This window comes from Cavia porcellus, unplaced genomic scaffold, assembly GCF_034190915.1.
Source record: "Cavia porcellus strain 051 isolate PalLab524CR breed Dunkin Hartley unplaced genomic scaffold, mCavPor4.1 scaffold_6, whole genome shotgun sequence".
Classification (NCBI taxonomy): Eukaryota; Metazoa; Chordata; class Mammalia; order Rodentia; family Caviidae; genus Cavia; species Cavia porcellus.
Window position 1 is genome coordinate 52,016,401 of NW_026947489.1, and position 558,920 is coordinate 52,575,320.

General features: G+C 36.4%; 1 protein-coding gene across 8 annotated transcripts; it reads right to left on the reverse strand.

Annotated features, from left to right (window-relative positions):
• Window positions 1-32,493: 32,493 nt before the first annotated feature.
• On the reverse strand, window positions 32,494-376,814 carry Tpk1 (thiamin pyrophosphokinase 1). Of its 8 annotated transcripts, none has more exons than XM_013158945.3 (9): window positions 376,686-376,814; window positions 376,386-376,444; window positions 316,467-316,538; window positions 264,110-264,179; window positions 229,185-229,257; window positions 203,489-203,584; window positions 170,531-170,677; window positions 129,737-129,848; window positions 32,494-33,956 (listed from the first exon to the last, which is right to left on the reverse strand). In XM_013158945.3, exons 2-9 carry the CDS (start codon window positions 376,426-376,428, stop codon window positions 33,838-33,840), a joined length of 732 nt encoding a protein of 243 aa, XP_013014399.1. In that variant the 5' UTR covers window positions 376,429-376,444; window positions 376,686-376,814; the 3' UTR covers window positions 32,494-33,837. The 8 variants fall into 8 exon arrangements, with proteins under 8 accessions (XP_013014399.1, XP_063106735.1, XP_063106729.1 ...); XM_063250659.1 differs by lacking the exon at window positions 32,494-33,956 and adding an exon at window positions 91,432-108,111; XM_063250663.1 differs by lacking the exon at window positions 32,494-33,956 and adding an exon at window positions 109,347-128,716.
• Between the last annotated feature and the right edge of the window lie 182,106 nt (window positions 376,815-558,920).

The following is a 558,920-nucleotide window of genomic DNA, read 5'->3' on the forward strand; positions in this document are numbered from 1 at the left end:
CAAATTCCTGAAAGAGATCCAGTTTTTGCTATTTCAGAGTCATCAAAAGCATTGTCTCCATGTTCAGAAATTTCTCTTTGTTCTGCTGGTGACCAGTTCATCACACTCAGGTAGTGGACTCTTTTGGCTACATTGTCTACTGAAAACCACTTGTTTCCAAACAGAACTTCACACACACATATTTAAATAGAGAGTTATCCCCCCCCCCAAATGTAACACACTTCAAGGAAAGAAAAACAGTATAATTTTTTTTAAACACGAGGTGTTATTCTTGATTGGGGACCCTAGGACCTGTCATATCATATATCACAGAAAACCCTCCACACTCCTGGTTCTTAGAGAAGAATTTGAAAATGTGTGTGCACTAATCTCAATGACTATGCCATGCTAATAAGTGGTCAGAAGCTAACAGTTACCACTTTGAGCAACTCTTGAAATTGTAGAGGGTAAAGGTGAATGATGATAACTCAATAAATCTAGCAATAAAATGTTTATACAAGTTTTTCTTTTCTTGTACAGTGTATACATGTTTTTGGCAGCCTCTGCATATTTTTTGTTTACTGTCAGTCTCCTCTCCTATATTGACATTTCATGGGTACAAAAACTCACCTGCAGTAGCACATATCAGGCATAGCTGGGTTATAAGTATTCTCTCTGTTGAACAAATTCACAAATGAACCTAGCATTAGGACCTTTTAGCTGGGGGAAAGAATTACCAGATTCATGTTATAGACCACGGTTCATGGTGATTCATAGTGTGATTCATAACGACTTGATAAAGGTATTAAGTTGGAAGACTTCCTGGAAATAGTTGTTGGGCATTTTGAGAAGTAAAAACTCCTGGGATTCAGTATAAAATGTGACACTTTAGCATTCATCATAGAGAACATTGAAAGATCTGGCACTGGTAAAGTCCATGTCATCGAAGGTCATTTCTCTTTACAGATTGAGAAGAAAAGAAAAAGTGAGGACCACAGCCAGGTAGGGCCAGTGCAATCTTCAGGGATGAATACAGAACTTTATGTTTCCAGCAGCTTTCTTCCAAGTCTGATGATTTACCCTGTCTGGCAACCTCTGTCTTTCCTTTACAATGTTTACATATAATGTGCTTATTGATACAGCCTCATTTTTGCCTGATTTTTGAGTAATTGCATACTTTTTATTCAACTTTAATCTCATCTACTGAACTATGAACCATGCCATTATTTTAATAGCATTTATTGATTTTTTTTAAATGATGGCTTTGGGACCTAAGGATATTTGCTTACTTTATCACAATCCCCTTGAAGTGACATTACTCCATGTCCCTAAACAGCAGAAACCTATAATGGTGCACTTCTGTGTCCCCTCTTGTCTTTGTGCAGCTGATGTGAGACATTTCCCTTCTACATATCTTATAAACCCCAAAACACATCATTATTTTGGCCTTCAGTAGTCAATTATCTTATGACAATATTTGAGAAGCAAAAATAGTTTCTTGTTCTTATATTTACCATATCCAATTCTTAAAAATCCTCAGGTGGATCTAGATTTTCATCCAATAGTTTTCCATATTATAGGAAATAAGTCAACATTTTTGATAGCAAACCTCTGGTAATGAGTTTGTTCAGCTTTTATGTGCCTTTCCTATGCCTTCCTGAATAAATGGATTTAAGCATCCCTAGATTTTGATATACATGGGGTCCCAGGACCAGTTTTCCACTGATATCGAGGGACAACAATTATGTGTGTTTACTCTTGAGTTTTGTTCTGTATTCTTTTACTTAGAAGCATTTTAACCTTTTTGTGTCTTTTAAGCTTTTTTTAAATAAGTAGAACCAGACAGGCTTCTTTACCCTACTGCTGATAAAATATCCTTCTGCACATTCTGTTCAGTGTTCATGAATGTCTGTCCATGCACTCTGGCCGCAGAAATCCAAACTATTTCTAGCCCTTTGTGAACTTCATGTTTTGTTTATCTTTCCCTTCTGTTTTTGGTGGTTTGGGCCGGCTCCTCACACACTTGCACTGTCTGGTCATTATCTGGAGACTTGAGAACACCTCCCTAAGACTGGTACAGAGCTGCCTCCTCCTCCTGCTCATTCTCTTCCTCTTCTTCCTCTTCTCCCTCCAATCTCTCTCTCTCTTTCCCTCTTAACTCAACATGACCATCCTCTTTTTTTTTTTAATTTTATTTAAGAGGAAAAGAGAAAAACACAAAACAAAACAAAGTGGTATAAGGGTACACGTGATACAGAACTACAAAAAAAAATAACAGTAAGAAATCACCTGTTAATAGATTACATATTATCATCTTGAAAATAGTTGCTCAAATCACAGTATCAAAGAATACAAAGTGGACATTCAAACAGGGAGACTGCAAACAGCTGTGTTCAATGATCCAAAAACATTGATATAGTCAGCTATTTAACACCCCTAAACACACTTGCTGTTATATCTGTTAGAGCTTTTTTTTTTTCCCCTCTCTTTTTTACAACAAAATTTACACATTTTGGATTTTATTACTCCTTAGTTCTTATTACTTTTTTTGCAGGGGAGAGAATATAGTTAAATATGGCAAAACAAAGCTGTCAGTCAAAACCAAGGATAGACATAGCACATGGTGTAGAACAGAGTACAAGGTTATCAACAATAGTTATCAACGTTGTCTCTTGTTTCCTTAAAAAGAATTGTCTATCTCATTAGATATTATAAAGTTGGACAAAACAGTAGAGAACAAGACCAATAAAACTTAGGCATTGTAAACATTACAGGACTTCCAAAGGAGACAATAGTCAAACCAGAGTGGGCATCTTAGTGAATCTTATTGCCTTCAAAGTAGTTGCCTATACCCTCAAACTTGATACTATCATACAGAACGGAACAGAGTCTAATCAGTCAAAACAAGATCGTGAGAGTATTACAGGACTTCAAAACAAGTTAATAGGAAATCAAAAAGAGTTACTATTATATATCCTAATTTTTAAAATTTTTCCCCTTAATTAAGACAAACATAAGAAATAACTGAATAATTTTTTTTTAAAGAATAAGGGGGAGATTGAGATAAAACAGGACATAACAATATAACAATAGAGGTCAAAGCATGACTGTTTCAGCAACCTAGTACTTCACCACCATATAACCCGACTTAATAGTAGTTACCATAGTGTCTGTCTTTTTCCTTGAAATATTTGGATAAAACTTCATATACTATAGCTTCAAATATTTCCATATCAAGAAGCCCAGAATAAAGCCTTTCTAATTAATGAGTGAAAACTTTATAAGGCTTCAAGGCCACATAATGGGGAATCATGATTACCACATATTTTTATATATTTGAATCATTACTTACATTAGGGAAACTATTTGGTATTCACACATGCGAGATTAATTTATTTCACTTATGAGTATGATGACCATCCTCTTATCCTCTGACCTAAAGCCTGGAAATTTCCTCTGGACAATATGCTGGGAATTGTGGGTTTGACTTCCTTTATAGCCCATATTTTTTCAAGAATTCCTGTTCTATACTGACTAAAATGGCTAAAATCCATTGTTGGATATATTCTGTCCTGTTTTTAGTTGTTTATAATGGTAGGGCAGATCTGGTATCTGTTTCCCAATATTGACTAAAAGTAGAAGTTCCCACAGACTATTTTTTAAGTTCTGGTTACTGTTCCACTCCTTAAATGGTAAAGTTCAAATTCTTGACTGTAATATACTCAGTTATTTAAAATCTGACTTCATGACAACCCTTATCTGTGTCTCCCACATCACCTACTTTTTTCAACAGAACAGCTCAACAAATCTTGGCTTTCTTTTTTTCCTATGCATATGTTTGTGTCTCTATATGGGATGCCTATGTTTCTGAGCCTCCTCCATCTTTCCAAATTTCACTTGTTCCTCAAGCTCCAACTCAGTCACTAGTTCTGCTAAATATATCCAAATATCAGTGTTAGTTGCTACAGGATTTGCCTCTACTGTGGACAATTTTAGTTTGATTTCTGCTCCTAACCGAGATCTCTTAGAGGGCGGTAACCTGTGTCTTTTAGTCACGTTTACCTCTCTATTTACCCAGAGCCTGATGTAGGTTCATTGGAAACTTTGTTTCCTAGTGTATACACTTGCTTTCTGGAGATAGTATTGGGCTGATTATTTGAGGGAAATTAAGGATGTTAAACACATAAGAAAACCTAGAATAGCTTGCCTGGTCTAGCAGATGATCTCCATTGTGTTACTTGGTGAGGGTGGTGGGCAGGTGCTGACTCTAATGGGAATTAGCACATCACTGGAACAATGTGTGGCTCATATGGTGTTGGAATTTTTTTCCCCTCACATATGGCAGAGTTTTGGGATAATGAGCACAGAAAAGTTCTTCCCTGGAAGTTCTTTTTTTTTTTTTTTTTTTCTCTCACTCTCCCCGCCCCTTCATTTTTTTTTTTTTACTTTTTTTTTTTTTTTTGAAATTCTTACAGTTAACTGAATCACTTTTAAAGTGTCAGCTTCAACTCAGAGACAGTTGGAATCATACCTCTGGCCTATTGGAGCCATTAATTTAGAGACTCAGCGAGCCCCCTGAATTGCCTGGGATATGAATGTGTACTCAGGATAATGGTACTAGGGGCTCAAATTCTTTTTTTTTGTTAAGATTCATTTATCTTATAAGTCCTTATAAAATTAATTCTCATAAATACAAGTTACCAGTCAGATTATCGGGCTAAAAAAATCCCACATAAGATTATTATACTAGATCAAGGTCACTTTTAGATACATTGTCCATGCTGGATTATAATAACTTTTTTCTTTATTTTTCCAATTGTCTGTCTTTTATTTTGCACTTCACTTGTATATTGTATTTTTCATATGAGATAAAACATGATGTTTAAGCCTATGTATCTGATTTATTTCACTTAGCATTATGGTCTCAAGACCATACAGAAGACTCAAGTTTATCCTTCTTTCTGGTGGTGTAGTACTGAACTGTGTATAAATATCACATTTTCTTTATCCATTCATCTGTTGATAGGCATATAGGCTGCTTCCAAGATTTAGTTTCCTTTGAACTGCACTGCCATGAACATGGGTATGCTAGGGATTAAAATTCTTAACTACTCTTGAAAGTTAACAGTTAAGGAAAGGCCAAAACTTTTGGAGTCCCATTTTCATATTCTACTAGGGGAAAGGAATCAGGTATGTCCCTGGATAAAATGAGTATCACCAGAGCTTTTAAAAACTCCACAATTCTAAGTTTACTTATGCTTGCGAAGTGGACAAATAGGATACAAGCAATTCACTAACTTCTTAACTGGAAAGTCAGGGGAAGAGTCAAGGGGGAGTCCAAGTGGTTATAGTAAGTAAGTAGTGATAAAACTCCCTTCCTGAAGGGAACAGAATGAACCTCTCAGTCTGTGTATGGGTGGGCGAGTCATTAAGGGGAAGTAGTGTATAGTCTGAGCTGGCAGAATTCTGACATACCAGATGACTCATTTGTTTATCAGCATGGAATGTAGGTTTGCTGAATATCTATGAAGTATCAGGACAACTTCACATGGTGAGAAGCAGTTTGGGTAAAACCTAGCATTGAGTTTTGAACTCTCCTAGGCATTTGGAGCTGAGAGTAAACATTATGCCTTTTAGTAGTGGAAATTATCCCATGTAGAATTTTTCGGGGGAGACTTACCTTACTTAGCTTAAAAAAGGGCGCAACTTGGGCTGTGCCTTGGTAGACAAGCGAGATTAGTGGCATTAAAAGTGTGAGACTCTTAAACAGGTAAAATTGATCAAATGCTGAAGAAAAGAGATTGTGGTTCGGAGTAGGGAACACTTGGTTTTGCCTTGTAATTTACTTATCTATTAGCTAGAAATAATAATCTCATTTGTTTCATGTAAAATAGTGTTAGTAGCATTCTCATCAGTTAACAGGAAGACTACATGAAATGCTGTGTATAAACAAACTTTGAGTCTTCTTTCCACTCCTTATGTGACGAGAAGTGAGGGGCTGCTACTTTTTCTCTGCAAACCCCACTCCCTACACCTCCATTCTGCAACAGTCTGGTTGTCCTATTTATATGTCTTCTATTTCTTCTTCTCCTTACAAACATGCCCCTTTTGGGATTTCCTCCTTTTATTTCCCCTGTCTGCCCCCAGTACTTCAAATACCATTTGCAAATGTAAAAGATGGTCTTTAATGTTGTTCAGTAATAAATTACACCATTACTTCACTACTGTGTGCCTCTGTCTTGTAAATTTCTCAATGCTTAGTGCTGAAGTTAGGCTGCTGGGGAAAATACTTAAATGCAGCTTCCAAAGAGTTTAGGTTTGAGAATATTAAAGAACAAGAATTTAGATTAGAAACTAGACAAGGCTAGTCCTAACACTTTACCTTCTGTAACCACTTTGAATCCGCATTACTAGTGGTAAAGCCCTATCTAATCACTAGGAAGAATATCTCCCTTCAAATGCATCCTCAATACAGGATGCTCATGGGCATGTCCAGCCTCTGGCTCCTGGCTTCCCTGAGTGTGAAGTGGAGTTTTCTTGGACCATACATAAAATGTATACCATTTACTGTGCATAAGTAGCACACTTCTCTTTATTTTTTATATTCATTGTTATAATGTTCAAAACAAAGAGGGAAACCAGCCTGAAGGCTGCCTATAGGTTAACCCCAATTTTACTAAAATACTAATGATGACACTGGGGACATTTGGTGCTTGTTGACCAAGACTGGGTGGTCTGTCACTGTCTCTTGTCATAGAGTTAAACAGTTAACATGTGGGGACAACAAGAGTCAGAGGCATTTGTGATATTATAAATTAACAAATGTCACAGTGGAAAACTGAGTGCCCAGTTATGATATATATATATGGGTATAGGAGACTCTTGGATTTCTGGCACTGAAGCCTGAGGGCTCTGTTGACTTTCTCCGCTGTTCCCTTTAATCTAGTTTAAAGCTTTCTCTGAGGCAGGTGGGAGAATTTTTCTAGAAGCATGACAAAAGTGCATAGTATGAAGTGACTCAGAGTGGCTGTAGCATTGTCTTGGAACTTCCCTGGACGTGTTGGAGATTGTAATTGTGTTTTACCATTTGTTCAGACAGGCCAGGCATAAAAAAACTGTGTGAAGTGTGGGATTCCATAAGGGGGCAGAGGAAGCTTTCTATGTGAACAAGACAGGTTAGGATAAGTTACACTGCAATACTTAAAAATGACCCCCAGCCCCACATGATAAGGCTTATTTTGCAGTCAGAGAAAATGTCTACCACTGCCCGAGGGAACATTCTGTTGGATCATAGTGACCATCTGATCATTGTCCTGCTCTGTCATCTGGAAATCACATCCTTTGACCAACTGCCAACAGACACAAGTGCCTTGTGGCTGCCTCAGCCTAGGCTGAGCCCTGCTCCCACCCTGTCTTTTGCTTGTTTTCCAGTAATATGAACTAGTCACTTGGCCTGATTAATTGCAAGGTCAATGCGTAAGAAAGTAAATCGTTGGGAGGAACATTCTTTTCCCTGCTTCAATCTACTCTTCTGGTCACCAAATAGATATTTGCTTCCCTTTTTATAGCATCCAGAGACAACCTAAAAGTTCTATGATTAATGCATCTGGCATCGATTCCAGGATCACTGAGTGCTGTACAACAGGCTCCTCACGGTCTACAGATCCGAGTGAAGAAGACAGGTTCTCTGTTGGCCACAGAATGAGTGTACTGTGGTAGGTCAAGAACAGGTCAGTTGCAACAAACACCCACAATCTGTAAGGCCAAGAGTGGGAATTCTGAGCATTCACCCTTTGGCTTCGTGGCCTCTTCTCTGACCTTCTACCCATCTGTTTACGTTGTCAACTCTTCTCCCTCCTGTTTCCTTTTCTTCTACTTGCATGCATGTATCATCCATGTGTCACATGCGTGTGCAGAGCGTGAGACTAGATGTTGAGGCTGTGGAGTAACACAGACAAAGAAGATCCTTGATGCTCGGTGGCACTGATGCCTTGTGGAGAAGAGATGTTTCAAGAAAGCTTTTGGAAATTTCAATTTGTATTTTGATTTTAATATTTTCTTCTTATTTAATTCAGGTGTATGATCAAGCCTTCGCATTCCTTACCTTTAGGATAATTTATAGGGCAGAAAACTGGTCAAAGTCAAAGTTGTTGTCTATTTTATTTTATTTTAAAGAGGAAAAACGAAACAGAAAAGTACAAGAAACACAAGAAACAAAAGACAAACAACAATAACAAACCACCCAAAACAATAACAATACAGGCTTTCAAAACAAGGTGCTAAGAACTTAACAAAGGTTATTATTTTGCATAGTTATCTTCAAAAGAGTAACTCAGATTACAAGATATAGACATGCAAAATTGATCTAATTCTGAGTGTTAACTGTTTTGTTCCAGGAACTAATAAAATTAGTAGCACAATCATCTTAGCTATCTCAAGTGTATATATACAAATTTATGTCTTTTTTTCTTTTCCCTTCCTTCTTTTCTCTTTTCCTATCCAAGTTACTTTTCTTCTTTGATCAATTTCTTACTATTTCACAATATTTATTGAAGATTTTGTATCTTACTCATTCTTTCAGTTTCTTACACTAGGGAGACAATGTGGTATTTATACATGTGAGTTTGATTTACTTCACTTATGAGTATGATCTCAAGTCACATCCTTATTTATACCTGAGTAGTACTCCATTGTATAAAAATACCACATATTTTTTATTCATTCCTCAGTTGATGGACATTTGGGTTGTTTCTAAGATTTGGCTATTATGTGCTGCTATAAACATGGGTGTGCATATATCACTCTGGTATGATGTCTTCAGTTCTTCTGGGAATATGCCCAGAAGTGGAACAGCTGATTCAAACGAGACTTCCAATCCTAGCATTTGAGGAACATCCATACTGATTTCAACAGGGGCTGCACCAGTCTACACTCCCACCAACAATGCAGAAGAATTCCTTTTTCCCTACAGCCTCTCCAGCATATGTTGTTGTTGGTTTTCTTGATCCTGGCCATTCTTTCTGAATGAGATGGAATCTCAGTGTGGTTTTAATTTGTAATTCTCTAATGACCAATGATGCTGAACATTTTTTCATGTACTTATTTGCCATTTGTATTTCTTCATCTGAGAACTGTGTATTCATCACAGATGCCCATTTTTGGATTGGGTCTTTGAATTTCAGGGGTCTTGGTTGGTCCAAGTACAGTGGTGTTTACAACTAATTGAATTTTGGGGGTCTGATTTTTTAAAATTCTTTATATGTTCTAGACAGAAGTCCTTTGTCTGAGGGATGGTTGACTAAGATTTTTTTCCCAGTTCATAGGTATTCTTTTCACTCTGTTGGAGATTTCTTTTGACATGTAAAACTTTTAAATAAGACATGATCCCAGCTGTTGATTCTGGGAAATATTTCCCATGCAGTTTGATTTTTGTCCATGAATTCTCTGCTTACCTCTATGTCTTAAAGACTTTTACTGATATTGTCTTCTAGCAGATTTAGTGTTTCTACTTTAATATTTAGATCTTTGATTCATTTTGACTTTAGTTTAGTGTATGGTGATAGACATGGGTCTAGTTTTAGTTTTGGGCATATGGAGAGCCAGTTTTTTAAGCACCATTATTAAAGCAAATGAATATATTTGGCTCCTTTGTCCAAAAAAAGGTGGCTAAGTGTCTTTGTAGCTGTGGTTATATCTTGTAATGTTTCATTGATATTCAGGTCTGTTTTTATTACAGTACCATGCTGATTTTATCACAGTAGCTTTGTAATATAACTTAAGTCAGGGATTGTGATGCCTCCAGCCTTGCCTTTGTTGCCCAGAACTGCCTTTGCTATTCTAGGTCTCTTCTGATTCCAGATGAATTTCAGGAGTGTTTTCTCTAGCTCTATGAGGTATGCTAGTCATATTTTGAGTGAGATTGCATTAAATCTGTATAACAATTTTGGAAGAATGGCCATTTTCACAATGTTTATTCTTCCTATCCATGAAAAAGAATGTATTTCCATTTTACGAAGTCCTCTTTGATTTCTTTTTTCAGAATACTGAATTTTTAACTGTATAGATCTTTTACTCCCTTTGTTAGATTGATTCCTAAGTATTTCATTTTTTTGGATGCTATTGTGAAGGGTGTGGATTCTCTTATTTTTTCTCAAATGAGTCTGTTGTTTGTGAACAGGAATGCTAGTGATTTTCTGAGTGTTCACTTTGTATTCAGCTACATTACTGAATTTGGTTATTAAATCTAGAAGTTTTTCAGTGGGGTTTTGGGGGACTTCTATGTAGAGTATGATGTCATCTGCAAATAGTGATAATTTAACTTCTTATTTTCCTATCTTTATTCCTTTTATTTCTCTCTCTTGTCTAATTGTTCTGGCTAATGTTTCCAGAACTTCATTGAATAGAAGTGGTGATAGTGGACAGCCTTGTCTTCCTCCTGGTCTTAGAGTGAGAGCTTTCAGGTTTTGGTCATTTAATATGGTGCTGTCTGTTGGTTTGTCCTAGATGGTGCTTATCAGATTGAGGTAAAGACCATCTCTTCCAAATTTCTATAGGGTTCTTATCATGAATGAGTGTTGGACTGTATCAAAAATTTTTCTGATTCTATTGAGATGATCATATATGATTCTTATCTTTTGCTGTTTTGATATGGTGGACTACGTTTATTGATTTGCATATTTTGAACCATCCATGCATTCTTGGGATGAATCTCTCTTGGTCATGGTGTATAATTTTCTTAATGACTTGCTACATTCTGTTTGCCAGTGTTTTATTTTTTGCATTTGTATTCATTAGGGAGATTGGCTTTATGTTCTCTTTTTTTGGTTGGGTCTTTCTCTGGTTTTGGTATTAGGGTGATACTTGCTTCCAGGAATGAGTTAGAGTGAAATGCTTCCCTTTCAATTTCATTGAAGAGTTTATGGAGTGTTGGCATTAAGTCTTCCTTGTATTTCTTGTAGAGTTCAGCTGTGAATCCATCAGGATTTGGGCTTTTCTTTGTTGGTAGGATTCTAGTTGCATTTTCAATTTCAGTAACTGCAATTGAGTTATTCAGCAGTTTTATATCTTGATCCAGGTTTGGTAATTCATATGTTTCTAGGAATCTGTCCATTTCTTCTGTGTTATTGAATCTATGAAAGTAAAGATTTTTTGAAGTAGGTATTGATGATCTCCTGTATTTCCACAGGATGTGTAGTGATTTCACACTTTTCATTCCTTATTGTATTAATTTGAGTTTTTTCTTTCCTTTTTAAAATAATGTTGGCTAGCAGATTATCAATTTTATTTATTCTTTCAAAGACCCAACTCTTTGATTCATTGATTCTTTGTATTGTTTTCTTAGTCTCTATTGCATTGATTTCTGCTTTGATCTCTATAATTTGCTCTCTTCTTCTGGCTTTGGGCTTGACTTGCTCTTCTTTTTCTAGATGTTTAGGTATAGCATCATATTTATTTGTTTTCTGTTTTCTTGATGTGAGAATTCACCACAATAAATTTCCTCTGAAGACTGCTTTCTTTGCATCCCACAGGTATCAGTAAGTTGTATTTGCATTTTTGTTTGACTATAAATATTGTTTAATTTCTTATTTCATTTCCTCTATGACATACTGATTATTCAGGAATGGTTATTTAATTTCCATGTTTTTATCGAGTTTTTGCAGTTTCTTTTGTCATTAATTTCCAGTTTCATGGCACTATGATCAGTTAATATGCATGGGATAATTTTGATTCTTTTGCATTTACTTAAGCATGTTCTATGGGCTACTATATGGTCTATTTTAGAGTGTGTCCCATGTGAAACTGAGAAGAATGTATATTTTGATGTTGTTGGGTGAATCCCTCTGTGTAAGTCTACAAAATCCATTTGTTCATAAGTTTGATTCAGTTCTGTTATTAGTTGGCTGATTTTTTGTCTAGTTGATCTGTCTCTGTGTCAGTAGGGTGGTAAGCTCTGGTTATAATTGTGTTATCACTTGTTTGATTTTTCATGTCTATTAATTTTTGTTTTATATAGATTAATTCTCCCATATTTGTTGCATTTACATTTAAGATTGTTTTCTCTTCCTCTTTAATTTTCTCCTAACGAGTACATAGTGACCTTTTTTTTTTTTTACTCTCTTTTGGTCATTTTTGGTTTGAAGTTCACATTGTCTGCAAATAGAAAGCTACCCTTGCTTTTTTTGGTTGGGGGTGTTCCTGTTGCATGAAGTATTCCATCTTTTGACTTTCATTCTGTGAATTTCCTTTTGGGTTAAATGGGTTTCTTGCATACATAATATGTTTGGGTGTTGTTTCTTGATCCATTCTGCCAGTCTGTTCCTCTACTTGGTGAATTGAGGCTATTTATATTAATCATTATAAGTGATATATTTGACTTATTTTTCTCATGTTATCTTTCTGCTGTTGGTTCTTTACCTTTCCCCTCTGTTTAATTATTTGCTCTACTTTGTGGTATTTTTCTGTTGGTGTTCTTGAAGTCATAGTTATTTTTATGTCTATCTAAAATATCTTTCAGTATTCTTTGCAGTGTTGGTTTGGGGGTCATAAAATTCTTCAGCTATTCTTTGCCGCAGAAGTATCTTACTTCTTCATCAATTTTGAAGTATAGTTTTGCAGTGTACATCCGTCTGGGTTGGAAATCATTTTCTTTTAGAATTTAAAATACTTCACTCCATGCTTTTCTTGGCTTGATTATTTGTGTTGAGAAATCTGCTGTGAGTCTGATGGACTTTCTTTTATAGATGATTTGTTTCTTTTCTGTAATAGCTTTTAATATTCTTATGTTGATTTCTAGGATATTGATTATAATATGTCTGAGTGTAGATTTATTTTGGTTGTGACTAATTGGAGTTCTATGTGCTTCACTTATTTGCATGTCAGTTTCTTTTCCCAAGTTTGGGAGATTTTCTCCTGTTACTTTTGTAAATAATCTTTTCATATAATTTGCATTGTCATCTTTTTAATTTACAATCTCAGTCTTATGTTGTTTTTCTTTGCATTATCTTGCAACTGTTGAATTGTTATTTCTTGATTCCTTGTTATTTTTCTGTCTTTTTTTTTTTTGGTAACAGGGATTGAACTCATGACCTCATGCTTTCCAGGCAGCTCTTATGTCACTGAGCTATATACCTCACCCCTACTCCTTGTTATTTTTAAAAGATCTTCCCTTTCCTGTTCACTAGTTACAATCTTGTCTTCAAGGTCTGAAAGCCTATCTTCATATTTATTCAGGTGATTTCACAGGCTTTTGATGGAATTTTTGATTTCCTGTATATCTCTTTGAATCTAACTTCTTTCTAACCTTTTCAAGGTTTCCATCACTTTGCAGTGCTTTGTTATTATTTTTTTTTTTTTTAGTTATCTCTTCTTTAGATGTGTTCAGCATTGCTTTCATTATATCTATCATTTCTTGTTTTACCTGGGAGATTATTTCTGATCTGATTTCCTTAACAGCTTTATGGAATTGTTTCTTTACTTCAGTTGTTATCATTTCAGAGGTTGAAGGTATTTGGCTCACACTTTCTTCTATGTCCATGTCTCTTAGGCTTGCTTGGACTGGAGGTTTGAGATTGCATTTTGCTGTTTCATTTTTTCATTTTCCTGTATTCCTTTGGGAGCATCTGAATGCAAAGTCTCAATTGTTTCCTGTGTTGAGGATGATTGTCTGTATTGAACGGGATCATTAGGCAGGCCTTACCATGTCCCTAGTGGCATTTGAAGGCTCCTTGAATGCCTAGAGTACACCGGGCTGACCTTCAGCATGCCCAACATGGTGCACTGAGGCTCCCTAGCTTATTAAGATTGCTGGGTGGGGCTCCACCTGGACCTGAGTAGCCACCAAGACTGCATGACTAGGTAGAATATGCTGTGCTGGCCTTCGGCTCATGCCCTGCAATACACTGATTGTCCCTGGCTACTTGGAGTCACTGGGTGAGGCCCTACCAGAACCCTAGTGGTGCACTGACACTCTCTGCCTGCTAGGGTTTGCTGGACGGGGCCCTACTAGAACCTGAACTGTGCCCCAAGGTTCCTCAGCTGCTTGAGGATGCTGAGTGGAACTCTACAAGGACCTGAGTGGTGCAGCAAAGCTCCCTGGCTGGTAGGTGTTGCTGAGCAGGGCCCTACCAGGACCCAAATGGCATATCAAAGCTCCTCTGCTGCTTGGAGTCACTGGGTGGGGCCCTATCAGAATGAGCAGTGTACCAAGGCTGCACAGGTAGGTAGAGTATGCTGTATAACTTATTTTTCTTTTCTTTCTTTTTTGTCTTTTTGAGATAGGGTTTCACTGTGCAGTTCAGATTGGTCTTGAATTCACTTTGTAGCTCAGGCTAGCCTTGAATTCACAGTGATCCTCCTGCCTCAGCCTCCACATCTTACTGTCTTTTTTAGAAGTATAAAGGATTAAATGGTTTGATGGGGAGAAAGTGAATGTCTTTTGAGTGGAGCAAGAGGATGCAATCCCCAGTTGCATCAGGGGGATGCAGGCACTGGTTGGGAATTTCTCAGAGAGGGGTAGATTTGCACAGGTATCTCTGGAGGCCTTGTGGAACTGCCATGCCACGTGTTTTATCTTTTCCAAGTATCAGTCTTTGCTTTCTTTCTCTCTGCATCCTGTGTATTTGTTAGAATCCCAGAACTTTGAAATTTTCAGGCAGTGGGAATAAGTGCTGGTTTTTAGCCTGGTGGCACCAATGGCCTCATTGGGAGAATAATTATAAGATAGCGCAAAAACTTCTAAAGTAGAGATACAATCAGTATGGTAACTACTATTAAGTTGGGTTATTTGGTGGTGAAGCACTAGGTTGCTGAAACTGTCATGCTTTGACCTGCATTGTTATGTTGTTATGTCCTCTTTTATCTCAATCTCTCCCTTATTCATTAAAAAATTGTTTAGTTATTTTTTATGATTTTTTAATTAAGGGGAAAAATTAAAAAATTAGTAGGATATATTATAGTAGCTTTTTTGATTTCCTATTAACTTGATTTGAAGTCCTGTAATACTCCCACTATCTTGTTTTGACTGATTAGACTCTGTTCTGTTCTGTTCTGTTCTGTATCATAGTATCAAGTTTGAGGGTATAGGCAACTACTTTGAAGGCAATAAGATTCACTATGATGCCCATTCTGGTTTGACTATTATCTTCTTTTGAAGTCCTGTAATGTTTACAAGGTTTAGGTTTGATTGGACTTGTTCTCTACTGTTTTGTTCAGCTTTACAATACCTAATGAGATAGACAATTCTTTTTAAGGACGCAAGAGACATTATGGTAACCATTGTCGATAACCTTGTACTCTGTTTTTATATCATGTGCTATGTCTATCCTTGGTTTTGACTGACAGCTTTGTTTTTCCATATTTGACTTTATTCTCTTCCAAAAAAAAGTAATAAGAACTATGGAGTAATATATTTAAGTGTATAAGATAGATAACCATATTACTGAGTTTTGTTGGATCATTGAACTAAACTGTTTGAAAGTCCACTTTATATGCTTTAATTTTGTAACTTGAACAACTATTTCTAAGATAACAATATGTAATCTATTACCTAGTGATTTCCTACTGTTTATTTTTTCTGAAATTCTGTATAACTTGTACTCTTTTTCTGTTTTTTTTTTCTTTTTCTCCTTAAATAAAAATTTTTTAAAAACCCAAAATGTGTAAATTTTGTTGTAAAAAAGAGAGGGAAAAAAAGAGCTCTAAAGGATACAACTACAAGTGTGTTTAGGGGTATTAAATAGATGACCATATTAATGTGTTTGGTTGGATCATTGAACACAACTGTGTAGTCTCACTGTTTGAATGTCCACTTTGTATGCTTTGATCCTGTGACTTGAGCAACTTTCTCTAAGATGATAATTTGTAGTCTATTAACTATTGATTTCTTACTGTTTTTTTGTAGTTCTGTACTACTTGTACCCTTACACTGTTTTGTTTTGTTTTTTCTCTTTTTCCTTTTAAATAAAAAAAGAAATACAATCAGTATAAATGAGAAGGACAAAAAAGGAGAAGGCCCACTGTAGAACATTAGCTCCTTGTTTTTCTTCAGTGAGATCCTTCTTTTCATTTCTGTGGCACTGTGCTTTCCTGCATCATTATCTCAAGCCATCCTTTGGCCTTTTGTTCTTAAAATGTGTTTTTTCTTTTTCCTGTCTCATGTCTTTGTGTTTTTTCCTTCTTAGTATCTGGAGGAATTTATCATAGGCCTGTGTTTGTCTTCTGATATTCTCTCTTATAAACTTACACAAAAAATAAATCTATTGAAAAATATGAGTAACTCATAGATTCAGGCAGGAATATAAAACTTGCCTTGAAAGTTGGTTTGAGACAAGTCAAATTCTTGTTGTCAACAGAATCCAGGTAGGCTAGTGCTGTGGCCCCTTTATCTTAGCCTGGTGGTCACCAGAAATTATTTCTTCACTCTTGGAATCTGTCCTTCAACATTCAAAGCCTGATTTGAAACATCAGTCGAACCAGCTTTGAAATATGGTCACACCCTCATCATTAGGGAGAAGGAGCAGGAAGAAACTGGATTCTTGGTTCCCAGAGTGGGGAGTGGGGCCTTGCTTGCCCTAGAATCCCCACAGTAGGAGTTTCTTCAACACAGGAAAATATTTGAATGATGAATACAGATACAAACAACTTCTCCTTTCACCATTTATTACTCCTACATTTTAGCAAGAGTCTCAATTTTCCTCCAACTCTGTAGTTAGAGTTACCTCCTCTGTAGTTAGAGTCCAACCAGCTCTGGATATATCTACATCTAGATCTGATCTGTAGACCTACTATAGACCAAAACTAGAGTTGTAATGTTTTGTCTTTCTGTATCCATCATTCAAGTTTAATGACCTTTTTATTTGACACTACAGGTTTCCCTACCCTTACATCTTGATGAAGACAATGCTCATTTACTTCTTCCGGTTCTCAAACTACTACCTCAAGAATCACTTAAGACAGTAGTTAACAATGCAGATTCACTTTTCTTTCTTGTAATTCTGATGATTGAACTCTTGGAGTAGGGACCAGGAATCTTTAGCTTTAATGGATGACTCAGGAGCTTTCCAGACTAATAATGGCTGTTCAGTGTGAGAAATAAAGTTTTTATCTATGATTAACACCTGCCAAACTCTTCTCTGCTATATCTTCAAGTCTTTTCTTTTCCCTAAAACAATATTCTGCTATCACAAGGACTGTTTTCAAGTCACTTCTCTTGACCCTCTGTTGGCTTCTTCCTTTATCTAGCCCACCGTCACAGGGATAGAATTTCTCATTGGAGTCTCTACTTAGTCAGTGGGGATAACATCAGGGAGATAAGGGAAACCAGTTTGGCTCCACTTCCAGATATTAGGCCCTTAGTGATTGTTCTGGGAGATGGAGTGCGAGATAACAGAAGCACAGGTGTCCACAGATCAGATTGGGTTGACTATGAGCAGCAGGTGCCTAATGCAAAACTGGCCTGAGTCCTGGTCTCAGTGAATGCAATGTTGTTGGCTTTTGTTTCTAGAAGATAACATGTTTTCAACAAGATACCTCTGCTCAGATCAGGCCACAACTCAAAGTGGTAATATCCAGCCTTTCTGATATACTTTAGACATCTTTCTTTCCAAACCTGATGGCTTAAAAGTTACTTTGTACCATAAAATTATTCTGTGGGCTCTTATACTGTTCTCTCCTCTGGCTCCAACAGGACAGCTTTATATCCTTTCCAGCAAGCAAAGGGTTAGGAGGGTCACCATTAAACAATGACACCACCTTTCTCCACACTGAAAGATTTTTAATAAGAGTATTATAACATTTTCTTTGTCTTGCATTTTATATCTTGATATGATTTTATGTCTTTTCTCACCTTGAAATTCTCTTTGTAGGTTTTAATTTAGAATGGTGGAGAGGGAGGCTTCCACTTCCTTGATTGTTTGACCTCTAAGTTAGAAGATGGTTGTAAGTAAATCATCAGAGACTCAAAGGTGAGAAAGTATCACTTGTTCTTGGAAGATTCTACATCATAAATTTGTCCTGAGACTTTGAAGAACATTAAATACCAGAACAGGAACTTATGCGGTCTCAATTTTTTACCTTGAGCAAGGAACAGCTCTGTTCCCTGTGGCCTTTTGTACATGCACATTTCCCCTGCTACCCTGTCTCGGGTCACTAACTCTCTTATCTTCTTGATCAAATCAAGACAGTGTGTGTGCAGCCAAGAAAAGTTCAGTGCAAAATCTGAATAAATATGGGAACTCACCCTGAGAGCTTCCTGTTTATATAACTACTATGGCACATATGTATTAGGTGCATATGCTCCAATAAGCGAGACATACCACTTCATGTGCTGTAAGTCAGGTTAGCTTTGTCTCTCTCGGCTAAATCTCTCTGTGCTGGCAAGAAACAAAACATGTCCTTCTAAGAGCTTTTTAAAGAATCTGGGCCTTATGTAGAAGAGATTGTCTGCTTTTCTGCCATCTTTCCTTAGAGATCATCACCGACACATACACTGACCTTGTCTCCACTTGCCTTTATCTGAGAGCTTTCTGCCAGGGTAAATGGAATCTTTAGCACATCAACTCAGTGGTCATTTCTCTATAGAATTAGCACGCTATCCTCTCTAAAATCTCCTGCCCACTCTTTCTATCCAGTGACAGACATTCCTGAGCCCCAAGCCTCGGACATCTCTTTCTGTCTCAGATAAAACTGTATCCTGCTCTCTGGTCCTGCTATCCACTCCTTCTCCCTCAAACCTTGTTAGACTGTACCACTAACAACCAAAAGATGAGCTTCCTTTTCCTTGAAAAAACAGAAGACAAAGGCCCAGAAAGTGAGGGGAATGTTCATCCCTTGCTTCCAGTGTGGTGATAGCTAGATAGGCTGATGGTGTTAGAAGTGTTCTAACACCAAACCATTTGTTGAGCTGTGGTTACATACAACATTTAACACCCATGCCCTCTTCTCATGAATTGGTGTTGACTATATCTTAGAGGCACTGTTAAGCACTGACATCACTGCACGTATATCGTTCTCTTTGCTTACATCGAAGAAGAAAAGATTTAAGACATGAGTTGGAACAGGCATTAGACATGGAGAAAGGCAAAGATGAATAATGTAGTTTCTGACCTTAACTTTTGTTCAGTGAAGAAACAGTCCTCTATACACACTATATGGAAAACAGTAAAACAAGGTAGAGTTCAGTCACAGTTCAGCCTGGCAGTGGCAGCATCAGTGTCTCTAGAAGTTGGCTTCAAGCATGGTACATGAAAGTAGAACATCCTAGATGGAATGGTACTTTATATTCTCTTTCGTACAGACTTATTGTCTGTTCCTTATAGATACAAGGCCCTACGTTTTTATGGAAGGAGATTTATTACCTGTACTTGGAGCAGAAAATGCTCTCCTCCCCCAAGATAGTATGTTAGTCTAGTTTCTGTTAGTTGCCCAGGTAACCTGCTGGGTACTTGAGTCCCTGCTACTTCTGTTTCTTAGAAAGGGCTGGTCACTGTGATGCTCACTGTAAGAACCAATTAATAACTGCCCAATACTCTGCTTCTTATTCCTGCTTGCTTATCCCATATAATTCCAAATTACCAAGGTTCAGAGCATTACATTTTTTCTTGAGGTTAGTGCCTGTCAACATTGAATAAATCTGCCTCCAAATCCTGGGTGACGTTTCAGTGTTTATGTTTACTGTTGCATATTGACTTGCATCATTTTCATTAATCAGGGAAGTTAATATTGCACGGTCATGTACTGGACAGATGTATAACCATTACTATTCAGTATCACAAGATAGCAATATTTAACAAATCTGAAAGAATAAGGTGTTAATGTAGATTTTAGCATTACTGCTATGTGAAAGAATGGGAACTATTATTGGTTTATGGCTTTCACAAGCCACCAAGCAGAAATTTGAATTTCGGATCAAAGGTAATACTAAAGATATCTGTCTTCCTGTTAGAACAGAATCAAGAGAAAATTGTTCTCTCAGGTTTCTGAGTCATGGTGGCAGCAAGAGAAAGCCCAGGACTCTGGAGAGGATGAGCAGAAAGATTGAAAAGAGGGGAGGAGTGAGTCTCCCCATCCCTCTAAATGCATGTGTGTTTGTGATCTGTGACTGGCAAAGAATTGTGACCTATTGATACATCACTTTCAACTGGTTAGTAGGACTTTTCTGATGACAGCCAGCCACTGTGGGTGGGTATGGAGGGGAACTCGAGATCTGTGCCTTTGAGACTCACCTTGAAGGGTCTCTAGAGGTAGCTGTAGAATAATTCAATGGCAGGTCTTTGAATGAGTGATGAATATCTCATCAGACAACTGTGCTAAAGATTCTCATGCCCTAAACATGATTCAGTTTGACTTGCTCAAGTACATTTCATGTACTTGATAGACGTATGTGGCTAGTGGCTATCATACTGGAAAATTCTGGGAACCTAGACTGTGCAGAGACAATCTCCTTAGCTGTGACTTGAGAAATAGTTTCAAGCTTCATGTGGATTGACCAGAAAAAGGTTCTCAAAGCATCATGTTAGGAAGAATTTAGATATAGAGGCACTGAGAACCAATGTTGTGATAGATGCCGCTGTGAGTGTAGGACTTACCACGTCATACTGTAAACTTTTCCTCATTTTAGAGAAACTGTGTGTAATAACCACCAGTGACACCACTCTGTTCCCATGTGACAGATCGGTGGTTTCAGCATTTTTTCCACTCTTCAATGGAGTGAGAGTCATGAGCACAGCTTGCTGCCTGGAGCTCTCAGATTCCACTCAGTCACACACAGATTCTGCTGCCTCTGAGGGCAACAGGACTGTACTCTGTGCTCTCTTGCAGATTTAGTTGAGGCATCTTAGGAAGTATCTCATAGGGCAGGGAGAGGAGTGAATAAGATTTGCTTAAAAGGAAAAACAGTAAATGGAAAAGGACAAAACCATTTTTTTCTTTCCTGATCCCCTATCAAACTGATATTTCTTCCCCCCAAATGAGAACAATAACACCTTAGACATTATTCTGTGCTATGGACCCTTTTCTTCCATTTTGCCTAAAAATCTGTGGATTTTTTTTTTAAACCGGTTCCAGGGATCCTACTTATGACCACATATTTGTAAGGCAGGCACTTATGCCACTGAGCTAAATCCCCAACCCTTCAGTTTTTTTTTTTTTTTTTTTTACTGTGAGTTTTCAAGATTTCTTAGAGGATTAAATGCTTGACCTTTTGTTATTGGTACTTCTGTCATTTACTTATGGGCTTCATTGGAGAAAGAGAGAGAAGAAAGCTTTTACAATCAAGGATCATATTTTTTTCTAGTATTCTGATTGATACAAGCTTCTGTACAATATATGATTTACTGAACTGGGGTGCTTGGAAACTTTATGTGATTCTCCCAGTATCCCACTATCTGATTTCCCCACGTTCATTGGCTAAATGAAGATTATCAGGAATGTGGACACAATCCTGGCCAGGCTGCCAATAGCAACCCTGGAGTATCTGTTTAACCCTGGCACCCTGACAATGTCATTTGTATCAACTCCCATTTTCTCAATATTATCAGTAGAGTATTACTCATTGAATTTGAAGATGTTGGACCTCCTAGACTGAATTGAAAAATATATATGTCACTTCTGTTTTCCTGGTAAAGGTAAGAGAGGAGTACATACATTGTATTTCAGTGAAATTTCTTTGGCACCCGGTAGAAGAGATTCTACCATAGGCATATTTCAATGTTTAAAAAACAAATGACATTGCTCTCTTTGGTCACCTGTGTATCTGACTGCCCGAGAATATTCTGAAATGGTTCAGCTGCCATTTATAGATTTATAAGTTTATAGATTTAGAGTTGTATCCATGGTAGGGCATGTGTGTAGGTTCCTATCAAACATGGCCATTCATGAATGAATGGAGACTAAAGCACCCTAGTGCTTCAATGTCTGCTGGGGTTGTTTCCAGCCCTGACTTTTGTAAGTCCACATCTCACTTTTTTTTTTTTTTGTCTTTTTCCTTTTTATAGGTACCAGGGATCGAACTCACGACTGCCTGCTTGCAAGGTAGGCGCTTATGCCGCTGAGCTAAATCCCCAGCCCCCCCACATCTCACTCTTGAAAACAATTTTAAGGCCAGAGTTCTTAGCATCCTTTCTTCCAGCTTGAGTGAGAATAGAGTAGTGCCAATTCCAGTCCAAGCGTGAGGTACCTAAAAAATGCTCACTCTGCAGCCAGACCCTTGGGAACCCCATTTAAGGATTCCTCATTTCCCATCATCAGTGAGAGTGGAAAAGAAGGAAAAGTGAATTTTAGCCATGCTAAATTCCAAAAAGATGTTCTTGAAATTGTCTTGTTACCAAAATCTGAAAGAACTTCATAAAGCATAGAAGATGATCTTTGGGTTTGGGAACACACAACATATAAGAAAGGCATCTTGACATTGTAGAATGACTGATTTTTGATTTGACAGCATGTTGAATAAAATTTATACCCTTTATCTGGTTTACTTAGCTCTCTTTTCTAGACTCCATGGGAGGCTAGCTCCATGGAGATTTCCACTACTACTGTGTCCTCACGCAACATGACTGTTTGTCTTCCCCAGAGTAGTGGCTTGTTCTGTGCATATAGTCAGGTCAGGGGTAGCCATTAATACCACTGAAGCTCCCATTTTGGGAGGTCAATCCAGGCCCTTTGGTTCCCACCCTTTCCTGGAAGGAGACTTCAGCAAAATGCCTGGGTTTTGCACTGTTTACCTGGAGGGTCCAGTGACTGCCAAAGTGAACATACATGATGCACAGACTGGGTCATAAGCTAAGGGATTCACTTGTACAAAGACCTTGTGAGACCAAAGAGGTTAGAGTTCAGTGAGATAGCAGTGCCGTGTGACTAGAGTGTAGTGAGCAGAGGGGAGAGACGGGCACAGGATAGAAGACACAGGCCTTTGTAGGATGGCCTTAGGACCGATCCTGAAAGCAGTGGGGAGCCAAAGAGGTGAGTGATACAGGCAGGTATGCATTTTAAGAATATCTGGCTGCAGATGGCAGGGGGCCAGAAATAAGCAAAGGAGCCAAGTAAGAGATGGAGTTTGAAAATGATGGTGACACTGGAGTAGAAGCAGTTGCCTTCCAGTCAGGTGATCAGAAATCCTATTGGGGCTCTGATATTAGCTTTGGGTGAATTATTTAAACTTCCTGATGTTTTGCATTCTCATTTATGAGGTGGAGTTAAAATTCTGATTCCTAGTCTTATTTTGAAGCTTAAATAATATCATAATAACATTCTGGCTAAATAAGGAGGACCTCACAAAGACCATTTGGGTGAGATGGGCATGAGAAAGAAGTGACCACCAGTGGGTTAGCACAGCTGTCACATCAGGTCAGCCCACCAGCCAGGGTCCTTCCTGAAGTGTGCCTCAGCTTGCCTGGGGTCGCATGACACAGGTGATCTACCTGGACATAAGGAGCTTGATCTTTAAATGTCATCTCAATTGGGTTAGGAGGGAGCCAGAGCTATTTCTGGTAATAAGAGTGTCTAAACCAAGTGGCTGGCAGGTCACCGGAAGCAGCGGTGGAGGGATGCTCCATCTGGCACAGGCTACGCACTGTGCTGTGCATGCATGGAAACACAGCTGGATAAACACTGTAATTAACAATCCTGGAGTGATGGTATGTTCATACAGTGAAAACAGGTGATGGATTTGAAATGCAGTTCTAGCTTAATTATTTGGGTGAGGTGATTTCATAGTTGACTAATTTAGCAAACCATTTTTAAGAGTGCTAATTAAAAATCGCCCAAGGTTATCAATTTGCTGCCAGAACAGTAGAAAAATGGGCATGAAAGGATTTCAGTCTGGCTAATTATTGAATAAAACATAAGACTTGATTACCATGTCAGGGAAATATTTTAGATGGGATATTTTCATTTGGGATTTTTAAAAAAAATTAATCAAGGAATTATTGAGAGACTAGAATGACATAGTATCTTATTTGGTTAATTTTGTTCATCATTAATTATATCTGTTGTCATTAGGGAAAATTAATTTTTATAGACTGGATTGAGGGAGTACACATAACGGTTTTATCAAAGATGGAGAGGTGGACTGGAGGTCTGTTTGAGAAACCAAAAGCAAGCCCAGGAAGCCTGAACAGAATATGCAGGCAAGAGTATAGAATAAGTCCGAGAGATTTGGGGCACTTTATTATACAAAGACCTTGGCTTTTCTCTGAAGCCTTTGTAAGTTTTGCACAGGGAAATGGCTTGACTGCACACATTTCTGGGCTGATAACACTCTGGAAGGAGGACAAGGGGAAAGAGACTGTGGTACTGTAGAAGCAGTTCACAGCAGAGACCACAGTGGCTGGAGTCAGGGGGATGAGAGTGGAGATGGTGAGTGGTGGTTACATGCTAAGTATAGTACATTTTGAAAGTAGAGCTACACAGAGAGGTGGGAGGATTCCGGGCATGCTGGCACACACCTACAATCTCAACTACTGGGGAGACTGAGGCAGGAGGATTGCAAATTTGAGACCAGTCTGAGCCAACTTCATGAGACCCTGCATCAAAATAAAAGGTGAAACGAATGAGGGTGTAGCTCAGTGATAGATTGCTTGTCTTGAGTGCATGAAGCCTGGCGTTGAATCCCTAGTAGTACAAAGCAAAGCAAAGCAAAGCAAACCAAACCAAACCAAACCAAAGGTAAAAAAAGAGAAACTGACATGAGCAACTGTAAGGCTGGATTGCCATCAGATGCAGAAGGTTGGGAGAGGGAGTGGGCTTTGGGGAGAAGAGCAGAAGTTTGGTATTGGATTTGTTGATGTGAAAGTCTATGAGATTCCTACAGAAGGCGGCAAGGGGGCAACTTAAGGTCATGAGTACTAGACACAATCATTTGGAGACTGAGCAGAAACAGTGAAAAAGGCTGAGCATTGCCTCAGAGTTGCCCTGCTTAACAAGCCTGGAGGAGAAGAGGGTCCCAGAGAGGATTGAGAGGGCAGCTATCGAGGTGCAACTGACACCAGGCAAACAGACAGAGAGCTACTCATGGAAGACCCATTGATCTAGTCAGGGTTGGGGCTCAGTCACTGGCTTTAGAGAAGTGGAAGCCACCGGTAGCCTTAAAGACAGTTGTTGGGGTGGTACCATGAAGCCAAGGAACCCTGGGGAGTGGGAGAGAGAGAAACAGGAGGACAACTGGGACTGGAATGCATACAGGCAGCTTTTTAAAGCTTAGTTACTGCAAAGGAGGGCTGAGAATTCAGGTGGTCAATGGTGGTGGATGTGGAGGCCCATAGAAAGACGTGTGGAGGATCAGGGTACAGCTCAGTGCTAGCGTGCATGTGATCCTGAGTTCAATTCCCAGTACCACACACACACATGCTCCAGCTATCCTCTGTTTGATATTAAGCGTGTTCAGTCATCTTGGCTTCCACGTTTCTCTCCAGAAATGTTCAGATGCAGGGGAATCAAAGAGTGAGATTTAAATAGGGCTTTGACTTTGGCCAGTAAGCAGAAGAAAAGTCCAGGGCTTCAACAAGGTGGGGTTATAATGTCTGAGGAGGAGGTGCTCAGTGAGGATTTTAGAATGAATAAATGATTTAATAAAAAGCTGAATCTTTGGGAGAGCCAGGCCCAAGCTTCGTTCCGTGAGTCAGGGCCACTTGTGCACTGTGGAGGGAGAGATCTAGGCCCTGTGGGAGGAGATGATTTTCCCCCCAGAAACCATACCATTTTTACAGTTTTGTTGGGTTGGGTTTTTATTTTATTTTGTTTTGTTTATGTTAACTCTGATGGCATGAGCTGCTATTTAAAAGACAGCAAGATATGTTATGGAAGCCATTATGTATCTACTCCTGGCTTGTTTTGATGTCCTTTATTGCATTCATTGTTTTGTTTTTATTGTTTCTATTCTATTGTGCTCTGTCCAATTTTAAATATGTCTGAAGGTGGTATCTGCAGCTATTTTGAAGACAACAAAGGCATTGTGGTAACTATTGTTGATTTAAGGCTTGGAAGTCCTGCATCACTTATTCTGGTTTATGTTGATTTTATTGTTTTATTGTCCTTGGTTTTTTTTTTTTTTTCTCTTTAAAATTAAAAAAAAAGCTGAACCTTCATTTAAAAAGAAATAATATATGGTTTGGAATAAGAAAATAAGTATTCTTTTGAGAAATTGCGGAGAGAGCCATGCAGAAAGGTTTACATGCTGGGGGCTGTGGTCTCTGCCCGCTCCCTGCCCAGGGTCCACTCCTGGCCCCCTGTGCTCCCGGTGCCTTTGCGATCTGTCTGGCTGGACTCTGAGTCTGAGCCAGTCTGAATGCCTTTGTATGTGGCCAAATAGTTTTATTTAAGAGATTTATTTAAGCTGCCTATAGAATTTTCAAATAGCCTACCCAGAATAATTCAATCACACTTAAAGATAACTGACTTATAATTAACTTGTCATTTATTTTTCTTAAGAATTATAGGCAAAAGAATTATAAAGAAGAAATATCACCTATAATGTTATTATTTAAAGTTAAGCATAGTAAGAATTTAAATACATTCTCTTCCAGTATTGGGAAATGTTGGCATGATTGTGATCAAAATGTTTGTAGTGCACTGCATCCTTCATTGTGCTCTTAATATAACAACCTATTATTTTTATAATCAATATATAATCTAATGTTATAGCCTATTGTCCTCTAATACTAGAATCTGTTTTTATAAACATCTCACAAGCCTTCTTTTTCACTGGATGTGTAGAAAGCTGTCTTCTACTTCTAGGGTAACTTTTGGGGTAGGATTGTATGGTAATGCTAACTAGCACTCCCAGTGTGACTTTTCTCTCCATTTTTCTCTTCTCTCTTTTTATCAGAAGCAAATATCCCAGCTTGACACTCTGAGTCTTCCTTATGGACCCATCCCTCACTATTCTTTCTGTTTCCTGTCTCTCTCTCCCTTGCTTCTCATTCACTGAACTCCTTTGATTCTGACATTATTTATTTGATGTTAGTGCTGTGCGCTCTCTGCTTCGTGTTTAGGAACAATGCATCTGTATGGTATGCGCCATTTCCCCAGCTTTCTGCTTCCTTAAAGGTAAATTCATTTCTATAATGAGATGGTACAGGGTTACACAGTGTCCTGCCTGAGCGAATGACTATTTCATCTAACCAGGGAAACTCACTTTTGGCTTCATTCCTTTACCCGTGTTCTTTCCTGCATCAAACACTTGACCAGCATAAACCTTCTCCCTTGGAACATGACAAATGGGCTATCAGTACTTTTTAAATTAGAATGTAAGACTATGTTTGCAAAAACTACAAAGTTCAGGTTGCTTCTGGTGATTGATTTTAGCCAAGCAGTACAAATCTAGAAAATAGCTTAAACATGTGTTCTCTCAAATTTCATTTTGGTGTAAACTCTTATATTTCTCGGGAGTCACTCAGCATAGATTCTTGGAGATTCCTATAGAAGTTGGCTCTCCTCGGTGGTTTGTGCAGTGCTGGCTTGGGGGCACTTTCATAGCCAGGGAGCCTGCTATTAGGGAGGGAGTGGGTCCTTTCTGTGACTGTCAGATGGCAAAAGTGTTAGAAGATTCTTTCCTCCCAAATGAAATATGCCTCCCATAAAGTCAGTGTTAAGACTTTGTGTATATGGGATGTTTTGAGAGATGTGTATTTGAATAATTGGGAACTTCAGGGTTCTCTAACTCCCAATTTGTAGTAGTCAACCTATTTATCCTGTCTCTGTTGATTCTAACATTATTTATTTGATGTTAGTGCTGCGATGCTTCAGCTCTTACAAATTACACATCCACCCAAGAGGAAGGCTAACCCTCAGAGAAACTCGCAGAAAGCTATAATTAATCCCTGAAAATAGGAATGTGCAATTGATGTGGCTTACACCAGTAAAGCATTTTGTGAACATATAATTACTAGGAACACCTAATCTTGCAACAAAATTGTAAAAATTATTTGCATATTCACTTAAAAAACTTTAGGGCAAATTTTCATTTTGTATAAATCCTACTTTTTTTTCCTTAAAAAAAAGTCCTACCTCCAGTCATCCTTGAAAAGAATCTATTGGCTTCTTCATGATTTAATCTGTGAATTTTTCTTCCTGAATCTCATTGTCAAATGCCACTGGCATACAGATATCCAAACTGACCTTGTTACTCAATTCCTTGCAGTGAAATTGAATAAAAACCTGGACTAAAAGGTCATTTTAAAAATATGCATAATAAATTCACTGAGGAAAAGTGATTCCAACAACTTTCTGCACCATTGCTCTTCATCTCATTGTTCCTGCAGGCTCCCAGGAATTTTAAGGAGTGAAGGTAAAATACTAGAATGTGTGTGGGCCGTCGGGACCAAGAAAAATTCTTTTCTTATTAATAGGGGACTAATGCTATTTCCTAAATGGAGTTGATATAGCAGTCGTAATGGGCACTGAAGTATTTCCTAACAGTACTAAAAAGAAAAGGAAAAAATGCAAAACCTCTGCATTTTCTAAAGAATCCTTTATTCTCTGTCCTTTGTCACAGTGCCACAGTACAAAATGCATTGTGTAAGGGATAATTCCATTTCAAATTTCATAGCTGATGAAACTAAAGTGCTAAGATGATCCAACAAGATGTAGTGGGATAAGGCGAGGGGATTTCTGTGACAGAAGCAAGTAGAATGTCCTAATGGCGAGTACAAATCTTGTTTATGCATTCTACGTCTATTTGCTGAATACATTACTGAAGTGATATAAAGGTTTTGAGTAACATAGGTTTTTAAGAATAAACTCATTCTTTTGTGGCATTAGTAATTTTTTTCAAAACTGGCTGACAGCTATTTATTTTTCAACAGAGAACATTATTCAATAGAGAAATGCAAATAATAAGATATGTTTGGGTCGTTCAGTTGGAGACCATAACTTTTCATGATTTTAGACTCCTTAGGCTGATTTTATATGTGTATTAATGTGTACAACAAAAAATATTCAAACACAGCGAGAACAGAATTGAAGGGGGTGTTCTCAAAATATTCAGAAATAGACTGAGTTATTGTCTGTAGTTCAGTTCATGATAGCCACAGCTATTCCTTTAACCTTGAAAAAACCTAGAAATTGCTCCAGCTTTTAAGATTCCCAACTCTAAAAATCTCATGTCACCTCTCATTCTGTCATCTCTGCCATAAAGGCATGCCGTCAAACATGTTCCCCACACTCCGTCATGATTCGTTCAGCCCCACACAGGTTCCAAACCGTGGTCACAGCTTGCCTCTGGGTTTACTCTCCCTACTCTTTCCACTTGATGCAATTTAAAGCTTCTTAATTGTTAGGTTTCCTTTTGTGATGAGATGAAGGCTTCATACTGGATGACTCCTTCATGCCCGACCTCCTTTTTCGGACATGATTGAACAAAGTCACGACCAGGTCTGTGCCATTCAGCATTAGGATGCTTATCTTTCTGATTCTTGAACTTATTCAAGGAGCACTTTTTTGCACCTTCCTTAATGTTTGCACAACTTTGAAATTCACGCAACAGGAAACCAAACAAACTCCTGGGGTGAGGAAAAAGGCACACAGACCAGTTAGAGCGTGGTTACCTGATGCACCACTGGGCTGCACCTGTTTATTACACACTTGGCGCACAGTCTTATTCTAGAGGCAGAGATGGCACAGTTGACAGGAAGAATAATGTGCATGCCTCAGAGGGGCTCATACTTTAGCAGAAGACTCAGGTAAAGATTAGGCAGCAAATTAATGAAGTCATTCAGATGGGACTTTGCTCAATTCTTGCAGAATGTTACACTCACAACTTCTTGTTCATTTTTCAAAAATATAATTGGGTATTAAATATTCAAAAAGTCTATAGTTTTAAAGATTTTTTCTCCTGTTCTCTGCCTGTTTTTAAAGGTATTTGGGGAAGAAAGTCAATATTAAGGTATGATTTGTAATCTTTTGCCCATTTCTTTGAATGAGTAAAACCCTCTCAAGCCTGATACAGAGGCACATGCCTATAACCTCGACAGTCGGGAAGCTAAGGAAGGAGCATAAGTTCAAGGCTATCCTGGCAGAATCCCAGCTCAAAACAAATGAACAAAAACACCCCCCAAAAATAAAAATCTCACAGCCTTTCGACTGAATATTATATAATCTCTAATAACGAGCAATATATATATATATTTTTTGCCTTTTTCCTTTTTTTATCGGTACCAGGGATCGAACTCATGACTGCCTGCTTGCAAGGCAGGTGCTATGCCGCTGAGCTAAATTCCCAGCCCCTAATTGCAATATATTAACTTGTGTTAATTTCCTACTACTTTTTGAAATTCTGTATCATTTCTATCCTTTTTTCTGTTTTGCTTTTCAAAATAAAAAAATATTTCTTGGTTCACAGGGACCAGCTATGGGTCTATTATATTTCTTTTTAATTGAGGGTGATTTCAGGGTCCCATTTGTTTTTCAAGTCATTTTTAGGTATAGAATCAGGCTTTATCTTTCTATATGCAAGGTCTTTGCTTTTAGTACATGGAGAACAAGTCCTTGGATCTGTTTATTCACCCATTAGCTACAAACTAGAGAAATATGGTTGTGACCTCTTCCTTGGGTTGCAAGGCAGAGGGGTTTTGTGTACATTAGTGACATCACACATTAGCTACGAGTCAATGGAGAATAATTGATCATGTCTGCCTGGAGAGATGTTTTGAGATGGATTCTGAGACTCAGTCTGGGGCTCATCAAAAAGAAAATTATGATAAATGAAATTTGCTATGGGCCAGGAAAGGTGAACTTGTACTGAAGAAGCCAGGAATTTTCCAGTTTGTATGCAGTGCCTACCTAGAAATGCCTTGACCTGTGGCTTTAGTCTTAATATCCGCAGGGACATATTTTTAAAAACATTATATTCTAATGTGTAGGCACTATATGCCCAGTTTGGACCTCTGTATACATAACACATGCTTTTTGTTTAAAGTAGTGTTATGCTCTTTACTCTCCGCAATGGCTTGCTTTCTAACCTAGAATATATATTTGAGTGCTTTTGGTACTAGGATAGTTATTAGAACATATTGCATGTTTCATGTGTGTGTGTTTCTACAGTTATGGACAAGGTCGTAAGGGAAAAGGTACTTTTTATGACTCATAGTAAATATAGTTATTTATGTTCTGACCATATCTCTTTGTAGCCAGAAGAATCCCTTTTTCCTCTTTGCTGACTTGGCAGATGTCTTCAGTCTTAATCATATTAAAGCCATGTCTATTTCAATAGTTCAGGTTCTGTTTGGAGAGGCACGAGGCTGACCAGGAATAACATGCAAGGCTCGCTCCCCGCTTGCAAAAGTAAGATGGAGGATGCATTGTCACCCGGAAGCACGACACAAAGGCCCACACGTGAAGACACTGCAAGCACGCAGGCTGTGTCCACTTCCTCTTTGTGTCCTAGTTCCATCGTCAGAGAAAACTGAGCTCTGCCTGCTTCTCAGAAGTTAAGGCATAAAAATGTGTTTTCCTGCCAGACCCGCCCCTGTCCTCACCCCACCTCTATACCGATTTTCTTAGACTGCACACACAACTAATTTGACAGTCACATGTGATTTGAACCAGTGGAATATAGGCATTTTCTGATTTTTTTACTGCCTAAAGAGAAGGCTGTTCACTGGTCCATCAGTCAGGAACTTAGGTGTCATCTTGTGTGACAGTCACCAGATGCATAAAACTATGAACCCATCCCCCAGGAAGAAGAAACTGAAGCCAGAAAGGCCAAGGGCTTTCACAGCAGGACCCAATTTGTGTTGCAGTTTCTCTGTCTCTTTCTCCCTCTCTCTTTTGGTACTGGAAATCGAACTCAGGACCTTGCACTTGCCAGGCAGGTGCTGTGCCACCGAGCCATTTCTCCAGCAGGTGTTTCATAGAGAGGCCAGGCTGAGGCTGAGTAGGACTGAGGTAAGAGGAAATTCCTGGGCAGCTCAGCACTCCTCGGGGCACCTGAGACCTCACCCTCTGTAGGTTTCTATTGATACCTAAAAATGAAATGCAGATACTTGTCTAAATGACACGTTGAGGTAGCACCTAAGGGAGAAAATTACCAGATGGGAATGATGTTGCCTGTAGTCCCAGCACTTGAGAGGCTGAGGCAGGAGGATTGCTGTGAGTTTGAGACCAGCCTGGGCTACACAGTAAGTTAAAAGCCAGCCTGAATTACACTGCAAGACCTTGTCTCAAAATTGCCCAGGTGGTTTCAAGGAATGAGGAGAAGTCAGGAAGACTGGTACCTAGTTCTCCAGTACCCAGCAGGAAGTGGGAATGACTGCCTATGTGCTAAAGGAATCTGCCCCAGCGTCCGTAAGGGTCCCAGCATACACTACGAATTATGTTGTGGGAAAAGCCTTGGGTTCCTACCCTCCCATTGCAGTGTTCACATAGATGATTTTAATTAATGAGCATGCTTAGGAATTATAGAGCTGTTAACCATTCTATGAGCAAGTATTTTTTTTTTTTTACATAGAAACACTGATTATGTAAGAATGGCTAAAATGAAATACAGTTAAAAATTATGTTTTAAAAAATCAGCCACAGACATGCACATTGAGAAGTAAGTATTTTTATCTGCATCTGGATTTCAATCAAACATATATTTGCATGAAATTTAAAATCGTTTCTAATGATTATCTGTTGAGAACTGCACGCTGGTTCAGCTGACCCCTTTTCAGTCTCTGTTTACAGTCTGCACCACACACTGTGACAGCATCAGCAAGAAGCTAGGAGGAGGGTCTTATCCTACAAGAAACAGAAGCACGTTTCTGTGCATTTGGTCTTGCTGGCGGGATAAGCCGGCAACCGTGCATGTTGTCTGTCTCACAACTCCTAAGTGTCGGGACTGAGAATGTGAGTGTCAGAAGGAGCCTCAGACATATTCAGTCCAATTCCTTCCATTCTGGGCTATGGAGAGGGGTTCGGCAGACTTTGGTGCAAGGTACACAGGAAGGAGAACACAGGCTTTGGACCTGGTACCAAAATGAAGTGTTCCTTTATGCCCGTAGACAGACTCATTTTTGGTTCTTAGGATAAAACTTGTAGTCTGTCTGTGAACTAATGTTTTTCAGCTCACGTTCAGTTTTTTATGTTTAAGTTTCCTTTGCACAACTCTTGGTCTAGGATCCGTTCCCACTAAAATGCTGCACAGTAACTTTTGAGCTTAGGGGTTAACTGCAGGTAGGGCATCGTAAATTGTCATTTCTCTTTCACCCACAGCATATGGAATTACCGATTTTCACATATAACAATTCCCTTAATGATTCTTGACTTAAAAGACAAAATCATAGACAGTAGTAAGGCAGAATGAAATGGTGCTCTTCTAACACCCCAGGCTGGAAGGATTTCTTTTTTTTAGGTCAAAGGTGATATAAATGATGCAGAGGAATCTAAAATCAGCAGACCGGCAGGGTACCTTGTTTCAGGCATTTGAGGATGTGCTAGATTCCAAGAGGAGCCGTGATAAGAGTTCCTTTCTGATTTGAAATCATAAACCATTTTCTAGCATATGACTAATTAAATAAAACAATTCAGATTGAACCTTATAAAGGAGTGATCTACATTAGCTTTTTAACTGAATGCCACAGACCTTATTTTCTTCACGGCATGGAACTTTTTCTTCTCTGTGAAATGGAGACATCACTTATAGCGTTCCCTGCACTAATCTAAAAGCAAACATCTTTTCATTTCATTTCATTTTTGGTAATTGTGCGGATGCAATCCAAGCCCTGAGGCCCCTGAGCTACCTCCTTATCTCCCAACATCTGTGAAACTCCTTGGCTTCCCATGAAGGAGTGTAGATTCCTGAAAACCCCAGTGAGTTATTCCTCTGGAGGAATAAAAACTATTGGTGAGCAAGGCAGGGCAGAGGCAGGCTGATGGAGGCCGGGCAGCAGGTTAGACTTTGATGGCCATGGTCCAGAGCAGCGGGCAGTCCGTTTCCACAGTTACAACACCAGAGCCGTCATAGGTATTGGAAGTACTGACCAGGACTCCAAAACCAAGCATGCTGTTTGCTGTAGGGGGAAAAGAATAAAGATTAATGACAAGTGACCTTTCTCTAGTGTACAATGGCTTTGTCAACAGTTATAAAAACCCAAGCACATACTTTGATAGAAGATATATAAAAGTAGAATAGAAAAAAATAAATAGTACAGGATTTTAGAGCTGAAAATTTCTATAGCTGACTACAATTAGTCTTCCTAGTTACTTGTTATAGCATTATATATCATTATATATATCTATATTTTAATGCTGTTTCATTCAAAAATGCCTTTCATTTTTCTTTGCTCACTGTAAAACCCAAATCCATATCTACCATGTACAATTTAGTTCTTTGCCTGCCTGAGTAAAGTTTTATTTTTAATGTTGATTCAAAAATAGCATTTTTATAAGTAATTAAGCCCTGTAAAGATACAATTTTAGCTTCAAGTATAAGGGATGGGGGATACAAAGGTAACTACCTGAAAGACAGCCATAGGATTTTGATCATTTTTTTTCTCATAAAAGCCACAGTGAATATGATTTTTGTTACAAAATTAAAGGGAACTCAGAGATGACATCAGACTTCAGACATGTGTGATATTGAGGAAGTCACATAAACTCAGCTCTACAATGAGGGCAAGAAATGAAAGAGCCTTTTATTCGGATAGTTACTTTGAAAATTGTTGCTGTGTTTGTAAGTTTCATAATGACACACTTGTAAATATGTACCTATTTAACACATCAGACCTCGCTGCCCGTTTCTCTTCTACTTCCCTTTGCTTTCCCCAGTGTGACTCTAGACTCCTAACTGTCCTACGAATATATGAGCACCTGTTGCTACTTGATGTTATTGTCTTTGGTAAAATTTAAAGAGAAAAAAAAAAAGTCAAGGAGTCCAAACTGTCCAAGTCACAGAGTCACCTTCTCCAAACAAAAGCAGCATAAAAAGTTACACAGCTATAGGGAAGATACTGCAATGCTCACTTCCCACTAGAGGGAGCCTCTTACCTTTCTCATGAAATCTTGAGAAGGCAACTTAAAAATCCAGTTGTTTTCAAGCTGTTTTCTAGCTGTCAAGGTCATTATTAATGCAAGCAGCATTACTAATAGAACGCCACAGGAACTGGGAGTGAGCTGCATGTGAATATTTTCCTAACAGGTCATTCAGTATAAGATCTACTTTATACACAACATGGGACTTCTGAGATAATGTTTCTAAGCAGCAGTGACCGACACATCAGTGTTTTCTGACCTAGAAACTACTTCATGTATGGGTTGATAGAATGGAGGCTGTAGGAGGATTCACGACGAGGTCAGTCGGTGTCTCTGTGGGCCTATCTCTGTGGGAGAAGCCTTGACCCTCCTGATTAGTGGCCTTGCCTGGCAGCAGGGCGCCCACCAACTAGCTCAAGACCATCCCAGGCCTAGAGGTGCAGGTTTGCCCCAAAAGCCTACAGGTGAGGAGGTGGGGGCATTTCAGACATTTATACCATTTTATCAGCAAGGCAGTGGAGGGTATCAGAAGGCCTGCCAGCTTTAAAGTTGGAACTTCCTGCTGCAGAGCCTTCTGAGTTTGGCGGAATGCCATTTAATTACATTAAAATTCTAGTTTCTTTTGGGAATGAAAATATACAGTTATAACATTGTTTCTCTTCTTTATCATTGTGTGTAAATCCTTCTCTGATTTTTCTGAAGGAAGACTTTGAATTCTAGGTCATCAGAAGTCGATACCAATGGTATACATCTTGGTTATTATAAGACACTGAACATACTAATTGTCAAATGTGGAAAGAATTGAACTGGTTGTATTTAGTTAGAGCATACAGAGATGAACTACTTTCGTTACAGTAAATACTTTTAAGTTAAGCAATACACTATTAGCCAGACTTAAACATTGTGTTTTTATTTTGAAATAAAGTTCCACCAACCTTGGCTAACTACCATAAATTACAGTGATGTGTTTGATAATCTTTAGTTTTATAGAAAGAACAACCAACAACTGAAACAAGCTGAAGCACAAAATCATAAATTGCAATTTACTACATCATTCTAATTATTTTGGAATATATTTTCATTCCAAAGTACTAGATTTTTGGATAAAACATTAGTTTTCTTAGAAGCCAAAAAAATTTGATGATATTTGGGAGCAATTTGGTTTTCAGATTAGAGACGCTTATCATAATGCTTATGTAAAACCAGCACAGGAATAGCTTTGTACAAATGGGAGAAAAACAAATTACTTCATTTTTTACCCAAGAGGACATGTCCAAAGCGTTGGTTTGCTGAGCTACAGAAAATTTTGACTCAGATATTTCCACTCCTTGTTTTGTGGTAACTATTTCTATTCTAACACAGTCATTCACATCAAGTCCTGTTTTTAAGAAAAGGCCAAAAATAAAAGAATTACAGATATGGGTAAAATTATAAACAACCATACAACATGTGATGAACTTGCTTGCTCTGTGTCCATGTAAAAGTTGTCTCTCCCCTATTTGTCTCAAGCCTTTACCAATTTTGTCGAGGACAAGTTTTCTTGTAGTCATAACAATAAAAATATTGGCCAGTGAGGACTACTTAACATAAGAGGTGGCATATTAAGGGACACAGAGGAGTAGCCTGACTTTTGTGTTTTTATACTTTATAGAAAGAGCAGTACCTAAAAATATAAGAAACATTAACAGAGATGTAACAGTTTTCATCTATTACCTTTCAAACTTTCCCAAAGGTAAGGATGAAAATTAGGCACTATCTTCCACTGTCAGTGACATCCAGCTAGCTTTCTCCAAAGCCTGGCAGACAGAGTTCTACAAGTCAAAGGTATGGGAATCGATGACCGCCTCTGCAGCTGGGGGTATGGACGGCTGTTTGCCCCTGGTTCCCCTTCCAGTGTATGTACACAAGGGCAGTAGCTCTCCTAACTAAGCTGGTGAAGGGGGAGAGGCTGTGCTCAGGATGGTTCCGGTGCCTCAAGCACTGGAAGGTGAGAGTGTGAACAATTCATTTGATTTTGCCCTGCACCCACTTTGCCTGGGGCTTTTACCAGGAAAGCTACACTGCTGATAAGTATGAACCCCATCATGATAAAGTTTGAAGGTAAACACTGGCTTTACCATTCGCCAACTTGATCATTTAAACTCTCACCTCAGTGTTCTCACTCATGACATGTTGAGCCCCAAACCCTGCTTCACAGAGAACCTGGCTAATTTGTATGGTCAAAAATTGTAATGCGTAATAAGCCCTCAAGAAATTTTCATCTAGTTTTCTCTTTTTCAGATGATTAAAATAGATGAGGTTCGTTTGGAAATGAAAAAAAAAAGTCAGTGATTCAAATATGCCTTAATTAAAATGATTGGTTTACAGCCAGAGGAGAGGTAGAATTTGCTAGGCTAGCTTTTGTAAAGTACTTAAAAATCATAGCAGGGGCCACAATGGCCAAAATATGCGTGTGTTCCATGTTCTTTAGATACAGTTGGGTTCCATATCTGTGGGCTCTGTATCTATGGATTCAACCCATCATGGGTTGAAAATGGTTTTATAAAGTAGTCTGTGTTGAACATATACAGATCGCTTTGTCTTATCATTATTCCCTGAACAATACATTGTAACAACTACTCACAGAGTGTTTATAGTACATTATAAGTACTTATAAGTAACCTAGAGGTTAAGTATAGGGGAGGCTATGCATAGTCCATGTACAATTCAATGCTATTTTACAGAAGAGACTCAAGCATCTAGATTTGGTAATTGGGATAATGGGAACAACAGTGTGGACACCAAGGAGGGACTATTAAGGTTTGATTGTGATTTGGGCACTAAGGATACAAAGATGAGTCTCTCTGCCTTCAAGGTTCTCATGTTTAGTACAAGCAAAGCCACATATAAATCAAACTCAGAGAATGAACAGAAATACGAGGCTGATCCAAGAGTACGGCTGTGGATTCCTGCCTGCCAACCAGGACAGGCTGCACCTTCCAGTGAAAAGAAGAATCCTTTGGAGAGGGTGGCCATAGGCAATCCCAGAGACCCAGGCTCTGGGAATCAAGTGTTTGGGAACTGACATTGGTTCTTCTACATAGCTAATTAAAATTCCAAAATAGGCAACGAAAACATTTCTAAAATGGAAAAGAAAAAAAAAAACTCAGTGGAAAAAGAAGGGACTGAACGAGTTTTGCATGGGAGCTGCTGTTCGGAGGTGATGTCTGAGATGGGCATCTTACTCCTGCAAAGCACCATCTGAGTCCTTGTGGTCTACTACATGATCAAGGCAAACCAAGCTTTCTGCTGAAATTTATAGGCGAGGGAATGAAGCTGAGGGAGGTGGAACCCACAGGCCATGACGATGATAGAAGTTGTTTGATGCTAATGTGTTGTAGGCGAGGCTGAGGCCAAACTGAGGAGGTCAAAGAGAGAATGGATGCTGGTGTTTTCTGAGGACAGAGCCTTTGGGAGCTTGCTGGAGCACAGGTAGAGCAGAGGGTAGTGAGAGAGCTGTGTTCACTCTCCAAGAATGATGAGCCTAGGGCTTGTGTGCCACAGTGGGCTGTTTATATCATTGAAAACACTGAAAGGTTAGTCATCACTGCGAGTCTAGACCTACAGAACACTAAACTTCCTCTAGACAAATGTCCATTATGATTAATCCTAGTGTTTCCTATCCTCCTGGAACATTAGGTTCAGTTCTAGAGGTTTAGTTAGATACACAGATATCACATATTGGTACCACTGTACACTCTTATAGTCCTCATTTACTCCCTGAGGATCTTTATCTCTTTTGAAGAAAAGTCTATGCATTAAGAAAATATGATTCAGATTTCATTATCAGAAAAAGAGAACTATGCTCTCTCTACACATGTATGTACTATTATTTATCTTTAAATATAGAGATGAAAAAAATCAAATTTTTAAAGAAAAGATTTTGTATGTATATCCCGAAAGTGAAAGATTCTGTTTTAAAAATGCTAATTTATGGTATAAAATATGAACTCTGATAGTTATTTAAAATTTCTTCCTATATAATAATGCATTTATGTTTCTCATTGCCCTTGAAAATATTTGAAAATTAAATCAACATCTTGCTTTTTTAGTTTTTGAGAGGGGAAGCTGAGAGTAGCCTTAGGGCAGTGATGGTGAACCTTTCAGAGCATTCAATGATACCAAATAGTCAGCTGTAGCATGCCTGCCACAGGGTCACTGCCACAGGCCTGGGGTATACCTGTACAGTATGTGGTCTCTTTTAGAAATAAAGTTCAAGAACCACCTATTAAAGGAAGAAGTATTTTGAATTAACTATATCAGCACTGTCAAATAGAAATATAGAAAGGATTTTCAAATTTTTTTGCTACTGAAAATTCAACTCAGGACTTTAAGCTTGCCAGGCAGGTGCTGTGCTGCTGAGCTGTATCCCTGGCCCTTCAAATAGAAGTATGAGACTAACAATTCTAATACAATTTTCTGGTGGTCACATTGAAAAAGCAAAAAATAATACAAATAATGTTGGCAGCTGTTGAAGCTGGAAATTGAACACAGGTGTAGGGCTGCAGCATGGCTGACCTGAGTACAAAGAGATGCCTCAAAGGGCAAGATAGGCCACTGCTGAGGGCACCTGGTTCCAACTCCAGTTAACAAGATAGAGGTTACAGCAGAAGGCATTTCACTCCTCTAGTGAAAGTCAGCCTGGAGAATTTGTCCTAAGATATTTCTCTGAAATTAACATAATTAACATAGAGTGTTACTTGGAAGAGTCCTTAAACCACTCCCAAGGTCCTGCTCAGTTTCCTATGCTTTCCACTCTAACCCCTTTCTTGTTTGAAAAACTAAATAAATACAGGCTGCCCAGAGACACTCTTTGTCTTAGCTTCCAGAGTCTCGAACTCTGCTAGAGGGTTTTGATCCTCCTGGAGCCCTAAAATCATACCACTTATCTCATTTATTTAAGCCTTCTCTGTTCACTCATGTGGGAGATTGGGGATCTTGGCCAGGTTCTCAATAAAACAATGAATTTTATTTAATGCAACGTACCCACAATATCATTTTAACAGGTCATCAACATAAAACTTACTGTGACATGTACTCGTTTTTCATCCTAAGTCTTGGAAACCCATTGATAACATGTGTCAGTTTTCATATTAGCATGTTTCAAATGGAACAAGTCATATTTTATCAGTTCAAAAGCCACATGTGATTGAACAGTGACGATGTCATTGAAGCAAGAACTGTATTTATAACTCAGTTATCTATTTTTCTAGAAAGAAGTTTTTGATTTGATTATAGAGATACTGATTTTTATTTTATCCGCAGATGTTCAGTCTGAACATTTGTGGATAAAATAAAACATTTTAAAACATTAAATAAAATATATAAAACATTAAATGAAACCTGAATGTATTAAATAATTTCAAATGATTACACTTCTTATTAATGGATCAACAAATACTTGGATACTCAACGTAAGCTCAGCAGTGAGGAAAATGAGTCAACTGTCCTTCAAATTGAGCACTGAGAAATACTTAGCAGAAACTGTAGAAAACACAACCAAAAAATATAACACCTAAGCAAACAGAAATTCAAATTGCCAGGAGAATATAGAGTATGCTCTACAAATTGTTTAAAAATTAGACTCTTGCCTGGACATCTTCCAACTGTACTCCTTTCTCTAAATCATTATTCTCCTCCTTAATCTAGATTCACACAGAAGTGGAATAATTTGATATGAAAGAATAATTGACAGACCCTAATCACCAATAAGATAATACTCAATCAGAACAAAGCAAAACATCTCTTCTGTTTTATCCACACACTGTGGTTTGGATTTAAGGTCTTTATCATTTGGGCTGTTTCCTACTAACTTTGCAGTCCCCCTGTGTGTGTTCATCATCTGTTTGTCATTGTGACAAACATCTGAGAAAGTCAGCTTAAAGGACGAAAGCATTATCTTGGTTTATGGTTCAGACCATGGTTCAGGCCATTCCTATTGCTGTGCACCTGAGGTGGGGTAGATTATCATGGTGGAATGGCACGGTGGAGCAAAGCTGGGAAGCAAGAGGAAAGCAGAAAGAAGCCAGAGGGCGCCCTATATAGTGCAGGTCTTACGCCCCTTCATCTGCTTCCCTTAACAAGGCCAAATTTTCTATTTCTATCACCTCCCAATAACACCATCAAATTATGATCTCACCAGTGCAGTGCTTGATGAAGTTAGAGCCCTCATAATTCAATCTTTTCCCCTGAAATCCATCATGTGGCAAGCCGGTGTTTTGCATGTGAAGTTTGGGGGACAACTAAAGTTCAAACCATGATATCATGCAACATGATATACATCACAGACCTATTCACAGATTAGATCACAGACTTTCCATGACAATTGTTTGTGTTCCCTGCTTTTGAAACAAATCTGGTCTTTCCTTTGCTGCATGTTATATCCTTCTACTCTTTAGGAAAAAAGATGACATTTTTCAGCCTATACCACTCTTTGATTCTTTACTTGCTGCAGTGTGAAGTTATAATTCTCTTTTCTATTCACGAATGATTGAGTCTCTTCCCTAAACATACTTTGCATCAAAAGCTGACTATTTGAGGTTTCTAGCTTATGGAAGGCAAAGCGCAGAGTATGCCTGAAATACCCTGTTCCAAAAAGCAAGAAAGTGCTCAAAAATCAGTTTAGACATGTCAAAAAGACACTGGAGCTGGGACAAATTTGGAGCAATTTGAGATAGAAAAGAATGTTGAGAGAAATGCATTACTATATACTAAATAATAAAAAGAATCCCCAGGGCAAGTGGAGAGAGGGAAATCTCCTCTTTATGGAAGAATTCCAAATCCTAAGGGAAGAAATGACAGGAAGGTAGTGTAATAGCTTGATTGGGAGAAGCTGAAACCTCTGGATAAATTGCAGTTGGTGAGATTCACATAGCATCAAAGCACAGTCATGTGATACTTTTAATTCCCAAAGAAAAAAAGTAACAGATTCCATGACTGTGTCTTAGCAAATTTATCAGTAGCATTATAATAAAAGGACAGATTGATATTATGTATCTCAGGGGAAGAATACAACATCACCCCGTAAGTTTTGGCAAAAATGTCTGCCCTGCATCTAAATCATGGGAAAATTATCAGACAAGTCCAGACTGTAGGGCAGCTGATAAGTTGTCAGATTTTCACTGTTTTAAAAAACTGAAACAATGGAGAAACTTTTTTATAGTGAGAGTAAACAGACATGACAACTAAAGACAGTGCACAATATCTTAGTATATCTAAGATTTCAAAGCATTATGAAAAGCATTATTGGGACAAGTGATGAACTGTGATGGCTATGGAGGTTTATTACCATCTGACCAATGTTATATTTTTTGGTGTAGGTAATGGCACTTTAGTTATGTAGGAGACTGTGTCTGTTTTTAGGGGATTGTAGACTGAAGAATTTCAGAGGTTTGGTAGCATCATATATTCAGATTATTTTCAGAAGATTCAGAAAGCAAAATATACAATAGAAAGAAACACAAATGGAGAAGCTTATGTGCTGCCAAGGTGACCACTGCGAATGGAGAAATAGTGCTAAGAGCTGGTAAAGTCAGTGGAAAGGATACCAGTTTTGCTGTACCAGGCATTTGGATCTTTTGTAGGTTTGAAACTTTGCAATATTAAAATTCAATATTATGTTTTAGGGAGAAAGGCTGGGGAAGGAGGCTAGGAACTTATGAAGGGAAGCATTTCCCTGTTCATCGGTTTCCCAAGGAGCTGAAGGAAGGCCATTAGGAAATGCTAAAAAATGCTCATTGATTTGCATTGCATCATAAATCTGAACTCAAGAAAATGTGTATCAGCGTGAGAAAGAAGTCATTAGCCCGTAATATACCTGCATTACAGCCTCTTAACGAGCTCCTAAGAGACAGCAGGCACCCAGAGTGGAACATGGACAGGAGTCCTTTGCTTTGTCAGTTTATTGACAGGTCTGAGGACAGCCTTTGTTTATACTCAGTGAGGGGAGGGGCAGAGAATGAACCTGCATTATCTACCAGAACTTCTCCTGCCTGGGAAATGCTGAGAGCAAAACTTATTGTTATGCATGTTGCTGATAACAAGCCTCAGCTGCACTTTATGTTGGACTTTATCTCTGGAAACTCTGAGGTGTCAGAGATTCCCCAAGGTGAGCTCTCCCCTCTCCTCCCCTCCCCTCTTCTCTCCTCTCTTTTCCTCTCCTCTCCTGACACAAATGCTTCCTTGTACTCAGGTGTCCAAGGAAGGGTACTTATTATGATTCCATCTCAGAGTGGTTCCATTTATCTTCATGCCTCTCAGAATCCACTTTTTTCCCTTGCCCTGGGGAAGAGCTGGAAGGCATGGAAGGCTGATATGCACTTTTTCCTTCTACACATTTTCTGTGTTATGACTCAGCCTTGCTGTCGAAAAACAATTACACTAGGAAAGTGCTGCTACTTGAAGCAATAGCAACTAATTAGGCCAGCTCAAAAATGCCTTCAAGATCAGCACTTTTAGATCCTTACGCTTTCCTAAAATAAACAAAAATGTTACTGCTTTCCTTTGTTCAAATGAATCCCCTAATGTGTTATGTCATTAGCATGTTCTGCTCAAAACTGGCCCTTTGGTGCGGCTAAGGAGCCAAATAGAGCTGCTTTCAGTACAGAAGAAGATAAAAGGTTGCTTGGTTTATGAGATGAGAAAGAGTTCAAACTCGTAAAATGTAGGGGCCTGTTTGTACTACTTATTACTGGTAAAATGAATGCACTGTGTAGAACTGTGAAAATTTTCAGAGTGAAACTCCAGCGTTAGATTTAATTATATATGCGAAGATGGGAGGCCACCTGTCCAGGGCCCTTGCAGCTGAGACATGTTGGCCCTCACGCCTGGCTCCGCTGGCCACTGGCCTGCTCAGACCCCCTTCACGTATGAAATACCTGCCCTCACAGGGAAGGGCCAGGTTGCATCCAGCGTGCTGTCGCAGGCTGTAGAACGGAGCACATCACTGTGCCTGGCAGGCCTCTGTGAAAACACAGCTGCATTTCCACTGTGAAGTGCAAAGCCTGATGCTCAGACTTCTTCATCCACCTTCATCCACCAGTAATTTCTGTCCCGCGCTCTGTAATATTGGTACTGTGAAGATGGAGTCAAAAGTTGTAAAAGGCTTTCATTTCTCCAGAAAAGCACTGAAAATCTGCGGTATTACTATTTCATTGGCACCAAGGAAGCTTTAAAGTGGCATGTGCCTCTATCCTTTGAATGTCAGTAGACATTATTACAAGTGTATCAAACATGAAGATAGCAGAGTGAGGAGAAAGAGGCAGCATAGTGTGGTGACATGACATTGGTGTCAAAGTTGCAGGTGGCATCTCTCCAAAATAAGCTTTTATACACATCTGTGCTCATTTGGAATTTAATGGTTAAAGCAGGCCACCCAAAAAAGACAGGCAAACAAAATAAAATATGTAAACATTATGCCCAAGGAAAGACATATGTAAGGGAGGAATCAGGAGTGAAAAAATTATGATGTGATACAGCATCACTTCCTCAGATGAGGAAAATGAAAGAAGGGAAGGAAAGTTATTGGTAGCCTGTTTTCCTAACTAGCTATAAGCTATTACGATTCATGCATACAGTGAGCTACATCTGTAACATGTAGGATATACACTCCATTGATGAAGATGCTTAATAACCTTATTACCTCTATAGGTTTCAACAGGCTGTGCCGAGATGGGTAAGGTCTGATTAAGTTGTCCTGCTAGGTATAAAGGGAAGGAATAAAAATGTGGACCCATGAAGATCAATGACACATTGGTGTGTGACATCAGAAGAGATAAGGGATATCTATGGTAGCAAAGCCATAGAAAGGGAGCACTGATCTGGTAACCCTACTTTATAAGCCACAGTTCCTGTTTTTGGATGACATGTGAAGACAGAAGTATTTTCTAACATAGTAAAAAATGGATTTCCTGCAGTGTTTTATTGCTAAGTCAACATTAGGTAATATATATAAGTTTGATGACATATAAGACAATTATTAGATTTGAAGACTAGGCAGCAATATACTGTAGATAAATGCTTATTTAGTTATATAAAGGGAAAAATTTATAATTCAAATTAAATGCTTTGATCACCAATATAACTTTTAAATGAATGAAATTTAAAATATGGAATAAGATTATATACCAAGGGAAAAGGGAACATACCTCCTTGAACCAAGAGCAAAACTACTTTGGACAAAACTTCCCAAATACTGAACATAAGATACTTAAATAGTAGGTTACAATAAGAATGTTTTCACAGATCCTTATATTATGATGTATATCCCTTCTGCCCAAAGACAGCTCAAAAATACACCAATATGGAAGAGATAAAAAATAAAACCTTCCCATTTCCAACAGCTAGGAGGAATCAGAAAAACCACTGCATACTTTGATAATCTCCAGAGTAAAATTTAGGTACTATTAGGAGTTGGTTTTTTATTTGTGGTTGAAAAGAGCTAGTAAACTTAACAGAGGACTCTGAGTCCCTGAGTTACAAAAAGCCCTTGAAATTTTGAATGATTTGCCCTGTAAATTGCTCTGAGATTCTAGCCCCATTTCAGTCATTTCAGGCTAATCCAATGCTACCACTACTCCTTGCTGGGGAAATGCCTGTCTGTTTCTCTCACGAAAGCCTCTTTTCTCCGTCTGGGCATCCCATTTCGATTTTGATGTTCCTGGTTGAGAGGAGGACTGGTCAACCACAGTTCCTCCTGGCACCCTTCTCCCAAACCACAGATGTCAGTGTGACACTGATAGAAGGTGATCTTTTCAAAATTCCGAGAGACTCTTGAAAACAAAATCCATAGTGGCTTTTTGTCCCATTGTAGCAAAATATTTATGAAACAGAAATAGTAGAGGCATATTTATCATCCAGCAGAGCCCATTAAATCATATGGTTGTTTTAAGAATAGCATTTGATTTTATGAGAGGCTGGGCCCTGTCTTTTGAGGGAAAAATGCATGTGATATAAGTTGAAATGTTTTAATATTAACAGATTTGTTAAAGATAATAAAGCAGTGTCTTAGACTTTGCCCCCAAATCTAGAAATATATATGCTTGTTCCTAGTATATTTCATCATGACCTATTTTAATTTTTAATTTCCCCTTACTAATGCACAATGATAATATTTTATATTATGAATAGCTGGCATCTTATATATGCATATTCTAATGAGTCTAAAAAATATTAGTCATCCTTAAAAGCAAGCTACTTTAATTCACAATTAACATATTGCCTTCTTGCTAGAGGTGTAATACTCAATCCATGTCTGAATATTTACACCATGGAGCTTTTCCTCATGACAGCATGAACTTTTCCTAGTCTGATGAACTTTTTATTTGCTTTATCTATTTGTGTACACATTTGCATATAGTGCTGCACTATATAACTAATGGACTTGGAGCAATCTTTATCTCCTCTGCCCCGAGGTATAGGGACATTCCCTACAGTGAGCACCGCAGACCTGTGGAGTGGTACCCGAGGTATCGTTTTTTGCTGTAAGCCTAAGTCAGAGTGACAAGAGTTTTGCTCTTATTCCACTGGGTGTTTTCCTTCCAAAAATATTCAAAGCTATTAGCAAACTACAAGAAGCCATGTTTTCCTGTCAAGGAATGAGGAAATCATTCCAATGGATTGACCCTTCCCTTCTCATCTAAGGGGTGTGTGTAGACATCTACCCGGGACACACGCCAAACATGATTTCAGGCCTCAGGTATGTCATTCTAGGTACATTTCACTTCATTTTATTAAATTTGCTACTTCAACCAATCTAAAGTCTTTGTCTAAATTGTCCTAATACTTAAAAGCTTTGAGTCAAAGAGGCCTAGGCAATTTTAAAATATTGTCCTAAATTCAAATTGCTTATGAAAATAGTAGTTAGCCTTGTGCAGCTCTTTGATATGCAATGAAAAACAGTGGCATGTTTTTGGATTTGTTAATATAGCTTACAAAAAATCATGTTTTGAGCCACAAAAAAATGTAAAATCAAAGAAGAAAGTTATTTTTATTTTTTAAAATATACACACATGTTAATCCTATTAGATCTCTACCAGGCGTGGTTGTGGAAACATGACCCTGAAATGCAGAGTTTAAATGCACCACTCAGTTACTGTCGGTACACGCTGCACGCAAAGCCATGTATGTTTAAGGGGTAGTTCAACCTTCAAAAACAGAGCTTATGAAAACCTGCAAAAGCCGTTTTCTGGTGTGTGGTATCTGGTACTGGTCTTTTAAGTGCTGAAAAAGAATTTACTCTTTGTTTTGATTTAGCAATCAACCCAATTTATAAAAGTACTTGCTAAATTCAAAAACTGTTAATGGACCCTTGGGAACAACAAGAAAACACACGCACATTAACCTGTCACTCCTGTTTCCTCAGTGTGGCTATTTATGAGATACTTGGATTTAAAGAAATGATAATTAAGATGGGAAAGAAAAATTACACCTTAATATTCTATATCTTTTAAGAACACAGAAAATTTCGTTTGGACACATTTAATTGTCATTAAAGGATCTATGTCTTTTTATATTCTCTTTTGATTTTCTAACATTTTGTGAAAATGATGAAAAAGGTCAAGTTTTAATCTTCAGTCATTTCATGTTTTATTATATATGAAACTATTCTTAAGGATAGGTTAGGAATTGTATATGTAACTGGAAAAATTCTTAAATAACAATGTTGTTAATCTCTTAAGTACAAAAATGACTGAATTGAAAGTACTATGTCTGATCTTATTGTAAAAAATTATAGTTTTAGTAAAGAGAGAAATATTGGAAAAAGTAGGGCTTCGTACAGAATTCAGAAAAGGGGCTTCCCCCTTCTTGGACAACTAGTTAATTATGGTAACAGATGTGGCACCCTTTTTATAGATCAAGGCTCTGGAGTTATCATAAATGTTGGCAGGGCTTTGAGCTAGAATTAAGGGCTCATTGTGTGTGTAAATTTGGAGCCTTGGTGATATTAGCAAAGATTTTTATTAAAAAGAAAGAAGGCGATTTTATATTTATCCTGGGACTGTTCTCAATTAGTATACTCTGCCGACTGAAGAAACTCCATTAAAACCAAGGAATCCCTAAAGGTCTCTCCTGAACTATCAATATTAAAATGAGTTTTTATGTAGTTTTCTGTAATTTACCTACTACACAGAATCATGTAAGCTTAGGCAGATACCAGCTATGTTATGTTCCCTCTTCTACATGTGAATTTAGCACAGAATGGATTGAATGAATAAATAAGTACCTGAATAAAACAACCAAAATAAAGACTAAGCATGACTCGTATCTATTTTTTTAAAAAGTCTGCCTTGAATCTGGATGTCTGCTCTACAGATAACTGAGTCTTGATCTCAGATGATTCACTCAGAGTACCAAGACATGGACCCACATTCCTTTGGCATTTAGTGTTCCTAAACCCCCTGGTCAAAGGCCTTTGGGTGACTTCAGGAGACCCATTTCATAAAACTCTGCTTTCTCTAACGTCAGTTAAAGGAAGTTTAACTGAGTAAAGTTTATCAGCCCTAGGTGTTGGGAGCCTGCCATGTTATTCATGAGAGCATATTCATAAGATGGCACCCGCCTGCCGCCTCCGCTACTCCCCCGCCCATCGTGTGCCCAAGATGGCACACACATCCTGCTTCCTGGTTCTTGCTCGGCTTACTGTCCCCGCCATATATGGTAATGATTGATTGCTTCCTTGTTGCCGCCCAATCGCCTGTCCCCACGTGTAATCCCATGATTGGATAACATTAGCTATATAAGCCCAAGTATAGGAAGTGCCCGACCCACAACACGGAAGAAGCCGTCGAGGACGGACATGTATTGAGGTTGCTGCCCAGTCAATAAAGGTGCTTGCAGAGGCTGAGTGTTTGTGTGCTCCATTCCGCGGGACGGAAGCGGCTCCGGACAGCTGGTGGCCCGTACGGGGACTTGAAACCATTCCCGTGCCTTCTGCGACTCCTGTGACTGCGTTGAGAGACGGTACGTACCTGCGGGTGAGTGGAGGCTCAACCCGGCCCTTGGTGGACGCACTTTAAGGGATCTACTGGTCGACCCCTTGTGGGGATCGACATTGCCCGAAAAAGAAGGGCAGGCCTCTATTGGCTATTGCGCCTCGGGGCTCTTTAATTTTGTTAAGATGGGCAATGTTAATTGTGGCCCCCTCGCCCTATCATTGCGGATGTTGCTTGGGGCACGAGGAATTAGGATGGAAAAACAAATGGTTTTATAATTCTTCAAATGCATCAACGATTTGGCCCCGTGGTTCTTGCCTACCGGCTCCCTCACTTTACCCTCCTGGAAGAAGTTAGGATGTGATATTCAGTTTGCTGAGGAACAAGGGATGGGTGTCGACCCCATGGTTCGCCCCATTTGGGAGATGGTTTGGGCATGTCTCAAAACCGAAAGTATGGTAGGCGCAGCCCAGGGACTCAAAGAGGCACGCCATGCTTTCTAGCAGGCGCGCTCGGAGAGCTCCAGGGAGGCCTCAGAGGTTGGCTCACCGAGCCATTCAGATTCAGAGGGGGAAGACCCTAAGGTGGGCCCAGAGGAGGAAACTGACAGTAAGATAGGCCCACATCGCAATACAGGGCAGAAAGTTCATAAACCTGCTGGAGCCTTTGTGTAAAGGGTTGATGGAGAGCTTAGAGGAAGAGCTCGAGAGAGTGGAGAATGATATACAGGAAGTACATACCTCAGGCGGGACGAGACCAACCCCGTCGGCCCCTCCCTGGGAACCACCCCAGGGAACGAATGCCCCCGGTGGTTGGGGGCCGCCTCCTCCCTTCCCTGCCACACTTCCGTTCTCCGGGCGCCGCTCATTTCATGGCCGTTTATGGGACGTCTTGCGTAGGGGCCTTGCCTCGTATGACGCTCCCAGCTTCTACCCGGTCCTCCAGGACCAGGCCGGCGCGCCTTATTATCAGCCCCTGGACATGCAAGTGGTTAAGGGGTTAAAAGAGGCAGTCTCCACTTACGGCCCCAACGCCCCCTTTACGCAGGCTCTTTTGGAAAACATAGGAGCCACCCCTCTGACACCCTCGGATTGGGCACAACTCGCAAGGGCGTGTTTGTCCCCAGGCCAATTTATGGACTGGAAGGCATGGAATGATGAGTATTGCGGAGAGCAGGCTGAGAAAAACGCTAGAGAGCGCAATGTCAGGTGGAACAAAGATATGTTATTAGGCCAGGGAGCCCATGCGCAGGATCAAATTCGACATCCTCAGGCAGTTTATGATCAGATTACTAAGTGTGCCATCGCCGCTTGGAAACAACTTGCCAAGGCAGGCGAACATACTGCCTGTCTTACTAAGATTGTGCAAGGGATGACAGAGCCATTCTCTGACTTTGTGGCCAGGATGCTAGATGCCGCCGGCAAGGTCTTCCCCGACCTCAGTGTGGCGCAGCCCCTGGTAAGGCAGCTAGTCTTTGAGCAGTGTACTAAGGACTGCCGTGCAGTCATTACACCACATAAAAACAAGAGTTTAGAAACCTGGACCAAATTATGTAGAGAAGTGGGGGGACCACTCTCTAATTCAGGTCTTGCAGCCCTGGTGGGAGCTTCAATTAATGCGGCCCTCGGCTCCCGCCCTCCAGCAACACAACAGCAGATGCAAAAGAGTAAAAAATGTTTTGAGTGTGGCCAATACGGGATGTTCCGAGGTGGCTCAAAACATGATGAAACGGATGGGCTATACCCCTGGCAAAGGCTTGGGCATCAAATTGCAAGGAAATACCTCTCCTGTGCCCGCCATCACTAAGAGGGACAGGAAGGGGCTGGGGATTTAGCTCAGCGGCATAAGTGCCTGACTTGCAAGCACGCGGTCGTGAGTTTGATCCCTGGTACTGATAAAAACGAAAGAGACAAAAAAAAAAAAAAAAAAAAAAGAGCAGCCTATGCTGTTCTCTCCCTGATCTTTGGGTTCCCGTCCAAGCCCAGGACACTCTCCTCGTTGCCAACCAGAACAAAAGGAGGGATAAAAGATTGGTTGTGGCAGGCAGCGGGGGTGGTCTCTTCTCTGTTTGTCCCTGCAGTGGGACAGGCTGTTTTGCAGGCATGGACCTCCGAGCAGCTCGCGCTGACCATGGATGCAGTCAATCGGCTGAGCAACGCCACACGAGAGACCATCAAGGCTCAAAGGCAACAGATAGAGCTAAACAGCCAAGCAATACTCCGGCTACAAGAAGAAATCCAACTCATCGGACAAGAGATCGATGCCCTGTGGCAGGTCGCCACTCAACTTTGCGACCAGAGGTGGCTGTCCTTCCGGGTGTGTGTCACTCCCGTTCACACCAACTTGACTGAAACCACAAAACTATGATCACGTGGTTACAGGACACTTATCTGCCAAAATTTCATAATCTGTCTGTGATTGTTAATCACGAGTTAAACGAGATAGAAAAGGTTCAATTAAACCCAGTTAGGTTTGATTTGTCTACCCTGAGGGACGTCCTAAAAGGTTTGTGGGACCATGTCACTTCCTGGTTCTCTTGGACCAATTTGACTACTTGGATTCTGATTGTTGTTGTCATACTGGTGGGGTTGGTGGTCGTCAAATGCTTGCTAGACCGCTTGATGCAAACCCAGCAGCAGGTCAAGTTCACAGCTATGGCGGCAATGCAGCTGGCGGAGGGGGGCCCATCCGGTAGCCAGGCAGCTGCATATCTCCTCCATGTCGCAGAGCATCAGTTATAAGGATGCTGAATGGGCGAGCCGAAGACGGGTAAGATCAAGGTACCCCACCTTGCTCAACCTAAGACAGGCCCCGTTCCATTAAGACAGCGAGAGGTACCAAGGTGCGAGACCAGATGGTACTGCATGACATTCTACTCTTGGGGTTTTTGAAGAGAGATGTCAGGCTATATGTCTGTATGCATCTAGGTTTCATCCGAATTACCCTAGCCCTGCGCAAAAGGATGAGGCTTGGAGGTCCCTTCCGACGCGGGGGTGGCCAACCTGTGCCGGGGGATGACCTCAGAGCCATGCACAGCGGGGTACAGACCACTGTAGTCACTTGGAAGACCTCGCTGTCATTTGCTTGTAAATAAGAAAGGGGGAGATGTTGGGAGCCTGCCATGTTATTCATGAGAGCATATTCATAAGATGGCACCCGCCTGCCGCCTCCGCTGCTCCCCCGCCCATCGTGTGCCCAAGATGGCACACACATCCTGCTTCCTGGTTCTTGCTCGGCTTACTGTCCCCGCCATATATGGTAATGATTGATTGCTTCCTTGTTGCCGCCCAATCGCCTGTCCCCACGTGTAATCCCATGATTGGATAACATTAGCTATATAAGCCCAAGTATAGGAAGTGCCCGACGCACAACACGGAAGAAGCCGTCGAGGACGGACATGTATTGAGGTTGCTGCCCAGTCAATAAAGGTGCTTGCAGAGGCTGAGTGTTTGTGTGCTCCATTCCGCGGGACGGAAGCGGCTCCGGACACCTAGGTTTGCAAGCACTTGTTTCATGCTGCTTTAGGCTTCTGTATTACCTTTCTTATCACTGAGACATCATCGGGGAAACACTCACAATTTAAAGGAAGAGAGGTTGATTTGTTCCTGGTTTCAGTCCATAGTGTGCTGCCTCCAAAGACGGACATCCTGGTAGAGAGTGTGGTGGACCAGAGCTGCTTAGTTCAAGGTGGCTAGGAACCGGAGGAGGAGAAGATACCAGAGTGGACACCCTCAGAAGTGTGTTCCCGTGTGGATGCTAAAGCCAATCAAGCTGGTACTCCATGTTGACCCTAGAGCTCCCCTGCAGGAATGAGTCCAGGGAACAGGTTGTAGGCAGGGAACGCTGGGCTCAGTGGATGGATCCTTGCTTCCCATTCTCTTTCTTTTCACCTCTCTCCTCACCCCTTGAGATCATGTGCAACTTCAGATTACCTTTGTGTGAAGCTTATGGCATCACATATCTACAGACGGAACTGTGGGAAGTGCCACTGTGGTTTGGGGGTACTACTGGTGAGCCCTCACTTTAGCACACTGATGTAGATGCCATGTCTCTTCCCAGCCCACATTAAGGTGCTTCTCTCACTAGATGTAAAGAGCACTTTCTACATGGCTCAGTGGTTTTACTACTGGTGGAAACATCCCATTACATTTTCTCATCAGGCCATAAGTAGAAGAGAAATTCATTATGTGAAGAGAGACAAAGTAAAGGTTTACTATATAATCAATCAGTGGTAATATATCCTGTTTCTCCTACTAGGTAAACTGCCCCTGAAATGTAGCGACAAAAGAATTTCTGGAATCACAAAACTCCCCAAACATGCACACTTTGGGAGATCATTAATCATGTTTATCATGCTTTATGAGTATATGCTTATAAGGTTAAATCTCCATAAAATTCCTGAAGCCTTAACAGCTTGCATGACTAACAGTGGGCTTATTGTAGTTCTAGGCAATTCTGTGGTCTCATTAACTTAGTGTTTAGGTTTATTTCTGGGATTGTTTGAACTTTAAAAATTCCATAGTTGAAAAACAATCTGCAACAAGATTGATATAATGGCTACTTCTTAGATCAGTAAAAGGATAATGAATTAAAGTCTAGTCCCAAGCTGCAATGAGAGCTTACGTAAGTCTGAGTTCTAAATGTGTAAAATATGGTTTGTGCTTTGTGATTTCTAGTCTCTATTCTTTACTCCAAGAGTGTGACTGAGATCTGAAGCTTTACTTTCACAGCTGGGGTCTGTTTCTTCCAAGATTCAAAATAATGTGGTCTATTATGTTTTTTTGTTTGTTTTTTGTGCTTAGAGATCAAACTAGGGCCTTTACAGTCTGTGTGTTTGACCATTGAGCTATGAACCTAACTCCTTTGATGCAAGTTTTAAAAATTTTCCTCCCTGGATACCATCAATTTCCATGTTAATTTAAAAATGTTATTTACACACATTTTCTTATCTCTGTTCTCTAGGTTTACTACTTCCTGAGTGTCTTCTCTGATCGCATAGTCTTTTAATTAAAGCCACAATGGATTCTGAACAGAAGATCATTTTAAGTTTCAGAAACAATGAAGTGGTAAGGACCTGAACATACAAATGAACAATGGTGAAACCATTTTTAAAAAGAGCACCTTGAATCAGAACCTATAGTAATCTGCCCAGGAAACCAACCCTTTATCTACAAGTAGCCAAAGAAATCAGATTAGATTTAAGAGTCACACTGTAATTTCTGTTAATCCAGAAAGATCTCGAGCGATTTCTCTACTAATTGGTCCAAAATGACTCAAGACTTGGTTGATAACAGATAACCTCCCTAATTTTTGTACTACCTTCCAGCTGAGTGACCAACTAAAGAAAGGTTAATAGTCCCATGACCATCACAGAGGGCGTTCTGCCTCTAAGCCTCCTCCTTACAGCTTCCCCTTGCTACAGCTTCCCACCAGGACCCAGCGGAAACTTCCTTCCTGTACTACAAAGCTGTCAGACTTCTCTTCCTCCTTCCAGTCTCTGTCAGAAAGGAGAGTCTTCAGGTGACTCTGGATACCCAGCTTTTGCTTAGTCTCTTTTGGTTTTTATTTATTTATTTTCACAGTGGAAGTAAAAAGAGAGAAAGCTCTGAGCTTCAACTAGGTGCTGATTTGGGGCAAACTTTCTACATTTCCTGGGTCCATTATTAAAGTTCTTGGTAACTATTATTTAAAATTATGTGTTAAAACGTGCTGCACTCCTGCATTTGCGCCTAACAGTCTTCTGCACCTCGGATGTGGGTTTATTCCATTTTCTTGGGGGAAAATAAGACCAAGAAATCCCTCAGCATTTATCTTATGCATATTCACTATAAATGGCTATGGCCTCATCCATTCAGTTCCTCCTTCCTTCTAGTCACAACCAAGAGTAGATGTTTCTTCTATGCAGGGCTCAGAATCCCACTGTCCCCAGATTTCTCAGTGGAAACCCACAGATTATGTGCCACACTTTCTGGTATCTTTGAACTTTGCTCCTCAATGGTTTTTTCTACAGACATTTAGAAACATCCAAGGCTCTACCACCTTAAATTTTTCTCAGTTCTTTCCCTAACCTACTCCCTCTAAGTTATTAAATTTTTTTTGTACTTTAAAGCCTAAATACTGGAATATCTTGTCCATTTCCATTCATGTATAGCCTGCTGCGGGTTCCTCTCTGTTACCTTAGTAAACTGTACTGGCCTAAGATCACCAGTTCCTTTCTTTGCACCAAACACAATGTAAATTTATGCCCAGTACTATGAACAATCATGCAGTAAACCCTTATATTTCTAGATTCCTTAATTTTAGAAATAGCACTTTATGGTTGTGCTATGCACTGGCATGAAGCTTTTCCTCAATATAGTCCTCACAACAACCTGAGGAATTAAGCATTACTAATACTGTTCCTGTTTTGGAAATGAGGATTCACAGAGAAGGTTAAATATCACCTACAAAGGTTAAACATCGTGTTCTTCCTCTGAGGTATCAATGGCATCAGGAAAATGCCCCAAAGAATTCTCAGCATATTTCCTGGCATATGAAAAAGAACTTGGTATATGTTGGGTATTATTTTTTTTTTCCTAACCATCTAACAGTGTCTAAAATGTAGAATACACTTAATAAACATAGCCTGATTAAATGTGTCAAAGAAGTCATATAACGATGTTCAACTGATTTATTTTGGTCGAAGTTGTGCCCTCCTAAGGCTTTAAAGCAAGCATAAAAAGCATTTCTCTCTAACCTGGAGGCACATGGAGGGTTTCACATAGTACGCTGACTTTGGGAGTGCATAATGTTTTTAGTTTTTCCTTCTCCATAGCAATTACCCATCCATTTCTAAAAAGGAAAAATTGCAGAGTGTGTTTTATGGTTATAATCTTTGTTAGAAAGGAATTTACCTTTATCTCATTAAGGCAAATATTAGTTTGCAGGTGTGAACTGAGAGAGAGGGAGCAGCTGTTTTTTTTTTCCTAACACTGATGTGCATAAATTTTGAAATTCATGTGATTTAAATTTAAAAACTTGCAACTCTATGAAAATAAAGTATAATTACAGAGTTGAACAAAACAAAAGGGGGAAAAGGGAGCACAGATTTACTGATTTATTACTCTGCCTGCCCTGCCCCTGGAATCCATTTATGCTACATAGAATAAAGACAGCTGAGGAACAACAGGCCATTCACACAAATTATGAGGAAAGGAACACCCTTTCCAACTTCAGGAACTAAGCCAAGGGAGAAAAGCCAAGCTGTACCCTATAAATACTACACTTTAAGAGAGGTCTTTACATAGCTCCATTAAAATGAAAGCATTTGTATCTATTTATCATTATGTCTCAATATTATTATATTCATAGGCATGTTCCCCCAAACGTAGTTGCCAGTTAGTCAAAATGTTCTAGGAAAACCTGTTTATCAACTGGAAGTATCTTTCCTTCCTACAAGAGCAGAGATGTGGTAGGATACATGGACACTGTGATACTTTAATGATGCCTTAAAGAAAGAAAACTACACAAGAACCTGGTGAGGATAGCAGGGAGCATAGGATGTAAACAGATGACCAGGTGAAGATCTCACTGAGTTTCTGGCTCAAGGTAGGCTATAAGCAAAATTTTTGATAAGCAACATATAAACTGATAAAAAGGAACTTAGAATCAAATTTGGAGGGGGAAGGAAAAGAATCACCTGGACAAACGAGCAAATGCAGGTATCAGAGCTGGATGTGATGTCTTTCTGGATGTCATACATAGGTATGAGGGTATTCTAAATTTCTCATGAAAGTTATCAAGAACACTCCTTATGTAGCAGGTCCTGTAAGTCAATATACAGGAATCATGTTTAAAAATCCAAACAATAAAATACTACATTATATCTTAGCAGACTAAACCTTACTAATTTATAACTCTAAGGATAAGATCACCCTGCAAAATAGAAAATGCAAATGGTCTCTCTATTCAAGTGAATATTTCAAAAGTCTGCAAATCACGAAAGTTAAATGGCTTAAACATGATAAAACCAGAAAGTACTGAGTTCAGTAATAAGGGGCTATGGAAGCTCTGTTTGAAGTAAAAGAAGCAGGAGTTTACTTCCACCTGGAGATGATGTAACTCAAGTACTTGACTCTTACTTGGCTCTATATTTCCCCTCAGGGACAATGGTGTTATACCTAGGAAAGTGCGCAAATCATGGGGTGAAATGGAGTTGTTTGTTGGACTCAGATCTTTGAAAAGAATGTTCCACAATTACCTTCATGAGATGGTTTTCTTCTCAAAGATCATAGTTTTGTATATTAAGGATAAATATACAAAGTATGGGATAAATGATTACAGAGTAGATGAACTGAAGGATGTTGAAATACTCTTCTAAAGAGCACTGATTAGCAGTTCTTTGACAAGGCCTGAAATACTGGAAGATTGTGTATCATTTGACTCTATATTATCTTACTAGAATAAAACCAGTAGAGTTAATATTTATTTGTAGATGGCAAAAGACTGGGAGAATGAAACTAAGCAAAGAGTCAAGACTTAGGATGATCCTGTCACAAGCTAAGAAGAGGATTATGCATTTTAAAAAGAATGAATTTTAAAGTAGGTGAATTGTATCTTAATAAAATTTTGCACAAAAAGCAAAGCAAAGTAACAGAGAATGTTTAACTGGAAAAATGTATCACATTTAAGTTAAAAAAATACAGATATCTTGTAGAAAGAAAGTAGAATTGGCAGCAGTGTCAGCAGCTGAGTAGATGAGCTCAGTGTCAGCAAAGGGCATGGTCCAGAGGAGTCACAATGTCTTTCTCTAGTAGTTTCACAGTTTCAGGTCTTCATTTAATCCATTTTGGGTTGATTTTTAATGTGAAATAAGTACCTATTTTCATTCTTTTGTATGTAGGTAACTTATTGTCCCAACAGTACGGTCATACTGCCCTTTCTCCATTGTGTGTTGTTGGAGCCATGACTGTCAATGCACAGGTTTACCTCTAGGCTCTCCTTTATGTTTCATTGTCTGTATGGCTGTTTTTATGTCAGTACCATGCTCTTGTGACTACTAAGTGTGATATTCCTTGCTTTTTTGTTTTTGTAAAAAGATTACTTATTATTCAATGGTGTTTTGGGCTTCCACAAGAATTTTATAGTCTGTAAAATAAAAAAAATAATGGTGGGGTTGGAAATTTAATAGGTGTTACACTGAATCATCAATCTGAATATTATGGATATTTAATAATGTTTTCTCAATCCATGAACATGGGATAACTTTCCATTCATTTGTGTTGTCAACTCTTTCAATAATGTTTTTAGATTTAGGGCCCAGATCTTTTTCTTCCATGGTTAAATTTACTCTTAAGCATTTAAAAATGCTACAGTGAATGGAAATGATTTCTTTCTTTTTCTTTTGTAGAGTTCATTGTTAGTTTAAAGAAACACTACTCATTAATCGTTACTGATCTTGTATCCTTCAACTTTATTGAATTCACGATTAGTTTCAATAGTTTTTGGTGGAGTACATACTGTTTTCTGTATGCAACAATGGAACATTATCAACTGTACTATTTTACTTCTTCTTGTCTTACTTAGATGCCTTTTCTTTATTTCGGTAAGGATTTGTACTAGTACAGTTGAAGAGTGCTGAGAATAGGTGTCCTTGGCTTGTTCTTGATCTTAGAGCAAAAGCTTTTAAAATTTTCACCATTGAGTCTGATGTTAACAACGAGCTTTTTCGATATTTCCTTTGATTTGTCAAGGAATATCCTTTCTATGCCTAAGTTGTTCACTGTTTTTGTTTTTTGTTTGTTTTTTTTTTTAATTCTGAAAACACGTTGAATTCTGTCAAATACCTTTCCTGTGTCCATACAGCTGATCATATAAAGTTTTGTATTAGATGATGTGCAACATTTATTGTGTTGTGTAAGTCAAACCACCTTTACATCTCAGGAATAAATCCCACTTAATCATGTAAATGATGCCGTTGGAACCAGCTTGTTATTCTGCAGTAGATCTTTACATGTATATTTAGTAGTGATACTGGCCTGAAGTTTTCCGTTTTGAAGGATCTTTGTTTAGTATTACTTTCATGGTAGTGGAATGTCTTTATATAAGTATGGAAAAATTTCACTTCTTCAATTACTTTGAGGATTGATATTAGTTTTTCTTTAAGTACTGGGTAGATTCGTGCTATGACACCATCTGATCCTACAATATTCTTTGATGGGAGATAGATCAACTTCTCTATAACCCACTCTCTTTCTGCCTCCCCAGATCTAGTCTTCTTATGTACTCTCACACTGTGTGGATTCCCTGTTTCGTCTGGATTCATTTTAGTAGGTTGCTATCCAAATTGTTCACGGCAGGCTCTAGTAATTCTTTGTTTTTTGTGATATCAAGCAATGTTTCCCGTTTCACTTCTGATTTTATTTAGTCTTTTTTCTCATCTGGCTAAAAGGCTATTAATTTATCTTTTCAAAAATAAAACTGTGATTCACTGATCTTTCTGTTCTCTCTCTAGTCTCTATTTCATGCATTTTTGCTCACATTATTTCCTTGATTCTGACTTTGAGTTTTGTTCAGTTTCTTTTCTTTTTTTAATTTTTTTTTATTTTTGAAGAGAATAAAACCAAATGAGAGAAAAGAAACAAAATGAGGTCAGTCAAAACAAAAGGATGGACATAGTACATGACTCAAAACCAAAATACAAGGTGATAAACAATGGTTAACATAATGTATCTTGTTATCTTCAATAGAATTGCCCATATCATCAGACATAATAAAACTGAACATAACACTACAGAATAAAGTCAATAAAAACAAAACACTGGAGAATTTATAGGGTTCCAAAGAACATAATAATCAAATCAGAATGGGTTTCCTAGTGAATCTTATTGTCTTCAAAGTAGTTGTCTATACTCTCAGACTTGACACTATCAAACAAAACAGATTCAAATAAAATCAGTCAAAACAAGACAGTGGTCAAACAAAACAAATTCAAACAAAACCAGTCAAAACAAGACAGTGAAAGCAATACAGGCCTTCAGATTAAGTTAATAAGAAATTAAAAACGGTTACCATAGTATACCCTGCTATCTTTGGAATAGCTGTCCATGTCATCAAATCTAGTACAAGTAGACAAACTGGAACAGAATATAGCCAAACTACATTTTTTTTTCTAATTCTTTTAAGTAAATGCTAAGCTGCTTATTTGACATGTATCTTCTTTTGAGGAATATGCATTTATTGGTTTAAACTTCCTTCTTAGAACTGCTTTATGATGCATCTCATAAATTTTTATATGTTGTGTTTAGATTTTTACTTGCTTCCAGATATTTTAAATTTCCCTTTTATCCTTTGATCTACCGCTTGTTCTGGAGCGTGATGACTTCTATTTGTTTGTATAGTTGTTAAAGTTTTTGCTATTATTGGTTTCTAGTTTTATTCCACTATGGGCAAAGAAGATATTCAGTATGATTTCAGTCTTCTTACATTTTTAAAGATTTCTTTTGTAGCTGAGCATATGATGTGTCTTGGAGAATATCTGTGTTATTGTATGGAATGCTCTATGTATGTTAGGTCCGTTTGGTCTTAACGGTTGTTCAAGCTCACTTTATTAATTTTTCTATTTGGATCATCTATTCATTCTTAAAGTAGTGGATTATTCCATCACTGTACTGCAGTTTATTTAATCTTTAGCTGTATTAATATTTGCTTTATGATGAGCTCTTTTTCATGATATAATAAGTTTGTCTTTTTGACTTAAAGTCTATTCTACCTGATGAAAGTATAGAAACCCCTGAAAAACTTATCATAAATAAAAACTGAGTTTTTTTCCATCCTTTCATTTTTAGTCTATCTGTATCCTTTAATGCTAAAATGAGTCTCTGTGGGCAGTATATTGTTAGCTCTTGGGTTTTCCTTTATTGAATCAGCTACTCTGCTCCCTTTGGAGAGTTACAATAATAGATAAATGCTTCCTACTGGTACTTTGTTTATTACTTCCTGACTGCTTTGTGGTTTGTTTGTTGCTTTCTTCTAATCTTGCTCTCTGTCTTTGTGATTTGTTGTTATGAAGTATCAGTATGCTTTGATTCCTTTTTATTTTTCCTTTGTGCTATATTTACTAGAGTGTTTTATGTTTGTATAAACTACTGAGGCTTTTTTTTTTTTTGAGACAAAGTCTTGCTGTATAACCCAAGCTGGCCCTGATTTCACAGTGATCCTCTTGCCTCAGCCTCCTGATTGCTGGTGTTACAGGTATGCACCACCATGCCTGGAAAATCACTGAGTTTTGCAACACAATTCTTCATTGGTGAGAGCCAACAAAATAGAGTAGCAAAACAGGGTTAACATTCCCTTTCCCTTCCTTTTCTTTCTTTCGTTTTTCTTGTTTTGAAATTTAATTCTTTTTTATCTTTTCAGTTTTTCAAAAGAGATTAAAAGAAAACAAAACAATAAATATGAATAGAATTTCAAAGCAAGATGATAGGAAATTAACAATGGTCACTATATTGCATATTGCTATCTATGAAATAGTTGCTCAGATTATAATATACAGGCTTGCAAAACAGATCAAACAATGTAAGTGCTCAGTTTCCTTCCTAATAGATGAACTAATAGACTTAGCTATCTTGTATGTATATATGTATATAAAAATACATGTTTTTCCCTTCCTTCTTTTCTCTTTCAATGGTCTATTTCTGTAACACTTCATTCCATGTTAAGGTCCATATGGACTTTGAGTAAAATAGAAACTTCAAGTAATAATCATCACTATCATTCTTACCAGGTTTAATTTTACCTAATATACAGAATGCCTCCAGAGACTGAAGAGACTTGCTATGCTTTTTAAAAACAGAAGTTCAAACATCAGAATGCACAAATGTGAAATGCAGAGGTAGACGCATATCCCAGGAAGTGCTTTGGACACTCTGACAGCTGCAATTTATCAACATAAATTACTGTGCTTCGTGCAAAGCTTTTGTCACAGGGAGACAGGGCACTTCCTAAATTACCTGCTGCCTTCTTTAATAGTCGTCTTCATTTTTACAATCCGGATATCCCAGAACAAAAAAGATGCATACAGAAACAGAAAAATTCAGATTTTATGTATATCCCTGGGAGCATCAACAGACTACTTTATTCATCTTTAGATTAGAGTCTTTCTCTTCTACTTAGAGGTAGTAATAGATTACTTAGGCAAGAAAATGGGAGCAGGAGAGTCAGGAGAAGAAGTAAACAAGTCAACTTGACTCCTGGCTCTCTTTCCTTTGAATCAAAGACCTAATAGAATTTGCTGCCTTTTGGGTAGCTTCTAACAGCATTAGGTAAGGAGAGAGAATACTTTTATCTCTAGAATCCCACCAGTAAGCTGATTTTATAATATTCATTTTCAACATGTGTTATTAAGGCCATTATTGTTTGGTAAACAGTATGGCTAAATGTCTTTATACTACTTCATGTACTTCTATTAGTTTTTCCTCATTTAAAAACAAGTATCCATGTGCATTTTAGAGATTTTGAGGTATACAGTACCAATCCAAAGTTTTGAACATATTCAGAAAAATCTAATTTGGGGGATTCATTAGAATCCCAGCTGAATTTCTAATAGCGAAGTTGAAACCTGGTCCCAGATCCCTTTAACTCTGCAGCGCAGGCTTTCTCTACTACAAAGCCCATGCCACCCTTAAAGAAAGTTCCTGATCCCACAACCCATTTGAAAGTCAGATTTAAGGTTGATGTTTGCAATGTCAAATTTCTGAGTTGTATTATAGTATTGTAAGAACAGAAGTTCCTGCTTTAGCTATTATAAAAGGAACTCATTAGAAGTCAGTAATCTGTATATTTGCTAAACCCTTGCCATTTTGGTTTGTGCTACTATCCACAGAAGGTTTGCAGAGACAGGACCAAAGTTGCCTGTAGGCTCTCTGTTTCTGAGTGCTTCTAAATTTGTTGTCTGCCAAAAATTGTACTGCAATCCCTCGCCTGAGTCTAAATGTCCCCTGTGCCATACCAAACAGAAGGTGCACAATTCCCAGAACTGTGACGTGGAGAACTAAGGTTGCAAATAGTATTCTGTTTCCTAAACACTGACCATAAAACAGGGAGACTATTCTGGATTTTCGAGGTGGGCCCAACAGAATAAGAATGGTGCTTAGTTAGAAGCAGAGAGAGAGAGCCAGAAAGGAGCAGAGTGATGTGGTATGAGAAATAGGTGGTTGAAAATACAAACCACATGGGAAATACATCAAAGAATCAATAACTGGGATCTCATATTACTAAAAAGTTTTTGCACTTCAAGAGAACTCACCAACATAGTGAAAAGAAAACCCACAGAATGGGAAAGAATTTTAGCCAACAATCCCTCAGAAAAAGGACTTATATTCGGAACATATAAGGAACTGAAAAACATCGAGCCCCCTGAATTCAAAGGCCCCCTTCAAAAATGGGCATCAGAGATGAACAGACAGTTCTCAGATGAAGATATACAAATGGCAAATAAATATATGAAGAAATGTTCACCATCACTGGTCATTCAAGAAATGCAAATTAAAACAACATTGAGATTTCATCTCACCCTGGAAAGAATGACTGCCTTCAAGAAAACAACTGATAACCAATGTTGGCAAGGATGCGGGGAAAAAAGGGAACAGTGCTCCACTGTTGGTGGGAGTGCAGACTGGTGCAACCTCTGTAGAAATCAGTATAGAGATTCCTCAAAAAACTAGGATTAGAAGTTCCATTAAATCTAGCTACTCCCCTACTGGGTATTTTCCCAGAAAAATTGAAAAGGTCATGTCACAGGGATATATGTGCACTCATGTTCATAACAGCACAATTTGTGATAGCTAAATCTTGGAAATAACCAAAATGCCCATCAAATAGAGTGGATAAAAAATGTGGTATTTTTATATAATAGAATACTATTCAGCTATAAAAAGGATGATCTTGAGGCCTTTATAGGTAAATGGAGGCAACTTGAAAATATTCTCATTAGTGAAATAAACAAGACTCACATTAATAAATATCACATTGTCTCTCTAGCGTAAAAAATAAAAACTGACAGAATAATGGGATCCAAATAGTACAATAGATACTGTAAAAGTGAAAAAGAAGGAAGGTGCTTTAAAAGATAAGATAGACGACCATATGACTAAATTCCTGTTAGAGCACTGAACAGAAGAGTTCACACTGTCAGTGTTTGAGTGTCTCGCCACTTATTATGCTTTGATTTTGTAACTTTAAGGACTATTGTTAAGATGACAATATGTAATATATCAACTAGAGATTTTATGATGTTCATATTTTTTCAATTCTGTATTCTTTTTTCTATTTTCTTTCTTTAAATAAAAAAGCTATGGTTTCTAGACTATATTAAGAAATTTAATAATAAAAAGATAGTCCTATTTTAAAATGGTCAAAAAGATATGATGGATGTTTCTCAAAAGAATTTCTAAGCACCTCATCAAAGAGCACATAAAATTTGGTAAGGATCACTAATTACCACAGAAATGTAATTCAGAAATACAATTAGATACGAGTTAGACCCACTGTGAATAGTATTCTTTAAAAACAGAAAATAGTTGAGGAAATGGAATTCTTCATCCATTACTGCAGGGAGTATGGCATTCAGCCCCTGTGGATAGGCTGGCAGATTCCCAAAAACTGAAGCATAGAAACTTCATGCAAGGTGAGAACATAATATTCACTGAAATAAGTCATACACAAGCCTATATTTATTACACGTTTTCTCTTCTAGGAGAAATTGAAAGTACACAGATAGGAGTAAAATGGAAAATAGGTAAAAAGGAAGTGAGGAAAACTTCAGATGGTTCCCCAAATTACCTGTTCCATTGTATCAAAATCTGTTGCACTTATACTACTAGTCTTTCTTAGTTTGCTGAAAAGCTAATATCTATTTCTTCTTTGCAAAAGAAAGTTTGTGTGTATGTCTCATCCTCCAAATAACTACTGTGAAGATAACAGTGTGTTAATGTTTTTTATTCTCTTATTGTTTTGTTATGAAATTTTGTTTTACTTTTGCATAAAATCAAAAGGACAAAGTGAAACATTTAAAAATTCAAGTATGTTTATACGGTAGGAATTACTAAGGATTTATAGTTTTTTCTGAGGAATAAACTATTCTATGTTTAAAAGGCCTAAACAGAAGTAAAAATAAAATAGAAAAATAAATCCCAGCATTTTGGCAGGTCCTCAAAAAGTTAAATACAGAAATTGTATATGACCTACTATTTCTATTTGTAGGAATAAAGAGGGATGAAAACAGGGAAACAGGCACATGCAAATGCACATATACATACATTTACTGAGGCAGTATTCATGGTAGTGAAAACAACTCAAATGTTCATGACCTGGTAATACAGTAAACAAAATATGCTGTATTTTATACTACAGAATGCAAGATAGCCAAAGTAAGGACTGTAGGACTGCTGTATCCACGAGATGAACGAACCTTGACCACGTCATGCTAAGTGACAAAAGCGAACACAGAGACCACGTAGACCTTTAATACAAAGCGTTCAGAATATGCAAATCTACAGAAATGGAAAGGGTTAGTGACTGACAGGAGAAGGCGGGAGTGGGGAATGGGGCCTGGCTTCTCAAAGATTCAAGTGTTAGTTTTGCAGTGAGAAGAGCATTCTGAAAGTTAGATGGTGGCCATGGCTGAATAAATAACACAGTGAATGACTATTGAATTGCGTGCATCGAAGTAGTGAATTTTATGTTGTGCAGCCTATCTTTCAGTAGAAATAAGAGATTCACTTTATACCATACACTGATAGCTAACAAGTAAGTATTAGAAGATTTGCTTCTGAATTATGACTTATTTCAGTATAAAGTTGAAGAGCTTTTTAACTTGATTAAAGATAATTCAAGTTTAAACACTGTCTTGGTCACTTTTTTCTTGTTCTTGGTACAAAATGCCTGTCACTCAAAACCAAGGAAGGAAAGTTTTATTTCTTCACTGTTGTGGAGACTTCCTTAGATGATCCACATTCCTGGCTTTTCCAAACTTCTGGGGTCTCCATTGCAATTTTGGCTTCACACTCACAACTTCACACACTGCCCTCTCAGGGGCACACTGCCCGGCCTCCAAGACCTTCAAAATCATGGTGGAAGCCTTTTTAATCTCAGAAGCCTTGCATTCTGTATGCACCTAAATCCAGCCCCATGTGGATGATGCCGAGGTCTGCTGCCAGCCGGAGCAGTAGCCAGGCTTCCTTCTCTTTTGGCTGTAGGGGTCGGGCAGTGTGTAAAGCTGTGAGTGCGAAGCCAGAAGTGCAGAGGAGACCTCAGAAGTGTGGAAAAGCCAGCAATATGGATCACCTAAGGAAACTCCACAACAGTGAGCTAAATAAACCTTTCCTTTCCTTCCTTCATTGTGGGTGTTGGGTGTTTTGTCCCAGCCATGAGAGAAAAGTAACCAAGACAAACATCAGCACTGAATTGTCTTTAAACTCGATAAAAGGGTTTGCTTTGCCACATTAGAAAATGTTCAAAGATAATTCCACTCGTTATATTTTAATTCCCTAATGTATAATCATAAGCAAGATTATTAAATAATAATCTATCATTTCAATTTTATATTTACTTAAAATAATGTTGAGATTATTTACTTCTCTATCAAAATATGTAAAAGATCAAATAATACATACTGTCATAAACCTATGGCAGTGGATTGCATTGTGCTACTTAGGCCCAAGTTTCTAGGAAGATAAACTCTGATCCGTATTTTATTATTTTATATTTTTTAATCAAAGGGAATTCATGTTTCTATTTCATAGAGGCCTATTTAAGTTCTTTATCAGGTCATTCTCAAGTTGCCTATCTTTAAAGTAAGAGCTACTGTTCTCTTCTTAACTAAAGTCAAACACATGCAGGGGAGAACAGAGGGATGTCGAGCCAGCTGAGTACAAAGCCCCATGCCTTCATTCCTTCCCCTCAGAAAGATGAAGATCAAATGCTATCCTGGAGTACATGTTCAGATTTTTGAAAGGGAATCAAGGATAAGCAGGTGATAAGACCTTATTTCTTTGTTGCTGATATTCATATTAAAACATCAGAAACGTCAATTGGGGCAGTCTTTAAAATTGCAAACATAGAACAAATTTTTATTTTGGTTAATATTTTACATGCTGCTTATGTATGCTCCTAGTTATGTGTTACATGTGAACTGAGTCTTTTAAGCACATTGTACCATCAGTTACCTGATGAAATGATCAAAATTGGGCATAGTCCTAAGGAATCATTTCCAGGTCAGTCAGGATGCATGGCAGCCTCAACCTCTGCATTTATTGGAAAGTATCTCCCTGCTTGGGTCTCACTTGTGTGTTTCACGCTGTCGCATAAACAGGAGTTGAACAAACAACCACCACTAGTTTTCCCAGACAGCTTGTAATTATGTATCTTGAGGGCAGACATAATATACCACATGTTTTTAGAAAATCTTCCAATCTTTGTTTTGTTGGTGAACACACAGAAGCTCAACTTTTCCACTGCGTGGATACTCAAACTTAATGAAGGAAAAGTTTAATTTGACTCATGGTTTCAGAGGGCTCCTGTTCAGCATTTCCAAGGAAGGAACACCATGGTGGAAGGGTGTGGAAGAGCAGAGCTGCTGGCTTCACGGTGGCGCGGAAGCAGAGTCCAGACTGCTAACAAAAGACGCACTCTTTATGGGCATCCATCTCTTCCAAGAGGGCTCCAGCTCCAAACAACAATTTGGCTATGAGTATCAGTCAACTAATCCACCAAGAAGTGTAGTACCTCCATGACCCAGTCCCCTCTCCTAGAGCCACTCAGCCCAGTAAACTTGACAATTAAGATTCACTGGCACTTGGATCACTTTCTACATTCTTCTTATGGGAATAGTGTAATGGGGACACTTCCCAAGCATACACATACATACACACAAATGTGCACAGGGTGTATTGTACAGGGAGATTAATAGAGATACACCTGCTCGTGGGGAGTTTTATATTTACCTGCTGTAGTCAACCGTTTTTGTACATCATCCACAGAAAACTTTCAGAAAAGATGAACCATTAAACAGAATTATATATAGTTCCTTAGGAAGAAAAAAAGTACTCAAGCAATACTGAGCCTATAGAGAAGGCTACACAGCTGAGAAGTCTCTCTCCTCCATTCTCTCCTCTGTACATCAGAATTATATGTCACTGGATTTCAAAAGGTAGCTGTAAACAAGGAATTGGTTTTTTAACACTGGCTACAGAATCTTACAAAAACCATGAAATCTTCAATAACATGTAAAAAATCCTCCACTGGGAATAAAATACACTACCCAGAGCCTTCCATAGTTGAAATAAATTTTCTAAAACAGTATTTCAATTAAGATCTCATTTCTTTGTGACACCCACTGCAGGAGGTGAGGAAATTGTGGCAGAGAAAGTATAAGTGATTTACCACCGATTAGTAGACAGTAAGAGAGCTGTGGCTAGACTTTGGAGCCCCTGACTAAGTCAATCAACCTAATATTTATTAATGAACCTCTTGCTTATAAAGTGGTAAATTAAAACTTTGTTCTTGAAGTGCTTATAGAAGAGAAAGACAAGATACAAAGAGATGGTAAGGTAAATTGCAATACAGGTATGGAATTTCAAAGTAAATGCTAATTTCCCAAATGAAAAAAAAAAAAAAACTCAGGAGATTATTATCTTTTGGCACTAGAGTATCTCCTGTATAATATATTTATTTATCATTCTACATTTTCCTTTTCCCTCAATATTTAATATTGGGCATAGAAGATAAAGGTGTACTGATTATCTGTCTTGCCCAAACATCTGTATGTGAATCATTCAGGTATTGAAAGAAGACATTTGTTGTTACGCAGCTAGAGGCAGGCTCTCTTTCATTATTCTCAGGCTTCTCCTTGCTGGTTTATGCTGGGCCTTATTACTCAAAGTGTGGTCTGTGACCCAGGTGTATCAGCATTGTGTTGTTTAGAAAGGCAGGATCCCAAATCTCATCCAACTACACAACCCAAATTTGCATTTATCAAGATACATTAACTTGTGAAGTACTCCTCTGGGCCATTCTTTGAAAAATTATGCACTTCATTTCTAGCACCCTTGATCTACTTACCTTTCATCTCCTCCCTCCCTCCTTCTCTCCCTCTTTCCCTTCCTTCCTTCTTCTTTTCTTCCTTCCTGTGTTCAATATTAAGAGACAAAATAAGAAAAATATTTCTCTTTGTGCCCCACCTTTAGTGACTGATAACCTTTTTAACTATTAGATTATCTTACTCTTGATTCCTTGATTATAATAGTCTTAGAAAAAATTCTATGCCCTGGTCTCTTTATTTTTATGGTCAGGCTTAGTTAGTTCCTTTTTAAAATTCTGAATTTGACTCCCTTGCCAATGTAGTTTGAAATGGGAGCCCAAATGATGTAAGTGAACTATTGTAACTCCAAACCTGCTAGATGTCTGATACCCTGAGTTCATGGTCTCTAAAATTGAAAAATGAATTCCAAGGAACAATACAGCATAAGAATAAGAAATACTGAGGAAAAGATAGCTTCTGCCTGAGAGAGACAGAACGGGAGCCAGAAAGTTGGGTGTGGTGGACCCCACAGGGGAGGCTTTATAGAGCAAAAATCACAAGGGTACCTATGCACAGTCACAGATACATAGAGTTATCATTTAGTAAGGTTGGATCTACTTTTCTTTTAATTTTTTATTGGTACAAGTTTGCATACATAACAACTGTATTACTTGTGTGGAGTTAGTACCGGACATAGCACATCTTAATTCCTTTTTTCACTCCCTTCTCTTCTACTCCTTGCATCTATTGCTCCCTTTCCCATTTAGAAAAGACCTATCTCTCAATTTGCTATTAGCTTTTATTGTGCTCTTTATTTATATTTTAGTTTTCCCCTATAAGAGAAACCGTGAGATATTTAAGTTTGTGTGTCTGATTTACATTACTTAACATTATGGGTCCACTTTTGGTACTTCCATAGTCCCCACATTGCTTGGGAAAGGAATACTGCTAGCAGTACTTAGTGTCCGACAGTTTTTGTGCCCCTGCTGTTATCATGCATCTGGCTCAATGTCATCCACATATCTATGTTCCTGTTTGGGTGGCTACATTTGTAGACAGAGGGGGCACCGTATGCAGGGATACAATAGGATGACGGCCTCATTGAGCTTTAGTAAAAGTTAATAGACAGATAATAGACCTCTGCGGCCACACTCCAGCAATTAGTAGAGCAAAGGCAGCTAGACTCTGAGGAATTAGAAAAAGAATCACAGACTTGCCATTCACTTAATCCTTAGCCTAAGCTACCTATCCATTTGCCTCCCTTTCTCCCACAGTCTTTTCCCACCACCAAAGAACAAACTTCCCAAGGCAGGAAGAAACCCAAGGTTAGGATGAAAAACAAGCCAGGGAGCCAAAGAGATTCCAGGCACGTAGGTGGGACAAAGATCTCAATAAAAGGAGTTGCAGGCAAACATTGCCCAAGTTACTCACTTTTTAAGACGCCCTACTCCAGAGTAGCTGCCCACCATGCCTGTTTTCCCTTTCTCCCACCTTCTTTTATTTTAAACCATTTCTTTAGTTTTTTTACCCACTGATTTTAGGATTGTTGGGAGCCACATAATACAGGAGAGCAGTGGGTTGGGGTACACTCCTGGCCATCACGGTGTGGCACAGTGTAGCATGGCGTTCAACCCTCTCCTGATGTTACATACTGACCTACACCTGGCCAATGTACTGAGTGCCTCCGGGAACACAGTCCCAACCATGAAAAACAATTTGGTATCTCCGCAGAACTACCCCAAGTACACAGACACAAAGTTCACGGAAATGAAACAGCCCGTGGAAGCCTTTTAGCCTTCAATTAGCTACATCCCAGAGTGCAGCGCCCTTCCAGAGTCCTTTTAGAAATGAAGAAAATGAAGTGGTCAGTTGAAGCTAATCATCAGTGTTACACCGAAGCTTATGACACCGAGGAACCAGAACAGAAAGCCAAAAAAAATCCCCTCTTAATTCCAATGACTTTCTGAAGGAATTTCATACAGTAAGGTTTGAGGGTTGAGATATTTTTGCAATTTACTGGCCCCACAGCCCACTCACCTCTATGCAGTTTGAGCAATCTGCTCACCAGGGATTGGATGTTGTACTATTCTTCAGGTCTGCCTCTTACGAAGAAAAATGAAGAGCATAAAAGAAAAGAACCACAGTGAAATGGGGGTGTGTGGAAAGGTTAATGTGCTCTTCAGTCTACTTCAGATAGATCACTGAGCAGCCACACAATCTGTTTATCTGATGCATGCAGAAAGAACTGTCACACTTCACCTCTGGAAATGGACCATTACTCCTGGTGACAGATTATGAATTGTGGAATGTGGCCGGCACCTGGCCAGACAAGGAAGAGTTCATAAATCAGACTCAAAACAGAAATACACGACTAAAATCCTTGAGTTCTTCAAGGGTTTGGAAAAGGACATCTGAGGTACGACTCAGGTAAACCCACAAGGGTGTATGTGTTGTATGGGTCCTGCTGATTTTCAGAGTATCATTGTTAAATATCTACAAGAAAGGATTTTTCATTTTTTCATTAGCTGAATTGTTTTTCTCCCCTATGGAATGGATTAATCATCATGGAGAGTTAGTATAGGGAATGTTTGGAGTAATGATTTTGCTTTAACGAGAACCTGCTTTGAACCTTCTGAGGGCAGAGAAAAGTGACCAAGTCCCTTGACAAAAAGCATAATTTTCCAGCATCACTGTTGGCTCATTTTACAAATAATCTGAAAACAGGCCTACAACTTTATAGATCTGTAAAGCAACCACAACTGCTAGATAACAGTATGCAAATTGCTAAATGAATGAGAATAGAAGAAAATAAGGGCTTAGGAGTGTGTGAAAGTAGGGAGAGAAATGTCAACTAAAATAAAATTCTGATGCATAAATGCTCTTGAGGAAAAGAAATAGAAACCCCTAAAAAAAAGGTGGGCTCCAATTTTTGTTGCTCTGTCATGATGTAGGAATGAAACTCTATAAAGTTATTTTTAAAATGCTATCTAAAAAGTTTCTCCAGTGCTGTACACCCAACACCAGCAAATGTTTATAATCCTGGAAAAAGGTACTGGCAATGAATAAAATGCAGTGGTTATTTATAATTACTCCTGAGTTGATCACACACTTACTACCAAGGAGTTGGAAGCAACTGTTTAGTTTTCTTTACATCAAGACTTTAGAGGGATAAATCTTTACTCTGACATTCTCACACTAACACCCTACCTGTTCAGTAATGCTTCCTCAGGAACATACCAAAGGATTTATATATTTTTGAGGACAGAAATAAGTCAAGGCAGATATATTGATCATCATTAATAAAGGATATGTTAAATTTTTTACTCTGATAAAATACCATCTTGGATTATTTATTTTGCTTCTCTAATGGGTACCTTTGGGCTTTTTGGAATTCTGGAAAATCCAAATTATTTCAAATATGAAATATGTATTATACTTTTTCTAGTTTATTATGAACATTAATTACATATCAGACTTCTAGTCTGTCAGTGCATTTGCAACTCTGACCAGCATTTTTCCACTAGGGGGAATGGAGTCCCACATGTAGGCCAAGTTGACACTTCACTCCGAGGGCTACCTCTGTCCCTGGAACATGAGCACAGACTGACAGACAGCAAAGGAGGCTCCTTAAGAAGCACTAGGCAGACTAAAAGTTTCAGGGAGACAAGTGATTACATTTTCCCCTCATACTCAGTATAGAGATTCACACGCTGGTAACACAGATCTTTCCTATGTGGCTTGTGATCACCCAGCACACCTGCCACCAGGTCCAGAGAACATCTGCGTCCTGAACCCCCACAAGGAACATCTCTGCTGGTTGGGGATGTGTCCAGCATGCAACTCCCAGAAAATGAAGTTTTCCTGGGTATTTTTCTAGCCAGCCAAACTAGTGTGTTCATTTCTTGACTGTTAATTAAAAGTGCTGTTATGTTTAAAAAAAAATGGTATATCATTTCTGTTTGTGAAGATAGTTTCTCAAGTCTTTGATCACTTTTCTGTTGTTTTTTAGTAGGAACCTAGGTCTTAACATGTTAGCAGCAATAACCATTCCAGTAGAAAAGAAACCAAAACTTTAATTGTGTGGATCAGTGTTATGGTACCTATTACAACTACGAGAAGTGAGTGACATTCATGTTTTCTGCCTCATCACACCTACTGCAAGTTTAAGGCTTTAGAAAATAAATTATTGATATCTTTATATTTAGCCTTTTGTAAAAAGGAATGTTAAACCTGTCTTGCTTTGACTTTTCATCTTGATATTACCTCACTTTTTCTATCTAACATTTGTCCAAAGAAAATAACTGCTGAACAGGTAGAAAATCAATGATCCAGTAATTAATCATCAACAAATTGTTGGGCCATCTTTAAGGTAGCCAAAAGCATTTTTCTATCCTAAAAAAATCAATTTCCATCCTTCAGAAATAATTATATTATAAGCATAATTATGGAATTATATCTTTAAACACATATCATTAGTGACTGAATTAGTTAAATGTAACTCATCATGTTAAGTCCTCTAGGGAAAAAAGTTTGAAAAAATATGAAAATGTGAAAGGTGAGATACACTAATTCATAGGAATTTTAACTACAGCCAATAAATAAGGGTTTAACATAAATGTATAAAAATGTTCAAAGTATATTTGTCAAATGAATTATACAATAATTGCTATAAAATTCATAGTTAGCATTGTGTAGAGAAGCTCACGTAGACAGATGGGTAAAAACTGCATTTCAAATGGATGATGTTTCCCTGGTAAATCTATTTCTAAAGGAGTATTTATTTCTGTAGCTATTCTAAACAAGATGAGTTTCTTGATTTCTTTGTTTGGAAGTTCACTGTTAGTGTGTAAAAGTGACACCAAGTTTCATATTTGATTCTGAATACTATAATTTTACTGAATTTATTCTAACAGCTTTTTGGTGGACTCTATGGCTTTCTATATATTAAATTGTCATCTGCAAACAAAAACAACTACATTTCCTTTTTTCTGATTTAAATGTGATTTCTTTCTTTCTTTTGTCTCACCGTTGTGGCTTTACTTTCAAGTTCCATGTTGAACGGAAGCGTTAGAGTGTGTGTGTGTGTGTGTGTGTGTGTGTGTGTGTGTTTGTGTGTGTGTGTGTGTGTGTGTGTGTGTGTTTGTGTGTGTGTGTGTGATCACAGAGGGAAGGACTTCATCCTTTTGCCAATAAGCATGATGTCACCTGTGGGTTTGTCACACATGGTCTTCATGGTGCTGAGGAACATTTCTTTTATACTAATTATTTCAGAGGTCTTTTTTCAATTATGAAAGGATGCTAAATTTTGTATAAATCCTCTTTTCACATATAAGAAGGTGATTATGTGGTTTTGTCTTTCATCCTCTTAATGTGTTATATTTATTAATTTTTCAGTGTTATACCATCTATTACTTTTTTTAAGGAAAAACCCCATTTCATCATGGTAAGTAAAACTTGCAATGTATTTTTGAATTCATTTTCTAGATCTGCTCAAGATTTTGTATCTATATTTTTCAAAGATATTGACTTATCTTTTTTTGGAGTATCCTTATCAGCCTTTGGTATCAATGCATCCAAAGCTTTGTCTCTTTAAAAAAATTAAAAACAAAAAGAATTGCTAAACACATGGCTACAGGTGTATGTAGTTCAGTAGTGGAATGCCTTCCAAGTGTGTGTAAGTTCTTGGGTCTGATCTCCAGCATGGAGAGAAAAAGAAAAAAGAGAGAAAAAGAAAAAGAGGAAGAGGAAGAAGAAAAGGAAGAGGAGGTGGAGGAGGAGGGAAAAGAGGAGGAAGAGGAAGCAGATGTAAAAAAGAAAAAAAAAACCCAAACCCCCAAAACTAACTGCAAATGATAGAAAAGTAGGAATGTGACTAAATTATTTTATCCTGTCTCTGGGAGTGAGATGCTGCACAGTCATATATTTGAGAGCACATTCTGACTTGTGCTATTACATAGAACATTTCTTTTTTGTCTTTTTTTTTTTGCTTTTTATCGGTACCAGGGATCGAACTCATGACTACCTGCTTGCAAGGCAGGCACTTATGCCGCTGAGCTAAATCCCCAGCCCCAAACATTTCTAAGAGAAAGGAATTAAGAATTGCTTTAAGTACATGAGGTGGTGCATATGTATCTGTGTAATATACATGATGTACATTACATAGATATGATTTTGCCAACTATACTAAAAAAAAAAAAAACAACCAATGTGGATGAGAATAGTATTTGTCCACATTTGGGAATTTGAAAATTTTCTCAAAAGAATTCAAAGTTTTTGTCAGTTCCGTGAGGTAACTTTTAAGCACATGTGTATCATGTCAGAAGAAAAACTGCAATGAAATTTTAAAACATAAAGTTCAATAACCCAAACAGAAAAGAATTTCTTCACAGAAGTGAGAAAGTGAATAATTCAATAGAATAAGAAGCAAATAGATCTAGCATTTCAAAAAGGAAACTATTATATTTAATTTTGATTTATAGGCCATGTGGTTATTACTAATTACAATTAGAGCTGGCATAAGTCATTGCCTGCCCTCATAGGTACAACTAACTATAAAGTTACAAACAAACACTGTACTTTTCCATATGAACACAGTATGTGAAATATTTATATATATGCTAAATAGGTTGTATTTTATCCTAGTTGTCACCAGTTCATCCAATTTTTGACATGAGATATAATTTTTAATGATGTGCAAAGAAATTCTGGAAGTATAATACCTAAACTCATCTAAGCATTAGTAAGTCCAAAAGTAATAATAACACACTAAATACAACCAAAATTCCTATGATAGAATACCCAAGTTTAGCTCACCAAAACACAATATAGGGAGCACTAGAGATATTTTCGTAGCATTCTTTGACAAACAGTACCACTGCCAACTTTAACAAATTCCCAAGACATTTTAAAATGAACAACTGAGTTGCACTACTCAAAAATAAACAGATTTATGCAAAGACAGAGAGTCAAAGGCAAATGGTAGAAAGTTCTCTTCTCTACTTTCTGTGTCAGAGTGACTCAGCCGTCCTAGTCATGCCAAGTGGTCCAGTCCACCAGAGTCCAAGGGTGGAGTCATTGCTAACATTTGACTTCTTCAATGGCCTATATGCTGTCTTGGCCCATGGTTTAGGACAATTCAATAACACAGTGTTGGAATTACTTCATTAGTTAGGGTCTGTTAATGAAGAAGTGTGTTTGATTTCTCATACAACATAGAAATAATTTATACTGTAGATTTCTTATCTGACTGCCTCCCCAGGAGACTAAGAATTGCTGTAATATTTGGTAAAGAATGACAACCAAAGAGTAAGCATTCAAATCAGGGGTGGTTCATTTTAGGTGGCTTATGAAGAAATAGCTTGACACTATTTCACATTTACAGTTTGATACTAACAGGTAGAATATATTTGTTCCATTACTAGCAGCAAGAAAATAGACCTGTTTAAAAATCTAGGATCTTATACAGGAAAGACTTTATTTATTCTGTATATTTATTATTATAAACACACTATTTTGGACAGCTTGATAAATAGGAAAAGCCACCTATTGTCTCATTCCCTTAATTTAATGTATTTTCCTATATCTAAGCCTTATGCATATAAACATTTTTTGACACAATTCAATCACAGGGTATGTACTTTTACGTCTGACTGGTAAATCCATTTCCCAAATAAATTGCTTGTCAAAGAAACTTTCTTCTTCAATATGATACATCCATTTCAAGACGGAAGGGTAGGAACATATTTGTAGTCTAGTCAGCTGCTTATAATATTTAACTTTTACAGAATATTTTGAAATCTCAAAAGAACATGGATCTTTTATATTTCTTTTCTGACTTTGCTTTCATTAAGAGTTTCAGAGTCAAATCCATGGGTTGGAGACTACAACATAATATAATATTCTCCTAAAGGACTTACATAGTAAAATATCATTTAGATTGCAAATTTTATCATTCATTTAATGTGTAGTGTAATTGTGCCCCTTTTCATTTCTCAGTTTAGTTTCCACCTCCTCTCCTCTCCTTTGTCTCCCCATCCCTTTCCTCCCCCTGGTAGCAAAGTTTTATGTACATTAAAGGTAGGTAATAAAAAATTGGTCTTGGGCAACAAGTTGGGACCAAGCAAAAGGAGGAAAAGAAATAAACCCTACTGCATTAGAGCAGACCGCTGTGAAAGAGCACAGTAGCCTCTTTTCAATGTCTTGACGTTCTGTTGATTAATGGATTTTGTCCCTCTTTTAAAGAACTAGTGTGTTGACGGCTTGACAACTTTATAATTTGTAATTTCTGCTTTGATATTTACTTTTTTTCACTTGACTTTTTAATACTGACTATATGTGATGGTTAATATTGATTTTTTTTGGCACCAAAAAAGGAATCTAACTTGACAACCTTGCATTTGCCAGGTAGGTGCTTACGCTGCTAAGCTAAACCCTCAGCCCTTAATCTTGATTTTTAACTTGAGTGGATAAAAGACCCATAGCAAGTATTAAAGCACTCTCCTGGGTATGTCTGTAGAAGTGTTCCCAAAACGACTGGCATATAGCCCACCAAAGTGTGTGTGTGTGTGTGTGTGTGTGTGTGTGTGTGTATCCACACTGATCATGAATTGTACCATACAACAGGCTTGTAGCCTGTATGAAATACACACACAGAGGAGGTTGGCCTATACTTGTAAGCTTAGTTCTGTTTGAGCACCTATGTCTTTTACAACTGCCATCCTTTGCAGACCTCAGATTCCAGTTTCTTCAGCCTCTCTATGTGGTCTCACAACAGGGACACTGCCGGAAGCTTCAGACCATTAGCCTCAGCCTCAGAATGGCACTGTACTCTTGATCTCCCTTGTTCTGAGTCTTCCAGCTTCTTGGACCTATGCTGGCTCTCCAGTCTGTAGACCACTGTGGACTATCCTGTCTCTGACTCTGTAAGCCTGTCTAATAAATCCCTTTTCTTCTAGAGAATATATAGTACACTATATTATTCCACTTTTAGCCACCCCTCCCACTTTCAGCTTTTGAATTAAAAACCAATTCAGAGACACAGAGTAAGAATAGTGGTGGAGTAAGACCTTCCAACAATTGTGTCCCTACATGCAAATAAATTTGCACAACTCTTAATGCACCAAACTACTTTCACAAGAGGTAAGGAAACTGAGAGGAGAAAGCACTTGATTCTAACATAAAGATATGAAAAGACCTATTAAAGACTGCAGGAAGAAAACAATTGCCTGTGTCACTCATCCTGCTGACTCCACGCAGCATGATAGAACGAGTGACCACATGCTTAGGGAGGGCAGGGGGAATTAGGTCCAGGTTTTAGTTTTAGAACCAAGTAACAGGCTCACTACAGTAAAAAACTCAGCAGCAGCCAGTGCCCCAGGACTTCTGGGCTAAAGTAGAAGTCTCCATCCATTACTGAACCTTAGCCCAAACATCATGGGGAAAGACTCTATCTTCTGTGGAGTAAAACAATGAAAATAAGCACAAGACTTTGCTTTGGAACTCAGTGCCATGCAAAGGAAACCCAGCACCTGGGAACCTCAATGGCAGCTCTGTCCTGGCTGGCGACCGATGGCAGAGTTATAGATTCACCATGGCGCCAGGCAGAGACAGAGAACCTGGTCAGAGAGAACGTGTTCCTGTCAACACAAATTACAGCTGGCTGTAATTGGCTCAGGCCATGAGTACCCCAGAGGAGCAGAGAGGTGATTGAGCACGATGGTTCTTAGTCATGCCCCTGTGCTGCAGAGGTGGGCTGTGGGCTCTGGGTGTAATGGAGCCCCGAAGAACTGGTGGCCTTGGTAAGCCTTGGTAATACCACCCCATCTCACCTGCAACTCAAGGCAGCACATCATGGAAAAATTGTTCAACTGAGGAAAGAAAAGGAAGGTAGATGCCAGGTCACTGCATAGGAGCCTGGGATCAGATTTTTCATGATGCGGTCCACTGCCAAGCAGAACTGTTGAGTCACTGACCAGAGGTGACCACAGTGACTGTGACTGACGCACCTGGGTCTGTCCTGGTACCAGGCAGAGGCTTGTGGGGATCAACTATCCTTATTAGACACCCCCCATTCATCCTGAGTAGTATACTATCTGTGGATTTGGGACGAACTGAGGACAGAAGTATCTCCTGGTGCTGAAACAAGGACAATACAGCAGCCAGGAACCCACAGCAAGTTTGGACTTTGGGTGCCGTCTAATGCTGAAGTAGCAGCAATGCCCACAGATTTAGAGGAAATTAGCAACCTGCTTAGAATTTCTGATATGCAGAAACAAAGCCAGCATGTGAGCATGAAACTAAACACGTGTGCAACATTCCAGCGGGCATCAAAAACTTTCAAGCAACCAGCACCTCCAGCAATCGACAAAATAAGGTGTGAGAAGACAAATACATAGCAAGAGTATGTGTGAACTTTTTGATAGATAATTTAAAATAGCTCTCTTAAGGAAACTTTAAGACCAAAAACGAAACAAAACAAAACAAAACAAAACAAAACAAAAACTCCAAGCAGTAATGCAATAGTTTGTTATAGAAAATTAATAGCTTGAAGTAATTAAAAAAAAATCAAACAAATCCTTGAGTTGAAAAGTACACTTAAAAACTATGCTAGAAGAAATCAGTAGCAGAACAGGTGAAACAGAAGAATAAAGCGTGAAATAAAAGACTACTTGGAAGCACACAGATAAATGAGGAAAAAAGTAGAGGAATAAATAATGCTTACTGGATCTTTAACGCAGCATTAAAATAATTAAATATTTGGATGACTAGGTTTTAAATGAGATTTGAAAATGCCAAAGGGATAGGAATTTTAGTCAAAGAGAAAATAACAGAAAGTTCCCCAAAGCCAGAGAAAGATACAAAGATTCAGATGCAGCATGGTCAAGGAGTTAGATTTAGCTCAAGAAGTCAACCCAAGATAAACATCTCAGAGATTAAAGATAATAACAGGCTTTTCAAAGCAGCAAGTGAGAAAACAAACAGGTGCTTGCAAATTTGCCTGGCTACAGATTGTTCAGCAGAACATTACAGGATAGAAGAGAGGAAAATGAGACTTTCACAATGCTATAGATGCCTGTCAAGCAATAATACTGAACCCAGCAAAGGTGCACTTTAAAGTGAGTTAAAAATACTCCCGGAGGAACAAAAGCTGAGAAAATCTGTCATCGCTAGACTAGTTCTATGAGATATGCTAAGCAGATTTCTTCAAACTGGAGACAATAATGAGTAAAAAACTTCAGAGAATAAATTCACGGGGAAAAGGAACTATACTGGAAAATTCAGAATGCCTAGTATCTTAGGGATCTTTAATATGAAAACTAAAGAGTAATACAATTAAAATGATAACTATATTAATATGTTTAGATAAAGGCAACAGATATAAAATGCTACATCAAAAATTTAAAATATACAGAGAAATGGGATGCAAGTATAGAGTTTTTAATAGTAGTTTTTCTCACTTAAAAATTTTTCCTGTATATATAATCAGTATTAAGTTGTCTTTATTTTAATATAGGCTGCTATAATAAAAGATGTTCTTTAAGCATTATAATATCTGCAAAGCAAAAACATAAAATACAATGAAAATAATAAGCAAAGAATTAAAACATGGTACTAGAGAAAAATTTACAAGAGAATACTATAAGCAAAGGAGAAAACGAAACAAAAAATTAGGAAACAAGTAACAAGTGGCAAGAACAAAACAGTACCTATTAATAATTGGAGATTAAGTTCTCCAATTATAAGACACACAATGATTAAATGATTAAAAGACCCTATTATAAACTGCTTGTAGCAAAGACTAAAAACAAAGGGATAGATGAAGATATTCCATGTAATAGGATTAAAAAAACAAGAGTAGCTTTATTCCAGATGAAATACTTTTAAATAAATCAAAAGCAACAGACAAAGAAGGTCATTATATAGTGATATAGAGGTCAATTCAGTAAGAGTAACTATTCAAAATGTATGTGTGTCATCTGTATGCATAACCACATCAAAGCATCAAATATACAAAATATTAACATATCTAAAGGAAGAAACAGACTCTAATGTAACAGATGAAGATATTAAGAGCAGAATTTTTGTTAATAAATAATCCATTCTGAAGATCAATAAGCAGCATAACTCTACCCTAAGTCAACTGGACCTACCAAATGTTAAGTACAGAGATACCAAATTTCCCATCCAACACCCAGCATACAGATTCTTCTCAATGGTGTACTGAAAATTCTCCAAGAGAAATCATGTAATAGGCCACAAAACGAGCACCAATAAAAACAAGAGTTACCAAATTAACAAAAGAATAGGTATCAGAGTAGAACTAAATGTAATAGTCTTTAAAAATAACACAAAACATAATGAAATGAAAAGCTAGTTTTTGGAAGACAAAATAGATAAACCTTTAGCTAGTCTCACAAAATAAACTCAAAAAGAAGATGTTGCAACTGACACTAGAAAAATATAATCATTATAGATTATTATGAATACTAGTAGACAAGATTCTAATATCAGATAAATTCCTTTAAAAAAACACACCAAAACCGAATGACAGTGAAATACACAACCTGAACAAACAAATGGAAGTTAACAAGAGTGAATGAATAAAAAAAAAATCTCTCATCAAAGTAATGCCCAGGATCACATGAATTCACTGTGAATTTTAACATTTACATGACAATTAACACCATTTCTCAAGCTGCTCAACACATTTAGGAAGAAGGAATTATTCCAAACTTGTCCTATAAGGATAGCATTACCTTGATACTGGAACCACCTAATAACACAACAAGGAAATGCCAATATTCTTAATGAAAAAAATACATAAAATCCTTAAAAAGTAATAGGATGCAGAATCCAACAGCTGATTGCAAAGGTTATTTACCATGATCAAGTTGGATTTCTATCATGGATACTAAGTCCAATATAAAAACCAGTACAGAGACAGAATGAAGAATACAAATCGTATGGGTATTTTAATAGATATAGAATAGGTATTTGCTAAGATGCAATATCCCTTCCTGATAAAATGATAGACAAATTAGTTACAAAAGGGATACGCATCAACACAATAAGGGCCATATTATAATAAAATTATGGTTCTATAGTAAACAGTGAAAATCTGAAAGTTTTCTAAGATCTGGAACAAGACAGTCACTGTAACTAATTTGATTCAACATAGCACTGGAAGTTTTAAACACAAAAAACAGACAAAAGAAAAAAATAAAAAGTAGCTAGATTGGAAAGGAAGAAGTCAGATTTTCACTGTTCGCAGATGATATGCCCTTACACAAGAAAATCCAATAGATTCCAATGACAAACTATTAGAACTAGTGAAAAAAAAAAACTCAGCAAAGCTGCAGAATTCAAAAAAGTACAGAAACCAGTAACAATATTTAGGCCAGTAGCACATGATCTAAGAAAAGAATTAAGGGAAGAATCCTTTTTACCATTTATAGTAGCTACAAAAAAAAAAAAAAAAAAAAAAAAAAAAAAAAAAAAAACCAACTTCAACACACACACACACAATACCAGAGATAAAAAATTTGTAAAATATTGAAGAAATAAATGGAAGAGGACACACACTAAAAAGATGAACGATGTAGACTTCCTGGTCTAGAAGAATCAATACTGTAAAAATGTTCATACCACCCAAAGTCATCTACAGGTTCAATGGAATGCTCGTCAAAATACCAATGACATTCTCCACAGAAATAGAAAAAAATCCTAAAATTAATATAGAACCACAAAAAAACCTCAAATAGTCAACACCATCTTAAGTAGAAGGAACAAAGCCATGAGCATCATGTTACCTGACTGTAAACCACAAAGCCACAGAGATCATAACAGTATGGTACTGGCGTAACAACAAGCATATAGATGAACGCAATAGAATAGGGCACATAGAAGTAAACCCATGCATCCAGGGCCAGCTATTTTCAGTAAGAAATTTCAGTGAAGAAAGGACAGTGTTTTCAATTAATGGTGGCAGAACATTGGATGTTTACATGCAAGGAGAATGAAACTACATCCATTTCTCTCACAAGTTACAAAAGTCAACTCAAAAATAATTAACCATACATGTAAAACCAAAACAATGAGGTTCCTAGAAGAAAACACAGAGGAAAATCTATACACCATTGGTTTCAGTAATGACTGTTATACATAAAAACCCACAAATATAGAAGACAGAAGCAAAGGTAGACACGTGAGGTGACCCCAAACTAGTCGGACCTGCAAAGGAAACAAGCAGCAGAGTGAAGAGAAAGCCTACAGAATGAAAGAAAATTGAAAGGGTTTTGGCCCATACAGGACACTGTAGCCAGGAAAGCCTCAACCGGAAGCAGGAAGCCCCTATCTCTCCCGCCCCTAGGAATTTACCTGTGATGCCATCTTCCTGCCCCTGGGAATTTATCTATGGCGCAAAACCTAGGACCAATGGGCTACCTATGCATCTCTAATGCCCACCTTAGGTTCCCCCCCAAACCAAGGCTACTTACATACCCCCACGCCACGTGTCCGCCAGAGAGATCGCCAGACGCCAGCGGTGGGGGGTGCTGGTCATCTCTCTCTGTGTTCTCAAAATAAAGGCCGCTTTTGTTTTATACTTCTCATCTTTTGGAAATATTTTTCATCTTTTGGAAATAATCCTATCAAAAATAATGTTTTCAAACTATGCATCTGACAAGGGGTTAACATGCACCTTGGTTTCAAAATAAGGACTATGCTTAAACAGATATTTCTCAAGAAAAATGTAAAATGGACGTTATATGATAAGATACTTTACTTTTAAATTTTAATTTTTTTATTTAAAGAGAATAAAACAGAATTAAGCCAATCAAAACAAACCGGTGTAAAAGATACAGGACTTCAAAACATTACAAAACTAATAATAGTTAGATGTCTTTAAAATAGCTGCAGATAACTTTATACATAATAAAAACCAAACAGAACAGAATAGAATAGAAAAATAAAAACAAAACAATGAGTGCAATAAAGAGCTTGAAAACAAGCCAATAATAAATCCAAAATTGCTACCATAATATTTCTTGCTATCTTTGAAATAGCTGCTCTTGCTATCAGATTTGACACAATCAAACCAAACAAAAGAGAAAAACCCAACCAAGAAAACAATGGAATCAATTGGGACTTCCAAAACAAGACCATAGGGAATCAATAATGGCCGCAGCCCTCAGAAGGAGATCCCCCCTAGATGCCACACTGTGTACCACTGTCTCCTGAACACATGATCAGACCACTGGCCCTAGACCTGCAGTGGTAGTGAAACACTGAAGCACCACAGGCATCCAACTGCATTTCACCTCCATAGCTATCATCACAGCCTAGGTTTCTCCAGGTAAGCCAGTTGCTTACACAGGGTGGGGGTGGGGCCAAGGGTGGGGGGATGATTGGTACTTCTTGTTTGCCAGTCTGCGTGCCAGAAAGGGGCTAGGGTCTGCTGTTCACAGGCCAGCAGCGGCCTGTGCATGGTGCTGATTCCCAGAGTGGGCTTGCTTGCTGGTGTGGCTTTGTTTTCTCTACCCCCGGTCCGCAAATGGCGGAAACGATGCTTTAACATCCCTGAATATAACACAAAGCAAACCAAAACCACAATGGGATCACCTTATTCCAATATGAATGGACATTGCAAAATGACAAAAGATAAATGTCAGCACAGATGAGGAGAAAAGGGATGGATCTTTCTCACTGTTAATGGGAAGGCAGGTAAATTAGAATAGACCTTGGAAAGGAGTGTGGAAAGCCTCAAAACTTACAAGTAGAATAACCATATGACTATGCAATCCCATGATGGGGTAAATATCCAAAAGAAATAAAATCGGTAGGTCAGACATGAAACCCCCATGTTTACAGCAGTGTTCCTAACAGTCAAGGCATGCAGACAGCTAAAGTGTTCATCAACTGAAAAATAGACAAAGAAAATGTAATACATTTACACAATGGATTCGTCTTTAGCCATGTAAAATCTAGTTATTTTGACAACTTAGATGGAGATGGGCATGGAGGTTCTTATATTATGATAAATAATCCAGGCACAGAAAGACACATAGGATACAATCTTAAACAATTTACAAACTGTTTCTAGGTTACAAGAAGCTGATGAAAATAAGAAGGGAAGGATGGTTGAGAGGATGGTTGATAGCCACACTGTTATCATTAGTTGGGAGTAAGAAATTCTGGTGGTGTATGGGACCTGAGAGAGTACAGATAATGAAAATGTATTGTACATTTCAAAAGTTAGAAGAGAGATTTCTAATATTTTTATCACAAATGATACATATTTGAGGAAAAACTTTTACCTTAAGTTGACAATTAATGTGTGAATTTATATATACAATCTCATACAGTTTTTGTGTTAAATTTTTAAAAGTTCATTTCATCCCTTATTTGATTATAAATATTAAAAGCTATACATTTTCCTAAACAAGTTTTATAATATGTTTTGTGACACACATAATTTTATTCAATTCTTATTAAAGTATGTTCCCTGACTTAAAAGTTGATTTATGATAAATTTTTTCTTTCTATGACATGTTATACATTATTAATGTTTTTTGTAATGGGTCAGAATGTGGGGTATACTTTTTTATTTTATGGAAGAAACTGATATTGTTTCATTTAATAGTCATTTTCTAAGGTTTAATGAGAATTAATGAAAGAGTTCTCCCTGTATTACATCTCTAATAACACCACCAAAATTTCCACCACCCCCTCCACCCCCACACACAGTTTAGGTATTGTCTATTACCATGTAGATTTAATTACATGCATTGATTTTAGTTAAGTTTAAAAAAACCATAAAATAATACATTCTTACACAGAAAAAAATGTGTATCCATCATCTAAATGAAAACTTCCTGGGTAGTTCTTGTATTAAGTTTTGAACACTTTACAGTTCCCAGAGCTGCGCATAAGGAGTGACTAACTTGAACTGAAATGTTGGAATGAGTGTCTAGTGATACAGTTCAGAAAATAACTGATAATTTAATGGTGATAAACTCGGATAGGAGTTTTCTTGTCTCTATGTCTGCATCACTCAACGAGGTGTGTCTGCTGTTTCCCGACGTGGCACAGACTAATTGGACAGGCACTTTCAGTCAATAAGAAATAAAGTATGGACTCTCCTCTTCAGCCAACTTGCCATTACTACCAATCAATCCCCAGCCCGTTCCAGTTTGGAATGAGGTTTTAACTGCCCCATTTGCTTCTCTGAGATCAATGCAAGGGCTGCAAACAACAATAAAGGAATAATTCAAAGACTTTTAATGTTTGAAACTACACAGACAATGCAGAGGCATGAAAAAGTTAAGACTTTCCCTGCTTTCTCTTGTTTCACTAGGGTTCTTGTTATCTGATGTGCCCTTTCCAAAGTCATTCTTCATTTGCTGTACATTATATTCATCTTCTAAATATCCTCTGATAGTCACATTTCTGAATTCTTTAGAGCAACACTGAAAGAATGAGGTCGCAGGCACTGCGTTTTTATCCCTAGACTTAAGTACACTTTTTTTTTCAAGCTAAAACACAACTTCAAGAGCCTGTTGGCCCACCCAGCCTGCTTATAATAAGCTGAGCTGTCCCTTAAGAATCCTAATAGAAACAGCATACGGGGTATGCATTTGGGTAGTTTGTTTTGTTGAAAAAAGGGTCATATTTTTAAAAAAACAGGCATGTTAGTTTAGAAGCTAATTTATGAAGTAATATATTATGTTCCTGGATACAAGTGGAAAAACAATCACTATTAAATAAAAGCCCAATGATAGAACAGAGGAAAGCTGAGTCGAATGAATGTTAATTGGATTGCTATAAAAATGAAAATACATGATTCTTGGTATCTGGAAAAACTAAAGAAACCGGCAGGCAGGAAAGGGGACAGAGAGAGGGAGACAGAGACAGACAGACAAACAATCACCCACACCCAGGAATATTTGTTTTCCTCTCTTCTTTCAGTATTTCAGAGACTAAACTTGAAACCCCATGGATCATGAGTCCCATAAGCACTGGTCATCTCTGTAGTTGATTTTAGGACTATGTGGTAATTTCTTCAAAACAGATCAAAACAAATCAAAATGACATTGTTTTCTGAGACCATTTTATGAGTCAGGCTTTACTACCAATCAAAAGGCATAAAGCTTCAAAAACCAAAACAAAAATTATAGAAATGAAAGGTGCAGCCGTGGGGGAAAACAGAAAGTCTGTAGTGGCTGGAAAAAAAGAGATATGAAGATATATTCACATGATAAATAGCTTTATGAAAAGTAAACGTAGGTAGAATTGTTCTTTATTTCTAGAATCTGATTAGAGTTGGGAATTTTGCTCTAAAAGCTATGAGATAAGTTTTGGAAAGAAATTGAGTAGATGGAGTTCCAGCATGATATACTGTAAATACACATATTTGACATAAACCAAATTTATATCTGGGTAAATGAACATCTTTTTTTTGGGGGGGGGTACTGGGGATCAAACTCATGACCTCATGCTTGCCAGGTGGATGCTAGTGCCACTGAGCTAAAGGCCCAGCTCCTAAATGAACATATTTTCAAAAATGTTTCAAGCGTCAAAATAGTATTTTGTTTCCAATTCATTTGTGTACTTTGGGTTTCTACATTCTATATTCTACATTCCCTGTTATGGATTAAGAACTGGTGGTCAACTTAACGCCAGCTGAATTACATCATCATGGCACTGATCAAAGATCCTCCACCTGAGGAAAGTTGTTAGCATAAAGAGGTGGAGAAGGAGAAGGTTGTTGTTTTGAGGTATTGTGTTTTCTACTAGGAGTTGCTGTTTGAGCCATTGATTCTGGAGAATCTCTAGTCCTCACATCAAGCATTGCTTGCTGGCTCCAGAGGGGAAGATGTGTGCTGCTTAGTTTCCAGGATGAACTCATCACGCTGGCTTCCTGGCATGTACCCCACTGTGCTTGTCGGAGGAGGAGCTCGGGGTGTCCGTGTTGCTGAGGATGGCTGTGGTGCCTTTCAGGACAGCCTTGGTCTTGTGAGTTTGACTTCTTGGCTCCAGCCTAGAACCATCATTCCACCAGTACAGCTCCTTCACCCCGCTGGTATGGACTTTCTAGCTTCCACCACTGACCTTTGGGCCTTTCTGGCACAGATCCATAAAGAGACTGGCGTGAGTCCTTCTTGTGGGCTCTGGATTTCCAGTTGGACTCACGGGACACACTGTCATGAGCTCTGGGTTTTCATCTGGACTCATGTGGGACATTGCTGTGGGATTTAGGCCCTTGACTAAATATTCTATGTCTTTGGTGTTACGGATAGATTTCCTGCATTTTCTTGTGTTAACACCATTATAAAAATATTATAAACTCCATATCCTGATTCTGATTGTTCTTTGTGTACAACCCCTGACTACAACACTCCTAAAGTTGAATTTCCCACCTTCTGAAATAGCTGAACTCAAAACAGCCAAGCCATTCATTGTGGATTACAGGTCAGGTAAGGAGAGTTGTGGTGTAATAATACCTACTAAATCTAAGGGTGAAGACATCAATGATGGCCGTACTGGTTAGCGTTTCAGTATCCTATATATCTCAATCATTTGGTCTATTAGACCTAACCTAAACTGTAAATGATCTTTTGAACCCCCTTATTTTGAATAAGTGACAAACAAGTTTTATACTGTTTGGTCCAGAAGGTGTATAAATATTTTATAATAATTTTTCCTTGCTTTTTGACTCCAGGATGGCTTGTTACATGTTGGTCAACTCTGGCAACAGCACCCATAGAATTATTGTAAGCATTGACCACTACTGGAACTTTTTTAGTTCCATTCTTCCAAGTTCTACCATTTCTGTGTTATGAATAGTTGACCATAAGAAGATACCTGTTTTGTCTTTCCATTTCCTAATCCAGAATTTTTCTCTCTGATCTGCTAACATTTTCCCATTTTTCAATTTTCTCTTTTGCAGACCTTTTGGCATTTACTTACTATTTAGTCTCCAGGTCTCAAATGTGTCCGTGTTGTATTAACATCACTGAGTTCTGGAGAAGTATAAGAATTATGTTCAACATACTTATGATAAGAGCTTTTTAGGTTGTAGCACAAAGTTATAGGTTATTTCCCACAAATAAAATATGGAGTAGTAAAAGAAAATGACCAAAATTTATTAATTTCCCTAGAAACAAATATCAAAGGTGAATACAACATTCCAAATAAAGTATGCAAAAAAGTCGGTATAAAACAAACAGACATATGTATCTCATGCAAAGAAGAATTGACTGGTTTAAATAACACCCACCCTACCCTTGGACAAGTTGTCAGTACATAAACAAGTGCACTGCCTGAGTGATCTTGGGGTAAACTGTGCAGTGATTAATTAAATGATACGAATAAATTTCTAGGATTCATTACTTTTGGCTCAGTAATTTCTCATATAAGCATTTATCCAAAGGTCAAATCAATCTAAAGACCCAATCCAAAAATGGGCATCTGAGATGAATACACAATTCTCAGGTGAAGAAATAAAAATGGCAAATATATGAAAAAATGTTCAAGCCCAGTCTGGGAACCATGCAGGGACCACCGGACCATGAAGAGCCAGACTCTAGCCCCTTCCAGCACGCAGGCTGGCAAACAAGAGGTACCAATTATCACCCTCCCCCAACCCTGTGTGACAGGCTTACCTGGCAAAACACAGGCTGTGATGATAGCTATTGAGATGAAACACAATTGGATGCCTGTGGTGCTTTGGTATCTCACTAACGTTGCAGGTCTAGGGCCAATGGTCTGATCACAGGTTCAGAGGATGGCAGTACACAGTGTGGCATCTAGGGAGGATGCACTTCTGAGGGATATAGCCATTGTTGATTCCCTATGGTCTTGTTTTGAAATCCTATATATTTTCTGGGTTGGGTTTTATTCTCTTGTTTTGTTTGATTATGTCATATCCGATGGCAGGAGCAGCTATTTTAAAGACAGCAAGACATATAATGGTAGCAATTTTGGATTTACTATTGGCTTGTTTTGAAGCCTTTTATTGCATTTATTATTTTGTTTTTATTGTTTCTATTCTATTCTCTTCTGTTTGATTTTTACTATGTCTGAAGTTATCTGCAGCTATTTTAGGGACATCAGAGGCATATGGTAACTATTATTGATTTCCTAGTGTTTTGAAATCCTTTATACTTCACACTGGTTTGTTTTGATTGGTTTTATTTTGCTTTATCCTTTTAAAATAAAATTAAAAAATTGTAAAATGTTTGACACCATGGGTCATTAGACAAATGCAAAGTAAAACAACCCTGAGATACAAGCTCACTACAGACAGAATGGCTAGCATCAAGAAATTAACAAATGATAGCAGGGCTGTGGGGAAAAGGAACCCTTCTCTATTTTCACTGTGAGTGTGGACTGGTACAAACATTGTTGGTATCAGTGTGGAGATTCCTCAGAAAACTAGCATTAGAGGTTCCATTTGACCTAGCTATTCTCCTTCTAGGTATTTTTCCAGAAGAAGTAAAAACATCATACCACAGTGATATATGTACACCCATGTTTATAGAAGCACAATTTGTAATAACCAGATCTTTTAAACCACCTAATTGCCCATCACCTGAGGAAAAGATAAAAAGATGTGGTATTTTTATATAATGGAATATGACTCAGCCATAAAGAATGATAAACTTGAGGCTTTTAAAGGTAAATTGATGCAACTAGAAATAATACTCATAAATGAAATAAATCAGACTTGTATGTGTAAACACCATACAAGTCTCACTAGTGTAAAAAAATCTAGTAAATAATGTCAAAAAGTTACATTAGATATATAAAAAGAGAAAGAAACTGCTCAAAGGGAAAGTATAATATTCAATCAATCTTGCATGCCTATTTCTGGTAGCCTGAGCAATTACCTTGAGGTAATGATATGCAATATAATAACCATTGTTAAGTTCCTATCATCTTGTTTTGAAACTTTTTGTTTTTGTCTTTTTGAGACAGGATCTCACTATGCAGTTCAGGCTGGTCTTGGGCTCACTTTGTAGCCCAGGCTGGTCTCGAACTTTTGCCTCAGTCTCTCAAGTGCTGGCATTACTGAAGTCTGCCACCACATCTGTCTTTTGAAATTTTATATCACCATTTCTTGTTTTTTTTCTATATAAAAAAACTAAAGGGTAAAATCATAAACAGATAAAACATCATGCATATAGATGTTAATACAGTATTTTTAATTTGGTACCTGGAATCAAACTCATGACCTCATGCTTGCCAGGAGGTGCTACTTCACTAAGCTATATCTCCAGTCCCCAGCACAGTATTTTTTATAATAAAAATAATTTAATTATTCAAGAGAAACATAAGTATTTGTACTGCATGAAATATTACAGATGTAATAACACACCTATGAGGACTATATACCAGCATTTAATATACTTTTAAGTATGTTTTAAAACAATATGCAAAAACTACAGACACAACATAAATAAGCACATAGAAAAAATAATAGAAAATACATTAAACTTCAATATATCATGTTTATTTGGGTAGTATTATTGATAATATTAAAATTTAAATCTTAATACACTTTTCTTAATTTTTTGATATTCCAAATTCTCTATTATGAACATGTACCAGTTAATATAAAAACCAAAGAAAAATTTAAAACATTTCTTTGCTCTAGGAAAAGTACCAAGATAAAATGAAACGAATTCAGTAATAAGGCTCTCCAATTAAATTTAAAACATCAGTAACACGAAGTCGAGGTAAAAAGCCTGACTTCCCATACCTCAAATAGAGGGAACACTAGATGCTTAGTTTAATATAAATTGATAAGGGTTGATAGTGTTTATTATGTGACTCATGGAAGGAGGTAAGTGAGCACTAAACTGTACCACAGCTATAAATAGTGTCCCTAAAAGGACAGCAGCTGACTGCTGAGGCATGGCCCTCTCAGTCTAGCTGGAAAGCACTAGGTTCAATTTCTGGCCAGGCAGTTTAAGAGTAACACTGACTAACCATGGCAAGTGCACAGGAAAGTGCGATGAAGGCACGTGGAGAAGACTTCGCATGAAAAACCAGTAAGGAAATGGGTAACGTTTACTCTAGAAAAAATTCACAGGGAAAACTTGTTGACTTCAAATATCAGCACATGGTAGAAAGATTAAACTTGTTTATACTCCATGGTTTCAGGGATGATTTCTGACATGAGGCAAGTTAAATGATGTTTAGTAAACAGAGAGAAGCTAATGCATTTTCTGCATGTGGTCGGATTGTTATTTTTTTTTTTCTGCGAGCTTTTGAGTGTGTGTAGACACTTTCCCTACTGTGTACTAGTGAATATTTGGATTTTCTCTAAAATCAAATGCTATTTGAATAAAAAGTTTCTAAACTATTGGTTTTAAAGAAACAAACCAACCCAAAAATTTGACACCATGATGTTGAATCTGTACTGATCTGAAATGTTACCCAATGACTTTAAAGTACATTCCATATAGTACCTTTCTGAATTTTTTTTAATTTTAAAGAGGGTAAAACAAACCATATAAAACAGAACACAGCAGACCAGAAGAAAACAATGTAAGTGAAACAGATTTCAAAGCAAGACAACAGGAAATCCACAGTAGCTATTGTAATGTCTCTTGTTTTCTTCTAAATAGTTGTCTGTATCTTCACATGCAATGAATTCATACAAAAAATATAAAACTGATCAGAATTATGAAGGCATTACAAACCTTCAAAACCAGACAATAGGAACATCAACAATGGGTACTGTAATGTCTGTTGTGCTCTTCAAAATAGCTGTCCATATCTTCATGTATCTTGAAATTAAATAATACAAAACAGACTAAAACCACTCTGAACAAAGAATAAAAGCATTATTCAATTTCACAGCATGATGATAGGAAATCAGCAATGGATACCATAATGTCTTTTTCTTCAAAGTAGCTGCTCATATCATGTATGATACAGTAGATTCTCATAACTGTTTAGATATTCTAGGCATGTATAAGCCTCTACATGTACATCTATCCTTTCTGTATTAGAGGGAAAAACAAAACAAATTACTAGAAAAATAAGAAACAAAAAAGACAAATAAATAACAATAGCAAGAAGCCTGAAACAATGATGATACAGTCCTTCAAAGCAAGAGGGTAGGAATGTAACTGAGGTTCTTATTTTACACAGCGATCTTCAGAAGAGTTCCTCAGTTCACCTTTTTTGGGGGGAGGATCAAACTAATGGCCTCATGCTTTCCAGGCCAGCGCTTATGCCGCTGAGCTAAATCCCTGGCTCTGAATTTGGAAATAATCCTATGCTGCTAAAAAAATTTTTTTTGGTACTATATACTTTGGGGTACATTCCTCACTGTGTTTGTGACCTTTTCCTCTAGTTCGGAATTTTACTTTACATAACCTATGACGACCTCCACCAAGCAGTGTGGAACAGAGCCAGCAATCCTTACTGGTGGTCACCTCAGTTAACGGATGTGTTAGAGGCTACATCTTACCTGTGAACTAGGGTGATCAGAACTCAGGTCCTCATTTCAGGCCTATTCCGGCTCTGTCACACCATTCCTCCAACTTTCTATTTCCATCGTTCTCCTGACGATGACGATCACCAGGAACAAGGAAAGAACTCAGGGAACACACCTATTCCTCAGTATCCTAAATTCTAAGTAACCTTTTGTTGTGTTCATGTTTAATTTCTTGACAATCTCACTAGCTGGAATCTCCAATATAGGAACAATGCTGAACAAGATGGGCTGAACAACTTAGATTAAGCTCTTTAGATTCAGAGAGAAAAAAGTTGCAAATTCATTTATGAAACTCCAGATGCACTGCTCTCTACAGGGCAGAAGTTTTAATTTCCCATGAACGCCTCTGTGATTTTCTCACTCCAACATATACTGTTGATGTATTTTCATCAGAAAGTCAAATAGTCACCAAATAAGGTGCCTTCCTTAAACACAAACATGCACACACCACACAACTTTAGAGAAGCTGAAAAACGATGTAATCCAAAGAACACTGGACCATATATTTAGCTAGTTGAAAACCTTTAGGAAATATAGTGTCACTAAAGTATCTTTAAAATGTAGGTCAGTGTTTCTTAAACTCACTTGGTCCACCTTACTTTTTAGTATCTATTTTTATTTGAGAAATAGTATGAAATACAACTTGTCTAGATTTTCTAAATCTCCATGCTGGAATCCTAAATTATTTTTCTAGTTAAAAAAAAAAAAAAACTAATTGAGGAAGACAGATGCCAGAGGAAATGCCCTTTACCCAGCTAACCCAAGTAAACAAACCAGTACCATAGTTATATTTTAGACTGTTTCTCATGCTCTGTTTCAAGCTTACATTTGTGGTGGGCCAGATGCATTTTCGAAGGGTGCAGAATGAAACACATAAAGCCACCATCAATCATTCATCAGTGACAATTACCATTTGCATCCATTTATCTAATCACAGCCTGCAGTAACTACTACCCATGACAGCTCAAAAGCAGTGTTAACACTGAGGGTGATTATAATTTCCTAACATTATCTAATATATTTGGTTGTTCCTATTCATGCTTCATTGAAATGAAGTATACACAGTATATTACACACTAATAGAGGAGGGGAACTGGGTAGGAATATCACACTATGAGGAGTATATCTAGGTGGTCATGTGCCAGATTTCTTTAGCCCACTGAAAGCATGTATTCTTTCATTTGTTAATCCCTGAGACTGTGGTTTAAAGCATATTCTCTCTTTTTGTCTATTTAGTTACATAAAGTATGTAATTGGGCAAAATTGTTTTTCTTCTATTCATTTCCTCCCTGTTCCTGTATTTACAACACCCCAAACCAATTTTTTATGTCAGTTTGTTGCTCTTTCTGTTTCAGGCTTTTATCTTAGTGTTATCTCCTGCCTGCCTTTTCACGATTGTGTGTGTGTGTGTGTGTGTGTGTGTGTGTGTGTGTGTATGCATGTGAACTCAGAATCTACCACTGGCCAGGCATACTGAGTCAACTGCTTTTATTTTATGTTCTATTATTAACAAGCTTATCTGCTTCCTACTTTATATTACGCAGGCTAAGGGTCTTAATCTGTCTAAAGTCTATTTTCCATATCTTTGATTTGACAATGAGAGGTATTTCCTCAGTATTTTTGTGAAAAGTACAGTCAAGGATTTTTCACAGTATTTACTGTGCATGTGAGACAGCTTAGCTTTTACCTCTGCCTTGAATGTACATGAAAATGGAGTGTCAGATTTTTATACAACATGCAAGACGACAGCAAAATTATTTTGTTCCTAAAGGATAAAATTCTAGCAAGTTTTAAATTTAGTTCACCACCACAATCAGGTATTTCCAGCCCAGGAAATAAGCAGAGTGTCTCTAGTTACGTGAAGCCTAGGCCACCTATCTTAGCCTACTTATTGGACTGTGTTCACATAGCTATAGAAACTTTGTGGGGAAATTTAGCATCTTCTCACACTGCATCCTTGCAATTTCATAATCTTACCTCATTAAACAGGGGCACAGCACAGGGTGGGAGAGAGGAGGCATAAAATATATTGCTGTCCAGCCATTCCAAATTGTGTAACTTTATTTCTTCTGTTTTTCAAAGAAGAGGATTAGTTGCTATTTGTAGCCTCCTGAAAACGTCTTTAAGGAAGCTGAAAACATCAGCACTGAAATATGCTGTTTTCAGGGCACTGTCTCCTTCCCTTTCCTGTCCTACTCTCAGACTTGGGCCTCTCTATAAAGGCTGTTGAGACCTTTCTCTTGCTCAGAATGGTTACAGAAGAAGCAGTATAAAACTGGTCACCACTGGCATGCCTGACAACTGTGCCTTTAGCCCCAATAATTTAATAATTAGGTTTCAGTCTATTTTGATATGAGAAGGTGGTTTCCTCAGGTGACATGCACGTGGTTATTCTAGCTTCCATATATATATCTATATAGATCTTCTTGTCCACAATGGCAACTTTTTCTCTTTTTAATTTTATTTAAATCTCTTTTTCTTATCCAATTTTTAAGGGCTGGCTTGACTCAAACCTGAACTGTTAACATAATCAAACAGTACACATCATTGTTGCTGTTAACAAGATGACTAGTATGTATTTAAACTGAGGGTTCTTAGAATGTGGATGTTTGAAATTTTCTTACTTGGCAAGGAAAGACAATTCTTGTTCCTCAAATGTTTAGCAATCAGATAGTTTTAGTTAGTTAGGGAAGTGGATTATGAACATGTGCTGGTAAAGTCAATTAAGATAGAGCCAAAATGTCTATTTATGTGATCCAATTTAAGTAGCTTTTATGATTGTACAATTTAAATCTAATTTTTATATTATATTTGCACATTTTAAAATGCTTTGACCAAAAATATATTCTGAAGCTAGAATCCATTTATAGATATTTTACAGCTATAAAAATGGTTAATACTTTCATCAGCTGTTAAGCACAACTATCTAAAGGGATAATAGGGTTCAGGGCCAATCAGTTGTATAAATATATCTAACTGTATATAAGATTTCTTGGAAGTAACACAGAAAATTAAGTATGAAGAAAAAATGAAAAAATATTGTTTTCATATTTTAAGATATGACATTAGACTACTTATTTATAAGAATCTCATAATACATTAGTAAGCACACACAGGATATTTTAGAAAAGTAATGAAAGGTTAATAATGCAAAATTTTTCTCCAGGCTTTTTTCCCTAAGAAACAAATGAGATAAGACTTTCTTTTCAATTGAAGACTTCAGGTTTTTCTATCCCCTCATTTATCCTTCCTCCTATGCATTTTTATAGTTGCTTATTCTGTTATAAATACATCCAAACTCTTCTACTAGACTTCCAGCCTCTAGAGGCAGATCTAGGGTTTAACTTCTTTTTGTAAGACCCAGCAAAAGAATGCCCAGAGCAAAGGATGTGCCCCTGATAAACAGGAATAAGAGTTGGCGAAACAGAAAGAATGGAGATGAACGTCAATGATGACCTAGTTAGCGCTGAGGGTCTGCTAAGACTGTCCCTCTGCTAGCTCTCTGGAACTTGATCAACAAGATCTCACTAATGCACAGAGTTAGTTACCTTTCTCTAAAATCTCCATACAGTGTTTACTGGAGGCTGCTTGGCTCCTTGGCATGTTCTCCAGCAAGTCTTCTGGGAAACTCACACACATACGGGCACTAAATACATACAGTGTTATGAGTCCTGATTGCAGAGACGAGACAGCACTACAGATAAGGAAGACTCTCCTCAGAAATGAGGTGAGCCCAGAAGAGGAGGCACATACTGGCAGATAGGGAGGTACAGAAATATTCATGGGAGAGCCAGTACAGGCAGGGGAATGCAGCCAGATCTGCCCCTATATACCACTGCTGCTGTTGGAAACTTGCTTCCTTTGGGCAGCCAGCATGGGTAGGGAGACACAGCCAGATATGCCCCATGTACCTGCAGGCTGCCATGGAGACTCTTGCTTCCCTAGGACAGCCAGCCAGCAACCACTGGGAGAATCAGACAAACATGCCCTTCTCTGCCTTTTGCCATCAGGGGAATACCAGTGTAGACACATAGGCTGAGAAGAAGCAGCAGCCCTGCCACCGTGCAGCCCTGGCCATCAGGGAAGGCTCAGTGTAGCTGCACGGGTCTGGAAAAGCCATCCCCAAACTCTACTACCTCCCCTATGGAACCTGGCTTTAGAGAAACCCATGTGTCAGTACCATTTCCCTACACCAATGTGGGGCAGCCAATGTGGGAAGTGCCTGGGACCCCACAAGTGGCTTTTTGGGAGGAACCCAGGAGAATGTCAAGATGAAGGAGCAAAAGACAATCTCAGACCTCCAGCTCACACAGAACAAATCTGGGCAATATATTTTCAAAGAGAATGGAAGTGACATATCTGAAATCCCCAAGAGGATTACAACTGAAGTAAAGAAACAACTTCATTAAGATTGTAAAAATAATCAGATCAGAACTAATGTCTCAGGTAAAAGAAGAAATCACAGGCATAGTTGGAGAATTGCTGAGCATATTTAAAGAAGACAGATTAAAAAAAACAGGAGCATAGGAATATGATGGAAACACTGAATAAACAATATAGGAAGGAACTACAATGCATGAAACAGATTCAAGGAGATATCCAGGAAATTAAAAAAAATTATCAAAAGCTGGCAAAACCACTTGAAAGAGACTAAAGATAATCTTCAGACCTTGAAGATAGGATCAGAGTTAGTGATCATGAAAAGAAAGATCTCTTAAAAATAACAAGGAATCAGGAAATAATTCCACAGCTGCAAGACGGTGCAAGGAAAAATAACTAAGAGTGATACATATTAGTGAAAAAGCAGGGGTCAACACAAATGAAATAGAAGACTACTTACACAAGTAATAGCAGAAAACTTCCCAAATGTTGGAAAGGGATGTGGCGTAGATAAGCGAGGCATATAAAACTCTAACTAGCCATAACCAAAATAAATCTACAGGCAGACATACAATAATCATGATTCTAGAAGTTCATCCTAAGAACAGAATACTAAAAGCTGTTAGAGAAAAAGAAACAGATCACCTATAAAGGAAAACCTATTAGACTCATGAAAGACTTATTAACAAAAATCATCAAGTCAAGAAGAGTTTGGAGCGAAGTGTCTCAAATCCTGAAAGAAAACAACTTCCAACCCAGGTTGATGTACCCTGAAAAACTATCTTTTAAAACTGATGGATAAATAAGATACTTCCATGATAAAGAACAACTGAAAGAATTCATGACCACAAAACCAACCCTACAGAGAGTGCTGAAAAGCATTCTAGAGAGAGATAAAGATGACCATGATTCCAGGAACAGCAGCGGAGGAGGATCACTAAACAGGACAGGCAGTTGAACAAAGGGTATAAACTGGCTGGCCAACAGCAGGAGGATAGCATGGCAGAGATGAACCAATGTATGCCCATTGTAACCATTAATGTAGATGGCCTCAATTCACCCATAAAAAGAAATAAGGGGAGAGTGGATCAAGAAACAAGACCTATCAATATGCTGCATACAAGAAATACACTTAACTTGAAAGGAAATTCACAGACTGAAAATCAAAGGAGAGAAAACACTTGTTCCACATAATAGGAGACTAGAAAAAAGCGATGGTAATTTGCCCATCTGCAAAATGGATCAGAAAAATACGGCATTTTCATACAATGGACAGTCACCCAGCTACAAAATAGGATAATCTTGAGGCTCCTGTAGGCAAATGGGTGCACCTGGGGAACATACTTATGGGTGAAATGGTTTGGATTCATATGGGAGAATACCGAGTTATCTCCCTAGCATAAAAAACTGAAGGAGATAGTGGGATCCAAAAAGCACAACAGATACTACGAAAGTGATAGGGGAGGAAATGCCTAAAAAGGGAAAGTGGTAACCACTGTTAATTTCTTATTATCTTGTTTTGAATTCCTGTATCATTTTCATAATTTTATTAGGTTTGGTTTCATTCTGTGTTGTTTTGTTAGATTTTACTGTGTTTGATGGTATGGGCAACTATTTTGAAGATAATGGAATGTATTTAGGTAACCATTGTTGATTTCCTATTATTTTGAAGTCCTATAATGTTTTCATTCTTTTGTTTTGATTAGTTTCATTCTGTTTCACAGTATTTGATTTTGTTATGTGTGATACTATGGATAGCTATTTTGAAGCAAGAGCCATTATGTTAGACATTGTTAATTTCCTGTTATCTTGTTTTGAAAACCTGTAATGCCTTCATTATTTTGTTTTTATTGACTTTGTTCTGTTCTGTTTTGTTGGATTTTATTGTGTGTGCTGGTATGGACCGCTATTTTGAAGAAAATGAGAAACATCATGGTAGCCACTGTTGATGTCCTGCTGTCTTGTTTTGAAGTCCTGTATCACCTGCATTATTTTATTCTGATTTGCTTTATTCTGTTTTGTTTTGTTTTATTCTCTTTAAAATAAAAAAAAAGGGAAAAATGTTCATGGGAAGGTGGGAGCAGGGTGGAAGGTACAAGGATCTGAATGCAGTTCTGTCCTGCAACACCAAAAGGTACCAGGCAGAAAATAGTGAAGAATGGGTACTAAGACAATCCATGATGTGATAAATGAGCTAATGAGCTTAGACTTCATCCAGTGTGCAGAAAATGGGCATTCATCAACTATTGGAACAGAAGACTAATAGGATGTTTTGGATCACCTGGCATATTTTTCAAGGACACAGCTGCAGGGAAACAAACAAGGTTAGACATAAGAGACTCAATTAGGACAAGAGTATTAGAATTGGAGATGAGGGGGAGACACTGGAGGCATAGTTACCAAGACAGATCTGCCTAAGTAATCATTTTCAGATGTAAATCCTATACCATCTCCTGTTAAAGCTCTTAGATGGTTTCCTAATGCTCTTGGAATAAAACACACGCATCCTGCCTTGGGCAACCAGCTTTCCTCTTATCCATCCCCTTATTTCATCTCCAATCCCTAGCCCTCCCTCATGCTTTGTCTTCAGAAATGCCAAGGCCTTTTCCTTGTAGCTTCACATTTCCTTCTTCCCTGTGAAGGTGTCCATCTCTCAGTTCTTCCCGTGGTACAGACTCTCTTCTTTGTCATTCTGTAGAGCTCACCTCCTCAAAGGAGGTTTCCATGGAAGTCTTGTTAATATGAGCTTTCTCAGTTCTACATAGTATTAACTTGCTCATTGCTTCCATCGTGTGTCTCAGACTGTCTACCTTGATTGCTTACTGTACCTGTGTTATACTCAGTGCATTATTACTCACCTCCCCAGAGCACTTGAGTTCCTCAATTTAGTTTGTGATTGACAGTGTAACACACGAGTGCCTGGTATATGGAAATTCCCTAACTATATCTGCACATGAATAAAAACATATGAATCTGAATCTGAATATATTTAGAAGGTGAGTTAGAGTAAGAAGTCCAGTAGAATAGCCAGAATTTGTGATTGAGATTTACTGACTCCAAATTCCAATCAGATTGATTCTAATCTAATCCACTATCCAAACTACTCCCATTTTTAGAGTAAACAGAATCCAGTCATTTCTGCTGTGGAGACAGCACTGTGGACAAATGATGTCACCATCACAGATGTTGTCCTTAGAGATACAAATTGTGGGAGCATATATCTATCTGTAATGTTACCCCACACAAAGCAATGATTTGATTCTTACATGGTGAACATGCAAATCTGTTCACCTTAATATTGTTTTCCCCATTTACTTCTTAGAAAAACTTAACAAAAGAGTGCAGCAGAAAACAATCTAAATGCTCAAAGATTCACTATTTTTATACTATGCTGAAACACCTTACTATAGTATACAGGATTTTAACTCTACAATTAATAAGTAGCATTTAACTGAAATCAGTCTTATAGAAAAGTGGGATTATATACATATAATTACTTAAAATTAACTTACATATATTAAGGCAATTTCAATTATCATATGTCTAGACCCTTTTACATTTTTATAAAAGCTAGAACTTCATGCCTTTATTTAAAAAACCATAGGTCAGTTAAAATTTATGTATGTTATTGCTGTTAAAGAAGATATTCTATCAGAAATAGCTCTTATCAGGTGATAACTGGAGGGAAGGCAACATAAATTGAGTAACTTTTACTGTGGATTCAATTCAGTTTTAATGCCTGAACCTGACAAACTTTAACATCTACAAGATTGTACATTCCCATAACATGTAAGATTTTTAATAAAAATGAAGATCATCAAGCCACAATCTGTATGATCAGAACTCTCATACGTCCATTTAAAAATTATTCCAGAAAATAATGGGGTGATAAATGCGGGATCCTGTACTTTCTACATTACTAGAGCTCTACAAATTAAAAATAATGTTCTTCTAGGAAAGATTTGTAAATTTTCTAGTTCCTTATAGTTTATTAGTACTTTGCTATCATTATCATTTAATTTTTCAAAATAACAGAAAGATAGAAAGGGCAACTGACAGCAAATGAAGATGCTGAGCTCTTCATTTTAAAAACAATAATCTAAGATTGGTTGAGGACAAATGTCTTGAACAACTGGTCTTCAAAGGAGCGAAGTGCAGTCATATTTACTCATTCTCATAGCAAATAGTTGAGAACCTGCTTTTACGGCAGGCATGGTTGTACATTTATTTAATGGTACTGGATATACAGATAAAATAGAATTCCTTTTCTTGATTATGTTCTGGCAGTGGAAGACAAATATTAACAGCAGAGTTAACAGATAAATAAGGAAATAATTAAACTAGCATTCAGTCCAAGACTTTCTACTCATAGTAACCAGAAACTCAAATGACAAAAATTTACAATGAACTTTTGAATGAAACAGGCTTTCCATTTAATCAATTTAACATAGAATAAGGTGAAATACACCAGTAACATTTCATTCTGCTAGCCATGTAAGGTTTAAGTATGACAAAACATTTTGCAAACATACAGTCAGTTTTTTAACTGTAGCACCAAAGCCTTACTCTATACACAGAGCTAACTGTAAACATACACACAAAGGCTTCGTGGTCACATTATTTGAGACACAGAGTCGACATTCCTCAATCTGTTCTGTAGATGGTGCTACAGATCCAACAATGATCCTTACTTCAGTCTGGCTATCACTGTCAACTTCGGCTAAGAATTACCTTGGACTCTATGAAAACCACATTCATTCTGAAGGAAAAATATCAGCTCACAGTGGCAATCTTCTCATTCATTGCAGGACATGAGTCTAAAGTGTAATTTAATTAAAACTTTCTTTACAAAATATTAGGTCCTTCACAGACTCAATTGATGAAATCATTCTGTTTATCCCATGCTATCTATTTTAGTTTCTAAGGGTAGTGTAAAGTCTGTTACTAAAGTGGAAAAATCATTCATTGATAAAGTGATACCCAAAAATCATTCTCAAAGGAGGGGTATCTTGGTCTGACTCAACCAAAGGAATGATTTCTGTGACATTTAAATTTCACTTAACACAGGAAGCTAAGTGATATCCTACAAGGAGGCAGATTTATTGTCTGCTGAAGGAAAAGGATGCAAGGGTAAAAACAGAAGTACCCTATAGCAGCCAGACCACAATGCATGGTGAGAGGGGAGTCTGTCTCCCTGGGCTGAAGCAGGACCCTCTGCAGGTTGGCTAATATATTTAGGGTAAAAGTCAGTGCTCCTGAAATTTATATTTCATGTGAGTTTATATTTCATGTGAATTACTAATTGGTTGATCTTTTTGCAGGGGTCATTAATGGCTTCTGCAATGCAACTGTAGAAGGAGAAACAAGTAACAATCTAAACCACAGAACCAGACTACTGTCCTTTCCCATAAACTTGAAAAATAAATTCTGACAAAAGAAAAAAAGTTACAGTTGATAGACATTCAACAGTATGTTCAATGGAGTGGCCTTTCTGCTGAAACACACACTTAGGATGCAAGACTAGCAGTTAAGTAGGACCGCTGGAATGTCAAGATGAAGTTTCTCAATGAAGAAAATTCTTTCCTGACTTAGTTTGCTCAAAAACATAAAAGAATAACAAGAATAGCAAGAAGAGGGCCCTACAGCCTGCCCTCTTGGCTACCTATGCTCTGTAGCAGTGATGGCAAACCTTTTAGAGCTTTCAATGGTAACAGCTGGCTATAGGTTCACCACCATTCATCTATACTGAAGAAGATGCTTTTCTGAACTCCCGGCAGTTGGTGGTCACCCAGGCGACAGAGGGACGGGAACTCTCTTGCCCTTTGTGTGGGCCAGGTCCTTGAAGAGGCTGACAGGGGAGAGAGGAGACATTATCATTATGTTTCCCTCTTCGGGTTTATTCCTTGAAGCAGACCCTCATTCTGCCTGTTCATATGGCCAACTGCATCACAGTGACAGAAATCAAGAGTGCAGGACAAGGCGGAGACAGATGTTTCAGATCCACAAGAGTGAAGTACTGGAAAGACGAGAAAGCAGTGTGGCACTTTGGACAGGGAGAGAATGGAGGGTGTAATACATCAATCCTGGTTTCCAGTTTTCCATCTGACTGAAGTGATTCCATTTTTCAATTACCTGAGACTTGAGGCGCTGAGTAGAATGCAACAAGGACCCAGAGCTTTGCAAGCCCTGGCAGACAACAGCTTGGGTCTGAAAATTGACAATTCGGCCATGGAATCAATGCTCTTTCTCATTCCCGTGTCTCAGGTTTGAGTGCAGAGCTGACAGGTTTGCCTGAAAGATGTCCCTAGATGGATTCTAAGGTCGATGTATCATTTGATACAATGATTTCTATAATATCACACATGTTGTATTTTAATTGGAAAAATTTCCAAATGATAGTTTTTTAGTGATTTCCTAATTTAACACTAATTGGTTTATGCAATCACAATCAACACGTGTTAAGGGGGGGGTACCTATCTAAGACAGCAGGGAGTCTACTGCTGAGAATTAACTGACCTGAAGCATATCAGTGATGACTGTCCTCAATATGTGGCTTGTTGTCTTATGCTTCTGTGGATTCTGTTATTCCAGGTCGTTAACACAATTCTCAGAAAAAAAGAGTTATCTACATTATCTGCGAGATATATAAAGTTACATACAAAAAATAGAATCTTAGTAAGGAATAAGTCAAAATGTAAATTCCAATTTATAATTTAAAGGGAACAGAACACTCTTGGTAGCAGATTGAATGTACTGGAACTAAACAATCATGATTAAAAAGAAAATCATAAGCTACCAGAATTGAATTGGGGAAGGAAGAATTTATGGATTGTTTTGGAGGGGGGCTGTGTTATGCTACCAAACATTTTTAGAAATGAAAATCACTCGATGACATGTAATCCATTTGAGATTGTTTCCAAGAAAACAAGTGAATACATTTAATTATGCTAGATGGAAACATGCAACCAGAGAAAAGAGCTAATCCACTTGCCTATCCCTGGCAGGTAATTTAGGGTGGACCTGTAAACTATTGTTGTTTACTTGTTTATATTTGCCAAGACCAAATCCCTGTCTGGACACTAAACATGCCACTCTGTCAAAACCTAAGAAAGGTTACATCTGAAATCCTCTTCAGCTGGAGAGCAGCAGTAGGGGTTACCAAAGACAGAGTAAGAGCTCTATATAAGTAGTGGGTTTCTTCTGCCACTGTGGTTCATTAACACGAACAGATGTTCCTTTTCTACAGAAGTTGTTCAGTGTCAGTTTCATGGTCTGTGATCCAAAGCAATCCTTTTCCAAACTTTGAGACTTTATTGCTTTCATGTTATAAACAAGGTTAAGGCTAGGGGTCGCCACAACTGTTCTAGGACCCTGCTGGGAGTTCTTGGGCAACTGTGTGGTTGTGGGGAATGACAGGAATATGTAAAAGATCAAGTTTACTACGCTTAGTAATGACTTGCTTTTGGTGGCCCATCCCACTGCCAGGTACTGCCCCGCCTGCATGCCCTGTGTGCTCAGGTATACGGCCAGAGAGCAGGGCAGCCTAGCTCTCACTGCAGCACTGCTCTTACTGCATAGGACACCCCAGGGGGATTTTCAGAAACCCCAGCATTGAGGCTGCCACTGGGACAGTTACACTGACCCTCTGCAGATGGCACCAGGGAACTAGTCTGTAAGATCCCTGAGAGACTGCAGTAGAGTGTCAGGCCTAAAATCAAGCTCTCAGACCTGCATTTGCTTCAAACCTATGTCCAGAAGTAGTGAAGTACGTTATAAGAGCTGTGGGCTAATTTATTATAAAGTCATCATCATGCAGCTAATTCTTTGGCACAATTTTCTTCAAGTATGTCAGACAAAGAAAAACAAATCTTTCTATGGGTGCCCTATGAATTCTGAGATCATGGTAAAGGTTATTTGGATGTGTATGTTTTGTGTTTATTTTTTACTTTTTAAATAGTAGGTGGTACATACATGGTAAGCAGAGCTTTGGAGGCAGATGGTCTGGGGAAAAATCCAACTTCTATTACTTATAGAGTCTGTTGCCTGGGCAGCAAAGTTAATACTTTTAAACCTCATTTCATGGCCCCCTTTCCACCTATAAAACAGTACTTTACATGAGACAGTTTGTGGAAAGCACCCAAACAGTCTGACACATGCAGCATTCACTAAGTATTTATTAACCATTCTTTTGTAGAAAAAATAAGATAGAGCTATACACAAAATTAGAAGCTTATGTATACTCTTACTTTGGTAATTGTGCTAAATCTCTTAAGTGTTAACATTTGTATTATGCTTTAAGTAAAACAGTGATCTACTTTCAGGTTCTAAGGTTCTACATAGATATTTTTGAGCAAAGGGATTTTGCAAATGTTTAATATCCCTTATATTAATCTAATTCACTTTTACTCCATACATTAAAAAATTCATCGTTAGAAATATCACAGGACAATGCAATCTTCTGTCTGAAGTCTTTCTGGTTGGGTTAATTACAAAGATGCCTATTGTAAATATGGGGAAAGATACATGGATAAGTTTCTGGCTTTTGTGAGATTTACAAAGAATTTGTATTTGGCACTATTCTCTGGAAACTTTGCTGACTGTGATAATGATGCTAATAAGACTTTCTTAGTAACAAAGGTGAACTGAAATAAAATACAAAGAACCACTGATTTCACTTGACTAGCACAGGTGCTAAATATGGCCTTGAATCTTCAGCAAGTTCACAAGGTTTAATATTCAGGGAAAAATTCTGATGTTCAGTTCTGGTGGGAATATCCTCCTTCAGTTGTCCATCATAATCTCAGTGAAGAAGGAAATAGAATTTATAATTGTTATTATATTGGCTGATGATTGGAAACACATTACCAATGCACAAATTAGAGCCTCTAATCCTAAAGTAATTAACAGCCAATTTCAGAGTTGTTAACAAGATTAAAATTGTGAATATATTATGTGAATCACCCTCACAAATCAAATTTTGATTAGATAATACTACATGCTGATATATATATGCTATTCAAATTTCTTAAAAGCCTTTTTAGTATAAAATCTTTGATAAAATTTTTCAATAATGTATGCAGAGTTAGAAAAAGAGAATGCATGATTGATGGTTTTCCCTTATAAACCTTATTAAAAGTCCTGATTTGGTTGGTATCCAACTGCTTTGGCTTAGAATTAGGAATTATTTTTGATGAAGGCTCATGTGCATTGACTAGAACAACATCTCACAGAACTAGCAAGAAACCAAGTTAATCACTAGAAATGTGAATGGAACAATATTTCAGAGCACAAGTTCTTGAAGATTCTGCTGTTTGATTTTATAGGATACATGCCCTTAAAATGCCTCAACAGTAGAAACTACATAAGGACATATTGACCTATCCATTCCATGTAGGTCATATTTGATTCTGCCTGAAAGTATAATCCTTCTGTCTTTAGCAAAAGTGGTGGGAAGGCAGCAGCTTTGGAGGGTCTCCAGTAACTGGGATGAATTTCTAATGTCTCAAGAGCTTCATTTGTACGATCTTTGGACTACATATTGCTTCTTAAGCAAAAGTGGTTAGTCGTCAACAAAAGGACTTTGGATCACCAGTTTGGTCCAAAAATCAGTAAAGAATAAATTATAGAAACAGAAACTTGACACATACCACAGAATAGAGACTCTCAATTTAGTGCTTCTTGAGAAGAATGAAGTAATTTTGCAAATCATAACCCTGAATAGAATATTCTTGTACATAATCACACATGAAGGGGAAACTGGAATTTTAAAGGTGAACAGTACATATTTAAAATGTTATTGACATAGCCCTCATTAAAAAAAAAGTCCTCAATAGAGTTTATTCTATCAGAATGAATGAGAAGTGGTCTGTTTGAACACTTATTCACTGGACTACTGAATTTAAGTTCTAGTCTTCCAGTATGGTCTTCTTCTCTACTACTCTTATCTTTCTCTAATTCAACCCATACAATGATTCCGGAGTCATCTCTGTTAAAACACAGTGGTGACCATTTCCCTCTTCTGTTTAAAGAATATCCCCACTTCCTCTCCTTCTCCCTTAGTTCTGAAGATCCTTTAGGTATTTATTCCACTTGGAGTTCTAGCATCTTCTCTCATCTCTATGCCACCTCCACTGCACACATCAGTTGTATAAATACTTCCTCACCTACTGTGACACACTCTTGTAAAGACTGGCCACAGTTTCTGGAATGTGCTTTTTTAACAGCTGCTCCAAAAGACTCCTCTTCAAAGACTGTTGGTAATTGTGGCACATCATTGCTTCCTGAGGAATAGTATGGAGAAAAAGCTTATAGATAACAAGATTTTGGCATCCAAGAAAATATTTAGTTGCAGAGAAATATACATTTATACATAAGGTACACATTCTTTCAACCCTGAGTGAACAATTATGTGTTTTTCCAAACTAAAAATATAAGAAAACCTACCTGACTTGATCCTACGGCGAAACAGAAATTACTGTAATAAAACAAATTCACTGAAATACATGGCCATCATAACAGGCTTTTAAAAAAAAGCCAAGTTCACGTCTCTGCCCTCCTCATTTGACTGTGTTTGGCAATTCTTTTGATTATTTTTGTCCTCAGGCAAGGCTGCCAAGTCCTTTGCTAAGCTCTGTGCATCCCATAGTTCCTGGTCTCCTCATTCCCAGTTCCAACTCTGCTGCCAAGATCCCCTCACTACCCTGGCATCAAAACAAATGCTCCCATGAAAGAAAGCTACCCTAACAATCAGTGTGCGTGTAAGGCAAGTAGCAATTTGCTCAAAATTCTCTCTTTAAAAAAAGTCAGATGGAATACAGTTTTGAGTCTTATAGTCCTTTTGTTGATAGTGTGCTGCTGGTTGTGCTATCTCTACCTCCTCCCCTTGGCCCTGTTTCTTTTATTTATTCAATTATATGACCATAAAATTTGTCTTTAAGTATGGAAGGACATAAAATACTGAGATTTTAGTGCCAGCTGTTCCCATAATGAAAATTAAAACATCTGATGACTGTGGGAAAGAATTGAGTAGTAATTCTGATAAATATTTTAAATACACCCTATAGTCTACAATCAAATACATGGACTCTTGGAATTCAAACTGCTGTGTCATACAGTTTTAGAGGAGGTAGTTAAATCCTAACCTATATTTTAGAGAAAAAGCGAAGTTTCTAACTTGTAAGAAAAATCGCATCATCCTCTACAAAACTCTTTTCTAACAATGTAATCAGAACCACTTTCCATACCCTCAGGGATCCTAGTATGATTAACCTGTTATCCACTTTCCCAAATCAATGAGACCAATGTGGGTACTTCGAGTAGAATTTCTTGTGATACAATCTAAGTTACTTAAAAAAATTATAAAAGCAAAAGATTCTGGGATTTGTTCTTCTCAGAAGCATAAGGCAAAAGAAGTGAGGCATTAGTAATACTTCAGAACACAGAGAACAAAAGAAATCACTCAGCACCATTCAGCATACTCTCACTCAGGAGGTTCATGCATATTTAAATGAATTAATTTATTTTCTGCAGTTTGCTCTTTAAGAGCTTAAGTGGCCATTTGCTGTTGCTTATTTCAGGATTCTGTGCCCTTGTTCTGAGTCACCAACTTATAGTTTGAGTGCTCCAGGTGTATTTATGCTCCCAAAGTATTTTAAATTACCCATTAGGAAACCCAATTTCCTATTTATAAGACTCAGAAGTGATTTTCCACTGTTAACTTTTTTCTTAATTAAGAATATAGGCCTGAATTCACAGCTAAACTTTTGGTTCTACATTTATTCATTGGCTCAGCATTCTAGAATCTCATCAATACGAGCATCTTATGTAGTCACACAGGATGGGCCACTCTTGGGCTTGTGTGAAATTGACATTTTGGATATCCATAAAAGTGGTCAATCATCATAGCAGTGACTGTGGCTTATTACACTTTGAATCAAGCACATCTGCTATCTCATTTAAACCTTTCTACAGTCTTGTGACATAGTTATTAGTTTCTCTACCATGATTGCAGTGTTAGAGATGAGATAAATGTAGACTTACAGAAGTGAATCACTAGGCAACACATTCAGTAATTAGCAGAACTGGTATTTAAACATCCCTACCTCTTCACACACAATCAGGGAAAAGGGCAAGGGCAATTATACAAAATATTACAATTCGAGTCTACAAGTGACTGAGACATCTAAGAAGTACTTTGAAAATTTAGCAAAATGTAAGTTTACATCTGATTAAAAGGGAAATCTTTAAAATGCAAGTGTTCCTTTGAGCCCATCTAGAAAATGAGGTAGAATTCAGAAAAGTTATGCATTTCAGGCCATCAGGTAAATAATCCTTCCTAGGGCACTGGCTTTGAACTATGGGTGGCTCTGAAAATAATGAATGTAGGACTATGGCAATTTGGTTTTTTTATGGATCAAAATTTGGTGACTACTGCCTGCTCTTGGCTTCCACCAATATGGAAATTTTTCAATATGGAAAATTCCTATATTGAACGAAAAACTCTTTCAGACACTACAGAATTACACTTTAAATATTGAGTTCTGTCAAATGACATCTCAGTCATATTGTTAAGTAGAATGCAAATCTTTGGCAAAACTATGACTTTTTGAGATTCTTTTCATATACTATTTCTGATTCTATCCCATGTGATGCCTCAGGTATGTCTTCTATGTCTTCAGGCTACCTTTCCTCCTAGCAATGCTCTGAACCTGCTTGCATCTCCACATCCTGGTCCAGTGTAGCATCCATTATTCCCATTTTGTCTTGGGAGACAGGAACTAAGAATGTCACTTATAATGATGTAGTTTGAACATGAGGTTTACCAGCCCCAGATTTAAGCTAATCCTTCTTTCCTGATAATCTAATTTTACTACTTGCCATCTAACCATATTCCATTAGAAAGACCTTGGATTTTATCTTAGGGGAAATCCTCTAAGGCATACATAGGAATCTCATTTGGGGATTCCTTTATTTAGCAGTTATATATTCAGTGCTTACTCTGTACAGGAACTATATACCATAGCAGAGGGTGAAATAGGCAAGCTCAAGAATTTAACTTTTAGTAAGAGGAAGACAGACAGTAATTTAATAAAATGATGTCAAATGGCAGTGACTGTAATACAGAAAACAAAAAGGATGCGGTGTTGGAGAATACCTGTTCGGAGGGGAAGGTATGGTGCTAATGTAGAACTGATTATTTGAAGCAGTCCCTCTCAGTCCCTGAACCAATGCCACTGAAGCAGACACTCAATTCATTGTATATGATGCATGAGAAGGTTATGTGGAATGTGGCCATAGTAATCCAGCCAGCAGGAAAGGCATGTACAAAAGCCCAAGGCAGGAACTAAAAGGACAGGGAGACTAGAGTTAAGTTAGAGAAAGGCTGGTACCTAGGCTGGGGAAAAGGGAGTAAGAACTGGAAGGGAATGCAGCTGTTATTCTAAGTAAGAGTCACTGTGCCACATGGAGATTCTTAAAAAAAATACTGAAATAAGAAATTCCATTTAACCTAGTTATTCCTCTTCCAGGTATCTTCCCAAGAGAGGTAAAGGCATCCTATTATGTGACTCATGTGCACCCACATTTACAGCAACACAATGCATAATAACTGATTCTTGGAAGCAGCCTATACGTCAATCAACAGGTGAATGGACAAGAAAATGTGGTGCATATGCACAATGGAGTATTAGTCCACTATAACAAAGGATTTGGTGCATTTGTAGGAAAATGGATAATGTCAAGTGAAGTAAATAAGATACACAGCTTAAATATGGCATGGTTTCTCCTATATGATAAAATCCAAAATATAAATGAAGGGCAAAACAAGAAATAGATAACAGGAAGTCGGGAGATAGCTCTTACTCCAGTGGGAAGGGGAGCAAGGGATGGAGGGAGGGGGAAGACAAGGGAAGGAAGGAGGCGAAGAAAGCAATTGAGGTGTGTCCTGTACAGGTACCAGCTCCTCACAAGGAATGCAAACACACGCACCGCAAACATGGACTAATAAGAAGAAGTGTTCTGGTGCTTTATGTGTAATAATTGAACAAGAGGACTCACTAGGAAGTCACTGCAGGATTTCAAGAGTGATAATAAGATGGCCCAGTAGAAGAGATGAGGAGAAGGGGAGAAGGAGGACTGAGGCTCCAGCCTTTGGACTGAGCAACTGTGACAAGGGGAAAACAGACAGAAGGCCAGGCGGGGGCAGAAATCAGGTTGTTTATTTGATATTCCTGTTAAAGTACACAAGGTTCCTAGAGTACTCAACAATGATGTACTCAATAACAGTTTTAAGTAGTTACTCTTCTTGGTCATAAGAATGAGTCTAAACCAGATGGAGCTTCTACACCATTGGGCGGATTATGTTCCTGGAGCCTCAGAGCAAATGAATAGTCAGGTGGGCTGGAAATACACGTAGGAGAAACAACGGCCTTTAAATGTATTTAAAATTACAGGTCTTGATACAATCAAAGGATGTTACATACATGCATGGAAACCACAGTTCTACAGTTAATATGCACTAAGGAAACACAGTTTATAAGTAAAAGCAAGAAAAGAGGCAGGACAGGCCAAGCAGAGGAGCATTTTGTTTATTTGTTTGCTTTTTTTGTTTACATTATTAGTATTATTTTTGCAGCACCAGACACTGAATCCAGCCACATTTTAAAAAAATTTTTTTTTATTTTGAGCTGGGTGTTAGTAATACCCTGGAAATTGCTGGAAGTTGCTGGAAATTGCAATCACCTGACTCAGTCTCCCAGGATGCTGGGATTATGGGCATGTAACAATCTTTTTAAAAAATATTTTTAATACTAGGTATTTCTTAGACAAAATATTTGGCTTCAATGTGGTATTAAACATACTTATAACATCTTTAGATCATATCCAGACCCCCATTATCTTGTAAAGAATACAATTTTCTTAAAGAGAAGTGAGGCAGGCCCAATATATCTATTGGTTTCTAGGTAAGAGACCTGTGTTAAATTAGAGGATGTTGATGAACAAGTGAGTTCCACTTCCCTCCCCTGAATTTGAGATGGCTTCGGTGAAAGTGCACTTACTGACAACCAATGACTCTCTCCCTTCTTCCATTCCTTCCTCCTTGCCAAAAATAAAACTGAACAGACAACACAGATAATTATGTATTTTGCACTAGAAAACTAAATCATTTACGATGGCTGTAACAACTACCAGCAAATCAGTAACAGCAGCTGGATGTATAATGAGCCATCCATAGGTGAAATGGGAGGGTTCTCATCCTGGCTCTCATCCTCACAGCCCAAAGCTGTACACTGCTGTGAGAGATATTATCTTAACAATGAAATTCCATCTGCCTTCAGGAATTCAAACGAAACATCAATACTACTTACATTCAGTTACAGATTATTATAACAGACTAAGATGCACTATGGCACTTCAGAGCCTCTACTTGGGCTCCCCCTGCCCACACCTGCTAGCCAGGGAGAAATGTGGAACTGTACAATACTTGCTGTTGTTCAAAATACATAGAAAAGTTTTCTTGTTCCTTTTTTTTTTTTTAAACCCACTTTCCTTGATAGGCATTTTAAACTTGCTACACCCTAAATTTAACCCAGAGCCACATCCACTGATGCGGAGACCTGAGCTCTGATAAAGAGTCAGGCCATTTATCACGAGTGCCATCCTCAATAAATGTTTTCACCCTAGTAACTAACTTGACATCGCACATTTCATTCATGACCTCCAGCTGCAAGGTGGAGGTGGGCATACCTGCCTTTAAAGTAACTCTGCCCTCTTAATTTCCTCTTGCAGCCTCTCCTAGGACCCTGACACTCACACACACACACACACACACACACACACACACACACAATTTTACCCAGATTGTCCTCATTCTTTCCATTTCTCTCTAGATATCTAGAGTTTCTTGGCTTCTTTTAATCTTTCAAAATAATTTGACTTCTTTTATCTGGGGCATAGGAGCCTCCTGGATAATGAAACCTCCTATCTAGGTATCTTCCTGGATCACTGACAAAGTTCTCTTCACAAGCTTAATAAATGTGCCGTCACTGTATTGTAAATGTGCACATAACTCCCTTTAACCACGCCGAAGAATGGAAATCTGGCTTCTGTTCTCACTGTGCTACCGCTTTTCTACATTTTCAAAAGTGATCAAAATATCCATTCGTGAAACCCACCCATCTTACCTAGTTCTGCATCTGATCCAACTTACAGATCCCTGTTGCGAGGTGACTTCTTCCTCGGATAACCTGTGCAGTCCTTTCCTCCCCTGCCCTGATCACACTTATGTAACACTGCTAAAGAATGCTCCATAGGAAACAATCAAGCAAGCTGAACTGAACATTGATTTTTCTTTTTGCAAAGTAAATATTATAACCCGATGAACAATGACATACTAATAAGAATCAATTGAGTTAATCTTTGTTTCTACCTGCCCTCAAAGGAGAGGATTTTTGTTACCATTTTCAACATCTAAACGGGGAAACTAAATAAAATGTTTCAGACTTTGACTCATGTTCTGAGCCAGAAACCAGTGAGACCAAAAAAAGCATTGGAGGGAGCAGAGGATTCATCTGAAACTCCAGTCTGCAAAGAGTTAAGGGTTTCTGTCCCTATATGGCCTTCATTACACACACACACACACACACACACACACACACACACACACACACACACACACAAAACTTTTCTTTGGCAATATTCACATTGTATATCACATCACATTAAGTGACGACTTTTGGCAGGCTATGGAAATATTTCTACCAGTAAAAATTAACTTTTCCTTCATTATTCTGATTACTTAAATTTTATGATAAAGAAATCTTACTTTATTACCTTTCTACACTGTGTAACTGACTTTGTCCCATTACAGAATTTATGTGGGCAATATGTATTATTCATTTAATAATGTTTTTAAACACATAAAATATGTATGATATTATGCTAAACAAGTAAGAGGAACCACATATGAGAAATGACAAATTTTATAGACAAATGAATTACAATAAAGGGAAAAAGAAATATGCATAAAGGATAATAACACACACACAATTTTTCTCTCCTTTCCTCTCTCTTTCCTAAGTTGTGTGGCCTACTTGAGGAATTCAAACAAATGAAAAATTGCATTTAGTTGTGAAAGGTTCATGAAGGATGTGATTTAGAATGGTCCTTGAGGAAGGGATGAGGGGAGTATTTTACAGGAGAACACAGTCTATGTTATAGGACTGGAGTCCTTTATGAGGGGGAAATGGCAAGTATGTTTGATCTTAAATGCTTTTAAAAGCGTCCTAGGGAGATGGAACAAATTAGTGCAATTCTACTAGTAGGAATAAAGAATAAAAACTAATTCAGGAGATGGAAAAGATTTCAAATAATTTAGTTCCAAGTGATTCATTTTAAAGAGAGAGAACTGGGTAGTATGGTAGGTAAGAAATGCATGTGTATTTACCTCCATGTTTGCAGGAGCAGCGGATAGGATGAGAAAGCTCCCAGAGTCATCTGTCCTTGGTCACTCTGCTCTGTGAGCTCAGAGTAATGCCCCATGCTGTGCCCAAGCACGGTATCTATCTATAGCGATGATCCTTATTGAATTCCCATAGTTATTTGCAAGTGTAACACAAAGGAGTAGGAAATAAAATTTATATTGTTTTGATTTCCAAAAAACTCAGCGTTTGGTAAATGCAAGTTCAATCAAAATGCCTCAGGTATTTGTATTTTATTTTGCATTTCTATTTTGTATTTCAATTTGTATTTTATTAATACGTCAAATTTAAATTTCCCAAAAGTCATTTTTATTTCATGGAAGACTTGCCACCTGTATACTGCACATAAGTAACTTTCTAAGTGATTAAAAATAAAAAGTAGTCTTCAGTTGTACCTGGGGGGGGGAGCCTTCTTTGATAATATTTTGCTATGAACGTTTTCAAAGGCATCACTATACACAGGAGAAAAATCAGATTTAGGGATAGTTGAGACAAGCTGTTAATGAGCAATTAAAAGTGGCTCGGAAAGTAGATGAGTGGAAAAGGCCGGTGGGACTCCCTAAGAGTGAAACCTTGAGGTTAAACTGAGAACACTACCAAGGATGATGTGGGTGGGCAGTGGGCTGGCTGAGGAACCTGACATTGTGAATGAATCATCGAAGCACCTCACTGACACGGTCAGAGATCCTTGGGCTAGAATCTTGGGTACGTGAGTAACAGTGTAAACTCCCAGTCCCAGCTGTGCTCTGCACTTCTGATAAATGAAAACTTTTAGCAGGTGATGACAGTGATGAACTGGATATAACTGCATTCTTGCTCTACTCCCTGAGTTTGAGGAAGCTGCTCTTTAGGTAATCTCTACTCCTATTTTCTCTTAAAATGTAACAAAATATATTTTATTCTTGTTATGCAAATATTTACTTACAATACTCCACTACAAACTTGGTGAGAGGTACTGAGATACACATGTAAGATCTCTGATATGCCTGCTTCTGTTTTGGTCTGCATACTGGGCAGTTTCCCAGTCTCATTCCCCTTTCTTTTCATTTGGATCTAGTATTCTCCAAGTATTTTCAGCTTTTTAAAAATGTTTCCCCTACTGTGTGAACCACACAGTGGGAAAACCTCCTGGGGAAGGGCAAACAGTGCACGCCATCCCTTCCCAGGTTCCTAAAAGCTGTCCTGGTTTCCGTCTGATTGTTTTCTGATGGGAACATTTGTTGCAACCAGACAGGACATGAAAGAAGACATAAGCCCTCTCCTCCGCACACCCAGCTGCGAGAATATGCAGTGCAGATCCACCCATTTCTTGGTGGCTTTGGCAGCTAGTTTCCAAATGGAAGGAAACCGTGAACATGACTCGCCAATCCTTTTGTCCAGAAGAGAGTCTGTGAGGCCTCCTTGGACCATATGATGAGATGGTGACAGAGAACCTGAGCCACTGTGTCATCTTTCACCATATCACTAGCTGAAGCATGAATTTTTTCCTGCTGCTACATTTCAGGGATAACACAAAATAGGAAATCACACATACAGAAGGAAGTCTTATGTTATACAATAATCTCAAAGATTTATTTTCTCAAGGGGATTAAAGGTTTGTTTTGTTTTTTGTTGGCTGTGTTATTTCAACGTCAGATACCTTTTACCTTTTCTCACTAATTTAATTCTATTCTCATCCCTGGAAGTGAAAAGATTGTGTAGTTCTTTGATGTACTCCATTAGTTTGACAATTTATCCATCTATTATGTAATCTGCATCCATCTATTATGTAATCTGCATGTCCTGAAGTGTATCAAAATATATTTTATTAGTATGCAAATAGCCACTCTATAGCATACTACACTTGGGCACATGTACAAACTCATTAGAAACTTCATTTGGGATAGTCAGATAGTGATAAAAGTCACTGATACTTCTGTATTGGTCTGCATACTGGGTATTTCCCAAAGCTGATCTCCTCTTCATTTAATTACACCTACTGTTCTCCAAATGTTTTCAGCTTTTTTGACCTCTGAACAACAAAGAGGCAATTCACCAACAAGAAATCTGCTCCTAATTTAAACCTCTACAACCAAATAATTGTAGCTGTTAATGTTTTTCTTTTTCATACCTGAATCTCTGAGTACTCCAAAGCCTTGTTTGAATTGTTTATTCTCCATCATCAATGCTAAATATCACTTTTTCCTCCTAAATTCACATTATAAGTCCCTTTAGAACCATGGTGAGTGACCACAGTTAGTTCAAAATCACCTCAGAAATAGGCTATCACTGTGAACCCAAGTACACCGAAAATACATTTGGTAGTGTACGAATACTGGCTTGTGCATTTGTAGTTCAGATACTGTGAAGAAATATCTCAGGTGGTATGTACAGCATGATTTTAATTGCTAAGGTGTTTATTCTGTCTCCTTTCTTTTACCTGTCTATTTGGAGGAGAATTCATTGAGTAAATAGACTGTGAGACAGGTTATCCCAACCTGTTTAGATGTCAGTGACCAATGATGAGTCCATTTTACATATACACTGAGAATTAAGTTTGCAAATAGGAATTTTAGACAGCTCATTTATAGGCTTGGTTTGTTTTCTTATCTATAAAATGGGAACAAAGTACTCGTGCTACATAATAAAAGGCCTGATATTATTTAAATAAAAATGAATTCTGAGAAAAGACAGGGCATGGCAGTGGTAGTGAACCTACGGCTTGTGTGTTATTGTGCTTTTCTTTTAAGACATAAGATATTAATGTAGAATTATTATTTTTTTTGTCTAAACTAAAATCCCAGTACTCAGTTCTAATTGCAGTATTGACCCTGTGCAGTAAATAAGTGGGTTTTTTGTTGTAGTTTGTCACTCAGTTGTTACAAGGTTTGCCATCACTGGGGTATGGGACACATGAAAGAGTTATTCAAACTCCAAAGTATTATTATTTGGGTCCTGCCTTAGTTACTTTTCTCTCCTTGCTGAGACAAAATACCTGATGCCCAACATGAAGGAAGGAGGGTTTATTTAGCTCACAGTTTGTGGAGGTTTCAGTCCGTAATCAGCTGGCTCTCAAGGCAATGTGCTGTGGCAGGGGCAACACTTTGAGGTAGCAGAAGACAGCAAAGACGGCAAGAGCAAAAGAGGGGAAAGTCTTTTTGCCTCCTTTATATTGTAAGCAGGTTACCCTCCCTCCTCACCCCACATAGCGGATGTAGCAATCACAAATCTCCCTGCCCTTCTCTTGCACAGGTCCAGTATATTTCCTCACTCAGTGAAGACTCTGGTTCCCCTGCTGAGGCACTTAAACTTCTATACTTTTCAAGCTGAAAATATGTATTAAACAGAATTTTGAATAGAAAAAGAAGAATTTTCCAGAATAAAATTCTATTCCACGTGCTGCCCCCACAGTAAAAGGTTTATTTACAACACCCCTTGAATCTTTCTGTATAGTTCATATTATCACCCAAGTTATTGCTTTCTTGTCTTGGTGTTTTACGTGGGTGACTGAATGCACAGGGCCAAAACTGAATCAGCAGAAAAATGAAACCTGGAGGAGAGAAAATAGAAAGGGGCTCTTGAGCTTCCACTGAAGTCATTCTCATCAGTCAACCTGCCCACACAAATAGTGGGAAATCAACTCATTTCCACAACGTGGGAGGCAAACCTGAGTTGTACTAGTGCTCCTGAATGTAGGTCAATGAAAAATTGGCGGGCACACAAACTCTCATTTATAATACTCCCTACAAATGCATGTTAATTGTTCTCATATTTAAATGCTGAGAACCAACCATAACAAATGCAAGTTGTCAGACTCCTGGGAGTTTTCTAAAAACAAAATAGGATGACTATGACATAAGGTAAATTATTGTTGGTTCCTTGTGCCCTCAGCAGAATCACAAAAGAGCAAGGACTAAAGAGGAAAAAAAAATCATTCATGTCTGGTTCAAATTCTAAAATACAGAAAACAGAACGGGAGCTGAGATAATGAAATATATATTCAATCCAAGTTTGTAGGCACTTGTATGCCATTAGTCTTAGATGCCTAGCAACATAATGTTTGCTTATGAAAAGAATATTAGACAATTTTTCAGGATGATATAAACTAAAATATAATACTATTCTTCTTTCTATTTTTACCCCAGAGAAATGCTAGCTACTGTTTATCAACCCCAGTTCCCTGAATGTCCACTTCAAGAAAGGTGGGTCATAGGTTGTCAGTGTGTACAATCATTGCTCAATGCTAATATTTAGCACTTAACAAAAATGGAAGCATTGTGGTCTACAGCCACCAAGCAACCAAACTTTTGTTCATAACAAATAAATCTTAATTTATGTCTATCACAGTGTAAGTACATGCATGTGTCAAACATAGTAGACCAACAGTTTGACAGTTTATGTTTATTTAGTAATGTAATTGTTGAGCACTAACTTGATCTTTAAGGTCCTTCTGATTTCTGTGATTCTCATAATATATGTGGCTATAAAATCAGTAAGGAAGAGTCAAATTTTCTACCTTCCATTTTTTCACTATCTTAAGGATACATCTAACTGCTGCCTGGTTTTACTTGGTGTCCCCGTCAGAGTTACTTTTCCCATTCTATCTGATTTCTGTTTTCTGTCCTCCATTCTGAGTTTAGCCAAATGCATGTTCTAACACTTGGGAACCAGGAAGGAAATCAGATCTGTGCAGACCAAATCAACAGCTGCACTCACCTGTTGGTTGTAACCATTCTCTTCCTAGTCATATTTCATCTTTCTAACCTTTCTATATTTCATCTCTTTTTAGCCTTTGAAACTATATTTCCATAAGAGATTTGTAGAGAAGTCAATTTTTATGATATTGGACTAGGCAAAGAAATCTTATGTATGATGCCAAAAGAATAAGTGACGAAAGAGAGAAAAAAAAACATGATTCGGATTTCGTCAAAATTAATTTTTTTACTTCAAAAAATAATGCTTAGAAAGAGCAAAGAGAGCTCAGAGTGGGAATATTTGCAACTCATATCTGATAAGAGATTTGTATTCAGAATTCACAAAGAAGTCTGACATTCAATAATAAAAAGACAAATAATCTAATTTAAAAATGGCCACAGAATCTCGTCCATAAAAGAGATAAAGCACCAATAAGTATTTGAAAAGGAGACCCACATTATTAGTCCTCAGGGAAATATAAATGAAAACTACGCTGAGATACCACTTCACATACATTTGAATGGTTAGAATAAAAAAGAAATCAAATGAATATCAGTGTTTGCAAGGACACAGAGAAGCTGGGACCATCATGATGCTGGTGGGAACATAAAACAGCACAGAGCCTTTAGAAAAGAGTCTAGTAAATAGAGTTAGTCTATGACCCAGAAATTCCACTCCTAGATTTATATCCACAAGAAATGAACACATGTATCTACACATGACCTATACATATGTTCATGGTGGACTGAATAACAGAAAAAAGGTAGAGAAAAATCTAAATGCCCATAATGTATACGTGAACCACACACAGAGAAAAATATTACTTGGCTATAAATATTGATGAATATTTAGGAGTTACTTAGGAATAGTAGGAAAAATTGATAACAACTGATCTGAATTGTTACACCTTATTATCAAGCAGAATGAAAGAAGTCAGTCACAGAAATCCACATATTATATGGTTTAATCTTTTGGAAAGTACAGAGTAGGAAAATGAATAGTGATAGAAATTAGAGAAGCAGTTACTTAGGGTTGAAGGAGAAGGGGAGGCATCATGAAGCGAGAGAGGCCAGCTACAGAAAGGAGTGTACTTGCCTTTCAAATTGATCAATGTGCTCAACACTGTATCTAGAAATGTTTGCACACACCCGTGAATATGGTGAGTATCAATGAATTTTTCATTTTAAATGTTAAATGACTTTATGCTGTATGAATTATATCTCAGTAAAACTGTTAGAAATTGTCATCTCCTTTTAGTTTAGTTTTTCAGTAAGAAAAGAGTATACTGGGTAGATTCATCTAGCTTAACAGCCATGGCCATGCTGGCTGTTTTGTTTTGTTTTAAGATAAGAGTATAACATACAGAGATCTTTGTAACAATTTTCCCAGGGTACAGTATGGAAGAGCTGCTTCTGACCTATCTGATACAGTTGGAAGAAAAGTGGTATTATTTTGTAACACAATATACTACACACGTTTTAAAAAGATCCACAACTTGTTATCCTTTAAATGTCATAGGCAATTACAATTTGGTTTGTCGAAGAATAATTTTAAAGGATAAAGTAATGACTCACATAAATCTAAAAAGAACATGTCAAATATTTTAGTTAAGTCATTAATTAATGACAAAAGTAATAAGTAAAAGAGCTGGTTCAAAGGAGATGGCACAGGACACATAATCTATGAATATCCACAAGGCTGAACTACATTGGTTAATGGACTTAAACTTGGCCACTTCTATCGGATGATATTCCATCTAAATCCATACTGCAAAAGTTGATTTGTTTTACATGAATGAGAATTATTTACTTTATGATCAGCTAGTTATCTTCACAGAGTTGCAAATTAATCAAAGGCAAGAAAGGCTACATTTCCTATAAAATCAGATAACTCTGGAAGGTTTCCTAGATCATAGCTAATAATCCATGGCAAGATACTCAGAAATTTCTTGGTCCATTTTAAAGACTTTTGCAAGTTTTCATGATAGGTGAAAGAGTAATATGTCTGTGCATATAGTTTGATAATTTAAGTTTCTCTAGATTTGATCTGCTAAATTTTATCAGTTTACTACCTTTCTTCTATTATATTTGGTAGTATTTTAAATGTGAATAAAGTAATGATGAACTGTATAATCAATGACATTCAGATGCAATGAAATACAATCATTTCACCAATTTTCCAGTTCAGGATAGTTTTGGGACAGACAACCTCAGCTAACATCTACCTTAAGGAGGACAGAAATTATCACCTTTGATTTCTAAATCATCCACTCATATAAAAAATGTTAACATCATTTTAATTCAATTCAGAATGAATTATTTCTTACTGAAGATTTTTGAAATAAAGGACAATGTCCTTGAATCAGTAGGAAACACTGATATCAGTTTCAAAGTGTGTGTGTGTGTGTGTGTGTGTTTTAAAGAATGGTTCTAGGAAATCTATAATTAAAATAATAGCACAGACCTCTGAAAATACAAAGCACCTCACATAGTACTGGTACTAGCTGATAAGAGGTCACAGCATATGAAGGAATGGCCACATTTGAACTATGGCAGCTGAAAGAGAACCATTTTTTTGAGTTATAATGAGATACTAAGAACATTTCTCACTGAAAAGGCATGATTAGCAAGTGTAATCTCATAGATGCACAAAACGGTCCCTTTCTTAGGTTGGCAGTTAAACATTTTTATAAAGAACTCCTGCAGAAAACCCAGTATCTGTGCTACAGACTACACTTCTGCTCTTCATATACATGGACAATCTTTTCAAACTGGTTTTTATAAGTTTTTCTTTCAAAATTTTTTCACGCAGGTTAGGAGAGTTCATTTAGTTAATGCAAGAGATTATTTCCTTCAGTCATTTTTCTCAAAGTTTCTTTGAATAAACACAAAGCAGGAAAATGAGTACACGGATTTGGTATCACGTTCAGCTTTATAAGTAAGCAGCTTGAGAAAATGGAAAGGAACTGTAACACTTCCCTTAAGGAAAACTATAGAAAAGTGATGTGACCCACAGAATTTTATCTTTTCCTTAATCACTCTTTTTTTTTTTTTTTGCTGTCATCTCCTCTTTTGGGTCTTTTATTTCCTGTGAACAATTATTATCTTCATGTTTTCTCTTGTTTGTTTCAAATTCACTCTAGCAAATTTTTAAAATAACAACTCATTTTATATGAGTATCTTTCACTTACTAATTGGAAGCAAAGGTAAACAGCATTGGACCCTTGAATCCAAGCTTTTAGTGTTTCAATCCCTAATTAGGGAAGTTTGGGCAAATTATCTATTTAGATCTATGAATTATTACTATTTTAATCTGAAAAATGGGGACAACTCAGTCTCACAGACCTACTATAAAGTTTAAAGAATTTTATAAAATATAAAATGGTATATAAATGTCAATATTACGATTGTTCCTTTTTTAAAAGTCAAGAACTGGAAATATCACAGACGTAGAATGCATTACCACTTATGGTGGATTGAGTTTACAAATTAAAGAAATTTATAGGTAATTTTTACATGAAAACTCAGTTGCATAGAAATTACTTGAAGTATCACCCTTTATATCCTAAGTAAATTCATGAAGGAAATCCAATATTGAGTTAGTAATAACCATTGACATAAATTCTTAAATCAAAGAAAATGGCAGAGAAAAGATTGTAAAAGACTGACTAGTTGCAGTAAATTCTTAAACGAATCTATGTCCTAGAAATGTGTGCGGCACAGCATATGGTTGGAGAGGGTGGAGGTAAGGAAGTTGTAAGGAGACAGAAGCCTGTGTGTTGGTTCCTAAAGAAGCAAGAGAGGGTTCCTGGCCTCAGGATGATGATACACCAGGGCTTTCTTTGAAATTTCAAAAATAAATCTCAAATTCAGATTTCTCTAAAACTGAAAATAAGAATCTTGGTATACTTGAAGTAGAATCTTTTTTTACTTATGTTTCTATGAGTCCAAGTTTGATTAGAGATGGTTCAAAATGCAATTGCAGGTTATGGAAAATGTCATCAAAAGCTTGCTATTAACTTTTTCCCACTAAGAGGAATTCCATAGTCTTACTAAACCCAGAAGACTTAAGGAGATGTTGAATATTTCTATATTGCCAATATGGTAACCCATGGTTTCTGAAGTCTTCCTGTTACCAGACTCTAGATATGATAGGTAAAATATCACAAATGTCCTCTAATGAATATGGTAAATTTACAACCAAACAAATGCTCTAGCAGTTACGGGAAAACAAGACATTTGCATGGAGTATGTTAGCTTGTTCCTCTTCAGATAAATGAGAACAAAAATCAAGGCACTAGAGCTCATTAAAGTAAGAGTATCTGTGCTCCATCTTCATAGAAGGGTAGAGTTGTGTATTAGTCTGGGAGGGATGCTATAATGCATCCTATACACTAGGAAGTATATACACGACAGAAATTATCTCACAAAGTTCTGGAGGTGGGGAAATCCAAGATCAATTTCCTGGTAGTTTTGATGTCTGCTGAGGTTCCATTTTTTGATTCACAAGTGGTACCTTCTCATAGTGTCCTCACATGCTGAAACAGGGAAGGAGTCTCTCTCTGTTCTCATTCATAAAACCATAAAACCTCATTCATGATACCACTCATGAAAGCTCTACTCTCAAAATCTAATCAATTCCAAAAGGCGCCACCTCCTAATACTATGAAGTGAGTGGTAATAACACAAACATTCAGAATGCAGCACATAGAGAATAACTGGTTTACTACAAAAGTTTCAGACTAAGAAAATGTACACGCCTTTGCCTGGGCTTTGGTAGATGAAAAAAAAAAAAAGAAAAGAAAAAGAAAAAGACACTTAAACTCTTAGTGGTGTGAATTTATACAAGAAGCATCTTCAAGGAAACCTTCACACCTAGACAGTAAAGTAACCTAAGATTGCTACATCTCAGAGAATTTAGCAGAAACCCACTTAAAATCTTATCTACAAGGATATCTTTATGCAAACACCCTAAATGTTTTCCTGGATAAAATTCAAATTATCAAAAGATGATCAAATGTAAAAAAAGGAAAAAAGTGCTACCATGAATAAAGATAGTATTAAAAAACAGCAGCTCTCAAATGATTCAAAGAAACTTGAATATAATAATTAGATAAGCACCAAGTCATGTTCCACCATATCTATTATCACAGCATGTGCAAATTCTGCCATTTCAAAGAAAGAATCCCACCAATTCAGCCCATGATTATCTCGCTCCACTGAGAAATGGCCTGGTGGAAGGGTCTGACAGAGAAAAGCTCCTCAACTGTGGCAGCCCGGAAACGAGACTGGGGGTTGGGGGTAGCAAGCAACCGGGGTAGCCAATAACACTGCTTTCCCAGGCAGGGGTCACATCCTAACAGGACGTTTAACTATGATAATAGTGCCTTCACGATCCAGTAACTTCCAAAAAGCTCTACCTCTGCACACAGGAGAATTACATTTTACATCTAAAGCATAACACATCTCAACTTCTGATACATAAGATATTCACAGAGAAGGGGAGGTGTGGGCTAGGGCTATAGCTCAGCAGGCACCTGTTTGCATTATGTTCTGAGTTCAATTCCTAGTACATTCCCAACCCCTCCAAAGCATTCGGGGGACTGCTAGAGATACTGAGAAACTGATGGCTTGTATTCCTGTTGCATGCAGTGTTCCAAGTGAACAAGACAAGTTTCATGGCGATACAATAGCTGGATTTGCACAGATGTTTTTTTTTAATCATGAAGGTTATTTTCATGACTCAGTTTCCTAATTAGATACAATACAGAAAAAGAAGGAGATGGAGTCCCGTTACACAGGCTGGTGCACACAGAACTGAATAGTGAAATCTGAATGCATCACAGTGAGTCATTTTTTTTCATGAGTTAGAAACAAGAGTAAGAGCATTCAAGATGTTTTTCAGTATTTATGATCCTTTTATGATCCTGTGTTAAGATCCAATGCATCCACTTCCAGTTTTTAAAAGTTGCAAATGCAACCCTGATTCTTCTTTTAAAAGATTATGATGAGCATTATACTTTTGAAAAGAAATAATGACATCTTGTGAGATGAAGTTAGAGGGTATCATAGAAACCTTACCCTGTAACTCCTTCCTTCTGCACTGTGTTTTGTTTTGTTTTATTTGTTTGTTTTTCTGGAACCCAGAACTGAACTCAGGACCTTGCATTTGCCAGGCAGGTGCTTTTACCACTGAACTAAAACCTGAGCCTGCACTTTGTTACACATAGAAACAAATTGAGAAAGCTTTTTTTTTTGTATTTTCCCTTTTTATCGGTACCAGGGATCGAACTCACGACTGCCTGCTTGCAAGGCAGGCGCTTATGCCGCTGAGCTAAACCACCAGCCCCAAGAAAGCTTTTTTTTTTTTTTTAAAGCTACCATCTCAGTCAATCACTTCTATTTTTACAGTATACAGAAGAAAATTTGATATTAGCAGAAATATGATAATATGCAGAAATCCAAGTGAATCTGTAATTGTATTTGTATAATAATAAAATTGCAATTCCAATAAAAGTTTTGCTGAAATTGTGCATGTGTGTGAATTTATAAAGACTAATAACAAGAAGCCAGGATTAGATATGGAATTTTTTTTCCATACCGGGGATCAAACTCATGACCTCACACTTGCCAGGCAAGCACTTGCACCTCAGCTAAATCCCTGGCCTAGATATGGAAATTTTGAAGGAAAAGGTAGAGTATTCAATTCATCAAATTTCACTATTTATTGTAAAACTTTCATAATTAAGGCAGGAAATATGCAAACTCAGGGAACAGAACAGAGGTTCTAGAAGTGTGCTCATGCATATAAAAACCTCTGGTATACTGCAAATCACTGGAAAAAACGATGAATGATGCTAGAAAATTAAGTAGCAGAAATGAAAAAATGGATATCATAAACAAAATAAATTTTCTAATGAACAAAAATAAATGTTGGATGTACCAAAAATCCTGGAAAAGAAATTTGAAATTAGCATAAAAATACCTTTATGACCAAGGGGAATAGATGGATGACCTAAGACAGAAAAGTTACAGATCTTAAAAGAACAAGACTGACCCACTTATTCCAGTTTAACTCAATAATCTCTGTTCATATAAAAACATTATAGAGAAATTGAAAACTGTTAACAAAGTATTGCCTGGTAAAAGCACGTTAATCACGTTTCAAAGACTTTCTACGAATCAGTAGCCCAAGAAGGCAACAGATGAAAGAAAACAGCAATCCAAAGAAGCTGAGACTGCCATGGCCAAGAACTACAAAATGACAGTGACCACAGAAAAATACCATGTACCTTCAGATGGGCAGACACAATTAAGTCAGGAATGAGTCGGAATATGGAGCAGGGGAACCCTGGCGTTGTCATGGTTGAGGGTACCTAGATACACCTGCGTGCAGGTTAATATGACATATTCAGCAAAGATGTAGGTGTGGTTTATGTATGAGGAGCAATTTGCTCCCGAGTGTTTATATCCTAGTGAACATCTTGAGTAAGACACAAGTCAACAAATGCTCATAGCATATTACAAAGAAATAAAGCACTGAGAATGTAGGTAGCTGCAGTCACATCTGGACTGTTTTACTTCTGGGAGATGAAACATACCACATGTGTCAAAATACCCAGTGAACATTTAAATATTTTTAAGTGATTATCCTAAAAGACAATGTCATTAATTTCCCTTGAAATGCCCCCCTCTTGCTTCAAATACACTCAACCCAGTAGGAAGCAGCTCTGGAAATCCTCTTTTGTGAACTTCTTTCTCAGTTGTGATCTGTATGGTGAATGATGCTCCCCAGCACCATCCAATGGAAAGCCAAGCTCATAACAATAGTGGCGGGTCCTCATCCAGCTGTTTCACTAGTTCTGCCTCAGTGAGACTTTGGGCTCTTCCCAAAGTCAAAATCAGAATGAGAGGTAAACATGCTTAATCCATCATAACATCCTTACAACCACTGTGAAAGAGGACTTGCAAGTCTCTTTCAGAAAGTGGCAAAAGGAATGGGATACGAGTGTTCAAAGCAAGAGGAGGTATTTTAAGGTCGATTAAAGGCATTGTCTTTTACTGTAATAAAATTTTTAAAAAACCATGATATTTTTAATTGCACAAAGTTGATTTTTACTCATTTTCATAAAAATGTAGAGAAAAAAATGATTACTTCAAAAGTCCAAGATTCAGTTATGAACACATAGGTGATAGCACATCGCATTATGCTGGATCAAAACATTACCACGGGTAGGAAATGGTAAGAGTTCTGCTCCCGTCATGCCCAAGGCCCCTTCTCAGGGAAACACTGCTTGACCAGGTTCAGTATGTGCATATTACTATGGCAAACACAGGATGCAAGGACTCTCCTAAGAGCCCAGAGGAACGGTTTTGAATCTTTTATTTCAAGATGAGGATGGTGCAGCTCTTGCCATCCTCCTCTTCCTTCAAGCTCCTACCCTGGTGCAATCCTGGAGGAGTGGTCACCACCGTAGCAGAAGGAAGTCCACCACTTTCTAGAATCTGCCATTGCGAACAATGGGAATTCAGAAAGTAAAACTGTTTGGGTTGAAATGTTTTCAGAAAGCTTCTAATGGGAGCTCACGTCAGTTTCAGCCAACAGCTTCAAAGCCTGTCACATACTTTTGTGCAGTGGAGGAAATCTGTTCTTTCTGTGCTTTCAAGTTCTGATGAGCTCAGTAGACATGCTTCAAAATAGCTCCAGTTTTTCCTAATTGTTTAAGCAGTGGCTCCTGGAAATGATTTAAATAATCTTTTCATCTTTAATATATTTTTCTTTTGAAAATCTAAGTCTTACCTGTTAAAGAAGAATGACAGAGTTTTCATTGGTACAACCTTAGAGGTATTACAATCAGGGTGTGATCCCTCGGCATTCAATCAGAGATCTTTGATTAAGCTACTGTTATTTTTATACTAAAGTTGACTCACCTCATAATGCCTAGTGGAGCTTTTTTTTTTTTTTTGATGAGCATTTAATTCATAAACAGATCTCTCTCACTTTTTGTTCCTTTCAAATCAGACAGGTTTTTAAAAACTAAAATCTAATACAATAAGTAACTATTAGGAAACATTTTAAATTTTAATAACATTAGCTTATCTATGGCATCTCAAGGGTTTCAGTCTGAAAATAAGAACATCAGTTAGAACATGCACTTCTAAAATGTAAAACAGGTTTTGGTATGCAAAGTCATGAAGAAAGTTGGACAGATATGACACCAAAACAATGATCCGTACAGGAAAAACTGGACTTCATTAAGATGAACTTACTTAGTTAATTTAATTTCAGAAAATTAAAATGAAGCCAAGAACACTTAGAAAATATTTGCAAGTCATATATCTGATAAAGGGTATATATCTAGAACATCTGAAGGTCTATTATAACCATGAGAAGCCAATTAGCACATTGAAAAAAGACCAGAATAAAATCTCTAACAAATATATACAAATTCCCACAAGAACAAAATGCTTGACATCTTTAGTTAGCAGGAGGACACAAAACAAAATCACCGGGAGATACCATCTTTATACTCACTGTGGCTGCAAAGAGAACAAAACAAAACTGCAGAGAAACTGGTATACTGGCAGGATTGTAAAATGATGTAGGCACCATGGAAATGGTCTCTCAGTTCCTTCCACAGGTTAAACATGTGCTACCACATGATCCAATGATTTCACTTCTAATATAAGCCAAAGAGGCATAGAAAAAAATAAAAAAAATAACAAAATCTCCTTTCGTGGAGCGGTCTACTCACTGAGGTTCCACTTCAGGCCTGTGGTCGTCACCTGGTTACAAGGCTGTCCAACAGGAACCAGGCCACACCAATCTCCTTCCAGTCCAGTGTTTACATGGAGTTTATGTTTTCCCTGAAGGGAGAAGGAATGACCATTAAGGAAGGGAAAAAGAAAAGGAAGGATATTAAGGTGGCCAGAACACTCAGTGATGTGTACTAGGTGCTGGCCAGGGATCTTCTCGGTTTTTTTTTTTTTTTTTTTTTTTTAATCTTAACAAACCATTTATTTATTAAATGCTGAATAATCCTACAAGTTTGCACTTAACTTGAATCTCACAGCTGTTTCATGGCAGCGTGTTGTTCACTAGTAATTTTACACATGAGAAAAATCAAAGCTTGCAGATATTAAATGTATCCAGGGCCACATGGATGGAGAAGACTCTTTCCTATTCCTGCCAAATCTATGCTAAAGATGTAGCACTAGGTGACACAGCATTCTGGGGTCTTACACACTTGTTTGAATGCATATAAAGCATTGTTTCCCAAGTTAAATCCTCTGATTACCTAGACATCAGATTTCAAGACCTCGGAGTTCAAAATCAACCCTTCCTCCATAGGGAAGGTTCAGGAAAAATGTACCTCTACAGGCAATAGTTTTTATTCTATGAGAAATGGTATGTTTCTTCCAGTCTGATCATAAAAGCATAAAATTTATTATGTTTTCAATCTTTCAGATTATGGGAATGTTAAAATTTAATGGAATGCTCAATCAAGGTGACAATGTTTGTTTTTAAAATAAGATATTTGGATATCCTCCTGCTTCCTCAGAGTAATAAACATCTATCTACTTTTTCTACCATTATTGAGGAATATCGTCTTTATAGAAAGATAACTCAAGTCCTTTGGGAACATGCCAAGGCACACATACGTGCAATAATAGCAGAAAGGTGTTTTTCTTAACTCATAATGCCTTATCTATTCAAAATATGATATATAACCAGAATAAAGTAACTAGGTCTCCTTTGGTAGTCAATTTACCATATCTTTGTACTCAGTGTTGTAGATTTCCAATGTAGGTTTATTGTGCTTTATATAAAATCTCAGGGTAGAAGTGGACTTGTTTTATCTTTTGTTGAAGAACTGCTTTTACTATTAGAAAAACAATTCTCTACATTTTGTATAAATCCCTGAATTTTAACACACATTCATTCAGACTCTTACCAATTACAATGCCTACACATAATTGCAGAATATGTTTTCTATTTTTATTCGAACAATTAATCAGATAGCCATGAGTTCAATTAAAAGGGTCTAAATATAATCCAACACCAGGGATTTTGTTTTTGTTTTTGTTTTGCTTCTTTTTTGGTACTGAGGATTGAACTCATGACTTTCCACCTGCCAGGCAAGTGATTATGCTGCTGACCTAAAGCCCCAGCCCCACCAGGGAATTTTTAAAGGAAATATAAAAGTCATTTTGAATGTGGTGGTCCTCACTGGGAGAGAAGACAGGGAATAGGTATAGACATAGTAAGCAGTGGAATAGATGCACACAGGTGGGTTAAAAGCATGATGGACTCTGAAAGGGGGAATCATAATGTACGTAAGCAGTTGTGGAATGAGACATGAGATAGCCCTTCTCTTTGCCCAACCATAACTTGCTGATTCATGAAACTTCAGGCTAGAGTTAGAGACACAAATAGACTTCATAAAACTGATGGGCACGTGGAAGGCAAAGCAGAAGCTGAAAAGACTGCATATCAGTGACCTCATCATAGCTGGGAACTGGGGTGGCAGGTAAGCAAGGCGTTTTTTGAAGAGCAAAGCTTGTGCTGGGGACTCAAGGATGAGCAAGCTTCAACTCTGCAAAGAAATGAGGCAGGAGTGGTCTGCACACCAAGGGAAAATGTGCCTAAAATCTACCAGGGAGACGAGGAGCATTAGACACCAAATTATGGGCCAAGTATGTAGGGATCTGTGTGTGAAATAAAGAACATTTTTCAGGCAGTGAAACCATTCCATGTGGCACAGAAATGATGAATCTGTGACATCAAGTATTGGTCAAAATCCACTGAATGCACAACACTCAGTAAACCCTACTGTTACTTATGAAAATTAGCTAACAATGTATTGACATTAGTTTATCATCTGCCACAAATGAACTATAGTAAGGCAAGTTAATGGGGCATGCTGCAAGGAGGGGACAGGTATAGAACTGTGTCTAATATGCTCAGTGTTCCATAAACCTAAAAATGCTCCAAAGGAAGTCTATTAATTTTAAATGTGTCTCACAGCGATCATTTTGTTTCTTACTGCTTACGTGGGACCGACTGCAATGAGCTGGTGGGTCCGAAACCTGCACCAGATGAATGGTGCCACATCAGGATGGCATGCAACCGCCTCTCAGCAGCTGTTACCAAGTATCCTGTCATTACTTCTAAAAACAGTTTTTATTTTAAGGCACAAGCTGCCTTTATTCCTTGCTATAAAGATTTCTACTAAATCGATTTAGATGGAATAGCCTGCCACAGAAACCTGAGTTTTGTTTCTTCCTGCATTCTCCAACATAGAAATACTAATCTCTACAGACAGAAATCCTACATACAATACAAACCTCCCAAAGTAGGACACTTCAAATAATTCAGAAATTCTGGAAGCCTCTTCTGTGATGAAACAAGTTGAGGACAGACGCGTTTGCAGAAATTCTGATTTTCTTACAATTAATTTTACTTTCATTAACAAAGCAAGTGGCACTGAGAATGACTTGTTATGGAAGGCACCTCCTGGCCCAGTTTCTGGTTGAAATGCTGTACGTTCAGGGCCCCCACTATTAAGCACTCCATTTTGGGAAGCATTTCTTCCTGTTAACCTGTATCTTCCTGGGAGTGCTGACAGTACAATGCAATGGGACTCAAGGGTTGGTATGCTTGTTGTGCCTGATAACTTTAGTAAAGAATGAAGAAAAAAAAATTTTTTTCAACTGGTGGCTATTAACTCCCGGACAGAAGAGTCTTGAATTTGTATCATATAATACAAAAGAAATAGCACATATACATGTGAACTTTTATTTTGCCAGGGAGAGAACAGGCTGTTATAAAATCACTAAGTTAAAAGACATGGTAGATAAGCTTTCTTATCTAGCTTCACTATATATGCATTGCCTTCTTCATATTTTTAAGAATCAACCAACCTTCAAATTTTCAATCAGGGAATAAATTGGTTTGTGGGCTTAAGAAGTCTTAGCTTACAATCAATTAACATTTTTTCTCTTGTTCCACAAAGATGTTTTGCCATATGTGAATGGCTTCTTTGTTCATAAATAGGCAGATGTATTTTTTGTTGTTGTTGTTGCTAAAAAAGAGCAACATTACACTTTTCTCTTACATTTTCAAGTCTTGTGTCATCTTTGATGGAGGAACTTTCATTCATTCCCTAAATTTCTCAGTTAATAATATATGCTAGTCTCTATGTGGTTTGACACAGTCAGCCACACATTAAAGAACTTCCTTCAGGATTTATGCCATTCCTAAAGACTAGAGGCACATGAACTAATCATGTACTTCCATCTCCTCTCATGAATCATTGCACAAGTTTCAGCTCTGTCCTCCTTTGTATAACTCTTTGAAGTCAGAGGCAGTTCTATACAGTAAAAGAGGAACAAAAATCAATCACATACAGTTTGCTTCAATTGTGGTTACTTGATCATATATAATAATTTTAATAAGGAATGAACTTGTAATTTAGTAAAAGGTGATAAAGATGTTGGGTGACAAATACACTGGATATTGTGCTTAAGATCATGATGATTACAGCATCACGGATTACTTTCCTTATACCATAATTCCCAACTAGAACAAAATTCATAGAGACAGATATCTATAAAAGTAAAAGAATTCTCTGTTGCTTGTTTTGTGTTATTCTTTTTCTTTGAAAATGACTCTAACTTAACTAAACGATGAAAGCACAGCCTGTATTTTGTATTTGAAAATCATCAAACATATAGGAATTTGAATTCTGTTTACATCTTTGAATCCTTAACTGCAATAACAATGCCAGCATTTTTGCTGAGATATCTTAGTGTGGGTATCTCACAAAACATGCAGGAAATTAGTAAGGTCATCACAGGAGGAACACAGGGGAACGTTCGACTTAATGTGAAAGAGTCAAGGACCAGGTGCTGATGGCAGCTTATAGAGTAGATAACCACGTGGCACACTTCTATTTAGGTGTAACTTTCACTTCACAGCCAGTGACAGCTGGAACTGCAATGACATTTGTAGAACCAGTAAAAATGGAGGATGGCGGCAGACTGATAAACACAAGGTTAGCTTCTGGTACCTCATCTTTTGTTAGTTCCTCGGGGTACTTTAGTAATTTATCAACAAAACTGCAAAAGACTGAATAGCCTATAAGAGGAGAAGTGAAGAAGCAGACTGAGGGACCTATCAGGAGACAGGTAGCAGGAGAGGAGACTACTCACACACCAAGAAGGACCTGTGCTGGGTGGGATACCGTCATGCTGTGATGTTCGCATGACAGAGAGCAGTCACAGGACAAAGTGTCTCCATAGAAAACCACAAAGATAGAGATTTGTATATTTTCTTTGATTCTGCTCTATAATGTAGAATTCAAACTTGAAGTGTGAAAAGTTTAATTGAGACAACTTGTACTGAATCAGATATATCTATGTCCACATTACATATATAAGGTATGTACTGTAACAGATGTACTGACTCAATGTTATATACAACATGAGTATGCAATGTACTGTATTGTATTTAATCCATATGGTGAATCTCTCTATATAAAAGTGACATATATGTAAAGATACATATAAAACAGTAGCCCTTAGATATATAACAGTAGATTTTAGATATATAAAAGCAGCTTTCTGAGTTTCAGATCATATTAGATCATTTGTCAAAGAGGTCATTTCTAGAGTAAGGTCCAGTAAAACTGGAAAGATTGCTTTCAGGATCATTCCCTTGATAGTAACAGTGCACACCACCATGTTCCATGCTCTAGGTAGTCTAGAAGCAAAACAAGAGCAAAAAACAAAAAAATAAAACATCATGTTTACCTGAATGAGTGTTTCCCTAATTCACCTGATCACTGAGCAACCCCACACCTCTGTTCCTCAAATGACACCTCGTGATCTCCTATGGATGGTGCATTCCATGAAATCTACTCAGGAAACAACACGTGGACTTGGAATAGCAGTCATTTCCCAAACACTGTTTGCAGCTATGATGTTGTAGTATTTCCACAGTCAGAATACTGCAAAGGCCAGGCACAGTGGGGCACGGCTATAATCCCAGCACTTGGGAGACTGAGGCAGGAATACCCCCATGAGTTTGAGGCCAGCCCGAATTACCACAGTGAGACCTTGTCTCCAGAACCCCCTGGGTAACATTCAAAGACATTTAAAATTCATAATTTATATCTTTTTGTTTTGAAACATAATCAACAACTTTAGTCTGAAATCATGTATATTATAACACGAGTTATTTCTACTTTATTAGCTAATATTAAATGGTTATCCAAAAGTCAACTTTTAAAATGCTAGGTAAGACAATTTATCAAAAGTCAAAAATGAAACAACTACAATAGATAATAAAATACTACAACAACAGAAAATTTTTATTAACCTCCTAACCCTGGATTATCTCTTAATAAAAGTTATATTTATATTTTCATACAATGTATCCTACACTATCTCTATGCTTTCCTTTTATTCTATTCAGAGAAAATAATCTGCTGAGTGCTTTCTTACTAAATTGTCAAAAACTTATTCTTGGCCTCTCCAAAGATACTGAACTTGTGAGCAATGACCTCTACACACAGTATTTATCCCAGAAGTAAGCATTTCTAACAGTGCACAGTTTACTCTGAAAGATAATTTTTGAGTCACTGATTGATCTCAGAATTTTCAAATGGTTTCAACAAACGCTCTTCCACTTAGTATAGGGTAACGTAAGGACGCCCACGTTCCTTTGCCTGTTCCTCTTCTATGTCTCTATCTTTAACTTAAAGACACATCAGGCAAAGGGCAAACCCTATTTTATGATACCTCCCAGCACAGGTGACTTCCTTCTTACTGCTAATCTTTAATCACTTGTGCCCCAAAATGTAGCATTTTCCTATTGAAATGCACCTCTCAGATGGGGTCAATACTGTACCCCTAAAATGATAAAATTTCTTTGCAAGTTAAGCATCTCCATTTTTTTCTTGTTAGATTTATAGCACAGTGGCAGAACCACATTCTGTGTTTAAGAAATATCTAACTGAAAGGGAAAAGTATTAATGAGAAGGGGTTAACATGCTTTGCAAAATCTTTTTTTTTTTTTAAAGTGGAGATGAGAGCGTATCCAGGTGATGTGAAAATACAACTAAGATATAATGACAATTATTTACAGGACTAAATGACAAAGTATATAGGCCTTTATATAATAAATGTTAACTTATCACTTTTCTTTCTGTTAGGTTTCATGCAACTACGAATTTTTTTTCCTACCCTTTTTTTTTCAAAACCTACCAACTCTGACTCAATTATTCTTAAATATGTATAATTATCCCTCAATAAGAGTAATATGAAATATTAGTGCAGAGAAAAAGGAAAATACGTTAGTTATCCTAACATTTTATGCTACATCTGATTGATACAGTAAGATGGCTTAAGAAGTATTGTATCTCTGTGACACAGAGCAGCCACATGCACTCAGAGGACAGAGACCAACACATGACTTCATGAGCCCCCCTGCTGGAAGTGTCTGGCCACGTCCAAAATTCAGTGACACTCAGAGATCAACACTTTGGTCACTGCTTTAAAGCCACAGGTGTCTGTTTCACAGTGATAAACACCATGCTCTCCTGCCCACAGTGCCTCTCCAGGTGTTCCTTACACGGTTTCCTTTGTGTCCCCACCACTGCTTGTGTGCTCAGACTCTGTGTCCTTTCTGCTTTTCTAAGTGTACCTAAAACAGAAAAAATTAAATCTTTAAAAACCACATTGTTTGAGTTCATGGCCAACCCTACAAAAAATACTGAAGGTCATTCTAGAGGGAGAGAGAAAAAGATACCAGGATTCCAGCAACAGTGGTAGAGAGACCTCAATGAACAGGGCAGACAGTGGAATGAAGGAGAAAAGTGGACAAATAATAGCGGAAAAATAAAATAGCAGAGATGAGGCAGAGAAGGTAGGCTATAATCTTTAACATAGATAGCCTTGATACACTAACAAACAGAAACACAGGCAGAGTAGATTAGGAGGCAGAATCCATCGAGATGCTCTGAATAGGAAATATACTCAACCTGAAAGAGGGTTAATAAACTGAAATTCAAAGATGAGAAAATGATTCTCCATGTGACAGGGAAACAGAGAGAAATAGGGACAACTCGTCCAGCAGCTGCAGATAGGTTGGAAAGTCATGACACTTTTGGGAAGTGTAGAACTATACAACTAGAAGGAAGGAAAACCTTGTGGCTTTAGTAAGTAAAGGAGTACAGCTCAAGATCAAGCTCAGGGGTAAAAAGGTTCAGCACCACTCAGATAGATAACGGGTTGACCCCCTAATCTAAAAACTAAAGGAGCTAGAAGGACCCAAAAATACAAAGCAGAAAGGGAAAGGGAAAGGAAAAGGTGAGGAATTGCCTAAAAAAGGAAGGCAGAGGACATTGTTAATAGTGCATCAGGATTTAAAAGCCACAGTAGTCTTATCGCTCTGTTTAGTTTGATTTTTTGTTCCGATCTGTTTACTCATACTAGATTTGAGGGCACAGGCAGCTATCCCCAAAATAGCAGGTTATACCACGGTAACTATCCTTAATTTCCTATTAACTTAAACTGAAGCCCTGTATTACTGACATTGTCTTACCATGACTGATCTTATGTGAAGCTGGTTTGTTAGACCGCTGTTTTGCCTTGACGGATTTTATTCAAATTTGGTATGCTTGATAGTATCAAGTCTAAAAGTAGAGGCAACTACTCTGAAGATAACAAGATGTAATATTATACCAATTCTTGGTTTGAGTATTAACTGCTTTTGAAGTCCTACAATGTCTGCAAAGTTGTGTTTTTATTAAAATAGCTATGTAATGCTATGTTCTATTATAGGATGTCTGATGATGTGGACAATTCTATTGAAAATAGCAAGAGAAAGCATAGTAGTTACTGTAGATCACCTAATACTGTGGTTTTATATGTCTTTTTCATTTCATGTTTTTCTAGGAATTTATTTTGCTGTCTTGTTATGATCTTTTTTTTCCTACAATACAGAAAGGAGAGATATACATGTAGAGATTCACATATGAGAAGAATTTCTAAACTATTTATGGAAACAGATTATATAATACACAATGTAATGAACGGATGCTCTGAAGAAGAAGAGACACTAAGAAAGCCAGTGCTAATTATGTAGCATTATGACATAAAATCTAGCAATACTATTATTCACTGTGCAGGGTGATATTAGTCTAGTATCTTATGTTCAATTTCAGCATACATAAATATAAGGACAGCTACTACGAAGAGAATGAGAGACATTATGGCTGTCGTTATTGACGTCCCCAATGTCAGGTCTTGAAGACTTAAAAAGCCTTCATCATCCTGTCATGGTTAGACTAGTTCTATAATGTTCAGTATGCATTCAATGTTTGTAACAATGGGGCCAACTATTTGGAAGAAAACTAGAGACAGTGAAGAGGTAGACAGTGAAGATCTCCAGTGGAGGTGCTTTGCAATCCATGTTTCTTAAGACTGTTTCCTTATGATCTGTTTTGTTCTGTTTGTAATGTTTAATCTTATCCTCTTTATAATTAAAAAAACTCATTGTTCAAAGAATATGTGATTTCCTTTTAAAAAGTGGAAGACTAACAAGATTTTATTTGTTATTTCTATAGAAAAAAAATCTACCATTTTCCTCTCATCTCTATAGTTTATGTAAGCTGGTTTTTCTCTTCTTTTTAAAATTTTTTTTAAAGCTCTGAACCTTAGATAATGATGAAGTATGAGAAAAATATTCCCTAACAGTTATGAAATGAAGACAGATGATATAATCACTAAAACAGGACATTTTATGCTGAGCGCCCCTGTAAGGTCTCAAACTCACTATACTGTATGAAATTAGTAAAAAAAGAAGTGACAAAGCGACAAAGGCCATATTTCACAATGAATCTGACACAGGGGAAAAAGCATTAACTGTATATACGTTAACTATCTTACTTTCCATCCAAGAATTACTTTACTTAAATACATGGAAAAATAAAAATATTATATTATTTTAAATTTGATTTGAATGTTTTCAAAATTGGATATTCTAATTCCAGACATATTTCACAGCGTACATATGAACCTGATTCCTGGGGTTTTCTACCATGTATTTTCTATTTTTTATATACTAAATTTTCTTTTAGTTTTGCTGTTACTGATTTTGGTATACTAGAAACTCCACTATGATAGAAAAGAACAGGTACTCACAACAAAGCAGAATTACCAACATATTTATGGCCTTATCACTTGACAGGGAAGGTCAGAGCTTCTCAGAGTTTATTCATAACCCTGTACCAGCTTTCAATTCTTTGAAAATTGCTCCTTGATACCCAGCTTCCCTGAAATCACAGAAAGTGGCAGCCACTCTCTTAAGGTATAAATCAGATTCTAAATAACTGATAGTGCTTTTCTTCCTCCAGAGCTGGACAAGAAAAGTGTTGCATTTTCATTGTTAGAAGACGGCACTTAGAAAAAAACAGTGCATTGGAATGTTTTTAGGGTTTAATTTTTACAGTTATCTGTGAAAAAGCAATCAGGACTACAGAAAGAAAAAACGGTCTTGTTTTTACACACTGCTCACACTTTAATTACCTTTCTTTGATCCCTGAAAACCAAACATACTACTATTGCATACTTACTGACCGTTAATTACTAGTATTAGTCCCATCATGACATAGTTGTTTCATTCCTCAAATGAGCAAAATGCACATATTTTAGGCACACTATGACATAAAACAGTGACAGAGTGGCAAATGACATAGACAGATACAAACAACTGTTTACAAAGAATGAGTGCAATTACAGAGAGAAAAAGTTTTAAAAGAAGACTAAATCTTTTGAAGTTTTTCCTAAGGCATGTCAGTAATTCTTTGGCACAGAGGTCATAAAGAAATGGATCAGGGAAGTGTTTACACTAATTGTTAGTAAAATTATTTAAAAGTTTTAGCACTTAGTATCTCAGTCATGGTGGTTGTATATTTCTTCTGAGACATATCGATACATCTGCGGAATGGTTTGATTGCCATACCCTGTGAAAAAACAGTTACAAAACAGAAATATTTAATCTGAACCAATGCTTTTCAACCCATAAAGTTTCCATATATGAGAAGAATTAAATGTTTCCTTTCCATTTTGCTATTTAATACCAGTTACTATGATCATATTAACTATCGTTGGGATTCAATTTCAGTTGCTATATTTAAACTTCCTTGGTACTGAACTTTACCAAGAAAACCAGCAAGTCTTTAGTGAGAATTAGTGTAGACCGTGGCATCTGGCTGCCTGGGAATAAGTGCTATCCTGTTGCTTATTGGTGACATAACTCTGGAAAATTAAATGAATCTCTGTTTCTCAACTCTCCCATTTTTGAAATTGAGGTAATGATGCTGCATAACACTACAGAGTTGTTGAAGTGACTGATTATACAGTTAAAACACTTCACATAATTTTGAATAAATCTTAGCAATTTTATTATCACTATGTTGTCTTGTCTAATAATAACACAGATAGATCTCATATGTGAACCATGCAGTAATGTCAGCTCAGAAGGCTAAAGTTGCCATCTCATGCCATATTCATGAAAGTTCATCATGCAGCAGTAATTAAGTGTTACCCTAAGGCACACAGCATAAGGTATCCTAATGAATCTATATGAATAGTATCGTGCTCAATGGGCCTTCTTAAAAGTCTGTAAAGGATCCCATCACCTGGAGGGTGTACAAATCTGAGAATCCACCCTGGGACTGGATTATAACCATCCATCAGAGCTCCATGAGGCTGGATTCTCAGCTTGCCCCTACTCACATGCACACTGTTTCAAATCTGGGCTCTGTTTGGCAAATGATACCAACCAGAAAAAACAGAAACAGTTGAGTAAAGAAACTCAAAAACTTTACATTGCTAGATTCACTCTAAGCATCCAGCCATTCAGAAGTGGCTCTTTCTTCCCTTTTAAAAAGGCTAAACTCTTCATATCTTTGAAGCTATTGAGAGTCACAGAAGACACATAAGTCACATAAGAAAACACACTGTCTCATTTGCCACTCTTCTCTCCTCCTGGCCAACAGTTCACAGACAAGAACGAAGGTCCATCATGTCCCAGCCTTCAAGGGCTGGCAGCACTCAAGAAATAAAGGGACCACGACCCAGTTGAGCTACAAGACCAATACGACTCAGAAATACGGGGGCCACGGATATATGCAAAATACAGGCCTGCAAAGGTGTTGGATCAAAGCAGATGGAATCTGATGTAAGCTCCTAGATTCTGCAGAACTTTCTCATGACCTAGTATGAACCATCCTGATGAAGACTCCCTAGATAGTAGCGGAAAAAGCTACCTGATGGACTCTTGGAACTTTGCAAAAAAGTGATGGCGTTTAGTCAATGAAGTTTACATTTCTGGAACTTAATGGCAACTGACAAAGCAATGATCCAAAGGATTAGAAAATTGGGCAGGACAGAGTGGTACAGTGTTGCCTAAAGCCAAAGACCATCAGGTTACAACTCAGACTGTGAATAACTGACAGGCTGCAGATGACAATGGTCTATTTATTGAGACCATATACATTATTCTTTATCTTTCCTTTTAGAATGGATTTTTTTCTTGTGCTACTTTAAAAAAAAAACTCAAGTGAGGTCATTTGTTAACACTCAAACTAATAAAGCCTTCCCCTCTGGTTTTTAAAAAAGAAACACAAATAGAAATATGGGGGTAAAACTGCCTGTTTTTTTTTAAACCTCACCTTGAATTAATACAATGTGCTTTTTTAAGGAAATGAAACAATTTTCTCTAAGCCAGTCATTACAGAAAAAATGCTGATTTATCTCTACTACCTGCACTTTGCAATGTAGCTTTTGTTACGCTGATATCCAGTGCCTATAAAAATATCAAGCAGCTAAGTTTTAAATAAGTAGCATTTAAAACAGTTCACTGAGAATTCAAAAAGCCATAAGATTATGTTTCTTTGTAACTTTTTATATAAGCTATGATGCCCTAACTTTGAATCAGAAGGGTCTGAATTTGTACTGCTAGTGGAAGAAAATGTCCAAACAGAGCAACACTATAAATTGTGACATTTACAGAGATGCTAAGAGTTAAATTAAAGCAGTTTGTTTTTCATAATGGGGATGAGAAGGCTGGGTGTTGATCATGAGTCTCCTGCATGCTATGCAAGTCCTCTAGCACCGAGTTACACCCCCAGCCACCAATATTAGTAATTTTTAGAAAAGAGCAACTCAGTGGAATTTGTTTCTTATCCTTTTTTACAGAATAGGTTTTATACTTAGGTATTCGGTGCCTTGCTTCCCAACAGTCTTGAGACCTGGGGACAGTGATGTAACTCCAGGAAACTGGAGTAGGACTGGGATGAAAGCTGTGTATGGGGAACATGAGATCAAGTTACACCAATGTCTTTGGTAGAACAGCACTGTACAGACTCTGCCTCTGCTTCTTGTGTCTTCCAGGGCTCATCTAACAAACTGAGAAAATAATGAAAGGTAAACAACAAAGCCCTTGTCCTTCAACACCTGTTTAAAAACATAAAATGAAAGAACTAATTTCATTTCTTATAATAAGAACTATGCCTACAGTAATAACTAAAATAATATGAGGTCCTATCTTTCCTGTTGCTTTGGTCATTTATAAGAATGCAGCTGTCACAGCAACAAGAAAAGAAGGCATACATATTATCAATGTTATTTTTAACCCCTTCCCCCCAAGAAACCAACCATTTTAGAAGCCAAATGAATTCAGAAGGCTTATGGTTAAACAGGAACTAGAATGACAGGGGAGAGGTGCAACTGATATTCCACAGCATTTTAGGATAAACAGGTGCCCACAGTCTTGTTCCAGGACATTCTGCTCCATGGGAAGCCGTACTTACAGATAGGGGTCTTCTGTCTGCTACCTGCTTTATTTTTCTCTGCTGAAGGCTGACTTTCCTAATGTAATTAAGATACTAGAAGTCAGAGCTCCAAAAAGTCCAGTTTTCTGCCCCAAGTTTCAAGTGACACGTAAGGTGTGAGTGGAAGGGCAGATAAATATCTTTCATACTCAGGTTTCTGACCAGGGTAATTATAGAATTATTCTGCCCATTTCAAGTCATATTGCTCTTTAAGTTTCTAAGATTAAATATCTTAATTTGGCAACATTGTCCTTCACTTTGTTTTGTGTATTTTCTGCATGTGATAAGAACATAATTTATATTAATTAATGGTTATACAAATGATTTCATCATGTCAGAGCAGAACTTCACAAAATGTAAGAAGAATGAAGAGCAATGGATGCTGTATTTTATTTTTCTTTACCACAATGAATTTGTTTCATCACTTCCTACCTATTTCATTCTGGGGTTTTCTTTCAAGCAGGACACTTTGATTAGAACATGAGAACAAAGGTTCAACTAGTCTGAAAATGATGATTTCAGTGAATTTAGGATTCTACAGTTTTATATTCATAGGTGCACAGCTCCATACTTTCCAGCAATATTAACTTTTAAAAAAATCAAACAGAATCTGTTTGAGACTCAGTTTGGCACTGTAAAGTTATCAATTTTAGATGAAAATATGCTTTAAAACGAGGAAATACATTCTTGCCTCTTTCTGACTTCAAGAAAAGTTGCAGTCCGGTTCTAAATGTTAGAAATAGGTCAGTTATAATACAATACATCAATTTATGCTAGCTAAAACTCTTTCTGTAAGAAGCAGTAATAGTATTAGAATTTACAAAATGATTTCTGTAGTAAAATCATGTTCTGGTCTCAAATTTACAAATAAACAGTCTTTGGAAATTGAGTCAAGTCTTTTAATGTTGTAGAAACCCTTTCCTATTTTCAGATGATATATTTAATAAAACTTACTTTTTATAACAAAATGCAAAATTGCTGCAGATTGATTTAAAATGTGCAGCAATATATGTGAGAGCTTGTTTTCCAAGTCTTACTGTGTAGCTTAGAACTCGTTCTCAATGCCCTTGTGAAGACTCATATCCCTACACTAAATAACTCCTGTGTGGAAAATATTATATAAGTTTTTTTAAAAAATAAGTGTATTGTTTTCTAAGAATCTAAAAATTACTGATGCATCAAAGGTGTTAAACACAAAAGATCATGGTTACATGTCACAGTTGTCTTGCAAGTTACAGGTTTAAATGAATGGAATGACAATAGTATGTCAACCCTCAGCAACTGATTAGAACCAAACTTTACCTTTCCCTGTGGAACATGTTGTGATCTCTGTAGCCTCTATATGAATATTTGTGTAAGTCTGTTATTTGCTTTTATTTGAGTTTAAGAGATCATTTTCTGTTCATAAAACAAAGCTCACTAAATCAACCTGTAGAATAGCTTTTGTGCATGCATTATTTCCAGGTGTCCAAACTATTTCAGACTGTTGTTTTCAACATAAAGTTTCCAAGATTTTCCAGGCATCACTGCAATTTCACAGTTCAAACAGACTTGGGTACAGATGAAGGCAGTAGATAGAAGGCCTAGAAGTGGTACTATTTTGTATCATACTTCCTATTGGCTACTATAGGCCATAGCTGGGAAATCCAGGAAACACACATTAGCTTCCTGTAACAGGGAGCTGTTTTTTTTTTTTTAATTTTATTTAAAGAAAGACTAAACAAAACAGAAAATGGGTAGAAATAATACATATGTCCAGAGAAAAAATAAACAGTAAGAAATGACTAGTTAATGTTTACATTCTGTCCTTTTACAATTAGTTGTCCAAGATACAAAAGTGGAACATATAAAGTAGGAATTCAAACAGCAAGACTTCAAACAGTTCTGTTCAACTATCCAACAAAAAATTAGTAATATGGTTGTCAATCCTATACACTTAAACAAACATGCAGTTATTCATATCTTCATTTATGTTGGGGTTAAACAAACTAAAGCAGGCTAAAGTCATTCTGAACAAAGAATAATAGTATTGCTGGATTTCACATCATGACCCTCTGGGATCAGCACTGGGTACTGTAGTGTCTTTTTTGTTCAATTTTAAAGAAAGATCAAACAAAACAGAAAACAGGTAGAAATAACACATACTTTCAAAGAAGAAAGTAAAGGGTAACAAATTACTAGTTGATGATTACAGATTTTCCTCTTACAAATAGTTATTCAAGATACTAAAGTGGAGCATATAAAGTGGGGATTCAAACAGTGAGATTGCAACCAGTTCTGTTCAACTATCTAACAAAAACTTAGAAATATGGTTATCAATCCTATACACTTAAACATACATGCAGTTATCCATATCTTCAACTATGTTGAGATTGAAAAAACCCAAGCAGGCTAATATCACTCTGAACAAAGAATAATACTATTGCTGGGTGTCACATTATGACTCTCCAGGATCAGCACTGGGTACGTTAGGGTCTCTTTTTCTTCAAAGTATCTGTTCATTTCATCATGTGTCATAAAATCATTTCTCATAAATTGTTTACAGTTTCTACACATGCATGAGTCTTAACATGTATTTCTATCCTTTCTATATTATAGGGAGAAACAAAACAAAGCAAGACAAAAAAACCATATTCCTATAAACACATGAAGTATAAGACTGTTGTACAAGGAGTTCTACCATAGTTTCTGTGTTGTCTCTTGTTATCTTCAATAGAATTGGTTATATCATCAGATATAGTATAATTGAATATATCAGTACATAACAGTATTAATACAAACAGAAATTTGTATATAGTATAAAACTTCAAAAGCAGGCAGTTATCAAACCAGAATGTGTACCATAGAGTCTTGTCATCTTCAATGTAGTTGCCTATATTCTCAGACTTGATACTATCAATCATATCAGTTTTGAATAAAATTGTCTCTGCCTCATTTCTGTTATGCTTTTTTTTGCCATCAGTTGTCTGCTTATTTTCTTCATTCTGTTTTCTGCTCCTGGACTTCTCTGCCACTGTTCCTGGAATCCTAGTACTTTTCTCTCTCTCTCTCTAGAATGCCCTGCAGTATTCTCTGTAGAGTTGGATTGGTGGTTGCGAATTTCCCAAGTTCCTTGGAAGCATCTTGTTTCTCCATTAATTTATAGAGACAGTTTAGCAGGGTATATCAATCTGGGTGGGAGGTTATTTTCTTTAGGCCTTGGAATATTTTGCTCCAGGCTCTTCTTGACTTGAGCTGAAAAGTCTGCTGTTATTCTGATGGGCTTTCCTTTTATAGGTGATCTGTTTCTTGTCTTTAATAACTTTTAATATTCTATTCTTATATTGAATTTCTGGGATCTTGATTATTATATGCCTGGGTGTAGCTCTGTTTTGATTGTAGGTGGCTGGAGTTCTGTATATCTCATACATCTGCATATCATTTCCTTTCCCTATGTTTGGGAAGTTGTCCTTAATTATTTCTGTGAACAGCCTTTGTAGTTCCTTTGTTTACACCCCAGCTTCTTCATTCACATTCTTTATTTTCAAGTTATAGATCCTCTTGTCATCTTCTAGCCTTTGTATTGTCACTGCTTGTTTCCTTGTTATTTTTAAAAAGTTTTCCCTTTCATACTCCCATATTGCAAAATTGTCCAGTTTGGATAATCTATCCAGTTTGTATAATCTATCCTTAGTCTCTTTCAAGCACATTTGCCATCTTTCCATAGAATTTTTAATTTCTTGGTAATCTCTTTGAATCTTCTTCATGTATTCTATTTGTTTATGTTCTTCATCAAATAGTTCTCTTTGAGTTCCTCCCTTCTTCCGTCTTGTGTCTGCTTGAGGAGTTCTTAGCATCTCTTTTATTAATCTTCTTATATCTTGCTTCACTTGGCTAAATATTTTACTTTTAAACTCATCTATGAGGTCCCGAAGATATCCCTTTATGTCCACTGGCGCTGTGTCTGATATTGCATGTTTGCTGTTCTCATTCTCCTTTGTATTTACCTGTCCTGGGTCAATGTTCTCAGGGTTGGGACCTGGGGACTTTTTGTTTTGCTTCCTTTTCCCATCTTTTTTTTGTTGTTGTTTTTCCAGGAGGCTCCTGTTTCTTTCTTTGTTGGTTACAATTCTTCTGAAGCAGGCTGGCTAGATGACCCTTCCCACTGTAGTGTGCTAGTGAGTTGCAGGGGCAGTGTATGCTAGCTTCTCCCCTCCAGATCAGTCAAGCTGCTGGGGCCTACACTGTATTACTATGTGCCGCCTCCCCTCTGGATCAGTCAAACTTCTAAGGCTTCACTGCATTAGTGTGGTTAGTGTATTCTGCCACTGTAGGGAGTTGATTTTGAATAACCTATTGGGTCTCAGCCAAGTTGCATGACCCAGGCCTACCTCACTCCACCAATCTCATTTGGGAAACAACTGACTGAAGTTACTGCTGCCCCTTGTATTTGCCAGTCCTGCCCGGTCCTAGAATGTCATCTGCCAGGGCTCCTCTTTCTGTGGAATGGCTCCACTCCCATCACTCACCACAGATCAATGCAGGCTCCCCACCAGCTCAGCTCTCCCTTTGGCTGGCCAAAACCTGACCTCAGTGTGACCACGCCTCCAGTGAGTCAAAGCGGTGGGACTTTGGGTGGCTCAGCAAGTTGCCTGCTGTAGTGGTGGGAGCACTGATCCTTTAGCTGTTTCAATAATAGCACTGGGACTGTATGATTGATTGGTTCTTCTCACCTTAGTTTCTTCTCGGGATGAGAGAATTCATCTCCCTCTGTTCAGGGCTCCCCATGCTATATTATGTTTAATTCTAAGTTGACTATCTTAGGGAGCCTCTGTAGCCAGCTGTTATCTATCTGCCATCTTTGCTCCCAACAGGGAGCTGTTTTAATCTTTCTAGTAGATACCACATCTCTCACATCAGTCATATTTAGTGCTATTTGGTTACATTTGTGGTAGCCTACACTGATTCTTTCAAATCTTTCTGATTTTTGTAGGGATGAGTATTTATGGAGATAAGAGGGAATCCTTAAGAGTAACTTTTATCTCTTTTTTTCTTCCATTGATTTGATACTGGATTTGAATTACCATCTCAGTGAGAAGTAGCAGTTTCAAGTATTTCCAAGAGCCTTCCCACTACAATAGGTTTTACCCTGTAGCCAAGGATCTAATATGGGAATTCTGTCAACTACTGAGTTGGTGTAACCTAATTCTATAATCCACCAACAGATGGTCCATGGATTAATGTAGCTGCCTCAAGCTTGGACTAGGACCAAGATTCCACTTACTGTTTGCTCCCAGCCCACATCTTCCATCTGGCAGTGAACCAAGATGGTGCCTCAGGTACAGTTCTTAATGTCAGCTCAGATCCTTGTTCAGATCCATGCATGTCTGAAGATTTCCTGTGGTTGTTTGGTAAACACCTGTAGGCCTTTTTTGGGGGAAGGAATAGGGAATTATATTCTCGGGGACTCATGAGGTGAGCTATCACTAGCCCCTATCTCCTGGAGACTCTACCTTTCTGGCATTGGTTTCCAGGTTTAAAAATTGGATTTTGGGTAATTTTGGGCAAGAGATTGTGAGTTTTTATTATTTGATTTTTAAAATTATATAAATGAAGCAATACTCTTATTGCAATCTATTGATCTTGTCCCTAGGAACACTGGATCTTAGCAACACTTCCAACCACTTTTATAGTTCAGGTTTCTGTGGATGCAACCATAATCTTGCTACTTTTTGTGCCTAACTGAAACTATTCTTCTATGGACACTTCATTGCTTTGTCTTCTGTTATGGGCTCTGTTAGGTGAAAATCCTTTGTCCAAAATTCTGGAGCCCAACAGATTACATAAAAAATGCAAATAATTTTTGCTGCAGGAGAAGTTAGCACGATGTGACAAAGACTGGTATGAAACAGTAGAAAATCAAGGTAAATATGCTTTATGACCTCACAGGAATCCATTTCTCCAGGTTCATTAGTTGATATATATCAACTTATATTTCCCGTGTTCATGCATATGTATTGTGCTGTGTAAGTTCAGCTGGTATTTCTCACTGGGTAGGAAACTTTTAGACTAATCTGGTTTTAAAATAAAGGGAGTTGTAAAAGTGCACAGCATTACAAAGTGCTGAATGATAGGGGAAATCTGAAAGAATTAGGGCACAACGGCATACAAAGCACCTGTACTTAGGAGCACTCACCCTCCTACTGGTGCCAAGATGAGCTGCTGAAATTGAGATTTGTGTCAAGATTTACCATTTCAGAGCTTGATTCTACAATGTGACGAGTCTTCTAAGCTCTTAAAACTTAAATGAGTATGGAGCAGATAATGAGATTTTTCCCTCTAAAATGCAAGCCCAATGAATGACGCTCACAAGCACCACCAGTCATTTTTATGAGCTCTCAGCAAAGCAATGTAAAGCTTTTCTTTGTTGGTGTTGTTGTGGTTTCTTTTCCTACACCTAAAAGAAAGATTGTCTTTCATTTCAGCTTCTCCAAGATTGTCACTTCTGCTGTAGGAAAAGTCACTTCTACAAATGTAATAGCTATCACATTTCTTTTTATATAATAAAAATCAGTTTAAGATAAAACTGTAGATCTATTGTGTACTAATTAGCATTTCATAAGCATTTATAATAACCAAAAGTAGGTATGCATACCCTTAAAGTATACATATATGTAATAATGAGCTGGTTATGGTTTATAAAACAGCAAATTACAGATTGATATTTGATTGTGTATAATAGGAATAAATTTTTCATTTTCATGAAAGTAGAAAACAAATACACCTTGTAAGAAATAACAGCCTGGGAAAAACAAGAATTACTTATATTTGTGAGCCTCAAATAATGAAAACAGATGACGTATATTAATATTAATGTCTGATTTCATTATTTTCTTGGTGTTTACAAGCCTACTTGGCAAGGGTAAGCTTCTGATACCTTAAATTTGACAAGTACTATATAGAAGTCTTATTCTACTTAAAAAGATCAGTTATTAAAAATTTGCTTTTAGTAATAATAACTTCAAGATAAAATATTCTTCATGTTGAAAAGAATACATATTTATATGCCCGTGGAGATTTTTTTCTTCAGGAAGATGGTTCTGAAACTATAATACTCAATGCTTGAAAAGTAAATTCACTAACAGATTTATATCAAAGCTATCTTTAATTTGGCTTAAATATGTAAGTTACCTTGTGCTTGAGACTCCAACTGTAAAGTGGAGAAATATCATCACATACAATGGGTACAGGAAAATGTTCTATGACATGTATTCAAAAAGCCCTTGAAACAACCTGAGAGAATAAGAGAGGAGGAAGAGTAGGGCATGAAATTCTAATTTCCTTAGATAAACATGATTGTAAATAGATAAAAATTAGGAGGTAAGAAAAATTTAATGATTGCACATGCGACAAAACACTAATATTAAACAATTCAAAGTACCTTCGATTTCAATTTCTTAACTAGAAATTTTGTCAGTAACTTTAAACAACAATGTTACCAGTTTGAAAAAAGTAAAAAACCATTTAAGAAAGAACAAAAATGGCTTGAAAAGTTAAAATGAACAACATCTAATGTGTATTCCAGGTTCATACACCCATGTGCCTATTCAAGAATCAAAGCCAAACTGACAGGCAGATAAAACTGCTGATTCTCATTCTTGCTCCCCCATTCCCCCTTCCTGTCAATGGTACAGCTACCCAATAAACCAGAGACCAAACGCTGAGCCTATTCAATAAAGGGATCACCAACAACACTAACTGACAGATGACAGGATGAGAAGAGATACAGTTTCATCTTCAAAACAGACAGATAATTGACATTCAAAATATACAGGGCATACTCACAAATCAATTTTTTAAAGAACTCACCTACAAACGAAAAATGAGTGAAAACCAAAAAGCACAGGAAGAGAAGCTAAGAATCTTTAGTAATTTTGGAAATACAAACTACATAGATACCATATGATTCCTTGTATGTACAGTGCTGTGCTTACATGCAGAAATTTGTATAACGTGGAACATTAGTCAAATGATAGGGATCATTTTAAAAACATAATTCAAAAGAACTGAAGAAGGGACCGAAAGCCCTTATATGCTGAAAGCATGGTAAAAGCATTTCAAAGAACAATTTAGCACCAGTCTAATAAATTAAACATACACCCTACAACGTAACAGTTCTTTCCTAGCAGTCCTTTCTCTAGCTATGCACCCCAAGGAAGAACCCGCACAAATTCATAAAGATACATAAGTGAGGCTTTTCATTGCAATGCTGTCTGGTGTGGCGGAGCTGACTGCACTGGCAGCACAAGGCTGGGAACAGTATAGAGTGCATCAGAGAGTGGGTGGGAAAATGTATTACATATGCAATACACAGTTGTCTGAAGCAGTTAAACAGAAAGATGCATAGATATATTAATTCATACACATATAGAATAGATGGTACACATATAGATCTTCAAATTGAATGCTGAGTAAAAAGGGAAATAAAAAATGGAGGAAGCCGGAGAGAGCATTCCTAAACAATCTGCAAAAGCCATAAATTGTATGGATTTTATTACACAGTATTTTAAAATACAGGCATAGGAACCACAGAATGGTCTGTAAAATGAGAGTAGGGACCAATCAATAAGTCTAAGGGATTTTTATTGATTTCTTCAAACCATCACGTGGATATACAACATTACAGGTTTATTAGAACCTATGGAATTTTACAAACAAGAATGAATATTTTTGTATAAAACTTAAAAAAAAATCCCCAGAAAGTCAAGGGATTCAAGGGAAGAAACACTGTAGAACTAACTGCACCAAAAATATATGCAACAACTTCAATTACAAGGTCAAAAGGAAAGGTGTTGAGCTAAATCTGGAAATGAAGTCTGTAAAATTAAAGACAAAAGAATTTGCATGTAAGTTGTACATTCTAGCTCATAAAGTGTTTCTTAAAGGGGCCCAGGTTTAAAATTCTAATACTCTTATGCATATATATTAGAATTAAGTAATTAGATGGCACATGGTGGTAGCCAGGTTTCTATCTGTTGGGGTAGGAATTTACAGACAAGAAAGAGGAACAAGCTAAAAATGATCCGTCTAATAATGGAGGTATTTGTAAGACATCAAGTTTAGCAATATAGAGGCAGATGGTTGATATAGAAATATTTATAGCTATGCATATATAAACACACTAGTAAACACATCTTCATTTTTTTCCTGAGTGGGATGACTTGCTCTTAGGAGGTAAGGCCTGCTCAGAGTTGGTTCAATTGGCCATGATTGGGAAGGGTGTATCTAACCCCCTGGCTTCTCCTTTTACTTTCTGCTTCTGGGTCATCATGCCATGAGCAAAGCTGCTCTTCTGAGCCTTTGTACCTTACTTTGTTGACAGGTGACTGGAGACTGAAACTTGCAGAAATGTAAGCAAAAAAGGAACTCTCCTCCTTTAAACTATAGGTGTCAGGTGTTTTATCAACTTACCTTACAGACAAAGGACTTACATCAGTGATACATAAAGAGCTCTGAGCAACATAGAAGAACAAATCTCAACTATTTTATACAATAGAGGAGCAGTTTAGATCAACTGAAGTGCAAATGACTTTTAGCAATACACAAATATGCTTAATGTTGTTTATGAGATACAAATTAAGCTACCCTGGAATATTATTTACTTAATAGACGGGAAAGCTGAGAACAAATAGGTACCTCTGCCATTGTGTCGTAAAATCCTGTGGAATAGCATTTGGAAGTACTAACTTTAAGTAAGTAATCACACCTCTAGAGATGAAGGCAATTCCTACTACAACTATCAAAATTACACCAGTACATTACACGCAAAGATGCAAAAGACAATTCTTTGCAGTTAAGAGTAATCACATAGCTGTGGCTTAAAGTCAGACTAAAACCTCGACAGAGTGTATTAAGAAGACCAGAAATAGACCACACATTTATGGATAAAGAATTTTTGACAAGGCTACAAAAGTAGCATAATACAGTAAGAAGAGATTTTTCAAAACATAGTGATAAAATATTTCCATGTCCACATGCAAATAAATGCGCCATCTGTACCTCATGTGGTACTAAAACTTAACTAAAAATCATAGGTAACAGAACTAAAAGATGGAAACTATATAACACTCCTAAAACAAAACATAGGAGGAAGCCTTTGTAACTTTTCATTAGATACAGATCAATAATAATCTACAGTATAAGAGATAGATAAGGTAAACATTATAAAAAATAATAATAGCCTTTTCTACTAAATTAAGTTAGTATTAACAAGATTTTCCTTACTGCATACATTATGAGCTCTAAATACTATTTCTTACTAAGAGGGCCCTGTGGAGAAATTCCAAGTCTGAGCTAGGAAATGTACAAAATAACCAGTGAACATCTTACAGAAATGGAAAGGAAGAAAATTATCCAAGACCACAGGGTTACTGTTAAAGGTCTCAAGAGCCAAATTAAATATTCTTACTTTGGCGAAAGAGGGAGCAGTCTGAGCAACAATAAATATAACAACAAGAATAAACTGGTTTAAATCTATCAAATATTTGCTTACATATATTAAATTAGAAAAAACAATTGATTGATTTTGATGTGTGCTAAGAAACCAACTCAATATTCTGAAAAGTAAAAAAAAAAAAAAAAAGAATAAAAATTAGGCACATGCCCTACCTTCCTTTAGAAAGTATTCCTTGTGGTATATTCTGGGAGAGAAATGCCTGCTCCTAGACGTATTTCAGTGAGTGAAAGAGAATTGGTATGATTGTGGTATTAACATTGAGCTAGCACTAATAGGTTCATGGGGATGAAAGATGATCACCATGGTTGCAACATCCCAGTGTGAATGTTACATGACTCTCATGAAAGAATACTGCCTGTCTTGCAAGTCCTCCTGCACAAATGAAAGTTTTTAATTTTCCTGATCAAAGCTCTAGAATTAACTGAAAATAATAAAAAATAAAAAGACAATGAATACTAAGTGATGCAGAGATGCCATGCAAGAGACTGAGGAAAATTTCACAGAATGAATCACAAAGTTTCTTGACAAATATGATGAAGAAATAAAGGAGAAAGAACATCACAGAAAAGGAGAGAGAGAGATACAGAGAGAGAGAGAGAGAGAGAGAGAAACAAAAAGAGACAGAGAGAGACACAGAGAGACAGAGAGAGATAGAGGAGATAAAGAAAGCACTTAGAGATCAAAAGAGGCAAAAAATAATTGCCAGCCTATTGTAAGGCATAGACTTTATTTACATCCTTGCTCAAGTAACAAACCACATATAAAGACATCTTAAAACAAGAAAAAAATCTTAAAACAGGAGATTAAACTATATTTCATGATATTAAGTACTCAGTTTTTACTTCATTTATAATAATGGCACTGTGTAGTCTTCAAACATGCCTGTCTTTGAATGTAGGCACAAACATACAGAATCTTTAAAAAAGGCATACACCAGTATAACTTTGCAAAGCACATACACACAAGGATAATGAGATCAACCATTTTCCCGTAAGCCTCACAGAAAGAAAAAAAATAAAAACTAAACAATAAGCAGTAATTGCACATATGGGGTCTCATTTTGTTTGTATGCATAGCAGTCATCTGCACCATCATCAGTTCAATGTTTACAGATGAAGAAATTGAGATAAGTCAATAATTGAACTCTCTTATCAGAGCCAGAAGCCTCCAGGCTGCACCTATATTTGAATTTAATAATTAAAAAAAATTTAAACCAAACAATGTATAGGACAAAAAAATCACATTCCTTCTGAACATACTTACTAAATATCCATGCAATCATTACCTACAATATATTACATCTCCTCATTCCTGTTTCTATAATTCTAAATATTCTCTATCATTTGATTGTAATTCTTTTCCAATGCACCTACTGCAATAAACTTTTTTTTTCACTTTTCAGGCTATTTCTTTTTGTATTATAAAATGAATAAAGTCAAATTGTGTCCTGTATTTTCTTTTCTATCACTTGTGAAGATCATGTCACTTTTTGGAGAAAAATGCAACTTTTTAAGGCAAAAAGCACAGTTGATCCAAGGAAAAGAGGAAATTTGTAGAATTAATATTTTCAATGCTGTGTGTCACCATTTTTATGCCAAGTGCTAAGTTAGAATTTGGCTCATAAAATTGTTTCAAATGATGTGTATACGAAGGATAAGATGACTTTAAATAAGTATGCACTCTTTGCACATAGAAATGAAATTCTTGAGGGTGGCCTACAGGATGATATGCAGTATCTTGTGCTGGTGCTAATAACACTTTAGGTAAATTTAACACTGCTCACAACAGCAAGATGAACAGGGCTGCAAAGAACCAGTGCTTTAAAGAGTAGAAGTCTCTTAATGTAAGAGGCCAGTTCAGTGAACAGAACATAAAATGGTCCCACTGAGCTGCATGCTTAGCCACACAGTTGCGCTTTAACCCTCCAAAGTGGCTTCAACCACTTCCAGGCCAGGGAAGACAACAGAGCAATACATGTGCAGTCAGCTCAACTCTGCACCTTACTGGCTGTAAATAAGACCTGGGACTTCAGTTTTCTTACCTGAGAAGGGAGGGCTAAAAATACCTGCTTCACAGAATTGTGATGAGCTGGTTTTATGGTTTAACAAAATCAAAATGAAAAAAAAGTTAATACATCTATTTGCTCAGCATGGTGCCTGGTACATAGTGGGACTTAGCATTAGTTACCGTCATCATTTTCATTGTTCTTAAAGAACCTGGCTGTCTTCCCTGTTTAGGTTTTATTAAAAACTCAGTATGAAGTCCCTAACTAGGAATATAACTGAACTATTTCCAGTTTAACTTTATAATAAGGTATAAAACATCCATTTGTCAGAAGCCCGTTCCTAAGTGAAAGTCTATGGATAACACTTGGAGGTATAAATTCATCATAAATTTTTTAGTTTATATTAAAAGTGTACATTTTCTTGGAGACAATGTTAATAACTTTCATCAGATTCTCAAATGGGCCCACGACTCCCAGACAGTTAAAAATCTCCTTTAAATTTTAAGATTAAAAAAAAAAAGTGAACTTCCACATGGCTTAAGAGGTGGTATTTCATTGCTTCTCTATTCTCTTTCTTTCACTTCATCAACCATGGTACTTTCTCCTAGAAACATCAAGTTCTCTATAATTCTCCCAGAAAAACCAGGTTGTTGCTTCATTCCGCACTTTTGCTAACACTATCCTCTCTGGAAGTCTTTTTTTCTGAAGTCTTCTCTTTTAGCAGCTCCTAAGCATCTGTCTACTTTTGGTGCCCAACGTCTTATTTTCTCACTACCTGGGACAAAAATCTGACACCCAAAAGATAAAGAAGAAAGGATTATTTTGGCTCAAAGTTTGCAGAGGTTTCAGTCCCCAATCAGCTGACTGCAAGGCAGGGCAGCGTGGTAGAGGAGAAATAGTCCATAGCAGGGTAAGCAGGAAGCAGCAAGTACCCTATTGATTGGTGGCAATCATACCCAGACTGGGGTTTCCCATTAGCTACATAGAAAACCATCCTAAACCAATCAGTGAACTAATCCAATTAACACATCCCTAATCCATATTTACTCACTCTAGATCCAGCACCTTCAGAAAAGCGAGGGGCTCATGAGGTTTTGTGGGGACATCTATATACAAGCCATAATGCTCAGTTTAGGAATGATCCTTCTAAGAGTCCTTCCTGTGCCTTTCTGTGTTATGTTACATGCTGGTTCTCTGGAATCCCCAAATATTATGTAGACATTTGTACGTGCTGAATTTATTTTTATCTTTATGTAACACTGATCTATTTAGTGAAGTGTAATTGTTAGCTCTTTCTGGACAACCTATCTATTTTCAATGTAGCAAAATGTCTGGTAAAAGTTAGTCCTTAATATGTCCACTGAATGAATGCATAAAAAATGTTCGACATCAGTTTTTCATAAGGCTTTCTCTGCTCCTGAAATATTGTATAGTGTGAAATATGTTCAAAAATGTATGAAAGTCTATTCACAGCTTTTCAATTACTATTATCAGAATTTTAACGAGTGCCCACTTGTTAATAGGTAGAATCACTCAGGAGAAAAATCAATCCTTCGCTACATCCCTTGAGCAACATTTTTGTACATTAAACTTGCCTGACAAAATAAGACCAATGTTCTATATTCTGTGTCATTTACCTTGAGGGCTCCTAGAAGGGCTAAAATTGGCTTCCTGTCATAGGACAACTGGAAAAGCCCATGTATATGCAATGAATCAAATTGGGTCCTCTATTACTATATGCCTTTTACCAGAACAGAAAGAATCTGATTCATTATCACTACAGTCAGAGCAAGAATAAACTATTCTCCCTTCTTGATTATAAAATCGATTACATCAATCTATTTCCTTACACTTAAAAGCTTACTTTCATGCTACAAAAGGTGGTAAGAAATCTAGTTTTTTGTTATAGAAGACTTTTTGGTCTCTATAGATTATATTTGCTTAATGTACTACTTTCCTAAGTTGTTTCTTCCACAGTGAATGGCATCATCCTGAGCTCATGAATTATGCCATCGGTGACAGAATGGGGGAACGCCGAGTGTAAAGGCAACCTGACATTCTGAAGTGTGCTCTGTCATTTCCTGACAGAATAATCCTTAGCAAGTCACTTCACTGTTATTATGATGTGGTTTGCTCATTTTAAAAATTGTCTTATCTCCATCTCTTAAGGCTGCTTTGAGAGCAAAATAGTTCTGTAATAGGAATATATAAAGAATCATCTAGAGAAACATTTTCAAACCACATGTATGCAGAACTTAAAGTATCACCCTGGTTCAGCTTCCAGTTTGTTATTTCAAAAAGCTACATGCAGAGAACTGGTATATCGTGTTACCTCTGTCCTATGGACTACCAAGTAGCTGCAGTTAAAAATTAGGATGCTCTTCCTTCTAAACACAGAGTGATGCCCAAAAAGGAAAGTACAGGTAGTTCTAGAAAACTAATAAAACTTTTTAAACATTGTACTTGTTGCAATGCTGGGGATCAAATTAAGGGCCCCAAGCATGCTACATCCCAAGCATGTTTTTTTTTTTCTCTCTAACTCTGAAACAAAGTCTCACAAAGTAGCTCAGACTGGCCTCAATATTGAAATTGTGACTTCTTATTAGGCCTCCTGAGAACTGAGATACAACAGGCGCCACCATGCCTGACAGAATACTAGATTTTATATAAAGCTGGGGGATTATATATGTACATACTATTATTATTTATTTAATTATTGTCATTTTGTTTGTTGCGGTACTGGGGATTGAATGTAGGACCATGAAACTAGATACCCCCACGGCTCTTTTTTTACATTGAGATAGGGTTTTACGTAACAATCCTCCTGCCTCAGCCTTCCAGAGGGCTGAGCCTGCAGGTGTGCCCCACCATATCTACCTTACTTTGTTCATAGTTTTGAAAGAATATGGATGATTCTGAAAAAGGATGGTACTGGTAGGTACAGGAATGAAAACATGTCATTTTAAGATATCTTTCAAATGATCCTTTGCCTTTTGAATTATGTAACTGCTTATTAAGTGAAAAGTAAAACTTCAGAACTTTCACTGTAATAAATGATCCTAGTAGTAAATTAATAGCATAGCCAAAGAAAGAACAAAACAGAGTTTCCTGTTCATCGATAGTCTAGAAACAATACTACAGTAGAAATGAACACACCTATGCTTGGATCTGATATATTATAGTATTTAATATAACGGAATATAGTATCTGCAACCTATGTTAAAAATTTTTTTAAAAAATCGATCTGATCTTTCCTTAGGCTTCCACCATGGTGTTATCTTTTGTAGCTGGGCAGAGGTAGCAGGTTTCAGCTCCTCACTAGACAGGACAGAGGTCATAAGGGCACCTGCTCAGCACTCAACTATACTCTATTGCTAAGGTATGAAGCTCTCCAGCTGTTCTGGAAGAATTACAGTGGGGATCCTGCAAGTCTAATCATCTCAACTATTTGTCAAGGAGCACCTCTATAGGATAGAGGAGCTTTAAAAATTAAAATTCCTCACTTGGGATATATTGTTCACTGTAATATTCCTTTGAATTCTTTGCCTATATAGGTAATTTTTCATAATAAAAAATTTTGGCAATTATACAAGGGATTTCAATGCATACTCCTAATTGAACTACCCTGTGGATGAATGATAATTAAAACTGGGTACCTTTTATTTATTTATTCATTTTTTGGTACCGGGATCAAACTCACAACCTTGTGCTTGCCAGGCAGGCTCTTATGCTGCTGAGCTAAATCCCCAGCCTGATTATATTTTGTTAACTGATAAAGCTTAAAAGAGTAGACATGGCTTCGTATACATAGCTATAAAGCAAAGTGTACAGGACTAGGATACTCAAAAATCACTGTTGATAGATTTACTGTATATTCACACTGTTACTGTCCTCAGTTTCATCACCTAAGGAAAAGGAAAAGTACATTTTTGGACCCTGCTTACTCTAAGCGTTGCAAGGAAAATCAGGTAAGACAATAGTGAAGAAAACCTGTATGCTAAAATGGCTTTATAAGCCCCCAGAAGACATTATTATTTTTGATAATTTTCTAGGTTTTTAGACCCAAAGGCCACTTTTTTTTTTTTTTTTTTTTGATCTTTTTCCTTTTTATTGGTACCGGGGATCGAACTCACGACTGCCTGCTTCCAAGGCAGGCGCTTATGCCGCTGAGCTAAATCCCCAGCCCCGGTTTTTAGACCCAAAGGCCACTTTATAAATTCTGCCTGGTAGTCAAGAACTTTGGCTAAGATATTAAATTCAGCTTGCCTACAACATGTAGACCATCCTGTTTGCTTAATATTGTATCAGCAGTTTGTGACTGTTTCAGAAAACAATATGGCATTAAAGACATCTGTAGTCCTATTCTATAGTACAGTATATTTCTCTCTTCCTTTTTCTCTGTCTCTGCACATGTGCACATCCATCTTGGTGTTTACTCTGAAGCTAGCTTCCCGATCCTAAAGATTTTTAAAAATTTCATAGTTCAACTATTCTGCACATATCTCACTCAAATATCATAATTTGCATAGGAAAAAATTACAAAGAACTATGTGGAACTTTAGAAAGACACACTAGATAATAATTTTCACTATTCTTCCCAACAGACCTGAGATACAGTATACTGACTCCATTTTCAGCACTTAAAGAATTAAGATTTTTGTGTGGGGGTGTACTTGTTTGTAACATGTATTGCATGGTGGAGCACTTGTCACTGTTTCTTGGAAGAATTTGAAAATATCCAAGGTGAACATACAATCTAAATATTAAATACCCTTAACCTCCTACACACTTCACCTTCATTTTATTTGTATAATATTTCCACATTTTCCTTACTTTTAGTTTTGATTATTTACAGAACAAATAACACTAACATACTCCCAAATTCAGGGTGAGGAACTCTTAATTGGCCAAGAAGTGGCATTACCCAGCTGGAGCTGTATGGAGATCTTTATATAGAAACTTCACTTACGCCAATCTTCCTGCCAGAGGCTCATTTCATTTCGCTGCTGGTAACACTCCAATCACTTCACAGTTCATTGATACTGCATTGGCAACCTTTTGTTTTCAATCAAAGGAAGATATTGAAGCAATGCTCAATTGAACTAAATATACACGACACAGTGTACTAGTGTCCTTGCCAAGGAAGACTATGGGAGGGCATGAAGGAAAGCAATGACATCCCACATCCAATATTCCATTACTTCCCCTAGAATTTGATTATGATAAATTATGATGACAGCATCCGGACAAATGCTGATGCTATCTTTTCTATTGTTTTACCTGCACGGTGCATTCTTATAGATTGCATCAAGTCTCCAAAACTGATTCCCTGTCACTCATGGTTTAAAGTGAAAGGCCAATGCACAAATAACTTTTTAAACAGTTTCAATGGAGATTGAATTTTATATCTCTTCCTTTACCACTTTGCAATCATTGAGGGATCATCATAGGTCTGTTGATGATCATCTTTCTTTAAATCACCCTTGGTAAAAGACTTCTTTAAGGTCAAAAAACTCATATGTGTGGGTGAGTGACAGGTACCAGGGTGGTGTTTCACTTCTTTTTCCTTGAGATATTCTCGGGCCCAGGTGGCTTTAAAACACACCACCGTCACCCCGACTATCCGCATCTATTTTCTCAGAAGTAACACTCTCTCAGCCATTGAAAAGAGCAAGTTCTTCCTCAAATGAGCTTCCAACAAACTAAGAAAAAAGCAAATGTCAAATTAAAAGCAATATAAAGGAAGTAATGGGCTAATTCCCAATTTGGGGTGCCCAAATGGTCACCACTTTGCAAGACAAGGCAAAGTGAACATTTTGTTAATAGGAGTGATGCATTTTGATGATCTAAAACTTACTGTTCAGTTCTGGGAAGTTAACAGGTCACCTGTAATAACTTCTAGTTATCTTTGATCAAAATTATGTATTTATATTTACGGGTTAGTATATGAGAAAACTAATGTTAATTTTTTTTATATTTGACTCTGCGACTCACAGGAGAGAAAAATATTTTAAAAAGTGCTTGTTATGAAAGTTATTTTCTTCTTTGAAATTCATACATGAAACTTAACTACCAATGATACGATATTAGGAGGTAAGGACTTCTGGAATTGATGCGATCATGAGGTTTTACCCACACAGGTTTGAACAATACCTCTATCAAAGAGGCTCCAGTAAACTGAGGGATCCCTTCCACCCAGAGCACAGAGAGTGGGAGCCACTCAGATCCAGGAAATGGACCCTCACCAGAACTGAACCTGCTATCACTTTGATCTTACACTCTCCATCCTCATAAACTGGCAGGAATAGATTTCTGTTGCTCATAAGCCATCTGTTTGATTGTGTTTTGAGATACTCTCCCAGATGGACTAGACAAAAAGTAATAAAACTGACCCAGATCGAGGAAGTTTCAAGGAGTTGGTTGGTTTGGAAATGCTGCATAGACAGCCAATGATATAAATAGGATTTTTAAAAAAAAATGTGATCTAGAGAATAGTGAATTCAAATATACAGAGAAAAGAACAGTGGCAGTCATTTTTGAAAACAAGAGGTATAGTTCTGCAAAGGAGTTTCAAAGCTCTAACCCTGAGGTCTATGGCTTCTGCCCAGCCAAACAGGCTGAGGAAGAGAATCAGTGGAGGGCTTTTGAGAACTGTAGAACTTGCCAGGGATTTAGCTCAGTGGAGTAAGCACCTCCTGGCCAGCGTGAGGTCATGAGTTTGATTCTTGGTACCAATAAATAAATAAATAAATAAATAAAATAAAAGAATTCTAGATATTGGGGTGGGCCAGGAGAGTCTTTTATTATTCTTTTGGAACAACTATGAATTAAAAATAGTCTGAAAAGTACTTCTCTATACAATCAGTATCCACAAATATGCAAGCCACTTTACAAAATTATAGCACAGCAGCTCTACACCTGGCCATGCTGAGAAGAAATAAAGGCATTGTGCCAATCACACATCCTGTGATTTTGTTTATTTTGAATCATCTCACCAACCTAATTTCCTAAGCCATCATTTGTTCCCAGGTTAGCTCCTAAAAGAAGACAATGAAATAAGAATACAAGAAAAAAGTATTTCCCCAGCCCTTCCCATTTAATACCCAACTCATAGTGAACTGTGCCTTCTCAGATTTCACCCTAGATGTGAAACTCATTTTATATTTTTTTTTCTTGTCATCCTAACCTCTCTCTTACTTTTTTTTCCTCCCCCCTTCCTTTTTTTGAGACAGAGTCTTACTATGTAATCCAGACTGGCCTTGAACCCACTTATGTAGCCCAGGTTGACCTCAAACTCATGGTGGTCATCTTGCCTCAGACTCCTATTAGCTGGTATTATAGGCATGTACCACAATGCCTGGCCACTCCCTTGGTTATTGAAAACTAAACTAATTTCCTAATTAGCCACCCCCTTGCCTATTAAAAACTCTAAACCACTGATTTCAGTGATGTCACTTCCTTTTAGCTCTATTTCTTTGCCCTTTTCACTCTGTACCTTGGAAACATCAGTGATGAGTCCTTTCTCTGAAGCTAATACTAATGTGCATGTGTATGTATGTGCCCACGTTGGGTACAGAACATGATTCTCAAGGTATGGCCATGTCACATTCTTTTAGACATTTCTCAGTTACAAAGAGCAATCAGGTTCTTTCTGTTCCACTCAGCGAGGCACTTTCCAATTCTTATCTGTTCCTGTATTACTCAGTAACCTAATCTACAACCTAGACCATCCCTATGGCACATGTGCTGTAGTGGGCACACAGAGCTCTCTCTGTGAGGATGTCATGAGTGTCAGAGTTCTGCTTTCTAAACTAAAACTTCAGTATTCACAGTTAATTGTAAAGTTGGCACTCTGCAATAACAAGTGGGTTTGGGGTTGCAGTCTGGGTACTCATCTCTAAAAGGTTCAGCATCACGGCATTATACGAACTCCCCCTATTACTATTACAATGAAGACTTTCCAATACATGGTCCAAAGAACCACATCACTTCTTTATGATTATGTTTACTTCTACATAATTTAGTTATACATGATTTCTTCCTTGGATTTCTAGAAGTCAATTGGCCTCCATCTTTTCACTAATGATTGCATTTTCCACTGCTACCAAAATAAACTATCTAAAATGCTGAGCGAATGCTATCTTCTGATAAAAAGCCTAGAACCCAACCTCTCCCCTCAGTATAAAGACCATCACACTGGGAAAGTGAAGAAGCCTAGGCTCTCCTAGCCCACCTGTGGCTGCATCCCAAGATCAAGCAGTTTGCTGTTCTCCAACTGTGCTAAGTTTTTGAAGATCTCACTGATGTGGCTCATTAGATTCCTTTCCCATACGCTAATTCATTCCTTTCTTAAGCTAATTCCGTGTCAGGCCAGAGGCCATGAAGCATGGCCCCTGAGAACCTGTCTATGAATCACAGCCAAACCTGTGCCAAATCTGAGTTAGACATTTTGCAAGCCTTCACCTGAGTATCTAGTGTTTTCTTACAATATATTTCTCAGTTTTTGAATTTTTTCTTCTGTCTCTTCCAGTGAGCTGTAAGCAGGAGAATAGAAATATGTTTCTTAATTTGGTGCTTTAACTACCTATCATAATGCCAGTGCTTAAAGGATGTCTATTTTTATTATTATTATCATCATTATTATTTTGTTCCTAAATCCCTGGCCCAAAGGATGTCTGTTGTTTAAATATTCTATGCAATAAACCATGAAAGCAAAAAACAAAAACAAAAACAAAAACAAAAACAAAAAAACCCTGAAAAATAAATAATTGTGAGCATGCAGTTTAATTCTTAGGTAAGGGAAATTGCTTTAAACATTGATAAATTTGACAGCAAAAAATCTATCAGAGTGTCATCATATGAAATCCATTTCATTTCAAACATCAATTTACTTCTTTACAAAGTATATATTTTAATTATACAAATTTGTGGTGAACAGTGTAATAATTTGATATATGTATATAGTATGCATGATCAAATCAGAGAAGTTAACATTTTCATTTCAAACTTTTAAAAATTTTGATTAAAATAAAATAATTGTACACAGTTATTTGGTGCACTGTGATTTTTCATTATTTGTGTAAAATGTATACTACTGTAATCAAGGCCATTAACATTTTCACCTCCTTATAATTCCTTTCTGTTTGGACCTCTCAGCTCCTCTTTTCTAGTTATTCTGGAGCATACATAAGAGGAAACTACTATGGGTTATTTTACATAGAAATAAAATATTTATATTATGCATTACATATGCTATATTATGATATATTATACTTTTTCATCTAAATATAGTTATGACTATAATGATATATTATAATAAATATATAATATTAACTATATATTATAGATGTTAACTATAATACATATTATAGATATTAACTATATATGTATATAGTTATATATACAGATATATCTCTCTATATACATATATATGTATATACAGATACAGAGATAGAGATAGAGATACAGATACAGATATGGATATATCTCCCTGCAAAACACTAGGACTTATTATTTCTAAGGGTCTGAATATCTGTTATCTCACCTCCATTCTCCCTGTTACCCCAATCCTTCCCACTCACTATTACACATCCTGATAGATTGTTTTTAGCATCCACATTAGAAAGGAGACATGGCCTAACATGATGTCTCCCAGATTCTTCCATCAGGATGTGATTCTTTTTTATGGAACAGTAATATTCTACTGTGTATAGATAGCACGTTTTCTATCCATTTTTGGTTGATGAGCATCTAGGCTCATTCCACAGCTTACTTATTGTGAATAGTGCAACAAATATATGCAGAGGTGTATCTTTTTAAAGTCAGCATCCATTTTCTTTCAAACAAATTTTGTGAATCAGTTTGGTTCTACACTTCTATGTGATTTATACTAGAGATTATAAAAGACTAAGCAGAAACAAAATGTACATGACAAGACAGAAAAACTGAATAACATAATAGTGATTATTCCATGAAAAGGAAAAAAAAATGTAGGGAATAGATCTCAGAACCTTCTAGAATTGAGAAATCCATGTCCCCCACTCAAAACCATGCTGATACTCATTTTTGGGTGCTTCACTGATGAGGTTGCACTGGATATGTGTACACATGGGTACATGGAGGCAGCTCAGGTCTCAGCAGAAACCATCATGCATGCCAAATTTATATTATGAATATTCAGTTTCTTTCTATCAGACTACTGACACATTTTGTCATATTGATAACCAGCAACTACAAAGGTAGAATTTATAAAATGTCAGAAATTATCTAGTAAATAATTAATCTAGTCAAGGGGAAAAGCAAGCAGCAGTTAAAAATAAGATTACAAAGAAGACACATTTACAACACATTTAGAAGTGTGTTCAAGTGAGACTAAAAATGACAATCTCCTACATCCGATCCTGGGACCCTGAATAGGAATCACCAAACAAGGCTTGCAGTAATGTAAAAGGCATGCCTTATTAACTTCTGGACATCTCATTTCCTGGTCATAAATCCTATTAACTTGTATTACAAATTGCCATAAAACTTGGAGATGAAAGATAATTTATGCTCAGTGTACAGAAGCTAATGTTTCTGTATTCCTGAGAGGCATGGGACCAGAAAATGAGAAAATGCGTATGGAAACCTGGAGCCATTTGCAGTCTGCACAGGCAGCATGCTAACCACAGCCCTGGGTTATAAACAGGAACGTAGCACAGCCAGCCACGGACATCTGTGACGCTCCACGTCCACAAGGTCTCTTTCTGCTCCATAAAGGCTCCTGCTTGCGAAAAGTAATGGTATCTTATCAAGAACACATTTGTGGGTGTAAAAGAAGAATGTTTACTTTCAAGGGAGAAGTCAGTATTCACTTTTTTTAATTTTCCATTTTCAAATGAATGATGGACTGTTTCCTTCCAAAGGGGAGTGCTACCTACTGCGGTTTTACTTCATAATGATATTCTGGCCTATCACAACTGAAATATGCTGAGATATAACACAAAACACTTACATGCTAAAAGCTTAATCATATTCATACAGCTTACATAGAACTACACTATTGCATCTTTGTTTTATACTGAAAATTATAATTTATGAAAATAAAGATATAGATTTATGAAAATAAAGAAAGAATAATGTAAATATTAGACTGGAATAGGCCAAGTGACTTTAAGTGAACTGCATAGCTAATAATACTAATCAATGAAAAATGATTATTTATGCAATTTAGCCACATGAGAGGGGCACATGTAGAATTCCAAAAGAAATACTAAGATAATTTGAAGCTAGGTTTTTCTTTTGTTTTGTTTGATTTTTTAAAAGAGCAAGAGAACAACACTTAAGTTTTATAACCTAGGATTATTGCAACCAGTTCACATTCATCTGATAGGCATTGCTGAAGTTCTCTCACACATTACAGCACTAAAAAATTACCAAACAGGCCCCGTAAGAGTAAGATGATGTATTTCTCCTATCAGTATCCTTTATTTCAGGTAATCTATAATTACCAAAAAACTTTAAAAGACACTGTGCTTAAAGATAAGACTCATGATATTTAACATTTCTACTAAATATATCACTTTTATTGTACCATAGCAAAGCTGAATGGTAATCACATTTAATAAGCTTATATGGAAAAGATTATTGTTATATTTCAATTTTATTATACTTTTTAAAAAAATCATTTATTATTTGGGAATGTATTTAAACGACATTCATGGATCTTATTTGAAAATGATACTGGAGGACATCAGGATATCTATCTATCTATCTATCTATCTGTATCAATCTGTCTATCTAGCCTCTACAGTAATATATACACATACACACATATCCTTCCTCTGGTCTGTCAGTGACACAATACCTGTGAATAATTATGAGGCTGTGGGTCGTGACTTGTTTTAAGAGTTCATCATCTGTACCTTAGTGCATTAATACCACAAATGCAGTGTAATGGAAGAAGTGCCAAATCAAAACCCTTTACATATTATCTGTCCTACTTTTCTCATGGTACTGTTGTCATGGAGCACAAATATGAACCTTCTTATAAAAGAATCATTAGAATTACTTTCCTAAACAGTGAAATGTTAATACTAGTTCTAAATATGAAAAAATTCTTTTTGGTACCAGAACTTGAACTCAGAACTTTGTACTTGCTAGGCAGACATTGTCCCCAGCCCTAAAAATAAATTCTTAAAATTTTTTAAATTTATTTTGTCTTTGTGAGACAGGGTCTTGTTACACAGTTCATGTTAGCCTTAGGCTCGCTTTGTAGTCTCGAACTTGCAACAATCCTCCTGCCTCAGCCTCTCAAGTGCTGGAATTACAGGACTGCACTACCCAGCTAAAAATATAAAGTACTTATCTTTCCATTGCTGGACAAGACAGACTGTCTTTAGCCTGCCTTCCAGAATATTTGGAAATGCTTTTAATTTAAATTTGTAATGCTATACCCAACCTGATTCCTAGTGGCAATCAATAGTAACCTGTGGACCATCATTCTGAACATGACCCCTGAAAATATGCACAATACCTAATGCAATGCACAATCTAGTGTGTACATAACATACAAGATATGTTACATGACTTCACATGAAGGAAACACTTGACAGTCAGTTCAGTTCACTGGCACAAACCCCACTTATCAGATGCAGAATGCATCTGTGAAGTAGTTTTAGTAGCCTTAAATTGTCTTTTTCTTCTAATCACATTTTGCATACATACAATTAAAAGTACTTAAATATATGATAGACCACATAAGAGCAAATCATGCATTAACCCCAAAATACAATGACTCTGGTTTTTGAATTTGTATTTGCAACGTCTTGCATTTTCTTAGGACACTAGTAAAGCAGCAGAGGACTGAGATGTCCTGAGTCCAGGGTGGCAAAGGAGAAAGGCTATACTGCTAATCCACTGATCCATGGGGTGGAGGTCAGTGCCCAGCATGGTCACCCTTGATAGAGACTTTGGGTCACACTCTATAAAATACTCGCCTCTCTAGGATAAGATAAATTTTCCAGTCATTTCAGTCACATCAAATCAAAATTACTACAGTGAGGATGCACAGGCATAGGGTTTGAGATGTGGACTACCAAGGGAAATGTAATCCATTTTGAGAACTGGGGGTTTGGCTTTCGCAACTCACAACACACTTATCATTACATTCCTAGACAGTATGAGGCTCATCATTCTAGAACTTCCTTCCAGATGTCAGTTTCTGGCTGTTAAGACAGGGATAGTGCTTTGAGTTCTCACAGCATCTCCTTTTCCTGGCTAGCAGCTTCCCTTCCCTAGGCTGCACTGCGGTGCACTGGGGCTGTTAACTGTATTTGTGCCTCTAGTGGCTATTTTTGGCAGTGCAGGGGATTGAACCCAGTGCTCTCACATTTAGCTAAACACTAAAACCTTCATTTATTATTTATTGTAAGGTTTAAAAAATTCTGTTTATTTATCTATTTATTTTGGACAGTTGGTGTTGCTAAAATACTAAGTTGTACAAATGGGGCTTGAACTTATGTATCTTCTGCCTCTGCCTCTAAGAATGCAGAGATTACAAGCATGCGTCACCACACTGGCTAATCTAAACTAACTGGGATACATTATTTCAGTAGGGAAACATGGGAATTTAGCATACATAATTCTGTGTAGCATGTCTGTGCAAGTCACTCCAATAGGAACAATCTTTTATGATTTCCCATGATGTCTGAAAGTTTATCTTCCACTGTGTGGAATTCAGGGCTTTTCACAGTCAGGATCCAAAAGATTTTTTGAGGCTTCTGACATTTTCTCTGCTTCAAGCCATACTCTGGCTGTACAGAAGAACCTCCTACAACATACCCTCTACTTCCATGGTCCTTTACTGCAGCTCCTAGCTTGAAGAACTTTCCCATCACCTTCCAGAGCACACATCTACTCATCCTTGCATGTTCCATGAAAGCAAGAATTTTTGTGTGTTTTCTAGATCATTTTATTACTAGAAACCAGTCTGAAATTCAACAAATATATGTTAAACTGACTGACTGAATGAAATGTCACCAGCTCTGTGAAGGTATTTTCCTTATGACACAATGCCAGAGTATTTTATTCTCTGATCATCTTTATGCACTAATCTTCCATATTACGATTACAGTTTTACATAAATCTCCTTTACTGAACATGAACAAAGATCACATAGGACTTCCTCTTTTTATTCCTGGCATCCATGTAGTACAGCAGGTAACTGCATAACTGTTAGCTAAGTAAAATGATAATATAAAGTTTGAAACCTAAGTTGCTCTGCTTATCTTCTACATTTACTCTAAGAAACCATAAGGCTAGGCAATGCAGAGAGCTAGGAAAAAATGCTAAATTTCCTGCAAAGTGATGAGCATACATGAGACCCACAATATTAACCAAAAAAAAAAAAAAAAAGCTTTTTAGTCATGGCCTGGTAAAGATGGCAAATAATTAATGAAATAGAAGCAAACCATAAGCAGTACTGTATAATGAGGCAAAAAAGCAAATAATTGTCTAATATCTTTACAAAAACATTACCAAATGATTATTTTAAACTGCAATCAACAACTCAATCACACAATTTGTTTATTTAATAAGAATTCTACCCTAATGCATTGCATTGGTAGAAATTTTCTTTGATGCCTATTATTTGAAATGAATGACATTATCATTAGAAATTTATTTGAGGGAGTAAAATTTAATAATCAAGCAACTTATGAATAGTAAAAGCTAAAGATTTCCCTTTGGGTTCTTAAAAAGAATCAAATTCAGTTTCCAATTATACTGACAACACTCAAAACACATGAAAATTCCAATGAAATATTTGCCAACCCTGGTGTTTCCCTGTTGACGTTTCTCTCAAGTGTCATTCACATTCAGCTGCTCAAAATGCAAAAGGCTTAATTTAATTCTTAGTCAATTTAATTAGAAGTTAAAGAATTTCCTTTTTCTTCCGGCTGGAAATGCGATGAAAATTTGGAGGCTCCCCTGCATTTGAACCAGTCAGTGGCTCAGGGCAGTAGATGATGAAAGTGTCCGTCAGGCAGGCAAACAGGTCTGCTGTACTCAAAAGATGAGAAAAACCAATGCTCTCTCCTCTCCTCACCTACTATAATGCTAAAGTTCTGTGGAAGCAAAGTGCTGGTTGTATTCACTTTTCACTTACTGGTTGGAGGAGGTAGACGAGAGATTCCTCTTGCATTATTATAGTTGGCACAGGGATGATGTGAACGGCTTGGTACAGGGTATTCACAGATGCCATAATCTGGTCAAAACGCCCAGAAAGGCCTCCCAGGGTCACAATGACATCAACCTAAGCAAGGCAGGTAAAACTGAGAGTCACAGATGTACAGAATTTTAAATTAACTAAATTGTACCAAGCCCCTGAAAAGAGCTTTTGATACTACATTCTATTTGATAAAAAAGTAATAAAACAGATACTACTTCTTTTCATCAGATACAAATATTACTTGACTAGGGGTGTTCAAATTTAAATAACTGGAGCAAAGTGTCAAGACCAGCTCTTTCATAAACAAATTCAGTCTGTCCCATGTCTATTTACACAGAAACTTAGCAAATTCCCCTACATCCACTTATGTACTCCTTTTCTGTGATGTCTTCTCTAGTGTATAATGTTTCTTCAGAATCAGACCTGGTATGTCTTTGCATGTACATGTGCACACACACACACACACACACACACACACACACACTGTTTTAGAGAGTGAACCAGTATCTCACACAGACAAGCCACCAAAGGACTACACCTCCCACCCAAGCTGGTATTTTGATGATGAAATACGAAACTGGAGAGCTTAATTAAAATATTATAAGAACACCTTATACCTATAAAGAGTGACAGTAATAAACCATTCTGTTTGTCTTGCTTACTTTTCTCTCATTGCTGGGACAAAATACCCGACACCCCAAATGAAGGAAGGAAAGGTTTATTTAGCTTGCAATTTGGAGGTTTCAGTCCCATACTCAACAGGCTCCAAGGCAGGGTGGCATGGGTAAGGGACAGCTGTTCACGATGATTGCAAGTAACAGAAAGTGTACAAGGTAGACACTGCCAATCCCAGTGCTAAACAAATGAATCAATCACAATGCTAGATTTAGCCACCTCCATGACTGCATGAAGCTTTGAGGGGACACACAGACACGAATCAGAACACTATTTGATGTAGTTGTTTAACAATAGACAATGTTTTATTTCTAGGATTTAAAAGGCACCTTTGAGAAGCTTAGATAACATGTCTATGAAAATGGCATGATTTTGGAACAACCTATTACATGGGCACCAACAGAAGCTGTTCAATTCCTAGAGCAAAAAATAAGTAGCATTAGTACCAAAATTCAAAGATCTTATTTATTTATTTATTATTTCTTTTGGTTAAATAATTATAGCTCTGCTACTTTGAACAGCACTGAATATTTATAAATGCTCAAGAGTTTTAAGACTGCAAATGTTGCAAGACTCAGCCTAATAGGTTCACAGGTATCCTGTGGGAATTTATACATCAAAATGGGATTTATGCAAACATTAAAAGGAAATTGTACAGAGAAGCAACTAATTAAATGTTTTCCTATTTTTGATCTTATTAGAATATAAAGGAAATGAGAATTTTTACTTTTGATAAGATGCTTCCAAGAATTAGATATGGAGACCATAATCATCTAGTACCCTAGGAAACATATATTACTCTGAATAATAGATGAAGACAGAGACATCTGTTATTCTTTGAAGGAAAGAGATATCTTGTAAGCAGTTAGACTGTCCAAGATGACAGAGTGCTTCCATGTGGGGTACAGAGTTAGGTAAACAGCTTCTGTTTGTGTTTGGGAAGTCTTCAGGAGGCCTACACCCTTACAATTGGGAAAAGTCAAAGGACTATAAATGGCTTAGAAATTTTTCTTTAAATTAAGGAGAAATAAAAGAATTTGTGGTGAAATCAGACAATTTTAGGATTCCAGTGAAAAGAATATTGAACCATTCCTATGGAAATAACCCTAATTCACATGAGAAGCAAGACCCAATAGAAGTTCATTCACTATGCAGATTCTGGAATCTTTTTTCAAATTTTCAATTTTGTAATTACTACATTCTGGCCCTTGAGGGATCCCATAATCGTCAGAGCTAAAATTTAATTCCCATCTTCTACAATGTGAGGCCACAATGAATAAGCAATATCTGGAAATCAGTCACTGATTTTTCTGAAGAAAGAAATGGCAAGATTGCTTCTCATCACTACTCATTTTCCCTACAGGAAGTATTTAGCAAGACTGATTAAAAACATTAGCAGATCAATTCAAGTTGCAGGTGGGGTAAGTGAGAGATGAGCTTCTAAGCATTTCTGCAGCTCTCCAGTTGTTGCTGTGAGAAGGACATGGTATTCACAGAGACAAAAGAAAGAGAATTAGAAGAGGGTCTTTGTGGAATTTACAAAGCTGGAGTTCTGTCTTTGAGACAATAATGCCTTTGGGACAGGGTACTCAAGCTAAAGCAAACCATATGTGCACTGCAAAGTGACTTCTCTCTGTGACCCTAAAGCCCAATGGATTTATGCCTAACATCACCTAGTCATGCTTTGCTATGCCTTTGATATACTTGTGTGCATTTCCTTCCAAAGGAAGAACATGAATCACAGATACCAGCAGTGTCTACAACAGAGTAGGCAAATATCTACTGAGATTTCACTAAGCATACAAAAATTCAGGATAAAATCTGAAGATAATAAAAACCCAAAGGGTAAGCCTTCTGGGAAGATGGCAGACAGTAAGCAGCAAAGTAAACAGCCTCTCTGGGAGACAGTCCAGATGCTGGAATACAGCATCATGGGATACAAGAAGGAAGGAACTGGGCCCAGGAAGAATCTAAAGTGAGAATTGAAGCCCACAGAGAGAGTAAAAAAGAAAAACTTAAACGAAGAAGAAGTTGGTAATTGGTAGTGCCTTTGCCTGGAGCTGGACCCACTGTGTGAGAAGTACTCTTGGAACCTCGGGGTACATGCTCATCGTGATGGTGGTGGCAGGCGAGCCTGGAGGCCTCTGCAAAGAGACTGGTGGTGGAGGGGAGCAGTGGATGCAGAGGAGTGCATTGGCTGATGGTGAGTGCAGAGGGCTCAGTCCTCCCACAAGAGATAGCATTGACCAGGAGCAATTCTGGGGTTCATCAGAATAAGCTCAGAACCAGAACTGCAGCCAGCTTCCTCCAGCAGCTCCTAGCTTGGAGCAGACCAGTGGAAACTACTCAGATTGAGCCCCACCCCTCCATGTATTCCAGCAGCCAGCACCAAGGTTCCCCACAGGAAACCAGCTCAGCCTGGAAGCAGCAGCCAGCCCCACTGCCAGATGCACTCCAATGGCCATGTTGTGGGCCCCCTGCCAGTAACCAGCTGGGTCTGGAGGTGGCAGCCAGCACTGACTGCACTCATGCACTTCAGTAGCTAGCACTGAAGATCCCTGCCAGTAACCAGCTAGGAGGCAGTGATCAGCCCCGCTCCCACATGCACTCCACAAGCCATCCAGGAGCCAACGTTGTGGGAAAAGCAGCAGCCAGCCCTGCACCAGGCAGTGAGCCACACATACCAGGGCTGGTCACCATCAGATACCTGTAGCCAGTACTGGCTAGAACAAACAAACAGTCTCGCTTTAGAGAAATTGTAGCCAATGTGGGAAGTGCCTGGGACCCCACTACCCACTTGTCTTAAAGAATCCAGAAATATGTCCAGATGAAGAAGGAAAAGGCAGACTATGGGCTCCTACCCAAGCAGAGCTGATCCAGGAGGTATAAATGCAGACGAGATCGGGAGACACACACTTGAAATTTCTGAAATGATGGCATCTGAGGTAAAGAACAGTTTCATGAAGCTATAAAAGATGTTAGAACAGAAATATTATTACAGGTAAAAGAAGAAATGAAAACAGTAAAAGAATCACTAAGCACCTCTAAAGAAGACATAGATGGAATAATATAGGAGCATAGAAAAATGAGGAAAACCTTGAATGAACAATACAAAAAAGATTTAGAATACATGAAACAGATTCAAAGAGATTTACAGGAAATTAAAAACTCCTTGAAAGCTGGCAAAAGCCCTTGAAAGAAACTAAAGATAGACTTTCAAAAACCTTGAAGACAGGTTTGCAGCTTGTGATTGTGGAAGGAAAGATCTCTTAAAAATAACAAGAAACGAGGAAGTAAAAATTCAGTGGCTGCAAGACAATCAAAAGAAACATAACTTAAGAATAATAAGTGTGAGTGAAAAAACAGGGGTCAACACAAATGACCTTAACAGTCTATTTACAGAAATAATTGCAGAAAACTTTCCAAGCACAGGAAAAGGAAGTGACCTTCAGATAAGTGAGGCACATAGACTCTAGCTAGCCATAACCAAAATAAATCTACACCCAGACATATAATAAAGAGCCCAGAAATTCAACATAATAACAGAATATTAAAAGCTGTTAGAGAAAAGAAACATCACCTATAAAGGAAAATTTGTCAGAATCACAACAGACTTCATAACACAAAGCATCAAATCAAGAAGAACTTGGAGTGAAGTATTTCAAGTCCTGAAAGAAAACAACTTCAAACCCAGATTGATGTATCCTGTAAAACTTTCTTTTAGAATTAATGGAGAAACAAGACTAGACTAACAAGTAATTCTTACCAAATAGTACTTCCTCACTTGACAAGGGATTCTAAAGTTATGATTTAGAAAAAGCTAAACTCACATTTATTATCTCAAATATGCATCTGAAAAGTCTATAACTTTCATTTCTAACTCAGTGATTATAATCAACAAATCAATAAATATTTGTTGAATCTGGGATATAGCTTAGCAGCACAGTGCCTGCCTGGCAAGCACAAGGTCCTGAGTTCCATGCCTGGTACCTCCTCCTCAAAAAATTTATTAATATCTATCATGGACTAGCAAATATTATAAACATTAAGATATAAAGAACGCAAAAGTCTCATCCTATCCAAGGTTGATACCTTAATCAATACTGATACATAGAAGATAAAACATAAAAAGTAATTACTATATATTAGAATGTGGAGAAAGTACTAAACATAAAGGGAGTGAGAAAGAAAGGAGATAAAAATGATGGTTGGAAGGAGGTTTCACCTTTCAATAAGGCAGTTACAATAGGCTGCATGAGGAGAGTAAGGAAATAACAGTGAAGCTCTAACAGAGGTTCAGGGAGTGAGCCACACACAGTGACACCTGAGTCAGGGATTGGTCAGAGGAGGGTTTCAGAACACAGCTGCAGCAAAGCCCTAGAAGTCACCTGCCCCAGACATTTTCAAAGAGTTTGGAGGCCAGTTGCTAAAAGTGAATTGGAGATCAGGAGGACCAATAGGACAACTCAGTAAGGTAGAAATGCTAGATTCATATAGTTGTGTCTCAAACTCCAAGCTCATGTGTCCAACTGTCTGCTGAGCATCTGTGTTCGGACATACCCTGGTGACCTCAAAGTTAAGCTGATGGTTCTCTTTTTCATGTTTCCCAGGTCAGTTGTGCCACTGCCCTACTGTCATTTTTGACACTTCTTTGCTTTCAAGACATTCTATTTTCTCTACTTTCAATAGGTATCAGTGTTTCCATTCTATTCCACCTACAGCCTCATCACAAGCACGATCAACCCACCACAGTCCCACAGGGAAGGGTGAGAGCCACTCTGTTTCAAATGACTCACCATGACAGCCTCCAAAAAGTCTTTCTCTGTCTGGCCTATTTACTCTCAACCTATTTTTAACAGAGTACCCAAAATAATCCTATTAAAATAGAAATCACGTCATAACATTCTCCCCTTCAGAATCCCCGCCCCCTCCCAGTTTTGCAATGATTTCTCTTAGGCTGTACCAGACTCTGGAGGGTTTGAAATCCAGTTATGTCCTAGCTGCATTCCCTATTTCTCTCCTCTTCTTCCACTCTGCTTCAGTCATACCAATGCATCTCTTCTACTTTATTTTGTGAAAAAATATGTTTTAACAACTAAATAATAAGCGAACAATGACAGTAGTTATATCACACATTGTTACTTCTAAGTAGATAGTACAAGATATAAAACAAAATGATTCTTCTGAAAAAGAAACAAACAGGTAACACAAATTTTCTTTTCAATGAACTATGATGCGACAAAGAAAAGTAAACTTGAGGGATCCACAGGTAAATGGATGTAACTGGACAATATAATGCTAAGTGAAATAAGTAAGTCACACATGCTTAAATATCACATTTTCTCCTATGTGAAAATTATATATATACATATGCATATATATGTATATATGGATGCACACACACAAACAAAGAGCAAAATAGAAGAGAGATAAGTAGAATGGAAGGGCACTAAATAGCAAGTAGGGAGAAATTCAAATACTTCCCCAAGTTACAAATTCTGTTGTTTTAAAAATATTTCAGTACACATACTAATCTGTTTCAGTTATACTATAAACTTATCTCCTACTTCTTAAATACACCAGTCCTCCCTCCTTGGAAGACTGTGCTTGCTGGTACACACTTAACTGGCTTCTTTTCCTCCTTTACTGGTCACCTGTCAAAAACTCCCCTTCTTCCACAGTGACACTTCCTATTTCCTTATCCATCCTGAAATTCTCTCCCTAGCATCTCGCATAATCTAATACCACAGTAATCACTTATTTAGCTTGTCCTAGTATTTGTCGTACTGCACAGGCGGTAAGTAACACAAAGGCAGAGAGTTTTCTCTCTAGTACTTAGGAAGAAGCATGGTACATAAGTCAACCAGAACATTTCTTTAACAAAACAATGATTGAAACAAGTGCGGAAGGACATACACAGATCATGGCCAGTACATCTAAGTATCGGAGAAGAGGAAGAATTGCCAAACTCAGGTGAATAAGAGTGGCGCAGAAAGAGAAAAGAGAAATTATGAGGAGTGTGTAAATCCTGACAAGATGAAGCTGTGTGCATAAATTAAGCAACTTAGCCATAAAAATAAGATAATAGAGATTAGGTTCAAGGAAACTAAACATGGGTGTATTGGAAGGTATGTTGAAATATTCCCACAACTGACCATAAATCAAGATGATATTGTTGAAAGAAAGCGTTGACAACTTAGAAGTGAACTGCTTTAAGACATGCAGAGGAGTAGCAAAGACCAACAGTGAAAACCACAGCACTGATCAAGGAGAGAAAATAATCAGGTGACACGATATTCAGAATTGACAGTTCTTGGGGAAAGAATGCAATAAAAGAGTACTGTCCAAGTGATGTAAAATGAGAGCCAAAAATGGAATATTAATTTTTCTAGTAATTACAGCTAAAGAGGAAATAGGAAAGAGGTAAAATTTTTATATATGTATTTTATAAATAAAATGCAATATATCTAACACCATTTCAAAATGAACTTTTACTTAGAAGTTAAAACATATTACATTCTTTCTTACACATGTGATCTTAGTACCTCAGTACATGTTACATGAAGCACAACTCCTTTTGAACCAGCTACATGTAGACTTCCCAGTGGTGGATGGCTAGCATTTTGAACAGTACAAGCCTAAAAAATTGGGGAAGACTCCTACCCCTGATTCCAGGTCTCATGTTAAAAAAAAATATAGGAGAAATGCGCGTGCACACACACACACACACACCCTAGCACTGCTAAAGCTGCAAAGAGCACATCACTGTCTTTAGGAGAGAGCCCATTTTTGATTGGAGAGAGAATTGGTGACATTAGGAATATAGATTTTGGTGACAGTGGACCATGAATTTCAAAGGTCATTAAATGAAGCCTCACATATTGTAGGGCAAGTTTAGAATATGCCTACCACTCTCTAAAGAATATAAGCTACTCTCATAGACTAACATATTTCCTATTGGTTGGTAATAGATCAAGGATTAACTGTTTCTAATTCTAAAAGGCATGATTAAACTTCTATTAGCCTAACATATATAATGTTCTAGTATACTTGTTTCAACTGACAAGTGAAATCTGTATATATGTATACTGCTCCACATGGTATGTACACATATCCAGGGATAGGGCAGAATGATTAAATCAACCTATTTTGCATATGCTTTACCTCACAAAGTATTTTGTGTTAAGCACACTTAAAATCAATTCTCAGTCATTTTCATGAATATAGTATATTGCTTTTAATATTATTTACCATAATGCACAAAAGATTTCTTAAATTTATTCTTCCTAACTAAAATTTTGGTTTCTTTATCTCCCCATAGTCTCTCTGCTCTCAGCCTCTGGTAAATATTATTCCACATTCTGTTTTTAATGTTCAATTTTTTAAAGAGTCTACATTCAGCAAGATCCTGCATTATTTATATTTCTGTGCCTGCTTTATTTTGCTTAACAGAACATCCTCCAAGTTTGTCTGTGTTGTCCCAAATAACAAGATTTGTACTTTTTCAAACAACTAAATACTATTCTACTGTCATTGTTATTAAAGAGTGGCTTGGCAATAGGGTTAACTTTGTTTTTCATATACCATCACACTTAGCAAAAAAACCAAAACCTTGCGGTTCTGGATAAATACATTGGGCATCTGACTATAGTATTGTTTACTACAAGTTTTTATACAACCACATATATCTTATATGTCCTTGTAGAAGCCTCATAATTAAAGGATGCACTAAAGTCACTAACATATTTTTCAAAATTCCTTTCACATAGAAGTTTTTCTGGTTCCCATCATAAGATAAATAATTCTGTTTAAATAATAAGTAAAAACTTGGCTTTGCATTATTTGACTTAATAGAACAATGCCAAGACTATTTGAGGAGTATGTAACACCAAAAGAAGAAGCAAATTTAGTTTTATATTAAAGCAATGAAAACCTTTCAACAACCAAGTGACAAATTTTCTCTCTCTGACCTCAAAAGGACTTAGATACAGTATTCATGAAGTCTATAGTAGGCACAGTGGCTGTCAGCATATTTTAATTATATTTACTTTCCAAAATTTAATTCTAGGGACAATTTCTTTGTGGCTTTCTCCGATAGATAGGATGATCATGCAATTTATTGTTCAAAGTGAAACATTTTTGGAAGGAAAAGGGGGACATTATAAATAATTATAAAAGAATATAGGCTTGATCCCAGATACATATTTTTTCCTGGTGTTGGGAACAGCATTAACATTAACATAGCAAGTTAACCTAATTAAACAGTAAGGTCTAAACAAATCAGATAGGACACTTACCAAGCTTGCTTTAAATTTTGAAAAAAATGTACTATACTATAATGACACTTCAGTAAAATGAAAATAATTATGGCCCAACTATATTTGCTATTTTAATTTGAAGAAGTAAGACCCAGGGCAGGCTGTGGAAGACAGAGTCAGATCAAGACAGAAAAAACTGATACACTGACAAGAAAACAGCCATATTCAATTATTACATAGTAATTAAGATAAAACATTTTTAAAAATTTAGAAGTAAAAAGCAAAAATCTCCCAATTTGAAAACATATACAAGCCAATAAAATAATGACAGCAACTGATATGAAATTCATTGAGAAATCAAGAAATTAATGACTTTCAATTCTATGACATAAGGCTATGCTACATGGGCAAACAGAATATCGTGCACCCATGGAAACAGTGTGATAAGTGTCCAATTTCAATTCCCAGTAAGTCACGACTTCACTGAGTCATAGTTTAAATTACACGTTTGAGTAATAAGCAACACCTTTTACTGTGGCAAGACAATGAAAGGTCCATCTATGGATAAAAAGCCCAGGGAAATTCACGATTTTTCTTACATTCTACTTTCTCCATCCTCCCTGCCACAATTTTAATCAATGTCCTCCGGGCTTCTTAGCTGCAGTTTTTCCTCTACAGCCACCAAGCAATCTTTGAGAAGGTAATGAGAATAAGTTTTCCATATTGCAAATCTGATCTTGCCAATGTTCGGTGTAAAATTAAGTACTGACTTTCCAGGATCTAAAGGACCAAAGGCCAATCTCCTCCAGTGTTACCTATAAATTACATTCTTGAGTCCCACACTACATTTTCATTCTAGAAATTCTGTAGTTCTCAGAAACATCACAAGGTTTCAAAGCTCTAGACTATGCCAATTCCCTTTCTTCTCTTGTAAAAACTGTATTTCCAAAGTATGCCTTTCTCTACCACAGAAAAACAGACAGTGAAGCTGTGTGTATGGAATGTTTTCAACCTTTGTCAAATCATCTACGCTGTTATTTAAAAGGGCCATAAACATATTATCTTGACTCAGGCTGCTGTAACAAGTTACCTAGACAGGGGGGCTTCAGTAAAGTTTCTCACTTCCAGTGCAGGAAGGTAGGCTTGGAGATTAAGAAGCCAGCAGAGCCAGTTTGCTGAGAACCCTTTTCTGGGTCTGGGACTCATTGTATCCTCACCTGGCAGAAACTAGAGAAAGAGGAAGTAAGCCCTTTGTCTTAGTAAGGCTAATTAAATTCCTGAAGGCTTGCTGCATTTTGGTTGAGCCTCCTCCAAGGGAACAAGCATTAAAACTTGCCTCCAGTCTGTAGTGAAAACTTTAAGAGGTAGAGGGCGCTTAGTAAGGGATTTTGTTTTGCTTGGTTTCGTTTTATTATTATTATTATTTTTCATTATTGGGAACCAAACCCAAAACTTCCTTTAAGGGAACTGTGGGACCCTTGTCTGCTCCCCCACTCCCCACCATTTTGCTTTCTGACAACAGGAGAATGATTTGGCTCTGCCACATGCTTCTGCTACAATGTTTTCCCTCACTTAAAGTAATGGAGCCAATTGATCAGGAACTAAAACCTCGAAAATTGCAACCCAAAATCTCTTTATACACTGATTACACTAGGGTATTTCTTATAATAATGAACAAAATGTAAGAAAAGGGGCCATTCTTATAACCTACCAACCTTCCAAATCCCCCATCTCCTAATACCATCACATTGGAAGTCAGAATTTCAACAGGAGTTTTGCTGGAGAAACATGCTCACAACATAATCGGTCTGAACCTTTTTCTGAACACAGAATGTCAAAGGAAAAATTTTGTTTCTAAAGCAGGAATGGAGGATATAAAGCAACATATACTAGCTTGTCTTGTGAACAACTATGTAACAATGATAAGAATCTAACCTAAGACTTCTGGCTGCTATAAACCAGAATCCCCTGGAGAAAGTTTCAGCATAAAAGCCCAGACAGACTAAATCCTCACTGACCCCATACTAGCCAGTTTTCACACTACTGGACACAATACCCAACCACCCACAACTTAAAGGACGAGAGGTTTAATGTGTTCCTGCTGGCTTAAACCATCACACAGATGCATATGTACACAGATGCATTACTGTCCCAAGGGGTGGCTTGCTCCAATGGTGGTAGAAGTTGTACAGTCATGCATGTGTCACCAGGGTTCAAGCCACCCAGCAGCGAGACAAATGAATTATGTCCCAGTCACAAACATTAATTTGGCTCTTGTTTCATGGGATGTAGTTCTTGTCTAGGTCCAAGACAGTCATCATGGCAGCTACAGATGGGAAGCACATAACAGAAACAGTGCTAGAGAGGAAGAGGCTGGAGACCAGACCAGACCCTCAGAGCCAAGCCTCCATGATCGACCCACACACTCTCAGGAGTGTGTTCTACCAACTTCTGATGTGGCTCCCTGAGTCAGGGAAGTTAACCCTCTACCCTAATGGTAATACCCCTCTAACATTGTTGTCCCTGCTCTTCTCTGAGGAGCTCACATAAGGGGATCCCAATCTCTCTGCAAAGCATGGAAGAAGACTTGTAGGCAGAGATCTCTGACTCACTGGGTAGAAGGCAGCAGAGAACAACATTAGGGGAGGCCCTGGTTGATCCTAATGCATGGGTGTGCAGTCCTCTCCCTACTAATTCGTTCTTTGCTGGCTTGTTGAGGAAACAAATATCAACATTGCACTAACCAAGTGTATGCATAAGCTGAGCACTTTCACTGTGAGCTACTCTTAAAGACCCAAACCTAAAGGTTTTACATGAAACTTTTATTACTTAGGAAAACTACTTGCCTCATTCTGACAGGCCTCATGAAATATTGAAGACTCAGCTGAATCATCACCTTCCTTAGGACAGAGGCTTTGAATATTCTAGACTTGGGAAGGTCTGTTTTCAACTAGATGCACAGCCAACACTAGGAACAACATTATCAAGATAATATAAATAAAAGGGTAGAAGCCCTAAAGGACATTTTAAGAGTCACAACCTGGGTCTCACTCATTTTGTGTTTCTTAACAATACTTAACAAAACGGATGGCAATTGAAAAATATGTCTCCATTAGTGTACAGTTAATACTGATCCTTTGACTTTGTAAAAGAAACAAACAAACAAAATACCAGCTACACACTTTAAGGCTACTTTTTAAAGTCTTTACTGTTTTCTCAAATTCTTGATGGAGTAAGTGACTAAATTCACTATTCTTTAAAGCATATTGTAGTTGGTTCCTTCATTACTGTTAATATAATTTCCAAACTTCTGTTCAGTTTGAGAACTATTACATTATTTTTCTATATAACCTTATGATTTTTCTTTTCCATATGCTGCAGTGGAGTAGTGTTAAATCCTTGCATTCACAGCCGTTAGCTAGAGATTAAAGATTAAAGATTCTCCATACATTCTCCATATATTCTCCTAACTGAAAGGCCTGCTGGGACCTCTCCTTCTCCTAGAACTCTCCCTTGCACACAGGTTAGACAGCGATTTGTTTTCTTTGCTTGTCCTCAGACTGCCTTGAAGCATCTATGTAAGTGTATTCATTTCAGGTATACTTTTTGTGACAGTATACAGGCTAATGACTGAGTTCACTTCCAGAATAATGAAGTGGTTTTTTCCTTCATTTACCCTGGGGAAGGCTCTGAATGTTTGCTTAAAACACGTCAAGGCTGGTTATAGTAATAATGCTGTATTTTCCAAAAAGTGTCTTGAAGAGTAAAATTTCTTTGATCAGACTGTGAGTTCTCCAGCCAGAGCAGTGAGATTCCTAAAGAGGGGATATTTTTATACATAAACAATAGAAGTGTGTTATTTTTCTTCCCTGTGTAAACACATTATGGGAAAACAGGAGTAAACTTGAAAGTAGTTAGGATTCTCTGTATCTAGAAAGGAGTGGTAAGGATTGGTGAACAGGAAGTAAAACCCACACTTGTCAGTTTCTTTTGAAAAACATGATTCAGCTTACCTCTGCTGAATATTAAATTATTTGAGGAGCAAAGTAGTATCTTTAAAATTTACAAAATGCATTCTTGAAATCCTACTCAAAATCCTACAAGCTGTGGTTCACTGCAATTAAAAATTCTTTAAAATATGTGCTACCCTATTAAGCTGAGTACTTAAAAGGTCACTAAATATTCTTTCTTTTTTTCTGTAGAAACTCAGCTATAGGGTTTCAGAAAGTGGAACCAATGTCTGCTTTTTCCTTCCATAACTCCCGCTCTGGGCAAGTGGAGAAAAGGCAGGTAATTGCTCAAAACACTTTCCAAAAGCACTGTCATCAGTAAAGAAATGCCTTGATCCCAGATTAGAATTGTGTACTTGGTTAGCTTTTAATAGTAATTGTCCTATCTCATATCATGATGACTCATTTTCATCCAATGAAATTTTTTAAGCCACAAAATAACACTTGATATATATTCTTGTCTAACACCACACATGAATGTCTTGGTTTTTATATCTGAATGAATTAGATTTGGGTATTCATATCATTTTTGGCTACATTATTTTTTCAAAATTTCCTAGTATGAAATTCTGCTCATCTGTTTTACTGTCCAGTTTATACTAGGTAACTATCATGTTTGCTGTAGTATAATCATTAGGTTTTGCAATATGCTGCAATAAAAATAGTTTATGTTAATTATCCTCTTTCCACCTTCTAGGGAAATAGAGAACATTTTGACTGCAAATTTTGCATTTGGTCATTAACACTTTGAATTCTACATATGCATTAGAGCATTTTATAATGCCAAATGGAAGTGTTGTTGGGATAAAATATTTGCTTAATAATAATTTCCTCTTCAAAATAATTTACATGGCTGCTTTAAAAATCAGACTCCCTTGGGTCAACTTTATAGGCATCTAAAATCTCTAGCAGAAATGGATATGGAAATAGAATTAAAATGTAACCAATGAAATTTGAATTCAGATATTCTTATTTCCAAGTCTATTTCAAAATACATGGATGGAGCTGTTCATGTGGGCAATCATGCACATTCGCATATATGTTTAGAGAATAAGGGGAAAATAGGTTCAGGGAAGAAGCCTGCACTGTCTGATTTTACTCCATGCACGTGGAGTTCAGTCTGGAACAGCATACTGACCAGGAGTGCTCGATAGAACTGCTGCTGGGAGAGAGAGGGTGTTGGGAGCAGAAAAGCAGCATCTACTTCCAGCTCTGAAAAGAGGAGGGTAGAAAGTCAGTACTACAGGATTCCACAATCCTTTTAAATTTAAAAGGAAATTTCTGAGACATCAAGGGTTTATCACAATACAAAGAAGAAAGTATTTAGATAAATAGAAATATAGATCTCCTGATTACCTAAATAATCACCACTGAAAGTATATTGATCTAATATGTATATCTCTGTGTTGAGTAATAACATCATTAAAGATATGTTTTAGATTCTATTATCATTGACAATAATTATGGATGTAGGCATTAATACATGTAACATGCCTTATTAAGGGCAGCACACAATAAGAGAAATTTTATAATGTAGTAAGCAATTTCCGGATGTTGAGTGTCATTTTTACAAAAGTCCTCAAGACATAGTTTCCTTCTCTATCTGCAGTTTCTGCATAATCGTGATGATGAAACAAAAATTCTTTTAATGTAAGGTCACTGTGTCTTCTGCAGTGAAGCCCCACAATAACAAAATCTAACTCTCTGCATTAATAGGGAATTTTGTCTAGCAAGTAAGCCATCAAACTGAGATTCCTGGTAAGCAGATAAACTGAACCCTTGTCCTGGGTCCTATAAAAGCATGCTTCTCCTCGGCAGGGATAGATTAGGTTGCCACAGCCTCTAAAGTAGTAAGCTTTTTATATCCGTAGTAACATCTCCTGAGTCACTTTAAAGCACTGGGCTTATCTGTTTTCTCTTGTTGCACAGCACTATAAAAAAGATCACTGGTCTCTAAGAAGAATGAGAATCAGAGAAGTGAATTTCTCCTTTTCAAGGCATCTCCAAAATGATCTAGGAAACAACCTGCTAGTACTGGGTGGCCAAAATCTTTTTCTTCTTCTTGCCTTCTTGGATGATACTGACCCCCCCACATTTGTTGCAAAACATGAATGTGTATGTAGTTATTGGTACCTGAGAAAGAAAACAATGTACTAAGTGATATATACATGTATTTATACATTCCTGTATGTGTGTGTTGTATGTATATCTTTTTACTTTCTTGTACTCTAAAATAAGGTATGCATTTAATCTTACTGCATTCTTTTGAAGTACAAAGATAAGGCAAAAACTTGTGAAACTTGTCATAAAAATTTTATGATACCCTGGTTATTGAGCTGATGTGGGAATTGTACAATACCACTTTCATTATTTCTTCAAGAAGTTGGAAAGATTTGTTATTATCAAGTTCACAATGGGAATGGCTTATGAGGCAATCTCTATGTATTCTTGTTTTTTAACTTTTTAACTTTTCCAAGTAATCTAGACCTTATAGAAAAAAGCATCAGTTCCCAGAAGTTATAAGATATTATTTAAGAAAATGAAAAGAAGGTACTAAATGAAGTCTAAAGTTTTCAGTACACACAACACACAACCAGTTACATATGACTGAGTAATAATAAATGATTATATAATAGCAAATATATATTATATACAATCATATACTAAAATAATACAGGATATACTAGTGGATATGTTCAACTACTACTAAAACAGAAATATTTTAATTTACAATAGGACAAGATCTGAGGCAACAAAGTAAGATTTGGCCAGTTAAAGCAGATAATGTATAATAACACCTGATAAAAAAGAGTCCACTGAAAGAGAATTCTTTCATATTTGTACATGATCATTTAATAAATATTTAGAGCGTCTATATACTCCAGGATTGTTTAAGGTCATGGGGACATAACAGAGGGTAAATGTACACAATACCCTGCCCACATGAAGCTTGTGTTTTGCTGCATAAATATGGAATAGAGACAAATATCCAAAATATATGGTAAGTCAGATGGTGATGAGTGATGAAAAAATTAGACAGGAAAAGGAATATGAACAATTGAGCCAAGGGATTGGAAAGGTGGGGTGATAGGTGCCTCCTAAATAGGGGTACTGCTGAGTGTTCCATTCATATGAACTAAGATGTCATTAGAAAAAAAGTATATCATTGCCTCAAATGAAAAGCTAAACTGTGACATAGAAAAGGGTTATAGTAAATATTTGCTTAAGAATCTACCAAAAAAGCTACCTCTTTTGTAAAAGGAAAAATATAGCATTAATTATAATCTGAATTTTTTATGTTGTACCAGAGGCTCTTTCAGATTATGGAATTTGGTCCAGAAACAAAGCATTCCGACAACAGAAAACGAACTACATGGATATCTGCTAGCCTGACTGGAAGAGGATCCCTAGAAGCTTCCATTGCATGGCTGAGGGGAAGAAGAGTGTCTGTGGATCTCTTAAGTGGACCCTTGTCTAACATGGAGTAACAGGTGAAGCCTATGGTGTCTGATCACGGATTAGAGAAGGTAGAACACACCTCCCATTTTCTCTTCCTGCTGAGGCAAGGTACTAAGAAGAAATAATAGAAGGATTGTACAACTCACGCCCCAGTTGGATTCCATTATTAAATACAGAGATGCAGTTTTTCACTGCTCTGATGTATGCAGTAAGGCAAGTTGTAGACCTCCCTCGGGAAACATGTAAATGTGTGAAGACTTTGCTTTCCACTCAAGTCTTTGATATTAAGAACATTGTTGTAAAACTATAATGTTTCTAAAGAAACAATTTTACAATGAGTCAATGAACTAACTGTGTCTAACTAGTGTAAGAGATTTCTGATAACACACTCTAATTATGAACTCCATGAAACCTATTATTATTCCATGAAATCTATTTTGTCAAAAGATCACACTACGTGGTACACACTCCATGATTATTACTACCACTTCACTGTTACAATTCTTTTTTTAAAAAATAAGGACATTATAGGGCACTGATGTAAGTACTTTAACTCTTGATTCTACTATCATGAGATTAGTATTCTTACATTACAGGTGAGAAAACAGACTTAAGATAAATAACTTTATACAGCTATGACTGTCAAACCTATCCCAAGTACCTAGACATCTAACTTCTACAGTGCTCTAGAGAGTAGTATTTTAGAAAAGCTTAAGGCTATTAGTTTTGATAATATCTATATTTATCCTCACAATTGGTAGAGCTGAGAATGCTAGAATATCTTGGCAAAGAGAAGTAATCATCATGAATACAAAACAACAAGAGACACAGAAAGTTCTATATTCCAGGTGAGTTTTGCAAAAATGTCCTTTGGAATTTCTACTGGTGTTTCTGAAAATGCCTTTATTCACTGAACAAATATTTATTAAATTCATGAACAAGAAGATGAGATTCAAAGCAGATGCAACTTTAAGAAGTAGCATCTGAGTTTAAGTAAGAAAGCAAACATAAGGTAATAAAATAACACAGTTGAGAACCGATAAATGTCCAGACTAATGTCATAACAGTAGGAGCACAAAGAACAAAGAATGCAATAAAGGGTTTAGAATTTAAAGGAACATTGTGCGGCATCTCGGTGGTGATGGTGGAATAAAACGTAAGATAACTCTTAGGTTTCTGCCAGGTGGATTGACAGGAATGGCACTGAGTGAGACAGAAATACTGAAAAAGAAAGTAAGATTTTCTGAGCAGAATGATGAATTTTGTTCCAGAAATTAAATGAGGTTCCTCTGGCCTTTCTTTTAGTGGAAAGAAATTTGGATTTGCAATTTAAGGTTAGGGGTGAAAATCAGACAGTTAACAGCACGGAAGTGTAACAGAAGCTGAGCAGAACAAAAAAAAAAAAAAAAAAAAAAAAAAAAAAAAAAAGAAGATGGAGTAAGTGAAAGAGAAAGAATTCATGGGCCAAGAGGTTGCAGACATGAAGCAAGTCGGACCTTCCAGGTCCATTTAGATGAAGACACACTGGGGCAATTCTGTCTTTGACTGAGTCCTGCTACATTTTACGACTTACCCTCAGACAAAGGGAAGATTCAGAGTAGCCAGTCTGTCCCTGTACTTTAAATGCTGTAGTAGTCAGGGGTTTCAAGGAAAACAATTAGATATAAGACACATAATGTATGGCATTGTTGTATGATAGTCACCCAGAGTTGAATACAAGAAGTGCAGGAAAGCTGTCCATATACTAAAGAACCAGGGAATCCAGCTGAGGACCTGGATACCATGGCAATATTTTGCATGAGTCCAGCTGAAGACTTAGAGGCCATGACAGTTTCTCCCAACAGTGCATCTGGAGGCCTAGAATCCAGGACAATGACTCAAGCAAATCTGCTTCACAGATCTGCTCCAGGAAATCCCAAAGGCCAGCAATGAAAGCTAAAATGTCTGTGCCAGCGAGATAAGGGAGCTCTGCCAGTAGGTTGAGGATTCTGCCCTGGAGCCAAGAAGTGACACTCAAAAGCAAGAACCAGAGCTCCTCTGAAAAGTACCATAGCAATCCTCTGCAACAGTGAGGTCGCAGGCTCCATTGATGATAACAGCTGAGTTCATATCCAGAAGCCAGCATGACAAGCTTCATCTGGAGATTAAATAGTACACAGCTTCTTCTCCAGAGCCAGGAAGCAATGCTCAAAGTAAGGACCAAAGCTCCCCACAAAGTGAATTGTAGCCATTCTTCCGCAACATGGTCACAAGCTCCTCTGATTATAACAGCCAAGTTCATCATCAGGGAAGCAGCATGGCAAACAGGAGAATCAAAGCTCCAAACAATACTCCACTCCAGGTCTCCTTTTTATGGTGGCAACATTCCTCAGGTGGGCCATCTACACTCCACACCACACTGATTCGGTTCAGCTGATGTTTAAGTTGACCATCAGTTTTCAGTTCACACCAAACACCATCAGTCTTGAAGATTTTCTAGCATGCATGGTTTTCATGTAAAACAGCCACTTAATGGGTAGCAGACTCACAATTTGAAACCTTTTGAAGCCAGCCTTTTAGAGTTGGATTTGTCTAAGTCTAAAGCTTTTGCCTTTATTTTTTTATTACTGTGTCATGCCATAAAAAGATTAAGCTAGTTCAAATTTATTCTAGAATAATTTCAGATTTACTAAAAAGTTTCAAATAGAGTACAGAGAATACAACTTTCACCCAGTGTTTCAAGTTTAACAGCTTTATAAACATGGTATATTGATCACAAACTCACTGACACTGGTTACCACACAGGAATCTGTTCTCATTATAACAGTTCTCTACAATGCCCTTTTCTATTTCAGGATAACAATAAAAATACTTGATTGCAGTGAGCTGCCATGTCTTCTTCTTTCCTACTATTTGGGATGATTTACCAATTTTTCTCCTATGACCTTGAAAATACTGGTCAGGGCAACTTATAAAACAACCTTCGATTTGAGGTTTTCAGAATTTTGGGGGGCGGGTTAATTTTAAAAACAATAAAATAAAATGATGAAGATAACAATATACAATATGTTAATGAGTGTTAATCTCTTACTCTTTTGAAGTTCTCTCTGTAGGTCTTCAGATGAACTCACACAGGACATTGCTGGGGGCTCGGGCTCTCACTTGGATTCTTTGGGTTTCTACCATGTGGACAGGTCTCCTACATTCTTTTGCATTTGACTCTTGGGGTTTTATAAAATAATCCTATAAATTATGTGTCTTACATTACATTGATTCTCCTGTAAACCCTGACTCTAACATCTTTCCTATACTAAATGTATACATAGTACTCTGTTATATGGAGATGACAAAATTTGTTTAGTTAGTTTCCTTTTATTGAGTTGTTTCTAACTTCATTATTTCTAATTTCATTATTTCAAAGCAAAGGAAATGTATGTTTCCAAGAGGGATATGCATATCTTTGTGTGTATATTCTGGTATCCGTGTGTAAATATATATAATTCTTAGAAATGGATAGCTGGGTAAGAGTATAGCAGCAATATTTTTAATTAGTGTTATAGTTAATCACTATGCTATCATCTCTTTTATTCAACCTGCCCTAGATTTATGATTGCTACACTCACTTTCATTTCTTGCCAAAATATATTTATCATGCTTTACAATTTGACTGTACTTTTTGAGTCCTCCCATTACAGAGAAGTTAGAAGATTCTTCTGTTCTCTTACATAGTATGAGGTCATTTCCTCATGCTTGTTGTTTGGCCTCATTTTTTTGTATATCTGTTGTCCATATTTTTTGTTGATTTTTTTTATATGTTGAGGCTTTGTATTAACCTTTTATTACTTTCAGTAGAGAAATAAACCTCTGACTTGTTATTCTGGGCATTTTGGGTGAGATCATTAGTGAAACATTAAAAATAGACTATAAATTATCCACAGTAGGACATATATCATCATAATTTCCCAAAGCCGCAGTTTTATAAGTTTAATCATTAATTTTTTCTATTCCAGTTAAATATGCATAAAAACAGTCTCATTAGAACTCATTGCACATAGTGAGGGGCTTCTTGCTTCTCCAAATCAACAGTAGGAAAACACAGTCATACGGAGACGATCTCAGAGGATCAGAGGACCCGCTTTCCCTGAGCAGAATCATCCAGACCTTGGGTCAGCGTCGCAGGGCTCTCCCACAATGTGCCCGTGTCTGGGAGCCAAAACGCCCCGAGTACTTTTAGAGGGAGCTTCAATGAGTGAATTATTTTATCTACTTTGATATAACTGTTCCCAGTAAATAAGTAAACAGGTTATAGAAAAGCTAACAAAGTCCCTGTGAATGAAGTGTCTAAACTTCACTTATTCCTTGGACTTTGAGATATCTCATATTTTGTTTGCTGTTTTATTTTCTGACTCCAAGCTATATTCTAGGAAATCAATGCAACTGATTTTTAAATATTCACATATATATATAGAGGTGTTACATTACCATGTATATGTAACTATGAACTCTATACATATGGGTATATTGGGGAAAATACATACAATATACTGACATATACATAATTTATGTCTAACATATATAAAAATCATATATAAATTTATATGTATTAACATACATAGGTACAAATGTAGATATTAACATATATGCATAATTTTGTTGAACTTCAGATATGAATGTTTATATATAGAATTTATTTAAATTTTAAATATTAAAGTTTATATAGAATCCACTAAAAATCTATATACACTTTAGGAAAAGAAAAATAGTATAATGCCTCTTCAGCAAACAGTGTTACCCTCGTATGGAGCACCTCAGAGGATGTTGTACAACATAGAAGATGCACTGTGCTGCCAGCACTTAGAAAAGAAACTGAAAATGCACATGTAGCAACCTCAGTGACCAAGGTCACCCAAGTAGCATTTCACCATGCTAACAGATGTCTGGAAGCTAATGGCCACCACTGTGAGGACCTCTTGTAATTCTGGAGACCAAAGGTAATTTGTACTAATCTCACAATGTTTCATTAAATTTAGTATTAATACACTGGTACAAGTTTTTTTTTTGAAGTATTTTTATATTTTTTGGCAGACTGTATATATACACAATACATGTATGTATATATGTACACATATATGTCTATATTAAGATTAATTGTAATATCTAGAGTTTTAGAATGACAGCGCATCTTTGTGTGTGTGTATCTTTTTGAGACAGCATTTCATTATGCAGTTCAGACTGGCCTTGAACTTGAACTCACAGCAATTCTCCTGCCTCAATCTTCTAAGTTCTGGGATTATAGGTATGTGCTGCCATGCCCAGCCAGAATGAGAAGAGTATTTTAAATGAATATATTTTAAATGCCATAATACAAAAGGAAGTGTCATCATACTCAAATATTAAAGCTTTGAAACATAACATGTTGACATACTTCAAAGAAAACTGAAATACTTTTCACATCAAAAATCAGATACCTGAGTTTTCTCTTCCAGTGCAACCAATTTTGTGAATATCTTATGTCTTTACAGAAGTATTTTAAGTATACATGTTATGATTTGTGTCAGGATGTTCCCTCAAAGCCTCATGCAGTCATGGGGGCAGGCTTTTTGGATGTGGCTGAATCTAGTCTGTGATTGATTCATAATCCAATTTTGGCATTGTGGGTGTGAGCGCTACCCTAGCTCCAGGGCCAACAGTCTGCATACAATATAAGGGACGCAAACAGTCTTATCTCCATCTCTGCTTGTCTGTCTCTCTGTCTCTGTCTCCTCTCTCATTGCTTTGCTTTTCTGCCGCCATAAACTGTTGCCTCTCTGCGCTGTGCCATCCTGTGCTGAAGCCAGCTGATTATGGGGTGAAACCTCTACAAATACTGAGCTAAATAAACCTTTCCCTCTTTAACTTTGAGTGTCTTCTATTTTTTTCCCCAACAATGAGAGAAAAGTAACTAAGACAATGTATAAACAAATGCTGCGAATGTATCTTTCCCATTTGTGTAAATGGTAGTAAATTAAATGTATGTCAGACCTTGCGCATCACTGTTTATCTAAGTGTGAGGAATTCCTTTTTCCTTTTTTTAATGGTTTCAGAAAAATTCACTGTATGAGGACTCCTTGATTTACTTTGCTTCTCCCTACTAATCAATATTTACACTGTTTTCAATCTGTTCGTCTTATGATTCAGTTAATAAGCAAATACCTACATCATTTCCCTATATCAGCATATCTGAATGACATCTCCTACAAGAGGGACTCGTAAGGCATAGGGTATGGGTGTGTGCAAGTTGGACAAATAAGGTAAATTTGCTCTTTATGCTGTGCACTTCGTATCGTACTAACTGTTTCTCTGCAGTGTATTACAAAGCATGTAAACATTTACTAGTAAGTGAAAATGGCATCTCAATCTACTTTTAATTTAGATGGTTCTCCTTATGAGTGAAGATGAAAACACTGTTATATGTTCTTACCTTTTGCGCATTTTCCCATTGGGCTATTATAGTTTTTGTTATTGCTTTGTAAGAGCTCTTTACACATTGGGTAAATCAGTATTTTATAACATGGCTTGCAAATATGAACCTCGATTTTTTCATTTATTTGTAGTTCATCTTTGCCACAAGCAGTGGTTGCCACATGTACATAACATTTTCTTCTCTTCCCCCTTCCCCAAGCTCCATCTTTCGGTCTCCTTCCTACTTGCAAAAGATTTATCTCCTTATTTCTTTTTATTTGGTATTTAATTTATATGTCCTCTGGACTTCTCACAGGGGAGAAATCACATGGTATTTATGCGTATGCCTCTACTTTATTTCACCTAACATCATGCTTTCATTGTACATCCATTTTCCTAACAGTGTCTCAAAATTTATCCTTCTTTATACCAGAGTAGTATTCCATTATGCATAGATACCACAGTTTCTTTGCTTATTTGTCTGTTGATGGTTACACAGGCTGCTCCCAAGATTTAGCTATTAGGAATAGTTATAAACATTTGTGTGAATGTGATGCTATAGTATGATGTCTTTAACCCTTTAGGAAAGATGCCTGCAAGGAAATAGCTGCATCAAATGGAGTTTCTACTTTTAATTTTTTGAAGAATTTCCATATTGATTATACTAGTCTACATTCTCTCCAGCATCATGGTGATAGAGTACATTTTTTACCAGCTTCATCAATATTTATTATTATTAGAGTTCTTGATGATTGCCATTCCTTGCAGAGTAAGACAAAATCTGATTGCTATTTTACTTTGCATTTTTTAATGGCCAGCAATGTTTAACATTCTTTCATGTATTTATTAGGTATTCATATTTTTTCTGCTGAACAGAAAGTTTATTCATTTAAGTTCCCACTTTTTATTGGGTCTTTTACTGGTGGGAAGGTCTAATTCTTTTAGTTGTTTATATATTCTAGGTATTCGGTTTAACTGAGGTACAGCTAGCAAAAACCTTTTTCCCATTATGTAGTTTGTCTTCCAGTGTGTTGGTTGTTTTCTTTGGTGTGAAGAAGCTTTTTAATTTGATAGAACCCCATTTGTTGACACTGTTACTTTTTGTGCAACTGGAATTCTGTTTGGAAACTGCTTGCCTACACTATGACTTTAAGAGTTCTACCCATTTTATCTATCAGAAGATTGTTATGATATTCAGACCTTTGATTGAGACTTTAGTGCTTGATGAGAGATACAGGTCAGAGACAAGAAACAGACCACTTACAAGGGAACACCTATCAGAATTACAGCAGACTTCTTGGCACAAACCATCAAATCACGAAGAGCGTGTAGGGGGGGATTAAACCTTTGAAAGATAATAACCTCCAGCCAAGATTGATATATCCTGCACAACTATCCCTGGAAATTGATGGAAAAACAAGGTGCTTCCAGGATAAAGAGGAACTAGGGGAATTTGCAACCACCAATTCAACTCTACAGAGATTACTGCAGGATATTCTAAAAAAGAAAAATACGAAGAATCCAGAAATAGTGGCAGAGAGGCCACAATGAATAGAGCAGAAAACAAAATGAAGAAGACAAACTGACAACTAATGACAGAAAAAGAGCTCAACAGAAATGAGGCAGAGAAGATTGGATGATAGGAACAGCTATTTTGGAGAAAACGACGTCATAATAGGTAATGCTGATTTAGTTTCATCTTGTTTTGAAGTCTCATCAAGCTTTTGTTCTTCTGTCTCCATTGGTCTAAACAGGTTGTATCTTATTGGATCTTATTATATGTGATAGTGTAAACAAAAACTTTTATAGCCAAGGAGATTATACAGAAACCATTGTTCATTTTCTGTTAGTTGATTCTAAATACCTTATAATACTGTCATTCTCTTCAATGGTTTTACATTGTTTTGATATATCTGATGCTACAGTATATGAAGTTATACGCAAAGATTTCAAGGAAAGAGACAATATGGTAACTACTTTTATGTCTGGGTTATCTTGTGGTGAAACACTATTTTGCTTAAATGGTTATGTTTTGATCTGCGCTGTTTTGTTGTTATGCCTTCTTTTATCTCAATCTCCATTTTATTATTTACTTTTTTATTTTTATCCTTTTAATTAAGGGAAAAATAAACGAAAATAGTAGGATATATTATAGTAACCCACTTTGATTTACTATTAACTTGATTTGAAGCCCTGTGTTGCTCTCACCATCTTGTTTTGACTGATGTTCCTCTATTTTCTTTTGCTTGATAATACCAGGTTCGAAAGTTTAGGCAACAGCTGTGAAGATAGTGGGATTCATTATGACGCCCATTCTGGTTGACTATTATCTACTTTTGAAGACCTGTAATGTCTCCAATGTTTTGGTTTTGTTGGCTTTGTTCTTTACTGTTTTGTTCAATTTTATTACAACTGATGATATAGGCAACTCTATTAAAGATAGCGGGAGGTATTATGGTAACCATTGTTGATCACCTTGTATTATGTTTTTACATTATCTATTACGTCCACCCCTTTGATTTGACCGACTCTGTTCTGTTATGTCACATTTAGTTTTACTCTCTTCCTAAAAAGTAGTAAGAACTGTGGGAGCAACAAAACCCAAAATGTGTAATTGTCATTGTACAAAAGAGAGGAAAAGAAAGTGCTCTAAACGATATAACTGCATGTATATTTAAGTGTATAAGATAGATAATGATATCACTGAGTTTTGTTGGATCATTGAACAGAACTGTTTGGTCTCACTGTTTGAATATCCACTCTATAAGCTTTAATTTTGTAACTTGAACAGATATTTCTAAGATGACAATATGTAATCCATTAATTAGTGATTGCCTACTATTTATTTTTTTTCTGAAATGCTGTATAACTTATACCCTTTTTCTGCTTTTTTTTTTCTTTTTCTCCTTAAATAAAATAAAAAAAAAAGATCTTTTGCTCAGATGCCAGCCCTCTCCTGTGTGTTACCACCTTTCACAGACTTCAGGGGAGGAGAACAAGAAACCAACCATAAGCCAAGCCCCTCCCGCCAGTTGGCACCATGTATGGGCCACCAGGAGGAGAACCAGACACTAGCCCCTTCCTGGGCATGGGCTGAGAGACAAGTAAGTGACCAGCTAACCCAGAGAAACACAGGCTGAGAGGATAGCTACAGAGTTAAAATACAACTTAATGCAAGCCTAAAGCTAGTAGTCGAAACATCTATTCAGAGGATAACCATACACAAAGTAGCATCAGTGGGGGAATCTCCTTCTGAAGGTGTTAGCCATTGTTAATTCCCTATTATCTTGTTTTGAAGTTCTGTAATGTTTTCATTGTTCTATTTGGTTGAGATTTATTCTGTTTTGTCTTTCTTGATTTTATTATGTCTGATGGCATGAGAAGCTATTTCAAAGATAACAAGATATATCATAGCATCCATCTTAGATTTACTATTATCTTGTTTTGAAGTCCTTTATTGCATTTATTATTTTGTTTTTATTGGTTCTGTTCTGTTGTTTTGCTTGATTTTACTATGTCTTCAGGTATCTTCAGCTCTTTTGAAGACAATACAAGGCATTATGGTAACCACTATTGAATTCCTATCATATTATTTTGAAATCCTGTGTCACACTGTTTTTTTTTTTTTTTTTTTTTGATTGGCTTTATTCTATTTCATTATGCTTGGTTTTATTCTGTTTAAAATAAAAAGTGCCAAAAAAAAAGAAACTGCCCTAATGCACATAAATTGTGTTTTAGTATTTGCTCACGCTATTAATAGCTTAGTAGTGAATTTTAAAATACTCTATGTATAACAAACACATGTTCTTTATGTATTTAATTTGTAGTTGTTAATATTTATGTGTATATAAACAAAATTCAAGTGTTTGCTTTCATTCCTAGTACTTAGTTGATATCCAGCATAATTTGGCTTTAAAAAGTGTTTAAAAAGCAATTTGGTATAAAAGGCCAAAATGTATTGTAGATATAGTAAATGAAACTAGTATAAGTTTAAATTTCTAAACCATGTAGATAGAAATTAATGGCAACATCTCAGCCCAAATTTTATCTCTTAAAATATTTTAAAATAGCAGCAATTGAAGTAACTGATTCTATAGCCATATAAAATACTAGTGAAGATCTTAAAGAGACTTGTCATTTTTAGAGCCTTATAAGCTAGATTTATTTTTGCTTCAGTCTAAGGAATATGCACCTTACATTTTTATATGTTTGGAGAAACAGCTTTTAATGTTTTCCACTGAATCCAGTGGTTTAAGATCTTATTTGGGTAGAACAGAATTAAAAAATACGCATGTTTCTTTGTATACAATTTGGATATATTAGCTGGTGCTCAGATAATGTGAAACATGAAAGCAAAACACTGCAAAAGCAGATAGGTCAGAGGACCCTTCTGTAGAGCAGTTGAGGCAATTAGGCTTAAAATGGATAAATAAAGAGATAATGTGAGGAAATAGTTTTAAAATCAATCTTATGTTCTAGTTAGTAAACTCTTTACAGTAAGGAAAGAATGTAATCCAACTTCTTCGACATTTTAATATGATATCATAATACAAGACCCATCAAATTAAACCCCTTGGCATTCCATTTATTTATTATAATCAGAATTTCATTTCATATTAAGATTATTCCTTTATTACACTTTGATTACAAATCATATATATAACTTAATAAGTGGAAAACCATAAATATATAATTTGATAGCATTTATTAGAAGAAACAAAGATTATTTGATAATGTTTTTATGTATTTTAGGAATAAACTTTATTTTCTTTATAATCTTATATTGAGACAGGAGAAATTACAGAGGGAAACATGATAATCTACTGTTTCTCCAGCTTTTACTTGAAACCAATATACTTCTAGAATAAGTGCAAAATCAGATGGAAGCTCACAGAAACTCTATTTCCTCAGATTTAACAGACAGTAGCTAGCCTTATTCTTGGAAATATGTTCTAAGACCCTGCTGATTGTTGGACATCATGGGTCTTATCAATCCCTATGCTTACTATGCTTCTCTCCCCCAAAACAGACACAGCTATAATAAAATTTAATTTGTAAGTTAATCACAGTATGTGATTAATAACAATAACTAATAATAAGAGTAATAACAATATGTTAAAATAAAAGTGATGAGAATATGGACAGTTTCTCTCTCTTACTGTATCTAATACTATTTTTTCTTCTTGTGACATAAAGTAAGTCAATGCTAAAGGTAAATAAAGTAGGAACTATGGTATGGCAAGCTTTAGGCTATTACTTCAACACAAGCCCTGTGATACTATGACACTTACTCTAGTAATAAAGATTATTAGATTACTAGGAAGTTACTATATCTGTAAAAAAACAATTTAGTTCGCAAAAAATAAGCATTCAGCATAATTTTCATTCTTTTCACAAATTCTGCATCAGATGATATATGCAATCGTGGCCATCTTCCTTACACAAATATGAATGTTGCCATCTTCATCAGAATAGGGGAAAAAATTAAGTTTGTGGACCAAGGTACCACTGTGTGTGTGTGTGTGTGTGTGTGTGTGTGTGTGTGTGTATGAATGACAAAGCAGTGATTCATATTCCAGATATCCCAGAGGTACAAAAGGCACAGTGTCAACTTTCAGCATGCTACTCAGAATGGTACAATATTCTAAAAAAGAGAATTGTTTATTTCTGGAATTCTCTGTTTAATATTTTCAACTACAGCTGATCATAGATCACTGCAACTGCAGAAAATGAAACTACAGATAAAGGGTAAATGAATATATTCATTTTATTTCAGTCTAAATGAGAGTTGTGTAGGAAACTTTTTACTGTAGCGTAGCTTCACTCTATGCTTTTTTAAACACTGAACTAATCATCATAAACTCTACCAGAAATCTCCTCAAACTATTTGCCATCAGCTCACCGAAGGTGAAGGAGTTAAGATCACACCACCACCAAAACATCACTACAATATATTGAATATTTAAGTTAAAATCACTTTAAAACCAGCAGATACACAAAACATCACTCTATCAAACAGTTTCCTAACAGGAGATAAATTTCGCATGTGGAAGACACAATACCTTTATCGTTAAGCATGAGAAATTAACAACAAAACAGCTGTACAGGGCTTGTTAAAAGAATTTATCGGTTAAATAGCACACATATTTAGTTATTTCTTCACAATTTAATATTCTCTGTCCAACCCAGGATATAAGTAATTCATATAAGATTCCTTTTATTTTAATTTTAGGGAAAAGGGTAAAACAAAATTTCATAATAACATCATAGAAGAATAACAGTAGTCAACATATTGCATATTATTTAAAGTAGTTACCCAGAGTTCAAGACAAGGGCATAAAAATTCCCCAATCAATCTTAGTACAAACGTTTCATTTCTTTAAGCTAAGAGCCACCAATAGTATTGTTAATTTAAGTAACTGATTCTAAGTGCCATTCATTTCTTTTTGATAGCTTCTGTGTCCTCTAACATTTGTATCTCTTTGCTATTATTAATCTGTCTTATGTCAGTTTGATTCTGAGGCTCAGGTAGGACCCTGCGAAGAAGAAAACAGAGTTCTCTTACTCTCACAAAGACTCTCTGTTTACCCTACACACTGCAAAACCTCCTCAAACACTCTTCTTTCCTTGCTGCAAACTCATTTGTTTGCTATGTTTCAGCACCTCTGAAATCTATTATGTTGTGCTCTCATAATCTATTATGTTGTGCTCTTCTTTGTGTTCCTTTAGAGCACAAAACATACCAAATACTCACAAAGTACCTCCTCTATACAAATGCCACCATTAAGTTTCCAAGGAGCAGATATGGCCCTAGTCCATGGGCTGCATAATCAATCCAGGAACAAAAACTCCAAGAAAACACTTAAAATTAATTAACAAAATGATTAAAATGGTTCAGAATGATCTTAAGGAAAAATAAAGGGCGGCATTGAAATATAGAGCAGTAGAAGAGGGACAGTTAAGAATAGTCAGACAAATGTTGCAGGCAGAGAGAGAGTAGGAGGGAGGGAAGGAGAGAGAGAGGGAGAATAAAGGTATGAGAGAGAGAGACAGAGAGAGGGAGGGAGGGAAGGAGGGGAGAGGGAGAGACAGAGACAGAGAGAGAGAGCAGAGAAAGAGAGAGAGGAGGAGGAGGAGAGAGAGTAGGAGGGAGGGAAGGAGAGAGAGAGAGAGAATAAAGGTATGAGAGAGAGACAGAGAGAGGGAGGGAGGAAAGGAGGGGAGAGGGAGAGACAGAGACAGAGACAGAGACAGAGACAGAGACAGAGAGAAAGAGAGAGCAGAGAAAGAGAGAGAGGAAGAGGAGGAGAGAGAGCAATCCAGACCGAAAGGCTAACATGTAAAAACACCTACAGGTAAAGAAGTGGTGGGAGGAGTCAGACATATTTCAGGAAAGACTAACGCTTGACAATGTCAGAGAATGTACTGGGACCACACTGCCTGGGCAATAATGTATTTCTCTGCAAGCAAGAGCTCACTTTAGGCTAAGCAGAGGGCAGTGAGCTCCTGTCATCCAACCACAAATTCTTTAGAATGCAGCACTTCATGCCACAGAGCCCATGACAACTCGTGAGCCACATCTGCACTCCCCCTGAGCAGCTTCTACTCTATCACAGATAAATTATAGGCATTGTTGTTTCTTCCCAGTGTGAATCTCCCATCAGGTACCCATGCTCAGGATTGCCAATGGATTACATATGTCCCTCATATTTTATTTGAGATCATCCCATCTTCCCCAATGTGAAGCTCTTTCTGGACTCCAGTCTTGTGGAGTCTGAGATAGGATTCTTAGAGCCAAACCTGAAATGGGAAACAAGGAGTATCTCAGTGAAACAAGCCGAGGCAGGGCTGGAAGAGGAGTGTCCTCAGAGGCTGCCAAGGGGTCCACAGCCACCCAAATTAAGCATTTATTGTTTCTAATATTCTACTCATGAACATGGAGGAAGACAAGGAACAAGAAACCTTGAAGAGAGTGACAACAGAGTGCGGATGATCCACTGGAAAGTGCAAAGCTTAAAAGCTTGGAAAGGTATTCCATATTTATAATGTGAATCATAAACAAAAACAACTGAAAGATTTGAAAAACTTGCAGTTTTTCAAAAAATATTTTCATAAAAGAAGCACAAGTAAACTTGAAGTCACAGAGGATATGGCTGTTGAAGATATTAGCACCATTAAAAAGAAACTTTTTGCATTAGGCCAAAGAGAAAGACATCTTGAAGACAACTTGGGAATCAGCAAGGTGAGGTCCCACATTGTAGACCTAAGCTTGTTAAAACATGAAGTCTTTTAAAAGTCTTTGCTTTGAGAAAAGAGGTCTCAGGCATTCTGCTTATTCAGAGATACCTACAGAAATGTGTTCCCATGTCCATCCAACCAAACAATCATAAGCCACTGCAGCTATGTTTCAAGGGGACCTTGTCATTGCTCACACTGGTAGCAGGCTTTGCTATCATTCACATGATGTTGATTTTGCAGGCCTGTAGAATGCAGGAGTTACAGAATCATGCAAGCTTCCTCCCAGATTTTAAAGACTTGGAAGTCCACACAGTGTTTGACAAGTTGGAAGTCAGTACCAGGAGCCTCTCAAACAGCCATGTGTGACATTTTGGGTATGAGGCTAAAGTGGCACTGGAAACCACAGGAAGTTTGAGATTTTAAGGATGTGGAATATCATAGAAGACAACTGAAGTTAGTGAGCCGCGTCAGCCCAAGAGAGAGGCCATCTGAGGAGCAATCAGAAAGGCCATAGGAATGAGGCTGGCTACATCTTGTAGAAATTATATCAGTCACCACATCCTCTGGATACTGGTCATGGAACTATAGGACTTAATGTTTGCTTGCTGGCTTTTCTTTCTTGCTCTGGTCCTGTTACTTTCTGTTCCCGTTTCTTCCTTTTGCAGTGGAAATGGTTAATGGTTAACAGTTTAACTGGTGCCACTGTGTCTTGGTACATAACTTTTTTTTTTTAATTTTACAGGTATTTTCAGGTAAAGACTTGCTGTGAATCTGCGAGGAGACTGAACTTGGGATTTGAGCAGTGCTGTGATGACTGAGACTTTGGGAAAAGAAAATGCATTCTATATGGCAGTATAACTACATAACATTGGATAAAATTATGATCCTGTTGACTCCATTTGGAGATTATTATTTAAGGAGATGTGTTTGGATGTCAAGTTAACAATGGTTACACTTGTAATGGTGAATCTTGGATGACTTGAGAGATACTTAAGAGATAGTAAAAGACACTTTCAGAAGTGTCTGCAAGACTCATGGTGCATGATCTTGGAGGCTCTCTCTGGTCACTGCACCCTTTGTCTGTGTGTTCTTCCAATGCAGTTTGGGTGCTATGAGTTGAGCAGCTTTCCCCCAACATGCCCTTCTGCCATGGTGTCCTAGAGCCAGCTGACTATCAGCTGAAACCATGATCCAAAATAAATCTCTTCTACTGCAGGCCAGAATAAAAAGAATTTAAGAGATTTCGTATATCATTTCAATTATTATCATAAATGTAGCAAAATAGAGGCTTAATTATTAACTAATGAATATGATTAAATATTTGGTGCTAGATGAAAACTCATTACTCAATACCTTAAAGAATATGCAAATAGAAAGAAGGAAATTCTTCTCCCACTTAAAAAAAGTAAGGGTGATACATCTGTGTTGACACAAGAGATACAAAGATGGCTGATGGGTCAAGTCAAAGGATATTTCTCTGTTTCACTTGTGCATACAATATGTAAAGAGATATATTACAAAAACCACATACATCCCTCCATAGCAACAACAAACTAGAGATGAACAGTAAGTTCTGGTCCTGTACATGGCCCAGTTCACTCCCTTTATACCTTATCAGTATAAGATGTTTGTATTTGTGACCTTTGATTAACATGTGACTGCTAATGTTTTAGCAGCCCAATAGAAATTTATTTCATATATAGCAAACCACATGATATTAAACCAAAAAGAACATCTCAAAACTAATAAACATTTCAGATAAGTCAGAGCTTTCAACCGGGTATTTTAGAACCTTGGTGAGACGACTTTTGGCCACTAAGCAATGCACAGCTTACCTGTAGGCCTTTTTTCTCTATCTTTTTTTGAAGTACTTGAAGGCACTTGGTAAAGTCAGTGTGATCTTGATCAGGAGTTAAAATAAGCTCACACCCCTACGTGTTGAAGAAAAAGGAAAAGTAAGAATAAGTAAAGATTTCAGGGCTGGGGATTTAGCTCAGTGACACAGCACCTGCCTGGCAAGTGCAAGGTTGTGAATTCGATCCTTGGTACCAAAAAATAAACAAGGAAACAAAACAAACAAATGAAGATTTCAGGCTTATGAACATGACCAAGAACTATACAAGGAAAGACAAGTTAACAGACATATCCTATTCATACTGTGTGGTTCTGCTATCAATAGAATCATTCTCACTGTCTTTTTATTTCACATAACAGGACATTTAACAAACAATGCTAGAATCTTACAATAAAGCGCTGATGATGGCAATCGTTTTCATGAAGAAAATATAGATGATACATTAATGGTCTTTAGAAACAGTGATGAAATGATATTAAAGATAAACATAAGGACCTTGTGTAAGTATAATTTATATTCACATGGAATTATCTGAAATCAAAATGAAAGTATTTCCAAAAAATTAATTTTTTAAGTAAACTTCATACGTGTACTTACATGGAAGGAAAAGCTAATATTGATACTGAAGTAATGATATAATTTTACATTTTATATAAAATCAAGTGAGCTATTGTGTAAATTTCCTTATAGCCTCTTCTCATATGAAAAGCAGCACACAGCTATGCACCCATAAATGTCTCTTGTATTGTTGTTAAGACATAAGGAGAATTTGTAAATTCTTTGCCTTGTCTACAGTACATAGCCTACCTATGGAATAACGCTGGAACGCATTTATAAATGCAAAGCTATAAAAATTCCAAATTGTTGTTACTAGTGAACTTAGATGCCTGGTGAAACTGAACTTTTGAAATGAGTCCTTTGCCTTCAATGTCTCTGGGAGGCGAATGTCCCTAAAACCAGATCACGATGACACTTCATACTTCTTAATTCAGGGATAAAACAATTCTTGGACTCTGACAAACAGCTGAGTCAAGGAAAGTTAAATATAATCTACTATAAAAAGTTGCCATTCAAAGAGTTTTCAAGGATACAAAACACCCATATTACCTCTTAAATTATTCTAAGAACCGTTCTCAGTAGATTTAAAAGTTCTGCTTTTACCTCAAGGTCTTTTTAACTGTGTCAAGTACAATCTGTGCTTCACTCATTTATGGCTATCCCATGATATAGTAGTTACCAATGGAAAAATTAACCTCTGTCATCCAGAAATGTATTGTGCTCTAAAAGATGCATATGTCATCTTTACAAGATTGTCTACATACACTTCCTTGATCCTAAAGAACATTGAAATTTACTACATAATCACTAAGCAAGGGCATAAAGAAGTGACTTGTTTCAGGCTAGCATGTGTAAGAAAGAAGATCTGAGCATATGCCACAGCATTTAGGAATATCAACAGGACTGAAGAGACTACATTTACCAAAACAGAAATCATCACCCTGAAAGTTCCTTGAGGGCAGGAACCATTTTATTCATTATTGTTTCTAGTGCCTGGCATGAATATGTAATATAGTAAGTGTTCGATACATATTTAAATAATAAGCTTAGGAAACAGAAATGCATTTTATTAAATGTAAAAATTTACAGATCTTTACAGAAGTGTACACTAACAAGGTGCTAGGACAGTGGTGACATGCATGCCACTGCTGGCAATTTGTTATCAATGAAAGCTCTTAGAGGTTTCCCATCACTGGGCTAGGACAGAGGAATGTCCTATTGCCAATAAAACAGGTATGACCATGGAAAACTGAAAATTTTTAGTGATTTGATGTTTTCTTTAAAACAAAACTGGAAATCCTATTCAAGGACCTGAAAGATAATAAATGGAATTTGGCCAATTGGGAAAGTATAAGATTTTTTGATAAATAGTTGACCACACTAACAGAAATACACATTTTCATTTCAAATAATGGAGAAATTTTCCTAAAACCTAAACAGCAAAAATTTTTAGAACAGTCTAAAGATGTCAAGATTTGAGTACAAATTTTAAAGTACTGCTATCTTTGAATTTCTTTAGCCAAATCAATTTTTTTGATACAAACATTTTGTGAACCAGAAGATAACTCTTTTTATAGTATACCTTTTGTATGTATTTTTGTACGTATATTTAACAAGTTGCTTTGATGAATATACAAAACTGGATTATTATTTAATATGACATTTTATTAATCTTGGCTTATTATGCATTGGAAAGATTTAGATTAATGTCAAAGATTTCAGTATAAATCAATATACAAGTTATTCTAATTTTGTTTTATCCTAAGAGATTGTTTTCTTTTGTTGGTTAGTGTGGACATTTGAAATTCCATGTGGAGTTTGGAAGTAAGCTCTGTTTGCTAAAGCAGAGATTTATCAGGAAACCCCGTCTTGTGATGAAGTAAGCCTCTATTTATAGCGCAACAATTCCAAATTGATTCTATACTCTGTTCTGTCTATACAGTGTATGCAACTATAGTGACTGCCAAGGGGATAGGTTATCCCTCGATCCGAGCTCCCCTGACAATAAGCACAGTCGGGTACATGCCAGGAAGCCAGAGTGATGAGTTCGTCCTGGAGACCAAGCAGCACAACTGTTCCCCTCCAGAGCCAGGAAGCAATGCTTGATGTGAGGACCAGAGCTTCTCCAGGAAAACCAACGGCTCAAACAGCAACTCCTAGGAGAACCCACAATGCCTCAACACCTCTACGCAGCTTCCTTCTCCTCCATATCTCTATTTATGCTGGCAACTTTGCTCAGGGGGAACATCTACACTTCGCACCATGGTGATTTAGTTCTGCTGGCGTTAAGTTGACCACCACTTTCCAATCCACAACACACACACATCTCGCATTAATACAGAAATAGTGGCCTATTCAGCTTCTGGAGCATTCTGACAGAGCAAATGTATAAAGAAGTAAAACATGTAACCAGTACAGATGAATCATACATTCAGGAGTTACAGAATCACACCAATAGTATAACAGCACAGAACCTCAGACACTGGTTCTAGGACCTCTGGAAATATAAATAGCTATATTAATAAGATGCCATAGTATCAGTAAGAAGCTTACTTATATCCTCCTGTGGCATCCAGTGGTGGAGGTGGGAGGGTTTATGACCCTGTTTCTCTTCATGTTCTTGCCTCACTCCAGTGAAGAATAAAAGAGTGGGACATGGAGGAGTCAGGACTGGTAGAGTGTGAAGTGAAAGTTTATTTTTCAAGTGTGGCAGATGCAGAGAAAGCAGAAGAGCTACCTTAGCAGCAGAGTGGTGCTACAAGACAGCGGACATCCTGCTTGGGATGACCTAAGGAGTATGCCATGTGTCTGTACTTATAGGGGCAAACTGTTTTGTTGACCAGTGTGGGCTGATACATAGGGTGCTGTTTTTGTTTCTGGGAAGGGACAAGGTCACGTTATAGTAAATTTAGGTAACACTTTCAAAAAGAATACAGTAGGGGGCATTTCTTTTTAAGCACATGATACACAACAAGCATGTGATGGTCTTGAGATTGTCAACCACAGATAGTCATGTGATGATTTTACCACATTGGTCATCTGTGTTTTGCCCTGGACTTTTGTTTACATTCCACTATTCTTTCCCTATACTTCCATGTGCTTAAAATCATCTGCATATTATTTATAATACCTCATACAATGTAAATTCCATGCACATAACAGTTATACTGCATTATTTGGCAAAAACAATGACATGGAAAAATTTTATACAGGTTCAATATCACTACAGTTTTTTTTCCTAAATTATTGTTGATTCTTGGTTGGTTGAATTTTAGGATGTGGTATCTTTGTACAACTCAGGCAATGCATGCATACAATGCTAAAGACATGTTAATTACTTTACATGTGTCTTGGCAAAGCTTTTGTTAAAGTATGAAGGGAATACAATGAACTTTTTCAGTTTCAGGCTTAAGGACCACAGGAGAGTTGAACTGTACAGGTTACACTTCTTAATCTGAGTGGCAGTTACAAAGATATTTGTTTTAGACAGGAGATACACCACAGTGGTAGGGACTTACCTACCACACATGAAGCTCTATGTTTGAACTCTAACACCACCAAAACCAAAATAAAAATATGTAATAAGTATGACTTTTGATTTTATAATGTACATGTTAAACATTTCATACTGTTTATTTTGTTTGTTTGTTTATGATAGGGTCTCCTATAAAGTCCAGGCTGGCCTTGGGCCCACTTTGTAGCACAGGCCTGTCTTGAACTCGCAACAACCCTCCTGCCTCAGCCTCCCACTTGAATACTGTATTTTTTTAATCACATAGCATTTATTAGCAAGAAGGACAGATAGTGCCAATTCACCAAGTACCAAGAAAAGATTTAAATATCCATTAAATTTGGTCCATGATCAAGTGGATTCCCTTTTCTACCCTTCCCACAAGGTGGTACAAACCTACAATGACAGAAAATTTATAACTAGCCCCTTTGACATCTAAATAATTCTATTAAAATTCAATAAAAATTTTATATGAAATTGTAGTGTATCTTCTTTTACTGTCCTATAACAGCTATTAAGTTTACTTGCTGTGATCATATAGAAAATATTTTGTATTTCTTTTGATTTCTTTTGTATTTCTTTTAAACTTACATTGTTGTTTTCTCATGTTTATTCGACTGATCCTAATTATAAGTTTATTTAAGATCCAGAGCCCAACCAGTTACATGGAGTATCACTCTCAGCTTCAGGGGACACTCAATAGACATGACAAGCTTGGGTTCCCCAGGTGCCCCATGTCTCAGGACAACACAGAGCCCTTAATCATGAAGTAAGCCATCTCCTCAATCCTGAGTATCTCAAGCCCCGCCATCTCCAAGTGGGACATATTTGGAGACCCTCCAGGGGATTCCCTAAATCACAGATAACACGACTCCCAATATAGGCAATGCTTGTAAAACAAAGTTTAATTTATAAGTTGAGCATGGTAAGAGATCAACAATAACCACTAATAAAATAGATTATAAGTATATATTGAGATAAAATGTATGTGCATGTGGTCTTTATCTTATTGTACTAGCCTCAGTTTTTTATGGCAATGTAAGATATCATAATAGCTGCAAATATTATAAAGTGAGGCAATGTATCACTAAACCATCACATAAGGGTTAACAGAATCCTCAATGGCCAGTCTGATACGTTAGACAACACCAAGCAACCAATGGACAGGTAATGTATCTAACAGGGAGCCAGTCAACAAAGGGATGACTACGGCTCAGACAGGACAGAGAGAGATTGCAAGAAATACCAACATACCACCAATAATGGGCCCAGTTTAAACTTATGAATTGTTTATTGCTAGAATTTTCTATGTCATAGTTTTGGACTGCAATTGAATTCAGGTAAGTACAAATGAAACCACAGATAAATGAACTACTATACTCAACAAGCCACATTCTTAAAAAAACAGGGAAAGAAAATGTCATAAAGCATTACGTATTATAAATGGTTTCAAGTACAAGAGTATACATTCTGCAATAAGAAAATAATTCAAAATGATTTATGTCAAAGTGACAAAGTACTTACAAATACAACTATTTGCCTGCATGTTTTAAAATTCAAACTGCATTGGATCTAGTTCTGGCAATAAAGTAGTTTCTCTGAAAACTGCTACAAAAGAATCATGTATGGAAACATGCAAAGAAACTCTATGTACATGGTATAATATAAGTAATGAAGTTTTAGGAAGCATATAAATCATGCCGTGAAAACAACAGATTGAGGTGCACAGAAACTCAGGCATAATAAATTAGAAAATGGCAGTAATAATAATTATAAATATTTTCTTAAGTTTGTACAGTAAAAGAGGCTTATTCACATAAAATTTATATATATATATATATATATATATATATATATATATATGCCAGTAGGTATTAAATATAAAAAAATTCAGTGATACTAGCCACCAAGAAAAAGTCTATTATTTAATAACTGTAGAATTAAAAAAATTGCTAAATAAATGAAAAAAAAACAAAAATTAAAAACAAAGGCTAACAGTAACTGGAAGTAAAGGATACAGGGAGAAAGCATTTGTAGCTGATAAAGTCAAACAGTTGCCTAAAGAACATACTAACAGATGCTTAGGGGTTTTCTACCACATAATGACTGTATGATCACCACCACCACCACCAGGCAAGATGAAATCATGTATGAAACGGATGTTGCTGTGTGCATGCTCGGTGTGCTTGCTATGCAAAGTTGAAACAGCTTGATAATTGATGCTTTTCATTCAGAATGGTATCTCAATCTCTTTATAAGCAAAAATCAGTCATTAGAAGACCTCTTAATTCAAACAAAAGCTAAACAAGCCCCTTAGTTTAACATTTTTGTGACAGAGTAAAGCTAACCAAAATAATGAAACACCTCAAATCTAAAATCAAATAGGTCATATTTCACATCCTAGTTTTGAGTGGTATTCTTCCTTTCTTTGTATGTAAAAATGTGACTGCCAGAATTGATCAGTGTCCCCACACTGGCACACCTGCTTACAAACCAAATTTTACATCAGTGCTAAAAACATAGAGTCTAAAGTATAGAAACCTGAATTAGATATTTTCTCCTGGTAATATGAGGGAATTGGTCTTTTTATTTTTTCCATATTCTTCGTATTTCTATAAAGCTGGTTTAGTGAAAAAAAAAAAAATATTGCTTCCTCAGCTTCCACTGTTATCAGGTAATAGCACCTGAGTATTTTTGTGTGTTACAGTCAGAACAGTTTATGTCCTTGACCACTTCGGAGGGTTTAGAGATGAACATAGGCCACAATTCTGGCCAAAGAAAGCACAAAAAAATGTTACGTGTGCATGAACCACCAGACGAAATGTATGCCCTTAGCAGAAAATATGCTAGTGGGGTGCATGCCACACAATGAGAAGGCAGCCTGGTATGCCAGGACCCACAGCACAGTGCCTGCAATGGAGGCTGGCATGGTAGCTGGAGAATTAAGAACTAGAACAAGGCTATGGAGAGGGTTTCGTTAGCCCAACTGCAGCCACCACTGCCGTTTTCAGTTCCGCGATGCAATGAATAAACTTTTGTTCTAGTTTGTGTTTTGCAGCTGGTAGTTTTCTATTGCTTACAATATAAACAATCCTTATGACCAGTCTTACTACATATGTAGCAAATATTAATTTACATGGCTTAAGCATAAGACATCTAGAAAATCATCTGTTCCTTCCCTTCAATGTATTATATGCATTTAGAAATGAAATGAATATTAGGTGGGTCAATATTTAGGTTTCTATCTGTCATTCGGTGTCAGTATCTAGGAATTTAAAATGTAAGAACTTATAACTTGTATATATTTTGAGACCAGGAAAAAATAAACATTGGATAAAGTGTACAGGTATAGAAGAAAAAGGTAAAGGATCCCTAAATACACGATATGTTGGCATAGTACTAGCAAATATTTTATTATTGGGTGATGAATTTGCACTAATCAAGTACTATGATAATAGTGTTATGGGTGTGTCTCAGTGGAATGTGCCTGTCTAGCATGCATGAAGCCTGGAGTTGTATCTCAAGCACACTAATTTAAAACAGTACTGTCTTTATGATAGTGGTCATTCTCATTCAGCCATTTAAGCATGGATAGAAACTTACAATACACTGAAATTTACCACAAAACATAGAATATTAACATTTTAGGATTTTATCCCTATAGAGTTACACACAAGATTTAAGAGCATGGTTGAAGTTTATGTAGAAGCAACTGTAAGGACCAAATTTGCATGTTTTTGCATATATATATATATATATATATATATATATATATATATATATATGATTAACCTTAATTGCCAACAAAATTGGCCTGGATTAGTAAAACACAGTCCTGTGTGTGTCTGAGTGAGTCATGAAGTCATGAACTTGGGTCTGTATCCAGTTTCTCCCTCTCCTCTCCAGTACTGTTCTCTGCTGAGTTTCCAGCCACCATGAACCAAGTATCTTTTCTCTTCCATGCACTCCCACCATGATGTTTCTGCCATGAAGCCAGCCAACCAAGAAATGAATCACCTTAAAAGTGAGCCAAATTAAGCCTCTACTCCTGTACAATGTGGTGTTTGCTATTGTGTCTCAGCAATGGGAAAGCTAATATTGAAAATTTATACCAAAAAAGGAGGGACATTGCTGTGACTGTACTTCATCATTGGTTCAGAAATCTTGAGAAATGGTTTATGTAGGAGTTTGGAAAGGTTTGAAGTAGTACACTAGAGAAACCCTAATTGGTGATTCTGTCCAGGCTCAGAAGACTAGAATCCTGATAGGATTAAAGACAATAAAGGCCAGGCTCAAGAGGGGTCAGCCGAGAACAGAGAACAGACTTCACTGGTAATTAGACCATAACCATGTGTGTTGTACTATTGCAAAAAACTGTCCACATTTTTCCCATGTTCTAGACTTTGCAGCAGAGATTAAGTGTAGTGGACTATTTGATCTGGATAAGGAAAGTCCATGGCAGCTCAATATTCAGGCTGTGGTATGGATACTCCCATCTGCTTTCAGCCATATTTATAGTGAGAGTTGGGTACAAAAAGAAGAACTGAAAATTTTGAAAAAATGTAAGTTTTGTCCCAAAGGATCCATGTGTAAACATAGGACCAAAGAAGGTATGGTAGCTGAAGAGATGAACAAACCTAAAAAGAAATCAAGTACTTTGAGCAGGGACAGGAAAAGAGATGCTTTACAGGCATCTCAGAAGTCAGCAAGACCGATAACCATCACAGGCTCACGAAGGCAACAGTATCAAACTTTCATCTGAGAAGAGAGTTCACATAACCATGTATTAGAAAGGTCTCCTAGAAATTGGTTCCTCAGGATGCATTTCAGCATGGCCAGCCATCAGGCACTCAGAGGCTGACTGCTGCAGCCACTGTCTCAGGGGACCTGGCTACTGCTTCCTTGACAGAATCTTTTGTCATACTCCACACGTTGCTGGTTTGAGAAGCAAACAGAGTACAAGAGGTGTGGATTTAGGAAGATTTTTACCCAGATTTGAAGAAGACTGAAAAGTCAGGCTACGTGCCCAATGGTCCTGCAGCTATGGGAATAAAGCCAAAAGTGCAATGGAAAACCCAGCAGGTTAGACATGTCAAAAATGTAGTATGTTTGCTGAAGAAATCTGCAGGCAGTGAGCAAAGGCTGCCTAAGATGAAGGCCATTTGGGTTGCAACAGCAAAGGTATAGATATAGATATAGATATAGATATAGATATAGATATAGATATAGATATAGATATATAGATAGATATGTAACTTCATATTTATCAATCTACTTTGTGATTATTAAAATATGAATTAAAATATTAGCTGTAAGCTAATATTGTAATTAGCTGTAAGCTAATTTGTTCACTGCTGTTTGTCTAATGCAAAATCTCAGCACACTGATTAGCAGGTAAGAACCATTCAGCAATGAACAAAGGCACATGTGAAGGCACAGCCCATGAGATATATTGCCCTCCTCAGCCAGGAATCAACAAACTTCTCCTGTGAGAGACCAGATAATAATTTTCTTAGGTTTTGCTGATCATCAGGCAATTGTCCTAAATATCAGACTGCCTCATGAGCACTCAAGCATCCACAGAAAATAAAGGAAATGTCCGTGATCTAATAAAACCACAATTTGAATTTCATAGAAATTCCATGTGTTATAATATATTCTTCTTTTGGTTTTTTCAATAAATAAAAAATCTCAAAACCATTCTCTCCTTGCTGGCAGTGCAAAAACAGCAGGCTAGATTTCACCTGTGGGTTACAGTTTGCCAACGGACACCTGTTCTAAACCTGTAATTCATTACTGTAATTATACAACTAAATTCCACAGATGTGCAAGGAATTTAATATGAGGAAATAGTTTAGACCTTTTTAAAACTGTCTGAACCTCATGGTTCCTTCTGTAAAGGAAGGAACATGTAAAATAGTTTTCTGCTGAGATTATATGAGAAAACACACAGTGATGCTCACATACTAAATACTGAGCCCAGGCCAGGGAATAATCTATACAAGAATAATATGCTACACATGGCAAAGTTTTCCAATGTGCCTAAGACACTGTTAATATTCACAGAACTTTGGGTATAGGTGTACAAAATATTTTAATGACAACCAAAATTATTGCAAAGCAATGAGGGTCAGTAATCCATCTAAATTCAGAAGATCAATGTAAAAGGTATTACATTGTCATCTTCAGTTACTTAATTTACTGTTTGTCAATAATTTCACTAATGTAGTTTAATGAGTTTTTATATTTTACACACATAAATCCTATCAGGTTAGATTATGCCAACTCTATGAAAACATTTAATGAGAAAGGAAATAGATTTTCTAAAAACACTTATATACTTTGAGCACTATATCAAAAGAGACTTGGTGTCATAAAACTGAGTTAATGAGTTAAGTCTAGTGTAAGTTTACTATTATTCACTTTAAGTCAATTCATGTATTGCATAACCATCTACCAAAGACAAAAAAGTACGTGTGCAATTTATCCTGGAAATATTCCTGGGCTCCGAGATACCTACTGTACTTTTATACACTAACTTTATAAGCTTAAGGATTTAGAACTGCTGTTTCTTCGTAGGTACCATGCAATTCACTTTGAAAATTTTTTCCAGTAAACTGTAAATCACCTCTCATCTAATGAAATTAAGTACAAAGTATATGTAGCTAATAAAACCTACACTTCTCAATAAACTTAAGAATTTCCAATGAAATACCTCCTAACTCTCTGAAAAGTTGCATCATCTTAAAGGTATCTAATCTCAAAGCTGCGACCCACTGATTACTGCTTTCATTACTGAGTTAACATTAGTAACATGGAGCACATGTTGTTATAAGATATTAATTATGACATGAATGATGTTTTTGAAGCCCCACAATAACTTTATAAGGTAAATGCGATTAGCACAGTTCAAGTCATGCAGACAGATGTTTTAGGAGATAAAATAATTTGCCTACGTTCATATAGCCGATAAGAACATGAACTGAACTCAAATGCATCCTCCCTGTGGGGGATGAGGTGTCACTTTGTAGGCCCAACCCCCTCTAACCTGCAATTTACAATAGCCCCCCTGGTATGCGAGACCGAGGTAGAATAGGAATGCCTGTTCTCAGTGAGATCCCTCACCCTCTGGAATCCATACTGTGAGCTGGCTTTGTTTTGCAGAAGTCTTGAGGAAGTGGCTGGCCACCCTTTGTGACACTAACAGCAGACAAATTAACAACATTCTTGAGCTAATGAATTTCTTCCTGGGCTAGAGAAGTTATGGTTGTGGTTATTTACTTCACTTAGATAGTTTTAGAATAAACATTGTAGTCTGTCACGTTGTAGCTTGCCACAAAGAATGCCTTTTCACTACTTAATTATCTGGGCTCTGTGAACTGATCCGGTTTACTATATATGAATCTTAAAATAAAGATTGTGCGTGCAGTGCAGTGTAACACGGTGCAGACAGCAAAGGTGCCGTGTCTCTCCTGTCTTTCTTTTCCGAGCACTGTACCCTCCGTGTCCCGATCAGGCGTGTTTGCATGTTTACCTTTCCCGGAGTTCAGAGTGCCCTAGACACTCACGACACCTCCCAATGCACTACTCTCTGCATTCCTCCTTGCTTACCTAAAGTTAGTATTTTGGCAGGATGAAACAGAAAATAAATGCTCTGTGATTTACACTTTGCTTTTATTTCATTTTAAGTTTTAAGTACTTGAACATCCTTTAGGCACTGGGCAGGCATGACTGACCCACCTGATTCCACCGTAGCTGACAGCCTAAAAGCCCTCAAGGGTCTTGTGGCCATGAAAGAGCAAGCAACGGATGCTCAGATGCTGCTGCCTTGGTATCTCTGCTTCCTAACTCATTATGTTTAGCATTATACAATTTCTAGTTCACTTTTAACTAATCCATCAAAATGGATTTTACATATAAATGGAGTAATGTCCCAATGCACACACTGGATAATGCTAAAATGAGATGGGCACATTTATCTCCTTGAACATTGTTCTTTCTTTTTGTTCTTATGGAGGGGCAGGTTAATGAGGGTTGAACCTCGGACCTTTGCACTAAGTTACATTCCCAGTCTCTGGTCTTTTTCAAAATTTTTGAGACAGAGTCTTGCTAAGTTGCTGAATTCCCCAGTTAGGCTTGAACTTGTGGTCCCACCACCTCAGCCTCCCAGAGTTCTGGGACTACAACAGTATTCAGTACTATGTCCAGTTTTATTTCCTTATCATGAAAATTTTCAAAATTCTTCCTTGTAAGATTTTGAAAGATACGGGATAGCACTGTGATCTATCATCATCCGGCTGGTGACAATATCAATCACTGAAAACTTTCTGTGGGTACGTAAGTGTAACTTAATACTCTATCTCTATTGTTCCCAGATTCTGGCAACCACCATTCTAAATTTAAATTTCTATGAGACCAAAATTTTTAGATTCCACATATGAGTGAATTGATACAGCACTTGTTTTTCTGTTAGGCTTATTTCAGGTTGATTTGAGGTCTCATCAACACTGTCATAAAGCATGGGCTTTGATTTTCATGGCTGAATAGTATTCCATTGTATATGTGTACCACATTTTCAACATCCATTCATCATTTAATGGACATATAGCCTATTTCTATTTCATGGATAATGATTTTTTTGCTATTAAGTGTAGCACAATTTTCAGCATTTCTATGCAAAAATAAGTTTATTTTTTTCTTTTAGAATGAAATTCTAGAAATGCAACTACTAGGAAAATGATAACATTTTAAAGATTTTTGATAGATGTGCCAGAATACCTTCTTAGGAAAGTTGTAAAAATGTCCTATTAGAAGTATGTAAGGGTGAAGTTTAAGATATAAGTAACTACAGGAACATCAAATTCATCATAAAATTCATACTGTGAATTAATTGAGTTCATTTACTGCTTAACTGCAATCACTTCATTAAGGGAAACATGATTTCACAAAGGAAAGACAAAGTTAATCTTGAAATATGACACAAGAATAAAACTGGAAGTGGTCTATTGAGGACCAAGTGGCTAGAGGATAGTGCAAAAGAAACAGGCACTTCTTGTGAAAAAATAACTGTCAGTGTACAAGATAAGCAACAGGTAACAAGACAACATCAACGATCATCTTCAATGTTGGCTCTGAAAACATTAAACACAATTTCCTACCCCTTCATATTAGAATACTTAAGTAGATTTCTAAACAAATAAGCAATAATAAGAATTCAATGAGCTTCAAAGCTTGTGCTTTAGCAGTTTATTTTCTCCTATTGCTGCCAAATTTCCTTTCTTCATATAGGTATGTAGCACATATGCTTAGAAGTATTTGGGATGAGGATATTTTCAAGACCCTTGGAAAACCTGGTTATAGTCAATTTTTAATTTAATAATGAGGTTAATAATGAGGCTAATATCTCATTAAATTAACTTGCCTAGAACTCTGTAATTAGGAACCATCTGCAGATTAAAGGCACAGCATGACAGATATTCTGGATATTTGAATATACCTATGTAAACTTAGCTCAAACTTCTCAAATTTGTTAACAATGGGATAACTTAGGTAAAATCCATCTACAAGTAGTCCTTTACTTACAGAGATATAATAACACAACAAATTCGCACTTTGTTTTTTGATATATGAAGCATGTGGTCAAGTGCTCATTTAATTTTAATTACTGCCCTTCTATAACATTTCCACTTGTACTCTGAGCAACACAGACCGCAGTATATTAACCAAGAAAAAGAGCATATTAACAAATGTTATTCTAATTATTTTGTCCTGAAATTTTGCTGTGTATTTTCATAGAAGTAATGTGTTTTTATATTTTCTTTACTGATATCTACTGTTACATTAAAATCAAAATTTTTAAAAAGTTCTTTTTAAATCATCAAAGCCTATGAATATTTCTTTTGTAACACTATCATATGATACACTCTTAAAAACTAAAAGTAATAGACTATCCAGTATAATCTAGCATCTCCTTTGTAGTTTAGTAAATTCTGTTTCAAAGGAAAGAAACACAATTTAACCCTGTAGCATCTCTTCATGGGGTCCTAAATATAAACACATTCGATTCCAACGATTCCAACGTAACTTTCACCATCCTTGTGTTGCAAAATAGTCTTTCCTTTCCACAAAGCAGTGAACAGAAGGTAAAGCATTTCAAACAAGGAAGTCTTCCCTCCGTTAATGGAAGTCAAGTGTCTCAGACCACAGGTTTTAAATGATGGCTTCCTTCCTAAAAGCAGAGCTGGATCTCTGAATGGAAGAGGTTTCACAAAAAGTTAAAACAGAAGGCTTGAGACAGCAGTTCTTCACAGTCCAGGTTCCTCACTCAGGGTGATAGACACCCATACCACAGTCCTCTAATGAAAATATGTACTTCAGCATAACAGTACCCAGTTGTCCATGTCAGTGGCTGCACTGGGGGAATATGAGGAGCTCTCTTTGTGTTCACCTACTTTGTAAGATGAGCACCAAGTGTATGCACATGTGTCCAAGTGCAAACAGGTGAGCTTTACCCACACTATGTACCGTTACATTTGTGTGTATTTATAATTATTTTATGAAAAAGTTTTACAACCCAATTCAGTACAATATCACAGGAAAATCTACTTGTACAACATTAGGAGGAGATTTAAAATGAGTCATCAAGTAACCCAGCTACTGATGATGCTTTCAATCCTGTAAGCCAAAGAAGTTAGCAAGACATGACAAAGAAGTACAGAGTGAAGACCTTGATTTAAACGAGGAATAAAACACTAATGTAAATAAATGTTTGACCAGTCCAAATGCTACAAAATGGTCATGTATATCTCAATGATCCAATATTAGAATTACAAAATGAAATGTTATTAGGTTCTTGCCAGAAGTGCAACCTACTGGATGGAACGCTCATGCTGCAAGTCAACGTTGTAAAACATTCTATATGCAGTGATAGTAATACTCAAAATATATTTACCATGACATCTAACTATCTGAACTAAAACCTCCTAGAGAGGTTAGCTTTCTAATCATCAGAATCTGAGGAAAAGAAGTGACAGATGTGGTGTTGAGACTTTTAGAACTACAATGACACTTGAGAATTGGTTTCTTTCAAAATTTTCTATATTTTGACAACAAAAAGACCTGCCAAGAAAAAAAAAAAAGAATTCTACAATTGTGGCTGCTATTCATTCATATTTTGAGAGCTTTGTTTTGAATTGTCAAGCAATTTATACACTGAATGAATGCACCCCAAATGACAAACACCTTGACTCATTTTGTGGTTGTGAAATGTTTCTTCAATATATGCCTATAAATCTCCCAAATATGGTACATATAAAAATATGTGCCCTGGTAGACAAGGAGACATTTTATCCTTTGAATTTAGAAATTTATCCTGACACTCAGCTACCAGGTCTTTATTTACCCAGTGATAAACCATATGATGTGCATCTATTTAAAAAAGTAACCCAAAGGTCAATTCAACAAATGGTTCACAAGTTATCCACTAATGTTACACTTGCTAAAAACAAAGCAAGTAACCAGCACAGGAACTATTCTTAAGAACAAAGTGGAGATTCCTGAAAAAGTGTTACAAATTCACAATGGAGAAATGTACAGTATAGTTTTGGATTTCAGAAAGATACAACGTTGGTAAAGAAAAACAAAATAGTACTGCCAATGTTAAACCATGATGATAAGATCTATAGTGAATCCAGGGGTGATGGTGTACACCAGTAATCCTAGCAATCAGGAGGCTGCGGCAGTAGGACCCTGTGAGCTCAAGCTCAGCCTCTGCTACATATTCACTTCAAAACTGGCCTGAACTACATAGTGAGATGCTGTCTTGCAAAACTAAACAACAGCAGCAAAGACTGACAGTGAATCCTGAGTACCAAGGAAACCAGAAAATGGTCACACTTTATAACAAGACCAAAGGTGGAGTGCATGCTGTGCGGCAACTCTGAAGTCACTTAAACACAAAGCACTGGCCAATAGCTGTGTTTCCCTGGGTTTTAAACATGTCAAGCATAAATAGTTTTACAGTTTAAAAAGAAAATAACAAGCACAGAAGATCAGGGAGAAATTTTCACAGGATTGAGACTGCAAATGATAAATGATCAATTACAGCAAAAGGATGATACGCATCTATCTAAAGAACGCCACTAAAATATTCTAGAGGAGACCAGGGAACAGATAGAGAAAACAGCCCAAGAAATCCCTAAGGAAACCAGAAGACCAGCAAGATGTCAAGCATGTTCTACCAAAGAAAACAGGAAAACAAAACACATGGGCTATCTTTGTAAAAGACACAGTACTCGGGTATGGAGTTCTCGCGTGTGAAAACTATGGGAGAACAATACACTGCTCTCTTTCCTAAAAACCCTTGGCAACGACCTGTCCCTGACTGACCTCTTCACCCTGTTCATTGAGACAGAGCTGGCTGTACTGAAACAATTGTTCCTGGCAGTAAAGGTGCCAGCCTTGCACATATCAAAACTATCTGCACACTGCTAACTGGAGGCCTCCAGCCTGGCTACAAAGTTTCCTTTCCCTACACATTCTGCAGAACCCCATCTGCCTTGCTGATTGATACCAATAAAAGCCATGAGTTTTGCAGACCACGCCTTTTGTTTCCCAGGGAACACTGGGCCATCCCAGAGCTCCTAAAATGCAGAACTTTCTCTCTGCCTTTCATTTGCATCCATGTGCCTTACGGCTGGGAGGTTGGACTGATACCCTTGCCAGGGGTTTCTGTAACTGTAAACTTTTAGACTGATACCCACATTAGGGGTCTCTGTAGGTGTGATAACTGAAGTAAAGATTATTTCTATAGCAGAGTTTTCTTTGTGTACTCATTGTAGTTCACAAAGAAATTTATGTTACTTTTTAGATTTAGTAAGCAAACAGTTGATGTTGAAAATGTTGATGTTTACACACTTGCTACATATTTGATGATTTTATTGATATTTCATTTTCCTATAATAGGAAGCTCCTGACAAAAGAGGAAGACAAGCGTGGTGATAAGTATGGCCTGCCAAGCAGGAAAGGAAAGCCAGGCACACACACTGTCAGCCTGAGTGTGTGACTCACACTGGAACGCTGGTGTCATGTGTGAAGAATGCCTTACGTGTGATAACTGAAGCAACGATTTTTGGTTTGTTTTTGTCTTTTTGAGATAGGGTTTTACTATGCAGTTCAGGTTGACCTTGAACTCATTTTATTGTCTAGGTTGGCTTCAAACTCACAGTGATTCTCCTGTCTCAGCCCCCTAAGTGCCTCAGCACTCAGGACTGTCAAAACAAAAAGCAATTGTTTTCCATGGAGGATGCGTCATTAAGGTTATATGACTTTCCTAGTCTGAGTGCCAATCTTTCATACCACCATCAGTGAAGGTAGGATAGAATTAGCCCCCACCAGGGCTCCCTGCCCAGTCTTTCCAGAAGGCCTAGCAAGAGGGTGGGACAAGGGAAGAGATGACTACTGAAGGCAGCATTAATGGTTATTCTTGTTACTCTGTTACGTAGAACTAAGTGATATCCAAACCAGTGAGAACAAAGACATAAAAAGTTCACGTATGTACACTGGTAAAATGAGACCACAGGACTTCTTCAACAAATAAGCCTGATTTTATTTTGAGAAACATCCCTGCATCATAGAAGAGGATTATGGCATATAAGAGGACTAGGAAACAATATGGTTCCCAGGGTTAACTGACAGAATCTCACTTTAACCTAGCTGGGTATTCTTGGACAAAGCACTATATGTTTGTACTTCTATTTAGTTGCAAGATGTATCCAATAATAGATCCAACAAATTTCTTGCAAGAACTAAATGAATTAATGGACTCAAATATACATAAAACTCATTGTAAGCTTTGCAAAGTGGTTGTATTTTTTTGAGGTTATCATGATGAATTTATTATCTTGGGCAATTCAATCTACTATTTTAAATACTGTTCTTTTTGAAGCAATTTTAGGTTTGCAGCCTAATTAACAGATGTCCCTTATCCTCCCCACCCTCATGTGTTTAGTCTTAGTCCAACTGAGTGGTACAGTTGTCATCATCGATGAATTCAAGGTGACACATTACCACTCAGGTCCATCACTTATACTATGGTTCACTCTGTGTATTGTACATTTTGTGGGCTCGGGCAAATTATATCATCAGCCAAGAGTTATAATAATACAACAGAGTGCATTTCAATTGCTCTAAAACTTTCAAAATGTTTCTTATTCCCAGAACTCCAGAGGGTGAAGCAGGAGGATCACCAGGTGTTGGAGACAGCCTGGGTTACATAATGAATTTGAGGCCAGCATGAACTATATATCAATAGCCTATTTCAAAAAAAAAAAACAAAACAAACAAACAAACAAAAAAAAAAAAAACCAAAAAAACAAAACTAAAGCAACCAACCAACCAACCAACCAATCCTTTTAAAATAATCTTCAAGGATGTGCTATTTTCTCTACTAGGCTCTTAAAAACAGAGAAAGTACAAATAGCTTTCGTGGAAAGTTTCATAATCACGAAACAATCTTGTGAGCACCTAATACATTTTACCATAGTTGGAAACCAATATACTGAAGTGTTGGGAAATGGATCAACGTTCAGAGGTCAAGCAAATTTGAAACACAAGTTAAATTCTATTTTTGGCAGACTTACTTAAACTGATGTTACAGAGGGGTTTCTAAAAAGGAATGTCAAATTTCAAAAACACATTTCGTAACAGAAACCTTTTCTGTGTGAAGAATCGTAACAGACTAATGCTTTTCTACTCTACTTCTAAAAAAATATATAAACCACAGAAAGAACCTGTTAGGGATGAAGGATACCAGGATAAATGGCCATGATCTACAGGTTTCAGAGGATCACATGTTAATAGGGATAAGCAGAACATTTCTGACAGAATTGTTTTCAAAAAGCTCTGCAAACGAGTACAAAGGAAGGAATACTTAACATCTTGAGATAGGGTGCTATGACAGGAGAACTGATTAAGGGGTCCCAAGGAATGGGGATGAATGAGGAAGGAGAGCCCCAGAGGACAGAGTATAATATAGTGGAGGTGATGTGGGCTCCATGGAAACACGGGTGCCTCACGTGGGGAGTTCTCACACTCAAATGGCAAAGGCTCTTCTGTTCTTAATGCCTTAAATAGGTTAAGTAAATTCAAACAACACACTCTTTGAAAATTACAGATGGTAATCAAGTCAGCATGAAAGGGCTATGATTGAGGTGAGCATGAGAATTAAGGTATATTCAAGAGATAATGTCACATGACGTTCCCTGGCAGGCTAATCATTGCGTTAGTGAGATGCTAATGAAGGTTAGACAACTAGTCTGAAGAATATAATGGGAAGAATTCGTCACTCAGTTTTCAGTGGAACCTGCCTCTCTATAATTTCCTCAACAACAGCTTTATACCTCAGCATATGTTAGTCTTGAACCTAAAGATTTATTATACTCAGGTTCGGGTCTTAATTTTTTTTAAGATATATATATATATATATATATATATATATATGGTTGAACTTTATATATTTGTGTTTCCATCTGTTGGCATAAGAATTTAACACGCTACTTTTTAAACAATTTCTAGCAGCTCAGTTTGTCATTGTCTCTGAAATGATTTATTTTACCATATCTGAAAGTTGTTAGCATGTGGCTGTGAACAATTAGAACAAAAGACATTGCTAAGAATAGAAAACAGTAAGATTCATGAAATAAAGCAGAACAATACAGATGTTTCTGACTGCAGACACTGGACATTTAAAGAGAATCCCAAGCTTTCTCATGAATTACACACTTATGTAAGTAAACTGATTAGAATATTTTAAACGTAATTTGCTTAAGGAACCAATTGAGACTAAAAGCTCAGCAACAAGTTTTAAAGTAAAGCAAAACACTACCAGCTCACAACATCATTTCAGCATCTCTAGAGTCCTTCTCATATGTGCCATTTATTCTATCATTTCAATAAGCATAAGAGAAAGTCAAGGCTACACAACATGGTTTCTTTTCATTGCGGTAGTAAGACTTTCATATATGTCAAACTAACAATTCAAATTAAAATTTGCAATTAGTTCAATAAAAATGACCATTGTACTGCTTATGCAAAACTAAACACTAAAATGAATACTACTAACAACCAAGGTAAGTATTATTTGACCTTCTATACTAACCCACCTCCTCCATTCCTCATCCTCACCATTTGAGAATCAATTTCCACCATTACACTGGGATTACCATACAAGCATTTTCTGTGTAACACTAGTCCATTTATAAAAACAATTATCCTAGTTAAGTGTCAATTAGTAGTCAAGTTTAGATTTTTTCTTACTGAGAAAATACACTCTGAAACACCAAATCCAGTTTCCTCCAATGGAACCAAAACACTTAGCCAGGAACAGCTGCTGTGATGAGACATTTCCTGCTCTTGTATATACTCTTTCTAGTATTTTATACTTACAAAAGGGAATACTGGTTTTAAAAGTTCAGAGATTTCATTTTTGCCATTGAGAAAAGGCTGCAAACATTGGGTATGGCTGTAACACTATGAAATCACAATGAGAAAATAGCATTAAGAAATACTAGTCTAATAAAAAATATTCTTCCATAATTTATATCATTATTTTAAAAATCTCATCTTTCTCAATTCAGGGAGATAGTGAAAGATATATGACCTAACTTGATCCTCTCTCTGATCCTTAATTTTATCATGTTACAACCACCTCATTACATGCATAGTTGAACATTGGTGGTACAGTATCAACTTGACCACTCTAGCAGACTTCACCATTTATACTAGGGTTTATTCTAATATTGATAATTCAGTCTTTGTTACTGCAATTCTAACTAGGCTTTGGGTGTCCCAGTGTTTCTGATCACTGATTCAGTATTAACAGAAGGAAAAATTATAAGTTAGATACAGAGTCTTTTCTCTGACTTCTGACTATATAGTGTGGTTTTACCATATTGTCTAGAACATAATTCTGTGATCCTAACACTTTCCAGAAAGCAAAATACTGCCTCACAGCATAAAGATAGACATCTTTATACTTAGTGATTACCTAAATCATCTTGCTATTTCCTGTTAGCAAATCACCTTCATTCTTCAATGATCTATGTAAGTCAAGCTTATATCATGCAAATATTTTTAATTAATAATTTATCAGTTTTAAAGGTTTTGGTCATTTGTCACCTGACCCAACTGTTGTATCTTTACTCTTGCCCCAGAAATGCGGGGAATTAGCAGGTTGGAGATGCAAAAGTGTATCTCGTCGCCATGCTGATCCTTACCACACTGTTGGCAGACACCTGCATTCATTCTCAGAATGTGGTACCTGAGAAACAACTATTTTCCTCCAAAGCCAACGATGCTGTCTATTGAGAAGAAGTAGTAGCAACTGAGTCCAAGCTTCAGCAAAATTCTTTTGACAGAAAACATGGACACTATTTACTCTTCAGTTTCTCAAACTAGAGAGACAATATGATGTTTACACTTGTGTCTGCTATATTTCGCTTCTGAGTATGGTCTCAAGTTGCATCTATTTACCTTTAAAAGTCTCAAGTTTATCCTTCTTTACAGCTTAGTACTACACCACTGTATAATAACACATTATCTTTTTTCATCCATTCCTTGTTTGATGGGCATTTGGTTTGTTTCCAAAATTTACCTATTATAAATTGTCCTGATATACACATGTGTGCACATATAACACTGTAGTATGATGTTTTTAATTCTTCTGGGAAGATACCTAGAAGGATAATATCTGGGTTGAATAGGACCTGTAACCTTAATTTTCTGAGGAATCTCCACACTGCTTTCCACAGTGGTTCCATCAGTCTAAACTCCCACCAACAGTGGAGAAGGCTTCCTTTTTCCCCACAGACCCTCCAGCATTTGTTATTGGTTGATTTCTTGATGACAGCCATTCTTTCTGGGGCAAGATGGAATCTCGGTATTGTTTTAATTTGTATCTCTTGAATGATAAATGATGCTGAACATTTTTTCATATATTTATTTGCCATTTGTATTTCATCTGAGAAGTGTGTATTCATCGCAGATTCTAAAATGTACAATAGATTTTGTGATTTGAGAAGAAATTGTTCAAAAGGAAAAAGGAAGTAGGATGGGTGGAAGGGGAAAGGACGGTAGGGAAAAGGGAAAAATCCAAGTCAGTTATACAATTACTGTCTCTTAGTTCATTAAAAAAGGAAGGTTTGCTAATAACGGTTGGAGAAAGGTTTTTGACCACATATTTCTTGAGCAACTACTTTAAAGGTAACAACATGTAATACATTTACTATTGTTATTCTCCTATTTTTTGCTATGAAGTTTTGTTTTACCTTGTTATCATAAAATTAAATTGAATTAAGAAAATAAAAGAAAAGGCACACTGGCAGTTTGCTATCACCAACAGCTCTACCATTTGTTTCTGGTCACTTCAGTTTTCTTCATGTATGGCAGAAAACTGTGCAAAAGTACTGTTTAATTTCTGTCATTTTTAGATTCTATTATTCTTACCTTTTTTATGTTCTCTCCTATATGAATGAAAAATTTGTGCCATGTCATAACTTCATCATGACTAGTTCTTCAACCTCCTAAATACTCAGGAAGCATAGTGGAGGTCTCTTAGGTTTTGGTTTTGTTTAATTTTGTTTCATAGTTTTCCAATGCTAGGAGTTAAATCCAGACCATTGTGAGTGTCAAGAAAGTACTCTAGTGCACAGCTACTTCCCCAGCACGGGAGGCATGCTATTAAATCCTCTTTCCTATATCTAGTGAATATGCCAGAGATTATCAAGCAAAGAAAGAATATTACGAGATATGGGATAGTATAATTTCTCCTAAAATTCTCAGGAAACTAAAATGCATATGGACACAATGAATGGAATAATTACAAAGATGAAAGTAGATGATTTTAGCCTTGAATCAAAACAAGAAGAAAAAAGATGGAATGACCCAGAAAAATTGGAAGAGTTAAAAAAAAATAGGAGAATAAAATGCAATACCAAGAGAAATATCTATAGGAGACATTCCTCATTCTGAATTAATGTTAGTGAACTAGGCACTGAAGAACAAAGATAAATAGGTGAAAAAGAGGATACAAAAATTTTACAGCTACCTGAAAGGCCTTTTTTGAGTAAGTTAAGGTTTGTGTACCAGTTGCAAAGTTCACCACTGTGTATGATTAATTGCTGGGTCTTCATGATTTTTACAAACTTTATCCATTCTAAATTTCTGCACTTTCTTTGATATGTTCCTAGTTTTTGCTTCACTGGAAACTGAAAGGTGAAGAAAGGGTGTATTAGAAAGAAGAGATAACCTTGTTTCATTCGTGAAAGAGAAACTTAAAGAATGCTGAACTTGGAGATAATGGCTTATACGAATTGTGTGTAATGTTGCATTAACTTGTAATTATCATCATTATTGAAACTACAGCCAAATACTCACCAAGCACCCTAGAGGGCACATTAACTATAAAAGGTATCATCTGAGCCCTTAGGAACATGGCCTAAAAGATTGAGAGCACCAGGTTCAACACTCACTGGTATTTGTAAAACATGGATTGCATTCTATCAACCTAAAAGTTTCCACACCCTTTAAACAGTCAAAGATTTGGCTTAATCTTACTTTAAAAAACTAATAAATCAGACACACTAGTTTATATACCACATAGTTTTTGTTATTTGTGAAACCCAAAGTACAACTAAAGAGCAAAAAGACAAAGAGAGGTAATGGAAGTTGGAAAGGGGATCAGGAGATGGAGGGAAAGGTAGTGGAGAGAAAGGGGATAAGAAAAGAAATTAAAATGTGTTATATGTGGGCACCAACTCTGCACGAGGAAGGCAAACATGTACTAATACAAAAAAAAGAGGGGGTATAGGAACAAGAGATGGAAGGAGAGGAGAGGGAAGAAAGGAGATAAAAAGGAACTAAGGTGTGCTCCGTACACATACCCATTCCTCACAAGGTGTGTAAACAGCATGCACTGCAAACATGTGCCAATAAAAACACTAATCCTTAACAAGAAGACATGGTTATTAAGGTTAAAAACAAACAAAACAGGAAATATGTATAAGAAAAGTTAATCAGGAGGAATTAACTCAAAGTTTTGCTTTACTCCTGATCTCCATTTTACTACATCCAGGGAAAAACAAAGAGCTTCACGCCTCCTTTCCTGGTCCTGAGCAGGAATGATCAGACTGGTGCTCTCAATTTCGGCAAGCCAGCATCATGAAGAAACAGGAAAAGTCACATCTGGCCAGATCTTCAACTTGTTTTTGAGTATGCTCGTCTCTGCCTCTCCCGCTGTTTCCTCGGCTCCCAAAAATATGATTAATATCTATACATTTGCAAAACTCTGCATTGTAAGCCAGGCTGCAGCTTTCCATCCCAGTGAGGCTGAGGTATAGAGTTAATGAGAAGTGAGACTGTGGGGAGTGAACAGGAACGTGCCAATGTTAAAGTAATGGAGCGTGAATATCAAACACTGACTTGGGAGCAGTCTGCATTTGCTGAAGGGAAGTCTGATCAGCTGGTGGGCAGATGGGGTGTGCACAGATCTACATTCTCTGCCAACTCCAGAATTTGCATATCACAAAAGCCTTTATAGGCCAGCCACCTCTGTTTCCCATCTAGGACTGGGTCTTCCTTCATTCATTTTTTCTGTCTTATTTTCTTTCCTTTTTCCTTTTTTATTTCCTTCTGTCCTTTTCAAAAAAGGCTTTTCTCTCTTCTCTTTTTGAAGCTCTCATTTCTCCTCCAACCTTAAAAAGGATTTCAAGTTTTATGATCTTGAGAGCTGCTCTATCTTTAAAATACGTGCAACTTGCCAGTGCCATTTAGAATAATACAGATGCTGCTGTTGTGGCTGGAAGAATTACTAGTGCTACAATTTTCCTTTAAAAACTCTGCATTGTCTTCTAAAACCAGTGAAACTCTGAATTATTTAATTACCTTAATTCACTCCTACATGATTCTATGATCCCCAATTAGATCATTTTTATGTTCGTAAGTGGCAAGGATCTCTGGAAGATTTGCACAACAATAGAGATAAAATGAATACTTTAATAAGGTGTAGGCTACTATTAATCTTACTTTGTAATGAATATTTTTATTCAGAACAGAGTAATGAGAGTTTCAAGGAAATTGTTGTAGGAAAATACTTTGGTTTTAAAATTCTGGGAACATACAGTTATGCACTGTTAGAAAAATTTAGAATGATGCTTTTAGTGCAGATTATGATGCATAAAAATAAACAGATCTACATCAGTTGGGAATTGGTTGAATACAACAACGTATACACATTAAATTTACTGCTTGTGAAAAATGTATAACAACACATGAGGATATAGGCAAGAATCAAATATTATTAAGTGAATTTATATAAGCTGTATACACTTAGTGGATTCTTTACGTGACAGTTATGGAACTTCTCCATGACCACATGCCTTTTTGTCATTATAAAATTTCCATTTTGCATGCACACTACAATTTTTGTCACAAAATAAAAGTAACCAAACAAAGAGCTACTCGGTCCACACATAAGGACTGAGAAAATCAGGAAGAACACAGGAAAAGCAATGGCATGAACAAAATCTTTAATATGGCAGTGTTTATAGTTTACCTTCACAGTGTAGTACTCTTTGACTTCAGGCCTAATAGAATCAAAGTCTCCACTGATGAATTCAGGCAAAAAGCTGAAAGAAACAGTTCCATGTAAGTCATATAGAGTGATCTATTTATTTGTTAAACTTTACGACTATGATTATAAGGATCAGAAATCAAAGAGTACGAGGATCAAAACTCAAGTACTCAAACCAGAAATCAAATATTTTCAGAGTGACAGGAGAATTACAGCCCATGCCTTCAATTTCAACCCAGTGTGACTGAGAAAACTACAGGTTCACAGCCCATTCGCTAACTCAAACAGTGTCAGTCAATATTTATATTTTAAGTAATAGAAGATTACTGGTTTTAAAAATCTTTTCATTAAAGAAACCTAACATCAAAGTTGTTCTTTGCTACTACCATTTGCATATATACAAACTTTACATTATTCTACCCTCAAGTTTAGAACTTTCAAAATGATTATGAGAATTCAGCATTCTGTGCCCAGCGTGACTCAACTCAAAGATAGTTCCTAAATATCCCACTGACGTAGTTTTCAAATCCCATCTTCTAGATAGCTTTGAAATTCTCTCAGTCCCAGGTACTAAGGATAAGAGGGATTCTCAAATATATATGCTTCTCATGATATTACAATTATGACTACCTTACTTCTCTTTCCTGCTGCATTTTTCCACAACTCATTTTCGAGAAACTATTTTACTTCTCATCTGTAAGGCATCATTTATTTCTTCCCTCTTAAAACATTTAAAATGTGGAGAATCCATAGATTTTTTTAGTATTCCTCTAAAAACCACCCTGAATTCTTGAGCCTGACAATGTGTGTAACAAAGTAGGGAATGTTCATTTTTGCTTCCATCAAAAATGTTCCTGTCATCAGGTAACCTCAGCTGCTGTTAATGGCTCTTATTTAAAAAGAATAACAACACTTCTCAAAACAAAGTCATCTAAAGAAGTAGTTTCCTAGTTAAAGGGAGACTTGTTGAAGGCTTATCTTGTTGAACTCTTCAAAGTTCAAGAACTTAGACAATTCTGTGTCACAAAAGTCAAGACTGGGAGCTATTTGGCTCCTGTGAAATTTTAGTAATACACAAAAGGGTTATAGTTAGGATTGAGGTCCATAAAAATTCCTAGAGAACCTCTTGAAGTGGGAGGAATACAGACGCCAGCACCCATTCAATTAACAGCAAGAAACTCCTATTTCCTATTCCTATACCAAAGGCGGAGCAACTACCACCAGGCGACAAATGACCTGGCTATCTGCCCACTGGCCAGGGGTAAAAGCCAGGGCAAGGACTGATGCAAGAAGAAATCTCACTCAGAACAACTTGTGTGTACATTTAAGGTCAAGTTAATACAGAGGAAAAAAAAAAAAAAAAACACTAAACAGGGCCTTTTGTACAACTTTTTTATGGCTCTGTTTGGAAATAATCTTTCATGAATCCTAATCTAACTGACCTGTGTTGGGCCAAATCTTCTCTAAACTCCACATCTTCCTGGGACTACACAGTAAGATAAGAGAAATTTTACCACAACATATGTACTGCTTAAAGTGCTTTGCTAAGATGAATTAGCGCTTTTTTTTAAAATTTATCTATTAAATCCCCAAAGTGAACAACTCTGTGTAAAAGACTTTAGTTTACTTTGCAGTAAAGTAGAACTGGGAAGGAAATGGAAGCACTGAAGTTTTCAAGCTAATTTGCCAGGTTTCAACATCTTATTCCACATTTTCTTCCCCACACATTCCACTATTTTCAAATTTACTTCTTAGGTAGCTATTTAAATCTTATATGAGGTATGATAAAAAAATAGTACATACTTAAATTTTTAAAATATTTCTTACAATAAGACATGTGGTCATCAAATTCCCTGAAAATCCTCCTCCTTGCTTAGAATATATGTATCCCACTCTCCTTGCACTTTCTGAAGCAGATCTGAAGACTCTTTCATGAGTTTTACTTGTACCATTGTGGCTGGCTGGATGTTCAAAATCTATTCAAAATGTCCCCCTTCATTGTCATTTTGTTATGAGGAAGAAGCAGAAGTCACACAAGGCCAGATCCCAGTGAGTAAACTACATGAGGAAAGACGTTACTGGTTTAATTGACAGGCTTACTACAAACTGCTTCAGAAAGTGGCCAAAAAATGGCTAAGAGTGTTCAAAGAGAAGAGTATTCTGAGGAGAAACAATGGAAATGTATGTTTTACTAAGTATTTTTATCGAAACATTAATCACATTCTTTATAACAGCTCACAGTTTTCTAGTATTAGGAATAAAAACAAACCATTTGTTCAGTTTTTCATTTTTATCTTAAATCAATTCACTCATTTTTAGTGGTTCTCCAAAATGCTTCTGCACACTACTATTCAATCACATACAAAAAGGCTTTTTGTTTTTTGTTTTTGTTTTTGTTGTTGGATCACTGAGTATTAGCACTGGGAGGGATAAAAAGAATCATCCCTCCCACATCTTCACTGGCCTTTACAAAGGACTGAAATCAAAGATGTCAAGTGAATTTGTGTATATGACCAGTGTCTAAAGTAACCATGAAAAAGCCATTTAATCTTAGGGCTCTGGTTCATATCTCCAAGTTCAAGTAATTTCCTAATAAGACTGAATTTGTATTGCTCTCCAAATCTTAGCTCCTCAGTTATCTAGAAACAATTTGGCTGTCTCCAAATAGCATATTGATTTTGACAACAAATAAAAATGAGAAGGAAAGTTGATATACAAATAGGTAGCTAAGCAGCTGTCCCTTAGGATAGCAATTTAATTCTCCTTTTTAACTTATATTGTCACTAATGAAAGAAAGCAATCACCTAACTTCACTTATATTTTCATATACAATGATATTATATGGATAACTGAGGACTTTGATGAACTCTTAATATAATGTTCTCCTTCTTGTAATATACATGCACGCCAATTAAATCATAATGCTTATTCTTAAGAGCCATGCCAAAAATATACCTGGTATGCATGCTGAGATGACTAAAATAATTAAGACTTTTCTTCATACAATGCAGTAGATTTTTAGACTTCCTGAAATGTATTTTTTGAGGTTGCAATTAGAAGCCCATCTCACTTTTTGCTTGTTTCCATGGCACCTAGGCATTCTGAGAAGGTACTTACTGGGGATGACACTTCACAGACATGGATGAACTATATTATGATATAAATGATGATTTACACAAAAAGTTTATTTTTAGACTTTTTTGGGAATAACTCATGATAGCTTTATGGATTTGTATAGCCACTGGTCCCATTTCAGCCCACTGGTGACAGAAATCACATATCAATCTTTTTTAAAATTTTCAATCTATGGGGCTGGGGATTTAGCTCAGTGGCATAAGTGTCTGTCTGGCAAGTGTGAAGTCATTAGTTAGATCCCTGGTACCAAAAAAAAAAAAAAGATTTTCAATGTATGAGAATCAATTCATTAGTACTAAGTGGTGACTCAAACACTACATAAATGGCCCACAAATGCTTGATAGTTAACTTTTAACTCTTAGCAACCTTATCACTCACTACTGACAAAATAACAAAAAGCACGTTATAGTCAATGAGCTAATGATACAACACATGTAATGATTAAACAGGAAGCTGATGTGTTTAGAAAATAAGATTATATAAAATGTCCACATTTGTTATTAAGTAACAAAGGCAAGTTCTAGAAAAATGTACATACTATTATCTTGTCAGTATAGGTTTGAAATAAAAATAAAAATATGTATAAATTTATCTGTAAATCCTTGTGTAAGCACAAATAAATTTATGGAAGCAAATGGAACTGTTCACATGAATTATTTCAAGGGATGGGATTAAATTTTCTTCAAAAAATTTTATATCATTTATCTTGAGGATTGGGATGAGAGCATGTCTGTTGAGCATGCACAGGGTCCTGGGCTGGAACTCACCAGGGAAACAAACAAATATGAGGCTAAAATTAAAGAATTACCTGAAAAAAAAGTGATGTTTCCATTGCAAATGAAAAAGGAGAAAATTAACTGGAAAGTCAGTCTCTAATTACAAGAATACTAAAGAGTCCTTAGGAACCAGGAAGATTATTATATTAGATTTTAGTCAATTCATCTATATATAATAATTTTTTGTCGTTTAAAATATTTGACATTGTCTCATACTCAGTAGTCCAGAAATCAATACCACAAGAATTCCACAAGGCAGGAAAAATAACTGTTTCGCAAATAATTATTTAAGCATTTCTTTATATGCTAATGAACCTGAAATAAAATATCAATATCAGAGTAAGACTAAAGGAAATACAGATATCATACAGTTAAAATGGCTAGGGAGAGAATGAGACAAGAGCAATGATAAAAATATATGTGTGTATAATAATCTATTTAGGTATTGAAATAAAATAATTTGCAAAATGAGGCCGACTAAGGACTTTTACCCTACAGGAACCATTCAACAGACATTTCTTGAACCTTTGGTCTATGTCAACATCTCCATGATTCTCATCCATTTTATGTTTATTAATGAATATATGTTCAGTGAATTTCTCTAAACTCACCTCTGAGGTTAATTTTTTTACCCTAATTTTATGGTAGAAAGTCAAGGCTAAAGACAGAGAGCCACTTGCATAGATGTCACAGATTCAAAAGGTTTTTTCTCCTGCTCTTCCTTTCTGCATTGAACAATAAACACTATTGACTGGACTAGGTAAATCATGCAACACCCTTCCCTCACAAGATGAAATTTCATTTATTCCAAGAGCCTATCTCTTAGTTGAAATGTTTTCCCTACATTCCCATCCAGAGTTGCATGGTAAAGAAGTGGCAGTGAGTACCATGCAAAGTCAGTCCGCATCATCAGTGGTTACTACCCTGGCATGCTCCACCCACAAAGGCTCTTGGTTTATTTTAATGAATGGAGAGGTGGGGAAGACAGGTACAAGCACAAAACTCACATGAAGTTTCTTGAAAGCATATATTTCTTTCTAGTTAATAAATAAATGAATATTCTTTGATGTTGAGCAGTCAACATTGGCAGTGTACATTTTATGAGTCAGTAAGAAATCATATAGTTATTTTCTCCCATGTCAGAGTAAATAAGCTCTCACTGTAATCTTTTGGAGACCCAGACAAAATAAATAAAACAATGGCATTCACACAGTGGGATATAGCATCAAGGATAGTGATTTGGTACATGATTCTCTAATGATGGGTACATGCCATTATAAAATTGTCCAAACTCATAGAATCTACAACTCCAAGGGTGGGCTTTAGTGACACCACAGAATTTAGGAGATAAAGATGTGTCACTGCAGGTTCATTTTTTGTAGCAAATGCATCACTCTCGTGGAGGCCACTGATAACATTCGAAGCTTGCATGAGGCAGAACCCTGTGTTGTCCCCTATTTTGCTATGAACCTGAAACTGTTCTTATAATATAAAGTATTTTTTTAAAGGGGAAATGACTGAATAGCAAAGAAAATAATTTGGGAGTAAAAGATAAAGCATAGAATTACCATGTGACCAGCGTTCTATTTATATAAGGTGTATATTGTAGAGAAATGAACACATATTTGGATACAAAATCTTGTAGCAAAGATGAAAATACCCTAAATGTACATGGCTGGATGAAAGGATAAACAAAATATGGTATGGGCATAAAGTAGATTTTTATTTAGCTAAAAAAGATATTAAGTTCCTGATATGTCATACAACTTGGATGAAGTGAAAGAAGTCAGCTGCAAAAATGCACATATAATATGACTCCATCCATGTGAAAGTCATTAACTTTGGCAAAGGAATGAGGAAGCAAGAGAGAGAGGGAGATGAGAACACTAGGAGAATTAAGATGCAATACAGACATATAGCAGCTCCTCACAATGAATGTAATCATTATGAACTGCAAACATTATTACTTAAAAATAAATTACAAAAAAATAAAGACTTATAGAGACTCTAAGCAGATCTGTAGTTTCTAGGCATGGGGGTGAGGATGGGTAATTGCTAGAAGGTAAAGAGTTCCTTTTTGAGGTGATAACAATGTTTGGCAATTGCCAGCAATGAAGAAGAATTATTGTTCCATGCCCTTCACTGGAAGGGGGTGATGGTTGCACGAATGTGTGAACATATACTAAGACTGTACTCGTAAATGGGTAAATGGCAAGGAATGTAAATCTCAGCCAAGCCATTAAAAGGACAAAATTGAAAAATACCAGAAAAGCTGCATCTGTTATTACACAGAAACCTAATATTGAATATGTATAGGTCATCCCAGCTACCAAAAGCAAATATGCATGTACTTTTTCAACAGTACATAGAAAAATCCTTAACACAGACCACATATAGACTCGGAATCAGCAATATTTTGGTTAAAGAGTGAAACAGTCAATACTTTAGTCTCTATGGTCTACATGGTCTTTGTCACAACTACTTAACTATGTGACCGTACCAGAAAGCAACCGAAGAGATGAGAAAATAATGAACACAGTTGCATTCGAACAAAACTGTTCAAAGGCACTTGGCCTGCAAATTAAAGTTTGCCAACCCCTGTTACAAGCTGTAAAACACAACTCAATAGATTTTACAGAACTGAAATCATATCAAGTATGTTGGTGGTTTTTTTTTTGGAGCCGGGGATCAAACTCAGGACCTCATGCTTGCCAGGCAGGCGCTTACACCGCTGAGCTAAACCCCCAGCCCTGAAATATGTTTTATAATAGATTTGCTTCCTTTCCTCTATATTTCCAATTAAACAACCGTAGTCTTTATTCCTTGGAATGGTACACGGATAGTGAAACTTTTAGAGTTAAGCGCTCAAACTGCAACCCAAAACCCATTTATTTACGCAGAATACCAACACTGCAGTTAAAGGTGAATACTGAAGTTTGGGTTTAGAAAAAAATAGGGGCTGGAGATTTAGTTCAGCGGCATAAGCGCCTAACTTGCAGGTGTGTGGTCTTGAGTTTGATCCCTGGTACAGATAAAAGCGAAAAAGACAAAAAAAAAAAGAAAAGAAAAGAAAAAGTAACTCACACATTGACATCTTTTGTCTTAAATGAAAAACAAGTAACATGCACACTCTAGGTTTGCCACCAGTGGTCTAGGAGTACAAAGAGAACTTACATTTATATAACTAATAAATTGAAATTAGTAAAAACCAATCCTATCATTAAAGGTTAAGCATTTTAGTTTTCTACAAATATCTATTTGTTATATACACTGACTGAAACTGCCCCACTAGATTGTAAGTTAATTACATATTTAATATTTATTTGTATTATTTATAGTTCAGTTCTATCACAAAGTTTTGTAAATAGGTGTTTATAGTTCAGGTGTATCACAAAGTATTGTAAATAGATGTTCTTTAGAAAATCACTGTCTCCTGACAGACATTGTAATACCAAAGATAAGTACCCATAATGTTACCTAACAGACATTATTTATTGAAAATATCTAACATCAATTTTATAAATACATGTGATCAAGTAACTTTAATATTCATTGCAACATCTGAATAGATACAATCATAACATGCTCCATTAGAAATGTTTGAATATTTTTTCACTGCTGGAAGGTTATCATTACACATCTGGGGGTAGAATATATTCTCAGTGACCTTTAGGACACAAGATTGGATTTTTCACATCTGAAGGGAATTGTTGAGTTTGTGTATGGATTTACTAGAATTTTAGCATTAGACAAGTCTGCATAATGACCAGCAGATTCTGGGAAAAACATCATATAAAGAAGAAAACAGTAATTCATCAACAAAATGTAAGGTTAAAAAAGTCTTAGAAAAAAAGCAGTTTTAAAACTTCACTACCAACTCTTTGGCCAAAGGGTACTATTTTCTTTGCTCTAGAAAGAGCAAAACAATTTTAAATTATAAGAAAATAGGACAACAGGAATATCTGTAGGATTTTTACATTACAAACATGGAAATCAAATAGTTTGACATTAAATAACATATGACAAGCATTTTAAATAATAAATTTAAATAAATTCTTATATATCGCACACAACCTAGCAAGTTTTGCCTGAGTTAATGTGTTAAAGCATAAATAAAAATCTGTAAGTAGATTTTCTTCTAAATTACATGAGTCATATGATATACTTCCAGAAAACAAATTTTATAATATAAATTACATTTAAGCACTGAACTATAGTCATTTATTCTCTTTAACATTCTTGCAAGATGCAGTCCTTAAAAGTGCACTGTCAGCTTTCTGATTGTGAATGCATTTTGTTGAAAACATAGCTTACTGATGCTCATTCACACGCATGGGATGTGCATGGGTTTAACACAGTACTCCCTACTCACCACCATCCAGTTCCATGTGATAGATGAGCCATTAAGGTGCTCTGTAAGATAGTTCGGTAACCTTCCCAGTCAATTCAACATCTTCCAAAAGCACTATTTAATCTTAACTTTGAAAGTCTATCTTTTCTTTCCCCCATGCTGGCTATCAAACCCAGGGTCTCACATATGTGAGACAAGTGTTCTACCATGATCTACACTCTAAGACCGTAGATCTTAAGGACTGATTTTATCTTAGGACGGTTAAAAGACCATCATAACAGATTTTAGACAGCTAAACTTGAGGTCATAGAATATTTCAATGCCCAAGTACAGCTAAAATTAAAAATGTAGAAAGAGCTCAGAGGAAGTTAGAACTAAAATAATATACCTTCCATATATGGGATATGAAATAATCAATATTTAATTTATATGTGCCAAGATATCACAGTCCCAAAAGATTTGAAGTACAATAATGAGGGTAGCCAAGTAATGGGACCATAATAATTCCATAACCATAAAAATCTATAGAGCAAAAAAAGCTTGAGGGAACTAGTAAAAGAAAAAAAATTATTAATTCTAGAATCTTTTGCTGGAGGTTTTGGGATCTTCTATATGTAGAGTATCATGTCATCTGCAAATAATGATAATTTAACTTGTTCCTTTTCTATTTTTACTCATTTCACTCTTTTGTCTAATTGCTCTAACTAATATTTCTGAACCATATTCAATAAGAGTGGTGACAGTGGACATGCCTGTCTTGTTTCTGATTTTAGGGTGAAAGTTTTCAGTTTTTGCCCATTTAGTATAATGTTGGATGTTGGTCTGTCATAGATTGGTTTTATCAGATTTGAGGTAAAGACCATCTATTCCAATTTTCTGTATAGTTTTTTTTTATCATAAATGAGTACTGGACTTCATAGAAAGTTTTTCTGCATTTATTGAGACTATCATGTGATTTTTGTCTTTGACTGTTGATATGGTGAATTACATTTATTGATTTGTATATGTTGAACCATTCCTGAATTCCTGGAATGAATCACACCTGGCCATGATATATAATATTGATGATTTGCTGAATTCTGTTTGTTAGTATTTTACTGAGGACTTTTGCATCTATGTATATTAGGAAGGCTTTTATAGGTAAATGGATGCAACTAGAGATCACAATAATATGTGAAATAAATCAAACTTGCATGTATAAGCATCATCTTGTCTTTCTAGTGCAAGAAACTAGGAGTACATAAGATACAAAACCTACAACAGATAATGAGAGAAGGAAAGAAACTGCTGTCAAGGAAAGATCAAGTGGGATGGAGAAAGGAGAAATGAAGGAAGGGGAAATTATATATATATATATATATATATATATATATGCATAGATTTAGGTGCCATAATTATACTACTAATTTATTTTAGTTCATTGAAAAGATTAGTTTGTGCTTATATTGGTTGATTAATTTTGCAAGTCTATATCTTGTAATCTGAACAACTAATTTGAAGACAATATACAATATATTAACTAATGTTAATTTCTCATTATCCTGTTTTAATACTCTGTATCATTGTTTTTAATATTTTCTATTTTTATTACTTTAAAATAAAAACTTTATTGCTTAAAAAAGACAAAAGAAAAAAGATTTTTGTACACTGTTAGTGCATGAAAAGTTAAACTAAATAAATGATGTCATGGAAAGGTTAGAAATAACAAAATACCTGTATTCAAGCAAAGGAAAGAAAAATAGCAGAACAAAAGAAATAATATGAAATGAAGGAGGATCAGGGGACACCTTGAAGGGCGATATGTGTGTCTGTTGCTTGGCACTGAATCCAGGGCTTTGCCTGCATTAGACAAGTACTCTAACACTAAACTATATCCCAGCCAAAGCCACTTATTAATATCTTAAGGAACAGAATAGCTTGTTATGGTATGAATCTTTATTCTCTTTCCAAATCCCTAAGTTGAAAACTAATCCCTGAAGTAATGTCCCTGATATGAGGGGCATTTGAGAGGTGATTAGATCACTTGTGCAAAGTCCCCATGAATAAGAAATTTGTTTATTGCTCCACTATTTGAGAATACAGCAAGAAGATACCTACTATGAACCAGAAAAATATCCCCTATATATACAACATGCTGGAGTTTATATTTTCCATTTATTATTCTCCAATAATATGAGAAATAAATTTGTTGCTCATAAGCTATTTAGTGCATGTATTTTGTTAATAATATTCCAAAATTGGTTAAGACACAATTTTTCATTCACAATTATTTACATATTATATTGTTTAAAGGAAGAGTTATTTACAGCTGTCTTAGATTCAGAGCAGGATTTTGCATACTAAATAAAAGTGCACACCCGTATCTTTTCCATAATATCAGGTCACCTGCCCCATCTGTACTTACCCAAAATTGTTTGTTTCATAGAAGATTCCAGAAAGGGGGGGGGGGATGAGAATGGCTATTGAAAGGGAAAGTAAGCAATGGGGTTATTTTCCTAGCAGAAAAGAGAAGTGGAGATGGGCAGGGTGGTGTCAGACAATGCCTTGTGTATTTAGAAGAGTGTAGTGCATTAAGCCGAGTGTAGTGCAGTGTGGAAGGTTTCATATTATTTATAAACATCAATGAGCCTCAAAGCATACGTGTATAGGTTAATGCCAATTTTTCACCTTAACAAATATAAAAAGCTAGCTCACTGGTATGCACTACTTCATGTAATTTATTTGCTTTATTCTCTTTCCCTGTGATGCAGCTGAGACATAATACACAGAATTCAATAGATACAGCTAGTGATTAAGGCCATTACGGTCACTAATAGGTTGTCTGCTCCTTGCAACTCTTCTACATCCACCTGTAAAAGCTGCCTACCCACGGCTTTTGCTATTAGAATGTTTTAAAGAATGTTTTTAATTTTGATTCTGACTACTTTCCCACAGCTCTTTCCATGGCAGGAACTACAGCCAGACCTAAGAAAAATAAATTCTTAAGAAATGCACTGTCCCACTGAAGTATCTCCTACTGCCACCAGGTTTTTTTAATCTTACTTCTTCCACCCATCATATATGAATGTGTGAACCACAACCCTTAATAATAGAAATTAGAGCCTATGCAGTTATTAAGTTCCAAGAACTTAATAAAGATCTATATAGCATGGAAATCCCAAAGAACTCAATCAGATGAAGGGGCTTAGATATAGGTCAACTCTAAATCACAGAATTGCTGTACGATAAATATGATTAATAAAGTTAAGACAAATGTTCAGAAAAACATTTTTAAAAATATACAAGGAGGTGAATATCCTCATTTGAATATATGTGACTTTTTAAATATAAATAAAATCAAATAGGAAAAGTTAAACTCAAAAAGAACCAAAGACATGAAATGTGTCTTAATATGCACATAATCCATTCTCTACATAAATACTTCTTTTATGTACATACTGCATTTTAAACCTCTAAAGCATTCCATATTACTAAATGTAATGGTCAATTTTCCCATGTTCCTTTCTATCAGATACATAAAACAACTAGCTCTCTATTATTTGACTAAAGGACAAGAATAAAGTTTTATGTTTTCTTCCGCTAATATACTGTTATTTGTGCTTGGAATAAGTTCCTTCTCATTTTTCCACTTATAATACGTTATTTGCAATGTTATCCGTAATTGTCTAGATTTTCTAATTCTGAATTTTTTAATCACTGGAATACCCCATAAATGAGTTCCGGAAATTATTTCTTCATGTACTAGGTGATCCTACCATACTACCTATATTTGTGTGTCCCTTATATATTGGTAACTCAAAACCATTATCTCCTTTCTCCTCGACTCAAGTATTCAGCAAATTAAAGTTATGTGTGCAAGCAACTGACCACCATACAAGTATCTCCACATGCCGAAACTCTGCTACAGTCTTCCCAATCTTACAAAAAGAAAAATTACAGTTTTTTCCAGTTGTTTGGTCCAAACACTTTGTATTGATTTTCCTTTGCTCCACTTCATAACAGATTTGTCAGCAAATTCAACAGACTCTCCTTTCAAAATGTACTGCCAATCTGGCCCCTTTTTAATCTCCAGATTAAACTCTGAGAAGACAGCTGATGTCAGGACTCTGTTCCGGACTCTGAGGCCTCCGATCTCACTCACACAGAAGCACTATTGCCTACAAAGACCCTTCAAGATCTACTCTCAAGAACCTCTCCAAACTTTGTCCTTCCCCCTCATTCTCTCCACTTATAGTAGATTACTTGCAGAGTCCTCTGTGATTATTTCTCCTTTCACAATGTGACTTTCCAGAATCTCCACAAATGGTGCTACTGTGAGTCTATTGCCCTACCACCTGAAGCTGCATTAATGTGTGACAGTACTGAATAATCAAATACAGAGGAAATGGTGAAGCTAGGCCTCAGGTAGAGTTGCAGCTAGCCCATTACTCCGTTTGGATCTCTCTCTTTCATCCTGAGACCAACCTGGAAAGTGTGATAGGTGGAGGATGAATGACAAGAGCCAGGTGCCCAGCTGGGAGTCAGCAAACCCCAAAATTGTAAGCAAGTCCCCTATGGACAGTAAACGGTCTACCCAGTGGGGACTTTGATGTGATAAGGAGTATGTTTTTGGTTTTTCCTCTCTGGTTTCTGATAGGAGGTACTGAGATTCTTGGAATCTCCCATCTGATGATGGTCTTCTTGCTAATGAGAAAAACATCATTAGAGGGCTGGAACTTTCAGTTCTACTCACCAAAGAAAAGGAGTAGGGATAGAGACTGAGTTAATAATCGGTAATGGACAACTATGCTCCGGCAATGAAATAATTCCAAAACTGAAAACAACTGGGTTCTGATTTCCACATTGATGAACACATCTTCCTATCTAGAAGGCAGTGACCCCATACATTAGGGCAGAGGCTCCTGCACTAGCGACCCTTGCATACCTGCCCGTTTACTTCTTTACCTGTCTATTAATTTGTATCCTTCATAGTATCCACTATAAAATAACTGTGAATGGATGGAAAGGCTTTCTCTGACTTCTGTGAGCCTTAAAGGAAAATTACCAAACATGAAGACTTAAGTCAAACAATCCGTTGCTGAATCAGACAGAAGCGTGAACAACGTGGGTTCCATTCCTAGTGATGATCTAGAACAGGGCATCCTTGTGGGAGGGAGCCTTTTACCTATAGATTCAGTACTTACATCAGGCAGTGAGCATCCAATTTATTTAAACTGTAGGATATCTTATGGGGAATCTACAGAGAACCAAAAGATTGTTTAGTATAGGAAGCCCACACTTTGGGGAAAATAGCGTGAGCAAGCAATAGTGTTTTTATCAACTACACGACTGACATGTGGAGAGCCAAGAAAATCTGCCCTGGATAGCTGGCTATGCAGTAAAAGCTAAGCTAAGCGACAGCACTGCCACACAGGTTCTCCCTTCAAACAAACATGTGGCCTACTTCAACCTCTGGGGCTCACTCTGACCTCAGTGTCTAGGAAGGCCTTTTCTCCCACCACGAAACACTATCCCTTCTGCAGCTTCACTGGATCCCCTTCCCTAGCAACACACTTCACACTTTAATATCTAAACTTCCTTATCTCTATGAAAGTCAACGAAGTCAAGCATATTGCATATTGCAGTTCCCAGCTGCATTCCAAGTGCCTTCAACAGTATCTGCCATAGAGAACAGTCTAAAATATGTATATTATAAAGTATGCTAAAATAACAATGGGATACATGATATATCAATAAAAATTATGCTAGTAAGGTTAGCAATAACAGTGAAAAGAACTGTAGGATACATTATACTGTTGATGAAACTGAAGAGGTATGCAAAGTATTCTGGAAGCAAATTCCCAAAATAGAAAAAAAATGTTTTTTAAATTTCAGTAACTTTTGACCCTTCTTTATTTTTAAGAAATTCCTGAATGTTAGACGTACAGTTTGATCTATAAAATGATGTTTTTTTTTTTCAGTGCTAGAGATCAAAGCCAAGGGCTTAACCACACTAGGCAAGTAGTGTATCACTGAGACCCATGCCTAGCTTTAGTTATAAAATTTAAAATTTTATTCATCCACATTTTAAATCAAACAAAATACATTCCAGATATATACAAAATGGCACACAGATTAAAAATGTAAAAGAAAGGATATATGATGAAATAGTAATGTATTAAAATATAAAAGAAAACAGGCATGATATATAATATATACATTTAAATTACTATTTTATCAACTATTCACAAATGTACACACTCAGCAATAAACAATCACAAAATAAAAAATTTAAAAGTTTTTTCATGTAAAAGTATCAGCAGTAGTTACTTCTAGGAATCCAATTTCAATTACTTTTATTTTAATAGTTCTTTGTATTTTCCTAGTTTCCCTATATTCATAACAATGATTTTTAAAATGCATGAATGTGTCAAAAAAAGCTAAATGCGAATACAGATTTAAACAATTTTATCTTTGTCTTATTTTTATTTATACGTATAATTACATTAAAATTATCTGAATATTTTATAAGATCATTCAGACTCTGGCCACTGGGGTTTGGCTAAATCCTGTGTTAGTAATCTCTGTCACTTGTACCCTAACTTGAGTCCATCCTGTTAAAAAGGATTTGAAGGCATTGGGCTAACGCAGGCCACTCACCTACCCACTCTGTCATGTACAAGAAGCCAGCTTTGGACAGCAGCTGCCACACGGAAGGAATTCACCAGAAAAGCCCTGTTCCCGCTAATACAATCCTAAGACCACACTGTTACGTGAACATGTTCCTTTCACTGACGATAAAATGCTAAGATGACAGAAACTGTAGTTGTTTTTCTTGCTTCTAACACACGGAACTGCTCTCCAGTCACTAATAACCAACTAATGTACAGCCAAGCAGGAGAAAACTGAATACACACTAGAGGCCGCTAGTGATAAATAAGTGAATTTTGCATGAAGTAAAAAATGATGACAGCTCCTACAAAGAAAACTGCATTCTAAGCTTCTAACCTTCAGCTGCCGTTTTAACCATTATGCTAGAAGTCAGAAAACTTTTATTCTGTCTACAGATATGCCTTAATCACTTAAAATTTTCAATCTAAGAAACAAAATTATAAATATTTATAATTATTCAATTTTTACAACAAAGTTTTGCCTTAAAATCATGAAGGCTTTTTACATTTTATAACATTAAACATGCTTATTCTCTACTTGGTCTTAGGACGAGGTTAAGAAAACATTATGTTGTATAATAGAAGCTTGTCTTGCTAATATTTTATGGAGAGAAAAATGTTTTGAAAAAGTAAGAGATGTACAAAACAATTTGCAAACCACTAGGAAAGCTATGTACAGTCAGAGTGGAATTTAATACTAGCTTACTTATGTATGGTTTGTGTCTAGATGTCCCCCCAAAGGCTTACGTAGTCACTGGGGGCAGACCTAGTGAAGTGGCTGAGTCTATGTTTGTGCTGCCTAGGGCTGGGATTGGTAGTGTGAGTGCTGCACCCATCCAGGGGTGGTCAGCTGGCATACAGTGTACAATAAGGAAAGCGGCTTGCTACTTCCCTTTAGCCCTTTTTGTTCTTGTCGCCTTTGGTACCTGCCACTGCCATGAGCAGCTGTTCCTGGGCCACGCCTCCTTGCCTTGGAGCCAGCTGAGCATGGACTGAAACCTCCATGAAAGCTACATAAACCTTTCCTTCCTTCATTTTGGGGACTGAGTATTTTGTTCCAGCAACAAGAGAAAAATAAACAACAGAACTTATAATATGAGATAATGATGCCAGCGAAAACATACAGAACTTTTGGGTTAAAATAACATTTTTATAAGAACGATAAAATGATAAACTTCTGATACACTTTTTTTTTTTAAATTTTGGAGTAATGTTACTAAATTTCTTAGAATTAATGAGAGTACTTTTATCACTTATGTGCATGAGAGGTGACCATTTAATTGCTTTTGTTATTTAGAGAGTGAAAACTTAGATAATTTTGGTAGCTAGAGTACTTCATACCACAATAAATACAGTAAAGTCTTAAGCCAGGGAGGTACAGAGAGGGGAAACTAAGATTAGTAAAGGGCATCAGGCTGTCCCACAGCACTGGCAGTGAGATGTGGGTGGATATAAGTTTTTACTTGGCAGTGCCTACCTATGTGTGCAGAAATGGGTGACTCTTGAAGGGAGGCATCTCTCTCTAGAAACAAATGTCACTCCTAGAAAGGGAATTGATAGACATTCCCTCAAAAATCACCTGAACTCTAGGAGGCAGAAGAGACAGCTGGGAATTCATCTGTGATGCTGGGTGGCCAGCTCAGGAGAGGCAAGTACTCTTTGGATGCAAGTTCAGCTGTGGATTCTTGTTCTTTGGATGCAAGTTCAGCTGTGGATATGGCTTTCAGCTTACTTTGAGTCTTACATAGTTACAAGTCCATTGGCAAAGTTTTAGCTTTTTGAGACAGGTCTCCTTATGTAGTGCAGGCTGGTTTTGAACTTGCCCATGTGGCCCGGGATGGCCTCGAGCTCACAGTGATCATTTGACCTCAACCTCCCGAGTGCTGAGATCACAAATATTCACCACTACACTTGGCTCATTCTCAAGTTTTCCTACTTATTGTTAATTATACTACTCTTAATAGACTAAACTGTCTAGAATTTTCTTACTTTACAACTTTGCACCCTGATACAAAAGAGCACTAAAAAAAGTCCTAATAACATCTAACAAAAGAGCTTTTGGTCTGAGTTTGTGATTCATCTTGCATAAAAATAATTTTAAGAATCTCTCCTTTATTAGGTCAAAAGAATTCAAAATTCAATTTGGAACAGCAGAATATTTAAAATCATCCATAATCATTTTTAATAACTATTCAGCACATAGCAAACTTCTTGGTGGGCATGATATATGTAAATACCAGAGACATAGAAGACATTCTTGAGGTCATAAGCTGCTATGAAACAGGTGACTTCAGATACTTCAGGTGATAAATGTTATAATACTAGAAGTGCCAGATAAGAGAACACACAGGAAAAGCACTTCTGCTACAAACAAAGAGAGTTGACAATGTACCATTATCTGGTGTCTTAGGCACTTTTCACTCTGGGACATACAACTCCTAACACCTACAACTTAAGGGTTCAGTTCATAGTCAGGGGCCTACAGGGCAGGAAAGGCATGGAAGGAGGGCTTAGCAGATGGCAGCCAGAAGCAGAGAGTGAAGGGAGGAGCCAGGCAGGCATAAATGCCCTTTCAGATCACCCTTCCAGGGAGGGCTTCTGCCCAGCGCCCTCTCCTAAAAGCAGGTCAGCTATGAATTTCTCAGTGACCTCTTCCACTGATGAGAATAGCGCCCCATGACCCAGGTGCCTTCAATACACATAAGACTTCAGGGGTAGCAGTGGGAGGTGGATGCCAGGTCTAAACCATAACACCTGGTAAGGTAAAAAATTCAGCTACCAAATATTCTTAAGTCACCTATGATTTGTCATCTATTAACCTAAATCAATCTGCATGGAAATTATTATTTTATGGCAGACCTATCTAAAGAGAGTAATACGGCTTAAATTAAAGTGATTTATTTATCAATTATCAATTATCAAACCTAGTTTTAGCTGCTAGGATTATTTCCAAAGATAAATAAAACAAAATAGCAAAAAAAGAATTCTGTGCAGAGCAGTAGAAGCACACATAGATAATTTCAACATAATGTGGCATGAAGATGCAGATTTAGGAATTTTTTCCTAGCTTGAATGACAGAAATTGGTCGTTGCCATGAAAGACTTCCTGGAAAAGACGACACATGAAATGAGGTTTGAAAGATAAGAGTGGAAACCTTTGAGTTCTTGGCTATCGGTTATTTTGAGATATATAATGATTTTTAAAATCTAGTTGGTCTATTGCTCTATAGAACATTACAACTTTTCCTCCTATTTCACCTATACAGCTGTAATTCGTAATCTGTTGTACACACACTATTTTTGATTAGAGCTATAAAACATCTTTGTTGTATTTTAAATACCCTTTCTGACATCCTTCAGCCTATTCTTCACCTTTAAGGTGATAGAGGCCAAACTGAAGTCTTTAAGGAGTACAGTTCAAATTCTCACATCTATTACCCTGGGATGCAAGCAACAGTCCAGGGAACATGTTAGTGTAATTGCCACTCGCATATTTGCCCATAAAAATTATTAACTACCCCTTGCTTAAAGAGAATTCTAGCTCACTTATCTGTCTCCTAACAGTATGAATCATGGCTGGCTCAGGTGCAATTCAATTATTATTTAAATTTCATGTGCTACAATGATGTGTCAACAAATGATACTGTCACCTAGTAAAGTGTTGGAGTGAGTGTGCTGGCTCAGCTAGTCTAGTGTTGGAGTTACTCTGCTGGCTCTTAGGTCAATAATAAAAATCAACAATTGTAAAACATGAAATCTATGTAGGAAGTGTGAATATGCATTGTGCAAGCACTCACAAGTACAGGAAAAACCCAGAAAGAGACTATTCTACAATGTTTTAAAAACAATTTTGTCTACATAGTCTTACATGATTATTCTCAGCTATCATCTTTTAGTTCAGGAATCTAAAAAGCTATTGAAAATAAGATTATGAAAAATATAAGCTCTTACATTGCATTAACAATTATTAAGAGGATTCAGTACTCTAGTTTTTAAAAGGTAAAATTAAAAGGCCACATATTACTCAAAACTTTTGACAAATGATTCCAGTTTCTCTGAAAAATCCCCAGAAGAAAATTTATTTCTGAACACTCCATCCACAGAGCAAGAAGGGAAAAGAGTTCTGTCAGGAACATACTTTATGAAATAGAATACCCATAAAGAACAATGCCTCTGATTAAACTTAGTTGTAAACTGACTTCCTGCAGCTGCTAAAAATGATCTCACCCTGAAAATTTATTTTGAGTCCACGCATGGTCTGACATACATAGAACCTTTACATGCACACGCCTCCCTCCTCCAAAACCCCAAAATGATTCACAGCTATGCATGGATAACTCTGAGATCTCAGATTTATAGTATTTGATAACCAGCAGACTAAAATATATTACTAAACTACCCTAATCAATAATTCAAGAAAAATATGCCTTCACAGTTTGTCATGTAGGGTTCTTTAATATCAAGACTTCTCTGGTAAATTGTCTTTTAAATGTGCTAATCATTTTTACCTTCCATCATTTTGATTCAACAACCCAATACTGTTGGCATGCTTACAAAGCTGAGTAATTTGACTGCATAAATACTTTTTAATAGAAATCTCTGAAGCAAGAGACTAATCACTGCTAAGGCTAGGTTTACAAGAAGCTGAACCAAGGACATTTGATTTTCCCTAAGCAAAGCTCATATATGTTTCCTTCCTGTGTATTAAAGCATAATAAAGTTATAGTTTATGTTAAGAAATGCCCAAAAATAGTTAAACTGAATCACAAACATTGAGAAATGGTAGCCAGAGGGATACTGACATTAATTGTCACAGGTATTTCAGGATATTGATATAACAATTTATGCTCAGCTTACACTAACCTATTTCATAACACATGTAGGTTTACTGTCTTAAACCATAAAAATCCCAAAAGTATTGAACAGGGTTTTATTCCCCCCAGAATTTTCATTAAAATACAGAAAATATAGGCCATATATATATATATATATATATATATATATACATACACATATGAGTTTCTACTCTGTTTTTTATCTAATCTCTAGGATTGTATTGAAAACTATAAGAGTTTTTTTGGTTCTAACTAAAAAGAGTAACATACAATACCTCCCAAAGAAGCACTGTGAAACATGGTTTCAACTGAAGGGTAAGTTTCCAGGAATCAAGATGATCCAATGTGTTAAATAAATGTAATTTGGATGTACTTGTGTTCAGGAATACTACTCAGCAATAATAGCAGTAATACATAAAATAGGCATGAATCTCAGAAACATTTGGTTAGTGAAAGAAGTCAGACCCAAAAGACAATGAAGTACACAGTTTTACATATCTAGCTTTTTAGAAGGCTCTGGGATCCAGGAGGTATGAGCAGGAAAATAACCGCAACTTTTGGTGAAACGTGTTTCAATATTGACTGTGGTGATGAGCACACAGCTGTATACTATTCAAAATATAATTTGACTGCCTGCTTAAAATGGATGGATTTTATTGCATAAAATTATATGTAAACAAAGCTGGTTTTAAAAAAAGAATAAGGAGAGGTTCCAGAGTCCCCGTGGCCTGCGGTAAGTGCTTAGTGCACTCTGCCCAAAGCCCAGACTGTTTGGGACCCTCCAGGCTTCCAGGTGCAGTGAAGTGGATAAGTGGGTCTAAGGCATCTACATCTGCCTCCCCATCCCAGCTGCTCTTGGAGAACTGTGGAGCTTCCAACAAGCAGGTGGGCGCACAGTGTCCCTGAAACCCAGCTTTAACTATGGAGTTCTAAACAGGCAGAAGACGGCCATTGGTTCTACAGGCCCAGTGGCTTGGAGTAACTGGGTGCCAGAGTCTCAGGAGCTGTGAACATAGAAGGGGATTTCCAACAGACCCTGAGGAAGCTTTCAAATAACACTTGAAACACAGAAATATAGGAAAATGACAACATGAAAGACCAAATTACAACCTCAAACCTCCAGTCCATCTCAAGAAACCCTAGGAGCAATGTATATAGAAGAAAATATATGCCATTCACCTCAAATATCGGACACAATCGCTACTGAAATTAACAAGCAACTGCAGAAAGCTTTAAAGGAATTCAAACTCGAAATAATCTCCCAGGTAAAAGAAGAAATGATAAAAGAAATGAAAGAGGTTCTGAATATATCTAAAGAAAACACAGTTAAAAAATTGGAGGAACTAAACAAAAAGATAGAATCCCCAGATAAGCAAGATAAGAAACAAACAGAATACATAATGCAGATGCACAGAGATATACAGGAAATAAAAAACTCCACTGAAAGTTGTAAAAACCGCCTTAATGAAAGTGAACATAGAATTTCAGACCTTGAAGACAGGATTGCAGCTAGTGAACAGGAAAGGAAAGATCTTTTAAAAATAACAAGGAATCAGGAAATAACAATTCAACAACTGCAAGACGATGCAAAGAAAAATAACATAAGAATGATAGGGATTAATGAAAAAGAAAGAGACAACATAAAGGATGTCAAGAGGATGTTTAGAGAAGTAATAGCTGAAAATTTCCCAAGCATGAGATCAGAAACTGACATCAGGATGATTGAAGCATATAGAACTCCAAATAGTCATAACCAAAATAAAACTACACCCAGACATATAATAATCACCATCCCAGAAATCCAACACAAGGATAGATTATTAAAAGCTGTCAGAGAGAAAAGACAGATCATTTATAAAGGAAAACCTATCATAATCACAGCAGACTTCTCAGCACAAACAATAAAGTCAAGAAGAGCATGGAGAGAAGTATTCCAGATCCTAAAGCAAAATTATTTCCAAGCTAGACCGATGTATCCTGCAAAACTATCATTCAAAACTGATGGGGAAATACGATACTTCCATGACAAAGAACAGCTGAAGAACTTCATGAACACCAAACCAACCCTGCAAAAAATATTGAAAGACAGTTTAGATACACAAAGGAAAAAACCACTAAGCAAAGCAGATAATTAAACAGAACAGAAAGATAAAGATAAAATCTCTCTGCAACAGCAGAGAGATAACATGTCAACAATAAACCATCAATTAACAGTAATAACCATTAATGTAAATGGTCTCAATGCACCAATCAAAAGAAACAGACTAGCAGAATGGATCAAGAAACAAAATCCAACCATATGCTATTTACAGGAAACCCATCTAACCCAGAAGGATACTCACAGACCGAAAGTCAAAGGAGGGAAACCAATACCTCATGCAGCAGGAATCCAAAAAAAAGCAGAAGTAGCCATTCTGTTTGCAGACAACGTGAACTTTAAACCAACAATGACCATAAAGGACAAAGAGGTCACTACATACTCATTAGGGGAAAACTCCGAGAGGAAGAGATAACTATCTTAAATATATATGCACCAAACTCCAGAGCACCCAGTTATATAAGACAACTATTAACAGAAATGAAAACTCAAATTATCAGTAACACAATTGTAACAGGAGACCTTAATACGCCATTGACACCAAGGGACAGATCAACCAGACAGAAAATGAGCAAAGAAATAACAGAACTGAATCACACCTGTGAACAAATGGATTTGATAGACATATACAGAATGTTCCACCCAACAACATCAGAATACACATTCTTCTCGGCAGTACATGGGTCATTCTCTAAAATAGACCATATATTAGCTCACAGAACATATTTAAACAAATGCAAAAGAGTTGAAATTATCCCTTGCATGTTATCGGATCATAGCGTACTGAAATTAGAAATTAATGATGAAAGATACTGCAAAAATCCCACAAACACATGGAAACTGAATAACACACTCTTGAGTAATCAGTGGGTCAAAGAAATTAAAGAAGAAATTAAACAATACCTAAAAGAAAATGAAAATGCAGATACAACTTACTGGAATTTGTGGGATGCAATGAAAGCCATCCTCAGAGGAAAATTTATTGCACTGAGTTCCCACATCAAGAAAACAGAACGAATACAAATAAATAACTTGATGCTACACCTCAAACAGCTAGAAAAAGAAGAACAAGTCAAGCCCAAAGCCAAAAGAAGAGAGGAAATTATAAAAATCAGAGCAGAAATCAATGCAATAGAGACTAAGTACAGTAATAACCATTAATAATCAACATACGTAAGTCAATAAATGTAATCCACCATATCAATAAAGCCAAAAGTAAGAATCACATGATCATTTCTATAGATGCAGAAAAAGCCTTCGAGAAGGTCCAACATTCATTCATGATAAGAACTTTACAGAAAATTGGAATAGATGGTCTTTACCTCAATATAATAAAGACCATTTATGATAAACCAATAGCCAGCATCATACTAAATGGCCAAAAATTGAAAGCCTTTAGTTTAAAATCAGGCACAAGACAAGGATGTCCTTTATCACCACTCCTATTTAATACAGTACTGGAAGTACTAGCCAGAGCAATTAGGCAAGAGAGAGAAATAAAAGGGGTAAAGATAGGAAAAGAAGAAGTTAAATTATCATTGTTTGCAGATGACATGATACTCTACATAGAAGACCCCCTAAACTCCATTGAAAGACTCTTAGATACAATAAATAAATTCAGTAATGTAGCTGGATACAAAATCAATACTCAGAAATCAATAGCATTCCTATACACGAACAACAAAATCACAGAGACGGAAATAAGAGAAACCACACTCTTCACATTAGCAAGCAAAAAAATGAAATATTTAGGAATTACTCTTACGAAAGAAGTGAAAGACTTATACAGTGAAAATTATAATACACTGAAAAAAGAAATTGAAGATGATCTCAGAAAATGGAAAGACATCCCTTGCTCATGGATAGGAAGAACAAACATTGTGAAGATGGCCATTCTCCCAAAACTGTTATACAGATTCAATGCAATCCCAATAAAAATACCATCAACATACCTTATAGATCTAGAGAAATCACTCCTAAAATTCATCTGGAACCAGAAGAGACCTAGAATAGCAAAGGCAATTCTAAGCAGCAAAGGCAAGGCAGGAGGCATCACAATCCCTGACTTGAAGTTATACTACAAAGCAATGGTAGTAAAGTCAACATGGTATTGGCATCAAAACAGAGCTGAAGATCAATGGAATAGATTAGAAGATACAACCACAACTACAAACACACTCAACCACCTTATCTTTGATAAAGGAGCCAAGCAGGTTCACTGGTAGAACGACAGTCTCTTTAATAAATGGTGCTGGAAAAACTGGCTCTCCATTTGCTGAAAACTAAATCTAGACCCATGTCTACCACCATGTACTAAATTAAAATCTAAATGGGTCAAAGATCTGAATATTAAAACAGAAACACTAAATCTATTGGAAGACAAATTGGGTAGAAACCTTGAAGACATAGGAGTAGGTAGAGAATTCATGAACAGGACTCAAACCGCACGGGAAATACTTCCCAGAATCAGTAACTGGGACCACTTCTTATTAAAAAGTTTCTGCATGTCAAAAGAAATCTCCAGCATAGTGAAAAGAAAACCCACAAACTGGGAAAAGATTTTAGTGAACTCTCTCTCAGACAAGGGACTCTTGTCTAAAACATATAAAGAATTAAAAAAACTCAGACCTCCAAAATTCAAAGATCCAATCCAAAAATGGGCATCTGAGATGAATACGCAATTATCAGATGAAGAAATGCAAATGGCAAATAAATACATGAAAAAATGTTCATCATCATTGGTCATTAGAGAAATGCAAATTAAAACCACACTGAGATACCATCTCACTCCTGAAAGAATGTCCAGGATCAAGAAAACCAACAACAACAAATGCTGGAGAGGCTGTGGTGAAAAAGGAACTCTCCTACACTGTTGGTGGGAGTGTAGACTGGTGCAGCCTTTGTGGAGGTCAGTCTGGAGATTTCTCAAAAGCTGGGATTGGAAGTCCCATTTATTCCAGCTATTCTACTTCTAGGCATATTCCCAGAAGAACTGAAAGCATCATACCACAGTGATATATGTGCACCTATGTTTATAGCAGCACAATTTGTAATCGCCAGATCTTGGAAACAACCCAAGTGTCCATCAACTGAGGAATGGATAAAAAAGTTGTGGTATTTCTATACAATGGAGTATTATTCAGCTATAAAGAAGGATCACATTGAGATATTTATCAATAAATGGGCGCAGCTTGAGACCATACTCATAAGTGAAATAAATCAATCTCGCATTTATGAATACCGAATAGTTTCCCTAATGTAAGTAATGATTCAAATATATAAAAATATGTGGTAATCATGATTCCCCATTAGGTGGCCTTGAAGCCTTATAAAGTTTTCACTTTAATTGGAAAGGCTTTATTCTGGGCTTCTTGATATGGAAATATTTGAAGCTATAGTATATGAAGTTTTATTCAAATATTTCAAGGAAAAAGACAGACACTATGGTAACTACTAGTAAGTCGGGTTATTTGGTGGTGAAGCACTAGGTTGCTGAAACAGTCATGCTTTGACCTGTATTGTTATATTGCTATGTCCTCTTTTATCTCAATCTCTCCCTTATTCATTAAAAAATTACTTAGTTATTTTTTTATGTTTTTTTAATTAAGGGGAAATATTTAAAAAATTAGCAGGATATATAATATTAACTTTTTTGATTTCCTATTAACTTGTTTTGAAGTCCTGTAATACTCCCACGATCTTGTTTTGACTAATTAGACTCTGTTCCATTCTGTATGATAGTATCAAGTTTGAGGGTATAGGCAACTACTTTGAAGGCAATAAGGTTCACTAAGATGCCCATTCTGGTTTGACTATTGTCTCCTTTGGAAGTCCTGTAATGTTTACAATGCTTAAGTTTTATTGGTCTTGTTCTCTACTGTTTTGTTCAACTTTATAATACCTAATGAGATAGACAATTCTTTTTAAGGAAACAAGAGACATTATGGTAACCATTGTTGATAACCTTGTACTCTGTTCTTACATCATGTACTATGTCTATCCTTGGTTTTGACTGACAGCTTTGTTTTGCCATATTTGACTTTATTCTCTCCCAAAAAAAAGTAATAAGAAATAAGGAGTAATATAACCCAAAATGTGTAAATTTTGTTGTAAAAAAGGGAGGGAAAAAAAGTGCTCTAAAGGATACAACAGCAAGTGTGTTTAGGGGTGTTAAATAGCTGACCATATTAATGTTAATGTTTTTGGTTGAATCATTGAACACAACAGTTTGCAGTCTCACTGTTTGAATGTCTACTTTGTATGCTTTGATACTGTGACTTGAGCAACTATCTCTAAGATGATAATATGTAATCTATTAACTGGTGATTTCTTCCTGTTTTTTTTTTTTTTTTGTAGTTCTGTATTACTTGTATCCTTACACCGCTTTGTTTTGTTTTGTTTTTCTCTTTTTCCTTTTCAATAAAAGAAAAAAAAAAGAATAGCTAGTTATTACATTCCTTTATTCCAGCCATGATGTAAAAAATGCTTGCAACAATTTTCTAAAGGTAGTACAATTATCACATTAGACATAATAGTAACTGTGATACAGATATTTACAAGGTTATCTGAAAATATATTCAGGTGCACATTCAAGGACTTAAAATTTCATCACTCCATAGAACCAAGGGCCACCCTGCATCCTCCTGGCTTTACCAAATCTTTTAAAATTAACCAAAGCCGTAAATTTCTACATCAAGATTTCTCTGAATACTCCAAAATATTTCAAGATACTTCTAATAGCTGATATAACCATAAAAAACCATAAAAATTTCCTCATCAAGATTTCTCTGAATATAGTAATGTCTTCCTAAAATGTGACAGATAAAGAAACTACAAACTAAAGAAGTTAAATTACTTGCTACAAGTGTCATACATAGGAATTCAGTTACACAGACTTTTGAACCCCAACTTAACTCAGTACTAACTTTCTAATCAGAACTGAGAACAAAACTGTTCAGTTACTCATGACAGGCCACTGATTCCTTCAAGGTATCTCAGAAGCTTGTTACCAGACACCTGGGTTAATAATACTGATACAAACTTTAGAATCTGATTTTTAAGATGTAGTTTCACACATTAGTTACTGAACTTCGATGAAGTGAGGTATAGTAATTCTACAGGTATAGTTACAATAAGCATCCTTTATTCTCATTTGATCACTCTGAAAATGTTATGATCCACTAACGAAAAAGTTGCATGGCTATGTGTTGCTGAAAGTCTGAAATCTTAACTCTTAGAAAATTAATAGGATAAGAAGAATAAGAGATCAGCAATTGCTTTGCTTTTTAAATGCATCTTACCCCATCACTTTAAGTGCATGCTTAATTGAATGCTTATTTGTAGAAATGCAGGGACTTTTTTGGCATGTTCATATTTTCAAACAGAAAAGAAATTCCTAAACATCAGAGTTAACGTAAATCAATATTTATATAAAAATAATCTGGAAAATTCCCCTTCAGGCCTCTATATCCACCAGTTATCCTGTAACATTTAAAAACAGTCTTTTGCACACTTAAAATATTCTATGCACTACAATTCCAAAACTGTACTGCAACTATTTGCAATTTACAAAATTGTGTTGTAACTATTTCCTAAAATCATTCTGCTAATGAGTCTCGGAAACACTAAGTCCTGTGAAGCCATAAACTACAAAAAGTAAATCTCTCACTTTTAGCGTTCATACTACATGTTGTTCCTAGTATGTGCTATTCTCAAAATATCAGTGAAGTCAAAGACAATGACTTTAATTTCAAAATAAAAGGCTCATTCAGACAGGCATTAAAATGCACTGTAATATAGGAATACTCTGAAATAAGTGGAGCATAAATTATAAGGCATTTTAGGCAAAAATAATTATCTTTTAAAATATAAAATATTTCTGGTTTATACATAGTAACAAGGTGCATAATTATCCAAAGTTTATTATCAAAATACTTCCAATAGCTGATATATAACTTAGAAATCCCTGGTTGAAATAAAGCTTATCTTTAATGACATCTCTGCTAACATATCAATGAAAAATCATTATTTCTATAAATTCTCAGATGCTCATTAGTGTACTAGATATTAAGAGACATATAAAGATGATTAATTATGATTGCTTCCTTCTACGAGTTCACCACTTAGTCAAGGATATAAGATATAGCCACACATAGTTAAATCACAAGCTAAAATGAGAAAGTAAATAATTACAAAGTATTATGCAAAGTCAAAGGGCAATAGATTACTCGAAATTTATAATCAAGTAAAGGATATAAGTCTTTACAGCTTTAAATCAAGGTGGAATATGAATGTAACATTTTGATTTAAGAGTATTATTTCAGTGCAAGAGATGTCAAGCCACATCAGGTCAGGAGGAGAGAGATGACCTCAAGGAACTCTTAGAATGCTAGCTGAGCAAGGAGGCATAGAGTATCCCTGCAAGAAATGCATGCATGACATTAAAACCATCTTCAAATCAGGACCAGGTAGAGTTTATAAGCACTATTGGGTCAGGCTGGCCAGGTAATCAGAATGGATGATGACCAGCACCCAGTGTACAAGGTCAATCATGAGAAAGGACAAAGAATGAGAGGATAAACAGTGTGACATGTCTAGAACAGGGAGCAGTTTTGGCTAACTAGAAGACAACAGGGGAAAAACTGGACAGGCCCAAAAAGATAACCCTGAATCTCAAGATAATGAGTTTAGATTTTATCTGCTAGGAAAAGTAAAATCTCACTCCCTCACCACTGATGACCACACAGGAACAAACACAGAAGCATAGCAACACCCTACGCTCTGGGCTCCTAATGTTCCAACACCATTAGGATCTTCAGAATGTTCTCTAACACTGCAATTCTGTTTTGATTATTCTACAGATTTTATCTCATTCCAAAGCTAGTTTCGTTGTGGTATTTTTTTTTTATTTCCTGGTCAGTTTATCTTAATTTTTTAATAGATTAGGTTTGTAGTGACAAGCCTATAGCACGCATGCCACAGCTGGGCATTTGCTACCATTGAAAGCTCTAAAAGGTTTGCCATCACTGGATTAGGATATGCAAATGTTTGTCATGTTTAAAGGCATTATTTTTTAAAATAAAATACATCAAAATAAACATTCTTGCCTGTTTTCAGACTACTCTGAGTTCCTAATTTCATGACTCTTGCTTGTATCTACATGGCTCTTCTATTCTGGATTCCATTGACTGCACTAATTATCACAACTATAGATTATGATAATCATGATTATTCTATACTAATCTAAGCATATGCCACTGAATCCTTTTATAGATTCAGAGACCTATAAATTTCCCACCCACACTCAAATTTCACCACATGATGACCCAGTTTTATAAAATTTGATATTAGGAAAAAATAGTAAGGTGTCACTTTTAGGGGGAGATGGCAATCACAGGGAACACAAAGATTTCCACAGTTGTTTTAATATTATATTTATTAATCTCACCATTGTTTTTAAAGGTGTATACCACACTGTAAAAATTCACTGAGCCGTATCATTAGGATTTATGTACTTTTGCATACGTTTGTTTTTAAATATTGTTTTAAAATATTCTTTAATGATTAAATGCCACAGTTAACTACTTTTCAGACTCCAGTCAATAAGTAACTAGAGTTTAAACATTTTTAAAAAGAGAGTCTCATCATGTAGTACAAGATTTCTTTGTGCTCATTATGTAGTTCAGGCTGGCCTTGAACTCACAGAAATCCTCTTGCCTCAGCCTCCTGAGTGCTTAGATTACAGCAATAAGCCAGCCACTATGCCCAGCTCTGTAGCTAAAACTATTTTTAAGAGATGCTGCAGACAATACAGAAATAGATAGATATACAGTAGATCTGAGATGGTGAAAGAGAATTGGGGGTGAGAGTGAGCAGGAATTTAACCTTCCTATAATCATTATTGTGTACAGGACATACACATAAACAACAGCCTCTCGATATTCTTTTTAAAGTGGATATTGTATTCTTTCCCTACTGAATGCAAAAAATCACTATAGAATAGAAAGTGTCCAGTGTCACCTGCTTCCCTTGTGGGTTGGTATTTCATGTCTGTGACTTGTGGCTATTCCAGTCAGTGAGGCAGGGTATCAGCTTTCCCGTCCCTGAGCATGGCCAATGTTGGGTTTCACACACTGGGAGAAGGCAGGGGAAGCCTTTTTAATCACACAGGCTCAGAGTGTACACATGTGACTCTGGTCAGCAGCAAGCTGGCACTGTAGCAAAAAGGGCACTAACCCCACTCCCCACCACCCCATCCCAATACTCCACATTGTTCCAAAGTTCACCCTCACGGCCTCCAGGCACTGATAGGAAAACAGGAAATTAGGAGTGGGGAAGAAGGTTAGGACCGACATCTAAAATCTCTCATCTCCATTTTCAAGTCCAGCACCAAAGCGAGGATTGGAGTGTCCCTGCCAATGCCGACTCTGTATTTTTTCACTGGATTTCAATCTACCCCAGCTTGGTGTACAAACTAAACATATACCATGTCAGACCTAGCCACCCTCGGAGCACAGGTAAACTACTGAAAACTGAGGGTCATCTGCCAAAATCATTCAAAATCTTTAGGAGAAGAGAAGGAATGACTAACCATGGACATTTATTAATAAACATGTTATGTAATATTCCCACACACTTTTCTAAGCAAAGTGGAGCTTGAATAAGTAACTACAGATAAAGCAGTCATTTTTTTTCTATTGTCCCAAAGGACAGCATCAAAAAAGAGGTTTAATGAGGTGCTTTGCTTCTTACAGACAAATAACAAATATACAAATATACATAGTTTTTCTGTTTTGTTTCTTCCTCCTCACTAATACATACTCAACTGTTATTTATTGTTTTCACAGTTAGAAAAAAAATATTTAGGGCTTTTAACTAAAACAAAATGTGATAGACGAAAGCAGGTAGCTTTCCAAACTGTAAAAAGACATGTGAGTATTTATGAAAGCTCATGCGGCCTTGGAGACACTATACTAAGTGAACTAAGACAGATACAGAAACACAGCACTGCATGAGTCCATATAAACAAAATATCTATGACAGCCAAAATGATGCAGTCAAATTGTACAATGGTGGTTTCTGGCACAGAAATAAGTGAGAGACTGGGCATTCTCTATCAGTGGATATACTATTTTATAATATATTAATTAAGCAAGAAGAATAAACTCTAGAGATCTGCTACACAACATTGTACAATAATTTACTAAAACGCTTACAAAGAGGGGGAGGGTAGACCTAATTTTAAGTGATGTTACTAAATTTTAAAAAGATATTTAAATAAAGATAGTGTCTGAATGGTTTTAAAGCAATCACTACTGGATTGGATTTTAGGCCCTGACTCATTTCTTATTAATAATATTAGCAAGAAGAATGTTATTATCATGAACAAAAGGACAAGTCACAAATCAGGGCATTCAGATAGTTAAGAAGTACACAAAAAGAAGGCCAACCTATTATCACTCAGGAAACGAACACTGAGATCATGAGATTTCATTCACAGACAATAAATAGATAGAATGAAAAAAGGTGAAAGAGAATCAACATGAATTAGCATATTAAGCAATGGGGACACAGTTGCCAGAAATGAAAGTGGAGCCAGCATCTTGAAAAAATTGTTAACTTTTAGAAAGTTAAACATACATTTGCCCTATGAACTAGAAGCTTCATTGTTTGCAATGAATGGATGATAAAACACATGTTGACAGAAATACTTGCACAAAAATATTTAAAATGGAATTATTAAAAACAACCAAAAGCTAGAAATAACTCAAAAAGTCCATCAGGTAAATGAATAAAATAACTGTGGTATATCCACACAATAGAATATTACTGGACAGTGAAAAAGGATTAAGGATACATAAATCAATGTCAAACACATTATGTTAAACAACAGAAACAAGAAACAAAAAGTATGCATACTGTGTCATTTATTTTGCATGAAATGCACAGAAAATAAGATTAGAGGGATGCACATCAGAAAGTTGTTGCAGCAGCATAAGAAATTGTCTGGAAGTGAATACAAGTGATTTTCTGCAATTAGGGAAGCGTTCTTTCTCTAGTTTGGAATGGGAGCTAAGAAGGGGTATTTAAGTCTGAAAAAATTCCCTCACAATAAACACCCACAAGGCACACACTTGATTGCATGTTACTCCATGTTTTTTTCATTGTCTGACTTCTGAAAAGGGAAATGGATCTAACTTAAAGAAGTTCACACTGGCCAAAGATAGAGTGATTCCAACACTAAAACAAAGTAACCCCTGCAATGGGCTGAAACTCATCTATTATGCGTAAACCAAGAATTTGGGTCTGTAAAAATATTAGTTAACTTTGATGCATTTAGGCCACTGATTGATTATGTGCAAAGTGAGTAATGAAATATAAGCCCATCTCATCTCCTTTTCAAACTCTACTACACATTTCTAGAGCCTATTCTTGGATTGTTGGCTTCAGAATAAGTAGGTGCTACATTTGTACTAACTGGTAACAGTCACCTGCAGTACCTCCCTGTCTTCACGAGGCTTCTCAGTGGCAACTAAGCCAGGTGAATACTCCATGCTTGGGAAGACTCTCCCAGCACAGGCCTCAGACACCTTCCCTTCAGTCTCCTCTGCCTGGCCCTCAGCCCCAGTGCTGTGTGGGGTGCTCTTCCTGTAACCAACAGCCCTTGGCCATCCCACACTCACAGTGGGTTCCATCTCTTATGACCTGCTACATTTCCAATTTCCCTTTCCTGCTGGGACTGAGAAGGAGTACAGGCAGCTAGCAGGTGAGGCCAGAGTCTGAAACACATCTTGGTCCCACTCAGGTTCTTCCAGGTCTTAGCTCCAAGAGGGACAGGCCTAACCGTGAATGTCCAGTGGCATCCACAGGCAGAGTGGGGAAAGGCACAGTATCACCTGCCTTGTCCTTCTTCAGCCTAAGTATAGGAAAAAACAGTCTTACTAATGACTCCCTAGACTCTCCCCCTATCAGCCTATCTGGGGGCTCCTATCTGTACCAGTCTTCTTCCTTCCATTCCACATGCATAAATATTTCATTTTGTCCTTACATGGAGTTAACTCTTTAAAAATGCATGCCTTGGTGCATAACTACATAGCTTTCTACTGCATATATGGATGCTAAATAAGTCAGACTAGGCAAGGAACAGTCCTGAAACTATACACTGCCTCTTTAACATACACACAAGTATCTTTCTGCTTTTATTGTGAAGGACTTCTGTTAAAAATATGATTAAGAGGAATTATGTTTGGTCACTTGTATCCAATTAGTTTAAGTGGTTAGGGTTTGGATATAATGAGATGTATTTTAAAGATTTAATTCCCACTTGAAGCAGTCAGATTCACACATCTCCCTATTAAAGACTCTACCCTTATCCAGGCCTGCTATGCACCAAGGCATCAGAATATGGATCATTGCAAACACATCATTAGAAGAAGAAAATCAATGCAAAGTGCACTGTTTTATTGAACATCTTCATATATGGACAAACGGTTGTTAGATAAATTGCCTTAATCTTCTTGGAAGACTTCTATACAATTACTTATAAATATGTTGAGAAATATAAACATAATCATTCTGAAATTGGTAATGGCAATGATAATGGTGCTTTCCCTCAGTGTGGTAATCTATTTTCCATGCAAATGTGAATAGAAGTGTTTCCTGTTATCTCCCCCATTACTGTCTGGTCCAATCCAATAAAAATAATGAATATAAAAGTCTATTTTTACACAAACATTTCAGATTATTCTTATGATCAAGCAGTAGGAAAATACTGGGTTAATATCCTTTTACAGTTCTGGCTATCATTATATTGACAATCTACACCTACCATCAGGGAACAAGGCCTCAGCACTCCACTGTTCACTAGCAATCAGGAGAGAGATGGGGAATAAATAACATCCAACGCACAATCTGCGCTTCTTGAACATTATGTACCTGCCTGAGCAGACCAGCACATTTTACAATACTTTTAAAGATTTTTTTTATGCATTGTCCATATCAGGTCTTAGAGAATATTGTCATGTGAATTTACAAAGTTACGAAACAAAGAAGCAAAAAGTGTTAAGAATTTAAATTGTATCAAAGGCTGTCGCCCTTACAGTATTTTTTGATAAAGTGTCTGGCACCCAGACATCTGCATCAGCACATCTGATGGCAAGGGAAACATGCCGTTCTCCTCCTAAGCAGTCAGCTGCTTTCAGAAGTCAGCTCTCATAAGAGAGATTTGAAGGTAAGCATTCCAATGCCATAAAGAAAAAAAAAAATATCATTTCAAAATACGTATATTTAATACACGCCTAGGGTATGCTACGTCATAATATTTTTATTCTGCTTTTTGCTGCAAGTAGATGACTTCTCAAACTATCAGCCTTTCAATATATTTAATAACACATGACAGATTTTGAACAACATTTCATAGCTGGTCTACTTATATGTGCACCATAAATTCTTAGATTTCCCAAGGAGCTGGACTACGCACATGTTTGCAATGTGCTAGATTTAAAATCTGTTTCCATTAAACATTCTCTCAGCTAAAAATAGCACACCATGCAGATCAATGATAGCAGACAGTACAGTCAGTAAATCAAGAAATAAACTACGTTATCTTTAAATACATACATGAGCATAATTCAGAAGCTATTAAGTTAGAGTAACTTATTCTCTGCCCTGTCCCACATCAACATAAAATCTCACATTATCTATAATAGAATATATTTCTTTTATATGAGATCGGCTTGTATTCATTTAAGGGGATTGAATAAAACTAGAATTACTAGATGAAGTTTTATTTTAGCCAGCGTTCAAAATCCTCACACATATTGATAGTTGATAATGCTATTTAATGAGGCTTTGAGGTAGTAGGGTTTTGTAAAAAAAAGAATGGATGGGCCTAACAGATTCCATTTAAAGAAATAGTACAACACAGTTAAACAACTCCCTCTCACTGAGATATTTCTGTAAAAGACACTGAGAGAAATTACTATTGCCCATTTACTCAGTAGAAAATAAAACAAAGATAAGCAGAAGTTAGTAGTGTAAGGGCGCTGCTAAAAGAAAGCATACCTTTCTCTCTCTTCTTCAGTGATATCATATAAGCGGTTGGCACCTCCATCAGCACAGGCCCTTAAAAGAGCTTGAAATAAAACAAATAAAAACTATTTCAATATAGAGAATAAGGAGCAGCATCTTTCAAATAATGAACACTAAATAGCAAAGACTCAGAAAAACACATGCACTCCCTCTAACCTACCTGGATCATTTCACATTTATCTGTGACACTGCTGGAACCAAATTCACGTCACATAGCAAAAGACAAGGAACTCAGAATCACCTACAGATTCCACTTATTTCCTTCGTGCATCCTCCTCAATCCCTCCGATTCAGTACATGAGGAGAATGTATGTACGTGCATGTTTGCAATATTTCTTGACACTGGTTTCTCCTTCTTTATAAGAGGAGACACAGGATATAGAGTACAGCTACTGCATTTTTAATGGATTTTTAAAGTACTTTGTTTTGTCACATATTATGGAATTTCATTTTTATTTGCAAATAGGAAGGAACCAAGAAATGGAGTGGAGGTTTGGAAGAAGAGAAATAAAAAGAACTAAGATGTGTTAGGTACATGTGTCATCACCTGTAGTTAATAGTAATTACATACTGAAAACATACTAATAAACATTAGTAAACATAAATTATGATTATGATTATTTATAAATACATAATCTAGACAATACATGACTAATATAAAAGTTGTGAAGGTCATGCAAACTTGAAACTTGAGAAATGCTAAAATAATCAAGCAAAGCCTGTTCTCTCTACCCAGGCTTTTGTCTCTCTCCTGCTGTTGCTCTGGGATTGAATGACTCCTTGAAGATTTCTCAATTCCAGATATGCCACATTTTGTTGCTGTGCTACTTCTCTCATTTTCTTTTCCACAGAAATACACAGAATCTTAGCAACACCTCAGAGTAAAAACTACAAATCACCAAACCCAAAGGTAGTTGGCCGAAGTCATTAAGATAACGTGATAAGGTCTCCACATGAAAAGTCTTCCAACCAGTACGAAAAAGACTGGAGCCCTTGATTGATTAAAGGATTTGATGATTAAAATTCAATTCAAGAACTGATTGACAAAGTAAGAAACTGCCTTTTTTTGAAATTAAAATTAATGATATGTGTAACTGAAATTGGGAAATTGTGCATTCCTTGGTTAACTTAAATATAAAATTCTAGTTCAAGCTACTAAAGTAGCTCAATAAAAGGTCAGTGACACTTGTTTTGTCCTGCAAAGGCTAAAATTATAGATGCTAATAATGAACCAATGGGAAAAATTGACAGCTTCCACAGTGCAAAGTTTACCCAAATGTTTCACACGCTAGGGTGAGATATTTAAGAAAGTATTTGCAAAAGAGTGAAACTGTCCCACTTCTAATTAGGAGACCCTAACCATCTGCTGGAACCACACACCTGTATCCACTATGCCAGTTTAAAGCACTTGGGGAATTTCTCTGCAGAAGAAGTACTTCTGGATGGCTGAGAGGTATCCGTTTCCACCTTTGAACCACTGATTCACGGAGTACAATGTTGTAGGTACCTTGGCTGTACATGAAACTATATTAGTATATTAGTTTCTGACTTCCAAAAAGCTGCTGTCACTCTGTTCTTATGCTCTTACTTGTCCTCTCTCCATGGCTATTTTTAAAATCTTTGCTTTGTCTTTGGTGTTTTAAAATTCATTCCTATGTTATCTTATTTGAAGTTAACTGTGCTCCCTACATCTGATGATCTGTCTTTCTTTAGTTCTGGATAATTTTTCTTGTTTTAATTCACTTATGTCCTATCTTCCATTCTATATATTTCTAGACACTCCACTACATACAATTCTAGACAGTCTCTCTGAATTTAACATTTCTTAAGCTGTTTAATTTCTTTCATTGCTTCTCTCTGTACATTTGGATAATTTCCTTAAAACTCCTTATAGTTTTTCTTCAAGGACACCTGGCCACTTATTTGAAAAGTTTAGTCTTATTCATTCTTTTAAAAGTTCTATCTCTATTTTCTATCCAAAAGACTTTTCTAATAATCTGTTGCTGATGTTTTAAAGTTTTTATTATTTTCAAAACTATCAAACTAGCTTCATGTCAAATTTTATTATTCTTCTTGAGCAGGAGTGGGTACAGGATAGCTGAGATAATAGAATATTTAGGGAGTTCCTTACATTTAATAAACTAGTCTTGCACGTGCCCCACAGAGTTGTTTCAATCAAAAATGAGCATAAAACAAGATCACAAAAATGAACAAATTCCAGGATCACTCAAAGCTTTGGAAAAAGCTACATTTTTGTTGAGCAACTTCTTCATATTATAAAACTATAAAAATATCTTACCTTTTACAAACTTAGCTTTACATTTAAGGATACTTACAATATTTATGTCCAAATTTTGAGGTATAAACAATAGTACTAATGAAATACTGGACCAAAGTGAGCATTTAAAAAACACTAATTTTCCAATTATATTAGAATGAAAATAAAACATAAAAAGTCTGTTATTCAGAGTGGAGGGCCTAAGTTTCAAAGACAGTGCAAACCAAGAATTTTTACAAAACCAGCTAACAAGTATGTCTCATCTGACCACTTATAGTACTTCATAAGAAGTGATTTCTAGGTCAAAATTATGCCACAAACATAACTTGTAAACGATCACAGAATATTCTGCACATTTGCTATCAAGGGAGAGATTATTTTACATATAAAATGTAGCATACAACAACTGATTAGGGAGACTGAAAAGACTGATTAATAGAAACAGATGGTAAACTATCAGTAATTATCCTCGGAGTATATTAAACAATTCAATAAAGAAAATTAACAAGTATACAGAATCTTTTTTATGTAAAAACTGACTCACTGAAGTAATATAAAAATCTAAGAAATAAATTTTAGACGCTGAAGATGAACAGAATGACTCGTCAATTTTTTTTTAAGGACATTATTTACCAAGGACTGAATTAAACAGTTTTATCTATTGAGGGCTGGGAGTGGAGCTCAGTAGTAGAAAGCATAAGGCTCTGAGTTTGGTCCCCACCATTGCATTAAATAAATAACTTTTATAGCTATTATGTGTCCAGCTCTAACTGACACAGAAAGATAAATAACAAGTAGACCCAGCTCTCTAGGGTCACATTATAGTGGAAAAACTGAAAAGAGAAGCAAATATAGGCAATATATAGTGCTATGATCACTGCTGGAATAAAGGCATCAAAATACCATGAGAAAACAGGAAAGGAGACATAAATTCCAATGGACAAATAAGCATTCTTATTACTAAAATCAGTTTCACTAAGAGGCCTGTAAACTTTTGCAGTTAAAAAAGTGTGGTGTCCTTGTTTCTATCCTCTTCATTTAAATTGATAGTTTTAGGAGTTTAGGGAAAGAGAACCACCTAGATGAAAGGAACTGAACTTAACTATATTTATTCTGCTGTAAATGGCAGAGAGAGTTAAAATTAGCATTATGGAACTTAGGGGTTTTGTCCAATTATATAGAGGAGGGATTCAACCCATGTGAAGATAAAAACAAGTTTTAGCCTGTATCTTCTCATTAAAAAATTATCACCAAAAATGTATTATATCCATTTTATTTTTTACCCATTTTAAATAAAAATGTTTTCACCAATCAGTTTCAAGTATTTTCGTACATACAAATAAAACTGACTTGGAAAAAAAGCGTCTCTCAAGCATACAGTAATAAAGCTGGTCTATCTTCACAGATAGCAGTTTGCAAAACAGATAAATATCATTGCTAATGACCCTGACCAACTGAAGACATCAGAATAAAGGGCCCGCTACAATGTAATATTTTTGGTAAATCATAATGAATTTGCCTCAAACATATATTCACTTTATCACCATTTAAACCATCCCAAACATAAATTATCTTTCATTGTAAAATTTTCATAGGCTAACATTGCAAAGTTTTTGTAGATTTTTTAAATGCAGTGTAATTTCAATGATTAAAGAGTTATTTTGCATCACACTGATAAACAGCTGAGGATTAAAATCAAAAACCTATACAGCAACTCCCAAGCATGCTAAGGCAAATATCAAAATTATTATGTACATCCTCCAAAATGACAAAAAATTTCAAATATTAAATAAAGGCAACACAGATAACATAAGAAATAAATGGTCTCATGTTTTAAGGAGCCTGAGGCTCTAGAGCTCTAGGATTAAGGTATGCACAGATGCTCCAGGATTAAGGTATGTGCTGATGCTCAGCTGGAAAAGACATTTCATCACTCTAAAAATATTTTACAAGGAATATAACTTTAATTTTAAAATTAAAATAACTAAAATAGACATGTACTTAAGTTAACAAGAACAATATTCAACACCGTTTTGGGGCAGGAATAAAATATTTCGTCAGGATAAGCCAAAGTCCTCTGCAGGTAACAAAGAGGACATGGAAGGTGCTCGAGCTGGCTGAGAAGATGTGTACTGAAGCCCCAGAGAGCGAAGTAACTCCAGTTATTCAAATACTGTGTATTCTAACACTTCAGGAGTCCCACTCCTCTACTACTGCAAAGAGTTAAGGAATCCTTAGGTCTTTGAAAAAAATCTAATGTCTTAATAATCAAGCTAAGATTCTCTATCATACCTACGAAAAATATTTGTAGGGTCCTGCTCTACAAATTCTTTAGCCACTTCAAGCACCAACATTTGTTAGGACAACTTTAGGAAAATTACAATATCCCTCCTTATGAGCCACAGGAACAGTGCACTAACAATTACACATTAATGAGGACCAGTGATCTTGTTTTAAAATGTGAATACAACACGTCTACACAATGGTCAGTAGAAGGCTCAATCTTCTACCCTTTATTTCTTTATTTTTTAGATTGTTTAATTCACAATCAAATTGTATGCATTTACCATGTATGTCATCTTTATAAATATATATGTTTTTACTGTGAAATGGTCAAATCTAGCTAATTAACATAAGCATTATTTTACATCGCTATTCTGGTAAGTAAAAAAACACCTAACATCCAACCTTTGCTCCTTTTAAGAACACAGTATATCACCGTTAGCTACAGTCATGATGTTATATGATAGATCACCTGAACTTACTTTTAAACTTTATTGTGGTAATAACACAAGACCAAAACTACACTCCCTAAGAGATCAACCACATAATCCAGCATTTCTCACTAGAGCCACTATGTTGCACAGTAGCAAAGATCTCTGAAACTTATGAAAGAATTGAACCTTTATACCCACTGGACAGTAATTTCTTGTTCTATCATAGTCCAGAAAACCACCATTCAACTCTCTACTTCTGAGTGTGACTATTTAAGAAATGTTATACAGATGGCATAATGAAGTATCTGTATTTCTTGGACTAATTTATTTCACGAGGCAAAATACTCTCTGGGTTCACCCACATTGTCACAAGTTACAGGATCTCCTTACTTCTTTAAGACAAAATTACATTCTTCATATATAGATGTATAAACATACATATATATCTACTATTTCCTTCATTCATAGGCTGATTGACATTTAGGTTGTTTGCACTTCTTGATTATGGTGTACAATACCGCAGTGAACATAGGAATGCTACTACCTTCTCATGATCCTGAATTCAATACTTCTGGAGAAACATCTGCAAGTGAGATTACAGGATCAGATGCTAGTTCTGTTTTTAATGTTTTGAGGAACTTTTATAATGTTTGACATAGCAACTCTACCATTCTCACCCCAATGTACAAGGATTTTATTCTCTTCAGATTCTTGATAGCTATAGATATGCATACACACACACACACACACACACATACACATACATGTTTTAAAAAGAGACATATGATATCTTACAGTAGTTTTGATTCTCAATTCTTTCATGACTAGTGGCATTGAGTATCTTTTCATGTCCCGGTCAGCAGGTATCATGTCTTTTTCGGAGGAATGTTTCTTTGATTTCCTTTTGAGTTCCTTACTCACTTTTGAGGAAAACGAACTTTAGGTTCTCTCACTAAAGGAGACCTAACCATCTGAAATGATGAATGTGTTAAACTGCTTATCTGCAGTCACCATTCATGATAGGAACATCAAACTACTATGTGTATGTCTCACATTTACACAATATAAAATGTCCATCAGTTTTGAAATTGGATTATTGGTTTTTTGTAGCTAAGTTGTAGAAACTGTCTACATATATATATTTTTTATTTTATTTTATTTAAAAGGAAAAAGAGAAAAAAACAAAACAAAGCAAAACAGTATAAGGGTACAAATAATACAGAACTACAAAAAAAAAAAAAAACAGTAAGAAATCCCCATTTAATAGATTACACATTATCATCTTAGAGATAGTTGTTCAAGTCACAGGATTAAAGCATACAAAGTGGACATTCAAACAGTGAGACTGCAAACAGTTGTGTTCAATGATCCAATCAAAAACATTAATATGGTCATCTATTTAACACACCTAAACACACTTGCAATTGTATCCTTTAGAGCACTTTCTTTCCCTCACTTTTTTTTATTTAAAGAGAGAAGAAGAAGAAGAAAAAAGGACATAAAAAAAAAACAATGCAGTAAAAGGGTACAAATAATACAGTATTTCTAGAAAAAAATATATACAGTACGAATCACCAGTTAACAGGCTACACATTATCTTCCCAGAAACAGTTGTCCATATCAGTAAATTAAAGCATATAAAGTGAACATTCATACAGTGAAATTGGAGACAGTTCCGTTCAATGATCCAACAAGAGCTCAGTTATATGGTTTTCTGTCCTACACTTTCGAACATACCTGCAGTTATATCCCTTCATCCACCTTACTTTCCTCTCTTTTTTACAGTAACAATAAGACTTTTAGGGTTTTATTACTCTCATGGTTCTTATTACTTTTTTGAAGAGAATAAAAACAAATGTGACTAAGCAAAGCAGAGTCAAAAACTGTCTATATATTTTAATAATTAAACCTTCATCAGCTTATGGCTTACCCATGTTCTTCCCATCCCATCGGTTGCCTTAACACTCCAATATTCCCTTTGCTACGCACAAGCTTTTCAACTTCGCATAGTCCTATTTATTTTCATTGCCTTTGCATCTGGGTGGTATCTGTAAAACCACTGCCAGGACCAATATAAGAAAGTTCTTTCCCAATGTTTTATTAGTTTTTTTGGTCCTTTTGGTTTGCTTTGGTTTGGTTTGGTTTATTTTATTTTATTTAGACAAGCTTTTGCTATGTAGTTTAGGCTGGCCTTGAACTCAACAGTGATGCTCACGCCTCAGCCTCCTGAGGGCTGGGATTACAAGTTGTTTTCTGAGTTTTATAGTTTCAGGTCTTAGTAAGTCTTTAAGCTATTTTTGTGTTTAAAATATATGTTTTTAATCTATTTTCATCACTGGAGACAATGCAGATGCAAAGTTATGTTCCATAATTAAATCAAGCTCTAAAACAATGTATTCTTTAAGAAGTATATATTGCTAGGGATTTAGCTCAGCAGCATAAGCACCTGCCTGGCAAGCACGAGGTCGTGAATTTGATCCCCGGTACCAAAAATAGAAAATAATTTTTAAAAAGAACTATGTATTGCTTGTAAATATATATGTTATCTACAGCTATATTTTGACCATGTCAAAAACTCACAAAAACTAACAGAAAATATATTTCATTTGAGGATTAATGGAAGTTTTCATTTCATGAAATATCCTTAGGAACATCTGAATGTTTATAGTTGGTATTTTCCTAATACTTCATCAATAACAGGATGACTAGGAGAGTTTTGTTATTTAAAGACCTTACTAAGAGCTGAAACTATAAAACTCATAAATAAGTTATGGGCTTTTCCTTGGAAAGCTTCATAAGTAGAAGGTACCAAATATATTGAGCATTTATAAAAGTTAAGGGAAAAACATCTATAAGATGGCCATAAGGTGTATACATACATATGCATAATTAAAGAAGGTATGTTTTGTATTTACATTTTTATAAGTCTAATAAGTTGGTTATAGTGATACAACTGGAAGAGGGACAGATTTGTACAAAAATTGATTTTGTGCATAAGTTAATTTTCTTCCGGGAAACTCCTCTTTTGCACTTTCAGCCCCTAATTGGCAATAAACACAATGAAATCCAGGTTTAGCATATGGCTCAATCATGTAATTCTAATGTCTTGCTAGACTGCTAGAGGCAGTCAGCAGATATGCATGGAATACAGTGAGACTTAGAGATTCACAGGTTTCCCCTTCTGTCGCACAACTTGGACAGTGAAAGCTTGGATCTATGAGGGGCTACCATACTGACCGTGACAGTGAAGAGGAGAGAATTCGTGGTTGAGTTTCTGTTGCCAGAGCTAAAGTCACGCACCAGCCTTTTCAATTATATGAGCTAATAACTCTTTCTGGACTCAGTTTGACATGGACTCTGTGTCGCTTGAAACAAAAAGAAGTTCTAACTTATGCAAATATTAACCTCTACTTGAAATGCTTTGAATGTGTGAGTCTATGTCAGAGCAAGCCCTTATGAGAAAATGGTTTGTCTATTATTGGTATATATGGTAACTAGTGAAGACCTGATTATGTTTCAAATAAGTTAGTTCATGGACATGATTAACAGAGGTGAATTAGTAAGCCTTTCAAGACTTTATTTCATGTGGAAAACTTTTATTCAAGGCATTTCTTGGAAATATATATGCTCTCCTCAAGAGATATAATAATTTACTGTGCTTGGAGGAATAGCGGAATGCCAATGAAATTAACTGCTGTTTAGAGAACTACTTCAGAGTTTTAGATTGAAGGTTTTATTTATAGTATATTCATGTGCAATTATTAAGAAAGCTCACATTATTTGTACTATTGCACAAATAATGAGTCAAATACTCTCTAAATTTAAATCAAGCCAGCAGCACAGAATTATCCTTATTTCAAATAAAAATCAAGTGATATTTATATTGAGTGTCTACATGTTTAGTGCTAAGCTAACCCTAGTGATCTGATTGCAGCCATGTAATGGAAATGTTTATTATCTTTTGGTAAATACTGCTGTGTAATTTCTCTTATCCTTTCTTGTGCCATCTTCCATCTCATCCTCCCCTAACAAAAGGTAAAGTTACAGTTTGACATTTATCTGTCCTTGATCTTATTTACAAAGTCAACGATCAGATACCTCTTTATAACCAAGGGAAATGTGAAACGAAATACTTCATTACAAAGAAATGTGAAGGAAATAGAAAAACATCAAACTTTCATCCTAATGTGGTACAGAGAAGTTTTTCTAAAACATGGTAAGGCTTATAATGCATAAAAACTAGTAAGTAGCACAGAAAAATAAAAGTTTTTTAATGAAGCTGATATACAACTGTTCAAATGTGGATTCCTAGGTACAATGAAGATTGCTGACATTTTTTTTTAAATAGTACTATACTGAGGATTGAACCTAGGCATGCTAAGCACACATTATACCACTGAGCTACATCCTCTTTCTTTTTTTTTAATGTTATTTTGAGGGAGACAGGGTCTAATTGTCCAGGCTGACTTCAGTCTGTGCCTTGTGATCTTCCTGCCTCAGCCTTCAGAGTAGGTGTGAGCTACCGTGCCCAGGTGGCTTTCATGGATTCTTGATCATTAGTAAAAATTGGTTATTCTTTAGGAATGGGTAGCAAACAAACAAACTAAATTTACAGTGAATAACAAATGTATAAGATATCTTACCTCGTACAACCATGATGGAAATCAGTGGAGAGATTCCTCAGAAAACTCAAACTAGAAATTCCACTTCACTCAACCTTTCCCCTTCTAGGTATCTTGCTAAGAGTGAAAGTCAGCACATTACAGGGTTACATGCACACCCATGCTGACAGCAGCATAATTCGTAACAGCTGAATCTTGAAAACAGCATACATAGTATGTCTATCAACAGACAATGGAAAGGAAAATGTGGTATTTATGTACCATGGCACATAGTACCGTGATAAGAAAGAGCTTCATACATTTGCAGGCAAATGCGTGAAACTTGAGAACACAATGTTATGTGAAATAAGTGAGACCCACGAGTTTCAATAACCCATAGCTTCTCTTATATAATAAAATCCCCCCTAAAATGTATGTATCAAAATAGAAGATGCATAAGGGCAAGTATGGAGAAGTTCAAATAATTCCCAGATTTATCTATTCTATTGTTTCAAAGCTATTTTAATCTATATAATAAGTTGCTTCATTTATACTATTTACTCTCAGTTCACTGAAGAGAAAATTTTGTGCTTTTGTTTATTTCTTCTTTGTAAGAAGCTCTTTTTATATATAACTTTCACTTGAGTAATATTGTGGCCATTTTAAGATTATGACACACAGTATATTAATTACTTTGTTATGAATTTTGTTTCATTTTTCATAGAAAAAAAGTATTTCACAACAATAAAAAGAAAAAGAGAAAATTTTGTTGCTATAATGCAGACTTTCTTGACTTGGGCACAGTTTACATTTGTTATAGGTGGCTGTGTGGAACATTTCAGGATATTTAGCAGTGCTCCTGACCCACAACCCTTACATGTCACTAGCATTTCAAATATGCGACAATCAAACATATGTGAGAATGACCAAGGTACCTTTCTAGGTATAATCTCGCCCAACTGAGTACCAGTACTCAAAATGCAGGACGCTTAATCCCCAGAAGGCTGCCAGAGTTCCAGAACAGCTGGCTGGAAAGCCGATAATTTCTCCCTACTGTTCTCTGAATGTTACATTTTATTTTATTTTTAATTATTTATATTTTCTGAGACAGGGAATCATGCAGTTCAGGCTGGCCTTGAACTCATATAGATCCTCAGCCTCTCTAAAGCCGGGAGGATGTGAACCACCATGCCTGGCTGAACATTACATTTTAAAAGGAAGACCGTCAGACCTAGCCACCAAACTCAGGTGAATTAATCTATAGATGCCCTGGTTCAAGTGCCTTCATATATATTCCAGATGCACATAAACAAACTCATCTTCAATTATTTTTGTTTCACCTTCAATTTTAGACTCATGGAATACTCATACAAGCTATGTTTTAGATAGTTGTGGTATTTGGGTCCTCTTTTATCAAGATCCCATGGCATTTCTACTCAGATCTCTTATTTATTTAGGATTTCACTACTTACTCTTTGCCACTGGAGATGAGAGTTCAGTGACCATCCTCTGAAACCCACTGGGCAGCTCAAATCATCTCCCATGTTGGTGACAGAGTCACCCCCAGATCTCACCACAGACAGCTCACACGGAAAGTAACAGCCTTTGTCTGATCATTTCCCCTCCCAGTGTAGGAACAAGACTAAAGTGATGGTGATAAATAATGAGATGTGGCAGATATTTATGGATACACAAAATAACAAAGTACCAGAGGACTACCAGAAAGCATAGAAGCAGAAGTACACAGTAGGAATGTAATCCAGCTGGCGGGAAAATCAAAAGATTTAAACACAAGCTTTCAAAGAAGAGCTGGTGAATAAAAATCACAGTGTGGATAAAAATACATGATGAATGTAAAAGTCTGTAAAGAGGTTTGAAATCAGTTTGCTTCCTGCCTATTCCCTTGGTAGCAGGAGTATTCCTGTGCTGTGCTGCTTTTTAGGTTCACGTCCGACTGGGGAGAAAAGAAAAAAGAAAAAAAGGATAAAGAGATCCTAGGATATTCTTTCAATATCAAACTAACTTTTATTGACATTAGCACTCTGGGGAAAAGTTTGTGATCTATATCTATCAGGGCCTAATAGGAAGTAGCATGCAGAAATTTAAACAGAAAATCAGTTCAGAGCAGGTTTCAGAAAGCAGCAGCCATTGCCTGGGAAAAGCCAGCGTCACCGGTCAGAACAGGGCTCCATGGCTGGAGTAACTGGAAATCCCCCCTCTGCAGCGCTAGGGATTCATGTGAAGCATGAGAAGGTGCTGGGGAGTCTCACCAAGAGAAGGCAGCGTGTACTGCTGACCACAAAGCACTGCAGAAAACAAGCTGTGCTGCAAGCCTCCGTCCACACACACAGTGGACACCAGGACAGGAAGGCAGGTCCCTTTACTCAGCAGTGCTCTTCCGAGCCTGCCTCCCTAGCACTGTACTTGCTGTGCAGGAGGCCCAGCTAATCAGGGCTGGATCTGGGAGCTGGAGACCATAAATTGGTAACTTTAAAAAATGTGTAATGTTCTTTCCACTCCATCAATGACTATTTATACTTTCCACTGCCATTTTCCAACTGTTTAAATATACTGGGAAATATGGAGTAGCTGTCCCTTCTCCCCTCACCGGCTCTAGCCTCTCCTCGGAGGCTGCTGTGGTACTCTGCACACATCTGCAACACTCTCAAAGCACTTGTTGAACTGAACTGAAACATGTCAAATCCTAAATGCCTCTGAAAGCACTGAGCCACTCCAGATTAAAAAGAAAATACTTTTTATCTAACTCAGGAATGTACAAAAGGCCCTGTGGGACAATGAGCTCATTAGGTATTTTCCTGTAAGGATTGGGATTAAAATTCTTGCCTAAACCACAAAATAAATTTGGCTATAAAATACATTTTTGTGCTCGTGTACATCAAAAGGATATCCCTCCACCTGTGCAGCCTTTCTTAGCAAAGGACTGATAAGGAAAAATATCTCCAAGTGCTTCAAATCCTATGCATTTACTTTCAAACATACATAATGCAGACTCAAAGGAAATTGCTGAATGTATAAAATATGTCTTATAAATTGAATTTAAAATACTTTAAAGAACAAAGAATAGGATAAATATTAATTTTTCCTCAGGCTTTTACTTTTCTAAAATATGGAGACAAGAAGATTTTAAAAATGTATTTAAATCATTTTATATTTTATGAAGCAGCCATGGCCTTTATAGTATGAAATGTGTAATAAAACCACATAGTGATTCCTAATGTGGAGTTCATGCAAAGCTCCATGGGAACAACTCTATAGAGATCTAACGTGAGGACTACAGCAAACATAATCAAATTGTATAGTATTTGGGGTTCACATGAAGTTAGTAGATTTTCACTGTTATTTCTTCAAAAAAAATGCAAAAACAAGTAACTATATAAGCCAACATATTAATTTGCTTCACTATAACAAGCTTTTATTCTACAGATACACACTATAATATCATGTTATATGCCTTGAATGTGCAAATTAAAATTTACTTTTAAAAAAAAAAGAGTTCCAGGGGGGCATGCAGAAATTTAAAAGTAAATTCTGCTTGGTCACAGAAGAAAGGGAACCACAAAAATAGAAGCCACAAATACTAATTAAAAGAAATGTTATTTTGATGATTATTTTAAAAGTATCAATTAGCTGTGTGAGAAAAAGAAATGAAACCATTCTAGGAAGGAGCCCAGAAATAACAAGAAACAGCAAAAAACTAGTTAGATTAGCTGAAACTAGGATAGACTAAGCACATTACTGCAGGTAACCCTGGGCAAATAAACAAACAATCCCAACAAAAGCACTGACTGGGGGCAGAACTACTGTCACTCCCAGGAGGAGGCTGAACAGCTATTTAACAGGTTTCCAGGTTTCAAAACAAATTTTAATTCAAATATACAGAATAATGTAATCTTCATTTTTTTTCTTTAAAAAAAGGACATAATGTTAAGCTAGATTTTCTCTGTTCTATAGTCCAAAGCGTTTTTGACTTTACAGGTTTTGTTTATTATGAAATCTAAGGGATGCATGATTATAATTTAACCAACCTTCAGTGCGTGATACAGTAAATGATGCGAAGATTAAGGATGCCTTCAATTTATGCTAATCCTATCTCAAGCAACAAACCTCACTGAAAGTCACTTTACTTCATGAAGGTAAATGAAATCAAAGTCAGTGTAAAAGTAAAAAGCAAGAAAGACAGTGCTGAGATCTGCTGTTAGATGATAGTTAAATCAGGACTCAAACATAATTTCAGTAGCTGTAAAATTTTACGTGGCTCATGATAAAGAAATATCACTGCTGTTTGTAACCATGATGAATGGAGAGCAAGCAGCTTGCATCCATGATGGACCAAACTAAGTATTTCATTATACACAGAATTTTTCATTGTTGTATTCATAAATTTGAAGCAATTAAAAGTACCGAATGTCAGCACATGTTCTCACTCATTTTCTCTGAGAGGCAGAGTGGTTTGTTTGTTTTTTATTTCTTCATTTTTATTCCCTATTTATTTGGCAGTAGACCTTTGAAAGAAAAATAGCTATTTTCTACCCTATTCAATGCACTTCTCTTTAATCACAGTTTTGAGCCACAGAACTTATAAAAATATACAATAAGTTGCTAATACTTAGAAGAATTCAATAATACAAGCAAATCAATGTCTCCAGAAGAAATGGCAGGCAGGTAAAACTTTTAAAAGATACATTCAAGCTGGTATTAATAATTCATAAAATATACAAATTCATAAATGCACAAAGAAGTACAACATAGCCCAGAGAAATAAAGTGAGATGGAAATATTGATCCCTACAATTTTTATTCAATAAATGCAATAAGATGTGCCCCCCAATCAAACAGTTCTCACAGTACAATAATGCCATACTTTTCATGGCCAGTCCATCTAGGATACCAGACCACAGAGAGTGAAATCTGGTTCTCAAGTTAAGAAAAAAACCAGAAGAAAAATTACCAGACAATAAAAGGATGGAAAAAACCAAGCAGTTAAATCCCAAGTGCCAATCTGCAGAATATTTTTGTTAGCTGGTTCACATTCACTGGAAGTTTAACGAAAGCAAAACTCTTCTTTTAATATCGTAGACAGAATTCTTTGTCTCTCTACCCCAAACAATTGAATGCAAAACGAAATGTGGAAATTCTACCCTAGATAAAACTAAGCAAAACACAGTATTTATGAAAGAGCTGCCAAAGCAATGAAACTCAACCTAGACAATAAGAAGATCCCAGGAGAGGTCTTTGTGCAGATTCAGACCCATAATCAGCACAGTGAGAAAATTTCCTACCACAGAGAGGTAGGAAATGCAAGAGAGATGGGACTGGTGAGGACAACAGGCAGCAAAGACTGACAGTGTCTTAGGGAAGAACACCAGGTCCCCTTGTGCCTCCAGGATCCTCCCATGCCTGTTTCAAACCAATGGTCCAGGGGGATTCAGTTCATTCTAGTCCAGGTCTTAGAATCCACCAAAATGGCAAAGGAAAGCGAGAAAGAGAGAAAGAAAAGAACAAGACAAGAAAAGGAGAGGAAAGAGGCAAAAAGACAAAGCAAAGGGGAAAAACAGATGGAGAAAGGACTAGAAAAATGTTGCCACCAAATTCGGAAACCATGACTGCAATATCACTAAACCTCAAAGAACTTCATGAAAAATTAAAATTATTTAAAGATGAGCTAGAAGAGCTTTTGAAAGGTACAGCAAACCGCAGAAGATGAATTCCAAATCTGCAGAATTCACTGAAGACATTAAATGTGTACAAGAAACCGCTCAATGCAGAAAAAACGTGATGGCCACAGAAGACAAAGATGAATTAGTGAAAAGAAATGGAAATAAAAAATCAATTACAAACGACTGAAAGAAAATTAGAATTTTACTTTAAATTACATGGATATAATTGATTTACCAAGAGCACCACAGAATTAAGTAAAAGCAAAGTTTTCAGGACAAGTAGTAACCTTGAATTTACAGACTGAGGTCACACACATCAGGATCATGCAGAATGACATCCATGAATCATGTCAGATTAGCACTGCTAATCCTTGAAGCTGAACTTTCCAAAGTGCTCTGTAGTGGGGGAACAATCAAACTAACCCCGGGCTTCTCCAAAGAAATCTTACATTTAAAGAATTAAAAACTATCCCTAGAATATTAGGAAATGATAGCATATCTAGTCAAACTGTTATTCAAGTTTCAAAAAAATTCCTATTTTTAAAAACCACCAATTTTTATTCCTATTGAGCTTCATTCAAAGATTTCCAGAGGAAAAACCTCAACGATCAGCAACACAGAAACTGGATGACTGGCAGACTCTGGCCTCAAAGGTTTTCTTGCTGCCCGGCTTGAAGTACACTTCCCGGCTTGAAGTACACTTCCCGGCTCCCCAGAACTTCCCTCCATCTTTGTACCCAATAGCACCCCTGCCTTATCCCATACCACCCCCCTAATCCCCCACCCACAGTTCACTAGCACCCTCCACCTCTCCCACACCTCCTGGCCTCCCTCTCCCTCTCAGGCCCCTTTGCCACCTTCCCTCCCCTCTAATACCACCTCCCTTTTCTTGCACAGGAACTTTACTGAGGCATCTGATTTTCCTTAAAATCTGTTCTGATGTCACTTAGTTGGACTGGTATCTCCTCTGTGTTTCTAAGAAAATTTAAAAACATTACATGCTATTATGACATCCCTGCAATAAAAAATTGAAAACGGGCAAAGATATACCTATATGAAACTGAAAACACAAATAAGGGAGCATATATTATTCATGGTAGTATCTTATTTTCTTTTCTCAATTCAACAAAATAAAGTACAAGGAAAATCTCATACAGCGAGAGCAGGTAAAGGATACCAAAGCCACACTCTGAAAACACATCTTTTCCAGCATGTATTGAAAATTCATAAAAGCTATGAATCCAGACCACAAAAAAATATAAAAATTCCAAATAGATAAAATAGATCCGATAATATTCTATAATCACAATGCAATAAAAATTGAGTTAATTACAAAACGGAAATAACAGCTGGGGGGCCGGGGATTTAGCTCAGCGGCATAAGCACCTGCCTGGCAAGTGTGAGGTCATGAGTTCAATCCCCAGTACCGCAAAAAAATTTAAAAAAAGAAATAACAGCTGGGAAATTTTTATTTCTTACACCCAAAGGGAAAATAACATGGACTGAAGGGCATCTAACTAAATAAACAGATTACCTTAGATGGGGGAGAAAACTCTTCAACTATCAGGATCATGAAAAGGAGCAATTTAAAGGTTTTAGCACTGAACAGAACAAAATAAGACACCTGAAGAAATAAAAAGAAACAAAAATAACCTGGCTACCACACTCCAATTCTTGGCCTATGTCTAATAAGGGCAGCCAGGAACTCTCCCAAATTGGAAACTGTAAGGCTGCGAATTAATGGGAAGGGAACTGAGACACTACTGGTACCTCTAGAACCCAGGAGATTCCCAGCCTCCTGCACTCCTGTCCCTAACCTACAAGTGGAAATTGCCAGCCCAGAAACCTGAGCATCTACAAACAGCCCCACATTCTTTTTATTCACAATACAGAAACAACATCTGAATGTAGAAACCACAGAAAAGACAGAACTATCGATTACAAAAGTGAGACTCTACAGAGCATAGAGATTAGAATATAAGTGTTATGAGGGGTGCAAGGAAATGAATGCACCCACAAATATCTGGAATGAAGTAGCATGTATAAAACAAGGCAGAATACTAAGGAAATAGAACAAGCAAAGTCTTTTCATCAAATATTGCTGGATAAACTCAGTAAGTGGAGAAAAGAAACAGACCTCCCTTGCAAACCACACATGAAATGATCATACATACCAAAGGAAAAATCTAGAGCAAAGCTTGTAAAATAAATTCTTTAATAAAAAGTTATACTCAGCTATTTCAAAGAAAGAGACATTGTGGTAGTTGCTGTTAATTACGGGTTGTCTTCTAGTGAAATTCTGTGTTACTTACATTGCACTGTTCTGATCTGCTTTGTTATGTCCTGTTTTGTGTTAATCTCTTTAAAATAAAAAAAAAAAAAGAAATTCTTTATGGTCTTAGGGAAGGCAAGGCAAGGTTCATGTCTTAGGATATAAGTAAGCACATTAAACATCTTTTGAATTAATCGTATGTCACCAAAATTGAAATTCAAAATACTTTTTAATCAAAAGAAACTATTAAGAAAATGGATAAGCAAGTCACAGACAGAGACTATATTTGCAATGTGATAAAATACTTGTATCTTGGTGCTGGGGATTTAGCTCAGCGGCATAAGCACCTGCCTTACAAGCAGGCGGTTGTGAGTTCGATCCCGGGTACCGATAAAAATGAAAAAGACAAAAAAAAAAAACTTGTGTCTCAATAAGACAGTATCTACAAATAAATAATAAAGACTTTGAGTATAATGAAAATTAAGCAAAAGCCCTGGATACTTCATAAATGAAGAAATACAATGGTTAAATCAACAGATGAAAAGATGTTCAAGAATACTGTGTGGAACATATACAAATTAAGCTACAATGGTGCTTACTTTACAAGAATACCTAATTTAAGAAGACTAAAACCAAATATTAACAGAGGGTTTGAAGGAACTATAAGCTCATCCATGGCTGGTAGAAGTATAAAATAGTTCAAACACTTAGATAACCTCTTGGCAAGTTCTTCTATTGTTTAATGCATACTTCCTCTATGAAATTCACCCAAGATAAATGAAAAATGAATATGAGAAAAAATATTCCTGTTTTACTTATGTATGACTGACAAAATTGTGTGGGTTTAAGATACATAACATGATGCTTAGTTATGTGTAGGTACTGTAAAAGCATGACCTCAAGCAAGCTAATTAATTCACCTATCACTGCACTACTGTATTTCTTCCAAAAATTGTTTATAATGATGTTACATCAATGTAGTCACTAAAGTAAAAATTGAAAACATCAGATCTTCCACCAGGACAGATTAAAATTGTGATTTCTTCAATTAATGGACCATTATTCAGTAATAAAGAAAAAATTAAAGGGGAGAAAATTGACCACTGATATATACAGTAACATGAATGGTAGCTCAAAATCCTTTTGTCAAAACAAATGGAGTCACATTTAAAGTAGTCCATTTTAGCTGACTCATTTACACACAAGTAGTTCAAAAACAGTAGAATCAACCAATGGAAAGAGGAACCACGGGAGTGGAGTGAGACTGACTGAAAAAGGGGGCTTTCCAGGAGAAGCACAGTATCAACATGAGTGAAGATTGATGTGTGTAACCAAGTGATAAATATTCATCAACTTCACACTTACTATGTCAATACAATATGGAACATTCATCTCCATTTTAATAGTAATTAAAAACCACAATGAGCAGAATATCTAAGCATATCGTATGCATGGTTTAAATTCAGAAACTTTACCGGGTAGAGATAATAACTCTTTTGTAGTTAAAAATCACTTAAGATTTCCTACCATAATAACATCTGATGTTTTCAGTTCAAAAAGCTAACTTTACTAAGAGTGACATACTTGTGATATAGCAGATGAGACTGAAACCCAGTGCCATTTCATTCTGCATGTGTAGTGTTTGTTTCTTTATTATACATTCTTCATACAATCAACTAAAGTTCCTGAGATTGAATATATTAACACTTTAATTAGACTAACAGAAAGAAGGGGTGTTATATGTGTCAATGAGAAAGAAAAACCTCAACAATTAAACTATAACACAGCTTTATTTTCTCTAAGTCGTCATACTTATTTAAAGGTCTTTTAAACTAGATTTTTCTTTGTATGGCTCATATTCCTTAATCAAATGAAGTAAAACAAATTGGATGAGAATTCAAAAAACAATATGGAATTGTAGTAATTCATTCTCTGAAGAATAAATATTTCTTTCACAAATACAAGTAGAAGTTTTACAGTTCTTAAGTTATTATATTGGAGGCAATTGCCTTCCAACATCAATCTTGCAAAGATTCTCAATTATGTTTCTCCATGCTTAAAAAGAGCTAACATATGCTTGTTCTGCAGTTTTATAAAAGGAAAAATATCACTAATGACCAAATCTTTCATCCGTCAAGAACATTTCCTATGATTTAATAATGCTTGATAATATGTAGATAGCAAAATACTGTTGTACTCTAAGAAAGTAGCTTCATCATTTTGTGTATTATAGCAAACCTGTACCGCGGCTTACTAAATGTTTTCTTTTCTTAACTGATATGTTAAGTGACCCAATTGATATGTTGAGCAATACTCTCCCCTGTAAAGAATTGCAAGAATTTCACTTAATTGAGATGTTAATCACGGAGCGGCCCCCTACAAACAAGAAGAGTGGTGCTAAAACAAGCTAACAAGGGCTGTTAATCACGGGTAGGCGCCTCTATTCTTCGCTAAAGAACTAAAAAAGACAAGAAGGCCCTCTAATTTACATATTGTTTGAAGTAGTGTGTTTATATGCAGGGAGATTTGCCCATGAGTTTAACCTTTTTGCCTAACCTTAGTTACTCTTCCCACAAGATAGATACTCGCCGTGTTTTCCTGTTCTGTAGCGCGCCTTATTGCCTTCCCCCACCCACCTATCTAGGCCATAAAGAATTTGGGTTTCTGGTGACCTCTCCCCGACCTGGTGATGATCTGTCATAAGATGAGCCGGCCCCAATTTTAGGAACTGCTTAGCTTAAGAGAAATTACCGGGTAACGCTATGGCCCAAAACCCCGATCGGTGCTTTCCTTTTGTTCTGTATGTATCAATGGGTTAGATATCAGATCTTTGTAAAACTTAAGTTCCAGCATCTCATAACTCGTGACCCCTTCGCACTCACTGGCGAAGACAAGCTGTCCTGGGATAATTAACTCTCCACTTTCTTCTCCAAATATTGCTGCAGACGTGCCACTCTGAGATAATGTCAGTCTGCAGGATGGGAGTAATTTGAGCAACACCAGGAACTCCCGGGACTGTCAGAGCTAAGTGGACAGCAATACAGTTTCCAGATGCGGGTCAACAGGTTTAATGGCCTTACAGGTTTCCTCCCCACTTTCCCTTACTTTTAAAAACCCCTTTCCCCAGTCTTGGGCGCGCAGTCTTTGGGTTGATCCAGGAGAGACTGTGCCGCCAGGACTGGCTCAATAAAGCCTTTGCCACATAAGTTTTGGACTCTTGTTTCCGTGGACTTTATACCGGGGCCCACGTTACAACAAATACTATTTCATTACTAGTTCAATAATATTTTCCTCCATCTACATTATAAAATAATGGTAGAATTCAGGCTATCCCAAGAGTGTAAACACATTCTAATGTCAGATGAACACAGAGGTCTACCCTAGTGAATGTAATGTCACAATCACTCTTCTGCCACAATGTTTAGTAAGCCAGTGGTCAGAATGGAGTAAACTTGCCTGCTGAGAATCACCTGGTATTAGTTAAAAAAGAAAACAGCCAGACCTGTCCCTGGAGGTGATGCACTGTTCTGAATGAGAACCCCGAAATTATATGCTGTCCGTGAATCTTATCAGGAGACACAAATAGCGGACAATACAGCAGGATACATAAAAATCTCAGAGTACAACCTTACAAAAAGCATTTCATTCTTTAGGAAGGTTACAAACAGACATTTCGAATTCATTATAAAGTAAAATGTAGATTTTGTCTTTCTTATGCTTGGAATTTTGTTATAAATCAAAACAAAAAGAGGCCCGAGGTTTCTGAGAACACTGATCCTCCCATTAAATAATTCTGAGAAATCTAAGCCAGAAAAAAAAAAATACTTAAACAGGATGTCATATTTTTCTCTTGTTACTGAGACAAAATACCCGATGCCCAAAATTCAGAAACGTTTATTTAGCTCAGTTTGTGGAGGTTTCAGTCCATAATCAGCGGGCTCCAAGACACACTAGCATGCCAGAGGGGAAGAAGGTGGTAGGAATCAGCAACAGCAAAAGGGGTGGGAAACCCTTTTTCTTCCCTTATTTTGTATACAGAATACTGGCTTTGGTGCAGGTGTAGCTCTCACAGCATCTTCCTGCCCTCCTCTTCCACAGGCTCAGAATGTTTACAAATTGAAGACCCTGGCCCCCTGCTGGGTCACTCAGTTAAACTTCTCAAACTGACACAATGAAGAGCACCCAGAGCTGTAAGGGCATGTACTCTAAATACCAGGATGCAGAACTGCTGAGTTATTTCTTTAGGCAGCAAGACTTCCCAAGTTGACACAATGTATCAACCATTACAGAGGAACAAGAAAACAATTTCATAGCTACAGGCCAACAAACTTCCTGCAACTGGCATGTATCCTAAAGAATTGTGTTCTTTCTCAATTGTAAAAATGAATTTTATGCTTAAAATATGAACAATTTACATTTATTATGAAAAATATTTGCTGAGTATCATATTTAAAATATGCGCGTCCTAAATATCTACCACAAAAGTAGTCATTGTGCATCACAGAAGATACTAATAAAATGAAAACCTATAATTTTTGTACTTACTAGATTTAATTTTTAAAGTATTCAATATCTAGTGTTCTCCAAAAGGTAGCTCTGTCAACACATGGCCAATAAGTACCTAAAATGTGGCTAGGCAAACTATGAAAATAAAATTCAAATTTTATTTAATTTTAAGTCATTTAAACTTAAATGCACCACATGGCCAGTAGCGACCATATTCCAAACAGCACAGTTTCAGATGATGAAGCAGTCACACGTTTAAATGGAGGGTTTTTGTCAGTCTTAACCTGAGATGTCACTGCCCTAGACTCTATATTATACATCATGGCAAACAGGCAACTCAAAAACAATACACCACCAAGAGATTAAGGCACTGAATGCCACAGACTTGACTTTTCTTTTCTTTGCATAATTCCTCAGGGTTACCTCTGGAGACAATCTTTTAGCCGGAGAAGTTATACCATATATTTAAAACCTTGTACACATCCCCAACAGCAAGAGTGGGTGCATTCTTTGGCTTTTACATTTTAGGGCTTTCTTACTTTTGCTTTTCTTTTTAAAGTCTCAGAATGTCTTTCCCTTGTTTCTTGTGTACTTTTCGTTCTCTGAAGCTTTCCCTAGCTGAAACTACTGTTAACATGCCTATACTCACTCTGCATTCTTTTGCACAGACTTACTTTTTTTTCACTTGTTTTTTTTTTTTTTTTTTTTTTGTTTGTTTGTTTTTTGGTCTTTTTGAGACAAGGTCTTGCTATACTGTTCAGGCTGGCCTTAGACTCACTTAGTAGCCCAGGTTGTCTCAAATTCGCAATGATCATCCTGTGTCAGCCTCTTGAGTGCTGGGATTACAGGAGTTCGCCACCATCCCTGGCTTTTTTCACTTAGCTTTTATAGACCTATTCATCTTTTTATTTCTTCCCTTTCTCTTTCTCTTAAAATGTGACACACTTTCATGTGGAGGAAAATGTATCACTTGTTTCTTCATTTGATGAGATTAGTATTTTAAAGTCTTTTGAGAGGAGTTTGATTTCCTGGAATTTTTCTCCCCTGCTTTTGAAAAGATCAGTTCCATGTGAAGGTTGCAAAAGACTTCTGATTACTAGAACACTCGACTCTTAACAGTCATTTATCAGTAGACAGGCATGGCGATGATGATGCTGATGATGACAATCACGACAACCAGCAGGAGAACAATGACCACAACAATGACCAGGTCTGAGATATGAGGATGTGAATGGCTTCTTCTTCTTGGTTCACCTTTATATAAGAAGCCTATGAACTGGCACTATGACTAGAAGAAAATACAGTAAGAAAAAGGAAACAGTCTTCAAAAAGATGAAACAAAATGCATTCTAATACAACCTAGATGGCTGATTAGAACAGTCCAAGTAATATCATATTCAAGTGTTATAATCAACAGATATACATGAGGCAAATAATATATGTTCATTGCTTGCAAGCCACTATATCCAAGAAGATGTGTATCCTATTGGGAGACAAAAATTTATAAGGCATCCAAAAAATGATATAATAAAAGCAGGATGAAAGACCCCAATTCATAGCGTCAACCACTCACACTTCTGGAAATCTTGAAAAGGGAAAGATGAGAGTTGGCCTGGAATCGTCACGAATGACTAGACAGAAGACGAAGAAAAGAAAGGTGAATACACCAAAGAAACAGACGACAGGTTTCAAAACTGAGTGAAGAGCCTAAGTCAAAGCAGAGGGCAGGAAGAAGCCAGGCAGAGCACGCTTGAAGGATAGTCAAGAAACAAGCATCTGATAGACTGCATATCCTTTTCTTAGAAGTAATTGTCCAGTGTACACGATATAGGCTTAAAAAATGATCAGTCAAACAATGACAGCACAAACTGTTCCTTTTGATAAACTAACAAAGAATAGTAGTATGTGTTGATTTCTTACTGATTTTTTTAAAATTCTGTATTATTTCTATCCCTTCTGTTTTGCTTTTTAAAATAAAAACAAACTACAAGGTTTTTATGAGTAAACAGAAGATGAGATGGGGTTGGCTTGTGAGAAAAACAACATCAGAAAAAGGAATTTAAATATGATGGACTGAACACAGCAGATACAACAAAGAGATATGGGGAGTGAGAAAGGGCAGCCTGAGGGACGGACAGAAAGGAAAATGTGATCAGAGAACGGAGCTTAGGAGATTTAGAACAATCGGTGAAGTAAGGTGGCAGCAACAGATACAGAGATAAAGGGAAACAAAAGGTATTTTAAGTATGGAAAAAAATCAATCGGATTTGAAGACATCAGGAAAAAAAAAAGGCAAAGAAATGGAAGCTTCAAAGATGACACAATGTTTCCATCCAGAAAAGCAGAATGAAAGACTGGTAGCAAGGTTTGATCATAACATCTAAAACACATAAAAACTCCCATCTGTTTTCACATCTTTCCTGGACATCTGGCTTAAGTCACGCATGCCAGACGAGGCCCTCCAGCATTTCTCAAAGGAAGGAGCTTAAGTGTGCTATGCTGATATTAAGGGCAACCACAAACACGAAGGATTAGAAGTATTTTTAGTGTGCCCTTGTTTATGAAAAAGCAATATGGTATCTCATCTTTGCTTTTCAATAAGTGATTAGGGAAGAGTCTAGATGGGCATGAAATTGGCATGAATTAGTAATTGTTAAAGGTAAATGATAAATTATCCTCTTCACTCAAGAATAAATAACTCCTCACTACTTTTATCTGTGTACATGAATCTATTCATTCAGAGAAATCCTTTGTAAACACTGTAAAATCTAATGATACAATTTTTAAATAATTTTGCCTAAAAGAGACAGGCATAAAATATTAGGGACAATGCTAAATATAGCTGCAAAAATTATATTAAAAAACAAACTGAAAAACCGTACCTCACTCTACCATGTTCTTATGTAAACTTGTGAACATCCACTGGTTGAGAAAAGTTAAAGAGAAAAATATTATTCAAATGCCACATCTAGATTAATATCAGTAAGCCAAATAAACGCTGAAGATAGACGTTGTATCCAAACACTGTACGTACTGTGGAGTACTTTGGATAAAATGCATTTGAAAAGTGTACTAATAGATCTTTATACGTATTCCTAAATATTAACTGATATATTTCCTCTTATCTTCCTGGGAAAAAAGGGTGCCCACAATTGACTACACAAAGATTACACATTATTCATCTTATAGTATACTATTCATTGAGGAAATTATTTACAATAAGCAATTAGCTGAGATGTTGACATAATACGAAACAACAAATTCTTTTTTTTTTTTTTTTTTTTTTTTTTTTGTCTTTTTGAGACAGGGTCTCACTGTGCAGTTCAGACTGGCCTTGAGCTCACTTAGTAGCTTAGGCTGGTCTTGAACTCGCAAGGATCCTCCTGTCCCAGCCTTCCAAATGCTGGGATTACAGGCGTAAGCCACCATGCCTTTTTTTTTTTTTTTTTTTTTTTTTTTTTTTTTTTGTTACTGGGAATCAAACTCAGGTCCTCACGCTTGCCAAGAAGGCACTTATGCCACTGAGCTAAACACACAAATTCTTAATGCATTTGTCTTTTTACAATTGTTTTTGAATGTACAGAATGATGTTTAATGCGGCATTGTTGGATCCCAAGCACTGTACATCTAAACAGACTGCAAAGGCTATAAAGTCTAAAAAATATTTTATCACATTAAAAAGAACAGTATAATTAAGACAAAAGTTTACAGTACTACATTTTTCCCTAGCAACTTTGTCACATGCCTAAAACCAGATTTTATGACCTAAGGATCACTATATTTCCCTATACATCATAATCATTAACTTTTCATGTGCTTTGAGGAAATAAATCACTTCATACTGGAATTTTGGACACAAAATCCTTGTCAGCCTTGACCAAGGAAAGCAGTAATGCACTATAACTAGAGTGTAGCTCAAGTTTCCAAAAACTGTTTCAGTAAGTAAACGATTTGCAAAGAAAATTTTTTCCTGTAACTTTATTGAAAAACTACACATTCACATCCCATTACCCTATATCCTCCTTTGTGTCACACAAGCATATGACCTTTACCACTTTACCTCCTCCTCAGGACATTTGCACCTGTTGTTCTGGCCAGGAATGGTTGCCTTCTAGGCTTACCTGGCTAGTTCCTCTTATATGTAACTTGCAATTTAAATGTGACCTTTTCAGAGAACACTTCCTGACCTTCTAATTATTTTATGATTGGATTATACAGTCATCAAACATGCTCATTCAGTTCTTTTATTTACTTTTTTCCGGGGTAGAGGAAGACAGGGACTCACTATGTAATCAAGGCTGGCCTCAAACTTGCGGCAGTCCTCCTGCCTCAGAACCTCTCATGTGCTGAGATGACAGGTGTGCACTACCCTCAGGGTTTATTTACTTTATATGGTCTATCTTTGCTCCTCCTCCATTACTAAATACTGACTTCCATCAGAGTATACACCATGTCTTATCTACAAATTGTGATCAAAACAGTGAATGCTTTAATTTTTAAAACCGTTTCTGTAAAAGACACACTGCTATTGCTACCCTACACAATATTCTTGCCTAGGTCACACTTATTGCACATCCTTGCTACTTTCTGAAGCATTTCTGGAAATCCTGTTTCATGAAGTAGGAGATGTGAACACAGACATATTGAAAACTGGCTGAAGGAAAAGTAGGTTTGGAAAAATATTCTGAGTTTTCTTCCACCCGACTCACCAGATCTGGCGGCGTGTAATGACAAGACACTTCCCCGAAGTCAAAATGACCATGACAAGTAAATGCTTTCAATCAGTTCAGGACATTAAGGCAACTATGTTAGCACAAGTGAATATACTCATGGGAGAGAACTTCAGAGCTGCCTCAGAATGTGGCAAGAATGATGGAACAAATGTGTTTGAAGAGGAGGAGTATTTTGAAGGGAATTCGTGACAATATGTCTTTTAGTGTATAATTGCTTTGCTTTAAATATTCACCATACACTTCAACTGTATCTTGTGCTAGTGCCCTCAGATTTACATAAGAAGTATTTGGTTCTTCTACCTACACATTTGTAAAATAAATATTTTATGTTGAACTTCCAATTTTTTGAAGTTTTATGACCTAATAAACTTTCAGTGCATTTGTGTTAAAGGTTGACCTGCATGCTATCCATACCTATAGCTATTTCTTTTACACATGAAGCAATTCTTACTTAAACATATTTTTATCTTAAAATATCAACATTTAACATCTTAGGATGTCAAATTCATCCTTAAAGAAATTAGGATTTATAAACATTGAATATCTTTATATGCTAAACTCAGAGCCAGAACCTATGAATACATCAGATAAAAACTAGAGCAAAGGAGAAATGAAAAGAGAAGCACAAATTGGGCAGTGATTCCTCTGCTAAAGTGATGCGTCTCCTGGAGACAAAAAGAAAAAAAAAAAAAAAAAGACTAACTTCCCACTGATACTGCAGAACAGGATAACACAGAACTGTTTATATTAATTGTGGTCTATCATTAAAGCAAAGGATTTGTTTTCAAGGCTTAATACATTGCATGAAAGTAAAAATTACAACTATTTTTAAAGGGAACTAAACTAAATGTACAATATGAATCTTATTTTGGTAAACACAATCACATAACCAGACAAAATTAGAAACACTCCACAGAGAAACAAGAAAAACTTTGGGAAAGTATAATTATAAACATAATTATTTCTCCTTGATTTGGGGGAGAGTAGCTTTTTCTAAATTTTTGCACCTATATCGATGAAAATATTGGCTTGGAAAGGAGGGCTGCCTTCTGTCTTTCACTTGCATTTTCCTCAGTTTTTGGTTTTATTATTAAGAAAAAAGAGATAAAACACTGGATCTAGATAAAGCAGCAATTTATTTGTAGTCTTTAAACAGGATGGAGATGGCACACTCTTGGTAAGCACACTGACTGGCACCATGGTGATGTAACATTCAAGAAATTCCCTCTGATGCTAAAGCACAGAAACTACACTGATCTCAAGGATAAAAATTCTAATAATGGCTGCCATTCATCAAGTACATATTATAGAGTACAGGTTTAGACAAGTCCTCACTTCACCCACACAGTAACATGTTAAGTTTGCGTTATTATTTCTATTTATAACATAAGGAAACAGAAAGACTCCACTACAAACAACTGGTAGCTTCAAACAAACACAACCAACATACTCCTTCACTCCTTATCCTTTTGTTGTAAAGTTGAGCCCACCCGTTTATACATATGAAAGATTTTATTACAAAAACTCTCATGACTACTGAAAGTATAACTTTTAACTGCCTTTTCAGTATAGTCAGACCTTATTATTTAGTTTCAGGCCCTGCATCAACAGATTCAATTAACCTCAGACAGAGAATATTTGGAAAAACACAGTACCTCAAATGAAAACACTTTTTTTTTTCTTGTGGCTACTGCTGGACAATAGAGTACAACAACTACCAGCCGTAATCAAAATATACAAGGAATGTTTAAGCTTTTAAAATTTATCACAGTAAAAGACAAACTAACGTTCATCCCACTCTCACATCAAACACCTATCCCACAGTTCTTGCCACTTTCTGAAGCAGCTGTGAAAGTTCTCTTTCCTGAGGGTCTTCAGCAGGTGGGACTGAAACCATGGTGAGCGCTGCTGCTGAATGCCATCTGAAGAGAGGGCGGCTCACAAACCCTCATGGTGTTTCATCTACCCTGCTCACCAGATCTGGCACGGTTGCACCTCTGGCTCTTCCCGAAATCAAAATGTTATGGGCAGCTGAGTTAGCTAGAAATATTATAGGCAATGAGACTGGGCTAGGTCTTCAATGGAGCAAGTGCAGACACCTGGCAACTGTGGGCGAGACTCCTGCTGTGGGCCAGGCCTCAAGAGAAAAGACCAAAAAAGGCACCCACCTCCTGGGATACCCTAAATAGTTCCCATCTCCCTAGGGAAGTCACTATTCCATAACAATGCCCGCTTTCTATGTGACTCACTTTCCTATTGGTCCCTAATGTAATCAATTTTACTTGGACTATTGATCTTATTGGCTAACTATAGTTATGTCCCACCTTATACCCATCTGCCTTGTGAGCTCCCAGTCTTCCCCCACATTGAAACCATAATTTTACTCTGTAAAAGTCCCTGTAAAAGACAGAGTCCTGGGCGACCTGCTTGGGACCTCTTCTGTCTCTCTCAGACAGAGGCTTTCTTTCTCTCAATTCTGCTCTTAATCTTTGTTGTTCCTAAAATTCATTCTCAATTTTCTATCAATAAATATAGTCTGCTGTTAACCTCTGTTGTTCCTAAAATTGATTCTCGATTTTAGAGAACACAAGCTCGTACCGTACATAGTAGGTCAGGAGTTTCATTCCCCTGTATCAAAACAACCAGGAAAGGTTAATAATTTGAACTGATTCAAAACATCAAAGATGCCACAATAAGGCAACCAAAGACACTTTAAAAAGAGGATCTCAAGAAACAGTTCAGAAAGGAGAAATAATTATAGGATAACCGTGTTCAAAGTGTTGCGTATTTTGAGGAGGGTTAATGGTAATGTGTCTTTTGCTATACTAATTTTAATTTAAACATTTATCATATATTTTTATGGCTCTCTGTATCATAAATAATCCAGAGATGTCTTAAAGTACATGCCAAGATGTATAGGTTATATGCAAATACCATGTTGTTTTATATAATGAATGTGAGCATCTCCTCAATAGATTTATCTTATGGAAGGGAAAGATCCTGGAACTAATCCTACACATGTACTGAGGAACAACTGTTACATACTTCTTTCCATCACAAACTAAATTTTAAACCAAGTTACACACCAATACTGCATAGAAATCTCATCTTGATTAAGGTACTGATGATTAAATCCTCTTACTCATAACACTTCAACCGACAGTAAGGAGCCTTATGAACCCTAAATATAATTTTTGTTCAAATAATTTAATACCACATATCAAAAACAGTGACTGTGAATATGCTCCCAGGATGCTGTCGGTGGCCCTTTCAGGAGGATGACTGGCTAATCAAATTGGACTAATCGGTTGCCCATCTTTACATTGACCAAGAGACATGCTACATTAGTATGGCATTTCAAATGCCAAACATTTTGCTCCAATTGTTAAAGAATGGATCATCACAATCTACATAGTATCCATATAAAACATTTAAGCAACAATACAGGTTTGCCCCTCATGTAAATGAAAGGAAGCATTTCTGGTTGTGCTGCATTTTTGATTCTTCTATGCTTCTGATTTCCTTTCAAAGTTACTAGCCAAAGTTATTACACATAATGTATTATGTACCTAATAATTATGTTAAATACAATTCAAGTTGAGTATCTATTTTTCTTTTTACTTTACCTACACAAACAACAGAGAAATCAATTAACAAATATTAACAGGGTAAGCACAACAACAAAATTCTGTGCATTTATTTTGGATACATTCTACTAAGAACTAAAACTTTCAGTTCTCTAAAGATACATTTCTAAGATACGTCTAAACTTTTACTTCTTACAAAATACCCTCCCTGTCTAAATAGTCATCTGGGCCACAGTGGTATCACCCATGAATTAAATGAAATGAGACACATAAGGGTTTATCCCAACCAAACATGTTAAAATAGATCACTGGACCTCTTTTAAATCTCTTTATAAATCAAAAGGTAGGTATTGATTTATCTACCACATGTAAAAGAAATACGCATAAAGCATAGCAAGGGGAGGAATTACCAGGAATCCATGCTACTTATACACACGATAACAGTGAGTGAGTGGAGGGGCACCACTGAGAGGACAGGAGTCCTTGCAACCAGTGCTGACATCAGTATCTGTATCTGTCCAGGAATTCCTAGATTTCTCACATATCACTTCTTGAAGAACATTTTGCATACAAAACAAAACTAGAGCACCGTAAAAGATTACTGAAGATATATAAATATGCATACATGTACACACACACACACACATATATATATATATATATATACTCTTCCACATTTGAATTTGTCAGTCTCAATACAGCCATGTGAAATGAAGCTGGCCACAACTCTAGTAAACACACTGAAAGGAACAAGCCTTATCTGCCAGGGTCTGGATTGGACTAGAGATGTTTCCACTTAACTCCAGAACTTCATTAAAAAACATTTAACACAGCCTCTCTACAGCATCAGTCAGTGTCTCTCACTCTTGTCAAAGTGTTCATTACATTGAATTGGAAAGATAAAACAAGTAACTCTTCCCAGTCAAATTCATCAAGACTGAATAATAAAATGTCATTATTGAATCATCATTATTCTGGGCGCAAGTGACACTACCACTCAACACAACATGGAGGAAGTAAAAATGCACAATTCTTCCTAATTGTGTTAAGAATGACCATTAAATTCCACTTTTTTCTGACAATTGTGATTTAGGTGATAGACAAAACCACATGAAAATACATGGTCTATTCTATCTGTAACTTCTCTTCATGCTTTCTTTATTTATGGAGGTCATAACTTTGCAACCCATAAGAAGTGGTCGTGAATATTGTGTGAAAGCCGCAAAGTCAACAGTAACTAATAAAGGCAGGTTTTATCAGAGAATAACAAAGTTATCGGCAGATCATAGGTTGTTGAGAAAATACACATAAATCCATTCTAAGAACTCAGATATAAATCTGACTATGCTGACTACTGAATTTAAATAACATATTTTAAAGAAATACCTAAATAAGCAATGTCAATATGCATATAATTCATTTAAGTATCATGAACTAGATGCCCAAATCATTATGTTGAATATGTGTCTGCTTAGTAACAGAAACACTGAGTAACGTTAAAGGCAAAAATAATCAGGTTGACTATTGGAACAAGCAAGATAATCAAAATAAATTTGGTCTAAAGAAATAGCAGAGAAAAATTAAGTGATTCCTTTTGCATACATTATACTATGGGTGAATTCCAAAATCATTATATATCATGAATTACTAATTTCCTTATTTTTTCTCTGGGATCAATATATTTCTTTCTAAAAATTTCCTCCAAAAGAAGTTATATTTAAAATGATTTATATGTTTGTGAATACTATATAAAACCTAGAAAAACATTATCAAAAGCAAATTAAAGACTACCGAATGAACAGCCTTGTATAGTTGACTACTATTTATGAAACAAATAGTACCAACTTTCTAATTAGGAGCTCTTATGATCACATAAAAACCAATCACATTACTACATACAGACAATAAATATCTGGAAAACAATCTAAAATGTGGTATCATTTAAGTCTACTTTAAAGAAATAGTAGGCAAAGACTAAAAAATACATGCATAGATATACATAAAAATTATAAGACACTGATCAAATACCAAAATAAAATACAATTTTAGCAATGTCTCATTTTAATTTACATCTAATTTAAACTGCCTATAAATATTGCTATGAAAATTTTCATTTAAATTGAGCAATTATTTCGCTAAGCAACATAACTCTTTAGTGATATAAAGCCTGGTATGACAAATATCCTGAATTATTCATTACTTCATATTTCTGTTATCACCCAGACTTCAAGATTCCAGTCAGGTAAATTTGGTCAAAGTCTAAGGTAAACTACATGAACTTCTGGGCAATCCCTAAAGTCTCAATTATTTTCTTGAATAATAGTTTCAGGTAGTTTACAACTTTATAATGATCTCCCTTTTATGAACTATGCATCAAAAACTCATTTATCCATGGATCTAAAAGATTCTTTCCCTACAAAAAGTACAATGTTCTTGAAAACTCAGAATCTTCTGCTAAGAAACTGAAAAGCTAAAGAAAAAACCAGAGTTGGTTAGAATGAATATCATCCTATCAGTCTTCATTATTGATGTGATTTTTGTTTCATTGTAAAAATAAAACACCGATGATAGAAGATGAAATTTGAGTACTTTAAATTTTAATGAGCAAGCACAGAATCACAACTGAAATATCTTAAGCAATACAGACAGATTTGTTTTAAAAATTCATCATTAGCTCTATGGCTTTCTCCTACAGGTTCTATCCCTAACACCCCAAGCCAGAAGACTGGGAACCGAGAAAACACTCAAGTCCCTGTGGTCTTTCCTTAGAGGAAATGTAGGAAAACAGTTGACTGGATCCTCTAGTTTAAAAGTATAAGCCAAGAATGCTGATGGGAGGACAGCCAGATTCCAGTCTTTTCCCATGAGTCAGCACAATTCATAGACTGTGGAGGAAGAGAACAAGAAGTCACCGAGAAACAAACGCTCCCTGCAAATCAGTGCCATGTGCACGCGGCTGGCAGGAAAGCCAGATGCCAGCATCTTCTAGCACATGGACAGGGAAACAAGAAGACACACCCTATCCCATCCCCCCTTCCTCCATAAGTGTCTGGCTGATCCACAGAAATACAGCCTGCCATGATAGCTATTGAGGTAAAAAAAGCAATTTAATGCTGTGTTTAGTATTTTACTGATTTTGCAGGTCTAAAGCCAGGAGTCTGGTCATCTATTCAGAGAATAGTATGTATGCAATGTAGCAAACGTGGGGATCACTTTCTGAAGGTAGTAACCATTGTTAATTCATTATTATCTCCTTTTGAAGTCCTGAATAATTTTCATTGTTTTGTTGGGTTGGGTTTACTGTGTTTTGTTCTATTTTATTTTACTTTATCTGATGGCATGAACAGCTATTTTAAAGATAACAAGTTGTATTATGGTAGCCATTTTGGATTTACTATTGTCGTTTTGAAGTCCTTTATTGCATGCATTATTTTATGTTTATTGGTTCTATTCTGTTCTGTTTTGCTTGGATTATTCTCTTTAAAATAAAATTTAAAAAATAAAAAATAAAGAATGCTGACTCGATCAAGTCAAGCATTCATCCCTGAACCATTTACAGCTGCTTGCTTGGACATCCTTAGCTTGGCAGATTTACCACTGCAGCCCGCAGCTAAGGTAAAATAATTGGCAGCTTCCACCAGAACCAAGTACTTACAGTGAAGTGCTGGTGAACAAAAAAGGAAAGAATTACAATAAAAATCAGGGATGACAGAGGCAACAAGAAGATTAGCAGTCAGGTACAGTGGTTGAGGCAAGAGGATTCTAACAGGAGCACAGCCTGGGGAGTTTAGTGAGCACTGATCTCAAAATAGAATGAAAGAGCTGGTGAAGTTGCTCAGTGGTAGGGCACTTACCTAGCAGCCATGGGCCCTGGGTTCAGTCTACAGTAGTTGAAGTGGAAGAGGAAGTAAAAATGATTACGATGACATACACATGTATGTTACCAATTCTCCAAGATGTAAGTATTATGTATCATACACATACACCAATAAATAAAATGATAAAAGAAGTCATTTACATAACTGAACAATAAAAAGCATGCCTTTTTTTAATAAGAATCTTAGATTGAAATATATCTAATTGCATTACTTAAGTACAGAAAGACTTGGTTTGTTACTCTTGGTGACAAACTTAATAGTTCAACCAAAAAGCCATGGAGAGGTATCTATGAAGAAAAACAAACTTCGTATTGCAGTTCACTGAATGCTTGCTATTGACACCTGATGATCAAGATATTGCGGGCACTGAAACTTGCATTTTTGAAGATGGTCACTTGAAAAATGATCTGGGAGTCAGTATCGCTCTTTTTAGAAACGTTTCATTCATAATGTTATCATAGCCAGTGAACACAGTGTCATGTTGAAAGACATGAATGTACCACAAACGTCAACTCTTCCGTAAAGTGTTGAGAATAGCATAATGAATGTGGAGTCACAGAAAAATTTATCCATTTTATTTATAGATTCTAGATGCTGTGGTTTCAAATATGCCCACAAATTCTTGATTTGCCACCTCTGATGAGTCCAGGGTTACAGGCAAACTCTGACCACTGAAAGTGGGCCTGGTGACTCACTTCTGACAAATATGTGGTAAACCAAAATGCTATGAGTATGAATCCCAAAACTGGGTAATTAAAGACACTGCAGAACCTTTCTCCCTGGGCCTCTTATGTCACACACTCTGGCCAAATCAATCTCCACACTGAGATGCTGAAATAATGTTTTATTCCTTTCCCCAGCTCCAATGTAACAAACTTACAAGGATGTGTACTTCTCCCTGTTTACATGCAGACGTATAAATATTCACATACACACACTAAAATACATACTTGTAGAATTATTTTTATGTTGTTTTAGAAAAAACATACCATATAATTGTAACTTTGTTGTACTGCAATTTTTTTCTCTCTCAATAAGACCACAAAAATTTCAAGACAAATGATATAGCTCTAATTCTTTTTGAAAAATGGTAATAGTATTCTATGAAACAAATATGCCATGATAGATATTGTTCAGTAATAGATAAGCATTTTCCTTGTTTTCCAATTTTCTGCCTCGATTAGTAATGCTGTAATAAATGTGCATATATGTGTACATATATGTGTATGTATATACATATATATATAAATGTATTGTATACACACATATAAATATTAGTCTGTTAGGTGGAAAATGACACTTTCTTATCAATATGCATTTACACTACAGTGAATTTGAACACAAGTTTGGATTCATTTGAATCATTTCTTTCCCAAAATGCTTACTTGTACTTCAGCTAGCTTGTGTGTGTGTGTGTGTGTGTGTGTGTGTGTGTGTGTGTGAATTTGTTTTTTTCTTATAAAACCATAATTACTTATCTTTACAGTATGGACAGTAACCATTTCTGTTTTTACCTACCTTTCACTTTTTTTCCTGTTAACATCATTTACATTCTGTGTCCTACATGGTCAAATATTTCTATCTTTTAAACTTGCAAGCTGTCAACCCTAGATTACAGAATCTTCTCTGATCCTACATTCATGCACATTTTTAATTGTCTGAGAATTTTTAGTCCTTTTAACACTTCAGTATTTTATCATTTGAAAATATTTCTAGACATAATAGTAGAATTCTATAGAACTATACAGTCTTTAAAAATAACTAAAATATTTTTGTATATTTTTAATCAGTAGTGATTAGTTAAGTTTGAGTAATTCATTTCCTAAATCACTTTTGAAATAAGGTTCAATGTATAAACTATGCTTACAAACTGTTAATAAATTCACTTTATAATCTCTCCTTAAACTGAAGAATCTTCTCTTCATGAATGGAGTCATCAACTCCAAGCAAGAGCCATGTTAACAAAACAATCGCAAAAATTTGACTACTGCTCAATAAACATAATTGAAATGCCTATGATGCATATGGAGATTTTAAATTAAATTAAAAGTGTTTCCAGCAGATAATAACAACTGTGCTACACAGCATAGTCCACACAGATCTTTCTACACTCCTGTTACTGTTTTATAAAGGAGAAGCAATCCAAATTTTGGCTCAGAACAGATATTTCAAAAAGAATTTGCCAAGGTAATTATGACTGAGGTTGTTCTAGCCCTCAAATGTGGCAGGTGAGTCCAAGTCCAAGGTGGTAATAGCTATTGTTAATATTCTCTGTATTACATGTTTTTATTATATTTCTACCTCTCTTCTTATAGAATTCTTGATCCTATTAACACACTTATTTTAATATTGTAAAGTATAAGTATAAACTAGCTTTTTTTTTTGTTTCTTTGGCTTTTAGCTTTTAGTGTTTTCTGCTCTACTAGATGAGCCCTCGAACTCTATGGTTCCAGTCAAAACCCAACATTAAATGTCATTTCTAGAGCAATAGAGCAGTAGAGAAGAGGGGTACTAACTGGACTAGCATCATTCAGGGTTCTTAAGTTTGACAGATAGCCACTCCCTTCCCCATCAGCATAATAAACTGAAGAATTCTTCTCTTTCATGTGTAGTTTTTTCCTTTTTAAAAATCACTTTTGATCTTCTGGCAATTCGTTGTCAGAGAAGGCATCTCTGCCTGCAGCAGTTTTTCAGTAAGCTCCTAATATACATGTACCCACTTGGATCTCCAGTCCCATGTTCAAAGCCCCTCCTGGAATTCCAACAGTATGTGTAGACAATACACATAACACACTAATTGCACAGAGGGGTTACCTCTCATGTTGGGTCTTCTTTTCTGTACAGAATAAAAACCCCCACAGACAAGAACTTCTTGCCTGCCTCTGAAACTCTCACTTAAGGCTTCTCCCCAGTGCACTAGGTGTAGTTTCAAGTGTTTTGTTAATCCTCACCAGTGACTGTAAATCCCTTCAGGATAAGGTTTTGTTCCATCACAAACCCAGGAATCTGCAAGATCCTTGGCTCACGCCTCATTCATTTAGTAATTTAATAAACATTTTGAACCAATATTAATTCACAACATTGTACAAAAGGCTTAAAGACTTTATAATGACAGGGTCCTAAGGATATTTCCTTTCCACAAAACATTTTTCTTGCTTGTTTTAAGTGAAGAAGATAAATTTCCTCAGAAAACAGTTTCCTTAATTAAGAATTTAATTCTCATAATATATGCTTGTCACGCTCTTCCACAAAAAGCTTATCCTTAGGAAAAAGTATTTTAAACAAGAATCTTCTAATTAAAGTAAACTAAAGCCCTCCTTTCATCCAGGAATTAAAATGAAAGACACGAGGAAGAGCAAACTACATCAAAATTTGGTAACAACTGAATTTTCTGCCTAGCTTTCTAATGTATCATCTTACAGAGAAATCAACCATCTTCTTTTTTGGGTTTGAAAATATGTTGTGTAGCAATACTGTTTCTAAATATTTTAAGGCATAAATATAAATAAGTACTTGCTCATAAGTGTTAATGAAAAAAATTTAAATGTTAGACAATGAATTAAAACTTCATTTAATGATCAAATCCAGAATCCATAAAAGGGGGAAGAACTGTTCACAAATGAAACAGAACACATCAAACAATATTGCAAACCTATGATCTCACTGGAGAAAGATAACATGTGAGATTTTAGTAGAGCCAAAATCTAAATCCACTGGACCATTATTCCAGAAGTTAGTAAATGTTTGTTAGATTTTTGTTGTTGTTGTTGCTTTTGTTTTTTACTTTTTAAATAATATTCTAAAACCAAACCACACTTGTCAAGCACGGTCACAAGTCTTGGTCAAAAGCAAAACCATTAGAAATGTGACTTCGTGAGCCCAGATTTATTAAAACAAAATAGTAGGTTAGTTTTCCAGTTATTTTTGGTGCATGCCAAATTTAATAATTGCTGAACATTACATGAATATACCCAGAAGAGAAGATAGAATATTTAAATGTTCATAGAAGTTAAATCTCTTAAGTAAAAAGCTTAGTTCAGAAAAATTAAATAGAGAAGATAATAAAAATAAAAAGAATTAAATTATAATTTAATGTCTTATTTTGGTGACATTAAAATTTAACTTCCATCTAAAATTAACAAATTGAAAATGCAATGCTTTCAATAGCTTTTGAGTTTTGCAACTATATCATTATAATCAATATTCAAATACTTCCATCATTATAAAAAGAAATCCCTACCTTAGTAACTACCTTAGTCTCTGGTTTCATCTCTTGGAATCCACTAACATTGCTGTGAATAACATCATAATACATGGTCCTTTGTGCCTAAGTTCTTTCATTAAGCTTAGTATTTTCAAAGTTTATAAATGTTGTAACATATCTTAGTGCTTCATTCTTTCACAGCTGAGTAATTCTCCCTTGTATAGATAAACCACATTTATTTTACTCCTTCATCCATTGCTATTCCTTTGAGTTGTTTCCACTATTGGACTGCACTAGTAGCACTGAGAAATTTACACACACATTTTTGTGAGCATGTATACGTTGGTTTCTCTTGGGTCCATACATAAGAGTGCAAATAGATCACATAGACCTCTATGTTTAACTATTTGAGAAACTGCCAGACAGTTTTCCAGTTGTACTCTCTAAATTCATATTCGCATCAGTAATGTGTGAAAGTCCTGGTTTCTTCACACCTTCTCCATTCGTCATTCTCATGAGCTTTTGAATCCATTTTTTTTAAGTAGGTATAAAGTGGTATGTCATTATGGGATTCACTCATCTTTCCCTGATGACTAGTGATATTGAAAACCTTTTCATGGACCTGGGGTTATATTTATAACTTCCTTGGAAAATCTACACTTGGGTCCCTTGCTGATTTTTCTTACTGAGTGGTATAAGTTCTTTATATGCCCTAGATACAAACATTTGCTGAACATAATTAGCAAATGTGTTTTTTTTTTCCCATTCTTTGGAAAGCCTTTATGTTCTTGGAAGCATTCTTTGAAGCACAAACTGTTTATTATTAAATATTTCCTGAAATCTATCACTTTTAAATAAGTTTTTAAGATGACAAATATTAGGAGGTGAGATTTATGAATGGTTAGGAAATATGCTGGTCTTCCTCTTGGGCTGCGGCAGTCAACCACCCCTTGGTAGAGTTAACTGCAACACAGCGTTTGGAATAATTCATCTGAATGAAAAGGAAGCAATGGGTCTGTGACATTTTACCAAATTTTATATTAACTAATTCCATTACAAATCTGGAAATCAGAAATATAAAGATATACAAGATGAAGAGCTCCAAATTAACTAATTCCATTGCAAATCTGGAAATCAGAATTATAAAGATATACAAGATGAAGAGCTCTTCTGCCTTCCACTAAAATTCTTAAAAATATTTTATCTACAAGGATATTTTTCCCTCAAGATACTATATGCAGCACTCTTGTGCTTGCAGGAGGTCAAAGGGAGTAATGAGGTTCCATGAAAGAACTCATTAATGAAACCTTAGAAAGTTTTAGAAAATAAATAGAAACTAAAAAAAAAAAAAAAGGTTAATAATGAGGTCTATGTGCCTACCAATAAAAAGACCCACGTGGAACTAGCCAACATACATCAGGTTAATTTTCTTCAAATGGGTCTTATAGGGCAAGATATAACAGTAAACAAATGGGCATAAATAGAGGCAGACAGGCAGGCCAACTGGCAGAAAGGAAGGTAAACAAGCAGAAAAGCAGAAAACTGACATCAAATAGAGATAAAATCTGAGACTCCAAAACACACAAGGTGCTACACTAAGTCCTGCTATAAAAATAAAGAAGCCAAAAGTCTTACCTTCAGGAAGTTAAGCATCTAGATGTAACGACAATTTTAAGAGGAATGATAGGAAAGATATATGGTCGATCAATTGGAGAGCACCTTAAAGTTTAAGGGATCTGGTCTTCACCCTTTGGCAAAGCTTCTAAGAAACTACACAAAGTACACAAAAGGTGGTATACAGCACAGAGAGGCATGGCCAATGAGCAGAGGGGGCAGACAATTCAAGGAATAACTGCAGGAGACCAGGGCAGGATTAGTACCAAGAAAAGAGTAATAGTAAGTTCTTATGCTAAGAAAGAAAAATGGAGAAGCACAATATGAAAATCCCATATAGAAAAATTAACAATAGTTTCTCATACATGTAAGGCTGAAAGTAAAATCAAAACCAAAGTGATGGGTTAAGGATGGTTCCAAAAAGTGAACTTTAATGAATAACAAAGCATCAAAATTCTGGTTTTAAGAGAAAGGCTAGATGGTTTCCAATGTGTTGGTAAAGGATTATACAGCAATATCAACTGAGACCATATTTCATATCAAGAATAATAAAGCTGGCATTAGTTTAGTAATTTGAAAACAACCAAATCTGAATCTCATTTTCAAAGTAAGTAGCTAAAACAATTCTACATAATATAGTTTCTGATGAAAAACTTATAGTATTTAATTAAAATTATTTATCAGTGTTCTCTAAGCACAATTATAGAGCAACACGTGTGTGGCCTTGGGGGAAGTGTAGGAGACAGAGTTAAAAAGCTCTACTATGTACTACAGACAAAAACAGTATGGGAAAATACAAAAACCACTTGATACACTTAAAACCTCAAGTTTTGTTTATGTTTTTGTCGTCACAGTGCTAATGAATTTAAATTTCATGAAATATATATTTTTATTTTGCTTCCCACTATTTAATACTTATCCCCCCAAATTCAAAAAGAATATTATCAGTTGCATCTTTATAAGATGAATAAAGGAAAAAATCATATTTCTGAGAACATAAAGAGAAATGAAGTTTTTCTAATGTTAGAAAAAGGTCCTTAACCCAATCAAATGCTAAAATTGTTTCTGTTGTTGCTCTGGCATATTGAGAAATATTTGTTTCACCTATAATAATTGGATACAAATACATATTCATATTTATGGAGAAAGTGTACTTTCCCAACTCTTTAACTTTCTTCAGTATCGTTAACGTAATAGTTTTTATTATTTCTTTTTTTGTAAGAAGTTTCCACTGCCCACTCTAATAATTAAAAGTGCCATCATCATCCACTGTATCACCTATGTTGCCAAAAGAAGAGCTTAATCATTCAGCTAAAAATGCCAGTAGATAAACCAGGCAACAATCAAGCCCAACTTTTCAAGAAACTAATAAAAAAACAATTGGCTCCATAAATTTAAAATACTGTACTTTTTAAATGATGTTTTAAGATGAAAATAAGGGGTAAAAAATCTTACTATGGAGAAAGGTTTTCTCTTAATCTTTCCAGAGTCCTAGAGGTGAAAAAAAAGTGCTATTTGGAAGGATCAAATGAAATAATGATAGCACCTAATTAATCACTCAAATTTCATAGCCACCTTGTCTTATGCAACAATGTATCAACCAGGTATCACCTTCAGACTGCCTTAATAAAATTAAGATTCCAGCCAGACTGGGAGGAGGGTGCACACACGGTGACATAAGACAGGTTTAATTTTCCTGGAGAAAGAAATGAGTAGAGCTTGCTTAATGCTGGGGAAAAAGAAAAATCCACATGCTGAATCCATAAACCTTTGCAGGATTCAGCTGGAATCTTTTATCCCCACTGATCCATCTATCATTTCTAGAGTCACAGACTACTAGCAGCAAAGTATCACTCTTCTAAGAGTAAAGTTTGATTTGATTGGAATTTAGTTTTCTGAGAAACCACAAGTTAAAATTTAGAGCACTTCTCCCTCATATTAGATGAGTAAGTAAAGCTTAATCAGAACTAAGGGCTATTCTGGAAAAAAAAAAAATCAAAGTGTTTCCCCAACATCTCAGGGAAATATTAATGTTTATTATTGGTAAGTTTCAAAATGAGGTTAACACTCATTTCCCTTAGTGAGAAGTTTCTAAACATATACAATGCTATTGATGCAAACACTTCAAAAACTGATTCAAGACTGTGAAAAAGAGCACATGTAAGGAGCCGTGCTACAGCCCCATGGCTGCCTCCCTGCCTCTCTCTCTCCTATGGGCACAATGCATCTGCCTACATTAACCATAATCCTCTCCTGCTTATGTCACATTCCCAGACGTGACGATGACCCTGTTGTATTCATCCCCGTAGCCTCTTCCTGTCCCACCAGCCTGCCCATGGCCTATAAAAGATGTAATCACTTCCTGAATAAACGGGGCTTGATTGGACTCTCTCAACTTGCCTCAGTCTCTCTCTGTCTCCCCCATGTTTTTATTTAATCCCCATTCCCCCTCCAGGTACACCCCACGGATTGATCCACGGGCAGGATCAAGCACAGACAGTAACGAAAAGTTCAGTGATATTCTGTATATGTTTTAAAATTAATTCAATTTTAACATTTTTCTTCCACAGTAACAAAAACTTCATATTTATCTCTATAATTTTCCTCATTCATTCTGCTAACATATTTACTTTAAATTTGCCCTAAAATAAGTTACAGAATTATGCAAGCATCACTCATTACACTATAGAAATATGTAACTATCATTCATTAAAATGAAAGAAGCTAAAATAACCATGATACTAGTTTTTGATACTCTTAAAAATTTATGAAAGGGACAATATCCATGAACCACAATTTAACAACTGTCTTTAATTTTAATTAAAATCTGAAATTAAGAGTAAAATTATGAGATCTGCTCAAGGTTAAAAAATGCCATCTACACTGTTATAATAATATTGTTCAAAAGGGATTCAAAATACTCAGCAGGAAAGTAAATTTTATTTAATAATTAAGTTGTCCTGGTACTGCACATTGTGTTTAACACGTATTAAAATTTCATAAAATAATTAGTGAATCTAATAATAATCATATATAAAATGTAAGTAAAACTCACCTTAACAGAAAAGGGTTTGCAATACTGAGATCAATATTTCAAATAATAAGTCACATTATTGAAAAGATAGAATAAATTTGAAAGTGTGGATCGATTCTTTACCAATATTCTCTTTGATTTCATAACCGAGTAGGAATGTGACACTTATGATTTATAACTTCTAAAAGCAGAGTGAAGAGAAAAAAATTCTACTTTGCTGATACACAGTTAATGAGGATTCCCCACATAACTTGGAAAATACATATAAGCCAGCCTAACCTTCCTTCCATGGGAACTAGGACATTTAAATATTAGGTGTGCAAAATAAAAAAATTCATATCAGGATCTCAGATTTTTACTTAACTGAATGAATGAGAAAAAGAAAAAATGCTTCCATTTCCTGAGAGGCCTGAATACTTTCCTTTGCTAAAAGTAGCACAGTAATGTATTTGATCACAGATACATCCTTATGGAAACATTACAGACGCCCACATAATCATTTTCTATAGGGTAAATTTCAAACCACTTCTATGCCTCACTTACATAGGAGGGTAATGTACCCAAAGGCATTGATTCTGTGAAGAATGAAAAAATTATACCCTAAAAAGTTTGCATAGGTTTTCCTTTTATTTTTTAAGAAAGGACTGTTGCTTCTTTAAAACTTGGAGAAAAAAAGATACACGTAGGTGTGGTTTTATACTTTGAGACGATTAGTAATTCATTACTTCAAGAAAATATTAAGAAGTTATTAACATATGGTTATGATTCTGCCATGATTGGGGCAAGAAATACTATCTTCAGATGAACCTTTGTATCAGTGGATTTTTTTTGGCTTTGTTCTGCAATGCAGTATATAAAAGGGCACACAATTAGAGAAATTATTTTGAAAGCGTCTACTTAATATTTCCTATAAAAATTAGAAACAGAAATTTATATCTGATATTATACAGGACTCTAATCATTTTTCCAACAACTAGAAATAGTATTTTATTCAACCAGTTTTTGAACATAGAGTACTGAGAGGTCTATATCATATGTCTTGATCCTGACCATATACTTTCTCAAGAAGAACTTGAATTCAGTAGTAACTTAGAATGGTCAAAAAGCAGAAATGAATACACCTTTTATATAATTAAAGCTAAGGAGAATCTGTTGATTATAAGCCTACAGCTAAACTATAGGAGTGTGAAATAATCCCAATCTATAAAATAAACTTGTATTTTAATTAATTTAGCTGGCATGTTTGTATTTCTCCAGATCTTAAATGTGCTTGTGATAAACACTCACATCCTTACTTCTCTGAATTTCAGTTTGTATTTATTTCCTCTACGGTGACAAATCCGGCCTATTTTCAAGCAGCACCAAGATAATGCCCCTGCTGCTTTTCCCACAGTCTCTCTGTTACTAATGATGACTATAATAATGTGCAACATGATGGGTCCTGACCATCTGCCACTAACGCCACTAAAAAATGACCGAAATTACCAAATGTATCATTATATACAAGATGCATGAAGGAACCCTCATGAAAAAAAGAATGTCTTGGGTTTGCGCTTAGCTTTGTGATACATTTGATAAATTTTTGTCTAATGAATGGCCCGGAATAATAATGATAAATATATTTCAAATGTAACATTGTTAGTATTTTTCTTTGTTATTGTTGCTCTGTCTCTGCAATACAATGCAGTCATCCCAGGGAACTGGTGTATCCACATATTGGTCACTTTTATTTCTGCTGCCACACACCCTCATTTATCTTCCCTTCCCAGTTTCTGTCCCATTTCTGATTCCCCTCCCTGTTTTCTCCCCTCTTGCTTATCCTTTACTCTGTAGATTGTTTACATTCTGAGTTTTCAGGAATGACTGATCTCCATATGGTTTGTGTATTTTTCTTTTGCTGTTTATTTCTAGTTTCATTTGATTATGACCCAATGGGATGAAAATATTATTCAAATATTTCTATTATGTAAGCATGGTTTATAAATTAAGATATCTTCTATTTTGCAGAAAGTTCTGTGTGCACCAGCACTTTTATTAAACACGACTTTTTAAACCAAACATTGTTGGAAATGACAGATATTCATTATACAATTTTTTGTTTACTCTATCTTCTGAACTCCCACAAACATCCTGAAGGCATACTACACTGCTGAGTAAATCAAAATACGTCTATTCTCTTACAAGGAGAACAGAAGGGAAGGTGCACTTGGGAAACAACTCTTCAATGGAAAATTATAAAATAATTTCCCTCAGCTGCAGAATCACAATTTCAAAAACTAATATTCTAAATGATTGTATTGCCTACTACTGTAACTTTGGAATCTTTTTACACACCGGTCATTAATACATAGACTACATGTATTCAAATTAATTTTTTCACAGTTAAATAATTTAGGGGCAAATCCTTGGTAATGCTAAATTCTTTCTTATATTAATTTATGTCTTCTTGAAGAGGAGCTAATAACGACCACTGATATTTTCTCCCCTTTCACTGTGTTGCATGCAAAGACAAAGTGAAGGAAAGAAAGATGTAAAAGATGTGAGGTTTGTTTAGAATACCTTAGTTGACTTCACAGATCCACTGCTTACCATCCTTGAACAGTGTAATTTTTTAAAAAAATTTTCCACCAAAGATAAGTCTACTCATGTCGTAAAACTCACCCTAGTATTTATAGCTATATTTTCAATAAAATGGCATAAGTTGGAGGTGGGGTAGGTAAGCTATTTTTCAAATGAAAAAAAAACCCGAAAAGGTAATAAATATATTCTCTTAAGGGATTAAGCATATTTTCAAGTCAAAAACTCAAAACTATTAAAACAGCATTCATAGGACCAATCTTTTATTAGAAAATCATACTTCTGGAGATGGGGATTTAGCTCAGCGGCATAAGCGCCTGCCTTGCAAGCAGGCAGTCATGAGTCAATCCCTGGTACCGATAAAAAGGTAAAAAATACCAAAAAAACAAACAAACAAACAAACAAAAAAAAACCAGAAAATCATACTTCTGTGTAAGGGCTACTTTTCATACATGTAAGACGTACCCTTTCTCTAGTGGATCAACAGAGTTTCACTGAGCTCATAGCACACAATTTGTTCATACCTCCCTACCATTCTGTGAACAAACCAGGAACAATGAGATTGGCCAACAGACTGCAAAAAGACCACATCCCAAAAAGAAACAGGTCAGCCTCTGTGCAAAGACCTACAGCAACAGGTGCCTTAAATTCACGATGGTCCCAAAGTGACTTAATGAATTTTCTACTTGTGAATTATAGGAGAAGCAAATTCTTCTTATCTATATAAAGGATAACAGATTGATGCCAAAAGAAATTATATATGGTTGAATTATTGAAATGTATACCTTTATCTACTTAGTCTGTACTTGTTGTATATCTATTTTAGGTTTTCAAATTTATTACTAAAATTCTAATTTTATCTATCAAATTAATGTGTAATACATGAGGTGTTTCCACTGTTTCCTACTGTCAGTGAAAGTCTGTAAACAAAGGTAAGCCAATATTAATTGCATGTGATAACATGGTTCTAAATGAAGGTTCCGTGTCTACTCTACTACATAGTTACTTAGAGCAACAAAGTACTAAGATGGACTGCCTAAGAAGAACCTGACACCAGGCTTAATAACGACCTCTTGAGAACACGTTCTTTGCTACAGAGCAGTGTAGAAGACAATTTGCAGCTGCCATGCCTGGCTTTGGAAAGAACATTATGATGTTTACAACAGACTCTGCAAAGGGATGGTAGACGTGTCTTTCCTCCCTGAGCTGCCTCCAGACCGTGTACCTTACTAAACAGAGCAGACACTCAACAATTATGGAGAAAAAATCAGCAACAAACACATTAAAACTGCAATTCTGGAAAACTTCATACCTAAAAAGGACTTCATTCTAGAATATCAAGTGAACATAGGATTTGGAGAGATTTCAGATTAACATATTCATTTGCCAGGAAAGTGGCACCACAAGCTCCATGATGATAGAAGCTCCTGAACTCAAGACCTTTTCAGATTCCATCCTATGTTTCCCTTTGTCTAGTAGTTCATTTCTAGTCTTTAAAATCTTTTATAATAAATAAGTAAAGACAAAAACCACTAGCATAGAAGATGAAATATCATAGAACTTTCATGCAAAGAAGTCTGAACCTAAGCACTAAAGTCACCAAACATACACACCACATTCTACACAAGTAGACCGAATCAGTTACTTGACTATGAATTCCTAACTTGTTGTTTTATTAGCATTGGGAACTGTCATAGGGCACTGGAACTCTCAGTATCTCAGCCTGTCCATCCCTAGAATGGGAATAATATGGTCGCTACTGCCCACAGATGATAAATGATGTAGTGAAGGTGCAAAGCTCTGGCAACACTAAGTCACACACAGGAGACACTGAGTGCATACACAATAGCTGCTCACCAGATGACAAATGCTGACTCAATGAACAAATCTATCTCAAAAATAATTTTGACCAAGACTGTTACTTACTGAAAGCATATAGTGGTAACTAATGAAGAAACACTCGTGGCTGAAGTACACTTAAAAGAAGAAACACTACTTAATTGTGATAAAAGAACATGACCGGAAATGACAGAAACATTAATTCATTCCTCCTCGTCTCAATCCCAGGAAACAACACAGGGCTTCTAAAATGTCATGTTATGTGTATTATCACACCCAAAATGATTAAAGTTCTAATTCACAGAAATGAGCCATCATGTTGGTGATGGGAATAATAGAAGATGCTCCTAACCTTCTAACAAAGAACACATCTTGGGTTCTATGCCATTAATGTATTAAAACCTTTCTTATAGGGTCCTAAGCATTTCTGGGAGCCTGAGATAGATCTTGTTTGCCAGCCTTATTTACAGAGAGCACACACTATACAACCGCTTTGCTCAGTGGACCTGAACCAAGTATGCAACTGCTCAGATTTCTGGTTCAGCGCTCACTTAAATGTGCTCAAGGCATAAATTCTATGAAACACTAAATACAAAAAGGAGCCCAGTACTGTCAATTTGGTAGTGCAATAAAACTGTGAGAAGCCTAACTACTACAGAATTCTTAAAGTTGACACTAAGGCAGTCGTTACTAGGACAGAAGACTCCTGGATCCTCCAACCTGAAATTTCAGTATCCTAAAGCTTAGCATTGTCCCACTCAAAGTGACCTGCTACGGAATTCCCTGATGCCAATTAAATGACTGAAGCCTAAGTGATATTCTACCCACCCAAGGGGTGTGAGGTCACAGCTAGCAAATTACTAAAACCCACATTCCTGCCAAATACTTAGATAACAATGAAGCCCTATTTGAAGGTGCCACTGTTGCACTGCCATAGATTCTGTGATCTGATGTATCAAAGACCTCCTACTGTTCAGTTCCTGAAACACAGCCTATTTTCTCCCTTGCCAGCTCCCCTTCTGCTGGCTTTAACAAGTGTTTCAATCTTCGGTTTTCCCCACCTCCCACCTCCATTCAGTTTGTTCCAAACAGCAGCAAAACAAAACCACAGAAAGAGTACAGATCAGACTGTAACCAAATATTTACTGTCCCAGTGACATGCTAAGGAGCATGTCATACCCTTTCACTACCTTTCCTCCCTCCAAACTGATGTTATAAAACCAAAGATTGTGCTTACATTTCATAGATGCCAATCACAGTGGCTTTTATCTATAAATTATGCTTGGTTAGTCAGATATTTAACAACTCCATACAACAGAAATGAATCAGAGCATGTTGTCTATACCCTGTGATGATATTAAGGATGATTACCAAAGAACTGAAAAGAGAGAAGTTAAGGTAAGAAAAATAACCTCCCATTAGAGGGGGAAAAGCATCACATTGCAAATAAGCGCCTGATGCTAACAAATCCATATCATCCACTTATAATCTAATTAATGTGGTCACTACTCTTCTATGAATTGCATGGAAATGGAAAACAATAGTTGTGAACTATGCCAAAAAAAGGACAAGTTTTAAAATGACAAACTATCAAAAACCTGAAATACAGTACATATGAACTTATTCCAGATTAATGTATATATCTGTGAGGCCCACTTGTTTTCTGATTCTTAAGTTCATGTAGCTCAAAAATATCAACCACTAACTTTGAGAACCTTGGTACTATGGTAACACAAACTGAAAATAAGAACTACAACAAGAAATAAGTAGAGTGTCTCAAACGCATTGACTACAATGGAAAATCAGATTGAAAAATGTTTAAGAAATGTGAGAGAAGACGAATCTACTACAGAATTCCAGTAACCTCTGATATTTACAGAAAACATAGACACTAACCTCACTTTTCTCCACCTTTTTGTCTACATGTCTACTTATGTACTTTATGATCTACAAATTAAATATAATCTATAAAATGCTGGAACATGGCAGGATATATTCTAAGATTTCTAACCAAGAATATCATCTAAATTTTACAATATATGAAATGGAAGATACATTTAAAACCTTTAGAATTTTAATCATCCTTGTGCCTTTTCCTTAAACATTTAAACCAAATTTCGTAACTAATAATGACTAAATATATCAAGAGCAAACTAAAAAATAAATTTTCAAATGAATATAAGACTTTAGTTTTCAAATTTTTCAGTATATTAGAAATTTATCTGTTTAACTAGATTTTTAGTTTAACAGTCCAGTTTCCATCCCACATTTTCCATAAGATTTTCAAAAGTACTAGCATTGACAGAACAGAAATTACAAAAACTGCTAGGCACGTGGACTAAAGGCAACAGGGACAGTGCCTGTGGCCTTTATGTACTGCCTGATAAGCCAGGTCATAGTCCTGCTCCCTCCCCCAACTCTCAGGGCTTTTCTAGCCAAGCCTCATTAAATATACAAAAATCATCTACTCAGCCTTTCCAGAGTCTTCCTCTTTTATGGCCTTTACTTGAAGAAAAGGAACACAAGAGGGAATGCTACAAATAAATAGTCACAGCTTGTATTGTGAGATTCAAACACCTGATCTTCCTTTCTCTAGAACGTACTGACATGCCTGCTTTTTACAATGGTTACTGACTCCAGAAAGCTGAGTATTATCCTAGAAGGCTATATTAAAGAACTTAACATTTCAAAACCTAAAAACACTTTATTTCAGATGTGACAATTAATTAATCATGTCAGGACACCTGCCACCTTAGGTAGCCTTAGACCTCTCCATTTACCAAATGAACAATTTTCCATTTTTTCAATTTTGTTTATTTTACTTAAAGAAAAGAAACAAAACAGAAAAAGGGAACAAATAATACATAATTTCAAAAAAATAAATAAACAGTAGGAAATCACTAGTTGATAAATTACATATTGTCCTCTTACAAAAATAGTTGTTCAAGTTACAAAAGTGAAGCACACAAAGTGGACATTCAAACAAAGACTGCAAACAGTTCTGTTCAATAATCCAACAAAAACTTAGTAATGTGGTTATCAATCCTACACACCTAAACATACATGCAGTTTTAACCTTTAGAGCATTTTCTTTTCCTCTCCTTTTTACAATAGCAATTACACATTTTGAGTTTTATTACTCCTACATTTCTTATTACTTTTTACACTAGAGGCACAATATGATATTTATAAATATGATTCTTGTTTATTTTACTAATGAGGATAGCCTCAATTTTTCTCCATTTGCCTATGAAGGCCTCAAGATCATCCTTTTTATAGCTGAGTAATATTCCATTGTATAAAAATGCCACATCTTTTTCACCCACTACAATTTTCCATTTTTATGCAAATCAAATGATTGCTGTAGTCAGGTAGGAGACTCTTCCAAATCTAAGTCATTGCAAAAAAAAAAAATGAATGGGAAAGTTTACTCAGCTCTAAAGCCTTTATCATTTTTATTCCACATGCAAGATAAGACCTTCAATCCCCAAATAAAAGTTCCCTAAGATGTAGTTTTCAATATCCAACATTTCCAAAAATGTGTATCTGACATTTCTAGTCTATTTCTAATATTTGCAACAAATCACTCACCTGTTCTTCTAACAGCACTAAATAAAATGTTATAACGAGGTAGCTTTTATTTTGAAAAGTGCCTAATCAATTCATTGGTATTTGCTGGCAACATGTCTATATTAAATTGACTAATTTATTGTAATTTAATTAATAATCAATTATGTGCCACACACTGCACTAGGCACTAAGAAAGAAACAGAAAAAGAAAAAGACTTTATAGCATAATATACACTACACTAATAATTATCTAATTACTAGTAAGTACTAAAAAAGAAAAGTTAACTATTAAATAATTTTCAAACCCTGGGGACAGTGTTAGTACAATAACAATGTAATTTTAAGTTGGTTGACTTAAAGGGAGTTACATGTGATATATCAAGATCTTTCTTTGTAATCATATTAGATAAGAATATATAACATAATAATTTAGTCCTTCTAGTATAATTACATGTCTACAAATGTGAACTTATTAGCACATTAAGTTTGTATTTTATGGTACATAACCTTGATGTGAAAATATTACAAAGTTCAAGAACTATAAAAGATCAAGAATTAATTTCTTCTACACAAATATTTTAGTGAAAAACACTGATAACTCCACAGAAGTATTCCTTTGGGGCGCTGGAGGACCTCAAGATTTCATTGAAGAAGGAACAGTAGTGCTTAAAAGCATTAAGTGATATTTATTTCCTAATAGAATCTTATAAAACGTATAATATGAAGAAATAGCTCACAATGTTTCTCACATGAAACTTCTTAGAAGTGTTAATTCTGCCAGACTATTTCATTTGTAACTATGTTCTTCAGCATCTGTAGAGACATTAATACATTGGCAACATGTCTTATTTTTAATTTTACAAATGTGATCATCTGCATATAGCTTATTAGTAGACACTAAGACAGGAAAGGTATGTAGATGACTTTCTGCTATTCTTGATGCCAAAAGTATTTACACTTGAACAAAAACTCGTTGATTATTTGAGATAAATGCCCACGTGCTAGTTGTGAAACACATGATTCTGTCCTTGAAAATCCATAAAAAAAAAAAAATATATATATAATATATATATTAATAGGCTAATAGAAAAGTGATAAGAAATTCCTCTGAAAATTCAATAATTAAGTTGCCTTTTTATGAGCTCCACTTTTTGTGCTTCCTTTAGATTCCTGGGCACATTAAGGTCATGTTATTTAGTCCCAATCAGAATAAAAAGCAAAGAAGCATTAATACTAAGATCACCTTTGTTCCAAAGATGACGATAACACTGGTCCAGAGGCTGGTTAAGAATCACAAGACAGTATCTCAGATTTCCTATTGAAAAAAAGATAAAATAAATAAGTGAACTGAGTCATTCTCCTTATTTACATCCAGAATTATTCTCTACCAGCCCTTATTTTCAGTAAGTACAGAGCTACACAGATACTTTCTGATACTCCGGTTTATAACATTTCATATATTAACAAGATCTACTGCAATCAGTGGGTCTGTCACGTTTCTATGCTGCCGAGGAATTTATTTTAAAAACAACTGATGAACAGGACACGGGGTGCATGCGTACAGTCTCAGCACTCTGGGAGGCTAAGGCAAGAGGACTGTACATTTGTTTGAAGCCTGGGCAAGTGAGGGACTTAGCAATCCTGGAGCAAATGTAAAAATAAAAAGGGCTAAGTTCAGTGTCCAGTACCACAAAGCCATCACAAAAACCACCAAGTCTACTTCTTTTCATATGACGTAAAATTTTCTTATATTAGTTCTTCCTCTTGTGATGTTCCCACCTCTTCAATACACCTACTTCCTTCTACCTCACTGGTTTAATATCATCCTAACATTACTTCTTAAGATTAGATCTCAGATTAGAAATAAAACAAGATAAAGAAATGAAAGGATACGCTATAATCAATGGAAGATAATATTTTATCAATTATATATCCAGCCCTGCGAGCACAAAAAGAAGACAGTGTCTATGAGAGAAAAGCATTTATAATAAAGATAATTTATTCAGTAAGTATATTAGATAAACAGATCAATGAGAAGGACATGAGTTCAAAGTTTAGGAAGTTCAATAAGGTCAGGTATCGTGCTAGAAATCTTTAGGAAATGTAGATTTTTTGAAACTGATGTTACAAAGAAAAGTTGTGAAAAATAAAGGGGCATTCTAGCAAAGAAAACAGTTCACTGGAACTGCTATGTTAGCCACTTGGTTTAAAATAATGACAATTTTAACAGACCGTAGGCCTTCAGCACTAAAATCAGACTTTAGACATAGTGCTTAAATAACAATTTAAGTTAAGGTGCTCAGGACATACTCAGCAGTGATGGAGGAATGACTAGTAAATGTGCTTTATGGATACCTGGGAAGAATCCATGCCCAGATAATAGCTGATCACAAGAGCAGACTGGCTGCTGAGAATTTGCAAAAAAAGAGAGAGAAAATGAAGATGGAACCACTCACTGTCTTGCTCATCGCTACGTAACACACGGTCAATGAGGAAGTCAGAAAGGTAAAATAATTAATATAGTATTTCTACGAATGTGCTGTCTAAAACCCCATAGGCTACAGAGAAGTCAAGGAGAGAATGACAAAAGAAGCCAACTATGGGGAGGGCGGGAGGAACTTAAAAGAAAAACCTGAAAATTCAGAGAGACACACAAGATAGTAGAGAGCAAAGGACTGATAGTAACAGCTCCTACAAAGGAAGCACGGACACCTTAAAATATAAAAATACGGAAATATTCTACACAAGCACAGGGAAGCAAGAGAAAAGGGGAGATCAATGGATTTATTCTTTTGACAAGAGCACAACACTCTCTTGTTCAAATACCACCCCAAGACTAAGATGCAGAGCCCCAGCTCAGACAGGGCTGCTGACAGCAAAAAGGAGCTGAATCCCAGGCTCCCGAAGACACCAACAAGGCAAGCAGAGCCCGTTTATTTATAATAAGCTAAAAATCAAAGTGAGAGGAGAGAGTATACATTAGACTGGAATGTGAAAACTGCTGTTAAACAAACAGAGGCACTCACAATGCACAATTTTCAAGGAAGAAACTCCACAGGGGCTAACAGATACAGGGTATTGGCTCTGTCTATAATTTTAGGACATTTTTATACTTATTCTGGGAAATAGAAGTAGGTTTATGTGTAAACAAGCAGGTTGGTGATGATAGCTTTGAAAATTGGCATAATTACTTGTCAAAAGGAATCTCGGGGATTTGCTTGGGTACTTTTAAGATAAATGATTGTGACAGAAATCAGCAATTGCCTTATGATAGTCTCTCCTTAGTAAAGAAGAGGGACTTTTTTTTTCCTGTCCTCTGTTTTCATTTGGTTTACAGAGTATATCACTGTTTCGAAAAAAAGAAAAAAAATGAATACACAATATGGCCATAGGTCTAAGTACAGCCAAGAAGAAAATACAGAAGCTTTATATGTTATTTCAAGTTTCTTGAAAATGAGGGAGCTTTTACTTCTGCTTCTTTCCTTCTTCCTTCCTGCCATGGAGAAGCCAGGGTTGAAGGAGTCACTGAGTGAACAGTTAGCAGCCACCCTGGGTCACAGGAACAGGATACACTGGCCAGGTTTGCTGATTATTTCCTGAGTTCTCTACTCAAGCACTTCTCTACTTACCTCCAGATTTTCAACCCTTTCCTAATGCTACCCTTAATTCTGAGAAACTCACAGTAGTAAGCTCAAAAGCTAGGAATGGAAAAAGAGCCCCTGACACAATTTTATGAGAGTTTGAAGAAAGTCAAAGCCTATATGCCCAACAAGAGATGAATGGATACAGAAAGTGTGGTAGTTATATACACAATGGAGTACTATTCTGACATATAGAAAGATAAACTTGAGCCATTTGCAGATATGTGGATGCATCTTGAGACCATGTTAAAAAAAATCAGATATACATGCTTAAATACTGCATGGTTTTTCTTACATGAGAACCTCGAAGTATAAATAAATAGCAAAATAAAACATAGATAATAGGAAGTACAGAGATAGAGCTTTTTAAAAAGGGAAAGAGATCAAGAAACGGAAGGAGAGAGGAGGAAATGGAGGGAAAGAGGATGAAAAAAAATAAATTACGTCATGTGCATGTACCAGCTTTCAAGGAATGTAATTTTTATATACTGCAAATATAGACTAAAAAAGAGAAAAAAGCTGTAACTGTCAATCAGATTCTTGCTTTTCTTTCTTTTATTTCCTCCATTCCTCTTTCCTTAAAAGTTATTCTCAAATTCACTATGGGACATGGTGAGACGTGAAATTTCTGGTCCTTATCCTTACCCTATCAACACACGAATCTAGACAGAAGATGCAGGAATCTGCATTTCACAAACAGATTCCTCTGACAAGGTGGTCCATGAACATCTGTTTTTCACTTGTTTGTCAGTTTTTAGCTCCATCAGACTTCCAAAGAGGCCAAACTCCATAGGATTTCTTATGCCTGTTTAGGCTTAAAACTACCATCTCACTGGAGTACCAGGCATGATATCTGTACAAACCAATTCATTTATTCTTTCAAACAGTACATGTCAAGTTCTGAATTTGGTGCTAGAGAAATAAAAACACAGCACGCTTGTGTTTCATTTAAGTAAATTAAGTTGAGTTTTCATGTTCTTACTGAAAGAGTTTTGGCTCAGGCCGGACACTGTAGCCCGTAAAGCCAAAGAGCTCCTATCTCCCCCACCCTTAGGAATCTATCTCTGGCGCCAAACAAAGACCAATAGGCTACCTGTGCATCCCTAATGCCCCCTTAGGTTCCACCCCAAACCGAGGCTACTTACATGCCTCACTCCACCAGACAAAAAGCTGGACTCCAGTGCTCAGGGGTGCTGGTTTTCTCTCTCCGTGTTCTCAGAATAAAGGCCTCTTTTGTTTTATACTTCTCATCTTTTGGAAATAATCCTATCACTTACTTTAAGATAAAAAGCCATATTTGGATAATCCTTTGGATGGTCCTTTTCTCTTTGGCAAGTTTTACACTTGTAATGATGGCATTCAACAATATGACATCCATTGAAACATGTGAGTGAAACTGTTTTCTGTTATTGAAATGCTCATATGTCAGCTCAATATTTTTGTGGCCCAAAGAGAAATCTGATATGAGTGGAAAAACATTATCTACATCATTGCCCTTCTAAGCCAATATGGTCATTAAGGCAATGCCCATGAAAGCACTTCATTTTTGAAAAAATATCAAGCTGTATAAAATGTTATGATTTACTAATGACATTGTTAGTAAGAACTTACTTCACCTGTTTACATATACATAAATAATAATGCATTTATACAAAAGTTATTATTATACATAAAGTTATTTAGATAGTAGGATCGGATAACCTTTTCTTTTTAAATCTAGTTTAGTTATCTAATAGGCTCTGATAAGACTTTCCTCTTTCAATCTAGATTCCCTTGAAATCATAACTAAATGAAGTTGGTATGGCATTTATCTGACACTTGAGATCTCACAATCATTAATATAATCATTAAGAATACAGAAAAAAATAGCACCTGGAAATACTATAGTGCCCAGATAGTGTATGGGCATATCTCAGCACAGACATTTCACCATAGTATAGCTCTACCTCACTCTCAGAATTATGAAACAATGCATCTGATTCTAAATATTCAAGAAATTTAAAAGATGTATTAACCATGGAAGCAAGGAAATTAATTGTCTTATGTCAAGCATTTCTCAAGTTTTCACACTGATATTGTTTCTGAGATGTACCAGAGGATTTAAGAAAGACTATGAAGAGATTTCTCATTATGCTATAAAGACTAGAAATTTTCAAACCATGTCCAGTATGACAAATGCAAAGATAAGTATAGACACAAAGGGTAGGAGTTCCAAGAGTAATGGCAACAGAACTTTTTTATTATCTACAAAATGGCAGAAACAGTCAATCCTAAAAAAACAAAAATATAAATTAGTCTTAATTTTTCAAATGTTAAGTCAAAAGTCCTTGAATTTCTTTCTGAAAGGGGCTTCAATTATAGATGATGAAAAATCTTAATCACAGATATAACGAAATCAAAATGTCCCAAATTAAGTGGAAATTCAAAATTAAGTACAAAATTCCCAGCTTATGAAAAGGAAATAAAAATGAAGTCAAATTATCAGCCTTGGACTAAGATTGGAATTCTTTGAAGGTTAAGGACTAGATAAAATCTTGCACATTCATATGTTTAGAAAGGAAGACAGTTGCCACATATATCTTTGGTGTACATAAGTATCTCTGCTCCATTACTTTTAGGAAAAAAGAAAACACCCAACCACACTGGAGAAATGACTGATTATACGAGTAGCAAGAAAATATATATGATGCCTAGACTGATCATCAGGAAATGCCAGAGAGAAAAAAGTTCCCAACAACAAATCAACAATAATGCTCACATTGACAGAAGTACGTCAACACAACAACCAACTGGAAGAACTCTCTGTGGCCCAGGATCAAAAGTGGGAAACAGATAAAAGATAGATAAAGGAGTATTATATTAAAAATTCAAGTAAAAAGATAAATATTCATGAGTCAACATTGATAGCACAAAACCTTGAATTAATAAATAAGCAGAATAGACAAATACCCAAGACATAAGACTCCCAAATGGATTAGATAATGTTCAGCCCTAAAGAAGGGTACACAGCTATAGATGCCCACGGTAAACTTATTCTAAAAAGTACACTATAAAAATGGGGGAAATCCAGTGGGGAAGTCTGATATGTAGTATTTAAGTATGGTGCGCAAGATCAACACCTACGGTCATCAAAGATTATAGTATGTATCCTCTGTATGACATGGTTAAATCACCGCTCTATCTGTGGTCCTCCATTGTCCAACCCATAACTTCAGTTTAGCCCAGACAACAGCATCAGGTACATTTCAATATGTGAGCATCTTACAGTATACTTCACCAATATTAATTGAAGCTGTCAATGTCATCAACACAAAGGAAGTCTGAGAAATTGCAACACAGGTGCCTCAAAGAACCTGACAACTAAATGTACTATGGGATCCTGAGTGGAATCATGAGACAGAAAATAATAAAACAATCAGGCTACACTGAGGAAATACGAATAAACTATGGAGCTCATAATACTATACCACTACTGGCTTGTTAATGATAATAAATGTACTGTGTGATTGGGCTGTGAATGTAGGTGAGAAATGTACTTGAGAACTCTATCCTTGCCTCCTAGCTTTTCTGTTTTAGAGGGGAGGGGTGTTTTTGTTTTTTTGGTACTGGGATCAAACTCATGACCTTGCACTTGTCAGGCAGGTGCTTATACCACTGAGCCAAATCCCTGGCCCTAGTTTTTCTGAAAACCTACAACTACTTAAATTTTTTTTAAGTGTATTTGGCTTGAAGCAAGGAAAAAAACAAACAAACAGAAACAAAAACTATTCCATAAAGTATTGATTTAGTGGGTTTGCTCTCACAAGAGAAGCCCAAAAGTATATTTAGATTCCAAGAATAAAGATAGGAAAAAAATCCCTTTCTGCCGGATGGAAAAAACACTTCCATTCTGTTTCTAGAAAACTACAATTATATCAAGAGTTTCTTTTAAGAATGTAAAACGATCACAATACAACCACACATCACAAAAACTGATTTCTATTTCAGATCTCTGAGAATGAAAATCATTTAAATTATAGATAGAAGTACATCCTATTCATCTTTAAATCAGTTGCCTAAAAATACATTCATGCAACTTGGGACTGAAAGGTTTATATAGTTTTTAATATAAAACGATGATATTTAGTATCCAGACCAGCATGAGGGTTTCCCTGTTCTTACAGAAGATGGGCATAGATTTCATATTGTGAATGAGACGAAGCCGTGAACTCCACCACCAGGGTACAGCAGCTACCTCACTCACTGCCTCTGCTGTACACACACTTGCAGTTCACCTGCCATCAAAGTAAATGCACACATTTACTTTTACATAAAGTAATTTCACAAAATAAAGAACTCAGAGATATTCCTCAACTCATACTGAAGAAAACACGAATTCTGCAACAGCATAATTATACAAATAAACAGTCGAACTCATCATTTCGACTTCTTCAAACTAGCACTTAAAAAGGTTCAAATAGAAATCTGAAAACAAACTAGCAGAGAGGGGAAGGAGGAAGAGATATAGATACAAACACTGGACTTTCATCGATTATCACAAACAATAAATTTACCCTTTAGTCTACTTGAGTATAGCAGATTTCAATCTCTCTGTATATCAGGATCACAGATATATCGGAAGAAAAATACCAGCCTATTTTTCCTACAAATTCTGATTCACCATGCTTGAAGTAGGACTTGTACACCATGATTATTTCAAAGCACCCCGAGATTGTGTAGTGGGTAACCAAGTGGAGAACTTCTGACCTAGTGCCTAGAGATGCTGGGTAATAATATTGTAATACCCTCATAAATAGCCAGTGTTTTATGGTAATGTTCATTTCACCTTTATTTCATCCTTTTAAATTGATGTTTTCTGAAAAAAAGTACATTCACTAATCAACAAAATAAATACTAAAAAGGAAAAAAATTCTTGAACAAATGGAAAAATCGCAAACAAAATATCACTTGTAATTCTTTATGAACACATAAACTGCCATTTTAAAAATTGACATGTCATAACATTGAAAAAAAAGAAAGACCAATATTCTAAACAAATATACACTGAAACAAAACATAGTTTATAATAGAAAAAAATATGACTCAAATACATGAGCAAGTTATTAAGGGATTCTATACACACTCTTTTTAAAAAATGCTAAGGGAAATCAATATTATTCAAAAACATATGTCAGTCATTACATAAACATAGGAGCTATTTTGTCAAAGGACCAAAAACCATTACTATTCACTTTCCATCCTGTAAAAATATTTCAATTAAACAGTGAAAACTCTAGGGGATGAAGTTTCATATTACTATTGCAAGAACTTCTATATTTAACCATAGAAATTTTTTAACTGTGCAGAGGGAAATCAAGGCTGTCAAGTCAATTTGTTCTTTGAGGAAACAAATTGCACATGGATAAAGCAGAAGTATTAAAACGCTCTGAGCAAATATTCCATACCAAAGTCTATTAAGATAATTGTATTACCAATGTACTAAGAGGGATAAATAAGTCATATACAAGAAATTGCTTCAAAGAAAGTAAACCAAGCATGGAAACAAACAAATATACATTGAAAAGTCTTTCCTACCTAACCTCCCAAGCACCTAAAGAGTTTGCTGTAGTGGTATCAGCATAATAATAAAGCCTGTCCCCTTCCATTGGACAGGATACTGGTTAGAACAGTAAATTTTCCATCTGTCCAACCAACATCACCTTCAGCTCTTACCCCATCTCTCCATTTTGGTCTGTAGCAAAACTGACTTCCAAGGGGCATTTATCTCAATACATCTGGGGAAAAATGCTTGTTGGGGCCACCAGCACATATGTATTTGTTATATAAAACACAATGGCTCCTTCTAAGTTTTCACTTTGCTCAATACATCTCAGTAGCATAACAGAAAATCACTCCCTAAGGGCTCCTTCTTGAGTCAGCTTTTCTCTCTCCCGGACTTCTTGGTAAGCACGGTACTGGTACTGGTTCTACCCCTCTCTGCTCCCTGCTCCCTGCTTATCTGCTTGAGTGCTGCTTTGGTCCTAGGTCCTCTATGTACACGTGCTCTCATTGTCATTCCTTGGGTATTTTCTCCAAATACGACCACTCCCAAGTCATCTCCTCCAGTCTCATGGCTTCAAATACAATTCACCAAGGTGACTCCAATATTCATATCTCCAACATGGAACTGTTCCTTTAAACTCCAGAATTCTGTCTAACTGCTTATTCCACAACTCTGATTGAATAGCTAACGTATTCCAATTGTCACATGTCCAAAACCAAACTCCTGTCTATGCTCTTCTTCAAACTGTTCTGTCCACAGTGCTGCTCACCCTATGACCATCTCTATCATAAAAGGCCTACTCAATGTAAACATTTTTCTTTGTACTTAGCTCCATTTTTATCTGGCCCCCGTGGTTACACATTTTCCTCCTTCACAGTCTTCTTGGGTGACAACATAGCCAAACCAAGTCATTTCCCTGTTTAAAAGTTTCTACGGACTTTCTTTCACAGTAAAATTCAAATTCCTAACAAATTAGTCAAAAGCCATACATGGGCTGACTTCAATTAAACAATGAAAACTCTTTTGACTAACAAATTATTCAAAAGCCATACATAGGCTGACTTCTCTTCCTGCCTTGAGGTCTTGTAATTATCCTTCCTACACCTCCTTTCCTTGCTACTGACACCCTGGCCTCTTTGCTGCGGCTCAAACATACTGAATACAACTCTACCATACTTTACCATACAACTCACTCACACTTTACCATAGATAGTCACTCTGTCTTTCACATTAATGCTTCTGATTTCCTTAAAATGTAAGAGACCACAGAACTTGACAGATCAATAAGATAATCATACTACACGCTTGCACATACTCTGAATCTGAACTGTTATTTCTAATAACTTTATCACCAGTTTATTCACTTATCTTTTTTTCTCATGTCTGTCTCTCTGTGCTAGAAAATAAACTCATGGATCTGTTACCTCCTGCAGTGCCACACACACAGCAACCACTCACGTGAGCAGCTCTTCTCACACTGACTTTATGTCTGTTTATATTGAATTAGTCCTGACTACTTATTCTAGTAATTAAATAAATTCCCTCCATCTGTCTATTTACCTGCCCTTGTGTTATAGATTGTATCTAGATGCATCTCCCCCAAAGCCTCATGTGCTCAAAGGTGGGGCTTTGGGGAAGTAGATTAGGGAATGTGATACTGACATTAATGGTATATGATAATCATACATTGTATGATTATCATAGTTGTGGATGCAGACAGTGAAGCCCCACCTTGCCTGTGGGTGGCATTAATCAATCGGCTTGTAGCCTAGATGGACTATAAAGTGACAGAAAGAAGGCAGACTCACTGCCTCCTGCCTGCCCTCCATGGACTGTTTCTCCTCTGCAATGACCCTCTGCCATGCTAGCCTGCCTGGGAGCCAGCCAACTATGAAACAAAACCTCTACAAACTGTGCCAAAAATAAACCTTTCCTCCTATAACTTGTGGACATCAGGCATTTTGTCTCAGCAATGAAAGGCACCTTGGTTCCTTGCTCAGTGCAATTCTCTGTAATCATTTCATCCTAAAATCCTATGGCTATGTCTAAATCTTCAGCCCTATGTTCCAAAAGGACACGAAAAAACATATTAATAGCAAACAATCATCTTGTATCCAAAAGCTAAATACTGTTTTCACCATTATAGCTCAAGAAATAGCCAACGAAATTGGAGATGGTCCACAGAAGAGCAACTACCTCACTAAAGAGCTTTAATTATTTTCCTTGAGAGTAGGTTGAGACTTTCCCAGCTAAGTAAATGTACTTAGCATCTATTTACAGAAGAAAGAAATCTATGTACTATGCTGTGAGTCCTATAAGCCTGAGCATGTGTCTGGTTATTAGCCTTCAACTTTAAGTATAAATAGATTCTGAATAGTTTAAATCAATTTCCATTCTGAATAGTTTAAATCAATTTGCACTGCATTATTTCCTATAATGCAACTGTAATGGGATTGTCCAAATTTGGTAATTCTGATATTATAAAATATATGTCATTATAAACAAAATGCCCTAATAAATTTTCATAAGAATCTACATGTGCTAGAAATATATGTTAATTGACAAACAGAACGCTTTGTGTTTTACAGCTAGTAACCATGTATGGTATAGGAAGCAAGAAAGAAGGAAGGGGAGTTTAAATATTGAATCTTTCCTGACATAAAAGTAGAATGCTATGCCAAGAAATATTTTCTTTTTCAGCTTTGAAAAGGTTAGCCATATTCGTGTTCTCAATAAACACATTCTCACTATAACCCATATGAAGCAAGCTGAGTTCTTTGTCTTAGGACATTGACACTCTGAAGTTGCTGACAGAATTCAAAGTTGCTCCATCAACTGTCCCTTGCCCTGTTGACCTGGGCCACAATAAACTGTGTTCCCTGTCAATCAAAAAAATCAATCACTGCCTTGCAAACTCTAGATATAATAGCATAACCCTAAGGGTTCATCATATGGAACTAAAAAAATTATAGTCCATCACAGCAGTTTTTGACGTGTTGACAGCTGGGCCCACGATAGTCTTCACACTTGAAAAGTCACTTCAAAACATGTCCTGAAAGCACAATCTATACAAGTGTGGAATGCACTTCTAAAACAAAGAGTGAACTTAGCTTTTACCCTTCGGCTACGCTTGTAACCTCAATGCATTTCTAACCACATCAAAAAGCACATATTCCCCTCGCAATGCCAAAAGAAGGACAGACAGATTCAACGTGTCAGTGACAGTCCCTCCCAATGCACTTCTAGACCTGTTAGTTTTGTTAGGTGTGGTGAAAACCGTCTTAGAGGTAGGTGGACTGTCAAGCTTTCCGAGCCTCACATATAATACCATCAAGAAAAAAAAATATGAGAAAATGGAGATCTTTTCATTTTTAAATGTTCCTTAAAAGAAGATTCTGACCCAATATTTACAACGTCATCTCAAAGTTCACAAACAATGTAAGTCCAAATTAAGATAAACTGGACATAGTTAAATAAGTGACTGATGTTCTTGAAAACTTATGGTTTGGAAAGAGAAAATGATAATTACTGAAAGTTACAGAGTCAACTACTTTCTTTATGGGCATTGACTACATAATACATATAGTTATTTTCAACTGCCTTGCTTAATGGACATTGATTACATAATACATTTATAAATTTACAAATAAGTAAAATAAAAGGGTTTCTAGTGGTGTAAAGGAAGAAAAATTTCCCAGGCAAGGCCCCACTCTTAAGAAATGTTGGCCAATAACCCTTTAATTCCACACCAAAATATAACAAATGACTGCTAAAATAATAGATTTGGGTTTTAGAGCAAAACATATAAGCAGATAAGTTGTCAGTTACTAGCTACCATTCTTATAAGAAGCTATAAATTAATTTTTGCTAACTAGAGTCCATTTTAGATTTTCAAGAGACATGGGAAAGTGACTTACAGTCACCCATATCTTGGACTGTGCACAAAGAGATGATTCTTTCCATTCTAGAAAGCAAGATGACAGCATTTGCTCCATCAAAATGTGTTGTATGGAACACAAAACATTTGCTGTTCGATGCACAGGGTAAAATTTCTTATAAAAATATTGCATTTAATAATTCACTCATCTTCCAATTCCTAGTGCTATTCATATTTTTATAACTATTGAACAAAGAACACTTCTCTTCATGTGTTACCAGCTATGAATACAAAATAGGTGGAGCTGGTTGAAACCAAAATTTAGGACAGTGAGGATGAAACAGGGAAAGGAGTTGATTAAATTCCTCTCTGTTTGCCTGTATATCATGGAAGTGTTTATACTGAGACGTGGCCCCACAAAGAACAAGACCAAGACACGGCATCTGGTACCTGGTGGAGATCTCGCTACTACATTCTCATGCCAAAAGGCAAAATGCTGACACAGGACAACTGCTGTGTCCTTAGGCGGCAGAGGAAGGCAAGCCCACTCTTGCCAACACTTTTAATAATGGCACTAACCCATTCATTGAGGACTTAAACACCTCCCAACTTGACACTACCAGCCTGGGATTCAGGTTTCCAATTCACGAATTTTCACAACTACATACAGACCTGGATGTATGTATTCAAGTACAGGCATGAAACTAGAAGATAGCTAAATAGTATAGAAATTTAAGACTGAAGAAATATTTCCTAGGCAAATCAGCAAAGCAAGAAATCACAAGTAAAAACACTAGCATTATTACTGGATTCAGAGTTTATAAGACCAAGGGATCTGAATCCCCACACCAAGTAACCTCCCTGTTACATAATAAGCACTCAGTAAAATTGATCAAAGAGGAAACCAATGACTGAAGAGCTTATCCTGACTAGACAGGGCCTGTGTCAGATTCTAGGTTTCCAGCCTCACCTGTCTGGAAGCTGTTCATCATTCTGAGAGGCATTCTGAGAGATATGGTTTTCATGTCTTTTTCATGGTTTTCCCTCTAATTTGAATACATTCTGGCACAGCATACTGATTAAAAATAAGGGCTTTGGAATCAGACAGTTATAGTTCAAATCCTAGATTTATTATTCATTAGCTACATGAATTTTAGATACTTCAAAATTTGTTTAACATCTCTCAGGCTGCCAAAGTGTACATTATTATAATAGGACACTCAATAAGGTAACACATACAAATATCTTCATGCGGCGTGGCACAAAATAAATTTCCAAAAACTCTACTTTTCTGCCCCTGGCAATGGTGTAATTACCTGAAAAACCTAGAAAAAAAATTTTACCATCCTTTCTTCCATGAATAATAATTTAAAATCCCTGTATTAATAATAGTGATATGATTTTCATTTAATAGTTTATAAATATTAAGTACTGTCTGTAGAAAATACAATTTGGTTTTTCCTAACATCTGGAAAACGTAGCCTAGGACCCAGTGCAAAGAAGTTGTGACATGAACTGTTTCTAATATGAATTTAAAAGGCCACTCATGGTGCTTTTCCCCATACCACTAAAACTGAAAGTGTACACATACATACGAAATAAATGCATAAATTTAGAGTCCTCTTACTTCCTTCCCAATTAATTTGGAAAGCTTTATTTCTTAAAAATTTGCTTTTAAAGACAATATACTCTGGATGAACAGAAACACAATCTTAGAAAGACAGGGCCCAGGGTTTAGCTCAATGGCATAAGTGCCTTCCCCGCAAGTGCGAGGTTGTAAGTTCAAACCCTGGTACCAGAAAAGAAAAAAAAAAAAAAATTGAAAGAAAGAAAGACAGACAGACAATGGAGGAGGTCCAAGGTCCAATAATGAAGCATACAATCCAGTTCTAAACCCACCAACAGTTGAATTCTGTCTTTCCACAACATTCATATAAAGTCAGATACAGAATCTCAAGAGGTTGATATATAGGGTTGGATATAGCTCAGCAACATAGCACTCACCTGGCAAGCACAAGGCTGTGAGTTCAATTCCCAGTACAAAAAAAAGAAAGGAAAATAAAGTACTAACATGACAGGACACAGATTTTTCTGAGTAACACGGTTAACCAATTCTTTACTCACAGTGCTCTTCTTTTGCTTATTTGCAGTTGCTTTCAGTATATTCGAGTCCTCTGTGGAGTTTATCCCTTCTATACAGTTGTATGACATTCCTATTCTAGAGGACAACTAGCAAAAGTCAAAAGACAAATATAAACTGACCCTTCTTTCTGTTGCATCTTTTTTCAGAAGGTAGAGAACTGCTGTATTTCACAGAATTTTAGACCAAACATCATTGTGTTTTCTCTCTCTCTCTTGCTTTGTTTGGTTTTGTTTTCTTTATTCCTCTGAGGCAGAATCTTGCTGTGTAGTTCAGGCTGGTCTCTAACTCGTAGCAATCCTCCTGCCTCAGGCTCCCCAGTGCTCTTACTATAATCATGGGCTACAAAACCACCTTGTTTTTTGCACACTGAAACATCTCTAAAATGCACTGTAGGATGTATATGAAATGTATTTTGAGAGTCTAGCACAATCTTAGCATTGTTCTAGGATTCAGTTGGCAATGACTTTTTTCTTGGTGATACATAAAATAATGATGCATCTATTCATCGGTAGCATCAAGAATGCAATTAAAAAGTAGCTACACGTGTTATTTTATTCCAGCAGCATACTTCAAATTTTAATCAGGCATAAATAAGGCAATGTGGAACAAAGGTGCCAGGATAAGTGATGCTTCCAGTTTTTTAAACAGAAGCCAACACTAATAACTTTAAAAGCTATGATTTCCTTGTGACATCAGTATTGAATGATCATTGTTGGTTTGGATCCAGTAAAGAATACACATTCCAGAATAGATTGTGGGAAGCAAATAGTAAACAAAATACTCACTGTGTCAATATACTGAGTTCCCACAGAGAGAAAATCATGAATCTCCCTGGGAAAATAGTGGTAGGTGTCCCAGAAGACCCATTCTAGCAGTTTTGATGGGTGTCCAAGTGGAGGGGACAGGGCACTCGCAGGGGGTGGGGGAATACCACATGCAAAGCCTCAAACACACACCAAAAAAGTGGCCATGCTGTGAATGTGGAAGATGACATAATGACAGTGAAAAAACACTGTGAGAGAGGTGATAACCACGTCTGAAAATATACTTTAGGTCATTTTAAGTACCAATCACCATCCTTCTCTTCTCCCTAATGTCAGCCAGAAGCCTCAAACAGTTTTGCTTCCAATCTCCATTTTGATATGGCTATAATTGGTCTTATTGCTCAGAGCAATGTCAAGGTGCTCCAGATAATTGTAAGATTATAAATCTCTTTCTTAGATTTAACACTCTACAATTAAAATGAATCACTCTTAACTTTTTCTGGTTAATTACCTCATGTTCTTCCACATTATGAATCAGCAGTTAGGACACCTAAAATCACAGGCTTCTCAAACAAACTAGAGTCTGTGAATAGGATTATGAATGAAATTGGAAGAAAGGTTCAATGTGCTTTTGAGTATAAAAGCCAAAAAACTTATCCCATTATCATCTGAATAATAAGTGCCAGCACAGCAAGCTGTCATCTGAAATTCTTGGTAGATTCCTCTTTTGAGCACTGATGAAGCAGAAGAAGACAGGGAAATATGAAGAGATAATTAGAATTCCCATTCCCCCAGGTACTGGCAGCCTCAAGAGAATAATACAGTGTTACTTCTTTATCATACAGTTAAGTTCCACTGTAACAAAAAGTACATGAGTAACTTCTTACACACTACACTGTATCAAGCACTGAGTTTCTCCCTCAATAAGCAAAGATGCTCAATGGGAGAATACTTGTCTTCAAAATTCACTTATGTATACCTAGTGCCTGGAACAGGAGAGGTGGCCCTTTATTAAACAGTGATTCCAAGAATAAAAAGAAAACAAAATTAGATTACACATAGGGACTTTTTTTTTTTAATCTTGACAAATTGTAGGGAAGATATTATTACTTTTTCCATTCTGTAAAAGGAAAAGTTAAAACTTGGGAAGCAAAGTATCTTGTCCTAGTTCTCATTACCAAGTTGTAGAGCAAAGAAATTTTTTCAGTCCAAAGTCTCTGTCCGCTAGATAACTCTCCTCATATTTATTTGGGTTCCCGCTGATGACTACACTTAATGCAAATCTCAACATATCTGTGATGTTTCTTTTAAGAAACAAGTCTTGGTATTTTTATAGGGACTGAATCAAATGTGTAATGTTTTAACTTCATGCATTGTGTTCTTTATTGTTCATTAGCATGTGTTTGGGATGTACAATAAATACACTTGCTTTAGGGAATTGGTACATACACTTCACAACCTGATCCTCTTTATTTTGTTCTCTCTACCTCTGCTATCCTTTGGATCCTCAGATCCCCTTCCTGTGCTACAAGTCTCCCTGTATCCTAGCATCTATCTTTTATCTTGCTCCTTAACTTATTTATGTGTTTAGGTTCTGCATATAAAAGAAACCATGAGGTACTTAATCCTGTGTGTATGATTTACTTCACTTAGCATTACAAAATGCTAAGTGAAATATTCTGAGTAATCTATCAGCAAATGCCACATGTCTAGCAGAATACTACGCTGCCTGTAAGCCTCTGAAGAGGAGAAAACATGAGAAAATTAAGGGAACTTGAAGTAGCACAATGTGGTCTCTAAAACAGGCCACTTTGGCTTAAGGATTGTTCAAGCCACTGAAGAGATTCAAGCAAAGGTCTCCGTCCTATTTCTCTAAAAACAGGACATGACTTTATAAAGATGTCTTCTTTCCTTCTCTATGAGAAAGGACAGAATCAAAGATAACTTCAGACCATTATAGGCCTTGAGAGGAATCAGAGAAAATCCCTAACAAGTCACTAGCTGGAGCTGCCCTTACCTACTGTGAGTTTCCCTGAATTGGCCTTCCAACAATTTTCACCTGGAGAAAATAACTGACTGATGGTCCTTTCCTCAAGTCTCATTGGTTCTCTAAGTTTATTGTCCTTTGTGGAAAATTCTGGATAAGCTCACGTGCCCGAGATACTCCTTCTTTAAGTTTCTCCCAGGTACATAGACGTATGCAAGTAAATAAACTACTGTTTGCTTTTCTCTTGTTAATTGGTCTTTTATTACAAGGGAACCAACTAAGAAGTCAGAAGAGAGAATTTTTATTTTTGTCCTCTGCAAACTTTAGAGATAAAGGACAACATTGATGGAGATTTTGGTGTTTAAAAGTCTATCATTTGAGCACGTTAAATTTCCCTGATCACTAATTTGTTTCACTTTACACGGTTTTTTAACCTCTATTAATCTTTGAAACTCATTTCACAAATTATATGTGACAAAATACATTTTTTGATTTTTAAAAAAATATTGTATTCCATAAATCTGCAAAGGGCCTTATCAGAAAATTTCAAAAAATGAAATGCTCACAACTGGCTTATAACTGTCACTTATCTGCTAGGCACTACAAGGCATCATCTCAATTTTGGGAAAATTAAAATGTGACAAAAATACTGTCTCTAAGAACCATGGGAAAAAACCAGAGGTCCTTTTTCTTCTTTATAACAGTCCTACACATAAAGAAGCACAAACTAGAAGCTCAGTTAATAATGACAACAAAGTGAACAATTAGTGCTTTTCAAATTTCACTCGTGTATATGGCTTCCTTTATTTTAAAATATTATTCTAATGCCAAATTTAAAGACCCATTCCAAAAATGCACATCTGAAATAAACAGATTTCTCAGAAGTAGTAGCAGAAACAGAAAATAAATATATGAAAAAAGTGCTTGACAGCACTGATCATTTAAGAGATGCAAAGTAAAACAACATGGAGATTCCATTTCACTGCAGAAAGAATGGCTATTATCCAGAAATCAATCAATAACAATGCTGGCAGACCTGTGGGGAAAAGGAACCCTTCTTCACTGCTGGGGGGAGTATACACTGGTGCAGCCATAGTGCAAATCAGTGTGGAGATTCCTCCAAAAACTAAATCGAGAGGTTCCATTTGACCCAGATATTCCCCTTCTTGGTATTTTCCCAAAAGAATTAAAGGGAAGCATCATAGCATAGTAATATGTGCACAGCCATGTTTATAGCAGCCCAGCTGTAATAGCCGAATCTTGAAAACAGCCCAAATACCTATCAATTCATGAAAGGATAAAAAAGAAGTATTTTTTATACAATGAAGTATTACCTAGTCATAAAGAAAGATAAACTTGAGACATTTCTAAATATACATCTTTAGACCATACTCTTACATGAAAAAAATTTGACATGTGTAAATACTACATTGTTTCTCTAGTGTGAGAAACCAAAAGTGTAAATAAGGACCAAAATACATAATAGATATAGTGAAATAGGAAGAAAATCTTCAAATGGGAAGGGGAACTGGGGCGCGGGAGACAGGGAAAAGAAAACAATGAGGAAAGATGGAAAAAATGGAAACAGAGCTTTTCTAAATAAGGAAGGGGAGAGGAGTTGAAGTGAAGAAATGGAAACTAGAAAAAAGAATCAAGATAGAGCATATACAAGCACAAAACCCCTATGATGAATGTGATCATTACATATACCAAAAATGTATTCAATAAGCTTAAAGATAAAAATGTATGTATGAGTAAAATTTGACAGACTTTTACATTAAATCATTTAAAAAAGATAAACTGGAAAATGAGCAAATTTTAAATATCTGGGTGTACTGACATTTCATGAGACTGCACATTTAGATTTTTAAAAAACTAAAGAAGAAATCACTGGTGATATTCACGCAGAGCTAAGACACAGTGCATGGGGACTCCAGCAAACTCTGGTTTGAAAAAAATTTTTCCTTCCACAGACCATGGCATACACTTAATAATTCTAATCACTATAATGGAGAATATTCCTATTATAGTTAATATCTGTTCTATACTATAGCACATACACAGTGAATTAATCTAAATGTATACTCTGCATCAATCTAAAATCAGCAGTCAAACTTGTCAACTATTTTTTCAAGTGTGCGTGTGTGCACATGTATATGTACATATACACAGATATAGGATGTATTTTTCATCAAATGAAAATAATGGGATTATTAGAACTTTAAACTGTCACAACAAATAACTTTAAACTGTCACAACAAATGCAATATAAAAGGTTTCTCCATATCAAATGAAATACTATTAGACAAGAGTGAGAAAGCGAAATTAAAAATCCTGATAGCAGTGTCTGGTTACACATGCAAAGACTTCATTTTTCTATACAACTTCTTATAGCAGGAGAAGAAAAAGAATAGTAGATTTAAGAATGTGCAAACATAAAAGCTTGTTGCAGGAAATTCAGAAATAAAAGACTGACAAAATTATATAACACAACTTTAAATACGTTTGAATAAAGTTGAGGAAGACTATTAAACAAGGAAACTTTCCAGGGACAAACGAAGTGTCTAACTGAAAGCTAACACAATGGATCCCTTATTGCAGCTTTCCTGTGTTTTCTTATTACCTACTCTTTGTAAATAAAAGAGAAATAGATTACACGAAATTAACTGAATTCCAGAACTAGCTGAAGCTGGCCTCTGAGGTTAGAAGACCTATCTGCTGCTTTCAACAAAGAGAGACATTCAGAATGTACCACAGGTTTTTAAAAGTCATTTTGTGGGCCTTGATTTTGTCATGCACTTGTGTATGCACTTCATTTACTCACACTTGACATTTTCAGGAGTTTGGCAAAAAAGTACTGAATTAGAACCACTGTGACTGCCCTGCCACAATTCAGAGTCAGGTGGAAGGCAGATCATTAGCATTAGGTTGTATGAGAGAAATGCATAAAGTGTAAGAATAAACAGAACATCCATGATGTCAGGGTCAAATTAGTTCCTTTAGCAAAGTCTATATTTACATTTTTCACAAAAGTTAATAATAATGAGTTAAATTACTGCAAGTCATTTCTTAATGTATAACTATCATCTAGTGTCCTGAATAAACTATATCTGAATAAACTATATCTGAATAAAGTTAATTATAAAATTGTTTCGGCCAAGTATTAATCTAAATTACTCAAAAATAATTAAAAAGAGAGGCAGACAGACAGACAGACAAGTTGGGCAAAGTTGTGTGTGCCTGTAATTCCTGCACCTGGGAGGCTGAGGCAGGAAGAATGTTGTGAGTTTGAGGCCACCCTGGACTATACAGCCAGATACTGTCTCAAAAAAAAGGCAATACTATGCTCCTGAATCATATTAAGGCTCTTTATTTCACAAATATCCCACTGATAGCAATAAAAATTCAGCTTCTGCAACATGTGTTCATTCTAATCATAAGAACAGTATCAGAAAAAAATTTCTTTCATCAAAGAACCTATATGGATACCTACGTCTATGCAACAATACATAAAATCCACACTATTCCAATCCACTGAAAAAAGGCTTTCATTGCTAAATATAAAGTCAATGAAGGCCTTCTGATTCTTAAAGTAAGAATATTAAAGAAAAAAAATCAGTGAATTACAGTACCATCACCTAAAGAGAATGTGGACAGATTCATAAAGAATATCGTCATTGAGAGATTTTCCTGGAGAGAACATTACAGCCATAACAAAGGAAGGAAGAGAGGAAGGAGAACAGGAAGGAAGTAGTGAGAACAGGACACACATGAGAGACAAATTCAACATACAGTGCACAACAAACAGCTAAACAGTCAGTGGTCAATATCTCAAGAAAATACAAAGTAAAAAAGCAAAATGGAAAACAGCATAAAAGAGAAGAAGTATAAGAAGATATAAACAGAAAATATAATAAAATTATGAACATATACAAGTCAAGAATTTTCCTCTTGGTAAAATACTTTTAAAAATAAAATATAAATCCTTAAATCAGAAATGAAGGAGTGGGTTTCCTGCATAGCAAAACACATGTTTCTCATACCTCTTTGAAAGCAAGTATAATCAATTATCTAACCCATTAGTTCAGAATTTATTCACAGCCAACTGTGTGGCTCCTAATTCGCTGATATATTCTACTTACCCTTTATCCAAAGCAACTGGCATTTGAGATAGAAACTTAGTGTTACAGTCTTAGAACAAAAAGGATTTAGTTTTGCTTTTTAAATGTGGCTTTACAACACGAATCCATAAAAAAAATCTGTAAATTAGATAGTTATGGTATTTTTATACCCACTGGTTCATATAAAATTGTTTTCTTTTGTTAAATAAGCATTCTTGTTTATTGTGCATTTTGTAGTGTCAAATTTTTTTTAAAAATCTGGAATCATATATTTTAAATCATGACACAAATTCTGTAAATGTAAAGCTCAAGGTTTCTTAAAAACAATACAAGTTTAAAATGCAGCAAATTTCTTTGAACTTCTGTGCTGAACTTCATAAAAATGTCTATCTCTGAAGACATGTGGAACCCGTGCTTGATGGCTGCAAAAGCTGTTGAAAATAATCTAGATTCGCTTCCAATTGACCTAAATTATTAAGAGCATTTTTCAAATATTATTTGACTAGTTAATTTGCTTGCTTGGAATTAATGTTAAAAGTCATAGCAGAACATGGAGTATGAAAACAAAGTCTTTCTCCACCTTTCTGGGATGAGCAATTCTACTAGTGCCTTAAAACTACAAAATGCCCTCTCCGCCCTTCTCTGCATAACAATTCAGGTGTATAAGGGCAAGGTCAGTATGCAGATGGATAGGAGGGCAGGGAGAGAGCCACGCTGGCCACAGAGAGGCAGCAAAGCCTAAGGAGGGCCACCCACCATGGGAAGTCAGAGCTCTGACAGAGGACAGAGGATAGGGTTGCTCATTAAGCTGCTGAGGATCAAGCAACACAGAAAGCTGAACAGTGTTTGCCAGAGTTTGTAAAGCCATGTGGCAGGTTGTACCTATTTTGTTCACTGCTTCAGCATTGTGCGGAGGGGACTACTCGATAATACATGTTAAAGTATTTTTGATAAATTGATACATGTCAGCATTAAGGTCATAGTCAGCAACTAGAATTACAATAAGAGAACTTAAAAGGAGTTAGAGAAGGCTAAAAAGTCACCATGAGTACAAAGCAAATCAAAGAACAGAAGAGTCCTAACAGACAAAGGAGAAGAAAGTTTTGAAGTGCATCCATCAGACTGAGCACACAAAACTGGCTTGCTACCCATAGGATCTCCTGAGGATCCAATACTGAAGGAAAACAGCATTGGCACATTAAGGTTTGGCAAACTTGATATAAAAACAGATGTGATCATATTCACAATAAAACAGACCACAGAGATAAAAATAACAGAACACAAGTGCCTCAGAAGACTCCCAAGGGTCCGTGCTTTCCTTGTCAGGCAACGATTCTCCCAGAATCTCTTCGATTTCTGTCCCTTTTGTGCAGGAGGAACTGACTGCCTTTGTTTGGAGCAATTTTTTCAAGGAGTTACAGATACTGAAGAGACAGGGAAGAAACTGTGTCTTCCTCCATAGCGACAAGTGACTAACCATACTGAGATAGCATTCCTCATACTGTGATGAGCAGAAAAACATCGGAATTAATTGTGAAGTGTTTGTACTTCCCTGGCCCAGAGTGCCTGGCTAGGAAAAGTACATTAAAGTACTGACGGAATATGTAAACTGTTTCCCAATTTTTTCCCCTGCCCATGTTCAATAGAAACAAAACAGGACCCCAGGAAAAGAAAAACCAGTTTTGACTAAGGACCTAAACAAAGGAGGCAGAGATATGGGTCTTTTGCAAATGGGAAAGGGACAAAGAGATGGAAGAAATAGAGGAGAAAGGTATGTAAAAAATTAAGATGGTTATGCTACGTATACCAACATCTCACAGTAAATTTAATCATACACTGCAAACATGTACGAGTAGAACTTAAGAGAAACAAACAGCAGTACAAACCAAAAGTCACCTGTGCCCAGAAGAAATAACAGGATTTAGAGTTTTATAATGAATTATCCTTTACTGAATTGAAATGCTGCTTCTAGAGTTACAACTACTTCAATTAAAGTGACAATAAGTGAGCCCCACTGCACAGACTGAGGACCCATGTTGCTTTACCATGGGCATCACCAATATCTTCCTTTCAGGTCCACAGGCACCTAAGGACCAGAGTCAATTCCATTCATGTGCAAGCCTCTAGGAACTCCCACAGGGGAACATAAAATTCTTTGAAGATATGTGCTGCTTGAGAATGTCAGGGTGTTGTGCTCTCTGACACTGAAAGTCTCCACTGTGGACGAGAGACTATTAGTTCCCAGGTCGAAAGCCTTACTCTGGATATCCTGGCACCACATTTGTGCCTGCAGAGGCAGTCAATGAACCCACATGGTTTACTGTAATCTACATGGTTTTCCCAAGTCACAGTTCACAGAACTATTAAGACATATCTGTGCTCAGTATTTATGACTCTCCAAGAAATGTGCTGCCTCTTCAGTGCCCAGAAAGAGGCCCTGGATCTTACCAGACTCTGAATACAGGAAGTAGCTTGTCACTCACTTTACCACTATACTCGGTAGTCTATTGCTGGTTAACCCACAAACCAGTCCTCCTTTCTGTGCAGCCCACAGAGACCTGGCTGGAAACTGCCTAACAAACTGTGATAACTCTCGCAACCTCTAGGGTCCACAGCCTGTCTCTGCTATCAACTGGATTACTGAAAGCAGTCTTTGAGCAGAAGCATCCCTTGGGGTTTTAAAGTCACCACCTCTCTGATTTTATAGGACTGTGAAGGAAACTCCTTACCAACTACCAGCCAAAGTTGAAACTACCTACTTTGTGAGCCTTTGACCTGATATTCCCTAGAGGAGTGAGTCAATGAGAAAAAGCCAATAAACCTAGCTAGTCAAATAGAATACATTCAAAGACCAGCTAGTCTGTTACCAGGGCCTTCTTGGGCTCCGTTATACATGCAAAGTGGTAGCTCTCCCTGTGGGCAAAACTTTACCCTCCTTCTGGTACCTCAGCAATCACTGGCTCACACAGCCCTGATTACAGAAGTACTCCTTGATAGCTGGGGCCTGGTTCACTGATGGGTTAGCTAATGTGAAATCAGATGTTCAGTGAACTGCTTCAGTCACTCAGATTCACATACTATGCAGAAATACAAGGTACATGGGAACTTCAGAGACAGACACAGTTCCCAGTACTTGTCCTGATGGCCGTTATTATTATTATCTGACTCTTTAGCGCTTACCAGTGTCCTATCTCAGGTTGGCCTCATCCTGCCACATGGAGCATCACTAACAAATGCCCTTGATTAAGTGCACGTGAGACAAGCCGAATGGATTAGCTCTGAGTCTCCATCAATCTGATTAAATGTGACTGACAGAGTGAGGTGTTGATGTGAAATTTCATCAGGAGCCACCATGGCACAGAAGTGCAGAGGCTGTTGGGAGGTAATTTTCCATGAGTCTCTTGTGTTTCTGTCCTAGGAGCAAAATGCTATTTCTGCAGGTCTTCCGAGGGACTAAGTACTTTTGTTCCTGACTCTTTTGAAGCAAAGAGATAGTTTAAGATAGGAAAAAAAATTTAATAAAAACAATATGGTATTCCAGAATATTTACTTATTATAAAAAAAATTGAGAGTCATAAGAGCAGGATTTCTGTCATGTAAACCACAAATGTCATCTGACCCTCTTTTATATCATTCCACAGGGAACAGTGGCCCCAAAATGCTCCTCTGCCTGCTTTTCCTGCAGTGATAAACCGTCCTCCCTATGTGACTTAGGAGTTTCTTGTCTTCTATCAGCATCTACTAAAATGTGGCCAATTAACTTGCTAATGTGCAAAGGAAGCATGATTTAAAGTTGCTCATACTTCCAGATATTTATTGCACACACACACAAACACACATCCCCCAAACTTTTAGAGCTGCATATAACCACTGAGGGAAACTTTCACAATGGTGAAGAAAAAATGTTAAATTACATAGAGTGTACCCCACCTACCCATCCTCGGTACTCACATGTATCATCAATACTTGTAAATATTCTATAACCTGCATTAATGCCATTGGAACTTTATAAATTTTTAATGTCATTTTCAGCTATGAAATGAGCTAGAGTAAAATTATACAGAGTTTAAGGCCACCAGGAAATTAGCTATAAAATACTTTTATTTCAAAATATTAGGAATTAATAGAAGTACTGGTATCAAATATTACCTCTTAAAAATGTACAGTTGTTTTAATATGATTTTTCTCAGAATCTACAACTCTAGTTCATGCTATAAATAATATAGTGCTGGAAGATAAATACTATAGAAGTCACATTTCTGAAACGTCTAAAAATACTATGGTTTATAGAAACTGTAAACATGTCAGAAGAATACATATTCAGGCTTGTGGGTAGAAAACACATGTCTATTTCAAGTATACTGCTGAAAAAGAAAGCTGATCTTCTTACCTTCCATGAAGTATCAACTACCACATAAAGCATAAGACACTTTTGTTCACACCATAAACTACCAAGTCAAAATACGAGCATAAGTGTAGCCAGCGAATATGTCTCTGGAAATGCCAGTTACTGTTATCATAAATTCCTAACAGCTCATTATAAACAAAACCTAAGAACAAGACTCCCAAATTACATTATCCTAAAAGCTGGTCATTGTTCAGAACTTCTGTGCACAGCAGAAGTATGGGACAGCTGCATAGTAATAACTTTCATAATCAAAAAAGTTCAGGTTCTTTGTGTTTTTTCCAGAACAAAAGTAACATAAAACATTACTGAAATAAACTCCAGATGTTTCATTTCATCAATGTGTTTAAGCACATATCCTAAAATATGAGTTCCTTAAAATATGTTCATATATATAACATTACCACATATAAAAAATGTACAATTATTGCTTAGTAACAAATACCTACCGTTTTCAATTTGCCTCTAATTTCATAAAATTTCTTTGTCCATTTTAAATAAAAATCCAAACAAAGCCTATGCATCTCTCTAATCTCTTTCGGTCCACCTTTACCATCCATTGCTTTTTATTGTAATTCATTTGTTGAAGAAACTATCCCACATTCTGCTTTTTACCAATTGTATCTAATGGCATAATTTGGTATGTTCTTCTACTACTAAGTTTCTTCAAAGCTTGCAGTTTGTGTTGGTTATCAGTTTTTTGGCTCCCAGTAAATCTGTTTCTTTCCTGTTCAACGAAACTAAAACTGTGAATATTTCTTCCTGGAGAGCTCCCTCAGTCATGGTTCTGTCAAAAGGTGGTGTAAGGGCTATGACGACTACATCTAGAGGGCCCTTCAAAGTCTCATATGGTCACTGGTAGGGTTTTTCAGAGGTGGTTGTACCTAGAGTGTGTAATGCTGGGATTAAGTATGTTTTGCTGGGATCAGGGATGCATGATTAATAGATTAGTTCACTAATTTTTTGGCATTGTTCTTTGTGTAGGATTAAGGATGCCCCGCCGTGGTGTTATTCCAACCTGTCCCAAAGACATATAGCCTGGGAGAAACAGGGTTCGGGATCACTTTTCACTTGCTGTCTCCTATCTGCTCTGTGATGCCCCTATGCCATGCCACTCTCACTTGGAGCCAGCCGATTATGGACTGAAACCTCTACAATCTGTGAGCCATAATATACCTTTCCTCCTTTAACTTTGGGTATCCGGTATTTCATCTGTGTAATAAGAAAAGTAATTACGAAAAGTACATTGCCAAAGGAAAAGGTCTGTCTTCCTGGGTCTGATGTACTGTTCTCCTGGTATAGGCACAAGATGTAGCTCTTTCCAGCCAAACAAAAGACCAGCAGCAACCAGCACCCATGGATGCTGCCCCTAACACCTTCCTCTTAAGAGCTTCGAAGATGACTGTTCAGAGCAGAACACACCCGCACAGCCACCTCAGGAGACTGCATAGCAGAAAACAGGGAACAGGGGCTCCAAAATGGCTTTCCACTGCTACCCACCATCAAGTGTAAACCAAAGAACCACCAAGTAGTCATCTCCATGGGACAAATTCTCTTACCCTGCTGTGCAGTAGTAAGTAGATAGCTTTCAGTAATTTTCACGTTATGGTACCTTGCTGTAGACACCTTCCTCAGCAAGTCAGGATAAAATGCATACTTCCAGGCAACACAGCATCTCAGCAAACTTCTTCTATTAAATTAAATGTCAGCCTAAAGTTGCATCAGAAAGTAGAACTCTATAAACTTACTTAATATGCAAATAAACTACAACCTAACGTGAGAATACAGTTAGTCTTATAACAAGTAGCTGAGTCTCTATCATCTGAGCTTCAGGCAATTATAGGATGCAAACTGCTAAGTCACGTCCAAAATGTCATACACAGAGATGTGACCAATGAGGCTATTTCTGTACATCACCACTTTTGTATTTTTACATCTAGAAATAGTACCTACCAATTGTTCCTGGGTAGAGTTTGCTGAACCATTAGAGAAATGATTCATGAATAAATGCTTTTTTGCTAAACTCTGCTAAATTTAATTTATCTACTGATTGTCTTTTATTACCATCAAGTGAGCCACAGAAGCACAACTTCCAACAGGTATGGATCTCAGCTCTAAGATTAGGTGTCTTCATCCTTGGACATTTGTCACAGTGGTGGTACCTGATCCATTTCCCTGATCTCTTATGAACCAATCCATCTGTTCTATTTTCCGTCTACTCCATTCAATGCCAACTGGATTAATAATAATTCTTCAGATAAAACATTCTATTTTAAACTACCTATATTGCTTCTATCCTTCATATAAACTATGACAAGTGCATAAATATAGAGGTTTAATTAGAAATCAGCATTTCTTTATAAACTTTCTTATCTTCCTTTTGTGATTATCAGGACCTGCACTTGTTACTTTTTAATTTTATCATTACTCATTTGGAACTTTTTTTTTTTCTTGTTGACGTAGGTTGAATCCAGGATCATGTATACACTAGGTTTATGCTATACCACTGAGTTACACCCCAGCCCTACCTGAAATGGGTCTGCAAAGATAACTTGCCCCTATCAATGATCTATTTTGACATTTAGTTTGTGCAAGAACAGTAGATAAATACTTTGTAAAGAATACCAGTTTTCTTTCCATACTTACTAGCTTTTTTTCCTTTTTTCCATGCAGAAAAAACACTGTAATAAGGAATATAATTGGATTGATAGTAAACATTCAGCAGGAACACAGGAAGCCAGATATTAATGAATAACTATAGGGGCCACGCTTCAGTATCCAGCAGAATGAATAAAATGAATATCATGAACAACCACAACCCTAACCCTAACTCTAACTCTAATCCTAACCCTAAAAGGAGACTTCTTATAAAACCGTGCTTCACAGATTGCTAGGGTCCAGGTAAGTAACCCTGAAGGCCTTTCTGTTAGTCTTGGTCCCCAGCCCTGGGTGATATTAGAAGGAAGTAGAATCTTCAGGAGGTGGAGCTTGGTTGGAAGTCTTGCAGCATATGAAAACCAGCCCCTCAAGGTTGAATCAGAACCCTGATCCCTCTTCTCTCTCACTCTCTCCTTGTTCTTTAGCCACCATGAGAAAAGCAGACTGCCCTGGCATACACTCCCATCATGATGTGGTGTCTCATTACAGGCCCAAAGGCCATAGAGCCAACCAACCTTGAAATGAAGCTTCCAAATCTGTGAGTTGAAATAAAACTTTCTTCTCTACAAGTTGGTCATTTCAGGCATTCTGTTACAGTGATAGAAATATAACGTACATAATAATTAACTTTATACTTCAAATCAAATATACATACAAGTTAGAAAACACATGATAATATAAACTAGCATAACCACTATGGCAACTGGTATGGAGATTCCTCAAAAAACTAAAACCAGGAGTTTCATTCAACCCAGTTATTTTCTTCTAAGTATGTGCCTAAAAAAGATACAGACATCATATTACGGTGATACATGCATACTCATGTTTATAGCAGCACAACTCATAAGAGCTAAATATTGGAAGTAGCCTTTACGTCCTTCAACAGATGAATGGATAAGAAAATATGGTATTTATATACTATGATAAAATAAGGGTAAATTTGAGTCATCTGTAGTAAAATGGATGCATCTTGAGAGCATAATGTTAAAGGAAATAAATCAGACACAAAAGCATAAATATTGCATGCTTTTTCTAATATGAGAAACACAAAGCATAAATAAAGAGCAAGATAAAAGTTGCTGATAGGAAACAAGGAGATCTTTAGCAAAAGGGAAGAACAGGTGATGGGCAGGGAGGAGGGATGAGGGAGGAGAAGAAAAGGGGAACTAAAAGGAATTTAGGCAAGGTACATTCATTATGAACTCCTCACAATGTATGTTATCAGTATATACTGAAATGTGTACTAATAAATTTTTAAAGACATTATATGTATGAAAATAATACAGATGAGGTATGCAACTTCCCACATGGTAAAGAGGAATAAAATGAATTAAGACATCGACAAATGAAATATAACAACAAAGTTTCTAAAGAGGAAATAAAAGAGGTGTGGCTATAGCTCAGTGGCATAGACCCTGCTTGGAAAGCACGAGGTCATGAGTTCAATTTCCAGTACCAAAAAAAGAAAAGAGAAGAGCAGAGCTTTAAAAAAAAAAAAAAAATCACACTTGACACCAAAAGCACATTATACAACAGGATAATTTGGTAAAATGAAACTTGTCAAAATTAAATGCTTTGCTCTATGAAAGATCCTTCTAAGAAATACAAATAGAGAAATACAGATTGGGAAAGACTATCTGACAATTGCCTACCTGATAAAGGCCTGTTATCTAGCACTCAGACAAAAGATTTCAAAATCCAAGAGGTTAAAAAATGAGTAGACATTTCACCATAGGCAATTAATAGCACAGAAACACTTAAGATATCCACCATTAGCCATTGGAAAATGGAAATCAAAACCACAATGTATTATTACTACACACCTGGCATAATGGTTAAACTAAAAATAGTAGCAATGTCAAATTATTGGGAAGGGATAGAGGAACTAGATCATTCATGCATCACTGAGAAAAGCCACTCTGGAAATACTGTAACATGGTGGTTGCCTAAAAACTAAACATGCAACTATCATATAACCAATCAACTGCAATGCTAGGCTCTTATCCCACCCAGAGAAATGAAGACATGTTCACATAAATATATGAATCTGTACAGAAGCTTTGTTTGTAGTAGCCCCCAAACAGGAAGCAACCAAATGTCCTTTATGGAGTGAATGGTTAAACACACTGGTACACTGCTACCATGGAATGCTATGCAGCAATGCAAGGAATGAATTACTGATCCACTCCATACCTTGCTGAAGAAGTAAAGACAGACTCAAAAGTTCACATACTATAAGGTCTTGTTCCTTATAATTCCTGGAAAAGAATTGTGCAGATAAAGGTCAGATGAGTGGATGTCAGGAATTAGTGATAAAGGAGGAAAATAAATGTGTCCATCAAGGGTAACACAAGGAGCCCAATTCTGTATCTTGAGTATGATGGAAGCGACTATATATATATATATATATATATATATATATATATGTCATTGGAATGGACATAAGATTACAATTCCAATAAATACTACTTATACTAAATCGCTTATAACTAAAACATTAAGGACACAGAAAGTCTGAAAGCATAAAATGAGAAAAAGATGCATATCTAGGAAAATACTAGCCAAGTGATAGTTAATGTTACTGAATAACCCCAGCATGACTAGCTTATTAAAGTTACAAAAGAGTACATCATTTCAGGATGTACTTTTCCATTTGGTACCATCCTTCACAAATACAGTATCACAAAAAGTATATGCCAAATAACAGGCAGTCATGACATTTCATAAAGCTTACAATGAATGCCAAGGTTTGGGGCCAATATTCAGTGTTTAAATCCTGTTAGCTGATGGATTGATGGGAAGAACCCCTAGAATTTCTCTGTGCTGCAAACCTCTAGGCAATGGTTATGTTGGGTCAGCTTGCTAAAACATTTATCACTAGAGCTTCAAAGTAAAGACAGATATAGTGCATCTGTCTCCTTCAAAACAAGCAGTCAATATTTTATTCTTGTTTAAATACACAAGTTCATTTAAAAGAAAATCTATCTCACATAAAAATTATTAAAATCATTACATTTAAGTCAGATCATTCCCTAAAACTTGATAATGCATTTCTGCATACCAATTATTTTTTTCTTTCTTTCTTTTTTTTTTTTTTTTTTTTTTTTGGTGCTGAGGATCAAACTCACGACCTCACATTTGCCAAGCAGGCGCTTACACAGCTGAGCTAAACCCTTGGCCCCAATTACTTTTTTGCAGTTCCATTAGGTCTTCCCAACAAGCAGCTAATACTCTGACACTGTAATCCTTCTATAGTTAATCATCATTCAATAGTCTGAGTAATCATTAAATCAGATAGTTAATATTATACATTATTAATTTTATGTTACTCATTTTCATGAATTCATTAAAATGTTACTAAAATCGTTTATTTCAACACTTCATCACACTAAATGGTGATACATTCAGGATACCATTTTAAAGTAAACTCTACAGAAGATCACATTTATTCGTTAAGTACACATTATCTTAATTCAAGTACTCACCAATTTTCTTATAGTAATAAAATTCACTTACAAATAAGTACAAAACAATATTCAACAATTGAAATTTTATGCTCTTGTCAAGAATAGAATTATAGTCTTTGGAAAGGCAGCTTTAAGAATGATTAATATTACTTTAAGAACAGAGACAAAAACTCTCTGGAATCCACAAAATATATATAATAGTATCAGCTGGAGAATAATGCACAGAAAGTTAAAACCTACTTGGTGGTAAAGGAGAACTTTCGGAATTGGCAATATCTCCTCTACAAAACAAAATTCCTCAACTGATGAAATGATCTGTAACTTGAAAATGTGATCATTTGGTAATTACAGGGTAGTCATTTGGTTAAATACTGATTAAGCATAGTGATTTTTATAATCAGTTACATGTGAATGCTTGTCTTTAACCCCACCTATTCACTGACAATGCATATTCATTTAATAATCGCCATCAGTGTGAAAAGCTAAATTTGAGTACTCTAACCCCATAGATTTAGAGATGGAGAGAACAGACTAAATTCAAGGCTGGTAAATACCAGGTTTTTTTGTTTTGTTTTGTTTTTTTTATGTCATCTCTAACTTCCATTTTAAAAATAGAAACCTAGTCTCCTATTTCATTTGTACCTCTTCCTCAGCACCAGACATAGGGCTCTGTATCCAGCATCTGGTAAATAAATGCGTGTTAACTCAAACAGCCAAGAATCAGGCCACAGTATTCCATGACTCCATCACTTTTATAAAAGATTTCTATTAGCTTCCATGTCATGGCTCCACGGTTCACTGAAACTTAATTACAATGAACTCCTTTACAAAAATGTATCATTTTAACAAGCCAATCTCTCCTTGCTAAAGCAGAGCATTCTTTGTATATTAGTTTTAAGTCTTTAGCATTTCTGAATTTGTCTAGGGTGCTGGCATACCAAACACACTTTTATAGTAAACGAACATCCCAAATGGCCATACTTTCTCAATATTTATCACTTTTAAGTTTTTAAAAATGAAAAAATCATCAGGTTAGAAGTTCTAGTTTTAAGTGACTTTGTAGAAACCATGCTTTTTGGTTGTTGGCTTATTTCAAAAGCAAGAGATTTTTCATGCAATGTTTTAATTATTACCCAGAGAAATGTACAGTCATTCCAGTTCTACTTTATTTAGACTTAATGTTTCGTCAGTTTGATTACACGGCACGAAGAAACACCCAGCAAGTCTGTGTGTCACATAAGCACCCTGAGCACTGGGAAGAAACCTGTACCAAAGGTCACCACAACTCCCAGTGTTGAAAGAATGGAGCTGGGCCCACCTTACTCAGATACTTAGACCCAAATGCTTGGCAGGAAACAAACTGAAAAATCATTTTTACAACTTTGACAACAGCAAAGTTACAGAGGTCAGTGATAGTTTACATGTGAATGATAAACCCAGGGTAAATTACAGATTCATGGAAATAACCAATTCAAACCAAGTGAAAAATATTTTAAAATCACTGGTGTGTATCTCAGGGACAGAGAGTTGCCCAAGTCTGAATCGAGTGACACACAGCTCCGAGCAGAGTCTGGACTTTCCCCCTCTTTAGAAGCCACTTATTTCAAACTGTCTCCTTTCCCTCAAACCTGCTTCCCTGCTTTTACAGCAACTTTATAACCTTATACCTTCTACTGAGAAAAGATTGAACCAATCAGAAAGCAGCTACGAAGTCACACAAACCTGCCCATTTCCTTCCTCCCTACTTTCACATTCTGTGCTTTCCTTCCTCCGCAGCTCCGTGATGCGCTCTACACTCCAGCTCTCCTCTTGTGGTCTGGATCCCATCCTCTCCTGCACTAGACTGCATCTCTAGACCCCATCATTTCTACAGTTCATCCTTTCCTCTCGCATAGCCAATTATTTCTCTTCCTGCTAGATCTTTCCTATCAGCACACATAATGCTGTTAAATCTGCATGCTTTAAAAGACACACACACACACACACACACACACACACACACACACAAAGGGTGCACACACACTTCCTAATTCCTTGTCAAACTACTTTGCTATTTCTCTGCTGTACATTATAGCAAAAGTTTCTCAAATCTTTTGTGACTTATTCTCATTTTTTTCCTCAATCACTAGTACTCCACTCTGTAACCTTTCCATAATCAGCCCTCGGTTCTCATCCAGTGATGACCAAGACTCCACGCTGCTAACTGCATGCTGATGGTTAGATCTTGTCTTATGTAACCCATACACAGAATCTGACTCTCTCATCATCCTGCCTCCCTGCAAGCATTTTCTTTATCTGGACCCAAAACTTTGCATTTCCTTTACCTTCCTTCTTCCTCCCTGCTGAATCCTCCACAATCTCTTGCTGGTTTCTCCTCTTCTCCCCAGGGCATCTCAGAGGTCTGTCTTTAGTTCTCAGGAAGTTTTCTGTAAAGGTCAACCAGTCCTTCGAATATCAACTCAGCCTTTCAAAATACAATCAAGAGAACACTCAGAATCCTGTGTTTCTGCAACTTTTTTGGAGTCCATTTTTTTATTCTGTTTAGAGTTGAAACTACTTACTAACATGCTACTACTTTTAATGACTGCACCAATTTTTATTTGGGGCAAAAAAAGTCTTATTACATGCATCTGCCAAATAACCAAGAACATAAATAAAGTATAGCAATTATCATACTGACTTCTGTTCCTCACATTAGAAAGGGCTGGATGCCCATTTATTACTGTGTCAACCAATACTCAGCATAGTACCTGGTACAAAGAAAGAGATTAAAAAAAAGAAAAAGTCTTGGTTTAAACTGAGAGCATATAGAAAGAAGCAAACAACTATCATCAAGTTCTATCAACATTCCATTATCACTAGAAAAGAAACTATTAGTGTTTAAGCTACACTGAGATTCCTTGGATCAAATATCTTCAGAAATTTAATATCATATCATATATTGGCAAATAAGCGAGCTACCGAACAAAGGTTAGAAAAGTCTAGTCTGCCGGGTGTGTTGGAGTGCGCCTGTAGTCCCAGGTACTGGGAGGCTGAGGTGGGAGGATCGCTTGAGTCCAGGAGTTCTGGGACGCAGTGCGCTATGCAGATCAGGTGTCCGCACTAAGTCTGACATCAATATGGTGACCTCCAGGGAGAAAAATCTAGTCTAAGATAACTGACCAAGGGATCTGACCTTCACTGAATACTGATAGTGGGTGGAGGTGTCCCTAATCCACAGCCTGTTATAAACAGTTAAGTGATGTGGTTGCTGATCACAAAGATAGATTCAATACGTGAAAATCCAACAGGCTAAACGCCCATCTGGGTAGTATTATGCCTCAAAGATCTTTAAAAACTGTAAATGGATACTAACACTAAAACATAGAATACTTAAAGACATATAAGAGGTTCATTCGGCTTGCGTTACGAATTGGCAAATTTTCTACAGTGTTGACTAAACATTAGTAGATTGAAAAGGTCAATAAAGCAAGAGATACACTTTAAAACATGCGCAGTTTAGTCTAGCTGATAAACTTGACAGCTACTCTGAACTGCTTTTCATGCTGTCTTCACATGCAGCTAATTTATTGATACCAGTATTAAAGCTACCTGGAACTACATATAGTTTACTTGTCACCTTTTCTTTGTCTTTCAAGAAAGATACCAAATTTACTTGCTTACAGTTAATTTCGTATATATCCACATATATATTCTTTCCTCTGCAAACTACCATTTGTTATTGTATTAGTTTTACATTTGATGCAAAATTATATCACTTAAAAACCATTATATTACAATATAGAGCACTTTAATTTTTTTGCAGGTTTCCTTAAATTAATATATTTTTCATCTTTCACAATTTTCACAGGTTTTGATATCTTCCTAAGTTCAGGGAGGAAAGCACTTAAGGTGTACCAGTCTTTTTGAGTAGAAAATCCAATTTACATTTTTACCTGCCAACTTCTACCAATGAGCATTATGTAAATTGTGATATAACACAGCATAAAACCTCTAATAGAAATTTAAAGAAAAAGACTTTAATTTTAAAACTTGATTTTTAAGAACACTAATCCATTTTAACTTAATAAAAAGAAAATATTTCCTAAGTAATTCTGAAAGCATATGTAGTATATATTTTGAATATCAGTATAATTTTCCTAAATTAACATTATAAGAAGTAGGTAACTCCTTAGATTCCATATCCTCTACCAGTTATGCAAATTCATGCTTTTGGACTTATTTATTAATAAACAACCAATTAGATTTATGCAAGGTTCTTTTTTTTAAGTGACATTTTATACTAATGAAAATTCTGACTATAAAAGATAAATGGTAAGCTTATATTTCCCCTTGTGGTTATGACAGCCTATTAAAGTAATCTATCCTCTTGCAATTTAAGTTTTATCTCTGTGTTCCTTAGCTAAGTATGTAACAAAATGTAAACTGGATTCTACACAAATATATATAAATACTCACTGGAGGCTCCACATAAAAATACTTTCATAGCAATTACATTCATTCCTCTTTAGCTTGCAATAGAATAGAAAAGTACTTACTTTTTCTGCCTGTATATTACCATAAAGTTTCACATTATAAAAGGAGACCTTACTTTGAATCCTAAATCATTAAAAATCTCTAGTCCTACGTGCAACTTCTGTTAAGTCTTTTCCTTTAATAATATATATCTGCATTTGCGATGACTTTATTTTTAGTATAGCTTATCCCAAGAAGCAGTCATGAGGACTATGCTTGAAGAATAGGAAAATTATAACAAGAGAGAACAACCAAGGAGCATCCCTGCTGTCTGGACAAAGGTGTGCAGAGCAAAATGTAGAGTACACAAAATTCCAAATTCCAGTGTAAAGGACCCTTTCAATCTGAAACTAATGGTATGCCATCCATTACACAGGTAAAAATTATAGTCAGAATAAACCAGAATACCACTGTACCTCTCTAATCACTTCCAGACTCTGCTAAAGCTTCCTTTAAATAGCACGCCCATCCCAAGATGATTATTTTCATTATAGAAAGAAAAGATTGCACTCTCAAGAGCTGACTGCAGCATTATCAAAATAGCCTAACACAGAGGCAAATTTGGGAGAAAAGGTAAAGGGAATTTGAAGGTAATAGCTTTGGAGGAATCCTCCAGCACCATTCTTTTGAACAGGAGAAAACCTGTCAGAGATAGAAAACGATTAAACCTTTGAATTTGAAGTACCTCGGCTTATTTTGTCATCCCTTGGGAACTTTACCATTTCTATGAAGAGTACATGAGCATTCAAGAGGACAGAATTTGACTCGGTAGGAATTCACATTTTAAAACATTTGTTTTAAAAAAAAACTACACACAGAAATTTTCAATAAAAATATAATAACTTGAAAATTTTAGCATACACATAATACCAGATCAGCTGCCAGGATTTCAAGCTCACATAAAAATTAAGTACACCTCAAATTACATGTGTAAGTTAGTAATGGTTACAGCATACAAGAATTATGTGCATCATTCTACTATGGATTTGACAGTGTCACCATTTAAAAAGAAGAATTACTTTCCAACCTTCAGTGAAAATTCAGCGTACGATGCAGGATTCTGACATTATGGAAAAGAGCAGCTCTTCTGAAAATTAGTTCTTATTTTAAAAGCTTACATTAAGGTACTGAACGAAGATAAAAGAAATTAAAGTAATTTTCAAAGAAAAAACTGACAATATATTCCAAGCTACTTCAAGAACACTTGATTTCAGTTTCACATTATAATTAGCTTTCACAATCAAAAGTTCCAATTGCTCATGCAGAATGACTAAGTGAAAGGGGGAAAAGCCCTTAAATATCACAATGCAGCCTATAATTTATTGGGCGAGTAGAAATTTAATACATAAAATGAAGTCCCCAAAATAAAAATGAACTGGAATATTTAATAGGCAACCAACACGGTTCAGAAGCTACACAAGTAAAAGGCCAGCACTGTTTTCTTTTTTGTTCAGTGCCGAGGACGGGGCCCAGCATTTCATGTGTTCAGGGTTCGATCAGCATGCTGCACCCTCAGCCCAACATCACCATTTCATATGCTGTGCACCAAAGCTGGGGATGCTTCTCCTGCTGCCTCTGCCGCTCTACAGGCCCAGTCTTATACTTCCTGATGAAAGTTTGGAAGATTACAGCAATTCTTGATTTGTGAATAAAAGTATAATTCTTTTACATTACGCACTGAGTGGGCTTTTAAGGGCTTCTCTGAGATCTTAACAAACACTGTTATCCCATTTCCTTTGGAAAATAACACCTAATTTTAAAAGCACACACACACACACACACACAAATCATAGGCGTTGGGTAGTTTTTCACAGAAATTTAAACATAATGCTATTCAGAGTTAATCAGTACAGCTAATATATTTCTTTTACTAAGGTTAATCTGACACTCTCCAGGCTCAATAGCTCATCATTAACTGTTCTTGTACTACTATTATTATTGTTGTTGTTGTTGTTATTAAAACAAGCAATTATTTCATCTTAACTAACATAAAGACAAAAAATAGTGACTTAGATTTCACCATAATTATATCTAACCACTTACAAAGTGCTCACGACCCACAGTTCTTGCTCTTACGTGGGAGAAGCATTTATCATGTAATTACCATGCAAGCTTCTGCTGGAGACTTTGAGATAATTCGTCTTGGGGTGAATTCCTATGTTTTCTCAGTCTTTTTTCATTATAAGTTGAGGAAACATTGGAGTAAGGCCCTGAAAAGATTCTAAAAAAAACCATTAATCAGATTCTATGATGAGTTGGGGTAAACAACAACAGATAAAGAGCTAGATAAAAAGGTAATTTGTCTAAGAACTGATTTTGAGAACTTTATATATATTTAAGATATATATATATATATATATATTATATAGCATGGTAAGTGTTCAAATTTTTTAAAAACCAATTATAGTAAAAGACACATTGTCCTTCATCCTCCTGAAAATACTCCCCCTTGTTTCAAACACATTTATCCCATCATTCTTGCTGTATTCGGAAGCAGTGCTTCTTCCTGAATGTCTTAATTTTTCCAAATCTTTATGGCCTGGATAGTCTTGAAGAGTATGGCTCAATTGTTTTACAGAACATTTCTCAATTTATGGTTCTCTGATGTTTTCTCATGATTAATGCAAGGATCTTAGGCTAGAAACACAATGTACCATTCTAGTTTGTAATACTAAATTTTTTATGCACAAATATCAAAAGAAAAACTTTTAATTCTTACATTTTAATGATATTTAATAATAGATTAGTAATACAAACAATTACAGAAATATTAATACTGCTTATCTACGATCTTACCTCTCTGGTAAACAAAGTTGAACAAAGTGTCTACAGTATTTCTGTGTAACAGAAGTCAAAGCTGTAAGAATTAAAACAAATCTGTCCTAGTGTTTTAATTTACTACTTATCTATCCTATTTTGCTTCATTTTCTCCTGCATTTGGCACAATTCTATCAACTATTTAGTTTTTCCAATCATAGCACATTAAAAGTAACTGTGGAAAGCAATACATTGACCACTTCTATAAAACAAAAGACAAAAAGAATTATATGAAAAATCTGAACTGCAGTTAGTGAACTCTTACAGAGATATTGGCTGTGGAATTCTATGGTTTTCTGAATTTATACTACTAGCATTGAAAAAATAAACATACTATAGATAATGAGAACTAGATTTTTCATTTGAAATTACAGATAAGGAAACTGAGGTTAAAATAAAGTCTATTAGACATAATCCAAGATATTGGTATGAAGTTATGTTTTTTAATATATACATATCAATATATCTGTATCTATATCTATCCAGAGAGAGAGAAAGACAGAAATAGAGACAGAGATGCATAATACATTCCAACTAAAGACAGTAATGATCTCATTGACTAGGAGGAAAACGATCTAAAAGTGGTATTGGAAATAGGAGAGCCAAAGTTATAGAAAAGGTTTTCAAAGAAGACAAGTACACCTAACCTGGGCATAGCACATACACACATGCAAAAGTCAGTGTCATGTAGCAGGTACCCATCAGGATGCCCAGATGTAAAGCTTTACTCTGTCACTGAATAGATGTGTGAACTTGAGCAAGACAGTCAATTTCTCTGTACCTTGGCATTCTCATTTCTAAAACAAGAACAATAATACATCCCTCTTAAGAACAATTTTGAGGATAGATAAGTTAATACATAAACTTTTAGCATTGCTCTCTCAATACCATAGGCACTAAGCGAATAATGGTAATTATTTTTTTTTCTGTGTGTGAGGTGTTTACTGGGCACCAAACCCATCATCTCCTCAATGCTAAGCATGCCTTCTGCCCCCAAAATACACTCCCTACCTCAAGAACAGACTCTTACTGAATCCAAGGAAATAACTATATTACCATAAAATAAGATTATTGAGTTTTAAAATTTTGGATCAATGATCATGTAGGGAGAAAAGTACATATGTATTTTAATTTTTTGTTTCATTTTGTTTTGGTACTGGGAATCGAACTTGTGGCCTTGTGCTTAACCAGGCTGTTTCTGTGCTGCTTGTATTTTAATTTCATTTGTAAGTATTCTTTACCAATTTAAGTGTGTGATACACACCTGTAATCACATCACTCTGGAAGAATGGGACAAGGGGATAATAAGCTCAAGCTTAATCACACAACTTAGCAATTTAGTGAGACCCTGTCTCAAAATAAAAAATATTCAAAAAGGACTTGGGATGTTGTTCAGTGCTAAGGCCCTGGATTAAATCCCTAGTACCAAGGAGGGAAAAAAGTGTTCATTGCCAAAGCACTATAAACCTCAAGGAGAAAAAAAAAAAAAAAAAAAAAAAAAAAGGCTTTCTTATATCTATACAACAAAGCACAAAAAAATCAACCATGCTATTTTCAAGTGCTGGAGATCAAACTTGGGGCCTCATGTATACAGTAATCTATAAAATTCAGCCACCTCTAAAGTGTTCTTATCTCAACAGTGAAGCACTTCTGCAACAGCAGCTCTCTTAGATGCCATAAAAATGATTCAGTTTCACAACAAGATTGACTAAACATAAGCCATTTGTACTTTAAAAACGAGAAGGGCAAAAGTATAATATGAAATTTTATCTCAATTATTGCTCTTATCTGGTAAGTAGAAACAATAACTCATCTCCAGCAGAAAGCGAAAGGTTAAATTTACGAGAGGTGTCAAGTAGATAGTACAGCTGTATGCATAACCCTTTCACAGTTATCTAATGTCACAGTCCAATGCACATGTCACCAGGACCCCTGGTTTCTGTGAATGCTATCGCTATGAACAAGTGTGTACACAGGTTCCCTTCATTGCATCTTTTTTCTTTTTTTAATCAACAGGAATTATTGCAGGCATATTCTAACAGATCCACTGAAACCCATAACACTAACTCAGGTGAGTTGATAATAGGCAAGAGAGAACTTTCGGAAACCAATTGTTCCTATGATACTAGTAATTTGGAAAGAGAGAGCAGAAATTAAAGAAGTAAACTATTTTACAGCTTTAAACAAGAACTGTGCAAAGTTTCCATTGGGTTTCCCATGCCTGAACTATTCTAGTTTTGCAAACTACTTTAGAGCCTTGGGCATGAGGCACCTGGAAATTCCTATCAGCTCATTTTCCCCAGTCCTCTCTATCTGATGTTTCTGCCAATGATCCTGGTTTTCCAGTTCTATCCACGTCGACCTCTCCTCATCTCTGTTCCTCTGCTACTTTACCAACCCCAAAAGCATTTCATCCTGTTTCATATTTCAATTATAATGTTAAAAGTTTCAAATTTTAGAGAAGAGGAAAAAGTTACAAGAGTTGATTGCAACACTCACTAGCTGGAGAAGGGGAAAGTCATTTGTATAATGAAAAGGATCTTAGCACACAGAGCAATTAAAAGGCATAAAACTAAAAAATCATTGCTTAAAAGGAACTTTGTTCACTCATGCATCTGTTTCACCGTCTTAGGAACCAGGTGAGAAAATCCAAATCCAAATGCACAGGCTCTGGAGATTCATTCCATCTCCATTTCTGCCTCCATTTCTGGCCTTTTCCCAGGAAATGGTTTGCAGGTCAGAGTTAACAAAGGAAGAGGCTAAAATTAGCTGCTGAGAAACACAGAGGACTCGCTCCAGAAACCTGGAAGTTCCAGGTGTTCCACAGTCACTGGGACACGCCTGCAAATTTGTGAGGCATCGCAGAGCTAAGATTCCTCCTGGAGCCACTTCCAGGGCACTATGCCATGCAGCCATGCCCACATGGGACAAGAACCTTAGAATCACGAGCTTCTTCTTTTACTTTTGCAATACTGGGACTAGCACTTTTGCACTGAGCTACATCTCCAGTTTTCTTTTTATATTAGATTCTGTGACTGTCTGGCTAAATTGCCCAGGTTCAGCTCCAATTTGCAATCATCCTGTCTCAGCCTCCCAGGGGGCTGGGCACCACCTTGCTCAGTTTATTATGGACCATATGATACATATTTCCCTGTACCGTTTTCCCCAGGAAACACTATAAATGGTATAAAGAATGGTAGCAAAATCAGACCAGCATGTGTAAACATTTTATTGTCTCACTAGTGTGAGAAGCTCAAAGTAAATAAGATCCAAAATATAAAACAGGTATTGTGAATTGGGAGAAATTGTTCAAAAGAAAGAAAACTTCATGGGGGAAAGGAGAGAAAGAAAAAAGTTTAAAAAAAAAAAAATATATATATATATATATATATATTGTGTGTGTGTGTATGTGTCTAGGTGCACAAGACATTTAAATAGTTATACAGTAAGTTTTTCTTAGTTCACTGAAAAGTTTTGTGCTAATACTATTTGGACACTATTTCATGTCTGTATCTTGCACTCTGAGTTACTACTATGAAGACAATAGAAAATGTATTATTTAGTTACATTCCTATTAGCCTGATTTGAAACTGTTTTTTTTTTTTTTAATTTCTGTCCTTTTATCTTCTCTCTACAATGGAATTTAAAAACAACTGTATCAAATAGCACAGTGGTAGGCACAGCTGTCTGGGCCACTCTGTCCATCATGATGAAAGGTTCTCTGCTATGGTTTTCAATGTATTTGCACTTTCAATACTTACAGCTTGTGATCTGTCACTTACAGATAAGAAAACTGACTTCAAAGGAATTTAAAATAATTTATATATTCATCTTTTAAATAAAAAAACCAGTAGAGTTTACCTGGTGCTGAAGCATAATTTTTAAAAACATTAAAAGTATGTTTTCATAAAAATGTAAAATGTATACATCAGAGACTTTATTCAATCTATCAGTTAAGGAGGGTATGAATACAAATTTCAGTTGTGTATATGTATGTTTTCAGGCAAACACTATTAGCTTATTGGCTAATAGATGAATAATTGGTACTCATGCCTTAGTATACTAAGAATCCTGTATGAACTACTATTTGTTTGCACCTAGTTGCTTAATGAAATACATTTTTAGGATCTATTCTTTTGTTTTGCTTTGTTTCATGGGCTTTTTTGGTCCTAGAGTCATTATAAAAAATACGACTCAAATACTTAAAAAGTACCATAAGCTCATTTCATAATTTATTTTCTACTGCAACGAAGTACAGTATCTGGGAACATCTTTTCTTCTTCTTAAATAATTTATATCCTCACTGAAAAAAATTAGTTTGCAATAGTATGCATTAAGAATCAGTTACATGACTGTTAATTAGTTTGTACATCAGTCACAAAATAGTCTAATGAAAGTAAGCCAATGGTAGCCACTTGTGGTGATACACATCACTAATCCAAGCACTCAGGGAGAATGAAGCAGGGGGTCACAGGTTTGAGCCTAGCCTAGGCAATTTAGCCAGAATTCATCTTAAAAAAGAAGAAACAGTGTACACCCTGTGTATCTTACTTCAGAGTCCACTAGACAAATTCATTACTTCACAGAAAAGATGCCTAGTATTCTCTCTAGCTGAAGTTCAAGTTATGAACAATTTTACCATTTTAGATTATGACTGCACCAACTTTAGAAAAGCAAAAGTTCTATGAAATAGAAGTTGGGAGGCAGAGACAGCTATCATATGTGAATATTTCCATCAAGAACTAAAGGGCATCCCTTGTCATACTGGAGGCACATTGAGAGGGACACTCTAATATTCTGCTCTTGGACAGACAACTTGGTTCAGCCTTTCTAGAAAGCCACTTAGAAATATGGTGCAGAAACCCAAGGTACTAATATGTTTAATTCTCTTAACTGAATTCTGAAAAATACACCCTAGCATGTAATCAAGTATAGACTAATATATACAAATATCATCCAGTGTAAAACTGAGAACACTGTAATTAATTTAGATTTTCCAATTTTTAGAGTTTTTTCTAGGAACGTTCAATAAGCTCCCAACTCCCTTCTGTGAAACTCAGAGTTTCCTTTATGATGCCTCCTTCACAATTACTCTAATTCCTGGTTATCCATCCATTTGTCCTATTAGTTTATAATACACATGCAGGTTTCAATTACAAGAACAATACTATGCATAATGACTTCTAAATATTGGCTCAATGAAAAAAAAAAGTTAGGGAGTTGAAACACATTCCAAAAAAATCAAACAATGATCCCAAATACAGTATTAATAAGTATTTTTCACTAAATGGCAATTTTTGAATCTACTTTTAAATGATTTTGATCTATTCTCTGACATAGTAACACTTCAAACTCTTGATTTCTTTGCAGAAAAAAGAAAGTCAAATCAGAGAGAGCTGCACTGATTTCAGCTTCAGAACCTTTCAACTAGCCATTTCCCAAAATTAACCCCACGGGTTCACTCAATAAAATGATGCCAACCACCGCAAAGTCTGTGATATTGTGACTACTTTGAAGCACATCTGGAAGAAGGCACACTTTCACAGATGTCTCCTTTGTGAAAGAGCACTCTTAAACTGAAATGCCTACAGATGCAATACATAGAATACCTCTCTGGTTAGCATTTTCTCAAAAGCGTTGCTCTTGACTTTAGTACTCAAACTTTAGAGTTTCTTACAGTGCCATATACCTGGGTGAATGACTACATAGGAAAATGTTACATTTCCTTACTAAAACTCCATACAACCAACTCCAAATGTGAAAAGCGTTATTACAGTCCCACTGACTGAAAACCAAGATCACTCGCACACACACTGGTACCTTGGTTTACAAACTATCTGTTCCTGGATTCTGAGGAAGATGGCCGCAGTCCTGCTTATCACATGATGCAGTTTTCCAAAAGAACCAAAATTCTGCTGAAGGTTTCTGTTTGCCAACCAAATTGTTCAAGAACAGAAGCATTTGTGAACCAAGGTACTTTGCACTGTATTCTGAGAAGCACGCCAAGTGTCAGCAAAGGAGGCATTGCCCTACAGAGAAAGGCCTCCATAAACACTGCCTTCTGCCACCGGGTACCTGTTCTAAATGTACACCACACTGTGCTTTCCACAAACAGCGGGACAACTCAAGGAAAACCACTGGGCACCGCTCACAGAAAAGAAGTTCCCGATAAAGATAAAATACTGTTATTAAATGTAGTGCGATTTATTTGGGTGTTGTTTTCATTATTTTAAAAGAAGAACCCGGTGCACCTCCTAAGCCTGTACGTCTCAGATTTTAAGGACGATAAGACTAACCTGGGAGTCTTGTTAAAATGTGTATTTTTATTCAAGCAGTCTGAGGTAGGGCTAGATAGGAGCAAGGTTTTAGAGCACCAGAAAATTTATGAATGAAAAAAACCCTGCAAAATTCCATTTCCTGGATTTTGTTACTGTTACTGTGTTTTTCTTCAATCCTGAACAATGAACAATGACTGTTCATCATCAATGAACAATGATGTTTAATCAAGACTGTTTCAGAGTATCGATCCTGGATATTCTGCAATTTAAAATAATTAAAACTAGGTTCCAGTCAGCATACCGAGACACACTATCATTTTCCAGGAGCAGATTCCTGGTGCCTGTACTGGAACAGTGAATCTGGAAAGTCTAAAACCCAGGGAAAACTGTATTCCAATGCCTAGAACAGTTCCTGGTACATGGCTGCGAGGCAAATAATTACTCAACAAATAATTACAAACTTAATCTGGAAAGTGCAAAAAATCTGGTTAAAGTTTTCAATATTTGGAGGACACATAAGCAGAAAGCAAGTAAAAAGTCTCCTAAAGTTATCTAAATTGGAAAATAAGAGGTCTAAAGGCAAATGTCATCTTATTTTTAATAAACATTTTTAATTATCATTTACCTGCTAAAGGTGTATATTTTCTCTAAAAGACTGAACTACCTGAACATGGTGAAACAAAACAACCAGCAAGCTGCCTCCCAGGAACACTGAGAAAGACACACAGGAGGCCCGCAAGCCCTTCCAAGGCCCACTAATCCACAGGCCTCTCCACTCACAGCGTCCTCAGCCGAGGAAGAAACCCCAAGAGCAGTTTTCCTGTGTTGGAAAATGAAACTCTTGCAGCAGTAATTCAGCCCAGAAGCCAGAATCCTATACATGACCTAAGAGTAAATCAAAAGCTTAATTTGCTGGGAGTCATGAAAACAAAACAATTTCCAGTGTGAAAAATGAACACTTTCAAAAGGAATGGTATGATAAAGACACAGGAAACTCACACAATAAAATCCATTTGTGAGCATCTGTTTGCTACCTACAAAGAATAATTCTTTATCTTGGTAATCAACAAAAAGAAGGATAATAAAATCCATTTGATGGGAAGGTAATGTACAAATACACCTCAATTTTCTAGAAAACCTCAGAAAGACATCTGGTGTTAATCAAACGCTACAGATGTTCCCCCCTTTTCCTGTTCTTTTTTTTTTTTTTTTTTTAGTGATCAATATTATTTTAGCATGAATATTAAAGTTCACTTAACATGTTCAACTGTCTCATCTAAACAAAAAATATTCTTTCCAATAATACTATAAAGGATCAATTTATAAGATTTTTTTATTTAAAGAAAAAAAGCAGATAAAAAGGGTAGAAATACAGAATTTCAGAAAAATAAACACTAAGAAATCACCAGCCGATAAGTTAGATATCGTCATCTTAGAAATAGTTGCTCCAGATACAAAATTAAAGCATACAAAGTGATAGTCAAACAATGACACTGCAAACAGTTCTGCTCAACAATCCAACAAGAGCTTAGTAATATGGTTATCAGGCCTACACACTTGTTTTTTTATCTTAAAGAGGGTAAGACTAAACATAGCAAAACAGAACAAAATAGTTTATAAGGTAACAATTTAAAGAAACATAGATTTCAAAGCAAGTCCACTGGAGATCTTCACTGTCTATCTTATTGTTTCTATTTTTCTTCCAAATAGTTGTCCCCATCTTCACACACATTGAATTTATACTGGATACTATAGAACTAATCAGATCATTACAGGATGATGAAGGCTGTTTAGGTCTTCAAGACCTGATTTTGGGGAAATCAATAATGTCTACCATAATGTTTCTCAGTCTCTTCATAGTAGCTGTCTTTATCTTTACATATGCTGAAATTGAACATTAGAGACAAGACTAATTCCACTCTGAACAGTGAATGATAGTATTACTAGATTTCATATCACAATGCCATAGAATTAGCACTGGGTTTCTTAGTGTCTCTTCTTCTTGAGAGCATCTGTTCATTATATCGTGTATTATATAATCTGTTCCCATAAATAGTTTAGAAATTCTTCCCATGTTTGACTCTCTACATGTATATCTATCCTTTCTGTATTATAGGGAAAAACAGATCAAAATGACAACAAAATAAATCCCTAGAAAAACATGAAATGAAAAAGACATATAGGACCACAATATTAGGTGATCTACAGTAGTTACTATTTTTCTCATGTTATTTTCAACAGAATTGTCCACCTCATCAGGCATAAAATAATTGAACATAACATTACATAGCTATTTTATTATAAACACAACTTTGAAGATATTGTAGGACTTGAAAGCAGTTAATAATCAAAACCAGAGTGGGTATCTTTTACATCGTGTCATCTTCAGAGTAGTTGTCTCCACTCCCAGACTTAATACTATCAAGGATACCATATTAGAATAAAATCAGTCAAGGCTAAACAGCTGTCTAACAAACCAGCATCAAATAAGACCAGTCATAGTAAGACAATGTAAGTAATACAGGGTTTCAGTTTAAGTTAATAGGAAATTAAGGATCGTTACCATGGTATAACCTGCTATTTTTGGGTTAGCTGTCTGTGTCTTCAAATCTAATATGGGTAGACAGATCGGAACAAAATATAATCAAACTAAACAGAGTGATAAGACTACTGTGACTTTTAAATCCTGATACACTATTAACAGTGTCCTCTGCCTTCCTTTTTTAGACAGCTCCTCCCTTTTTCCTTTCTCAGGGTGCTTTGTATATTTTGGGTCCCACTAGCTCTCTTAGTTTTTAGATTAGGGGGCCAACCTGTTATCTGTCTGAGTGCTGCTAAACCTTTTTGCCCCTGAACTTGATCTTGAGCTGTACTCCTTTACTTACTAAAGTCACAAGGTTTTCCTTCCTTCCAGCTGTGTAGTTCTACACTGCCCAAAAGTGTCATAGCTTTCCAGTCTATTTGCGGCTGCTGGGCAAGTTGTCCCTATTTCTTTCTGGTTTCCTGTCACATATAGCATTATTTTCTCACCTTTGACTCTCAGTTTATTAACCCTCTTTCAGGTTGAGTATATCTCCTATTCAGAGCATCTCAATGGATCCTGCCTCCTAGTCTACTCTGCCTGTGTTTCTTTTTTTTTGTTAGTGTATCAGGGCTATCTATATTAAAGATTATAGCTTACCGTCTCTGCCTCATTTCTGCTATTTTATTCTTCTGTCATTATTTGTCCACTTTACTCTTTCATTCCTCTGTCTGCCCCATTCACTCAGGCCTCTCTGTCACTGTTGCTGGAATCCTGCTATCCCCCCCCCCTCTAGAATGTCCTTCAGTATATTTTGTAGGGTTGGATTGGTGGCCATGAACTGCCACAGTTCCTCCTTGTCTTGGAAATATCTTATTTCTCCATTAATTTTGAGAGTTTTTCTGGGTACATCAGTCTTGGTTGCAGGTTGTTTTCTTTCAGGGATTGGACTATTTCCCCCCAGGCTCTTCTCGATTTGAGAGTTTGTGTTAATAAGTCTGTCATTATTTTGATAATTTTTCCATTGTAGGTAATCTGCTTCTTTTCTCAGGCTACTTTTAATATTCTGTTCTTGTGGTGGATTTCTGGAAATGTGATTATTGTATCTCTGGGTGTAGATCTGTTTTGGTTGTAGGTGGCTGGAGTTCTGTATGCCTCTTTTATCTGGATATCATTTGTTTTTCCTATGCTTGGGAAGTCTTCCTTAATTATATCTGTGAATATTCTTTGTAGTTCATTTGTAGTTACTCCTGCTTCTTTGCTCACATTTTTTATTCTTAAGTTATAAATCCTCAAGTCATCTTCTAGCCTTGGTATTGTTTATTCCTGGTTCCTTATTATTGTCAAGAGATCTTTTCTTTTGTGATCACACACCATAAATCTCTCTTCAAGTTTCAAAAGGCTAACTTTAGTTTCTGTCAAGGCATTTTGCCAGCTTTCAATGGAGTTTTTAGTTTCCTGGTAATCTCTTTGGATCTGTTTCATATATTCTAGATTTTGTTTATATTCTTCATGGAAGGTTTCTCTTCCTTTTCTGAGTTCCTCCGTTCTTCCACCTGTGTTCTCTTGAGAGGACTTTATCATTTCTTTAATTAATCTATTTATATCTTGCCTCACTTGGATCAGAAATAGTTTTAAATTTGTCTATGAGGTCATAAAGGTATTTTTTTTATGTCTGCTGATAACAATATTGCATGATTACTGCACTGGTTCTCTTCTACATTTACCTCTCCTGGGCTTATTTTTCCAGGGTTAGCAGCTGGAGGCTTTTTTTTTTTTTTTTAATCCTATCTCTTGTCATGTTTCTGGTTTCTTTCAGACAGGTGTGTCTGGGGGTCTCTGGCCTTCTCTGTATTGCTTAGGGTCTTTCCCAAGCATGCTAACTGGGGTTTTGCTGCGCTCCCCAAATTGCTGTTACCTGAGATATCTTAAACTCCCTCCCAGGGGCTTGGGATCGTGCAGGGACACTCATCCCAGGCTGCCCCGCCTAGAGTTCAGGGCACAGGCAAGCAGGCCCAATTCCCTGAAGCTGGTCAATCATGGCAGGAAACTGGAAAGTTCTGGTTCTTATTTTGATTATTGTCTGAATAGGTGCCTTCAGAAGCAGTTTCTCTGGGCTCCATTCATGGCAGCGGCTCCGTGGGGCTCTGATCATGTAGGCTTAGCAGTGGCGGAAGACACATTCACCCACCCAGGGACCTCGGGGGCACTCCAGTGGCAGGGGCCTACTCAGCGCCAGTGCCACAGGCTTAGGTCCTCGTGCAACATGGGGATGCGTCCCAGCAGGTCCAGTTCCATGCCCATGGTGCCCCAACACACCCTTCTCCTCACACCCTCCATGCGGCCTGGATCCAGGAAGATGGGGGAGGGGGCAGATGCAACAGCAGCTCCGTGGGGCTCAGGTCGTGCAGGCCTGGCAGTGGAGACACACTCACCTGCTTGGGGACCTCACCAATGCTCTGGGGGCAGGGCCTGCTCAGTGCCAATGCGGCAGGCTCAGGTCCTCGCGTGAGCAGCAAGTACAAAGGTGGCAATGGGTCCCAGCAGATCCGGCCAAGCATGCAGGGCTGCAACCTGCCCTCTTCGCACCCTCCTGGACGTGGCCCGGATCCAGGGAGGCGGCAGAGGCAGCCGGTGGGTGCCAGTCATTTCACTCCCCAGCCTCTGTGGGGCCCGGCAACAGTCAGAGGCAGCAGCTGGAGGTGGTGGCACAGGGATGGCCTGTCTCACTGGCGGCCCACAGGCGCTCAGGGCTGCATGGTGGCGCGGACAGCCAGGAGTATATGTTTGATTCGATTTTCTCACCTATAGTTTCTTCTTGGGACAAGAGAATTCCTCTCCCTCTGTTCAGGGATCCCCATGTTGTATTGAGTTCTAAGTTCACTATCTCAGGGAGCCTCTGTAGCCAGCTATTATCTATCCACCATCTTAGCTCTGCCAATTTATAAGATTTTAAAGATTTAATATATTTAAACTCACTTTAGAAACTTTAATTTCTAAAGGCATATATTTATCAAAATACTAATATGGAAAGATTGGGGAGAGGGTGCCACGGATGCTAAATGCCAGCAAAGCACAGGAAATTGATTCTCTAGCTGAGGTGGAAAAGATGGCCTTTAAAGTTAATGAGATATTACTTAAGGCAAAAGAAACAATGTGGCTATTAACAATGAAGATGAAACAAAAAGCTCTCATCAAATATAATGAAACTAATAAAAATACAATGAAAACTAAGGCAAACACAAAAATGAGATAAAACTTGAACTACACCACACAAACTAAAGGACAGTTCTAGCAGCAAGTCTTAGCAAATTATCATTTAAGGAGGGCAAAAGGAAAAATCTCCAGCAATTAAAATTTATGTACTCAAGTCAAAATAGCAAATTCCCCAGGACACTGAAGAGACCTGAGGCTACCTCAGATGGATTTCCAGTTGGCTAAGAGACTAAAATGAGAGCAATCCTTCAGACTCCAACATGATCTGCTTTAATTTAGCCCTTGATAACAAAAACATCACAATCCTTAGGCAGAAGCTTTAGACAGAGATGAAAAAAAAGATAAAAGTTCTTTAAAATTCAGCAATAAAAGTGCAAGTTTCCTAAATTTCAAAGCAGGCATATATTTTCAATTTCAATGACAAAGTCCATGTTGATCTTAGAAGAAATGCATAATCTAAAAATCTGGGTGTGGTTCACTGCTGTATCTTCAATAGCCCTTTCCAGAGCCATTCTTAGAGAAGAAATACTCTTTCATCTCAAAGTTTATCCTGAAATTATGAGACTATCAGTGGCCCCTTGCTAACAAATTTCTTAAAATATTTAACAAATTATATCACAAACTAAATATAAATCAATTATGTCTAATGAGAAGTTTGCATCTAACTTGAGATGTGTTGCAAATGTCAACTACACACTGAACTTGAAGATTTAATACAAAAAACCCTAATAATTAGTATGTTTAGACTGATTATGTCAAAATGACATTTTAGATAGAGCTAAATAAAATACAAAATAATTTTTAATTCAATGAGCCTACTGGACAATACAAAATTTCATACAAAATTACATTTTCTTGTGTTGTACTGAACACCTTGCTGTAAAGTGTGCTCTTTCAAGGTATTATGGTTTGGATCTTACATGTCTTCCAGCTCAAAGCCTCTATTTTTGGATGCTTTTTATACTGTAAATTTTATAGTTGCCAAAGTCCTTAACATTTAGATATATTCATATTTTACTAAATGCTAAGAAACGAAGGGACATGTCAAGCTACCAGAATTACTGAGGACACCTAAAACTTAAACCTCTGTCAGTCTTCTAGTTCCAAAGGCTTTCTACACCCTGATGAAGCATTAGAACTCTGCCTCAGCACACGGTTCACTATGCTATTACAATATAATAACTGTGTAATATAATTGTGTTGACTTGATCAAGTATACATTGAAAATAACTAAATGACAATTTAAAATAAACCTCAATAAGACATTCAATTCAGAACTCCCAAAAGATCACAGTCATGGAACTCTTTTAAAAATTTAAATACATGATATACTCTTTTGAAAAACATAATGAATGATCAATAAAAGGCTTACCAGCATAAAATTTATGATGATCAAATTATGTGGAGAAAATAAAATAGAATTGTAAACTCAAAAGTTATCATATATGTGCAATATTACACATCAAAGTACAGTATATTTTATTCCATAGGATCCACTTAAGCATGTTGCAAAGGCCTTATTTAAAATATCAATAAGGTCAAGAGGAATTACAGACATGAGAAGCAACTATGCTGGAATTTAAAAGAATGAATTAAACATGTAAGTGTGCTTCATTGGAAATAAGGAACTGGGGAAATCATTTTTGGAACACAAATTTAAATATGGATGAGTAAAAATACTGTGAAACTTTATAATTAAGAGTTATGAATATATTCCTATTTTAGCTTAAAAACTATTTATAAAACAATGGGCTATAAATATAAAATTTATAATGAAGTTTTTATATGATGAAACATTATGAAATTTTATTTCATTTTACTTTACATTTTCTAACTTTCAATCTGTGCTACACTTTGAATGCAGTCAGTGTCCTATGAGAGTCCACTATGACCAGAGGCTTGGCCCACAGGGTAGACCCGCTGTGTGGTACTGTAGATCTGTAGCAGAGCCTACTGCGAAGTACAGAGTCACCGCGGGGGTACCTCAGATGGATTGCAGGGTGGATGCAGAGCTCTTTCTGCCTCTCCATCCAGATGTGACCACTTGACCCCACCCCCACCTCTGCCATCTGATGCCATCCTGTCTTCAAGGAACCAAACCAATGGAGTCGCCCTATCTTGGACCTTGAAATTCCAAAACAAACCTCAGTAAGCCATCTTTTAAGAAGCCCTTGTCAGGTATTTCACTGCTAATGAAATACCAACAAGCAGCAAATACAATGCGTGTTTATATACATGTCACAAAATTGCACAATATTTTTTACAGTATATGTCACTAAAGCTGGGAAAAGAAGTTTGATTTTTATTGATCTAGAAATTAAAAAGTTTACAACTGCTGTGTGCCTTAAAGAGTTTGTGAAGAATGTATGAAAGTTATGTTCCTGAAGATGTGACTCTACCTTTGACACCTAAATATTTAGCTCTTCATTTGTCAAAGGTTTCAAACAGTTCTAACTATAAAACTCTGTAATTATGACCACAGACACTAAATAAGGTAAAAACTACATGTTTATAAGAATATATCGAAGACATTTGTATTCACAAAGTTTAAAATGGCCATAGCATGTCCTCAGATTAAATATTTTGTATTAAAAAACAAACAAACAAACAAACAAACCTTTAAGTAAATTTAAAAAGCAATGAGAAAAACAGCTGGGTAATACCACCTATTACTCCTAGGTGGCAATCTTGGACAGCATGTCATAGGCAACTTTAACAGTAGTAAGCATGTGTGTGTGTAAACAAATTTAAACTTGGGAAAGATACCATAAAACACTAGGCAATGAAAACTTCTAAGTTCCTTTAAAACCTTACAGGAACATCTTTTTACATGAGATGTTATTACGCAAAGCACTGACTACTGGTATATTAGGTTAAGTAAGGCAGAACCATGACATGGATGACACAACTTAATAGACTTTTTTTTCACCAGACAGGGTCCCAATATGTGGTTCACATTGACCTTGAACTATGTAGCTGGCCTCAAACTAATGGCAATCCTTCTGCCTCAGCCTCCTGAGTGCTGGGATTATAGGCATGTACTACCAAACCCAGCTAATTGACTTTTAGGGTAAAGTCTGTTTATAGACTATTCCAAAGGGGGAGGGAAAATACATTTTCAAAAACTTTTTCCCTGTGATGAATTTTCCTATTCTCCACATTCTAACTTTACCCCACTGCTCAATCACTCTCCAATCTTCATCAGTATTCTTCAGCCTAAGGATACCCTCTCAACACACTGCCGGCACTGGAAGGCTGTCATGCTCTGAAGCCACCCTGAGCTCCATCAAGGTCAAGGTCGACCTCTCATCTGTAACGCCCTTCTGATTGCCCTGTGCCTCTCTAAAATTAAACCCAGTGCTCTTCTGAAACTCTGCTTGACACTTGCTCAACCCACAATTTCTTTGCCATCTCTAGCCTGCTGCAGTTTCCCTCAAAACATGACAGTTCCATTGTGGCCTCTATATTCCATAATTCAGCATCTAACTAGAATCCACCTTGTTTTATTCCTGACTGTTCAATGATACCATGTACTCCTGGGTGAAAGACATGGTGTAGTTCATGTTTTGTACAACCAGTACCAAGCATGTGTACCAGTTAGGTGATACTAGAAACACAAATGCATCTCCTCACTCAGCAACTTCATTTTCAGAACTTTATTCTTTTGATATATTCATATAAAGATATAAAAATACTATGATCAAAGATGTGTTATTGAATGTAACAGTAAAAGCTTAGAAATAAAATAAATGTCTGTTAAGAAAGCCTTGAGGGCCGGGAATTTAGCTCAGTGGCATAAGCGCCTGCCTGGCAAGCGCAAGTTTGTGAGTTCAGTCCCTGGTACCACCAAGAAAAAAAAAAGGGAAAGCCTCGAGTTGCCACTTCAGCAGCTATTGTGGGGTCTCCTTGCAGGTAACAACTCAAGTTCAGAGGTAGTGCGCCCAGCCCCAATCCTGCACGTATTTCAGCAGCCATCATGGAGGCTCCTGGCCAGTACCCAACTCAGGTCAAGAGGCAGTGGCCAGCCCCACCCCAGGTGCACTCCATCAGTCTTCCAGGACCCAGTTCAGGCTGGGAAACGCAGCAGCCAGCCCTGTACCTGTGCACCTAATGGCCAATATCAGATATTCATAACCAGCACTGGCCAGGAGAACCAAATAGTCTTGCTTCAGAGAAATTGTAGCCAATGCAGGAAGTGTCTGGAACCCCAATCCCGACTTGTTCAGAAGAACCTAGGAATATGTCAAGATGAAGAAGCAAAAGACAGTCTCTGGCCTCTAACCCAAGCAGAGCAAGTCCAAGAGATGTAAAAAGAGGCCAGGAGTTGCACACCTGAAGTTTCTGAAGTAATGGCAAATGAAGAAACAATTTCATGAGGCTAGAAAATAAATTAGAAAAGAAACACTATATTAGGTAAAAGAAGAAATGGAAAACATAATAAAAGAATTGCTAAGCATCTCTAAAGAAAACTTAAATAAAAAAATAGAGGAGCACAGGAAAACGAGGGAATGAACAATGTAAGAAAGATTTAGAATACATGAAACAGATAAGATATATCCAGATAAATAAAAACAGTCTTAACAGCTGGTAAAACTACTTAAAAGAAACTGAAGATAGACTTTTAAAGCTTGAAGACAGGTTTGCAGCTTGCAATCATGAAAGGAAAGAGCTCTTAAAAATAATAAGGAACCAGTAAGCAACAATTTAATGGCTGCAAGACAACACAAAGAAACACAACTTAAGAATAGGCGTGAGTGAAAAACCAGGGGTCAACACAAATGACATCAGAAATCTACTTACAGAATCGCAGAAAACTTTCTAAGCATGGGAAAAGGATGTGACATTTAAATAAATGAAGCATACAGAACTTCTTCTAGTCATAATAAAAATAAATCTACACCCATATAATCATCCCAGAAATTCAACACAAGAACAGAATATTAAAAGTTATATTAAATATTAAAAGTTGTTAGAGAAAAGAAACAGATCACCTACAAAGGAAAACTCATCAAAATCACAAGACTTCTCAACACAAACCATCAAGTCAAGAAGAGGCTGGAGTGAAATATTGTAAATCCTGAAAGAAAACAACTTGCAACTCAGATCAATGTAGCCTGCAAATCTTTCTTTCAAAATTAATAGAGAAACAAGATACCTCTAGGACAAAGAACAACTAAAGGAATTTCACGATCACCAAATTACTCCTACAAAGAATATTGAAGGGTATCCTAGAAAGAGATAAAAATGACGATGGTTCCAGGGACTCACCAATTGGAGCAGACAGTTCAATACAGGGAGCCAACAGCAGGAAAAGAGCATGGCAGAGATGAGCCAGTACATGTTGGCCATAACCATTTATGTAAATGGCCTTAATTCAACAATAAAAAGAAACACAGGTAGAGTGGATCAGGAGACAGGTTCCATCAATATGCTTTGTACAAGAAATACATTTAATTTGAAAGAAAATTCATAAAGTGAAAATCAAAGGAGAGAGAACAATGCTCAATGTGATAGGGAACCAGAAAAAAGTTTGGGTCGCTTGCCCATTAACTGCAGAATGGAAGAAATACATGGCGTTTTTATACAATGGAAAGCTACTCAGCTATAAAGATAACCTCGAGGCTCTTGTAGGTAAATGGATATAACTTGAGATCATGCTCATAGATGAAATGGTTCAGTCATACCATTCCTACTATTGTCTTCCTACTACAAAAACTCAAGGAGTTAGTGGGATCCAAAATGCAAAATAGATATTGTGAAAGTGAAAGGGGAGAGATGTCTAAAAAAGGAAAGCAGTGGCCATTGTTAATATTATATTTTGAAACCCTGTTTCATTGTTCTGTTTGGTTTTGTTTTGGTTTGTCTAATTTTATTGTATTTGATCTCATGGACAGTTATTTCAAAGATAACAAAATACATTATGGTAACCATTACTGATTTTCTTGTTTTGAAGCCCTGTACTGCTTTGTTTTGATTGATTTTATTTTTTTTTTTATTTTTATTTTTTTACTATGTGTGATGGTATAGGCAGCTACTTTGAAGATGACAAGAGGCATTATGGTAGCCACTGTGGTTTTACTGTTATCTTATTCTGAAATCCTGTATTGCTTTCATTGTTTTGTTTTGATTGGTTTTATTTGGTTCTATTTTGTTTGATTTTATTAAGCCTGATGTTATGAGCAGTTATTCTGAAGATAACAAGACGCATTGTGGTACCCATTATTGGTTTCTTTTTATCCTGAAGTTCTGTACCATGTTCATTGCTTTGTTTTGATTGATTTTATTCTGCTGTTTGGTTTTATTCCCTTCAAAATAAAAAAAAATTAATAAAGTATTTATGTTGCCCATTAAAACACAACACAAAGCCTGAGGTGACTCTGCTTGTAGCCCACAAGTACTCAGTGAAGAAGCTGCAGAAAAGTTGCAACTTTTAATCCAATTAGAAGTTGGATATTTTAATTTTTAATTATTTATACACACACACATAATTTAGAACAACACTAATGCTTTTTACTTCTCTTTTTTGCTGGTGGCTTTGTTTTGTTGTTACTGTTGTTTCGTTTTGTTTTAATTTTTCTTTTTGCTAGGAATTAAAGCCAGGCCTCATATTTGCCAGACACACATTGTACCATTGAGGTACAGCCCCAACCGTCACATAAATTTTTTAGGATAAATCTCTAATACATTAAATCGGCTTTTTAACTTTAGAAAGACTTCTATTTTGTTTGGGGAAAAAAAGGCACACATGACATGCAAATTTAAAAAATACTTACATATTTTAATACATTGCCCAGTTAATCATTTACAAAACAATGATATAAACCCACTGTTTGAAACATGTACTAATGGTTCTTTTTGCACTCTACAGGATAGTCACACTCAGCTTAGACAAGTGTTTAAAAACTGGTAAACAATTTTTTAGTTAAAAAACAACGAAGAAGCTTTAAATACTTATCTTTTTCTGAGATGGTGATCAACCCATAAAATAAGAATTTGGTATCACAATACACTTAGCAACTTCTTAAATCTGTGGAGAACCAGCTTTATTACTGGACTGCCCAATATACCAAGTCCAAGCAGGTAGCAGAAATAAATCATGCCAACAAATTAAATTCACAGAAATTATAAAGATTTCTCTTCCAGATAAGTTTCAAATGTCTGCTTGATGACAAAAATTCCTTTGCTGAAAACTTAACCTCAAATATTTACTGAATTACTATAAAGGGCCAGGATACATTACTCCGTCATAGCAACTGTTCCATTTTTACATATCTTAAGACATAATCTATAGTCAGTATTAACATGCCTGGGGCCCTTGCTTTACGGTCAGCATTAGAAATGAAACAAATTTCTACCAACAGAGACAACAGGAAGAAATTCACAGTGACTTCAGGGAGCACTGGACTCTCTGTCTGTGGAGCTGCACCAGACCCAGGATTTCTGTTCCCTAAGGCCTTGCTAAGGAGGGAGCAGAAATGGGGCCATAAAAAGCACTGAGACCTGTTGTGCACAGGTACCAACTCCTTGCAATGAATGTAGTCATTGTGTACTGCAAATATATACTAAGAAAAGCAAAAATATGAAAAAAGAAATGTGACTTAAGGGGTCAACGCCTCCTCCTACAAGCTTCTGATAAAAGCAAGTAAGTTGTCTTTCCTTGTAAATCACTCCAAACCTTTTCCAACTGGGCACTCAGATCAACTGCCTTTTTGCTTTCCCCTTTGGATTTACTGCTTAATATAACAGTTCATATCTACTGAAGTAAAGGGCCTTACATATATAAACTCATTTATACTTATAGTAACTCTGTCACACAGTTCTATTTTACAGATAAAGAAACTGAAACAAAAAGTCAAATACTACAGAGCAAGCCTAGGATTTAAATCCACAGATCAATTCCTCAGTACAGTCTTTATTATAGGACACTCATCATTACGATATACTTTTAATCCAGAAAACATCAGCAACTTCAGACAATAGAGCTCTCAGGTGTCAGGAATAAATCTGAGAGTCAACAATTAACCTGAGACAAATGCTCAACTTTGGAAATGCTGTAGATCCCACTTCTATTGGCTGCCTGGTAATTATGAGATTCAGTGCACAAAATGTTGAGATTTCATTAACGTTTAAGCACTGTTTAAAACACTGACACCTGATCTCCTAGCCAAGGAAAAAAATGTATTGAATTTTTTCTATCACAGTTATCATGTGTGAAATACCATATATCCTTAGTTATGTACTACCTAATGAGATTTCCAATAGGAACAGACCACATGTCTAGGACTGGTCCTTCAGATTAAACAGTCAAGTGGTATCTAACCACCCTCATTTACCTAAGGTCACTCTGAGTACACATGGAGGAAATCATCTAAATAAGTATGTCAGAATGCTTCGCATTCCTAAGACACACACAACCACACATATAAAGAATGCAGCAGAGAGAATACCTACCCTTGGGAGTCTTATATTACCTACATCACTATTTGCAAGATGTAAAACCACTGAACAAGCTCAAACAAGACCCATGAATCCCTGTTTACAAGAAACACTTGTAAACAGAAAAAAACGATCCTTTCTATGAAACTGATGAATTATAAGTTCTAAACCATGGAAATATATAAAAACTACTAAAAAAAATACATCTAACCTTACAGAATTATCACCCAGAAATCAGTACACCTAAGAATAACTGCCACTAATAAAACGCATCTTCTCTGTCCTAGTAAAAGAGAGTAACTTGATTTTAAAAATCTGTGGGTGTTACACATTTAAGTGATTGACTATAACCACTTACATATCTTTTAAGGGTAAGCTATAACGGCATCAAGGACAGGTGCACTGATTTTCCTTTGAACCTTTAATTTCTGCTGTCCTGGGGATGCGTAGTGAAGGCGGTAACCAGCTAGAACTCCTGGCCTGTCTAATTAGTTGGCTCCAGGTGGAACACACACACTCGGCCCTCCACCCCTTCCTCCCCGAGGGTTCTGCCTCCCAGGGCCCCTACGGGGCCAGGGTTCCTACTGATGTCCATTGTGAATATATGGAAAATGATGCGGGAGGGACTGAGCAGGATGCTATCTATGGGCAAACAGATCAGAAACCGGACAGAGGGCACCTGCGACCGTCCATGCCTGAAGCCTGGCCCCACGGCCTCGGGCTCCCTGGGGCAGGCGCCTGATGACGCTGCACAGCGGGGCACAAATACAGTACCAGCGGGAAGCAGGGGCTCCAGCGGGGTAAACTCATGCTCCATGGCGGATAAGGCGCCTCTGCATTAAAAAACGAGATAGCGCAAACTTAGACTCTATGAAACCTAACCAACACCAGATGCCCACTCCCCACCGGCCGCACAGCCCCGCCTGAGAGCCGCGGTGCCCCGCGAGCGCGCGCACCAGGGCTGCCCCGCCAGCCGCCCGCGCGCTGTCTCCATCCGGGCACTAGCGCGGCGAGAGCGCGCCCCTCCCGCCTCTCCCGCTCCCGCGCCGCACCCCCAGCCGCAGCTGCTCTTACTCAGGCAGATGGAACCCGAGCGGCGGGCCAGAGAGAACGCTCGACTGCTCCACGCTCTTCTGAGCAGCCTAGGCGCGCGGCCCGCGCACGCGGATTTAGGGCCCCGAGGCTCCGCCCACTTCCGGAATGCGCTGTCGCCGGGAGGGTGGCGCCGTCCGCTCTCCACCCGGGCCCAGCGGAACCACTAGTGAAGAGGATTTCCTCTGCACCGGCTGCGGAGTGTATAAACCCCTACTTTCCCGCAACAGCGCGGCCGACTTTCTCTTTAATCTGCCTGTAGCCGCAAGTGTCCGTCCTGAAACGCCCCTGCTTCAAAGCCATTGCTTCCTGCCATTTGTGGGAACCACAGCAGGTGCTCTTTGGAAAAAACAAATTACTGGGTGCTGCTCCTGGCTACCCACGAAGAGTCTCCGCAGCCTCGTCAACACCCGCCAAGCCGCGTCCCCGCACTAGCTGGCTCTTCCTTGAGGCAAAGGGCCTCACCTGCCACCTGCCCTTGGCTGATCTTGTGGAGAATCCGGAAAGTCACCTCCAGCCTCTGCAGAAACATCAAACTGACTTGAGGAAACTGACAAAAGCTTACAAAGTTTTAGGCTTCGGGCGGGAGGGGGGGTTCTTTGGGGGGTTTGTTGTTGTTGTTGACAAGTAAATAGAGTTTCTGCAAGAAATAGATCCCGAAGCAGCCACATACCTAAATGATTATGAATTGGTACTAACCACAAAAATTTTACAAAATCTACATTTAAGGAAGCACTTGAACTAAAACTCTGGGATATAGAGAAAAGACTAGTAAGTGTAACCTGCAGTTGATTGCTATAGCTAAAGCACATAAAAACTAGAAGTCCATCAGTAAATGATAAACTGGTAACCCAGAATACAGTATAAATATGGAAATAATAGAAGGCATTCACATGGTAAATACACATGGCTTACAGATGGATGAGGTAATTTATCTGCCAGATGGTGAACAGTATTTTTAATAACTCCCATTTAATAAGAAAAACGTACACTTATTGAGCAATTATGTTCCTGTCACTGTTGAGAGTTTTTATATTTTTGTTTATCCTAAAATGTACACACTAAAAGAACAAGGATGAAAGTTTAATTGTTTATTCTTGAATTATAACTCTTAACAGCTGCCAGTTGTAGAAAGCAAGCAAACAATGAGTATTAAATACCGAACTAGCAAATGTCTAGAATACTATTTTTGGAATTCTTGCAGCTGGTCCATCAAGCATCAGCAGAATACACACACACTCTCTCTGTCGCGCGTGCTCTCTCTCTCTCTCAATCTCACCTAGGATCGATTTCTCACATACCTATGATCACAACCTCATTTGATTTAGCGCCCTCTATGAGATTGCTAGGTCCACGAGGAATGAACTGTATCTGTGCAATTCATTGCTATTTCTCTAGCTAAATAGTATGCTTTAGCCAAGTTCTGTAAATATTTGTGAAATATATTGTTAAAATAAGATATATTGTAGTACATCATATCAGCAATTGTTAAAAAACAGTAAATCAATATGCTTTATGTGGAAAAATGTCAGCAACAGTAAATTTTATAAATAGAAATGGCAGAGTAATCCCACTTATAAGTTTAAATGTATTGGAATATCCTTGGGAAATGAGCTGTTGAAAGCGTCCAACCACGGAGCAAAAGGAGTGAGGTAGAATGCAAGATTTTGAAGAAAACACTTTTTATCTTTTGCTTTTGTATCTGTATGTTAACACGTATTTGGACACATTTTTTTTATTTTTAGTAAACAGTAATTACACAAGGGATATAGTATGACTATTCATGTACACAATGTGTGATGATCAGACCACTGTAATTAGCATACATCATTTCTTTATATTCAGAAGATTCACAATCCTCTCTACCAGCTGTTTGGAAATACTCAATTGATTGGTAACCACAGTTAACATACTGTTCTATAGAACATTAAAAGTTACTGCTCCTATCCAGCTGCACCCCTGTACCCTCTTATCTGCACCCTTACTTCCTCCACAACTTTTCTAGGCTCTGGTTTCCACTATTTTATTCTCTACATTAAATTTTGTAGCTTCAATATTTAAGTGAAAGCAGGTATTTGTCTTTTGATGCTTGAACTATCTCACATAACCCATCCTCCAGTTCTATGTTTCTGCAAATAACAAAATTTCATCATGTCCTATAGCCGAAAACTATTCCACTATATTGTGTGGAACACAATTTCTTTATTCTTTCATCCTTCAGTGGACACCTGCTTGGTTCCGTATCTTGGCTGTCATTAATATTCTGCAGTGAACAGAACAATGCAGATCACTTTGAAAGTCTCATTTCAATTCCTTTGGATACGGACCCAGCAGTGCAATTACTAGATCATCTAATGTTACTATTTTTTCTTTTTTTCTAGAGAATCTTCATCCTATTTTGCTTAATGACTACACTAATTTATGTTCCCATTAACAGTGTTTGAGAGTTCCTCTTTCTTTACCTCCTTGCCAGCATTTCACTTCCTTTGTTCTGCTTTATATCTCATTGTGATTTTGATGCATTTCCATGAGTGATGCTAAGCATTTGGTCTTATACTTGCTGGCTCTTTCTGTGTCCTCTTTTGTACGACATAGCAAGCAAAGGGAAAATAAAGGGTCACACACACTTAAGGGTCAGCAAGATGGCTGCCACTCCGCCAGCATAAGCAAGCAGCTTTTATTGAGATAACAAAGAAACTCATAGTGAACCTGCTTAGATTATATAACTTGTTTGCTTCTTGTTCTCATGGGAGCTCATGTTTTTACCATGGTGCGGATGGAAATGTTTCAAGGTCTGCACTTTGTACCAGAAGGCAGTCAACTGATGTGTCCAGAACAAAAAGGAGTCAGTGTGACCTCTCTACGTCTTCATCTTGTTTTCTTAGTTTAGGTTTTACTACCACATTAGAAGATAGTATTTTAGGTGTGAACATTTTGTATAGGGATGGGATGCATGGCACAAGGCATCCCATACCAATTAAACAGATAAGGACAGTGACACCATAAATAAACATTTGTTATAGCCAATTGATATCTGGTAACCATCCTGTAAGGAGATTCCATAATCCAGCATTGAGTTCTTGGGACATCTGTAGCTGTTTGGTAAATTCTTGTAAATCATGAAGCTTCCCATTAATGGATTTACTTCATGAGACAAATTAAAACAGCACATTTGAGCAATTTTATTGCTTCCATGATGATGTGATAGAAATAATCAATTGCAGCATGATTAGCTAAAATTGCTTGTCGATGTTCAGTTTGTTTAATAATGCCAAAGCTTTGGAAGTATAATTAGTATGTTTTGCCATGAGACAAGCTAGGGCACTAACATTGTGATTGGCCCTGGCTGCCAGGGATAGGCACACCAACCAAAGAAATACCTAAAGCATAATTTTCTGCTTTGGTTAACAATCTAATAGAAAAGTCCTCATAAAAGTCAGTAGGATTAGTTGTAGACTGTTTGGTGCAAGACAGTGTAAACTCAGGAACAGGCAACAACATAGTAAGATACCTAAGGCAGCATTTTGTGTTATAAGTTTGCAGTGTTATAATTTAAGATGTACTCTTCACATGAAAAAAACATCCAGCAGGGAGAGGAACATGTCTACGTCTGTACAATATTGGTTCATATCTAGAACAATTCCAAGTACTATCAGGAAGGCAAAGACTTCAAGTGGTACGATTTTCAGTAAGAGCACATGAGACTTTTGAACTTGATACATATGCAGTGACATTGTAACAGCCTTATCAGGTTTTTTAAAGGTGGGAGTGCTCCAATTTTGAAAGCATATGTTACAATTTTGCTTGGAATAGTGGAGAAAATGATGTAATTACTTATTTGTCCTTGCATACCGGAATCAGACAGGACCTGAGAATGTATTTCATTTCTATCTTTTAAGCAAGACAGAAATGAAAAACATCAACTATTTTTGCCAACTGAACCCAAATATTGTATTCCAGTCTTTCCTCTAAGATCCCCATAGTGGGCTGCAAAAAACATAGCAACAAACAACAAACAAAGCATTAAAGAGCATTAAATACAAACAAGCATTAAAGAGTTCATTGTCACTTTGGTAAATACCACTGCAAGAAGCTTTTCAGCAGTGGGCTCTTCTTCAGGTGCACAGAGCAAGTCTGGTGCAGACTGGGTCAGCACCTTCATATCATCCCCATCACTGGTCGAGCAGTTGTCATCCTGGGTTGCTTTTGAGATGGCCAGGCTTGATATAGGGAGAGGTAAAACTGTGGAATTGGGTTGTACAGCCTGTGGAGTCAACTCATTTTGTGTGTGAGTGGAGGGAATGCAACGAGCAGGAATCTACATAGGACATCTTGGGGATAACACAGAAGCATCCCCTCCTCCTCAGGTAAAGCAGGGGAGCCTGCCGGCCTGGCTCTGGGGACATTTTGAAAAATGAAACCAACATAGCCAAAGTACTTGAAGAGAAACACTGGAGGACAGCAGAAAGGAGAAGTCAGCCTTGGTAAATGGTAAAACAGTGTCAATCAGATCAATCCCAAGTAGTGTAAGTGCTGGACTATGTCCTCAAGAGATAAGAGAGGAAATTGTGTTGATAATGGGAAACAAAATACTGTCAGGCCAATGGGGAAGAGGTAATCATTTGACAATAATACCTTGCTGCTCCTGACCAGGTCACAAGAGCCCCTGTGGGCAGAGGGGCTGAATGAAAAATGAGTAAGGAGAGAGAGTCCACCATCACTGTGGTGAGTGTGTGAGCAGTGGTCTGAAGGGTCTGTTGTAGAAAAGGAAAGTCAGAGATCATGTCAGCAGGATCTGTGTGACCCTGTAAAGCATCAAACAGAGGAGCTAACATTGAGTGGTCAAAGGAAAATAGAGTAGAGTCAGCAGAAGTGGCACAGCTGGGAGGACCTGGGAGTCAGCCACTCGGTGTTCCATCTGTTTGCTGACCAAAGGTTGCAGCAGCGTCCCGGCAGAGATGTCAGTTGTGCAGAACAGAGACGGGGACTCAAGGCTCCACATGCAGCAGTGGGCCTATCTTTTCCCAATCCTCCATAATGAGGGTTCCTCGCTCAGGATACCAAGGACAATAATCATGAATTTCTTGGAAACGTTCTACTAAATTACGCTCAGGGGGCACATGGGTCACCTTCTTAAGGAGAAAAAGCACTTCTGCTTTGTTTCTGCCATGCTTCAGACAGGGAATTCCCGGTGACTTTTTGAAGAAAATGAAGTAGACATGTCGAGGGCCGTGTTTTACCCCAGGAACACAGCAGTCACCCTCCAAGTCTCCTCTCTTGAGTCCCCTGTTAGATGCCAGATGTTGGGGTTCTGTAAGCAAAGGGAAATAAAGGGTCACACACAGTAAAGGTCAGCAAAATGGCTGCCACTTGGCCAGCCTAAGCAAGCAGCTTTTATTGAGATAAAAAACAAAGAAAGTCATATTGCACATGCTTAGATTATATAATGTTTTTGCTTCTTGTTCTTACAGGAATTCATGTTTTTACCTTGGGAAGGGGGTACATTGCAAGGCCTGCACTTTCTACCTAAAGATCCTTAACGGGGTGTGTCCAGAACAAAATGAAGTCAGCATGGGCTCTCAACACCCTTTGAGAAATGCCTACTTAGCTCAAGTTAGATTATTTGGGTTTCTGTGCCTGTTTGAACCCCCTATGTGTTCTGGAAATTAATCTTTTGTCATGTGAATATTTGTGTACTAATCAGCTCTTCCATTCTGGGACAAAATTCTCTGATACCCACAGTTTAAAGGAAAAGAAATTTAATTTGCCTCACAAGTTTCACGGGATTTGGTCCGTGGTTGACCTATTCCAAGGTTGAAACATTATGGGATAAATCCTGCTTGATTATGGTGTACCATTTTTTCAGGTGATGTTGGATCCAATTTGTCAGCATTCTACTGAGAATTTTTCAATCTATTTTCATATCAGTCTGTAATTTCTGATTTTTTTTAGAGAGGTTATATCTTTATCTGATTCTAGTATCAGGGTAATGTTGGTCTTGTAGAATGAGTTTGCAAATGTCTCCTCTCTTTAAATATTTTGGTACAGTTTGAGAAGAATATGCGTTGCTTTCTCACAGATAGCAATTAGTAGTAAAGCCATCCAAAACCAGAGTTTTCTTTGGTTCAGTGTCATTACTTGTTATTGGTAAGTTCAAGTTTTGTATTTCCTCATGTTTCAGTTTTGATAGGTTATATGTATCCAGAAATGGGTCCATTTCTTTTAAGTTTTCCAATTTGTTGCCAGATATATGCTCATAAAAGGCCCTTATGAATCTATTCAGACTGGGAGGTAAGTTATAAGGTCTCCCTTTTCATCTCTGATTTTATTTGGGTCTTCTCCCTTTTTTTCTTTTGTTAGCTTAGCTATAGATTTGTCAATTTTATCTTTAAAAAAACAATTTTTGAGACTTGTAATTTTTTTCTTATTTCTGTTCTATATTTGCTATTTCTTTCTACTATTTTTTGGATGTGGTTTGTTCTCACTTTTCTCGTTTCTTCATTTGTATCAATTATTTACTTGAAGTTTATGTACTTATTTGGTACTAAGGCTTGTAGTCAGTGCCTTTACACTAAGCAACGTTTCCAGCCTCCTTTTTAAATTATATTTTACCTTGAGACAAGGTCTCACTATGTTGCTAGGTGACCCAGGCTGAACTCACTGACAGTCCTCCTGCCCGACTCCCAGACAATTATAGGCATGTCCCTGCTGTTGGCAGTATTTTGAGGATATTGTCAGTGGCATGCCTGGCTGCAGGTGTGGGTGTTCTTCAGTTTCTGTGGCCCGTGTGAATGTGAAAGCTCTGTGTGTTTGGTAGCAACATGAGGTGACTGTCAGTGTCTCAGGCCTGCATGGGTGACATTAAGGCGCCTCCAGGATTTGAGAAGCACAGAGAGGTATGCGTAGGGTGTAGTTCCTTGGGTGGAAATAACACGTATCCATTGCTCTTGGTCAAAGATTGGGCTATGCAGCTATTTCCTGGGGTTGTAGGAGGTTGTTTGAGCTACTTGGCTACTTATTAATTCCCTAGTGCCTCCCAAGCCAATCAAGCTAATAATTAAGCTTAACAACTCAGAAACACTTTTTTAAAAACTTCATCAAATCTTCCTATTGTTTGTATCTATTTTATACATTTTTATTTTAGTTTTCTTCTTTATTTCCTCTTCTTTTGAAGTTAATTTGCTTTGCATTGGAAGGTAAGTATGTTAGTTTTAGGTCCCATCAAATAGAAACATTTAAGTCTGTATCCTTCCCTTTAAGATTCCTTTTGCTTCACTCTGACATTTTAATATGTTTTTTTAATTATCATTTTATTCAAAACATATCCCAACATTTTTTAAATAATTTTTCCTTGAGCTATGCACAGTTAGAAACATGGTCTTTATTTTCATATAATTTTCACGATATCTTTTTACTATTGATTTTCAGTTTGATCCTACTGTTTTCCTGGAAAATGCATTACAAATTTATTCATATTTGTTTTATATTCTGGAATATCATGTCTTACTGATTTTCCTGAATTCCTGAGAGAATATTATGTGGTGGCTGAATATAGGGGTCAGTTCGTGGGAATTATATGAAGTTATAGAATAACACTGTGTGTTATCTACATCACTACAGATTTTCTGTTGAACGATTACATCAGGTGCTCAGTATTTAACTGTTTTTAACTGTTCAACTACAATTGTTTGCTTTTCTATTTCTTTCAGATTTATCAGTTTGACTTTGGTTTTTGAATCTACATATTTAGATATATTCATATTCATGATTGCTGATTCTTTTTGGTAAACTGATCATCTTGGGCTGGGGATGTGGCTCAGTGGCACAAGTGCCTGCCCGGCAAACTCAAGGTGCTGAGTTCAATTCCCAGTACAAAAAAATAACTAATCATCTTATCTTTATAAAATGTTCTTTTAGAAATAATTTAATATTCTATTTCTTGAAATACACATTATCAAATATTACTTCTTGTAATCCACAAAAGAGCCCCCAAACACGAGTTCAAAAAATGGGACAAAAACATATTTTAAAAAGCAGCGCTGCTTTATTTTATCCTGGGCCCAGCAACACAGTGCAGTTGGAGTTTGCAAAAGCTGTGTGTCCTCCTCAAAGCTTGCAGCCTTTAAGTACATATCAAAGTTTACAAAGTAAGGGTTATGGGCATGGATCAGGAAGTCTGCTAAGGAAATGTTTCCCTTAGCAGATGACAGAAGTCTAGCAGCAATTAACAGTCTTTTGCCAGCTTATTTTAGCACCACATCTGTTATTTGTAGAGGGCAAAAATGGTTAACATATCAATTAGGTCACCCAGGGTGGGGGGGAACGCATACAGAACAGTAGGCTGCGTTACATGTACTTTGGCATAATACAAACATAACAAAGTACTTTTTGCTAGTGTACAGCATTACTATGATCACTCTAGCTGTTTTGTGATTAATATTCACTTGGAATATAATTTCTCGTTCACTTTTTTGGTACCAGGGATCAAACTCATGATCTCATGCTTGCCAGGTGGGCGGTTATGCTGCTGAGCTGAATGCTGGGCCCTCATATACTTATTTTTAACTCATCTTTATCTTCGTATTTTGCTGCATTTCTTGTAGATAGTGTATAGCTGTGTCTTGCTGTATTAAAATTTAGTGTGACATTAAATTTCATGTAGTTTATTTTTAGTGTTTAATCATTTCTGTTTGACTTATTTTGAACTTGTTTTTTTTTTTTTTTCTAGTTATTTTGGATTGAATATTTTGGTATTTGCTTTTTACTCCTCTATTGATTCATAGTTTTAAGTGTTTAATATACACCATTACTTTTTCACCTTTCACTTTGTAATATTATATTGCTTCACATACACCACAGTTTATTTTAAAAGTGCGCTCCCATTTCTTCCTTCGTTTGCATCCTCTGTGTTAATATGGATATATATTTTATTTTGTTATTATTTAAAGAATTTTTAAAAGCCAAAATATCTTCTATATTTAAAAGCAAAACAAACAACCTACCATCTTACATATATTTCCACCATTTCTAAAGCTCCTTTTTGGGAGGGTAGGTACAAATTTCTAGCTGGAAATGCTTTCTTTCAGTCTGACGGATTTCCACTAACATGCTTAGTTTCAGTTTACTGAGTTTTTTTTTTTTTTTTTTTTTTATGTCTGTGGGTTCAAAGTTTAAATCAAATTCTGAATACCTCTAGCCATTATTTTTTTCTTCCTCTATTATGTCTTTCTTCTGTTCCGAATACACATACTACATATAGACTGTCTGATATTGTCTCAGTTCACTAGTCCATTCATTTTTTTCTTTATGTTCATGCATCAGTTTGCATAATTTCTCTTGTTTTTTTGTAATAGTTAAGTGAATTTTTCCCTTGAAAATTCTTGTCTTCTGATACACCATTTCTATAAATCATTCATTTCAGGTACTGCACTTTCTAATAATATAATTTCCATTTACTATTTTTAAAATGCCTTCTGTTTTTTCTTTAAATACTTGAACATAATTACAATACTTTCTGTAGGGTCTCTATCTGCTAAGTACACTACCTTTGGCATTTCAGGATCCCTCTCTCCATACTGGTATGAGTTGAACAGTTATACCACTTTTTTGAATTTCTAGAAATTTTATTTAGATGCTATAAATTTCTATTTTTATGTTACTAAGAGTTTAATTTTTTTTTCTTATCCTTTAAAGACTTCAGTTTTTGTTTGAAAGGAGTACTTCATCTTTCTAGTTTATTCTAGAACTATTTAGCTCTAATACTAAAGAATGAGTCATCTGGTATCTGCACTGAATATCCTCCGAAATTAAGTCTCTCTTCTTTCTGACCATTAGGAATTCCAGTATCTTCTAACTGGTATATTTGCAGATTTTTAAAAAATACTCTAAGTACCGTTGAGCTTTCTAGCTATTTTGCCTAGTGTGTAGGTTTTTACTTAGCATGTACCTAAAATTGAATTCAGTCAAAGAGTCACAGTTACATTTCTGTAGATTTCTGGAGCTCTTTCTTGGTCAGTTTCCCTGCCTTACAAATCCTGTCCATTTTGATCTTTCCAATTCTTTCTCTTTTTTCATCTCAGTGAGTTGTTTGCTTTGCTCAGTTCCTTTGTTTTAGTGTGGACATCACCTCTTGAAAGCTGAGATAATTTCAGGCCTCGCCTAATTTGTGTCCTCTGCTCTGTTCTTTTCTGTATGTTGTTCTACATTTTTTACTCTTTTTAATTGGTTAAGCAGAATGATGCATCTCATATGAGTTACTTCTAGGTGCAAGGAAGTAAAAGCTCTCCTAGTAAGTTTAAAAGTCAAATGTAAATAATAGAAATTTTTGGAAATTCTGGATGCACAGTGAGGAGTTTCTAACTTTGGAAAAGATGACAAAATAGTTAAATGAGTTCATTACCCTCTTCTAAAGTCATTATCTGTGGAGCCTCTCTTTTGGTCATCGAATTTTGAAACTCATCTATTCTAGAGTTCCTGCCTTTTCAGTGAACTCCCTCCAGAGGACAAAACTTTTATTCTGTCAGGAGATCCAATCATTATTTTATTACTCCTCAGTATTATGAAGATGCTTCCTCTGCAGTGCGATCTTTCCAGGATCAGTTATCGAATTAATTTTTAAAATTTGTGTGTTCTGTTATTTAAACTATTTTATGTTTGGATGATATCTACTTCTTTTCCTTAGCCTCTTTAAGCTTAATTTGTGTTCTTTTTCAGAATACCAAATTTTCTTCATTTCGTTAAGCTTTAATTCATCTGTTGGTTGTTTCTACTAATGTTTCACATCTTCTTTCCTTGCATGACTTAAAAATTTTTATTATTTTATATAAAACCTCAGTTTTCCTTAAGACAAACAATACTCGTTGGATTTCAATCTTTCTAATTTAGATTTTAGATGAAAATATCAGTTACCTCAAATTTGTTTATGACTGATTTTTTTCCATTCAGTACATTGTATACATTACAAAGAAGCTTCTTTATGGTTTTCTTGGTTGTTTGAGTGGTAACATTATGGACCATTAAAAATTCCAAGGCTTTGTCTCTTATCTTAACTATGCCTTGTTCTATCTCACAACTGTAAGGCCTACTGGAGGGTATATTAACAGCTAAAACAGAATGTACCTAATTCCGTATATCCTAGCTAACCGTACATTGTACACTGTTCTAAGCCCCTTTATGCACTTTTAAGTTAATCTTCATAAATTGTAAATTTCATGAAACCAGTGTTTTTTCAGCTTTCAATGAGGTTATTAGGTCGTAGGATTTGCACAGTAAGTATTTGTTGAAGGAAAATCAGACAAGAAATATTGGGAATTTGTGCCTTTGTTAAAATGTGTTAGGTCCAACTATAAGTTAGGGTGCACATTTGACTAAATTACATTTTACTTTGAATAAAAAGGGAAAAAATGAATGCTATTTCTCTCAGTAAAGAAAGAGGTTTAGAAAGAGAAAATAGTCTATAGCTATACCACCCTGATCATGCCTGATCTCATCTAGAGACATAGGGAACAAAAGTGAAAATGTATGGATTTTAAGAATTATTTGTTGCAACTAATTTTTATCATCGGATGTATGAAAATGCTCCATCTTAGGATCCTGAGATAATTTCTTCCAGCCACTAAAATCACAGTCACTTCTGCTCAGAATGTTTTTGGGACATTGCTTTAATAATGGTTATTGAAAATAGTTATCTTTGGAATGTCTATAAAAACAAACAATAAAGACTTCTTCTTTAAGGTACTTCCATGCTTTCTTCTTTCCCAAGTGGAGTTAATACTCAGTAATTTTACTTGAATTGATTAAATATACACATTCTGGCAGCCTTGTAAAAACTATCAATGCTTCCAGTAGAGGGCAGCAGAGGCGCACACGTCAAAATGAAAATATGGCTCATATCCAAAGTCCCTTTGTAAAGTCCCCTTGGAATGCTGTGTGGCTAGATCATTTAGAGGAAGGCTCGAGCAACTGAGAAGATAAAAGGTCAAAAGATATATGGGCCACAAGTCAGTAATTGTCCAAAAATTTAGAAAACATGAAGATTTAGTCATGTTTATCTTGCAAGCATAAATTTTGTAACTTGTTCTGATGGATGGAAATACACATATCAATGACAATAGCAGATTCTGGTTTATTTTCTGCTCTCTGGTTCTAAAAGCCACCTTTATTTTATTGAAAAACATAAAAGTTATGATTAACAGATTAGATTTGTGTTCATGGCACAGATGAGTGGAATTTAAGGATAAGATATAAACACTTTGATCTTTTCAAAGATCCTATCTAGGAATTTACTTTTCCATTACCTGATCCAGTGTTTTTCTTATTTGCTCAAGTGAACCAGAACGGTTAATACATTTAAAGAAATAAAGTCAGCTATATTGTTTACTTTGCATTATGAGATTCCCAAAGTGAATCATAGGGGTGCTGAAGCACAAGGCAGATGACTGCAAAGATAATTCTGAGAGCAGTTCAACTCAGTGTTCAGCAAAAACGAGCCCATCAAGTTAGAATATGTGGGTTCCATGGAATTTATATAGAGCCCTAAAGTCTGTAAAGCTTGACAGATGGAGCAATCATTTTTTTTTTTTTTTAAGTTCTCTGTCACAACAGGAGGTAGAGTTGGAAAGAAATCCAGTAGGATTACAATTGGTTTTTCTTGTGGGTCAGTCAGAGTGTCCCTATTAAAAGTAAACCAACCTCCCATTGAGAGTTAAATCTAGTGAAGAGTGATATTATCGGTAGTCCCCAGAAGACTGATAGCTCCAGGTACACAAGGAAAGCATGAAATAGCTAGTTATCAGATTGTTGGTGGAATTTGACTATGAAGCCCCAAAATATGTAAGCCAAAAAAGTGAGAAATTAGGTTATCTTCTATACTCAAAAATTAAATTTAACACAATAGCTTAAATCGTGAGGTAATTAATTAGGTTGTACATTTTTATTCAGTTGTGGACGCACTCATTTCTCTTATACACAGTGATTTTAAAAATAGTGACCAAAGTAGTTCTTTGTATTGGACCTAACATTTTCATGCTTTGTGGAATTCAAGGTGTATCTTTTCTTCACCTTTGACCCCTTTGACGTTAGGAACATCTATAATTGATGGTGGAATATGCTGTTTTCAGACAGAAATAATACAATTTTACACTGCTCATGAAATGTAGTTTATCGTGTGTATACCATATTGAAAGTAAGTGTGCAACAGATAATCATAAAAACAAGTTACGAGTCTAAATGAAAGCCAAAAGAGACTTCAATAAGTATAAGGCAACGATTTATTAAATGTAAAAGCATTGTATCATGATCTCAGTGATACTTTGTTCTCCTCAGTGGTATACACAATTGTGTGGTGTGTTACAATCAGTGGTACCTCATGTTTGATAAAATGTGATATTTTATCCTCAGTTTAAAGTGAGGAATCTGTGACCCAGAAAGGTCACAGATTGAGAAAACAGAGAATTTAGGTTTCATCTCTCACAAGTTGTCTTATATTCCACGTCAAAATGGCTCTCACATTCCTTCAATCTTTCCTCCTATTCCCATCACCTTCAGTGACTGTTCACATTTTCATCTATTAATACAAAAGGAAAATTGTTTTCACAAATACATTTAGCAAAGTAATTCATAATCCTTGTTTAAAATAGAATAATAATACTATGATTTTGTGTGGTCACAGAAATACAATTCTTAAAAAAAACTGAATATAGCTTACCTGATTTATCACTAAATTTAAACAGTTAAAATAATTTGCTATGGTTACAAGAAGTTGATAGAATACAGCTGTTTAAAGCCCATAACAAAGTTTAAACATTAAGCCTGTCCAAATCTTGACTGTCTGAGTATCCTTAATTATCCTATAATTGAAAATGCACAGACAAAAAAATGGATTATTTTATTACAAACACTATCTCCTCTTGTGTCAACAATCTCAGGTCTCTTTACTCTCACAGTAGAGCCTCAGAGACTGGGATAAAATTTGAAAGTCAATACACTGAGAAGACTAGCAGGTCAAGAAAACAATCACTGGGCGTATTTTGTAGGATCACTTGACAGCTGTAATGTCCAAATGTTGAGTCAGGCTCTGGATCCGGTTCAGATTCACACTTAGTCTTTAGCTCTGGCAGGAACATCTCCAGGAACGGTGCTCATTTACCACATCATCACAAAGGAGGAGCTTCCAGGTGCTGTGGGCCAGTGTCCCTGTGTAAGCTGAGATTTTGTTTGATTCTGCAGAGTGCAAACAGGGCTGTAATTCAATTTCAATTCTGACATTTGAAAGAGAAGGGCATTTTCCTCTGTGACCTTGAGGATAACTTTCTGCCAGAGAGGCAGAGGCTATCCCCTGTTATGGTCTGGTGCTGAAAATACTTTTTCCTACAAGGTGCAGTGCTATTTGCAGATAATGGGTGGCTGTATATTACTAAGTAATGCGAATGGCTCTGTGTTTTACTCCCACATGTCCTATGTGGAATAAATGGAGAAGAGAATGGTTTGTTGGAGCTAAAAGCATCAAGATAGTTCACTCTCATTTCACACATTTGATATTCACTCTTTCTAACAGACATCTCTTTGTACTAATAATGACATTTTCTTTAATCAGAGAAGAACACGACTGCAAACATCACTACTGAAAAAGACTTCTGATTTCAAGGGGAAAATGATACAAATAATGGAAAGACCACAGTAGTAGGTGGAAAAACACTTGCAAATATGCCCTTCATTTCTCAGTGGCTGACAGTATTTTTCTGTTCATATTCAGGCTTTCTTCACTACCTGAATTTCCTAATAAATATATATGAGAAAGTCTAGAATGAAAGTTCATTCAAAACCAGTTGCAAAAGTGTTTTTTTATGAACTATGATTCCTTGTGCCTTTTATTTAGTTAGTTCTCCAAGTAACATGGGTAGGAGTTACAGAACATCTTCTTTTGGTGAAACATAAGGAAGACTTTTTGATATGGGACTTCCCAGTCATGAAGCATTCAGTCTGTAACTCATGTTTTCCAACAAAAGCTAAGCATGTACTTTTTAGAAAAAGGATGTTTTTATAAGGTTAACTATGAAAATTATGTACCCTCGCCAACTCTGATATTTACCAATTATTCTGTAGAACAACAAAATGGCAAATCTTCTGAATGTGATTTCTTTCATCCTACCATGAGAGGAATTAAAAATAGTATTATTGTGTCTGTACAAATATATGAATAGATCAGCTATATTTTTCTAATCATGTCTAAGATCAGTGTTAAACACAAAAGTCCTTTGTACCTTGAATTTTAATATATGTACTTCAAAGATTCTAGGCTTATTATGCTTAGAATAGCTTTCTGGGCTGGCACTTATAAAGAGAATCTTAGAGAGAGAGAAAATATTTTTCAACAACCTAAACATATGAAGGAACATCAGTACTGAGAGGATTTAAAAATGTTCCTTTCTTAACTTGTCATCCTCCAAGAGGCGATAAGTGGCTTCACTTAAGTGAAAGACAAGCCTTAACTCAGCTACAACTGGCAATATTTAGCACATTGCAACTACTCTATTGGTCTTATAATTTAAGCAGTTGTAGAGTGACATATCACAGTTTCCATTTAAATCATCAAAGTAAAGAGCTTTAAAGTAAGCTTATTATGGTTAATAGAATGAGAAACAATGTGCCCAGTTGGGCAAAAGGTAATGAGAACTTAGTAAATTGCTCACTAAATAGCCTGTCATCTCTAGGTCTTCAGTTGAAGCTCTATCAAGAGATCACTGTACTGTGTGTAATAAGTATTATTTTAAAATATTAAGGTATTCAAATACAACACTTTGTTCTGTCATTCATAACTTGGAGGATCTTCATTTAAAACGTTAACTATATCTTATTAAACATATTACTCAGATAAAATTATGAAAGCTATATTTAAGCTGAGTTGTACCATCAAATTTATCTTTAAAGAAAATTTTATCTTTAATGAAAATTTTGAATTAATTTAAAGGGACTTAATGTATTAAATACAAATAGATCTTCATGTTGTAACTTGGTTTATTCTTACTGTCCATTTGAGCCAAGATAAGGGGCACATGGATGTAAAGACATCTTGAAATGTAGAATTAACTGCTGCCTTTCAGGTGGAAGAACTGTATTATTTAACTGTATCACAACTTTACCCATAATCCAAGCCAACATTTAAAATGATGGTTCTATAGTTCTAAAAAAATTCAATATTTCAAATGTTACTTTCAGTGTTATAAAATGACCATTTGTTCATTTCTAACATTTAAAATATTAATACGCATCTGAGTATGGTGGCTCATGTCTGTAATCCCAGCACTCTGAAGGCTGAAGCAGGAGGACTGTGCGAGTTCAAGACCAGCTTGGGCTTCAAAGTGAGTTCAGGTCCAGGCTGACCTACGTAGTGAGACCCTTTATATTTAAAGTATATATATATATATATATATATATATATATATACTTTAAAATGCTATACACTATGCACTTTAAAATGCTAGCACATATACAACACAATATATTCCAATTTCTCATGGACTAGTGAAGTTTATTCGTTTCATTGCAAGTTAGCGCCATGATGTCGTTATAATACTGCAGGAAGATGATTGATGAATGAGACAAGATTAGATTAGTGAAATTTAATATAATTGATTCATTCAAAGATTTGTCCCTTATACAGATGCAATAATAATGTTTTAAATTCTTATGATAGAATGAGTAGTAATTAGAAGATTTGTCTTGGAGAATGAAGTTCTATTTCAAAATATTGTTATTTAATAGTGCAAACTGAATGCACTGCATTTTATGTTTGTATCCTTCAGGGAAATATTTGTTTAGTTCATAATTAGTGGTGAAAATTGAAAATAAGCATACAAAATCTAAATTGTCATTAAATGTTATGACATTTGTAGGAAGAAGGAAGCACATGTAATGATGATTAAGAAAACTTGAAGCAAAAAAGAAGAGAAACTTGTAAAAGTTAGTTGAAGAGACATCATTTCTCTTAGTACTAAAAATAAAATACAGAGATATGAGAAGAATAATTGTTTCACTGTCAACTTTATTGTTCAGTTTTGAGCTAGAAAAGGAAGGATATTATGTTAAAAATGAGGCTTGGAATCTGATAGAATGTACCATTGATCTGAAGCCAAAAATAATATTGCTTTAGAGAGTATTTTTGTCACACTTCATGAGCACAATTATTTGGCTATGAATTTCCCCTTGAAGAACATGGCTTACACTTGGCCAATACGTAGGAAAATAAGAGCAATACAGCAAGTTGGTTATTCTCAGTGAAAGTTAATATACTGTTTTTATCCCTGAGTATTTGTAGAAACATACAAGAAAATATTTTCTCCCCATATTTCTATCCTTGCCTGGCTCTTTTTTCTTTCCAGGTTATTAGTACCTGCTGCCAACGTAGAGCTGAGACTTTCACTGAGCAGTTTCCTCCAGTCTTAGAGATCAATAAATACATAGTAGGATGTCTAACCTGTGAAAAAACCTGGAGGAGGGGCTATGAATGAAATAAACAGAAGTATAGAGGGTACTTATACTCTCTGAGGACACATGCATGGAGATATCTTGACCTCCTCCTTCCTTTCCCTCGCCCTCTTCTAAAGGAGCAGGACAGTAGCACAATGAGCATTTCTGGAATGACATACAAGAAATAATAACTGCGTGCCTGTAGGGAGGGAACTACAAATTTGAAATACAGAGACTCACACTTTTCACTGTATATGTGGTTTTAATTATTTAAGTACTTTAGCTGTATAACTTTTTAAATATATTAAATATTTTCTTAGGATAATATTGTGAGGGACCTTGAATCTCAAATGTAAGGAGTTATAACCTTGCTTTACAAGCCCCAGGAAAATTCTACAAAATAATCATGCCACAATTCTTAGAATACCAGAGTAATGAAGGACTAGCTGAAAATGCATAAGTGAGTAGATATTATATGGTATAGTTGACTTTTCAAAGTTCCAATAGTATGCACTTAAAATTAAAAAATAAAGATTATAGAACTGTAGTTCACTCACACTTACTGTGTGTAATTTCTACTCCATTCTCCAAAAAGCGAAAACATCCCTACAATTTCAGAACACAGTCCCATGTCAAAAGGAAGCCACACTCCTTGTAGCTATCACTTCCCTTTCTCATTGGTTGATGTAATCAGATCATCCCCACTTTTTGGCTATTATGAATAATCCTGTTAACAATATTCTCTTTTTGTATTTGTTTTCACTTCTCTACACTATGCACCTACAGTTAAAATGCTGAGCCATATGGTAACTCCACATTTAATTGTCTGAGGAGCTGTCTGATTGTTATCTAAAGCAGCTACAGCATTTTACATTCTACTAACATATGTGAGCATTCTGCTATGGCCACATGGCCACATTCCTGGCAATATTAGCATCAGTCTACTCCTCTTTGATTCTAGCCATTCCTGAGTGTGGAGTGGTATCTCCTTCCAGTTTTGATTTGCAGCTTCCTGATAACTAATAATGTTAAGCATTTCTTCATGTGTTCTTGATCATTTTTATGTCTTCACTGGAGAGATGCCCATTCCACTCCTTGGCCCATTTTTAAATTGTCTTGGTTTTTAGTACTGGGCAGGAAATTCTTTTCCTGCTATGGATATCAGTCACTTATTAGATAAGTCATCTTCAAAGAATTCCCAGCCCTTAATAAATCTTAAGAACCAACTCTCATCTTTTAAAAAATATTTTTCATCAATTCATAAACATAGACATAAAATTCTAGTTGCAGTGTTTTGCAAATTTTCCACTGTAAGTATTTTGAATCATTTCTGCCTAGGTGGCCACTGCTGAGTGTGATGGTTTTTCTTTTCGTTCTTTCTTTCTTTCTATTTTTTTTTTTTTTGTTGTTGTTGTTGTTTGTTTGTTTTTTTTGTCTTTTTCCTTTTTATTGGTACCAGGGATCGAATTCACGACTGCCTGCTTGCAAGGCAGGCGCTTATGCCGCTGAGCTAAACCTCCAGCCCTGTGATGGTTTTTCTTTAGGAGTCATGAAATTTCACTAAGCTTGGATACTTTTAAAATAGTTAAGTTAGTCTACTGTATCTGAGGTCCTCATCTTTGGTTTTGATGTTTATAAATTGTGTGGGAGAAGTGGGGTAAAAATGAAGAAATACTGAGCTTGGGTGTGGTTATTAGAAATTACTGAAAGCAAATTTTCAAAATAGATATCCTGAAGAATAACTGTTTTTTAAGATGTGGGCAAAATTCAAGTATGAACAAACCAGGTACCATCATTTCTTCCCTCTTTCCTCTTCAAATATTCAGGAAGTGAAAATTAGAGAATGCTGGTACCTGCTGTGGGGATAAGTTCTTGTTTGTTTCATTGTAAGTTCTTGTTTGTTTCATTGTTGAACACGTATAAAACTGAGATAAACAAAACAAATTCAAGGTTCAACTTCTGCAGCAGCCAAAAGTGTGACACTAGCAGTGCGTGGAATATTATACGGATTTATTTAGTTGTAACATAGAGTAGGGAGACAATTAATTGAGAGTCTCCAAAACATAAAGTACTGCAAAATTGTGAAAACATTAATGACTTATATTATCCCAGGCAACTAAAAACTAAAAGCTTTGGAAAAGGGAAGTTTTTCTCTCCACTAAAGAAGAGGAAATAAGCAGGTGGGTCAGAGCCTATATTTATTCCCCTGTTACAGGAGTACATCACAATCTGACACCTCTTTTTTGCTTGCTCATTACAGTCAGCGCAGTCAGCAGCAGCCTTAATAGCTTGAGGGTAGATGGGAGTGGGAGATGTTCGCAGGAGGCAACCCCTTTAATGCATCAGCTAATTCTATGCTCTAGCTGTAGCCTTGGGAACAAGAGAAATCCCAAACAGATGTGTATTCTAAAGGTAAGGGAGAAAGTAAAAACTGATCCTGCTTTTGAAAAAGAGATAAAAACAAAAACTCAACTATGAGTTATTTAAATCTAGCATCAGAACAGTAACGCTGAAGATTTCATTAGTAAATTGAAACACTTCTGTGCAAGCTCCAGATAATTTGATTTTTTAAGCTACTTTACACAAGTGTTTAGTGTTTTTTAAAACACTTCCTCTTGTTTAAAGTAACATACCATGCTAATTTCCAGCATCAAACCAAGAATTATGACTCCTTGTTGTGTGCTAAGTTGGTGAAAAAACCGTGTTCTAAGAGAAAGGGTTCAGATATTTCAGATGGACATCTGGAGATCTGAATTATGGGCTCACATTTGTTATTTGTCTGTCCTTAGACAGATAACAAGCTTCAAACATAAATGAATATTTTCTCCCCAGACATAAACCGAGAAGGATTTGATATGAAAATTCCATGCATATGAATACGAAGTGATGAGATCCATATCAGATATTCCAAATATATGATCAGACTTTCTTGAAAAGAGAGAGAGAGAAAGAGAGAGAAAGAGAGAGAGAGAGACATAGAGACACAGAGAGATAGACACATAGAGACACAGAGACACAGAGACGCAGAGACACAGAGACAAAGAGAGACACACAGACACACACACACACACACACACACAGAGAGAGAGAGAGAGAGAGAGAGAGAGAGAGAGACTACTATTATTTAGTGTATTCATCATCTAGGGCCGGCATAACAAAATATCATAGAATGTGTACCTTAACCAACAGATATTTATTTTTTCAAGATAATGGAGCCTAAAGGTTCAAAAGCAGGGCACAAGCTGGGTGGATTTGTGGCGAAGCTTGAGTTTTTGGCGGTTCTGTTTTCTTGCTGTATCATTCTATGCCATTTTCAGTGAGTGCTTCTGGTATTTCCTCTTCTTAAGACAATAGTCCTCCTGAATTCAAGGTCCATTCTGTGATCTCATTTAACCTTAACTGTTTCCTTAAGGGTTCTATCTCCAAATACAATTACATTGTAGATTAAGGCTTCAGCATCTGAGATTTGGTGACAATAGCTGTGCACAGTTCAATCCACAGAATCCAAAAAAAAAAAAAAAAACAAACAAAAAAAAACTATTTATTGCAATTTACAAGGAGTGTGATGGAATAAAATCTGGAAAATGCAGAGCCTGACTGTAGCCTTCCCATCTCACTCTCATTCCTCCACACGGATGCACACACCTGCTTGTGCTCACTACAGACACAGACATCCCTGCCTGGCTCAGAGGCACACAGACAGCACCTTCCCCCTACTTCTGAATATATGCAGGATTTCTGATACTCATGATGCATGGCTAATACATGATATTATTTATTGATATTTCTAATAATTGTGCAATGTGCAAATCCAGTGGGAGAACAATGACAATGATTATGGTGGCAGCAGTAGTAGCTGTTTTGTTGTCTTAGTAGTAGTGATGGTGGTCATTTATTGAGTACCAAGGACTGCACTTATTTTGCTATTTAATTTTCACAGTGACCTGGAGATGTAGGACTATTACAATCCCCATCTCACAGCTTTGAGAGGTAGTAACTCTCCTAAGGCCTCATAGCTAGTAAATTGCATGTGGTCTCATTTTAAAACTGGAGCTCTTTACCTCTACGCAGTAGAAATTTAACACATTGACAAGAATCTGAGAGTCCTGGCAAATCTTTTCTGTCTTTATTTTGGAACTGGATTTTCAGCCTCATCAGTCTTGCAAGTAGATTTTTAGTTCCTCTGTGTGGGAAGAACACTGGAGAGGGTCTCGTGCCTGTACATCATTATAGCATTTTGGGCTGTTCATTTTCATTATGTTTACTACTGCTCATCTGTAAGCTTCCCCCTCTCTGTCTGTCACTGCACAGCACCAGGAGGATGAAGTGCAATAAAACACTGATCTTGTGGGAAGCTCAGAATGTAATTGGGAGACAGATACAGCCAATTATTTAAAATACACAGTAGTGAACATGGCACTTTATATAGTATATTCAAACAGTTATGGTAGCATTGAGAAAAGCAGGATGCCTTGAGGAGTCAAGACATAGTTTATTATAGAGGTGGCTTTGGCTCATAAGTGGAAACTAAGTAAAAGTTTGCCAGACAAGACAGAAAAAGGTAATCCACATTGAATCACAGCCTGGTTTTAAGTGAAAGTATTTATGTTTAGCTGCAGATTTTGTTCTGTAGCATTTTATAAAAAGAAATAGTGCATTCTGTCCCCAGTGCGATGTTTGCCTTGTTGTGGGTTTGTTCTCTGGGTGAAAATAAGGTGTCAGGCATCTGGGAAGTCCACTGCCTGGCAAATGCAGGATTCTGTAAACTGAATATACACAGTGAAAATAAATCACCTGAATACTTTCAATATGAAGGAACTAGTGAAAACCACAAAGTACCAGATTTACATGTTAAATCAACAATGGGATGTTGAAATCACTCAGAATGCTTTCCTCCTCTGCCACACTTTGAGGGAAAAACGAAAACAATAGAAAAAAATCACTCTGCTTGAAAATCCCCACCGTTAATTATCTAACTGACCTCCCATCCAGGTGAATCAAGACACTGCTTATTTTACAAATGAGGATTTTTAATTAAACACCTAATCCCACATCACAGCTAGAGCAGCAAATAACATTATTTTTGAGGTTATAGGTTTCTTATTTCCTAACAGTCTGTTATAAGCCCCTTAGCTCCTCTTAACCTAGTTCAATGTCTGTCTCTCTCTCCATCTATTTTTCTCCATCATTTCCCTAGTCTTAAAGCACAGGGCATCAATCTTTTGATAATGGTATCATTTTGACCTATGTGCTGGCCCTTTCTCCACTCCTGATCTTATAAAACCTTCCCACCATTATCTTCAATTTGCTTGCTTCTTGCTGAGAAAGCTGGAGCAATCAGGATGGGGGGAAAGGCAGAAAAGAATAAGATAACTCAGCATATTTTTTAACTTTCTTTTCCCAGCTATGTTTTCAGTCCCAAAGCAAACATGTCTAGATGGCTGTATCTGATGATGATTCCTTCTGCGAGGGTCCAGAAAACAAGCAGCTTGGATACAAGAGAGAATAAGAAATTGGGGGTGGGAGAGAGATATGGGAGAGAAATAAAGGTTTAGGTGCCTAGTAGAAAAACAAAAATTCAGGATATATCCATGAGAATTAATATACAAAATTGACAGAAGGAAATTGTTCTATTAAAAATAAAATCCATTTGAAAAGCAAATAATACAGGTTAATGAAACATGGCCAGAGAGATAAACTTGTGATTACATTTCAGAGGTGACCTAAATGGAGAAAGTACAGATTAGCATTTAGAAAGGTGTCCTTAGGATGAAAAGAAAAAAGTTGAAGAACAGTGCTAGGTGACTGCAGTGTCCCATATAGGAACAAGAAACGTGGCAAAGAACTGATATTTCTGGGATGATGATTGAGCTAGGTGCTTTGGGGATCAGTGCTGTACCCACATGATCATCAGAATGGCTGGAGGAGCATTAAATATACATGCAGTGTGCTTTTCCTGGATGTATTTAACATGAATGTCTAGACATGGATCCCGTAGAAAGAATAAGTTCTCATCTAGATCATTACAGTTGCTTTGACCAGTAATTTTTAAACTCATTTTCTTATGTAATGTTTTCAACAAACCAATGGGTTAGGTGGTAAAGGAGAAACTTATTATTGTACTGTTGTAGGAAGTGGCAACTCAGGGATCTTGGAGCTCAAAAGTGAACTTTTTGCAAATGGGTCTGGTGGTTAATGAAATAATACAGCGGAGAAAGCTCATTAAAGCTCCGCCTGTGGGACTGCATCTGTTTGGTGGAACATACTCTCATCTGCTCTGCTTTGCTTGCTTCCGGCTCTGAGAATAGTTACAGGTAAGCAAGTTTTTGAAAGTGTTCCATTTGACTGACCATCTTTCATAGTGAATGCCTGGGATAGAGAGAGCATATGAGAAGCTGTATGGTTAGTATATATTGAGAGGTATTTCACACAATGCTGAAGTGCCCTATAGAACTAGGAGACTGAGTGTGACTCCTGTTTGGGCACCTAGGCCGCTGTGCGATTGTTTGAATATTGCTAAACCTCTTTCTTCAGATTCTTCATGTGTAATGGGGATTATAGTTGTATTTACTTCATAAGATTGGTGTGAGGATTTGATGAGAATACTGTCTACTAAGATCTTAGAATACTGCCTGGGGGTTGATGTGTGCTTGATAATGAAATGCATATTCCCAAAGAACTCTTTCTTAATCACAAAATAGTGGCAATTAAATTTACCTTCTAGAACAATCCAAAAATGGAAGGCAATGAAAATATGTCCAAATGTCAAAACTAAAATCAAAAGATAGTAGTTTTTGGCAGAATACTACTTTACTTGACCAAGGATTTGAAAGATATATGGAATAAGAGAAAGACAAATAGCTAGAGATAATGTAAGCAGTCACCAGGAAGTCTCAGGGAAACAAACAGTTTTACAAGAATGGAGAAAGAATCACAGTGGTCTACTTTCCTCCATAGTAATCAATAGTACATATTTATAGTAATGTAACTATAGCCTATTGATTTAACCTAAAGAATGATACTACTGCTATGTTAGGTGGATTGGAGGAAGTAAGGTACATGAATTATAGCCTCTTCTGTCATAGCAGAAAAAGCAATAAATAATGCATAAAATAGAAAAAATAGAAAATATTAATAAAAGCATATTGTGTCGTTAGAGGATATATTTACCACAGGCAGGAGATTAAAACATTCAAAATGGTTGCCTCTCAGGCAAGGAAATTAGAGAACTGGCAGTTTGAGGGTTAAAAAGGAAGATTCTTTAAAAAATACACATAATATTTTGACATCAACTATGTGGAGATTTTTCCCACATTGGCCAGTTTTCCACATTTTGCCAAACACCATCTGGATGTCCTGCAATTCAACTCAATTTTGCCAACAGGTAGCAGAGATTCCCCAAGGTAAGGGCTCAGACCCACAATACAACCTTTCACTTTGGATTCCAAAAGTCCGAAGTTCTGACCTGTACTTCCACACTTCACTGGCTGTAAATCAAGGTTTCTAAAACTCCTGCCTTATGTTGGATACTTTGTGAAAACTGCTCACAGAACTAAGAAAGACATCTGTTATGGTTTGTGTTTGGATGGCTCCCCCAAGCCTCATGCAACTGTGGATGTGTTTGACTCTAGAGCTTGTGATTGGTTTATTATCTAGTTCTGGGATTGGCGGTATGAGTGTTGCATCTGCCCAGGGGTAGAGCCAGTATACAGTGTAAGGGTGGGAAGAGCTATCCCTCTTTTTCTCTGTTTGCTCTTGCTCTTTTCATCTGCCATGAACACCTACTCCAGTGCCATAGCAGCCTGCATTGGAGCCAGCTGAGTATGGACTGAAACCTCCACAAACTGTAAAAAATAAACCTTTCATTCCTTCTTATTCACCATCAGCTATTTTGTCTCAATAATGAGAGACAAGTAATCAAGACAACACCCAAGACGTCAAACTAAGGTTAAGTAAAAGGATTTTCAGGATTTGCAGAGGCAGCCAACAGTCAGATCTTATCCCTGTCCAGTTTCAGACCTCTTGAAGGGATTCTGGAAGCTTCCAGTCAATGACCTAATCCTTATATACACTTTGTGTTGCAGGAAAAGCAGAGTGTCACATATCACCCCGTGATGAGGTTGTCTTCCCAAGTGACCAAAACTACTCCATGATAGGAACTGAGGCTGCCCCCCAGCAAGAACAGTTATCTCATGGGAACTGAACTGCCCCTTAAGTCATAAGGATTTCTCTCTCCTGAGCTAGGAAACCAGAATCAAGCTAAAGATCAATCAGACTGTAGCCAGCCTCAGCAAATCCATAAAGGCTGACCTGGATCGTTTGCAAATGAGTCAAGCTCGATTTTTGCACCAGAGTGTGACCCCTCTGGCTGTTCAAGCTGGGCCCTTTCTTTTCCCTTACTTTCTCACTTAGCTGAACAAATCTCCCTATGCCTTAAGCTAATGTATCCTGTAATTCTTTTTGTGTAAGAGTCAAAATCCTGTACTATGGGGAGGAGTATTGAGGACTTCATCTTTCTTTGGGAGATCCCTTCAGAGTCCATCTGGTGAGACTATACTTCTATACTTCATATTATTTTTTTGGTCACCATCCTTTGTGTTAAATTTGTTCTTAAAAATAATGAAGGTGTCCATTGTCTATATCTATTGAAAGTGGAGTTAAGAAATATCCAGTCTGGAGGCAGGAGGGACATTTGTTTGGTAGGGAGGACAACCTCCCAGAAGGGCCATTAATTTGAGCAATGTTCATTTCATTATAAAGTGTCGGTATTTGTATGTCTTTTCTTTTGGCCCAGTTCTTTTCATCGTCAAGAAATCCTCTTATTTGCCTGCATAGGCTGTCGTGGGAGAGTGGGTTAGGAAATGTACAGCATTCAGCCATTGGTCTCTCTTTCCTTTGACTCTGTCATTTAAGGACAGCCGTCAGCTATGCCTGAGGTCTCAAGATCAAGGCCTTTCTGCTTTAAACACTAAAGCACGGTCAGTTTTCTGAGTGCGTGGCTTGAACAGGGAATAGCAAGTTCTAATTACTCCTTATCTAGACACTAGACTGATTCTTCTGATTTCATTTTCACTTTGAATTCTTCCCTTGTGCTTGTGGCTTCCAATTTTTTTGGTTTCAAATTCTTCTTACCCTGACCTGCAAGCATTTAGTTTTACCTACCATTTCTGTTTATTCGGTTTCTACTTATCCCCTAAATTTTAATTTTCACCTTACTTCTAGTGTTGCTGCTCTTCATTTTGAGGGGGCTGAGGATAGGTGAGAAGAATATATTTTCTGTGTACTTGTTTTTTTTTAATACACTTTTTTCTTCTTTTTTCCTTTTATCGGTACCGGGGATCAAACTCACGACCATCTGCTTGCAAGGCAGGTACTTATGCCGCTGAGCTAAATCCCCAGCCCCTTGTGTACTTGTTTAATACTTTACTGTTACTTTAATATTGTTTTCCTGCCATGGCTGACATAAACATGTGTTGTATCTCCCATGCTTATTAGGAAGTACAATTATTTGCTTTTTTAAAACCATTGAGCAGCAGGCTAATGTTGATAGAAATTTTGTTTGTGTTATTTAAAGTTATTGATGTCATTTCCCAAGAATAAGGCATATCAAATCAATTTTTGTCAAGCAACTTTCTAGATTACTCGGCTAAAATTGTAGATCTATAAATTTATTTATTAGAATCATTAAGTATTGAAAGGTAAATCCACTCCCGTGTAGCACAGGAAAGAACACTGGATTAAAAAAATAACTTTCCAACTCTGTTTATTTTTCCAATCTTAAGAAAAAGACATTCCTCTTGGACCTCAGTAAAATGATGTCAGTTAGATTACATGACTTCTAAGTTCTTCAGATTAAATATTCTTTGCTTCTATTTGGTAGTTTTACCCCTACCTGAACCTACCACTCCTCTGAATGCTGTTTGTTACCCAGAGTGTGAAATGCACCACATTGATGGTCTAATAAATACTTTTTAATGGTACAAGAATTATTTGTACAAGAAGTCAAGGCACATCTTCCCATGAGCCCATGGCAACCATAAGGAATGGGAAGAGAATCTAGAAGCCAAACCATGCCTTCCCGTGAGATAGCAGCATCTGGGCTGGAAGGCAGGAAGATCAACCCCTCTCCTCCTAGCTATAAGAAACTGGCTGCTTCTGAGGAACTCAGGCTGAGATAATAGCAAGTAAAGTAAAATAAATAAATAAATAAATAAATAAACGTATTGCTTTTGGTTTGTTTCACTGACTTTGCAGACCTAAAGCTCTAAAGACCTAAGCATCTATTTGGTGGAAAATAATATTCATCAGAGCACCTGTGGTAGATTTCCTTCCTTCTGTCTTGTTTTTGAAATTCAATGTTTTGTTCTCCTTTATTGGTTTGTTTTATTCCTGTATCTGGTAACCTGAGCAACTATTTTGAAAGTAACAATATACAATATAGCAACTATTCGTAATTTTGCATCAACTTAATTTGAAAACCTGTATTGCTATATTTTGCTATTGTTGCTATTTTTAAGCTTGTTTGCTTATTAATTTTTCTTTTTTTCTCTTTAAAAAAGGAAAAGATTATTTGTACTCACTACTTTATTCATATGAGTTTACTATAATTTTTTAAACTAGTATAAAATTGACTTTTTGTAAATAAACTCAATCTTGTTCTAGCCCATTGCTAGTTGGATGACATTTGAAAAACCATTCCATTGACTTCTAACCTCAGTTTTCGCCTTTTATTGTGTCAGGCCAACAGCAAACCATTATCATGAAGACAAAAATTAAATAATGCGTATAAGGTGCTGTGTAAATTCAAACCACAATGAATTTTGGATTTTATAGTGAAAAGTCAACAAAATATAAATTGCTCTAATGGAAGGTGGAGAATGTCCACTGCTATGGAAAAATCACTGATCACAGGGTTCCATTGTCTTAGTATCTCATATTTTAGTGGTGTTTCAAATATTTCCTTCTGAAAACTTACAGGAATCCAAGACAAGTCTCAAGACCTTAAGGATGGTTGTGGATGTAGTTAATTGTAGAACATCTGTCTAGCATGTGCAAGGTTCTGGGTTTCATGTCCTTCACTGAAACAATAAAAATTTAAAAAAGAAGAAGAAGAAAAGAAAAAAGAAGCAAGCAAAAAAACTTCCAAGACATTTTAGTTAATTTTGACCTCTTATTCCAAGCCTGTTTTCCCTGTTCTGTGACCCTTTGAGTAATGTATTTTCGAACTAATAAGGTAAAGGTAAAGGGCACTGATGTGGGGTTATTGATACACGCTGAAAACAACTCAGGAGTAGTGAATATTTTCTGTTACACTTAGTAATTAAGTGACTTGGTTCATTCTTTGAACAAATGTTTGTTGAGCACATTTAAGCGCAGCACAGCCATACATTGGAATATAAAGACGAATAGGACATAATCCCTGATTTGGGTAAATAAGGATGGGAGGTTGGAGGAAATTAGTTGGGCCCACTGTGTGTTTCTATAAATAAAGTTTTATTCAAACAAAGACTCGCTTCTGTGTGGGATGAACTTTATTTCATACATGAAGAAGAACTTGAGATAAAGAGATGGCTATTTCTTGACGGTGTCACTCAGCCAGGGGATTCACACAGTGTCCTAACTCCACAACCTTGGCAGTAGCAACTAACTAGTAGCTGGTTTATCCAAATTCTGCCACTTGCTCTGAGACCTTCAGCATTTACTCCCTAAATTCTTCATAAATTAACGCTCAATATTTAAGACACAGTTTGGTACATAGAAAGCTTTCAATAAATATTCCTTGCACCATATTTACACTCAGTGTTTTATTACTCTGTGTATTTTAGCTTTTGTTCAAAGGTAAAAATCACATGAGAACAGTAGATAGATGGTCTCCACTGGTTGTCTCATTTAAGTTTTGTAGCAACCAGTGGTTAGTGCTATTTCAAAAGGAAACACAAAACAGAACAGAGGATCCAGAGGGCTAAGAAACTTGCTGTGGTATTGATCCAGATCTGTCTGAGTTTTAAACCACTATCTCCACACCACTTCTAATCTCATCCTTTCCTTTACAGGAACTCGATACTTGAAAAAAGTCAATGAGTGGCCCCTCTCTGCCTACTCCTTAACCAACCAGTGAATTAATCAAACACTATCAACCAATGGCAGAAGCATTCATTCCACTCCCATGTATCCTAGGAATTCCTGCCTTAATTTCCTTAAACTGTTTCTGGAATCTGAATTATGTCTTCCTTGCAACTTCTTTATTGAAGTTCTATTTATCCTGTGGAGCCAGATGCAAATATCAATGAATCCTTGAAGACTTCTCATCCAAAACACAAGTGATTTTTTTCTTAAGATCCAATAAGATTTTTGTCTGTGCTATGCTTATGTGTTTCATATGGAGAAAATGCAGCAATTTTTGGGGTACATGTCTTAAAGTACTCTCAGGAATTGGTAATTTTAAACTATTTTGTGGAGAAAAATAAGATTATATGTAGAAGTATTGAAGTTTAAAACACTGTAGCTCCCCACTGGAATGGAAGGAATTAGAATGTTTCTTTCTAAAAAGATCTGAAAATGTTTTGCAAGTGTTTGAGATACTCCCTTTGTCTTGTTTAATTAAATGGTAGGCCCTCAATATATATATTTACTCTAGATCTCAAGTTCTCTTTATAATAGTAATTCATGTTTCGATTAGCTCAGCACAGTTAATTTAGGAGCACCAAGTAAGATAAATAACATAGGCAGAATAGATAATTTATTCTAACACCTTATCTCTATGTTCTTCATTTGGAAGTGTCTTTCCCTAATGCATTTTATATTCTGTGTATCTTAAATGTTTTATGTTATTTCAAAAATCTTTGGTGGATTTCTACAATACTCATAATCTTAGTGATTTATAATTCAAAATGAGTCATTTAAAAGAAGCACTATTTATCTGTTTTCATACCTTATCAATATCTTTATACAGTTTAATTGATTTTTGATGCTTCTGCTTCATTTTGAATTTGATTTTCTAAGATACTCTCAGTTGGAAATGAAGTATGCCATGGCAGTACAAATCACTTGAGTTATCGTCATAGGCGGAGAGGGGACAATTTGAGAGAGTCAGTAAAAAATTACATTATATTAAAATTTTTTCAACAAAGAAATGCATATTTTCAAGTATATTTGCAAACAACTGCTGAGTATTTTTCAGGTAGAAGCTTTAATGCCAATTTTAATTAAAATTTTCCATTTGCATGAGAGTAATTTATTCTAAAAGTTTTTCACAATTTGTTTATTTTTAGTAGGCATTCCACTTTGTGTAAAATTTAAATATACCAGAAAATGGCATCTCTCTTATACATACATTTAATTCATGATAAGTTGCATAAATTCTGACTTAGTACTTGATTTACTAAAATATATTTTACCTATAAAATGTACTTGATGTATTCCATGTTGAATGACAAATGAACATCTTGAATTCATATAATTAAACCTAAAAATTTCTTGAATTATGTTTATAGAGATTTAGTGTGAAACAGAATTTGACTGGTGTTGACATAAGCTGAAAATTACCTATGCATACCATCTCTTCCAATCATCTCAGTGATCTTATAGTTATCGTCACAAGAACAGTTATACAAGTGCATTGTTAAGTTATCTTTTATAGAAATGTTTGAAGGACCAGGTAATCTGCATGACAATTCCATTTGCTCTTTCTTATAGGAATTTAGTGGCTTCTCCAGCCTTTGCATACATAAGAGCACCATGAAAATGTTTTTTAAAATGAATCCTATTCTTTACAGACAATACAAATGACTTTCAATGTCAATTCTTACTAAGGTGGTTGCCACCTGAGGTACTCCCTGAGAATGTAATTTTCACTTTGGGATTGTCATTAGCCTTGCCTACGACCTTTCATGCATGGATTTCAACATTCAGTTCCATCCAAAGTATGCTCAATATACCACACTTCTAAATTCTCCCATTCTTTTCAATGAGTTACAATGCCTTTATCTGATAAATGAATTTGTCCTATGAGATTCTGCTTAAACCTTACCACCTTTGAGGACTTCCTCCTGCCCTTTATGATTCACTAGCATATATACCTAGAATGATAGATATCAGATTATATATTGATTGCATATTCCTTTTCTGTCTCGTTTCTTTTTCTGTCATTGGTAACGACTTGCAGTAATAAGCACTTCAATATGTATTAATAAGCAATATAATTAATGATACACAGCTTTCTCTTTCTCTGCCATATTAGGAGATGGGAAGAAGAAACCTGACAATCTAGACCTGAAACTTCAGGAGAAAATGAACCACAAGCTTAATTTGACCCTGGATTCCAGCCTCCAGAGCTGTGCTAATAAACTTGGCTCTTTCAGACAGCAGTTTGGAGTATTTTCTGTTGGCAACTCCAGTAGACTAAGCCAATTTACGTAAATAGTTAATGGTCCTAACTGGTTTTGCTATAGAGTAACATTAAGGGAGAACAAAGTTAAAAGTGCTGGGAAAAGTAAACAAAAAATCTAACTTTTTGAGTATTAAATTTTCATTTCATCTCTCTCTCTCTCTCTCTCTCTCTTTCTCTCTCTCTCTCTCTTTCTCTCTCTTTCCCTTCATCCCTCCCCCACCTCTCTCTCAGCAGATTTACCCCAGGCTGGCCAAGAACCCACAATCCTTCTGCCTTCACCTATGAGTGCTACAATTATATGTGTGAATCACTATGCCTGACTCTTTAATTTTAAGTGCAGCACATCATTGCTATTATTTTGAACATGTTTGAATATTTTCATTAAAATTATAATGTGCTTTATTATATAATATATTAAGTTTAAAATTATGATTTTATTAATTTTGTTAAGCCCCAGGGACTTTGTTCATGGTTTATTTGTTTTTAAATGATAATACTTAAACAAGTTTAGACAAATTCCATTGACTGAATCACTGTCAAATGACAAGAGAAACCTTTTTAAATATAGCACTAAAACTTCTGTGTTAAAACTTTGAAGAGGTTTAAAACGACAACAGCATTTATATTTACAGCACTCAAGTCATAAATGACTAACTTTAGAAGATGTCACTAAAGCAAATTTTGATAACAGAGGGATTGAAACAAAAACCCCAGCTGCCATGGGTAGGTTCAACCATCGAAGCTGAGGATATAGCAAAAGTCAGCAAAAAGGGCAATTGAATATTTCAGAGCTGGCTGTGGGTGGCTTTGACTGTTTGAATATGGCGTGATGATAAATCAAAGAGATTCGAAGGATCTTTGGGGTCATCCACATAGCCTAGTTCTTCTACTCTTGCTTGAGCAACAGGAGAGAGCACCCTGGATAATGGTCTTCCTTCAACCCCACTCTTGGTTTGGAAATGCTGTCACTGGCAACTCTTTTCTATTTCTTTTTCTTGTTTGCTTTCTTTGTTTTGGTGAGGTGTACTTTCAGGGACTTTCTTAAGAAATGGATATGTGTAAATCAAGTTTTAAGGTCTTTGCCTATGTATTTATATTTATTCTGTCTTCATACTGGTTGATAATTTAACCAGATATACAATAAATTCTTGTTTTATAGTTTTTAATTCAGGAGCTTAAAGACTCCATTCTGGTCACTGTATTAAGAAGTTGTCTTTGTATATTTGTAACACATCCACACTGTGGTAGAGTACTTGGCATTTTTAAAATGACGTATCCTTTTGCATTTCTTTTAATAGCTAAATTTTTACTCATTGAGAATCTCTGTCTCTCAAACCTTTCTTTTTGTCCTTGTTCATGTGTTATATTCTTACCTTAGGTCCCTGGACCAGCGGACTTCACATTTCTGCTGTTTGTGGCCTCTATGTTTATGTCACCTGGAAATACCTCATTCTTTTTTTTTTTTTTTTCTTTCCTTTTTTTTTTATTTAAGGAGAACAGAAAAAAAAAAGTGAAAGGGTACAAGTTATACAGATTTACAGAAGAAAAAAATGAACAGTAGGAAAACACTAGTTAATGGATTACATATTGACATCTTAAAAATAATTGTTCAAGTCACAAAATTAAAGCTTGTAGAGTGGACATTCCAACAATGATACTGCAAACAGTTCTGTTCAATGATCCAATAAAACTCTGTGATATCATTTTCTATCTTATACACTTAAATATACATGCAGTTATATAGTTTAGAGCACTTTCTTTTCCTCTCTTTTGTGCAATGACTATTACACATTTTGGGTTTCATTGCTCCCACGGTTCTTATTGCTTTTTTGGAAGAGAGTAAAACCAAATGTGACATAACAGAACAGAATCGGTCAAGGCAAAAGGGTGGACATAATAGATAATATAAAAACATAATACAAGGTGATCATCAATGGTTACCATAATGCCTCCTGCTATCTCTAATAGAATTGCCTATATCATTAGTTATAATACAATTGAACAAAATAGTAAAGAACAAAACCAACAAAACCAAAACATTGGAGACATTGTAGGTCTTCAAAAGTAGATAAAAGTCAACGAGAATGGGCGTTATAATGAATCTCATTATCTTCTCAGCTGATGCCTAAACTTTCGAACCTGATACTATCCATCAAAACAGAATAGGGGAACATCAGTCAAAAACAAGATGGTGAGATTAATACAGGGCTTCAAATCGAGATAATAGAAAGTCAAAGTGAGTTACTATATTATATCCTGCTATTTTTTCCCTTTAATTAAACGGATAAAAATAAAAAAGTAAATAATGGAGTGGAGATTGAGAAAAAAGAGGGCATAAGAGCAAAACAGCACAGATCAAAACATAACCATTTAAGCAGAATAGTGTTTCACCACCAGATAATTCCGACCTAAAAGTAGTTACCATATTGACTCTTTCCTTGAAGTCCTTGAGTACAACTTCTTATACTGTAGCATTAAGTATATCAAAACAATGTAAAACCATTTAAGAGAATGACAGCATTACAGAGTATTTAGAATCGACTAACAGAAAATGAACAATGGTTTCTGTATAATCTCCTTGTCTTTAAAAGGTTTTTGCTTATACTATCATACATAATAAAATCCAATAAGATACAACCTGTTTAGACCATTGGAGACAGAAGAACAAAAGCTAGATGAGACTTCAAAACAAGATGAAACTAAATCAGTATTACCTATTAAGATGTCATTTTCTCTAAAATAGCTGTTCCTATCATCCAATCTTCTCTGTCTCATTTCTGTTGAGCTCTTTTTCTGTCAGTAGCTGTCAGTTTGTCTTCTTCATTTTGTTCTCTGCTCCATTCGTTGTGGCCTCCCCGCCACCATTTCTGGGTTCTTTGTATTTTTCTTTTTTTTAGAATATCCTGCAATACTTTCTGTAGGGTTGAATTGGTGGTTGCAAATTCCCCCAGTTCCTCTTTATCCTGAAAGCACCTTGTTTTTCTATCAATTTCCAGGGACAGTTGTGCAGGATATCTCAATCTTGGCTGGAGATTATTATCTTTCAAAGCTTGAATTATTTTCCCCCATGCTCTTCATGATTTGATGGTTTGTGCAGAGAAATCTGCTGTAATTCTGATGGGTGTTCCCTTGTAAGTGGTCTGTTTCTTGTCTCTGACAGCTTTTAATATTCTGTTCTTGTATTGAATTTCTGGAATTTTTATTATTATATGCCTGGGTGTTTCTCTGTTAGGGTTGTAGGTAGCTGGGGTCCTGTATGCCTCGTACATCTGAGTATCTTTACCTTTTGCTAAATTAGGAAAATTCTCCTGGATTATTTCTGTGAGTAGCTTTTGTAGTTCACTTGTTTGTGTCCCTACTTCTTCTTTTATGTTCTTAATCCTTAAGTTATGGCTCCTCTTATCATCTTCTTGTCTTTGTATTATTGCTGTTTGTTTCTTTGTTATTTTAAAGAAGTTTTTCATTTCATTCTCCCATATTACAAGTCTGCCCTCCAGCTCAGATAGTCTGTCCTTAGTTTCTTTCAAGCTGTTATGCCAGTCTTGGATAGACTTCTTAATTTCTTGATAGTCCCTTTGAACCTGCTTCACGTACTCTATGCTTTCTCTGTTTTCTCCATCAAACAATTCTCCCCTCTTTTTCTGTTCTTCCATTCCACCATCTGTTTTTTCCTGGGTGGTGCTTAGCATTTCTCTAACTATTCTGCATAGTTCTAGCTTCAGGTCGTTGATAACTTCATTCTTGAATTGGTCTATGAGGCTCTCTATATGGCGCTTAATGTCTATTGGTGCGGTGTCCGCTATTGCCTGTTTCTCAGAATTAGGGGTCGAGGAGCCTTTCTTGTTGCGTCCCTTCCCCATTTTCTCCATTCCTTATAAAATGCAAACTTACATAGGAGGCCCAGCTTCCCTGCCTGTCAGCCACAGCCTGATCAAATTGCGCTGGCTAGGTGTTCCCGCCCACGGCTGCGCACCAGGGAGTTACAGACTAGGCAGCCTACGCGGGAGTCACCCCTCCGGGCCTCCGTCAGGTTCTGGGATCTGGGTTAGGCCAGCCTACCAAGTCCGCCCGCAGCGTCACACAGGCCAAACACTTTTCACCAATCCCGTCCGAGAGGGGAATATGTGGCTGGAGTCGCCACCGCGCCCTGCTCTTACAGGACTGCCTGAGCCCAGAAAGTCCTCCGCTGGAGTCAAACTGTGGTGGAGTGTCAGTTTCTCTCACTCACCTTGCCACCAGTCAGTGTACACCTCCTTGTCCATCCTGTTTTCGGCTCCGTTCGCAGACTCCCGTTCCCAGAGCTTCTGCGCGTCTCTCCTTGCCGAGCCGCTGTGGAGGCAGTCAGCCGTCGAGCGGTGGGAAATCCAAATCGCGGTTTCCAATGGCGCGGGGTCCAGCCTCCACACCGAGACTTTTCTGTTCCTATTTTAGTGCCAGGACTGCATTCCAAGTTGGTTTCTCTCAGCCCAGTTCGTTCCTGAGTCAGCAGAGCATATCTCTACCGGCTCATGTCTCCTTAGTCCGCATCATTCCTGATTTCTGAGCCGAGCCTTTCAGAGAGCCTCCGGTAGTTGCTGTTAACTATCCGCCATGTGTAGAGTTTTGTTTCAATGAGATTTTTTTGGATGAAATATGTTCACTTGCAGTTACTCATATTTGGTGCTCAGGTAGAAAGAAGTAGTTTCCATGACTGGCTTATTTTGTCATTTTGATTATACTTTACTATTTTTTCTAAATCAAGTAAATGTAATAGAAAGAAATCTACTCACTGAGATTGATGGTAAACTGTGCTTTCTTGGTGTCCTGCACAAGTCTCTTGGGCCTGCCCTGAAAAGGTCTCCATTTCTTATGTTTCTCTATTTGGGGACTTCCTCTGGATATGTGAATAAGCTTGTGGAGCAAGTTGAGGAAAACCTCTAAGTGCTTCTCCTGCCATTGCAATTTTGTGCAATCTCCTAGTCCCTAGTAAGACTGGCTTCAGCTGGCCACAGCAGTAACTGTGTCTTTACTCTCCTATTGGTTGCTTTCTGGCCTTCCTGGCTTACTTCCCACTTCCTACCTAGAGATCACCTCCAAAACAAACAATCATCAAACTCTTAATTTTGGCTGTACCCAGACACATGGTCAACAATCTCAATTATGTGGAAGACATTCAGTCTCTTTAAGAGTGGTATAGAAGCTGCGGAGATGTATAAATATCCTCAAACAAGCTTTCTTAGTGAATGTGGACTGCTCTGCTGTGCCTCTAGGAGCTACCTGCTGCTGCTGGTTGTCCTCCGTATTAGCTTTGCTTTCGTGCTCTTTTCCTTGCTTAAGTATTGTGATCACTTTGCTTCTGAGTATAAGAGGTTCTTCCAATAGACTTCTCCCATGTCATGGTCTTCTATGGGAGAACCTGCTTGAGCTTCCAGGGTTCCAGCATTCACTATCCATCCAGGATCACTTCTTGCAAAAGGATCCAATGGGCCTAGTTGAGTTCAGAACACATCTCTGATCAAGGGTCTGAAGAAACATATTGGCCAACCATGTGTACTCCATGGCATGTAATGAGATTTGTAATTGTGACAATCATCAGCTAGATGAGGAGCAGTTAGAGAAAGTAAAAATGGGATTCCGCAGCAGCACAGAAAAGGAATGTACAGCAAGAAAATAGAATGGACTCGACTTCATCTCTTAGGTGCCTAACATAGGTACCATCAAAAACTCAAATACCTTCAATTAGTATAAGGCAGTCATATAAGAACTCAGTAATATATTCTCTTAAAAGAGACAAATAATGTCTCATCTAGTTCCTGGCCCAGGGTTCTGGATGATAAATCATTCTTGGTGGTGTACCCTATGTCTGCTAATAGTATAGCAATTTAGGCTTAAATTATATGAGAGAACTTTCTCTTTCTCCTCTGGAGGTTTCATCTTGAGTGTGAAAAATAAATTGACAATTTGTGGATGAACAGGAAAAAAGGCTTACAAGTTTATTATATACACAGGGACCTGTAGTAAAATGGGAATCCAGTGATCCAATGAGATTCAGAAAAATATACAGGCCTCTTGATTAGGATGGGTGCAGTGGAGGCTTCAGGCAATTTTAGAAAAATGGCAAATGATTTTTAGCTTAAAAGAATAGGTCTGAAGAACACATGTGTCCTGAGATGAAGTTCCCCTGGAGTGTGGGCACTTTCAGTTCCTTCTTTTGTGATTTGATTTTAATTTTCCATGGCTGGTGAAATAATGGGGAAGATAGAAGGCAACCATGGTCCCTTTGGGCAGAATCCCTCTTCAGGTAGATAAAGGAACTTCAGAAAATTTCCGTCCTTTTATTTTGGGGGAGAAAAATGGGGGGGGGGGGAAGATCAGAGAGGGCCTTTTAGTTCAAAGTACTCTTTGTGCCAAAGAGCTGTACTTTGGGGTATAATTTTCTAAGCCCTAACATATATATTTAGCCACTCTAATCCAAGAAATAGGTTAAAGGGAAAATAGAGTGCAAAAAAGTCCCTTTTGCTAAGAAAAAGGGAAAATGGCATGCGTAGCCAATGGTCCAGCACAAGGCAACCTCTCCTTCTGGTGGGGTACTGGGTTCTTGGGAAGTCACCTTCATTTTTCCCAGCACTGCTATAAAAAAGATTCTCCCAGCATCATCATCTTTGGGGAACATTTTCCCAGGAAATGCCTGGAAATACCTCTTAAATGATACTAAGTGTTTGCTTAAATATTTGTTCAGTGAGTGCTTACATCAAAAAATATCAAAGCATAGTAGAGCTGGTGAGATCTATCTGAACCACTGAGCTTGCTAAATTTTCACTACCACTCCTGAGCCACAAGAGTAGCCCCAGGGAGAACTATAATACTGCAGTTTAGAATTTTTTTTAACTTAATACATCCTTTTAAGACCAAACTGAGCTAAAAACCTGCACTTGTCCTATCGATTGTTAAACACTCTTCTGCTCTTTGTGACATATTTGAAGGAGTTCACGGAGGGCTCACCAAGCTGCTGAGGCTTGCCAATTAAAGTCCACATTGTAACATATGAAAAAGAACAGTTTATTGTAATCACAGATACTGTACATAACAGAAATTTGCTTCTTTAAAGCTCATTACAAAAGTTCTTTGAAATAATCAAGCCCTTATTCAGCAGCTCAGGAATGAGAACAGTAGTACAAATACTCTCTGCTATAGCAATGGCAAGAGAGCAGGGTGGAAAAAAATAGGTTAGTTAGAAGTTCAGACAAAGAGTAAAAATCAAAATGGAACAAAATCCCCTTGGATCTTTTCAATGACTATAATGAACACTCAAGGGCATAGCGTTCCAGGTTTTCAGCAAAATATTGAAAGACACTTTTGACATGAAAACACTTTCTGTTTGAATCATAAAACATTGAGTACTTAATTAATTGCATCTAAAATTCCTGGGGCTCTTCTGTGCTCATAGTAAACTCTTGTAGCATGTTGAATCATTCTAATTTTCTCCAGACAAAGGGTCTAAAATAGGTACCAACAAAACAGATGGCATTGAAAGCCCCCAAATTTCACTCAATAGAATAAATTGACATTTGTTACACAATGTTAGTAAATGTGCTCTATTCTTTTACATGGTTGCCTGTAAGTTAAAAAAAAAAAAAAAAAAAAAAAAAAAAAAAAAAAAAGCAATCCTAATAGTGACCCTTTGTTCCAGGGGCCTGGCTGTGCATATCCTAGGAAAGTCTGCCTCTTGACTGCATGAGCAGTTGTTCCCTTACAATATATTTCAGTCATTTTATTTTACCATGAGATAAGACCCAGTGGCACTGCCCTAAAAGGAATAATCGCAATTTCACAAGTTAGTGGAGCCCTGACAGGCCGGAACATGTGCCTTCCAGGATTAAGGGCAGCCGCAGCATGGCTCTTTCTAGCAGGACAAGCTTTTCAACCCACCAGATTGCTAGTCATAGATTTCAAATATATAGTAAAAGTCTCTTGATTTATAGCCTCTTTTGGCCAACTGTAAAGCTGGCTTTTACACTTAAAAAAAGTGTTCCTATAGTTCAAGGGAATTTATTTTTCCAAAAGAAAAAGTTTTTTTGGGCTATGAAAATACAAGGTTATTTGTTGAGTTTAAAGAGCCCAATGGAGTTATAAATACATATGCACACTGCATAGATAATCTCTACTCAGCTCCACTTCTTAAAACTGCGCGATGGTTTCTTTACACTCATAATAAATTCTAACAGAACCTAATTAAATTGGGGATCAGCATCCCTAGTATTTTATCTTTCACTGAACTTTAACAGCCACTTCGTTATTCAGTAGAGTGGGTGGATTACGTACATAACTAGCAGAGTGTAATGCAATATTTATTATCTTTTTTTCTGGTAAAAGTTTTACACAGATAGCAGAGTGTTTTTTAAAATCCTAAACTTAGAGTTGTTTTCAGGATATAGTGCAATATTGAGTTAATAGGATGTTAATAAATATTTGTCAATGATTAAATATTAAGTATAATATTTTAAATTATTTAAATAGATATTTTAAATAAAATATATTTTAATCCACAATATAAAAAACATGATGTCATATATAGTTCTATTTCACCACAGAAACTATGTACTTAGTACTTTCTGAAGACAGTACATCTTAAATTAATTTATCAAATGATTAAAAAGACATTAAAATCTTCTATTTATTAATTCAATGCTAAGTATATGTGCCTGATTCTGTTAGAGTCTGTGACATTTAATAACACTCTGTCTGGTAATTATTTTTAAGCTAAAAATAATCTCATTTTTTAGAATTTGTCGAAGAGATTTTGTATCTTGGAGGAATGGCATAACAAAAGTCAGTAGCTTTTCTCTTCCTATTTCCACATAGTATTATGCCAAGAATTTCAAAAATGGAGTACAAATGTTTATTAAGTGTATGATTAAATAATGAACGTATTTATGAATGAACTTCATGTTTTCTGGCATATTTTCTCTTTCTTCTTGTTTTGGTCTCTCTGACAATGTATTTCCACTCAGCCAATAAATACAGTATTTATAGCTATCTTCTAGATGCCTCTTTTCACAAAAATACCAGAAAACGAGAAAGACATGGCCGTTAAGCAGCTTGATCACTGAGGAGACTGCAAATATAAACAAATGATAAAAAATGGGGTGTCACAAAAGAGGAACTGAGAATGCAATCAAAGTCTATGAAAGAGGTGAAAAACTGCAGGGTGACTGGAATGGTCATCTCTAGGAAGTAAAGATGTGAATATCACTAAGGGAGGAAGCAGATCAGATGGAATCAGAAGAGAAACAAGGGAGAAACCTGCAGAGACATCAGAAGGTGTAAGAGACTAAACTCCATGTGTCCACCATTATCAGTGGTTCTTTCTTGTCCTAGCTGTAACCTCTTCATCTATTTCCAAAGCACTGTATTATGATCCCTTAGGGATTTCATAGATTTTTAAAGCACTTTTGTTATAACCCAAACACCTGATTATTAAATACTCAAGCTCAGTGTTGATGATTCTACTTGAAACTAGGAAAGAGGCAAAAGATATTTAAACATACCTTCTGGAATTTAAAGACAAGTTGCTCAGGAAAAAAGAAAAAAAACGAGCATAAACATTTAATATATATCCTATGCAGTGGACTGCTACTCAGACTTAAAGAGGAGATGTGGATCTGGAGGAGATTTTCTTAAGTAAAGTAAGGCAGGCATGGAAAGACAAAGGAGTATGGTATGATTTCATTTACATGTGAAACCTGAAGAAGTTGAACTTATGATAACACAGCACTGAAGGTAGTTTTTATAGGATGGAAAAAGGTAAAGATCCCGGTTAGATAAGTGCAAACTTTTAGTTATAAGATAGACAGTTTTCTTCTTTTGAAATTCTGTAATGTCTCCAATGTTTTGGTTTTATTGGTTTTGTTCTGTAATGTTTTGTTCAATTTTATTATAACTGACGATATAGGCAATTTTTTAAGATAGCAAGAGGCATTATGGTAACCATTGTTGATCACCTTGTATTCTGTTTTGACTTCATGTACTATGTCCATCCTTTTGATTTGACTGATTCTGTTTTGTTATGTCACATTTGGTTTTATTCTCTTCAAAAAAAAAAAAGTAATAAGAACTGTGGGAGTAATAAAACCCAAAATGTGTAATTGTTATTGTAAAAAAGAGAGGAATAAGAAAGCACTCTAAAGGATATAACTGTATGTATATTTAAATTTTAAAGTATTTAAATGTATAAGATAGATAACCATATTACTGAGTTTTTGTTGGATCATTGAACGGAACTGTTTGCATCTCACTGTTTGAATGTCCATTTTGTATACTTTAATTTTGTAACTTGAACAACTATTTCTAAGATCACAATATGTAATCTATTAACTAGTGATTTCTTACTTTTTTTTGAAATTCTGTATTACTTGTACCCTTTTCCTGTTTTTTTTTCTCTTTAAATAAAATTAAAAAAGAAAAAAGAAAGATGGACAGGTTTTGGAGATTCAACGTACAGCAGTTGACAATAGTTAATAACAATGTACCATATTCTTGTAATGTGAGGAAAGTAGTTATGAAGTGTTCTCTTTATTCTCCCCCAAAGGATAAGGATGTGAATCGATGGATATGTTAAATAGCTTGCCATAGTGATCATTTCGTAATTTTTGCTTGTATCAATGCATCACATTGCAAAGCTTGAATATGTATAATTCTTATTCATTGACTATATCCAAGTAAAACTGGAAAAAGGACTGTTAGGTTATTCGATAGGTAGATAAGATCTGTCCAGGATTTATAATAATAATGATTCATATCATAAATTATGTGCATAACAATTTTTCTAGTATGTGGTTACTCCCAATGATAATTTATTATCTTCCTGGATTCTATATTATACAGAAGAGACATGCTATCTGATGTTGGTGACATGATCCATCCTTGGGAGAATTGGACTTGACACTTAGAGACTCTGGATCATGATCTCTTACATGGAAAGTCAAGATTCCCTGTCTGTCCACTTCACTGTGTTTTTGCAGAGGACTCCATCCTTTCTCCATGTGGTGTGATGCATCAAAATTCCAATGAAGGAATTTGGTTGATCTGGGTCACATGTTGTCTAAGCCAATCAACTGTGATCAAGTGCAGCTCATGTGATAAGAAAAATCAGTTCCTCTTTCACCAAATTAGTTGAATAGGGTTAATAATTCAAAGTCTTCTAGAAGACAATATCATAGAGGTCCACTATTGTTACTAAATCTAACTTATTACTGTCATGTAAGACATATCTGTGAAAAATATTTAAAAAGAATATAATTCTACTGAAAGCTGTCACTAAATGGTGGCTATAAATTCCCAAAAGCCTAGAGATTCTCAATATAGCACCTTGCACATAGTCGATGCTCAAGAAACATCTCTTAAGTTGATTTAAATACATATATGCTCTGGATGTAAAACTGGATTGAAGGGTACTATTCTGTTCTCTTACCCTTTATGAGAGATAAGACTAATACAGAAAAGTGAATGAACTAAGTAATAATACAGTAGAAAAAGTGATAGACTGTATAGTAAAAGAACTTGGTTTGGTATTTATAAACTTAAAAAGGTCTTTTTGGTTGTTCTTTGAGAAATGTCTTAATTACTCTAATTCTCAGTTTTGATATCTTCAAAATAAAAAAAGAACCTAGCTCAGTAATTGTGAAGATTCAAGCAAAAACTCTGTGTAAGCTATAAGGAATTACACAGATTGACAAGGCAGATATATATGAGTGTGCGAATTAGGATGGATAACAAAGTCTATTTCCCCTTCATCAGATTTTTCTTGTTAAATCTCTTTTCAGAAATATAGAGAACACTACTAATATTTGTGCTGTTTTTAAAATAATTCTAATAATTTGTGAGGTCAGTGTGGTAGAGTAAATAATTTTTTTAATTTTAAAGAAAAAAAGCAAGAAAAATCAAGAAGCAAACACACAATTCAAAAATAACAACAAAGCAAAATGACACCACCAACAAAAACACAATAGAAATATAGTGTTTCAAAACTAAATGATAAGAAATCAACAATGGTCATAATATTGCATATTGTTATCTTCAAAATAGTTGCTCAGGTTACCAGATATAGGCATGCAAGATTGATCAATTCATATAAATTTCTTTTGAGCATTTTCATTCCTTTTTACCTTATCTTGTGTAACTTTTGGATATTAATTACTCTTTGAGTTTCTTACACTAGCAAGACAAAATGGTGTTTACATATGCAAGTCTGATTTATTTCACTTATGAACACGATTTCTAGTTGCATCCATTTACCTATAAAAAGCCTTGAATTTATTGTTATTGATGACTGAATAATATCCATTGTATAAAACTACTAAATCTTCTTTTACCTATTCCTCAGTATATATGCATTTGGGCTGTTTACAATATCCAGCTATTACAAATTGTGTTGTTGTAAACATGGGTACACATATATCCTGTGGTATGATGTTTTCAGTTCTTCTGGGAAAATAGTCAAAAACAGAATAGCTGGGTAAAATGGAATCTGCAATCATAGTTTTTTGAGAAATCTCCACACTGATTTCCAGTGGTGGTACCAATCTACATTCCCACCGACAAAGGCTGACGATTCCTTTTTCCCCACAGCCCATCAGCATTTGTTTCTGGCTAATTTCTTGAGGTTAGCCATTCTTTCTGGAGTGAGATGGAATCTCAGTGTTGTTTCAATTTGCATATTTGAATGACCAATGATGTCAAACATTTTTTCATATACTTATTTGCCATTTGTATTTCTTCATCTGAGAATGGTGTATTTATCTCAGATGCCCATTTTTGGATTACGTTTTTAAGTTTGGGGGATCTGATCTTTTTCAATTCTTGACACATTCTAGATAAAACTCCTTTGTCTGTGGGACAGTTGGTAAAAATCTTTTTCCAAATTTGTGGATTTTCTTTTCACTGCACTGAAAAGAAAATCTTTTCTTTTCACTGCACTGGTGATTTCTTTCAGTATGCAAAAATATTTTAATAAGACAAGATCCCATTTGTTGATTCTTTGAAGTACTTCCCATGCAGTTTGGGTTTGTTCATGAACTCTTTGCCTACTCCTATGTCCTTGAGATTTCTACCTACTTTGTGTTCCAGTAGGTTTAGTGTTTCTGTCTTAATATTTAGATCTTTGATCCATTTTAACTTTAGTTTAGTACATGGTGATAGGCATGGGTCTAGTTTAAGTCTTTGTTATGTAGGAGGCCAGTTTTTCCAGCACCACTTATTAAAGAGGCTATCTTTCTTCCAGAGCACATGTTTGGCCTTTTTGTCAAAGATAAGGTGGTTGAGTGTGTTTGTAGTTGTGTCTGTCTCTTCTGTTCTGTTCCATTGATCCTCAGGTCTGGTTTTTGCAAGTATCATGCTATTTTATTTTAACAACTTAGTCTTATAATTGCAAGTCCTGCCTTGCATTTGTTGCCCAGGATTGCTTTTCCTATTCTAATTCTCTTATGCTTCTATATGAATTTTAGGAATGTTTTCTCTAGATCTGTGATGTATACTTTGATTGTGATTGCATTCAATCTGTATTATGCTTTTGGGAATATGGCCATTTTCACAATGTTGGCTCTTCTTAATCATGAGCATGGAATATATTTCCATTTTCTGAATTCCTTTTCAATTTCTTTTTTCAGAATACTTAATTTTCAATGCATAAATCTTTTTACTTCTTTTGTTAGATTGATTTCTAAGTGCTTCGGTTTTTTCAATGTTATTGTGAAGGGTGTGGTTTCCCTAATATCTTTTTTTGTGAGTTTGTTGTTTGTGTGCAGGGATGCTATTGACTTTTGAATAGTGACTTTGTACTTACACTGCTGAATTTGCTTATCGAATCTAGAAATCAGTTGATGGAGTTTTTGGGGTCTTCTATGTTGAATATCATGTTATCTGCAAATAATGATAATTTAACTTTTTCCTTTCCTATCTTTATTCCTTTTATTTCTGGCTCCTATCTAATTGCTCTGACCAATGTTTCCAGAAACATACTAAATAGGAATGGTAATAGATGACAACTTTGTTTTGTTCCTGACTTTAGAGTGAAAGCTTTCAGTTTCTAACAATTTATTATGATGTTGGCTGTTGGTTTGTCATAGATGTCTTTCATGAGATTGAGATAAAGGCCATCTATTCCAATTTTCTCTAGGATTTTTACTATGAATGTGTGTTGGATTTTATCAAAAGCTTTTTTTTCCATCTATTAGATGATCATGTGATTTTTGTGTTTTTCACTGTTAATATGGTGTGTTACATTTATTGATTTGCATATATTGAACCATTCCTGTATTTTGGGGATGAATCCTACTTCCTCATGTTGTATAATCTTCTTGATGATTTTTTGCATTCTCTTTGCTAGTATTTCATTGAGGATTTTTAAATCTATGTTTATGAGAGTGATTGGCCTGTAGTTCTATTTTTTGGTTAGGTCTTTCTCTGGTTTTGGAATCAGGGTAATGTTTGCCTCCCATCATGAATTAGGGAGAATTGATTCCCTTGCAATTTCATTAAAGAGTTTGAGGAATATTGGTATTAAATCATCTCTGAATTTGTTGTAGAATTCACTTGTAAATCTATCCGGACCTGGGCTTTTTGTTTGTTTGTTTGGTAAGTTTTTCATTACATCTTCAGTTTCATTGACTAATATTGAGTTATTCAGAAGTTTTAAATCTTCTTGATGCTGACTTGGTAATTCATATGTTTCTAGGTATCTGTCCATTTCTTCTGTGTTTTGTATTCTATGAGAGCAAAGGTTTTTAAAGTAGATATTGATGATCTTCTGAGTTTCTGCAGGATCTGTAGGGATTTCCCTCTTTTGATTACTTATGCATGAATTTCAGTTTTTTCTTTCCTTTTCTTGACAAGGTTGGCTAGGGATTTATCAATTTTATTTATTCTTTCAAAAATCAACTTTTCAATTCATTAACTTTTTGTAGCTTTCTTGGTCTCAATTGCATTAGTTTCTGCTCTGATCTTTATAATTTTCACCCTTCTTTGGGCTTTGGACATTACTTGTTCTTCTTTTTCTAGAAGTCTGCGGTACAACATTAGATTGTTCATTTGTGCTGGCTTCCAGATGTGAGAATTTGCTGCTATTTCCCTCTGAGGACTGCATTCATTGTGTCCCATAGGTTCCAGTAAGTTATATTTTCATTTGATTGTATATGTTGTTTAATTTCTACTTATTTTCCTCTGTGACCCATTGGTGGTGTTCTAATTTTTAATAGAGAAAATTTTAATAGAGCTTTTGCAGTTTCTTTTGTCATTAATTTCCAATTTCATTGCACTATGGTCAGATAATATACGTGGGATAATTATAATTCCCTTGCATTTGCCTAAGTGTGTTCTATGGGCTAGCATATGTTTTATTTTTGAGAACATCCCATGTGCAGCTGAGAAGAATGTGTACTCTGATGTTGTCAAGTGGAACACTGTGCATATCTACTAAGTTCACTTGTTTACAAGTTTCATTCAGTTCTGTTATTTATTTGCTGATTTTCTGTCTAGTTGATCTATCTCTTTGTGACAATGGGGTGTTAAGGTCCCCCATTATAATTGTATTATTACTTATTTGGTTTTTCATGTCTATTCATATTGGTCTTACATAGTTGGGTGCTTCCATATTTGATGCACATATATTTATAATTTTTATCTCTTTTCTTCAAGTTTTCCCCTAACAAGTATGTTGTGACCTTCTTTATCTCTTTTGATCATTCTTGGTTTGAAGTTAACATTGTTTACAAACAGAATAGCTACCCCTTTTCTTTTCTGGGTTCCTGTTGCATGAAATATTTTTCCATCCCTTTGACTTTCAGTCTATTAATTTCTTCCTTAGTTATATGTGTTTCTTGTATACAGCATATTGTTGGATTTTATTTCTTGATCACTCTGCCAGTCTGTTTATTTTGATTGATGAATTGAGGCTATTTACATTAATGATTATAACTGATATGCATTGTTATCTTTGTCATGTTATCTTTCTGCTGTTGATGACTGAGGGTCTTTGGGTGCACCTTCCTAGTCTCCATTGCCCTCAGTGAGGGCTCTCAGGTGACTGCATGTCACTGTGTGCAGACTCCAAATTCCCATGGCCCCACCTCCAGGGTTTGTGGATTACAGTGGGTCCCTGGACGCAGATTTTCAGTCCTCCCGGACCATACCAGGATAGTTGGACAACTGTGGGTTGTTGGGTGCCAATTCCTGGTCTCTGTGGGCCTCAGAGATGTTTCCCAGGTGTGAACCCAGTTAAAAAAATCTTAACAGAAAAAAAAGAAGAATTCATGCTGTGATACTGTGCATAATACACTATTATTAATTGCAGTCACCATTTTTGTACTGGATAGACATTCAGAAACCATTTATCTCTCTTATAGGAAACTTTGGAGTTCTATCCCTTTGCTCAAAATTTTTTAGATTCTGCAGATAGTGAGATGAGATCCTGTAGGTTTGTCTTTTTTTCAGTTGATTTTTCTTAGCACAACACCCTTTCAGGTTCATTCCTGTTGTCACAAATGACAGAGTTTCCCTCTTTAGCAAGGCCAAAGAGTATCTGCTGGGTATCTGTCTTAGTTACTTTTTACTCATCGCTGAGACAGAATACCTGATGAACAAAGTTGGGAAAGGAAACATTTATTTATTACAGTTTTTGGAGGTTTTAGTCCATACTTGGTTGGCTCCAAGGCAGGATGGCATTGCGGGGCTGCAGTTCATGGAGGCTGCAAACAGCAAAGTGGAAACCGGCAAGACAGAGAGAGGCATGCCCTCTTCCAGCCATTACGTTGTATGCTGGCTCCATCCCTAGATGGGTGTAACACTGATACCATCAATACAAGCACTAGACAATGAACCAATCACAAATGCATAATGCTAGTGCATGAGGCCTGGGGACCACTGACACAAACCATGACATTCCATCCCTGGCCCTCAGGACTCATGCACATTCTTTATACAAAAGACTTTTAGTCCACCTCCAAGAGTTGCTAAAGTCCTAATAGTTTCAGCATTGCTGAGAAGTCCAAGTCCCAAGTCTCCTCCAAGATCTATGACAAACTCTTAACTGTAACCCCCTATACAAATGAAACAAGGTTAAACATTTCTGAAATGCAAAGGCACAAGATAAACCTTATCATTCTAAAAGTTACAAACAGGAGAATATAAAACATCAGAAACAAAACAATTCCAACATCCAGCAGGGTGCACATTAAGTCCCAGAGTTCCATGCTCAGCATTTGAAGCAATCTGGTTGCACGCTCCAAAAGACTTGGGTGATTCCATCTCCATGGCACTTCCAGGGATTTCAGCTCCCACAACTTCTCTCTTAAATCCTCTCTGCTTGCTTTTTGCAGCTTTCCTTGGATGTTCTGCATTCCTGGCTTTTCCAAGCTTCTGGGGTCTCTACTGCATCTTTGGCTTCACCCTTACATCTTTACAAATGCCCCTCTCAGGGGCACACTGCTTGGCCTCCCAGGCCTTTTGCAATCGAGGTGGAAGCTGTCTTACCCTCAGAATTTGTGCATTTTATTTGCACTAAAATCAGTGCCACATGGATGCCACCAAGGTTTGTTGCCAGCTGGAGTAGTAGCCAGACTTTTCTCTCTCTCTAGGATATAAGGCTCGATTGCCTGGATCGCTGGGCTCTGTGAACCAGATTGTGAAGAAAAGCTTCTCTATGTCACTGCCATTCTGGAACCTCATGTGGCTGCAGCCATCCTGGAACCTTGTGTGGCCTCTGTCACCATTCCTGAGTATGGTGCTCTGCAGCTTTTCCCTCTGAGTAAATTCTTTTACTTTTGCAGTTTTGAGGCTGCAAATGGTGGAGACCCACTACTTCCTGGGATGCCCTATGGTCATCTTTCTTATCTCTCTGTTTCTTCTCAGCAATCAGAGTCTCAGTTCTATCTTTACAATCCACAGCTTTACTGGAGTTTTCTTCTGGTCAAACCCATAGCATTGTAAATTATCCTGCTGAGCTCCTTGCTCTTGATTTGCAACATAAAGCTGGCTAAAGGCCCCCAACAATAGACATGCCAGAGCCCCAACATTTGACTGCCTTGACATTTGCTTTGCCAAATTAATCAGTCCATTGCCCTTAATCTCAGTCTCAGGCAAAGTCTCTGGGCATAAGCAAAATGCAGACAAACTTTCTGCCAAGCCACAACACACATCATTGGGAGTCCAACAACCAATGCAGTCTTTCTTCCCAGCAGAAAGCTCCTAAGCTTGGTCTTTACCATCAGGCTTTCTATCAGCCTTCTGGTCTCCTGAGTTGGGATATCATCTACAGAGCAGTCTAAGCTGCTCCAGCTCAATGAATCCAGGAGACATGTCCAAACTTTTCCAAATTCTGCCCACAAACCATTTCCAAAGCCTCTCGGAAAACATGGTCAGCTATAGTCACAGCAATGACCCCACTCTCTGTACCAAATTCTGTCTTAGTTACTTTTTATTCATTGCTGAGACAAAACACCTGATGCCCAAAGTTGGGAAAGGAAAGGTTTATTTCTTACAGTTTTTGGAGATTTCAGTTCATACTCAGTTGGCTAAAAGGCAGGGTGTCATTGCGAGGCCACAGTTCATGGTGGCTGCAAACAGCAAGGCAGAAAATGGCAAGAGAGCCATATCTTTTTCCTGCCATTATATTCTATGTTGGCTCCATCCCTAGGTGGGTGTAGCATTGACACCATCAATCCAAGTGATAGACAATGAACCAATCACAAATGCACAATGCAAGTGTATGAGGTCTGGGGGCCACTGACATAGACCATGACAATACCACATTTTCTTTACTCATTGAACTGCAATGTATCTTACATTGTTTCTAATGTGCATGCCACAATGAACATGATGGTGCAGATATCTGTTTGAGATCTTGATTTTTAGTCACCATTAATATATCTCAAAAGTATGATTTCTATACCATATAATGACATATATTTTGAGCAATCTCCATAGTATTTCCCATAGTATCTGTACTCATTTATATTATTACTACCAATGCATAGGTGCTTGGGCCCAGCTTGTTGCAGTGTAGAGCAGGTAGTGATTGACATTAGTAAACTGATACAAAAATAAATTGAATCAAGAGTCTGTCCTGGGCCTAAGTGGTTTGTGGCACCAATCATGGCTGGTGTGGGAATGAAACTAATCCCCAGGCCAAATGCCAGGACCAAAACCAGAGAAACACTATAGTTGAGAACTTTGACTCATCCAAATTTCTTCTAGCTCAGCAGTTTCAGTTAGCAATCAAGTTACTATTACCTGTGATCAATTACTGTGTACTTTGCCAAAAGACTGCTCCTCGATTGTAGAGCCTTGTTCATTTCAGTAGTTCACCCCACTACTTCCTGAAGCTTACCAGCACTCTCCCCAATCAAGCTATGCACTCAGTAAAGACAAGGGACAACATGCTTGGGGTGTTAGTTCTTATTGGGGTTTGATCATGCCAGTGCTCCTTGTAACTAAAATACGTGTATCTTGTATGCGTTTTATTCTCTCATTGTACCCCTGAACATGAGATTGGTAGTTGCAGGCCAGGACCTGATACATAGATTTCTGTCTTTTCCATACCCACATATGTAATCTGAATGCATTCACTGTAATTTGTATGTACCTTGTGGTTTTAATATGGATTTATTTGTGATTGATGATGTTGAATATTTACTTTTATAACTGTTGGTCATTTGTATGTTTTCTTTTGAGAAATATCTGTCAAGTGATTTCTTAGGCAGGCTATTTAGTTTTTTTAAAAACTGAATTGTTTGCATGTTTTATATATTATAGATATCTCCTTGTATCAGATACATGATTTGTAAATATTGTCTCTTATTCCTGTGGATATATCTTTATTATTATTTTTTGCTGTGCAGAATGAACTTCACTTTAGGAGATGAGGTCTTGCTACATCATTCACACTGGCCTTGAACTCTTCAGCTCAGGCAGTCCTCCTCCCTCAGCTTCCTGAGTAGCTGGGGCGACAGGCATGCATTACACTGTCAGGCTTGTGCAGAAGTTGATGTTTAGCTGGAGGCAAGTCCTGTTGTCATTATTTTTGTGCTTGTCACTTGTACTCTTGGGTCATATTCTCCAGACCAATCTCAATGTTTTTCTTTGTAGTAGTGTTATATCATCTATAAACAAAATGCTGTTGTGTGCACACTGACTGTTTCACCTCTTCTTTTCTTTCTTTGGCCTAATCTCCATAGCTAGCACTTCTAATAATATGTTGGATGGAGATATTAGGAGTTGGTATGCTGTCTTGTTGCTGATCTATGAAGAAAACTTGTAACTTTTTGCTGTACAGAATGACGTTAGCTGTAGACTTGTCATCTGTGGACTTATTGTTTTGAGATATGTTCCTTCCATGCATAATTTCTTGAATTTTGCCAAGTGTGTTTTTTCTATCTATTGAGAAAGTCTTGTGATTTTATCCTTTATTCTATTAACGTTTTCTATCACATATATCCATTTACATATGTTAAATGGGCACATTTGTGATAATCTTTTTAATATAATGTTGATTTTCTTTTGTTAGTAATTTTGTTAAGGCCGAAGGGTTGGAAATTAGTGAGACATAGTATTGAGGGGCAAGTTAAGGGATTAGTGGGAATTTTGGATGGGAAGGTTAGGGGTTGTATGTTTACCTGGATATAGAGTCAAAAAGGAGAATATATTTTAATAGAATTTTGACTTTTCCTGTCTTTCAAAATTGTCTTGACTTTTTGGTACATGAGTTCATGTAAACTGAAAACTGACATTCAGTCAATACACAATGTTAGGATCATTCTTGTTAAAATACCTACATTCTTTCTTAGTTTTTATTATGCTATCCTGAGATCCCCTAAATTTTCGTTGGCTACCAACTCACCTACCTTATATTCAGCCCTGGGGACTCCTTCCCACAACCCAGCAAGAAAATAGTGACATACTAGCAAATCAAGGAGCTTTCAGGCCACTGCTCTGGCCCACAACACCCTTATCCTTTCTTACATGTTCATATTTTTGTAGTTCCAGTTACTATTTTGAATATCAGGCATATTTTTACTTGCACAGATGAGTCTTGGAGATTCTGAAGGAATAGGAAAATAAGAGAGACCAGTGCTTGTTTCATATTCATCTGTTTTTATGTTTTTCTGGTTGTGTACAGCTCTCCCTCCTTAACTAATAGGCTGCTATTGCTAGGTCATGATTATGTTTACTTCAGAGGATTGCTCATAATAACAGTGGAAGCTGAAAGGAAGATCTATAGAGCTAAACAACACTCCAGGAAGGAGAGATCCTAGAGAGAGAAATTTCTCTTTAACACTTAGCTTAGGAGAGATAACTTTGCCCTTCACTTTGGAAGCTAGAGTAAAGTATACTCCTAGGCTATGCTAGATTATTCTGAAAGAAGATACAGGCCTCACGAGATGTTGTGTTGTGAGTTTGCTTCATGAGTGAGTGACCAAGGGGTTTATTGACTAGTTAGGTGAATGTATTTATACTTTAGTTTTCCCAAGGATATATTTCCAGTGTCTCATTTTTTTTTGGTAGCTAGAATCGAACTCATGACCTTGCACTTGCCAGGTAGGCCCTGTGTGGTGTCTGAATTTTTAATAGTAGAGAATGAAATATTTGTTCAGGTCCAAGTAGCCTCCATCCCTGGAAGCATTTTAAAGAATTTGCCCCAGAGTTTGCAATTGATATTAGAAAGTAATTAAGACCAGTATTTTAAACATATATTGATTTAAGTAGTTAATTAAGACTTGATAGAAATAAATAAACTGTCCAGAATACTGTGGTGTCTAGAAATTGGTAGCTATAATTTCTTTGAACCACTACAATTTTCTCACTGGTTTAATTATATCTTTTACTCCTTTCTCCTTACCTGGATGAATTGTAAGCATTTAAATATCCTATAATAGTATATCTGGATGCAAATTGGAATTCATGTATACAAAATCTTTATTTTAGATATAAAGAAATCAAGGTCAAGTGTGTTAAAATTTATATTTCCAAAACTTGGTTGTATGTTCTACTACTGTTTCTATGACAAGAACAACATATGGTTATGTCTGTGGGTATCTGGGCACGAAATGTGATTGACTCTGATATATACTAGCATAATATTGCACTTTCAAAATCAGGCACGCCATTCACCCTGGCACATGAAGAAGGACAATTTATAGCTGACTTACTGAAACTATCTGTGGAATACTCATTGTGTGTTGGGATAGGAAGGATCACACACACATATGCATACACACACGCACCTTCGTAAGCCTTGTACAGAGCATATGGACCAGTGTGAAGAATGTGGAAAGATAAAAGTATACTTAAGACGGGCCTAGAATAACTGTTCTATGTTTAATAGAAGCAGGCTCCACTAATTAATGTAGGTGGATCTGTAGAGCTCCTTGGCTTGGTTAACTCGGTATGGAAGAGCATGAAACTCTTGCTCTCGGGACTGTGGTTTCTATCATTTCTCATGGATATCCACATAGCTACTCATCCATTTAGAAGATTTAGTAATGATCTGGGAATACACTGATGAAGAAAACCTAAGTCATTGACTTCATGGAGTTTATATGGGGTAAGAAAAAAACACATTAAACAAGTAATTAAACTTATTTAATTGGTGTTATAATTATTCTATAAAGTATATGGTAAAATATTTTCTTTGCTTAGAATTATACTACTTCTGGAAGCATAAGTCCTTAATTTCACTTCCAAAAGGAGAATAATAAAAGTGATTATTTATTAGTGTCACTTTACATACATTGTTTTGAATCTTTATGACAATGCTGAAATCAAATATTTCCTTATCTTACAATTGAGTACTAAGACATTCATGGAATCTAATAAACTTGCTCTTTATATTTGACAGTAATAATGTCAGTGTGGGGATTTGAACCCAGGCCTCTTAATTGAACTTGTGAATTTTCCATTACTATAGTATTTGATTAGGATATCTGATGCCTTTAGAGAATCAGGAACCAACTGTGTCAAACATGTATAAGGTTTCTTTTAGCTTTCAACTTCAGTGTCGGGTTATCCTTAAGATCAGTAAATAAATACTAATAATTAACTAATAAGTTACAAAAAATGCTCCCTTCTCTCTGCTTTTAATGACAATACATCTTGGTAGGTTACAACACTAATAGGAATTATTATGAGAAACACCAGCATTTTCCCTTCCTAATTTACTACTAATGAAATGCTTTTTATATGCTTCATTAATGCCAGAATCTCATGCATTGTACTTTTAAAGTAACAATTCTGAACTAAACTGAACTGAACTGTTTTTCTCCTTTCCATGAACATGCGCCTCCATAACAGGAAGTCAGATTTTAGACTTTGTTTCTACATATCACAGCTGGCCAGCATTCCTAATTACAATGAAAGTGAACCCACTAATTGTTCCATAAACCACCTAGTGCTCAACCATACAGAAAATAAAGTGTAATTTTATAATTAATAATAGAAGAACACTCTCTAAGTTCCAGTCAAAAAGCAATAAGGACAAGTTATTCTTTCCAAGGCAAAGGACATAAATTCAAAGTTCAAAAGCTGTTTATTAACTTAGAGTTGATAGCAGGGAATTTTCTTTCTTTTCTTAAATTGTACTAAATATCCTTGACATAAAATTGACAATTTTAACCATTTTAAGTGTACAAAGAGTGAAATAAATATACTTACATTGTTGTACAACCATTACTATCATCCAGCTCTAGATTCATCACCTAAAATTACAACTTAGTACCTATTAAAAAATAATTGTTTCTTCTTTCCGAGACCTTAGCACTCACCATTCTACCTTCTGCTTTTATGACTTTGATTACTTCATTGTGTTAGTTAGCATTTTGTCACTGTGACAGAATGTTTGAAAATAAGAAAGAAAGGAAGGTTTATTTTGGCTCAAAGTTTCAGTCCATGGTCACCTGGCAGTGGTGGCCTAAGTCTGTGGTGGCCTCTGGAGGAGGAAAGCTGTTCAGTTCACAGTGCCCAGGAGCAGAGAGCAGAGAGCACATGCTGGTGGGAGTTTTTCTCTTTTGATGTTGTCCTACCTGGGCCCTGTCTAGTGGGTGGTGCCTCCCACATTCAAGGTCCTGGGGCTCCCACATCCGTTCACTGTGGCAGACAAACCCAGATACATGCTTTCCTAGTTTCCCAGGCATTTTGCAACTCAGTCAAGTTGACAGCGAGGATTAACCATCATCGCCAGATGTATAAGTGGAATCATACACCATTTGTTCTTTTGTGTCTGGCTTGTTTTACTAAACATAGTTTCAAGTCTCACTCATGTTATAACATTAGGTGAGATTTTCTTCTTTTTCAGGCTGCATAGCATTCTACTTTGGATGTATAAACATTTTTTGTTTATATGGTTTGGTTAATGTATTCATGGATATTTGGGTAGCACTGAATTTCAAATGATATTAAATATTTTATGAATGATTCTCTGCTAAGTAAGAAAAATGTAGAAAAATATTTCGTTTGTAAAGGAAAAAAAGGTAAAAGATGAGAATGAATTAAGGTAATGCTGAGCAGTGTTCTCCAATACAATAACCACATGTGAACACTGTCAACTTCAAACACAGGTAATCTGAAATGCAAACTTACAACAGTTAGGTAAAAATCCAGCAAACTCCTCAGTTTTAGGGAGCCACAATAGATTAATTTCAGGCACTCATTCCAGAAAGCCAATCAGAGGCACGAACATTGGTGAATACGGGAAAGGGATTTGATTTTCAGTGTAATAGTCACACAGGAAGGACAGGGTTCTAGTGACCTAAGATGTGTCTTTAAAAATGGCCTTAAGAGTCTCATCATTTTATAAGAGGAACACAGGCAAGGGTGGGGAGTTGCTGTGGTTAGAGATACAGGTTGTCTTGGTCTGTCTATGGTCTGGTTGATTATTACCTTTGGCTAGTCTCTGAGGACTAGCCACTGGAGCTTGAAATTGGCCTAAGAAAGTTTCTGTTGTGTGAGGAATAGATTTGGCCCTTTGTCATATTTATCAATCAACTTGTTACTGAGATCCCGACAGGAGAATGACTCAAGAAAACTCAAGAAAGAAAGGTATGAAAACAAAATGGAGTGAAATAAACAAGACTCACATTAGTAAATAACACATTGTCTTTGGAGTGTAAAAAAATAATAAAAAATAATAAAAGCTGAAAGAGTGATAAGTTCCAAAATGTAAGATAGTGTAAAAAAAAAGGGAAGGAAAGCGTGTTAAAGGATGTATGGGTGTATGTATAAGTGTATAAGATAGATGATGATATTACTAAATTTCTGTTGGATCATTGAACAGAAGGGTTCACACTGTCAGTGTTTGAGTGTCTAGCCACTTTATGCTTTGATTTTGTAACTTGCATAGCAATTTCTAAGATGACAATATGTAATGTATCAACTGGCAATTTCTTACTGTTAATTTTTTTGAATTCTGTATTACTCTACCTTTTTTTCTATTTTTTCTTTCTTTTTAAAAGTGAATAAAAAATGGAGTCAGAGAAACAAAATAGAATTAGTTATATCTGTGACTAGGTATCCCTTCAAGATATGCTGTAAATGTAAAGGCAAATATCAGATTTAAAACACATATTACAAAAAATATAAAAGAGCTCATTTATCATTTTAAATGCGTATTATATATTGAAGCAATGATATTTGGCTAAGTTGGGTTAAATAAAATATTTTATTAAAATTTATTTGGATTGTTTAAATTTGTAATGTGGTTTCTAGACAAATAAAAACCACAGATATGGCCCATTACATTTCTTCTTTATGTTTCCTGGGTTCCTTGGAATCATTAGATTGTTTATTTAAAGTCCTTCTTTTCTTTTATTTCTTTTTTTACATTGTAAGTATTTATTGACACTAATGTCTTTCTTAGTACTATTTTTGCATATCCCATAAGCTTCTGAGTGCTGTGTTTCTATGTTCATTTATTTCAAGAAATTTTAAAGTTTCCCTTTTGATTTCTTCAATGATCCATTTTCAAACTGTTTTCACAGATTTGCGTAATTTCTAATATTTCTCTTTTGTTGATTGATAGTTTCATTGTATTAGGATCAATGAGAATGAATGAATTTTGAAACATTTTGAGACTTCTTTTGTGGCATAACATATGGTTTATCCAGAAGAATGTCCCATGTGCTGATGGGAATAATGTACCTTCTGTAGCTACTGGGTGAAATGTCCTATAAATGTTCGTTTAGGTTTTCTTAGTCTGTAGTATAGTTTAACTGTGATGTTTCTCTGGTGATTTCTCATCTAGAGGATCTTATATCGAAGAAAGTGCAATACTGAAGTCTCTCTTCCAATGCTGGTATAAAATCTCTCTCTCCCATTAGATTTGATTTATAAAATTAGGTACTCCAGCACGCTGGAGTGAATGTGCATAAACATTCACAATACTTACTTTTTAGTGAGACTGATCATTGATTATTACACAATGACCATTTAAAAAAACATTTTTGTCTTCACTTCAGTACTGTCTGTGTATATGATAGAAATGTATAGTCATTTATGCTTGCTTTCTGTTTCCTTGTTCCTACCATATCCTTTTCCATTCCTTCTCTTACAGCCTGTCTTTACTGATGAAATACATTTCTTGTTGGCAGTATATAATTGGGTGGTGGTTTTTTCACTCATTTGGCCAATACTGTATGTATCTATTAATTAATGAAGTTACTCATACATAGTCAAGGCTAACACTGAAATATAAAGACTTACTCCTGCCATTTGTTAATTTGCTAATTTTCTTATTTGAGTAACTCATGTTTCTTTCTTCCCTCTTGTTTATCTTTGTGGTTTGGTGGTTTTCTAAACTTGATTCTCCTCTTTCTCTTTTGTATACCTTCTTCTATTGAGGATTTTTTTTTTTTTTTTGGTATCAAGAATCAAACTCACGACCTCGTGCTTTCAAGCAGGTGCTGTGACACTGAGCTATATCCCCTGCCCCCTATTGAGTTTTATATGCTCATGAGTTTTCATGAAGGTAGTTACAATCATTTGACTTGGTGTGCAGGACCACACATAAATACTTCTTGTAGGTCCTTTCTGGTGGTGTTGAATTCTTTCAGCTTGGAGCAATCTGTATTTTCCTTTATTTCTAAAGCTTAACAGTATTGGTTATAGTTTCCTTGTTTGGGATTATCTTTGTGTCTTTCAATATTCTGAATATATTGGTCCTGCTCTTCCTACCCTAGAATTTCTGCTGGCTCCCTTAATGAAGAAGGTTTATGGATGGGTCCCTTGAATGTGAACTGGCACTTCTTGTTATTTTTTGAATTCTATGTTGGTCTGTGTTTTGCCAGTTTGAATATGTCTCAGACTTTAGAAGGAATTTTTTTGTAGTCAAATGTCTGGGGCCCTTCGTGTCTCTATAACTTGATACATATCTTTTCCAAGATAAGGGAAATTTTCACTTATTATTTTTTGCAGTTTTTCTATGCTTTTCCCTGATCTTCACCTTCTGGAACTCTCATAATTTGAATGTTTGTTCACTTAACTATGTCATGTAAATTTCAAAGGTTGGGTTTATCTTTTTATTCCTTCTGTTTGATATATTTATAAAGACCTGCCTTTACCCAACATGCTAGCATGTTCTTGTAACACCAGTCACTCAGGATGCTAAGACTGAAGGATTATTTGAGATCAAGAACAATATTCTGAGGACATCTATGTTAATTTTTTTTATAAGTTTAGAAAATCTTCTGGTTGATCTACCCCATTGCTGAGTTTTTAGATTATATTTTTTATTGACTGGAGCTTTTCATTTAGAGATCTCCAATTCCTTTTAATGATTTTCCTGGTGAATTTCTCATTCATTCTATGAATTGTTTTGATTTTAATTTTCTGCCTTTTCTAACATCTTATTAGCTCTCCTAGGCCCTATTCTTTTGACTTCTTTAGCCGGCTTTAGGTCAATATCCTTTTCTTTATGGTCTGTTGCTAGACTGTTATCCTGATACCTCCAGAGGTATCATGTTACCTTACTTTTTCATATTTCTGTGTGCCTACCTTGATACTGCGCATATGGAAGATTTTATATTAATTTTGTAAAGTGACTTTTACAAAAGAGGACTTTTTCTAAAATGTATGTGTCTTTAGGTGATAATATGGTAGGCTCTGTTGGCTTTGGTTCCACTTGGGCATCACAGTGAGTCTCCCAAAATCTCTTCAGCTATACTCAATAACTTTGAGCATGGTATGTACTGCAGTCGCACTCACTGCACCCATTCTCTGAGTACTTCTATGATAGAATGGTGGTGTTAGGAATGTGGAACACAGTAGATGCTTCCTCAGGGATCACTGTGATGAGCAGCAAACATCCGTGGCAATGACATCCGCTGTAGTTCTAAAGACAAGGAGTCTGCATCTTCAGTGGCAGAAGCTGGCTATGGAGAGGGAGAGAGACAGGCAGCAGAAACTCTCTGCTGGGACCATGGTCAACTTGCTTCAGGAGGCATTGGTGGGGCTGAGGTATATACAGCATATATCCTCAGAAGTAGGAAGGATGCCAGCCATAAGAGGCAGTAGTGGCATGTGGAGGGTGAAGGACCCCAGGCTCTGGGGGAGGGTGCCTTATCCTCTCAGGTGTTGATGGTAGGAATTCCCTCCCACCAAGGTAAGACAGCTGTGCTCTGTAGTGCAGAACACTATCTGGGTATGAGTTAAGGGGTCACAGTTTCACTGCTGGGTCTAGTTGAATGCATGAGCCTGAACCCTTCAAAGGCTCCCATGATGGAGTGCTTGTGGGACATAGGGATGAGGTAATGTTGTATGAATTCCAGCTGTAGAGCATTTCACAAGATGGTGCTGAGCTGTGGCAGCTTTGCTTTTGAAGTTGGAGAGAAGACAAAGTGAACTCTTTTTCCAAAGTGAAGCTATCATGTTGACTCTCAGTGGCTTCCTTGACTGGGATCCAAGTTGATGATGACTGTATCCTTCTCCTGTAACTAGGATTACTGGCACCAGCAGCAATGGAGGCCAACTGGACTCGTTCTTTCACTCTTTCCCATATAATGAATTGTTCCCTTGGTTGAGGAGCCAGAGTTGCCATTTCTGCCATCCTCTCTGTGTGTTGCTATCCCACATTGGTGTGTCTGTTAGGCTTCCTGTTTCCCTCTTGCTTAATTCCAGCATTCGCAATTGGTCACTTACATTTTTTGATTTAGATCTAGAGTGTCCCCCCAAAATCTCATATGTTCAGAAGTGGGGCTTTTAGTAGGTGATTGGATCATGAAGGTGTTATTCCCAGCAGTGAATTGATCCATTGATTTGTCGCTGAATGCATTGGTAGGTGGTGAAGCTTGGTTGAAAGTGGATCATTGAGGGCGTGACATGGGTTTATTCTTGTTTCCAGCTCCTCCTTCCTCTTATGCTTCCTGATGACTGTAGATTGAACAGATTTCTTCTGCCAGATATTTTTGGCATTTCTGCTTTGAAGCTGGCCTACCATGCACTGAAACTGTGAGTCAAAAGAACCCAACTGTTTTCCTTTAACTTGTGGGTGTCAGGTATGCTGTCTAAGCAGTGGGAAAGGGACTAATACAATTATGTTGAAATGCAGGTGATAGCCACCTGTTGTGTTTTTCCTTCTTTGTGAAAGAGCAGGGAAGTGCTCGGCTCCTCAATTTGGCTGTTTTCTATTCTTTTACATTGTGTTTATAGTGGGCATTGGATATAGAGTGTTCTTAGGAAAGTTGTCTTCAGGTTTTCTTCACTATTCTGGCTCAGATAGGATGTGATTTGTTCATTCCAAGATATTGCAATCTATTAACAGGAGAAAATTTTATCACAGGAATTAGTTTCTTACTGTATAATATTATTAAGCATGATTAATATTTTGAGAATCAGAAAATGCTTGTTTGCAATTTTTATAACATTGTATAGGAGACTACTTTTTCTTACCTAATCATTAGTTTGTCATCATACTATTTTTTGTCTTTTAAAAATGGAAAATAATTAACAGAAATATATAAGCCCACTTCTCTATTATCTCTCTCCTCTACTTGTATTATTTTGCCTCATCTAGAGTTTTTTTTTTTCTATTCACAGGGACTCTTGATTAGAAAATATTTCATTAGTTTCTGTTAGACATTTGTTTGAAAGATCTCCTACTCAAAAACACAACACATACACTAACTGATTCTTCTGTTCTGGTTGATTAACCTCTCAGAAAAATAATACCACTTCTTAAAAGTACAAGAGGAAACATTGGGTCCATCCATTCAGATCAACTCTATTGTAGAAATCAGGGATCCTGATGTCTCTCTTCAGTCCACACAATGCTCTTTCTGCCTCTCAAACAGAAGTTTCAAGGGTAAGCAAGGTTAGTTGGTATATGAACATGAAAGTATAGCAGTAAAAGAAATTGTGAGTCATAATTACTTAGTTAGGCAGAATATTACATATAGTTTTTCTACTTCAGGTATTTTAATACAGAGTCTTATTACACTGAAATGTTATGGGTTTGCCTCAGAAGACACTTTATCTGAATATATCGTTTTTTCAGCTTTATAAATTCAGCCCCAAAGAGTCCTTTCTGCTATTAGTGACCATGTCTGTTTTCTTTTTCTTTTCTCCCAAAAGATGTTATTTAGAAAAGGCTTTTTGCATATTTTAGGAACTGCCAATTTAACCATAAAACTTTCTTTACAGACATATTCAGATTTTACACTCACTGTCCAGAATATAAGACATTCAATTTCTTACCTTGAAAATTCCTACATATCATGGTCTGAGTGGTGAGATGTCCCCTGTGGATGAATGGAGGGTGTATAGCTCTAGATCACTGATTCTATTTAAAGAAAATTCTATTCTGAACAAGTCATTGCAAGATGGAGAAATAGTGGGGTTAACGGCAAGGGCAGACAAGGAGAAAGCGGAGAGGTAGAAAGATGATTTGGAAGTAGAAAAAGAAAACGGGGAAAAGACAGTGAGTTAGTATGGAACAAAACAGACAAGAGGGAAGAGGAAGAGACTGAGAAAGAGTTAAGTGTGTGGAAAAGAAAAGGAAAGAAAAAGGAATGAAACTAAAAAGGCAAAACAGAAGAAATAAATATAAATAACGCCAAATGGAAAAAGAAGAGGTGAGGGCAGAAAACCAATAGAAACAGGGATTTCTGCGGTTTTTACTTGTTCTTTGCACCACAGGATTTTGTTTGGAAAACAGTAGCATCATTATATAGGCATTATTTTAATTTTTTTTCTAAAATAGAGTACAGGATTTTTTAACAATAAAGAGTGCACACTCCATTTTTAGATAGACGTATTAGCTATCAACTGCTCTATCATGAGGAGTATACATAATGTGACATTTGGTTTCTTCTTTGTTTTAATTAGAAAAAAACCCAGAAAACTTCCCTATCATCCCCTACCAGGAGCAGAAAAGGCAAGCAGTCTATTTACAGTTGTGGCTTATTAGGAAAGGCCTTGTTTCTTCTTTGGAGATTTCAAATATTTCCTTGAGCATCACACAGTTCTATTTTTTTTTCCAATTCCATCATCATGGGGAGCTCCAGTCTTTCTGCCTTGGCTTTCAGCTGGAGTGGTTCCTTCCCATCCCACTTTGAGGTGGGTGAGCTGGTGTCCTCCTACCTGGTCATGGTTGCTCTGTGTTTCTGCCCAGCTCCCAGGCCAGAAGTGCCTCTTATGTCTGCTAAGCACTACCTCAGCCTGCCACTTCTGGCCTGCCACCTCAGCCTCCCTGGGTTGCGCCCAGTGCTCATGCACATCATATGGTCATTCTGATACTCTGCTGACATCATCACAGAATCTGAGCCAACTCTACCATCCATCCTCAAAGTTTCTGACACAATCCTTCTGTCTCCGGGGTTCCACCTGATGATGGACTGGCTTTTCCATTTTATCCTTATTTTTCTCAATAAAATGGAGCCCAGTATTCCATCACACATATTTCACACTGGAAGAATATAATGGCTAATCAGCAGGGTTTTGATTGCTTAAAAAGCTAGCCTCAAACTCTGGAACCACAAGCGTTCATTTACCTTTCTTGATTTTTAAGAAGGCTTAGTATTTAGGAAGGGAGAAAATGCCTTGGAATTTTTGTTTCTTTTTTTGGAAGGAGAAATACCTTTTCTCTCTTCTGGTTGAATCTGAAGCAGCAGAAATAGAAAGCAAAACAATAATATGTTTCCCTGCCGTAACATTTTTTTATATAAAATATACATAATAATTTAATAGTAAGGTTATCTATGGTAATGCTAAAAATTTTGCAAAAACATATGATACTTTCTTAATTAATAAAAAAAGCAAATTTCCATGTGGCTCAATAGCTTGCTGAAAATCCCCCCAATAGCAATGTTGAATTCTCTACTGAGGTTTCTGCCTGACATCAGTTGTTTAACGTCAGCTACAAAAATGTACTTAAGACTTCTACGAAGGCCTAGGAATTCAAAGTGCAATATTAAAATAATAGGTGATTATAGGCATATGAATTGGAAAGCAAGTCAAATTTTACAAAATCATATAAAGATTATACCATTCTTAGATCAATTCTGAATCTCTCAAATATTACCTTGCTTTAAACATAGCTTTCAATTTATTTGTAAATAAAATAATACAGAACACTTCACATTGTTAAAGAAAAGGCCAATATATAACTAAAATTTTAAAAAATTGGTAGAAAAACTGAAAAAATAGTCAAAATCTGAATCAAAAATAGGACAAAGCAACAACTACACATAAAAATAAATGAAACTAAGAAAATAGCTGAAAAGAAAACATATTTCATGGAATTAGGTCCGTTTTAATACATATTGATGTTTGCAGTAGCTTGACTATCAAATTATAGCATTTAATATCAGTAAAATTGTTTTATTATAAGAAAATAAGACATTTTGATATTTTCTGGGCTCCTAGAAGCCTCATCTGGGAGCTATTTATTAGTGTTACAAAAATAGAAATAGGATTAAACTATGAATGCACTGTCATAAATTCAGTATCTCACTGCCACAGACATTTCTGAAAATAAAGTATCCCTGCTCACTCCCTTTCCCTCTCCTTGTACAGCCATCATTTTTGTAAATCTTGGCGTTAATTATTTACCTTAAGTGAAACCTAGAGTAGTGTAACTTTGCTTTTATTTGTGTGATTATTTGATTGGCAACTTCTCATTCTGTGCTAAGTTGTGTGATAACACAGAACTTACTTGGTTTGGCTCACAACTGTTGCTTCATTGCTCTTCTTAGCCTGTGTTTAACATGCAGGAGATGCTGAGCAAATGTATTTGTCTTGAATGAATAATCCAGTAATTCTAGAAAATGAGCAGCATGAGACTATAGAGAATTAACTTTCACACATCACAAGTGACTTTGATCAAACAGTGGGAGATGAAGGCAGGGAGTGGAGGTAAAGGGTCTTATTTGAAAATTACCATTCTGGAACTGAAACCAGGTAGTGAGAGACTCCCCAAGAGAATCACATTAACATATAAACCTGTGTGGCTCTACGAGTTGGATATATATTCCTTACATTGAAGCCTATGTGAGCCAGACATAAAATGCACTCTCTAGATGCCTTGCTTTTGACTTTCATCTTTTGCTGTGAGATTTTTCTCCAAAAAAGCATTTTAAAAAGCAGTGCTAGGCTGTTTTTAGATCCACACGAACAGTTCTGGCCTCTCTTGATAACTGGAACATAAAGTAAAAACTTTTTTTAAAATCTAGTTGAAAGTTCATCTACTAGAATGGGCAAAATAAAATAGACACAAATGATAAAAAAATGCAGGAATTAAATCCTTTATACATTGCTTGTAGAAATGTAAAATGGTGCAAAGACTTTGAAAAATAGTTCCTTAAATTATTAAAGGTAGTTACCATATGAATCAAAAATTCCATTCTTCTGCATACAGCTAAAAGAAATAAAAACATATATCTAAACAAAAATGTGTGTTTGATATTTATCATAGTATTAGTTATAATAATCAAAGTTGGGAATGACTAAAATCTCCTTAAATGGAGAAGTGGATAAATAAAATGTGATACAGAGATAAATAGATACAGCTACAGATACTGATACAGACAAAAGGCTCATTACAGAGAACAATTATAGAGCCTTAGCTCTATAATTGTCCATGAGTCCATGAGGTCTCATGGTCTGCCATTTGTAAGCTGGAGAAGGAAAAGCAATGATGTTGTCCTGTCTAGGTTTGAAAGGTAAAGAACTAAGAGCACTAATATCCGGGGGCAGATAAAGATGTATGTTCAAACTCAAACTCAAGCAAAGAGCAGATTCTTAGATTGAGTCAGTGAGAGTGATGCTTTTTACTCAGTCTACTGATTCAAATGTCCTTCTCTTCTGGAAACTGTCACCGACATGGTTAGGACATGTTTTACTGGTTGCCTGAGCATCCCCTTTCCAAACTAAATCAACACATAATATTAACCAACATGCAGTGGCTGAGGATGTAGCTCAGTGATAGAGTGATTGCCTCACATGGACAAGGGGTTACTTCACTGGAACTAAGTGGGAAAAAAACAAGACTAACCATCATACCACACAATAACTGATACATGGGCATCAGAAGTAGTGAAGCAATAATTCTACAGTTTAGATAAACCTTTAAAACATTAAGCTAAGCTAAAGAGCCCAGACTCAAAAGTTGATGTAGTGCATAATTTTATTTATATGAAAGTCAAAAATAAGGACATCTAACAAGATAGTAGATTAGTATTTAAGTTTATGCAGGGAGAGGATTGAGAGGCCTGACAGTTAAAAAATGTGGTTTTTTTTTTTTCTAGATAATGAGCACATAGCTATCTATCACACAATATTTCAGTCAGTAATGGACTATGCCTTCAATGGAAGCCTCATAAGCTTACATGAAAAATTCCTATCATCCTGTGAAGTCATAGCCATCGCCTTATAGAGTGATACATTGCTCACCTGTGTGTTGTGATGCTGGTGTAAACAAACGTACTGTGGTCTGCAATATAAAAGTACATCAAATAAGATTATATACAGTATCTACACTGGTACTTAGTCTTCTTATGGAATCCTCTCTGGTAAGATAGTTATATCTTGAGGAAAATGGGCTGGCTGTCAGTGAGCCAGCATTGGAAGTTGCTGGACCTCTCTGAATCTTGGATGCTGCCTCTGTAGATCTACAAGAGTTATGGCACTTTAGAATCTCTGTAAAGGTTCACTAAGATATAATAAGTATTTGGCCACATAAGGTGTACAGTAGAATGACATAACTTCCTGCCCTGTTTCAAATTGAATAAAAAGAAATATTTGCCCATGGAGTTTATAGTATGTCTTAGTGTCCAATAAAACTATTTAAATTTTGTCAGAAGAAGTTCAATCTAGCTACCAGCACAGCCTTACCACAGCAAGGCATATCTATGTCAAAATCAACATTCAATATTTGCATGCTTTGTTTTATAGGAGGTAAATCTGAATGAGAGTCTTTACTGGGTGTCAGAATATTTGACATAGGCTCGGCTTGTTGTCTGAAGATGCTGTGTTTCTGTCTGGTGAAAAACTAGAAATATTCTACATGCACCAAAATATTGGAGAAGTTGAATTAATTTTTATATTGTGCCTTGATTGTGATGTCATTTTGTAGACTTTCTAGAGAAGAATTTTGTAGAAAATAGGAAATGAACAGGAAAATGTTAAGAGAAGGTATACAATATATATACAACTGACCAATACTTCAGCTTTCTAAAAAGTATACTCTGATAGATTAAAGGAGATTGAGGAGCAATATAAAATTAAAATAGCTGTGGTTTTATTATGTGAAGGCACTATGATTGCTTTTTATTTTAAATAATTTGCATTTTTAAGGTTGTTTTAATAGTATACAGAAGTTGTAATAGGTTAAAAATACCTACTACTGTTTGTGCTCTACTTTATGGACTCTATTAAGAGAGATGAAACAAAAGTTAATTATAAAGGAAAGTAGGCAGTATTGATGAAACTCCTAGCTCTTAGGAAAAAAGCTTTCTTAAGGGTAATAGGTTATATCTGACAACATCCTGAAAGGACATTTTTAAGGTTGATGAATGATGTCTGCGAGTCTGCTAATTAGCTGTGTCCCCAGGAGCAAGCCATTTAACCTCTACGGATCTCAATTCCCTCATTTGTAAAATTAAAGAATAAAAAAAGGGAGACAGCACAAGAGAGAAAGATACTTTTTGACACACAGCGATATGGATTGGTGGCTTGGGTACAAAGCTGTCATCCTAAGTTCTCAAGGGAAGCTTGTGTCTCACAAAATGATGTGATCTGCATTGCACATACAGGAAGTGAAACCCATAGAAGCTTGTGACTGGGGCCACATCCACAGAGAAGGAGATCCTGATTATCACTTTTTTTTTCCCCTCTTAAGTATTGTTCCCTCCTTTCCTCTCTACTCAGGACATTTCTTTCTAAGTGAACTGTAACAAAATAGTGATCAGTTGATCTCCTCCAAAGATGTCATGAAGAAACAATTCTTTGGTGTGATATTACATATCCTATTTTTTGTAATAGAAGTACTTGCTAACTACATTTATATAGACATGATTCTGCATTCAGCCGAATTAGGCAGCTTCTCTTCCCCCTAGGAATCTTCAGGTTAGGAATCCCTGAGACACATAGAGTTAAGCGGAAGGTAGGATGATCAAAAAGGCAGTTATCAAGAGATATTAACATGTAAGAACTCAAACAGAGAAGGGCCACAAACACATTTCAGAGCAATGCTCAGGGCTTTCTTCTATGAACGGTAACAAAAGTGCAGTGACTATACTATTACTCATTCTGAGTTCAGAAAAAAACAATTGGGAGACAGGAGAGGGTCACTGTGTAATCTACGTTTCAGAGTTAATTAAGTGGACGAAAAAAGGCCATGCATTTTAATGCATATCTTTACCCCTGTTCTTCCACAAGCAGCGATCTTCTATGGAGAGAATCACAAAGTCTCAAAACAGCTTGTAGGGCAAACTGGCTTAATCCACCACCCACCAGGCGAAACAGTATTAACGCTCAGCTGCAGGCTCAGAAGCAAAAGTGGAGTGCTTGTTCTGCTCCCTGGAGGAGCTCTGCTGTGAGGCTCTGAGGGACCTCCCTCATAAGCTCTTTCCCTCCTGTGCTCTCAGCTGTTACCTGCAGACAGGATTACTCCTCCACTTGCTTTAAGCGCAGATGCAGATGGCCCAGCTAGTACTTAGCTTTCAGGCTGTGTATTCCCATGGTATAGACTTCCAGCTCTTTTTTACAAGGATTTCTTTGAATGATTGTCCTTAACCTGCTTATTCTGCATGCTTAAAATGTCGTTGATGGTACCAAATGGTCTCATTTAACCCTGAACCGTGGCAGTGGGGTAGCTTGGGTTCTTCTTAGCACTAGAGAACCCTCTCTCAGGTTACCTGATATAACAGATATTCCACAATTTGCTCTTGTTCTTTAACTTAAAAAGAATTATTGATTAATATTCATATTAAAAATGCATAGTGCTTTAAAATATTTGCTCAATGCAAAACTGGTATTTTTAGACCATGTTTATTTATTTGTTTTTATTAGCCCATGTTTGTAGTACATAATTTTTAGAATCTTTGTGTTGATTTGGTACACATATGCAACACATATTAACTTCTTTTTACCCCCTTCCTCTTTTTCTTCTCCATTCCCTTCATCTCTTAATCTCCTATCATTTGAGAAAGATCTAGCTCTCCACTTTCTACTATCTATCTCTTATTTTGCTCTTTATTTCTAATTTTGGTTTCCATATAAGAGAAACCATGCAATATTTAAGGTTTAGTGTTTAATTTATTTCACTTAACATGCTAATCGCAAATGCATCCACTTTCCTACAAATGACCTTTTAGCACACAGTAGTATTATATTACGTGTAAATATCACATTTTCATTAAGAAGATTTATAATATAAAGATTGATAGTAGAACTAGTCCCGTAAGGTTATTTATTTGGCCAATTGACCACTTTTATTCTGTTCTATATGTGTATATGTATGTGTCAATTGAAACATAATGTGAGGGCTTTTCCCTTAAAGAAATTTAAGTGTACAATTGGTCTTGCTAACTATAGGTGTATTGTTCCAAAACTGTGTAAGACACCCAGCATGTATTCATTCATCTATGCTAACTGAAACTTTTTGACCACTTAACATCAGTTGCCTCATTCCCTTTTGCCCAATCCCTGACAACCATCACTCTACTTCGTTTCATATAAATCAGATTGTATACCGTTATGTTTCTATGACTGGATAATTTCTTTTTCTTAATCTTTTAATTTTAAAAATCTTTTTTAAAAAAAGTTTAAGATAAAAGAGGACATAACAAAGCAGATTTGAACAGAACAATTTAAGCAACATACTGTTTCACCACAAGACACCCGACATAACAGTAGTTACCATAGTGTCGCTTTCCTTGGAATATTTGAGTATACTTTCATACACTATAGTATCAAACATAATAAGATAGTATAAAACCATTCAAGAGAATGAAAGTGTTACAGGGTATTGAAAACCAACTAACAGAAAATGAACAATGGTTACTATATTATCTCCTTGTCCATAAAAATTTTTGTTTATATTATCACATATAATAAAATCCAATAAGATGCAACATGATAAAACCAATGGAGACAAAAGAACAAAAGCTTGGTAGGACTTCAAAACAAGATGGTATTAAATCAGCACTAGCTATTATAATGTCTTGTTTTCTTCAAAATAGCTGATCATACCATCACAGACAATAAAATCAAACAACGCAGAATAAAACCATTCCAACTCATGAATGAAAACATGAGGCTTCAAAGAAATATAATGGGGAATCATGATTACCACATACTTTTACATATTCTTACCATTTCTTACACTAGGGAAACTATTCAGTATTTATACATGTGAGTTTGGTTTATTTAGCTTATGAGTATAGTCTCAAGCTGCACCCATTTATTTATAAATATCTCAATGTGATCGTTCTTTATAGCTGAGTAGTACTGCATTGTATAAAAACACCACAACTTTTTTATCCATTCCTCAGGTGATGGACACTTAGGTTGTTTCCAAGATCTGGCTATTACAAATTGTGCTTCTATAAACATGGTTGCACATATATCACTGTGGTATGATGTTTTCAGTTCTTCTGGGAATATGCCTAGAAGTGGAATAGCTGGAACAAATGGGACTTCCAATCCTAGCTGTTTGAGAAATCTCCAGACTGACTTCCACAATGGCTGTACCAGTCTACACTCCCACCAACAGTGCAGGAGAGTTCCCTTTTCCCCACAGCCTCTCCAGCATTTGTTGTTGGTATTTTTCTTGATCCTGGCCATTCTTTTAGGAGTGAGATGGAATCTCAGTGTGGTTTTAATTTGCATTTCTCTAATGAGTAGTGATGATGAACATTTTTTCATGTATTTATTTGCCATTTGTATTTCTTCATCTGAGAATTGTGTATTCATCTCTGATGCCCATTTTTGGATTGGATCTTTGAATTTTGGGGATCTGAGTTTTTTAATTCTTTATATGTTTTAGACCGAAGTCCTTTGTCTGAGGGACAGTTTACTAAGATTTTTTCTCAGTTTGTGGGTTTTCTTTTCACTATGCTGGAGATTTCTTTTGATGTCCAGAAACATATCCCAGTTATTGATTCTGGGGAGTATTTCCCATGAGGTTTGATTCCTGTTCATGAATTCTCTACCTACCCCTATGTCTTCAAGTTTTTTACCCAATTTGTCTTCCAATAGATTTAGTGTTTCTGTTTTAATATTCAGATCTTTGATCCATTTAGATTTAAATTTAGTACATAGTGATAGGCATGGGTCCAGTTTTAGTTTTTGGCATATGGAGAGCCAATGACTGGCTTATTTCAATTAACAATGTTCTTCAGTTTCATCCACGTTGATGCATATGGCGACATTTCCTTTATAAGGGCTAGCAGTTCATCCTTTATATATATGTGTATCATGTATTCAAATATATATATTATAGGCCATGTATTCATATATATATATATATATATATATATATATATATATGTATACATACATATATATCATGTATTTTGAATCCATTCACTTATTAACAGACATTTTGGTTGTTTCCGTATCTTGGTTATGGTCAATAACATCATGATGAACATGGGACTGCAGATATCTCTTAAATAACTTGATTTTAAGTCTTTTAGAAACAAACTCAAAATGGTCTTGCTGGTTTCTGTGTTATGTTTGAATATTATCATACTGTTTTCTACAGAGGTTGCAACATTTTATATGATCACCAGCAATGTACAAAGGTTCCAATTTCTCCATATCTTTTTTTTGATGCTGAAGATTAAAAACAAGGCCTTGAATGTGCTAGGAAATCATACAACCAATAAATGATATCACCTATATCTCTGCTTTTTTTGTAATGGTCCAGTACGAGGTGATATGTCATTGTGGTTTTTGATTTGTATTCCCTAATGGTTAGTGACATAGAGCTTCTTCTCATATACTTTTCATTCAATCTGATTTAGACCTAAATTGTCTCCCAGAAGTCTCACATGTTCAGTGATGGGGCTTTTGGAAAGTGATTGCATCACAGAGGCGCTGTGCTCATGGTGGAGTGATCTACTGGTGAGTTAATAGCTTCCTGTGCTGTTTGGAAGTGGGTCTTGGCCTGGAGATGCGGGCCACCCAGAGTGTGATATAGAGGGTGTATTCTCCCTTCAGTCCTCTCTCCTTTTGCTCCCCAGGTAGCATGCACCAGCCACCTTTTTGAGCTGCTTTCCTCTGCCATCCCCTTTCAAAGTGCTGTTTCTGCCTTGGAGCCAGACAACCATGAGCTGAACCCACTGAAGCCACAAGCCACCAGGAACCTCTCCTCCTTTCAGTTGAAGGTGTTGAGAACTGTATTTTGTCTGAGGGACAGACAAGTGGCTTATATAGCTCATTTCCAAATTTTCTTCCTTTCTCTTCCTCCTCCTCTCTTTTCTTATTGCTATTGGATTCCAAGAGTACCTTATATATTTTGGGTACTAGGCCCTTATCAGATTGTTTTCCAAATATTTTCCCCATATTATAGATTTCTCATTCATTTCACTGTTTATTTCCTTTGTTGAGCAGAAGCTGTTTAGATGATATAATCCAACTTGTCTCATTTTGTTTTTGTTGCTTGTAATTTTGGTGTCATATTACAATATAGTATTATAATCTTAACAAAATATTGCAAGGATAGCTTGGCATTTCATAAGATGATCACATACTTGTGCCATGGCCACTGATAATATGATTTTAAGACACATAAGAATGACTGGAAGAGCAACTTTGTGAGTTGTGAAGACAGGTTTGAGAATCTTTTCCTCATCCTGAGGGACAAGGCTATTCTTCACAGTTAATTCCTCACGCCAGTCAAATAGTGATAAAAAATAGATATTTTAATTGAATTTTTAATGTCATTTTGTCGTTTCTTAAAAACAGCAGCAGCAGGCGAGGAGACAGGCAAGTCATAATGCTAGAGAATGACAGCTGTTTGAATCAAATTGTGAAGAAAACATGTAAGATGATTTAAATTAATAAATGCTATTATCCATGGGAGTCAATAGTTTCATAAAACCCTTAATAATTTAAAATGAGTGTCTTCCCCCCTCCCCATTTCCAAAATGTCATAATGTTGTATATAGCAGAACTTAACACCGGAAATCAGGGAATCCTAGACATTAAACAGGAAGGGAGTCAAATTTATTCTTGAACTGTCACCTCCAGTGTGGCTGTTTGAGTCATGTTTATTAACTCCCCATACATCATTTACCAGGGAAATTATGTGCATATCTTCCTCCCTAAACAGGGTGTTATCCTCTTGAGAGCAGTGACCGTGTCATGTTCATCTTTATCTCTCACACATTTCCCAATTCTCATTCCCAATCTCCCTCAACCTTAGCAATTAGCACAGTGCTTGTCATATTGTAAGTATACAAAAAAAATGTTTGTTGTAACTAAAGCAATGTGAAATAGAATAGTTCTTGGATGCTTCCCCAGAATCTAGACTTTCTTCTCCTTTCTCCAGACCCCACATTTTCCAGTCCTGTGATGTAAACATGAACTTAACTGACTTAAGTCAATTAATGTATCCCACTCTCTTGGCTACAGTGGCTGGTGAAGGCATTTATTTCAAGGCATTTGTATGAGAAAAGATCCTTAGTACTCAAAACTAAGGTCGTTACTTGAATTCTCTAAATGGCAGATTTTATTGAACCTTGAATCTGGAGTTGTATGGCACAGAAAGACCTAGAAGCCACTTTGGGGTCTCAAGGAAAGAACCAACCAAATATGAAGCCTGTACTGAAGAGGCAAAACAAGGAATAGAAAGATATTTGGTCAGGTTCACATTTCTTTTAAGCTACCAAGAAAGAATTAGCTTGAAGTCTAATCATCTTTGGCTTTCACCTAGATGAGGTAACAAGTTGTGTTTGTATTATAAGATAATTCAAATCCTTTTTCTTTAAGTTTACAGTCAAAATCAGCCTGCCTAGACTATAGATGCTCTTGAAAGAATCTGGTTCTTTAGAGGTTCCAGGAGGAAGAACTCACTAACAGTGATCCTAGCTTTTCAGAGCCTACAGAGGAGGCTTTGCAGGACTTGCTGTGCTCTAGATCCTGGATTGGGTCCCACCTGAGTGTCTGTTGAGCCCATTGCATGCATTCTCAAGTCCTCATCTTATGAGGACGCCCTCATAAGATGAAATGATAACATGTCTGTCCTATTGTTAGATCCTTTGTAATAAATGGTCTCCACCAAGTTTGTTTTCTTCAACTTAATGTTTAAAAATCTAATTCATATGATTTTTGAACATTGGTTAATTTCTTCATTTCAGATGTACTAAAAGTCCATCCATTTAAACACACATAACTGATTTTGTGAATACTACTACAATAGACACCTCACATCTTTCCACTAGGCTTCTCCAACACTGCACCAAATTATAAACTCATCAGTGTTTTAATGAACTTTCATGATCTAGTATAACACAAACTTGACCCTGTCACCTCCAACAAGTCCCACCTATAAGCACATGAGGTTTGAAGGGACATCTAAATATAGACATAACATTCCACCCAGGACCCCAAAAGACTCTTTCATTCTTTTATGAAAAATGCATTTAATCTGTCTCTGAGAGTTGTCAAAGTCCTGATAGTTTCAGCATTACTAAAAAGTCCTAGTCCAAATTCTTCTCTGAGATTTAAGGTAAACTCTTAGATGGAGCCCCAATAGAAATGAAAAAGCTAAATACTTCCAACATGCAAACAAGCAAGATATTCATATTCTGAAAGGTATAAGTAGGGAATGGAAAGGAATAAACTAGAGCAAGACCAAAATCCAGCATGACAAATATTAAATCCTGTAGTTCAGCACCAGGCAATCCATAGTGGGATGTAAACTCCAAATGACTTGGGCATGCCTACCATCAGTGCCTGTGATTTTAGCCCTCATAGCCTCTCGCTTGGGGTGGTTTTGCTCACTTCTTACTGTTTTCTTCAGAAAATCCCTGTTCCTGCCTTTCCAACATTTTGGGGTCTCCCGTGGTCCTTCAAATTCACTCTCATGGCTTCATACAGTGGTCTCTCAGGAGGAAATTGCCTTGCTTCCTAGATCTTGTTCTAAAATCTGGGTGAAACTTACCTGGCCCCACAGTGCTTATATTCTGTATGTACTTAATACCAGAATTATGTGATTGATGTCAAGGTCTGCTTTGAGTTGGAGAAGGAACCAAGCTTCCTTTTCTCTTGGCTGTAGGGCTCAAGTGTCTGACTTTTGAGTGTTGGGCACCATCAAACCACATTTCTCTGAGAAATTAAAACACTTTGCCCCTATTGTATTTAGCCCTCATCTTTGCCCTGATAATATGTGTGTGCACAGTTCGCGTATAGAGGCAAACGTTCCATTATGTGTCTAAAAAGCATGTGACTGAGTCTGGCTGAGCCAACAACATGTCTCACTGCAATAAAATGACAGCATGTGGGCCAGAATTGCACCACCCCCACTGATGACTTGAATGAAGGCTTGAGCAAGACTGTGAAATTCCAGGACTGAGACATGAGATAATGTCTCTGCTGAGGCCCTGAGACTCAAAATGAAATATGATTTCCCAGCAGTAAAGGTACTTAGCTTTTCAAGCATCAAGTTATTCATTCAGCTACTATCTAATTGAGGAACCTCGTGGCTAGTGCCAGTGATTTGTTTCTTTTTTACAAGCCATACCTACAGAAGCCATTATTCCCGAGCATTCAGTCACAACCTTTACCCTGTTTTCTTGGGGGTGACTCAAGCAATGAAAGCTTTGGTCACTCTGACTCTTGTCCCCTTGTTCTACTGAGAATAATTGGTCATCCTTGAAACTTCAGATCTCTCTTTGTCTTTCTTCAGTTGTGTACCACATTGCTGAGAAAGGAGATCGAACTCTCCATGAGGATTTCATTAACTGGGTACTATGAACAAAATTTCAAGGAAAAAATTCACTAGGCCACTGCCATCTGGAACATAGGGCTCTCTTCTCAAAGCAATGTCTTTTGTCTTTGCAGTTTTGGGGATGTGAAGGGTGGAGTCCTGCTGGTTCTAGTGATGCCCTCAGGCCGTCTTTTCTGTTGTTCCTTTCCAAATGTTTCCTATCATTACAGCAAACATGTTATCCTGTGTTCCATTGATATGCTGCAGTTTTACCAGAGCTTCCTTTTGGCTAAACTAAAACTATTTAAACCACTCTGCAGGGTTGTTTCTTTTTGATTCTCAAGGTACAGCTGACGAAAATCCCCCATTAGTAGCCATGCTACCCATTCAACATTAGATTGTCTTGAAATTTCTCCTGCCTGGTTAATAACCGCTACCCTTAATCTTAGTCTCCTTCAAGGTCACTAAACATGAACAGTATGCAGATAAAATTTCAGCCAGAGTATAATACACATGACCTGGAGTCAAATTGCCAATATAGCCTTTCTTCCTTACAGAAACCTCCTGAATCTGGTCCTATTGGCTGCACTACTCTTGGTATTCATTTTGGTCTTCTGAGCTCCAAACAGAATCTTCCTCAAGCTTGACTCAGTATTCTGGGTTCGCTTCTGTAGCCACTATCTCCAAACCTTTCCAAACCTCTCTCACAAGCCAGTTCCAAAGGCTGGTGAATCATATGTTCAGGTATTCACAACAATGACCCCCACTTACCTTGTACCAAAGGCTGCCTTAGTTAATTTCTTGTTGCTGGGACAAAATACTTGACACAAGTTAAAGGAAGAAAAGCTTACTTTAACTTGCACTTTTAAAGATTTTAGCCCCTAGTAAGCTGGTTCCAAGGCAGAAAAACCTGGCATGATATTTCAGAGAAGAAAAATTTCATGGCAGGAAGCAGAGAACCATCAAGGGAAGAGGAAGGAGGGAAAGATTATATCTACATCTCTATCTCTATCTATCTATCTATCTATCTATCTATCTATCTATCTATCTATCCTCATAGGCCACACTGACAGTGATCTACCTCTTCCCCCCAGGCTTTACCTTCCAACCTCACACCTCACTATAAACCCATCAGAAGACGAATCTTGCATCACATCCCCATGATCCATCTCCCCAAAGCCCCACCTATAAGTATATAAGACTTTGAGAGAGGACATCTAGGGATAAACCATGACTGAGGAGATGTGTGGAGAATGGGGAGATGTTGGTCCAAAAGTACAAATTTTCAGAAATAAATATGATAACTATTCAAAGTCATGAATAAGTTAAGTAGCTCAGTTCAGTCATTCTAAACCATATACATATATCATAACATTACAGTGTATCCTGTATTTATATATTGTAATCTTTCAAAATAGAGTGAAGTCTATTGTATCTATTCCCAGGAATATATATATATATATATATATATATATATATATGAAATCTTTCTAAGTATAAAGTTATAGTACATATTTGAAATTTAAAAGCTCATCTTTCTTCAATATAGTTTTCCAAAGATAATTACAAGCTTTGCATATTATGAATGCTAGGAAAGTGTTTATTGATTGATCAGCATTGATCAGAGATCCTAAGATCTCATTTAATATTCAGGAATTTGTCAGAGGGGAGATATTTTAGATACATACTTACCCAAGGGGAGAACACAGGGCAACAGAAAGAAATGAGGTAGTTTGGTTCAATGTCCCTGAAAGGAAAATCAGCAGTAGGTTGATTCCTAGTGACCCTGAAATATTGTTCACTAACAAATTGACTCTTTTGTTTCAATACATTTAGGGATGATTTTTTTAGACAAAGGAAAGGAAACTTTACAAAAATTTTTGTGAGCTAATAACTTCTTGAAACTAAATCAATTTGAGGTCACAAACAAGTAATAGTAACTTAATTTAATTGAATTTTCAGAGAAAAATTCACATACTATATGGTTAATTAAAATAGTGACAATGAACAATAAAGGAAAGGTTGGAAAAGGTAGACAAGGACCCCCTTCTCCATTAAAAAAGGTATGAACAAGGTAAAAAGAAAAAAGAGAAAGGAACAATGTTCATGGAGAGTAAAAGGGAGACACCAGGGAAAGGAAAACAAGAGACATCAGTAGAATTTACCAATCATTACAGAAATAATTTATAACTTAACTGCCTTCAGAAAAGCTTCACCTTGGTCTTTTGTTTCCCGTGATGCACCAGGACTTAGTCTGGTTATATAGAGAATGAAAGTCACACAGCAAGTGAAAACCTGGACTAGAACCCTTGTATGTTGCTTTCTCCTCCTCTGCCCTTGTCTTGTGTTTCGTGGATGTAATTCGGGTGAGCTCAGCAGTTCTTGTGGTTGAATGTCTCAGAGCCTGTTTCACTTGTTACTTCTGCTCTTTGAAAGTCTAATTACAGGATGGTTGGTAACACGGAGCCACACTTTCTTACGTAAGAAAACAGCTGTCTGTTTTTATTTCTGAACTTTCAAGTTTATTTTTGAAATAAATGTTTACCTCCCTACGGTCTTTTGCAGGTGCATGAAGGAATGATTCTAGCTTTGGAAAATTGCTTTGGAACATTAGAGAGATCGCTAAATTTACCAGCTCATCACCTGAAGTCCCTTTGGCGTAGAAAACTGTCAGATCGCTTTATTTTATTCTTTCAGTGGTCAGAATGTTTGTAGTACAGAAAAGTTAAAGTTACAGTTAGTATTCATTTGCTTTGGAAGAGAAGTCTTTTCCCTTTATATACTCAAAAAATTTAAACCAGAGGTCATATATACAATGTTTAACAAGTGTTAAAGAATGGGCCACACTGATCAGATTAAATATCGCTGGCTATGCGTACAGGCAAAAGATGTCAGCATAGTGCTCATTCCTGTGGGCAATAACACAGAGAAGCTCAAATATTGCATATATGTCATAAAAAAAAAAAAACCTTCCAGGAGTAAACAAGTGGCTAAGCCATTAGTGACTGTCACTACTTCGTCTGTCTCACTTGGCCTGGAAGACTTAAGAGAAAGGATGAGTGAGAGTAGCAAGGAGTGGAGGTGAGAAGCAGAGGAGGAGGAGCTCCTGGGCCCTCCTGCTTCTACTTCGAATCTTAGTATTTCCAAGGTTAGGGTGCTTTGTTCACCTCGGCTCTGTGGAGCCCTAATGAGAATTCTCTCTCCTTTTTTTTTTTTTTTTGCAAAATAAAAAACAGTGTACAATAATATATACAGAAAAGTATACAAATCATAGCTGAACTTCTTTGATCAGTTTTTACAAAATAAACATAGCTGTGTAACCATTACCCATCCACGTGACTTGGGGTATTGCTAAAATTCTCTCCCACCCTCACGTTTCCGTGTTCTTTGCCAAAGTTGGGTACCTTTTTGATTTCTAGCAGAATAGCTACATTTGCCTGGTTAATATCCCTTCACCCTGAGATAGAATCTTGCTGTCTTGTTCTGGTTTGACACTCATGTCTTCATGTTATCTTCCTAAATCGGCCTCCCAAGGAGTAGCTTGTGCTACAGGCATGGGCCACAGTAACCTACCTATTTTCAAATTCTACATCAAAGAAATAATAGAATACCTATTCTTTTATGTCTGGCTTCTTTTGTTTAAAGCTATGTGTGTGAAAATCATTCCATGACATTTTCGTGTCATTCCTATTATAGTAAGATCCCTCTGCAAGTGTTGGGGTGGGAACACTTTACCATGTAGTGGCATCAGCCTCTGTGCACCCATATAGAGATCTGATGTAACTCCATAACATAAATCATAGCCAACTCCAACTGTAGAATGTTAATATATACCCAACCAGAATGTATAATGTAAGCATACGGCCATATAAGAGAGACAAAGACACAAAAGTTGTTTTTTTTTTTTTTTTGTTGTTGTTGTTGTTGTTTTCCTTTTTATCGGTACCGGGGATCGAACTCATGACTGCCTGCTTGCAAGGCAGGCACTTATGCTGCTGAGCTAAATCCCCAGCCCCCAAAAGTTGTATAGAAGTGTACCACCACACCACGTGGGGCACGCATTCTTTAGGAATGAAGCCACTGAATCAGTGCTAGCACGAATAAAACTTCCTGGAAAAAAGGTTACGGTGTGCTAGCACTACATTAAATTCTATTGCGTAAATACATTGTAATAATTATCCTCTCTACGGTTAGTTGCTACTCTAGCTCCAGTTTGAGGTCTTTAAGAGTAACACTGCTAGGAACATTCTTGAACATGTCTTTGTTAAACTATAGCACAAGTATCTATTGGATGCATAATTTGAAGAATTAAACATTCTTGAATTTTTTGGTGTTCTGATAAAAAGTCCTGAAGCTTTTATAAGTAAATGGAGACAACTTGAGACTGTCCTCGTAAGTGATTTATTTCACTTATGCAAAATTTTGCGTTTATAAATATCGTTTTTTATAAATATCATTTATTTATTTATTTATTTATAAATGTCGTTTTGTCTCTCTAGTATAAAAATAATAATAAAAAACTGGAGTAATAAGATCCAAAATGTATAATAGATATTGTAATAATAAAAGGGAAAGAAAGTACTCTAAAGCATATAACTGTAAGTATGTTTAAGTGTACAAGATAGATAACCATACTACTAAGTTATTGTTAGTTTATCAAACAGAATAGTTGGTACTGTCATTGTGTGAGTGTCTGTCCACTATTTTGCTTTGATTTTGTACCTTGAACAACGGCTTCTAAGATAACAATTTATAATTTATGAACTAGTGATTTCTTACTGTTATTTTTTGAATTCTGTATTATTTCTACCCTTTTTTCTATTTTGCTTTTTATTTAAATAAAAAAAAGTTAAAAAAGAAGTCCTAGCCACAGAAACAAATATACCATGGAGAATGTTTGCTTTTGAATGTCTTAGAAACATTTTCAAGTACTGTTGTTACCATGGCTGTGGGATTCCTGAGGATAAGTTTCCAGGTTCTTGTGCACTATCAACAAAGAACTGAATGTTACACACAATGGTAAGGAAAAAAAAAAAAAAAACCAGATAAGTCTGATTAAGCTTGAAGGATTAAAGTACTTTCAGAGTGAGTGGGCTCACGCTGGAGGAAGGAAAGGTGGCAGGAATGGAAAAAAAAGTGGCCCAGGAGCTGAATGGGCTTAGTTTAAAGATGGAGAAAACTTTATGCTCATTATCTTGCACCTTGAGCAACTACTTGAAAGATAGCAACCTGTAAAGTATTAACTATTGACATTCTCCTACTATTTTGTTATGAAATTTGTTTTACCTTTTCTCCATTAAAAAAAAAAAAAGAATTTGGTAATTAAAACACAAGAAAAAAAGAAGATTGTAATGTGCCCAGAGAGTGGGAGATGTAGCTCGGAGGCACTGTGCTTGCCTGGCAAGTATGAGGTTCTGAGTTTGATTCCCATTGCTAAAAGAAAAAAAAAAAAAAAAAAAAATATATATATATATATATATATATATATATATATACACACTGGGTCAATAGTACCTGCCATTGGGTTTTTGGAGCATGATTAACCAGGTGACAGAGTGCTGGGTCAGGTCAGCCGTATCCACTGTACATGTCTTTTCCCATAATTCACGGTTGCAATTCAGTGCATCAAATGCACTGTACATGAATGGACCTTTAATAAGTGCCAAGTGAAGAACAGTCACTGTAGAACATGCCTACAGCTCTAGTAATCTTGTACCCTGATCTGAAGTTTTACAAATGTCCAGGGATCTTTGCTGGTTTTGCTTCTGCTTCTCTGTAGTGGGCCTTAAAACGAAGGCCAAGGACTTGGTCCTGGATATTGGTGAGAGGAACAGAGTCATCACACAGCCCCAGTTGTAGTGTCGACATTACCATAAATATTAGTTCTACTGACAGGTATTTCCCTAATGAAGGATCTAACTGTCCTCATTCAAAAGGTGGTACAACTTATCTCTTTTCCCTAAAACTAAAGAGGACAGGCAACTGAAATAGCTTCTTACCTAGGAGACTGCAACCCTATCCTAGAGCCATATACAGGAATATCTGGCTGCCTGGCTTCTGCAGAAACTTTATTTGCATACAAAACAGCTAGCTTTGGGAGGAAACAATTTTAGGAGGAGAGAGAAAAACATTTGTTCCTAATCCTGGAATTGTGGTTTTCTGCATAATTCATAAGGGAAGATAGAAAAGGTAGATAACACATTTATTACTTATTATGAGGTAATGCAAGTTCACAATGCCTAATGTGTACATTCTGGATCAAATTTTAAAAAGTGGGCATTAAATCTCAATAAAAACTAGAGATAAAATTCCTATGTGTTAGGGCTCATGTTTTGTAGCTTAGTGACATCTCCAGATCATTTCACAAAGCCTTCATCCGTATATACATTCCACCACAATACTGGAAACATTGAAATGTTTAGCAACCCTACATAGTTTCAGTCATTTTTGATTTTTGCCATCCTGATGGTTCTGTTGTTTTATCTCTTTGTGGGTTTAATTTGTGTTTTCCCAGATGATGAATGAGGTTAATTGCTTTTTGTAAATTTATTGGTCATTTGGATTTTCCCATTTTTTGAAGTACAGTTAAAGTTATTTCTTGAATTTTATGACAGTTTCTTCTTCTTTCCCTTCTCTGAATTCCAGGCCCTATTAATATGTGAGTCTTCACTGTGATCCCTTTGAAGTTATAAATATTGCACATATATTTTTTTGCTCAGTGTTGTTTTGCTTTCAATTTGTGGCTAAGGGATGGTCTTAATTTTAATGTACTATAATTTATCAATCTTTCTTTATATTTAGTGCTGTTGGTGTCCTTAAAAAATCTTCCCCAGTCTCAATATCATGAAGATAATTTAAACACTTCATCTTTTAATATTCTGTCTGGTTTATAATTCTCCTAAATATGATTTCTATGTTTGGAATTAGATGTCAAGATTCATTTTCAGGATGAGAGATTCATATAGATATCTAACTGACCTGACACATTTACCTAAAAGGAATATTATTTCTCCACTAATTCGTGCCAACTTTTCTTGGAGTTTTACCATCTTTATTATAAGTGAAGTTTCCATTTACCTGTAGGTCTATTTTAAACTTTCTGTTATAGTTTTCTATAAGTGCAGCAGTTTACCAAACTCACACTTTACAATAAGCTTGGAGGCTACTGAATATTTACATAAAATTGGAATTGCACTGAAACATGGGCCAATTGGAAGAGGTTTAATATTTCTGCAAGTTCAGTTTTCACATTTTTCTTTTTTTAAAACTAAATTTCTTATGTTTCTGAAATAATTACAAATGATTTTTTACAATGACTATAAATTTAATAACTTACATTCACACAATTACAGTAACATTAATTTGTATGTTTTATCTAGAGACATTTTGATTTTCTACATGCTTTCAAGTGAATATAATTCACTATTTCATTATTAATATGATTTTTGCTATAAGAAATTTATTGATACTTTTTGTCTGATAAAGTATGAACATTTCTATTTCTAATATAACATAAATTTAAAAAAATGGAATTACAGTGAGATTGTATCAATTATTTATACACAAATTGAGAAGATCATGTATTTTCCTCTTTTCTATTAAAGTGGGAAATCATTGCTTGGTTTTTCAAGCATTAAATTGACCTTACATGATTGTAGTACTAGAATAAAACCAACATGACTATGATAGACTATTCTTTTTTATATAACACTGTATTTGATTTCCAATTTTTGTCTTTTTCAGATAGCTGCATTTTTATTTTTGAAATAGATTGATTTAATAAACAATCTACTTTGGTAAATTCTGCTTGTACTCTTGAAAAAGTGTGATGTCTGCAGTTCAGGTGATCTAAATAGGTCATATATTCCTTTATTTGTATTGATGCTGAATTCTATAAGTTACTGAGACAACTGTGATAGTCTTCCAAAATATTGTAACTTTGCATGTTTTTCATGTAGTTCTGCCAGTTTTGTCTTATGTATTTTGAGAACACCTTATTAGGCAGAAATAAATTTAAATTTTTAATATCTCTGTGGTGTATTGACCTTTTTGCTCTTGAAATGTATAAAGCATCATCTTTGATTCTTATTAATGATTCTTGCTTTAATATATGATTTATCAAATATTATAGCCATAAAATCTTTCTGTGAGCAATTTTAAATTATTTCTTCTTTCTCTTTGTATTTTAAACCTACAGATATTATCCCCATTGTTTAATAGGTGAATACTCACTTAGATGTATCTGCCTGTTTTCCAACCTCCTGTCCCTCTGAGTTTTAGGCTGTACCATTTTCTCTCTTCTTGAAGAATCCCTTTAATATTTTTTTTTGCATGGGGGTCAACTACAGGTGAATTCTTCTCCTTTTGTTTGTTTGAAATGATTTCCTTTTATATTTATTAGGAGGATGTTTTGACTAGGTCATTTTAATTTGGAAGTTACATTCCTATATTATTTTAAATATATATCATTGTCTTTTGGTGTTTACATTTTCAGTTCTTTTGCTGCCCTATTGAAGATGAAGAATCTTTTCTGCTGATTGCTTTTAAAATTTTTGTTGTCTTGATCTTAACGCAAAGATCGTATATGAATTTAAAAAAAATATTACTGTTATTTGAGCTTGAGGTTCACTGTATATCTTAAATCTGAAGATGGATAGATAGATAAATAGATATTGCTGTGGTGGTAAGAACTTGTCACATGAGATCTACTTCCTTAATAAAACTTTTAAGTGCACAATAGATCTTGCTAACTATAGGCACCATGTCATAAAACAAACTTAGATGTCTAGAGCTGATCCATCTTGCATAATGGAAACCTTATGCCTGTTGAACAGTGACTTCTTCTCTCCCTTCTTCCCCCACACTCAGCTCCTGACAATCTCCATTCTACTTTCTACTTCTGTCAGTTTCACTATTTTAGATTCTTCATATGAACAGAACTGTACACAATTTTGCATCTGTGACTGGCTTATTTCACTTAGCAAATGATTCTCCAGCATTTCCTTGGGAGCCTATGAGTTAATAAAAACTTTTGAATAATATTTCATTATGGGTATACATGCATTTTTTTTATATCTCAGCTCTTATGCATACCGATGCAACGAATACAGACATTTCTTTAAGTTGTAGATAGATTGATTTGGACATTTTGAAAAAGTTCTCATATCCTATACCAATTAATCTTAATCCTTAACTGTCTTGTGTTGAGAGACTCCTAGAGAGGTGAATGGTACCAAATGGCATAATTAAATTGAAACATGATTTGGAAACTTTGAAGCTGGTTTTTGGCAGGAGTTTAGAAAATCTGCAGAACAAGGCTAGAGAAACTCTACAATGCTGCAAGCAGAGCTTTAGGAGTGATTGTGGTCCCTCGCTTTGAATCCTGGTGGCACAGTCATCACTAGGCTATGTTCTCATCTAGTGCTAGAGCCCAAAGACTGCAGAGAGTCAGCAAGTGAAGAACATAAGCAGGCTGAAGATCTAAGAAGCATAAGTTGGATCCTCAAACCCCTGTGTGCTCATATTGCCTCTGACCTTGGTGATGCAGGTTTGTTATTGAAGCCAGGGTCTTGCACTGCAAAAACATTACACACGCATATGCATGCATAAACACACACACACACATACACACACACACACACACACACACACACACACATATTGTTTTTAAGACAGGGAACTTGAAGGAATATCTGCACTAGAGAAGGGAGAACTGCAGATCCAGGCAGCACTTTATGCTAGTGAGGCAAATGAACATGTTAGCAAAACAGAAATGTCTGTAGAGGAATCAGAACCTAAGGTATTTTTTATAATTTTTCTTCTTCTCTTTGCCTACAGTCTCTAACCCTTAGGGAGGGCCTAGTCTCTTTAAGTGTCTTCCACTTGATTAAGTCAGGCACACCAGGGATGTTCTTCTTTCATATGAATTCAAAATTAGCTGACGTTGGACTCTGATTATCCAGAGGCTTTCATTATAGCAGTCCTTGGAATAGTGTTTGATTAACTAATGGGAGAAGGGTAACTGTGAAATGTCTGATTCTTCACTTCCAACTACTGCTCTCTTAAGAAACCTCATTGGTAGGTGATCCTAACTTGTGGCTCAAACAGGAAGGGAATTCTAGGGAATGTAATCCAGTCTATCCTGCTGACACATCACAAAGGTATCATAATGCATACTACAATGAATACTCCTATCAATCCCTTACACATGGCTTTCTATTCTCCTTTCTCTGATCTTTCTTTTTCCCTCTTTTATTCTTCAGCTAATCATGATATCAATCACATGTACGACTTAGGTAGGTACTGAAGGAGTAGACTTAACTAACAAAAGGTGATGTCATTTCTTACTTGTGCTGGTCAAGATCAAGTAAACACCAGATAAGCTGTCTATGTTTTACAACGGACTGTTACTTGCCCTGATGCCTTTTGGTAGGTTTGACAGAACACAGCTCATCATAGGCAATTTGGGCTTTATGTTCCCTTGATGGCCATTCATTACCAGTTACCTCTTCTGCCTCTGATAAGATGTGTGCTTTCTAAAAGATGTCCAATTCTTTATTTCAGATCGCATGATCTTCCTTGGGAATCCTAGGGCGTTATATTGAGACATGGAATGAAGTCGTGTGGGTAGATGAGGTTGGAAATCTCAAAGCCCCTGAACCCTTTTGAATGAGAGATTTAATATATGATTTATTCTCAATTAGAAAGATAGGACCAGTGGAGCATACTTTTGAAGTTTGAAAATTCATTCTTTCTGGAGCTCTGAATTCTTTTAATTAACCCCTGGCACTGTTCCTCAACTTTTCCTGCCTTTTAGTAGCAGAAGTTTTTACATGCTGACAAGGATGTACTCTGTCTTTTGTTATTTTTAAATTGATGATAATTACCCTCAGGCTTTTGTCATCTTTCTCTAATAGTCCCCAGTCACATCCAATCCAAGATTCTAATGATTACCACTTTCTGTTTGATAAACTATAATCACCAGTGGGGATTTCCTCACTGGTACCCTGTGTCTGTTCACCGTCAGTGAAAATTTTAATGTCTCTGCTGCCAACCTAGGCTCTGAGTTATCCAATACCAGAAGAAAAGTCTGAGATACAGATTTGCCTGTAGGAAATTTATCATGAGTTCTTTGAGGATTAATCCTGTGGAGGAGTGAAGGAAAGGGGACAGTGTCATGGTGGCTGGAATGTAATTTGCTTACTACAGCTCCCTCAGCTCAATCTTTACAATTGAGGTGAGAATGCTGAATCTCATTTCCTGATCATTTACCTTTTAGAGCAGGGCTACCCCAGGGAGTGTCATGACTTAGAAACAGGTGGCTTTCTCCAGATGATGACAAGTCTTTGAAAATAACTCATTGGAAAGCAAACGGCTGCCAACCTTTGGCAGCTGGTATTTATGGTCAGAGTGGGGCGTATAGGGAGTGAATGTGTTATCTGATTCAAGAAGTTTACTGATATATTCAGATTTTAAATTAACTTGTCAATGTCATTTAGTTCTTAGTGGAATGGTTGATTTGAAATAAACTAGATTGTCAATGCTTGGAGTGGAATCTTATCTTAATGCTTACCCTTTTATTTGGCTTTAGTTTAGTTTAGTTTTGTTTTTGAGACAAGATCTCCATATATGATTCAGCATGGCCTTGAGCTAATTCTGTTGCCCAGGATACCCTTGAATTTATGGTAATCTCCTACCTCACCCTGTGGAGCACTGGGATTGTAGGTATGTGCCTGGCTTTATTTGGTTTTAGGTAGGTCAAGATTTTTTAAAAATTCACTTGCAAAGAAATTATTGAACTTAGTTCACCATAATATATCATTATATATTATATATTCATCTGTTTTGTGTTCTGCATATGAACCTTTATTACTGTTGGCCCTTTAGGAGTCATCTGTGATCTCTGCTAGTACCCACGAATTCTTTTTTTTTTTTTTTTTTTTTTAATCTTTTTCCTTTTTATCTGTACCGGGGATCAAACTCATGACTGCCTGCTTGCAAGGCAGGCGCTTATGCCGCTGAGCTAAATTCCCAGCCCCTACCCACGAATTCTTTAATCTCCATAGTTTACTCCTGATTTTCCTTCATTTTTATTCACTGCTACCATTCAAACAGGCCCATATATTCTCCTGCTTTTTGTTGGTGGATTGTTGAAATTCTTCCATTCATTCTTATTTTTTGGGGGGAGGGATTGCAAAGACAGGTAATTGTGCCCATAGAAATGATAGCAGAACAGACAGACAAGCTCTTCATAAGTACTAGAACAATCACTCATTCACCCTTAGTACAGAGACTGGGGTGAAGAACTTGTAGAGTCAGTAGGTTGCACAACTCTTTAAAAGTTTTCAGTCTAGTGAGGCTACATATTTATTCCCACTGTCCCTATAAAGACCCAAACTATGGTGTAGCCATCAGGTCTATTGCCCTTACTAATGGTTCATAAGTTAAATAAAAGAGATAAGATTATGTACAGAAATACCATGCTGAGTTACATTTAAATGTAAATAAAGGAGCTCTACTTAGAGGAGCCAGCATCTACATTCATCAGTCAACCGGGTGCACCTGTCACAGCCATTGATCAATGAGAATTCTAATCTCTTTTCATGTATAAAGCACTGGTTAAAACATGAACTGATAACCAGAAATATGGAGGGAGGTGTTTACTTCTTCCAAATCCTTCCTGATTTAGATTTGAGTCAGTGCTTCCTCAGCTCTTAAGTTGATATCTACTTAAGAGTCCCTTCTTTGTTACTGAGGAAAAAAAAACATTTATAGTTATTGAGTGTATTGCTAAGACTATAAAATGAAAGGGAGAGAGGAAAGAGAGAGAGAGAGAGAGAGAGAGAGAGAGAGATAGAGAGACAGAGACAGAGACACACAGAGAGACTGGCTAACTTTGGGAGAGTGCAAAGTTAAAAAATATCTCCAAATTTTTTCCTTTTCCCTCATGGGCATCCCCCCCCCCCCATGCTAAGATGTTAGTTGAAATTCCCATTAAAATTCTTACCTCTGTGTTTATTCCTGAGTTTAAAGAATGAATATTTGTTGGCTATATTGCTCTCCTCTGTTTTCCCTTTCTTCCTCTCTTTTACTGTTTTCTTTCTTTTTTTAAAATTTTATTTAAGGAGAAAAAAAAGCAGAGAAAGGGTACAAGTTATACAGATTTACAGAAAAAAATAAACAGTAGGAAATCACTAGTTAATGGATTACATATTGTCATCTTAGAAATAATTGTTCAAGTCACAAAATTAAAGCTTGTAAAGTGGACATTCCAAGAGTGAGACTGCAAACAGTTCTGTTCAATGATCCAATAAAACTCAGTGATATCATTTTCTATCTTATACACTTAAATATACATGCAGTTATATCGTTTAGAGCACTTTCTTTTCCTCTCTTTTGTACAATGACTATTACACATTTTGGGTTTTGTTGCTCCCACAGTTCTTATTACTTTTTTGGAAGGGAGTAGAACCAAATGTGACCTAACAGAACAGAGTCAATCAAATCGAAAGGGTGGACATAATAGATAATGTAAAAGCATAATACAAGGTGATCAATAACGGTTACCATAATGCCTCCCGCTATCTCTAATAGAATTGCCTACATCATCAGTTATAATAAAATTGAACAAAACAGTAAAGAACAAAACTGACAAAACCAAAACATTGGAGACATTACAGGTCTTCAAAACTAGATAATAGTCAACCAGAATGGCCGTCATAATGAATCTCACTGTCTTCACAGTTGTTGCCTAAACTTTCGAACCTGGTACTATCAAGCAAAACAGAATAGGGGGACATCAGTCAAAAACAAGATGGTGAGAGTAATACAGGGCTTTAAATCAAGATAATGGAAAGTCAAAGTGGGTTACTATAATATATCCTGCTATTTTTTATTTATTTTTCCCTTAATTAAAAGGATAAAAATAAAAAAGTAAATAATGAAGTGGAAATTGAGATAAAAGGGGGCATAACAGCAAAACAGCGCAGAGCAAAACATAACCATTTAAGCAGAATAGTGTTTCACCACAAGATAACCATGACACAAAAGTAGTTACCATATTGTTTCTTTCCTTGAAATCTTTGAGTATAACTTCGTATACTGTAGCATCAAATATATCAAAACAATGTAAAACCATTTAAGAGAATGACAGCATTACAGGGCATTTAGAATTAACCAACAGAAAATGAACAATGGTTTCTGTATAATCTCCTTGTCTTTAAAAGTTTTTGCTTATACTATCGTACATAATAAAATCCAATAAGATACAACCTGTTTAGACCAATGGAGAAAGAAGAACAAAAGCTTGACGAGACTTCAAAACAAGATGATACTAAATCAGTATTACCTATTAAGATGTCATTTTCTCCAAAATAGCTGTTCCTATCATCCAATCTTCTCTGCCTCATTTTTGTTGAGCTCTTTTTCTGTCATTAGTTGTGAGTTTGTCTTCTTCATTTTGTTTTCTGCTCCATTCATTGTGGCCTCTCTGCCACTATTTCTGGATTCTTTGTATTTTTCTTTTTTAGAATATCCTGCAGTATTCTCTGTAGAGTTGAATTGGTGGTTGCAAATTCCCCTAGTTCCTCTTTATCCTGGAAGCACCTTGTTTTTCCATCAATTTCCAGGGATAGTTGTGCAGGATATATCAATCTTGGCTGGAGATTATTATCTTTCAAAGCTTGAATTATTTCCCCCCACGCTCTTTGTGATTTGATGGTTTGTGCAGAGAAATCTGCTGTAATTCTGATGGGTGTTCCCTTGTAAGTGGTCTGTTTCTTGTCTCTGACAGCTTTTAATATTCTGTTCTTGTATTGAATTTCTGGAATTTTGATTATTGTGTGCCTGGATGTACCTCTGTTTGGGTTGTAGGTGGCTGGGGTCCTGTATGCCTCATACATCTGAGTATCTTTACCTTTTGCTAAATTAGGAAAATTCTCCTGGATTATTCTGTGAGTAGCTTTTGTAGCTCATTTGTTTGTGTCCCTACTTCTTCTTTTATGTTCTTAATTCTTAAGTTATGGATCCTCTTATCATCTTCTAGTCTTTGTATTATTGCTGTTTGTTTCTTTTTTATTTTTAAGAAGTTTTTCATTTCATTCTCCCATATTACAAATCTGCCCTCCAGTTCAGATAGTCTGTCCTTAGTTTCTTTCAAGCTGTTATGCCAGTTTTTGATAGAGTTTTTAGTTTCCTGGTAGTCTCTTTGAACCAGGTTCACATATTCTATGCTTTCTCTATTTTCTCCATCAAACAATTCTCCCCTCTTTTTCTGTTCTTCCATTCCACCATTTGTTTTTTCTTGGGTGGTGCTTAGCATTTCTCTAACTATTCTGCTTAATTCTAGCTTCAGGTCATTAATAACTTCATTCCTGAACTGATCTATGAGGCTCTCTAGATGGCACTTTATGTCTATTGGTGCGGTGTCCGCTATTGCCTGTTTCTCAGGATTGGGGGCCGAGGAGCCTTTCTTGTTGCTGCCTCTTCCCATATTCTTTGTTCCTTATATAGCAAGCGTATATAGGAGGCCCAACTTCCTTCCCTGTCAGCCACAGTCTGATTGAATTGCGCTGGCTAGGTGTTCCTGCCCATCGCAGTACACCAGGAAGTTGCAGATCAGGCAGCCTACGCAGGGCCCACCCCTCCAGGTCACCCTCAGGCTCTGGGATCTGGGTTGTGCTAGCCTACTGGGTCTCCGCCACAGCGTCGCGTAGGCTAGGCACTTCTCACCAATCCGGCTTGAGAGGGGGATACGTGGCTGAAGTCGCTGCAGTGCCCTGCTCCCACAAGTCTGCCCAGTCCCAGAATGTCTTCCACTGGAGTCTCATTAAACTGTGGAAGAGTGTCAGTTTCTCTCACTCACCTCACCACAAGTCAATGCACAGCTCCCCGCCCGTCCTGTTTTCAACTCCGTTTGCCGATTCCCGTTCTCAGAGCTTCTGTGCATCTCTCTCCCTGCCGAGCCAATGTAGACGCAGCCGCCGAGCGGTGGGAAACCCAAATCACGGCTTCCAATGCCGTGGGCTCCAGCTTCCACATGGAAGCTTTTATGCTCCTGTTATAGTGCCAGGATTGCATTCCCAGTTGGTTTCTCTCAGCCCAGTTTGTTCCTGGGTCAGCAGAGCATATCTCCACCTGCTTATGATTCCTTGCTCCGCACCATTCCTGAATTCTAAGCTGAGTGTTTCAGAGAGCCTCTGTAGCTGGTGCTATTTGTCCGCCATGTTCTCCCGGAAGTCTTTTTTTTTTTTTTTTTTGTCTTTTTCATTTTTATCGGTACTGGGGATCGAACTCACGACCGCCTGCTTGCAAGGCAGGTGCTTATGCCGCTGGGCTAAACCCCCAGCCCCCACTCCCGGAAGTCTTTTACTGTTTTCTTAAAGATTATGACTTTCCTTACCATACAATTTGTGTAGGACTGAAGATGCATGGTCCTAAGTTCTCAACTACAGATGGTAATCCTTGACTATCTTAAGTTACCCCATTTAAATGTTGGTACCAGGAATTGCTTTCAAGCAGAAATTGTGATACTATTAGGCTTAGCACAATAGTAGGAGGCATTTGCTAGCATGTTTTGGGCAAGAAACTTCTATTTATTCCAAGAGAACAACCAAGGGAGGAGAAAAATACACTTACTGGTCTTAAAGTAGAAACCCCCATTAGTACTCACAACCATCTTGCTACGGTTAGGAGAACTGAAAGAGGGCTCCTTTGTTAGGATGAAACAATCACTGCATACAAAAGAACAGAGGCATAGAAAATATCTTGGTTTTTGTGACACTGCTGATCAAAGTATCTGGGAGTATCTGAACTATGCATGTACTCTCATGGAACAGTAAATTAGCTTATTATTTAATATAGTTGGAATTGAGTCAAAACAATCAAAACAGTTCACTAACAGTGGAGGATCCAAACACTGCCCCACTATAAAGTATCAGTGAACAAGTGTCTTGTTCGTCATTTTTCCAAAATACCTGTGGAAAATCAACTTTGAAGGAGGCAAAGTTGATGGTGGGTTATGATTTTGAAGGGTTCAGTCCATGGTCAACTGGCTTCATTGCTTTGGGCTTGAAAACATTGTGATAAGGAGTATGTGGTAGAAAAATCTACTCAGCTCATGGAAGCCAGGAAACAGAAAAACTTGGAGGGTCAGAGTCTCAATATTCCAAACAGTACAGACTGAAGACAAAAGCTTTGACACATGGGCTTGGGAACATTTAGGATTCTAACTAAAAGGATGTCTGAATATTTATTCTAGGTCTGCCTTATTGGGTACCTGCAGCTTCAGTGAATCTTCAGTGTGCCTATGAGCATCATTTAGCCATAAAAATACCAATTAATGACACAAGAGACTTCAAAGTATACAGAGAAATAGGCAAAATTTAAAAAATAACTTACTTAACTGAGCAGCCAAAGTCCGTTATTTAATTATGCAATTCTTTTGAACATGTAATAAATAGAAAACTTACGTGCAATATTATGCACTTTTTGTAGTCTTTAAAATCCAGAAAATATGCTTTCTCTGAAATTTTTCTATGAGTGCAAGGTCTTGATACTTTACTTACAGTTTCCATTATCATTATCCTCATTATTATGATTTTTATTTCATGTACTAAATTAAATAACCTTATGTGATTATACATTTATTTATTTATTTATTTTTTGTTTGGTCTTTTTCCTTTTATCGGTACCAGGGATGAAACTCACGACTGCCTGCTTGCAATGCAGGCGCTTATGCAGCTGAGCTAAATCTCCAGCCCCGTGATTATATATTTCACCACCATGCTTTTAAATAATTAAACAACATTTTTGACTTAATATCTATTGTTGTGTTGTTTTCCAGAAGGAACTGCGAAGAATATATTAGCTCTATATATCCTCAACAATGTTATAATTAAAATTTCCTTTTTTATGCAAAGTGATAACATTTTTTCAGTACCTAGAGAAGGCACTGAATTTATCATATCTAAACAAGATTCTTGTTTGTTTGTCTGTATGATTTTTATGGTAATAGAGAAAGGAAACTGATTTGTATATTTTTCATTAAATCAACAAATATAACAATAGAAATTATAAGCCAGTTGTGGTGGTATAAGCCTGTAATTGGGAGGCTGAGGCAGGAGGACTGCTGTAAGTTCAAGGTCAATCTGAACTACATAATGAGACCCTGTCTCAAAAACAAACAAAAAAAAAAAAAAGAAAGAAAGAAAGAAAAAAGGGACAAATGGGATTCTTTTTTATAATTGTGTTTATACTATTGAAATAAAATCAACAATTTCTAGGTTCTCAAATGGACAGTTTAGTCAGAACAAAAATTGCTTTACATGCAGAAGGCAGAAAAAATCCTTTTGGTGGCTGTATCTACACAGGCAAAATCATATAAAATACATAAAAATCAGAAAGCTTCCTTTGAATCTAATAACTATGGTGCAGAGACATGCTCTAGAATGCTTCTCTCATTGTGACCTTCAAAAATATTAGACACAGTAGAAGTTATGAGATAAAATAATACATTTTCATGTGGGAAATTAATCAAATCCTCTGCAGTTATTTACAACTATCCTCATAAAAAGCAACCAGCATATTATAACAGTATTATATTTTAGCTTCATGAAAATACAGACTAATTAACAAAAATACATGGACTGTTCCTTTCCCCTTCTTACTCATCTTGTTGCTCCAGCCATGTTATCAGTGATATACACTGATTTAAAAACAAGTCTAGAGAAATAGGAGGGAATTGTTTATAGATAAAGAAGTAGAAGAGGAAAGGAAGGAAGGAGTTGGAGGGGAAGAAGGAGGAGGGAAGAGGTGGAGAAGGTGGAATAGGAGAAAGAAGAGAAGGAAGAAAAGGAAGGGGAAGAAAAAGAAGAAGAATGTCATGGTTTATGTCGGTGGCCCCCAGGCCTCATACGCTTGCATTGTGCATTTGTGATTGGTTCATTGTCTAGGGCTTGGATTGATGGTGTCAGTGCTCCACCCACATAGAGGTGGAGCCAGCATACAATGTAATGGCAGGAAGAAGGTGTGTCTCTCTCTCTTGCTGGTTTGCACCTTGCTGTTTTCAGTTGCCATGAGCTGCTGCCCCATCATGTCACCCTGCCTTGGAGCCAACTGAGTATGGACTGAAACCTCCAAAACTTGTAAGAAATAAACCTTTCCTTTCCCAACTTTGGGCATCAGGTATTTTGTCTCAGTGATGAGTAAAAAGTAACTAAGATGAAGATGAAGAAGGAGGAGGAGGAGGAGAAGGAGGAGGAGGAGAAGAAGAAGAGGAAGAAATTCACTTCTGATAGTACAGTTATTTTAAATATGCTCAAAAGAATTACACCTAAATTCTCATAGTTTTATAAAGCTTTATCATCAAAATTTTTGTTGTTTTATGGTGCTTCCTGTTATTTTTCATAAACTTACACACACATATTAAAAATAACTTTTTGAACACTACTAAGAAGTCTCTCTAGACTAATTCCAAGAGTGAAGTCCCCAAGTATTATTTTTATTAATTAGTCTGTAATTAGCACTGTTTGACATTTTTTTGGGGAAAGCAAAACTGCAGAGATTGAAAATTAAACTTTACCAAGAGGTTTTAACAGCATTCCATTTTTATCCTGGTTCATTTTTTGAACAGAAAGCTGAATATGATAGGTTTATTGGCAAACGATTTGATGTTTGTTGTGGAAAACTGTTCATTTCACGTTTGGCTTCTTGATCAGAAAGCCATCAGTGGCACACTTTCATGTCATTGTTGGTGTGGTCAGAACCTCTTAACCCACAGTTAAGTACTCCATTTTTTAATCTTCTGAGTGATTTCTTTGTTTGTAGTGGTTCTTGTCATTATTGTCTTCCTACAACATTTTAATACCTATCTTTCTTCAAATCATGTACCATGGGAGCTTTTTGTAATGTATTTTACTAAGATATTTTGTAGTCACTCAAGAGCTCCATTTCTACACTAGCGATAATGACAGATGCTTTACTTTCTTTTCTGTTTTACTCAACACGAACCATTTGAAAAAGTTTTGCCATATTGTTGAATTCAGATCTACAGGATAAACACCCAGTCCTGGAGTATGGAGCTGGGAGGGGCACTGAGAGACCAGTGATCAGAGAAGCCAGTTCAGGTCTGGCTTTGGATAAGATGAATTTTGACACAAATTTCCATAAGAAATAGATTTTAGTGATTTTCAAAAGTGTGGATGAGGAACAGTGATTTTATATAGAGAGAACATTATCTCTGATGTTTAAATTCTTATTCTGCAGAGCGATTTCTGAAGAGGTTATCCTTGTTCAGAAGACATAATAAAACACTCTGGGTCATCAATTACATTCAAACTTCTATTCTTTCATCTTCATTCACTACCAAGTCTTTAATAGAAGAAAATACAAAATTTTAGCTCTCAGCTGGCTCAGGCCTAAGTTGAAATGAGATAAGATAAAAAAAATGCAAATAAGTATATGGCTAGAAAGGGTGAAGAAAAGACTTCTAGCTGTGATTATGAAGTATTAAACTTGGTGAAAAAAAAAAAAAAACCACCAACATGTGGGGCCTACGAAGAGAGACAAGTTTGCCCTCCTGTGAGCTGACCAGCACGCAGGGTGAGAATCAAGAAGCGCCTCCCCTGGGCCAGGGATTTAGCTGCCTGGCAAGTGCAAGGTTGTGAGTTCAGTCCCCAGCACACACACACACACAAAGTACCTCCCCTCTCCCCCACTCTAAGCAACTGGCTAATTAACAGGACAGGCTGATTTGATAGCAGTGCACTAAAGGAGCAACTAAATCCTTGTACTGTTTGATTGACTTTGCAGGACTGGGGCTGGTAGCCTGAGCATCTCTTAGGAGGATAACAGTGTGCAACCAGCAAATACGGGAGATTTCATTGTGTCTTTTTGAAATCCAATATTGTTCTGTTCAGCTTTGTTCCAATTAATTGTTTTGTTTTATTCAGTGCTCTGTTTTGATTGATTTTATTCTGTTTTGTTTAATTTGATTTTACTGTGTCTGATGGTATGGATAACTATTTTAAAGATAATAAGATATATAATCTTGATTTCCTATTAACCTGCTTTGAAGTTCTGCACCACTTTCACTGTTTTGTTTTGGTTGGCTTTATTCTGTTTTATTTTGTTAGGCTTTATTATTTTTAAAATAAAAAAAACTATTGGTGAAAACAGCTATAAAATATGCAACAAAAATATTTTCAAGAATTCAGCAGTTGTGCAGGGTGTGGTTCTTGAGAACAAGGAGATACATGTGTGTTTTCTCTTGTATTTATTGTACAACTATTTTTAAACATATGTAATATATAATATTATTAAATATTATTTTTATATCATATATTATTATTAAATTAAATATATATTAAAATAGTTACATATATGATTTGTCTCAGGTTCTTTACACTGAGATACAATGCTATTCCTCAAAACAAATTGCTTTTAAAAAAATTTCAAAACAGTGTCTTGCTAAATAACTATTGTAAACTCTTGAGTTCCAACTTGAGATCATCTGGCCTCAGCTTCCCAGAGTACGGGGATTACAGGCATGCATCACCACACTTGGCTCAGACTCTGATATTTTTATCTCTGAGGAAGTGAAATTCATAGACAAAGTAGGCTTTTGCTGGGCAGATGAAAATAAAGGCTGATCTTCCTTAGGGAACTGGAATTTGAGAATGGGAACAGGAGAGGAGGCAGGGATTACCTTGCCCTGTGGAAGGAGGGTAAGAAGGGCTGCAGTGTAGTATATAATTCCTTTCTCCCCGAGTAGAGCTGAATCTAAGTGCCTCTCGTAATGCTTAGGATTTATCCTTCACTTTGCCCTCAGTTAACTACTGTACATTCTCTAGGGTCATTACAGTAGGTCATTCCAGAAGCTAGCTTCGCCACAGATCAGGAAACCTCTTGCTTAAGAACCAGCCAATTAAATCTTATATTTTCTCTTCTATCATGCTGTTATATCTATCTGTATTGGGGGAAAGGAAAAAAGTTCAATTTAAAATTATGGATAGCATAATAATTTGAGGAACAAAAATATTTCATAACATCAAACTGGATTTTGAAAGTTTCAATTGAGATATGCATTGTTAATACATCCTTTAAAAAAGCTCAGTAAATTAAACTCAAAACTATCCAATATTAAAATAATGAAAAATAATTTTTATCTCCATTATTACTTTTTGTCACTACAGCCCTGCTCAGCATCTCCTCCATCCATGCACTGTTTTATAGAAATTCAAAACACCATTTCCCAGGTAGCAAATTATGCTTCTCAGAAATCAATTACATTTCAGGACAATACAAACACTACACATCTTTTTATTAGGAAATAAAACCACAGGATATGGGTAGTAATAAAACTGGAATTCTTTTACTGGCAGAGTCCATAAAAATATCCAATAATTTCAAAATCAAAGAGAAAAACACACCCCAAATCTGCTGTGGAACAGTATTAGTGGTATCATTTTCCCCAAGTTCACATTAATTTTCTCTCTCTACTTCTGAAATATTGCTCACATTTAAAAATCCATGTGTCACTTGCTTACTCGCTAGTTGTAGAGTGCTGGAAACTTTCTTTATTGCTGGTATCTTTATAGTTTACTGCTCTTTCCCTTTTTAATTGATTAATGAGGGAGGAGTGAAGGAAACAATGTTAGAAAAAATTTCATTAGATATAAATTGCTAGACATTGGTTTGAATGAACATAATATCTCAGCTCCATTTTCATGGGCCTTGGGGGACTCCTTTAAGTATTACAGTAAGTACCAGACAAAGCTCTGAACAATTTAATGGTGCCATTAGAGCATGGCCTTGTGGCTGATTTTTGCTTCAAAATGTTCTGGGGAAAACTTCACAGCCTGTTAACAGAGACCACAATAACTCAAGTATATGAGTTATCAACTTCACATGGGAGTCATTTAAGGTAAACAAACAAAATATTTATTTTAAAAACAAATTATTCCAATTTACCTTCTCTGCCAAGAAAAAAAAAATAAAATCTGGATATTTCAAAGCTATATCTAACAAGAAAATTCAAAAACCAAATGATTTATGACCTGTTTTCCCAAACGACCCAATATTTTTTTTTTTTTGGACCCAAAATGTTTTCAATTATGGTTTACTACCATTAATTTGGTCTCTTGGTATAAAAACATTGTTTTTTAAAAAAATGTTTTGAAACATTTAAAAGAAAAAGAGAAGATAAAGTAAAAGACAATAAGCATCTAGTGTTTGTCCTTCTAGTGTCGACGAATGTTACAACTATATTATTAACTGCTTTTAGTATTTTTCTTAAAGTACATACATGTAGTGAAACTGCTAACGATTTTAATCTTGTATTAAATTAGTTAATTCTTACTTTTCTTTTCCTTAAAAATAAAACAAGTACAATATATACATATATACTTTGTATCTCTGGGGTATATATGTGGGTGTCCTTAATGTCAGACTACATGTTTTTTGCCAACTGCCTTCATAGTAAATTCAATCCATGTTTATGTAAAAGATTGCTTTGTTATTTTTATCTCTATGTATGTTTCATTATAAGGATACTGCAGTCTGCTTATTCTTGTGATTATGGGTAATTAGATCTTTAACATGCCATTGTTTTTATCTTTTCAGATTACGATATGCTGAACCAAATATCTTTGAATATGCTTCCATACATACATATTCAAGAGATTTTTTTTTTCGAGGAGAAGTATCAGCTGAGGAGAAGAGCTTGTATATTTGGAAATGTAATAGCAGTTGGTCCAGTTGTTATTAGATTCTGCTTAATTGCGCTCTGTGACTGTGCCTGGTTTTGTTCCCACAAGCAATTTGTAAGACTTCCTTTTCCTCATGGCTTCATTAACTATTTAAACTGTCAGACTTCAGGATTTGACCTGATGGATGAAAACTGGTATATCATATTTAATCAGTAATTCCTTGATTATTTGTTGAGATTCAGCAACTTGGGTTCCATTAATCTCTCTTCTACTTGTCTCAATTTTTTTCTATTTCTACTGTTATATTAATGTATTTTAATTACTGATTTCCAAGAATTCAGCATGTATTCTGGAAAATGCTTTTGTTGTCTTCTTTTGACCTTTAGTACTGTTCATTGTTTCTTTAACCATACACATTCTGAGTTTTCTTGTAGTCAAATTCAATTATCTTTGCTAAATGATCTTGGGATTTTAAGGTCCTACATTTTCTCTAATGTGAAGTGTGAATATTTTCTTTATATTTTGCTTTGGAAAATTGTATTGTTTGCATAGATCTTTAATTTACATGTAAATTTTAGGAGAACCGTTCCATTGTAATTAAAGAAAATGTGTAGTTTAAAGTGAATACATGTATTTAATGTTGTTCTTCACAAAAATGGCACATGGCTTCATATGTTTATAGTTAATTAATTCCCTTTCTCAGTCAGTAAGAGCTGCTCTAACAGAATATCATAGGCCGGATGGATCAAACCACAAACATTTATTTCTTGTCATTCTAGAAGTTGAGAGGCCAGGATCAAGTTGTGGGAAGATTCTGTGTCTAGTGAGGCCTGATTCTAAATTATAGATCATGGACTTGTTACACCCTCACAGAGTGGGAAGTGGGAGAACCCATTTATGAGAGGGTGACCTTTGTTCCAGAGTCACCCAGAGATTCCACCTCCTAATAGTATTTCACTGGGGGTCAGATGGCAACACATGAATTTTGGGAGACACAAACTTTGTATGTATTTTAGTAAACTTTCTACAAAGTTTTTCTACAAAGTTTTATTCACAGTCTCTGCTCGTCCCAAACAGGCCCTAGGCAGGCTTGGCCTGTGTAGGTACAAAGTGAAATTATATACACATACCTTGTGCTCCTTTTTGTTCTTCCTGTCCATGAATTCCAGCCTCTGCAGTCACCCGACCACCAATCATTTTCCACAGCTCAGCAGTACCATTCCATTCAGTTTGGGATCCCCTTCACATTGGCTCAGTAGGAAAAGCAGAACTCACTCTGTATTTTCTTTCTCTCAAGGATGAAACCGTGTACTCCTGTCATTGTAGTCCTGGAAACAGGTGATTCGTTAAGTGTTTGTCCAGTGTTATTAATCAGCATTGAAACAAGACCAGTAGTCATTGTCACTTCCTGGACTGTTAATGCTCCCACTCTATGATTCCTTCCCTGTCTTCTGATCTTACTGCACTGACTGGTATTTCCTAAAGAATGATGACTAAATATAAAAATATATTTTCCTGTCTTGCTTCCAACACTAATTGTGTTGCTTTCTAAAATTTTACCAATGTGTGAAGTTTGTTTTAGTTTATGCATAAGATTTAGATGATCATGCAAAGCAACTGTCTTTATAGTTATGGTTCAGGAAGAATTATTATCTTCCAGAACCTCAGCCCATTGGCTCCCTTATGGTCATGATGCAGGTGAGAGAAGTTTACATTTAGAGAAAGGCACCATGTTCCTAGATCTTAAGTTTAACAGCAAGAATGGACAAGCAATGTGAGTTTGCACTGGTTTCACCTTTGTGCTTATTTCATCTCCTTGACATTAAAACTCCTTAGATAACTCCTCATGCTAGGTGTCCCTCACAGTCACACTGGTAACTTGAGACTATCTGGACTTCAACTAGTATCTGACATTTTTAATCCATTTTTCAGTAGTCCATTTTGTAGCAAACATTTAACAGTGTCTCATTTTAGCTGATGACAAGGTAATACATATTCACTAAAATTTAAGATGTAGAGAAGAGAAAAAGAAAATTAATATCACTTCTATGTCTGTTTCCCAGAGGTAATGTTCTTAAATATGTATTTCAATTTAGCAATTTATTCAACAATAGCTATTGTGGGCTTGCTATTTGCCAATCACAGTCTAAGAACTGATTTTCTCTGCATGATTAAATATCTAAAATTTTAAACTTTTTATTTTTAATAAAACATGGCTACTTCTTTATTCAAGGGGCATATGCACAAAAATTTCCAGGTTCTGATGAGGCATAATCATTTTTTCTACAATGATATTTTGACTTACAAATTTTGCTTATATTATATTTAAATAATCATAGAACTACATGTTTTAATTTTGTCATTTCTTTACCAAACTTCTGGGGGAATTCAATGTTTTTTTTGCAACAAATGGTACTTTTACTTTTCTATTTGCACTCTGATAAGAGCTGCTGCTTTGAGAATCCCACATGAGCCAAGGCCCCACTGCTGGGCTTATTATATCATCCCTTCATCACTAAAAAATTCTATCTCAGTCCAGTGTTTTGACAAAATTTATAGATTCATTACATAGAATTATTTTCCTTCCTGTAGCACATGTGGCACTTAAACATGTCATTTTGTTAGTCTGGTTAAACATCATGAAGTAATTCTTATTAATGCCTTTTATGTTATATCCAAAGAAAAGAAATTATTGTGAGGAGGTCATAGTAAAGCTATCTTGTTTGGTTGTACTTAAATTGTGCTTTTAAACATCCAAATGTGTAACAGAGACAAATGGTTTAAGAAATTAAAGAATTAGTGTTTCAGTCTCCTGTAAGGAAATATTACTCCCCAAAAGACATAATACTCAATAAGAGGATATATGATAGCATAAACATAAAAAACTTTATTTCTAGTGATTGTTTTGTTTACATCTTCTTTAAAAGAAAATATTCAAGTGATACATGCCTATGTTTTTATTACAAACCTTATAAAATAAGATAAATGGAGTTCATCTTTCCTCTCCCAGTTTATGGCTGTCAACAGTTTGTTTTATATTGTTCCAAATAATCTAGAGATTGCATGTGAGTATATGCAGAATACTCCCCCCCCCATCTCTCTCTCATTTACTGGAAATCAAACTCATGATCTCATGCTTTCCAGGCAGTTGCTGTCCTGAACTCTATCTTCAGTTCTATTTTAGAAACATTTCTCCTTATTTATCAAGAAAATTTGTAAATCATTAGGAAAATATCATTACTCAAAGAAAAAATTTAAACTTGTAGTATTTTTTCAATTTTTTGGTTTTGATTTGAAGATAAATGACATAGGAAGAAATCAAAAGAAAGAAAGTTCTCTAGTACTCCTTCTCTGGGATTAACAAAAGCAGATGTTTTTTGAACTGAGTTGATCAACCTTGCTTGCGGAGAGCAGTAACCTCATAACAGTGTTTTGGTCGGTGAGGGATGTGGTCAAGCACTGCTTTTCCTGGCAAACTGTGCCTTGTCTTGGAATTTGCAGTGTCCAGCTGTGGAAATAATATATGGTTGTGATGAAAGGCCAAGAAAATTAGAGATTTATAGTGTCTACTCTCACAGAGTCACTGAACCAAAGCTAGAAGTCTCAAGATTTCTTTTTTATTAGAACATGTTTGCAGAGTGTAACGTATCTTAATTTTTTTTGCATACCCTCCTCTCCATTCACCCTCCCTCTATCTCTTGGTCCTCTTCTCTTTTGCAGAATATTTATTTCAATTTTTTACTATGTTTTATTTTGCTCTTAAAAAATTAGAGTTTCTCTAAAATATATGAGAAACTGTGATATTTAGTCTTATGTGTTTGATTTATTTCACTTAATATTTCAGCTTCAAGTTATATACATTTTATTTCTTTATAAATAAATAGACCTATGCTAAGTTAAAAAATAAAACAAATGAATCTCTGCAGCCCAAGTGATATGTTTTCCTGTTCTATGCCCCATTAAATTACTCTACCATACTGTGGTGAACTAACACTTCCATTTTGTGAGGCTGATCTTATAGAAAGACTTTCTCATAAGGAAGAAGTAGAAGAATCTTTTTTAAAAAGACTATTTTGGCACCCAGCACAGACAGAGAGAGGCAGAAGATCTGCTTCTGTCTGCCAGGCACTGCCACTGGAAGTTCTTTTCCTCTGTGCATCCAGCGTGGGCAGAGAGAGCCATATCTGCCTCTGGCTGCTGGGCCCCACCACTGGAAAGCCTATTCTTCTGTGTGCCTAGCATGGCCCCAGAGACAGCCAGAAGGAGCAGGGACACATAGCCAGTAAGCCCTATGCATCTGTAGGCCACCATTGGAGGTCCCTGTTTCCCTTGGGCAGCCAGCACCCTCTAGCATAATCAGACAAAGACACCTCTGTGTGTCTGCCACATCATGGGAGTCCCAGTTTAGACACATAGGCTGAGAGAAGCAGCCCCACTTCCATGCACCTCTGATCATCAGTGAAGCCCCAGTGTAGCTGCACAGGTCTGGAGAAGCCTGCTCCATGCCCTATTACCTACTTGTAAATCTGGAATTAGAGAGATCCAGATGCCTGACCCATCCTTTTACACTGCCTAGGGGCAGCCAATGTAGGAAGTGCCCCACAACCAGCTGGTTAGTAAGAACTCAGGAGAACGTCCAGCTGAAGGAGCAAAAGGCCAGCTCAGACTTCTAGCCCACACAGAATAAGTCTGGGAGATACAGTCATGGAAGAAAATGGAAGTCACACACCTGAAATCTCTGAGAGAATAGCAACTGAAATAAAGAAACAACTTCATAAGACTACAAAAGCAATCAAATCAGAAATAATGTCTCAGGTAAAAGAAGAAATCATAAACGTACTGAAAGAATTGTTCAGCAGGTCTAAAGAAGACATAGACAAAAAAGAGGAGCATAAAAATGATGGAAATCTTGAATGAATGTACAAAAGAATTACAATGCATGAAACAGATTCAAAGAGAGATCCAAGAAATTAAAAATTCAGTTGAAAGCTGGCAAAACCCCTTGAAAGTGACTGAAGATAAATTTTCACACCTTGAAGATAGGATTGCAGCTAGTGATTGTGAAAAGAAAGATCTCTTAAAAATAACACAGAATCAGAAGATAACAGCTCAACAGCTGCAAGATGATGCAAAGAAGCATAATTTAATAGTGATAGGTGTCAGTGAAGATGTAGGGGTCAACACAAATGAAATTAAAAGGATGTTCACAGAAGTCATTGAAGAAAACTTCCCAAACATGGGAAATGGATCTTGCATACAGATAAGTGAGGCATATAGGACTCCAACTAGCCATAACCAAAATAAATCTACACCCAGACATATAATAATCAAGATCCCAGAAATTCAGCACAAGAACAGATTATTAAAAGCTGTTAGAGAAAAGAGACAGATCACCTATAAAGGAAAACCAATCAGAATCACAGCAGACTTATCAACCATCAAGTCAAGAAAAGTTTGGAGTGAAGTGTTTCAAACCCTGAAAGAAAACAACACCCAAACCCTATTGATCTACCTTGCAAAACTATTTTTCAAAATTGATGGAAAAATAAGATACTTCCATGATAAAAAACAACTAAAAGAATTCATGACTACCAAACCAATCCTACAGCGAGTGCTAAAGGATATTCTAGAGAGAGATAAAGATAACCGTGGTTCCAGGAGCAGCAGCAGAGGAGGATTGCCAAACAAGACAGGCAATTGAAGGAAAGGGAAAAGTGGAGTGCCAACAATGGGAGGATAGCAGGGCAGAGACAAACCAATGTATGCTGGGTTGTAACCATAAATGTAGATGGCCTCAGGTCAGCCATAAAAAGAAACACAAGGAGAGTGGATCAAGAAACAAGATTCATCAATGTACTATATACAAGAAACACATTTAACTGGAAAGAAAATTCATAGACTAAAAATCAAAGGAGAGAAAACCATTGTTTCATGTGACAAGAGACCAAAAAAAAAAAAATAAAAACAAAAAACAAGAATAATTTGTCCATCAACCACAGGATGGATAAGAAATATATAGTATTTTCATGCAGTGGAAAGCTACCCAACTCTAAAGTAGAATAACTTTAAGGCTACTGTAGGTAAATGATGCAACTGGAGATCATGTTCATGGCTGAAATAGTTCAAACTCATATATGTGAACCCTAGCATAAGAAACAGAAGGAGTTAATGGGACCCAAAACCAAAATAGTTAATGTAAGAGCAAAGGGGAAGAAACACTTGGGAGGGAAATTTGGAAACTACCATCAGTTCCTTGTTGTCTTATCTTGAACCCTTGCATTGTTTACACAATTTTGTTAGGTTCACCTTTGCTCTGTCTTGTTTTGTTAGATTTTATGCTGTCAGATGGTGGAGGCAGCTATTTTGAATATAATGGGATATATTATGGTAATCATGATTTCCTATTATACTTCTTTGAAGTCTTATAATGCTTTCATTCATTTGTTTGATTGGTTTTATTCTGCTTTGTTTGATTTTATTATGTTATGATATGAACAGCTATTTTGAAGAAAATAAGACATCATGGTAGCCATTGCTGACTTACTATCATCTTGTTTTGAAGTCCTATATGCTTCTGTTCTTCTGTGTTGATTGATTCTATCCTGTTGTATTTTATTTGATTTTATTATGTGTGATTGTGTAGACAAATTTTTTGAGGAAAATGGATATTATAGTAGCCATTGTTTATTTCCTGTTATTTTGTTTTGAAGTTCTGTAATGATTTCATTCTTTCAATTGGTTTTATACTATTTTGTTATGTTTGATATTATTGTGTGTGAAGGTATACTCAACTATTTCAAAGAAAAGAGACATTATGATAGCTACTGTTGATTTCCGGTTGTCTGCTTGTGAAGTACTGTGTTGCTTGCATTATTCTATTCTGATTTGCTTTGTTCTGTTCTCTTTTGTTTTATTCTATTTAAAATAAAATAAAAAAATTAAAACTAACTAACTAAATAAAAAGACTATTTTTAGAGCAATTTAAGATTCATAGATTTCCCATATATCCACTGCCCCTGCATGTGTAGCTTCACCTGTCATCAATATTCCCCACTATCATAGTACATTTTTTACAATTGATGAGACTACATTGACACGTATGAAACATCAAAATCTATAGTTTACAATAGTGTTCACTCATGGTGCTATACGTCCTATGAATTCCATAAACATAATCACATGTACCTATTATTATAGTTTACAAAGTGCTATAGTTTGTATCTAGATTTCTACCTAAAGCCTCTTGAAGGGCTTTTCAGAGGTGGCTGAACCTAGTTTATGATTGATTCATGGCCCAATGCTAGGATTAAGGATGTGAGTACTATACACTTCCTAGGGTAGGTAGCTTGCACACAATACATGGGACAGAAAGAGTCACTTACTTGTCACTTACTCTTTTTGCTGTTTTCCTCCTCCATGAACTGTTGCACCTCTGCCATGTGTTACTTTGCCTTGGCACCAGCCAATTATGGACTGAAACCTCCACAAACTGTGTGCTAAATAAATCTTTCCCATTTAACTTTGCATGTTGGGTGTTTTGTCTTAATGAAAGAAAACTAAGAATCAGAGTATATTCACTCTTGAAAAGTCCTCTTGGCTTATGTAAGTCTCCTCTCTTCCTCATCCTTTTATTAATATTATTTCATACTAATTTCTAACACATTAAATAAAAATTATCTCCATTTTATAGCTAAGTGATGTTGTATCTCTTGCTCAAATGAGTAACCTGGATATCAAAATGTTTTCTTGGCTATAAAATTGATGATGTTTCTATGACACTATACTTACATTAGTGGGTAGTTTTTTTTTTTTGAAGTGATGGATGATATATGTTCCTACTGATTAATCCTAAATCTAAGTACCATCAAATCTCACTGAATTATGGGGATGCTGTCTGAGAAAATCACTATAGGGTGAAAATCTCATTGAGAATACTCAACGCAACTGGGATGAATCTCATGTTATGAGGCAGTCATATTGTATTAGACAGTTGTATTATATTATCACTTACCTTCTATTAATTTTTCTTCATCTGGAAATGGAAATTTTAAAATTACAACTCTATTATTAAGGGACTTTTCAACTACCAAATTATGATGAGGGTAACCTAAGAGAATAGAAGAAGCAATATTAGCATAATATCATGGGAAAGAATTTGCCAACCATCCTTGAACAGCTGTCAAAGATAAACAAGTGTTATTAGGGCCATTTATACTTGGATCTCTTTGTTATAGGAACTGTTCAAAATCAGGGAATAGTTACTTATATCAAGAAGTAACTTATTTGTTGTAATAGGGAAATCTGAGTTCCCAGCAACCTGAAATTCTTATATCAAAGATCAGTATGTAACTAAAGACGAACTCATTTATGGAAACGAACTATTGGTTCCTGGTCAAAGATATAATAGAACACATAATTTAAAAATTAAAGACTATTGAGCCCTAAAGGAATTAAGTGATGGTGGGAGACAATGGGTATCTAGTTAATTTAACTAATTTTTCTAGAGTTGTATATTCAACAAACATCTTGGGAAGAATGGAGCAGTGTTGTTTCTACTCTCTATTGTAGGTTTTTAAAAAACCAAATATAAGGTGTTAAATTTGCTGCTATTTTCTTAAAATGTTTGTTTTTGATGCAAAGTGCTTTGTTATCTGAATGTATTATATTTTGAAAATTTTTCTAGGATACAAGGATTTTCAGTGATAGTGATATATTTAATAAAGTAAATTTAATTCAAAGCACATGTTATGGTTTGGATCTTAAATGCTCCCCAGAGGGTCATATTGTACAGTCTTGGTCACCAATGTGATGCTGCTGGTAGGTTGTGGAATCTTTAAGAGGTTGAGCCTAGTAGAAGGAGGTCAGGCCATGGGAGGCCCCAGAATTTGGGATCCCAGATCCTTTTTGTTCTTCTCTGCTTTCCAGCTTCCAGGAAGTGAACAGATCTCCATTGATTTCCTGACATAATTCTCTGCATTGCTAAAGGTCTAAAACAAAGATATCTAAGAGACAATGGACAGAACTCTCTTAATCCTTGAGCAAAAAACACCTTCCCTTCTTTTCTCAGATCTTCAGTCTTATCAATGGAAAGCTAACAGGATGATATAGGAAAGAGTCCAGAATCTCACAATGAAAAGTTTGAAGATATATTCTTAGTGACACTGCCCTTCCCTCCCTTTTTTGAAGAAAAGTGATACTGTTACCTCAGTAACCGGTAACATTTTTAGATACTAGTAGCAATACATTTTGGGCAATGGCAATTTCATTATACAAATGTCATATTCATCTTTATACCATGAACAGTAAAAGTTATGACGGTACATGCAAGGTATCATTCAATTAACGTAACTGATATATTTTCAAAGCTGAAGTGGAAATAGGCATGAGATGTGATATTTCCTTTCTTTTTAAAAAAGTCTCAGTTACTTGCATCATATGATTATTTAAATATATTTTAAGAATAACAATTACAGCTGGGCATGGTGGCTCACGCCTGTAATCCCAGCACTCGGGAGGCTGAGGCAGGAGGATCGTTGGGAGTTCGAGACCAGCCTGGGCTACAAAGTGAGTTCAAGGCCAGCCTGAACTGCATCATAGACAGACCCTTTCTCAAAAAGACCAAAAAAAAAAAAAAAAATAACAAGTACAATACTTTTTATTAAATTGAAAAAGGACTATAAACTTTTATATTAGAAATAATCAAAGCTGCTTTTTATCTGTTTTACTTCATATCTTTTTTTTTATCAGATTAGGTACTAATGTACAAAGAGAGATGACAGATAGATACATAGATAGCTAAAAGCTCACTGATATAATCTTGCTATCATAACTACTTAGGGATGATTTCTGGGTTAGCTATTAGATGACAACAGAGGGGAAATTCCATGTTTAGACATTCATGGGATTACCTAAAATAGAAATTATATCAGAATATGTAAGAGACTCAGGTTGGGGAGAAAGTCATTGCTTCCCAGAATTTTTTCAATTGTGTGAGATATATCACAAGTTCACCTACAAACCAGTCAAAGTTTTCATTTCACGTGGTCCTAGTGGTGCAAACCCAGTTGTACTGGACTCTCTAAAGTTTAAATTACATCTAGATCTAGAGAAGCAGCTTGCAAATAATCTGACTAGTGGATTTTTTTTTTTTTAGCACATCTCTACTTCTGGTTTAGCTAGGTATTTGCACTTATTGGTTCTGCATGAAGCTGGAGAATTGATAGTCTTTAAAAACCCTCAAATGATTGTATCGTGAAGTTGGTATTGATAACCACTTAAACTGGATGAATGAAAATGTTAGTTTAGTTTTCCAGCTCAGTCATTTTCTTAAGGGAAGTTTCCAAACTAGAAGGCATTTCCTGCTTTCTTGGTCAACATTTTCTTCATATTTAACATCATTGTTCTCTTCTATTGCTTACTGAGTTTTTTTGGTCTGCCAAGTGTTTGTATTAGTTTGTTTAATCTTCACCAAACTGTCATTCAGTAAACATGAAAAGTTGGGTTTAGAAAGATTAAATTGATTTTGATAATTTACCAATAAGAGACAGAGTTCTATTTGAACACAGCTTCAATATTATGGATCCCTTTTGGATTTCTGTCATGAGTTAGTTTTGATAGCAGACTGAAAAGAACTAAGTGTTTTCTTCCTGCCCATCACTGCAGTAGGATGATGTTGGTTAGCAGGTAGGCTGTTCTCCTGTGCTGCTTACAAACATTGTGGGAGTAAAGACAAATTACCATAGTAAGGTCCCTTGTTTAAGCTGAATATAGGAGCAGCTAGTTTTGCTTTGTGCTTACAGTTTTATACTTTAATATTGATCTCTCTTTGATCTCTACTTTCTACTATAGAGATGGTGATGAAAATCTTGGAGCAGCTCATTAAAGCAGTGTCTTAGGTGAGGCAAAATTTCAAAGCTTGAAGGAAACCTAGAGGTCATCAAGGTCAAGTTCCTCACACAGCAGGGAAAGATAATGAAGTCTACTGGGGTTAAGGAAGTTGCTCAGGTTACAAAGCTCAGGCATGAGGAGCTGACCTGAACCTTATTTGCTATCTAGGCTTGTTCCAACTACAACCTAGTTATCTCAGTTCCGATGAACATAGAAAGAACCCTGATATATTTAAAGTCCCAGGTCCTCAGGCATTTGAGTCAAAGGCCAGGAGCTACCATACTGGATCAGAGTGGAAAATCAAGGAGGAATTCTAAGCAGGAGAATTATTCCACTTGTTAGGAGAGAGTAACAATTCTCTGCGCAATGCCTGATAAGGATATTCTTTTCTCCTTGGGTGATATTTCTTAAGTACTCAGAGCAAGCACGAAGTTAAATCATTGGATTTTATTTTTTAGTGTACAATTGTAATACTTTTTCCTAAATTAGCTTGGATTTTGAAGTGTTCTTTTTTCCTTTCTAAATATTTATTTTTTTAAAAAAAAAAAGTTTTTAACTTGAGACACAATTTTTTCCTTCTTGTAAGGCACCATGTAATGTTTTGCTACATGTATAAATTGTATGATGCTCAAGACAGGACAAGAATAACTTCTTAAACATTTTATCATTTCTTTACGATGAAGACATATTAAATCTTTTCTTCCAGCCTTCCTGAAATACAAAGTATATTACAGTGGTACTGTTACAGGAACTAAGTTAGAAAAATTATAGGCAGTCAGACAGGGCTTGACCCTCAAAGGAGCCAGTGTAGAAGACCAGATACCTTGCAACTATGGGAGAGATGGACATTTCTGTTATGGGTTGGACCTAAAGACAAAACAAATGCACCCACATGCTTCCTAAGGATAAGCATCAGGGATTGGAATTTTAAGTAGGTCTCTATCACTCCTAGGAAGCCAGGATCCACTAACCAAAACCCCTACAGACAAAAGGCCTGTTCTGTATTCATGCTTGCTTGCTGTGTGACTCGCTTCCCCACTTGTCCCTGATTTAATCGATTTTACCTGAGCAATTAATCTTATTGATTGATCAGAGTTCTATCCCACCTCATGCCCACCTTGCGAGTTCCCATGTTTTCCCCACTTTAGACCTGCTACATTTTGTGGTTTTGCACTACAAAAGTCCCTAGAAAAGACAAAAGTCTTTGGCAGCCTACTTGGGACCCTTTCTATCTCTCTCAGTCAGAAGCTTTCTTTCAGTCAATAAATAATAATCTGCTCTTAACCTCCTTTTTTCTAAAATTCCTTCTTTGATTTTAGAGAATATGAACTCACATCAGATATGTTGTAGGTTGGGAGTTTCTTTTGCCTATATCATTACCTTGGCTTATTAATTTAATTCATTTCATGATTCTGGGGAAGATGGCTGTCTTCGTGTTTGTGTGGGCAAGATGGCTGCTGCTGGGTTCCTCACCAGATGGGGAATTTCCCCATTGATCCTGGGGCTGATGTCTAATAAAGGAAGAAGACTCATGGCACATGAGGTGAGGACTTATAACCACTCTTCATTTTAGCAGTGTTCTGTCTTATACACTGAATGAAAACAAAGCCATCCCTTGAGGAGTCCTAAAGATAGTTCAAGAAAAGTACATGTTCTAGTAAGCAGATACCATTGGGAACAGCATAGGAAATGCACCCACATCCTGCAACTGAAAGGCATGACCTTCAGAATAGGCCACATCTACAGCTTAGATGCCAAGTGCTTCATGTATATTTATTTTTCAGGACTGAACCCCACACCAATGGAAACAAAATGTTGCTGAATGTGTTGGTTAATGAACTGAATTGTTTGTGAAAAGACACATTTGTGAACTCAGATATCATTGTATCATTATTTATTTTCACTTTATTGTGTCATGTAAACTAATTTGCCTATGAAGTAGTTAAATAGACCGTGATCAATCTTTCTCCAACTGGTGATAATTACTAGTCTCTCAAATTCTATGAGATCAACTCTTTTAGATCATACTTGTGAGCATGATCATGTGGTATTTGTCTTTCTGTCTCTTATTGTTTCACTTGATCTCTAGTTGCATCCATGTCATTGGACACAATGGAATTTTCCTTTTATGTGACTGAGTAGTCTTTCATGTTTGTGTCTATGTGTCACATTTTCTTTAGCCATTCATCAGTTGATGGACACTTAGGGTGTTTCCATTTCATTGCTATTGTGGATAATGCTGCAGTGAAGATGGGGTGCACATGGCTCTTCCACATCTTGATTTCATTTCCTCTGGTTCATATAGTGGTTCCAGTCTTTGGTTTTAAAGGAACCATCTCATATCATGGATATGTTTTAAAGGAAGCACCATACCATTTTCTATAATGACTGCTCTAACTTACACTTCCATTTTGTATAAGAGTTCCCTTTTTTCCATGTACTCACTAGCATTTGTTTTCATTTGGCTTTTTAATAGTAGCCATTCTAACAGAGGGAGGTGAAATATCATTGTAGTGTTGAGTAACATTTCTCTAATGGTTAGTGATGGTGATAATTTTTTAATGTACCTGTTGGCTATTTGTCTGACATCTTATGAGAAACATCTGCTCAGGTCCTTTGCCCAATTTTAAATCATGTTCATTGTTTATTTGCTACTGAGTTTTGGAGACCCTTGTACATTCTGGATGTGAAGCTCTTGTCTGATACATAATTTAAAAATATTTTCTTCCATTTCCTAGGTTGTTTCTTCACTCTTGTTCTATACAGAAGGGTTTTAGTCTGGTGTAATCCCACTGGTTCATTTGACTTTTGTTTATTGAACTCTGATGGCCTTGTCCAAGAAATTCTTGCTTTTCCAATGCTCTAAAACATTTCCCCTATGTTTTGTTCTGAAAGTTTTATAGATTTTTATGTGTTGCATTTAAGCTGTTAATATTTTCTGAATTGATTTTCATAACTGGGAAGAGATAGGTGTTGGTTTCATTGTTCTGCATGTGAGTATCCAGTTTTCTCAGCATCACTTGTTGAAGAGACTCTTCTTTTTTCCAATGCATGCTCTTTCTACTCTTCTTTTCTTTTTTTCTTTGAAACCAGGGACCTAACTGATGACCTTGCACCTGCCAGGCAAGGTGCTGGGTCTAAGCTAAGTCCCTGAGCTGTGCTAAATCCCTGGCTCAGTTCTTTCTACTCTTTTCAAAGATAAGTGGTAGATGCTTGAGTTTAGTTCTTGGTCTGTCTCAAGCCATCCAAGTTGATGACCTAGACTAACCATTGCAGTTATGAAGACAGGACAGAGAAAGAGAGAGAATTATGTGTGTGTGTGAGAGAGAAAGACAGAGAGAAAGAGAGAGAGAGAGAGAGAGAGAGGGAGAGAGAGAGAGAGAGTGAGAAGGTTCTACATTTGAATAAGAAAAGCTCTAAACTCCTTGCCACATTTTGAATTTGTGATATTCCATTGTATAATTTTTTGTTATCTTGGATGAAAACCATGACACTCTACCACTGAAGTATATTCCCAGCCCTCTTTTGTCTTTGATACAAGAATCTTGCTAAATTGTTCTGATGGTACCCAAACTTGCAACCCTTCTGCCTCTTTTTTTAATACCGCCCATCTCTTATTAATGTAGTTATTATTTAATTATTTTGTTTTTAAGCCTCATACTAAAGTATGGCTTATGTGCCACATTTTCAATATTACTAATTTTAGTATCCACCAGTGGATCTTGCCCACATAGCAATTACTGTCGTGCTCTAAATGTAATTTTAATTTCCTTCATTCTTTCTACATTTAGTAATTGCAATTTTATTGTAAAGAGGAACTATTTCTTATATAATTATCAATATTTATCATGTTTTGTGGGTTAAAATCTTATTTATCCATTTATTTGTGTTTGTTTAACTTGTTCCACACTGGTCCACTGGTGGTTCTCGTGCCATTCCATCTTGTTTCCCTACTTTTTTGGAGCAATCATTTTTTACGTTCCTCAAGGATGCTCCAGGATTATCATGCATTTCTTCTGTCTCAGTTGTGCAATCAGTCACGTTCTAAATGTTTTCTTTAATTGGGGAAATGATTTAGAAAACAAGACGTGGATTCTATAATGTGTTCACTGCCACTGGAGTTCATTGGTTCTAGGGCCTCTTGACAAGAGAATTAGGAAACACGGGTGTGAGTACCTACTAACTCATGTATGCAGAAGTCATCTGTGAACCTAAGCGTGTATGTATCTACCCACCTACCTGCCTGCCTGCCTACCAAGTACTTATCTATTAAAAGTCTATGCATTCATGCTCATGCCTTCAATTCCAACCCAGCAGCACAGGATTCCTACTAGTTCTCTCTGCTAGTAAAGTCTTTCTTCAACACTGGAAGAAACTGCCTTTCATTATACAAGGTACTTATTTTGTCAATTTTGAAACAGATTTAAAATATATTTAAAATTGCTCACGTGTGTTCCTATAAGAGACAGTTGTTCTAACCTGAGTACATTGTTCATATTCAGTTCCTTTTGTCACTAGTTTTAAAATGTCTATTTTAAAAACTCACTTGTCCTTTTCTTCCATAGTCACTTTGCTGTGGTTTGGGAAGAGTATTTTGAAATAGGAACTACAGTAATATAGGTGGGAGAAATTCTGGATAATCAAGTTCTTATAAGTATGCAATTCTAAAATTTATAGCAACCTTCCTTTGTACCTTCAAATTTGACCTATATATATTATCTACTCTTCTTTCCCAAGAAACTTAAGACTATGTTCTTTATTTGTCATTTCACTGAGATCCCATCCTCAGTCTAGATACAGTTTTGCTACTAGACAACTCAAGTAAACATCAGTCACCTATGTATTTTTATTTTATCTGGAGGTTCCTGTTTTGCTGCATCAAGCTACTCTGACTCTTCATGTTTTTCTGGTTTATGTCAGAATTTCACGTTAAATCTTGGTTATTGAAATGCTTACCAAGTAGAAGAAGTAACAGTAAAAGGTCGGGAGGCTCAAAGTGTTGTTTCTCCACTGGCTTCTTGGGTAAACCTCTAGGCTGCCTAGAGATGACTAGTATTGGCACAGACCAGGGATGGTGAACCTGTTACAGATGAGTGCCCAAACTGCATCCCAAAACTCATTTATTTATCACAAAATATTAGCACTACAATTAAACTTGAAGACTGAGATTTTCATTTAGAAAATACACCTCTTACATTAATGTCTTTTTTCTTAGAAGAAAAACAAATAACATGTGTGCTATAGGTTGGCCACCACTGGAATAAACTGATACAACAGTCTGATTAGAAGAGAGAAACACTTTTTTCCCTGCTCCTACAGTGGCTTTAGTAAGGAAGAACGACCTGGGACTTTTGCCAAAATAAATTTCTCATAGTAAATCAAACAAACAATATAATCCTTTGAAAAGACAAAATTTTGATGTCTCTTTCTTTTTTTCTTAGATTTTTTTCTCTGTTTTTCTGTTTACTTTGCTGTGATCTCTCCTATTCCAGCTAAATGTGCCATGACCCCTCAGCTATGATGACACCACGATGGCACTCTGAACTGTCTTTTCTTGCTGTTTTGACACTTAGACATGACCTCGCTTTTACCTGCACATTCTTCTGTGAAATCATACCTCAGGATGTAGCTTATGTCTGAGACCCGCTGTGGATCCTGCCCCATACTGAACTCCAGCCGTGTCTGTAGGCCAGCTGATCTCTCTGTGTGTTGCTTATGCCTAACCAGCTTTCAGCCCTTTGCAGCTAGGTGAGATTATTTTATACAGTCTGTTTTTTCCAAAGCAGCAGTTTTTGTTTTCTCTGGAAGAAAATAGTAAGAGCTCCTGCTCATGCTTTACTATATATATATATATATATATATATATATATATATATATATATATACATGCACATGTATATACCTTGGTTACATACACATATATATGTATAATATATAATATTTTTCATACGGAGTTCCATTTGCATATATACATATATGTGTATATATATGGTCTTCATCAAAGCATGCCTACAGTAAAATCTAAAGCTGACCCCCAGGGACATGTGACATAGTACAACTGATTGCAGTATCATCTATAGCTATCAATCTGTAAACTTCAATAACCAAACTTTGCCCCCTCTACCTGTCTTTTACTGTCTTATTAACTCATACTGTCTACAGTTTTTGGACTCTTTAATCAATTACTTGTTCCTAAGGGGAGGCTGAGGTTTTGTTCTGTGAGAATCACCAACCACAGGACCGGCGGTTGAAAATTATTTCTGAGTACTGAGTCTCTATTCCTCCACCTCTATGCCTCTAGAAACCTCATTAAACATATCTTTAAATTTATCCTTTTACTTTGTAGAAGGACCATTATTTCCACTTCTTCAGTTACTCTGAATGACTGATCTTGATTGTCCCATAGCAATTAAAAATTTAGTGAGAAGCCGTATAAATAAAAGTAATTTGAATTTCCCTGCCCTCTATTCTGATATGGGCTGGGGGCATGGAGTGAGAACCAGAGGAGAAAATTCACAAGTAGATTGAATTCAGCTTTTAGCTAAGGGATTTTAGTACTAGCACTCAAACTTTATTAGGCTTCTGATCAATTTCTAATTAAAGAAAGCATGAATCCTCAAATGGCAAGGGGAAAAGGTGATTCCTTAGGAAGGCACAGAATGTCTTGTCTCTTTAATTCCCTCTCTGTCAAAACAAATCAAAACACTCACTGGTAATTTTAACTCAGTCTTTTTTTTTAAATAAAAGGCTGGGTTCTTTTAGTTATGAGAAATCCCAAATGTTATTTTGAATTTTTATTCTATTCCTTGAGATCATTCTCAGAGAGAAATATGCTTCAGATCATTTGGTGAAAAGATGACTAATGTTAATTTCATCTCAGACTCTATAAATATAATTTTACATTATTCACTGGAGATGGATTTATTACTTTTAGATTTCTGCTCTTGTATGTCTTAATAATTGATCCCATAATTTTCAGGTAAACCTATAAGGAATATATCACTTTGATATAGTATAATTCTGTAGGAAAAAAAAACTTGCTTGTGAAAATTAACAAATTTATTTAAGCAAATATCTTCATAAGACAGGAAAGCAAGGAGATGGGGATCAATTGATTATGAAATAATAATACGATCATGTTCTGATCAATGATCAATTAACAGAAATGCTATTTTATCAGACAGTATGCATCTTTATTTAATATAACCATTACCTGAAGCAGGTATTTATAAAGAAACGCTGGCTTTATGTTTTTCCTCTACCCTAAAATCACATTTATGTTGAGCCAATTACAAAATTAGGAAACTGGAGAGGGCCTTAAAAGAAATTTAGTCAACTGCTCTTTTCCCATATAAGAAAACAGAAAAAAATCAAGGATCTTTATCATGATATCCTTAGTTTTCTCTTTTCCTTAAGAATCTTTGTCTAATGTGAATGACATCATATTTGCCTTCTTTATGCTCCTCCCTGATTTTAAACAAATGTTCATCACACATAAAGAAAGTGGAAAAGTTTTAGAGTCTGATTACACAGGTCGAAGGCAGAAGTGAAGCCCTTGTTCTCACTGTAGGTAAGTTTCTCTCTCTCTGTGAATTTTCGTGAGAGCTCGAAGTTGGTCAGCTGGTTAATATTCCAGTCTTCTCACTCCTTCGTGTGACCTGCTTTGCAACACGTGTTTGAATCTATGCCTTCCATCTGTGGGTAACTTCTTTCCAGAAATGCCAGAAAGTGGTATGCTATATATGGACAGAAGTATTTCACCAAGTGAGGCCTACCACTCACTATTGGTTGCATTTCCTTTGAAAAAGTTATTTAAAGAAGGAATTAACAAATCCTGACGAGGGATGAGAGTGCAACAGGAGCTATGTATGTATCACTTACAAGGAAAAGAAGGCTGGACTAGAAGTTCAACCAGAGCTCTGAGTTGAAATCTGCTACCTGTTCTGTGCTGTAACATTAGTCAGTTGAGCATCCTAGGATCAGTTTTCTGAGACTGATAAATGAAAAGTTGGATCAGATTAGCACTTGACAAATTCAAAACCTCCAAAATCCACAGTGGTAAAATTAGGCCACGAAGTGACTCAGTCTACGCTGTGAAAGAGGTACATATGCCCTAAACACTTTAAAATGAAAATTTATTGAAAACACTTTGTTAAGTACTGGTGAGGAGGTGGAGAAATTATAACTTTCGTATTACTGGTAACCATTCAAATTAGTTCATTCATTTTGGTTAACTCTTTGGCAGTTAAAAGCATAGGTATAAACTGTTTATAATCTGTGAAATGGCATTTTTACTTGTTTATATTATGGTATAAACACATATGAGAAACTGGTGATGCCAAAAATGGTCATGTAAAGTATATCCAGAGAAATTTGATTCACGGACATGAAGGACTGTGTACTGTGTGTGTGTGTGTGTGTGTGTGTGTGTGCATGTGAGTTTTGTCTATGCAAAATTTCAGAAGAAGCAAAATGAATCTATGGGAAGAATTCTCAGAATAGTGCTTATTATGGGTAATTCTGGTTAAGAAAGATACAAAGGAACTCTGGAAATTTCCTGTCTCTTGATTCTTTAGATATATAAAGATATATTTATATCTATATATTTATATAGATATATTTGCTGAAGATATAGGCATTTTATTGTGTGTAGGTACTCTCTTGATTAAAAAAGAGTAAAAATGGAATGAACAAAAATAACAGAAAAGAGAAAGAAAACGACAAGAAGCAAAGGAAAAAGAAACATTATATTGGGAGAAAGTACAACCATTTCTATGGTTGGAATTGTCACCACCGTTTGGCTGTGCTTGGATTCAGTGATTTCTAAAATCCTCTTCAACTGTAATAGTCAATGATTGTTTGAATAAGAAAAAAATGTAAGGTGAAAATTTGGGACTGGCAAAGTCAAGTTAATGCCAACTTTTATGGCCTAATATTACCACTGCCAATGGGCCTATTAACAAGAAAATGACACTAACCATAAAAATTCTAAATTGCTGTGTCAAGTCCCGCTTTTCTTATCTGAAAGCTATGGTTGTCTTGTGCATCATAACACCATCTGTAAATTAGGAAACTCATTTTATTCCCTCCATCTGCAGAGACCAGTGCGTAAAAGAAGATGCGTTTGAAAGGGTTTTACAATTCATATTCAGTTATACAGGATTTTACCACTCTGAGCAGAAATTCAGAAAAATGCTCCCCTGCTACTATAATCAGAAAAATACTCTAAGTTTACAGATTAGCTCTGTAGCTACTGTAACCAGAGTGACTTGGGCTAAACTCTGATTCAAACATCCAGGAAATTGAGGAGCAGGTAAAACCAGCAGCAGCTTTACTCATATTTTTGGTGGGAGGGAACGAATTGTTGCTCACATATTCAAAGGCATGTTACTCTTTCCTACAGATTTAAGCAGTGACAAATCTAAAAAACCATGCCTTGTAAAAATTATAGGATTGGATCATAATACCCGGGCACAATTATTCTTTCTCTTGTGGAAACATGGCCCCTAAATTAAGATTTGAAAACTTTCTAAAGAAATAAAAACATTGATGCTTACTGAGCTCTTAAAATGTGTCCAGGTCTTTAAGTTCCATCTCTCATTTGATTTTAAAACATCATTTCTGTTTTATAAAGAAGACATTAGTCTCCATGAGAATAACCACCCTGCTCCGGGGCGACAGTTAGGAGTCCCCATGCATGTGTGACCCTGATGGTCATTTTTCTTTTTCCACTCTTCCTTTATAGGAAGGGACACTGAAACTTGCTCTGGGTTTGGAATCATCCACAACATTAAGTAAATGCTATGATGTAAGTACTAGAAATAGAGACTGAGCTCAGGAACTGAGCCTTGCTTTTATTTCCTGTGAATAATAGTTGTTTGATTTTTGCCTCATGCATCTGTTTGGTAGAAATTTGACCTCACTCCATTATATATCCTCAGCTTTGTGTGTCCTCCCTGCCCAGTAAGTCTGGAAGGATGCTGAGTGTGATGCTTACCAGCTCTGCCTGGTTTTGTTCCATCTCATTGGACCACCTAAGGCACAGTTAGAGCTCTCTGGAGTTCAGAATCTTCACAGGTGGCCTTTTCAATATTTTCAGTGTCCTTCAGATGCATGTTTCCTTCTGTTCTCCAAGTCCAAGGCAAAGCTGGAGGCTTCTATCTCTGCTGCCTTTTTTTCTGTCATGGAGCTCATGTCAGCGTTTGGTGGAAAGGGCTGTGGAGAACAGGAAGCCATCCTGGGACCCTGCTCCTTTCTAATTTCTCTTCTCATGAGTATTTTAATTTGTCAAGATCTTCTGTCACTTTATCACTCTCTGCTAAGCATATTACCAATACGCCATACATCCTTTTTCTGCCATTTCTTAAATTAACCTATGTGTATAGTACATTCTAAATTCCTTGTGGAGAATTGCTATGTATAAACAGTGTATCTTAATTCTCTTTTTATTCCCTTTCTCTTCCTCTTATCTCCCCTTTACTCTTGACCCCTTTCATCTTTGAGAAAGATCCATCTGCCTACGTCCTATTATTTTTCTTTTATCTTGCTCTTTATTTATACTTTTGATTCCTCATATAAGAGAAACCATGTGATATTTAAGGTCATACATCTGGTTTATTTCACGTAACACTATGGTTTCAAGGTACATCCATTTTCCTGCATATTCTTCAAATCTGTCTTTCTTTATGACAGAGGAGTACTCAATTGTGTATAAATATCACCATCTGTTGATGGATACACAAGCTGCTTCCAAGATTTAATTATTGTGAATAACTAAAAATGAGTATGAATTTATTAATATAATATCTTTAACTCTATTGGGAAGATGCCTATGCCTAGAGTGAGTCAAATAGTATTTCTTGTTTCAGTTTTTTGAGACCACTTGGTACATTTTTATTAAACTCAAATATTGAGTGAAATATTTATTTTTTTCTTTTTTTTTAAATTTTATTTTGAAAGTATACAACAGAACAAGACAGAATAAAGCCAACTAAGATCGTACAGTGAAATTGGTACAGAACTTCACAGCAGGTTACCGGGATAACAGTAATAGATATCACAGTATATTTTGCTATCTTTATAATAGTTATTCTTTCAATCACATATATCAAAATGAGATGAAATATAGAACACTATAGAACTAATTAAAACAGAATATTGAATAGAGCAGTACCATTAATCAGAAAAGAGCAAAACAGTAATAAAAATATTTGCCTTCAAAGAGATGGTAGAAGGAAGTCCCCCTTATTTGCTATGTCAACCTCCCAGGAGACACTCAGGTTTCTGGTTCCCATTTGCTAATGGGTGACGGGGGGTGGAGGGAGAGAAGGGGGTCAGGGGAATGGGATATTGGTTCTAGGCCGTGCATCAGCATCAGTAGGTTCACTATTCCTTAGCAAGGAGGCAGGCTGGTTGTTTGGTTTCACAGCATCCTAAGTTCCAACATGGCGTGGATCTCAGGAGTTGCTGCTGGTTCTCCCCCTTGAATGAAATATTTCAGAATAGCTAATATGTTTATCAACCTGTGGATTTCCAAACCTGTACAAATAGCAAAATCCCCTAAGAAGCTTTTAGAATGCCAATTTCTAAGCTCCATTCTTGGAACTTTAAACCTGATGATTTTCAGGCAGAATTTTAAAACTTTATTGGAAAACAATAACAAAAATAACTGTTCACATATTTATAGAATTTGAGAATTATGGACTTGGTTTACCTGACTACGAGGTATATTCAACATCACCTGGGTGAGCACAGAGTAAGAGCCCGGTGAAATGAGACATCAGTAGAGACAGGTTGGTAGGAAAGCAAGTAAGGGTATATTTGAAACTTCATGGAACATTATTGAAAAGTGTACAATATATTCTTTTGTGTGCATAAATTTCACTTGACTCAGGACAAAAGAATGGCTTTTTAAAATATATTGATTGAGAGAAAGAAAGCTTCTGTCTGAGAGAGAGAGAGAGAGAGAGAGAGAGAGAGAGAGAGAGAGAGAGAGACAGAAGGGATCCCAAGAAGGTTGCCTACGAAAGAATGGATTTAAGGCAGCATTTCATCAGAGACTTACTGCTGTCTTGATTTTTAACCTCAACTCACATCCAAACAAATGGAATTTGACAGGATTTATAGTAATAAGGAAACTAATTTGTATAAATGTGTTAATATCTGAATCATTTGTACTTCGGAATTTTGGTACTGAAGTAAAATTTTGTGTCCTTAAAAAAAGATTTTCATGAATTTGATAGCTAACCTGAGAGATATTTTTAGAGCTAGAATGATCTTGCTTTAAAAAAATCATGTTTTATCTGAAATTTGCTTTTAAATTATACCTATATTAGTAATTTGGTCATATGTGGTCAAATTAAAAATAAATAGTTCAATTTTAATAATTTATTACTGTAAAAGACACATTTATATTAATAACCCTCAAAATATTCCTCACTTTGAAACTTATGCCATTGTTCTTGTCACTTTTTAAGCCAGTCCGGAAGTACTCTTTTATGAATACCTTTAGCCATTAACATGGGTGCTTTGATGGCTTGAATACGTTCAAAATGTTTACCTTTTATAGCCATTCTTATCTGCAGGAAGTCACATGTTCTGAATAAAGTGGATGAGGACACACTTCAATGTTTTTTATTGGACAGAAATTGCCAAAACCATTTTGTTTTGAATCCATTCAGGATGTCTAGGCAGCTAAACAGTACAGCTAATAAAGACTACAGAGGACTTCCAGAACTGCTTAAGAAATTAGCAGGAATGCTGGGAGGTGTGTTTGAAGTGAGAGGAGGTATTTTGAGGGCATTAATGACAATGTCTTTTACTGTAATGAATTTTAAAACCTTACCTTGCATAATAATTTTAGATCACATCTCGTATATGCTGTTTGCAGTAGAGGAGGAAATGGATGAGACAGGACAACAAGCACTCTAGCCACTGGCAAGAACTCACTGGCTTCTTGCCCTTTGTAGCAGTTAATTTTAATTAGTATAATTCATGCGTTCCTTTGAATTATCCCTCTTGGGAGTGAGTCGACTACGATATATTTCTTTTCATCTTAAGGGAAATGATAAACAGATAAATGGTATATCATATCAATTGGAAAAGTGAATGGGATAACTGAAAAGGATAGATAGTACCCAAAATCTGTTAAATCTATTGCTGAGGAGAAAGAGTGATGGTAGCAGCTTGAGAAAAGTGTAAATCCAACAAATTTTTACAATAATATCAGAAGATCTCTGTTGGGAATCAGAGGGAACCATCAGAGGGAAGGAGGAAGACAAAGATGGAAAGAACATGGTGTCAGGTTTGGGATGACTGCCACCTAAAATTTTCAAAAGTGTTAAGAGTGTATGGGGTTCATGCCACAGTTTTGGCAGGTGACAGTAGAGTTGAGAGAGGATGGCCAATTCTATTTCTGAGGTGAAGCAGTAAAAACTGAGAATAGGAAAAGGCAAGCACAACTTTTGAGAAAAACTTAGTTGAGAAAGTTTGTGTCTGTTATGGATTAAGAACTTGTGGTCAACTTAACACCAGCTGGATTACATCAGCATGGCACTGAGTGAAGATGCTCCACCTGAGGAAAGTTGCTGGGATAAATAGGTGGAGAAGAAGGGAAGTGGGAAGATTGAGGCATTAAGGAAGCATTGTGGGTTTTCCTACGAGTTGCTGTCTGAGCTGTTGGTTTTCTTAGAGAGGCTTTGGTCCTCACATCAAGCATTGCTTTTTGGGTCCAGAGGGGAAGACATGTGCTGCTTGGCATCCAGGATGAACTCGTCACGCTGCTTTCTGGCATGTACCTGACTGTGCTTGTCACTGGAGGAGCTCAGGGCCTCCCTGTCGCTGAGGACAGTTATGGTGCCCTTCAGGACAGCCCTGGCCTTTGTTGTGAGTGTGACTTCTCGGCTCCAGCGTAGAACCCTCATCCTACTAGCACAGCTCCTTCATCCTGCTGGCATGGACTTTCTGGCTTCCACCACTGACCCTTCGGGCTTTTTGGCACAGAACTGTAAAAGAGACTGGCGTGAGTCCTTCTTGTGGGCTCTGGACCTCCAGTTAGACTTGTGGGAGGCACTGTCCTGGGCTCTGGGTTTTTATCTGGACTCCTGTGGGAAATTGCTGTGGGATTTAGGCTCTTGACCAAATAATCTATATCTTTGGTGTTGCGGATAGATTTCCTGCATTTTCCTCTGTTAACTCCCAGTGACCATTATAAAAATATTATGAACTCCATGTCCTGGTCATAATTGTTCTCTGTGTACCACCCCTGACTATAACAGTGTCTGGGACATATTTTTTTTTCTGTGCAGTAATATATGCAGAAGAGCTTAATATAATGGTTTGTCTTTTTCACAAACTTTAAGATTTATGAGGGAAGGGAACGTCTGTTATCAGTATACCTTGAGCACCCAGAGGTGTGGTTGGTGAAAGAACATCCTTCCCAAACAATGATGGAATTGAATGGTTGAATTAAAAATGGAATAAATTCTACCAGTAGAGTCAGAAATACCAAGCCTCAAATCCTATTTCACTATATCACATCAACAGAGTTACCTAAACACTAATTTTCAAGAGTATAAGGAGAAATAAATAAATGAATGCATGTGTGACATGTGATACACAGAAAAGTAATAATACACCTTTTGTCATAATTCCTAGGTAAATATACCTTGAGTTTCGGACATGATCTTTTCTCATATTATCCCACTGCAAAAGAAAAACATGTTATTAAAACCTAACTTTTTAGTAGATATTTCTTAACAGTTATAACAGGCTCCAAAAAAGAAGCATGGACTACTGGAACACTAGGATTTCTCATCTTAAGGTAAAATGTGCACGTATTTTCTCCTCCTCTAGGAAGTAAATGAAGCATCCAAAGTTTTAAAAGGAGGTTACTCAATGATGTTAGATTTTAAAACTTTCCTAAATGTTGTTCAGTGCCAGGAGGGATACCTAATTTCACAGAAAACAGAATTAATATACTGCAGGTTTCTGAGAAGTTGGAGAAAGAATAGAAATCAATAGAGAGAGGTTTAATCAAGACAAATGGAAAACAATTCACTAGGGAAAGATCAAATGTGAAGGAAAAACCAGTGTACACCTGAAAATTCTAGAAGTCATTAATGTGAGGGAAAATGTGATTTTCTCAGGTGATTGTCATTGATAAATCTGATGTAGGTTTACAATTAATTGCTACTGCAAAAAAAAAATTGAGTGCTTTCACCAAAAGCATTAACTGAATGTATTGTGTTATATTATATTATTATATTGCTATATTCTTTAGGGAATAAGTATCAGCTGTTTACCAATGGTAGATCCTTATATAATGCACATTTATATGACCCTCAGTGTGTATCTTCAAAATGGCTCTAAGATTTAAAATACAATACAAAACAAACACAAAATCTACCCACGTAGCTGGATATTTATAAAGCTGTCTAGACATTAGCTCACTTTCCATTCTTTAATCCACCATCTCAGTGTGCTCCTGCAGCGTGGCTGGTTTTTCTCCCTCTGTCTGGATCCTTCTGCCTCCACTCTCTGGTTGCAGAGATCTAATTAATCCATATAGACCAACCTCACCTGAACCCCCATGATTGAAGACCTTAATTTCTGCTCTTGTTTCCCATTTTCCATGCTGCCTGCTGTCAGATTTTCTCTATCTGAGAGGAGGTAAAAGGAAAATTCCAGAAAGGGAGAGAAAAAGGAGGCATTCTGGGGTTGCCCAGGGCAAACCTGGGTCTAGATGCTTCAGAATCACCTGCATTTCACATAGTCTTGACATAGCTCAGATGATTCCAAGGTAGAAGGCCTGACAACTGAATGACTTTAGCAGAATTTAAGAATAAATCACTACATCTCTCTGTCAGTTTTCAGCATATTGTCTGTCAGCTCCACATGCATGTTCAAAGGGCCCAAGCTATAAGTCTTAGTAAGCAAAATACATGTAGTTAGTGGCTATTTCTTTGGACATGATTGAATACCTTATCAAAGACCACATGAAGTCAGGTAAACTTTTCTCAAGTGATGCAGTTATAGTGGGAATATTTCTTCTTTCCTTACACAGAATGATATTAAAAGCCATTGGCATGAATAGCAAATATAGCAGGAAACAACTCACAGAAAGGCTCAGATTGTCCTAGCACTTGTGCACATGATCCAACAGAAACTATGATACTACCAGTGGTGGATTTCATAGCAAACCCCAATAAAAATCATAACACAGGCCCTTGGAATTTGAAGCAATACCATGGCAACTAAAGCAGAGAATTATATATGTCACTTTTTGAATAGTTTTTCCTACGTCAGTGGTCCCTGATGGACTGGGCCCTTGATCTTGAGACACCAAATGATAATCCATCTGGGACCACCCATTAGGAACTTGGTGTTGTTGACTCAGCAGGGTCAAGAAGTCAGATCTAGCAAAAATGGATCCCTGGACTGAAATTGTACCTCTGGAGTCAGTTGCAGGCAAGGCCAGAGGACAAGAGAAAGCTGCATAAACAGACATCCAGACACCTACCACAATAGCAGAGGCAGTCCCTGTCAAGCTTGGTCTCACAGCCATGTGATGGGTCTCACATGAACAACTAAAGGAAGAGGAATAAACCTTACATTTGGCTTATGAGTGAATAAGGTCAATATGTATGAGGAAGCTGAAAATAAATGACAACAACATTATAGCCATGTTCAGAAGGCAGATGGAACATAGCTGGGGCAGGGGGAAAATGTTCCCTATATGCAGAGCTGTGGCACATGGACTCTATCTACATGGTGCAGAGTAAGAAGTAGACCAAATGAGACTATAAATACATTCTGAGGCTGTGATCAGTTGCTTCACCAGCTCATTCATGGGCATGAATGAGAGGGAAAGAGCAGAAATCATGGCTTTTAAGCAAAAGCATATTGATGGACACAGAGGTCACATTAAAGATCTGACTCACATACTGTTGATACTGTAAGGCATTCACTATGAATGAGTCATGGAACAGAAAAAGTAACATGTCCAGTGAGTGTTAGTCTAGCCTTTGTACCTGGCCATTCTCATACTGACCCAATAGTTGTATTATTGACATGGTCATAATGTCAAGGATGGGCCCTGTGTATGGGGGCTCAGCAGAAAGGACTCCTCTAGCCAAGATCTATCGAGAGAAAGATTCTTCTGAATGTCTACACTGTTACCCAAAAGACCAAGTAGAAGTCCGATAAATAACACTATTCTTGAGGAGTCTGATTTGCGGGTAAGGAGATTTAATTCTTGGAACAGCCCAGAATTTTGTCTAAGGTCATGGATATCTATTCTTGGGGTAGTTGCTATTTTGACCCACGATGTTTTTGCTACCCTTGTCATTCAGTGTGTACCAACTGCTTGGTGCAGAGCTGCAGAATCCTTCTCAACAAGTTCCCTGACTAGGCAAATGAATTATTCAAAGAGAAATGTAGAGATGTACCTATGACCCTTGCATGTACAGGTTAAAACATACACTGCCAGGAACTGGCCTGTTGCTGACAGATCTTATATCAGTGTCCTTCCAAAGATCTAGCTGAAGCACCAGGTCGGACGCTATACTCTGAAAACACACAGCAGTGTCCTACGGGTATCCCACATGCATTAAATCGGGTACCATATGCAGTGCTCTGGCATACGGTAGGAATACATTGGTCAAGGAGACAAAGTAGGGAGTAGATTTCCTCTTGGCATCAGGGCTAGTGACACACGGAGGGACTTTGCTTCTCAATCCTGTAACTCTGAACTCTTCGCTGTTGGATTTCCTGACCTAATGCTAACCCACTTAGTCAGAACACTTTGGGTTCCTGTGCTTAGTTTCCATAAATAAGAAAAGAGTCATTTCCTTTGCGAATAAACTAACCTTTATCAGCAGAGAGAAGCAGGGAGACTTTCAAACAATGGCTGCAGAGAAAAACGCATTGAGGAAATCTCTGGGCACCTCTTGGCACACTGTTGCTTAGTAATCTTGAGTGGATAATGAGGTCAGTATAAGCAGAGTTGGATAGGAAAGCCAAGGGTTTCAGACCCCTATAGATGACCATTTTGGTCACATCACCCAGTGTGCCACTAGAGGCACCATGATAGTCATAGGAGAGGGAATTTAGGGATTCCTCATGTCACTGATCCCCATGCCACTGATCCCACTTTTTATTATCTGAAATATTAATTTAATTCTTCAACTTGATTCCACTCGCCTCACTCGGCTTATCTCCTCCATATATCTCTTTAAAAAAAAAAGTTCCTGTCTTTCTTTTTAAAATTTAATTTTTTTTCTGTATAAATTGCAAAAGTTTCAGATAGAAACTGTGTATTATTGTAAAGAGGTTGAACAACTTCGTTGTGTCTCATGGTTCAGGAGTCTGCTGTTTTTCTAAGATATATCTTTTCAGGAAATATTTTTTCCCTTATCTTGCAGTGTTCTGACACTAGGTTACTCCTATTTAAATGATAAGTTATCTATTTACTTCTGGAAGTTGCCAATGACCAAAGTATATATATTGTTCTTAGCCCTAATATTTATTTTACGAGAGGTTATGGTTCCTTTGTATATTTGTAGCAGATCGTCAAGTTCAGCTCGCAATTAAATTCTCTCTATACAGAAACTCCAAATGTTTCCTTGAAGCATTTTATCCTTAAGGAGTAGAAATTCTCTTAGGAAGTAAGTTAAAGCAAAAACAACATTTAATAAGAAGACTCAGGAATGTATTTTAAAAACTGACAAGAGCAGCTGGACCAGGGATAGAATGGCGTTGGAACTTTCTGTTTCTTTTTTGTTCTTTGTGTGTTCTTCCCCCTCTTTTTTCCTCTTCCTACTCACCTTCTGCTTTCCTGCTGTCTTTTCTCTGGTCAGACTCTTCCATTCGTGCAACTCTTATACTCTTACAGCTGTGTTCTCTAAAACATGGCTTCCATTAGCTTTCAAATAACCTCTCTTCTGTGGAGAAACAACCTGGCAGAGCTGAATCTGATTTCCAAGTCTAAATTACCTACAAAAAGTTATTTTCACCCATGGTCCAATCAGCTGTGTTTTGTTGTAGAATTCACATGGCTTTAAAAATCATTGTTCCTGTATAGATTAGGGGAAAAAATGGTTGTGTGCTATGTAATGTTGCAATGGAACAAGGGATAAAACATAGGGAGATGGCTGGATACGGAATCTATTTATTATGTTTTTGTTCACAGCGACTGTTTCAGTTAGCTTTCCATTGCTGTGATGAAATAACTGAGAATGACAATGAATGGAAGGAAAGGTTTATTTTAACCTTAGAGGCTCATGGTTCAGAGCTTAGAGTCTATGGTCACTGGGTTCCATTACTTCTAGGCTTGCCAAGGTAGAACCATCTTGGCCTCAAAGTGTGACCAAGTAAAGTTGTTCATCTTATGTTAGTCAAGAAGAAGAGAGAGGCTGTGAAAGAGCCAGAGGAAAAGACCAAGGATAGGACAGTCACGTTGGAAGTGATCTGCTTCATCCAAATAGGTCCCATCTGCAAGCAGCCTATTCAGCCAATTAACTCATCAAAATATTTTACTTTGTTTTGTTTTAAAGGTGCTTACTATTTTGCTTTTTCTAATTAAGCAGTCAGCATATATTTCAATGCATACATGCAGAGACACTTTTAATTTATATGTGTTAGAAATACTTAGCTAACTCAGAAAGATTGGTTATTTTCCTACTAGTATATTTTTTGTATTTAATTTCTGAATAGTAAAGACTTTTAAATATAATAATTAAAAATAAAATAGTTAAATACTTTAAAAAGCTATGAATTATTCAAGATAAGTAGAGCATCCATCTGGTGTGGTTAAATATATAATTTATTCTAAAATAGGTTTATGAAAAATATAGTAAATTAGGAAATCAGCATGGGAATAACCACAAAAATATTTCAGACAGGTTTCCCTATCTGAATACTATTTTTAAAACCCCAGCAGGATATAAGTGAAATGAGAATTTAATAAAACAAATTAGAAAGAGTGGTTAGAGATTTAGCTAAGTAAATCAAGGAGAAGATTTTTAAAATATGAATGAAATACCATCAAGAGTGTTTTGTAGAAGAATATTAACACAGTCTACTAAGAGAGTTCAGAAATATTGTGTGCATTTTAAATCCTGTTGATGCTTCTAAATAATGATGCTTTATTATAAGTGGAATCAATATTTGGATGACATAAGATTGAACAATAGATTGTCTGGCATTCCTCATTTGACCTGCAAGATAATATACACCGAATGAGAAGATTATTTTAATATTCACGTTGAGTTCTGAAGTTCCAGGTTCCAAGACTAAGGCAGAGAAATGCAAATTTGGAAGCATAACAAGTGTCATTCAAGGGGTCAGAGAACAAATGGCAAAATCCATGAAAACCAGCATGTTTTAGAGTCACCCACTGAGTAAAGGAGCACTTGACAGTGAAACAGAGAATGCTGAAGGAGGGAAAAGCATGAAATAACACAAGGGGAAACTGTGATTTTAGCAGTAAGGTTATCTATTCAAAATGTGTGCCATAATTTGTGAAGCATAATAATAAAGAAAGTTTATCTGAAACTCCCACCCAGGAGTTTCTCACCAGTGCCATTGAAACTCCAGGAGTTTCTCCCATGACATGCCTCCCTTATCTATCCAAAAAAACTGGACTGAATTTTATGACTGTCATTCTCTGACTTTTTAAAGTTATTTTACTACATTTAAATGTATCCCTAGCAATGCATTAATTGATTTTGTAGCTTCCACATTTTAAAAAGTCTTATTATACACACGATTTTAGAAATTTTCTTCTGTCACTCAACAATTTACACATTCATTCATGTTGATGTATGTATGAGCCAGTAACGTATTCACTGTTACAGAAGATTCTGCTTTATGACTAAGTCACAGCTCATCTCTTCCATGTCGAAGGTAAGTTTTGGAGTTATTTCTTTAACTTCTAAAATTATGAATGATGTACTCTTTTTTAGTTTTTTTTTTTTTTATGGGGATATACTAGGTAAGTGCTCTACCACTGAGTGGCATACCCAGGCATTTTTTACTTTTATTTTGTTATGTGGGTCTCACTAATTTGTCCAGGGTGGCCTGGAAGTTGTAATCTTCCTGCTCCAGCTTCCTGAAGAGCTAGGTTTAAACATGCACCATTGAGTCCAGTTTATAAACGACACTCTTATGAATATTTTGATTATGCTGCATGAATGTAAGAATTTCCCTATAGCAATGGTCTTAGTTGCTTTTCTCATTGCTGAGAAAAATACTCAACCCCCATAAGTAAAGAAGGAAAGGTTTATTTCAGCTCACTGCTTATAGACCTTTCAGTCCATAGTCAGTTGACACCAAGGCAGGGTGGTATGGCAGAGGGACATCAAAGAGGAGAAACAGTCCATGACATGGCAGGCAGGAGATGGTGCCAGCAGCAAGACTACCTCCCGCCCCTCTTTATATTCCATTTGGGCTACAAACCTATTGATTGTGCCAACAATAGCTGAGGTGGGGCTTTCATTATCCTTACCTTTAATGCCAGTATCGTACCTTCTATCCACATTCACACACCCTAATCCAGCTAGCTTGGAAACTCCCCTCCTGTTACTGCATGATGCTTTAGGGGCACAGCTAGATACCAGCCACAACCAGCACTAGCTAAGCTTCCACAGTGACAGGAAAGGTCTACGTCTACCCTGTCCAGTTTTGCAAACAGTATCCACAGAGGCTTTTTGGCATTTGTAATGAGGATAGCATAACTGAAAGTGAATTGTCATTTATCTTAACCCACATATGATGAAGATTGAATTTTTTTTGAGATTTTTGCATGAAACTCATGCATTTTAGCTATAAAATTTCAAAGGATAAGAACTTGAAGGGAATGTATTTCATTATGTTTCATTGTTAAGATTGTTCCAAAAATGTGTCAGTAGGCATTGAAGGGTTAATTTTTTAAAAAACAGATTTTCAAGTTGTCAAACTTTAAAAAAAAATTAAAATGAAATTTTATGTAGCCACAACTTGGCTAGAGGGTTTTGTCTTGGATAGTATAACTGTAGGGTACATTCATTTCTTAATACATGATTGCAGTACATTAATGATCATACCTGTCATGGAGAGTTGATACATGGCATATACTAGAAATGATCTCACTTACAAGATAATTCTTTATTGTGTTTTAAAGTGTACTAATTTATACTCTCACTGACAGTGATTGAGTTCCCATGCTTCTACTTTATCATAGACAATTTGTATTCCCAGATGCTAAGTTTTGCCATTCTGGTAAGCTTTTATTTCTGTGATCCAATTTCTCTTTTCTAAAATGTAATTAAGAAGAGTATTCTTTTGGACTATTTTCTTGCTTTGTACAGATTTGTATGAAAGCAAAAATAACAAGTAGGTTTTAAGTGCATGCTCAGATACCCTCTTTTAAGAAAGAATTAAAGTGATTTACAAAGTGGACTGAGTTGGGATAGCTTTTTCTACATTGGCTTGATCTGCTTCTATAAGAAGCAACCTTTCTACAGTGAATAATTGCCAACGAACTAGTATCCTGAAGTCATTAGTATTTTGTGGGAATGAAGAGCTCAGAATGATGTCCTACCTGCAGGATTGCTGTACAGAAGATGCCAGCCTTACAGCAAATGAAGATCACCCACAGGCTGAATTGATGGGATGAAAACAGAGACAGAAGCTTTCTTGCCTGAAACAAGTGTTAGATTGGGTATATATCACTATTTGTTTTGTCTTGTCTTTGTGTTATCTAGGAAGAGTAGGAGGGATTATTCCCACAGGAGTCTGGGTTTGATTCCAAACAAATGGTATTTGAAACTAAAATGATAGGATAATGCCAGGTAATATTGGGTTGGAAATACACACTATAATAAATCAGCAGTAAAAAATAAATGTTTGAGGAAATAGGGATAGAATGAAAATTGATATGGAAAGAATAAGATGAAAGAAGAAGAATAAATATAACAGCTACACAATTTTGGAAGCAAGGTTATGATTCATATGAGAACAGCTCACTTGATAAGCAACACAATAGAACGTAACACAACATTCCTAGTGTCTACAAGCTTAATTTTAAAAGAGCCATGCACACTCCAAAACTGATTGCTCAGGAGGATCACAACTTTTCCTGTTATAAAAAAAAATTAATGACCTGGGTGTGGTGGTGGCTGCCTATAATTCCAGCATTTGGAAGGCTGAGGCAGGAGAGTCACCCCAAGTTCAAGGCCACTTTGAGGGCTACATAGTGAGTGCAAGGCCATCCTGAACTATACAGCAATATCCCATCTCAAAAAAGTCTTGGCTACTTTTTTCTCATTGCTGGGACAAAACACCTACATCCAAAATGAAAGAAGGAAAGGTTTGCTTAGCTCACAGTTTGTGGAAGTTTTAGTTCATAATCAGCTGGTTCTAAGGCAGGGTGGCATGGCACAGGGGTAACACTTCAAAGAGCAGCAGCCAGCAAAAGCAGCAAGAGAAGAATGGGGAGAAGACTCTTTTCTTCCCTTATATGGAATGCTGGCCACGCCCTATCCCGTAGGGCAGATGTACTTGGCACAAAATCTCTGTGTTCTCCTGTTGCACAGGATCAAGACATTTACAAAGAACCCTGGCTCCCTGCTAAGTCTCTTTTTTCTAAACTTCTGAAGTTGACACACTGTATCAACCATAACACCAACCAATCAACAAACAAGAACTAAAAATAAACTCAAAATTCAATAAAACAAAGAACAATTAATGATTTTAAAAGTCCACTACTCCTGTTCATCTATTGCAAAAAAGCCTTTATGAAATACTTTAGGAAAAAAAAAAACCTTTCAGACAATCAAAAATCAAATTTTATCCTTGAAATCTTTCTCCAAATAGTGCAAAACATACATCTTAGTATCTGAGTTCATTGTAGTAGTAGTTATGAGTGTGTCACATCTTTTCCTCCTCAAATTTTTCTCTAAAATATGCTTTTTTTTTTTTTGGTAGCAGGTATCAAATTCACAATCTTGCGTTTGCCAGGCAGGTGCTTATGCCACTGAGCTAAATCCCCAGCAATAAAGTATACATTTTTACAAAATATTTTTTCACATAAACTGGAAATAATTTCATTCAGAATAATAGGAATGTGTGTTAGATTACTTAATTTTTTAATGTAAAGATTTCTATGACCAGATTAAAAAATTAATACTAAGATATCAATATCAATATTTTTTGAAACATAAATCCAGTGACATTCTAAAAACTTTATTCCAAAATTACATATAATTGGAATAGGACTCTAAACTGATAACTTTTAGCTCTTGAAAAATAGCTGTCCCATCACTAACCTGGATGAATGATGCAGGTGTGATCCTTGGGGAAAAATCATGAAGTGTGCCATTAACCATAGTTTATTCCTGAAGGTGCTTTATTGACTGAGAAAGTTTCCTTTTATTCCTGATTTGCTGAAGTTTTTATCAGGAATACCTTTGGGGATTCATCAATGTTTTTTATGCAACTATTAAGATGATTATATATATATATATAATTTTGTTGCAGTTAATTGTGTTAATTTTAAAAAGTTTAACTGAGATTCATTTATATGTCATGTGGAGGACTACCTGGATGACTCTTCTTAAAGAACAGCAGGCATCTCCACTTTGGCTAAACCTGGCCTAATTTCCATATTTTGATATATATAGAGCCGGCTAGGATTTTCCCTTATCTCTTCAAATGGCTTTAAGCAATGTAAGTCAGTCTGATTGAGGTGTTTATGTGTTGTCTTTGAAGCAAGGGGACAGAGCAGTGTTTCCCCACCCCAGGAGCTCCCAAAGATCATGGGTGACCCAGGATGGAAAGGAGAGCCAGGTTCCAGGTTCCACATTGCTGAGTGGGAATGGCCTTGAGATAAAGGGGCTGTGACTTCCCAAGGTGTAAAAGATTACACATTTTGACCACAAAACATTCATGCTGCCCCAGTTGTGTTATGCAGATTAGTCTTTCTGCATATTCTTCTCTCTGCATATTGTAGAGATGATTTCAGGCCTCCTACCTAACCTAGCTCACAGTACTTAGCTATTTCGTGCCATTTTCACAGTCACTCAGCCTCATGAATTAATAAAATCTGGATTTGAGCCTGGGTCAAGGCCTTTGTCCCAATGAACCTTCATCCTGGTTGGATTTAGGACTCCTTGGCTCCCTGTAATTATAAATATGTCTTATTGTCTTTATTTTTGCCGCGGGCTTCACTGGAAGTGGCAGATTGGGATTAACCCTTTGGAAATCCAATGACTTTTCATGGGATTAAAATATAAACTTTCTGGGCCAAGAGGAGGACCAGAAAGGGCTCTCTATAGCATCATGTGATTCACCCAGTTAAAAGTAAATTTAAATGGCTTGTGGTATACAATTCTGTGGTTTTTAATACTGTCACAGATTTGTGTAACTCTTACCATAATCAATCTGAGATCAATTTCCTCACTCCAAAAAGCAAACCTGTATCTGTTAGCAATAACTGGTCATTTCCTTATTTCTTATTCCTCATATCCCCAGATCTAGACAATCACTAATTTGCTCTCTGCCTCTCTGGTTTACCTGTTTTGGATACTTTGTGTAAATGGAATTTTATAATATACCATCTTCTGTGAGTGGATTCTTTTACTTAGTATAACATTTTCAAGTTTCATCCATGTTGGAGCTTGTATCATTATTTTGTTTCTTTTTGTTGTTGAGTATTCCAATATATGGATGTAATACATTTTATCCCTTATTAGTTGGTATATTGATTTATAATACTTTTAGATGTAAAGTAGCGTTAAATTTCCAGAAAAACTTCCCTAGTCCCCAGAATGTATTATCCTTTAATACACTGGATTTAATTTACTAAAATTTTTTTTAAGGATCTGTATCATATGGGCTAGTAGTCCAATCTTTTGTGTATTACATTTGTATAATTTTAGTATCTGGATAATTTTGGTCTTACACAATGAGTGGAGAAGTGTTCCCTCTTCTTCAATATCTTTGAAGAGTGTTCTTAGAGATTTTATTGTTTTCTTCTTCAATATTTAGTATAATTTTGTGTGTCAAATTATCTGGGGCTGGAATTTTATCTGTAGGACAGACTTTAATGACAAATTAAATTTTGTCACTAGATGAAATGTTTTATAAGACCCATTGAGAAAAAAACTAGGGTATCTTCTGTAATTATCTCTTTTCAAAGGCCTGGCATTTTTAACCAGCTGAGTGGTGTGTACATATAGTTCCAGAACTTTGGGAGGCTAATGCAGGAGGATCCTTAGTTTAAGTACGATGTGGACAAATTAGCATTTTTGTAAGACTGTGACTCTAAAATAAAAAAAATAAATAGAGGCTATTGACATAGGTCAGTGCAAAGGACCTAGATTCAATTCCTAATAATAAAAATAAATATACCATCACCACCACCACCACCAACAACAAAATTCTTGGCATTTTTGTGATACTGAAACATATGCCTGCCTTTGTCTTTGTTGACTTTCTTACCAGACTTCATTTAGGATTATTTTCTGGCATTACCAAATTGCTTTGAAATATCAATGAGGCCCATTTGTGGAGAAATTACACTGACCACAGGTCCTCGGTTATAGTCTCCTGCACAGTTATTTGGTCACACTATAAATCAACAAATTGACCTTTTTATTTATCTTATGCAACAGTCTATTGAGATTGGTTCACAGGACTGCTTTATTTGTGCTGACTAATCAGCACCACCAACATGCAAGGTGTGAAATGCAGTCAGTTACTAAAGGTCTGCCATCCTTTGAAGTCACACAGGAGTCACGAGAGGGACCTGCTCCAGCTTGTTCAGCCTGTCTGTCTCTAAATTATTATGATGGTTAACACAATCCCTTTATGTGTCTGGAATTCTCAGCCTGCAATAAGAAATATAATTTTAAGGGAAAATTCTTGAGCCTTGATCAACTGATAAGCAAGAAAAGCTATGTATATAATTAAATAAATATCCAACAGACAAACATTCAAATTCTTCTTAAGTCTCTGCACTGCTTAAGGCATTACTACATGAAAAGAGACATTCCACTGGAGAAGAAAATCGATATCAGTCTGTGAAAACCCAAGTGAAAACATGTTGTGTGAAGTCTAGCATTCAATGGGAAGATGACAGTTGGGGATATCTAATCGTCCAGTGAAAGAAAACACAGGCTCTTGACCTTTCTTAGATCTCAGAACATTAGAAGAATTTCAAACATTGAAGAAAGAAAAAAAAAAAAAAAAAGAAAGGATCAAAACAAGAATTTTAATGGCCCCATAAAAATAGCAATTGAAAACTCATAAACAAATACTGTCCAGAATAAAACTCCAGACTTAGAAAAATGCCAGGTCCTAGTATCTATTTTCTAAATAATAAGTACAAATAATAAATGATTTTTACCAACTTTAATGTGTGCTTTTTAGTGTCACAAGAGACACAATTATCATGCAAGAGTGTATGGCATATACATGAACTGGAGAACTCAATTTAGTTTCTTTTGATTGAATTTGCTAATGGAGTTTATAATTATACTTATGTTAAGAACCCTAAAGTAAATATTTAATATTTTCTTGTATTTTTTAAAATTTGCTGTTTTTATAAATTTTATCATTTTAATTTTTCCCAAGTATGTTGTCTCCTTTTTCATGTCTCTTTTACTTGATAATTGTGAAAAATGCAAAAACTAAATTAGATTTTATTAGCCTAACTCCTTAAAGAGGTGAACTACTTTTTAAAATTTAAGTGATCAAACCCTCTAATATGAACATGTTAGAGAATAAATTTTTCTAATGAGCTAGGGGAACCATTTGGCAATATCTAGTGAGTCTGGAGGTATATATACCCCAAGGCCAGCATTCATATACTTCCTGGTTATATTCTGAGGAAGATAGAGATATAATACACATATACACATAGACAGAAGGGTATGCGCATGGAGATATCTGACTATTCCTTGCTAGATACCTTGCAATTTAACTGGCAAATGCCCATCAAAAGAAAAGTGGATCAATTTCCATATATTCTAGCAGTTTGTATTAATCACAATTAAAGTGAATAAAACAGAACTATAGGTATTAATATATATCACAAAAATGAAACTTTAAAAAAAATCAAAGAAAACTGTATAAAGCTGAATAAAGAATGATACAATTTATATGTTTTTTGGATACTTTCAAACCAAAGGTATATAATTGAAGGATATATACTTTATAGGAAAGCTATAATGTCATAGGTGGAATAAATACTACCAAATTTGGGACTGTGTATACCACAAGAAAAAGACAGTGGTACAGTCACTATATCTGTAATGATTTTTTTTGTCAGTTTGGTTAAATTTACTGTTGAGTTTGTTTTGAATCTAGCTGCTTAATGTTTTTATCACATTTTATATGACTAAATTATTTTATAATTAGCAAAAATTACTTTAGGACATTATTTCTGTACTGCATGAGGTTGTGAATTCAATTCTCAGTACAAAAAAAAAATCTTTAGTCTCTTAAGTCTTTATTGCCTCTGCTATTTTTACTGATCACTTCCTGGTAACAGCTTAAAATACTGAAAATAGGCAAAATAAAGTAGAATTATGCAAATTTTAGAGATGAAAAATGTCTTAGAGATAAGTATGGTTTTCAATTTTACTATTACAAGAACAGCTTCATGGCATGATAATTTATTCAACTGATTAAATGTAAACAGAGTATCCCAAGGTATCCTGTCTCATATGCAGGCTTACCCACAGCCCCAAAGATCCCCCTTTTAAACATTGCACCTAGAAACAGATAGGTGAAACAAAGGACAGAATGATACATGATAAAATATGTGAAATTCAGTATATTTTTCAAAGAAGCGTACTATATGTAAGATATATACTTATTATACACCACATATAAGTGATACATGATATATATATATATATATATATAGCCTATAAGCCTTGTAATACTGAAATACAAGTAATACATTCTATTTTATGTGATAAAATAAAGGCTCAGATAAATTAGGAAAATACCACAGGCATGCAGACTGTAGGTGCAGAGCTGTAGCTGAGGCTTGCTGGATACTCCCCAGTTGTTCACTGCTTCACACACATGCTTCTGTCTACCTACATTATGAATCTGGTTTCTTAAAATAGTTTACTGAACACAAATGCAGCCTGGTATCATATGCTATTGCAGCTGAGTACAAATAGTGAAATGAATGCAAACATGCCTCTTTGAGCTTTCACTGCAACAAACTGTCACCTTTTCCTTCACCGTAGCGTTATGTAGCATACATTGCCCTGTGACCTTTTTTTGGTGTCTTTTATTTATTTATTTGTTATCTTTGTTGCTAAAAATCGAACTCATGACCTCATGCTTGCCAGGCAGGCACTGTGCTGCTAAGCTGTATCCCTGGTCTCTTTTTAATGGAAGAAAAAAAATACCTAGTGATTATTTCATGCCTGTGCATATAAATCCACCTCAATATTCCACATCATGATCTTACTAATGTTTTTCAATTTTTTCATGCAATTTTCCCCTTAGTTTTCCTTATAAGCATTTCTGAAGAAACACCTTGGTGTACAAAACTTTGAGTGTTTACCAGGGGAGTCTCCTAGAAGTCGGGTCCTGTGTCCTTTGACTTCTTGAACTTCAAGGCGTGTCCTCTCAATTTCAGTCTCTCTAAATTTAATTATCTGAGCCCGCTCTTTCCTGTTCTTTGGGGAGACTTTTCACTAATGATCTGTGCTGATGTATGCTTACTTGCTAAATTCGGCCTCAGTGTCTCTGTCTCTTTAAAAGTGAAATGAAATTAGTTGTTACTTCACAACTTTTGTTTTAAAATTGAACATTAAAAATCAATTATAAAGTCAAACAGCCTTGTGTCCTAATGACTTGTATTTCATTAATATAAAAATGTGCTCCAAAAATAATTATTCCTTTGACTCATTTTATCTTATGGGAATTGTGGAGAACTGACCAACTTGGATTAACCTTTGGGTATATAATGTCTTTTAGTTGATGTGATTCTATTGGAATTGATTGAATTGATTGAGTTTTAGTAATGATTTAAAAATTAAAGAGCAAGAACATAGGAAAAGTAATAGTAAGTTTTGTTCTCTCTAAAATTTGTTAGAACTTGAGCTCTACCACTCGCTAATTGTGTGGCTTTGTGAAAATCAAATCATTTGAGTCTTTAGCGCTTTAGTACTCTGTATTCAAAATAAAAAAATAATAATTATAAAAATTACACTAAATATTTTAAAATTTGTTTTCAAAATGACTTCTCCTGAATTTGTTTACTTAACAGGAAAACAAAACAAACAAACAAACAAAACCAAGAAAACATTAATTGGGAAGTCAGAGAGAAGCTAGGAAAGAACTCCATACTATAGCTCAGGGGTTCAGTCTGAACCACCAGGAAAGGTGAGGACTAGCTTTTAAGGATTAGCTGGTAGGCTGGGGTCTAGTTAATCATTATCTCAATCTTATGTCACAGGTCTGGAATCTTTCTAACTGAAGGGCAGTCCCATTTCTGGGAGAGGATTACATGTCTCTGATGATCTTAGTCTGGTGAGGCTTTGATATACTGGAATTTAGGTGGCCACAGGTTTGGGAAAATGGCTAGAGACTCCTGAGTATAGTTAAATGTCACTGGACATCCCTCATGGAGGTGCCCTTAATTATGAAAAGTGTGGCATTACCTAGATTTAGGGCTAATCAACTTTGCTTTTCCAAATATTAGACACTCCCTATAGGATTAACATAATTACATGCAGAATTGAGACAGGATTTCATCCTAAATTTTAAAATAACAAATGATATAAAATTTTGTTTTAGTTACTCTTTGGGCATCTGCAGAACCGTCTGAAGATTCATGACTCACAGCAAAAATGGCTCTTAAGTCTCTGACTGTCCCAGAAGAAAACGACAAATAAATTTGTAGTGAGCAGTAGGTAAGGACCCAGGATTCTGCCTGTTCCCCCTCTCTACGATGGTCCCTAACTATGACAGGACTGTGTGATTTCTCACTGATAGACTCCATTCTCCTTTATCCTATGGATGAAGAGAAAAAGATTTTGTGTTATGGTAACTGTTTTATTCTTTTGGTTATACTTTCTTACTGTGTGTTTAAGACTGAGTAAGTAATCACAGTTAGCCTTCTTTCACTACTAAGGTAGTTGAAGATTTCTTATAGCTTACTTTTACTTTCAGGGCTCCTTTAAGAGCTCTTTGGCTCCCCCAGATCTTAACCACTTGTGTCATCTGTCTCTTTGGGCTACAGTCTCGCTTGAATATACAGCTTTCCTTCGAAGCACACAGACTTTTCCAGTGACTTTTTTTTTTTTTTTTTTTTTTTAGTGTGATGTACATTGGTTGACTTCTGTCAACCTGATTGTTGAATTGGGTCAAACAATCCCCCTGCTCAAAAGGTTGGGTGACTCGCTGGAATTCCAGAGCCCTTTGAGATGGACCCCTATGTGCCCCTGGTCTTGGTTGACCTTGGCGGACAAGAGACAAAATATTGACTGTCCTTTTAACCCTTTCTGATCTTCCTTAAAGTGGGAGTAGTAATCATATTGTAGGTTCTTCTAGACACAAAGAGTCAGTATTGTATATAGAATCACCTATCATTTTAAAATATTTTTTAATGGTTCATGCCTGTAATCCTGGCACTTGGGAGGCTGAGGCAGGAGAGTTACTGCAAACTAGAGTTCAGCCTGGGCTACAGAGTTCAAGGCCAACCTAAACCACATAGTGAAACCATGTCTCAAAAAGGCAAACAAAGAAAAAAAATTGTTTAGGTTGTTTTTTAAATATCATACTCCTGAGCAATGTTAATAAATCACAGTTACATATTCCTAAAGGAAAATATAAAACAAAGTTTATAAGAGCAAAACAAATCTATTAGCATAATAATTTAAGCAACGTAAGAAGATTAGCTTTTACAGAATTAGCGAACATTAAGATAGAATGAATTTATGATGTGCCTTTTCCCGAAATGTGACTAATTTTGAGATGCATCATATTTAGGTATATCTAGGCATTCTAATACAATTAGTAACACAACCTAAAAATATATGTCATTTTAAACAATGTTGATTTGGTGGGTAGGTAAGTGGGGGACCAGTATGACCCCTCCCAGAAATTCGGGAGGTATTCTTCTTCTTATTTCTCATAATACTCTCCTAACTTCCTCCTTTGGTTCAAGAATTCTTTCCTTGATTTTTGGAGATCATGAACTTCACACATCTGGCGTCTACCTGGTAGGAAGTTACGTTTTTTTCATATCAGCAGGACAAATTCCTACCATATAGGAACCTTTCTTACCCAAAATATTTTCTTACACATATGAATCCATTTGTTTCTCTCTTTACTCATGTCTTTCCACTGCTTTTTCTTTTAGATTTACAGAGCAAAGCAAGTCCAGTCTATAACATTCATTTGAACTAAGAAATGCAGTGGTAGGGGCTGGGGATTTAGCTCAGCGGCATAAGCGCCTGCCTTGCAAGCAGGCAGTTCGATCCCCGGTACCGATTAAAAAAAAAAAAATTGCAGTGGCCTAGCTAAAGTAAATAAAACCAATATTTCTGTGAAACAAGGTTAGTTCAGTCAGCAGTACGCAATAAACGTGTAGCTTGAGTTCCCTTTTCTTGTAAACCAATGCGAATTATCATTTAGGAGAGAGTGTATCATTTACTAATGCCAAGACTAAGAGTTACAGTTTAATAACACCTTTAGAATTTCTTAAGTAAACACAAACTAGCTGCAAAAATTTGGAATAGAGCATACAATAATATGTACTTTACTAGAGTCATGCATTTTTGAGAAAGGTTGTGTGTTATTAACCAAGAGAAGCATGGCATTTGCCAGCTAAATGACAGAATAATATATAAGACAGCAATTCAGCAAAATAATTTTGTTACGTTTATAGGATATTAAGACAACAAACATCACTAACTGCATTATACTAGGACAACTATATGTTTAAAAATAAGGCATATGTTATAAAACAGTAATTTAGGAAACCATAAAGTAAAACTTAAAACATATGCATAAGTAAACCCTAACAAGATAAGACTTAATTTTCTTAATCAAAGCCTAACAAAAGACAGCAGAAAACATATATTATTTTGATGAGAGTAAAACCTCTTGTAGTTTTGCTGTAAATTTTACTAAGAACAGATCAGTATTTTAAGCCTTGTTTAAACAAAGATTCTGACCTTTTTGTATATTACCTTTTAAATTTTACTTAAATATTTTTCTAAGAACAAATTGTTTCTATTTAGAAATGTTTTACTCAAAGTATGTGCTGTTAGAATACATGATCAGTTTACAATAATATGGCTTTTAAATCATTAAAAATTTTACCACTCCTAGCAAAGGTTACTGGTAGTATTAAAAATCATATTATCAGTCATATTTGTGTCATAAATGGTGTCATATATATTTTTAAACACTGTACACCTAAAAAGAACACATAGCCTTCTTGGGAGGGAAAGCCCAAAATATTTTGCTTCTGTACTTTTCAAGATTATTTTGTAAAATCATAGTGTGACTAAAAAAACTCCCACATGCACGTATTTTAAATATCTAATTTAAGTAGAGACTAGACTCAGTAAGAGTGATTAATCTGCTAAGGACAAGAAAGTAATCCTTTTTTGTAAGCATTTCTGCTGGATACAAAGTGAAAATTCAAAAATCAGCAACAAACGCACAGAAAAATTAGGAAGACCACACTCTTTACAATGACATCCCCCAAAATGAAATACTTAGAAGTCAATCAAACAGGATTTAAAAGATCTATAAATGAAAAATTATAGCACTATGAAAAAGGAGATCAAACAGGATATCAGAAAATGGAAAGATATCCTTTGCTCATGGATAGTAAGAATCAACATAGTGAAAATGGCCCTACTCCTAAAACTGTTATACATATTTAAGCAATGCCAATCCAAATGTTATTAGCATACTTAACAGAATTAGAGAAAACATTCCTAAAATTCATTTTGAACCAAGAGAGAATTAGAATAACAAAAATAATCCTGGGCAAAAAAGGCAAGGTTGGGGGATCACAATCTTTGATCTTAAGTTATGCTATAAAACTACTGTGATAAAATCAGCATGATACTGGCAAAAAAAAAATCTGAAGATCAGTAAAACAAATGAGAAAATGCAGATGCAGCTTCAGACACACTCAGCCACTTCTTCTGTGACAAAGGAGCCAAACATGTCCAGTAAAAGAAAAACTGTCTCTTTAATAAATGGTACATGGAAAACTGGCTCTCCAAATGCTGAAGACTGAAACTAGACCCCTGCCTATCACCATGCACTAACTAAAGTCAAATTGGGTCAAAGATCTTAAGTTATAGGCATGAAAATAATGATAAACCAGCTGAACAATGAAAACAGAAACTGTTCTTTTTGATAAACAGAGATTAGTAGCATAGTTAGCAATATAACTATATATGTATATGTATATATATATATGTATGTGTAATCTATCTATCTATCTATCTATCTAATCTTTTCCCTTCTTTCTTGTCTCCTTTTCCCTATTCTAATTGCTCTTTCCTTTTGAATAGTTTCTTTCCCTTTCCCTTTCACAGAATCTATTGTACACCTTGGATCTTATTTACTCTTTCAGTTTCTTACACTAGGAAGACAATATGATGCTCACACACGTGAGTCTGGTTTATTTCACTTATGAGTATGGTCTCAAGTTGCACCATTCAAAGGTCTAAATATTAAAACAGAGACACTAAATCTACTGAAGAAGAAAATAGATAGTAATATTGAAGTAATATTGAATAAAACCCAGGCCATGTGGGAAATACTACAAAGAATCAACAAATGGAATCTCACTCTGCTAAAAAAAAAACCTTTTCATAGCACAATAAATCACTGACAGAGTGAAAAGACAACCCACAAGTGGGAAAAAATTTTAGCCAGTTGATTCTCAGACCATGGAGGTATATCTAAAACATATAAAGAATTGGAAAAAAAAACCTAAATTCCCAAATTCAAAGACTCAATCCAAAAATGGGCATCTGAGATGAATACACATTTCTCAGATGAAGAAATTCAAATGTCAAATAAATATATGAAAACATGTGCAATATCACTTGCCATTCGAGAGATACAAACTACAGCAACATTGAGATTCCATCTCACTCCAGAAAGATAGGCTACCATCAATCATGAAATCAACTGATAACAAACTGTAAACCCATTTTTAAACTTAAATTATAAAAAAATCTGATAAATGTATGGCTAATCAGATGTTTTATTATATATATTTACCCTATGTAATTTACCTACAAAACCTAATATTTAGATTGACATGATTAACATGAAGCTATTCATATATTGGCATATAGAGAAAACCATTTAATAACAACTTTCCACCCTGTCAAAAGCAAAAAAAGACACCAAAAATAATAGCATGAAACACAATTGGTTATTGACATACCATAAAAAGCAATAATGTACCACTCTTAGCCATAGAAAAGAAATCTATGATTATGGTATAGATTATAGTATAAACACTAAGGTAAATCAAATGTTGACAATAGTAGGTATGTACTAATGAACTAACTATACTTACACAAATGATAGAAAAACATTTGACACTAATAACGTAAAGTATCTAAAATTAATAATTCTTTTTTATACTAGCAAAGATAGAGGGTTTGGGAAATGAGAGAATGAAGAAAACTAAATTTGAAAAGTTAAAAAATAGAAGATGAGAAGAGGAGAAAAATGGAACAAAGGACCCTGTTGAGGAGTGTTATGGTTTGTGTCTAGATGTCCCTCCAAAAGTCTTAGGAAGTCATAGTGCTTTTTCAGAAGTGGCTGAATCTAGAGTGTAAGGTGCTCAGATTAAGCATTTGCGGTTAGTAAATCAGTCTGCTGTTGGCATTGTTTGGACTAAGGGTGTGAGTGCTATACACAGAAAGGGGACAGAAAGGGTCTTGTGCCCTCTCTTGTTGCTTCTGCTGTCTTGTGGCACCATGAAATGTTGCCCCTCTGCTATGAGCTACCCTGCCTTAGATCCTGCCAATTATGGGCTGAAATCTCCATGAACTGTGAGCTAAGTGAACCTTTCCTCCTTTAACCTTGCTTGACAGGTATTTTGTCTTAGAAATGAGAAAAGTTACTAAAACAACAAACAAAAGGAAATTAATGGAATTAGATAAAAGCAATCAGACAAAACAAACAAGAAAAAGAAGGAATCAAAGCCCCAAATAAAGGAAAAAAAAACAAAAAACAGAAGATAGAATTGAAAGAAAACAAAAAACTAAGCCTCCAAAAACCAGTGGAGAAAAAAGAGTCCATGAAAACAAAATTGCAGTATTTTTGAATGAGTGGTTTCTTTCCAGATCTGCAGTCTTAGAATCCAGCAGGTTACAGTTTTCTTGGCCTAGCTTTGTGTCTTGTTTTTGTGTGCTGTCACCCTGCTCTGGAGACTCTTCTGTCTGCACACCTTAGACTGTGGCAACCATCTAGACCATATATCCTTGCTCACTTGTGGTAACAGGGGAAAGCAATCAGAGCACTTGTCTTTGTGCTACGTATAGGCAATGAGGTGGAGATTCAAGAAAACTTCTGGATTTAATGCCAGTACTTTGAGGTTCATCTGTCTCTCAATGGCATACTGGGGTGTTTCCTCACCATAGAAGGCGGGAGTCCTTCCAGGGCCTGAATTTAAACTTCTTGCTGGGTCTCGGTCTGCACTCTCTTGTGGCTGTCTCTTATGCAGTCACTGTGGTAGGATAACACTGGAAACCCTGGAGTGAAGTTTCATAATTGTCCTGTCTCAGTTTTAAACAATCCCTTCCCCAAAAGGCTCCTGTATTAACACTCTCAAATATGGCAGTTGCTACACAGGGTTTCATTTTTAGCTCTAGGTATACAGAAAGTGTCACTTTGTGAGTGAAACTGCACTGTTTTCAAAGTTTACAAATGCCCTGGGCTTTTCTTGGAGCAGTGGCTTGTCACTTGTTTCTTCTTGGATAGTCTGACCCTGCTGACTTAGTTTCTATTTTCAGGTGTTTGCCTCTTCAGGGATCAAGCTACTTGAAAAGTGAGTTAAAATCTCTGCTGTGCCATGCAGAAGGGAAACAAAACCCAAAGTAGGCTTGGACTTTGCTGATGGTTGGAGCCAGCGAACAAAATCCACTGGCATGGAGTTGGGTGGTGACAAATGCAGCTCTAACTTTCTGGACTCTGTCTGTGCTGGTAGCTCTGTGAGGCTCCCTGGGTGTGCCTGGTGGCTGCTAAGGGCAGCGGAGCCACTCAGGGGCGATTTGGGCATTTTGGCTGCGTGATCCACTCAGGGCTGGTAGTTTGAAGCTTTGTCTCTGCATGGGTTACTAGCCTTCTCTCACCCTGCCCTGAGGCTGCACCAACAGCTCAGAAAAACCAGCCTGTGGCAGTGCAGGTGGCATCACAGGATGGGAAGTGAGGAGCCAGTGGCTGAAAGTTAGTCATCCTCACCACAGTTGGTGGTTATTTTCCTTAAAATCCTGGTTTCTTAACTTCTTTTTGAGTGCATGTATTAAACAGAGCCTTAGTATTTTATCTTAATGGCCAAAGTGATGGAATTGGTCAGCTGGGTATCTGGGCTGATGAAGTCAGTTCGGTTGTGGCCCAGTCCACGCTCCCTGCAGGGGTGATGTTTGCCATGCAGTAGTGCAACACTGTATTCTCATTCTGTCCTCCCGGCAGGTCCTAGTGTATCAGGACAGAAATGCAAAAGGGTTCACACAACAAAGCAAATTCTCTCTTAAAGCCAAGTGGCCAGATGTACAAAAAGAACTCAAATGACAAAGAATCGCGTCTTCTTTATCCATCCATTGGTTGGTGGATGTTTTGGCTACATTCAATATTTAGCTGTGGCTAAAGGAAGTGTGATATTTATACACAGTGCATAACTGCTTTGCCATAAAGAAAGATAAACTTGAGTCGTTTGTAGGAAAATGGATACACCTTGAAATCATATTAAATGAAATAAATCTGACACACAAGCTGCAATATTGCATGATTCTTTTACATGAGAAACCCAAAGTATTAATAAAGAGCAAAATAAAATAGACAATAGGAAGTGGGGAGGTAGATATTTCTAAAAGGGTAGAGGGCTCAAAAGACGGAGGAATGGGGAAGGAAGGGAGGGGAAGAGTATGAACAAGGGAATTGAGACGTTTTATGTACGTTTCAATTTCCCACAAGGAATGTAAAAATTTTGTACTAATAAAAAAGACAAAGAAGAGCAAATCATTACGTACTGCAAACATATATACAATAAAAATCACAGTAAAAGACAAAACAGAAAGGTGCAAAGTTGTAAAGGGACTTTCCAGGGGTCTAAGTCTGAGGACCAGTCTCACTTGAGGATTTATTTCCCTGCTCTACTAAATAGTGGTGGAAAAAAACTGACACTGGCTGCAGTGCAAAGATAAAAAAAACTTTCTTGAAATAAAAATAATTTTGGCAGCTGCATGGGACCACCCAATCTTTCATTCTTTATTTGAGGTCTGCCAGCCCAGAGTGCCTAATGCCCAAAGGTGTGCTTTTTCCTGGTGTGGCTTGCCCGATTTGTTACCAGAAATGTGGGCTAATGTTTCAGCTTTGAGGCCTCCAACAGAACAGGTCCACTCGCTCATTGCAGAAGCCAATCATGGGGCTTCTGGTGAAGTGCCTGAGGAGGGCAGTGCGGAGAGCCACTTCAGGGTCTTCAAGGCCAGGGCCATCTGAGGACACATAAGGACACAACCTGGCTGTGTAGTGGAGGTGTGCAACAGGCTACACTCACATAAGCATGGCAGCATAGACCACTGAGCATGTAGAAGTCAGGAGAGAGTTCTTAAGTTAACTAATCCTGGGACTTCTTTCTTTTTAAAGAACATCTTAGTGAACTTGAACTCCATAGTGCATATTTTTGGGAAACACTTATTGTAAGATTTAAAGATAATATACACAAAAGTTCTGTAATAATTTATTCAGAGATGGCTTCTATTATTATAAATCAACTTTTAAAACATAAAATTAAGTGCTAAGAGAGCTGAGCAGAATCAGAAAAGAAAGCATATCAACAAAATAAAAACAACAACAAAACAAAAGAACTGCCCTCCCAAAAGGTTTTAGGAGGAATTTTACCCAATAAGATTTAAAGTGCACCAGATAGAAAGCAAATGGCTGAGCTATTAGTTTTCAGGCACAGATACACTACATTTCTCCATCATTTGCTTCATTGCCCCCCACGTGTGAACCTTTTGGCATGAGAATAAAAAGCTCTCTATAGCCCGTAAGCACAAAGAACAAAGGAATAGATCAACAGTCTTAGGGACAAGGAATAGGGCAGATATAAAAACAGGCATATTTAAAATGGAGCAACTGGAAAAGAAAATGGACAGCTCTTTTTCTCTAGGGTTTGATATATATATTTTTTGTCCCACACATTGACAAATTCTGCTGAAATAATGATCTCTGTTGATGATTTATTAATTCAGGCCATTCGCTTTAAATACAGCGGGAGTCTATGGATTATTTCTCGGATCTTCTAATTGTCTGGTACTTCCGGTATTATTCTATTGATCGCACTGTTCCATTGTGCGTCCCACAGGCAGAGAAGGGCAAACAGCAATCATGAAATATGAATGAGATGCCTCATTAACCTTTGGGCTTTTGAGTACTTGGAAGCATCTAATCTATGTCATTGGCAGAAAAGCTTTGGAACCCCCCGGGAGGCAGAGGGGAGAGAGGATGGACAGTTGCCTCTGGTAGGTAAACTCCTGTGTGTCAAGGGCTGGCCACTTGTCCATTCTACCCAAACGAGTTCCAGCATTAAAATAGAGCTCTGAAATTTGAGCAAACATATATGTAATGTGGAAAATGCTGCTGACACTCAGATCAGGAGTCACCTGCAAAGATTCTGTTTAAGCAGCTGAGGTGGATACCAGGGACGCCTTTTAACAAGTATCTGGGTGATTCTGGTCCAGGTGATTGATTGGTGAAGCATGCCTGAAGAGGACAGAGTTAGACCCATTCAGCAAAGAGGAATTAAACTGACAAAATATAGAACTCTTGTGGTTTTTTTTTTTTTTTTTTTTTTTTTACTAGAATATGTAGATCTCTGTTTTAGTTTTCTATGTGTTTCATTTGGAGCACATCTCTTTAGCACAATAAATGATATTGGGAAGAAGGCTGTTATCTTCATATCATAGAAAGCTGTTTTGTCTACAGAAGGGTGCTCATCTTGACCAATGAAGGTGAACCTACGGCAAGCATGTCACAGTACACTGTATCACTGAAATCTCTAAACGGTTTGCAGGTACTGCTCTAGGCTATTTAGAGTTTCTAGGTTTTACTGTGACCCTACAGGAGCATTGAAATAATTGTGCAATAATTATGAAGACATTGTCTCTTACAGGATGAAAAACTCAAGAATTTAATATCTTCCAATGAACATAAAAATGCGATGTATTTCTGGAAAGTGTGATATCAAAGTAAACAGATTGTGTTATTGTTACCTAATAATTAGGTGATTAACAGACTGAACTTACAGCATAAGATAGCCCAGTAAGAGGCAAGTGGACATGCTTAAAGGAATAATGAAGTGAAAATTGGTTGCAACTGAAGTATGTCCAAAAGCATAGCAAATTCCTCATATATAAGTGCCACGTTCTTATAAGTGCCACGTTCTTATACTAATGACTGTCCTTAATCTTCTCTTTTTATTTTCCCATCCCTTTTAGAGTACTGCCTTGTGATTCAGGAAAATATATGATCAACTGCATCTTTCTCTTTTTAAGGAATAGCTTCACACAGTGCTTTTTTTTTTTTTTTTTTTTTTTTTTTTTTTTTTTTTTTTTTTTTATCGGTACCAGGGATTGAACTCAGGACTGCCTGCTTGCGAGGCAGGTGCTTATGCCTCTGAGTTAAATCCCCAGCCCCTGCTTCACACAATTCTTAAACATAAGAATTAAAACAGGAATTCACACTGTTGTAAGGAAATGTATACATTTTGAGATTAGCTATAATAATAATGAACAAAACTATATTACTGAAAAATAAAAGATCTCCAAAATGCTTAAAAGATTTTTAGAATTCCTAAAATAGCCTCCACCTGTCAGCTCATTTTCCATTAATTAAAATTACTTTTAGCCTGAAGCACTACTTTCAAGATAAATTATGTTCAATTACTTAAGTTATGCTCAATTTTATTTTTCAGTTTTCAGTTTTAGAGATGATAGCTTGATGTTCTTACATGTATAGTGTTTTTAGATGTATTTTAATAGATTAAATTTAGGGTAAACCAGGTGTTCCTGGGATAGTTGGAGTTTTTGTGTCACTGCGGAAAGTCAGATACAGAAAGACAAATATAACATGATTTCCTTGATACTAGGGGAAAAAATGTGACACCCAAGTGGAAGAGAGACTATTAGACAAAAGAAGTGAGGAGAGGGGTACTAGAGGAAAGTGAGGGGAGAATGGATATGATCGAAATATGTAGTATACAGTTATGCGAGTGCCATAATGAAAACCAGTATTTTCTAACATTGCTACCCAATAATAAAGATATGTGACTACAGATTGGTTTCTAAGAATCAATGTAGCCTATTGTATTAAAATTATGAGTAAAAACCAGAAACGAAAACACAAGGTTGACTGTGCAGAGACATTCCTTTCCAGTCACAAAAAATAGTATATATATATTTATTTGAAGTATATATATTTAAGTATATATATATATATATATATATATATATATATATATTTATAGATGCTAGGTTTCTCTTGGTAATTACTGTTTTAAGCTTTTTGTTAAATCAATTTTTAGAATTCAAAATGCTTTTGAGTGATCCTTTCTTTGCTTCTTTGCCAATATCATTTTTTTTTTCCAGAGAGCAAAGGCTTTATTTTAGGCCAGGCCTGGTTACACAGCCTCCAGGAGCCAATTTGGAGACTCCACACCTGACAGCTAAAAGTCAGGGCTTTTATCTTGTAAATCCACAGACAGCTGCTGGTCACACAATGTAAGGAGGGGGATGGGGGTGTTATTTTTGATGATAGTCACCCTACTTACATTTTAATTTAGTACGTGCTAAATCTTTATCAGTATATTGGCTATAAGAAAAATTTTCTCAAGAAATGTTTGCATTTTGTATAAATTTCAAATATTTTTACATTGTTTCTTCATTAATTTTTTCAAAGCTAAGGAAGTTATTTTAGAGATAAATCTGTATACTTTAGAAAAATAACTATGAAAGTGAGATTGCTTTAATATAAAGAGGTACGTACTGAATTAACAGTAGGTAGGTGGAAATGGGAAGACACATTTGAAAATGATAATTTATTATAGCTATTGACATATATATTAAACGGGGGTAAATAAAAACAAAGATAGAAACAATCCAGATGATTTTAGTTTGCACTGGATTACAGAAAAAAATGAATTCCTAAAAAGCCAATCAGCAATTCTGAGGAGTTTTTTCATGAGCTACCTATTCTACACTGAGATTTAAGCAGATTTTTATTAATTATTGTGGTTTCCCAGATGTCAATGGGAATTAATATAAATGGTAGTCATTGTTAGAAAAGTTTATAAGATTTAGGCTTGTGCAAGGGTAGAACAAAAGTAAAAATTATGATGGAATCTAGAAAAAGTGCTATTTTAATTTAACATTGTGGAACAAATGCATAGTTGCTACTTTGTGTCATGCCAAATTCGAGCCAGGAAACCTGTGGCCAACAAATCCCACAATGCTACAATTTATTCATACAAAATGCTGCAGTGTTTCCATATAACCTATGCACAGCCTCCGGTATATCTTCAATAGTCTGTGTTATTTATGTTATATATCAAAATGTAAATGCTATGTAAGTAATTATTTGTCTTATTTGGGCAAAATAATGTCTGCAGATGTTCGGTGCAGAGCCAACCACCCTAGGCCTAATTACACAGTACAAGCCAGCATTTACGTAACTTTTAAAAAATATTTTTGGTCTAAGGTTGGTTGAAATTGGATGCAGAAACAGTGAATACAGATGACCAACTGTAGTTTCCTTCCTTCCTTCCTTCCTTCCTTCCTTCCTTCCTTCCTTCCATCTCTTCTCTTTCCCTTTTCCTCCTTCTTTCCTTTTTTCCCTCTTTCTTCTTCCCTTTACTTAATATTTGTCAAGATCTAATTGTGCTGGTGTTTGCACATATAGAAATAACATCTGCTCGGTGCCTTTGGAGACTCAGAGCCTGGAGAGGGACAGCCAGGAGAATGCAGAAAGGTAACACGGTAAAAAGAAAGCAGACCCTGTGGGGGAGCGGGGAGGGGCCATGGAAAGTGTGGGAGGTAATATCTTAGTACACCTTGGAATGCCATGCAAGAATTAGCCAGAGTAAAACTTTACGGGTCTTCTATTACTTTGTCTTACTCAGAAGTTAATGGTCATGCTTATAACCAAAATATTGTGTTAAAATCATTATCTTTATTCTTCTGTGTTTTTTATTCTCTGGTTAACATTTTAATTTTAGATGTTTTTTCTCTTCTACAAAGAGAGTTAGGACTTAGTGGGTGGATAATATGAGCTGAGGGAACAGAAACCTTTCTCATATATCCATGTATTTATATTCATATGTATATATACATATGCATATATATATTCAAATTCTAATTTACAAAACATTCCTGTTTGTTTTATTGCTCACTCAATGAGTTCATGAGATCCAGTTATTTCTTATGTGCTAAAATTAAGTTGCTTGTGGACAAAGCCATAGGTGGAACTTTGGGTACAGAAGGAAAACTTGATGGCCAAGAGAGTCTCTTTCCTCCTCATGGTATCACCTTCTTTACAGGCTCCAGCATGTTTACAGCACTCCCGAGGAAAATATGCCTTCACGCAGAGAAATCGAACATTTGATCAGCGTGGGCTTGAGGACTGTATTATTCCATCTACATCAGAGGAAAAAAAGAAAGTGTAATCTTTGCCATGGAGTAGAACTGAGAGGTATAGGGCTGAGAAAAAAGTCTTGAGGGAGAGAAATTCTTGTAAACTAAAAGTAATTCTATTTTAAAGCCTGTGTTGAACAAGTGAACAGGTGTGGAACATAGAAGGGTGGTGAACAGGGAGGTTAAATGCATGAATACTTTATAAGCTTCACTGATCACAATGGTAGCTCTTCATCTCAGCCTACTGGCAGAATTGAGAATACTATAATTTTAAAAACCTTTTTCAAGATGTTGGGTATAGAACAATTTTTAAAGGACAAATAGATTCATTCAGACACAGTCTCATATTCTTTTGAGGTCTTGATGTCCGTTTTATTGCACAAGTGGTCCTCATCTTCTAGGTCCTAAACAAGTAATAATCTAATTTTTTTAGATAGGAAGAGGCACAAATTAATGTTTCACATTTTATCTTGACTTAACAGTGCACTATGGGAACATTGTTAGTAATTACTAAATCCAGTACAGTATATAACATAGAGTACACATACAGAAGTTTCTCAAATGAATAAGTATATAATTAATTGCATGTCAATAAGAGGTAAGATTATTTCTTTGAGTCAATTATCATTTAATATCTGGGAACTTTACCTCATTATTTAGATTCTCAAGTGAATTTGTTAGATTTCATGGAATTTAAGATAGTATCCTGGGAGCTTAATTAGACATTTCATTTTATTTAGACTTTAACACTTAAAATTATATTACATATAAAATAACTGTCTTAATTTTTTCTAGACCAAAATGATACGGAAAATTAACAATCATGTTTCTTCAAAGTTCAGTGTATATATTAGGTATTCATTTTATCAACTGATTTTGTAATATGGAATGAAATGATTTTAATCTTTTATATTTTATTGGTTTTTATTATTATTTGATGAGGCCATTACTGATTGATTTGTTTTTGTCATGATTTCAACTGAGAATTCACTATCATATATGGTGTCACGGTAGCTGTAATTTGGAAAAAAAAATCTGTCCATTAATGATAGAAGCAATAATGGACCACTTAACTCAGAATGAAGATATTGGTATCATCAGCTATATGAATTCTGTTTTTAAATAAGAACTTCATTGAGATGTAATTTATGTGTCATAACATTGTAATTTTTTAACTCACCATTCAGTAATTCACATTGTAAATTGTAAAACACTGTTATGACCCTCAAAGAAAGTCCATACCAATTCACAATTATTACCCAATCCCTGGCAATCACAGCCTGTCAGCATGAATCTACCTGTTCTGGAAATGTCACATAAATTATGGATATGAACTTTTGTGTCTGGCTTCTTAAACTTTATTTAATATTTTCAATATTCAACTATGTTGCAACATGTATTGAAACTCTATTGCTCTTTATGGCTAAGTAGTGTTTATTATATAGACCTGCAAAGTACTAAGGAGCGGATTTAAAAATACCTTATAATCTCATTTTAAGATAGTATATACTAGGCTGTTTCTGTATTTTATACTGTTGCCTTGAAAGTAACAGTTGGAGGTTTATAAAGTATTGAAAGAGATCCCATGCAGACAGAGTTGGAGGAATTACTGTTAGATAGATGGAGAAATATTTTATCTCACAAGCAGGAAAGACAGTATGAGGGCAAGGGAAATAAAAGGGTTGGTACTGAGGTGATTGTGACACAGAAAACTTAATATTTCTCTGAGGATTCAAAAGGGAAAGATTAATATGTGTTTTGGAAGTTATTGACATGTGAAATCTTAGGAGCCAGTAAGGTTTGTTATTATCTGGCTGGTGAATTCTTTTCTCAACCCAGAAAGAATTACAAGGTAGAGAGTCAAAAGAGGATTGAACCGAAGTATTTATTATAGAGCAAAAGCAGAAAACATCATTTGTTGTAATGTAGAAGCAAAAATCTCGCAGGCAAATGGACCTGGAAGGGGTCAAAAAAGGACTCTTGCAGTTAGGGTGTTTTTATACCCAACAATGACTCTATGTCAGCCAAGTAGATCTCAACCTACGTGGTTACAGGCAGGAATATTTGACTTACCAGTGGGCCTACAGGAGGCTGGCATATGGGCAGGCATCATCTTGTGTAAGCACCATAGATTGTAACTTTAAACAAAACAAAACAAAACAAAAAAAAAAAACCAGGTTTTTAAAAGACTTATCAATATCTTATTTCTAGGCAAGAAAATCCCCTCAATTTACTGAGGTCTTGACTTACTGGGCCTCCAGAGGTCTTGGCCTTGGTCACTGATGTTTCCTTCACTGGCCCTTTCTCTTTGTGTCAGCTTCCTCCAGCTGTCCTGTTTGCCTGTGCCATGGCAGGACACCTCCTGCCCTCGCCTCTCCTCGTGGGCCAGTGTCACTCTGAGAAATCATCTCCTCCTCCCGCAGGCTCCTGCCGGTTCTCAATGATGACTACTGGGAACTTCTTCTTAAGAAAGTGACACTCAAAATCAGAAACAGAACCTAAGCCCAGCTAACTTCATGAAGGGTTTTTGGTTCATTTTCTCCTAGTCTCTTATTATTTCTCTGCTTCAGTTGCATTTGTATTTTGGCTTGGGAGTACGGCCATTTAACAATGTTGATTTTTGCCTGCCGGGGATCAGGAAAGTCTTTCCATTTATTACTATCTTGTTCAATCTCCTTTGTTTTAAAATCCTGCAATTTTCATTGCATAGATCTTTCACTTCTTTGGTGCTATTGTGAATGATTGTTTTTCCTGATTTCTTTCTGGATGGTTCATTATTGGAATACAGAAATGCTATTGATTATACACAGTCTCAAACTTCGAGTAGAATTAAAAAGCTAGAGTGATAAAAACAGGCCTGGTACTGGCACAGAAACAGGTATGTGGACCAGTGGAACAGAATAGAGACTGCAACTCCAATTGCATTCACCTATCTGATCTCTAACAAAGGGACCAAAACCACACTGGGGTAAGATGGCATCTTGAGGGAAGAGTGCTGGGAAAATTTGATATCCACATGCCGAAGATTAAATCTAGACTCGAATATCTCACCATGTACTGAAGTAAAATCCCGTTGATTCAAAGATCTCCACTAAGACACTTATTGGGAATGAAGAAGATTTTTTAAAAATTTAAAATTAGCTATTTCCTAAGAAGTATAAAATGAAACTTAAAAATCATGACATGGAACCCAACCGATCATGGCTCAATTTTTATAAAATGAAAGACTATTGTCAAAAGAGGGTCTGTATTAATTTTGTCACGGAAATTCCCTAGAATTTTGCAATTGCAGGGAAAAGTTCTCAAGCCATCTCTAAAGGAAGGACAGGTGCAGTAGGAATTAATGGGTTCAGCTCTCAAAGCTCCAGTGAGGAAAGAATGAGACAGCTTTCTATTTCTTTTTAAGGGTTGAATAGACTAGTATGTCCATTATTTTCATCAGCAAGACCTGTTCTGTACATAAGTATGTCAATCTTAAAGCCCTCGTTCATTTTGAGATGGACTAGTAATTTGGTAGAATTGCCGAATGTCTTAATTAATATGAAATTGTATTCTGGCTACTTTCTTGTAGCTACAGTCATCTGTTGACAGCTAATAACTTTGGTTGCCAAGGAAAGAATGCTGTGCATAAAACTAATTATATCTTTGATGCTCCTGAAGATCTGGGAGGACCTTCATGATTCAATGCCAGCTGAAGCACAAAATTCTATCATTTCTATATAAATTGTTTGAGTTTATAAAATTAAACATTAGATCACAGATACATTGAAACTGTTTAGTTTAAAAAAAATCTATATGGATCATCCATCAATCCTTAGGGCTTTATGGAGCAAGAGAAAAAACAGTATGTTGAAATATGTGCAATAGATATTGTGCAATGGGAAGAAATTTCAAATGGAAAGAAAACTAGGATGGGGAGGAGAAGAAAGGGGGGGAGGAAGTAATACAAAGGAAATATATACTTTTTCCTTTTCCCTTTCATATATGTCTATATATATGTATGTATGTATTAAATACAACAAATGTATTTATTTTGTGTATATACATATACATGTATATATATATATATATATATATATATATATATAATACAAAGTAGTTAAGGTAGCTACACTACTAATTGCTATTAGTTCATTGAAAAGAAAGTTTTGTGCCTATGTTGTTTGATCAATTTTTCATTCCAGTAACTTGCAATATGGGAAACTACTTTGAAGACAGCAATATACAATGTACTAACCACTGTTACTCTCCTACAATCTTATTTTGAAATTTTGCACCACTGTTTTTACTGTTTTTTTCTTTCTTAATAAAAGGAATTGTCTTGGATAATACACACCATAAGTGTTATTAGCAGGAGGATGTATAACTACAGATTTATCTAAATTCAATAAACAAAGCACAATTTGTGTAAAATATTTTTATGTAGTAAAAGAAACTAGAAATCAGTAAAATGGAAAATACATAACACATTTTAAGACTTAAATATTTCTTTTTTGCAATGTAACTAATTTCTCATTTTCTTTTATTTCCAGACATTTGAATTTATGTTTATTTCCACAGTTTCAGAGAAACTCGTTTCTGGCATTTTAATCAAACACAGGTCTTTGCTTATGACTCTTGAATTATTACTTTCCATTCATTTGCAGTTTCCTAGAATATTGTATTTATTTTGTAAAGCATTCTGGTATAATCTTCAAAGAAAATTACAAGAGACAATTAATATATATTTTAATTCATCTGGCCAGGTTAACACCTATAACCTGGTTTTTGAACTGCATATTAGGTGGTATTTTCTTATAATAAACTATCATTTTTCAGAGGGACTGATTGGATATTTGAAAACAATTTATTTAGCAGCTATTGGAAGTCAATGAACATCTTAACTGCAATAGAGATCAATTGAGTTAGTACTTATGCATTAATTTTCCAAATTTCCCCATGAAGAATTTACTATATAGAGGCAACTATAAAAACATAAACAATCATTATGCATGAGTGATGGTATTATGCACACTTTTTTATTACCTTGTAGAGCTTTCTGAAGTTCAATAATAAGCCTTGTCTAGACTGAGTTAGAGGCTTGTGTGTGAGGTAGATTGGGAACTGATCTTGAAAACAGCTATAAGAGAGAAAGAAAAGTTTGGGCAGAGGAAAAAGCAGACCTGATGAGATGCATGCTGGTGGCCTCTGTCCATCCCTCATTTACTGCAAACCTGGGATTGCTCTGCAAACTTAGGCTCTGGTAGCATCTGTGTCTTATCAGAGTTCTTCTCTGCATCTGCTTATTCATTCCCATTGGTGAGATGTTAGCATATCTTTCTAGAGACTTCCTGAAGAGATCAACACTATGACCCATAGACCCCATCTGGTCCACCACCTGCTTTTTGGAAAATGAATATTTTGGGGACACAATGTGCTCATAGTTTAAAAATTACCTGGGACTCTCATACTATTGTGGTACAATGGCAAAATTGAACAGTTGCAACCAAGGGCCTTTGGGTCTCAATGCCTAAAATATTTGTCATACAACCCTTTATAAAGACAATTTGACAACTTGTGGTCCAGCATATCTTCAGGTGTATTATGACAGAGAACAAAACTGTGGACAGAGAACCATGGCATCTTCATTTACTCACCCTTTAGATATGCAATCTACAGATTTCGGTCATGCAAAATTTTAGAAATAATAGCCTCAGCTCATCTCTTCTCTGACCACTGCTAACTATGCTGCTAGGTCAATCCTTTCCTTTCTCCTACTCAGTTTAATTTTTGACCTCTGTGGGAACCTGTGCCCTTAAGTGAGATGTAGCCAATCTGTCCGCTAAGACCCTATTTCATGGACTGTCATACTTGGTTTAGGTACCACGATCTGTTTGACAGTTTACACAGTTTTTATCACACTGTGTCTAGATCATTTGATGCCTCACTTCCTATTCTTACTGGCATATCCACTCCCATATTCCCCAACCTGCCACAGAACTGTGACATTCAAAGCATACAGCCCTTGCCCTTAGCTAGACTTTCAGTGACAAATTTGTGTATCATGGTCATCTTCTTTAAATTCACAAATAAGATATTCTAGTATTTACTTTTTTTTTCCTTGCCCCTTAAGTTACCCTTTGTTATAGATTAAGAACTGGTGGTTAACTTAACGCCAACTGGATTACATCAGCATGGCACTGAGCATAGGATGTTCCACCTGAGGAAAGTTGCCAGCATAAATAGGTGGAGAAGGAGAAGGGTGTTAAGGTGTTAATGCATTGTTGCATTGTTGCATTGAGGCATTGAGGCATTGAGGCACTGAGGCATTGTGGGTTCTCCTACGAGTTGCTGTTTGAGCCTTTGGTTCTTCTGGAGAAGCTCTGGCCCTCACATTGAGCATCGCTTCCTGGCTCCAGAGTGGAAGATGTGTGCTGCTTAGTCTCCAGTATGAACTCATACTCCTGGCATGTACTTGACTGTGCTTGTCTTTGGTGAAGCTCGGGGCCTCTGTGTTGTTGAGGATGGCTGTGGTGCTTTTCAGGACAGCCATGGTCTTTATTATGAGTGTGACTTCTCAGCTCCATCGTAGAATCCTTGTCCCACCAGCAGAGCTCCTTCACCCCACTGGCATGGGCTTTCTGGCTTCCACCACTGACCTCTGGGCCTTCCCAGCACAGATCCATAAAAGAGACAGTCCTTCTTGTGGGCTCTGGACCTCCAGTTGGACTTGGGAGAGGCATTGTCATGAGCCCTGGGTCTTCATCTGGACTCATGTGGGACATTGCTGTGGGATTCAGGCCCTTGGCTAAATATTCTATGTCTTTAGTGTTGTATAGGGATTTCCTGCATTTTCTTGTGTTAACTCCATTGTAAAACAATATTATAAACTCCATGTTCTGATCCTAATTGTTCTCTGCACAACCCCTAACTATAACACCCCTCTGCCCCTACTCTGACAATATAAATAAAGGCTTCTTCTTTCTGTGCAGTGGACACTTAAATCCGGTCATAAATTCTGCTTTTGGCTATTACTTTTTCCTTAAACTCTGAGTCTTGGGGCTGGGGATTTAGCTCAGCGGCATAAGCACCTGCCTTGCAAGCAGGCGGTCGTGAGTTCGATCCCTGGTACCAATAAAAAAAAAAAAAAAGACAAAAAACAAAAAACAAAAACTCTGAGTCTTTGTATGCAAAAACCAGCTATGTGAATCTTAGAAAATTCTTTCTTTCCCGAAATTCAGACCTCTAGATTATTATAGCTCTCTCTAAAATTAAAAGATTAAGACTAAAACTTTGTGCTTGATTTTAAATAATCTAGGGATTTCAACCCTAACCTTTCCTCACATTAGTCTGAAATGTTTTTATCCATTTGACTGTTTCTGTATTCTTTAAAAGTAATATGATATGTTTGCAAAGCAGTGTATTATGAAAAAATTTCCAATAAACATTTTCAGTTTTATTTATAGAAAAGATTATATGTTTTTAATGAATTTGCTTATTTAACTTATAACTTATTGCTATCGTTTAGGCTGGTTTTTACTTTGTATGACTGTTGGAGTTTTCCTGTCATGCCACATGGCAGCTTGAGCAAGGTATTCTTGAAATAGCTCCATTTATATGTTTAAAAACCAAAGCATGAGTGTCCTAGAACACATTAGAGCTGTAAAAAATTATTAAATTAACCAATTAATTAATTAACAGAAACATATCAGTAAAATCTATCGCTAATGTTTAACATAATATTTAGTGAGAGAGCAAGATAAAAAATAAATAAGAGATCTAGAAAAAGAATGAACCTTTGCTACATGGTAGCTGATTTACTGATTATTTTGTGTGTGTTATGTGCTGGGAATCGAACTCAGGACCTCATTCTTGCCAAACAGGCACTGTTTTAGTGAGCTGTCTCCTGGATCCAGTGCATTGATTTTTTTCTTTTTGGTACCAGGAATTGAACTCAGGACCTTACACTTGCCAGGCAATCACAGTCAAGTGGGTTGATTTAAACTTCAAATCACAAAATTTCCTTTTCATACCATTAAATATGAAAATATCTTCTAATTACACATTCACATAAATCTCATAAAAGGTGACAGTGAGAAATTTATGAGCAATTTTGTAACGATGTATATCTGCAGTAAAAGGACAAGTTGGGAAACACCAGGGTAACCTCAGGATCAGAACGATGTATTACAGCTTGCAAACACAAAATCAAGAATGGTCAGAATTGAAGTTTGCCTTGATGAGATAACTTTAAGGCCTTGAAAATATCTGTGTCAGAGAAACATTTCTACAAGAACTTATTGCTAATGTGTGACATTCCACCATTGTCAGTTAATCCCCATAGGTTACTAAAATAATTACTCCTTTTTGAAATGCATATGCTCTTGAGAAATCATTTTAATAACTACAAGACATTTTAAAGGAAATATGAGAAATGTAAGAATGATAGCTGTAGAGAATGCAGAGCAGATAAGAAGAAAGGTCATTTGTACTGGAGAATGAAGAATCAATGGCTTTATTACATGCAGCCACATTCAGCAGCTCCAGGAAGACCCTGGGGGTTTCAGAGTTTGCCTTACTTTCCCGTCACTGGGACTCAGTACCCGACACCTGCAAGGTAATACTTTCCAGACCATGTCAGCTGGCTCCACTGCAGAAGCAAAGTGGCCTAGGGAAGGACACAGGGAAAAGTGCAGAGGAAACAAAAAGAAGAGAGGATCAGCAGACAGGAATAGACCCTTCCATGATCCGCCTCCAACTGTGCATTGAGCTAGCAGACTCGCCAGTGAATACTCATGAGAACAGCACTTCCTGGGTCCAATCTCCTTCCAAACACACGAGAATCTCGTAGGGGGAGGGGAGACATTTTAGATTGGAGCCATAATTGAGACTTCCCTAAGGATGACCTTTGATGCTACTCATAGTACTAATGCTTACTTGTATTACTGGCTAGTCACTTGCTAAAGTATTTAAAATACAGAAAGAAGGAGCTACAAAAAAAGCCAAATATTATTCAGTCATAAATCTACAGCCCCAGCTCCATCTTTTCTTCTAAACCCTGTACTTGCCTTTCACAGGACTTCAGGACATTCTTCATGGGTATTATACTGATAGGTCAGACTCACATTTCCTTTCACAAACTTTGACTTCCAAATATTCATTGTCATGCTTTCTGTATGATACTTGCTTAATAACTATTTCTCAAATGGATGTAGACGTTTTGTTTAACCTATCATACTATGGTTGGTTATTTAATGCTATATTGATTGGGTGGATCATAGATTGTCAAGCACAGAGAAGACCTTAGAGACCATTTAATTCAACCTACTCATTTTATTTGTGAAGAAGTTGAGCCTAGGAGGGGAAGTAAATTTCACCACATCTGGCAGAGGTGGGAATAGAACTTAAGTCTTTTGACTTTAAATTAATGTATTTTCAAGTCTTTTTATTTTTTCCAGTCTTAATTCTACATTGCAATTCGGATCACTCATTGTTTAATTGCTTTCTGATTTAATCCTATCCTCCCATCATCCCTAAATGTATTATTTAGCTTCAAAGTCATGGAATATCAATACTGGCTTAAGTTATTCATCCTTTTGTTAATTTTAGATTCAGCATGTGGCGTGGAATTGTATTTTTTTACACTGTTTACTTCGCCTTCCTTTCAGAAAAACTACAAGTGAAATTATTGAAAATGCCTTTTATTTAACACAATACAATATTTGAATAACAGGTATATAATAATTTCCTTCAAAAGTATACTCAATTTAAATGGTACCCACTTCATCTCAACACACAGAAGTCCTTGTCACTTTGTAAAATATCTTGTGCTGTGGGAATTTCTTTTTAAAAAGGTCAGCAATCTTTGGGTTTTAGTGAATCAATGGCATCTACTCAGGGATGAACTAGCACTCGCCTATTCATGACAACAATGGGACACATTTATAAAAGCAGTCAGAGATGTCTCCAGGGGAGTGAGGACACATTTTAAAATTTCATGTAGAATTGTATGCAAACTTCTACACTTGACCAGATGAAGAGACAAAGTGTCAGTCTTAGGATTTGGGAAAGCACTAGGCTGACCGTAAAGGGAAAAGTTACAAAAGGAAATGGATTAAATAATTGCTTTTGAATCTGTGACCTCACCTCTCCTTATGGCAGCCTGAAGTTCTAATAATATATCAGTGCAATACTTTATAAATGTAAAGGCAGGAGCATTACCAACAAACTCTAAAGAATATATTTGTGAAGCACACCCACTGATCAATGCCATCATTTGAGAATAGTTGCTTCTTTATAGTGTAAAGTTTCCTCACATTGATTTGTCAAGGCACCTGACAGTTTCTCAAAGTCTATCCTCTGTACACCTCTGAAACAACCAACCATCTCTTATCATGAAGAAAATAAACATCCCTGCTTGACTCAGAAGCAAGGAAATGGGGTTAAAGACAGAAAAAGAACTTAGTTCACTTTATTTGATTATTTCAACGTTTAATTTTTCCCAATTTTTAAAACCATAGTAACCAGACACTGGTAAGACTTCTGTTGATTGTATGTATTCTTTCTCTCATTCGCCTGAGTAGAAATTGTCAATTTTCTGCTCAACACCATCAGTGCTCAGGAACTGAGGATTTGCTGATGTAGACCATTTTCTATGTAGGTAATTTATATTTTATTAATTTCTGTTTTCTCTGGAGGTGAACTTTCCACTGTTATTCTTAAAATCATTAACTAGTCTTTTGTGCAATTGGAATTCTTATATTTGTGATACATAGCAGAAGTCCATTTTCTTCAGTAGGATTAAAATGAGACATAGTGTAAAGAAAATCTTGGGGTTCTCTTGCAATGAGTATATCTATCTATCTATCTATCTATCTATCTATCTATCTATCTATCTATATATATATCAAGATACAGTATAACTAATGCTACATAAGACCAATAGATATACCCGAACACTCCTTTCTTCCCCGTCAAATATACAGAGGTATCAATACTAGAGCATAAGCTACAGATCAATATCTATCCCAACATTTTTGAATGTACCCTCCCTTCCAAATCAGGCAGCCAGCAATGCTAGTTAAAGGCTATTTCTCCTCCTGAATACCACATCCACCCTTCTTGCCTGGCTGCTGAAGATGTTTGTATATCTCCTGGGGAGAGAAGTGAAATTCTCTCGTGTCAGTCCATGAAACTCTCCCTGGTTTAGTTCTCTTTTTCTAGGTAGTTTAATGTCCTTGGTTTTTGCAGAAAGAATGGGGTAACCGATTCGAGTATGTCTGAGCATTATTAATACTCTGACCACTCCTCTTCAGGTTAATGAATAGCTTTCACTTTGCCCATTTCTAACTTGTTCTCCTGTCCTTGCACCAACAGAGCAGTTCACAGGTTTGGTCAAGCCACAGCTGGTCCGCACACCCAGGCTATTTGGAGGCCACCTCTATAGGGTAGAGGATGTGGGCGATGAGGGTGGTATAGTGGGAGCAGAGGCATCACAGAACAGGTGAGGGTTGCAGAGGGACTTCGCTGCGTATTTCCCTGGAGTCACCCCAATCTGAGCCTGAGACATGGCTGAGATCTGCTGTGGCTCTGTGGCTGAGGTACAACCTTGCCCAGTGTCCTTTTCCCTGCATCCCACCTGGGGCAGCAGCAGTGGACCACAGAGAAGACCTTCCTTCCTGTGATGTCCCCTCTGAGCCTCTTAGTGCGCTGCTTACCTTACAGCACTGCTTAAAGTTTATATCATTTTTCAGAGAGCTTATATGGAAGAACACTTGTCTGGTTGAGACCAGTAATTTGATAGGTTTTTTAGGAAGAGGAGAACAGAATCATCCAAACCCGACTTCCAGCCTTGTGTGACCTTTCAAAGAGAGACAGTGAGCATAACATGATAGAATGTGAGAAAGGGCCTAGAAGTCTGAGAAACTCCTGGTTTCTCTCCACCTGCTCATTAATCTCTAAAGAAACCAGCATTTCAGCATTCAATCATCAAAGGTGAGCTTTAAAGTAAACAAACCAGTACACAGTTTACCAAGTTTACCACTTATGTCTGGGAAAATATGTTCTTATAGATATGGGGGATCAAATATTTTTAAAAATATATTTAAAAGATAAAAGTCACATTAAAGTATTGATTTTTGTATTTCTTTTATTGCAAGTATTTAAATTGTCTCTTGGTTCAACTCCTACTTTATAGATTAACCTATGAATCAAGTATAAGTAGCATGATCCTATGAAAAATAGGTTTTATATTTTAAAATCATGCATTAACTAGAATATATTCAGGTGTTTAGTTGGAGAATGTCCTTAGTTATTAATTAAATATGTGATTGATTGAGCCCAAGTTTAAAATTGCAAGCTGGTAGAATACAATAAAACTAATAAATATCAAGTTGTTGTTCATTAAAATTTGATTCAGAGGAAGATCTTGCCTTGTTTTCTGGCAGTGCAGGTTCAAACAACAATATAATTGTCATGATTGATAGATTTGTCATTAAAACTCAGAATTAGTTTTCTTCACAGAATAAAGCTTTCAAACTTCTTCATAAAGCGTTATTATTCTGAAAAAAAATGCAGCCACTGTTTTAGCAGTCTCTAGCTCAAACCAGTAAGTGAAAGAAAATAATCTTTCAAGGGGTAATAAAACTATATGACAAGTAATAAGGGAAAAAAAGCAAAGTTTTAAGATGCCATATTATTGCCTACAGATATTCAAGTATGGTAGTATTAAAAAAAATTGTCATTTCAGGAAAGAAACAACGCAAAGAAAGGCATATATTTAGAAATTAAGCCTTCTCAGACTGAATTCCAAGTGCAATACAGAGATTGCAGCACATAAATTCTCATAGTGTAATAATTAGGGACAGCCTGGTAATGGGAAAACATGATTCTAGAGACAAAAAAATTGTATCACTACCTACCTAGAATCTTTAATACTTCTCTTCATTGGTAGATGCATGAAATATAATTTTCTCACAATTAATAATGCCTTTCAAGAGGTTTCCTGATGCCTAAGTTTCAGATATTAAACCTACTAGAACTAATTGATTTCAAAATTCTTTAAATTTAAAAATGCTATAAATTCACAGGACATTACAAAGCTGATGTAGAGTGGTGCTGGGTTCCCTTCATCCGTTTTCCCTTAATATCAAAACCAGAAAATTGAAATAGGGACAAAGTACGCAAATAGCGCTATGTCACTTTATCTAGTCCATATTCATGTAACTACCTCTGAAATAAGGATACGAAATTATCTCATCACAAATAATTTCCCCCTTGTTATCCCTTTATGGACATACCTAGCTACCTCTCATCTTCCCTAACCCTGACCCTCCTGATTATTTTTCGTTACTATGATTCCCTTTCAACCAAACATGAGCCATGCTATCATGGTCTACACTGAGAATGTCCCCACAGAGCCTCACGCGTTCCTAGGCAGGACTGTTGGAAAGTGTGTGAACAGTGCAGACTTCATAGCAGAGGTGCTCTTAGGAAGTGAGGTCTGGTTGCAGGATGTGGGTCACTAGGGCATCACCTGGACTGGTTTATGTATTTTACTTCCCTGCTTCTATCTCTGCTTTCTGGCCACCATGTGAAATGCTTCTTCTGCTAGCCCTTCAGCCTGATACCCTTGCTTTGCAGTCAGCCAACCGTATCTGAAACCTCCAGAGGCATGAGCCCAAATTAATGTGTGTTCCTTTAAAGTAATGGGTTGGTTTTCCCCATTCACTGTAATGTTTTAGAGATGCATGTAATGCCCTTGAAATTCATCAAAAGTTTTCTACTTCTTGTTGCTGACTAAAGGATTATTTATTCTAATAATGTTTTTTTGACTGATGTGGAGTTTAATTCCTGGTATAGTTTCTTGGTCTCAAGAGGCAAAGGAAGCTTTTCTAGAAATAACTAGTATATTACAGGAGTTCATGAGACAGTAGAAAGTGAATCCTTGGGATAAATGGAGATACAGTTTAAAACCTCTCATGCTTGTGAGGATGGAGTACCTAAGGGGCTAAATGAGTATTGTTTAAATATGTAAATTTAAAATCAACCTTAATTTCAAATTTAGAATTCAAGAAATGTTGGATAATGAAAGTAAAACAATTTGGGTAGATTAAGCAGTTTTCGGTAGCAAAGATTGGTAAGAACATGTTTTCTTTAATAATTACTTGTCAAAGAAAAACAGCAGTGAATCATATTCTTTACTGTGTGATGGTTAACGTCGTGCACGTCAATAACAAATTCTTCTCAAAAACTATAAATTAATGAGCGATAATTTATTAATTAATAAAGTAACTTAAAATTATGAATAGAGAAGCATTCATTGGATAAAATTGACGCGTTAGCGATGATACCAGGATCTGCCGCTTGGTGGCAGTATATCCCAGCCCGCTTTGTTCCAGTTGGTGAAGGGTGAGGGAGGAGAAGGAAATGGCAGAGGGGTTAACTAGTTGAGGTTGACTAGGTTATTTCTACCAGAAATTCCACTAGAGATAATGACATATTGTCCTTGAATGAAGAAAAAAAAATTTTGCAACTCTTCTAAATTGATCTTCCATGTTCTAAAATCTAACATAGAGGCAAGTCTGAAAATGTCCTAAGGGGTACAAAATCATAATAGTAAATAGTAAATAGGGGTACATCAAATCGTAATAGTAAAATAGAACTAATAATAGCCTTTTCATGCAGTTTTTCATGCAACATTTCTTAAGCAGTATGTATGGCACCACAACAAAATATAGCACAGTGAGTTTCCTCTACCCTAGCAACTTCCCCTGAACTAGTAGCATGCAAGAGGTTTATTATACTCTGTGGGCAAAATAGACAGTTTCCGAAATGGGCGCTCCAGTTACAGATAAGACTAGAGAAATTCCATTGAAAGTTTACCTAAGAAAGCATGGTGAGTACAGAGCCAATAACCCCTCTTTTGCCTCCTTACTGGGCTCCTAGAATTCGGGAGCCAGAATTTTGTCCTTAGAATGGAAGAAAGGAAAAATCTCCTCTGAAGACTCTGATTAACCCCAGAAGAAAGTTCCAAAAGTATTAGCACCACTGACTCTGGGATGAAATGGCACAGCCTGCTCATTTGATGATAAAATGGTCATTGATAGGCTTCACCCACGTATTTAATGTGCCCACTCTTCAGTTCCTACCCTAGATAAGAAGAGGGAGATGAAGCTATTAGGCAGAAGAGAAGAGCTTACAAAAAATACAGAGGCTAAACAAGTGAAGATGGGGAGAACTTGCAAGGTAAGAGACTACCCAGAGGGAAGATTTAAAAATATCAACACAAATGTCCTCAGAGAGCTGTAAGACTTTACATTAAACAACTATAGATGTGATTAAAGGCAAACACAGAAAAAAGAACTTCTTGAAATTAAAAGAATATGATTGCACAAATAAAAGTTCAGAAAGTTTATTCCCAGGAAGTAAGGTTAAGAAAAATAAACTGAAGCAAGATAAGCAAATTCAGGGAGTACCAGCAAACACAAGTACATTTACTGAGTAATTGGAATTCCAGAAGGAGAGAACAGTGTTGGGCTTGGGGGTGACTATTTACACAGTAATAATAATTTAACGATGTTTTTAAAAACTGATATAACTGAGTTTGCAGGACATTAATCCAATGAACTATAGGTAAAATTTGCCCCTCGCCAAGGCAAATTATTAAGCTTTTCAGAACATTGACAGAGAAGAAGTATCCTCAGTCCTCCATGAATTGCCTAATCCAATCCAATAGCCACTAGGAATGTGTGGCAGTTGAGGAGTTGGCATACAGCTCATCTAAACTGAGACTTGACCTGAAGACATGGCATATTTTGAAGACCTAGTTTTATTATTATTAAACTATTTATATTTCTCATGTCTTCCAGTGATAACATTCTGCATATATTGGTTAAAGAAGATACCAAAATTAATTTTATTCCTTTCATCATTTAAAAGCAGCTACTAAAGTTTAAAATCGCATACATTGCTAATATTTGTGGGCAATGTCATATTTATGTTGGGCACTATTTCCCTAGAATAATTAAAAATAAAAGTCACAAGAAATCAGGAATGATGGTTTATCCATGACACAAGAAAGCAGAACACAAATCTTTAAAGGAAAATAATTTCCAGTCTATACTTTTATACTCTGGCCAAATATCAGTCAAGTATGAAAAAAGTAAGACATTCTGATCTTCATTGGATATTCAAATTCTCAAGATAATTACACCTGAAATATCTGATCTCATAAAGAGACTGGATAATATCTTATATGGAAATAAAGATATAACACAAGAACAGGCAAGGCATGGGATTAAAAGTTAGGAAAGCCCAATCAGAGGAGAGAAAAGAGAATCTCCAGACAGCAGCAAGACCAGCAAGCAATCACAGCAAGCAATCAGTCCACAAGGAAAGTACTTTCTACGAGCAATACAGGATTGGCAGAAACTACTGATAATTACATAGAAAATTGGTCCTTTGACTAAAAACTCTGGGAAAAATGAAGGGTTGTATGCAGGTAAAATAATATGATTATTTATTGCATAGCTCAGTTGAGAATAATGTTAGTGTAGCTTGGTAAATGCAAATACTGATCATGGATCTAACAGAATAGCTGTAAGGGGTGGAGAGGCCAATGACCACAAGGCAGCTGGAGGACAGGGAAGAAATGGAGCTACGTTTTCATCCTGAGCGTGGGCATTCTATTGACAAAACAAAAACTGAGCAATCAAGATTATAAAACAAGAGGCTGGAGATTTAGCACAGTGGCTCAAGCCCTCATCAGATAATCGTGAGATCGTGAGTTTGATCCCGGGTACAAAATATATATATATATATATATATATATATATATATATATATATATATAAAATGTAATTTAATAATATAAAAGTAATTTATTAAAATATCTTGGGGGGTCTTAGAGAATTGAACTTAGAGCTTTTATATTAAACTATAACCCACTTCCTCTTAAAATTTCTTTTGTTTTGAGACAGTTTTGATAGATCTTTAAGTCATCAGTGCTGGGCTTGAAATTGCAGTCCCTTTGCCTCAGGTGCCCAAGTACTTGGATTTCAGGGGTGTTATCACCATAAAAAACCTGGCTAAAAAACCTGTTTCTTTTTTTTTTTTTCCTGCACCACTTATTTTTTTTTAAATTTTATTTAAGGAGAAAAGAAAAAAAAAGCAGGGAAAGGGTACAAGTTATACAGATTTACAGAAAAAAAAATGAACAGTAGGAAATCACTAGTTAATGGATTACATATTGTCATCTTAGAAACAATTGTTCAAGTCACAAAATTAAAGCTTGTAAAGTGGACATTCCATCAATGATACTGCAAACAGTTCTGTTCATTGATCCAATAAAACTCTGTGATATCATTTTCTATCTTATACACTTAAATATACATGCAGTTATATAGTTTGGAGCACTTTCTTTTCCTCTCTTTTGTACCATGACTATTACACATTTTGGGTTTCATTGCTCCCACGGTTCTTATTACTTTTTTGGAAGAGAGTAAAACCAAATGTGACATAACAGAACAGAATCGGTCAAGTCAAAAGGGTGGACATAATAGATAATGTAAAAACATAATACAAGGTGATCACCAATGGTTACCATAATGCCTCCTGCTATCTCTAATAGAATTGCCTACATTGTTAGTTATAATACAATTGAACAAAACAGTAAAGAATAAAACTGACAAAACCAAAACAGTGGAGACATTGTAGGTCTTCAAAAGTAGATAAAAGTCAACAAGAATGGGTGTCATAATGAATCTCATTATCTTCACAGCTGATGCCTAAACTTTCGAACCTGATACTATCCAGCAAAACAGAATAGGGGAACATCAGTTAAAAACCAGATGGTGAGAGTAATACAGGGCTTTAAATCAAGGTAATGAAAAGTCAAAGTGGGTTACTATAATATATCCTGCTATTTTTTTTCCTTTAATTAAAAGGATAAAGATTAAAAAGTAAATAATGGAGTGGAGATTGAGATAAAAGAGGGCATAACAACGAAACAGTGCAGATCAAAACATAACCATTTAAGCAGAATAGTGTTTCACCACCAGATAATCCTAACCTAAAAGTAGTTACCATATTGTCTCTTTCTTTGAAACCCTCGAGTACAACTTCGTATACTGTAGCATTAAATATATCAAAACAATGTAAAACCATTCAAGAGAATGACAGCATTACAGAATATTTAGAATCGACTAAAAGAAAATGAACAATGTTTTCTGTATAATCTCCTTGTCTTTAAAAGGTTTTTGCTTATACTATCGTACATATTAAAATCCAATAAGATACAGCCTATTTAAACCATTGGAGACAGAAGGACAAAAGCTAGAAGAGACTTCAAAACAAGATGATACTAAATCAGTATTACCTATTAAGATGTCATTTTCTCCAAAATAGCTGTTCCTATCATCCAATCTTCTCTGCCTCATTTCTGTTGAGCTCTTTTTCTGTCAGTAGCTGTCAGTTTGTCTTCTTCATTTTGTTCTCTGCTCCATTCATTGTGGCCTCTCTGCCATTATTTCTGGATTCTTTGTATTTTTCTTTTTTTAGAATATCCTGCAATACTCTCTGTAGAGTTGAATTGGTGGTTGCAAATTCCCCCAGTTCCTCTTTATCCTGGAAGCACCTTGTTTTTCCATCAATTTCCAGGGACAGTTGTGCAGGATATCTCAATCTTGGCTGGAGATTATTATCTTTCAAAGCTTGAATTATTTCCCCCCACGCTCTTCGTGATTTGATGGTTTGTGCAGAGAAATCTGCTGTAATTCTGATGGGTGTTTCCTTATAAGTGGTCTGTTTCTTGTCTCTGACAGCTTTTAATATTCTGTTCTTGTATTGAATTTCTGGAATTTTTATTATTATATGCCTGGGTGTTGCTCTGTTTGGGTTGTAGGTAGCTGGGGTCCTGTATGCCTCATACATCTGAGTATCTTTACCTTTTGCTAAATTAGGAAAATTCTCCTGGATTATTTCTGTGAGTAGCTTTTGTAGTTCACTTGTTTGTGTCCCTACTTCTTCTTTTATGTTCTTAATCCTTAAGTTATGGATCCTCTTATCATCTTCTTGTCTTTGTATTATTGCTGTTTGTTTCTTTGTTATTTTTAAGAAGTTTTTCATTTCATTCTCCCATATTACAAGTCTGCCCTCCAGTTCAGATAGTCTGTCCTTAGTTTCTTTCAAGCTGTCATGCCAGTCTTCGATAGACTTCTGAGTATCTTGGTAGTCCCTTTGAACCTGCTTCACATATTGTATGCTTTCTCTGTTTTCTCCATCAAACAATTCTCCCCTTTTTTTCTGTTCTTTCATTCCACCATCTGTTTTTTCTTGGGTGGTACTTAGCATTTCTCTAACTATTCTGCATACTTCTAGCTTCAGGTCATTGATAACTTCATTCCTGAATTGGTCTATGAGGCTCTCTATATGGCGCCTTATGTGTATTGGTGCGGTGTCTGCTATTGCCTGTTTCTCAGAAGTGGGAGCCGAGGAGCCTTTCTTGTTGCTGCCTCTTCCCATGCTGCCTCTTCTTCTCTGTTCCTTATATATGCAAGCTTATATAAGAGGTCCAGCTTCTCTCCCAGTCAGCCACAGCCTGATCGAATTGCACCAGTTAGGTGTTCCCGCTCACCGCTGCGCACCAGGGAGTTATGGACCAGGCAGCCTACGCGTCTCCCCTCCCGGCCACCGTCAGGCTCTGGGATCTGGGTTGGGACAGTCTACCAGGTCTGCCGGCAGCGTTACGCAGGCCAGGCACTTTTCACCAATCCCGCCCGAGAGGGGGATGTGTGGCTGGATTCGCCACCGCGCCCTGCTCCCGCAGGACTGCTCGGGCCCAGAAAGTCCTCTGCTGGAGTCAAACTGTGGTAGAGTGTCAGTTTCTCTCACTCACCTCACCACAAGTCAGTGCACACCTCCCTGCCGTTTGCAGATTGCCGTTCTCAGAGCTTCTGTGCGTCTCCCTCCTTGCCGAGCCACTGTAGAGGCAGCCAGCCGCCGCGCGGCGGGAAACCCAAATCGCGGCTTACAATGGCGCGGGGTCCAGCCTCCACACCGAGGCTTTTCTGTTCCTGTTTTAGCACCAGGAATGCATTCCAAGTTGGTTTCTCTCAGCCCAGTTCGTTCCTGAGTCAGCAGAGCATATCTCCACCTGCTTATGTCTCCTTAGTCCGCACCATTCCTGGCTTCTGAGCCGAGTCTTTCAGAGAGCCTCCGGTAGTTGCTGTTATCTGTCCGCCATGTTCTCCCGGAAGTCCTGTAAAAAACCTGTTTCAATAAATAGCTGTTACTAGTCCTGTAAAAAACCTGTTTCAATAAATAGCTGTTACTAGAGAGAAGAAAATGAGGGAAGGGAGAAGTGAACAGGGAAACTTCTCTTTTATATAACAACATAATGGAACTATTTAACCATGAGTCACAGTCACAAGTAATTAGTTTGAAAATTTTATGTTTCAAAGGGAGAGCTGCAAGAACATCTTTAAGGTTACCATGCCCATGGTCTTCCTGTACTTCCTAGGACCTTTTTGCACAGTATATAATCCATAAAGGCGGAAGGTGAGACACATTTTAAGTAAGTTTCATAATCAATGAATGAGCTTGAAAATTTTTGGAAGGAGTCATGAGTTGCCTTTTGGAAACTTGAGATAAAGTTTGTTTTTCATCAATGTCTGGAGACTCATGCTTGTATCATGCATTTAAAAATTACTAGGCATGAGAGCTTACAAAATCTTTGCGGGATTTTTTTTTTTTTTTTTTTTTTTTTGATTTTAAAAGAAAATTTTACAAAATGAAGTAACACTGCAGAACTCAGTCAGGAAACAATTTTTGTCTGCCGAGCAAAAAGAACACAGATTTGTCTCAGTTGGGAAGAGACCCATGCATGTATCATCAAATCTTTTCTCTTCCTAATGTAACAATTTTTGATAGATAAATTGCAATTCCCTTTCAAGTTAATTATTTCAGAAATATGACTCTTCTTGCTGATTTCAGTTCTGTCTTAAAATAAATTAGTTCCTTCAGACCATTAGGAAACATAGTAATAAATTGTGTTGTTCGGGAAAACATTCAGATGAGCTGTTTAGAAGCATTTGGGCCACAGGTGTTGGCTGAAACCATCTTGAGACCACTTTGTATTTTCTTCCAGGCTCAGCCAGCCATTTCGGGGCATCAAGCAGATGAACATGAAGGAATCAGAAAACACCAACACCCTTGTTAATGTGGGGTGCTCTGTTAGAACACATGTTCCAATGTAAATAAGCAGGATCAATGCCACGATCATGATCTTGTATGACTAGTTCTATCAACTCATCAAGATTCTGTGCAAATTACTCTTCATAAGAACGAGCCTGATGAAAGTTTGCAAAATCATTCTATTAAATCTTACATTTATTTAAATATAGAGTTCTTTTTATCACGCTTACTTTTTTGGTAAGAAATTATGATTTATTCATCACATCACAAGATAGTTTTAAAGGCATTTATATTCACACTTTAGCCAGGTAATTTTTGAGGGATCAAATTGACAAAGTTTCTCCTTCTGAGAACACAGTGCATGGAGATTCCTACCCTGCTCCACTAGCTCCTGATCAATGGAATGCTTCCTAAGAAATTAGCAAACTTGCTGAAGAAGAAAACACGTTTCCAGTGTTTCTAGGTGGAAACAATGGTAGATATAGAACTAAGCTGGCTTTTGGTGTGGTTTTGGCCAACATAGAAAACTGCTCTGGATTCTTGAGTAAAAGGAGGAGGAGTGGGAGGGGGGAGGAGGGAAAGAGGAGAGGAAGGAGAAAAAGAAATTGCTAATGCCAGCACAGACTGGAAAATACAGTTTCAAGACATATTTTAATAATCATTTGCATGGAGAATATATTACAACTAACAATACAACTGAAGAGTAAGATAAAAATCTCAAAATAGGAAAGGCAAAAGATTTGAACAGGCACATCCTCAAAAAGGGTGCACAAGTGACCAACAAAATAAAAAGAAGTTCAATGCCACTGGTCATTGTGGTCTAACTTAGCTATCATAAGAGGATATTGTAAAGGATGTGAGAACAATAGGAAAATAAATTCTAAAAATTTGGAAGAACATAAAATTTAAGGAAAATTTAAGTGACAGCATATTGCTTATAAAACCGAGAGCTCTGAAACATTAAGGCTAAACTTAATATTTTCCAATAAATTGAAATTTAAGATAAAAGCTAAAAGGAAATTCTGAAAACATTAATGTAGAAAATTTCAAGGAAAATGGTAAACACCAATGAGGAGTAAGTCTTCAGTTGGTATAGAATTGAGAATAAAGAAGAATTGAGAGCTCACATTGTAACAAAATCCAAACTCAAAGGGAAAAATGATTCTGAACATATAGTAGGAAGTAAATCACTTCGATTTATCACCACAGTTACTTTTCCAAGTGGAATACTTCTATAGAGATTTATACAATGATTAACCTTTTTAAAATTCCACAGAGCACTAACGGAAGGATGATTTGCTCCTTCAAGTAGGGTTCATGACCGGGACTGCCCAGGCCCAGGTGTCATGGTGCCCCAGGCCACTCTATGCAGACAGTGGTGGGGTCCAGATAGATCTACAGAGAATACAGGGGACATCTGGAATTTTTCTCGAAAGACAAACTGTAATCATTATTCACTGATTTTATATTTTGATGGTCATCAATTTCTAATTTTAAACACATGCACAGTCCATGGCTTTTCTTTGTATGTTACGTATCTCATTGCATACATTTTAAAATAAAAGTTAAAGAAAAGAAAGAACAGATCTATGGAATTCTTGAGCCCTATACTCCACAGGTATAATTAGATCAGAATAAATCAATTCTAGTCATTGTGGCTTAATAATTTTCAGTTAAATGTGCCAAGAACCTGAATATCAGAGATATAGACTAAAAGACACAGCAGACAGACAGACTGACAGACACAGGGGACTGACTGACATGTGGAGAAGGAGAGGAAAAGGGAGTGAGAGACAGAGAGAGAGACAGAGAGAGAGACAGAGAGAGGCAGAGAGAGAGACAGAGAGAGGCAGAGAGAGGCAGAGAGAGAGAGACAGAGACGACAGAGGATTAAGAGGGAAGAGAGAACAGTGCTCCCTGAGTTGAGCTAAGACTCTGTAACCAAGCTCCTGAGGACACCCAGTGTCCGAAAGCTGAGCCATCCAGTGAAGTGGAAACGCCAGAGACCTGACAGCAGCTTTAAGTTCTTGTTTTATAATTTTTTTTTTCTTTGAGGCTTCTGTTACTTGACAGCAATTATTTACAAAGATAGGGAGTAAGACTGGTTGGGAAAAATTGGTGGCAGAGAAAGAAGGAAGTAGTCTTGATTTCTCAATGCAAACAAATTAAATGCACAAAGGTGGGGGGGCACATCTCCTGGTGGCAATACTACAGAACTAAGAATTTTCAGTTCATTTACAAAACTCTTTGGAGAGAATTAATCAAAGGAAAACCATATAACTATGGTATTAGGCCAGTTTTGTAAAATGTATAATTAGTAGAAAATGAATACACTACCAACAGAAAGTATTTAAATAAAGCTGAATTTTATGGTCATGTTCATTTTGCACAGTCGACATTTTCTAAGGCAGCGGGTCACACTGTGAAACTCACACACCTGGAAATCCGCCCCTCCATTCTCTTTCCTCCAAGCCCTTTCATCCCTCGGGGAGTCCAGGCTTGTCCACCTTGCACTGTGGTACCCAGGACTGTCTAAAGTCTAATCCTCCACTAGATTGGGCACTCATTACAGCCATTAGACATACTTTGATATAAAAGAGTTTAAAAATCCCTGTCTCCAGGGATTTTTTAAAAAGTTTTAAAAATTTTTAAAATTTTAAAAAATACAATGTGTATTTTTTTTTAAAATAAAACTTTCACTGCTGTTGAAAAAACTCACTCACCTATGAAGAGTTTGAAGAGTGGGAATTTCAGAAGCCTGATGATATTTCCTCACCCAAATCACACATCTGAGAGAGATTGTTCTGTGGGTAAGTCCTACAATGAGAACTTTGTTTTCAGAAAATGCAAACAAACAAATGAGAAAAACCATTATATATATATATATATATATATATATATATATATATATATATTACAATACACATGTAAATATTATATGGTTGTCTTCAGTAAAGCACTGATCTTTTCTCCCTGTCTAGATGGTTTGTACAGAGGCTTAGGTTAATGCTATTAATCTTGTTAATGTTAGTTCAGTTTTCCTGGGACTCTGTCACCTGGCATAGTGGTCTGCAGTGGCAATAGGCGTCAACCAACTCCCTGACTTTCATGCGGTAGCAAATTCATAGCACTGTGCTCTGTGCCCCCAGACTGCTAAGTGTGATCTCCAGTTGGAGCCCAGTGTCAATGTCACAGGGAAATGGTGCCCTGGAAGGGGTCCGGAGCACTGGATGCTCAGGGAACAGAGCTCACTCCCTGCTTGGGAACTTATGAAGATTAGACTCCTCTGACCACTTCTCCACAGCACTTGCACTGACTGGAGAACTTCCTGGCTTTTCCTGCTGGGAGAAGCAGTGCCAGGAAAACCCCACCTGCCTGCAGGGCTCCAAGACCCCAAGATTGCCGTTGGTGGCGGGGCTCCGAGTGAGGCTGGGCACAGCCAGGGCTCTGTGTGAAGAGCGGACAAGCTGTGTGAAGTTCCAGTGAGCGTGAAGATTAAAAAAAAAAATTCAATCTGCAAGCAAACAAACAAAAAAAGTATTGAAGCAAATGGAACTAAGAGAATCTTGTAAGTGAGCACCTTAGTTACATGGGAGTTGGCGTGAAATATCTCTGCTTGTGGCACTGTTAGCCGCTGCACTCCCCTTCATCTCTCTATGCACACATTAACTCAGCGTCTTATTATATCAATAAATCAGAGAATCAGGTATTTATCTAAGGTTTATTACAGGGCCAGTGCTGTGCTGGGGAGTGTGGGAACATTTTAGAAAGTCAAGTGATGCATTTTCTTGCCAAGGAATTATAAGCCTGTTGGGGGGGGGTTCATATGCTGGATTTTATTTTGCATATGAACCTTTTGGAACTTTGTGACATTTTAGCTGCTCTTGAATAGCTGCACAATTTAGGCTATTGCTGCTTGCCCAGAGGAGTGTGGGAAAAGCTTTGCGGAAAAGTTCATGTGAATGTTTCAGGGCTTCTTATCCCCTGAGTTCAAGGCTACCTGGAGGAAGAGGTGTGAGTGGCTTCCTCTCAAAGTCCCCTTCTCCCACTTTGTCAACTGGAACCTGAGTCTGCTTGTATCTTAGGCTGAGGCTCCAGATGGAGAGGTTGGTGTCCTTCACATACAGGTCCCTTGTGACTACAGGTTGGATCCTCATGATGACACAATAGTACCAGGAGGTGGTGGAACTTCCAGGAGGTCCGACCTGCTGGGAAATTCTGAGGTCCTTAGATTTATACAGTTCCTAATATTGCCATTCCTTGAATTCTTTACAGAATATTGTTATAAAAAGAGCAAGTCTAGCCCTTACTGCCCTCTTTCTGCTTCCTGGCCTGAGATGTGACCATTCACTCCTACATGCTTCCCTTTGTCATCAGTCCTTATAGGAACTGAGCTGAGTCATGTGTCATGTTCTTGAACCTCCTACACGTGAATTCAATACAATTTTTCTCTTTGTAAGTTAACTGCCTCAGGTATTTTGCTATAGTAACAGAAAGTTAACTCATACAGCTGGCAACAGATTTGGGGAACTGAATCTGCTTTCCTTGTATATTTGGAATTCTCAAAGAGCTTCACTGCAATGTTTGATCATTACTCTGTGGCTAGACCTTCATAAGAATCATAATTTGGGTCTCAGTACATATTGTGCCCTCAGCTTTTTTGCTGATTGTAAGGTAGAGGTTTTCAAAGTGGTATTTGTAGAACCCTTGGAGTCCCTGCGGCCCTTTTGGGTGGTCTACAAGTTCTAAAAGGCACTGTTTGTCCATTCATTCTGTTGATACACAGTCAATAGAGGGCAGAGCTGCTGGCTTTACACCAATCAAAGTGGTATTAAGCTGACCTCAGAGTCATGGTTCTCTGCTGATACAGACTCAGAGTAAAAGTTTTAGTTAAGAATGTCCACATTCAGGTGAAAAAAAAATGTCAAACTTTTCATTCTTTCTTGGAAATATAGTTATTTTCCGTAAGTTTATATTTCATGGGTATTTGGAGTGTTCGCTGTGATGAAGTGGGGAGTTTGTATGGTGGGCATCTGATACATACCACGGCTTGAGGGTTGTGTCAAGGAAAAATTTTCTAGGAACTTTTGGGCTCACTTTTGCCCCATGGAGTAACATTTTTACCCTCATGAACAGCTGATAGACTAACTCTGGTTATTCTACCCTAGATATTTAGCAGATGTTTTCTTGAAGCTGAATGAAGTGAGCTTGTCATCTTAAGGGTTTTTGCAATTTGTTGGAAGGGTTTCAGAACTTGTTGGAATGGCAAAATTCAAGCATTTAAGGAATAATTAGAATTCTGGAAATATGTTTCACTGCCACTATCAACTTGACAACTTCTCAATATGTAATGGTATTTCTGAGGAGGCTGGTGGTGATATTAATAAGTGTGATTTTTCAATATTTTATAATGAAATATGTTAGTATTAGGGAGGTGTTATAAAATCAAGTATGGGTAAAAAGCCCCATTCAGTATACAATCTCAAAGTATAGATTTTAAAGTAATTTTAAAAGCTCATGGATGTGGTTATTGATTCTATATTGCAACTAATGTTTCAAGAGGTGTTTGTCAAATTTTGGCATAGTATCAAAGAAGAATAAAATGCTCTAAAAGTCTTTAAAAATACATGTGTCTTTTTCAATTACATGTTTATATGATACAGAACTTTTCTTGCTACTGCAACTAAAACAGTATATTTTAATAGACTGAATATAGAAGATGATTTAGAGCATGTTAGGGACTTCTAGTTGGCCTGAATGTCCCCTTACCATCTCTTTACTGGGTTTAATAAAATCCTATGTCTATCTATTCCAGTTATACATTGGAAAACTAGGGAAAAGATAACAAAATGGACCTTTTGACTCATTGGCTCATTGTCAAACGTGACATATTTTGGCCTAAGTTTTCCTGTATTCCTTGGTTTCCTCTGCCTGGACAGCATAATAGTCTTTAGGATTCCTAATATCAGTGTCAAATAAAACATATCCAAGAATCTTCCAAATCATTCCTTTCTTGGGTGCATGGCTATTCTTGGGGATTGCTAAAAGTCCTTTAGGAGGACAAACTGGGGTAGCTGACATGGCTGGGTCCTTCTTTGAAGAAAAATTAAAGGACTTTGAGTCTGTGAATTGGTTAGATTTGGAAACTACCACCTTTCAGCATGGTATCTAATTTCTCATGTGGTCAACAACTAGATTTTTTAAGCAAGACATATAGTTAGTAGCACGGTGTATTAGTGTTGATGGATAGATCTCTGGATTAAAGTACGCTGATTTGCGCTCCAGACTTGCTGCCCAATGCAA

What these genes read in the sequence shown, in the direction of transcription:
- Tpk1 (XM_063250659.1), bottom strand. Translation starts at nt 376,428, where the DNA reads ATGGAGCATGAGTTTACCCCGCTGGAGCCCCTGCTTCCCGCTG. An exon ending in GGAGCCCCTGCTTCCCGCTG is followed by an intron (nt 316,539 to 376,385) that starts GTACTGTATTTG and finishes TTTTTTCAATAG; the next exon opens with GAAATCTGAGATACTGTCTT. An exon ending in TCGTCTACCTCCTCCAACCA is followed by an intron (nt 129,849 to 170,530) that starts GTAAGTGAAAAG and finishes TTCTCCCTTCAG; the next exon opens with GGAAAACATAAACTCCATGT.